Raw genomic sequence first — 576,716 nt, 5'->3', positions numbered from 1 at the left:
TGTACTCCATATCTCTTCCATATGTAACCCACAATAGAGCCTAGCCCTGCAACATCCATCTCATTGATGCCTGGGAGGGAAATCTATCAGCCTTTCCTCTGGAAGGTACCAGTATCTGGCTAGCCATGCTCAACAAGCAATTTATAGTGTTGGGGATAAGGCTGGCCATAGTTCCAGTTCTGCCCTGTGCAGACAATCTGAAAATATATGGGAGAGAGGAAATCCTTTCTTTGTGGTTCTGAGATTATGAGGGAGGAGGGGAAAGCAGGATGGAAACTGGATGGTTGCAAAGTTCTCAATAATATGCTATGTAAACCCTCAAAATGTTTATGAACCACTGATAAGACGTAGTGTCCTATAGTACTGATGTTCCAGTTTAAGCATTAGGACATCAGCACTGGTATTTAGACCAACTAAGCACATCCATAGCAGCATTTTCTGAGATTTTATGGAATTATTAGAGAAAATAAATGTTGTGCCTTATACATTATGAAGTGTGCAACCAGAACCAGCTTCTCGGTTCTACAATCTGTGTGGTCACATGCAGGTAGATTTTAAAAACGTCGCTCACACAAAAATAGCCTCATACACACGTATGTGGGCTGCATGCGAGCAACACAAATTTTAAGAAGCCGGGAAGTACGTGCGTACATACCTGTGCGAGCATCAAGAATAAGCAGAAAAGGGGCTGAACATAGGCCAAGACTTACACATGTAACTCCCAAATTTTGTAAGGCTGAACATGGCAATGCATGCCAGGTTACCTGTGTAACTTTACTACTGGTCCCGATGAGGCACAAGTCTGGAGATTTTTGGGCCAGAGGGATCCTGAAATCTGGGGGGAAGGGGGGGGGGGGGAGAGAGAGAGAATCTGACACTCTATATATCTCCCACTGTAAGAGGGGCACTTTCAACTCAGGCTGGGTTTTTTTTTGGGGGGTAGCATTACATTGGTCTGCCTAGGGTGCAAGGATATGTCAACCCTTGTATCACCACAATCTCCAAAACCCACCCTGAGTTGAAAGTGCCCCTTTTACAGTGGGAGATAAGAGTGTCAGATTGTTTCTCTCTCTCTCTCATCTCTCTCTGTCTAGTACATGTGTAAAAGTTCTACATACATGCACAGTAGGGATATTTTAAATGGTATGGGGTAGATTTTCAAAGGGTAACGCGCGTAACCCCCCGAAAACCTACCCCTGTGCGCGCCGAGCCTATTTTGCATAGGCTCGGTGGCGTGCGCAAGCCCCGGGACGCGCATATGTCCTGGGGCTTTCAAAAATGGGTGGTCCAGGGGTGGGGCCGGGGGCATGGTGGAAGTTTGGGGGCATTCTGAGGGCGGTCCCGAATCCTCCGGCACAGCAGCCTGTGCTGGAGGAAGGCGAGCCGGCGCGCGAGGCAGGCGTAACTTCGGAAACAAAAGGTATGGGGGATTTAGTTAGGGCTGGGGGGTGGGCTAGATAGGGGAAGAGAGGGGAAGGTGGGGGGGATTGCAAAAAAAGTTCCCTCCAAGGCCGCTCTGATTTCGGAGCGGCCTTGGAGGAAACGGGGAAAGCCATCGGGGCTCAGCGCGCGCAAGGTGCACAAGTGTGCACCCCCTTGCGTGCGCTGACCCCGGATTTTATAACACGCGCGTGGCTGCGCGGGCATGTTATAAAATCTGGCGTAGATTTGTTCGTGCTGGGTTGAGCGAACAAATCTATGCCCGCGCGTATTTTTTAAGATCTGGCCCTATATGTGCACACATCATATAAAATTAAGTGTATTTTTGCTTGTGTGCCCAATACACACATTTATGGGTGCAGGCATACTCCTTTTAAAATTTACCTGATAAGGACATTGTCATCTACAAAAGGATACTATTGCCCCCTTTCAACAAGGCCTCTGGGACCAAAGCACAGTGCCACCATGGAACCTTTTTCTTCTCATGTTGTTTGAGGGCCCAAAATGTGCTGCCTCACTACTCCCTTTGAATGTGATCTCCAGGGCCAAAGCAAATTAGAGCTACACAGCCACCCTCCCCTTTCCAACATGGCCTCTGAGCCAACATGCTGCTTCCTCTTTTCCCTCACTGCCATTCTTCCACCATCTCCCATGGCCAGGCCAACAGGAGAACATGATGGCAGTTAGGTGCTTTTAACCTGTTCCTGCAGCCATCTGTCCTTCTCCTTCCAATTCAGATCAAATTGCTGATGACCCATGCAGGAGGGAGAGGACCCAACAGCAGCAGTTTAGGATTGCCTGAACAGTAGTTCTGTTTTTCTTCCAGCCTGGCCAGAAGGAGAAGGAGTGAAGGTTGGTCAGTGGAAGGTGAAAGGGGTAGGTAGGTAGGTGAGTCCCAATAGGCAGGATAAGGGAGCTGTAAACTCCAAGGGGAGAGTAGAGACTCAGGGATTAAGTGAGGGCAGTGGATGAGATCAGGGATGCAGAGATTGAATAGGGACCTGGAATGAACAGAGACAAAGATTAGGTGGGGTGGACTCAGAGATTGGGTGAGGGAGAACTGATACTGACTGATTGAATGGGAACTCTGAGATTTGAAGAGGGCAATAAGAGATGGGGTGGAGAGTTTAAGATGTGATTTGATGGGCATGGAGGGCTAGAGATGCAGTGGAAAGAAATTGGGAGCTTTGAAGTGGGTGAGAAGATGGAAATAAGGGGAAGCTGAGAAAGGGTGAAAGAAAGGATGCAGGGGGAAGTGATTAACAGAGGAAGAGGTGGGCTGAGAAAAGGTAAGAGGCAAAGAAAAGAAGATGAGGTTAGGGAGAAGGTTGAGTATAGAGGGTTCAAAAGGGCCTCTAGGGAATAGATAAAAGGTACAAAAGGGAAAAAGGAGGCCAGGGAAGGCCTGAGAGACAGAAATGGGGGAGCTGGGGAAGGAGTGAACAATGAAAGGAATGAAGGAGATTGAGAACTGGAAAGGACAAAAGGCATAAAACAAAAAGATGAAATGAGAGAGGTGGATGATTAACACTGAAGGTGAGGAGAGGTAAGGGAGAGTGCATGACAAAGATATGGGAGATTGCAAGAAGTCAGTGGTAAAGAGATGGTGATGGAGAATTGGAAAGCATAAGAGGGGGGACTGGAGGGGTTGGGTGAGTTTGGACAGGAATGAGTGTGAAAGGGAAAGGAAATGGTTGGGAAAAGTGAGCAAAAATAGTTAGAAAGAGCACATCAGCATGAGGATGACTTGGGGTGGAGAGGTTGAAAGGGATAGAAAGAAGGCAACTATTGGAAAGAATGGCAAGGGAGTCAAATAAATGGAGACTAGTAAAGGAAGCAAATCAGCAATGAGGACATGGAGGACTGAAAGGGAGCAATGGAGAAGACTGTGAAGGTGAAGACTTGCAAAGAGGGCAAAAAGGGATGAAATTTAGTTTCAACTGGCTAGGATAGCACAGACACAATTAGAGAATGATTAAATTAAGGGAAATATCAATGTTAGAGAGATTTAGGAGAGATAAGAAACAGAAAATGGAAAGGAGACCCTAGAAAAGGAGTTATAAGACCAACATGAAGGAAATGGAAAAAGAGACAAGGACCAACACAATTAGAAAACAAAAATGTTGAGAAAACAAAAGATAGAAGAACAGCATTACATTTTTAGTTTAATGATTGACTATGTTAGCTTTAGGAATATGTATCTCTTATATCTTTAAAGTTTGCAGAGTACAAGAGAAAATACTTTTCTATTTCTATGTGTCCAGTGTTGCACTTTATGCAGTCCAGCTCATTGTGTTCTCCAATATTATTTGCACAGATCTGTTTCTAATTATTTCTGATCACTTACTCAATATTTTCTGAAGGTCTATTTCTGCCAGTGGTGTTTTTTTGGAAGGTTCCAAGGTTTACATGGTTGGGCACTAAACATATAGGTTTGAAACATACTTGTTACACTCATCGATAAATAATACCTTAAGAGTGCACCTGACAATGGATTTCTAAGTAGTTTCAACAGTTCCTATACATCACAGGTGACACTTTAAATATTTTAAATTCAATGATTTTCAAGCATTTATCAAACATATATCCACTTACAGAAACATTTCTATTATAATTAAAGATGTTGCAAGAGGTAGTAACCCAAATGTTGGTGTCACTTCAATAACAGCAAACCAATATCATTCCACTACCAGGCACTCTGATACAACACAAAACCCTACAAAAATGGCAATCTGAACCTATGTAGCAAGCCTGACATTAAAAAATTTCCAGGGCTCAATTGCAAAAGCCCTGCCTACAAAAAGGCAGCACTGCAAATATTACACCAGAGCAGACCCTAGAACACCAATGCGCCCTCTGTTGGAAGATGTAGATTGGAAAAGAGAATAAACTGGATTGATACAGATCCCTACCCAAAATAACAGAGATGCCTTTCCAAAAATTTAGAGAAAATCAAAGACTTTCCGCAAAAGAATGAGCAAGAAAAACTGTCTAATTCTGGAAGAAATGTGGGAAACAGCAGCTAGAACAGCAAGATATGTTTTATCCTGCAACCAGGCTAGAAATGTAATCTTATTAGGAAGAACATGGACCTGCACCAGAATATGGGAGTTATCTTTGTTGTATTTTCTGTACCTTGTCCTTTTATTTTACTTCTGTAATAAAGAGATATTTTAATCTCTCTCATCTCCTCTTCCCCTCCCAATTGCACCCCCCCCCCCCCACAAGCAACACCATTATCTGCCATCCCCAGCAGTCTCTATCAATGCCCCATTTCCCCATGATGAGAGAAAGAAAAAAAGCATTAAGACAGAGACTCCTGAGGAAAGGGTGGGATGTGGGGGATAAGTGTCTCATCCCCCATGCCTCCATCCCAAGCAATTGTCTCTCTCATTTTAACCCCATGTCCCCTATCCCAATCAGCCTCTCTCAGGCCCCATACTACCCCCACCCCCCCATCTCTCTTGTCTCTCTCACCCTTTCTTACCCCTCCAGGCCTGTTCCCAGCAGTTTCCTCTAAATCTTCTCTATTTCTCTCAACCCCAGTGCACCACCCCAACCTCAGTATTCTCACACTCAAACATTCTTCATCCTCCTTCCCCCAGCAGCCTCTCTCTACTCTTACCAAAGGCTTTGCTAGCTATTTATAAGATCTGGCGCATGGGCCCACTCCCTCAGATTTTTATCAACAGCATTCACAATCAGCAGCTCCCCTTCCCCCTCGGAGAACAATCCAGAAAAACAATAGAGCAAATCTACCATACCCTAACATACTAACTACCAGACTCAAACAGTAACAACGCTACGCATGAAAAGGCAACATGCAATTCTTACAACAGGTCCTGGAACAGCAATATATCTCATTCTGCAAAAACAAAACAAGCTGGACTGCTATAGATTCCTACACAGACTACAGACTGACAGAATACCCCCGCCTGTATCCCAGACTCTCTCCAAACACAGAATAAGTGCCACAAATAAGAAACAGCAGCATGCAGAGAAAAACCTGAAATAGAAACCCCTAAACACCCTGACTATACATGCAGCATAACAACAAACAGAAATGCATTTCCTTTTGTACTGAATGAAACACAAAGTTAACAGAGAACCACATCCCAAAGCTGACTTACTCCAATCATAAAACTTAAAATAAAGTGAGGATTTTTTTTATTTTTTACCTTTGTTGTCTGCAAATTTTATTTTCCTGAACAGACTGGTTCCAGTCTCTCTTTTCTTTTCCTCTGTCTATCTCTTAACCTCTTTTCCAAGGTCTCTGTCCATTTTTCATTTCTTCCCCTACATCTCCATCATTGATCTTTCACTTTCAATATTGCTCTTCCATTTTTCTTTTCTGTTTCTCTATCCATTCAGCTAAATTTCACCATCTCCTTCCCTCATTCTCTCTTTTCACCTCTCTGCTGCCTACCAGCTTTTCATCTCTCATCCACTTCTCAGCCCATCTCCCCACTCTTTCCCCCTCTTCCCAGAACTCCTATTCCTATCTTTCACTCCTTCCCCAGCCTATTTCCACCTTTATCTTTTATCCATTCCTTAGTACCCCATTTGTACCCTCTGTACTCATTCATCCCCAACCCTCAGTGACTTTCCTGTGCCTCTGTTCCCTAATTAAGTTACTTCTGTCACTCACTTACCCCTGCCTACAGTCCCTTTCTTCTGTCTCTTACCCTCCTCCAGTCACCTCCTTTTCAGCCCCATTTCCACCCTTTCTTACCCCTTTCACAGACCCATCTCTTTCCACTGCCTCCTATTCCCTTCTCCAGCCCTCCAGGTCCTTTATACCATATCTCAACCCACCCTCACCAAGTATCCCTTTTCTTCTATTCCACATCTCACATCCTTCCATAGTCCTATCTCATAACACTCAGCCTATCCAATGCACCCCAACACTTCACCCAACCGCCAAGTCCTTATTCTCCCCATCTAGCCACAAGTCCCTGCTCTCCCCATCTATCCACAAGTCCCTGCTCTCCCCATCTACCACAAGTCCCTATTCTTCCCATCTATCTACTAGCTCACAGCACCATCTGCAGACCAGAGGATAATCCAGCACCAGATACTTACACATAGGTAGGTTGTTTCCACTTGCATCCTAGGAGTTAGAACTCTTATGGTATGGCAAGTTTACTATTTAGTTTATGAATTACTTTTGTAGGGTTTTTACTTTACAAAGTCCATACAGGGTGGGACAGAATCCAATATAAATTCTGCATTTCCAGTTCTGCAACATGCCCTGCATCATCCCTGGTACTGAAGGGAGTTTACATTGCTGTTGCTATTACTGAGGTGGCACCAGAATAATTTTAGTTATTCATTTATTTTGTGAATGCAGGGCATTTTTACAGAAAAGGAAATGCAGGGTTTATATTGGATTTCTGTTCCATCCTGTATAGACCCCATACTTCATTAGTGCTAGTAAACCTTTCTGGGACAGGTGGGAGATGTGCCTAGGGCCAGCAACAAACTAAATGTTATGATAAAAAGCATTTTGTAGTACAAAAACATATTTAGTGTGTATTATGCATGAGCCACTCAGAAGTCCATTTTTTATATTCAGCACACCCAAATTAACAGAAATATGCTGATTAAATCCTTATTTTGTCCTACTGTATACATGGAGCTATTGCTCTAATGAAAAGTAGGATTATGTCTCCATGTATGAAATGGGTCAGAACCAGGACTGGCTCAACCCTTTCAGGCTCAGCAGGATAAGACTGTAACTTTAGAAGTGGGGCATACAAAACCAACGCTGGTCTGAAAATATCTGCAGTAACCATACAGCATCCCAAATCCCTTCAACCTGGCTTTGAAGGAACAGATTTGAAGTTGCCATTTCTTTTCCTTCTGGCTTGCAAAAGTCTCTTATTTGTCTTCTAGCTTCACAGGCACAAATGGATTAGCTTCTCTTCTTGAATTTTTATCATGCATCATAGGTTGAATGTTACTGTCACCCTGGCAAGAAAAAAACAACAGAAAATCAGACTAAAAATTACAGCAAGGAAGCATTTCACTTAGAGCAAAGGTACAAATTAGGGAGCACCATACAGAGCAGTTAGAGAACACAGTCAGAGATGGCTATTTGTAAACAAAAGGCTCAGTTTGAAAAAAATTGCCTTTTGTTGTGCATTATCTAAGCCAAATTGCTGTCATACAGTCTAAGCCTAAGAATAATGAACTGTAGCGCAGCACCAAAAATACCTATTTTGTTCTCATCAGGACAAGAGAAACAAATGTTTTGCGTTTTTCTGAATATTTCCTTTTGAGGCAGAATAGTATTGCTATGGGGGTCAATTCAAACCCCGTGATTTTGACCTATGGGACGTGAATAGCAGAAGAATAGCATTTTTTTTTCTATTGCTGTGAAAAGGAGATATTCAGCCACTCTCTGGTGTGCTTTGAAATACTGCAACATCATTTACAAGGGACTGAATAAAGATCTTCATTATGAGCAGGAAGCAGGAGCCACTTAAACTCTCCACTAGGAGGATCCTTTTGTTAAGAGTGCCTCCTGTGGAAAGCCCATGGTAGAAATTAAACAAGGAACCAGGGAAAGAGATAGCCACATTTTACTGAAATACATTGCAAGGAGAAAAGTCCCTTATAATACAAAGTGGTTAGTTCTATGCCAAATATTTATCACATGTCAAAACAACCCATATTCCAGATCTTCCTTATAGCTTTTATCTATTTTGTTATTTTCCTCTTTGTTCCTTCTGCAGGCATGCACCAGTTCACAAATATTTTCCTATCAATACCCATCTTGCACATCTTCCTGTTTTCTGCAGGTGCAGATTGAAGTTTAATGGTCTGCTTGTGGGTGAGTTATGTATTAAACATAGTTTATTGTTATGGGCCTCGGAGTCTGGGAAACCTACCTGGGAAGCAGCACAGGACTGCAGGGCAGGACTTGAGAAAAGACAAGGGCCAGCATTCCGCAGGTTGAGCACTTGGGGTCTGAGGGCCAGTAGGTCTCTGCGGCAGCAGTATATCATAGTGCTGAGTCTACACAGGTAGGAACACAGCAAGGCTGGACAGGCAGGGCTGGACACGCATGGCTGGGCAGGCAAGGCCAGACATGTAAGGCTGAAGGCAAGGCAGGACAAGACAGGCTGAATACTAAGCAGGATCTGGAACTAGATAAGACGAGGCAAGGATAGAATACTGGAACAGGCAGAACTGGATACTGGAACAGACAAGACAAGACAGACTAGGGCAGGATTTAGACAAGGCAGACAAGAGAAGCAAAGAACACAGAAGCCCAAAGGCAGCAAGTCTTGGAATAGATAGAATAGGCCTGAAGGCCCCAAGGCAGGATGCAAGAGAGAACAGACCAGGGTCCTCAAGACAAAGAACAAGGCAGGATATGCCTGAGGACTTCAAGGTAAGGCAAGGCAAGGCAGAAGGCCCATAGGCCACAAGACAAGACAAGAACAAGAGTCAGGTCACGGAACTAGGAGTGATAGCATGAGAAGATAAGGAGCTTCTGGCAAGGAAGGTTTATATAGGGCTGGGACTTGGACATGGTAAGGGTAGCAAGGAGAAGCCTTTTCCTTGCCTGAACCATAGGAACAGAGATGAGAGTAGTTGCAGATGTCAGATCATCTTCCAGCTTGAACTTCTTCTTGAGTCTCAAACCTGCCTGTGGTTTCTCCCTGCTAAAAAAAAATCACTCTTTATCTTAACCTGGTTCTCTCACTACTATCAGCAGTAGTGCTACATATGCTCACTGTTGCAGTCCCGGTCACAAGCACTGCGACCGGGTCCTTACCTCAGGGCTGGGAGCAAGGGGGGCTGGGCTCGCAGGGGCTCTGAGGCCGCGCGGGTCTCGCGGCAGCTCCCCGACCGGGAGCGCGGTGTTCTGGGCCTGCTCGGCCCTGGTCGCAGCGGTGTCTCCATGAGGGAGACGCTGCTGAGCTCCCAGAAGTTGCTCTGCCCCTCCTGGGCACGCGCGCGCATGGGGAAGCCCGTTTTAAAGGGCTTTTCCCGCTGGACCGAGGACCGCCCCTAAAGTGACGTCAGACGCCGGCTTGTATATAAGCTGGCGTCTGCCTCTCTCAAATCGCCTTGCAACAAATTCCTACTTGCTGCAGTGCCTGCCTCTATCCCTGCTGGACTTCGTTCCTGTTTGGACTTCAGCTCTGACTTCGGATTGCTGGCTGCAGCCTCGGATCTCTGCTCCTGCTTTGGATCTTCGACCCCTGTTCCTGTCTTGGATCTTCGGTTCCTGCCCCGGGTCTTCTCGTCTAGTTCCCGCTCCGGATCCTGAGCTCCAGACCTCGCCTGTCTTCTTGGTTCCTGACTTCTGCCTTGTTCCTGGCTTCTGTGTCTGCTTCCTGCCTCGACCCCGGATCGGTATCTCTCGTTGCTTCCTCAGTTCTCCTAAGTCCCAGTGGCCAGGACCTCACGAGCTCCTCTCGGGGGGTCGGCAGGCTTCCAGGGTGAAGTCGTCACCTATCTCCAGAAGATCTCCTAAGCCCCAGCGGCCGGGACCTCACGAGCTCCTCTCGGGGGGTCCGCAGGCTTCCAGGGTGAAGTCGTCTCCGGTTCTCCCAAGGATCTCCTAAGTCCCAGTGGCCGGACCTCACGAGCTCCTCTCGGGGGGTCAGCTGGCTTCCAGGGCGAAGACACCAGTCTCGAGTTGTCTGCCACCGCCTCCCGGCCTTCTGCCTCTCCACGGAGTTTTCCTCTCTACCAACTTCCTACTCCGCCTGGCCGGCCCAAGGGTTCACTATCCTCTCCCCAACAGTAACAGTTTGCAAGGCCATGGATCCGGCGGATGCGGCAGGTCTTCAGGCCATTCCAGGTATGGGTCAGCGATTGGTGCAGCAACAACATTGTTTAGATGTATTGATGGCCACTGTGGAGCGTTTGGCCAGACGCAGCGCCACCAGAGCCCCAGCATCTGCCGCCACCCCCACAGGTGGTGAACGTTTCTGCTCCCACTCACCTGCCAGCGCCTTCTCACTATTCTGAAGATGCTAAGACCTGTAGGGGCTTTCTGAACTGTTCAGCGGGGGTTCCGGACCCCGGCTGAACGACCTCCTGCAGTCGATCTCCTGCCGGCGCCATTTTCCGTACGGAAAACGATTCGCGGCAGGAGATCGCTCCCGGACCCCCGCTGGACCCCCAGAGACTTTTGGCCAGCTTGGGGGGGCCTCCTGACCCCCACAAGACTTGCCAAAAGTCCAGCGGGGTTCCGGAACGACCTCCTGCAGTCGAATCGTGTTGGGTCTATGGCTGCCGCCATTTTGCGCCGCCATTTTGCAAAATGGCGGCGCAGAATGGCACCGGCTGAAGACAACACGATTCAATTGCAGGAGACCATTCCGGACCGCCGCTGGACCCCCAGGTAATTTAAGGCATTTGGTGGGGGTTCGGGAGGGTGGGGGATTTAATTTAAAGGGTCAAGGGTGGGTTTTAGGGGGTTTTAGTGTGCCGGTTTTCCTGCCCTCCCCCTTCCCCCGATTTACAATTTTTTGACGATAAATCGGGGGAATTGGTATTGTATCGTGGCCCTAACGATTTTTGACGATTTAAAATATATCGGACGATATTTTAAATCATCAAAAACGATTCACATCCCTATAAACCTGCAAGTCCCAACATGATAATTGTGTTCTTATCTGCTAAATGACTATAAATAGTCTGGAAGTTATACTAGTATTCCAACACAGAACTCTACAGGAGTATTTATTCAACATGAATAATAAGGCACTCTATTTATTTCTGCCTGGTAGCATACATAATGCAAAATGAAACTAGTAAATCTCTAAATCTGCTCTCTCTTGATCTCTCCCCTAGGAACTCTTGCATTCCTTTTTTGGAATTGGAAAATGCCCCTTGTAAACAGAAAGGGTTCTCCTATCCTACAAGTATTCCCTCAATACCTGGAATCTATTGCTTAATTTTTAATTCTGCAATTCACTCCTCTAATCCTCTCCTGTATCAGGTAGGTACCTCCTTTGCTATCTCCTCTGAGCAAGCACCAGACTGGCGGCTCTTCTCCTCTCTCCACCCAAGTATGATCATATTAATTCATCTTGGGTAAACTAAGGAGGTAATTTTCAAAGGCGTTAGACGTGTAAATGTAACATAATATTTTACCAATTTTCAAAAGCCCGTTTATGCACTTAAAGTTAATCTATGTGTATAAAACTTGTTCATAAAATCAATGTCATATATTGTGGTAATTTTCAAAAACCAGTTTATACAAGTAAAACACAGTTTTAAGTGTGTAAATTATTTTGCAAATTAACGCGTGTAGGAGGTCAGACCACATTTTATCCAGCCTATAGTGAAAGTTCTTTCCTGAAATTCTTTATCCATTTACAGAAGCTCTGTTAAATGCACAAAATCCCTTTACATTACTTTGTAGCATCTTTCTTTTAGTCATATATGGGACAGTCATTTCTACACCTGCAACATTTTATTTATTTATTTATTTGTAAACTTTTTTTATACCGACATTCATGGGTACATCATGCCGGTTTACAATACAACTGCAGGAGGAAAGTACAAAAAACCAGGGAGGGGGAAGGGGAGCAGCTAGGAAGATAGAAGGGGTAAGCGAAGAGAGGGAGAAAAGCAGGACAAAGAGAAAAAAAAGGTACAGTACCAGAAGGACAGAAAGGTACCGAGATGAGAGAAACAATATTTAAAGATGAACAATAGATCTTATATTGCAAATTATGCATTCAAAAAGGTGCTGTATGTAACATTATACCCTATATATATATATATATAGATATATATATATACATGATATACATGATTTCTCTTATTACTTGACTGCTGAGGCAAACATTGTGAAAAGTAACACTGGTTCTTTAAAATCATGGATTGCATGGAAAATCTAAGGCAGTAATTAAAAATAATGCAAGATCTTTTAAAAGATACATTTGTCCTTTTCATTTGTTAAGCATAGAAGAAATAGGATTGTTCCAGATTATTTTCTTCTTTTTTTTCTCAGAATATGATCATTTTAGTGAAGTATCAAAATCACTCACACCAAAGAAATGACAGCTATGAAACTATGTCAACACTCTGGCGCAAGCTAGCCAGCCTTAATGAAGAGTAAACATATCTGGGTCTGAGGGCTTCCAAAAGTGAAAAAAGCACACATTCAATCAGATGAATCAGTCATTGTGCAAGGGATGGTGTTAATAAAACATCATTGATAATCTCTTTTTCCAACATGTTCTAAACATCTTTCTTCAAGTCATGATAAACATGTTCTTTCCTTTCCTTTAACCTACTTACCAAATATCCACTTTTATGTCAATTAGGTCAAACTTTTTTTTAACTCTCTGTCTTACAGAGACCAAAAAATGAACACCATTCTTACAATGGGAAGAAATTATGTAAAGAAGGTAACTTTAATAGCAGTGTGAGAATTCCCACTCCAACAGAGAAAAAGAGAAATACTTAAAATGAAATCACAGTTTGGAGTTAATGAGAGAGAACTTCTCTTGCCATACATACAAAAGAGAACATTTACAATGGTTCATAAAGCTATTACAAATAAAATTTATGGTTTACTGCATAAACTGAAAATGAGAAGCTCCCCAGTAAGGTAAGACATTGACAACAATAAAGCTAATTACAATAATAAGCATTAACATTTTAAATATATCCTATTGCATTATTTGCTTCCTGCTGTAGTTTATTTTATATTATTTGTCATAGTTTATTAGTAATGTAGTAATTATGCTGGCTTTGTAGTGTACTAATGTCAGAGCACATGCATTAACAGAAATTATAATGTATTACAGATAGCTATTTTATCATATTAATTGTAAATATACACAAATTAGCAAAATGCATGGTGTACCATGTTAATGTAATGAACAGTATCTTATTAATGTAACATATTGTTTCAATTTTATCAACTGTACTTTGCTGTCCTATTTAATATTTTATCATCTTTACTGAATCTATATGGGTTGACAATGATTTCCTTTGTGAAAACAATGCTAAAAACAGGCAGTTTCAGGAAAGAGTTGTATGCAGGCTGCCAGTGATTTGCAATTCACATAGAGCCAAATTTTAAAAGGTGCGTGCGGGCGTAGCATTGTTCGCGTAACCCAGCACAAACAAATCTACACCCGATTTTATAACATGCTCGAGCTGCCGCGCCCATGTTATAAAATCCACGCACAATTGTGCAACTTGCGTGCGCCGAGCTGCACAGCCTTCCTCCGTTCCCTCCAAAGCCGCTCCAAAATCGGAGTGGCCTCGGAGGGAACTTTCCTTCTGCCGCCCCCCCCCCCCCCCCAGCTCTACCTAGAACCCCCCTCTTACCTTTGTCAGGTAAGTTGCTCCTGCCTCCCAGCAGGCATAGCTTACACGCGCTGGCCAATGGCTGGCTCGCGATTCCGGGCACAACGGCAAATGGCTGATGTGCCTGGAGGCTCTGGCCATGCCCCACCCCACCCCGGACCGCCCATGCCCCGCCTATACCCCACCCCTTTTTGCAAGCCCCAGGACATACGCGTGTCCCGGGGCTTGCGCGTGCCGCTGAGCCTATGCAAAATAGTCTTGGCATGGGCAGGTTTTTTTTTTTTAAGGGTTACACGAGTATATTACATGCGTAACCCTTTTAAAATCCGCCCCATAATGTGTATAGATAATATAGCAGAGATGGACTGATACAAAATGTGGAATCTGTAATAATGCAGTCTTGTGACTTTTTCTTACTATAATGAGTAAACTCTGTGATCATAATTTGAATGTAGGGCATCATGAATTGAATTTTGAATATATTAAATGAAGAAATACCCATCCCCATACCATTTTTAAACGAGGAAATTACATCAGAATCAAATGATTTAAAATTCATAGACTTAAGTGGTAAAAATAAAAATTCAAAATTGGGACCACCTTCCATTCATCTTTAAATAAGTATACATCTATGACAAATACCGATGACTTGCCTGAAAAAGATGGTGCTGGGTTTTCTCTATCATTGGAGCCCCTCCATATACTTTTTCACTCACTGGCCTGATTATTTAGAGTTTTCTTCTATTTTCCATCAAATTGAGCATTGTGATTGTAATCCGCTGAGACTAGTGGATCGGCGGAATAGAAATTGTTTAAATAAATCAACAGGTAGTTTTAATTGCAATAATTACAGAAGAAGAGATATCAGTAACAAAATTAGTGAACACATGTTTAGAAAGTAATTTTCAAACAGCCAACATAGTGGTAAAACCTGTGGGCCAGATTTTAAAAGCCCTGCGCGTGTAAATCCAGCTGGATTTACGCGCAGGGCACTCGCGAGCCGGCGCGCCTATTTTGCATAGGCCGCCGGCGCGCGCACAGCCCCGGGATGCGCGTAAGTCCCGGGGCTTCATAAAAGGGGTGGGGAGGGGGTGGGGAGGGGGCGGGGGCATGTCCAGGGCCAGGGGGTGGTTCGGGACAGGACCAGGGGCATGGTCGCGGCTTTTGGGCCAGCCCCCGGGTCGGGTGATGGCGCGCCAGCAGCCCGCTGGCGCGCGCAGATTTACGCCTGCTGAAAGCAGGCGTAAATCTGCCAACAAAGGTAGGGGGGGTTTTAGATAGGGCCGGGGGGGTGGGTTAGGTAGGGGAAGGGAGGGGAAGGTGTGGGGGGTGGAAAGAAAGTTCCCTCCGAGGCCGCTCCAATTTCGGAGAGGCCTCGGAGGGAACAGGCAGCGCACGCTGGGCTCGGCGCGTGCAAGTTGCGTCACCAGACGCAGCGTCACCAGAGCCCCAGCATCTGCCGCCTCCCCCACAGGTGGTGAATGTTTCTGCTCCCCACTCAGCTGCCAGCGCCTTCTCACTATTCTGGAGATGCTAAGACCTGTAGGGGCTTTCTGAACCAATGTTACATTCGGTTCTCGCTATTGCCTAACCAATTCCCTACGGATTCAGTAAAGGTGGCGTATATTTTGTCTTTGCTGGATGGGAAGGCCCTGTCCTGGGCCTCTCCCATGTGGGAGCGAAATGACCCGCTTCTTGACAACTTGTCCCAGTTTGTGTCAGTGAGGACAAGATGGTGCTCCCTTATTTTATGGTGATTCATGCCTTTGCACTAAACTTGTTGATGAGCTTGGTCACAGACAACCACATAGATCCTCTCCCTGCTGACATCGTCTGCCATGCTGACAAGGAAACTCCTCCTCCACTTCCTCATGGCAGGCTTTTGATTCATGCAGACTCAGAAGAACCTTCTTCTTTTTATTCTCATGCAAAAATCTTGACCTCAGGCAAAACATCAAGACACGAAGACATAGTATAAAAGCAGATGAGACGAGGAGCTCCATGAAGAACGGAAGACCTTACAAAGCTCTGGCAGGCGGGAGCCTCCAGAGGGAACTCACGCTGATGCAAGGCAAACACAGAATGAAGATGAAGTCCTTTTATAGGGCTGCAGACCGGCGACTCCCTGGGAGGAGTTTGGCAGGCCCACACCTAGCTGGCCCTATAACTATGGAGAAGTGCTGCGGGCCGGCCCCTAGGGAAGGGCGTGGCTCAAACCAGGAAGTCCATGCAAACACAAGCAGCCTCATGCAGGCCCCATGGACATCGAGGCCTCCCAGGCCCTGGAGCAAATCATGGACAGTTCTCAGGCGAGACCCTGACTTGGAGCGGCCTCCAGGAAGAGGTAAGAAGCCTCCCGTAGCCCCGCTACAGGAGAGTTCATAACAGATCTAATTCCTGTTACTTACTCCCAGTGATATTAATAGCTTTCTTTACTCTCCCTGGCTAGTAATGTGTTGTGGGTTTTTCCTCTACGAACTTATCTAAACCTCCTTTAAACCCTGCTATGCTAGTCATTTTAATCATGTCCTCTGGCAACAAGTGAGTGAAAAAGTACTTTCTATAATTTGGTTTGAATCTGCTAATTGTTACTTCTATGGGGCATCCCAGTAATATTTGAAAGGGTAAATAGCCAATCCTTTATTTATCCATTCCACCCCACTCATGATTTTATATACTTTAGTCATGTTCCCTCTTATCTATCTCTTTTCCAAGCTGAAGAGCTTTCACCTGCACAGCTTCACATTGTAGGAGGAATGTCCCATCCCCTTTACCATTTTTGGCACCTTCCTCTGCACCTTTTCTAGATCTGCTATGTCTTTCCTAATATGGCGCGATCAGAACTCCACACAGTACTTAAGGTGCAGTCAAACCATGGCCTGATGCAGAGGCAATATGATATTTTCCCTTTCATTCTCCATTCCTTTCCAGATCGATCCTAACATTCTATTTGCTTTTTTGATCACCGCCGCATTCCAAGCTCATATTGGCTACAAGGACTCCAAGGTCCTTTTCCTGAGTAATGACTCCCAGAAATCAGCTTTATATACATGTAGCTGGGATTATTTTTCCTTATGTGCATCACTTTCAATTTTTCTACATTAACTTCAATCTGCTATTCAGTTGCCCAGTCTCCTAATCTCACAAGGTCCACTGAGAAGTAGTTCAAAAATAGCTCCTCCTCTCATCGATTCGAGGACCAGCTGTTCCATGAAGCAGCCATTAATGGCATCTAGAAATATAACCTCTCTAGTATGTCCTGATGAGACACTGATTCAGTCAACACTGGTGTAATTGACATCTCCTATTATTATTGTATTGCCAAATGTATTTGCTTTTTAAATTTCAGCTAGCATTTCATAGTCTGTTTATTTTGGTCAGGTCACCGATAGCATACACCCACCTGCAGTTATCATGGCGTAAGCACATATTATGATACAAGAAACTAAAAACCAACAATTGTTTTGAGACAGCTGATAGTATATATTGCAGTTTCTGATTTGTGCACATTTATCTTGGGGTGGAATAGCATATTTGCTTCTACATGTTTCCTGTGGTAATATACACTGATTTTGAAACACTGTTTATATGGCACATATATCTTCCTGGGAGAATATTCTGAGCTTCTCAGATGTCCGTATTCAAGGGATATTGGAGGCTCCTTTTATATTTACTCATTCAAGTGACTTATGCAGGATGACTAGTGAGATAAGATTATACAAATAAACAAGAGGTTGATACCCATGGAACTTCATGCAGACATCTTAAGTGAGTATTGTTGTTCACATCGTATATCCCGTGGATTGGAATTCAAAAGAACCAAACCTTTATAGTGAATATTTAGATTTTGGCCAGAATTGGAGCAAAATATTGAATAAATGTACATTTCATTTAATGGTGCTTATTATACAGCAAGCCAAGAGGTTGCCCTGCAATTTAAACAGAATTTAGATCTAGCATTGAATGAGAATCCGTCATTGGTGTCCATCAAAACCTGTCAGAATTTTAAGGAAGATTTGAAAAAACAAACAGAGGACTTTGCAGAGGAAATTAAGAAGTTTATACATCAGAAATTTTTAAGAGATGAGAATGATTACAAGTGGGGGAATATCTGCATTTGAATGGGGATCAATATAGAGTGTACACAAAAGAAAATGGTGACATTTAAAAGATCATCAGACGACTCCTCGGGAGAAGATTCAACAAATCTGCCTGGTGTTTCTGGCAGGGCTACTTTTCTCAAAGACAATTTGAGACATCTTCAAATACAAGAGTTTTGAGGGGATGGATTATGAATCTTGAGGGTTACAAGAAACCTATAGATCCAGAACCAGATCCCAGTTGGACAGAAAACAACAGTAGTTAATTTATCCAACAAGGTGTTATCTGATGCACAAATTGCTGTGTTAAATACAAGCTTATCTTTTGCTCCCACAAATTTTTGTGATCTATTTCAATTTGAAGTATATTTCCAAAGATTTTTATTTATTTAACAGTTTGTTTTTTTTTTTATACCGACCTTCATAGTAAATAACCATATCGGATCGGTTTACATTTAACAAGGGTATAACTGGAGTAACAATTCAAGTAAACGAAAGAAAACAATAGGTAGGAATAAGTCAAAGTTACAATCAACAGGGAAGGAGAACTTGGAAGCTTGCAACAAGCTGGAAAGAAGATAAGGCAGGAAATAAATATAAGGGTTACCATAGAGCGTATGGGTTAAAAGCGTAAAAGTGCTTTAACCTGGAAGTGTCAGAGTCCATTGTTCGTAAGTATAAATGCCAGACCGGGTAAGTGTGAGGACAACTAGTGATTGGTGGATCGGCGAAGGCTTGGTGGAAGAGCCAGGTTTTAAGTCTTTTTCTGAAAATTAAGAGGCATGGCTCCAATCTATTTGATGGGATGCTATTCCAGATAGATGAGCCTGCTATCGAAAAAGCTCTGTTTTTGGTCGTAGAAAGGCGTGAGGCTTTAGTGGGGGGAAATTTCAGAGTGCCTTTGTGGATATCTCTAGTTGGTCTGTTAGAGGAGTGGAGTTTGAATAGGATTTCCAGGTCGAGTTGAAGTTGATGATGGATGGTTTTGTGAATTAAGGTGATTGATTTGAATAGAATTCTGAAATTCACTGGTAACCAATGTAGGTTCCTGAGGATGGGTGAGATGTGTTCGCCGCGGCTGGTGCTGGTCAGCAATCTCGCTGTCACATTTTGTATCATCTGCAGTGGTTTGGTAGTGGATTTGGGGAGGCCTAGGAACAGGGCACTGCAGTAGTCTATTTTGGTGAACAGTAGCGCTTGGAGGACTGTCCTGAAGTCATGGAAGAATAAGAGTGGTTTAAGTTGTTTTAGAACCTGTAGTCTGTAGAAGCAGTCTTTGGAGGTTGTATTGACCGTTTTCTTTAGGTTTAGTCGATTGTCTAGGATTACTCCAAGGTCTCTAACCTGCTTACAGGTAATGAGAGAATTGTGTGGTGATGGTGGGGAGATATTGTTTTCATTAGAGATGTGGAGAAGCTCTGTCTTAGAGGCGTTGAGTACCAAGTTTAAGCTGTTGAGTAGATTAGTGATGGAAAAAAGGCAGTTATTCCAATGGGTGAGTGCTTTTGAGATTGATTCTGTTATGGGGATTAGAATCTGCACGTCGTCTGCATACAGATAATGAATTAGGTTGAGATCTGTTAACAGTTGGCAGAGGGGGAGGAGGTATATGTTAAAGAGGGTTGGAGATAAGGAGGATCCTTGTGGAACACCAAGAGTTGATTTTGTTAGGGGTGACTCTTTATTGTTGATTTTGACTTTAAAAGTCCTATTGCTGAGGAAGGACTTGAACCAGTTGTGGGCAGATCCGGAGATGCCGATATCTGCTAGGCGATCCAGCAGGATGGTATGGTTGACGGTGTCAAATGCCGCCGAGATGTCTAACAGGACTAAATGAACTCTGCAGTTAAGATTATTTTTTTATTCTTCCCCTCAAAGAGTGATATATCTCCGATTAGGAGATCCTCAACATGGGTTCCCCTGGGTCTAACAGATCCTATTATTGCCATCTTCAGCAACATCATGATGAGGGATGTAAAACAGTTACATGGTAAAATAGACTAATACAAGGTTTTTCAAAATCTCACACAGGCTGAACAATTGGCCTTACAGCAGTTACCAATAGATAAGGAGATTCTAATAAAAGTAGCAGACAAGTGGGGGTGCTGTGGTGGTTTTGAACACAGATGACTATGTGCAGAAGGTTTATTCACAATTATATAATTCAACATATTACAAAGTATTAACATAAGATCCCAAGAATGATCTCAGAGGATAGATGCATTATGTACAGAGGCTTTCCTTCAAAATGTGATTACAGATAAATAATTGTTTTGTTTATTGAAGGTGGATTTTCCTATCTGCCCTACGTTTTACACTCTACCCAAAATACATAAACAATTGAATAATCCACCTGGTAAATCTATAATTTCAGCTCATGTGCCCCTTTTAGAATCTCTTTCAATATTTCTAGATACATTTCTGAGAGATTTTGTTAGTTCTTTCCCATCTTATATTAGAGACACTGCACACATTATCAGTAGTGAAACCCCCTCCCAAGGAAGAGAGGGTTAAAGAGCTTTCTACCATTTAAGTGAATTGTAGCGGAGTGAAAAAAGCAGAAAAACCCAGCTATGTAACATGAGCCAGCAGCTCAGGGAATTCAGATTGAGATTGAAAAGGTTGCCAGGCCCCTTACTATGAAGGTGTTTAAATGACCATTGACTAGATGGGTCAGATTCAGGTAGAGGATTTGCAAGTCACAGCCCCCTGGACTACGCTTGGTGATTTGCAGTGAAATATCACTTTAAATGCAAGGATAACAAAATCCTAAATTACAGAACTATGACTATAAAAGTCCTTATGAATGAGAGAGGGATTTGTGAGAAAAATGTAGTTGCACCCTGACTAAGAAGGGCAGTCAGACCCTTGGGTACCCAGTTCTCAGACAACAGAAAAAAAAAGCTAAGAAGAATGAAAGGGTATGTACACATTCTCTTCCCATGGTCCTGCCTGGGTCTTGGCCTATTGGCTGAGAGAAGGTAACCTATTCAGGCTGTGTAACAGCAAGTAACTGGCTATGAGCTTAGTGGCGCTAAAATCACTAAAAGCTGAGATTGTGGAGGGTCTGAATCACTGAATGCTAAGTAAATGATATGCTTAGTGGAGCTGTAAACCCAAGCCAGGAAAAACTTTCCTACCAAGGAAGAGGAACTGAAGGACAATGGCAGATCCAGAGGTGGAATAGTCCCTATTGAGAAAGAGGAGACCAGTGGCAGATTGAGTGATCTCCCAGGAGCGAGGGGACCCCAGAAGCAGGGCCAGGGGTGCCATTGGATCCCCCAGGAGGGCATGAACCCCAGTGGCATATTGAGCAGTCCCCCAGGAGTGTATGGGGACCCCAGCAGCAAATTGAGTGGTTTTCCCAAGAGGGCATGGATCCCAGCGGCATTCCTGGAGGTAGAGTCAGGTCCCCCGGGAGAGCATGGACCCCAAGACAGACCAGGAGGCAATCAGGTCCTCCAGGAGGGTGTGGACCCCAATTACAGACTGGGAGGTGGATTCAGTTCCCCAGGAGAGCATGGACCTCAGCAATGGCATGGACCTTTCAGCGGAGTAGAGGCAGCACCAAGGAGAGGGCAGTGGTTTAGATACAATGGACCCCCCCCCCCCCCCAGGCCAACACTGCCTATCAAACCAGTTGTATCTTTTCACATGAGTGAGACAGGAAAAAAGGGGAGGATAATAATAATACTTGATTAAGTGGGAACACAAGAGGTCCCTTCTATTCTATTTGGTGGTATATTGTGGGGGCCAGCAACCCGGAATTGCCAAATATTAAATGTTCTTGCTATCTTGTAGAAATATATATAGTTGTATGGCCTTGAACTACTAATTACGAGTAGATAAGTGTTCTGTTTGATATGCTATTAGCAATGTACATAGTCATGTAGAAATGTATATACTTATATAGTCTAATAAACCTGAATATATTTGTACATACTGCCAGTCTTGTTCACAGTCCCATTTGTTTTTCTGGGGTGAAGGGAGGGAAATCCCACCCACTAACACCTTCTTTCTTAGGTGGAGGCACCAGGCACTAAGAATATGAGGACCAATGCAGTCTGTCCTAGGGGGTTCCCCCCAAGTCGGTCATGGACCCAGGAACGCCCCGCGAGGTAAATGGTCAAGGAGGCATATGAAACAAATTACTGCGCCAATACCTGATTTGCTTTGGGTGACTATTGACATCCCTGCTGCCTACACAAATATACCACAAGATGGAGCCCTTAACGTCATCAAGGAGTTTCTGAATAGACATTCATCGCCAATGAGGTTCCCCACTGGCTTTTTGTGTGCTCTGGCTAAATTTGAAATGAAGGAGGATTTTTTTCTGTTTTGACACAATTTATTTTGGCAAACAAAGAGGGTAGCTATAGGGGTCTCCATGGCCTCTGACATTACTAATTTGTATGTTGGAGTTTTTATATCATGGGTTTTATGAAGCTCCCATTTTTGCATTTAAAAAAAGCATATATCATCGAGGATTATGTAGTGAAATCTGCCTGTTTCCAAGTTGGAAATAATAGACATTTTCACTGTGGACGATGTGGTGTCTGTGCTAGATAATTTAGTGATGACACACTGGTTTTTCCTAAATTGGAGGCTTTTCAAACTGAGACAACATATTTCCTGCACCTTCACAGGGGTTATCTATTTAATCTGGTGTTCATGCAATTTACTGTATATAGGTAAAACCATTTGGATGATAAAAACAAGAATACAAGGATTTAAGGTGTATTAGATGCTGATGGAAGTGCCCCTACTAGCACACTTACACACTATATTATTGAAGACTTGTGCTTTACTATTTTGTAGGGATGTGAATCGTTTTTTGACGATTTAAAATATCATCCAATATATTTTAAATCGTCAAAAATCGTTAGAGCCGTGATACAATAACAATTCCCCCGATTTATCGTCAAAAAATCGTAAATCGGGGAAAGGGGGAGGGTGGGAAAACCGGCACACTAAAACAACCCTAAAACCCACCCCGACCCTTTAAAATAAATCCCCCACCCTCCCGAACCCCCCCAAAATGCCTTAAATTACCTGGGGTCCAGAGGAAGGGTCCCGGTGTGATCTTTTACTCTCGGACCTCCGTGCATTGTAGAAATGGTGCCGGCGCTACCTTTGACCTGTCATATGACAGGTCAAAGGTAGCGCCGGTGCCATTTTGTTTTTTTGTCCCCCGACGTCAGGAGCATAGGAGTTCACTCCCGGACCCCCGCTGGACCCCCAGAGACTTTTGGCCAGCTTGGGGGGGCCTCCTGACCCCCACAAGACTTGCCAAAAGTCCAGCGGGGGTCCGGAACCATCTCCTACCGCGAATCGCGAATCGCAGTAGGAGATCGTGTTGCCGTACGGCCGGCGCCATTTTGCGCAAAATGGCGCCGGCCGTACGGCAACACGATTCGACTGCAGGAGGTTGTTCCGGACCCCCGCTGGACTTTTGGCAAGTCTTGTGGGGGTCAGGAGGCCGCCCCAAGCTTGCCAAAAGTCCCTGGGGGTCCAGCGGGGGTCCGGGAGCGATCTCCTACGCTCCTGACGTCAGGGGACAAAAAAACAAAATGGCACCAGCGCTACCTTTGACCTGTCATATGACAGGTCAAAGGTAGTGCCGGCGCCATTTCTACAACGCACGGAGGTCCGAGAGTAAAAGATTACACCGGGACCCTTCCTCTGGACCCCAGGTAATTTAAGGCATTTTGGGGGGGTTCGGGAGGGTGGGGGATTTATTTTAAAGGGTCGGGGTGGGTTTTAGGGTTGTTTTAGTGTGCCGGTTTTCCCGCCCTCCCCCTTCCCCTCCCCCCCCCCACTGGAACCCAGGTAATTTAAGGCATTTTGGGGGGGTTCGGGAGGGTGGGGGATTTATTTTAAAGGGTCGGGGTGGGTTTTAGGGATGTTTTAGTGTGCCGGTTTTTGATTTACACGATTTACACGATATTTAAAAAACCCAAACTGCGACGATCCGATTCCCTCCCCCTCCCAGCCGAAATCGATCGTTAAGACGATCGATCACACGATTCACATCTCTACTATTTTGGAATAGCCGTCAATTCAATCCTGGGTGGGGATTTTGCACATTGGGTACTATGTAGAGAACAGAGATATACTTACATATGGGGTACAATATTAGCATGGGGTCTCAACAGAGGCATCAAATGGGCAGTTTTTTATTAAGTTTTTTCATTTTTCTTTATACATTTAGGTTGACAAAGTTGACAGAATGATGAAATTATGGATATAAAATTATCCAAGTTACAATAGCAGGTGGGGGCAGGGGAAGGTCTTCCCATAGGGTATCACATTGAGGCACATCTATCAAGTGATGATTTTTGTTTTTTCTTAAATAACCATCAGTTTGATTCCAAACAAATAAAAAATAAGGGGAGGGGTATTTTTGGTATTCAGATTCCTCATAAGGTTCCAGAGATATGTTTAGAAGTGACACCATACCACTACGGGCCCAAAAAATAGACCTAAAAGGGGCAATTCCTTTTTTATTTTGAGTGCGCATTGTTATAATACTGGGCACCATAAGGATAATTATAACTTTGAAATATAAGTAATATTGTGGATGGCACTGTGCAATGTAGCTCTCTGATTGATCTTTATATATTTTAAATGGACCTAAACTAGGAAACTAGATTTGAGTACCATTTTAAGAATTACTAACACCATTTAACAATGCATAGCTTTGGAAGGCTGGGATACTATTGAAACAACAGAAAGATAAGTAGTTTTATTTGCATACACAAAATTTATACAAAAATCAAGAAGTGGTCATTTGACTTTTTAAGGAGGATTGTTGGACTATACATTTAACAGAATTGGTATTCAAATAGATCAAGTGCTATTATCAAACCAGTTATGGCAGAATAAGCACATATGATACCAAAAACTAAAAAGCCAACAATTGTTTTGAGACAGCCTATAGTATATTTTGCTGTTCCTGTTTTGTGCAGATGACAAGAAGAAACAATAGAGCTAAAGCCCACCTCACTTTTCATTTTTAGTCCATCTTTTCTCAGTCTTTTCTCAATTTTATTTCAGCTCTAAGAATTTAAAATGTAACTGCCCTCTCTTCCCACCCAGAGATAAATGAGCAGAAATGATGCCTGGCTAAAACTTTTTCACTTTCAGCTTGTAAAAAAAAAAGGATGTCTTTATCAATCCATGCTGATGTGAGCTAGAATAGGCTGGTTAAAAAATACATCACTGTGATTGGTTCTGCTTTCAGACTCAATCCCTTTCCCTTCCTGCCCCAGTGCTAGTCAGTTAGCGGCAAGTGTGACATCACTGGCTGCTAGTGCCTTCAGCAGAAAAAAAATCCCTATGGTTTTGCTTGTTCCATAAACTTTAATGGGAAAAGAAAACAAATGCAAATGAAAATTTAAGTTGATTTTTGGGGAACTAGTCATTAATTATTTTTTTAAACTTTTTATTTATCATTTTAAATATATTGCATAAACCTTAACTTGCAAGAGTAATAACAATTACATGGGAATCTGAACAAAGAAAAAAAAAAGACAAAACACACATTTTTAAGTAATTGCTAACAAACCAGAATAAAAAAGGAAGTGGACCCAGGAAGGGAGTAATAAGAAAGAAAAGAAGAATAACCTTCAACATAGGAAATAAGTATCACAGAAATGCATTCACCAAACTCATGTCTCAGCAACCTGTTGTGAGCAACGTAAGCATGAGGTGTGTCGTGGCCCTGCCCCCGACACACCTCGGGGGCAGGGCCTAATTTTTTCTTCAATGAATACAAAAGAGAAATTTCTTTTTAGCATTTCTGCTTTTTCCATGTCCCCTTCTACATATTCTCTCTTGTGTCCTTTAAATCTGATATAAATAACTTCTGACCTTCCTCCTGGCATTGACATACTGAAAATGTCTTGTCACCTTGCTTTATCTCTAGCTATCTTTTCCTCTACTCTCATGTTTGCCATCCTGACTTCTCTCCCACCTATTTCAGCATAACCAAGTATTTTTTTTCTGTGTTCTTTATGAGATGTTTTATACTTTTTGAATGCTAAAAAGCTCTTACTTTTCAGCCATTACTTTGGAAAACCATACGAGTAGATTTTATAAAGTTGCGCACATGCATACTTTTGTTCGTGCACCAGGCGCGAATAAGAGTACGCGGGATTTCAATAGATACACGCGCAGCCGCGCGTATCCATTAAAATCCGGGGTCGGCACGCGCAAGGCTTCCCAAAATCGGCAGCCTGCTCACGCCAAGCTGCGCAGCCTGCCTCCGTTCCCTCCGAGGCCGCTCCGAAATTGGAGCAGCCTCGGAGGGAACTTTCCTTTGGCCTCCCCCCACCTTCGCCTCCCTTCCCCTACCTAACCTACCCCCTCGGCCCTATCTACACCCCCCCTACCTTTGTCGCGAAGTTACGCCTGCTCGAGGCAGGCGTAACTTGCGCGCGCCGGGCCGGCTGCCGGCTCGCCATGTTCCGCTCCGGGGGCTGGTCCAGAGGCCACAGCCACGCCCCCGGAATGCCCCAGGCCAGAAACATGCCCGCGGCCTCGCCCCCGGATGACGCGCCAGCCGCAACACGCCTCCCGACATGCCCTCCCCCCAGGAAAGCCCCGGGATTTACACGCGTCCCGGGGCTTTGCGCACACCGGAAGCCTATGCAAGATAGGCTCGGCGCGTGCAGGGTTTGGGGTAGGTTTTCGGGGGGGGGGGGGGGGGGATGCGCGTAACCATCTGAAAATCTACCCCATACTGTTTACTTTACTTTTCCTCCATACTTTCATTTATTTTCCAAACATGAAGATTTCTTTCCCATACTACAATTTCTTTTAGCTTAAACTACTGTTTTTCATATTCATCTGCATCCTCCCACCTGCCAGAGCCCCCTTAAGTTACTTTCCTATTTCACTAAAGTCAGTATTTTTTTAAATCCAGGACTAATATTAAGTAAATGATGGGATAGATCTTACGTATAAAACAAACCGTCTTTTTGTTTGAAATGTGGCAATCTTTGTGACATTGTCTAGGTTTAGTGGGGTGTGTCTGAATGATGGGTGTGAGTGCGGGAGTGTAAGCATTTGTGTACAGGATAAGTCTCAATAATGCAGGCTGATGAGAATGATTATGAAAAAGAGGCAGGAATGGCGAAGAGTGAAGGGGGCATGTGTGGATAGTGCGTTGAAATGTTTGCACAGTAGGCAGAGGCTCTCAATGCCACTTTTTCAACAGACAGGTGCCACGATGACAAGGGAGAAACAGATTAAGAAGGGCCTTTTTGCTATTTTTCCTGCGACGCTGTTTTGGCTTACATGCCAATGGAATCAAACAGAGTAAAATAAAATGTCATGGTACAACCTGGTTCCCATGAGTTTCCTTGGAAGGAAAAGAAAATCAATGCACTTTTCCTTCCATATGAAATAATGGGAGCTACAGTATGTGGACTAAAGAGATGCCATCTAGACTTAATATTGCTCTGACCACTGGGATAGAGGCTTTGGTAAGATGAACAAAAGTCACATATCTAGGTGACTGAATAACCATTTATGGTGGAAAAGAAGCTCGGTAGTGGACAGGAAAGGCAGGTTCTACTTCCTGTGCAACTCTGAAATTCTTTTTTAAGGGCAGCTCTGAATAACTTTTCAGAATCTGAAAACAGAACACAATAGTGGACAAATAGCCTTTCTTATCACAGTAGACATTCAGGAAAACTCAATATTTGACCACTGTTTGCCTCCTGGAAGCCAAAACTACCAGGGATGAATGGACCAGATAGCTATTTGCTAGTTAACTGACATTCAGACATGGTTATGGTGCAGGCATTTTTATGAGCGTACAGTTTGTTAAGAAGATGGACGGAGACAGATTTGATCAAATGCCATCGTCAGTAAAAACTTTTCCTAAAGATGCATACAAAAGGATAAACTGTACTGATGGCATAAACGGCACTCATCAGCATTCAGAATATAGTTTTTCCACTCATGCTAGTTAGTACTGCTGGCTTTCCAGAGAGCATATGACTTTATGAGACTCAAAAATCAAAAGCTGATGTGACCTACATAAAAGAAATGCTCTGATTGCCTAATGAAACAAAGATGTAGAGAGGCACACTGAACAAGCAGCTGCCAAAGAAATTATGCAATTAATCTTCTGGCCATATTCCAAGGAATGCAGAGATGATGGTGCCGGCCATGATGCTGGCGATAGTCTGATGAAGGTGAGGATAGGGCTGTTCCACGTTAGCCTCATTTATGCCACGTTCAGCACTGTGGGTGCCCTTCCCTTCCTGCCACCCTCCCCTCAACACACACACAAACACACACACCAGCCGAATTACAGTCACATAATCATAGGGGGAAGGGGAAGGGGAGAGGAGGGACAGACCAAATGTTTTAACAGCTGCTTTTCTTTCCACCTCTATTGCAGCTTTCTTTACCTAGCTGGCCTTAGGATCAGATTACTCTCTGAAGGGGTGGCCTTGCTATGTGCCAAAACCCAGCAGGGGAATGTTTACTCCCAGAAAAAAAAAAAAGGAGATGTTTCTCCCGTCTCAAATGATCACTCTTTTCAGAAGGAACAAAAAGATCATTCAAAAATGGTTCTTGTCAAAGATGACGGCATGTGTTAATTTGGGGCATGTTAGTAAAGGATTATGCCTGCCAGTGTTACTGCCTTTTAAAAGCATTTCTCTTTCTCTTTTACAGGATCAGTAGTTTCATGTTTATTGGTGTAGTTAGCATACTATTAATCACTAAGGACTGCATGTAACACAGTGATTAAAATAAAATATAACAGATTGATGGAAAGGAAAAAAAAAGTGGTAATAGAATGTTACAAAGATGTAAAATACTTCGAAGTTTGCAGCAACGCTTTGAAAAGATTAGTGTGAACTCAAACCAGAAAAAAAGGGCAAAGGACAATACCTGCACCAAACAATTACCAAAGAACCTGCACTCTTCAAAACGATAAGCAGGACATTGCATAGCTATGACTGCAGATTGACAATGCTGGATAAGTAAGTGTTTTTGATTATTCTTGAAGTGATATTTTACGCATGTTGGGGCAGATTTTGAAAGGTACGCCGGATTTTATAGCATAAGAAAATAAGAACATAAGAACATGCCATACTGGGTCAGACCAAGGGTCCATCAAGCCCAGCATCCTGTTTCCAACAGTGGCCAATCCAGGCCATAAGAACCTGGCAAATACCCAAAAATTAAGTCTATTCCATGTTACTGTTGCTAGTAATAGCAGTGGCTGTCAACTTAATTAATAGCAGGTAAAGGACTTCTCCTCCAAGAACCTATCCAATCCTTTTTTAAACACAGCTATACTAATTGCACTAACCACATCCTCTGGCAACAAATTCCAAAGTTTAATTGTGCGTTGAGTGAAAAAGAACGTTCTCCAATTAGTTTAAATGTGCCACATGCTAACTTCATGGAGTGCCCCCTAGTCCTTCTATTATCTGAAAGAGTAAATAACTGATTCAAATCTACCCGTTCTAGACCTCTCATGATTTTAAACACCTCTATCATATCCCCCCTCAGCCGTCTCTTCTCCAAGCTGAAAAGTCCTAACCTCTTTAGTCTTTCCTCATAGGAGAGCTGTTCCATTCCCCTTATCTTTTTGGTCACCCTTCTCTGTACCTTCTCCATTGCAATTATATCTTTTTTGAGATGCGGTGACCGGAATTGTACACAGTATTCAAGGTGCAGTCTCACCATGGAGCGATACAGAGGCATTATGACATTTTCCGTTTTATTCACCATTCCCTTTCTAATAATTCCCAACATTCTGTTTGCTTTTTTGACTGCCGCAGCACACTGAACCGATGATTTCAATGTGTTATCCACTATGACGTCTAGATCTCTTTCTTGGATGGTAGCACCTAATATGGAACCTAACATTGTGTAACTATAGCATGGGTTATTTTTCCCTATATGCATCACCTTGCACTTATCCACATTAAATTTCATCTGCCATTTCAATGCCCAATTTTCCAGTCTCACAAGGTCTTCCTGCAATTTATCACAATCTGCTTGTGATTTAACTACTCTGAACAATTTTGTATCATCTGCAAATTTGATTACCTCACTCGTCGTATTTCTTTCCAGATCATTTATAAATATATTGAAAAGTAAGGGTCTCAATACAGATCCCTGAGGCACTCCACTGCCCACTCCCTTCCACTGAGAAAATTGTCCATTTAATCCTACTCTCTGTTTCCTGTCTTTTAGCCAGTGTGTAATCCACGAAAGGACATCACCACCTATCCCATCACTTTTTACTTTTCCTAGAAGCCTCTCATGAGGAACTTTGTCAAATGCCTTCTGAAAATCCAAGTACACTACATCTACCGGTTCACCTTTATCCACATGTTTATTAACTCCTTCAAAAAAGTGAAGCAGATTTGTGAGGCAAGACTTGCCTTGGGTAAATCCATGCTGACTTTGTTCCATTAAACCATGTCTTTCTATATGTTCTGTGATTTTGATGTTTAGAACACTTTCCACTATTTTTCCTGGCACTGAAGTCAGGCTAACCGGTATGTAGTTTCCCGGATCGCCCCTGGAGCCTTTTGAAATATTGGAGTTACATTAGCTATCCTCCAGTCTTCAGGTACAATGGATGATTTTAATGTTATAAAATCAGGGGTCGGCGCGCACAAGGGGGTGCACACTAGTGCACCTTGTATGCGCCAATCCCTCGGGGAGACCAGCTGGCTTTCCAGTTCCCTCCGAGGCCCCTGGACCGCCCATTTTTTCAAGCCCCGGGACTTACACGTGTCCCGGGGCTTTATGCGCACCGCCGGGCCTTTTGAAAATAGGCCTGGCGCACGTAACCCTCCTACGTTCGTAAATCCCCCTGGATTTACGCGCGTAACCCTTTGAAAATCTTCCCCGTTATATATGTGGTTCTTTTGGACTTATAAACTTTGAATATAGATGCATGACTATACTTTTGTGTGCTTAGTCACTATATGATGGCCCTGAAAAGCTTGTTATCACCCTCTTATATGCCATATTAAAAAAAAAATAAATTGAGATATTTAGACACCCTACTTTTGTTCTTTTTGTTTCTAGTTTCAAATTTTGCTGTTATTGAATTATTCACTGCTTTCATTAGATCTTATAAGTAAAATCAACTAATCCATTTGAATTCTTGATAATATACAGACTGCATATATCATACATGTAAATTATTTACGTGCTGAATTCTAACCAAGGCCCTCACCTTCCTGCACACTCCAGGGGTAATGTTTGTAGTACGGGTCACAAAATTCTGTTTCCTGGACAATGCAGTGATTCTGTGCCACATTCGCCATTTAATTTTGGGCCTGATAGTACTAAAGGAAAAATGCATAGAATATAGGCCCCATAAATGTACACAGAAATATTATTGAAAATCTTTATAATATTTAAATATTTTCATTCAATAAAAAATAAATTTCCAACCTTTCTTGTATGGGTCTGAATAATTTAATTTTTAATTCTTTCTTTTTCTTTCCATTGGGTCCTATTTAATAAACATGCAAAAGTATTAATGTGTAGTAAACATCATTTCCTGTGCATTAAAAAGTATTACCAAGGCAAAAAAGGAAATAATGCATGGAAACTGCAATTTCTATGTGGTATTTCCTAACCTATAAAAGCCAGAGCAATGCGGGAATAGAAATGAACTGTTTTGCATGCAGATGATGAAAATGAATGCAACAAAACTCATTAGAGTAAAATCAAATAACATGGCTTGTGTCAAACCTCATAAGCCATGTTATTCACTAGAAACTTAATTATTCCTACAAAGGTGTAATTAGTTTTCCCTTAGGAGCATCAAAACACAAATATGAGTTCCAATTAAGCTGGGATCTTAAGTTAAAAATCTAGCCCCAGCAACCCCCCTTCAACCCTGAGAAAAAATTGTGGGTGTCTAGAGGGACCCCCTCTCCTAACTGCACTCCAACTCCTTTGAGCAGATTAAAATTAAAATAAAGACACCAAGATCTGCTTCCCATCAAATAAGCCCCACTCCCTTAGTTACAAAAAAACAACATTTTTCCACCCGAACCCCTGAGGCCTCTCCCATCTATACCCTACAGAGCTTACTTTTAATCCATGTCTAGTGGGGGCAAAAGCATGATGGGGCAAAGGTGCTCCTAGGCTTGCTCGGCACCATTTTTGGAAATAGTGATATTTTTTTCAGTTGTGATTTAGCTCATATCTTTTTAATTGGTAGCTCAGGGTAAGTTACATTCAGGTACAATAAGCATTTTCCTATCCCCAGAGGATTTACAATCTAACCCCTAGATTCATCAAAACGTGTTAATAATGCATGTGTGAAGAAAAGGGTGTGTGTGTGTATGGAAATTTTACAATTACCACTTTCCACCAGTAGCATTAGAGGTTTAAGGTTTAAGGTTTAAGGTTTATTTGTGCTTATATACCGTTGTCTCGGCGTAGCCTTCACAGTGGTTAACATAGCAATAAAATACAATAAAAGAAAATTACAAACAATAACAATAATAGAAGATAAAATTTAACAAGTATGAATAAAAGATAGAAAGAGAGTGAGAGATTACCTACAAAGTGCTCATAGTAGTTAAGTATTTATACCTCTATAGGAGGGCCATTTAATAGGTCGAGGTGAGGTGTTGGTGGTGGTTTAGGGATTAGGGGCCAGTTTTGCATATAGAGTGGGATGTATAAACAGCACAGTATACCTTGGTGAAGATTTGATGTTATTTGGAGTGAAGAAAGTCTCAAAAAGATGAAATTTCTTCTATGTTCTCTCACCCTAGCTTGATGGACGCTGTAACAGGGTACCATCAAGCTAGGGTGAGATAAAATAGTACAAAATTTCATCTTTGTGAGACTTTCCTCACTCCAAAAGACATCAAATCTTCACCAAGGTATACTGTGCTGTTCGTACATCTCACTCTACATGCAAAACTGGCCCCTAAACACCAAACCACCACCACCACCTCACCTCGACCTATTAGATGGCCCTCCTTTAGAGATATAAATAGGTGCACACAGTGAGGCCTTCTTCAGAGTCTCTCTCTCTCTCTCTCTCTCTCTCTCTCTCTCTCTCTCTCTCTCTCTCTCTCTCTCTCTCTCTCCCCCCCCCCCCCCCCCTTGAATGTAGGAAATACATCAATTCTGGCACTTATCACAAACTATAAAAACATTATTGTAATTAGTGCTTTGCATAGGTATTAGTGCAAATTGTGATAAACTTCCTATTACCATAAAACAGACCCCTTTTCCTATCACATGCAATATTTAGTGCATTTTGATAAATCCAGGCCATAATTAATAAACAGACATTTCCTGTGGTCTCTCCGGCTTTAATGCATATGTGTGAATATGTCATAAACATAGGCATTCTCTCTCTTTTTTATAACTATTTTTGCATAATTTAGATAACCACACTCTGTTAGACACATTAGCGGCTGTATGGCAACATGATTTACAAATTGACCTAGATGGGGTTAACATGGGAACATGTATTACTATTGGGGTAGATTTGAAAAGGAGCGCGCACGGCATACATGTGCTACCCAGCGCGTGCACATGTACGCCCGATTTTATAACTTGCATGCGTAGGCCCATACAAGTTATAAAAGAGGTTGGTGCATGCTGCCTTCCACCATTCCCTCCCAGGCCGCTCTGAAATCGGAGTGGCCTGGAAGGGAACTTCCCTTCCCCCTCACCTGACCTTCTCACTCCTTCCCCTAACCTTTCCCCCCCTTAGCCCTACTCTAACCCCCACCAAAACTTTTATCTTACCTTTTGCGCCTGCCTCCAGGCATGCACAAGTTGTGCACGCCGGGAGCCTGCCGGCACGCGATCCTCCAACACAGCGGCAATGGCCATCTGTCGAAGGCCTCTGGCCCCGCCCCTTCCCCATCCCAGGCCACCCCTTTAGTAAAGCCCCGGGACTTACACAAGTCCCAGGGCTTTGCGCGCATCGCCGGGCCTTTTTAAAATAGGCTCAGCGTGCGTAAGGCAGGTTACGCGCGTAAATCCTCCAGATTTACAAGCGTAACCTTTTTAAAATCAGGCCCATTATGTATAAGCATACAGAGATCGTGATGTTATGTGAATTACAGTTTCATATCTTACATAGAATAATTATTTCACCTGTATGAGCAAGGCGTATGAATATGACTTGATTCTGACCAATGTAGAAAGTGTTCTTTGCCAACTGCCACTTTAGTTCATTGCTTATGGGACTGCCACAAATCCAGTCCTTTTCGATTATCTTTACTGATTTCTTGACCAACATGGTTAAAAAACTGATATCTCTAGATGCTGGATTTGCTCTCCTACATCATGTGTCTCGGAAAGTGGGAATGGGTACGATTCATAAATGCTTATTGCTTAAGGTCTGTTTATTAGCGAAATGGTGTATTCTTCTCAGATGGTTAAATACACATCCACCTGACTTGGAGATGTGGAGATCCCAATTGTTTGATTATGGAGTATAGAACAACAGACCTGAAAACAGGAAAGGCAAAACACTTTGATGAGGCTGTATGGAGACCTTTCTTACAGACTTTAGACCCTAGTATGAGGATGATGTATAGATTTTTGCAACTTTCATGACCATGAAGGAAGGAAGGAATGGGATGGAAGGGCTGTGGAAAGAAAATTGAAACATTTTATAAGCATTTTGGTGTCTGTGTATTTTTTATGTAAATGTTAATAAACAGTTATTTAAAAAAAAAAAAAGAAGAAGAAGAAGAAGATGGCAGCCTCATGCTGCTAGGCTATGATTGCACGTATCAGTACCAGAGCACTTTGCTGGGGTATTTTTCCCAATGGCATTTTACCACTTGCAAAAATCTCATGGTATTTAAAAAGCTGTGGTACTGATTATTGCAGCTTTGTGAATACCACAGTAATTTTTTCTTGTCGCCTATCCAGTTTTATAACAATAACCAGATATTAATATAGCATGTAACAGATTTCAATTAATAAAATTTTTTTATTTGCATTAAGAAGCTTTTGTAAATTGCAGTTTGTTCAGTGTCATTTTCTCTCACAATACAACAGTTAAAGTAGAATAAAAACACTGGGAAAAATACTATAGCTTAATAAATAGGCTCCTGAGTTAATGGAGGGTAAAATAATTTGTCAGCAATGAAACACGTGGATGGATCGGTGTAAACAAAATATTTATTGAAGCTTGCCCGACTCTGGCCGAGTTTCGCTCAAATAGCTGCCTCAGGGGCTTACAAGCCACATCAATTGGCTTAAAACAACGCAAGGTGCAATCAAGAGGAGGTTCCTTAGGTTTCAAAGCAGAGCTTTAAAAATATCAGTATTATATACCAATTGTTGAAGGCAAACAGAGCTCGCAAAATCAGCGCACAACAGCGGATTCTCGCAAATACTCCTCCTAGCCTGGCAAGGCAGAAGTTTGGGTGGGGGGGGGGGGGGGGGGGGAGGTACACTCCTGCTCCTACTAGATTACCAGGGATTAAAATTAAGTTTGGGAATAGCCAGGGGGTGGAGAGTACAATCCTTTTTACCAAAGGGAGGGACCAAAGTCTTTATTTTCACCCCTCTCCCCTCACCAGGGAATTTTTTTACTGAGAGCTGGAGTTTTTTTCTGGAGCCAGGTAGACCCTTTATAACATGGCAAGCTCGGGATGTTTGATCACCAATGTGAGTTGCTGCTGCCCAGAATGTGAAATGTTCCCAGACATGGCAATGCATGGAAATTACCCTGGGATTTATTAAATTGTGTTATTTGGTTCCACACTTTAGTAAATCATCTGTAGTTCTTTAGTAAATAGTCCCCATTGCCTTTTACTTTTCATTTCTTTTACTTTCTACCACTTTGATTGTTTGACTTTTTTTTTTTTTCAAACCTTTTTGGTAGTGTGGGACAAAAACAGTGATCATGCAAAACATAGCACAGATGTGTGCATATCTATCTCTTTCTACAAAACTCTGTGTATTTTGTGTATTTGTATACATATATAGATAGAGAGAGAAAGAGAGATGTTTGTGGTGTGTACGTAGCCTATCTATATTTATAGATATAGATACAGTATAAACAATTTATAATAAAGTCTAATATAATGGCACAAGTTGTGTATCTTAGATGATGCATGAGCTGATGGCAAACCTATGTACTGCTGCCATGTATATACAGTGAAAGGCATCCATCTCTCATTTAATGTTTTATTTATCTGACTTTCACATTTCATTTTCATCGATTGTTTATACTAGTTTCATGTATTCAGGATGGCTATGGTGGAATTTGTTCCCTTCCCTGTACCATAATATCAGCCACCCTGAGAAGAATATTTGTGCATAAGCATGGTGGCTATTCAATTACATACAGAAGATGTATTTTATTACAAACATAACCAATGCAGAAGGAACTCAATTATAACTACCAGATTAGACATTCAAAGGCAATGTCTGCAAATTGTTTAATGGTTTCTTCGCTCTTAAATCTTCTTGCCAAAAATTCATACTGGATTAAGTATTCAACACCAAAAGCTTAGAGATGTATATCCGTATGGCTTGCATTGCACAGATCTCCTCATAATCACTGGGATTAACTTTCTAAGGAAGTAGATCAAAGCTTTAATTCCTTCTGGGTATCTGTTAATAAAGGCCAGAGCTAAAGAAAGCACTCATCACTTCTGCATCTATCCTTAAGCTACTAGATCAGGACTAAATCAGAATGTGCAGAAAAGATAAGGTCAGTGCAAAATGACATAGCACTACTCAAGCCCTATAATCAAGGAACGCCACTGAGCGAGAAACGGAAGTAAGATGCATATAAAAACTTTAAATCAATCTTAACTAAAGCTAAATCAAATTGGGAACTGCAAAATGCTGTATATGTAAATCTATTAAAACATAAGGGGTGAATTTTCAAAACATTATGCATGTAAAAATGAGCATGTATGATATGTGTGTAAGTAGCTTCTACGTGCATATTGCATATTTTATGAAAGTCCAAACTACGTGCATATTTTCACTTTTGTGTTCACATATACATGTGTAATAAAAGAGTAGCTTAAGGAAGTTCTGGAGTGGGGTCAACATTTCTACACATAAGTTTCTATTTTAAAAGACACGCACGTAAATCTGCCAACTTACTTGCGTAATTTTACACTTGATAATTACCTAGCATAAATTATATTAAATGTTTTTATTGCGTAGTAGTGACTGGGTGGGAGGTCTGGGAGCACTGTGGGAAGTTGAAGCCAAAAAAAAAAAACCAGGAGGGTCTCGATGACCTGGAGAAGGACTGGGCAAACTGGTGGACTAATTGGTAAAACTGGTAATTTCCTTGACACACACATGTTTTAAAATATAGTGATTTATGTAAGTCCTACTTTATTTTCATGTGTAAAATACATGTACGTATATTTTTTAAATAGGTAGGAGAAGTACACACATTTAATGCATTGATATACGTTCTTTCAATTCATTGCATATATTTGCATGTTTTATAAAAGACACATGTATCATATGCATGAGTTATAAAATACTAGTGTACATCTTTTCATGGCCATATATGTTGGCACATGCATTTATTTGAAAGTTACCCTTCTTGTCAATATCTTTTTTTGTTCATAATGTTCAGGAATGTGCTACAGAAGCCTGTGTTATGTTATACAGATCATTAATGGAGTAAACATATAGGGCCTCATTTTTCATCCGGATCGCACGCGATAAGGGACGTTTCGCACGCAAAAAGTCCCTTATCGCATGCGATACCAAAATGGGGGCGGAGTCGGCCCTGGAAAAGGAGGAGTCGGGGCGTCACCGGGGCCGACTCCACGAAGACGCTGCAGACGACAAAAAGGTAAGGCCCTTTTTGCATCCGAGTTCGCGCCCAATAGCTACACCTTCTATGGTGGCGCCATTGGGTGCGAAACCGGCACCGATTGCACCGTGACGGTGCGATCGCTGCCGGCTAGTGCAGGCCCGCCCCCCATTTCGGCCCCCCGCCCCTCATTCCCTAAAGTATCGCAGGCCTGCGATACTTTAGAAAATGAGGCCCATAGTTTGATAAACATATTTCAACTCTAAAATCAAACTCAAGGACTTTTTATTTACAACTAGAATTGTTTGCAGTATAAGCTAGACTATTCTGATGAGGTTGGAACTGTATATATTCTATTAACAGAACATTATAACTATTAGGGATGTGAATCATTTCTTGACTATTTAAAACAATCGTCAGATATATTTTAAATCATCAAAAATCATTAGAGCCGCGATACAATAGCAATTCCCCCGATTTATCGTCAAAAAATCGTAAATCGGGGGAGGGGGAGGGCGTGAAAACTGGCATACCAAAACAACCCTAAAACCCACCCCGACCCTTTAAAACAAATTCCCCACCTTCCTGAACCCCCCCAAAATGTTTTAAATTACCTGGGGTCCAGTGGGGGGGGGGGGGTCCCGGCGCGATCTCCCGCTCTCTGGCCACGGCTGCGTTAATAGAAATGGCGCCGGTGGCCCTTTGCCCTTATGATGTGACAGGGCAAAGGTAGCACGGCCCGTATGACATAGTGAGGGCAAAGGTAGCGCCGGCGCCATTTTGAATATTGGCAATACGGCCCGCGTGCAGGAGGTCGCTCCTGGACCCCCGCTGGACTTTTGGCAAGTCTTGTGAGGGTCAGGAGGCCCCCCCAAGCTGGCCAAAAGTCTCTGGGGGTCCAGCGGGGGTCCGGGAGTGATCTCCTGCACTCGTGACGTCGGGAGCCAGGAACCAAAATGGCGCCGGCGCTACCTTTGCCCTGTCACATGATAAGGGCAAAGGACCACCGGTGCCATTTCTATTAACACAGCCGTGGCCAGAGAGCAGGAGATCGCGCCGGGACCCCTCCCCCCACTGGACCCCAGGTAATTTAAAACATTTGGGGGGGGTTCGGGAGGGTGGGGGATTTGTTTTAAAGGGTCGGGGTGGGTTTTAGGGTTGTTTTGGTGTGCCGGTTTTCCCGCCCTCCCCCGATAAAACGATTTTTTAACCAAAAAAACTAAGACGATCAGATTCCCCCCCCCCCCAGCCAAAATCGATCGTTAAGACGATCGATCACACGATTCACATCCCTAATAACTATAAAAACACAGATTATGATGGCATGTTAGGACCATAATGCCCATTTAATCTGTCCAGTTTCCTTCCTTTTGCAATACCATAGCCCACAGTTATTCCCTCACTTATTCATTCAATTCTAGATGTACTTATTCCAAGCTAGGTTATCTGCAATCATTTGAAATGAATGGGTAATCCAAAACCAAACAGGCCATTTTCATTTTGTTTTGGTTTAAACCAAAACAAATGGAAACTGCTCTAAAAAACTGACAAAAATTATTGTTTGCATTTGTTTTCAGATCTCATTCAAGTCTGTGGGGCAAGAAACATGACAAAGTGTATTTTTCTCTCCAAAGCAAGTCACTGAAGCCAAATAGAACAGAGCCAGGATGGGCAGGGACACAGAAGGAGCATGATTAATCAAAGTCAACCTATCCACACTGGTATCTGCATGGATTGACAATGAGTTCCTTATTTTTTAACCTGAAACTGAAAGCAAAATGTAACCTTGATCAGTCACCATTTTGTCCCCTCATTTCTTTGCTGGATTTGGACAGAAAGGCTGTGTGATTCTGAAGCTCTTTCTGAGAAAAAGAAAACATTTTAAAAAATTTAAAAGAAATTGAAGGAGAAACTTAAAGCAAGGTAGGCTGGGCTGTTGCCTTTAATCACAGTGTCACTGTATGAAAGGAGAGACTGCAATTTATTATGTTGCTAACTCTTACAGAGTTACTGTATATTGAAAAGGCAGGAGTAAGAATGTGCCTTTCTTTCAGTGCATTGAGAGAGACCTGCATTTTTCTAACAGTTTCAGTGTCTCTGACCACTGATCAGGTAGAACACCAGCCTTTCTTTTCTTTGTTCTCTCTCACTTTTTGCGTGTTTGGAAAAATCAAGATGACTCAGTATATGCTGACTATAGTATGAACGTGTGACTTTTTTTTCTACGTCTTGTGTAATTTACTATTGGAAGTCTATCTAGGCATAAAAGAGCAGATAGTGTGTGACATGCTTTGTAACAAAAACATCTGTGCATAATGGGGTCGATTTTAAAAGGATCACGAGGCCGTCCATGTGCGTGCAGTTCTCCTGGTGCGCGCACCTGGATGTACTAATTTTATAACGTGAACACGCCAGCATGAGCGTGTGATACAATCCGATGGCCGCGCAAGCATTTGTGGTTGGCATGTGCAGGGGGGAGGGCAAACTTTCAGAAAATGCACACGGCAATGCAATCGAACCTCCTCCAATTCCCTCCCAGTCCGCTCCAATTAAGGAGCGGACTGGGAGGTAACTTCTCTATCCCCTGCCTATCCTTCCTTCTCTTTCCCCTGTCCACCCCGACTCCTAACCCCTACCTACCTACCCCAAATTTATTTATTTCACTACTTAATGCTCCTCCGGAGGAGAATTAGTTTCTGCTTGCCGGCCGGCTGCTAGCATGTGCTTTCCCAGGTCAGCAGCTAATGCTGCTGTTCCCACCCAGACCCTTGTCTCAGTGAGCATAAAATTGCATGCTTATCTCGGTTTTGCTTGTACATTTATGCACATGTGATGGGCATTCAAGCCGTCACTAATATTTCCCTTGTAATTTGGATATTCAGTAGCTGTAGGAGGGGGTTTTATATTTTTGGTTCCACCCTTTTTGATAGCCCCATCTTTTTGGGGGTATGGCATCTGGGATATAGATTTCCCAGGAGCATGCTCAGAAATTCAATGGGAAGGAGGAGCTGAGAGAGGGTAGAGGGCTGGAGATAGATATTTCCCCAGAATCTCAAGGAAGCAGTGGATTGAAGGTTGTAGTGGAAAGGAAAGTAAGTGATCCCATCAGAATTTCCACTACCATGCGGAGCTTTGGATCCCCTCAGGATCTATAAGAATGAGAGAGGAAACTGGGGCTTTCTACAGGGTCTCAAAGTTCAATAGTTGAGTACCTTTTGGATGGGCTTTTGCACGTCATTCTTGCATTTTGATATTGAATGAATTTAGCATTTTGATATTGATATTTTGATATTGATAATTGATATTGATTTGATATTTTGATATTGAATGAATTTTGGATAAAATATATTTTGAACTTTGACTTGACCAGTTTGAAGAGGATTAGGGCAAGAATCTGATTGCCTGAGTGACCTGAAGAAGAATGGGTAAGAAGATTTTACTCAAAGGTCTCTACTCCTCTGAGACAGCATGAAACAGCTTTTCCAGTTTGAAGTGTGACAGACCCTACTGGTCTGACCACCAGATGTCACTGTCCCTGTCCTTAGAACACACTTTGCAAAAAGCCATCCATATCCCTCAGTCCCTCAACCTTGGAGGTTCCGGATTGGATGCCTGAACACTATTTAGCCCAGCCATTTTAAGACACCGTGGATTCAGTTTGAGGAAGCAGTCCAGGAGTGAAGATGTATTATTTCCACACTTAGCTTCACCCAAAGGAGTTTATTTTAGAAGTGATACCTCCCAGTGAATTCCCTGCCTCAGAGTCCTTAGAAGTTACAGAGAGATAAACTTTTAAGCCAAATACCCTTTATGGGCAAAAGAGCTCTCACCAGGGGACCAAAGACCTGTGAGCTTATTCTAAACCCTATGTAGGCAAGCACCAGTGATGGATCCTGCTGTGAGAAACAGAGAAGGCAGAAGAGATAGCCAGTTTTACCGTCATAAATATGTTTTGAACTTAAACAGTGTGGGAGGTTTTGGATCTCCCCTCCCCACTGTGATTTCAGTACAGGAGAAATAGCCTGATCTCACTAACCTTTCCTTAAGAGAAGACCCCCAGAAAAATCAGAGAATAGAAGCATGAAAGAATAATCAAACTAAAGGAAGAACAAGATCTGGAGATCCCATCCGGATTGCCACCCAAAGGACCAAGACAGGCTGTCTGAGGAGAAGCTGTCTAAAGTTAGATTTTTCAGTAAAATTGGGGACACCTCCAATAGGAGGTGTCCCCAATAGGAGTCCTGCACAGCCACTAGGAGAGTTATGCACATTTAAAATCACCATGGGCTCTACCCAGAGGACTACATTAAGGACATCTACTTACAGAGGGAAACAGTAATGTATCATCAATCAGATGTAAATTTACACTTCTGGATAATGGCATTTAATTTAAAATGACCAATCAATAAACTTTATTTTAACACCCAGACCTGGTCCTGTCTAAATTCTTACAGCCTTTTACCTCATGGGAAGCACCAAATGACTACACACACACTGGTGACCTTTTCTCAGCATCTAGGCCATAAGATAGAGCTTTCCCCCATAAAAAGAGTCCCTTCAGAGATTAAGATTCAGCATGGGATGGAATGGTTAGCCGGAGAAGCCCCAGAAGAAATAAATTAGTTAGGTAACCTTCAGAGGAACAAGCCTCCAGAAAGGGGCTACAGAAGAAAAGTTAAAACTTGGACCAATTTAAGGCCTAGATTCATCAAATCATGGTGTTTTTTTCCAGGAGGGGTCCCACTATTGTGGGGGAGTGTCATTGCATTGATGCAGTATGGCACATTGTTTTGTGTAGCAGCCAAACACCATGACACAAAAGAATGTAGTAAGCAGCCTTTTAACACAATGGTGGCCACAATCTAATGAGACTGCCAAAATCTTAAAGGGCCGCTATCACAAAAAATAAATAAATAAATAAACCGCTGCTAAAAAAGGAGGTTAAGCAGGGGTCAGTGCTGACCCCCCATTTCAACCCAGAGCCTCCGGTTGAGGCAGTCCGAACTCCCAAACAATTTAAAAATAGGTTACATTACCCATAGTTGCCTCCATATGTTATTAACTATCTGGAGCGCCATTGAGAGGAATTGGTCTTTGAGCATGCAGACAAGGTGATAATCAAGGATAAACAAGACAAACTATTTGTATGCAGTCACCCTGAATTCCCAGTGGCCATTGAACAAAAAATTTGAGACATGAAAGTGATGTGTAATATCTATAGTGTCCAGTATTACCATTATGATGGGTGGGTGGATAAAGCTCAAATTGAGTGCCTTCTCTCAAATGGAGTTGTGGTTAAAAAAAAACGCACTTGGACCATTATGAACCTTTGCCTTTTGAGGAATATAAGGAGGCTTATAAGTGATGCCTAGGGTTCAGTATGTGTACTGTGAAATTGTCTGATATTTGAAGCTGCTGTGCTGTTTAACATCAGATGTGATACATGTTCAATTGTTATCATGATGTAAATAAAAGTTGCTGCAAATAGAGTGGATAAACACACCAGGGACCCTGGACGATTATTCTTCCTCCCCATCCAGACTGAAACCGGACGGGTACCACCCCTTAGTGACAGACAAAGCACCACATGAGGGGACAGGTTACACACATTTAGGAGGGGCATTCCTGGAGGCATAGTTGGAGCAGAGAAAGTACTTACCCACATCATTTTTTATTTTAAAAAGTATTTACCTAAGCGTACATGTGTAAGTTATGCCCTTCAAAAAGGATGTGTATCTTTACACTAGTGAACGTGTGCAGGCATGTGGCCAATTACCCATGTTTTCCAAAGAGAAAGTATGTGTGTAAGTTCACTTTGAAAATACTTAGTAAAGGCTTTGTGCACAATGTACACACAAAATTTAATGCTATGCAGACTGTTTGAACATTTCCCTCCTCAAAAATAAAAACCCGTGTCTCTACTAGTGACTGAGTATTTCATATTTCATATTCATACCCGCATACAATATAAGGCTCTCTCTCTCATCCACAAAGCCCTATACAATCCCGAAATGAACTGGTTCAATGAATCCTTCCGTTTTCACCAGTCTAATAAGCCCACCAGTCTAGCACATCTCGCAACCATGCCTATCCCCTCTCCTAAACTCTATAAACTCACTTCCACAAGAGCCCGTGCACTATCGATAGCCGGGCCGACCCTCTGGAACAAAATGCCTGTTGAACTACGACAAGAAGAATGCCTCAAATCTTTCAAGCGGAAGCTCAAGACCTGGCTCTTTGCAAAAGCATACACTTAATTTTTCACTATACCTCACCACTGTCCCCTTTCTCCACACTCCTCCCCTGTTTCCCATTCTACCGCCCCTCTCTCCCCTCCCCTTTTCTCCGCCACCTTCTTTTCTTTCTCTCTGCCCCCCCTCTTTCCTCGCTCTCCTCCCTTCTCTTCCCCTTCTTATCTCCTAGCCTGATTAAAATTAACCTCATAGTTTTCTTTCTTTTGTACATATGTATATAATTGCAAACTTTGTTTATAATTTTATTGCAAAACTTCCCATATTATTGTTCCCCCCTCTCGTTAATGCCTTGTTATCATGTTTTTACTGTTCAATGTAAAGCGCCATGCCGTGCGTTTGTTTTTGCGTTACAATGTGAACCGATATGATATCCTGGATGAATGTCGGTATATAATAATTTTAAATAAATAAATAAATAAATAAAATATTCCTTCATGTATATAGGAGTGAAAGGTAGATATCACTAACAGTAACCACAATGGCAGAGGTAGAGGTAAGGCTTTTTCTCCAAAGGAACCAAGGGTGAGTACAAGTAGAACTACTGATGATAATAGTGAGAAGGCCAGGAATGCCCTGCCCAAGAGAGATCAAGGTCAAGCAAGAAGAAGGTCAAGCTGAAAGAGCATCTGCCCATCTACAGGAGAAGGTAGAGTCAGTAGAATGTGAAGCTGTGATCACACTGCTCAAAAAAACATTCAATGGACCCTACCTGCACTGCTAAATATCATCCCATCTCCTTCCTCTATTTCATATCCAGACTGCTTGAACATACTGTTCATTTTCTTTTACCTCAAGCCATTGAAGTCCATTGCAGTCTGAATTTCACCCTCTATATTCCACAGAAATTTCTCTTGCCAATGTTTCCAGTGACCTTTCCATGGCCAAAGTCAAGGGCGTTTACTCGATTCTCAGCTTCCTTCACTTATCCATTGCAATGCTTTCGACACTGTTGATCACTGTCTACTCTTTGATGTTCTGTAATTCATTGGATTTTGGGACTTTGCTCTATCTTGGTTCTCTTCTTACCTTTCCCATTGTACTTTTACTGTGTCCTGAAATGATTTTTCTTCCACTGTTCTTCCCCTATTAGTCTTTGTGCCTCAAAAATCTGTCTTGAGCCCTCTTCTCTGTTTTTATCTACACTTCTTCCCTCAGTGTTCTGATCTCCTCACACAACTTTAAGTATCACTTTTGTGTTGGTGATTACCAGATCTACCCCTCTACACCAGAAATTCCAATATGAATGCAGTTCAAAATTTTGGTCTGATTCTCTGACATGGAAACAAAGAAACATGTTGGCAGAAAAAGATTATATGGCTTTCCGATGCCCCTTTGCCCTTACAATGTGACAGGGTATCCGTTAGGGGTGTGCATTCGGATTGACCGCATTAGTAAAACGCAACTCATATTTTTTTTTTACTTAAAAAATTGATTCGACATAAACGATTGGATTTCCCACATATCGAACATAGATATGTTCGATATGTGGGAAATCGCGATTGTTGAGCCAAAATAAAAATATAAACCCCCTCACCCTCCTTAATCCCCCCCCCCCCCCCGACTTACCACAACTCCCTGGTGATGGAGCGAGGAGTGAGGACGCCATTTCTGCAATCCTTGGCGAGAAGCATGTGACGTCGGCGGCACGTCGAGTGACGCCGGCGTCACGTGATTCCCGGCTCGTTCGCGCCAGACGGCTCGTTCGGCCCAAAAAGAACTTTTGGCCAGCTTGGGGGGGCCTCCTGACCCCCCCAAGCTGGCCAAAAGTTCTTTTTGGGCCGAACGAGCCGTCCGGCGCGAACGAGCCGGGAATCACGTGGCGCCGCGTCACTCAGACGCGACGTCACGTGATTCCCGGCAAGTTCGCGCCGGACGGCTCGTTCGGCGCGAACAAGCCGGGAATCACGTGACGCCGACGTCACGTGATTCCCGGCAAGTTCGCGCCGGACGGCTCGTTCGGCCCAAAAAGAACTTTTGGCCAGCTTGGGGGGGCCTCCTGACCCCCCCAAGCTGGCCAAAAGTTCTTTTTGGGCCGAACGAGCCGTCCGGCGCGAACGAGCCGGGAATCACGTGGCGCCGCGTCACTCAGACGCGACGTCACGTGATTCCCGGCAAGTTCGCGCCGGACGGCTCGTTCGGCGCGAACAAGCCGGGAATCACGTGACGCCGACGTCACGTGATTCCCGGCAAGTTCGCGCCGGACGGCTCGTTCGGCCCAAAAAGAACTTTTGGCCAGCTTGAGGGGGTCAGGAGGCCCCCCAAGCTGGCCAAAAGTTCTTTTTGGGCCGAACGAGCCATCCGGCGCGAACTTGCCGGGAATCACGTGACGTCGCGTCACTCGACGTGCCACCGACGTCACATGCTTCTCGCCAAGGATTGCAGAAATGACGTCCTCACTCCTCGCTCGATCACCAGGGAGTTGTGGTAAGTCTGGGGGGGGATTAAGGAGGGTGAGGGGGTTTAATTTTTTTTTTTGCACATATGTACATATACCCAACTCATTGGATTTTTTTTATGTCCATATTGGCCGCAAGTGGGACCCCTTTTCGGACATAAAAAATATGAACATAAAATTTTGCTCTGCACATCCCTAGTATCCGTGCCATTGGCCGGCCCCTGTCACATGGTAGGAGCACTGGATGGCTGGCGCCATCTTTACTCATCAGCCCCTATTATAGAGTATAGTATAATAGGGCTGATGAGTAAAGATGGCCGGCGCCATCTTTAAAGATGGCTGGCCCCTATTATAGAGTATAGTATAATAGGGCTGATGAGTAAAGATGGCGCCGGCCATCCAGTGCTCCTACCATGTGACAGGGGCCGGCCAATGGCACGGATACCCTGTCACATGGTAAGGGCAAAGGGGCATCGGCGCCATTTATTTTTTAGAACAGCTGATGCCTGGGAACTGGAAATCTTTCCCTGAGGCCCCCATGGATCTCTCCTCTCCCCGAGGCCCCCCTGGATCTCTCCCCGAGGCCCCCCGAGGCCCCCCTGGACCACCAGGTAATTTTAAAAGGTTTTGGGGGGGTCGGGAGGGGGGGTCGATTTAAAGGGTCGGGTGGGTTGGTTTTTTTTTAGCAGCGCGGGCCTCCCTAAAAAAAAGGGTCGGGAGGGTGGGGGAGGCTAAGGGGGGTCGATTTAAAGGGTCAGGTGGTTTTTTTTTTATCGGGCCATCGGCGCCATTTTAATTAGTGGCAGCCAAAATGGCACCGATGGCCCGAGAGCAGGAGATTGTGCTGGGACCCCCCCTCCCCCCCCCCCCCACTGGACCACCAGGAAACTTAACATTTTGGGGGGGTTCGGGAGGGTGGGGGAGGGTAAGGAATTGGTTTTAAAGGGTCGGGGTGGGTTTAGGGGTTGTTTTGGCGTGCCGGTTTTCCCGCCCTCCCCCAAATAATTCCCGTGCCCTATTTAACGATACAATACAAATGCCCCTGATGATAAATCGGGGGCATTTGTATTGTATCGTGCACTCTAATGATTTAGGACAATTTTAAAATTATCTGACAATAATTTTTTTTTTTTTTATTTATTTCTAAATTTCAAATTATATAATTCAATAATATAATTGAACATCAAACAAGAAATTAAAATTCATAGTTACAATCATCAAATTAAATCATTTAAACTTCTTCCTTTCTTGTTTCCAATGTACTAAACAAGATACTTCAGGGAGAGATCATAAGCAAGAATATATAAGAAAAAAAAAAAAAAGGAACATCCCAAAAGGGAATAAAAGTATAAGGGTATTGCAGGCCTAACTATAAACCCAATTATTCCTTGGATTAGGACTGATCTTCCCTCCTGTGACTACGATATTCTTCTAAGAAATTCTCAAGATGTTCTGGCTCATAGTAAATATATTTCTTACCTTCAACATACATTACTATTTTACATGGAAATCTAACAGCAATGTTAATTCCAAATGTTCTCGCCTGATTAGCTAATATCAAAAACGTTATCCTTCACAGCTGAGTTTCCCTAGCAACATCAGGGTATACCCATATCTTTTGGCCAAGATATAAGGAGGACCTTTTTTTCAAAAAAGTTTTTCAATATTTTTTCCCTTTCTGACGATAGGGAAAATTTTACCAATAATGTACCCCTCCTTTCAACTTGAACACTAAAAGACTCCTCTATCAAAGCTGTAACATTCAAAGTTGTTTCTGCCTGATCTGTTGTTACCTCAGTATTTTTCCAGTTAATAAAATAAGCACTTACTATTTTTGGTATTTTCTCAGGAGGAAGTAGTAAAATCTCCTGGAAATAGTTTTTCAACTGTTCTTTTGGGGAGGTCAGTCTACACTTAGGAAAATTGACCATCCGCAAGTTTACTTGTCGTATGCTATTTTCTAACATTTCTACTTTCTTACAGGCCTATCCTGTAAAGTGCGGCCGCGTTTACCCTGCTCCTAAGCCGTTTTTAACTTCGTTTTCGGCCGCGTTAGCCCTTCCTGCGATCCCGAATCCCCTTTAACCTACTCCTACCGCGTCCTAAATTCCCCAGGCAACCCCTTCCGCCCGCGGCATGTATATTGCATGCAAACGAGCGAATTAGCGCGATATTGCATGCAAACGAGCGAATTAGCTATTCCCTAGCATCCCGTAACCCGCGCCCCGACTATCGCTAGTTTTCCCTGCTGTTTTGTCGCGCGTTTAACCTGCAAACTTACCGCCTACCCTGACCCAGGCGGTAGAGGCAGGGGTAAGGGTAGGTGGAAAGCTTTCCCCCAGCCCCCGCTCGCCTGCCCCGGCCGCGATCATGGGTGCCGGTCTCCGTGGCAGCCCCAGTCCTCTCCCCTGCTCCCGAAGCCAAAAAAAAAAGCGTAAAAAACGTTGCAGCCCCCCTCCGATGTCCGGACGGGGGCTGCCACGGAGACTACAATGGCAAAGCGACTTTTGGGTTTTTTTTTTTGCTTCGCCGCTGTCAGTGTGCCCCCTCCTCTCGGAACAGGGCGCGAAAAGCAGCCTTGCTCCGGGAGGAGGGGGCACACTGACAGCTTCGAAGCAATGGCGAAGACAGCGTCGAAGCAACACGAAGACAGCGGCGAAGCAACGGCAAAAAAAAACCAAAAGCAATTTTGGTTTGTTTTTTTTTCAAAGCGACAATTTTTTTTTTTCCAAAAGCGACTTACTTTTGGGATCTGTCAAGATCCCAAAAGTAAGTCGCTTTTGGACGCCTGCCAACTTACTTTTCTGAAGCCATCATCAGGAAAACATGCGATTGTAGCTCCTCCCGACGAACTCAAAGATGGCCGCCTGCACGGGGGAAGTGTACAATTGGCCGCTGAAGACGTGACTTCGTGACGTCACGTCTTCAGCGGCCAATTGCACGCTTTCCCCGTGCAGGCGGCCATCTTTGAGTTCGTCGGGAGGAGCTACGATCGCATGTGTTCCTGATGATGGCTTCAGAAAAGTAAGTTGGCAGGCGTCCAAAAGCGACTTACTTTTGGGATCTTGACAGATCCCAAAAGTAAGTCGCTTTTGGAAAAAAAAAAAATTGTCACTTTGAAAAAAAAAAAAAACCAAAATTGCTTTTGGTTTTTTTTTGCCGTTGCTTCGCCGCTGTCTTCGCCGATGCTTCGACGCTGTCTTCGTGTTGCTTCACCGCTGTCTTCGCCGTTGCTTCGCCGCTGTCAGTGTGCCCCCTCCTCCCGGAGCAAGGCTGCTTTTCGCGCCATGCTCCGAGAGGAGGGGGCACACTGACAGCGGCGAAGGAAAAAAACCAAAAGCAAGAAGTAAGTCGCTTCCCCCGCTTCACTCTTCCCTCCACCCGGAGCAGGGCGCGAAAAGCAGCCTTGCTCCGGGAAGAGGGAAGAGTGAAGCGGGGAAGCGACTTACTTTTTGCTTTTGGTTTTTTCGCTTCCTGGTATCTGTCATTTCAAATGACATTTGAAATGACAGATACCAGCATGCCGTGAAGCCTTAGGCCCGCGCACCCAGGATACTGTATAGGCGCTCTATCCAGTATCCTGGGTTGCGCGGGCCTAAGGCTTTTCGGACGCGGCTTACATTTACATACAATTAGGGTTCAGAATCGAGCGGTAGGTGAGCTGCACTGTGCAGGCGGTAACCGCGGGTGCCGTAGGCACTAACGCAGCTCTTCCTACCGCTCGGTACTGGATTGGCCTGTTAGAGAGTATTGTTTCACCCTGTATAATAGTTGTCTGGGTCTGTTTCAGCTGGATTATTTCTTGTTCTACCTTTTTAATTACTAGCTCATTATTTACTACCAATGGATTCATATTTGATATTGCTTTATGCATATCCCTTACATTTAAGTTTAACCTCCCAATATCCTTATGAATTACATTCACTGCTTTCCATATCATTTCCAATGTCACATTTTCAGAATCCCTTCTAAATGGATCCCTTTCACTTTGTACGGGCTGAACATTGGAATTCTCAGAGGTATCTATGTCATCTGGTGAGGGAGAGTTTTCCAATCCATTAACCGGTACATTTCTTATGCCGGTTATCTCTCTGTCTCTTAGTGGACAGAGGCCCCTTTCATCAGTAAGAGGATCATTTCCTCTTACTTCTTCTGGTATTACCGTCTCTACACCCTTCACCTCCTCGATCGGGCTTGATTCCATAGACGCCATCCGTCTCTGAAATAGGCCTGGTTCATTGGCTGACGCAATACTCTTTGGTGGGGTCGGTGTCTTGGGAGCCCCGGGACTTAGACTCACATCTCCCAATAATGTGAGTGCTTGCTCTCCACTCTCCATTATAACGGGATTCTCTGGGGTTCCTTTGCCTGCTTTAGGATAGAATCCTGGCAAAGTGGTTTGAATGGGTATAGGTCGAGCTGGGGTCAAGGCATCCTGCCTTACCTTCCCCTTCCGTTTAGTGTGTGGCATCCCTTTATTGGAAGCCACTCACATCAGAAACAAAAAAATCATATAACAAAATAGTTCCAGCCAGGTATTCTATTCCCTTATACGAATAATCAAAAATTGAGGAAAGAGAAACGAAGAAAGTTGATGTAAATACCTCCGTGAGTAGAGAGTGGACCAGGGGTTCCCACCTCCTCGCCTTCGCCAGCCTAAGCCGGTCAAAGCCGCGCACCCCTTACGGAGCGCACGGCTTAGGCAGTGCACCGACGGCACGACGCGCCGTCTGCCGCTTGTTTAAATAGCGGCAGACGCGGCCCGATGACGTCACCAGGAGGACACCCTGAAAAACTCCTCAGAGCTGTTGAAATTGAAATTAAGTCCTGATAAAGAATGTCCCGGGGACTCTCTCCAGTGCTGATAGGTGACTCGGCCCTCTGGTCTCTCTCCTCTCTCTCCCGGATTTCACTCGTCTGCCGCTTGTTTAAATAGCGGCAGACGCGGCCCGATGACGTCACCAGGAGGATGCCCTGAAAAACTTTTCAGAGCTGTTGAAATTGAAATTAAGTCCCGATAAAGAATGTCCCGGGGACTCTCTCCAGTACTAGTAGGTGACTCGGCCCTCCGGTCTCTCTCCTCTCTCTCCCGGATTTCACTCGTCTGCCGCTTGTTTAAATAGCGGCAGACGCGGCCAGATGACGTCACCAGGAAGACGCCCTGAAAAACTCCTCAGAGCTGTTGAAATTGAAATTAAGTCCCAATAAAGAATGTCCCGGGGACTCTCTCCAGTGCTGGTAGGTGACTCAGCCCTCCGGTCTCTCTCCTCTCTCTCCCGCTTCTGACGATAATTTTAATCGTTCAAAAACGATTCACATCCCTACTCGGTATAGCTCAAAGGTGCAGTTGCACCTTCAGTATTGTGTGCAATTCTGGTCATCCCATCTCATAAAGGATGTAGTAGTTAGAAAATGTACAAAGAAGAGAAACAAAAATGGTTAAATGGTTAGATCAGCTCCTTTATGATGAAAAGTTACAAAGATTAGGACTCTTCATCATGGAGGAGAGATGATTGAGGGGGATATGACTGAGACCTACAAAATCATGAGTAGCTTAGAACAGGTAAATAGGTAAACCTTTCAAATAGCACTAGGAGCTAACAAGTACCAGATTTAAAACAAATTGGAGAAAGTACTTTTTCACTCAATAAGCAATAGAAAAAGCAGGGACAGCAGAAGTGCAGTACACAAAACCAGGACCATGCTCCTCCAAGATTACTGCTCCTCAGGTAATGGAGGCAGTATTTGCAAAAGCTGATGAAGAAGAATCATGTCCTAGATTCCTTGAATCACAGAATAAAGAAGAATAATTGGCTGAAGAGAATTTGGGGCCTCTAGTAAGTAGCATCTTAGTCTCCAATAAGAAGATGGAGGAGGCTAGGAGCTGAGATTATACACAGAAAAGGGAAAGACCATCAAAATGCCTCTGTTTAGATCAAAGGCATGGCCATACCTTGAATACTGTGTGCGGTTCTGGTTACTACATCTAAGAAAGGATATAGTAGGGTTAGAAAGGATACAAAGAAGGGCAATAAAAATGGTTAGCTCCCTTATGAAGAAAAGCTAAACAAGTTAGGACTCTTCAGCTTGGAGAAAAAATGATTGAGGGGGGAATATGATTGAAGTCTACAAAATCATGATTGCGCTAGAACAGGTAAATAAGGATCGGTTATTTACTTTTTCAAATAACAGTAGGACTAGAGGACACTCCTTTAAGCTAACAGGGAACAAATTTAAAACTAATTTGAGAAAGTATTTTTTTAATTGAATAAACAATTTGTTGCCAGAGGATATGGTCAAGGCATGGGTTTGGAGAAGCTCATAAAAGAAATGTCCATAAATAGTTATTAACCTGGTGGCTCAGAGATACTCACAACTTGACATATGGAATGAGCAACATCAAATTGAATCTACTTTTAGGGATTGGTCATTGTTGAAGAAAGGACCTGAGCTTGATGCTGACCCAACATGGCCCTTCTTAAATTCTTATGTTCCTATTTGGGTAACTTAGCTAGGATATTCATTGGTGAGAGTGGATAATATCGAAAATTGGCATTTATCTGGCTAATCAGCAGGGTCATTTTTCAAAATGTGATGGACCATTATCACGTGCATTAGGATCTTATCGTATGCGATAATGCCCTAACACACATGATAATGACTGCATCGTGGTGATATAATTTAAATGAGGGAAAAGGAGGGGTTTGGGCAGGATTAAAAAAATTTAGAGGCCAGTTGCAATGTAGGCGATAATGTTATACACATTATTGCTGGCAATAGTACCAGAAATAGCTACACCTTTAACAAGGGCACTGTGGGGATGATAGTGTGCACCGCAGCCACAACCGTGGCTGGCGAAAATGTACCACCGCAATGCGACTGGGTGCACACTATCACCTCCTTGCCCCTTTTCTAGCCATAGCTCTTCATTCTGCTATATTTATAGCAGAATGAAATATTCCTTTGGATAATCAGATAACTAGATCCATTCCAGAATTACATAAACCCCCTACTTCCAAGCTAGCCGAATATCTCTTTAGATGGATAACACCTTATGTAGCTATCTTGGAGCCAGTCAGCATTTCTGGTTTTTCAAACCTACTTTTTATCCAGCTAAGTCCAAACTTAGCAGGACAATAGTACTGAATATTAGCTTCAATGCTTTTCTGGATAATAGATCACTGCTCAGGGATTATGATTTTTTTTTTCAGGATAATGATAGTTTCCAGTTAATAGATGTTCAGACTTAATGGAGAAGATATTCTTTGTGATTCATTGGTTAGAGCAAACCATTCTGGGTCACATCAGAAGAAAGAAATTGTAATCTTGAAAGCTCATGCATAACTACATCTTTGGAAAAATTATGTTGGTTCAATGAAATATATAACCTGCAAAAACTCAAGTTCTTCAGGATCAATATGACTACCAGAAATCTGAAAAGAGATGCATTTACCTATATATCTCTCCTGGTTTATGACTATGATAAAAATCCTCTTTAAATCTAAGCTTTAATATCTAGAATTTATAGAAATAAAATAAATATTAATTGAGAAAAATATGTAAAAAATAAATTTTGTGTGCAAAACACAGAATAATGTGCATTAAATTGTAATATTTTAGCACATGCTGTTCAAAGAATGAGCAGTGTGCAAAGTACATGATGAAATCTACAAATCATATGCATTGTAAAAGGAACACAGCTATTAAACAAATAAATTTTCTGTATACCAAAATCTGTATTATTAAACAATATTTTAAAGCCCTTTTAAGAATTAATAACAGAATAAGAACACAGAAGTACATTTTTGTCATGTATTTTAACTGAAGTCAGAGGAAAATGTAGGTTAGCTTTGTTAGGAGGATTTTATATGGTTTCATAAAAACAGATTCATATAATGTATATACATAATGTCCTAATGTTTATAAATTGCAGTAGACAATTTCATGTGCACAAGCTGCCTCCAGCAAGGGTACTTCTTGTATCCCTGTACTGAGCTTTCCTTAAGTTAATAATGTTTAGTCTTTGCAGAGCAATAGCTTTTGAAGGTTTTAAAGTCTTTAAACATAACCCAGGAGGAAACAATTTTCTTTGCAGTAGTATGTGACTGGAATATTATAGTCTTTAATATATGAGGATATTTTTTTGTATAGATCACAAATGTTGCAAATATGGACCTTTTACATGAAAGACCTGAAAGTATAGAACCACATATTGAATGTATAACAGATTTTTCCCATACGGCATCTGTTACTGGACATTTCTAATGCAACATTTTTTTGTCAATTTTTATTCTGATAATTATGTTCTGTGAGGCAAAACAATACCCTATTGCATAAACAGAGCTTAATTCCTCCATTCAAAGGCTAGACAGGAGGATACTGCTGTTAACTGTTCAGAAGAGCTGGTCAAATATTTTAAACTGTAGCCCATGGAAAATTTCTTGGCAACTATTTCTTCTGCCCCAGACTGACCCTCATCACTCTTTCCCTTACTGGCTGAAACCAGCCATCTCATTCTCCCCCCTACCCCTGGCTCAGTAACTGACAGCCTTCCACCCCTTTCGTGCCCGGGCTAACCTACCTCAAAAGATTGTCACCATACACTTTGGCTCCCTCCCTTCACCTGCTGCGGTGGCCCTCTGCCTTTCCTTGCCGACATGCTGCTGAGAAAGGCCCCCTGCTGCCTGCCTCTGGCTGTGCAGCTGTGCATTCCGCAACCCTGGGACATTGTAAAGAACTTGCACTCACTACAAAGTACATACAGGGCCATTTACAGCATGGACCTTTGTGGCCACCAGTAGGACAGCTCCAGGACCTATGTATGTTACAATCACAGATGCTTTTCTGAGATTTAATAAATTGGACTGAGAAGGCCAAATAGTAATACATAAGCTGAAAATAAGCATACAAGGTCTTTTGGGGCTGCATCCTCTTTGAGTTTTGGCATGCATTATCAGCTTCATTAACATATGCATGAGGTTTAGGCCTTATAAGGGGCATTTTTTAACCCCTGCTGCTTTGAACCCATGAACCATCATGCTAACTTTGAAGGAAAAACACACCATGGAAAATTTGAGCACCTGGGGACCATGGGTACAAAACTACCTTCAGACGTTATACCTGCAAGTACAGATATGCGTGTGGATTTCAAACAGGAGCCTCGGGTCAGCCAAGACTATTTTGAATTAGGGCAGTAGCAGGGCAAGAGGGACAGGGGTTCTCTTCTGCTCTGGGTGGGGGGAGGGGAGACCAGAAACTCACATTTTAAGATAAAGAGGTGATGCGTGGGACATGTTGGGCCAGCTGGAGGTGCAGTTGGGATTTTGAGTGGTAGAGAGTTTTTTGGCAAGGCACATAGCAAACTAGTTAGCTGTTTCTGTGGATGGAGGGGGTGGAACTGGAGAGGGACCTGGTTTGGAAAGCAATTTTTGAGTTGTGTATGTTTGGTAACTTGAGGCTATTTAAATCTTTAAGGAACCTGGAGGTAGGGGACCAAGAATGCACAGACGTTACTGATGCTGGAAGTATCCTTGCAGGAACAGCCTCAGGAACACACATTCCTGTAAGTGGTGGATTCACGTGGAGGCTGATATGCAGAGAATACTTGGCATCACAATTTAGGATCCTAAGTTAGGAACATAATTTAGGGACCTATATTTAGCAGACTTTAGACACCTTAAATCTGGGGTGACTATAGGACCCTAAGTATAATTATAAGTGCCTAAAACTGAGGTCCCTAAATTTAGGATTTCCATTGAGTTTCTTATGTTTAGGTAAACTAAGTGCCACTGTGCTGGGGGATCGCGTGCTGGCAGGCTGCCGGAGCGTGCAACCTGCACCTGCCCCGAGGCAGGCGCAGAAGGTAAATTACAATTTTATGGGGGGGTTAGGATAGGACTAGGGGGTGGATAGGTTAGGGGAAGGGGTGGGAAGGTTAGTTTAGGGGGGAGGGAACGGGGGAAGGCCGCAGGTGTCAGCATGCGCAAGATGCACTAGTGTACATCCCCTTGTGCACGCCATCTCTCGATTTTATAAAATGCGCGCACTTGCGCAGGCATGTTATAAAATCAGGCGTACATGTGTGCGCACCGGGTAGCGCACGCACATGAACACCCGCGCATAGGTTTGAAAATCTACCTCAAAGCATGGTAGCTTGAATGAAAAGGTGTGGCTCAGAAGCTGCACTGAAGAAAAAACCAAAACAAAAGTTTAAAATTTCAGGTAGAGAGGAAACTGAGTTTGGGCCTGGTTGCAGGGACAGCTAAGAAGTGGTAAATTTATATCGGCTAAAGGGAGAAGCCTAGCTGGAGCTAGACATGGAATTAACAGTGATTTAGTTATTGCTGGTTATGCAGGCTTTTTTTTAAATCTTTTTTTTGCCTTGCGGAAAAAGAAAAGAGGAAGGGACACTGGTGCAGCAGGGATGCGCTGAAGAGGGTGTGACCCTGGAGAAACTGCATGAGGGGGCTGTGAATGTGGTGAATGGAAGTCAGGTGGGACCCTCTTCCAGCAAGCAAGCCATTCTGCAAGGGAGGTGTGCAGCCATGAGAATTCCTGGAGTACAGCAGTCAGGGAATTGCAGCCCAGAATGCAGCAGTCTGAAAGTGGGACTGAAAGAAGCTGGCTGGCCCTGATCCAGAATCTTCAGGAGAGCGATAGAAGATTACAAGAAAACCAAAAACGGAACAAGGAAGCACACTGGGCCAACATAAAATTGTATGTGGAGTAGAGCTTCATAGCCTTGTCAAGAGGTGGTGACATAGGGTGCCCAGGAGGGGGCACTACGGAGTGGCCAGCATGCTGCGACCCCGATTGGCCAGAGGATGGCCCAAATACTACCAGGAATGCAGAGACTGCTCTCATGAGAAGCACAGAGAAGGGGGCTGTGAAGAACCCTGAGAGAGGAGCCACAGAAAGCTCTAAGGAGAGTGACACAGACTGCCCAGGAGGAGGCAGTAGTGAGAAGGTAGATGTCAGCACTGTAGGAGATTGTGAGGAAGATCCTGTAGGGTGCCCAAACATTACCGGGAGTTCAGAGACAACTCCTGTGAGAAGCCCAGAGAGAGAGAGGGCATGGAAAGGCAAGCAAGAGTTACCATGGAGACCCAAGCAAGTGAGGCTGCAGAGGAACCAGCAACCGGTGTGGGTGAGTGGCCAGAGTGTACAGACGTGGAGACTGCGGAGAGCCCAGAGGGTGGCCCTGCAGAGAACCTGAAGGAAGAGTCCACAGAGAACCCAGAGGATGGCACTGTGGAGACTCCAGCAACTGAGGATACAGAGGAACCAGCACTGTTGGTTCCCTAGTCGGTCCATGAGGCTCCATCAGGATGGAATTTGAACCTGGAGCTAGGAAAAGACTTAGTTAAAGGACTGGGGATGTGCACTGAGCGAACAGCACACGGTGTGGTGGTTGTGACACGGTCGAGGGTAACCCTAAAAGAAGGTGACTTGGAGGTCTTGGACTCTCCTGAATGGGATCCAGGAGGGAGTAGGGATGCTTGGCCCAATGGGTCCAAGCTGAGGGGAAGGGTATGTGAGGCAGTGCGCCTAGTATTCCCCTATTTTCCAGTGCAGGACCAGGATAGTTGCCTGGTCCACCTTAAATCCACCAGGGAGAGTATTTTCTATGGGCGGGATCCTGCAGGGCAGGTGGAGTTCAGAGGGTATAACCAGAGACTGGGGAATAAGAGCTGGGATCCAGGTGGGGATAACCAGATTAGGCTAGGTCTCTGGGAGGGAAGCATTCCTGCGTGCAATACTGTCCAAGCACTGAGCTGAGGCGAAGTAACATACTCAGGCCGATACAATATCGGCGCGGGGAAAACAGGCGCTCATGATTGAGCACTCGTTCTCCTAACGCATGATGATTGACTTCTCCAGGGCACCCAGGAGAGGTAACTGTAAGTGGGTTAGGAAAACGGATGCTCAATTTTACGAGCGACCATTTTCCTAACCTGTGCACAGCCACAGGCTAGGAAAATTGAGCATCCCTTTTCCTAATCTGAACCCTGGCACACTTTTTTATTTTTTTAAATGTTCTCCTACTTTTGTTCCTCTGACTTCAAATCACCACGATATTAAGTCAGAGGTTGTGCAGAAAAGCAGTATTTTCTGTTTTTCTGTACACCTTTTGAGCTGTTCAAAAATTAACGACTGCTCCAGGCAGGCATTCGTTTCTGAGGGTAAAAATGGATGTATCAGGCACACATGTTTGTTTTTGCATCGGGGGAGAATAGCTAATAGCCTCATCAATATGAATTTGCATGTGATGAGCGCTATTAGCTTCACGGGGGGGGGGGGGGTTGGACGCGGGTTTTGGATGCGCTAATCCCTTTATAGCCTAAGGGGTTGTGGTCATGCATCCAAAATGTGTATCCAACCACGGGTTAACCAGTGCACTCAGCTATGCACACTGTATTGCATCGGCCTGACTGTAAATAAAGAGTGTACACTGTCTGAGGAGAAGACAGCCTATGGATTTGTATGTGTGAGGATATAATAAAGAGGACTGTTTTAAGAAGGCTGGAGTCAGTCTAGTTTGTCTCCAAGCCTGTGGAAATCACCGCTCATTCCCATAAGGCTCCTGAGTTTGGAAGATAAATATAATCACATCCTTTATTTAAAAACATGCAAATATTTCAACTTTATATATACTATATGTTTATTTATACCTTCAAAAAAATCTAATGGATTTATAAGGCAAAATTTCCTTTGAATAAAACCATGTGGACTCTTCCCCAATAAGCCATGTCTATCCATATGGCTAATAATTTTACCATTTTGCCTAGCTCACCAGTCTATAGTCTCTCAGATCACCCCTGGAACTCAGCATTATATTCCCCACGCTTCTGTCTTCAGGTATTCTAGCTATTTTAAATGTAGGTTACAAGTTTGCAATATCATGTTGATTTTTTTCAGCTTTAGAGGGTGGATACCAGCTGCTGGTCCTAGTGTATAATACTCTTTAGTTTGTCAGTATGAAAGATCATTGAGATTCGTTTTAGTTGCTCAGAATCATCACCTTCGTGAGAGGGAAGAATCTGCATTTTATTAATTTCCCCAGAAATCCACTTGTGGCACCAAAAGAAATGTGGAAAAAATGTTTGTCTGAGATTTTGAAACTTCCTGAGCAGACATTTTCTTTAATGTCTAAAGTATATTATATACCTCCTTTCAGGAAGGGTACTATGGATAAAGATGGTCTGCAGACCCTCTCACCTGTTGAAAAATCATCTTTGGATTTAACGGCTGTATTGGCAACTTCTCAGAAGGAATTGGTAAAACCTTCCACTTTGATTGTCTCATTCCTCCTTGGTTCTGGTTCTGATAGAGACTGGATACTAAGGATATTTTTTCGTCATCGTATCGATCTTTTCCTTAATTTGAAGGTTTACACTTATCCGGATCTCGCACGTCAGACACAGAAGAGGAGACAGCAATTCTTAATATTAAGGCTTAAAGTTTTGGAGATGGGGGCTTTATTTATCCTAAAGTTCCCATGCAAGTGTATAGTTAAATACTTAAATGTGTCATATCTTTTTCCAACCCTTGCAACTGGTCTCTTTCATAAGTAACAAATCTATTTCTGCCACCTGCTCTTCCCCTTTGCCAAACTAGGACTCGCTAGTCCAAGACGGCTGTTCAATTTGTAATTTGCCTCCTTTGCTAGTTTACCTTTGTTTTTGGATGGGAAATTACCTTAAGTAGTGATAATGGAACCCCTTATTGAAGACTGGGATTGTGAATACTTTAACTGATTGTCTAATTTTCTTATTGTTTCTAAGTGTAATATCTCCCATTTTTTATGTTTGCAACTTCAAGTGCTTTTCTTGAAATGTATATGAAAAATTTCAAAAATAAAAAATTATAAAGAATCATTACCTTCAAAAAAATATTTCTGGGTGGGTATGGTCCCAGGATCCTCCTCAGCAAAGATCAAGGTAATAAATTCATTAGGGATATACAGAGACAAAATTTTGTTTTGGTTTATTTATTTCACAAGTCAGTCATTTGGTTCATTTCAAATGGAAAAACATTTTTCATTTATTTGTTGATTTGTTCATTCATTTCACATTAAAGTCAATGGGGGAAGCAATGCTACATATTTTGGGATCACGAATAGGGGTCTTCTAATTATTTGTAAAGAAACATGGGGTGAAAAATATCATCAAAAGGGTGAAAGGCACCAGCATGCCATGACTGTGTGAATGTGGCATGAAAAGTGGCATAAATACCCCAAGAAATGTAATGGGGAAAAATGGAACCAACAGAGCCAGGAATTCTCTAAGGCACCATGAGAGGAGCAAAGCAGTAGTAAGAGTGGCTAGAACCCCCTATAGCTCCAAAAGAAGGGCATAGGGCATCAAAAACAGTGGCATGAAGTCCCCAAGGAAACACAAGAGGGGCAAAGGATCACTGAGTATGGCATGAATAGTTCAAGGCACCATAAGGGGGAGAGAAGCATCAAAAGTAGTGGGGAAACTTCCAAGGAAGGGAGAAGCCAGAGGAAATCCCTGGAGGAAGCCTATTGTTTCCATACTGCATCATTAGAGGAAGGGTCTGGCTACTTAGGCTTGTAGTTGGCTTTCCCCTTTGCTGTGTATAATCTCAGCCCTTTCAGTATCATTGTCCTACTCCACCTCCTCATTGGAGGCTAAGCTGCTATTGCCTAGTGGTCCTAAATTCTCTTCAGCCAATAGTTGTTCAATATTCTGTGAATCAAGGAATCCAGGACAAGATTCCCTTTCTTCATCAATTTTTGCAAATACTGCCTCTATTACCTGAGGAGAAGTAATCATGGAGGAGCACAGTGCTTTTTCTTGCTGCTGCACTTCTGCAGCCTTAGCCTTTTGCTGTAGTATAATCCATTAAAGGTTAAATACTGGATGAGACCAATAATCATAGAAACAGCACAAAAGTATCAAAACCCCATGGATGTTCAGTGCGAGGAATCAAAAACAGCACAAAGAAATCAAAACTCTGAAGGCTTAGAGTGTAGAGAATCAGAAATAGCAAAAAGTCCCCAAAACCCACAAGGTATACAGTATGGGGAATCACAAACAGCAAAGAGGTATCAAAACTCCTATGTATCAGAGCAAGGAAGTGCAAACAGCATAAAGGTATCAAAACTCCATGGCATAAAATGTGGGGAATGACAAACAGCACAGAGTGACTATACTCTCATGGCATAGAATGTGAGGAATTGCAAAGAGCACAAAGGTATCAAAATTCCCAATGTGTGGTGTCCAGTTCATACTAAATAGAAAAAAGATATCTAAACCATCAAGGCATGGAGTGTGGTGAATTGCATCAAGATGTCTAAACTACCAAGTAATGAAATGTAGTCCATGAGAAAAGCACAAATATATCTAAATCATTACGATGTGGAATGCAGAGAATCACAAACAGCACAGAGTTGTCTAAGTCATCAAGGTGTACAGTATGGAAAATCACAAACACAAAGGCCTAGACTGGCCTTGACATCAAGTCATAAAACCATAAATGAAGTGGGTTGGGAGAAGAAACTTGTGGGTTTTTCTCATTTTTCATATTTGTTTTCTAGAGACAAAGTACCCCAGTATAACAAAGGCAGAAGTAGGATGGGAGAACTAGGCTGAGATCAAAACAGCAAAAACACCGAGGCAACAGAACTCCCAAGGTGGTATATTAGAGGCATGGCAGCTAGACATATTGGCAGCAAGGTAATTATTTGCTCAGGAAGCACGGTGTTTAATTCAGCAATCTGCAGGCTAACCCCATGAGCCACCACCATTATCTCATGCCCTGGGCTACTCCCCAACATGGCGAAATGCCACCAATAAGACACTGAGCTTCAATATGGCTTGACACCACCAGCTATACACTCAGCAAGATGTCGACAGGCCCGGCCAGCTGTGCATCCCCTTAAGTGTGAGCGCCCAACCTCCTGCCTTTTAAAGGGGCCACAGTGAGGAAAAGCCCCACAGTGCCCACTGATGACATCAGACACCAAGTCCTATAAAGGGCTCTTCTTGATCTTCCATCACCACCTCAGCAACAAGTCCCACTACTCCAGAAGTACAGCATTTTGCTTCAGTGTCTCATCTTCAGCCTAGCCTTGACTTCAGTTCCAGTCTTGTTTAGCATCTTGTCTTCATCCCAGCCTTGTCTTCAGTGTTCCTCACCTACCTGTGCTTCTTCTTACCTGATCCTTCCTACTTACCTATCCCTTCTTTCCCCTCAGAGGGATACCTGGTTTGACCTTGGTCTGATCTTCGATACATCTACTGCCACTTCTCTCTGACCTTCGCTCATATCTTGAAATTGCCCAACCATCTCTGCCATTAGTAGAGACATTCCCCCCCCCACCCCCGCCAAGACCTGTGGGCTCTGACATCCAAGGGCTCAACTTGAGGGGAACAAGGACTGGCATAGGCGAAGCTCCAGTTGGGTCTCTGCTTTCTCTGGGTTTGCCTGCTATTGGTGGGAACCTATAGGACTCTTCCCTGCAGCTTGCGCCAATCCTGCCTCAACCAGGGGTCCACTATCGCAACACATGGATATGCAGCAACAGACTTCTCCAAATAAATAATAGTTTTTAGAACACAGTTGTAGTAATCTACATCATATCAAACTAAGGTTTAGATATACTAAGCAATCTTGTGTGATAATACGCAATGTTTTCAAAGATATCCTCCACCTATTGAAATAAGCTTCTTTGCATGCATAAAATTACTTAATTCTGCAAAACAGCTCAACAATAAGCAATTCCATGCAAATAAAATGCAGCCACATTATTTTATCACATTTTAGGGAGGTATAATTATTTGTTCCCAGCTATAATTGTTTGCTATACAGGCCTCCAAAAAAGTACCTTGCCCTAAAATGCAGAAATGTCTCCAGGGGTCTTGGTAGACCGCTGCTCACCCTGGGGCCACCATAGCAGTCCTGAAATAAAAAAGTTAAAAAAAACAAATTTTGAAATTGCAAGGTGATGCCCTGCCCCCACCACTCAAATCTCTCCCCTTTTTATAGACCCTCCAAACTCTTACCAAAGTACCCCCCCCCCAGTAGTTTACCCCAAGTGTTCCCTCAACCCTGATCCTCCTACATCCCCTTCAAAAAAAAAAAATCATTGGTGGTCTAGAGTAACCTCCCTCCCACTCCTGTTCCCTTACCTCTAAATAATTCCCTGGTAGTCTATGGCATTCCCAGATCCCCCCCCCCCCCCCCCCCCAATACCTTAAAATTAATCATTGGTGGTACAGTTGGGGTCCAGAGAGCCCTCTAGCTCTGGGCATGCTTGACACTGTTTTTCAAAATGGCACCAACTGGCCTTTGCCCTATTACATGGTGAAGAATTTGATATATAGGTTACCCCCACTTTTTGTGGATAGATAGTGTTAGTTTGTAAACTATTACATGGTGAGGCAAAGGCCAATCAACAGCATTTTGGAAAATGGTTTCAATAGGGCCTTGAGCTAGGGAGCAATCTGGGCCTCCGCTGCAACACAGTGATTCAATTTAAGGTATTAGTGTGATCCAAGGGTGGGAGACGGAGTTTGGGGGATCCTAGACTACCAGGGAATTATTTAGAAATAAGGGGGTGGATAGACCTACCATAGACCACCAGGGACTTATTTCTTTTTGGATGGTGTTCTGGGGACACCTGAAGGTTATACTACTGGGGGAATCTTTGGTGGGGGCTGAGAATGTTACAGAAAAATGGAGGGGTTTGGAGAGGGGGAGGGGTAACACCATGCAATTTCAAATTCTTTTCTTTTTTTCATTTGGTTGTGAATCCACCTCAGTAGGCGGCCCTAGCATGGATGGGGTTCCACCAAGACCTCCAGGAACATTTCTGCATTTGGTGGGGTGTATTTTGTGCCTTGAGCCCTTTAATGCAATGGAAGTGGGCCACTAGTGCACATATAGGCCCCATTTCACTGCAGGACTTTTTTGTTTTTCATTTCTCACAAGATAAAAAAAATCATGCAGCAAGACTGTCACAATATTTTGTCCAGGGAGGGCAAAATATTGCAGGAACAACCCCATCATGCAATAAAATATTGTGGCTTGATACATCTCCCCCTTAAAACTCAAATTATTTCATAGCAGCAGTACAATGAAAACAATTTCGAGAAAAGTTAGCTCTCAAAATTAAGTTTGTGCTTTTGTGCTGCTGGTTTTATACATGGTCATCATGGATGGAGCTTAGCTTGCCACATAGTTCTTAGCTGTCTTTTGTAGTTACTAGGCACTCTGACCAGTCTTGCTATCTTATGACCATGCCTTCTAGTTATGTGATTGGTTTGTCTGACACCAGGGGAACACCTGACTATGTCAGGACGTATTGCCAAGCTCTCATTGGCTCAGTTTAGTGTAATTTCTTATTTTGTCATCATGACCTATTCAAAGAAAGATCAACAATAATTTCCATCCATGGTTAGCTGTTGAGAAGTTTTCCTGCAATATGCTGAGCTCTGTCTTCAGATCTTTAGTCAGTGCCTCCTTCTCTTAACTCACATCCTGCTTTCTTGGGTATGCCATTCTAAAGCAACTAAAGTCAAGCTCATGTGTTCTCCCCCAACCTATCAAGTATTTTGCAATTTTCTTTAAAGATTCACTGACAGGAAGTCACTGTGCTGGTAGAGTATAGAAAAAAAAAACCCTGCATTTTGTACTTTTAAGTCCTAAGTAAAAAATCTATTCTATTTCTATATAAAATATCTACTGATCATAAATTGTAGCATAGTTTTTCATCCATGGAGGCAGGTCAGAAATTATTTCAAGGGAAGACTGTCCCAAATTATAGTATTAAACAAGAAGATGTGGTTTCATACAAACATTAACAACCCACCCTATCTTGAACCATTATTCTAAACCAGTTGCTTCCCAACCATTTTTTTATTCATGGAACACTTTCAAGTTTGTTCAGCCCTCGTGCCACACCAAACGGAATTTTGCATGATTCTCATCCCACCCCCCTTCCATTAGCAGGAGGAGAGTAGCACTTTTTACCTGTTTGTGCCTTATTCTACCAGCTTCAATCTGACATGGAAACTTGCAGAACCAGCAGGTCCTGCAAGATTATAGAGCCCCACACATTTGAACATCAGATTGAAGCGGGCAAAGAAGTAAGTAAGAAGTAAGTAAGCAAGTAAGAAGCACTGCTCTCCTCCCGCCACTGACGAGGGTAAAATTACCAGAGTTTTGGTGGATGAATCTGGGGCACGTGTTCCCTGTAGTGCTAGTAGTGAGGGAGCAGTTTATTTTGGTGGTTGGGGAAAAGTCTGGTGGACTGTCCCCATGGAAAATTGTACTCATCTGCTCACAAATTATACATGAAAACACATAAAATATTTTTGATCCGAATACAAAAGCCTTTGGACTGATGGATATGTCCTGTATACAAGAAAATTAATCATATACCAGAGTAAGTCCAAATTTACCAACAAAATACAGCTATTCCCAACATGCAAATTCTGACTGGGAGACATTTCTATTTAAACTGGGTCACAGAATAATCACACTGATGAATTATTATTCTCTCAATAAGTTTCCAACTTTTCGTGTCTCTGGCTTGCTTTCCTGGCTCATCTTTTTCTCATTCACTGGCTCTCTCTGTTTCTTCTTTGATTTTCTTTCTCTCTGGTGTTCTCTTTCCTTCTTCCCTGTCTCTTTCCTTCAGAGTGGATATTTTAATACGTTTCTCCTCAGTCGTTCTGCTGTTTCCTTTTCCTCATTCCTCCTACTCTCTCTCCAATCCTTATTCCCTTTCTCATTATCTTCCAGGATTCCCTGACCCCAAATCCAAGGTCATCTCTCTCCCTCTCTCCTTCTCCAGTCCTCTTTCCCTTTCTTCCTATCTATCTAATACCTGATCCCCTCTCTCCTATCCAATGTGCTTTCTTTTCTACCTAGTTCCTCATCCCCAGATCTCTCCCCTTATTCCAGGTTCCCTTCTTCTCCCTAATCCTGAGTCATTTCTTTATATCCATCTTCCCAGTACTTGGTCCTCTCTCTCTTTCTCTATCCTGAGTCCTCTTTCCCTCTCCATCACCCTGCCCATTATCCACTGGGTCCTTTCTTCCTTCTTTCTCTCCCTCAATCTCTGGTTCTCCTTCTCTCTTCTCCTGCAACTTCCTAGTTTCCAACCTGTCCCTTTCTCCCTTGTACCTGATCGTCTCTCTTTTTCCACCCTCCACCCTGCTTATCCTCTTCAAAATATCCCTCCCAGTTTTTTCACTGCTCCTAAAAGGCAGAAGCAGCAAGGCACAATATTGTGCCAGCATCCTGTGCCTCCTCCCCCAATCATTCACCTCCCCTCCTTACTTCCCCCAACATTCATCACCTTTTTGCACTCCCAACCTCAAGATTTCACCTTTCAGTATTCACCCCCACTTTCCTTCCCTTATATCATTCTTACCTAGGAGCTCAGGGTGACTCTCTACTCAAGTCCCTGCAGCATGGACATCTAAGGCCTAGGAATGTGACTGTTTAAGCAAACAGAGCACAGCAGAGAAGAGCACTGTACTCCAGGCAGTGGATGGGGGTGGGGAGTATACATGTGGGGAGGGGCTGGAATAGGAAGCAGAGGCTTTTATCTATATTCATGCTACATTGTTGGCTCCCTGCTCCTGCCCTTCCCTTCAAGTTTTCCTCAGTGTTGTCTCGTTGCCATGGGGATAGGACAAAGGGGCTGGAGCAGCAAGCAGGAGATTTGAGGTAATGTCCAATAGCATCAGAGCATGAGCACAGGCAAGAGGATCATGATGATCTTGCCAGCACCACAGCACACAAACGGGCTGATGCAATACCATGTGTGTAAAAAAGTACATCCAAAGGGGTAGATTTGCTAAGGGTTGCGCACGTAAGATACGCGCGCAACCCCCGAAAACCTACCCCTGCCTCCCCCTGCACGCGCCAAGCCTATCTTGCATAGGCTCGGCGGTGCACGCAAGCCCCGGGACGCTCGTACGTCCCGGGGCTTGAAAAAAATGGGCGTTCTGTGGGCGGGGCTGTGGGTGGGGTGCTGGCCCAGGGGCGGGACCAAGGCCTCCGGAACAGCCACCGGGACAGGGGATGGAGAGCCGGCGCTCGCAAGTTACGCCTGCCCGGAGGCAGGTGGAACTTCTTCGACAAAGGTCAGGGAGGGTTTAGTTAGGGCTGGGGGGTGGGTTAGATAGGTGAAGGGAGGGCAAGGTGCGGGGGGGGGGGGGGGGGGAAGGAAAGTTCCCTCCGAGGCTGCTCCGATTTCAGAGCGACCTCGGAGGGAATGGAGGAAGGCTGCTCGGCTCAGCGCACGCAAGTTGCACAATTGTGCACCCCCTTGTGCACGCCGACCCTGGATTTTATAACATGCGCGCGCAGCCGCGCGCATGTTATTAAATCGGGCGTAGATTTGTTCGCGCCGGGTTGCACGAACAAATCTACGCCCGGGTGCATGTTATAAAATCTGGCCCACAGTGAACACACATTTTTTGAATGCATGCACATCCATTTCTCAGGGGTGCTTGATGCAATACGCAAATGAGCTGCCAAGCTAAAAGGGACATACAATGGATAATTTATGCATCCCTAGTGCTTTGCATTGGGCGCCCAGGAGAAGTGGCTGTGCGACCACAGCTGCCTGGCCAAAGCTCCCTCCCCTCCCCCTGGCAGGGCTATTCCCAATTGGTCCTTTTCACTGACACTTGTCAGTGAAAGGATTGATCCTTCTGAATGGGGATTGGTCCTTTCACTGACATGTGTCAGAGAATGGACCAATTGGCAGTAAGTGAAGCAGCAAATAAATTAATATTAAGTGCCCTGTGGTGCAGGTTACTAAAACAGATGCTCAATTTATAAGCATCAGTTTTATCCTGCAGCAGCTAATTTACTGTCACAATATGGACATACAATATTTACGGCCCTAAAAACATGTATATTGTGGGTATATATTGTGCACCCCGAAATTTTATTTTTAGATTGACTTTTTTTGCATGCTGCTGCTTTCTGTGGTTCTTCCAACTTAATATCACAATGCCTGGAGCAGGAATAAAGTCTTTCCACACATCAAGGGCTCAGCTTAAAAACAAAAAAAACGTTTTCAGAAAAGCAGTGTTTTTATTTTTAAGTTGAGCCCTTGATGTGTGGGAAGACTTTATGACAGCTCCAGGCAGGCATAAAATTTGACAGGTTAAAAAGTGTTCCTCAGGTTTATGGGGGGGTTTACATCGTGGGGTAAAAGCTAATAGCCTCATCTACATGGAATTTACATGTGATGAGCGCTATTAGCTACGCATGAGTTTGGAAATGGTACTTATTGCAACAGGGGTTTGGGGCACTCATCCAAAACATGCATCCAAGTGCTTGTTAAGCTGTGTGCTAGGCTCAAAGCACGATATTGCATTGCCCTGAAAGAACTTTCCCAAGGCACACCAGTTGAGAAGCATTACTCTAAACCAGGACTACTCAGACTTGTCCTGGAGACCCCACAGCCAATCGGGTTTTCACGATATCCACAATGAATGTGCATGAGATATATTTGCTTATAGTCAGTTTCCAGTGTATGTGTGGGTCCCCAAGACTGGTTTGTGAAGTCCTGCTCTAAACAGCGATGTTTTACGACTGTATCTGCTAGGAACTGACTTTCCTTAAAAACTGCATAGAAATATTTTCTCAAAAAAATATGTGTTGGAAGATGGCCTTGTGTTTCAATCTGCTGAGCTATACACTATAATGTAGAGATGTTCATTCCCTCATCTATTGGAGCTGATTGGGTCTTGGAGAGAAGAAAGGATGGCCCAAGTTGACCAACAGTAATGTTGAATAGAGGTGTGCATTCGTTTTTTTACAAAATTGATTCCAACAATGAAATTATCTATTTCATGTTTTTTAGATTTAAAGCAACCTCAAAAAGGTGGGTTTTTAGATGGGATTTACACTTTTAGTCATTGGCAACAGGTATGAATCTGTATTCCTTCCCACTGGCTGTCTCCTTGTTAGTTAATTCTGTTGCCAAGGTTCCCACTGAGGTGGTGTTTATTGAGGAATGGGGTGGCATGACCTGCCAGTACCTGGTAACAAGAGTGAACATAAACAAGTTCTAGTTACAAGGCACTGGGAGGTCAAATGCTAGTGCATATTTTGAATTTGCCAATCCCTGTGCATTTTAGAAAAGAGGGACCTGGCATTTTGAAATATGTATGCGCACACATGCTTTTAATTTTCTAATCCTGCTTCATTTTTTATGAATGGTACATGGCAATTGGTTAAATGTATTTTTGAACTGGCCAATTATATGTTTATTTCCCCTTCTACTTTTACTCAATAGCTATATAATAAGGGATTCTTTGCTTGTATGCTGCAGTGCTTTTGTTTTGTGAGGTGTGAGGAGAAAACAGCTCTTTATTCATTCATTTGATTTTCTAGAGCAGAAAAGTTATAGTTAAACCAATCGGTGTTAGTTGAAGCTGGTGATTGATTGATTTAGTATAGCAGTCTTGAGGGGTAGCTAGCTACTAGCCAGTAGCCACTACTAGCCACTACTAGCCACTTAGAAACAGTAGCCTAACCTAGCCACTGACCGGTGCCACACCACCAGTGCTTGTCAGGTAGTTGCTTTCTGTGCAGTGCAGTAATACTGATCTGAGATCTTAGTGAGTGAATGCTACAGAGACTCGGTGTAGAATTAATATCTTTCAGGCATTAGTGCGCTGGACTGAAGGTGCTAATAGTAGTAGCCTAGTAGTCACTAGCCACACACTATCTATCTAACAAGTTGTTATTTAGGGATGTGCAGAGCAAAATTTTATGTTCATATTTTTTATGTCCGAAAGGGGGTCCCACTTGCGGCCAATATGGACATAAAAAAAATCCAATGAGTTGGGTATATGTACATATGTGCAAAAAAAAAAATTAAACCCCCTCACCCTCCTTAATCCCCCCCCCAGACTTACCACAACTCCCTGGTGATCGAGCGAGGAGTGAGGACGTCATTTCTGCAATCCTTGGCGAGAAGCATGTGACGTCGGTGGCACGTCGAGTGACGCGGCGTCACGTGATTCCCGGCTCGTTCGCGCCGGACGGCTCGTTCGGCCCAAAAAGAACTTTTGGCCAGCTTGGGGGGGCCTCCTGACCCCCCCAAGCTGGCCAAAAGTTCTTTTTGGGCCGAATGAGCCGTCCGGCGCGAACGAGCCGGGAATCACGTGGCGCCGCGTCACTCAGACGCGACGTCACGTGATTCCCGGCAAGTTCGCGCCGGATGGCTCGTTCGGCCCAAAAAGAACTTTTGGCCAGCTTGGGGGGGCCTCCTGACCCCCTCAAGCTGGCCAAAAGTTCTTTTTGGGCCGAACGAGCCGTCCGGCGCGAACTTGCCGGGAATCACGTGACGTCGGCGTCACGTGATTCCCGGCTTGTTCGCGCCGAACGAGCCGTCCGGCGCGAACTTGCCGGGAATCACGTGACGTCGCGTCTGAGTGACGCGGCGCCACGTGATTCCCGGCTCGTTCGCGCCGGACGGCTCGTTCGGCCCAAAAAGAACTTTTGGCCAGCTTGAGGGGGTCAGGAGGCCCCCCCAAGCTGGCCAAAAGTTCTTTTTGGGCCGAACGAGCCGTCCGGCGCGAACGAGCCGGGAATCACGTGACGCCGGCGTCACTCGACGTGCCGCCGACGTCACATGCTTCTCGCCAAGGATTGCAGAAATGGCGTCCTCACTCCTCGCTCCATCACCAGGGAGTTGTGGTAAGTCGGGGGGGGGGGATTAAGGAGGGTGAGGGGGTTTATATTTTTATTTTGGCTCAACAATCGCGATTTCCCACATATCGAACATATCTATGTTCGATATGTGGGAAATCCGATCGTTTATGTCGAATCAATTTTTTAAGTAAAAAAAAAATATGAGTTGCGTTTTACTAATGCGGTCAATCCGAATGCACACCCCTATTGTTATTATTCTATCCTCTGTCCTGTTGCCTGGGCCCTGCAAACTGTCCAGTTGCCACTGGTCTGAGGCATCTGGGCCAGTAACATTAGTGCCAAATTTTCAAATTTAATAAAATATTTTAAGAGCAATGAGAGGACGAGCAGCAACTTAAGTGCTTTTGTACAGTATGTGTACACTGTGTCAGTGAGTGACATCTCATTTTGATATTAGTGTGCTGCACTTGCAGCTTTGAATGTGTCTAGCAGGCAGGCAAGCCAAGCAGGCAGACAGACAATACAGCACTTGTCATTCAGTGACTCACTGGTGGTCACAGCGAGTGCCACCTGACCACTTTCACTAACTGTGTATGTGTATAGCCAACTTGAGCATTGACCTTAGAGATGGTCTCTGTACTGCTGCATGTGATCAAGCTAAATTTGCAACTGCCCCAACTAAACATTTCAAACACGTGACAACAAGAGACCGCACATTCTCCATAGCTGGAATAAATTTATGGAACAAGATGCCCACTGATCTGCGAATGGAACCCTGCCATAAGAAATTCAAACATGACCTCAAAACATGGCTATTTGAACTAGCTTTCACACTATGATATACAATTAAACTGATATGACACTCTAGTTACCTCACCAAGATAACTCCCAGCTCCATGTCCCTTCTACCCACATTCTCTCTCCTTATTCCTCCGCCCCCCTACGCCCACCTTTTTCCCTGAACATGATATATTGTATTGTGTTATCTTCAATTCAATTTAGAACTTGTATTATCCCACAGCACCGTTATGGTATTATATTCTAGTTTGTTATATTGTTGTTTTGTAAATGATAATATTACTACAATATCATTATTGTATGTTAAACATTCTCCTTATGGATGGTCCACGATCGATACAGCCTGTTTGCTGTTAATCCTGTTATATGTAATTAATATTTATTAATTCTGTTATTTGTAAAGCCTTGTTGCTAATTTATTGTTAATTGTAAACCGCGGTGATGTATATTTTACGTACTGCGGTATATAAAAACCCCTAAATAAATAAATGTGCACTATGTGCACTGACTAAAGTGCAGTGGCAGACTGGTGATCTCAATGAGTGAGAACTGCTGCTACACAGTTCAGTTAACATATCTGACAGTTATGGACTAGGCTGGAGTTTATTTAATTTTCAACACTAGTGGTAGCACCATTTAATTAGTTATAGCTAACCAATAGCCGCACACTAAAACCACTTGATTTATATTTCTATAAATTCAAGTGAAGAGCAGAACTCCTTCTGCATTATTTTCTGCAGAACTGCCTGTGGGACACACTTGTAGCAGGCTAGCAGTAGAAGGCCGGGTAGCCACTTTACTCTCTCTCTCTCTCTCTCTCTCTCTGTATGAGTGAGCTGCCTATATATTGCCCTAGGGTTTCTCAATTTGCAGTATGTCCACAGCCAGACTGCCCAGTCCACACTGTGCAAGTAAAAATATAATATTCTGATTTGCTTGCTAATCATTTGTTGATCTGCTGGTGGGAATGACACACACACACACACACACACACTGTATTTTGTTGATAGCTAAGTAAACCAGTAGTATTTTTAAAAACTAACTACTACTACTACTAGCCATGCCAGCTATCTTTCTAAGGTGTATGCTTGATTGTTATTATCCATCCTATCCTCTGTCCTGTGGCCTGTGCTCTACAATCTGTCCAGTTGCCACAGGTCTGAGGCAACTGGACCAATAACATCAGTGCCACATTTTTAAATTTAATAAAACTTTTTAAGAGTAGTAGGAGGACTAGAGCAGCAACTCAAGTTCTCTTGTACAGTATTAGGAAGACACACACATCAGGTCAGTAAGTGTTGTCTCGTTTTGATGATATTAGTGTCTTGCACTTAGGGCTTTGACTGTGTTTGGCAGGCAGGCAAGCCAAGCAGGCAGACAGACAGTACAGTACTGGTCATTCAGTGACTCATTGGTGGTCACAGTGAATGCCACCTGACCACTTTCACTAACTGTGTGTATGTGTGTGTTTGTGTGTGTGTGTGCACTGTGTAGCCAACTTGAGCATTAGAGATGGTCTCTGTGGTACACTGTGTGTGCTGTGTGTTCTTTCTGGGTGTGCACTCACTATGCAGCCAATTTAAGCATTGACCTTGGAGTCTGTGCAAAGTGTGTGTGGTGATCTCTAAAGGAAATAAAATCATTCAATCAAACATCATGCCATTTCCCTCTGGAAGAAAACATGGTACTACTACTAGTACTAGTAGTGGCTGGCAAATGTTTAAATATGGTGGTAGCGACAAGAGTATTGGTACTGTTAGAGGTCCTGTACAAGGCATGGGTGGTGCTACCAGAAACAGCAGTCTGCCCGTTCCTAAAATAAAACAGTGAACTTTTGAGAAGAGTAAGAATGATAATCCTTCTAATACTTGTGAGGATGTAGAAGATCAATGGTTCTTGCAGGCCAAGGAAGGAGAAAAATCTGAACAATGTGAGGGAAAGGCCAAATCTGTGCAGTGCACTTTATTCTTAGATGAAAGGACAGTGCTAGATAAGGTCTTGCATGATGAATCTGATTATTCATATATTGATGATGATGATCATCATCAATCTGATATGGATTCCCTAATGGGTGAATTATCTGCTAGCAAGGTGAAGGGAAAATCGGTGGAAGGATCTCAGGGTTTCTTGGATAGTCAAATTTCTGATAAAGAGGAGGAGAACACCACCAGTGGTGATAATAGTAGTAGTAGTAGTAGTAGTGGTAGTAGTAGTCAGAATGCAAAAACCACTGCTAGCATCACCCCTATACCATTTGAACATCGGCAAGTAATTACTACTACTACTAGTATAACATTGACAACAAGTGTCCAGCCTACAGTAAGGGACATTAGAAAGAAATCCAAGATTTGGAATCATTTTCATGCTCTGGCTGATCAAAGATTTGCTGACTGTATCCATTGTAAAAAGATGGTGAGTCGGGGAAGGATTATTGGACATCTTTCTAATAGCTATATGAGATATCACCTGGAAAAACAACATAGAGCACTATTGCTTGCAGAAGAAGCTGTTCCACTGTTGTTGTTGCCCAGGCTTCAACTAAAGCAACAGAGAAGCCACAGGAGGAAAGTAGTACAGATTGTGATCATTCTTCAGGTGTTACCCCACAGTCCTCTTCCTCAGGTACCAGTAGTGTGCATGTGTAGCAGCCTCTTCTCCCGCAGCAACGGCAAGCTACCATTGAGCAGATGGGGAGGTGTCCTACTGTACTGTCCCAGAGCAGGAAGCAAGCAGTATCCAAAGTGGCTGCATGACATACTGCTGAAATGATTGTATTGGATGATCAGCCACTGCAAATCATAGAGAATATTGGATTTAAGCAGCTGATCCATTTTCTTTGCCCCTTACTGCATAGTTCCTTCAAGAACTGCATTTAGCCATCAGGTCATTCCTTCTCTGTACATACAATGCCGAGCTCAAATGCAGGCTGTGCTGGTAAGGGCAAAGGGGAGGAGCATCTATCTCACCACTGACGTTTGTACTAGTATGAATGAAATGCATGCATATTTGTCTATAACAGCACATTGGTGGCAGCTGGATGAGGCATTAGCTGTAAGCAGCAGTAGCACTAGCAGAAGCTCAAAAAAGGGTTCACCATCATCAGGATAGCAGTGGTCTTTACTGCACACTAGACAAGAGCCACACTTCAGAAAATATCTTAAAGGTAATCCAGGGGAAGATGGAAGGATGGCATGGGCTACTTAGAAGCAGTGAACTGAATATTTAAATTTATATTTTATTACTGACAATGGTGCCAATATTATTAAGGTTCTGGCTGATGGCAGATTCAAGTGCATCTGATGCTTTGCCCATATGCTGCACCTGGTAGTGAGGGATGCTTTGGGGCTTAGTGGCAAGGACTACTGCTTAGTAGCTAAGTCCTGAATTGGTTGATTGATAAGTGTCGCAAAATAGCTAGACATTTCAATCGCAGTGTGAAAAGTGGGAAGCAACTTAGAGAGAGGCAAGAAGCACTTGGGGCACCATTGTACAAACTTGTCCAGGACATAGTGTTATGCCTGTCGGTCGTAGACGGCTGCGACCATGAGTCCTTACCTTCCGCACTACTCTCCTGCCCTCCCCGGGGCTGCTCGCTGCTCGGATCTGTCTGTATCGCCGCATTCCGTGGAATTCTCCTCAGCGGCATGAACGCCTCCGCTCCCTGCTCCAACGCTGGGCCTTCCTAGGCATGGCGTCACAGGCCCCGTCTTTGAAGCTTCTTCAGTGGGAACCCCAGGGTCATCCTGCTATGATGACATCATCGGCCTCTCATATTTAAGCTTCACCGTTGCCCCAGCAAACCGACTTGGCAACAAGTTCCATTCTCAGACTCAACTCCTGTGGATCCCTGAGACATCGTCTGCTGCCTTCCTTGGACCCTGTCTGGCACCCGCTCCTCGGGGGTCAGTGTGCACTTCCTTGGGGACTTTCTCCCCTGGCCTACCCCGCTCTTCGAACTGGCACTGTGCCTCCTAGGTTTAACCCTGCCTGGCTCCAGCTACTTGAGTCTCCTCTGGATTCGCAGTTCCCGTGAGTTCCTCGTCTGGCCTCCTCTCTCCTCAGGGCTGTGCCTGCATCCTCATCTAAAGACTGGCAGCGCTTGCCTGCTCCTTGGGCTGTGCGTATACTAGAGATCAACCTAGTCTTTCCCCGCTCCTCGGGGTTGGACCCCAGCTTGTTCCTTGGGTCAGCTTCTGCTTCGTCTCTGGCAATACCTTTGCTCTCCAGGGTTCTACCTTCATCAGCTGCTTAGGTCAGGACCAGACTACCCCACCCTGAGGGTGGTCTACATTCCTATCTACATCCATCATGCTGCAGCTGCGCCCCCTTGTTGCAAACATTGTCTGAACAGCAGACACCTCTTCATGATTTGGCAATGGCATCTGAAATTGGATTGGATTATCCTCTTGGATGTCAGGACTGGACAAACATTGGACAGATGGTGCATGTCTACAAGCCTTTCAAGGAATATACTGATGCAATGAGTTCAGCTATGGCCACATTGTTTATTACAGGGATGATGCCACCCAATCTGGAGGAGGAATTAGAAGAATTTCTGCATCAGCCAGATTTCTCAAAGTTAGTGTTGCTGCTTGTTAAATGCTTAAAAGAGCAAATTGAAAAAAGGTTAAAACTTCTCATGCAACAAGATTGCTATATGTTAGCCACTATGTGCGACCCATGTGTGAAAGGCAATATTGCTCTCAAGTGCAATGCTCTTACATAGTGGAAAAATAAGTTGATTACAGTGGCTGAAAGTTAATGTCAAAGAGGGTCAGTGGTAATGATGAGGAATTAGGGTAATCTTCTCAGTATCCAGCTCCATCCAGCTCAATTATTATCAGCAGCTCCCCATTATTTGAATCCTTATGCCCTCCCTTGAGACACTATTCTCATCCTAAATTTGATGAATTGACTCTCATGTCAAAGACAATAGCATCAGCCTTTGCAAAAGTGTGAGAAGCTTTCAGAAATTTCTGTTAAGAGATTTCTGTCTGAGCCAATTCAGAGCATGGCCATAGATCCCTTGATACATTGGGCACAGACAGCTTCAGTGTGGCCTGATCTTCCCAATGTAGCACAGCACTTTCTTTCCTGCCCACCAACCAGTGTGGAAAGTGAAAGGGTATTTTCAGTAACAGGGAACATTGTGACTCCACACCATGCACCTTTGTCTCCAGAGTTAGTAGAACAATTGGTTTTCATCAAAATAAACTTTCATCTGCTTGGTTTTCCAGAAATTCCCTGAGACTGGCAGGGGTGAGATGAGAATGATGTAAGTTTACCAATGGGATGGGGACAGACCCTATAATATTCCTGCCTGGGATGTGCATTTGTTTAAAATGAATGGCCTATCTGTGATAAATACAATGAATAATAATATACCATATTTGTCTGATTCGTTTGCCCCCGGAAAACCTATGAGCAATTCCCATGAATGACAGGAAAGGTTTGCAATGCTGCTGAGTGCTGCTGTATCCTCAACACCACTACACTGCTGCTGCATCCACGGACTGAAAATCCAATGCAAGGGCCACAAGACAACAATGTCACAGGGGACAGCATGCACTGACTCTCTCCGCCTGGGTCCTGTCACTCCCTGCTGCTTCCTGGCTTGTTGCCATTCACAAATTGGATCTGACTCAGCTTTCTTCCTCTTGACAGTTTCCCAAGAAAAAGACTCGGACAGGACACTATAGGGGTCAGACTCAGTATCATTATTTTGTTTTGGAAATTCAGTCCGAGTTTGTGACTTTAAACTATGACAGAAGTATTTGCATTTTCTTTCTAACCAACTAGTACTAAGTCAGTACAATGTCAAATAGTCACCTCTATCATAGATTAAAGTCACAGTCTCAGACTCATTTCCAAAACAAAATAATGATTGTATGAATGAAGTATGAAAGATGTTCAGGCCGATGCAATAAAGTGTGCTTATAAAACATGCATCCTTGGCATCATGCACCCAGGAGATGTGGCTATGCATCATTTTTATCCCATTACCGGGACAATATACATATACAGATTATGATATACACGGCCTTGTGTATGTGGTGTGTGTGAGTATAGTATACTACTGAGTGCTCAGTATTTTTTTTTATTTCTGAAGGCTTTTATTTTTGTATGATTCTGCTTTCTTACTCCTACTTAGTATCGCAACGAATGATACTGGCACTGGCAGAATCACATAAAGCTCTCGGGCAAGCGTTAAGTTTGCTGCTTTAAAATGGACGCCTTGGCCATGCAGCAATTTTTGGCATCGAAGTGTTACCCATTGCACTAGCCTGAGGGCACAATATTGCATCAGCCAATTTGAAAGTCGTGTGAATGGACAGTAGCCACGGTTGAAGCTTTGATGTTGGTGCCACTGCTCACAAGTATGCAACTTATGCTAATTCAACCTCACTAAGAGAATGTTTTGTGAAAGTGTATGAGTGCCATGTTACAAAAACACTCCAACATGTTTGATTACATTCATACATATCTGCTCTGTAATTTAGTAATAATAATAAATTACTAGTAATAGTTCAGAAAGACATCTATGAACATAATCAAATATGCACTGAGGACAGTTTTTCACAATAAAACTTTCAGTTCCCTAATATTTCTAAAATTGCAAAAAGAAACAAAGTTTTCATTTAACATTTTTAATTTAAAAAAATCTTTTAACTAAAACAAGTATTATATACAAATTTACTAGGGATGTGAATCGTTTTTTGACGATTTAAAATATCGTCCGATATATTTTAAATCGTCAAAAATCGTTAGGGCCACGATACAATACCAATTCCCCCGATTTATCGTTAAAAAATCGTAAATCGGGGGAAGGGGGAGGGCAAGAAAACCGGCACACTAAAACCCCCTAAAACCCACCCCCGACCCTTTAAATTAAATCCCCCACCCTCCCGAACCCCCCCCCCAAATGCTTTAAATTACCTGGGGATCCAGCGGTGGTCCAGAACGGCGGCGGTCCGGAACGGCCCCCTCAATTGAATCCTTTTGTCTTCAGCCAGCGCCATTTTGCAAAATGGCCACCGCAAAATGGCGGCGGCAATAGACAAAAACGATTCGACGCAGGAGGTCGTTCCGGACCCCCGCTGGACTTTTGGCAAGTCTTGTGGGGGTCAGGAGGCCCCCCCAAGCTGGCCAAAAGTTTCTGGGAGTCCAGCGGGGTTCAGGAAGTGATTTCTTGCCGCAAATCGTTTTCCATACGGAAAATGGCGCCGGCAGGAGATCGACTGCAGGAGGTCATTCAGCGGGGGTTCCGGACCGCCGCTGAATGACCTCCTGCAGTCGATCTCCTGCCGGCGCCATTTTCCGTATGGAAAACGATTTGCGGCAAGAAATCACTTCCTGAACCCCGCTGGACTCCCAGAAACTTTTGGCCAGCTTGGGGGGGCCTCCTGACCCCCACAAGACTTGCCAAAAGTCCAGCGGGGGTCCGGAACGACCTCCTGCGTCGAATCGTTTTTGTCTATTGCCGCCGCCATTTTGCGGCGGCCATTTTGCAAAATGGCGCCGGCTGAAGACAAAAGGATTCAATTGAGGGGGCCGTTCTGGACCGCCGCCGTTCTGGACCACCAGGTAATTTAAAGCATTTGGGGGGGGTTCGGGAGGGTGGGGGATTTAATTTAAAGGGTCGGGGTGAGTTTTAGGGGGTTGGCTCACGATTTTAACGATTTTTCACGATATTTTTAAAACCCAAACGGCAACAATACGATTCCCTCCCCCTCCCAGCCGAAATCAATCGTTAAGACGATCGAGGACACGATTCACATCTCTAAAATTTACATGGGGTGCAAAAAACTCAGTGTTGGAGACGATGGATGCGTCTCAAGAGGATCCCGCTCTGGAGCAGAGGCCATAGTTGGCAGTGGCACTGGCATCTCCTCATGTGCCATTGCCCTCTGCTCCAGAGATTGCCAAGACTGCTACCCTCCTCTCCAATACCCTGAAATCTGCTCTGGAGTCCCATACTTCCTGCAGGATCTCCTGCAGGAAAGAAATCTGTACACTACATGTACTGACAGGAGATCTTGCAGGAAGTACAGGGGTGGGGGGAGGCCTGTAGGTCCGGCAGGAGTGAAAAGATGATGATGTTGTCGATGAATCTGATGATTATCATCCCATTCTCGATGCCCTGTATGGAAATGTAAAAAAAAAATATTTAAACACAAGACACAGAATAATGCATATATATCAAATAAATAAACAAATATTTTAATATTAATTTACTATTCAAATAACTTAGTCTGCATGGAATACACACAATCATAAAATAATAAAAGTATTAGTGTACTACTTAGTTTACTGTACTCACACATCCATCAAGCTACTAAAAATAATTGAATGATCTCACAAAATGATAAATGATTTTGTCTTGCAGCCTCAGACAGATACTACTATATACAATACTTACCTGCCCCACTGGATGAGGCTATAGTGGTACTTGTTTCCGGTGGCACGCTGAAGCTCTGCTGCTGGTGGCACTGGCTAGGTCCAGGAAGTCCCACGTCCCTGCTGCTGGTGTGAGGTTCTGTAAAAGACAATTCAAAATTGAGAGAATCACAGTTGTAAAACACAGGGGTGAGGTCGTGAGAGTAACACTACAGCCACAGGCAATTGCATTCAATGAATGCATATATTATATATGTATTTATTTATTTATTTATTTATTTATTTAAAATTAGTACAGCATCAGCAGCACACCTATTAAATGAATACTATTTTATTTGTGTCACAGTAGTATTCTAAAAACAACCTACCAGACAAGGGACGAAACAGTTCTGCAGACCTCCTCGATCTGCTTACCCTCCTGAAGTCTCAAATGATGACCTTAAATTTAGAGGAGAAAAAGGAATACTAAATTAATTATTGTAAACCATGACAAAGATTTGCCTTGTTATACTAGGTCCATCAAGCATAGCCTAGTTTCCTGATTTGTAGTTTTGTATGCCACATAGAAAAATAAGTAAATGTAAAAACAATTATATATATATTTATTTATTTTCAATGTAGCATTCAAAATTTCAAATGCAATTTCAGAAATGATACCTCAAGACAACTGCTTCTTTTTTTAGTATAATTGTATAGTGCTACTACTTCTCTTCTTGTAAAATATATTACTTTTAACTTTACTCTCTATGTCTATACTAGTATTACTATTCTATTACATTTCCAAATAATAAAATATAAATGTGCACAACATTATTCTCTCTCACCTTTCTTTTTGAGATCTTCGATCTCTCGAGGCTATGGCAAGAACTCCCCTGGAGGGCAATTCAAGCTGCAGTCTCCTTTTGCAGGTTTGGCCTGCAGCCTGGAAGTGTATACACATTTTGCTCCTCTAGGAGGATCAGCCATGCCAGGAGGTCCACACATCAGCCTCCATGAAGTGGGGCTTCCTGGACTGGGGAGTGCTGTCCTCCCCAGCCACCTTTGATTGCGGTTGCGGTTAAGGAGCCATACCCTGATAAAAGAAAAGCAGATGAGAAAAAGTGTATGGTTTAAGACAGTGGATGGATAGTGCACTGTCACAAACCTCCCCCCTACACACGTGCACACCATTCACTGGCTGGTATATGGGGGAGGGAAGGAGGGGTGACTGGTGAGGCAGCCCCCTGAAGAGAGCTAACTAATTGTTGCAATTCCAGTAACAACTTGTGGTTGAATGTGAGAGGGAAGTGGGAATTAAAACATTATTTAAAATTAAAGTACTAATTTCATTTTACTTTATGCTACCTTTATGTAAAAAAAAAAAAAAAAAAAAGTTTAAAACACCAACTGGCAACCTGATCACAGCTTTCTCACCATTACTTTTACAGTTTGTGTTTTAAACTTTGTTTACATTAAAGAAAGTACCAAAATAAAGTAAAATTAAAGCAAAAGCTTAAACTTACAGCTGGGTGAATGATGATAATAGCTGCTTGAACTGAATTGCTGCTCCCTGCCAGTATAAACATTAAAAGAAGCCCAAAATGGCATCAGGAACACTAATGAGCAGGCTCAAATTAGTGCATACTAACTCCAAAATTGGAAACAAATGAAACAAGAGCTTCCAGACCCATTTTGACCACGAAATGTCTCTAAAACCAAAACAGCCCGAAAATGAGATGGGGGGGGGGGGGGGGAACAAAAAACACTGCACATCCCTAATGTTGAATGTATTCCTTGGGAAAGACGGCCCCTCAAGCATTCAGGCCAGCAACAGTCCTCTGAGCTTCTTGGGCATATCATCTAGGGAAAGGGATTAAAATGGTGACATTAAAGTGGAAAAAACATTTTTTTAAACATTGTCTTTCTGACCATATCAATTAATAAATGTAGAGCAAATCTGACAACACGGTATTAAAATCTCAGAATCCTGATCTTGCTGCTGCATGTGTAAATGATTGTGTTTCTGGACTAATTCTTTACATTTAATGATGACAGTTTCATTTTACTCTTTAAAAAAATGCACTAATAATCCTCGCTGAGTCTACAGTCAAGCTTTGCTTGGATTATTACTACAAAGCTCTTTAGTATAACTGCAACAAACCACAACTAGTAAAAAAAAAAATCTACCAGGTCTGAGGTTCTCTTTCAAATGAGTGAGATCATAACTAGCATGTCAACACAAGCCTGCCAAAACAATTTCCAAAATATATGGATCACGTGAAATAGAAAACTGCATACTACATATACTGTAAATGTTATCTATTCATCAAGCAATAACTGAAGACAGAAGTAGCCTAAGAATATTAAAAAAAAAAAAAGGTTTTGCATGTCTCCTGTGGAAGGTATCCAGAGAATCAGTTCATATTTCAGTAAGCTTCTTGATCTTTTTGTGTCTACCAATGAATTAATTTGGACTTTCATACCACATAATTCCTGCCCTTCATAAAAGACTGAACAACTCCCTATATTCAACAAATAGTAAGATTATTTGGGTTTTGCCAACTTATATGTGGCAAACAAAAAAAAAATACATTTCCCTGAAGGATATTTTTAACTGACAGCATATTTTTCCTTTTACTGCAAAAAAAAAACAAAACAGAGATTAGGAAGGTGTGACATAGCAATGTGAGGTTCCAAATTTTTTTCAGGGTGGGGGATTGTTTTTTGGTTTATTCAATGGTTTTTATTTTTGGTTTGGGTCATTTGCCAAACCAAAAAAAAAAAAAATGGAAAAAAGAAAACCAAAACAATAGTGGACCAATTTTAAAAAATTGACTGTTCTGTAGACCTAGAAATCACCCTCCTGCTCTGTGAAACATGAACCCAGGGCTTGGGCCTGCATGACTGATTATCCCTAGGGCCCTTCTGATCATTTCTGTCCAGAAAACTAATCTGGCCTGAGTGAGACCTGCCTGAGTCCCTCCACTCTCCCCCTACCCCCCCCCCCACCCCCATTTAAATGTGATAGGGTCAGGAAACTCCTACTCCAGCCCCCACTTACCTCCTTCTTGGGTCCTGAATCCTAAAGAGAGAAGTGATGCCCATTCTCTTCTGTCTGGGTCCTGTAAGTTTAACAATGGCACCATTTACCTGGAGGACGGCACAGATGTGACATTACTTTGGCGCCTTTCTCCAGTATGGCCAGCAATATTATGATATATGGCCATATAATTGTATAACCATACACCAAAATGGTATCTGACGTACGAGAGGAAGATGCTGAAGTGATGTTTCTTTGGCACCTTCCTCTGGTGCCAGCTGGCACCATTATGGTGTATGACTGTAAAAACATATGGCCATATACCAAAATTGGACCAGCAGCACCAGAAGAAAGCACTGAAAGAAGTCATTTTGGTGCCTTCCTCTGGAGTGGCCGGAAACATTATGATGTATGGCCATAAAAATGTATGGCCATATACCAAGATGTTGCTGGCTATACCAGAGGAAAGCACTGAAGTGATGTCAATTAAGTGGTCCTTTTAAGTATATAGCACTATTTTATTTTATTTTTATATATTTTTTCTTTATTAGATTTTCAAAAATAATTACAAGGCTTTCAATCTTTACACAGAAATCTTACAGAAACAAATTCTATACGATCAACCTGATCTTTAACAAAATTGGAAGAAAAAAGACATAATTTTTACAGTCCACAAAATATTTGGGGGTGGTAATCAGAAAAAGAAAAACGAAGCCTATCATCTTTCAAGGCAAATAGAAATAAGAAATTGTCAATAGCTTGTTAATACCTCATTACATTAATTTACTGCAGAGAAATTGGACTGATCATAGGTGATGATACCCTCATCACCCTATTTTGGGAGTCAAGCCACACTTTGAGATGTTTAGGGTTAAGAAAAACATACATATTATTGTTATATTTCACGATACACCTACATGGGTACCTTAGCTGGAAAGTGGCTCCCAGTAGTCTAGTAACTTGCCTTAAGGCCAAAATCTCCCTCCTTCTCACTTGTGTAACTTTCGCCAGATCAGGGAAGATCTGGACTTTTTGGCCCATAAACTGGGTCCCCATATTCTGGAAATAATTTTTCATAATCAAGTCCATATCTTTTTCATATATAAAGGAAATCAACAAGGTGGCTCTTCCCACAATCTCTGCATCCGATGATTCTAAAAATGCTGTCAAATTCCCAAAGTCCAACTGGTTCTGATTTCCATCTCCTTGTGGTCGAGAAAAGGGTAGGAAATAGACCTTATTAAAAACAGGTATCTCTTCTGAGGCTATATGCAACACCTCTGTCAGATATCTATATAGAGTCACTCTAGGTAACTCCCCCATGACTTTGGGGAAATTTAACAGTCTTAGATTTAACCTCCTGAAGCAGTTTTCCAGAAATTCAGTCTTTTTATTCAAGGCGGTATTATCTTGTACCATACTTATTTGTAATTTCCCGGGCTTAAGCCTGATCTGATGCCCAGATGTAAGGAGTTGGCATCCAAGTGCTCGTTGGAGCTCCCACTATTCTTTTTTTCTCAGAGAAAGAAATGTCTTTACTTATTATGCCCCTGAAGTGAAAGGGGAAATTGAGGGCATGTCCCTCAATGCCTTCTCTCCCCGTGGGACAAAGAAAAATCACTGAGTGTGCTCACCTCACTACGAAGCAGGAGAAGCCAGTCCCCGCTGTCGAGAACCGAAAAGAAGCCGCCGTCTCACCTGGGGAGCTTTACTTATTATGCCCCTGAAGCGAAAGGGGAAATTTGCTTTGTCTCCATCTGCTGTATTTTATTCTTTTGCTCAGACAATTGCAGATTGTGGTCCTGAGTCACCAAGTCGTGAGGAAATTTGGGTAATTTGAATCATAGTCCCCTGAATTGCCAAGTTTTGCTGGGCCAACAACTCCCAAATTGTGTCCAATGTAACCACAGATGGTTTGGGAGGCATAACTAGCCTCTGCTGTGTTCTCCAGGTTACATCCTCCGGTGTTGACATACCGGGTTTTATAGTATAGGTAAAGAAAGTCTTACCCCCATTCAGTTGGTTTCCCTCCAGGCTCAGAACACTGCTTGGGCCCGCCATGGCTCCATGAGATGTTAAGCTTCTGGGTGTCTCAACCGCTTCTGCTCCCTCCATGGTTCGCGTAGAGCACTGTAGGTTTGCGGGTTCCATAGTAGTATCCAGCGGTGACAGCGAAGATATCACCTGTGGAGATCTCGGCTTTGGAGGGCTCAGTGTAAGCTCCCCAGGTGAGACGGTGGCTTCTTATCCATTCTCAACAGCGGGGACTGGCTTCTCCTGCTTCGTGGCGAGGTGAGCGCACTTGATGATTTTTCTTTGTCCCGCGGACAGCACCATTTTGTTGTAAAGTAGTATGCTACAGTGCCATATAGCAAAATGGCACCCTCAGTTTACACAGTGGGAAAAAGGTAAAGAATGGAGTGCCTCAGGGATCTGTACTAGGACTGGTGCTTTTTAATATATTTATAAATGATCTGGAAAGGAGTATGATGAGGTGATCAAATTTGCAGATGACACAAAATTATGCAGAGTAGTTAAATCTCAAGCAGATTGTGATGAATTGCAGGAGGACCTTGCGAGACTGGAAGATTGGACTTCCAAATGGCAGATGAAATTTAATGTGGACAAGTGCAAAGTGATGCATATAGGGAAAAATAACCCTTACTGTAGTTAAACAATGTTAGGGTCTATCATAGGAGTTACCATCCAGCAAAGAGGTCTAGGCATCATAATGGATAATACATTGAAATCGTCAGCTCGTTGTGCTCTGGTGATCAAAAAAGCAAACAGAATGTTAGGACTTATTAGGAAGAGAATGGCAAAACGGAGGATGTCATAATACCTCTGTATCACTCCATGGTGAGACCGCACCTTGAATACTGTGTGCAATTCTGGTCACCGCATCTGAAGAAGGATATAGCTGCACTGGAGAAAGTGCAGAGAATGGTGACCAAAATGATATGGGGCATGGAACGGCTGCCCTGTGAGGAAAGACTAAAAATCTTAGGGTTGTTCAGTTTGGAGAAGAGACAACTAAGGGGGGATATGATAGAAGTCTACAACATCATGAAAGGGCTTGAACAAGTTAATGTAAATCGGTTATTTACTCTCTCAGATTATAGAAGGACCTGGAGGGCACTCCATGAAGTTAGCAAGTAGCTCATTTAAAACAAATGAAAGAAAATTATTTTTCACTCAGCACATAGTTAAGCTCTGGAATTGATTGCCAGAGGATGTGGTTACAGCAGTTAGTGTAGCTGGGATTAAAAAAGGTTTGGATAAGTTCCTAGAGGATAAATCCATAAACCTTTGTTACGGTAATTCATAAGCAATAGTATCCTGTGATTTGTCCAATTTTTGGGTACTTGCCAGGTACTTCTAACTTGGATTGGCCACTGTTGGTAACAGGATACTGGGCTTGATGGACCCTTGGTCTGACCCAGTATGGCATATCTTATATTCTTATGTTCTTATGCATATTTAAGATATAGCGGAACTAGAAAAGGTACAGAGGAAGGCAACAAAAATGATAAAAGGGTTGGAACAGCTCTCCTATTTTGAAGTCTACACAGGTTAGGACTCTTCTGCTTGGAAAAGAGATAGTTCAGAGGAGACATGATAGAAGCATATAAAATAATGAGTTGGGTGAAACAGGTGAATAAAGGATGGTTATTTTACCCTTTCAAATAATACTAAATCAATGGAAGCTCTCAAAAAGAGCAGTTTTGACTTGATTTCTGAATAATCAGAGATCAGCCGTGTGTCCATCAGTAAATGGTTCCATAAACTTGGCACAAAAGATCTAAATGCTTTCTACTTTGTAGAAACCAAGCAGACTTCCTTTCACTTTGGTTCTATGAGCAAAGTTCATTGAGAAAAGCACAAACTCCAGCTAGGGGAATACATTTTAACTTCTTATGCAGATGTATGGCCCCCTGGTTCTGTAAAGATTTATGCCAAACAAAAATTTTAAACTCAGTCCAAGAGCATGCTAAATCAACTTCATAAACACTTTTTTATATGGTATATACTACAAGGAACCTTAATTAAAAGGCAAAGTCTTTTCTATGAACTGATTAAAAACAGTAACTAAAGTGTCTATATATTTTCAATGAAAAAATCATTTTTCTTCTCTAGTAAAACACAAGGAAAGCATTATCCATAAAAAGAGAAACATGATTTAAATGATGTGCCATTAGATTAAAGGTAGATCTTGAATGAAAATTTAGGTATGTATTTCTGCTGTTAAATTCAAAGTGTGCTGCCTCTATATAATTGATTTTCCAGTTATTTCTTTCTTTTTTTATTTATTTATTTATACGGGTTTTTTATATACCGGTGTTTAGTCAAAAGCCCATCACATTGGTTTACAAAATATACAATTTAAAAATTCATAATACATACATCAGTACAAAAAACAATAACTATAAAATTACAAAGAAATTAACAGACATCATACCAAAGAGTTTCAAATGAATACGAAAGACTTGTTCACGCATCATATAAAATCTATTTCATTTTTTTTTAATAATCTGTATGGGTTACAATAAAGGCAATTCACTTTGAGTCAATGCAGTTGTAGGTGCTAAAATCAAATTTCAGCCTACTTTCCAAAGGAAGGGAGGCTTAAATGACCACACTGTCCCTCACTAATAACTTTACCATTCAATGTCCTATCCACACCAAATTTTCAGTGCATATTAGGGGGGATATGCAGCTTCTGATGGGTTAATTTTTTGTCCCATAAATTCCACAAAGGCACATGCACTATGGTTATCCCCTAATTACTATTTTAGTTTTATGCCCGAAGCACACCAAAATTTTATGTCGGAGATCCATGAGGATCACGAAGGGATGTTTTTTGGAAAAATCTAGATATTCCACAAATATGCATGTAAAAATATGAAACCTAATAACTTTTTCATTTTCCATTTGATCCATATCAAAGTTTTATGACATGTCAAAGGGGATAAGGATTCTGACAGGGGTATTTTTAGGATCCATGTGTCCCACAAATACACACACACACAATTGGCATCCCTAATATCTTTGTTGGTTTTATATCCAATACATTATCAAGATATAAAGGTGTTACGACTGTTGCTGCCCGACGTCTCCACTCTGCCCTCCTTACGTCTTTGGCGACTCCTCCCGCAGTTGATGGACATCTGGCTGCCGTGGTGTCTGCCTGCCGTCCTCTCCGGCATCCCCGGTCCGGCTTGGGCGCTGCATCCTGCCATGTTGTTCAGCTGCCATAGGGCGCACGTGCCGCGTGGCCCTGCTTCTTATTACTTCTTTGGCGTGAACCTCAGGGGCGTCCCCCTGTGATGACGTCACGCATCCCAGATACAAAAGCCTACTCTGTTTGCTAGCTATTTGAGTTAGCTAGGGGGGAACTCCTTACGGATGGGATTCGCTCTCCATACCTAGCTACTCTGCCTCTCCTTTATTGGACTTACTCTATCGGGGTACCCGCTCCTCGGGGGCCTCTCTCTTTTCTTTCAGGTCGCTGTCTGGAACCGGTACTCGCTCCTCGAGGGCCAATGTTCCCGGACTCGCTGCCTGAGCTCACTTCTGCTTGGAAGAACCCGCTGCCTACACCATCAGTGAGTTACCATCTATATTCTCTCAGAGCTGTTCCCTGGAACCAGGTACTCGCTCCTCAAGGGCCTGCTTCTATTCCAGCTTCTGTGTTACCTTCCGGGAGAAACCACTGTGTGAGTAATCTACCAACAAGGCTCTATACCAAAACCCTGTGTATGCTCCATTGTACTCACTATCTCAGTTTCTCTCCACTGCAGCACAGCTATTGAGGGATCGCTGTTCCAGTGTCCTGAGGGACTACAAGCCCAGCCGGGCTTCATCTCTACTCACTACTGCCACCTCTGGTGGCTTCTCAACTCTGTTTAATAAAAGATAATTCAGTGTTGTGTGTCCTAAAGCTGAGCCTGACCTGTGGCCCCTCACGAGACTTCCCACCATGAGCGTGGTCATCTGTCACAGTGTCCAAGGGTCCATCCAACACCTTACAAACAATAACAAAAGGGAATTTACAAAGATCATGACAGAGGTATATTTGGGAGATCTATATACCAATGCATGTAATTATACCACATAATAACTTTTTTGCTTTTTCTTCTGATCCAAGCAAAATGTACAAGCAATGTCAGGAGGACCAAGAGGAGTCAAACACAGGTATCATATTTTCATATTCATAGAGGCATGGGCATGCATATTCCAGAAAGTAGATGCCATTATTTCTGTGTGAAATTTCTAGATAATATTTATACTCTGAAAAAATAAATATATTAACTTAAAAAAACTCTTGCATAATGGGAATCTGTCATATATGCATTACATTCATTGAATCAACATTTGCTTTCTGTATATGTATAAAGAATTTTGGTAGTTGGCTGAACATGAGAATTGACAGGCAGAGCCCGAAAGAGATGCCCCTGTCATTGGCTGTGTTATACATCCAGGGATCTGCTATGAGAGAGAACCATCACCTCCTGACCCCATTACTGAAGCCATAAGAGTTTAAAACTGTGGCATGCAATGCTTACCCCCAGAAAGCCCAGAAGAGCTGCCCCTGTCATTATCCATGCTGCACATGCAGGGTTCTGCCATGAGAGATGCTGCCTCCTGACCACATTTTTGGAACTAGAAGAGTTTAAAGCTGTGGGGTGGTGTGAAGTGCTTGCACCAGAAAAGCCCAGAAGAGATGCCTTACTCATTGGCTGAGCTGCTCATCTGGTGATCTATCATGAGAGAGACACCACCTCCTGACCCCATTTCTGGAACCAGAAGAATTTAAAGCTGCAGCATGCAGCAGCGCGCCACCACTGCACGCCAAATAAGAGCACAACATTGACTGATTTTACAGGGACATCTTCCTAGTTGTTTTAGTTTCAGAGTTCAAGACTGGGGAGCAAAGAAAATGGAACTTGAAGGTACTCCCATCTATACCTCAGGTAATCCCCACTTCTTCACAATTTTTATTTATTTATTTATTTATTTACGTTTTTTTATATACCAACATTCAAGACGGAAGTCCCATCATGCTGGTTCACAAGAAACAGGGGTGCAATTACAATAAACTTTACAATTTGAACAATCGTGCAGAAAAGCAGTTACATGTAACAAGGAAATAAATAACTTGGAGAAAGAAGGAAAATGAAGATCAGATAATTATATATATATAATAACATTGTAAGAGGTGGCTATTAATGCTATTACTAGCGAAGTGTGTTGATTGATGGGAGTTAAATACTGTTAGAGTTAGGAAAGGCCTGCGTGAACAGCCACGTCTTAAGTCTTTTCTTGAATGTTGAGATGCTTGGTTCCATTCTAAAGTTGACTCTTGCCAACTTTAATTTTTCAAGAAAGATTTTGGGCTCAGTGGAACTAGGGGGAATTTGTTCCTTCATGATGAGGCATCAGTCTTTCTGAACGCTGAAGACCCAATATCATCACAGGCTCCAAATTCAGATCAAATGAGACTTGGGGACCAGTTTAATGAAACCCAAGTTGGTTCTCATCCTGCATCCTCAGATGGGGGGGGGGGTCAGGTTATGGACATTATCCCAATGTCTACCCCACTAAGAATATCTTCAAACCTGCTACTATTACTTTGGAAGCCTTATGGACTGTGGTAACCAATTTAGAATCGGTTCTTTCTTCCAGGATAGACTCAGTATTGGGATCATCAGGTAATTTGTCTGCTGAGGTTAATAAACATTCCCTTGATTTCTAATAATATGCTGTAAATATTTCTTTAAATCAAGCTGACCTTGAATGAAACTTTTCAAAAATTAATAAATAAATAAAGAATTGGCTATATATCTAAAATGTGGAACTTTCAGGGATACTTGAAAAATCACCGTTACTGTTAACTATCTTAGCAATGAGACTAAGATTTTCCAGGGTACTAAAAAAGTGTGGTACTTTTACTGGTGCACTAGGTGAAAAAGAAGCATGCAGTATCTAGTTCAAAAGTGAAAGCACACATTCATTAAAGTCAAATATGCTATCTACAAGCTGTAGAATTGCTCCAGTCATAAGTTAGAAAGAAGAAACTCCAATGACCGACATGAAGGAGGTTGTCAAGGGGAAGAGAGACAATTCTCCTCTACTATATATCCTGCCATATCTACTGCATGCAGCAAGTTTTTCCATTTTCAATGCTGTTGATTTGGTATATTTTATAAGCCCTCTAGGTTTTCTTAACCAGCAGAGAGGGGTCATTCTAGCTGTTGATAGTATATGTGCTTCTCTAATCTTAATCAAAGCAGATTCTGAGAAGAAAGAATACAACAGCCTGCCCCAGCAAGTACAATGAAGAAGTGCCTTCTATGGGGATTTTAAAGTATTAATGAGGATACAAGGAAAAAAAGTAATAAAGGATTCTAACTCTGTACTGATTTATACAAAACTCTTCAAAACCATTCCAGGTAATCCAGGAGTTTTCAAAAAGCTCTATTCAAAAGCTCTATTGATTTATGAAATGACTCATGCTTGGCTGGTAAGTGAGGGGGATGAAGCTTTAAAATGTAATCAATGTAGTTTATTTCACATCTTACTATTTAACTATTCAGTGCATATAACTCAAAGCACAATACAGTGATGAATGATGTTTTTCATCAACATCATTCTACCTTGCTACAGGCCTTCACAGAAGTATAGAGCAGGCTAAGTACAACATAATGAATGTCTCTCAAAATCCAAATTATGCTTTTATAAACCAATTTATTTAAGCTAACTGCATTCATTGTTTCCAAACATGTTAGCTATTGTCATATCTGATATTTGGGAAGCTAAGAAGAAGCATTTAACATTACTGTGAATTCAGGTTTATTTATTTTCAACTTATTTTAGTGTAGAACATTATTATATTATTGAAATAGGAAGCTCAATTTTGGACTTTATACCATTAAATGCAATGCGACTTTGGAAAGTTCCAACAATCTTCATTTAACTTTTCACCTAATGACTTTAAAATTCAATCTAGAATAGATATATTTCAATCTCATTTGAACAAAAGTTACCTGAGAAGCAGGCTGACCAGAATAATTTAAATTAGTGGTGAAATTAGGAAGGCACAGGAAGATTTTTCCAAGTACAATGCCATTATGGAAATTGGTAAATCTATGGCATATAATTGAACTAGCCGTTAAGCCCGTAACAACGGGCTACATTTAAAAAAAAATTTTCGGTCCATTTCCTTCCCACTCCCTCCCCCTCATTCTCCCTCCCACCTTCCCCCTCCCGTCTCCCTCCCCTCACCTCCCCCTCCCCTCTCCTCACTCCCTCACTCCCTCCCCCCTCCCCTCACTCCCTCCCCCCTCTCACTCCCTCACTCTCCTCACTCCCTCCCCCCTCCCCTCACTCTCTCCTCCCTCCCCTCACTCTCTCCTCCTCTCTCAATCCCCTCCTCTTTCAGCTCATCCACAACCAGCAGATGGAAGATCTCCGGGGGGGTGTCCCTCCCTCCCTCGCGCGCGTCGTCGTCGCCGCCGCCTGCTACTGCTCCCGCCGCTCCTGCTCCTCCCAGCGCCATTTTTTTTCGGGCACGCTCCGCTCTGACCGACATGCTCACCCGCGCATGCCCGGTAGAGCTGCTCTCTACTGCGCATTTGCGGGCCATCGGTCAGAGCCCATTTATAAGGTAGATCACAGATGGGAATGAATTGAATGTAAGCCAACACATGCAGCACTATCAAACTCAGATGCAAGTATACACTTTAAGGTGAATTTTCAAAGAATTCTGAGTGTAAAAATCAGCACATATGCATATAAATAGCAATAGGGATGTGAATCGTTTTTTGACAATTTAAAACAATCATCAGATATATTTTAAATCGTCAAAAATCGTCAAAAATCTCATCTTTAAAGATGGCCACCGCCTTCGTAAAGATGGCCACCGCCGTATTTAAAGATGGCGCTGGCCATCCAGTGCTCCTACCATGTGACAGGAGCCGGCTAATGGCACGGATACCCTGTTATATGGTAAGGGCAAAGGGCCATCGGCGCCATCTTTATGAGTGGCAGCCGACGGCCTGAGATCGGGAGATCGCTCCCGGGACCACCACTAGACCACCAGGTATGTTTTGGGGAACTCGGGAGGGTGGGGGAAGCTAAGGGGTCGTTTTTAAAGGGTCGGGTGGGGTTTTTTTTTATCGAGCCATCGGCGCCATTTTTGAGTGGCAGCCAAAATAGCACCGATGGCCTGAGAGCGGGAGATCGGTCCCCGCGCCCCCACTGGACCACCAGGTAATCGTAAAATGTTTTGGGGGGGTTCGGGAGGGTGGGGGAAGGTAAGGGGTTGGTTTTAAAGGGTCGGGCCTCACTACAAAAAAAATAACGATGTGAATCGGAACCAATTCCAATTCACATCACCCACGATCAGATTTTTCCCCCCTCTAGCCGAACCCGATCGTTAAGACGATTGGGCACACGATTCACATCTCTAAATAGCAATTAGCTACATATATGCTATTTTCTAAATCTCAAAATACATGTGTAAATATTCTTGAATATTGAAATTGAAATTCCATAAATAAAGTTAAAAATAATGTGTAAGTAAAGATAGACAAGTAAATTTGCATGGGTAAAAAAAGGAGCAGGCTGGGGCATTTTGAGGTGGGAGCCAACATTACATGAGTAAGTTGCTATTTTGTAAGCAATTTACATATGCAAATTTGACTAGAGATGTGCTTAGTTTTAAGTTTTGTTGTCGGGCTTTGGGTCGGGCGCTTCGTGGAAAACTTTGTTTTCCTACGTTTCTTTTTTTTTTTCAAAAAACAGACGGAAACCCCCCCACCCCCACCCCAACCCTTCAAATTTACAGCCAATCCAGGCCATAAGAACCTGGCAAGTACCCTAAAACTAAGTCTATCCCATGTTAATGTTGCTAGTAATAGCAGTGGCTATTTTTTAAGTCAACTTAATTAATAGCAGGTAATGGATTTCTCCTCCAAGAACTTACCCAATACTTTTTTAAACAGAGTTATACTAACTGCACTAACCACATCCTCTGGCAACAAATTCTAGAGTTCAATTGTGCATTGAGTGAAAAAGAACTTTCTCCGACTAGTTTTAAATGTGCCACATGCCAACTTTATGGAGTGCTCCCTACTCCTTTTATTATCCGACAGAGTAAATAACCGATTCACATTTACCCATTCTAGACCTCTCATGATTTTAAACACCTCTATCATATCTCCCCTCAGCCGCCTCTTTTCCAAGCTATAAAGTCCTAACCTCTTCAGTCTTTCCTCATAGGGGAGCTGTTCCATCCCCATTATCACTTTTGGTCGCTCTTCTCTGTACCTTCTCTATCGCAAATATATCTTTTTTTGAGATGCAGCGACCAGAATTGTACACAGTACTCAAGGTGCCATCTTATCATGGAGCGATACAGAGGCATTATGACATTTTCCATTTTATTCACCATTCCCTTTCCTATAATTCCCAACATTCTGTTTGCTTTTTTGACTGTCGCAGCACACTGAACCGACGATTTCAATGTATTATCCACTATGACGCCTAGATCTCTTTCTTGGGTGGTAGCTCCTAATATGGAACCTAACATTGTTTAACTATAGCATGGGTTATTTTTCCCTATATGCATCACCTTGCACTTATCCACATTAAATTTCATATGCCATTTGGATGCCCAATCCTCCAGTTTCACAAGGTCCTCCTGCAATTTATCACAATCCGCTTGTGATTTAAATACTCTGAATAATTTTGTATCATCTGCAAATTTGATTACCTCACTCTTCGTAGTTCTTTCCAGATCATTTATAAATATGTTAAAAAGCACCCGTCCAAGTACAGATCCCTGAGGCACTCCACTGAGAAAATTGATCATTTAATCTTACTCTGTTTCCTGTCTTTTAACCAGTTTGTAGTCAATGAAAGGATACTACCCCCTATCCCATGACTTTTTAATTTCCTTAGAAGCCTCTCATGAGGGACTTTGTCAAATGCCTTATGAAAACCCAAATACACTACATCTACTGGATCAACTTTATCCACATGTTTATTAACCCCTTCAAAAAAATGAAGGAGATTTCTAAGGCAAGACTTGCCTTGGGTAAATCCATGCTGTGTTCCATGAAATCATGTCTTTCTATATGCTCTGTGATTTTGATCTTTAGAATAGATTCCACTATTTTTCCCAGCACTGAAGTCAGGTCCACTGGTCTATAGCTTCCTGGATCGCCCCTGGAGCTCTTTTTAAATATTGAGGCTACATTGGCCACCCTCCAGTCTTCAGGTACAATGGAGGATTTTAATGATAGGTTACAAATTTTAAATAATAGATCTGAAATTTATTTTTTTAGTTCCTTCAGAACCCTGGGTTGCATACCATCCGGCCCAGGTGATTTGCTACTCTTTAGTTTGTCAATCTGGCTTACTACATCTTCCTGATACACAGTGATTTGGTTCAGTTCATCTGAATCATCACCCTTGAAAACCATCTCCAGAACCAGTTTCTCTCCAACATCCTCATTAGTAAACACAGAAGCAAAGAATTCAGTCTTTCTGCAATGGCCATATATTCCCTAAGAGCCCCTTTAAACCCCTGGTCATCTAACTGTCCAGCCGACTCCCTCACAGGTTTGCTGCTTCGAATATATTTTTTAAAGTTTTTATTATGAGTTTTTGCCTCTACGGCCAATTTCATTTCAAATTCTTTTTTAACCTGACTTATCAATGTTTTACACTTAAATTGACAATGCTTATGCTTTTCCTTTTTTTATTCTGATGGATCCTTCCAATTTTTGAAGGATGTTGTTTGACTAAAATAGCCTTTTTCACCTCACCTTTTAACCATGCCGGTAATCGTTTTTTGTCTTCCTTCCACCTTTCTTAATACATGGAATACATCTGGATTGTGCTTCTAAGATTGTTTAAAAATACAATGTCCACACCTGTTGTACACTTTAACCTTTGCAGCTGCCCCTTTCAATTGTTTTCTATTTTCTTCATTTTATCAAAGTTTCCATTTTGAAAATTTAGAGTTAGAGCTGTAGATTTACATATTCTCCCCTTCCAATCATTAGCTCAAATTTGAACATGTTATGATCACTATTGCCAAGTGGCCTCACCACCATTACCTTTCTCGCCAAATCCTACATTCCACTAAGAATTAAATCTAAAATACTCCCTCTCTCATTGGTTCCTGAACCAATTGCTCCTTGAAGCAGTCATTTATTCCATCCAGGAAATGTATGTCTCTAGCATGTTCTAATGTTATATTTTCTCAGTCAATATTGGGGTAATTGGGGTATTGGGGTAATTGGGGTAATTGGGGTATTGGGGTAATTGAATATTTGGGGGACGCCGTAAAGCTACTTGCGATTTAAATCAGTGGAGCTGCCTAATGAATTAATAAAAACCCATTTCACTTTTGGAAGTCCGTTTTGAGTCCTTTGTCAGGATTGTCAATTTACCTGCACTTCTTGTACTATGTGGTAATTGAAATCTCCCATTATTACTACACTGCCAAATTGGTTAGCTTCCCTGATCTCTCTTAGTATTTCATCATCTGTCTGATAATTTTTGCCAGGTGGATGATAGTATACTCTTATCTCTATACTCTTTGCCAACACACATGGGATTTCTACTCATATAGATTCTGAGCATTTAGTCTCTTGTATGATCTTTATCCTGTTGGACTCTATACCATCCCAGACATAAAGTGCCACATCCCCACCAAGTTGATCCTCCTAATCATTGCGATATAATTTGTACCCTGATATAGCACTGTCCTATCAGTTATCCTCCTTCTACCAGGTCTCTGAGATGCTAATTATGTCTATCTCATCATTCACTGCTATACTTTCTAACTCTCCCATCTTGCTTCATAGACTTCTAGCATTAGCTGCAGATCCACCATCTTGTTCTCCCCCAAGAATGTATTTTTGTTATCCTCCTTGAATTTTAGATATGACTGGAATACAAATAGGCTGAAACAAATACATAAATAAATAGATAGACAAAGGTGAATTTTAAAAGCCCGACACACTTTATTTAGGGGATGTGCAACTATGTTGGGCTCACGCGTGCTGAGCTGATTTTTAAAGCTGCCAAGATATGCACGAATCTCTGACAGTGCACACATCTCAGAACTTTTCAAAAAGGGCCATGGCATGGACATGGTCTGGGCAGGACATTGGTGTTTTGGGGCATGAACCTTAGATGTACATGTAAAAACATCAAACAAAATGAAAAGAAAACCCCTACAAAAAAAACACACACTGTATATAGTAAAACAAAATGAAATAATGTGATACTTTGTGTCTTAGAACACAGCTTGAACTCAGCTGGTAGTTCCTCACTGAATTATCATGATTCCTAAGTCCTGCAAAACTCTTAAATAATTAGCACACTTCACTCGGAATTCTCCAGTATCCTCATCTACAGCTCAACCCTTCGCTGTCCAACAATTCTCTCTCCTTTCCCCTGTCAAATTTCTCACTCCAAAATCCCATGAGGGCTGAGGGGATAACTTCTCACCGGTTGTTCATGCTTGCCTTATGCCCATTACAATTTTCGTTCGATAATGTCCAAATCGTTCCTGGGTCAAGCCACGTGTCTGTCAGTGTGACTCTGGCTCTGAGAGTCCAGTCCTCACTCAGGTATGTGTGAAAGCCAGCCACTTCTGGCCAATGATGAAAGATCTAGGCCTGACATCCAATGTTCAAAACTCTCTTAATACTTTTCTTGTCCACACTGTGTCCACCCAAACAGGAAAACAAGCTCAAGGCCCTTGCAAGGCTTCCACCCTGCATAGGGTGTGCTGCCAACCTCCCATGCAGCAACTTTACACAGCCCCAAACACCGAAATTGCTTAACTGTTGCAGTTATTTCCCCTAGCCTAGCAGCCCTACAGTGTCCCTCCTCCACACTGCAGTTAAGAAAAAATGATGCTTGATAGCTTCGGCTAACTGGTTGCTGGCATTCCTTCTCCCACCACTTCATGCTTCCTACCTATTTTGCAGTTCTGCATAGGTTGATCGCTCCGGCTCCTCTTGTTCTAACCTTCCTTCCTCCTGCTGCTTTCTTGTGGCTGCTTTAAAGGGGAGAACCACACTTCCTTCCTGTCTTTATATACTCCACCTGCATTAAAATGGGAGGGACCTTGGCCCGCCCAATTCCCTAAGGTCCCACCCCCAGAACTCCCTTCCAATACCCAATCCCTATCCATATTGGGTTTTGCAGTTCTCCTGATTCTGAGTGTTTTCTTTTTTCATCAGATACTTCTAGCATTTCCTCTTCTGCCTTTGGGGTCTGCTCTGTGATGTCACAATAATTTTACTGCATATCCCTACTAAATATTGCACCTAATAAGGAACCTGAAGCGCCCTCTTTAAACTCTATGCCATGGGACATATACCTGTTTTCCCTTTAATTTAACCAGTCACAAACATAATTTAAAATTAATTCATATCTTTGAACATGTTTTTAGTTTGCTTCAGTGAGTTTCAATAGAGATCTAAGTCTGTATACTAGCTTCACAATTTATTTTCTATGTACTACATATTATACTGTATTTACATGAAAATAACTAAAACATAGCTTAGCATATATCAATACAACAATATTCAATATATTCTACTGTTAAATAAAGAAAGAAATATTATACAAATTATAAACTAGATAAACTCCTTGGCAGTAAATGTTCAAACTCCAATTTTCTTTTTTTTCTTTTTTTTTACATTTAGATTAGACAGTACAAGTTTCCAACTTTTTTTTTTTTGTTTCTTGTTTAAATTGTAAAATAATGGGTTTAGTTCTCACAATTGAAAAGTATGATTTAACTACAGGCCCAAGTCAGTGCAGCAATTCAGATAATTATGCAAGCAATGTTGGATCCGATAGTGGATGAGCAGAGCAATGAAGCTACCCAAAGTGTAAAATTCTGACAGCCTGTCCTGTTTATGTACATTGTAATGGTATTGAAAAGCTTTATAAGTAGATAGATAATCTTCAGTCTCCAAATGCAAAAAAACTGAGTTTTCAGGATTCCCAGGATGAATATCCAGGAGCTATGTTTGCAAACATTTGATCCAAGAAGCAGGTTCAATTACATAATTTGGCTACACTGAAAACCAGATTTGATGGCAGCACTCAAGGGACTGCAGATCCCCATCCCAGATATAGCAGTGTGGACTTCCATTTCTTTAAGAGGGCAATTTTCAAACAATGCACAGAAGTACATTGTTTGAAAGTACACAGAAGTACACAGAAGTACAGGATGCTGGGCTTGATGGACCCTTGGTCTGACCCAGCATGGTAATTTCTTACATTTTTCTTGCAGACTTCATGTCAATTTTCAAAGGGAAAAGTTTCCTTTTGAAAATTGGGTCAGAAAAAGTACTTGCATACACCTGCACCTGCTATGTTTGTGGGTATTTTTCCCAGAAGAATTCATACATACATATATGAGCATAAGTGCCAATACTTCCCTGACTCTGCCTCCAGGAATGCTCTCCTCTATCTGCGCAGAAAGTACTACATGCATAATATTATGTACAGAGAGGTTAGGCTATTTTAAAAGAGCACATTTCCATGCACATAACACAGTTTTTCTCACAGAAATGTCTTTGAAAACCACCCTTTAAATATTTCATCACCATCTTTAGCAGGGTAATTTCAGTTAAAAGCAAACAATAGCCTTTGTCCTTTACCTTAGCTTGGGGAGTTGAATATATTCCAAGTACTCAGTACAACACAGTCTCCTTCTGTCATTGAAATTGGAGCTTGAAAAATTAACAGTTTCTCACCTGCTTAGTTTAAGGAAAAACATACAGCCTACGTCCTGGGAAACTTTGCCAGTGATACAACACTGTCCTCATTTATCAGTCCCACAAATGAGTTTGGAGTTTCAAATGCATTTACTCAGGGTCCTAAGATGCCTAGACAGATGAATACATAGAGTCCTGCTAAGTACAGGCAAGCTAGTGCTCTATATAAGAAAATTTTAGCGATAATAAATTAGAGAAAATATTGTCCTAGAACCCAAATTATTCTTTAAAACATTCAAGAAACAATCAAGTAGAATTTCACTTTTGTTGTATTTTTTTAGATTGAAAGGAATTTGACAGCATTGCCAGATACTCAGAGCACCAATGTGCAGAACGAACTTCAGAATAATAGACTAAACATATTGTATGGTAAATGAATCAAATGCATTCTTATATTATACTGACTACAAGAATCATACAACCATGAAGATGACAACATTTTACATCTAAATTCAATCTACTTTCCTGCCACTCGCTTTAGCAATAAGTGCACAAAACAAATCTACGGAAATAAATTATCTGCACTCGTTCCTTTAAAAAGAGAGGCTCTTGGGCCAGTTCAGTGGCTCCATAGCAAATACTGTACATTGCCGTAGAGAAACCTAGGGTTTATTTTCCCAGGCCAGGTAGTTGCTCCCCAATTCAGCTGGATCTGGGGATGCTGTAGCATCAACAAGGTCAATATTCAAAGACAAATTTAGATGCAGAACTGAAATGTTATCCATCTGAACAGCTACCCAGCTATATTGAGAGCCATATGTGGCTAAATTCTATCCATGTAATGAGTTATGAGGATAGAATTTAGCCACATGAATTAGGGGCATTCCAGGGGTAGGCAGGAGATATTTCAGGGAAGCACAGAGTTAGCTATATAAATTATGTGGCTGACTCCGAAAACATATGCAACTAACTTTAAGATAGCCGGGCATATTCAGTGGCACAACAGCACCACTGCACTGAATACCCTGCTAGTTAGCAAGATATATTAATCCAGTTATCCAGCCGAGTCGTACAGAAGCTGAAAATGGACCTCAGTGTTTACAGACCCTAGGGAGAGGTAGTCTCAGTTATCACTCAATGGCAACACATAATAGCTAGAGTCAGGGTAAACTTTAGCCAGATTCCAGAGGTTTATGTTCCCTAGTTGAGGATTGTTACTTCAATGACAGAGCAGGCATGCATCTGTTTTTCATAGTTTGGAATAAGAAATTTGGAAGCAGCATTAATACCTACCACATTGCCCTAGAACCAGCCCACCAGTACTTAATATTCATATACTCTCACACCTCTTCCTTATTACCTTCCTCCTCACCTGGACCCTTTACCCACTTCCCCTGCCCCTGCCCCCCTCCTGTCCCTGCCCTCCCTCGCCCCTTCCGGCTGCCTCCTCTGCCCCTTATCCAAAGGAACTGTTATGCTCGAATTGTTTATTTAAACTAGCTGCTAAATCAGCACCCCAAGCTAGTCAATTGTGTTCTGCTTTTTTGCACTACTCCTTTAGTAGCGTTAAGTTAAACTAATTCTTTCTCTCTTAATGGCCCTGTATTGTACACCCTGTTTATTGTAACTTTCTTTCTAGTTAAATGGTTTTCTTCCGGTTATGATGTAAACCGGTACGATAAGACTTTGTCTTGAGCATCGGTATATTAAAAGAATTGAAATAAATAAGCAAACACATAAATAAATAAATAAATAAATAAATAAATAAATAAATATACTTGATATGCAGCTTTTATTTGTTTTTCAGAAAATGCCATTACAAATATATTTACTTTTGCTTAGAGAAGAAGTAACTTCTGGGTACTCCCTACTCGGCTCCCATTATTTTCTATGAAAGGAAACGTGATTATTTACTTTCATCCCATGAAAAATCAGGAAAATCATGGAAGACAAAGCATGCAATCTTCTTTCATGTTATATTTTCATTTTATTGGCATGGAATACGGAATAAGTTTCAGGAAAGAAATATAAGATTTCATTTCATGGCCTTCTCTCGCCATTTTAAAGAAACAGTGCCAGCTTTATAGAAACATATTTTCACAATTTTACAATTTTATTCCCATCTACTACAAATAATACCTTGTAAATTTGGTTTTGCAGTATACAAAAGTCTCTGCAATATCACACTTTTCTTGAAATGGTAAAAATGTTCTTTTTCCTGTAGGCATGTCCCTAACTACATCAGGATCTTTCAAAATTTCTTCCTGCAGGAAAAGCATTACATATAAGCAACTTTTTTCTTTTCTATATCACAGCACATCATGATGACACTGTACAATGCATTGTCACAGAAGCATACAGTATTACCTGAAAAATACAAAGTATCATTTTCACATATAAAATATTCATTCAAAGCCTACACTCAGAGGGTCAGTAATCACTTGTACCTAACTACTATGCATCATGGAACACAGTCTTGAAGACAAATTATACCAGTTAAAATATCCTTGACTGGGAAAAACTGGGTGAGGTGGAACAGTAGGCCTAATTCAAAGGATCTATTATAAATGCAACAAATCTATATGTCAGAAAAGTTAAAACTGAGGGAGACGAAGAAAGAAATAAGAAAAACAAAAAGGTCAAGTGGAAGAAAAGATTACCAAAGAAGTAAAGCGAGGTGACAAAACATTTTTCAGATATATCAGAGAAAGAAGGGAGGTCAGAAGTGGTATAGTGAAATTGAAAGGTGATGAGGAGCACTGTGTGGAGAGAGATGAAGAAATGGCGAAAATATATAACAAATACTTCAGTTCAGTGTTCACTAAAGAAGACCTTGGCTGACCAGACCATAGGTAGAGATGGGGTTGATGAAACTCCATTTCGAGAAGAGGAATGAATGGGAAGTACTAGGAAAACTGAAAGTGGACAAGGTCATGGGGGCGGATGAGATTCATCCCAGGATACTGAGGGAGCTCGGAGAAGTGCTGGTGGGTCTGTTGCATAACTAATTGATCCTTAGAAATGGGAGTGGTACCGAGTGATTGGAGAAGAGTGGTGGTGGTCCTGCTTCACAAGAGTGGTAGCAGAGAGGAAGCTGAAAACTACAGGCTGATTAGCCTCACCTCGGTGGTGGGAAAATGAATAGTGACTCTCCTTAAGGAAAAGATAGTGAACTATCTACAGTCAGGTAGACTGCTGGACCCAAGGCAGCATGGATTCAACAGGGGAAGGTCCTGTCAGACAAACCTGATTGATTTTTTTGATTGGGTGACTAAAGAATTGGATCGAGGAAGAGCACTCGATGTGATCTACTTGAATTTCTGCAAAGCTTTTGATATGGTCCCGCATAGGAGGCTTGAGAATAAAATGAGAAACTTGGGAGTGAGCGCCAAGGTGGTGGCATGGATTACGAACTGGTTGATGGATAGAAGACAGCATGTAATGGTAAATGGAACCTACTCAGAAGCAAAATCAGTGTTAGCAGAGTGCCACAAGGATCACTGTTGGGACTGGTTCTATTCAATATCTTTGCGAACGACACCGTGGAAGGGATAGAAGGTAAAGTTTGTCTATTTGCGGATGATACTAAGATTTGCAACAGAGTGGACACACCGGAAGTAGTAGAGAGTTGAGGCATGATTTAAGGAAGTTTGAACAGAGGTTGAACATATGGCAGCTGGGATTCAATGCCAAGAAGTACAGAGTCATGCATCTGGGGTGCGGTTATCCAAAAGAACTGTATGTGATAGGGGGTGAAGGGCTGTTGTGCATAGAATGAGAGAGAGACCTTGGGGTGATAGTGTCTAGCGATCTGAAAATGGTGAAGCAATGTGACAAGGCAATGGCTAAAGTCAGAAGAATGCTGGGCTGCACTGAAAAAGAAATAACCTGTAAAAAAAAAAAAAAAGGAAATAATGTCTTTGATGAGACCTCACCTGGAGTACTGTATTCAATTCTAGAGACCATATCTAAAAAAGGATAGAGAAAAGATGAAAACAGTCCAGAGAAGATGAAGGATCTAAATATGTATACCCTGGAAAAAAGGATGTGCAGGGGAGATATGATACTGAGCTTCAGATAACTGAAAGGATTTAATGATGCACAAACTTCAAACCTTTTCTGTTAGAAAGAAATCAGTCAAACTAAACTCCAGGGAGGATGACTCAGAACCAACATCAGGAAATATTTCTTCATGGAGAGGGTGGTAGATGCCTGAAATGCCCTGCAAGAGGAAAAGGTGAAGATGAAAACAGTCAAAGAATTAAAAAGGACATGAGATAAACACTGTGGATCCCTAAAGGCCAGAAGATGGAAATGAAGAAACGGGTACATGGTGGTAATTTTCTGATGTGGCAGTTACTACCCTTAACAGAAGGCATGGGATTACTACCCTTAACCAATAAGCCTTGATGCTTTTGATACAATTGCAACATTGTTCTTTGTTTCAATGGCAGGGGGAAAAGGGGAATTGGATTCAAACAACCGAGAGCCCTGACTTTTATGTTCTGGGGAACTGATAAGCATGGGGGTATCCTATATGAAACACAGTCATTACCCTTTACAGAAGGCATGGGATTACTAACCTTAACCAATGAGCCTTGATGCTTTTGATACAAATACAACAATGCTCTCCGCATTGATGGTGGTGGGGAGTGTGTGGAAGAGGAATTGAATTTGACGATAACCAACATGAGCCCCAATGTTTACAATCTGGGGTCCTGATATACAGAAATACGATATGCCCCTCCTCTTGGTATGGACTTTGAATTACCCCTGTACTTGGGGTAAGGATTACCACATGAGAAAATATATTTACTAATAAGATTTATCTTTTGGTTCATAGCCTGAGTGGCAAATGAGACAGGATCCCAGTCACCCCAAAAACACAATTCTGTGCCCTTTCCAAACAACATCTTATTTGAGGCACCACAAACCAGATAAAATCTTCAGTCCAGAATAAAATAGCAATTAACCTTTTTATTAGTATTATGTAAGTAGACATAAATCCAACCAGAACATTATATGGGAAAAGTATGATAGTGAAGTAAAATATACATTTGCAATGTTCTTATTTTAAATCAAGCAATGCTAAAATAATATTGGGTATGGACTATTAGTCAGGGCAACCAACATTGTATAGTAGGGGTGTGCATTTGTTTTGAACGCATATGTAAAACACAACTTTTTTTTTAACTTAAAAAAGTGATGAGGCGCAACAATCGTGATTTCCAACTTATTCAACATAGCTATGTTGAATAAGTTGGAAATCGCGATCGTTGATCCTAAATAAACACTTAAACCCCCCACCCTCCTGACCCCCCCAAGACTTACCAAAACTCCCTGGTGGTCCAACGGGGGGTCCGGGAGCGGAGGCAGGGTGAATCACTCACTTGAAAACTCACTTGTTTCAACTAGCATTTGAATAATCTTGATAGATTCTACCCAGTGTTAGCATATTTTGCTATCTTGGGTCTAGATTCTCTAAGCTGCAATATTTTATTGGAAAGGGGCCCAATATCTCAAGGGGACAGTCCCTCGATAGTTTGCCCCTCCCCGACAAAATATCGTGGCAGTATCACTACATTATTTTGTCTTATGGAAAAAGTCTGCGAAACAAAGGAACACATCAGGGGCCTTGTCAATGTGTGATGGCAGCCCAATATGACTCCTTCTGATAAGTTTTTAATAGGGGGAGATTTCAGGCCCAAACATCGCATGATATCGTAACTATCATTGATATCGCTGCAGTAGGGCTATATCCATCAGGCCCCATGGACAAAACCATGGGTCCTGATGAGATCCCAGGATACTGAGGGAGCTCAGAGATGTGCTGGTGGGTCCGCTGTGTGACCTGTTCAATAGATCCTTAGAAACGGGAGTGGTGCCGAGTGATTGGAGAAGATCGGTGGTGGTCCTGCTTCACAAGAGTGGGAACAGAGAAGAAGCTGGTAACTACAGACCGGTCAGCCTCACCTCGGTGGTGGGAAAAGTAATGGAGTCACTGTTGAAAGAAAGAATAGTGAACTATCTACAGTCGGGAGAATTGCTGGACCAGAAGCAGCATGGATACACCAGGGGAAGATTCTGTCAGACAAATCTGATTGACTTTTTTGACTGAGTAACCAAGGAATTGGATCAAGGAAGAGCGCTCACTGTCATCTACTTGGATTTCAGCAAGGCTTTTGATACGGTCCCGCACAGGAGACTGGTGAATAAATGAGAAGCTTAGGAGTGAGTGTCCAGGTGGTGGCCTGGATTGCAAACTGGTTGATGGACAGAAAACAATGTGTGATGGTAAATGGAACTTACTCTGAAGAGAGAGCGGTGTTAAGTGGAGAGCCGCAGGGATTGGTGTTGGGACCAGTCCTGTTCAATATCTTTGTGAGCGACATTGCGGACGGGATAGAAGGTAAGGTTTGTCTGTTTGCGGATGACACTAAGATCTACAACAGAGTGGACATGCCGGAAGGAGTAGAGAGAATGAGACGGGATTTAAGGAAGCTGGAAGAGTGGTCAAAGATATGGCAGCTGAGATTCAATGCCAAGAAGTGCAGAGTCATGCATATGGGGTGTGGAAATCTGAAAGAACTGTATTCGATGGGGGGAGAAGGGCCTGATATGTACGGCGCAGGAGAAAGACCTTGGGGTGATAATCTCTAATGATCTGAAGTCGGCGAAACAATGTGACAAGGCGATAGCTAAAGCCAGAAGAATGCTGGGCTGCATAGAGAGAGGAATATTGAGTAAGAAAAGGGAAAGTGTTAATCCCCTTATACAGGTCCTTAGTGAGGCCTCACCTGGAGTACTGTGTTCAGTTCTGGAGACCATATCTCCGAAGTGACAGAGTCAGGATGGAGGCGGTCCAGAGAAGGGCGACCAAAAAGGTGGAGGGTCTTCATCGAATGACTTATGAGGAGAGATTGAAGAATCTAAATATGTACACCCTGGAGGAAAGGAGGAGCAGGGGTGATATGATTTAAACTTTCAGATACTTGAAAGGTTTTAATGATCCAAAGACAACAACAATCCTTTTCCGTTGCAAAAAAATCAGCAGAACCAGGGTTCACGATTTAAAACTCCAGGAAGGAAGACTCAGAACCAATGTCAGGAAGTATTTCTTCACGGAGAGGGTGGTGGATGCCTGGAACGACCTTCCGGAGGAAGTGGTGAAGACCAAAACTGTGAAGGATTTCAAAGGGGCATGGGATAAACACTGTGGATCCATAAAGTCTAGAGGATGTGAATGAAGAGAAGAGGCACGGGGGTGGCTTGCTTGCAGGAATGACAGCTACTACCTGGAGATTAATATCCTTATTCAATAAACATACACACAGTTAATGCAACTGCAACATTGCTCTATGCTTCAATGGCAAGAGGAAATGTGGAAAAAAGGATTTGCATCCACAAAAAAGCAGGGGAGTAGCTTGCTTGTTACGGCGGTTACTACCCCAAACCAAATAAGCCTGATACTTCACTTTCAATGCATATCCAGCATAGCTCTCTGCTTCAATGGCAGGGAGAATGAAGAAAAGATGATTTATATTCAGACAACCAACAAGGACTGAATTATATAGTCTGGGTAAACAAATAAGCATGGGTGTAGCTTGCTTGTTACGGTGGTTACTACCCTGAATCAATAAAGCCTGATACTTCACTTGGAATACATATCCAGCGCAGCTCACTGCTTCAACGGCAGGGGGGAACAAAGTAAAGAGGATTTATATTCAGACAACCAACAAGGACTGAATTGCACAGGCAGGGTAAACAAGCATGAGAGTAGCTTGCTTATTACGGCAGTAATTAGCAATTAGCTAGTTACTTCACTTAGATGCAGCTCCAGCACTGCTGTCTGCATCAATGGTGGGGGTAGAAGGGAATTGGAACCAAAATGTTACTTATAATGACAAGATTAACAGATAAGTATGAAAACAAATAGGTGTGAAAGCTTGCTGGGCAGACTGGATGGGCCGTTTGGTCTTCTGCCGTCACTTCTATGTTTCTATATGTTTCTATATATCCTGTGATATATACTGTTTAGTGTTTAATGCATGTTATAGCCTTATCACAATTTGATAAATCTCCCTATTAGATGAAATTTATTTTCTCTTTTTTTTCTATAGTTAAGCCCCAATATTTGCTGGATTTTTAAACTATATAAAAGTTAATTGGATTGGAAATTTTTCTCAGGATGTAGAGTTAGTATGTATGTTAGTACATACTAACTCTAGTTAGTAGTATGTTAGTATGTAACTTATAATAACTTATAGGTAGCACACAGCTTGATTATTGCAGCATTTGTGTTTTATTTATAATGGACCCTCCGGTCTCATTACCAGTAGTGGTGTTGCGGTTCTGGCCGCGAGCGCCGCGACCAGACCCTTACTTCCGTGCTCCTGGACCTATTCCCGCTTCTGGAGGCCTGGTTTGCACCCTGTTCGGCGGTGTCCCCGTGGGGGCCGCGCCGCCGGGAAGCTTTCCATGGACGCCCTGCTTCTAGGCACGCGCGTGCGCCACTTGGACGCTTTTCTAGGCTGTTTCCCGCCAGTGGTAACTCCGCCCAGTTTCTGACATCAGACGCCGCAGCCTTCATAAGCCGGCTGCGGACACGCAGTCTTTGCCTTGCAACGGGTTTACCTCCTGGTTCCCTGTTGCTTCGTGCCCCAGAGTGAGCTGCCTTGCTACTCGCTCCGTCCCTGCTTGCCTGCTACAGTACCTGCTTGGTTCCTGTTTGCCTGCTAAAGTATCTGCTTGGTTCCTGTTTGCCTGCTACAGTACCTGCTTGGTTCCTGCTTGCCTGCTACAGTTCCTGCCTGGTTCCAGTACCTGAGTCCCGCTACAGTTTCTGCCTGGTTCCAGTACCCGAGTCTTGCTACAGTTCCTGCCTGTATCCAGTGCCCGAGTCCTGCTACAGTTCCTGCCTGGTTCCAGTACCCGAGCCCTGTTACAGTACTTGTCTACTGTTCTAGTCTGGTTCCAGTTCTCAGTCCTGATCAATAACCCGCCTAAGTCCCAGCGGCCGGGCCCCTACAGGCTCCTCCCAGGGGAGCTTCGGCTTCCAAGGGTGAAGCCGCCTAAGTCCCAGTGATTGGGCTCCTATGGGTTCCTCCAAGGGGAGTACCAGCTTTCAGGGTGAAGAGCACCTCTTTGTCCTGCCTGAACATCTGCCTCCCAGCCTGCCACATACTAGAGACATTGACCACCTTTCCCAGTCTCCTGCAGGTCGGCCCAAGGGTCCACTAAATTGAGACTCCATAACAAGTGGTCCTAGTTTAACTTTCTTAGCTAGTGCAGTAGAGGTCAGTGAATATGGGAAGGAACCATTCATATACTGCCCCTCCTTTTGAGGGAACTGGACTGGCCATCCCCCTGGAAAGATTTAAAAGCAGCTCTCTACCAAGAGACTATAGGCAGTGTTTTTATGTTTTTGCAGAGTTAGGTGGCAGTGAGGAGCAGTTATTTTGTTGGATTTTTAGGCCTTGGAGGATCTAAACACACCCTGCCTGAGGATCCTAAACAAGGTTGGGAGGGTAGTTCCTACCAGTCCACTGACTGGCTGGTTGGGGCTTTCCTTGGGTTATTTTTTGGATTTTTCATTTTTGTGGTAGGAGCTTTGTGAGATCCTCAATACCATTTGGATTCAAGATATGGGAAACCCTGTGTCTGGGGCTGCCCAGATTAGGAAAGACCTGCCTTTCTGCACCCTCAATGAGGAAGGAGGTATAATGGAGATCCAAGGCAGGAGCAATTCCCGTGTTAACTTCATTTTCAGGGAAAAGGAATTTTTGGTTGTAGGTGCTATAGGAAAATAAGGGAATTCTTAGGCTGAGAGGGACAGCTGCTTTCTCCCCCCCCCCCCCCCACTTTTGTCTCTCCCTGTCTCTGGGAAGGGGGCAGCACTATTGAAGATTCCTTTATTTACCTTATATGTGATCCAAAAAGCCCAAGAATGGACAACTGTTTACCTCCAAGTAAGATTTTTATTTATCAGACATGCTGTTCAGAACAGTACACATCACTTATGTCAGAAACTTAGACAACAAGTCTTAAAATAGCCTATACTGACAGTGAATAAAGCTTAACAAAATATAGGAAAACTCAGGTGAATTGATATCTGGGAGCTTTAACTTACTTAGGGTTTTAATTAATGAATGTAGCTAACTAGCTCCATAACTCTAGAAGATTACCATCAGCCTCAACATTGTTGATGTCTGGTTTGCAGAGTCAGAAGAGATGTTATAGCTCTGTCCTTGCAGTGCTCTCTGGAATGCTGCAGTTTGTCCACTGGGCTGTGGGAAAGGGAAGGAAGCTATTGCTCAGGTATCATCTTCAGGTGCTAATGGGTCATCTTCTGCCACCACAGCCTCCTTTTGAGCCTCTCTTCCCTGCTGCTGTTATGGCTTTGAGGTGTTTGGTGGATTCTTAGGTGCTGCTGTGATGGTCACTACCATGGGGAGGAGCCCTGCGGGGAACTGCAGTACCAGGCTAGACTCAGATGCACAAACACAGAGATAGTTTTTATTGTACAGCTTTGTAGAGTTCACCAGAGGTGGCAGTAGTGAGTAGATTCCTGCAGCAGCAGTCTTGGGTCCTCGGCTGAGGAGACCCATCCCACAATGGTGGTATAGGGAGCTCCGATGCAGATTTTCAATCAGGAGCTTTGGTGAGACAGACTGGTAGATGTTAGATTACTCACACTCTTGTGGCTGTAATAGTGGAGTTCCCAGCAGGTAGAAGTAATGGTAGCAGGCACCACGGTAGACAACTCAGGCCCTCGAGGAGCAAGTACCTGGATACTGAATAGGCACCTGGAAAGAAGCATAGGGCCCCCAAGGAGCAGGTACCCAAGTTAGTAAAACCCCGGAGGGTAGAGAGAGCTTCCAGCAGCAGCAAGAAGCAACAGAGCAACTTAGACCAGATGAATCCAATCCTTGCTAACTCAAAGTCAGTCAACAAATGGGTAGGCTAAATACCCGGATGCTGTGACATCACTTGAGGGGGACGCCCCCGAAGTTCACGCCAATGTTAGAAAAAAGATGTGGGTAGTGCACACGTGCGTACCCTAGGAGGCCCTCAGGTGAATCATGGCAGAATGCCTTGCCATAGCCATTCCGGGGACGCCAGGAGATGCGGCAAGCAGACGCAGCGGTCACCATTTTCCCGAAGCTGGTGGAGAAAGCAAATATTGAGGTGAGGCATGTGGGACGAAGCTGAGTCCGACGGATGCAACAGTACCCCCCTTCAAAGGGCCTCTTCCAGGCCCCCTACCTGGTCTTGGTTTCTGAGGATGCGATCGGTGATACTGATTCAGCATCTCTTTGTCCATGATATTAGCCATAGGTTCCCATGAGTTATTTTCTGGTCCATAGCCCTCCCATGACAGGAGGTATTCCAAACTCTGCCTTTCTTCCTTACATCAAGTATTGCATCAACTTTGTACTCGATGTCCTCTTCTGCGTCAACAGGAGGGGGATCTGGTGTCTTGGTGCTGAATTTGTTGAGAATGAGCAGTTTCAATAGAGAGACGTGAAGCGCGTTATGGATCTTCATTGCTGGGGGAAGTCTGAGACTGAGGGAGAGGTTGCCCAGATGTCGGAGGATGGGAAATGGTCTGACATAGCGTGGAACGAAGCAAGCTGTTGGTAGCTTAAGTCTAAGGTGTTTAGTAGACAGCCAGACTTTATCACTAGGCTTGAAGTCAGGAGCCTTGCAGTGATGAGCGTCGTAGCCCCTTTTAGCTCAGATTCCAGCTTTAATGAGCATCTCCTTGGTCTTCTACCAAAGTTGTTGAATCTCATCAGCAGTAGCTTGAGCTGCCGGGGACGACACTGACAGTGGAAGTGGCAAAGGTGGTGAAGGTAGTCATCCATATACCACTTCGAATGGTGTTGATCCAGAAGATGTTGCTGGATGTGAGTTGATGGAAAACTCGGCCCATGGTAACAGTTCAGCCCAGTCATTCTGACTGGGCTGAACTGTTACCATGGGCCGAGGAACTGCTTGAGGGTATGATTCATCCTGCTTGAGGGTATGATTCATCCTGCTTGCCATGGGCATGGAGGAACTGCTTGAGGGTATGATTCATCCTCTCAATCTGACCATTTGATTGAGGATGGTAAGATGAAGTGAAGTCGAGAGTGATATCAAACTTCTTGCACAAAGCCTTCCAGAATTTGGCTGTGAATTGTACACCTCTATCTGAAATGATGTGTTTAGGCATGCCGTGCAGGTGGAAAATGTGGCTGATGAAAAGCTTTGCAAGTTCATTAGCAGTTGGTAAGCCAGGAAACACCACAAAGTGAGCCATCTTTGAGAAACGATCCACTGTTACCCAGATGGTACTGTTCCCCCAGAGAGTGGTAACTCCACCACAAAGTCCATGGCGATGTGAGTCCAGGGCTCATCTGGTATTGGCAAGGGTTGAAGCTGGCCCCAAGGACGTCCAGGTGGAGGTTTCTGTTTGGCACAGTTGGTACAGGCCGCTATGTAAGTAAAAGTGTCTTCTTTCATAGACGGCCACCAGTAGTATTGTTGTAGCTTCACCAGCGTTCTCCATTGACCAGGGTGTCCAGCCAATTTAGAGTCGTGAGCCCTTGCTAGTAGTTTCTTCTGGAGATTGTTATGCACAATAGTATTTCCAAAGGCACTAGGTGAGTAGCAGAAAGAATGACTCTCTCTGGGTCAATGATATGTTGCAGAGCATCAGGTACATCTTCAGATATGAAGGATGAGATAGGGCATCCGCACTGATGTTTTTATCTCCAGGTTGGTATTTCAAGACAAAATCAAACTTGTTAAAGAACAGGGACCATCTCGCCTGTCTATGGTTGAAGTGCTGGGCATGGCGAAGGTATTCTAGGTTTTTATGATCTGTAAAAACCGTGATTTGATGTTGAGCGCCTTCAAGCCAGGGACGCCACTCCTTGAACGCCGTCTCTTACCTGCATCGCCGCGAAGGGAGGCCTGTGCGGTCGGCGCCCAGACCCGCCGGGGTAAGGCCCTTGATATCCCTTACCCACGGCGAGCCCAGACGCTGACCACGAGGCAAGTCACTGCCGCTGCTCGCACCAACGCACTGCCCCTCCGATCGGCCCTCCGGCCCTCCCCCGGCAACAGACCCAGCCAATTAAAGCTCGGAGAGGGAGCTTTAAATCTGCTGCTCCACAGGCGCCGCCGTCTCTTACCTGCATCGCCGCGAAGGGAGGCCTGCGCAATTGGCGCCCAGACCCGCCGGGGTAAGGCCCTTGATATCCCTTACCCACGGCGAGCCCAGACGCTGACCACGAGGCAAGTCACTGCCGCTGCTCGCACCAACGCGCCGCCCCTCCGATCGGCCCTCCGGCCCTCCCCCGGCAACAGACCCAGCCAATTAAAGCTCGGAGAGGGAGCTTTAAATCTGCTGCTACACAGGCGTCGCGCGCCTGCGTCGCGCGCCGAAGGTGCGCAACAAAGGGGCTGGCCCCTTTGTGCGCCCCTTCGTGCAGCCACTGAGTGCCTATCCACACCAGCATACATCCAGACACTCACTCAGCCACGTCTGCATTCACCAGCCACACCAGCGGGACTCCAAGCGCTCCAGCATTCACCAGCCACACCAGCGGGACTCCAAGCGCTCCAGCATTCACCAGCCACACCAGCGGGACTCCAAGCGCTCCAGCATTCACCAGCCACACCAGCGGGACTCCAAGCGCTCCAGCACTCACCAGCCACACCAGCGGGACTCCAAGCGCTCCAGCATTCACCAGCCACACCAGCGGGACTCCAAGCGCTCCAGCATTCACCAGCCACACCAGAGCATTAACACAATTTTTACAAGTCCCATTATGCCAACGCCATCGTCTCGTCGGAACCCTAATTCCCCTTCACCGCAAATCCTACTCCTACAACAAATCCTGCCACCTCATCTACGGGAAGAAAGACTAATTAACCAAATACCAATCAGACATCTCCGTCGCCAAACCAGCATCTATCCTACCCCAGAACTACCATCAAGAAGTCGCAGCTCCCTCATACCAATCATGATCACCCCTCTTACCCAGTTCTTAGGACTCACACTACTCTCGGTTACTCTATTTAATGCACAATCACTGACTAAAAAGACGCACATCCTCAACGATTATCTACTGGACTCAGAACCCGATATCTGTGCCATCACAGAAACATGGCTAAAAAACTCCGACATCGCGCTCATCAACCAATTACCTATACACAAGTATGAAATACTATCAACCCACAGACACAAAAAACGAGGGGGAGGCTTACTACTAGCAACCAAAAAAGAACTCAAACTTATCCCACATACAATCAAGTCCGAGTCCAAACTGGAACTGGGCTTAGTCAAATCACAACATCTGCAACTACTACTAGTCTATGCTCCTCCAGGATTACTTGAAGCGGACACCTCTCCCCTCATCAAATCCATAGTAAAGCACATCGACTTTGATCTCCCTACCATGATCATGGGAGACTTTAACTTACATACCGACGCTTCACCCCTCTCCCCCAACTGCGAAACCCTCCTCAATTCCCTCAGTGCAATGGGATTCACGCAAATCGTCAACAACCCCACTCACAAAGGAGGACACACGTTGGATCTCATCTTCATCAACTCAAAATTCAGTTGCTCATCAACACCCACCTGCACTCCAGTACCCTGGTCAGATCACTTTCTGATAACCACCAAGATCGCCGCTAAACAACAAACTTACAGCCCGCAACCTCAGTCCACCATTCACTACAGGAAAACATATTCATCCGAGACTCTCAGCGACCATCTTACGAAAGAACTCTCAAACCTGGACTTATCCAACTCTGAATCGGCAGTTCTTTCATGGCACAACATCACGGAAGCAGTAGCTAACAAGATATGCCCTGCAGTCTCCAAAACAATAAACCTTGAAAAGAAAGGAAAACAACCATGGTTCTCCACGGAGCTAATACGGATGAAACAAATCCTTCGCCACAAAGAAAATAGATGGCGCAAAGCCCCCAACTCTGTCACACTCTCATCTTACAAAGGAACCCTACACCATTATAGGACCTCAATCCTAAAGTCAAAAAGAGAATACTATGCAAGTAAAATCCACAACCTCCAATATGACACCAAGGCACTTTTCTCTTATGTGTCACAAATCACAAAGTCATCCCCACCAACGATACCTGATGATATAGCACAATCCAAGGCCAATGAACTTGCTTCTTTCTTTCAACAGAAGATCACAAATACCCTGGCTCTCCTACCAACCAACACCACCACATACTCTACATTCTCCACCACTCACTCCCATACTGGAATCAAGCTCGACAACTTCGATCTGACATCTCCCGGGGAGATTGAATCTCTCCTTAAGAAACAGAAACCATCTAGCCATCCAGCAGACAATATACCATCCAAACTCCTGCTACTGATTCCAAACATGATTGCAGGACCTCTAGCTAATATTATAAACTGCTCATTAGCTCAAGGGAGATACCCAGATAGCTTAAAATCCGCTTCCCTTAAACCCCTCCTCAAGAAGCATAACTTAGACCCCAAAGAACCTGCTAACTTCCGCCCCATCTCAAATCTACCGTTCTTAGCCAAACTTACAGAGAAACTGGTTAACACTCAGCTATCAGAATATCTAGAGGATCACAACATCCTATTCCCCTCCCAATACGGATTCCGCAAATCTCGCAATACAGAAACACTCCTCATTTCCTTAACAGACCATATCATTCTGGGATTAGACAAGGGCCATTCCTTCCTCCTAGTTCTATTGGACATCTCGGCAGCCTTCGACACCGTCAACCACACCATCCTTCTGACTCTCCTAGCAGAAATAGGTATATCAGGTTCAGCCCTCAGTTGGTTCACGTCTTTCCTTAGTAACAGAAGTTACAAAGTTAAAATAAATAATAAAGAATCTCCTTCAACAAGGTCCTCACTCGGAGTACCCCAAGGATCATCGTTATCACCCACTCTCTTTAATATATACCTCCTCCCACTCTGTCAGCTTCTAACAGACCTTAACCTTATTCATTTTCTGTATGCAGATGACGTGCAGATTTTGATTCCGATAACAGAATCCATCGCAAAATCACTCTCACTCTGGAACAACTGCCTAAATCGGATCACCACCCTTCTTAACAGCCTCAACTTGGTCCTTAATGCATCCAAGACCGAACTCCTCCTCATCTCCTCTAACCAAGACAACCCACTCCCACAGACCATCCTTAACACCCAGCTCATGCATACCCACGTACGAGATCTCGGGGTGTTACTAGACAACCGCTTAAACCTCAAGAAAATGATCAACACCACAACCAAAGATTGTTTCTACAGGCTTCAAGTCCTAAAAAGACTCAAACCCCTACTTTTTTTCCACGACTTCAGAACAGTCCTGCAAGCCTTGATATTTGCTAAAATCGACTACTGCAGTGCACTCCTCTTGGGACTCCCCAGCTCTACCACCAAGCCGCTACAGTTGATACAGAACGCTGCTGCAAGAATCTTGACTAACACCAACCGGGGAGAACACATATCTCCCATCCTACGTAACCTACACTGGCTCCCAGTGAAGTACAGAATCCTCCACAAATCACTCACTTTAATCCACAAAGTCATCTACAATCACCTGCATCTGGACCTCGAATTCCCCCTCAATCTCCACCTCACCAACAGACCGACTAGAGAAATATATAAAGGAACCCTACAGACCCCACCTACAAAAGCCACACGCCTCATCTCAACTAAAGACCGATCCTTTTCAACAGCAGGCCCAACTATCTGGAACGACATCCCAGCTGACCTCAGAATGGAGCCCTGCCTACCAACATTCAAGAAAAAACTTAAGACCTGGCTTTTCCGCCAAGCCTTCTCAGATACCCATGACACACAATAGTCGACAGAACTTCCTTTAGGAGCAATGGATTTCCATTTTACCCCTAAGCCCAGAATAAGAGCCTCCTGACTGCTCTGTTTATTCTAATAATTTCTCCGCTATCTCTAGCCTTTCCTTCCTTCCAGCAGTCTATGCCTCCAAGTTTAATTTCCCTGTTAAATGTAACTTTGCTTTTTCATGTTCAACCTTTTGTTTTTGGTTACTGTTCTTGGTTCAGTTCCCCTATTCGATGTGAACCGACCTGATATGGTCTCCACCATGAAGGTCGGTATAGAAAAGTGTTAAATAAATAAATAAAATCTTTATCGCTAGTAGCTCTTTATCTCCAATGCCGTAATTTTGTTTCTGCCGGCGTGAAGCGTCTGGAGAAAAAGGAACATGGACGTAGGATCTAGGAGTCCCTCGTCTGACTTAGCACAGCCCCTATGCCAACATCTGAGGGATCAACCTGTACAATGAAGGGGCATGCCAGATCCGGATGATGGAGACATGGCTTAGTAGAGAAAGCATCCTTCAGCTTTTGAAATGCAGTGATAGCCTCTTTAGACCAATTGACAACATTGGCACCTTTCTTTGTCAGAGCTGTTAATGGCACAGTTAGTGAGGAGTAATTCTTAATGAAGGCTCTGTAGTAATTTGTGAATCCCAGAAATCATCTAAGAGCTTTTAGACCAGTGGGTTGTGTCCATTTCTGAATGCTCTCAAGCTTTTGAGAATTCATCTGGAACCCTTTGTTAGACACTATGTACCCTAAGAAAGGTACAGATTCCTTGTGGAATTCACATTTGGACAGCTTTGCATATAGATGATTCTCCCGCAGTCTCTGTAAAACCTTCTTGACATCTTCCTTGTGGGTATTCAAGTCTTGAGAGAATATCAGGATGTCGTGGAGGTATACAACAACTCATTGGTAGAGTGGGTCACGCAGGATGTTGTTCATCATGTTTTGGAAGACAACCAGGGCATTGCACAAGCCAAAGGGCATCACTAAGTACTCAAAGTGTCCATCCCTGGTATTAAACGCTGTCTTCCATTCGTCGCCTGAACGAATATGAACAAGTTATATGCTCTTTTAAGATCAAGCTTGGAGAATATCTTGGCTCCCTGTAGTCTGTCAAATAACTCTGAGATGAGTGGTAAGGGATAGCAGTCTTTGACCGTGATCTTGTTTAGACCATGATAATCAATGCACGGACATAAGGTTCCGTTCTTCTTCCCCACAAAGAAGAAGCCTGCCCCAGCAGGAGACTTAGATGGCCTTATGAAACTCTTTTGAAGATTTTCTTGGATGTATTCAGACATCACTTTATTTTCTACCAGAGAGAGGGGGTAGACCCTTCCCTTGGGTGGTTCAGTATTCGGTTTCAAGTTGATAGCACAGTCGTAGGATCTGTGTGGAGGTAGTACATCAGCAGCTTCTTTAGAAAATACATCTTGAAAAGATGCATATTGAGGCGGCAGCCCAGGCAACAATGGGGTTGTTGGCATGCAGGATATAGAGAGACTTCCTTCAGGCACTTGCCATGACACTCTGGACCCCAATGAGAAAGCTCCAGAGTAGTCCAGTTGAATTGAGGCATGTGCTTTTGCAGCCACGGTAATCCAAGTACTAGGGGGTGCAAAGCCTTCTCTAGCACAAAGAAGGAAATGGTCTCTGTATGAAGAGTGCCTGTCCTTAAACTTACTGGTTCAGTAAGTAGGGTTACTTCACCCGGCAAAGGCTCTCCATGGATAGAGGATAGTAGTATCGGAGACGTCATGGTAGTGGTGGGGATCTGCAGATGTTCCACTAGACGTTTTAGTATAAAGTTTCCTCCTGCCCCGGAGTCCACTAGGACAAGAATCTGGTATTCAAGCGGTCCGCATGTCAAGGAGACTGGAAGAGAGAGTGGAGGAGAGGGTGCAGTTAGACCTAAGAAGAGTCCTCCCACAGGACTTAGGTCTGCTAGTTTCCCGGACAGAATGGGCATGTTTGTACAGCATGGCCAGCTTGTCCACAATACATGCAGAGGCCCAATTTTTTTCATGTTCTTCTCTCTTTAGAAGTCAGGTGACTGCGGCCTAGTTGCATTGGTTCTTCTTCGCCAGCAACAAGATTAGACTGAATAGGCTTAGATATGGTCTTGACTCAGATTTCTCCCTGGCTAGGTCTCCTGGAACTCTTGACCTCTTGAACCTTATTCCGAAGTCGGTGATCAATCCTTGGGGCCAACTTCATCAGGTCCTCCAAGGTCTCAGGCATTTCTCGAGCCACCAGTTCATCTTTTAGCCAGGAGTTCAGGCCTTCGAAGAAGAGTGTCTTCAGGCATCTCGAGTCCCAATTTAACTCTGAAGCCAAAGTCTTGAATTCTATGGTGAAGTCTGGTAAAGGTTTATTACCTTGCTTCAGATGAACCAATGTAGATCCTATTGTTGTGTACCGGGCAGGGTCATCAAATACAGATTTGAACAGTTCCAACAACCCGGTAAGATCCTTCAGGATGGGATCATCACGCTCCCACAGTGGAGAAGCCCAAGCCAGTGCTCTTCCATCCAGATCAAACAGGATATATGTGGTCTTGGCATACACTGTAGGAAAATGGTTAGGTTGCAGGGCAAAATGCATACAGCATTGGTTGATGAATCCCCTACATCTCCAAGCTTCCCCTGAGAAGCGAGTAGGAGCGGAGAGGGGTACAACAGTCTTAACTGTCACTTCTGGTGGTGTTTCTTCTTTACCTGTGTTAGAAGAGGCGTTTATCTGTGAGTGCAGTAGATTAAAGGCCACAGTCAAGCTATCCAGCGAGTTCTGTTGTTCGGAGATTCACTGGGCCTGGAATGGCCTGCAATGCGGTGAGCTGAGCCAAATCCATAGAGTTAGCAATCTGTTATGGCTTTGAGGTGTTTCGTGGATTCTTAGGTGCTGCAGTGATGGTCACTCCCATGGGGAGGAGCCCCACGGGGAACTGCAGTACCAGGCTAGACTCAGATGCACAAACACAGAGATAGTTTTTATTGTACAGCTTTGTAGAGTTCACCAGAGGTGGCAGTAGTGAGTAGATTCCTGCAGCAGCAGTCTTGGGTCCTCGGCTGAGGAGACCCATCCCACAATGGTGGTATAGGGAGCTCCGATGCAGATTTTCAATCAGGAGCTTTGGTGAGACAGACTGGTAGATGTTAGATTACTCACACTCTTGTAGCTATAATGGTGGCATTCCTAACAGGTAGAAGTAATGGTAGCAGGCACCACGGTAGACAACTCAGGCCCTCAAGGAGCGAGTACCTGGATACTGGATAGGAACCTGGAAAGAAGCATAGGGCCCCCAAGGAGCAGGTACCCAAGTTAGTAAAACCCAGGAGGGTAGAGAGAGCTTCCAGCAGCAACAAGAAGCGGCAGAGCAGCTTAGACCGGATGAATCCAATCCTTGCTAACTCAAAGTCAGTTAGCAAATGGGCAGGCTAAATACCCAGATGTTGTGACATCACTCAAGTGGGATGCCCCCGAAGTTCGCACCAATGTTGGAATAAATACATGGGTAGCGCGTGCACGTGTACCCTAGGAGGCCCTCAGGTGAATCATGGCAGAATGCCTTGCCATAGCCATTCCAGGGGTGCCAGGAGATGTGGCAAGTAGACACGGCAGTCGCCATTTTCCCGAAGCTGGTGCAGAAAGCGAATATTGAGGTGAGGCATGTGGGACGAAGCCGTCTGAGTCCAACGGATGCAACAGCTGCTTTTAAAAGCCAGGAAATGCATATGCAAAAGCTCATACATAGTCAAAAGGAGCATGAAAATGGGGTCTTTTCTTCATTTAAGACTACTAGACCCCTCCCCCCACCCCCCGGTCTTGTGATCTCCGGCCCTATGACACCTGGTCTTGTGACATCTTAACCAAGGAGCTAACCTGATGACATGATCTGGGCTTTTGATTATTTTGACCAGGGTTCAACCCTGGCTGTGACAGAGTTCACTTATATGCTGACATGTCTGATAAGCCCACCTTCCAGGACTGGTTATCTTGGTATCCAGGCAGATTTGGGATCTGCTGGAGGTCTGAACTGTCCTTATACACTCAACTAGCCTGTTTGTTTCAGGACCTCTGTTTACAGAGAGCAATAGTTATTCCTTCAGAGGTGCCTTGTTAAACAGCTGTGCTGGCAGATCAAATAACTCAGCCATGTATTGCCAATCTGGCCAAAGTTCATCATCTCTGTATTTCTTTGCTGGACACAGAACAGCATCCATTTGTGAAGTCAGATTTCATATTTCATTACAGAGTAGTAAAACTTCTGGTATCTCCCACAGATCCAGGAGGAAGATTTCTGCTGCCCTTCCTGCCTGAAGAGGAACACTGAGTGCTGCAGGTTCCTGAAAGGATCCCTTCCATCGGGATCCAATAAAGAGAGAAAACAATAAAGAATTACCACCTAACTATGAGTAAGAAACCATTTGAGATCTCAGAAGACACCCATCTGGAGTCTTTACCCTGGGGAGAGAAAGGATTTTGGATTCTCAGTGCAATAGACTGTGTTACCCTTTTTGCCAGTTTTGGAAGGGATTTTCCTGCCCAAATAAGGATACCCTGCCCACTTAGGAACCTCATTAGCCCAAGACCTGGTAAGTGAGAGATTCCCCTGCACTGGTGCTGATACTCCTGCACAGATATAGAGGAAACAGACTGTAACTAAAAGAGCTCCTGCGGTGTTGAAGACTGATTTATTTGTACTATATTTCACCAGCTTTATCTCCAGTAAAGTATTTTCTTTTTGACTCCAGTGTATTATTTAGCCCTTGCAGCACACACAGTGCAGGAAAATTCAGTATATCTTTTCTAGGTAAAGAAAGTAAAAATGAAATCAACCCTGTCACTCTGGGCCCTGAAAAATAAGTCTTTTCCCCCACCAGCAAAGAATCCCAACCCTAAAGGAGAGACTGTGAAAGAGCTAGTTAGGAGTGCTTCCAGCCCCAAAGAGAAAATAAAATATTTTATGGACCCATTGGTGTACAGTCCGCACCCAGATATGGGGTTACATGTGTTTGGAAAGTGGACAAATGGACCAGTCAGGTATGTAAGGAAAAGAACCTGTGAAGCAAAAGGACTTCAGCTTACAGGAGCTACAGGTCTAACAGTAAGGTGAAGATGTATGAAGGAGACTTGAGATACTGGTGGGTGGGTGAAAGGAGACTTCTCTTCCTGCATCCTCCTTGGACCTCCCTTAACCCTCCCCACACTAAAGCTGAGTTTTTGACACAATCTGCCCCGAGAGACCCCCTCTAGTGCTTCTGTCATGGCTCCCATTCCTAGTGATTTTATGGACCATCTATGCTCTCACTTCCCTCTACTTCTGTTTCAGCATCTCTACCATTACGATTGCCATTACAAAGCTATTAATAGCAGAGAGTTTGACCTCATATCTGTTATTTGTTAGCATTGTCATGGGACATAAACCACTTACCTTAGAGCTATGGAAATGTAAGCCCATTTCTTCTACCATTTCTCCCTGGAAATGGTTTGCTACATCCACTTATTCTGGTGCTTGCATAGTGCAGTAGGAAAAGAAGTAGTGTAGAGGTAGGTCTTATTTGCTGTGTGCGTTCTGTTAAGTACTGAGAAATGCTAATTCTTTCATGAGATACAAGTGCTGTGGCGAGCATGCATGTACAGACAGTCAGAGTTTAAGTACAGCATATTACCTCTAAAACCTTCTCAGTAACCCTTCTAGGGTTCAGTCCCATAACATTATTTATTTATTATTTATTTTTATTTACAAGCTTTTCTATACCGTGATATAGCACAGGCCGTCACAACGATTCACAAACATAAGAAAATAAAAATTAATCTGTAAAACAATATAAAATACAATAATAACAGTAATAATAAATTAGATAGTGAAAAACCATAATAAAAGAAGAGAAAAAAGTGTAAACATTATTAGCATCCAGCCTTCATATTCCTAAAAGTAAGATATGATAATAAAAATGAAAACACTAACAATCCCAAAAATAGTTATAAAAACTATCATAAAACTATAAATGAAATAGCATAAATAATACTATTAAAAACAAAATAAAACATGAAAATGTAAATGACATTAAAAAAACTTCCACTGCTAGCAAGTATATTCTTTATACGCCTACTCAAAGAGCCAGGTTTTTAGCTGTTTTCTAAACAGATTCAAATCACTTTACATCCTTAAATTCATCGGGAGAGTATTATAATATGGAATGTGGAGGAAGATGCCCAAAGAAGTGCGAAAAGTTTGCGAAGCATCAAATATGTACGTGGAAAGGAAAACTAAGCATTTCGGAAAAAAAAAAAAAAAAAGCGAGAAAGAATAATCATGTGCAAAATGTAAAATGATCATCTTGTGAATATTTTAGAGAATACTCTGCATTATGCATACAGTATTTGTGAAAGCATTCCCTACAAACCTTAATAAGAGAATGAGATTTACCAGCTCTATAAGGTTTTGCAGTTTAAAAATTAAATTAAAAAAAATAAGAAAGGGTAGGGAACTTGCCAGTGCAGCAAAAAAGGTAAATGTCACAGTTTTCACCATTTTTGAAAAATAGTTTTCCATCACTTTCTGTAGTAAAATAGACTTTTACAAGTTGATATTTTTGAATAATTTTATGCAATAGCTAAAAGCCTAGTTCTCAATATTTTGTTTTCCCCACCCATATTTTGATATATTTTTGCTTGTAAGATTGCTACACTATAATGCCTTTTATTTTTACAGTTCAAAACCTCTGCATCTGCAAATGTATTGTTTATATCTATGCAGGGTAATTTTAAAACCTATCGACAAATCAAAAGCAAATATAGTAAATTGTAACACTATATGCTATTGAATTCTCAATACATTTTAACCTCATTAAGTGCATGTAACATGGGTAAGTGGGCTTTTGAAAACTGGTAGGATAGTATGTTACATTTACATTTTTATTTTCCTTTGAAAATTACCCTGATAGTGTACACAGAATCAAGTGTCAACATGTTTACAGATTATGCATGAAATCATGGCTACACTGCTTATGGTATATTTTTATACAGAGGGAAAAAAAAAGCTGTACAGCTCTCTCTTTGGGAACTGGAATTTTAGTAAGTTCTAAAGATTATGTGACCAAATTTTTTGATCCAGTAATGTACAAGATTTCCGTTTTGGATATTACTTTATTTTCATTTAACCACACTTTGTTCTCAATAAGTGACATACAGGCTGATACAGTAAAGTTTGTGGGAGAGTGGGCGAGCGCCCGCTCTCCCGGCGCATGCACAGGCCAGTGTCCTGTGCGCGTGATACAGTAAAACAAAATATTTAAATTAGGGCCCGCGGTAAAAAGAGGCACTAGGGACACTAGCTTGTCCCTAGCGCCTCTTTTTGGACAGGAGCGGCGGCTGTCTGCAGGTTTGACAGCTGACGCTCAATTTTGCTGGCGTCGGTTCTCGAGCCCGCTGACAGCCACGGGTTCAGAAACCGGACGCCGGCAAAATTGAGCATCCGGTTTTCAACCTGCAAGCCGCGGGCTGATTTTACATTTTTTTTTTAAATTGTTTTTAACTTTTGGAACCTCCGACTTAATATCTGTGCACTTCCCCAGTGCCGGCAGAAATCAACACCTACCTTTGGGTAGGCGCTAATTTCTTAAAGTAAAATGTGCGGCTTGGCTGCACATTTTAATTAATGTATCACGCGGGAATGACTAATAGGGCCATCAACATGCATTTGGATGTTGCGGGCGCTATTAGTCTCGGGGAGGTTGGACGTGCATTTTTGACGTGCTATTAGCCCTTACTGAATAAGGGGTAAAGCTAGCGCGTCGAAAACACATCGAAAACACATGTCCAAATGCAGGTTAACAGTGTGCTCCACCGGAGCACACTGTTAACCTGCCCGGAGCACACCCGGAGCGCACTGTACTGTATAGGCCTGAAAGTATCTACTTGCTATTTCCCTATTTTTGGCTAAATTTCTCCTCCAAAAATTCTTATCCCAAGGTAACCTCTATTTATGTTTATTTTATTTATTTATTTACGTATTCAAAATTATTTGATTCCTCTGCCCTCCAAAAGTTCAGGTCAGGTAAGAAGATAATATACACAGTTAATAAAATAATAAAAATAAAACAAAATAAAATTGAAATGACATTTGACTGCATTATATATACAGATTAAAGATTTTATTTTCTCATTTTCATATTTAAATGATTTAAAACAAAATGTGGCCTGGATTTATCAAAATGCGGTAAATATCGCATGCGATGGGAAAAGGGGTGTATTTTATGGTAATAGGGAGTTTATTGCAATTTGCACTAATACCTATGCGAAAAGCTAAATTATTGCAAATTGTGATACCTTTTTTGCACTTTGAGATAAGTGCCAGAATGTGGTATTTCCTACATATAACCACTGGGGAGAGGGGGTGTCCATGTTTGCTACAGCAGGGGGGGGGGAAGAGAGAGAGAGAGAAAGAGAGAGAGCACAAGCCTAGCCATAATGCCATCACCCTAGATAGGAATTTATATCTCCATGGGAGTCCCACCTAGTAACTCGAGGTTAGGTTTAGGTATTAGTGTAGGGGGTTAGGGGCCACTTTGACATTCAATGTGAGACGTACAAACAGAACAGTGCTTTCTTTTGAACATTTGATGACCCTCGGAGTGAGGAAACTTACCCAAAGATGAGATTTGTGCAATGTTCTCTCAACCTAGCTTGATGGACTCTCTACCTGGGTAACATCAAGCTTGGTTGAGAGAGCTTTGCAAAAATATCTCTCTCTCTCTCTCTCTCTCTCTATCTCTATCTCTCACTCTCTCCCTTAGGTGGATGCTCTGGGAGCTTCAAACTACCAAAACCAGCATCCGCAAAAAACATCGCAAAGGGTGATACAGCTGTAACGCTCCTGAAAACATTTTAGCTAAAATCAGCATTCAAGCCATGCACTACGGTAAGCCAGCTCCTCTTCTTTTTCGGATTTGCATCGCACCATATGATATGGTGCTATCGCAGGCATTAAAGGCTTTTTCGCATGCGTTAAGCCCTTAACATGCGAAAATGCCTTAGCGCATTTTGATAAATGAGGGGGTGTGGTTGATAGTCAAAGGCTTTTTCCAGCTAAATTTTGGAGTTAGACAGACAAAAGCAAAGATTTGAATATATTTTCCTGCTGAGCAGAAACATTTTGTGTGCACAAAATTTATCTGCATTAAAAGAGATGGTTTGGAGGCATTCTGGGGTCAGGGAAAAAATGTTGCCAATGAGTTCAGATATTGACTACTGTCTGCTAACGTTACATGTATGAGCCTGGTCAGAAAAATACCTGTCCTAAAGTTATCCATGTAACTTTGTCCAAGTATATTCAATGGCTAACTGATTAGGGTAAGTCCCACTGAATATCAATATCAAGTTACATTTATAAATAGACCCAGATAAAACTTACCTGCTCTCCAGCTCTCTGAATATTGACTTCCATATGTTTTAGACACTGCATAACAGAACCAAGGTTTACCATCACCTTTTCCTTTGGGTGCACTCTTCATTTTTTCTTATGCTAGATTCATACTTTAGATATGTCAGCTGGCAACCAGCACAGGATTTTAACAACAATCAGCAGAAGAACTCCCTTCATTTTTTCATCTACTGTTCTGGCAGTTTAAAATTTGTTAGCAATAAGTAGCTGGTGTTGTGGTTCCGTGGTGCATACAGCCCCCATTACAAACATGAAAGCAAATTTTATAAGCCAACCCCATGCCAAAACGTGGAGATATGCATATATTTCAGGCTGGCGTGCTGTGCGGATTTTAAGAAGCACCCAACAATGCGCATATCTCCTGGTATGTGCACAAATGAGAAAAGCAAAAAAGGACGGGGCATGGGCGGGGGGAAATGTGTGGTCTGGGTATGTAATATGAACTGTGCATGTAAGTATTTATGCACACAAGGGCGCGCTGGAGTCCCCTATCATGTAACTTTACTTCTGCTATGGATGGCGTGTAAGTAATGAAACAAAAAAAAAAACTAAAGAGGTTGGTGACATTTTAATGTTTGGAGATAAAAAGGAGACATATAAACTAGGAAGTTAGGAAGTCCTATCCTTTACCTGTGTGCACTGGGAATGGACTGGGGAAACTGGTAATTGTATCAGCTCATGTATCTAATAAAATCCCCCCACTTACACAGTACAGCCAGCATTTGCGCGCACATTTTATTTTTTTATTTATTTGGGCATTTTATATACCTTTGTTCCAAAAGAAGATCATAATGGTTTACAGTATTAGCATTCATATTCATCGATCATATAAAAATTGCATACACATGCGCAAACAGCTGATTTTATAATGCCCGCACCTCTGGGTCTGGGCCAGCATACGCATGTACATGTACACCCACATGGTTGTTTGAAAGTTACTGCCATGGCTTGTAAAGGAAAGTGGTGAAGAAGCAGTGAAATAGGGATGTGAATCGTTTTTGAACCCTTTAAAACCAATTCCTTACCCTTTAAAACCAATTCCTTACCCTCCCCCACCCTCCCGAACCCCCCCAAAATGTTAAATTACCTGGTGGTCCAGTGGGGGGGGGGGGGTCCCGTGCGATCTCCCGTTCTCGGGCCATCGGCGCCATTTTGGCTGCCACTAATTAAAATGGCGCCGATGGCCCGATAAAAAAAAAAAAACCCACCCGACCCTTTAAATCGACCCCCCTTAGCCTCCCCCACCCTCCCGACCCTTTTTTTTTTTAGGGAGGCCCACGCCGCTAACAAAAAAAAAAACACCCGACCCTTTAAATCGACCCCACCCTCACAACCCCCCCCCCCCAAACCTTTTAAAATTACCTGGTGGTCCAGGGGGGCCTCGGGGAGAGATTTCCCATTCCCAGCCATCAGCTGTTCTAAAAAAAAATGGCGCCGATGCCCCTTTGCCCTTACCATGTAACAGCGTATCCATGCCATTGGCCGGCCCCTGTCCCTGTAGGAGCACTGGATGGCCGGCGCCATCTTTAAAGATGGCGCCGGCCATCTTTACTCATCAGCCCCTATTATATAATAGGGGCTGATGAGTAAAGATGGCCTATTATATAATAGGGGCTGATGAGTAAAGATGGTGCCGGCCATCCAGTGCTCCTACCATGTGACAGGGGCCGGCCAATGGCACGGATACCCTGTCACATGGTAAGGGCAAAGGGGCAATGGCGCCAATTTTTTTTAGAACAGCTGATGCCTGGGAACGGGAAATCTATCCCCGAGGCCCCCCTGGATCTCTCCCTGAGGCCCCCCAAGGCCCCCCTGGACCACCAGGTAATTTTAAAAGGTTTGGGGGGGTCGAGAGGGTGGGGTCGATTTAAAGGGTTGGGTGGGCTTTTTTTTTTTAGCGGCGCGGGCCTCCCTAAAAAAAAAATTAGCAATGTGAATTGGAATCGGAAACGATTCCAATTCACATATCTTAACGATCAGATTCCCCCCCCCCCCCCCCAGCCGAATCTGATCATTAAGACGATCTGGCACACGATTCACATCTCTACAGTGAAACACTTTTTGACATGTAACACATGAAGTCATTGTTCTTGTTCTCCTAAGTTTTTGATTTTTGATCATAGGCAGTTTTATAATTACTAACAACATTATAAGCATGACATTTGTGCTTCAGCCTTGGACTTGTTTTCTTAGACCCATATACACTGTAAATTAGATAAGGATGCTGACCTATAAGATTATAGAACAGACATGACGGCAGTTGACATTCCATCTAAGATTATAGAACATTCTTGAACAGATAACAGGCCAGTTGACATGCCAACTAATTGTGAGTCATAGATAACATCATTTACATAAGAGGCGAGGACAATTAGCATGGAGACTGAGAGCAAATCACCTTATGGCCATTCAGGTTATTTGTTTATAATAGAAAGCCAATCATAGAAATCCTGACAATTATGTAACCTAGTTCAGGGGTTGGAAATATATAACTGTAAAACCTATAAAAAGTCTTATTATTAGTGAATCATTTGAGAATGAGTTTATGTTGATGCCTTGCATGGTACTCTGCCTCTCCATAAATTGCCTTATTATATAAAATTTAAGATTATATTATTTTATAGTATTTAAATAAAAAGCCTCTTCTCTATAGCTGTTTTCTCTAAGCATCTATTTTCAGAGAACCACAACATTTCCCACAACATCTAGCAGCTTACCTTTGCAACATGCAATTAACTCCATAAACTTCAGAGGAGTCTCAGTGCATTGCCATAAAAACCCATGGGGAAATCACAGGACAAATATAAACTGTTGACATTTTTCATTGTTTACTATAATATTAACTGCAATAGTAAGGATGGTTGTTCAATAAATTCAGTTAGAAATGTTATACAAAAATAAAACATCTTGCTTAGTCAAATTAATCCACATTGTTAAATAGTAATTTATAGCTGAACTCATCATTCCTTTTCTCTGCATACTGTCAGAGAAATAGCAGCCAGGCTGGTCTCTGGGAGTAGCCCTCCAGCCACTCCAACAGGCCCTTTTGGACCACAGATATGTGTGAGCCCCTGTACCGCAATACAACCTGCATAACCTCGGAGCTGTCCACAGTCCACACTGCAGGCGAGTGAGCACATCCAGGCACGAATTAAGCTGATACTGAAGACACAAGGCTGATACTGAGGTACCAGGTCAAGACTGAAGACAAGGGCCAAACAGACCAAGGCAGGATCAAAGCTCCAGAAGAGAAGACACGGGAACTCAGGACTCAGGACCAGAACTCAGGAACTCAGAAGACTATGAACAGAACTAGGAACCCAGGAGCAGGAGTCTGAAGACCTGGAACCAGACAGTGGTCTGAAGGCTAAAAACACAGGAATGCTGAGATGAACTGAAGACTCAGGTCACTGGCTGTACACTGGCAAGCTGAAGACACCAGACTGCTGGACCAGGCTGAAGAAACCAGGAGCTCGAACAAGGTGAAGACCACTGGAACCAGATGTAGACTAGGACACTGAAGCAGGCTGAATATATACCAGAACACTGGAACAACACGAGGATTAAGACACTGGAACAAGTCAAAGATCACAGGAGTCCTTGCAGGACTGGAGACTTGGAAACAGGAGTGAAGTCCTGGTATCAGGAACAAGACAAGGAAACCAGAGGGCCAGGACAAGAATCCGGAGACCTTGCGAAGGCCAAGAACAAAGACTGAAGAGCCCTTTTATAGGGCAGCCAGGGATGGCAGCATGGCATTTCCTGCATCGGGCCTTTTAGATCTTGAACAAAGGAATGTGCACGCTCCTAGAAGACATTGGGGAGTGCTGGAGACAGCGGTGTTCAGGCAGCGTCGGGGACAGTGGAGGATGGCATCAGCAGCATCTCCAGTTGCAAAGAGTGGTGGCACACAGGCAGCGCCAGGAGCAGAGCCGGCATCCGGTGATAAGTAAAGTCACTTGTAGCAAATCTAACACATAGAATAATGAAACAATCCTATAAGTCAAATGAAATATCAATCCAAAGGATCAAAATTAGTTTCAATAGAAGGAGGCAAAAATTCAGTAAGACGGCAAGGTGAAAAGTTATCTGGCTAAAGTTAGCCAGATAACTTGTCCTGGAAACTTATGGCCTGATTCTTAAACCCCCGCCTGCACGTAAAAAAACGGGGGTTATGCGCGCGGCCGGGCCTTGTGTGCGCTACATGCATTTTAGAAGAGGCCCGGCCGTGCGTGTAACCCCTGTTATGCTCACAAGAACCAGGCCTCTATCAAGGGGTGGAGCAGGAGGCCACTGGGACAGTGGCCAATTGCCGCTGTGCCGGGGGATCGTGAGCTGGCAGGCTGCCGGCGCACACAAGTTATTTCAGGTCGAGCCCTGAATTAACTCGACGGAAACAGGTAAACAAAAAAAAAGGGGGGATTTAGAGGGTGGGGAGGAGAGGGGAAGGGGAAGGGGAAGGGAGGTTAGGGTAGGGGGTAGGAAAGTTCCCTCCTAGTCCGCTGCTAAATTGGAGCGGAGTGGGAGTGAACTGGGGATCCCCTATCTCGTTGCCGCACTAATTTGCATAATTTTATCCCCCATTGTGCGCGCCGACCGCACATACGCATGCCCCACGTATTTTATAACATACGTGCACCGGTGCGCACATGTTATAAAATCGGTGCATCCATGTGCACGCGCCGGGTAGCGCGCACATTTTAAAATCTACCCTTTAGTGAGAAAAACATCCTTCTGAATAATACTCACCCAAAATTATCCAGTTACATATAGCTGGATAATTGAAACCTAGCTGGATATGTTTTAATATGTTTTGGATAACTAGCTACTTAATCGGATATAGCACTGTTAAAATCAAAACAAAAAAAAAAAGATGTAAAAGGGGCCTGTGGGCCAATTCTTTCCCTTCCCCCTCCCAAATTTAATATATGGTCCTGTTGGGCCATATACCCCCACCTCGAAATCCCCTTCTAAATGAGATGTGTGGCAGATCCACAGATCGGACCCCCTCCCCCACCCCTTCCTGGTTTCTGTTTAACTTAATCTGGCTATCCCACAAACTCTCCCACCCACCTGCAATTTCAGCATCCGGGGCCACACACCCCTAGACCCCCCATTCCTTCCCCAATACCTATTAAAAAAAAAAAAAAACCTGCAGTGAGCAAGGTATACACATTTCCGCTCCTGGTGCTCCAGCACTGTCTATGCCAGGAGCAGATCAGGTACCTGAAACTATCCACAGCTAACAATTCCTTTTGGGATGTGCAAACTAAATCCTTTTTGTTTGTTTTGGGGGTGAATGTCAGATCTGGTCTATTTTTTTCCCAGATTTATTTTTGGGGTTTGGTGTTTTCCTCAAAGATGCAGGCCATCATTACAATAAAACTTAGTATTGTTCCACATCTGGCCCTGGTTCCTGATAAATCTAAATCCTTATTTGCAACAGGTTTTGAGCCATGTATTAAAGTCAGCTATATGACATACCCTTTCTTTTCCCTTTCCATGAACAGGTAATACCTTTGAAATTATGTGGTCTTAGATGCCAAAGCTCTTCAACTAAAGTTCTTTCTTCTTCAGCCAGCATCTTTTGTTGTGTCCTGGAGCATTCTTTGAACACCTGATACAAAGGGGGTAATGTTATATCATGTAGGTTTGAACCTGGCTATAGATATAGTCAAGAGTAAAAGATTTTTTATGACTTTAAAAAATCACTTTTCCTAAAATCTCATAATAATGTGGGAGTGCCTGTATACATGGAGGCCAATATTCAGTAGGCGTTCAGAGGACAAGTTATCTGGCTTCAGTTAGCTGGATAATTTGTCCAGCATATACAGCGGGATAAACGTCCCGCTGAATATACTTGTTTAAAGTTATCTGGCTACATATAGCTATATCATTTTAACCCTAACCGGCCACTGATTGAAAATTGCCTGGTAGGCCAAAAGTTATAAAGCCTCGTGTGGCCGGATAACTCGCTACTTACCTGGATTTCTTCAGAGATATTCAGGTAAGTATTGCATCTTAAAAAAAAAAAATTGCAGGCCTCCTGACCCAATGTCCACACCTCTACCACCACATGTCTCTACCCCTCTTCTCCACTCTGTGGTCCCAAAAAGCTGCTCAAAACCTTTAAAGCTTTTGAACTTCCTAAGGAAAAGATCACTGCCAGCCCAGGCCTCCCACTCCCTCCCCACTAAAAATACTTTATATTTCCCTTTTCTGCTTCCCCCCAGTTACCCCTCCCCCACCCCGAACTGACAGCCTCCTACCCACCCCATTACCTGCAAAATTGGCCAGCTTTCTCTGTCCCGGGATCGCTATTCTCCTAGCCACTTCCTGCATAACTTAGGTTATTACCTAAGTAACACTTCCAGCATTATGTAGATAATAACACTGGAAGTGTACTTTTACACCAAACAGTACACTTCAAGCATTAAACTGCTATACACCAAAATAGCAACCTCCACTGAAGAGAGAGGCGCTGGAGTAAATGAACTTCAGTGGACACAGCCATTTTACAGAAGAAGACAGAAGAGGATGTCGCAAGAGGCCTGGACTCTGACATTTGTTAGCCATTAAAGTCAATGGGAGAAGCACTGCAGACTATTTTGGGCTCCAGAATTGGGTTTTCTCATCAACTCTAATGAAATTTGTAGAAAGACATTATCAGCAGGGGGAAAGAACTTCAAAATACCTAGACTGTATCAAAGTGGTATCAACAGTGGCATGAATAGCCTAAGGCACCATAAAGGGGCAAAGGGGTACCAGCAGTGGCAGGAGTACTCCAAGGCACTTTCAAAGAAGCAAAGAAGCAGCAAGAATGGGAAGAACACCCCACGGCTTCAAAAGAGGTCATCATCGACAGTGGCATGAATCCTCAAAGGTGGCATGAATCCTCAAATTAAGCATGAAAAGCAAAAAGTAGCACCAAGAGTGGCATCAATATCCATAGGCAAAATGAAGGGGAACAAAGCAAAAAAAGGGAGCAGGAAAAACCTCAAGGCAATGTTAATGGGACAAAGCAGCATGAAGAGTGGCATCAACACACCAAGAAACCATGAGATATGCAAACCTGTTTCCCTGCTCACCACCAATGAAAAGAACGCCCCAACCTGCAAGTCTGGGGTATAGCAGTAAGGCAGGATGGCAGAAAGTATCTCAAGGTGTAAAGTCTATATATGGCAGCAAGACTGAGAGGCAGAAAGACCTCCAGGGTGTAGCATGAAGGGTATCACAAAAAAGCAGAGTGGCATGGGAAATGTCTGAATTCCTGTTGAAGCACTTGCCACATGTCAAATTTAGTAGATGAAAATGATCTGACAAGTATCATTTTCATGAAATAAGCTTGTATTACATTCCCTGCTTGAACTTGATCTTGCTGCTAGGTGGAATTATGGGTTTCTTGTGAAATTTGCTTTTTGAATGAAACGTAAGTCACATTCAGAACGTGAAAATGGTTTCTCTCCAGTTTAGCTCTTCTAGTAATTTGTGAGGTGTGCTTTATTAAGAAAGCTTTTCCCATATTCTGTAACTGAAGACAGTCTCTTCCATTTCTTGTTTTTTAGGTGTTGAATTAGTTTCCTCTTCTTTCTGAAACTTTTACTACATGAAGAACATGTAAAGGTCTCTCCTGTGCATGATTGTTACCTGTGCTGCCTGTATTTCTTCCTCTTACTTCTGACTGAGGAATTTTGTGGACAAAACACCCCAGTATAACATACAAACAAATAAGGTGAGAGAACCAGGCTGTGATTGGAGAGGGGTAGAACAAAGAACCATAAAACAGGTGGATTGAGAGAAGCAACTTGTTTTTTTTTCACACTTTTTTCTGGGACCAAATCATTGCAATATAATCAATAAAGAAGCAAGCCAGATTGGGAAGAAAATCCCAAGTCTTCAAAAGAGGGCACCAGCAACAGTGACAGTGACATGAACCTGTAGGCTCCAAGGCTGAATGAGAGAAGCATGACTAGCTAAAGGTACAATAAAGAGGGAGCAGAGCATCAGAAGTGGCATATAATCCCTCAAGGCAGCGATAGAGGGTGAAATCAACTGAGAGTGGCATGAAGAACCAAAAGAATCATGAGAGGCCCAAAGCCGACACCCAGAGTGGCAAGAACATTTCAAATCTCCAAATGAGGGGCAAAGGGCACCAACTAAACCAATAGACCACCTTAGGCAGGGAGAAGCCAGAAAAAATCAATAGATGAGGCTTGATGCTATTTTCAAAGGAGCTGGCTGTTAGGGTTTGAAGTTGGTCTATACTGGAGGCTAAGATGCTACAGACTAGAAGCACTAGGAGGTCCATCTTTAGTAGCACATTTAGTGGACAAGTTATCTGGCTACCTTTTGCGGATAATTTGTCCTGGATATTCAGTAGGATAAATGTCCCACTAAATATCCCTATTTAAATGTATCTGGCTAACGGTAGCCAGATAACTTTAAACATAACTGGATATTCTTTTGATATTCAGCAGAAGCACAGAGCCTGGATCGCGATACTCTGCTGCTGCTGCAATCTGGGTCATAAGGAATAACAGTTTAGCAGTTTTACGGCACAGGATGGTGTAGGAGGGATAGGGCTGGGGTGAGGGGTGGGAAGAGAGCCCTGGAGACCCAACAATTTATTTTAAAAAATGCTGAGAACTGGAAGGGGAAAGGAAGGGGATACATGCTCACTCAACTCCAGCCCTTTTTTCCAGTTTCATGAAGATGTCCTCGCACTGAGGAGGGGGTGGCAGCATATTTACAACTTCAAGGAATGGAGCAAGGGGCCCCGAGATTATTTTCTTTCCTCTGTGAAGTGCCACATAACAGGCTCTATTCCTTTGAATAGAGCCTGTTATGTGTAAAGTTATCCAAGGAGTGGTACAGCAAGCACGCAAAGCAATGAATGGCCAGGAAAAGAGCAACAATTGGAAAGTACTACTGGGGAAGTGGATTTGGAAGGACCCTTGTAGACAGCTGGAACAGCAGAGGAAACATCCTAAGGTATCAAGACTGGCTTGGAGTGGCCGTGACTGCATCAGTGGCACTAGTGATTAAAAAACTTAAATAATAGGCACAGAGCAATGCAGTGAGAAGAGTAGCCATAAAACATCTAAAGTATACCTCAGGGGCTAAGGTGGGAGGAGGAAAAATGTCATCAAAAGCCCAAGGAGTGGTGTAGTAGGCCTGCAAAGCAACACATAGCCAAGGCAAGAGCAAGATTCACCACATATAATAGGGGAAAGGTATTTGGACAGAAGATCCAAGTCAGTTGGAATGAGGGATGCCTGACCCAATCAAAGTACCAGTAGCATATGCCTCTGTCAAAGATTAAACTATGCACTTTTTAAGTACACAAGCCCAATACAGTAAAACTGCAAATGACTCATTAAATCAGATATGTGTTATTTGTAATTTTTATAACTATGGGAATTGTAAAGCTAATACATGCTTATGAGTGCTGACCTGTCATGCCCATGATGTACCACCTTGGGGATCTTGCTGCTACTATGTCTATATGCCATGCCCCTAATGTACCCCATTAGGGGTCATGATATTAATATGCCTTCCCTCCATGACCCTGGTGTACCAACTTTATAGGTCTTGCTGCCAATATGCCTACCAGCTATGCTCCTGGGTGTTTTGGTGCCTCTATTATTTTCTGTTTGAATCCCACCCTAGTTCTCCTAGCCTACTTCTTTCTTAGTTATACTGGGATTTTAACACCTTTGTGTTCTTTGCAATTCGCTGCACTCTACACCTTACACTCTTTGTGATTGCCCACACTCTATGCTTTGGGGGGGTTTGATACCTTTGTACTGTATGCATGCTGTTCTTGGGGATTTTGACATCTCTGTGCTTTTTGTGAATAACCACACTGCCCTTTGGGGGGTTTTGATATCATTGTGTTTGTGATTCTCTGCACTGTGTCTTGAGGGTCAATGCTTGTAGAATGTATTAGCTCTACAATTATCAAAGTTATCTAAATAACAGAAGTAGCCATAACTGATTTAATGAGTCATTCACAGTTTCACTGTATCACCCATGTGTACTCATATATGCATGGCTCAAAATGTATTATTTGACAGAAGCTACTAATTAACCAAGTAGCCATAGCTCTGACTGGGACAGGTACCCCAAACTGCTACAAGTTGCTATGCACTGAATGGAGGCAAACACTCTGCTGGAAGGGAGGGCCTTGGTGCAGTGAAAACTAAGGCTGCCCCACTCTCCAGGTTGGAGAGTGGTGCTACCCATGTTCTTAAGAGCAAGCAGCTACGAAAGCCAGAGAAACATGTCTTTGCCTATAATTGACCCTCTCCTTGCCCTGGCTGCTGGGAGAAGAGGCCAGTCCAGCTTCTGTGCTTGAGCCCCTGGTTGAGCTGCCAGGTAAATTGGCCTTATCATGCCAAGGACAGCTCCCACAGACCCACACCATGCCGCAGAGTCCTCCACAGGGGACCCAAAGGGGAAGCTATTCTTTGAACCTTAGGGTGCTTTCTCCTCTGCTCAAGCTGTCTTCAAGGTTAAGAACATAAGAACATAAGAACATGCCATACTGGGTCAGACCAAGGGTCCATCAAGCCCAGCATCCTGTTTCCAACAGTGGCCAATCCAGGCCATAAGAACCTGGCAAGTACCCAAAAACTAAGTCTATTCCATGTAACCATTACTAATGGCAAATCCCTTTCCATATGGTATTTGCAAACTCTTTGCCTTAACCTGGCTGCTTTGAACACTTGCTGCATCATTCCTCAACCCATTCAGGCCACTCCTGGTTCTGCTTTGCCTTACTTGGTGGCTTGGGCTTTTGATGCCATTCTTCCTCCCATCTCAGCCCTGGCATTACACATTGGGAGTTTTTCAGCTACTTTTTTTGCTGCATTGCTTTGTTCCTACCATTTCAGTTTTTAATTGCCAGTGTCACTGATGCTACTGCCCCAAGCCAGTCTTGGTACCTTAGGATACTTCATCTTCTGCTCCAGCTTCCTTCCTTTTTCTTTCCAAATCCCCTTCACCTACAGACCTTGCCAACTCTTGCTTTAGCCGTGGCCAGTCAATGCTTTATACAGGCATTCCTCACCCAGTTATCTTTAATGGTTTCATGCTATCTTGGGCTTTATCATCGTACTCTGTTCCCTTATGGTTCTTTCTTTATTTTAAATTATTTGTTAATCACCCACTCGAAAGATTGTTGTGGTTTATGATATGAAAACAAGCATAAAAATCAATTACATAAAACAAACTTAACAAATTATAAAACAATTATACATCAACAGCTCTATTAGAAAACATCTTCCTTATCAACAGCGGATCATAAACACCATAGAAGACCATCTTCTATTCTTTTCTCAATCAAATACCATTCCAAAAGCCTGCTTAAACAGACCAATTTTCAATACTTTCTTAAAAAATTTTGTATCCATCATTAATTTCAAGTTTTCAGGCATAGAGTTCCATAGAATTGGCCCAGCTATGGAAATTGCTCATTCTCGAACCTCATCTTTGTTTACTAGAGATGTGCAAAGCCTGAACCTTTTGGTTCAGGCTTTTTTTTCGGCCTGCCGTGGGAAATTTTGTATTTCCCGCGGTTCAGGCCTTTGTAATTCGGGGGACCCGAATTTCGGGTTAGTGCACACTAACTCCCCGTTAGTGGCAGCTAACTCCCGTTAGTGTGCATTAAATCGAAAACTGAATTTTCCCAAAATTTCAGGAACATTTGGTTCGGTTTTTGGTTTTCCCGAAACAGGACAAATTAGGCAATTTCATTGAAATTGCTAATTCATCCTAAACGATTGCATATCCATATTGTTTACTGTTGTAATTGCAAGAAAACCTTTGTTCACAGATCTCAGCATGTGTTGTGGTATATATATCTGTAGGAATTTTCCTACCCATATGGACTTTATAATTGTCAGTATTTTATGAATGGTCATTAAAACTTTTTAATGAATTCTAAATTTTATAGGTAGCCAATGCAGCTTTCGAAGAATTGGTTTAATATGGTCATTTCTTGAACAGTTTGACAAGATTTGGGCAGCAGAGTTCTGTAATAATTGGAGTGATCTCAGAGTAATAAAAGGAGACCAAGCATCAAGGAGTTGTGGCAGACAATAACAGAAAATTATAATGCCTGGAGGATCATCCAAAATTCACCTGGCTCTAAAAGGGATCTTAAATATCTTAACATTTGGAGGTTATAATAAGATTACTAGTGAACCCTCTCATCGATAGCCTAGAATCAAAGACTACACCCAAGTTATGCACTGAAACAATAATTGGGATCTCCATTACATTAAAGTCAAATAAAGGTAGATCAACAATGTCAGAACGGCTAGTTAAATAGATTAGTATTGAACATCCCAAAAACAGAGATAATATATTTAATTGGACGTTCTGATATTGTTGATCTACCATTATTTGACTTTAATGAGATGCAGATCCCAATTACTATATTGGTGTGTTACTTGGGATAACTTGGCGAACATCCATTTCTGTATCACATTGAGTTAAATCTCCAAATATTTAAAGGAGAATGATATAAATATTGGTCTAATACAGCATTTAGCCTATGGATTATACCACAGCAAAAAACAAGGGCTGCTGAAATGCAGCACCCAGAACCAGGACTGTACTTCTCCATTATTACTGCTTATGATGTAATGAAGGTAGTATTTGCAAAAACTGATTCAGAAGAAAAATTTGTGCCCTAGATTCCATGAATCACAGGATTTTAAACAGCTAATAGCTAAAGAGTATTTGGTGCTCTAGCTTGATGGACTCTCTACCTGGGTAACATCAAGCTAGATTGAGAGAACACTGAACAAATCTCATCTTTGTGAGAGTTTCCTCACTCCGAAGGACATCAAATCTTCACAAGAGTGTACTGTTCTGTTCGTATGTCTCACTCTGAATGTCAAAGTGGCCCCTAACCCCTACACTAATACATAAACCTCACCTCGAGTAACTAGGTGGGCCTCCTATAGAGGTATAAATACCTAACTACTATGAGAGCCTTATAGCTAGGCACTCTCTCTCATGCAATAGTTTGATGAATCTAGCCCATAGCTAGTTAGACTTTAAATTTAGCCAGATACATGTATCCAGATAACTTTACACTAGTATATTCAGCAGGAGATTTATCCCACTGAATATACCAAACATTAGCCAGATAACTTGTTCACTAAACAACCTGATGAATATTTGTCTCATGATATTTTTTGCAATATACTAATCATAGCACAGTAAACTATGTCACTATTTCTTCAGCATACTGCTAGATTGATATAAACTGAATTACTTAGTGGAAAAAGAATAAGGCATAAATATAGCAAGCTTCATGGGAAATTATTCTGTTATTGAGAACAAGAAAAGACCTGAAGAGGAATATGTGCTTAGGTGAAGAAAGATTTAGAAAACTTTCACAGGGTGCTTAGACACACAGCAAAACAGTTGTGCAATTCCATAACACTGTTAAGATTAGCTTTGAAGATGTGTGATCTCGATTTTACATTGTTTGCATTAATTTAGCCAGATGGATGACTAGAAGTCTGTTTATACATGCTGCTCCAATCCAGCTATGTTCTGAGCAATACATATTTGTGCATTGTTCCTCTGGATGTACTTTTGCAGACATCAAAAGAAAGAGGCCTGAAGATAATTTGGCAAGAATGATCATCCGTGGGAAAGACTGATTGGAGCTGCTAACACAGTCTGCTTAAAATTAAGAGAGAGCCAAGAACCTAATTTTTTTAATTGTTTCTGTCAAAATAAAATACCCAATCAAAACATCAGGATTAGATTTTGATTAATCAACCCCTTGCATCAGTAATCTACTTGCATATAGAACCTAAGCTTTTGATAGTGAAAAATGATGGACCCAGTGTAGAAAGGACTGCAATCCAGTTGACTGTATCAACTTGCTTGTTTCTTGACATATTTCCTCTTTGAGCTGCATATTAAATAATCTGACAAGTGGGAAAGTTATCTGGATAGATTTTCCAGGTAACAAGAAGCTTGGATAAAATTTACCAAAGGAGCCAAGGTAAAAATTCATACCTCAGTTTTGTTCAGGTAACTCCATAAGTTATACCCTTTCCATACTGAGCTCTTTGTGTTTTATAACTTAGTCTCCTTTCATTTTTTTATTCCATTATGTTTTTATTGGGAGGGTTTTTCACTTTATTCATTTTTCCATTGTTCAGGATATGAGGTCAATTTTCAAAATATGTATCTAGCTAATTTTCCCAATTAGCCAGTTAAATCTGCTCAGGTTAAAATCTTCCCTCTCTGGCTGGCTAAATCTGTGTGAACAAAATCACTGTGTGCACAGATTTAACCAGTCAAAAAGGGGGCTGGATTGGTAGGTTACAGTATTTAGTGGGCAGACATGCTATTCAACAACAATTTTCTAAACATGGCTGGACAATTTTAGGAAAAGCAGTAGCAATCCTACTGGTCTGACCAACCTCACAAAGACCTCACAAAGAGGTCTGACCAACCTCACAAAGACCCTTAAAAAAAAAAAAAGTTCTGCACTTACAGATTTCTTCACTGTCTTCTTACTCTGATTTAAAAATAAATCCCCCACCCCCACTGGGCTGATTGTGGCCTCTTTCCAGCTCCAATTTTAAACGAGGACATGCCCTACAGGACTGATGCCTTCCCTCTTCCAACTCAAAAGTGTCTCCTAGCCTTTATTCCCCCTCAGGCCATGGCAAACAATCAGGAGGGCTTATATATTCCTCTTGTCTGAAATGCTGAAGCCGAGCAGACAAGAGGAAAATTCATCCTGCCCACTCACCATGTCCTGACTTTGAGGGTCCTGGGGGGTAAAGACTGGGAGTAGGGGAGTTTTTTTTTGGTTGGAGAGGAAGGAGGAGTTGACAATTGGCTCTATGTGGAAGTCTTCTTTTAAAAATCAGAGGAGGGAGGAAGGTGGGATTCATGATTGGCCCAGGAGAGAGTCTGTTTTCTTTTTAAATCAGATCCAAGAGAAAGGGAGGAAAAGGGTGCAGTCAGTCCAGTGAGAGATGAAGAGAGCCAAAAGAAGAAGTATGTTGAAGTTTCAAATGCCTATCCCAGATGTAGGATGGAAATACTAAATAACTTTGGATTGCTTTATTTCTATTGATGGAGTTCAACAAGTATGTTAGATGTAAGGCATTATTTCTCTATGCATTTTGTTTTTTTGCTCTCATTTTAATTTAAATTGTTTGTAACCCCCTGATGGGACAAATAAAATAAGAGAGGTATCAGATGCCTATTTAAGAGCTAAGCCCCAATCTCTGTGGGTTCTCAAAAATAAAAATGGTCAAGCAGATGGAGAAGTGGACCTGGCATAGAGGCAAGGGTAGTATTTATCAAGCTGGATAGGCAAAACTTCACAAAAAACTGACTGTATCCCAGTTTCTTGCATAGACTGACAGAAACCTCTTGAAACCACAACTTGGGATAAAGAAGTCTCACGAACAGAAAGTATCTTCAACAAAACAAAATGTTTATTTCTGGGGGTTTCCAATAATCAGAAATGAATAATATTAAAAGTTACTGATTAAATGGGGTACACATGCTCTTATAGTATTGATTAACAGTAACATCAACAACAACAGGGTAGTGAACCAGCTACCCTCCAGGAATCTAAGAAATGATCCTCTATCTTAGAACTTTGCAACAGGAATCCCCATTTTGCACTCTAAACCTTATAGTGACCAAATAGAAACTCCTCATAACATTCAGATAAAGAATACATTAAACCCCCTTAACAAACCTCTGCCACAATGATTAATCACAATAAACCAAGAATAAAACTTAAGTAATGTTCCTTAATATTTACCACAAGATGATGCCTCTCAAAGTTTGGTGACCAAGACTTGCCTGACCCCCCCCCCCCCCCCAAGACTTACCAAAAGTCCCTGGTGGTCCAACGGGGTCCTGAGAGCGATATCCCCCTCTCGGGCCATTGACTACCACTAATCAAAATGGCGCTGATGATCCTTTGCCCTTACCATGTGACAGGTGCTATCAGTGCCATTGGCTGGCCTCTGTCACATGGTAGGAGCAATGGACGGCCAGCACTATTTTTTAAGAGAGCACTCTCGGGACCCCGCTGGACCATCAGGGACTTTCGGTAAGTCTTGGGGGTGGGGTCACAATTAATTTAATTTGAAGGGTTGGGGTGGGTTTGGGTTGGGGTTTTTTTAATCTGAAGGGTTGGGGCGGGTTTCGGGCATCGTGGGGGCAGCCGAAATAAAATCGTCCTGAACCATGGGAAAATGAAATTTCCTGCGACGGCTGATAACATCTCTATAACTTATACGAGTAAGCATGTGCATAGATATATATTCAGTGGCTTAGCCTTAAATGGCCAGCTTTGAATATTGACTCAGCTTTGAATATTGACCTCAGTATGTTTTGCATCTTTAATTAAATCTCTTAGAAAATGAAATACTTATGTATGATGGGAATTTGTGAGGTACTAAAAATTGTGTCATTCATGGGAATCAGAGCTTGTTCTGGAATTAATATTATCCTTCTATTTATTGAGCGAAGCATGGATACACTGTAGTAACAAATGAAAATGTATCCATATATACTGAAATGAAAGAAGTCAATGTGATGTTCACCAAGGGATTAAGTTATTTTTCGAGACTAGAATGTTAAATGCACATGTACTTTATACTTGCTAATTGGGATAAATGTTGAGTTAATCCTCTCTTCCCTACATACATTTCAAAGTTATGCTGGGATCAGGATCGATAGGGATGGAACCTGAGACCTTAGAAGGCAGAGGCCAGGCAGCTGCAGAAGTCATGAGAGATACAGTATCAAGAAAAGGCCAGGGGGATATTTATCCTACAGTTGCCAGGGAAACACACCCTTGGAAAGCCTCATTGGTTCAGCATCCAGTATGCTCTGTGATAGTATATAAGGAGATCAACGGAGACACACCTCTGCTGGTAAAACAGACTTCTAGGATACAACCTCTGGAAACTCTGCTCATCTGGCCTATCTCTGCTCTGCATTCACCTCTGCAGTCTGCTCCAGTGGTCATAATCTATGCCTCTCTTCTGGTTTCCTAATCCTGAGAGTTTGCTTCACTGTTACAACAGCATCCTGAGATGACTCCCAAGCTAGACCCAGTTTTACCAGCCTTTGCTTAACCTTCATCCTGCCATCCAACCTCTTCAGGTACACCTCTCTCTATCTGAATGTGGGACCTGTGTCTGGACATACTCCAACAGTCCAACTAACTCTTTTGAAAATTGCACTAAAAAAGGATACATGTGTTACCCAGATTTTAATGGAACAGTAATAAGTAATTTCTTTCATGCAAGGAGGTGAAAGAATACATATTTTTCATTACTATATGTACTTTTATGAGTATACTGTAGAAGCATTCCCGGGGCAGAAAATGGAACACTGAGTGTTTTGATTATACTAAACTATACACATTGTTTAGTTCTGAAAAATGACCTACAGAGAAAGTATGTGCAAAGCTCCGAGGGTAATTTTTCATTAGGCAACATAGTTTTGTTTTGATTATTGGTACATACCCCATGGATAAAAATACATATGGAATTTGAACCAATGTAGGTATGCTTTATTATTGCCTTATAATGTTTTCTGTAAAGGTATATCTAATTAAGTAATTATGACTTTTTATAACCCTTCTTGAAAAAGCAATTGTATGGGGGTCAACCCATTCTCAACCCACTTTTTATCTAAGAAATACAAAAATCACAGATTTGTTTTTCTAAAGACTATGCAGCTGGTGATCATACATCAAACAGGAAAGTCTTTTTAGCATATCTGTGGATAACTTGCAGTGGCATCATTCCTCTTATCTCTATTACATTATTTTACTATTCAAATTGCATTGTCTGAGAATCATCAGCCAGGTTTCTGAAATATTCTAGCAATAATAAATAATGCCTCAGAGAACAACAATCTTATATATTTCCCTTGGGAATGATATAATGACTGTTCAGAAGGGTTTGCACTTATTGTGTAAATAACATATTTCACCTTGTCAATAAAATGATCACATGCTAAAATTAAATTGTTCTTCATGATAGAACCTCAATGACAACCAGTAGTATTTTTTTAAAGGATATTTCTCATGTAACTCTTTAAAGGAAGATATTAGTTAGGGGTTTTTTTTTTTTGGGGGGGGGGGGTTTGCATATATGTATTAGAAAAGATAAGTAGATACTTTTTATCACTCTGTAATATATCATCTATGCACTGTATACCCTCATATAAAAATATCATATTGGTCTGAATAAAAGATGGCCTTCAATATATGATGGCTCATATTTGGGCCAATATAGAAAATAAAAAAGTTTGAGTCATTGCAGGCCATCTCTGCTTTCTCCACTGCAAGGCCTCTTGAGGCACTGCTGCTTCTTCTGACAACAGCAATGGAGTGTCACTGACTCTGCCACCTTCAGTCAGGCCCAGCCGAGCACTGTTGGCTCTTCTCCTGCTGGCCCACAAGGCATCATTGGCTCCGCCATCACCAGACCCACTGGGGTGTTGCAGATTCCTCCATCATTGATGACATGGTTACTTGTGTTATGTCTTATTTCTCAGTTAGCCGACACATATGTGTTATTATTCACCGTAATTGGACATCTCCACAACCTCACCCTAGTATTCCAGAAACACCTATGCTTCGCCTTTAAACGTGGTCGTAATTTGTGTGTCCTGTTAGTCTCTTCCTATCTGTGTACAACACCTATTATAACTCCCCTTTAGAGTGGACATGCTCCCTGTGGCTAATGCAAAGCCTGTCAACATTCCCTTACTATGACTGATTTTAGTCATCTGACCTCCCATAAATTTAACCTTTCCATTTTAGCTCTGATTGTTCCATGTCAGGAGTTTTATACATTATCACATGCCCATGCTCACTTCTTTATATTGGTAAACATTTTCATAATATTTGCACACTTATTTTTGAACACTGATCCTGCCTGCGGTTACAAAAAGAAAAGGCATCACTTGTCAAACATTGGCAAGATATTCATCAAACTGTTGATGATTTACATGTTTTTGTAATCGAGGTTTGTCATTCGTCTCCCTGTGGTGACTTTTCCTGTGGACTTATCCAACAGGAACAGAGATGGAATCACACATTAGATACTGTCTCAAAACGTGGGTTGAATATGAGTATTGATTGGTCAGTATTTCTCTGATTCTTATAGCTTTTCTATTGAGTATGGTCATTTTTTCATTTTTTTCTTAGATGTCTTCTTCCCCCTGTTGTGTTCACCTTCATTTTGTACTTACTTTTGTTTTTTACTTCATATTGTTATATATTCACATTTCATCTTTATGTAGGTTTTCTCTAGTCCAATGTTAGTTAACTTCTTCATGAAGTGCGGTCGGTTTGCATAACTCTTCAGAGTTCTTCCAGTGACATCAATATATGGATGGTCTTTTCATGCCAATGATACTTACTTGAGCTGTCATGCATGCTAGTATGTTGATGGAATCTTAGTTATGCCCCACTCATACATCACTGTTTTTCCAGGGTTTCCCTCCTGACTTTATGATATGGGCAGGCCTGTTCTTAAATAACAGAAGACATCACATGATCTTTGTTTTGCACTAATTTTCCTCTTTAAATTCATTACACTCTCTGTCACTGGAAGTCCTGTCCATATCAGGGAGACTCTCTACAATTTCAGACAGTTATAAGCTCTTTGATGAACTTTGATCATTTGTACTTTTTGGTAACTTATGGTTTCTCTTCTAATAGATTTAAATACTATGTTTGTTAAGCATTTATTTGAACAGAGTGGCTTTAAGTTCAGGATAAGTTGACTGCATATTGTTACGCGTGCCGCCCGTGCAACCCCGTGGTGCGGCTCTCTCACCTCAGACAGATTCCAGGGCCTGGCTCCTCTTCTCTGGCAGCGGTGGGCCGCCACTCTGACCTTGGATTCCCTCCAGTCCTGCCATGCTACCCAGTGTTGCCAGCCAAGATGTCCCTGTTCGTCGGGCCTCTCCGTGTGGCCCGCGGAGAGATGCCGCCATCAGCGCTGCGCCCCTTCCTAGGCACATGTGCGCACGTATCACTAGTTCTTTTAAAGGGCTCGCAGCGGGAACCTGGCCGCGGACCCGGAAGCTGACGGCAGACTCTTCAGTGTATAAAAGCTCAGGCCTCACTCCATAGCGTGGCCTTGCAACAGGTCTCCTCGTATTCCGAGTACTCATTGCTGATCCCAGAATCATGTCTTCGTGGTGTTCCTGTTTCCTGTGGTTCCTGGTTCCTGTTCTTCTTGTGCCTGTTCATTTATGTGTTGGAGGGTTTGACCATCGCTATGCCTGACTATTCTTCAGCTTCTCTCTAGCCCCGGACCTCCACTACACCCAACTACTCTTCAGCTTCTCTCCAGTCCCTGACTTCCGCTACGCCCGATTACTCTTCAGCTTCTCTCCAGCCCCGGACCTCTGCTATGCTCGACTACTCTTCAGCTTCTCTCCAGCCCTGGACCTCCGCTACGCCTGACCACTCACCTGCTTCTCTCCAGCTCCAGACCTTTTGCTACACTTGACTTCGCCTGCCTTCTCCGTGCCCTGACCATTGCTTTGATTGACTACGCCAGCCTTCTCCGTGCCCTGACCCTTGCTTTGAATGACTACGCTACAGACTCCTCTGTGTCCAGAGTTCTACACTGCTTGCCACAACTTCCACTTGCCACCGGCTCTGATCCTCGCCTGTCAGTGTCGCCTCTCCTTGCCTATTCTCTGGACTTCCTTTGCTTGAGCGCCTCCAGTTACTTATTGTTCCTTTGACGTCCGAGTTCCAGTACCAAATCCTGTCCAGGATAGGACTACACCATCTACCGGCTGCTGTCTCTGGGCTCAACCACCTTCCATGCCTAGCTAACTCTAAGGCCCACCTAAGTCTTGCTGGCCCCGGCACAATAAAGGCTCAACCCAAGGGGAAGGAGGGCTGATATAGGTGAAGCTCCAGCAGCCTCTAGCTTCAGCCCACTCTACCTGCTGATGGTGGGGACCCATAGGTACTTGCCTACGGGTTGTATCAACCGCATCTCAGCCCAAGGGTCCACCTCCGACGCAACACGTATACTGTGTTGTTTATATTTCAGATGCACTATGTCCATTTTACAACATTGTTTTTCTGAATTTTTTCTTAATTGTTTTGTCTGGTTCTCACAAAACATGGCCCATGTCAGAGGACCATTGACTTTCACATATTTTGGCTGTTTGCTGACACATCACATGTAACTGTTTAATAAAACTGAGATGAACCATTGTCAGTGGTTTATATACTTCCTCTTTATATTCTGATTGTCCTCTGTCACTGGGCCATGAGAAGTCACTGGGCTGCAGGACCTATATGCTTCCTTCAACATCAGGCCCAGTAAAGTGCCTCTGGTTCTTTCACTTTTGGGCCAAAAATGGGGTGCTGGTTCCCAGCATAACTAGGCCATAAATATAAAATAAGGTATGTTTTGAAAACAAAACTTCCAAAATAGCCCTAGAGCGAATTTGGGCCTGCTACGGCCTCGGGAATATCCCAGGAACACAGAGACTTGACTAGTCCAATTCTGGTGTAAGTATTTATTTATAGGGCTTCACATTTACAGAAACAAAATAGTGGCTCACCTTGCTTCAGATACAATTGTCAGGTAAAGATACTCTGAATGTATATACCAAGAGGTCCTACCAGCTCCTGGGGCCTCCTCAAGATTTCTAGGCCTGGTTCTTACAGCAGGGTGAAGGGAACATCCCTTACCCAGAATACTTTGCGGCATTCTGCCTTAAGGAGAACTGGGTTAGAAATCTGAACCGGGCTCCTTAAGGCAGAATGAGGGAGTTGTCTGTACACTCCATAACAATCTCCATCTTGTATTCAGGCCAATAAAGTATTGAAAATATATTTGCAAAAATAATGTACTTAAGAATATAAGTCTTGCCATACTAGGTCAGACCAAGGGTCCAAAAAGCCCAGTATCCTGTTTCCAACAGTGGCCAATCCAGGTCACAAGCATCTAGGAGGATACCAAGGGTAGACAGATTACAAACTACTTATCCTGTGAATAAACAGTAGATTTCAGCAACTCTACCTTAATAATGGTTAATGGACTTTTCCTCCAGGAACTTGTCCAAACCTTTTTTAAATGCAGCTACAATAATAGCTTTCACCACATCCTCTGGCAATGAATTCCAGAACTTAATTATACATTGAGTAAAAAATATTTTCTCTTATTAGTTTTAAATGTATCACCTATTAACTTCATTGTGTATCCCCTGGTCTTTATACTTTTGAAAAGAGTAAACAACTGATTAACGTTTAAGCATTCCATTTGACTCACTATTTTATAGTCCTCTATCATATCTCCTCTCAGCCGTCTCTTCTCCAAGCTGAAGAGTCCTAACCTCTTTAGCCTTTATTCATAGGGGAATTGTTATATCCCTTTATCATTTTGGTCACCCTTCTCTGTACCTTTTCTAATTCTGCTATATCTTTTTTTGAGATGTGGTGACCAGAACTGCACACAATAAAGATGAGGTCGCACCATGGAGCAATACAGAGGCATTATGGATATTCTGTATTTTATTCTGCTTTCCTAATAATCCCTAGCATAGTATTTGCTTTCTTGACTGCTGCTGCACACTGAGCTAAAGATATGAATATATTTTCAACAATGACACTTGGATTCTTTTCCTTAGTGGCGACTCTTAATGTGGAACCTTGCATTTTATAGTTATAATTTGGATTACTCTTCCCTAAGTGCATCACTTTACATTTGTCCACATTAAATTTCATTTGCCATTTGCATGCTCTGTAGCAAATACAATTATTAATGTATAGTTCTTATCCCTAATACATAAAAATTCAGGGCAGAATCCTCAGAGTTCATGCATATCTTGCAAGAATGCAGTTCACTATTTACTGTCATTCAGCAAATTAAATTTAATGTGAACAAGTGCAAAGTGATGATGAGTTGAATGACAGTAAATAGTGAACTGCATTCTTGCAAGATATGCATGAACTCTGAGGATTCTGCCCTGAATTTTTATGTATTAGGGATAAGAACTATACATTAATAATTTTATTTAAAGCAACAATGTTACTTTGATAATATAATTTATTCAGTTGTTTGAATACACAAATACATTCACATATCTTGTTTTCTTTCTGGTGACCATTTTATTCTAGACACCACCACATGAGGTTTTTCCTCCTGTTTGCCCACTTACAGTACTATGTATCAAAGTAAATCCATTTGATTTTGTGCTGTATACGATTATTACTTATCCACTATGATTCTTCTGATGTACAAGTACAGAAGAAATATATGAGAGTAGCATTGGTAAAGGATATAATGTTTCCAATATTTTACTTTCATCATACAGTGTCTTTCATACATAAATCAAATGCTACATTATCTTTGGCAAGGAGAACAGAATACAACTCCCACCAGTGCAACTGTTCTTTGACTAGATGGCATACATTATCTTTAGACTCACACTGGGCTTATTCCTTTTTTTAAAGGCTGTGTGCACTACGTTAGTATAATTTTCAAGTCAGCTAAAGCCTACTTGAAGAGTTAAAACCTATGTCTGGGTTCTACGTGTGTAAATGCATTTTAAGTGCAAAAGTGGGCTGCTGAAAATTGCTATGATATATGCTACTTTTACAAGCATAGATCCTTTAGAAAATTACCTTCACAGTATGAGCTAAGAATTGAATCTGATGAATATTTAAACAAATGGGGAATATGCAGGGACATTTATCAAAATGTGTTAGGCCGTTATCGCGGGCATTAGGTCCCTAACGCCCGCAATAATGCCATAACTCAATGGTTATTTATCGCATCGCATGACATGAATGCACATTTTTTAAATTTAGTCAAAGGGGAGGAGTTTGGGCAGGGTCTTTGAAAATGAGGGGCATTAATGCTGTGTGCAATAGCATAATGCATACTTTTAACACCAGAAATAACGATACCTTTTTTCCTTGCATTAAGCTGTGCAATGTGCCTGAAACTAAATTTGTGATATTTATCATGAATTCCATATTTTCGGGCGGGGAGAGAGAGAGAGAAAAAAAAGGGAGAGCGCCTCTCAGGTGGCACACATAGTAGTCAACTATACCACTATGAGAGGGCCAGCTAGTAACTCGAGGTGAGGCTTTGATACTGCCCTGGATGAGAGTGCATCAAGCTAGGGCGAAAGAACAATGTAGATATCTTATCTTTGTGTGCCTTCCCTCGCTCCAAATTACGTCAAATCTTCACTGATGTGTACTGTGCTGTTCATTTGTCTCACAGTGCACGTAGAACTGGCCCCCAAAACCCTAGACCACCACCAAAACCTCACCGCGAGTTACTAGCTGGCCCTCTCACTCTCTCTTTCTCCCCAGAGCAGCCCAAAAATAAGAAAATGCCTGTCTAGGCATTTCGTAAATGAAAATATCATGTGTGTGGTAAAATTTAATGCATGATGCAATAAATACCTATGCAAAGGCCCCCTTTCCTTATCATGGGCATTATTCTTGTGAAAATTATAGCATTTTGAAGAATCTAGGCCATAGTTAGAATAGAGTGCCAAGTTCTAAACTTTCCCATGCAAAAGACACTTTCAAATAGCCAGTGTAACTTTTCCATGCTAGTTAAAAGTATTACCAAATAAAATGATTGATCAAGTACTAGTATTAAAGAAGCACGTTTGTTTTCCCTAAGCATAAAACACCAATTTCACTGGTCTACTTTTTTTTTTTTTATTTATTATTCATTGCTTTACTCCCTTTATGAGACTATTTCAGTCATATTTCACACATTCCCATGCACACACAGCACACATTTGAATTTAAAATAGTATTAATACATACACTTTTCCTCTACTCAGACAGTATCATCCCTTAGACCTAAATATTTGTAACCCCTCGTCCACTGGAGGTCACCTCCCCAGTCTTGGAGAGCACGGGCTGGGGACAGGTTTACCTGTAGAGCCAAAACTGGGCCAAGGACACTCCCATGAAATAAATAGATGTCCACTCAATATGTGAGCTCTAACATAAAAATAGTTTACTGCAATTAACTCAGAGTAAAACATGGTGAAACAGCACAAGAAATAACAGTAATAAAATAAATTTCAGTCCCTAATCAGGTCTTCCCTCTTCACAAAACAAAAATACTTTTTTTCCTTTTACACAGTCTCTTCTTTGGCCTACCCTGGCCCTATTTTATTTTCCACTCCCAGATTGAGTTACTCACAATACCCTGATCAGCTCAATGAAGAAATCCCTCTGTTTCTGCAGACAGGAATCCACCGAGCCCTATAGTAAGTTCCTGCTGGCAGAATTTGCCTCCTGGTCTAAGCAAGTTCCCACTATAGTTAAAGTACTTTTCTTCTTCTCTCTTCAGACAAACTGTCATAGATCCTTATTCCCCTCAGGCTTCCTGAGACACTGGGAGAGTATCTCTGCTTGAACTCCTGCTTCTCCCTTTGTAACCCTTAGAAAAGGTCACAGCTACATCCTCATTCTTGCCTCTGGAGAAGCCCCAGACCAAGGATAGTCAGGGTTGTTATAACCTTCTCCTAAACCAAACCCACTGGGGCTGCAACAGGCTGTCTGTCAAAAAGAATGCCCCCCTGTCAGCAAAAGATGAACTTTAGTCACTGGAACTTACCCACACTTCCTTGCTGCAACCTTTACAGATTTTCCCATAAGAGGAAACCCCCCACATTAGCATATTATATTCTCATAATATTAACTTTATACACTTCCTGAAGCACACCGGTATTACATATTTAAGCAATGAATTAATTCCAAGTTGCAAATTTGGTATTGAAGTATTAGGGGTAGCCCACTAGTTAGAACTGTGGGCTAAGAATGAGGAAAGCAAAGGTCTGAATTCTGCTTCTCCCAAAAACTTTCCGAATGACCTTGGGCAAGTCAATTCACCATCCATTGCCTCAGGTACAACTTACATTATAAGGTCTCTTGATTGGGATATAGCTATAGTACCCAAACAACTTCTTGCCTTCACAAATTGTCAAACAGCACAATTCTCTTTAAAAGCATAATTCACCCACACATGTAATTGTTAAGACTAACTACCAGTAGTACATTAAATTTCTGTATCAGAGAAACCATTGCATACATCTATTATTCACATTATGTCATCACATGATTTCTTTGATGAAGTCAAGTAACATAAGTAGTAGATTAGGGAATGTGTGTGTATGTTGGGTGGAGAAAGAAGGTTGCAGTGTATGTAACCTATTTGGATTTCCGTAAAGCCTTTGACACTGTTCAGAGAACACTGCTAAGCATGCTAATAATGTGAGAGTTGTAAGGAAAAAGTACAAATTCTGGCTGTGATTTACTAAGACTTGTCTCCCATTCTGTGTCTAGTAAAAAAAAAAAAAAAGATGTATTATATATGTTTAGGCTTTATGCAAGAAGTTAGTTAGTTGAGTAACACGTGTCAGACATTGGTAGTCAATGGAATCAACTTTGGTGAAGGAAAAGTGACCAGTGAGGTGCCAAAATCCCAATGGAGTGCATGGAGTGCTCAGCCCAATCCTCTTCAATATGTTTATAAATACCATTGGGGAAGTGTTAGAGGGGGAAAAAATGCAAATAATATGAAGATTGGCAACAAAGCAGAGATACCAGATAAAGTAGATAGATTGAAAGATGACTAGGGACCATGTTTCAGTTTTTATTTTTTTTCCTAGAATTTCAGTGTTTATTATAACAATCAAAAATGAGAAAACTTCAGTGGAAAAAATAAGTCATCGTTTTCTCACTAAATTTGTCTTCTGTTTTTTGTTTGTTATAATAAACACTGATAAATTCCATAGAAAAATAAAATAAAAACTGAAAGGAAGGTCCCTAAAGATGACGAACATTTTGGAAAAGGTATGGTAACTGTGCTTTATTTAAAAAAATAAAAAATAAAAAAAGACAAAGCCCACCTTAATGTACTGTAACCTTGTTCACAAGATTAAAAACATTCCTCTGTACTAGATAGCAGGCACCCCAAACCACAACTAAGCACAATGCCATAAGTACATTATATAGGAGCATAAGAAGTGCCATGCTAGGTCAGTTGAATTGACCGCCCCGGACCGCCCATGCCCGCCCCTTTTTTTCAAGCCCCGGGTTATACGTGCATCCCGGGACTTGTGCGCATCACTGGGCCTATGCAAAATAGGCTTAACGCGCGTAGGGCTTTTAAAATCTGCCCCGAAGTGTATGATAAATATGCCATCTATGATTTTTGAAGGTAAAAAAAATCTGCATTGGCTGAAAATCTCTGAAATGACTGGCTGGCCTGAATAGCTAGGCAGAACTAGAATGTCTCCCTAGAAATAGACTTGTGGTTTGAACCGCAGGTTGAAAATCAGTGATGCCAAGGTTCAAATTATGTTTGGTGATCCACAGGCTGCAGACTTCCACACTCACCTCATCAGCCAGAGGCTCCCGATGCGCCCCAAGATGCAGCCTGCCATGAACTGATGCAGCAAGATGCCACTGACCTTCCACGCGGCCAACACTGCCGGCTCTTGCTGACACTCTGCTTCTTAGGCCAGTGGTGGGTTCACTAGTCCCTGAATTCAATGCCTCAGCAACAGGTCCCACCATTCGTGTTGCTACAGCATTTCGTCTTCAGCCCAGCCTTGTCTTCAGCATCTTGTCTTCAGGTCCTGCATGGTCTTCACTGTTCCTTGCCTTCTGTGCTCCTCCTTACCTGACCCATCCTTCCTATTTGTCCCTTCTTCTCTTTGGATGGATATCTGGATTGATCTCAGCCTAACCTCAGATTATGTTTGACTGCTACTTGACCTCAGATTACTCTTGTCTGCTGCTGCCTATGACTTCTATCCAAGAACCTTCTTTTCGACCATCAGCAAAGACCTTACCTAAAAACCTAAAACCTGCCAGCCCTGGCACCCAAAGTCTGAACCCAAGGAGAATGAGGGTTGGTATAGGCAAAGCTCCAGCTGGGTCTCTGCTTTGTCCAGGTCCACCTGCTGACAGTGGGAAACTGCAGGTTGTGTCAATCCTGCCTCAGCCTAAGGGTCCACAAATGCAACACAAATCCTGCTTCTTCCACTGATACTCCTCCTGACCATGGACATATCAGTTCACCCTACTTTGTCTCCAGTACAAACTTAGATGTTAAGCCCTATAGGGCAGGAAACTGCTTACTGTAACTAGCTTTAAATCAGATTTGGAACACTGTGTAATTAATCATTTTTCATGCAAAACTCTTTAAAAAAAAAAAAAAAGACACTCGGAAGCTATATAGCAAACGTCCCCTACCAAAACAGCAATAACTCTCAGAACTCAAACAACACCAACCACAACACTACAAATGAAAAAGCAGCATTGCAAATATTGCACTAGGTCCCAGAACACCAATAAAACTTCTATTGTGAAAAGAGAGCAAGTAGGGCTGCTACAGATTCCTCCACAAACTACATTGTATCAGAATACCTCACCTTGGATTAGGTAGCAGAGTAGTTCTTCTTAGCTCTGCGTGTCCACTCCCTTGTCACCCCCTCCTCTTTTGTCTATATCTGCTGCCTGGGAAGGGAGGAGGGGCTGGAACATTTGGTTTCTGATACCTGAGACTCTGGGCACTAGCTAGCAGTCACGGTACTAACCCTGTGGGCAACACTTCTGCTTCCTTAAAAGTCTGGTTTTGTCTCTCATGTACAGTGTTACCAGCACTAAATGTTTATAGGTGCTGCATACTTGTTCAAACCAGCTAACTTGCAGCACTGCTTCCACATTACAGAACTGTAAGAGGTTAGAGCACAGGGAAGAGGATAAGAGGGGGGGGAGGGGGAAGCACTGTGTTGGGGAGAAAACAGCGAGAGCACTGAGAGTTGAAATACTAGTGGGGGTAAGAGCAAGGAGGAAAAAATGGAGAGCATTTGTGTATGTGTGTGTGTGTGTGTGGGGGGGGGGTGACAGGGTAAGAATCACCTGCACAAAACCTGAGTTTTGAATATTTCCTCTCAACAGCTGCATAAAGTTTGTGTGTACAATTTTTTCTGGGCATAAAATGTATCCAGAAGAAAAGGGAAATCAAGGAAGGCATTCCAGCAGACATGGCTATGCTTTAGCCAGTGAGCAAATAGACTGACTGCATTCCAGCTAAAGTTGCATGCACAAGTCTGGTCTGAAAAATAGCACTCCTAACTTTATCCAGATAAAGTTTTGCACAGAAGTTTGAGTATATTCAGCTGGAGACTTGTACATCTAAATCCTTCTAAATATCTGGGACAAGTTACAAGAATAAATTTCCCTAAATAAATTTGAATAATGACCTCATTGTTTTCTTGACTATATTTCTCTGCATCACTGTGCCTGTGTTAGTAAGGATTCAAGTATGTGAACAGTGGGTGGACTGCCTCCTGGTGGTGTTCAAAGAAATATCCTAAGATAAGGACATTGAAGAGGAGAGAGTGTATGTCGAGGAATAAGGAGTGGTTCTTAATGGAGCTAGTAAAGAGGTAAAACCCAATTATATTGAAATGTAATGGTAGAAGAGGTGGCAATAAAGACTCAAGAGTAGTCAAAATGAAATTTAATTTGCAAAAGACCTGATATTCTTTCAAATTTCTCATTATGTCTGTTCTTGTGAAACTTAATAAAAAGATTTAATCATAAAGACCTGATAGTTTTATTGTTTCTAAAACTCGTTGTTCACTTCATTCTTACTATTACTAGTTCAAATCAGAGCCATAGGGTAATGCATAGTGCAGTCGATCCTTTATGAAAAGAATTCTTCCATCAGTAACAGCATGGAAGAAAAATTATTTTAAGACAGGGTCTAGTAGTTTTTGGGGTACTTTTCCAGTAACCCATCAGTGTTGTAAGACTGCCAACCTTTTGTGGCTTAATAATAGTGCATTTTATTTTAAACACACAATAAAAGCAAAATACATTACAAACATCTAATATTGCCCCTGGAAGAACATTATCTGTGGAGAACATTGTGCACAGCTGCAGTGAAATATCTTTTGTTGAAAAAGTACATCACTTTAATTCTCTCTCATATCATTGGGTTAACTGAAATATTACCTGCATGTGGAAGCAGCAGCTGTGCATTTAAATTAGCCAAATAACTAGTAGAAGTTTTAAAAACCTGAAGCAAACACAAAAAACACCACATTTAGCCCTAAGAGTTTTAACTAAGAACTGAAGGAAATGATACAAAAAAGGCCATCTTTGTACATGAGAATTTGTTTCTAAATGTATTTAGAAATACCTTTAACATCTGTGCCCTTTTAAATATACTTAGCAAGCTACAAGAAATTTGAAACTTACCCGACAAACCATATTCTCTGACCACCAACTAGTTTTTCCAAATCTTGCAAGTAAAGCATATTAAAGGGTGAGATGACTCATTTTAAATGCAGGAAACTCAGTCACTGATCATGAATGATCACCACCTACAGTAGGACATATACTGTGTGTATGTCAGTGCTAATAAGTTATAGCATTTCAGAAACACTGTAGTATGTTACTATAGTAAATAGATTAATTCTGTTTCTGTGCTTGCAGTGAGAAAGTACAATTATTTCAATATCACTAGCAACGAAAAGTTAGTGTATAGAATGGACAAACAAAATATAGCTGAAATATAGTTGGGAGTAGATATGTATTTTTTTAGTACAGTGCTCATCTAACATGTAGATAAGTCTGAAACATTTCCATTCATCCTTCAGATGCTATTGAGTGCAATATGCTGAAACTCAAATGGAATGCATTTCAAACTCATTTATGGAAAAGTTAAATGAAGACTGCACTGTACACCAGATACCATTCCCGTATAAAGACAAGTAAATTGTTTTCATAGCGTAATTATGCTAATGCAGTACAAGTTGCCTCTCTTCTCATTTTTGCTCACTCGTGGTCACTACAAACTGCATTGCAAATGAAAGATGTCATTAATAAAACATTCTTTTTCATTGTGTAGAAGATCAGTGTGCATATATATAGTTGCATGTGGCCAATGGAAAGCAAAGGCAACTCATCAATTTTTCTGTACCACAGCTAGCAAAGCATCAGAGCAGATAACTTAAATGCCTTTCATCACACACGGAGAATTATAGAACAAAATGTTGATCTCTATACAAAACATGGTTTTCTCTTTTGAACTTACATAATTTTAAATGCTGATTAATTGTCCTAACAATCATGCATTTAATATCCAACTTAACCATATGTAGGATACGACTTAAAGATGTTAGCAATTGCTACAAGAAGTGGATTGCCCTTAGGGTATTCTACTTTATTTATAATGGATATAAGCACATGGCATTTGTTTGACTTCTACAAAGTTGAAAAAAACGTATTGCCTCAGGCAAAGCTTTACAAGAGAGTTCAGATGGTTGTGCTGGTTGCAATCAGTGCTCTCAAATTATGCATAATTTGGTTGCCACGGTTTGGGCCTAGGATCACATAAAGCAAACTATAATTACCACCAAAATGGAGACTTCTACACTCACCTAAGGACAATCAACATGTACTTATAACACACAAGGAAAAAAGAGACTGCTAAATTACTAGGAAATTACTTAAATACACTTTATTGTTTCCCTCAAAGGTAAGTAGAGTTACACGGAATAATTACAGGAACTCTAGTAAATAGTCATCAGGTTCTGGTGCTACTTTAAAGTAAAAGCAACAAACCATCTAATATTTGCATGATGAGTCAAAATGACGACTGTTTTAGTTCCAGAAAGTTCCCACAATCATTTTCTTTTACATTAAAGGTACACTAACAAATTGCTTTTGGAAAAGGCATCTCCAAATGTGTTTCAGTCATAGTATGTAATGAAATATTTGTAACAAACTATTACATTTAAAAAATATATAAAGCACTAATGCAGGGCTTCCCAAAACTTTTATCCAAAGTGACCCCATTTTGAAACTTCAAAATTCATATGACACCAGAGGCATACCTGGGAACTTTTGATTCCCTGTCACCCTGAGATTGTCGAGGATCAGGGGAAGGGGGGAGGGGGGAGGCGATAGCATGCACACAAACTTTCTATCACATGCTCACATGTATGCTTATTGTCACATACTCATTCATTTCTATCCCTTGTCTGCATACATATGCCCACTCACTTCTCTCCTTGTTCCACCACATACATGCACTCAGATACATATGCACTCACTCCCTTTTACACATACTCACTCTCTTCCAAACGCGTACATACACACTCACTCATTTCTCTCCTTCCACACACAAAAATGCATTCATTCCTGTTTTACACAAACACACACACAAACTCACTTCTCTTCCTCTTCCATACATTTAGATGCACACTCACTCCTCTCCCTTTCCCACATACGCCCATAAATGAATACACTCACACACACATAAACACTCATTTACTCCTCTCCCTCTTCCACACACACATGCACTCTCATTCTCTCTTCTCACCTCAATTCTCATTAGCCACAGAAGCCTCCTCTTTCCGCGGACATGTGCTCCCTTCTGCTCCTGCAGTGTCTTCCTACTCTATCCTTCCTGAATAGATTGTTGACCAGTATAACTGTATCCTAATCATAGTTTTCAATGTACCACATTCAAGTTAACCTCATTCATGACTGCATCTAGATTCTGGACTTTATTTTCCATATTATAAGCATACATAGCTTTCCAGATGTTGCCCTTTATTCCCATTTCTCTATAAGTGTTTTAAGATTTACTTAAACCACCTAGTACTTTTAGTTACCTTAGGGCTTTCTTCACCAATACACTATGATCTGTTTAAAGCCCTCCTCAGTAGGTTTGGCAGTCTGTTCTGAATGATGCTAAACACCATCTTTGACAGGTGGACTCTATCTCTGCTTAGCAGTTCAAGAAACATCACCCCATGGTCCAGAAAGCTGACACACTTGTCAACACCATCTATACAGACTTTCATTCAATCTCCAAAATGCAACCATCCCTGCCTGTGTCTTTATCCTTGACTGGGAGGACTGAAAAGAATACCACCTGTGCACCTATCTGCTTTACCCTTTCTCCTAGAGCCATAAAATAAATTGTGCTATACTCTGTGTGGATCGTAGCAGTATCATTCATGCCATCATGGATAAGCAGCATCAGATAATAATCAGTAGACTTAAGGATTTCAGCAATCACTCTAATGTCTCAAGATTTTGGCACCTGGAAATGAGCACACTTCTTGGGACAACATGTTTGATGAGCAGATGGATGCTTCTGTGCCCCTCAGAAATGAGTCATGAACCATCACTACCCTCAGCCTCTTAGGTGCAGTGGTTGTTGAGAACATAGCTTTGGGGTTTGAAAACTTTAGTTTCTCCTCATCCTGGGATGGTCTCTCTTCCTCCACCATTTCCAGGGCTGCATACCTTTTCCTGAACTTATATGAATTCAAAGTTGGTGTGCAGAATCTAGTGACTAGTAATCTGGGTCCAGCAGTCATCTTGAGGTCCAGTGTCACCTTCCCCTCTGCCTGAATTTTCCATCATCTAGGTAGTCCTCATTCTTCTGGATGCGTCTCAGTCTTGCAATTTCCTCTCTGAGTTCCATTTCTTGAAGGAGTCAGCCTGCAGAAATCTTTCAAACTGAACTGGTTCCTCACTGTGGATCAGGATATCCAGCTGGACAGCAGTAGAAGAATTGGCAGCTTTGGAGATATGTTTCCTGGCCTTTAACTGTTAGGAGCTTCTAATACCTGTTAAAAGGAAGACCCAACCAAAGTCCCTTCCTTTTCCTCAGCTTTGCTGCAAGTAGAATTAGATAATCTGTGGTATCTTAGCTTATGGCTGCATACTCAAAATCCATATTTGTAATCCTGTTTCTTTGCTCACTATTTGCTTTATAGTAAGAAGTGGCTTATCTTCCATATTAAGAGTCACCATTCAGAAAAAAGATCTAGGCATTGTTGCATCCGTCGGTGGCAGATGGCTGCGACCACTCTGCCTCACCTCTCTTTTACCTTTCTCCTCCTCCTTTGGAAGGATGGCTGCCTCCGCTGCTGTTTGCCGAACCCCTTGGCATCTCCGAGCCAGCATGGGCATCCCCATCCGCCATGATTTTTCCTGAGGCCTCCTAGGGTGTGCACGTGCACGCTGCCTACGTTCTTAAGCATGTCATGGCGGGAACCTCGGGGGCGGCCCCACCGCATGTATTCTGCCTAACCATCAGGACACTTGCTCCTCGGGGGTCTTGTCTGCTTTATTCCAGGTACCCTCAGTGCTCCTAGGTACTCGCTCATCGAGGGCCTATCCTGCTCTAAGTATTCTGCACCTCAGACCACTGGTTCTTCTCTTCACTGCTACCCTGTAAGTACCACTTCGCTTCAAGCTCTCCTAGCTCCACCCTTCAGGTTCACGGCCTATCCCGCGCTGCGGAACACTACCAGACCTTCGCTACATTTGGGCGAGATCATCAACTACTGAGACTATCTGGAGCCTCACTGTGATATCGCTGGACTACAACATTGTCCATTCCTTGGACAAGTCATCTTCATCCCAGCAGCATAATAAAGCTTCATTTCCTCTGTGTCCGCTTGATACTGAGTCTAGCTTATCATTGTGGTTCCCCACGGGGCTCCTCCCCATGGAAGGAGTCATCGCCACATCGACCAAGAGTCCACATTATGCCACAAACCCAATAGGCATCATCGCTGATATGTTGAAACCTCCTGCTCAGTGTGCAGCAGCACCAAAGAAATCAAACATGATGCAGGGAATTATTAGGAAAGGAGTGGAGAGTAGAGAATATCATAATGCCTCTGTATCACTCCATGGTGCAACCTCATCCCCACACAGGCAGGATGACACAGGACACATGGGAGATCACCACCCAGGTGACCTGGAGCAGCCAATCACAGCATTGTTGGCAGAAAGGAGGAGGGAGGGCTGAACCTGTGTACAGTGCAGGAGCCATCTTGAGCATTGTGTGCAGTCCTGGTCACCACATCTCAAAAAAGATACAGCAGAATTAGAAAAAGGTACAGAGAAGGGCAACAAAAATGATAAAGGAGTTAGAATGATCCCCTATGAGAAAAGGCTAACAAGGTTAGGACTCTTCAGTCTGGAGAAGAGACAGATAAGGGGAGATATGATAGAGGTCTATAAAATAATGAGTGGAGTGGAACAAGTTAACTTTAATCAGTTGTTTACTCTTTCAAAGAGTACAAAGACTATAGGGCACACAATTAAGTTACTAGGTGATACATTTAAATCTAATAAGAGAAAATATGTTTTACTCAATGCGTAATTAATTTCTGGAATTCGTGGCCGGAAGATGTGGTAAAAGCTATTAGTGTAGATGTGTTTTCAAAACGTTTTGATAAGTTCCAGGAGGAAAAGTCCATAAAATGTAATTAAGGTGGAATTGCAGAAATCCACATCTTATCCCTGGGATAAGCAGCATGGAATCTATCTACCCCTTGGGATCCTGCCAGGTTACTTGTGACCTGAATTGGCCACTGATGGAAACAGGATAATGGGCTTGATGGATCTTTGGTCTGACTCAGTATTGCAAATCTTATGTACTTATCTTATCATTTCAGACTACAATATATATACTGTAATGCCCTCTTCCTTGGCCTACCCTCCTCCACCACCAAGCCCTTACAAATGCTCCAGAATGCCATCGCCAGGGTCATCACCAACTCAAGGAAAGCTGATCACATTACCCCAATACTCAAAGAACTCCACTGGCTCCCCATCGCATCCCGAATTCTCTTCAAAATTCTAACCATAGTGCACAAGTCCATCCACTCGCACAATTCCAATTGGTTGGATGAACCCTTTCGTCCTATACGCACTGAACGACCCACTCGCACTGTCAACAAAGGCACCCTCTCCATTCCCCCTTTGAAAAAAGCCCACCTCTCCTCTACTAGGGACCGTGCACTATCCATTGCAGGCCCTAAACAATGGAACGCCCTCCCTACCACTCTCAGGCTAGAGCCATGTTACGCCAAGTTCAGAAAAAAACTTAAAACATGGCTCTTCCGACAAGCCTACCCTGATTAAGTACACCGACTTCTGCAAGTATCTTGCCTACGCCTTGTATATTCCTGTAAATAGTCTGTTGCAGTTTTTATTTATTGCTTTAATTCCTCCACCTCCTGCTCTTTGTATACTCCTCCTTGTTCGCCCTCCCTGTTCATTGTAATTTCTACCTTTAAAGTTACATTGTAAACCGGTATGATGTATGCATACTAATACCGGTATATAAAAGTTTTTAAATAAATAAAATAAATAAATATTCATATATTTATGAGGTGTGTAATTTAGTGCGGTTCCTTTGAAAAGTTTGTTGCTTAAAGTATAAAAATAAACCAAGCTAACTACAAATTATCACAAAGATCTAATACCAATCAAACTCCCGCAGAAATTTACTTAAGCATTTGTTCTTTTCCTACCATAATGATAAACTGGTTCACTTTAAATGTACATTAACTGTCCTCATGGTCCCACAGCCAGTTGGATTTTTAGTATATCCATAATGAATATGATTGAGATAAATGTGGAAATTCAGTATATTCACATTTTCCTCAAGCATATTCACTCACAACCTTAAGCCAGTAAGCTTCCAAAAAGGCACTAGGCTAACCTGCACACAGTGGCATCAGACTTCAAAGAAGCATTGCGGTAACCTGCGTGAAGTGACCATGGTTAAAAATTCAAACTTCAGAGAACATGGGGAAGCCAGATGTTTTAAGCAGAGGCTTCATTAGTTTTGGTGGTTACTGTGTAAATATTCAGTTCGGAGTTAACAGTCTGCTTGGAATTAGCAATCTGTTGTTATTTAGGAGAGTTGTGGGTGGATCCTTGGACCGGTGGCAGATGACCACACTCCCGGGGGGGGGGGGGGGAGATCCCGAGAGGGACCACCGGTCAGGCTCAGAGTATAGAGACAGATACACACTAGTTCTTTATTTAGACAGTATACTGAACCACCAGAGGTGGCAGTAGTGAGCTGGAATGCCCGGCTGGGCTGTAGTCCCTCAGATACTGGACCAGCGATCCCTGGAGGCTGAGCTGTAGAGAAACTGAAATATAGTGAGTAGGCAGGGTATGCAGAGTTCATGTACTGAACCAGATGGTAACACTCATAGAAGCCCAGGAGCTGGAATGTATAGGCCCTCGAGAAGTGAGTACCTGGTTCCAGGGAAAGCTCTGAGAGAGCGATGGTAACTAACTGATGTAGTTGGCAGTGATGACTTCCAGGCAGAAGAGAGTACCGAGTAAGTCTGGGAACGAGGGCCCTCGAGGAGCGAGTACCAGTTCCAGACTGTCACCTGAAAAACAAAGGAGAGAGTGAGGCCCCCGAGGAGTGGGTACCCCTAGTAAATCCAAGGAGGCAGAGTAGCTTAGGTAGAGTAACCCTATCCCTTGCTAACTCGATGTATTAGCAAAATCTAAAACCTTATATATCCGTCACGGGTGACGTTACCTTCGGGGACGCCCCTGAGGTTTGCGCCATCGCCGGTACTTTAGTTGGGGCCGCACCGCGCGCGTGCCCCTAGACCTCCAGGAAACATGGCGGTTTGCAGCATCCAGCCAGTCCGGGGACGCCGGAGGACTTCGGTAGAAGAACGCCGCAGCAGCCAATCTTCCCGAAGAGGGAGGTGCCAAAGAGGTAAGAAGAGCGGAGAGAGGGCGTCGGGAACCGACGGACACAACAGTAAATTATTATAAAACATTAAAGTGAATCTGGATGTTGGATTTAGTGTTGATCTTGTTAGAATAATAGAGGAAGATGAGAAGGCCCAAAATGGCCTATTAGTGGAGGTGGTAGAGGCTAGTACTATAACAAAATCCCATATTAATATGGATGGCAATGGTTAGCAAGGAGTTGAAAGTTCAGATAAAAGACATTGGGGGAGCTAGTGTTGGGTTAATAATATTAAATTTATAGTCTCATCAATCCAAAGTGGAAAATTGCAAATGAGCAGACTATATGGGTCAATTTGGTCTTTTTCTGCTATTATTTAGTAGAGATGTGCTTCGTGTTTTGCTACCGGGTCGTTTTTTGACTCGGATACTTTATGGTAAAGTTCGGTTTTCCCCGTTTAGTTTTTTTGAAAAAAAAAAAAAAACTAAACGGGGAAAACCGAAACCGGGCCAAAAACCAACGCGGGAAAACAAAGCTAAAAAAAAACCCCACCCCACGCATTTAAATTAATTTTAGTACATTACATACACCCCCCCCCCCCCAAGACTTACCAACCTCCCTGGTGGTCCAGCGGGGTCCCCCCGGGTGCCATTTGACCCTCCGTGGCGTGCCCAGTGTGATAGTGCTAGCCATGCTCAAAATGGTGCCGAATAGCCTCTGAACTACTATGTCACAGGGGCTACCGGCGCCATTGGTCAGCCCCTGTCACATGGTAGGAGAACCGACCAATGGCGCCGAAAGCCCCTGTGACATAGTATGGGCAAAGGCTATCGGCGCCATTTTGATTATTGGCAGCCGACGACGACATCGCTCCCGGACCCCCGCTGGACCCCCCAGGGATTATTGGCAAGCCTTGGGGGGGTCAGGAGGCCCCCCCAAGCTGGCCAAAAAGCTTGCCAATAATCCCTGGGGGGTCCAGCGGGGGTCCGGGAGCGATGTCGTCGTCGGCTGCCAATAATCAAAATGGCGCCGATAGCCTTTGCCCATACTATGTCACAGGGGGCTTTCGGCGCCATTGGTCGGTTCTCCTACCATGTGACAGGGGCTGACCAATGGCGCCGGTAGCCCCTGTGACATAGTAGTTCAGAGGCTGTTCGGCACCATTTTGAGCATGGCTAGCACTAGCACACTGGGCACGCCACGGAGGGTCAAATGGCACCCGGGGGGACCCCGCTGGACCACCAGGGAGGTTGGTAAGTCTTGGGGAGGGGGAGGGATCGGGATGGGGGGGGGGTGTTATTATAGTTAAAGTTTGGGGTGGTTTTTAATTTAAAAAAAAAAAAAAGTGCCTCTCTCCCCATACAAACCCGAAAAATGGATTTTCCCCGAAGTTCGGTGAAAATCCTTTTCGGGTTTCGGGGCCCCCGAACCAGGACGAATTAGGCAATTTCTTTGTAATTGCCTAATTCGTGATAAACGATTGCACATCTCTATTATTTAGTATGTTTTTCTGCTATTATTTAGTATGTTACTATGTTACATTGTGGATATCCAATCTGGTTGGTTGTGGGGCCACTAAGGCAGGTTTGGGAACCACTGGACTAATTTAAGCTATACATTTCCCTTCATTATTGATGATACCAGTTTGCTTTGCTCTGCTACTCATGAGTATCCATGTCATCACTAATTTGCAGGTAAATAGTGTGTATACACTGTATACAGTGATATATATCAATCAATCCAGTATGTATTTTAATAGTTACTTGATATTTCAGAATGCACATTAAAATGGCCCTAGACTGAAATACTGTTGTAGTATATTTTCATTAGTCGTGTCTGCACTTTTTTGTGTGTGTTAGACTCCTGCTGTCTTTCACAGTTGATATTTCCACAGAAATATGTACTGGGTATAATAAAAATTTACAGTCTGTTTTTCTTCTCACTGGATGTTGAAACTGGCAGATTATCAACATACTTTTTATCTAGAGTCACTGCCCTTGCCAACACTCAAGATAAAACTATTGCACCAAATTTAAAAAAAAATGCAATTTGCAGAAACCGGGGAAGTATAGTGTAATACATTAAAAAGTACTGCATCTCTCTTTCTAATTTCAAAAATGAGGACCAATTTTTAAATCTTGTGTGCAGCCAATGTACAGATAGTTATCAGCATTTTATTCACCATAATATAACATTGTACTTTTTATCCCGCCTTTCTAGTATAAACTACTGCCCAAAGCAGCTTACAAAAAATAAATTCACAATTACAATAAGGTCTAAATCACTTTTCCTCAATGGCTTATTAAAAGCTTTTTTAAATTAGCAAATTCATAATATTCAGCTGAATAACTGAGCACTTTAAGGTCGAATCAGATCTGTAGTTTCTGAGTTTTTGCTGAAGTTGGATTAAATTACATAATGAAAACAACATAAGTGCCATGCTGGATTACACCAAGGTCCATCACGCCCAGCATATTGTCTACAACAGGATCTATTTCAATCCCAGGGATAAATGATGGCTTTCCCAAGTCTATCTTGCTAATAACTTTTATGGACTTTTTCTTCAGAAACGTGTTCAGCCCTTTTTAAACCCCACTGAGTTAGTTGCCTCAACCACATTCTCTGGAAACAGATTCCATAGGATAAAGAATAGAGAATAAAGAACCAATTCAAATCCTGGTTGCTAAAATACATCACAGTCAAAGATGAGTAATATTCAACAGAAAAGCAAAATCTGTCAGTCTTATTTATTGATTTCTCCTCTAATTGAGTTGGGGATTGAGAAAATTCTATTCGCAGTGAATAATATTACCTCTTCACTAGATCCCATGCCAACGAAACCGGTAAAATCTCTGGAATTGGCGTTAGCAAAAATTTTTATTCCTATTGTGAACACAATTAAGCTCTGGAATCTGTTGCCAGGGGATGTGGTTAGTGCAGTTAGTGTAGCTGGGTTTGAAAAAGGTTTAGATAAGTTATTGGAGGAGAAGTCCATTAACTCCTATTAATCAAGTTGGCTTAGGGAATAGCCACTGCTATTACTGGCATTAGTAGTAGCATGGGATCTACTTAATGTTTGGCAGATACTTGTAACCTGGATTGGCCATTGTTGGAAACAGGATGCTGAGCTTGATGGATCCTTGGTTTGACCCAGTATGGCAACTTCTTATGTTTTTATGTGATGACAGTAACTGAGAAAGTTTTTGTTGTGCAACTGAGTGACTTCATATTGAAGGTTAATTATCTGCATCCAAGACAATCAGTATTTCAAAAAGACATAGTACCAAAACAGCTTTGGTAGCCTTAACTAAAGAAGTTAGGAGAAATATAGATAATGGAAAGAATGCACTCATGTTCACAATTGACATAAGTGCCACCTTTGATATTGCTGGTCATGAGCTGGTGCTATTGCAATTCTGGGGTTTGAGATTAGCTGAAAAGGTTTTGACTTGGTTCATTTCTTTACTAACAGAGCATTCCTTTCGAGTAACCTGGAACTAGAAGCTATCGTAACCTGAAATTATGATATGTAGAGAAATTCAGAAATCTGTGTTCTCTCTGATCCTTTTCAATTTATATTTAGCTTCTTTGGTAGCATTAATTCAGGATATGGGATGTAGCTGCTATTTATATGCAGATGATATTCAGGTCCTAACATATTTTAATTCAGACTCTCCTTCAGAGATGATTAGATTTAATCAGTGTCTAGATGAGATTGAAGGTAATTTGGTTCAGAAGGTGAAAAATAAATCACAAGTTGGCTCCACAGATGGTAATATTCATTGATCGGACATAGTGATAAAGCTAGGGATGAAACAGGACAGTAATCTGTTGGTGTCAAACTTTATGACTAGCTAATCTAACTTTTATGAGCGATTCGGAGGTTGAAACCTTTTTTTAGGGAGGTTGGAGCTCTTGTTTTCTTTAAAGTTTATTTCAGACAAATACAATACACCAACTGTCGGGCAACAATTTTCAATGCAGTGCATATATAAACAAAGCAGACATAATGTATATGCTAAAATGTGCTATTTTTATGTTTTATTTCCATCTTAGTCTCACAAACAAGCACTCCCTTACACTCACCCATTCACAACTCTCATCTGTATAATTTAACATCCAGTGGCATCCATATCTGATAGAAACACAATAACAATAATAAACTGTCCCACAAAATACACTACTTTATATCAGTATAATGAGTTCTAACCCACTATTGAAAATACCCTTTCATTTTCCCCTTCTGATGTGGATTGGAAATATCATTTTCCCTTTGAATTTCAAAAAGTGCAGTTTGCTGCATTAGCCCAATCCGCGTTTTGTATACAGGACATATCTTTTTTTGTGCTAATAACAGGGCTACAAATATAAATTTTGCCTCCCCCTCCCCCCCCAACACACACACTGGGGCAGATTTTCAAGGATTTACATGCGTGAGGGGGTTACGTGCACCGGGCCTATTTTAAAAAGGCCCGGCAATGCGCATAAAGCCCCGGAACGCGTGTAAGTCCCGGGGCTTGCAACACAGCGGCCATTGCTGCTGTGTCGAGGGATTGTGTGCCGGCAGCCTGCCGGCAGGTGCAAAAGATAGGATAAAACTTTTGGGGGGATTAGCGTAAGGGGTCGGAAGGTCAGGCTAGGGGGAAGGGAAGTTCCCTCACAGGGCACTCTGATTTGGGAGTGGCCTGGGAGGGAACGGGGGAAGGCAGCGTGGCTCGGCACACACAAGGTGCACAATTGTGCACCCCCTTGCGCGCACCGACCCCTGATTTTATAACTTGTGCGAGCCTGCACTCGCAAGTTATAAAATCGGGTGTACATGTGTGCCCACGCACATGTTATAAAATCTTCCCCACTATACAGTCCTGGGCCCATCATACAAATTTAAATATAAAAGTTTGCCTAATCCCTCAATTGCATAGTTCACTATTTTTTCCCAACAGAATTTGCTCGTGTGCCCAAAAAGGTTGAAGATTAGGACACCGGGTAATCATGTGACAAAACATTCCATTCTGCACTTAGCACTACCCAATGCTTCATTTTCACTCCCACGTCTCTAGTAATATAGCTACTATGAATTATTTTGAATTGAATTTCTCTCAAATTAGCTACCAACAAAAGTTTATACATTTGCGCAAATGCTTGGGAAATGTCTGTCTCTTCCATTGAAGCTCTTGCAAAATATGGCAGCCAGGGTTAATTTGGGAGTTTTGAAATTTCTCTGTTACAGAAACTACATCGGCTGCCAGTAAGCTGTAGAATTATTTTTTTAAATTCTTTGGGGCCAATTTTCAAAGAGGTTAGGCTCCTAAATTGGTCCTTAGAAATTTTACTAGGGCTGAGTCCTACATTTAGGATTCTAATTTCATTAGGCTCCTAAATTTAGGATCCTAAAAAAAATGTGTGGCTATGGGAGTGGAGTTAGGGTGTGAAAACTAAGTTAGGAGCTTAGCAATAATTTTCAGAACTAGGCAAATGAATAGCAAGTCTAAATTTAGGGGACTAATTTTTAGGATCCTAAATTTATGCAAATTTTCAGCTGAAAACTTAGGCTCCTAAGTTCAGTCAAAAATAAAGGTCTAATTTAGAGACCTAAATTTAGGAATTCAGCTTTTTTTTTTTTTTTTTATCATCATCTTCCTTAGGAATTTGTAGCTGGTTGGATATTTTCCCCGTTTAGCTATATGTTTCTTCCCAGTAGTGGAGGTCATTCTAGATTTTAAAATGGGAAAAATCTACCTCTCCTTTAGGGTTAAGTAGTTCCCTGTTAACTATGGCCACCTGCTGCAAAGTATGGCTTGAGAAGGATCATTTACTCAAGCTTGACAAAAGTATGGAGGAGAAAATCATGTATGTCCCCAGTTTCCCTGTTCTATATATCATCCCTAGAAAGGAGCTTTTCCTTTTCCCCCTGGTGACCCCTATCCTTGATTGACCAGGTCTGTGCCTCAGACACCCAACACCTGAGTCTCTTGGTGCCACTCTTTCTTCAGCTTCCATGGCTAGAACCTAACTGTGAAACAGTTATTTACTCTTTCAGATAATAGAAAGACTAGGAGGCATTCCATGAAGTTAGCATGTGGCATATTTAAAACTAATCTTTATTTAATTTTATTTTTATTTAAAATCTTTTCTATACCGTCGCTAAGTTATATACCATCGCAACGGTTTATATGTAGGCACATATTTAATGTAGGTAAAAGTGTACTATAGTACATTCTAACAGGTGCCATCAAAGGTTCGGTTACAATATATCCTTAGACAAAATAATTTTTAGAGAAGTGGGTCATGACCGAGTGTACTGAAAGTACTTTTACGGGTAAATTTATCATACATAGTGTTATTAATATGCTAGTTGTGATGTGGGGTTCATAGACTAATCTACTGTGTTGTCTTAAGTACTGTGTGTCGGTGCTTATCTGCTTATTCCTGAATAATTTCTATTCTCCCATCTCCTTGTAAAATGCCTGTTTAAAAAGCCATGTTTTTAAACTTTTCTTAAATGCCTTGAGATCACTTTGTAATCTGATCTCTGGAAGCATTGTGTTCCAAATTGTGGGTCCTGCTAATGATAAGGCCCTTTCCCTCACTTGGGTTAGTCTTGCTGTTTTAACTGAAGGGATGGTTAGGAGTGCTTTATTTGCTGACCGAAGATTTCTGTGTGGGACATGTACCTGTAATGCTGTGTTTAGCCAGTCTGATTTCTCATCATGAATTAGTTTATGGATGGTACATATGGTTTTGTTCTTTTTCACTCAATGCACAATTAAACTCTGGAATTTTTTGCCAGAGGATGTGGTTAGTGCAGTTAGTGTAGCTGTGTTTAAAAAAGGATTGGATAAGTTCTTGGAGGAGAAGTCCATTACCTGCTATTAATTAAGTTGACTTAGAAAAAAGCCACTTCTATTTCTAGCAACAGTAGCATGGAATAGACTTAGTGTTTGGGTATTTGCCAAGTTCTTATGGCCTGGATTGGCCACTGTTGGAAACAGGATGCTGGGCTTGATGGACCCTTGGTCTGACCCAGTATGGCATGTTCTTATGGGTAAGTTTCTGGTGAGAAGGAAAAAAAATGAGTTCCCTGAGATGTCACTTAGGGGATTACAGAGTCCCTGATCCCTCTCTTAGGACTTACTTCCTATTAAGGCATGAAAGTGGGAGCCATTCTCTCCCCTGGAGAACTGGGTAAGCTAGTCTCAGCTACACCTGCCATAACTGTGGCCTTTCTTTCCACTCCTAGGGTTATTTTGACTGTAGGATAGGCCCAGATATTCTTGGGAATGCACACACTGTTTAGCAGTTGTCAGATCCTTAAACTCAAGGGATTAATAACAAAGTTCCAGAAGACCCAGAGTAAATCAGTCCCTTCATGTTCTACCTATTTTCCCACATGGAAATATGCAAGTCCCTGAGGTAGTTATGTACAAAGATGGAGGCTGAGATGTCTGTAAAAGCACAGTCCATAAAGGGGCATTCAGATCTACATGTTCAGCTTGACCTCAGCACTCAAACTGGGTTTTATGGGCCAGGATAGAGTTTCTCAAGTTCAGGGAAGCCTCTAGTTAAGCCCCTTCTTTTTTTTCCCCCAAGAGAGATGAGATCCTGAAGTCTTCTTTAGATGTACTTACCAGATCTCTGTAGCATGAGTTTTGGGGCCATAGTTTATGTTCTTTTTCCTGGTGCCAGGATTTCTTGGGATCCCCTCTGGAGGTCTGCTGGGCCACAGGGATCTCTCTTGAAGGCTGTACAGGTCCTCCACTTAATAAATCTTTCCATCTGGAATGCTGCCATCTCCAGAATACGCACCTGATGTCATGTCAGCCAAATGATTGCTGCACTGGGTAGGACCTAGAGTTGCTGCTCAATCACAATGATCTCCGACAATCACTACAGTGGTTCTCTTGGTGGGTTTTAGTGAGCACTTGCAGAGCTCATATAGTTAAGTCTTCGGATCCTCAGAGGGACCCTGGTCTCATACTATAGCTCCAGAACTTGCACTGTTAGCTACATTCTGTGAGGGAAAGTGGATCATAATCAGTGCTGACCTCAGCTGGTAGTGCTACATATACCACTTATGCTGTTCTTCTCAAGAAGAAATCGAAGTGCAGCACTTCCTGGTCCCTAGGTCACTATACTGCAGTGGTGGTCTTCTCAAATGTCAGCAAGTAGGCCGCCAGTCTCATTTATCTCAGTTGAAGTTTTGATAGAGATGGTAACTCCAAGCCTCCCCCCTTTGAGACACCTGGCCCAGCAAGTGAGATAATTTTGGTTGTTGCTCTGGCAGCTATACCTGAAATTTCTGTTTGACTGTTCCTGTTGTTGTGCTAGGGCCTTTTCCAGCTGTTGCTGCTAATCTTAAGCCTGCTTCTGCTATTGAGTTAGGGCCTGTTGCAGTGCAACAAACGGTTCTTTTATTCATCCTCCCTGATCCATTTTAAGAGTAATTTCCATAGAGTACTTCTTCCAAAGGGAAAAAAAAATATTAATTCTGTAAGCCTCCTTCTACCACATGGTGTCATATCCCACCGTTCAGCACCATATGTAGGACAGTGAATTGGGTCTGGGTGTAGGAGAGCCCAAACTCTGCCACATGAACACAGTCTCCAGCACTGGCTCTCCAGCACTACTTGCCAAACAGAAAATCTTAATAATAATAATAATAATAATTCAGCTTCTCTTCAGCAAAAGGACAACAAAAGAAATGCTTCTTGCCAGTAGAAAAAGTTTAAACACAAAACAATCTCTGTACAGCAAAGAAAGGTACAAACCACTCAGTTGCACTGGATGTCTGGGAGACACCAGATTCTCCTGTTCTTAGATACAGAGATTTGGGATGTGCAAAGTGTTACAGGTTCACTGTGTATGTTATGCAAAACACAAAGCTAGAACCCCCAGGGCCCTTCCCTGGGGGATTCTCTAATCTGAAACACAAGTAGGACCGTATCCCTCAAACATTGCCTCCCTGTGAGACCCGCTACTCTGACCACAAAACCCAAACCAATATCCTGCTGGCCTGCCCTGACAGGATCTGTTAACTCAAAACATGACACACAACATTCGCACTGAATCAGGACAGCATGGAAAGACACTCAAAAAACTGCAGATGTACAACTCAGGAAAGGACTGGAGACTTTTACTTAACAGACCATGATGGGCAAAGGGCCTGACACTATACTGAGTCAATGAGAACTTGATTATGAACTCTGTTAAGCTGGGCATCCCATGAAAGTCAGACGAGCCAACCAGAACAGAGCATTGCAATGGATGACAGGAAATGCTGAGAGCCACCACACAGGATCCTGACGGCATGCCCTGCTAAAGATTTAAATTCAGCCATCCTCCTAATAATCTTAAAAAAGCATTTGTAATAATTGATTGGCCTAAGTCTAAAGGATGTATTTGGAAAGTAGGCCTTCTTGGACTGTGTGTTGTCACACCAACCCCCATCACGTGACTGTACAACTGTGAGAACTGAAAGAGTAAATACCAGATGTGCAAGATCTGTGGGGAGGGAATTCTCTCCATGGACTATGTTTTGGGAAATTTGTATGTGTCCCTCAAAACATCCTTCAGATGCACAGACAAAATATAACTAAGAGAGGCAGGGGAGGGAGATGGCAGAGGGAGAGCCAAACAGAGAGAATCCTCACTGACAGATGAAACTCAGCTGCTCTAATCATAAGGAAAGTGTTTGTAATACATTATCATCATTGCAACTATTGTCTTTGCTATATCTTTGTATTCTGCACTGCTTTAATAAGTGTAACTTGGCATTAATAAATACCGTTATCTACTGTGTGCTGACTCAGAGTGTGAATGTGGTGTGTAGTGTTTTGAGTTAACAGATCCTGTCAGGGCAGGCCTGCAAGATATTGGTTTGGGTTTTGTGGTCAGAGTAGCGGGTCTCACAGGGATGGAATGCTTAGGGGATACCGGTCCGGCTACATCAGAATGTAGCTGGACAAGAGTGCACAACTGGTATACCCATGTATGTTTATGTCTAATTTTGAAGGGTTTGGAGTGTGAGCAAGGGTATATATTTTTTAATATGATCATTTCTTTCTCTCTACTTTTTTTTTGTCCTTCTCCTATATTCTTCCAGCTCAATTAGAACTGAAAGAAGGAATAAATATCATGAGTGTACATTTGCAACAAATGGGGTATTTTACATTTATTTTATATCACTGTGCCTCCTTTTAAGCTAGCTATCATGGGCACAGCCCTTGGAGCATGCAATCATAGTCTCCAAGTCCGGATATTAAAAAGCTGATAGTCTAAAAAAGCTGAGCTCCCAAATTTAGGATCTTCAGGCCTAGATTCATAAAGCTGGGATATTTTATTGTGGAAGGGACCCAATATCATAGGAGTGATCTTGCAATATTTTGTACCTCCACAACAAAATATTGCAGCAGAATTGCCATATTCTTTTGTCTCATGGAAAAAGTTTGAGAGACAAAAGAACACGGCAGTGGCCTTGTAAACGTGTGATGGCAGTTCCCAATGCTTGGGGCTGCCATTGCTTTAAAGGACCATACAGTCCAACATGATCCCCCTAAAAATGTTTTTAAAACTCACTGCTGTTCTTTACTAGCCCCCACCCACTGCGGTGCTGTATTTGAGGTGGACCCACAAAAAATAGTTTAAAAATAGAAAAAATTCTGCCGTACAGTTACAACCTGCCCTCCCCCTGCCAAAATCCATCTCCAATCAACCAACCAACCCCCCAACTCCATTAGCTGCCCCCACATCCAAACCTCCCCTTTCCTTATGAAGTATAAGTTAGTGGGGCCCCAATCCCACTCCCTAATCTCCCAAAAATTACCAGGTGATCACCCCATTCCAGACCCCCTGGACCTTACCCTGATATCCTCTTACCTTTAAAATATTCATTGGTGGCTAGTAGGAGGACTCGGGAAGCCCCTAGCCCAGGCTTAGCTGGCGCCATTTTGGAAAATGGTGCCAACCGACCTGTGCTCCTACCATGTGGAAAATGATGTACTTAACCCCCTCCCCCCCCATAAGTCAGCTCTTGCACATGTAAATCAGGAGATTTTGTAATATGCACGTAGCAATGAAATTAAGTTTTACCAATTAGTCTACCAGTTTGCCCAGTCCATCTACTGGTCATTGAGATCCTCCTGGCTCTTCTGCCTCAATTCCCGCCATTTCACCCAGACCTCTGAATTTCATGTTTAAGACATTTATCATCACTTACTCAAGATACTGAGCAAGAGCAAATATATGCAAGTATGTTATCAAATGTCCATATATAAATTGCTTATAAGATATCCGTTTGGATTATGCTCCCCTCTACTATGGTGTGGTTGGTAGTACCGAATGGGCAAGGTTCTAAATGGTGCAGACCAGCAGCAGGCAGATGTACCTTAGATAGAGACTCTGGAATTTCAGGCCATAAAGTAAGGAATCCAGTGGGTAGGCCAAGGATCAAGGCTGGCAGCAGACAATGCAATCCAGTGATCAGTCCAAGGGTAGAGGCAGACAGCAATCAACATAAACTGGTGGATAGTCCAGGGGTCAAGACAGGCAGCAATCCATAGAGGTTCAATCCAAGTCAAGGTCAGAGTCCAAGAGATCAACCAAAACAGATAGGCTGGAGCAGGAGGCCAATGGAACAAAGAGAAAGACACGGAAGCAACACGCACTGAGAAGCAGGAACTCAGGAAACCAGTTCCCGAGGTGAGGAGTGCAGAACTGAGCAGGCTTAAATAATCAGGGTACATGACATCATCCGGGTGTGACTCCTGCACGTTTCCTGCCTCAGTGCATGTGTGCGCATGTACGTGCTTAAGGTGTCCTTTGCCAGGTCCCCATTGTATGTGCATACCGTCAGCGTTCTGTTGCGATGATGAAGCTGGCTGCTGGTAAGTCTTGCGACTAGGAAAGTGTAACTCAGGACTGTGGGTTCTAACATTACCCCACTCCTAATCCCCCTCCCCATGTTTCTGGGTTTGAGCTTCCTGGGGAACCATTGGTTGAACTCTTGAACCAGTTGGGGGGCTTGGAGGTTGGTAACTGCTTCCCATGAATTTTCTTCTGGTCCATTATTTTTCCAAGAAATGAGGTACTGTAAATTATTCCTTATTCTTCTAGAATCTAGGATCTCTGTGACTTTGTATGTGTATCTTCTCTAATAGAATATTGGTTGGTCAAGGTGGAGTTCTAGATGTTCAAGACAAAACTGCTGGTTTCAAGAGGGAGTTGTAGAATATATTATGGATGTGAAGAAAGGGTGGCAATTTTAATTTATATGCCACATTTCCAATCTGATGAACAACCAGGAATGGACCCACATAACATGGGCAAATTTAAGAGAGGGCATACAGAGCCTTAAATTCAGGGTATTCAGTCAAACCAATTCTCCTGGTTGAAGTTGAAGCAATGGATGATATTTCTTGTCTGCCTGTTCTTTGGACTGAGCAGCAGCTAGTTCTACTAACTGATGTGTTAATTCCCAAAGTTAATGTAACTCATTTCCCATGACACTGGCAGTGGGGCAAGCTATGGATGGCATCCATAAACCAGATAGAAAAGTGAGGAGCCTGTAAATTTATTGTAGCAATTATTATGAAAGATCTCAGCCCAGGGTAGGAGAGGGGCCAATTGTCCTGGCACTGGTTTACATAAGAATATAGAAAGGCTTTGAGGGATTGATCTGTACTCTCAGTTTGACCACTAGTTTGAAGATGGTAGGCCAAAAAGAATTCTAATACAATCCCAAATGTTTGGCAGAGGCTCCGCCAGTAGCATGCAGTCAACTGAACCCTGCAGTCAGAAAGGATGTGGTGTGGAAGTATATGAATATAGAACACATGTTGTACAAATAAACAACCTAGTTCTGGTGCTGAAGGTAGTGAAGGTAGCAGAATAAAGTGAGCCATTTTGGAGAACTGATCCATGATTACCCAAATGATGTTATTACCTTCAAAGAGAGGAAAATTGGTAATGAAATATTTTGCCAGATATGTCCTTGATTCTTTGGAAGGAGGTAGTGGCTGCAACAGGCCCCAGGGCTGTGCTAGAGAGCTTTTACTGAAGCACAAACTGGACATAAAAAGATAAGAACATAAGAAATTGCCATGCTGGGTCAGACCAAGGGTCCATCAAGCCCAGCATCCTGTTTCCAACAGAGGCCAAACCAGGCCACAAGAACCTGGCAATTACCCAAACACTAAGAAGATCCCATGCCACTGATGCTATTCCCTAAGTAAACTTGATTAATAGCCGTAATGGACTTCTCCTCCAAGAAATTATCAAAACCTTTTTTGAACCCAGCTACACTAACTACACTAACCACATCCTCTGGCAACAAATTCTAGAGCTTTATTGTGCGTTGAGTGAAAAAGAATTTTCTCCGATTAGTCTTAAATGTGCTATTTGCTAACTTCATGGAATGCCCCCTAGTCCTTCTATTATTCGAAAGTGTAAATAACCGATTCACATCTACTCTTTCAAGACCTCTCATGATCTTAAAGACCTCTATAATATCCCCTCTCAGCCATCTCTTCTCCAAGATGAACAGCCCTAACCTCTTCAGCCTTTCCTCATAGGGGAGCTGTTCCATTCCCTTTATCATGTTTGTTGCCCTTCTCTGTACCTTCTCCATCGCAACTATATCTTTTTTGAGATGCGGCGACCAGAATTGTACACAGTATTCAAGGTGTGGTCTCACCATGGAGCAATATAGAAGCATGACATTTTCCCTTTTATTAATCATTCCCTTCCTAATAATTCCTAACATTCTGTTTGCTTTTTTGACTGCTGCAGCACAGTGAGCTGACGATTTTAAAGTATTATCCACTATGATGCCTCGATCTTTTTCCTGGGTGGTAGCTCCTAATATGGAACCTAACATCATGTAACCACAGCAAGGGTTATTTTTCACTATATGCAACACCTTGCACTTGTCCACATTAAATTTCATTTGCTATTTGGATGCCCAATCTTCCAGTCTTGCAAGATCATCCTGTAATGTATCACAATCTGCTTGTGATTTAACTACTCTGAATAATTTTGTGTCATCCGCAAATTTGATTACCTCACTCGTCGTATTCCTTTCCAGATTATTTATATATATATTGAAAAGCACCGGTCCAAGTACATATCCCTGAGGCACTGCACTGTTTACCCTTTTCCACTGAGAAAATTGACCATTTAATCCTACTCTCTGTTTCCTGTCTTTTAACCAGTTTGTAGTCAATGAAAGGATACTACCCCCTATCCCATGACTTTTTAATTTCCTTAGAAGCCTCTCATGAGGGACTTTGTCAAACGCCTTATGAAAATCCAAATACACTACATCTACCAGTTCACATTTATCCCCATGTTTATTAACCCCTTCAAAAAAATGAAGCAGATTTGTTAGGCAAGACATCCCTTGGGTAAATCCATGTTGACTGTGTTCCATTAAATCATGTCTTTCTATATGCTCTACGATTTTGATCTTGAGAATAGTTTCCACTATTTTTCCTGGCACTGAAGTCAGGATCACTGGTCTATAGTTTCCCGGATCACCCCTGGAGCCTTTTGTAAGTATTGGGGTTACATTGGCCACCCTCCAGTCTTCAGTTACAATGGACGATTTTAATGATAGGTTACAAATTTTAACTAATAGATCAGAAATTTCATTTATTTAGTTCCTTCAGTACCCTAGGATGCATACCATCTGGTCCAGGTGATTTGCTACTCTTTAGTTTGTCAATCTGGCCTACTACATCTTCCAGGTTCACAGTGATTTCGTTCAGTTTGTCTGACTCATCACCCCTGAAAACCATCTCCGGAACTGGTATCTCCCCAACATCCTCATTAGTAAACACAGAAGCAAAGAATTAATTTAGTCTTTCTACAATGGCCTTATCTCCCCTAAGAGCCCCTTTAACCCCTCAGTCATCTAATGGTCCAACTGACTCCCACATAGCTTTTCATATCCTGACATATTTGGGCCACTAGTAGTGATGAGTGATTAGCTCCTGGGTCCTCGAGATCCTGGGATGTCCTGCAAGGTGAGAATCATGGGCCCATCTGAGAACTCATTCCCAAAGTCGGTGGAGTAATACTTTCTTTCCCCAAGGTACAGTCAGAGCGACGGCTATCTCAATCTTGGCTGGATCAATAATGTAACCAGGTCGATCTGGACAGCTTTCAGTATCGAAGGAATGAGGCAACACATCTGCCCACCAATTCTTATCTACTGGACAATAGCATAGTTCAAACTCAAACTGATTTAAAAATAAGGGCCATCGGACCCATTGGGGATTCATCCGTTGAGCTTGGGAAAGGTATTCTAAGTTTTTATGATCAGTGTATATGGTTAACAGGTATCAGGCTCCTTCCAACAAATGGCACCACTCCTCAAGAGTCATTTTAACAGCCAGTAGTCCTCAATCCCTAATTGTATAATTTTTCTCAATGGAAGAAAATATCTTTGAAAAGTAAGCACAGGTTACCAGTATCCCATGAGAGTCATGTTGTAACAGGACAGCCCCAACTCTCACAGTGGAAGCATCTACCTTCATGACGAATGGTTTTGTGGGGTCAGGATGGCAGACATGGATCATACATTAATTCTTTCTTCAGTTGCAGAAAAGCCTCTGTAGCTTCCTCATTCCAGTTTTGGGTATCTGCCCTCTTTTTAGTAAGGGCTGTGAGTGGCACAGCTAAGGTGGAGTAGCTATGGATGAATTGTTGATAGTAGTTGGTGGAACCTAAAAATCACTGTAGAGCCTCGAGCCCCACTAGCTGAGGCCAGTCTAGAATAGCCTTTAACTTATCTGGGTCCATGCATAGCCCCGTCAGAGATGATGTGACCTAGAAAAGACATCTCCACTTGTTCAAAGGAGCATTGTCTCAGATATAGTCATTGCTGTTTCAGGGTCTTTGAGAATACATGGATATCATCCAAATAGACAATGATGCATGAGTAGAGGAGGTCCTGTAAAATTTATTTCATCATAGCTTGAAAGACTATAGGGGCATTACAGCATCCGAAGGGCATAACCAGATACTCATAGTAGCCTTCTCTGGTATTAAACACTGTAGTGTTTTCCACTCATCACCCTACTGAATATGAATCAGGTTATATGCTCCCCTCAAGTCCAATTTTATGAATATCTGAGCCCCTGTGATATGATCAAACAGTTCTGTGATGAGAGGTAATGGGTACCAGTTTTTCTTTTGTGATTGCATTGAGACCTCAATAAATCCATACATAGAGAGAGATCCATCTTTCTTATCTACAAAAAAGAATCTGGCCCCTGCCAGAGATGATGATGGGCGGATGAAGCCCCTTTCCAAGTTGTCCCAAATATAGAGGGAAATTGTTTCTGTCTCTGGTTCTGATAATGGGCAGACCCTACCCTGTGGGAGCACTTTTCTAGGATGCAATCAATAGGGCATCCCAATGTTGAGACCCAAATGTGGAGGCAGAACTTCTGCTTGCTTCTTGCTGAAGATGTTAGCAAAAACAGAATACAGTAGCAGCAGACCAGGCAGAGTAGGAACCAGGCGGCAAAGACCAAGTGGTTGAGGTTGAACTTGGATTAAACATTGCTCATGGCAGATATTACTCCATTTAGCTAATTGTAATGAACAGTCAATATGGGGGCAATGTTGCATTATCCATGGCAAATCTAGGATCACCTGGATAACTGCCTTTGGTAAGATGTAGAAGCAGATGGCCTCTAGGTGAAGGAGACCAGTGCCCATTTACTATGAAACCGTTCTTCTGGTGGTTTTCCTGACAAAGACTCCCAAGAAACAGAAGACACAATGAAGGCCTTCTCCAAGGGATCAGTAGTGATATTATGAAGGCATACTATGGTCTCGTCTACAAAACTCCAGGCCACACCTCTATCCACATAGGCTTTGAAATGAACAAGGGGCTCGCCAATGGTGAGACAAACAGGTAGCAGAATTTGGGGAGAGGATGAAGATTGATCCAGGGAGGCCTCTCCTACCAGCCCTAGTTCCGAGAGTTTACCCAACTTCACCAGGCAATTAGGTGTGACATGCCCTGGTCTGGCATAGTAAAGGCACAGGCTAAATCATTTGCTTTGCTGATGCTACTCCAGAGAGAGCTGAAGCCAGACACCCTGCATGGGTTCTTCAAGTAGTTCATATGATTCTGGAACCCTAAGAGAGTGATAGGTCACTGGAAATGAGGTGCCAGATGTATAGAATGATGGTTTTGTCCTCGTTCTTGTGCCTTTTCCCGAAAACGCAAATCCAGCCAGATGGTCAAATCTGATGAGCTCTTCCAGCTTGTCTGGTGGGTTTCATCCAGCCAGCTCATTCTTGATAGGGTCTGCCAACCCCTGATGGAGAATTGCAACCAGACTGTCATCATGCCACTGAAGTTCGGAAGCTAGTGTTCTAAAGTGAATGGAATATTTGCCTACTATCTGAGAGCCAGGACAGATATGTAAAAGTTCTGACACTGCTAAGGAGGATCGTCTAAGTTCATCAAATATTAAGCAAATGTCTTTGAGAAAACGATCCAAATCGTTCAAGATAGTCTCCTCCCGTTCTCATAGAGGGGAGGCCCAGGCCAAGGTAGAACTTCCCAATAATGATAGATAAGGCCAAGGTGAAACCTATTCTATGTGAAATAATACAGCCTAAAGAGTAAACTGCATACTGCACTGATTAAGGAATTCCTGACTCTTCCATGGTCTCCGTGATACCAGGGTGCAGGAGGAAAACAAAATCCTGGCATTACAGGTGAAACCAGAACTGGTTGTACTATTGGTGGAGTAGAAGGCATTGATAAGGCATTCATCCAGATGGTGAGTCTTTCTAGGGCCCCTGTGACTTGAACCAAAACATTCTATTGCTGTTGGATCCTCTGAGCCATGTCATGAATGACCTGAAGAGCTGCTAGTTCTGCTGGGGCCATGACCTTGGCAAATTGTTAGGATTGTGGACCCTTGTGCTATGATGTGATTGGCACTACTGGATGGGCAGCTGGCTGATGTATCTTAGATAGAAATGACTGGAACTTCAGGCCACAAAGTTCAGAATCCAGTGGACAGGCCAAGAATCAAGGCTGGTGGCAGTAAATGCAATCCAGTGGTCAGTCCAGGGGTCAAGGCATACAGCAATTTATTTATTTATTTATTTAAGTTTTATATACCGTCACTAAGACAAGCCATCGTAACGGTTCACAAGATATAGCACAAAAATACAATAACAAATGCGGTCATAAAACTCCTATATATAAAATAACAATCCAAGTTGAGGTCAGAGTCCAAAAGATCTGCCAAGACAGTCAAGACAGACTAATCAACAAAGGCAAAACAGAGAACCAGAAGACAATTCAGGAGAAGGGGGAACACAAGGAGCAGGAGACCAATGGAACAAAAAGAAGGACACAGAAGCAACACACACTGAGAAACAGAAACTTAGGAGACCTGTTGCTAAGGCGAGGAGTATAGAACTGAGCAGGCTTAAACACCTAGGATGGGTGACATCATCCAGGTGAGACTCCTGCACATTTACCACCTCGGTGCATATACTATGCATGTATGCATACAGTCTCATGCTTAAGGCATCCTTTGCCGGGTGCCCACATACTGGCGGCATTCTGCCTCGATGACCGAGCTGGATGCTGGTAAGTCCTGCGACTGGGAAAGAGTAACTGGGGACCGCAGGTTCTAAGTATAGCAACTTTTTTGCATAAATGCTGGCCCACCCCAGAATGCCCCTGTCCTGCCCCCTTTTTTACACCTGCAAATGTACTCATGGACCTTGATTTACACGTGTATTTTGAGATTTATGAAATAGCATATAGACGTGAGTTTCAGAAATTTTCTTTGTTATGGACCTAGCATTAAAATAGCCAATATGAATACATTTACAGAAGGTAAAGGCAACAATACAATTATATGCAAAAGGTTTACACAGAAATAAGTGAATAGTAACAAGATAACTGGAGCATGGTTTATTAGGGTGCCAAGGAGCAGGCCGTTCTCATCCACGATTTAAAATTGTAGGAATCGGAACACTATACACATTTTGTAAATTGGTGGGAAGCCTCCAGAGTGATCAAGAGAGCAAAATCTAATATGTAGTGTTCCAAAAATCTCCTTTATAGATTTTTTTTTTTTTTTATATTCTGCTTTTCACAATGGATTATTAAGGTACTGTAAATATTTCTCTGTCTACACTGGTCTCACAATCTAAGTCCCAGATTCACTAAGTGTTTTTCCCATAGACACAAAATGGGCGAAAAGCCTTAATGAATCTGCCCTAAGTTTATACCTAAGGCAATGGAGACCGAAGTGACTTACCCAAGGTCACAAAGAGGAGATATGGGATTTGAACCTGCTTTTCATACCATTGCTGTAATCACTAGGCTACTCCTCCATTCTTTGCTGTTGTGGAGCAATGATCGGTGTTATATCTAGATCTTCTGATTCTAGGAGTTAGAAAATGAATATTTAGGGAGTTATTTTTCAGGCATTTAGGAGGGTTTTTTTGATGGGTACCAATAATAGGTGTTGACCAGCGATTCAGGGTACAAATTAAAAGTTTTAGCATATTTAAAGGTGGATACAGTTTAATAAGCTGTAAACCAATTTATCTTAAAATTTGCACATGCTGTGTTGCATGGCGTGTATATGTGGATGGAGTATATGTATGTGGTTTCAGGGCTTATGAAGGGCTATGTATGTGTGGGTCTGGGAGTGGTAGTGTGTGTGTAATCCCTCTCCTCCCTATTGCATTCCTGTCCTCTTCCATGAACTATTCCCCTCTGCTCCCTATTGATTAGGCTCCCTGTTGGCCTACCCTTCCTTGGGCTCCCTGCTGGCCTATTGCTCCCACTTTTCCATGGACCAGCAGGGCTTGAATTTGCTGCTAGCCTGTTGCTCCTGCATTCCTCTTCACGGGTCAGCAGGGTTTGAGCTCTCTGCTGGCCTGATGCCTTTCTTGCATTGGTGGGGCTTAGGGTCTATACCAGTCCACTCTGATGATATCAGAACACCTCAAGGTAGGCCTCCCCCCCCCCCCCCCCCCCCAATTAAAAAAAACACAAAACTTCCCTATCAGGGGTGTTTTATTGTTTGTTTGTTTTTTTGGTTATAATTAAAATCAGAAGCCCCAGTTATATCATATCCTCGAAAATTCATAGCAAGACTCAAATGCTATCTCTTTGGACTGACTTTCAGGTACTAGTCTTCCATTCTTTACCTTATATTGTGCCTCTGCTTTTAATTTGTCATTTGTTATATTGCACACTAGACTAGGATGCAATATAAGTGCAAAATAAATACATTTTATGGATGCAGAATAAGAATTAGAAGCCATGGCAATAGGGAATATCCATCATTCCTCAAACCTGTAATAGGAAGGACAAAAGAACATTTGTTTAGGTTGCAACTCTACACATATTAAACCAAGCACTGTCAAATTAACCAGAAGAAACATTCTTCTTAAGAATCCCATCCTCAGATGTACCCATACAGGATACTGTCTTAACATATGGGTACCATTTCAGATCCCCCCCCTCCCCCCCTCCCCCCCACTATAACTCCATTCAAGTCAGTCTCACCATCACGCAAAAATCATTGAATGAAAACATTATTTTCATACAAGTAAAAACTGTTATTGTTTTGGTGTTTCATATTGTGGTATGTGGGATTTTTTCACAGAGAAAATAATAAGGTATCTTTAAGGGTATGACTCATGATATGGATAACAGCTGTTAAATTATGCGTGTCAATTTGTATAAATAAGAAAGAAAAAATGAATCAGCAGACAATAATGTAAGTGCTGTGGGTGAGTATTTCATTTCTTATTGTGTATTCTGATAACTTGACTATAGATAGCGGAGAATGCCATGGAAACAATTATGAAAGATTCATTATGCCTATAAAAAAAATAAAATACATATTAGAAGGAAATAGTATACATTAAGTCCATGTGGAAAGAGTGGTTAGTAATATGTGAAGGTTAAAGATATTTCTGGTGAAGTGTGATCCAAGGGACAGAAAGGCAGAAAAAGAAGAAAAGTGAAGAGAGAGATGATCCCAAGGTTATAACACATAAAAGAGCTATTGAGAGATGCTGTTTTAAAGGTCAGCATCCCTAAAATGGTATGGAAAAGACAACTGACCTATTACAAACAGCTTCAATGTGCAAAAGCTAAATAATACTTTAAAAATAGGAGGAATGTGAGGAATTTTTCATTGTTGATGTTTCAGATACATTAAGAGATGAGGCATGTGTAGAGGAAGAGAATGCAATTGTCATAATGAGAAATAAAATGCAAATTTCTAAAACAAAAAAAAAACTCATAGAAATAAATGGGGCTATGTGCCAGTAGCAGATGTCTGAGTTAGACTTGCTTATGTTTCAGACAAGAATAAAAATATTCAGGTCTGAAGGCTTCTGTAAATGGAAATATGCAAATCCCTCAGCATCCTGTGGTGGCTCAGAGGTAAATTCTGCAGCAAGAGTTAGGAAAGTTAAATGGCAAAGTTTTTTAAATTCTTCTGCAATTCCAAGGCATAAAATGTTTGTTATTTGATATGTAGAATGAGTTTACATTATAGATATAAAAAAGTTTTCCAACTTTTCAGCCTCTTTGTTCTTTTTTTTATTTTCTCTTTCATTCCTTTCATCATTTCAGTTTTATTTACTTTTCATTAATTTCTTTCTCCCCTTTCTTCTCCTCTTCTCTCACATATTTCTCACTAAAGCCGGACTTTTTTTTCCCCCTCTTAAAGGTGACTTCTCTTGCCTGCCTCCGCCCTGCTATTCTTTTTTCCATTCTTCAGATTCTTCTTCCATCTGTCCTGCAGTTTTTCCACTCCTTCCTCCTACACCAGGGTAGGCAACTCCAGTCCTGAAGTGCCACAAACTTGTCTGGTTTTCAGGATATCCACAATGAATATGCATGAGGTAGATTTTAGGGATGTGAATCGTGCTTCTGACAATTGAAAATATCATACGATATTTTCAAAATCATCAGAAATCGGGGGCTCCCTGAAACCGATAGGAAAACCCCACTAAATTGTTCATGGGGGGTTCTCTTATCGTTTTGGGGGAGGGCGGGAAAAATGGCACACAAAAATAACCCCTAAACCCACCCCAACCCTTTAAAACGAATCCCTTAGCTTCCCCTACCCTCCCGACCCCCAAAAACTTTTTACAGGTACCTGGTGGTCCAGTGGGGGTCCCGGGAGCGATCTCCCGCTCCCAGGCCGTCGGCTGCCACTAATCAAAATGGCGCCGATAGCCCTTTGCCCTTACTATGTGACAGGGTATCCGTGCCATTGGCCGGCCCCTGTCACATGGAGGGAGCATTGGATGGCCGGCGCCATCTTTAAAAATGGAGATTGCTCCCGGGACCCCCACTGGACCACCAGGTACCTGTAAAAGGTTTTGGGGGGTGGGGAAAGCTAAGGGATTAGTTTTAAAAGGTCAGGGTGGGTTTTTTGTTTATCGGCTCGGGCGCAGCCGATAAATAAAAACCCGATCGGGCCGGACAAACAAAAAATCACGATGTGAATCGGAACCGGAATCGGAACCGACTCCAGTTCTGATTCACATCTCTAGTAGATTTGCATGTGTTGCCCCCACTGTATACAAATATATCTCATGAATATTCATTGTGGATATCCTGTAAACCAGTCCGGAGTTGCCTGCTCCTGCCCTACACCATTCTCTCTTCTCACTAACCAATCACAAGGCAACTTTAAAAATGCAGGATGATATCACAATGCACTCTGACTTTGCTGAGATTCCAAGTGAATTGACTTATTTCCCTATTAGAAAACTGGGTAAATGGTTTTGGGGGCATATGAAACATGTGAGCCAATGTGAATGAAATCAGATAAAGGGTTCAAAAATTATTGGAAAGGGTGCCAGCGCCTGGCCATAATATCATGGCCCATAGGTAGGTATTTGTATCCCTATGGTAGGCCCACCTAGTAACTCAAGGTGGGGATTAGGTAAGAGTGTAGGGGGTTAGGGGCCACTTTGACATTCTACGTTACACCTATGAACAGAACAGTGGTCTCTTGTGAAGATTTCCTGGCCTTCGGAGTGAGGAAACTCACTCTAAGATGAGATTTGTGCAATGTTCTCTCCACCTAGCTTGATGTTACCCAGGTAGAGAGTCCATCAAGCTAAGTTGAAATAGGACTTACGGGAGACATCGCAAATGGCGATGAAACCTTACCGCACGGTCACGGCAGCTATCGCACAGCCTAACGCAATCCAAAGAGGTGTAGTTAAAATTGGCGTTACGGCTGTGCGATAGCTCTTCGCAGACAGGCTAACCCAGCCCACTCTCCGCCCCTAACTCCTCCTATTTTCTGAATTTGCATCGCACCATACGATATGTGCGATCGCATGCAGTAAACACGTTTTCGCATGCGGTAAGGGCCTATCGCATGCGTTAACAGGGCTTTTCGCATGCGATAAGCCCTTAACGCATGCAAAAACGCCTTATCGCATTTTGAAAAATGACCCCCCAAGATAAAAAAAAATCTTTCACACCAATAGAGGTATATCTAGATGGCATTTTCACCCAAACACATTTTAAATGCCCATCATTGTTGCATAAAAAAATAATTCTAAATTGTGACAAATCCTCAAACTTTGGAAGAAAACAAAGATTTACAACAAAGGTATTATTAACTTCCAAAGTATATAGGTTAAAAATGACATGGAGATACTTATGTTTCTTGAACAAATCTTATCTCCACATGATTTAATTTGCCTGAAAATCCTCTGACTCATTCTCAACGGTTTATCAGCTAGTGGAAGATATAGTCTGATGTGGAAGTAAACTTAATTGTCCTAGGAATAAGGAGAACAAGGATATTATGGCCTCCAGAAGTTACTGGAGTATCCCAATAATAATAAAATTCTGTGCAAAAACATCATTTCAGCTTAGTTTACTCATTTCAATTCATTTTACATACCTTTTATTGCAGAACACAATGTGAAACAAATTATAGTCAGTCATTAGACATTATCCATTCATTTCAACTTAATATATGATGATTTTGATATCTGCTGTATAAAGAAACAAATGATTTTAACTAGTAAGTTAAACAGTTATAGGCTTAAAATGATAGTGTACAAGATTCATATTTCAATACGGTTAAAACAATTATATTTACAGTTATTATTCATGCAAAAATGTCATTCAACATGATGGCAATTTTCAAATAGACAGCATAGTTGTGAAATGTGGGTATTTTTACCTTGTTTAGTGATGTACATGAAAATGAAAATTTTGTGCCGATTCATTTTGTGGTTTGGGGTGGGCCATTTCAGTCCACCCCCGAATCAGAAATTTTTTTTTCATTGCTAATTTCATTTTAAAAAAACAAACAAAAAAAAAGCCTTAATCCTTCAAAGCCCCCCCACCCTCCCAATCCCCCCAAGACTCAATGTCCCTGGTGATTCAGCGGGGGGCCCAGGAGCTCAGAGCGATCTCCAGCTCCCGGGGGCCATCAGCTGCCAGTAAAATTGTGCCGGCGGCCCTTTGCCCTTACCATGTGACAGGGGCTACCTCCCATCCCCAGCAGTGCCTAGCAATGCCCCATTTCCCCATAATGAGAGAAAGAAAAAAACTGGTGAGGAGGACAGTGTGAGGTGTAGGGGTTAAGTGTCTCATCCCCCACCCCAAGTAGTGTCTCTCAGTCCCCAGACACCTCCCCCCCCCCCCCCCATCCCTGGGCTCTCTCAACCTTTCATACCTCATCTGGCCTGTTCCCAGCAGTTTCCTCTAGATCTTCTCCATTTCTCTCAACCCCAGTGCACCACCCCAACCTCAGTATTCTCACACTCAAACATTCTTCATCCTCCTTCCCCCAGCAGCCTCTCTCTACTCTTACCAAAGGCTTTGATAGCTATTTATAAGATCTGGCACATGGGCCCACTCCCTCAGATTTTTATCAACAACAGTCACAATCAGCAGCTCCCCTTCCCCCTCAGAGAACAATCCAGAAAAACAATAGAGCAAATCTACCATACCCTAACATACTAACTACCAGACTCAAACAGTAACAACGCTACGCATGAAAAGGCAACATGCAATTCTTACAACAGGTCCTGGAACAGCAATATATCTCATTCTGCAAAAACAAAACAAGCTGGACTGCTATAGATTCCTACACAGACTAGACACCGATAGAATACCCCCGCCTGTATCCCAGACTCTCACCAAACACAGAATAAGTGCCACAAATAAGAAACAGCAGCATGCAGAGAAAAACCTGAAATAGAAACCCCTAAAAACTAGGGATGTGCAGGAGGAACGGATACGTTTAATTTGGTATTCGTCGGGACCCAAATCCATTACATCCATTTTCGGGATACCCAATTCGTCCATTAGTTATGTATGGTATTCGTTTCCCATTAAAGTTAAAAAAAAATCCCATCCCAACCCTTTAAATTTAATTAACTACAACCCCCCACCCTCCTGCCCCCCTCCCCCCCCAAGACTTGCCAAAAGTCCCTGGTTGTCCAGCGGGGGTCCTGGAGCAATCTCCTGCACTCGGGCCGTCGGCTGCCAGTATTAAAAATGTCGTCGATAGCCTTTGCCCTTACTATGTTCAGGGGCTACCGGTGCCATTGGTCGGCCCCTGTCACATGGTAGGAGCACAAGATGATGCCGGCTGTCCATTGCTACTACCATGTGACAGGGGCCGACCAATGGCACCGGTAGCCCCTGAACATAGTAAGGGCAAAGGCTATCGACGACATTTTGAATACGGCAGCCGACGGCCCGAGTGCAGGAGATCACTCTAGGACCCCAGCTGGACCACCAGGGACTTTTGGCATGTCTTGGGGGGGTGGGGGTCAGGAGGGTGGGGGGTTTATTCATTCAGGATTCGTTGCATTCGTGGGGGTTCGCCATATGTTTTGCGAACCCATGAATGCAACGAATAGGGACCTATACATTGCAGATTGCGCATTCGTTCACAACGAATGCATATCCCTACTAAAAACCCTAACATGCAGCATAACAAACAAAAATGCGTTTCCTTTTGTACTGAATGAAACACAAAGTTAACAGAGAACCACATCCCAAAGCTGACTTACTCAAATCATAAAACTTAAAATAAAGTGAGGATTTTTTTTATTTTTTACCTTTGTTGTCTGCAAATTTTATTTTCCTGAACAGACTGGTTCCAGTCTCTCTTTTCTTTTCCTCTGTCTATCTCTTAACCTCTTTTCCAAGGTCTCTGTCCATTTTTCATTTCTTCCCCTACATCTCCATCATTGATCTTTCACTTTCAATATTGCTCTTCCATTTTTCTTTTCTGTTTCTCTATCCATTCAGCTAAATTTCACCATCTCCTTCCCTCATTCTCTCTTTTCACCTCTCTGCTGCCTACCAGCTTTTCATCTCTCATCCACTTCTCAGCCCATCTCCCCACTCTTTCCCCCTCTTCCCAGAACTCCTATTCCTATCTTTCACTCCTTCCCCAGCCTATTTCCACCTTTATCTTTTATCCATTCCTTAGTACCCCATTTGTACCCTCTGTACTCATTCATCCCCAACCCTCAGTGACTTTCCTGTGCCTCTGTTCCCTAATTAAGTTACTTCTGTCACTCACTTACCCCTGCCTACAGTCCCTTTCTTCTGTCTCTTACCCTCCTCCAGTCACCTCCTTTTCAGCCCCATTTCCACCCTTTCTTACCCCTTTCACAGACCCATCTCTTTCCACTGCCTCCTACTCCCTTCTCCAGCCCTCCAGGTCCTTTATACCATATCTCAACCCACCCTCACCAAGTATCCCTTTTCTTCTATTCCACATCTCACATCCTTCCATAATCCTATCTCATAACACTCAGCCTATCCAATGCACCCAAACTCTTTACCCAACCACCAAGTCCATATTCTCCCCATCTAGCCACAAGTCCCTGCTCTCCCCAATCCCAAAGTTTCCATTCTTTCCACCTATTCTCTGAGTATCCAATCTGCTCAAACATCCCTGGGCTTCAACTCTCTTCCCCACACACGATCTCTGTTTCCCTTCCTCCAGTCTGGAAGTACCTATTATTTCCCCTCCTCCTCCCCATCTGGAAGTCCCCACACTTTTTCTGTCTCTCCATCTGTCCACCAAATCAGACCCCCCCGTTCCTTCACACATCCTGAGTCTCCATTGCCCTCCACCAATCCTCACTCTCTCCGCAATCCCCATTCTCTCCTCCACAAGTTCTCTGGAGTCTCCACATCCCTTCAATCATCTTTCAGTGCTTTAAATATGTTCCTTTTACTGCTCTGCCCCTGATTCTTTATTCCTGCACCTCTGTCCTCCAAAGGACACCTGGCACTTGTAATCTCATCCCATGCTACTTCTTTAGGGAGCGCTAAACTTTCATGTCACCCCTGTGCACTTCTCCAGCCACATGGCTCCGTAGCTACAGAGACCCGTAAGGGTCAAAAAGCTAATAAGTGAGCTGCATAGGTAGAGATGAGAAATGTCAGGGCTGCAAACAGAAAAACTGTGGGACCAGGCTGCAAATGCTGGATGGAGTATGTGGAAGAGATATTCTGGTAGAAAGAGACTAGAACAGGTAGAAAATAAACATAAAGCTCTGATGGGGATCCAGAGGAGATCTGGAGCCTTGGGGCACTAGAAAAAGGAAGTCCCTGACTCTTGCTGAACAACAGCAGCCACATTAATTGATCCACCTGAGTACTGCTTAAGGTCTGTGTCCTTCTCTCCCTGAGCCTTCACCAACCACAAACACGGACATCAACACTGCTCAAGTGCTCAACACTGTCTCTTCTCTTGCTCCCTGCACTGCAAGAATGTTGATTCCATTCCTGCCACTTTCTCCTTAGCAGAAGCCCATGCAGTGCCCCCACACTGTATCCCACTGTCTCTTCTACCTCAAGCAATCACAATGCTTAAGCCACTTCCTGCCTCCTTGTCATTAGTCACACAGGGCTGCAACACAGAGGTTGCTCGTCTGTGACCAGATGCTGTCAAAATGCTGATGCTGCCTCCTTTCCTATTGGCCCTGAATGGCTCAACTTCACAAAAGGGCAGAATTGGGTGATCCTGAGTGTATAGTGGGCAGACCATGGCCCACTCATGCCCACCCATGCTATGCCACTGGTAGTGGGGGACAGGGCTGGGGTAAATGTTAGAAGCAACCTATGTTTGGAGGGGAGGGGAGGACAGAAGTGGGATTGGTGGACTTTTGGAAGGGGAATGAGAGATTTAAAAGGGAGATGTTAATAAGAAGAGTGGGGGAGGGGTTACTATTGAGAAAGTGGGTTGAGGAGGGTTGGAGAAGATGGAGTTCTGGGAGGGAGAGGGAGATTTTTTCTGCAAAGACAAAGTTCCGCCCTTCTTTCCTACCCCACATTCATACCTTTCACCAACAAAAATCCTTCCCCCCTGTTCCTCTCTTCCCCCTCTTCATCCCCCCACTTCCTCCACCCCATTCCTCCTTCTTAGCTTCTCAGTTCTTCCCACCCCCCATGCACAGTCTTCACTTTCCTTTATCACCAATCAATACCCCTCTCCATGTACGGATTTCTCCTTCCCTATAGGATACATGCTCAAGCATGCGCGTACATTATGTGTGTACTTTACTTGTGTACCATATGCGCATATGATATGCAGCTACTCTACATGCATAATGCTCGTGCATATATGCGCATGTTCTAGCTGTTTATGCACCCGCTTCATAAGCTTATGGACCGCAGGGGCGTTGTTCTTTCTAATGATGCCTTCTGCCAGACAGGTGAATTTCACCACTAGGGACATCCAACGTCTGGTGTCCCTAGAGATGGCAAATGAGGCCAGGTTGTACACCCCTCCAGGCCAGTGCAGGGAGTGCTTGGAGGAAGGTTCAAGTGGACTTCAACAGCCATGCTCCTATCTGAGAGGGGTAAGTGGCCTGGGAGAAAAGATAGACCTTGCATGGATAAGTGGGAGGGAGGAAGGGGAGGTTAATTGCAGTATGGAGAAGATGAAGACAGTACACGGGGTAGGGAAGAAGGGGAAGTGGAGATGGGTGGTTCTCTCTAGTGTATAGAGGAGAGTTAGAGTGGGTCAGGACATGGTAAAAGGATGGGGAAGGCAAAGGCAGTGCATTGGGGTGGGGGAAGGCAGAATTGACTTAATGTGTGGGGCAAATAGGTGGAGGATGAGGTGAAATGGAGAGGGCTTCCTTAGGGTTGGGTCAGGGAGTCCAATGTCCTACAAGTTACACTTTGATGTAGTAACTATCCTTCCTTTTTGTTTATAGATTGGGGTCCTGAAGAAGACTTGAGAGTTGCGCCTCTGGAAGAGGAGATGGCTGGACTGGCTGCAATTTCTACAGAAGTGTGCATACTTTGAGGGCCCAGAAGAGATGAGCCTGCTTATTGATTTTATTGCTACTACCTATGTGTTTAGAGGAGATGAGCAACAGAGGACAACTGGCCAAAGAAAAGAAGATTCAGGAGGGTGAAGCCATCTGCGAGGAGATGAGGCTTGTAGCTGAGAGAAAAGTCGGTGCCAGAGAGAAGTACAAGAACACAATGGTTATCTCCGAATACAGCAACGATGAGCACCAGCAGGCCAGGCAAAGGCAGAGATGGGGGGGGGGGGGGGGGAAAGGCATCTGTGAAGAGACGAGGCTTGCAGGTGTGAGATTCATCATCAGCAGAAGGAAATGCAGAGGATCACTGACCAGCTTCGTGTACAGCAGCGACAAGTGATGACGTTGACAGTCTTAATGGAACTGTCATTATTTAAGGACAATACAGTTGGTTAACTTGGTTAACTAATGATTGCTATCCTAGTCACCCCCTCTGCTTCTGTGAAGGGGTATCTTTTGGTGGCAGAGCTTTCATGGGAAGAGTTTTGCTGGGCCCTTCCTATACCCAGCAAAGTGGCATTCAACTCTCGAATTGCACCGCATAGCTCCTAGGATGCAGCATTGATGCTAGCAAGAAACAAGTTTAGTTGATATCTGGCCTGCCTTTGCATCCTTCTAATTTCTTTGCTCCCCTTCCTAATCTCCAAGTGGATAGCCCTTGATCCTTTTGTCACAGTGGGTCTGTATTTGCTCTTGCCAGCGAAGAGTTCCTCCACCAGGTGTTCTGCAAAGACATCCATGGAGGTATATAGAGAGTTTCATTATTTCGCTCCCCCTCATGGCCAGCATTGGCCTCTTCGGCGACAGGGATCACCCCCCCCCCCTCCCAATTTTGGTTGATATCTTCATCCACGTGAGATTGTGTTCAACATTCTCATTTCCTCTTGTGAGAAATACATCAGCTTACTGAACAGCATTAGTGATGCAACCCTTCTGCTGCATTTGTAAAATTTCCTGCCACTGCGTCTGTCTCCTGTACCATATGCACCTCTGTTGCGGGGTCTTCCACCTCTACACTATGCCCACAGACTCTATCCTCAGCATCAGTGTCAGTTCCTCTTGTATGGACCCCTGTGATGAAATCCCTGTAGAGAGTGGCCCTTACCAGTTCCTCTACTTCTGTTAGCTGCATGGTGGCCCCTCTCCTGTCTTGTGCTTGGAGCTTTGTGTCTGGGCCACCTTGACTTTTACAGCCAACAGACCTGTTTGCCACCGACAGGCTGCTGACATCTTTGGAAATACTCTCTCATATTCTTTGCTTTACCATTATGGAAGTCTTCTGTCCAAAAAGTGCCTCGTACTTCTCACAGACCTTCCTCGCAAGCAGATCCTTCTCTTCCTCTGTAAAGCATGTCTCCCTCTGCCACCTTTTCTCCTCCCAGTTACTGGGACCAGCCTGCTGTGGATCCTTACCTCTCTGGCCACTACACCTTCTCCCATCTCCCCCTTTGCTCTGTTTCTTCCATCCTTCTTCTTTTGCCTCCACTCTCACCCCCAACTGCACCCTCATAGTCTTGTACACCCCTCTCCTCCTGCCCCATCTTCCCTCCCCGACTACATTCATCTGACTCAGATGCCACACTCCTCCTATCCATCCTGTCCCCCACTTGCCTGCCTGTCACACTCACCCTCACTCTCAGACAGCCCCCTCCCCCCCCCCCCCCCCCCCCCCCCCCCCGGTCACACTGCATTCTCAGAGCAGTCGCACACTCTCACTCCGCTCTAACCTAGAGGACGAAAACACAGACAGAAAGGTGAAAACACATCAATTCACAAAAGGAAAGGCTAAACAGCAATGAGTAAACAATTAGTACAAGGCAAACTGCACTCAGCAATTGCAAGAATAAGCTTCTAAACTACCAATAACCTCTAATCACTTCCTCCTGCTCCAACCAACTCCTAACTACACCCACACTAGGGTTCTGTAAGGATCTGCTTTTAGCCTGAAAGGAGAGGATCATGTAATTATTGGCTGGTAGATCATGGCACTGTCCACAACCAATGGAACATGTGCTACACTTTCCTGCTCTCCTCACCTATGCAGCCAATGCTGTATTTCCATGTCTATCGAGACAGCCAATACAAAAACTGCTTCTTTTCCTGCTCTAACCTACACCTGCCATTATAGTTGACAGGAGATGTTAGTTATCTCGCACTAATTAAAAACAGGTCTGTGGATGTTTCTGGATCATTAAAATCATCCCAACAGTTGACCCGAGATGCACTCACTATTCACCACATTTGCATGGATTTTCTGCGCAGATTCAAGCGTGGCTTATTACATGGCACTGCTACCGAACATTTTTGGCATAGTTATTTCATTTCTGCGTAGATTTCTGCGTGCAAATCACTTACATATATTTTTCTTTTTACATCCCGCAGAGGTGCCAGCTTTTGCCACATGCGCTCAACAAACCCGTGCAGAGCACTAGAGCCTGTTTCACCACAGGTCTTATTACATCAGCCCCTACAATATCTAAGAATGTATCCCATCTGATTTCACTGCCTTGTCTTCTTTCAGTTTTGCTAGTTTAATGCAAAACCCTTTTGTCTGTGAATGAAGCATTATCTACCATGTATTATTTCAGCTCTTTTCACAGTGCTTCCTAACCCTCTCCTGGATGCACACCTAACCAGTCAGGTTTTCAGGATATCCGTAATAAATATGCATGAGATAAATTTGCATACACTGGAGACTCAGGGTATGCAGATCTATAACATGCATATTCATTGTGGCTAGGAGGGGGTTGGGAAACACTGCTTGAGTGAATAATGAACAATATTTGTTTTTTGCTCATTTGTTAATTTCGTATTTCCGATTTTGCCTTGTCACCCTCCACACATTCTTCCTTTGTGATCACCTTTTTACAATCCCACCTCTGCACTTCCTTGTTTCACTAAGGCATCTTTTATAAATGTGTTGCTACCCAATTTTACTGCCTTAACTATTTCCTCCCTATTTGTACCTGTGCTGTTCTGACTAACTTTCCTGTTTCCCTTCTCTACAATTTTAAGAATGTCTTTGAGTAAATCTCTGCCTGCCTTGTTGGAGGTCTGTAGATCACACTACTGTAAAGATAACCCATGGTGTCTCCTTAGAGCAATTCAGCTGTTTAGTGAAAGTGCTATTCCTCCCCTGCTCTTTCTAACCAGATTATAGTATTGTGTTGTTATATCCCAATCTTGGGACTCATTGCACTATGTCTCTGTGACAGCTGCAATATTCATATCTACCTTCTACCATGTTTGGGGTATTATTACTTAGATTACCATTTGTACACATAGGGCCGGATTTTAAAAGCCAGAGGATTTACGCGTGTGGGGGGGGGGGGGGGGTTACGCGCCTGTTCTATTTTAAAAAGGGCTGGTGACATGCGTAAAGCCCTGGGACGCATGTAAGTCCCAGGGATTTACTAAAAGGGAGGTCCGAGGGTGGGGCCAGACGCCGCTGTGTTGGAGGTTCGTGTGCCAGCAGGCACAAAAGGTAAGACAAAGGTCAGGGGGGGTTATAGTAGGGCTAGCTGGGGGAAAGGTTGGGAACGGGGGAAGGCAGCACGGCTCGGCGCGCGCAAGGTGCACGCCCCATAGCCTTCCAGAAACTTTCCTTCCCTTGTATTTCCTCTGTATATTCTGATAACTACACACCTTATCCTCTTTTTTTACAAGTGGCTTTGTGAAAGTCCCCTTTATATAATGTATTTATTGGATATGATAACCCAATTCAGACTGTAAGCAAGTTTAAGGGTGCAGGGACCTGTCTGCTACAGGACACTTCCAATTGCCCTCCCACCTTACTTCACAATCCTAACAGGTCAATACAGTAAAGTGCGGCCGCGGTTACCCTGCTTCTAACCCGCTTTCTACTCACTTTTCGGCCTCATTAGTCCAACCCGCGATAAACTATCCCCTTTAACCCATTCTTACCTCCTCTTTAAATCACCGGGTAACCCCTTCCGCCCGCGGCATGTATATTAGATGTAAACGATCGAATTAGCTATTCCCTCCCATACAGTAATGCGCGCCCCGACTATCGCTTTTTTAACCTGCAGTTTTGCCGCGCGTTTAACCTGCTAACTTACCGCCTACCCTTACCCCTGCGTTAGAGGCAGGGGTAAGGGTAGGCGGCAAACTTTTCTCCAGCCCCCGTTCACCTGCCCTGGCCGCGTCCATGGGTGCTGGTCTCCGGGGCAGCCCCAGTCCTCTCTCCCCTCCTCCCGAAGCAACGAAAGCGGAAAAAATCGAAAAAGCAAAAAAAAAAAAAAAAAAAAAAATCGAAAAAGCAAAAAAATAAAAATAAGTAGCAATGAAACGACTTACTTTTCTTGCAGCCCTCCTCCAGAGACGGACATCGGCGGAGACGGACCGCGGCTCCCCTGCCTCCTGGAGGCAGCTGCCGGCGAAGATGGATGCCTGCACGGGCGAAAGCGGCCCCTGTGCGTGCAATTGGGCCGCTCAAGGCATGACGTCATGACGTTTGGCGTCACGGCATGTGACGTCACGTCTTGTGACGTCATGTCTTGAGCGGCCAAATTGCACGCACAGGGGCCGCTTTCGCCCGTGCAGGCATCCATCTTCGCCGGCGGGGCCGCTTTCGCCGCCGGCTGCCCCCCGGGAGGCAGGGGAGCCGCGGTCCGTCTCCGCCGATGTCAGTCTCCGGAGGAGGGCTGCAAGAAAAGTAAGTCGCTTCGTTGCTTTACACTTTACATGTCGTTTCACCAGTCCTCTCTCCCCCCCTCCCTGCGCCTTGCTTCGGGAGGAGGGGAGAGAGGACTGGCAATCCCGAGCGTAGGAGAACTGTCCACTTCCTGGTACCTGTCATTTAAAATGTCATTTCAAATGTCATTTGAAATGACAGATACCAGCGTGTCCGTGAAGCGTTAGGCCAGCGCACCCAGGATACTGTATAGCGCTCTATACAGTAAAATGGGTTGCGCAGGCCTAACGCTTCACGGACGCTTCTTGGATGCGGCTTGCATTTGCAAGCTATTTAAATACAGTATCGAGCAGTAAGTGAGCCAGACTGTGCGTGCGGCAACCGCGGGTGCGCCCGGCACTAACGCAGCTCTTCCTACCGCTCCTTACTGAATCGGCCTGTAAGTCAGGAAAAGACAATGTGTATTCTCCTCTGAAGCAGACTTATTTGTCAGATTTGGCAGGGTTTAGCATTTAGAAAATAACAATTCCTGTCTCTAACATCCTGGCCACTAAGCACCAGTTTTCTCTAAAGAAAGTTCAGTATCATGGGTGGTAACAACATGACATAAACTTTAGCCGGGTTAACATATTAATACTTGTGGCTAACTTACTTATCCCTTGTCCCAGTTTCAGGTGAGATCCCCTCTGTTTTATCTCTGAAGCAGACGCTGGTTGGAGGTCTGGAGAATGTGGGCAGGGGAGAGGCTTGATTCCTGGGCTTGGTACTGGCAGAGCGGACAGGCAGTCACAAAAGGAGACTTGCTTCTGGCTGTGGTACTTGCCAGAGTATCTAGGTTTGCTCTTGCCTCTCAGCATCCCAGACTTTGTGTCACTCTCCGCAACTGAGCAGGGTGTCTCCTGTCTCTGGTCTCCCGCCCTGGTCTCTTGGCCACACCTAGTCTTCTCTCTCCTTGATAGCAGAGCTGCTGATCTGCTTCAGGTTCCCCTCTCTTTTCTTTCAGGGTTCCCTTCTCTGGTTTCAGGGTTTTTCTCAGGATGCCCCCTCAGGGTTCGCTTCACCAGGGGGTCCTTCACTTTTTCGGGTCTCGCTCCCTTCTTATTTATTTAACAGTTTTTATATACCGATGTTCGTTGGGAACATCACATCGGTTGACAAGGAACAGAAATCAGCAACAGGCTTTACAAAGAACATGGAACCAATGTATAAAGAGAAGGGGGGGAGGGGAGAAAATGGAAGGGAGAAGAGGGAAGGGAACCTAGAAATGTGAGTTTGGGGCCAAGAGTTGTTACGAATGGGCACTGGTCAGGTGTAGTGAACACCACCTGCAGGAGTGACTTATGGTGGAGAGAAGTAGGAGTTGACGTAGAGTCTCTGATTCTGGCTGGTGCAGGCAGGAAGGTGTGGATACTGTCTGGAACTTTGTGAAACTGAGTGCTATCCAGAGGATTCCTGTGATGGTGGGAGCTGGCTGGAGAGTGTCTGATATAGGCTGGAGGAATCTAATACAAGGTGCGTGGAGGTAAGGGTGAGCTTGGTACACAGGAACAGCATGGAGGTATGTGTGAAAGTGAATGCAGGTAAAGGTGATCAGAATACTGGAACTGGGTGCTGGTAAGGATGGACACAGGGTAGCATACAGGTAAGGGTGATACTGACTGTAGGTATGAGTGACTGGACTAATGGAACCCGGGGAAACAAGACTGACAAAGACTAGACAGACTAACCCAAACAATACTAACACTGAACATAAAACACACAAGCCCAAAGGCAGCAAGGCAGGAGCCTGAAGGCCACAGAACAAGACAGAGGCCCATAGGCAGCAGAGCAAGGCAGAAGCCCGTAGACAGTGGAGAGGCTAGAGCAGGGAGCCCAGACGAGCTCAATGCTGAAGCTCCGAGGGAAATGCTAGGCAGGGTTATAAAGGAAGTCTGGAGTATAGAGTAGACAAGGAGAGCAGACTGGGCCAGCCAGGAGAGCATGCTCATGGGGGACCTCTGGTGGTGAGGCGGCTGCGTAGCAGCGATAGTTGTAACAAGAGTTAAGTGTGAACTTTTTACAAGAGTATACAATTTAGGATCCAGGTATCAACTATTCACAAGTATATACAATTTCGAAATATATAATTAACAAATAAATGTTTTGATATAGGTAATTAATTACAAAGATCATTACCATGAAAAATGCAGGCGAGAGCTTGTTACAGAAAAGGTTATGTTACATAAGAGGTTAAGTTACAGTAGGTATATTGAGGCAGAGGGCTGAAGTTAGAGTACAGAGGAGGTTATAAGGGGTTAGCGGAGATATAAAGATGTAACAGAGGAATACTATTGAGAAAGAACTTATGCTGCAGGGGGAATAGATAGCGTGGTGTCGGAAGGTGAGGCGGGGGGGGGGGGAGTGGAGAGGAGAGGTGGAGGTGGAGGTGAGCCATTAGGTGTAAGCCTGCTTGAATAGCCAGGTCTTAGGGTTCTGTTTAAATTTTTTAGGGCATGATTCTTGGCGTAGTGAGGAAGGTAGCTTATTCCAAAGGGCGGGCCCTGCTAAGGAGAAAGCCCAGTCTTTGGTGGAGCAGAGCTTGGTGAGTTTAGGTAATGGGGTATGTAGAGTTGCTAGGTATTGCTTTCTGGTGGGTCTGTCTGAATTATGAAATGTGATGTGTTCTTTAAACCAGTGCATGTTTTGGTTGTGTAGTGATTTGTGAATGAGGGTGAGTGATTTGTAGACGATTCTAGATGTTATGGGTAACCAGTGCAGGTGCTTGAGAACAGGGGTGATGTGGTCGTTTTTGTGGGTGTTGGTGAGAATGGGAGCTGCAGCATTTTGGAGTAATTGAAGGGGGTTGAATCGAGCTTTTGGGTAGGCCTAATAGCATAGAGTTACAGTAATCAATTTTCGAGAAAACGATGGCTTGTAGTATTGTGCGAAAATCATTGAGGTGTAATAAGGGTTTAAGCTTTTTTAAAGTGTGTAATTTGAAGAAACAATCTTTAAGAGTGGTATTGATGAATTTTTTGAAATTGAAATGATTGTCTATGGTAATGCCGAGGCTGCGCACGTGTTGAGGGAAGGTAATGTTAGAGCAGGGTGCATTAGCTGTTGGCAGTGGAGGTTTGAGGTTGTGAGGAGAGATGAGGAGAAGCTCTGTTTTGGCAGTGTTGAGTGCTAGGAAGTTGTTTGCTAGCAGTGTGCTGATGACATCGAGGGCAGATTTCCAGGTATCCAAAGCTTTCTGTAGTGTGTCAGTTATGGGTATCAGGATCTGAACGTCATCTGCATATATAAAATGAGGAAGGCCTAGTTTAGAGAGCAGATGGCATAGAAGTAGGAGGTATATATTGAAGAGAGTAGAGGAGAGTGAAGAGCCTTGCGGGATACCTTGTGATAGGGTGGTAGGTTTAGAAATGCAGTTCCCAATTTGGACACTTTATTGTCTATCGTGCAGGTAAGATTGGAACCAGTTGAGAGCAGAATCTGAGATGCCGATGTCAATGAGACGTTTTATTAATATGTTATAGTTGACGGTATCAAATGCAGAGGAGATATCAAGAAGTATCAGAATGTGTGAGAGGCCTTTGTCTAGGCTTTTTAGTATGTGATTAGATATTGAGATGAGCAGGGTCTCTGTGCTATGGTGTTTTCTAAAACCGTATTGGGATGTGAAAGGATGTTATGTTCATCCAGATATTCTGATAGTTGGCGGTTAATTGATTTTTCTAAGATTTTTTAAATAAGTGGCAGGTTGGAAATTGGTCGGTTGGCAAGTTCAGAAGGATCTAGGTTGGGTTTCTTTAATATGGGCTTTACGATGGCATGTTTAAGATTTATAGGAACCTTGCCTAGTGAGATGGATATGTTGATGATGTTTGAGATGGGTTTAGAGATAAACCCCCTCTCTTATACTTTCCATCTGATAAATATTCATAAGCTCATGCATAATCACATGGTGTGTGGAGGGTTTTTGCCGCCTTGCAGGTCTTTTCTCCCTCCCCATTTCTTCTGGGGAGTCCTGCCATGTTGCAGGTCTTCTTCTCCCTCCCCATCTGGACTCTGCTTTGGCTGGTCCCTGACACCTGCTTATGAGCTTAAGTCGTATTGTCTCTCTGTCTGCTTTTTTATTTACTATAATACATCACAGAGAGACAACATACATTAAAATATAATTTATCATTTATTAGAAATCACAAGGTATTCACCTATCTAGACATTTTAAAATCTGAACTCACACATTCAACCACCATTCATACACCAACATAAAAATCTATATTGCACAAACAATATTCAACAATCCTAAATTACAATTAATTGGATACGATACTTTAAAGTAGTAACAATGATGTTTTAATGTTTTAATTGTAATTTAGGATTGTTGAATATTGTTTGTGCAATATAGATTTTTATGTTGGTGTATGAATGGTGGTTGAATGTGTGAGTTCAGATTTTAAAATGTCTAGATAGGTGAATACCTTGTGATTTCTAATAAATGATAAATTATATTTTAATGTATGTTGTCTCTCTGTGACGTATTATAGCTTATAGGCCACCAGAGAGTTGTATAAAAAGAATTTCCCTCTGTTTAATTACCTTGCTTTTTTATTTAGACAGGTACCTACAAACAAGCATATCTTGATAAAGTATCCTTCAGTGTAAAGTTCACCTGGGCAAAAGTCTTTCTCTTGCTGTGACAGTGCTTTTGGGGCCTGTCAGTACACTGGCCTGTGCATTTCTTGGCTATTAGGATTCATTTTTGGTGATTCCGTGCTAAAACATGAGATAACTCCCTACAAATCAGCCTTCATCCACCACCCTCCTCATCTAGTATGAACACATGGCAAATGTATGATAATCTAGGATCGTGATTCTTCTCTTTAGAAAGATTGAGGCCATCACTACTATAATGGCTTTTCTCTCTCCATTGTGGAGCTCCAGCCTCCAAGAAATTGAAAACCTTTGATCATGGACCATGTTTTATCCATGCATGCATTGAAGTTTCTTGTATAGTATAGCCTGTCTGCTACTGTGCCATTCATAAATAACATCTCAAAGAATGGGATTTAGATGACATAAAAGAACAAATCCTGTTTCATTAATCCTACTCATTACTCCAGTGGATTTGATTTATCAGCTGAAAGTGGAATCGAGTTAGAACAGTCCAAGGATCATGTACTGCCAGCCTTCTCCAATGGCTTTTATTCAAACTGGTTATGTAGTTTTGTTTTTTTTACTTTCTGGATTATTTTTGTTCAGGTTTTGATTTGTTTAATGTTTATTATGGTTTGGTTCTTTTCCTGAACCAAAATATGTAATTTTTTTTTTTAAGAAAAGAAATTCCCCCATTAGCCTCCCCGCAGTTCACCTTCCTGGTCCTTTCCTCTTCTGTAAGGGTCTACTAGCTAGAAAGGGGTAGAAATGAGCCCCATTTACTTCTGCCCCCCAATGAGTCTGGTAGCAGAAAAGTTCTGGCCAGTTCTGTGCCATGTTGTTTTATGGCTGCAAAGTATATATCAATAAAATATGGTGCTTGTTGCAAATCCTCTAAGTGCCATTATATGACCAGACCCCTCGAGGACAGGAGCAACTGGTGTTCACTCCTGCTCCTTTTTACCTAGGAAATCTTTATAGCAGAGGTTAGCAGGAGTCAGGGAGAGGCCATAGGGCAGCATAGTGGGGTCTGGTGTGTGCTACTTGATAGCGTGCACTATTTACTGAACTGAAAAATCCAAATAATTTTCAGATTTTTATGGAGTCCATTTTTGGTTAGTTCCACTTGTCATGTTTTACCCACTTGGGCAAAATGAATGCACATCCCTATCATGTAGCTGTGGCGAAATTCAGACAATAGTACATGTTACTTACCAAATTTAGGAAATGTTCTAACAAAACTGAACTCAGCATGTAAGTAACCTGTCGCGACTCTGTGGTTTTGGATTTGCTGCATAATCACTACCACCTCCTCCTCCCATGAAACATTACTGTTTTTAACAGTTACCAAAGTATCTCCCCTAATTTCCTTGACTTCTCTTGTATTGTAACAATCTGTTTCATTGCCAGATCATTTGTTCCCAAGCCTACTGCCATCAATTCTCCTTCCTTTCTGTTTCGGCTCTTTTAAGAATCAACCTGCTTTGTATCTCTGGGGCCAATGCAAAAAGATGCACTCAGCACAGTTTAAGCCTCAATGGTGGGCATATTTTTTTACGCACAAACTGTACTGCCAAATGCAACAAGGAGTTCTGCATGTATGCGCACAACACTGTGCGATGAACTTAGTGCCTTCACATGAAAATTCCATGCTAATGATTGCATTAGGTGTTATCCCCAGTTCAGAGAGGTGCGTTGGATTACCTCCTGTTTTCTTAGATGGAGTAGTTTCCAGGGCTAATGTTAGTCTACTGCGGAAGCAAGAGTTCTGCTGCCAGGGCTTCTAGTTGGGATTTTATGCATGTGGTACGTGAACAAATCATTTTCTGTGCATAAATCTTATTTTATATGTGGAAAACACAATTGGTCACATAAACCATGTTTTCTACTCATAAACTTGTTTTTTGTGCGCTAAGCCTTTTCTGTGTGCACATTTTTTAACTCACAATGTATTAGCATGCAAACCAATAGCTTCCTGCATTAAGAGTTAAAAAAAATAGCTTCTGCATTAGGAAACTGCGTGCTGAATTTGAGCATTCAATTTTAAATGTTCAGCTTTTTGCATTGGCCCCTCTGTTAGCTGTGGATGTTAGTAGATTATACAGCTGTGTCTTTGCAATCCTGCTCTCAAATCTATTTTTCTGTTGACAGAGTTCACCACATGAATGAATTTCTTCCTCTTCTGGGATCATGCAACTATTCTTCAGAGGGCTCTTTTACTATTGGCTGCCACCTTTATCTGTTTTTTCAATATGACTTTCCTCCACTAACACCACCATGAAGAAGTTGTGTAGTGATATCATTTGGGAAATGTGTCTAACTCATGTAAACCGCTGGGTTTTAGATGTCAAACACATGAGGAAATCAGATCAATGAGAAATGTGGAACTTCTGGAAAGTCTAAGTGACTCCTTACTCCCCAGTTACTTTGAGACCCTCTTCTAGAAGACCATTGGTCCTTCCACACAAAAGAGATGAGGCTGGACTTGTAAGCTAGAAACAAGTACATTATGTTACATTATTAAAGTACTGTTTACATTTCCAAGAAAATATATGAAAGCATTATCCATCACACAGTAAAACTTGAATAAAGTAATTTGGTTACTTAGTCCACTTGAATGCACAGAAATAAAATGTCAACAAATACAAAGAAATAAATGTATAAAAGTGATACCTTTTTATTAGACTAACAAAATACATTTATTGACTAGTTTAGCATTCATTTTTAATGTTTGAAAAATGTTTAGTACGTAAATAAATAGGCTGGAAGCCTGGTAAGGATGTCAATATATGTATGCGATCTTTTTCGTTCAAAATTTACCATTCACACATTAAAGAAGTGCCAGAATTTATTAAAGCATAAAGTTCTGCGCTCCGCTGTCTCACATTTAATCTAATCTATCTGATCTTTACTACTTCCGAAGAAAGCCATCCCTCCTACTTGTTACACCTCCTCCCTCCCAGCCCCCAGCCCTCGAGCTTGTTATTGTCTCGCGACTGGGGAGTGGAGGGACTCACTCCGACCAATCAGACGCGATCACTGCGGGCTGAGATTGTTTTCTTTCTTTCTTTTTTTTTGTTGGTCCCACGGGGGAGGCAGCCGCGCGCACACCCCTCAGAAGTGGAACAGAAAAAGTTTTCGGGAAAGCCGCGCATTAGCGCTCTTTACTTTTCGCACTTTTTCTTTCCGCGGTCGCGGTTACGAGGGGGGCATGCACGCGGCCGCCCTGCTTCAGACGCTTCTCCCGCCCGGGGCCCGCTCGGGAGTTTTCCGGGGCAGCCCGGCAGGCGAGAGCATGCGGGGCTGGCCTCCCGCGGCCCCTCTCTTTCTCCTCCTCCTGCTGCTGCTGCTGCTTTCCGTTCTCCCAGACGGCGAGGGGAGCTCGGATAGTCCGCCGAGCCGCAGGTCCTGCCCGTCTCCCTGCCGCTGTTACGGGGACCTGCTGGATTGCAGCCGGAAGAAGCTGAGCCAAGTGCCCGAGCAGCTGCCTGACTGGGCCGTTCAGCTGTGAGTATCGTGTGCAGGGTTAGAGAGTGGCATTGGCTTCTGACGGCGCCTCGGTCCTGGCCGCCCTGCTAGAAACTTATTTGCCTGCTCCGTGCTGAGCTCACTCCCCGACGCTTCACTGCCCAGCTTTACCTTGTCGCCGGTTAATCCCGAGCCTCTGAATACATTCACGAAGGGAGTGGGGAGGACTTTACCCGTCCCCTCCCCGCGAGTAACGGCGACTGGCCGCAGGCTGGGTGTATTTGGGGGCACTGGTGATTGGCGGCTGTTGTGGTCCTCTGAAGGGCTGGGATGGTGCTCATCTTCACACCTGCCCCAGGAGCCCGCAGCATCCTGTCCGGTCTGATGAATTCTGTTTGTTTGTAACTATTTCTAATACAACTATTTTGCGTTTTGCAGTTGGCTATTCATTAATTATTAGTCTTAATCACAAATATGACCTTTTCTTATCGTAGTGTGTTTTGGGTTAACGAATATACATAATTTGATTTGTTCTTGTGCGGCCTTTGTCCAAAAAAGGACCGAAGAACTACTCTAGGAAGAAAAGAGCATATTGCAGCTGAAACGTTGCAGTTTCAGGGAGGATAGAGATGTGTAAGGGAGGATAGAGATGTGTAAGGGAAGCTGGGAGCATGTAATGGAATATTTTTGTTTAATTTAGGGTAAAACGTAAGAGGCGAGAGAGACAGTTGGAGCTGGCATGCGGCTCAGTTTCTGGACACGGTTTTGTTTGCGGAGTCCTGGACTTCTGACACTTGCCTCTTGACTCATTTTGGCATTTCAAATGAAAGCAACAGTCCTACAATATCATACTGCCCTCATACTTGAGTTCAAAAACAGGAAAGGGCTGGGTTGGAGAAGCTGGGTCATTTGTCAGCTGCATAAAAAAACAAAAAAAACCCTCATCAGGTGGACCAGGAATTGTTGGATTGTGACTGCACAAGTTTTTTTTTTTTGACGTTTAGAGTGTGATCATAGCTGGTATGCCAGCCAGTTGTCATAATCAACCACTTCCAACTTACCTGTTGCAAAAATGTTTACTCCAGTTATCTGAAAGGGGTACATATGACATCATTATTTTCCATTATTTCAGCTTAAACATGGATAAAAGTGTCTTGAGTTCACAGAAATAAGTTAGCAAATATATATATGTATTTATTGGCATCCTTTCTTTAATGTTTTGCACACATTTTGTTCCCAAAAAAGTAAATTGGAATTCACAGTTGGTGGTCATATTTATTCATAAATAATTTAAACTAGAATATGATCTTTTACTATTTGTTGGTACCTTTCAACTGTACTGTAAAATTCAGCATGCTAAAGTTGTTATTAATCTTTATATAGTTGTACTAAATGATGTACAACTATATTAAGTAGTAGATAAGACCCACCATATTGGGTCAGACCAAGGGTCTATCAAGCCCAGTATCCATTTTCCAAAAGTGGCTAATCCGGGTCACAAGTACCTGGCAGGATCCCAAATAGTAGATAGATTCCATGCTGCTTATGCCCAGGGATACATAGTTACTTTCACCAAGTGTACTTGGCTAATAACTAATAAAATATGAATGTTTTATCTGTTCAGTTTCAGCATTGTTTTCATGTAATAATTTCATGGATAAATGGACAACTTATGAAACAGCATTTTGACATGTGAATGAGTTTTTGTATAGTTGGTTTTGTTAATTTTCTGTTTCAGAAAAGAGAGGGGGAGAGAGACTGTAAACTAAATAGGAGGGTTTTCAATTAGTTGTGCCTAATTCTGTTCAATTGCCTCATCTTAAGGTCATGCTGCTTTGTTCCTGGAATGTGAATGGTTGTATTGATAACATATGGAACTGAGCATTTGAGGGGTTTTGTGCTGTGCATACTCTCATCCATGAGACAATAAACAAGGGTGTGTTTTTTTTTTTCTCTCATTTTGGTGGATGTTTATTAAAGGAGTTTGATTGAAATAATTGTACATGCAAAGGATTATGTTGCTGAGGTAGACTTAATTTTTTTTTAAGTTATAGTAATTTGAAAGGTAGGAGACAGGCTGTTTCAGATCCAAAATAAAAACCTCTAGGAAGTAAATTTTGCAGTATGCTGATGTGTTAGACAGATGCTTGGAAAGTGACATTTGTTTTTAAGTATTTTTTTTTTTTAATTCTACCATCTGGTATGGCTTGTCTGTAATGGTGGTGGAGATTTTAAACTTGCTTGGGACAAATACAGAGGGTGGCGGCAGGCACAGAGTTGAGAGATTGGGTAAGGGGGAAGAAGGCAGCATTCATTTATGTATAGGAATTTAGATACTCATCTACTTGGAGAACTAGAGGAAGACATTGGGTGGTTTAGTTGGTCCTTATCTGTCATTATCTACTGTGCTTCTTATTATATTACGTGTTCAAAACCATATGCAAAATACTACTAGGTCATGCAGCTTACATATAGATAGGGAATGTTCTAAGATGTTAAACATGCTACAAAATATTTTTAGTTATTTTCCAAGTGTTATAACTTTGTGTGTATTTAATGTTCTTGAAGTATGTGGAAGTAATTTCCACTTGTATAAATAAGTATTCAGTCTGTTGTCAAACACCCTGCTATGATAATTTACTGAGGAGTTGTACCCCTTGATTTTAAAGTCATAAGGTTGTATCTTTGCAGGTGTCAGTAAACCATGTGGTCTAACTCTTTATGTAAACAATGTCTTCTGTGTCATATTTTAACAGTAGACTAAAATTTATCACCACCAACACTTTAATATAGAACTGGTGATTGAATATTGCCTACCTGGTGGTATCCTGTACTTACAATTGTTCTAAAAGCAGTCAGTAAATTAATGTATTTGAAATTGGTGTTAAACAGCAAAAATGCATGCTGTGAGAATATTTAGTTCAAATGATTTCATTCTCATATGAATGTGTTTTTAAAGCAACCCATAGAGAGTACATAAGCTCTTAAAATCCTTAAGCCTAGAAGATGGCAAGTAGTAAGTACATAACTGTGGAAGTTTCTGTAATATGAAAATGTCATCTCAAGAAAATGAGATGGCCTACATGTATTAATCTTCCAAACTGAAGTATTAGGTAGATTTTTCAAAATAACTTGTTTTATGACCCTTGCCTCATCTTTTGGTCATGCATTTTAATCCTAATATTGTCTCAACTTTTCAGAATAAGATCCACATGTATATCCATGCACTGTCAGCATGGTTTTTGATCTGTCTTGTTGGCCCCCTTTCCATTTAAATGATGGAAATAACTAAGGGGCACTTTCATATGATTTTAAATGTCAGTATTTTCCTAGAAATGAAAAGGGGACAAATGCCAATTGTGCCACCCCTCACAATCTTTTAAGATTTCATATCTTTAGGTAAGACAAACTGGTACCTGATGTATTAATGAACCCAGTCAAAGCATGGATGGTGAACTTGCTGATTGCAAATTTATAATTCCCTGTATGCTATAGATATTAAAAAAAAAAAAAATTAGCAGACAGACTTTGTTCTTGCAGAAGCTGATTCTTTCTTAGTTGCTGAGTGTTTCAAAGACCTGCTCAATTACTATTTTTGATTCATTCAGTTTTACAATAACTAATTCTAAAGTATTTGAATATCCTGTACTGTGGATATAAATTACCATTTGGCTAAGGACAAAAAAATTACCTACCAATTTAAGTAGTTCTAAGCCAGTTTGAAAAAGTTGCAATTTTTTAAGAAAGTAATTTCATGCGTATTTTGGTTTTAAATATAGCAGTCATGAATATGATAATTTCAAAAGTGGTTTGTCCTGTTGATTAACAGTTATCCCACTGCAATAAGTCTACACTTTTAATTAAGGGGAGTCAGACCTCTGCTTGAAGGTCAAGAATGTTTGAATTGGATTGTGTTGCTGACAAATTTTGTTGACTGCTGTAGTTATTCATGCAGTAGCATCTTGAAGGAGGTAGCAGAGTGGCAGAAATCCACCTTAATATTGATGACCGTTCAACCACCTATTAAGAGATGTAATGGTGGTTAAATATATTTTTTCAAAATTTAAGAACCATGGAAACGTTTTTATCTTGGTTTTTTTGATTCATTTGTTGTTGTGCCATTTTGCTTGTTCTCATTTGGATTTATTTCTTTTATGTGTATGCCTTTTTTTGTTTTTGTCTATTTTCTTAGTTTAGTTTTTAAATATATTTCCTTCGTTTCCTTTGTATTTTTTCTTTTCTGAATTTCAGGCATGAGGTGCCAAATTTTAGGTGGCCAGGTGATCTAGCTTTTGGGATTTTTCCAGCTGTGGGTTTGACAGCCACTTTTAATTACTAATTTTGGTCACTGGTTTTTGGTTACATGGGCTCTAAAGCAAGGGTAGGCAACTCCAGTGCTGGAGTGCCACAAAAAGGTCTGGTTTTCAGGATATCTACAATGAATATGTATGAAAGAGATTTGCATGCTCTGCCTCCATTGTATACAAAGAAATTTCATACATAGTTATGATGGCTTTCCTGAAAACCAGGCCTGCTGGTGGCTCATGAAGACCAGTGTTAGTCACCCCCTGTAGTTTAAACCAGTTTTTCCCAACCCTCTCCTGGAAGCACATCTAACCAGTCAGGTTTTCAGGATATCCATAATGCATATGCATGAGAGAGATTTGCATGCATATCTATCTCATGTATATTCATTGTAGCATTCCTGAAAACCTGACTGTGGGTGTATGTGTGCCTCCAGGAGAGGGTTGGGAAACACTGGTTTAGACTAGATAAGGTTTGGAAACCTGTAGCAGATGTGCCAGTAGATGAAGGCAGATGTAAAAGATAATCTTATTCAGGGTATTTGCATTACATCTTGAATGTTTGATAAATCTTAAAAAAAAAATAAAATACAGAATTGCCATTAAAATTGAGACTTAGTTTTCACAGCTGTTTTCCTGTATTTTCCAGACAAAACTTAGCATAGCAAGCTGATTTATGAGTCACATTGGATCAGTGTCTTAAAACAGCCTGATGTTTTTTTTTGTTTGTTTTCAGCTTTCCTGTTTTCTGCTGAATTTGCAGCCCTACAGGCCCCAGTGGGATTGATTAAGAAACTGTTTTCTGGATTTGAGTTTTAAAACGACTGAGGTTCTGAAAACTGTAAAGTAAAAAAGGAATTTAAATAGTAAATGTCTAGAAATACTTTTTCTTGGCATGTATACACAAGGACTCTTTTCTTTTTGTTTTCCTTTATAAGCAAATTGCAAAGTTTATGGGTTTTTATTTCTCTCATTTTTGCTATTTTGAATATCATCATTGTGTTAAACTTTTGAGGAACAAGAAATTGCTAATTGTTTTCAGTAATTTGACTCAGCCTAAAATATGTATTTGGCATGGACTTTAGACATCTGCAAATAAAAAGGACTGGATATGTTTGTCAGTGGAAGGCAGCATAATTGTAAAGGGGAAGAGGAGAATAACCTATAGTAAGTGTTGCAGTATTTTTCTATTTAAAAAGTTTATAGCTAGAAAATATGCATTCACTTCATCCAGTGAAATTTTATCAATGGTTTATTGCTTATTTTACTCTATTTTTTTTTTTTGGGGGGGGGGTATTTTTTTTTTTTTGGTACTGATTTTATTCCTTGGAGAAAATTCAAAGTATTTTCTATTTTGTCAAAGTATTTTTCTACTGCTAGATATATATTTTTGGAAGACAATAAAATCAGGGTATTTCTAAAATGTTTATTGGCTAGCATTAAATTTGTTGTCATCTTTTTTTCGAGGATCTTATCCTGAAGTAAATAGGATAGTTTACAAAGCATTGAAATAAAATGCAGAATTTGATAGCAGATAAAGACCATGAAAATGGTCCCTGCATGAAAAATGTCTGCTCCAGATAGACTGTATTCGAAACATAATTTGCTTGACGCTAGCATACGCTTTTGGGCTCCCATTAGTTTTTTGATAGGTTCCAGATGCACATGAGTTTGAGCTGTGAGTGAAAGTGTCTGACTCCACTGTGGTAATGGTGCGGAGCAGCAGTTGTAATGGCAGAACTTTTATAGGATAAAGACTGCCAGTTTTTATTCATCTGACTATTCCAGCCAAGGAAATCTACTTGTGTCATTCACTGCCTGGTAGGTCCTTGGGCAAACGTTGTAAATAAAATACCTAAGCATATTTTTTCCTTTAAAAGGTGAGATGTAGAAACCTAGTTTATAGCATACTGTAAATTACTGAAATCTTTGTATAAATAACTGTTCATGCATTCACAAATCTTGTCTCATGAACAATAGTGTACTAAAAAAATCTCTAAAGTATTTTGGTTGACTGTTTGCATATCTTTTGTAATCGCCACTGTAAAAAGTCAGATATCCATTTAAGTTTTTAAACTAGATTTGTTTAAAATGTTTTAATGTGAATTGCCCTTTTTTTTTTTTACATGATTCGCTATTATGGTAGTATTCTGCAAGAATTGTGTGCCACAATATGATGTCAGTCTAAACTTGAGTATGTGTAGATTTCAAATACAATACAATGAACTGCATGTGAAAACAATTAGTCTGCTGAGGTTCATTGTATTTCATTTTAAACATGGATTACCCTGCTCTCCAAAGATTGAGATTGTTCCATTAAGTACATATGAGAAAAAACCTTACTAAATATTTGCCTATTCCCTTATCCTTCTTCTAGACCAATCCTTGTGAGTGGGATTTCCTTGCTCCCCAGCCAACGGAGACTCCTCTTTCATAACTTCATCCCTGACTAAAAGGGAGGTGTGGCCTCAGGTTGTTGCCTGTAGTCTCTTGTCTCCAGCAGCTGCGGACAAGTGAAGACTAATATACCACTGCTGCTAGGGTTAGGCCTCGGCCTGGTTGAGCCTTCTGGGGCAACAGTCCTTTCAGGCCAGTTTTCCCCCCATTCAACTTTGCCTCCCTGTTAGACCCTGGTTGATGGCATCCTCAGGGTTGAACTCAGTCCCCTAAGGGGGTCTGTTAATTGCCCCTGGAAAGAGAGTTTCCTAGCCTTTAGGACCAAGTAGAACCAGGAAAGGAGGTCCAAGTAATGGCCTTTAAAGAGGATTTTGAGGTGCATCTCTCTCTTTCTCCCTTTCTCTGTTCCTGCTCACTTCTTTCCTCCTCCAGCCTGATAAAGTTTTAAAAAAGAGGACGAGAGATACAGTCAACAGTGGGCTGCTCTCATCTCTAACCAGCTCGCACAGGCCCCGAGGGCAGTGAGTATTTACAAAGTGGGGAGTGGGAAGAAGGGGGGGGGGAGGGGAACAGTCCAGTGCTGAATAAAACAGCGTTGCAACTTGATCTAGCTGATCCCAGAGTAAGTGGTGGTGTGTATAGCCAAAAAAACCCAAAGAACTGAGAGAGAGAATGCTTTGATGGGCACAGGATACATCACTTTCTCCCAGTGCCAATACCACTGCCATGCTATGAGATTGTAGATATGTGGCCTGTGGGACAAAATGGCTTTCCAGAGTTGTGGGGTCCTTTTTGCCTACTTGGAACAGGGGATCTGAGACAACCTTTCCGGGCAGGTTGACCTTCCCTTGCTAACTGGAGTACACCAAGGGAGGAAGACCTTCCCTTGCTAACTGGAGTACACCAAGCAGTGGCTAATTTAGGGAGAGATATGTCCTAGCACCATGGAAAAAGGAAACTCCTCAGCTCCACCATCCCAAAGGGGTAGCCATGTAGTCACCTCAGCTAGGAGGTTTTTCCATGGAGTTTGTTCTGCTTATGCACTAAACTTTCTGCACTGTGCGGAAGTCGAGGGCTGTTTCTCATTCTTTAGCTCTTGGCTGGAGCCACTTATCAGAGCATAACAGACCGGCCTCCAATAGCCTAGTAAGAACCCTTGTGCCTTTAATCTCTTCTATCCTGATGCTTACTGAGGCATCCATAGAGCCCCTCTGTTCAAGGAGCAATTCTGACATGAGTCTCCCTTCAGGGGCACAGGAGAAAGGGGATTGTTTCTCTGATGAGGAAGAGTCAACAGTAAGATTGTTCTGTAAGAAGGAACATTTTGGCTCTTATCACCATCCTTAAAATACCAAGGTGGAAGACCCTGCAGAAGGGGTTTCTTTCCTTCAGGGTATAAGAAAGTCCACCAAAGGCATTTGCATTGCATAAAGCCCTGAAAAAGAGAGTGCTCTTAGAATGGGCCACGCCACAAAGTCTTAAAGGTGGTAGGGTCATGGGAAACCTATTCCCATGACCCACAAAACAGCTATCCCAGTAGAGGGAGGGATGGCACTGAAGGACCCACAAGATAGGAGAATAAGTAGAAGCCATTTTAAAGCTGGCCTTTGCCACAAATGCCTTGGCAGTTGAGACCTCTATCTGGTGGCAGATACTTGGTCCTAGCAGTGTTACACTGGGTCCACCGGGTTCCAGAAAGTACTGAATCAGCACAGTTGTGTTTCTGATTGATGCCATGTATGATTTGGTCAGAATTTCCTCCTGGGAGGTAGCCTCAGGGGTGGCTCCCAGAAGGCTTTTCTGGTTGAGTAACTGGGTGGTGGATTCAGTGTCCAAAATCTGTCTCACTATGCTCCCTTTTAAAGGGGGCTTGCTATTTTGGGAAGAATTTGACAGTATAGTTAAGGACTTGGGAGAGTCCAGACACCAAAGGCTACCAGAGGATATGGTCAGGCCTGGGGCCTTAGATGCCAGCAACTTCAGTTAGGCAGCTTCCCTGCCCCCCCCCCCCCCCAACAGGCAGGGCGGAATAAAACACACTTCTTTTGAGATGCTAGAATACCCAGGGATGACACCCCCTCCCCCACAGCAGCAGGCAGCAGGGAGGTAGACCTTACCAATGGTATTCAAAGGGACTCTCAAGTAGTAGTACCAGTGGGCGGCCACCTCGTCAAGTGTTTCTCAGTATACCTGGATCACCTTGGACCAGCGGGTCTTGGAAATCATGTCAAAGGAGTACACATCAGATTACATGAGGCCAGTCCCATGTGACTTTTTGATCTCCCCTTATACTTTTTAAAACAAGCAGGATTCTATATGAACTGCCTTATGAAAACTTCAAGACCTGCAGGCCAAATCCCCAGTCGCCTCGAGAACAAAGGAAGGGATGTATTCAGTTTATTTCATGGTACCAAAGAAAGATGACTCCTTCTGCTTGGCACTAGATCTGAAGGAAGTCAACAAGTATATACTTTCGCATGGAGACCCTCCATTCTGTTATCTTGGCAGTAAGGAAAAGAGAATTTCTTTCCTCCCTAGATTTGGTATATGCCTATTTTCACATTCTCATTCGAGGCTTCTATCGGAATCTCCTCTGGTTCTGTGTTCTGGGAGAACGTTTTCAGTTCCAGCCCTTTTGGTTTGCATCTGCTCCAAGAATCTTTACCAAGGTCATGGTAGTAGTAGCAGTGGCTTTTGCAAGAAGGGCATAATTGTGCATCTTCATCTGGATGACTAGCTCATCAGAGCCAAGTCTGCCCAGGAGAAATGTTGGTCAGTGGCCACAGTAGTTCACTTCCTGGAGCAGTTATAGGATGGGTGATGAATTATGCAAAGAACAATCTAAAATCCTCCCAAACTCTAGTGTTATTGGCCACTTAGTTTGACACCATAGAGGGGGAGAGTATCCTTAACCCCCAGCAGGATCACCAAGCTGGTTGCACAAGTACAAACTTTCTGCTCTTAAGGGGCACCCAAAGTATGGGACTATCTCCAGCTATTGGAGCTAATGGAAACCGCTCTGGACCTAGTTCCCATTGGTTGGAATGCATATCTGCCTGCTACAGTGGTCATGCCAATCATGCTTGTCTCCTGCATTACAGAACTACCAGCATCAGCATCAGATTTCCCAGTTGGTGAGACCTGGAATGATAGATGAACCCTTCCAATCTAAGAAGAGGGATGGACTTAGAGGGTCCCATCCCCCAGTTGGAATATCTTCATGGATGCCAGCCTTTGCGGTTGAGGAGCCCACTGTCAGGGCCAGATCGTTCAAGGCATTGGATGGGAGGAGGCATCGTGGTTGATTAAACAGGCTGGAAACAAGTGCCATCAGGTTGGCATTACAGCATTTCCTACCCCAGATAAGAGAGATAGCAGTCAGGCAATAGCATGATGGTAGCATATGTCAACACCCTGTTTCCTCAGCTCCATGCTCGCAGAGGAGACAGGGTGACTATGCTGATGGGCTTACTTTCTTGGCATCACACATTGTGGGGTAGAAGAATGTCCAGACTGATTTCCTCAACAGGAACATTCAACCAGGGGGAATGGGAGCTCAGCCAATCGGCGTTCCACTTAATAGTTGACTAGTAGGGTCATCTGGGCTTTGACTTGCTTTCAATAAAGCAAATGCCGAAGTTGGCTTGTTTTCTAGCCATTGGCCGGAAATAGGATCCAGTGGAATAGATGCCCTGATCAGCTTCTGGCCAAGTCTCAACCTGCTATATGTCTTCATGCCCTGGCCCCTCATTGGCAAGATAATGAGGAGGCAAGAGGACCATTCCTCAGCAGTGATCCTGGTGGTGCTCGACTAGCCAAGGAGACCATTGAATGTGGATCTAATGAGGCTTTTGCCAGAAATCCCCACATAACTCCCCAAGGAGCATGGAATCCTGTGGCATGGTCCATTTCCAAAGGAAGACCTGTCTCTATTCTGTCTTAAAGCCTGGCCCTTGAAAGGGCATGCCTACAGGGGAAGGGCTACTCCCCGGCAGTAATAACAACAATGTTAGGGGCATGGAAGACCTTTACATTGCTAAGCTATATCAAAGTTTGGCACCTTTTCGAAGGATTCTGTCATGAGTGCAGAAACTCCCCCTCGAGGTCGGACATCACGCGAACATCAAATGGGTTATAAGAATTTTATAAATAAATAAAGTCCAATCTCTGGAGGCTAGAGTGGCAGACCTGGAGGAGCAGAGGCAGACAGAGAGGTACATTGATGAGACCTTCAGGGACCTTCAGTAGCCAAGTCCCAAATCCAATTTGGCAGCCCCAGTGCTGCCTTGGATCAGAAAGGACTCCCAGTTGGAGAATATCATCCTGGTGTAGCAAGGAACGCTCTCCAGGTGATGCGTTGCCCTCTCACTAAAGACAAGTCTCCCAGGGCTACTGCCCAGGAGGGAAGGGTTAGGTTGGCCATCATAGTTGGTGATTTGATTATTAGAAATGTAGATAGCTGGATGGCAGGTGGACGTGAGGACCGCTTGCCTGGTGCGAAGGTGGCGGACGTCATGCGTCACCTAAATAGGCTTATAGACCGTGCTGGGGAGTAGCCGGCTGCATTGGTACAAATGGACACCAACACATAAGAAAACATGAGAGAGAGGTTCTAGAAGCCAAATTTAGGATTTTAGGTAGAAAACTGAAATCCAGAACCTCCAGGGTGGCGTTCTCTGAAATGTTCCCTGTTCCATGTGTACGTTCCCAGAGGCAGGCAGAGCTCTGGAGTCTCAATGTGTGGATGGGACAACTGTGCAGGGAAGAGGGATTCAGTTTTGAAAGGAACTAGGGAACCTTTTGGGAAGGGACAGACTTTTCCAAAAGGATGGGTTCCACATTAACCAGAGTGGAACCAGGCTGCTGGCACTAACTTTAAAAAAGGAGATAGAGCAGCTTTTAAACTAGAACAAGGGGCAAAGCTGACAGCCACTTAGCAGTGCATGGTTCAGAGGAATGTAACTTTGAATGATACTATTGAAGCAGGAGAGTTAGGGCATCCCAACAGAGAGGTTCCAATAAAAGCAAACACAGTCCATGTACTTATAAGTAAAGAATCACCTGAGCTAAAGAATTCTAAATTATTCCTATCAACTTAAAAGCAATTTGTTAATACAAACAAAAAACACACTTTGAAATGTCTGTATGCCAATGCCAGGAGTCTAAGAAGCAAGATGGGAGAGTTAGAGTGTATAGCAGTAAATGATGAGAGATACATAATTGGCATCTCAGAGACCTGGTGGAAGGAGAATAACCAATGGGACAGTGCTATATCAGGGTACAACTTATATCGCAATGATTGGGAGATCAACTTGGTGGGGGTATGGCACTTTATGTCTGGGAGTTCAACAGAATAAAGATCATACAAGAGTCTAAATGCTCAGTAGAATCTATATGGGTAAAAATCCCATGTGTGTTGGGTAAGAAAATAGTGATAGGCGTATACTACCGTCCACATGGCCAAAATGGTGTGACAGATGATGAAATGCTAAGAGAAATCAGGGAAACTAACCAATTTGGCAGTGCAGTAATAATGAGAGATTTCAATTACCCCAATATTGACTGGGTAAATATAACATCAGGACATGCTAGAGACATAAAGTTCCTGGATGTAATAAATGACTGCTTCATGGAGCAATTTGAGGAACCAACAAGAGAGGGAGTTATTTTAGATTTAATTCTTAGTGGAACACAGATTTGGTGAGAGAGGTAATGATGGTGGGGCCAATTGGCAATAGTGATCATAACATGATCACATTTGAACTAATGACTGGAAGGGGGACAATATGTAAATCTGCAGCTCTAACACTACATTTTCAAAAGGGAAACTTTGATAAAATGAGGAAAATAGAAAAAAAACTAAAAGGTGCAGGTACAAAGATTACAACAGGTGTGGACATTGTTTAAAAATGCAATCTTAGAAGCACAATCCAGATGTATTCCATGCATTAAGAAAGGTAGAAGCAAGGCAAAAAGATTACCAACATGGTTAAAAGGTGAAGTGAAAGAGTCTATTTTAGCTAAAAAAAAAAAACCCAAACTTGCTTCAAAAATTTGAAGTAGGATCTATCTGAAGAAAATAGGAAAAAGTATAAGCATTGTCAAGTTAAGTGTAAAACATTGATAAGGCAGGCTAAAAGAGAATTTGAAATGAAGTTGGCCGTGGAGGCAAAAACTTATAATAAAAACTTTAAAAAATATATCCGAAGCAAGAAAACTGTGAGGGATTCGGTTGGACCATTGGATGACCGAGGGGTTAAGGGGGCTTTTAGGGAAGATAAGGCCATTGCAGAAAGACTAAATGAATTCTTTGCTTCTGTGTTTACTAATGAGGATGAGGGGGAGATACCGGTTCTGGAGATGGTTTTCAAGGGTGATGAGTCAGATGAACTGAACCAAATCACTGTGAACCTGGACGATGTAGCAGGCCAGATTGACAAACTAAAGAGTAGCAAATCACCTGGACTGGATGGTATGCATTCCAGGGTTCTTAAGGAATTCAAACATGAAATTTCAGATCCATTGGTTAAAATTTTTAACCTATGATTAAAATCATCCATTGTACCTGAAGACTGGAGGATGGCCAATGTAACCCCAATATTTAAAAAGGGTTCCAGGGGAGATCCGGGAAACTATAGACCAGTGAGCCTGACTTCAGTGCCAGGAAAATAGTGGAAACTGTTCTAAAGATCAAAATCAGAGCATATAGAAAGATAGGGGTAGATTTTCAAACAAGGCGCGTTGGCGTACTTTTGTTGGCGCTCCAGTCGCCAACAAAAGTACGCAGGATTTTAGAAGATACGCACGGAGCTGCGCGTATCCACTAAAATCCTGGATCGGCGTGCGCAAGGCTATCAATTACGTATAGCCGGTGCGTGCCGAGCCGCGCAGCCTACCCCCGTTCCCTCCAAGGCCGCTCCGAAATCGGAGCGGCCTCGGAGGGAACTTTCTTTTGCCCTCCCCTCACCTTCCTCCTCCCTTCCCCTACCTAACCCACCCGCCCGGCCCTGTCTAAACCCCATCCTTACCTTTGTCGGGGGATTTACGCCTCCCGGAGGGAGATATAAATCCCCGCGCGCCAGCGGGCCGCTAGCGCGCCAGGCCACGACCTGGGGGCGGGTACGGAGGGCGCGGCCACGCCCCCGGACCACCCCGGGCCGTAACCACGCCCCCGGACCCGCCCCCAAAACGCTGCCGACACGCCCCATAAACGCTGCGACGACCGGGCCCGCCCCCGACGAGAACCCCGGGACTTACGCGAGTCCCGGGGTCTGCGCGCGCTGGTGAGCCTATGTAAAATAGGCTCACCGGCACGCAGGGCCCTGCTCGCCTAAATCCGCCCGGATTTGGGCGGATTTAGGCGAGCAGGGCTCTTAAAATCCGCCCCATATGGTTTAATGGAACACAATCAACATGGATTTACCCAAAGGAAGTATTGCCTTACAAATCTGCTTTATTTTTTTGAAGGGGTTAATAAATATGTTGATAAAGGTGAACCGGTAGATGTAGTATATTTGGATTTTCAGAAGGCGTTTGACAAAATCCCTCATAAAAGGTTTCTAAGAAAACTAAAAATAATGGGATAGGAGGTGATGTCCTTTCATGGATTACAAACTGGTTAAAAGACAGGAAACAGAGAGTAGGATTAAATGGTCAGTTTTTTTCAGTGGAAAAAGGTAAATGGTGGAGTGCCTCAGGGATCTGTACTTGGACCAGTGCTTTTCAATATATTTAATAAATGATCTGGAAAGGAATACGACGAGTGAGGTTATCAGATTTGCAGATGATTCAAAATTATTCAGAGTAGTTAAATCACAAGTGGATTATGATCAATTTCAGGAGGACTTTGCAAGACTGGAAGGTTGGGCATCCAAATGGCAGATGAAATTTAATGTGGACAAGAGCAAGGTGTTGCATACAGGGAAAAATAATCCATACTGTAGTTACATGATGTTAGGTTCCATATTAGAAGTTACCACCCAGAAAAAATATCTAGGCATCATAATGGATAATAGATTGAAATTGTTGGCTCAGTGTGCTGTGGCAGTCATAAAAGCAAACAGAATGTTAGGAATCATCAGGAAGGGAATGGTGAATAAAATGGAAAATGTCATAATGCCTCTGTATCGCTCCTTGGTGAGACCGCATTGAGTACTGCAACTCAAAAAGGATATAGTTGCACTGGAGAAAGTACAGAGAAGGGTGACCAAAATGATGAAAGGGGATGGAACAGCTCCCCTTTGAGGAAAGGCTAATGAGGCTAGGGCTGTTCAGCTTTGAGAAAAGATGGCTGAGGGGGGGATATGATATAGGTCTTTAAAATCATGCGAGGTCTGGAATGGGTAGATGTGAATTGGTTATTTACTCTTTTGGGTAATAGAAGGACTAGGGGGCACTCCATGAAGTTAGCAAGTAGCACATTTAAAACTAATCGGAGAACATTCTTTTTCACTGAATGCACAATTAAGCTCGGGAATTTGTTGTCCAAGGATGTGGTTAGTACAGTTAGTGTTGCTGGGTTAAAAAAAGGTTTGGATATATTCTTGGAGGAGAAGTCCATTAACAGCTATTAATCAAGTTGACTTAGGGAATAGCCACTGCTATTACTGGCATCAGTAGCATGGGATCTACCTAGGTACTTGTAGCCTGGATTGGCCACTGTTGGAAACAGGATGCTGGGCTTGATGGACCCTTGTTCTGACCCAGAATGGCAATTTCTTATGTTCTTGAGCTTCCTGGAGAAAGGCCTGGATAAGGGCTTAACGCTTAATGCTCTGAAAGTGCTGGTAGCAGCCATTTTTTGCTACAGGGCAGAGTTAAGGTCATCCAGGTAGCCGCATACCTGGATATAGTACATTTTCTGAAGGTGGAGAAGTTCTTCCAGCTCCCTTCCCTCTTTAGACCAATGATCCCTAGGTGGATCTTATTCTTATCCTTAGAGCCCTAGTAGGGGCCCCTTTTGAACCACTAAAATGAGCATCCTTGAATGATCTCTCCTTGAAGACTATCTTTTTGGTAGCTCTCTGCTCTGCTCAATTCATTTTGGAGCTGCTAGCTCTCATGCAGAGAACCCTACTTGATATTTTCATCAGGCTCTTGTCACCTTTCGGCCAGTGCCATCTTTCCTGCCCAAAGTGGATGGATTTTGCATGGTGACCCAACGTTCCGTCATCTTGGCGGTAAGGAAGGGGGGATTTCTTTCCTTCCTAGATTTGACTTATGCCTATTTTCACATTCCCATTTGAGGCTCCTGTTGAACTTAATTTCTTCTAAAGCAGACTCCCTGTCAGCCTTTAGGAATAAGGAAGGTACGAGGAAGGATCAGAGGATGCATCACCTGGATGTTTGCTGCGTGCTCCTAAAATATCTAAAAGTGATTAAACCATTTCAGAAAGACAGATAAATTATTCATACTGTTTAGTGGCGTTCGGAAGGGAGAAGCAGCATCCAAGTCTACTCTGGCTAGATAAGCTGAGTCTATTGTTTCCTTAACTCATCTGCTCTAGGGCAAGAAAGCTCCAGCAGAACTCCATGCAGACTCCATGAAGGCACAGGTGTTGTCATGAGCAGAAGCATCTTTGCTCTCATTAGAGGAAATCTATAAGGCAGTTGCTTAGTTATCCTTGCATTCCTTCACAAAGTTTTACCAGGTGTATGTTCAGGCAGATTGGATGTGGCCTTTGGGGTGGGGATGCTTAAATCAGCCCTGTCTTCATTCTACTCCACCTAGTTGCAGCTTAGGTAACTCCCACTCATAAGGCCTGTAGGAAGGTGAAATTTGTTTTTTACTTGTTAATTTCCTTTGAGTTCTGCTAGACTAGTCTAGTGCATGCCTAGGGGGCAACAGGCTAGAGCTAGTGATAAGGGGGACTCCTCTGTCACACATTCTTATTCTTCTAGTGATCTACTCTTCTGGGTTACGCCTTGGGGACCCTGTGGATTCTTTAATTCAATTATTGTGCGGGGAGAATATTCCTTTAGTTCCTGAGTCAGGGGCTTGTCCTAGCTCGTTTTGGCAGAAGGCTAATGGCAATAGCCTGAGGCCACATCTCTCTTTATAGCCAGGGATGAAGTCATGAAAGATGTGTGTGCTCTGTCTCCCTCAGCTGGGGAGCAGGGAAATCCCACTTGTAAGGACTGGTTTAGTAGGACTCAAGAAAAGGAAATTAACAGATAATACATTTCACTGTTTTGAAGCTATGATGGAACAAGTGCCATTTGGTTTCTGTCCAGACAAAATGCATGACCAGGCATTAAGTCCTTAAAACTAGCCATGATTTAGAATTTAGTAAGTCTATTTGGGGGTGGGTTTGTCAGGGTCTTAACAGAACAACATAAAAGCTGCGCTTTCAGTCGATGTTCTTTAATGCAGAAGACAAAAGGGAGAAACAAAACATGTGCTCCTTGACTTAAAATTTGTAGAGAACAACCAAAGTCTTCAAGAAGATGCAGTATCCCCTTACTGGGTAATCTGAGGTGAGAGACCCAGTTCTGCTCACTATACCTTCACACAGTCTTGTTCAGACCCTGCACTGGAAGACCAGGAGACAAGGTACCAGCACTTAAAAACAGTTGAGTGAATAGTGTGTTATCCTATAGCAAATGAAGCCTGGCTGGGCATAGCCCAGCCCACAGTTCCTGGCAAAGCAGCAACAGTACAGCTTCTCCAGTTCCTGACAGGTAAAATAGCTTTCTTCTTCAGAGTTCCAGTCCACCACTATAGATCCAGCAGCACTTCAAAACCCATAGCTGCCTTATAGGATTCTGCTTGTTGAGCCTGATCTCTAAGAATCTGGTTAAGTTTACCTTATGTCCTTGTCCAGACTACCACAAGACTCATATAATCTTTTTAGACCAGATGTCTGGCATACATTTTGTTGCAATACAATATCCACAGTACAACATACCAAGAAAGTTAATTTGGAATGAAGGGAGAGACCTTTTTTTTTTTTTTTTTTTTTAATAGTCCATAATTGTTTACTTTCCTGTAATGTTAAGACTAGTCTAGATACACCTTATACTTCATACCCATGGAAAAAAATACAATATGTACTACTGCTGGTATGATTTGAGGATATTCCTCCACTTTTTTTGTTTTTTTGTTTATGACTTTTTGACTTGATTATTTGATTTTATAATTACATGTAGAATATGGTGGATACAAATGCAACAGCATTTTATGCAAAAGCCTAAAAAAAAAAAAAATCCCAAGTCTAGTATTATGGACCTGTTAATTCAGTTTGCTCAGTTGGCACTGCAGCAGAATGCAGTGATGTAATAAGTCTTTAGCATACAAATGCATTGCTACTTAAAGTGAAATTAAGTTAGAGACAAAGGAAAACTTGGGATCAGGCTTTACCCCAATTGCTAACCAGAAACTTTGACAGCATGGAAATCCTTAGTCTTGCATCACTGCATTCTTACTAGATAATTGATGGAAAATCTCAAAATGTCTGTGATTTGGTGAGTAAGCAATTTGTATTTTTTTTTTCACACTGAAGTACTCTAATCTTATGAATTTTAGGATGGTTATACAGTTGTCTGCAAAAGCTTAGACATGCCTGGTCAAATGGTATGCTTTAATGAATCCCTAAGTGACCAGGAAATGACAAAACCTCTTCATGGTAGAAGTTAAACATGACAACTTTCTGCAGTGTTTAATTCACAATTACTAGTTGCTGATTTTTAACAGATTGATTGACTCGTTAGGCCTTTAGTTAATTAGATGAAGACAATTCCACAGTTGAACAAATAGTCTGACCCTTCTAACCTCTCAGGTTTGAGATTGTTTTGTCTATTTTCAACAACCAGGGGCTCCTCTAAGCCTCAGCAGCTGCTTGAGCATTTGAAAATGAAGATAATTTACTCTTACAAATTGGGAGTTGCTGGTAAAACTGATCCTGTGGTTTGTGAGGCAGGCATTGAGTTTTTACTTTTTTAGGCATTCTTGTCAGATTTGGGATAAACTAGACTGGTATGCTATGGAAGTGTGTTTAAATAATTTGCATTAATCTGAGGATTATACATTAGGTCTAATGTTAAGGACATATAAGTGTGCAGTAATTGCTTGGGTCTAGTAAATTGGGGCTGGTGGGCAATTGATTTTCATATCAGTTTCTCACTGGGAGAGGAAAAATATGTGTGGTCAATTCCAGTACTGCAAAATGAAGTGCAAGACAGGGTAAGAGACAAGTGAGAAGCCTGATGGCATTTCCTTTGTGTTCAGCTCTGCAAAGATTTTCAGCTGCGGTAAGAGGGCATACACTGGGCATCCCCAGTGTATGCCCTTGATTGGTGTTACTGCTCACAAGTTTCTAAATGTACTAAGTCATCCCTTCTGTATTCAAGTTAGCATGTGTCCACTATATACTACATAAACAGATGACAAATGTAACTTCTTTGAAGTTCTATGCTTTGAAGTGAACATTGTTCACTTGTTGAGTGAAGATGTGGGAAAACCTGGGCAAGTTATCATTTCTAGAGATTTGTTCTTAGGTTGATATTTTTATAATCTCGTGCAGGCACCATGCTGAACTATTGAAATAGCTGAAGAACTGGGGTGTAATGATTTATTAGAAGAGACATGGTCAGAATAAAATGTGCATTTATCCAAAAAGTATAACACTGCCCCCTCCCCCCCCAAAAAAAAATTCTAAAATTTACAAAAAATAAAACTAAAAAAAAATTAGAATTAAAATCAATTGAATTGGGTAACAAGCTGATAATTGTAATTGTTTTAACAAGGACTGCTGGCTTTATGTACGACTAACATAGATGAGAAAGAACATATACTTCAGAGCTGTTGTTCTCAATCCCAGTCCTAGGTATCCACTGGGCAGTTTGGTTTTCAGGCTATCCTTAATAAACAGGCAAATGTTGTTTTCAGCTCTAGCTGTAAATTTGCAAAACGTTTTTCAAATTCTATTTAGTATATTGCTGAGACACGGGCCGATATAGAAAGAAGCGTGGGAGAGCCGGCGAGCGCCCGCTCTCCCGACGCGCGGACATACCAGTGTCCTGGGCACGCAATTCAGTATCGGCCCGCATGCAAATGAGGGCCCATGGTAAAAGGAGGTGCTAGAGACACTAGCGCGTCCCTAGCGCCTCCTTTTTGACAGAAGCGGTGGCTGTCAGTGGGTTTGACAGCCGATGCTCAATTTTACTGGTGTCGGTTCTCGAACCCACTGACAGCCACAGGTTCAAAAAACGGACGCCGGCAAAATTGAGCGTCCATCATCCAACCTGCGGGCTGCGGGCAGATTTTAAATTTTTTAAAAAATTTTGATTATTTTTAAATTTTTGGGGCCTCCGACTTAATATCGCTATGATATCAAGTTGGAGGCTGTACAGAAAAGCAGTTTTTTCTGCTTTTCTGTACACTTTCCCGGTGCTGGCCGAAATTAAAATGTGTGGCTTCGCTACACATTTTGCTTTCTGTATCGCGCGGGAATGTCTAATAGGCCCATCAACATGCATTTGCATGTTGCGGGCGCTGTTAGTTTCGGGGGGGGGGGGTTGGCTGCGTGTTTTCGAAGTGCTATTACCCCTTACTGTATAAGGGGTGAAAATAGCACGTCGAAAACGTGCGGCCAAACGCGGGCTAACAGTGCGCTCTGCTGGAGCGCACTTTACTGTATCTACCCGATAGCATCTAGACTAGAGCAGAATAAGTGTTAGAGCTCCAGAAAGCAAGAATTATTCTCACTACAGCTTGCATGTGCTAGCTAGCCAACTTGAAGTTGTCCTGGAGGGTCCGAAGATGGGGGAGAGGAATTTAGTTAGGATTATTAGTGGATGTCTCCTTCCTTCATCAACACCCTCACACTTTATATGTAAATATTGTGTTTTTAGCACTGCATAGTCATTGACTTTTTAAAGTAAGGAGTCTTTTGTCTTATGTTCCACCCCTTACCCACAGTTGAGGAGACACCCTGAGCATGGACAGTGGAGTCTGTTGCATAATGTATTGATATGTGAGGGAACTACAAATGTTTGAGGGACCTTGAAAACTTGCTAGTGAGTCTGTAATTCTGTTCTCTAGTTTAACATTTTTATTTTCCCAGGGGATAATTACTTATGGTAAACGAGGGTGCAGATTTCCCAGTCTGTTTGAAACAGTGCTAGACACATAGGGTACATATTTTTGTACTTTAACTTTCATTATGGGGTGTAAAAATCTTGTCCAGAGCATTCCAGTTGTGTGGATGTGCTAACTAGATAGGCTGTATGTTCTTTTTCTTCCATTATGTTTCTGAGGACCACATGTATTAAGCATTTTTCTCAGGCCCAAAATGAGGAAAAACCTTTTACATCTCTGAGCCAAGTGAGAGGTGAGAATCTGCTTAGCTTCCCTAGAGCAATTGTTTGTCTCCTTTTAAATGTTCACTTCAAAGCATAGAACTTCAAAGAAGTTACATTTGTCATCTGTTTATGTAGTATATAGTGGACACATGCTAACTTGAATACAGAAGGGATGACTTAGTACATTTAGAAACTTGTGAGCAGTAACACCAATCAAGGCTTCAGCCTTAGCTAATGATCATTTGTGCAGCTTTCATAAACATAAATAATTCAGTTACCTTAAATTATAAATTAAAAAAAAAGGAATTTTCACTTGTTTTATGCTTAGATTGGTAAAAAGAGCCAGTCAATGCTGGCTTTGAGCTTTTAAGAATGCCATTAGGAAATGTAAATATTAATAGTGAAGGAAGGTTAGGGGAATGTTATATTTGGGGGAAAATGAGGTTTGGGGGTAAAGCAACTTTATTTTTTAGTAATAGGAAGCTGATTAAGGAGTCTTGGAATATAGATTATTATAAAGTACTATAGTTGCTATGTATGGAAATAAAGGTTAACAAATAAAAAAAATTAATTATAAAGGTATATCTTTTTATTGTACTAACTTAGTAGATTTCTTGACTAGCTCTCGAAAGCTAATCTCCTTCTAGGGTTAGAAAAGAGGCAACTCTGGTCCTACAGTGCTACATGAGAGATCTCCATACAGTGGAGGCAGAGCATGTAAGTATACCTCATACATATTTATTGTGGATATCTTTAAAACTAGGTCTGTCTGTTTGTGACACTGCAGGACTTGAGTTGCCTATCTCTGGAATCGGAGCTGGCCTTAGGGTATGGGGTCTAGGGCAAATCACATACTGTGGGGTGATGGAATGCTGGCTGATGGGATATTAGTGTTGGGGATGGCATGAGAGTATGGGGGCCCAGGACAGTCATCCCTATTTGCACCCCACTCACCTCCAGCTCTGTCTGGAACAGAATGAGAAAAAGATATTACCAGAAAATATGTGATTCATAAAAGGCATTTCAACGATAGTGATTCATTTACAGTTGAATGCAAAAGTTTCGGCACCCTGGTCAAATTGTTTCAATGGCTTTCTAAGTGAACAGAAGCCGACAACTTTTGCATGGCACAAAATTAAACATGTATCAAAAATGGATGTGTGACCAAGATAAAGTAGCTGTTCAGCATCTCATATCACAACAGAATGTTACTCAAGGAGCAGTTTATTCATAAAGCTTCAAATCAGAAGAAACAGTTAATCGACAGGGGGCTAGACTTTATCACTATTACATGATTCTGGATTATGAGTGAGAGAATTAACTTCTACATGAGTTATGGTTAATACCTTTATGTCCTTCCCAATGCAGTCCCTCCAGTAAAACAAGGGCAAGTCTTGCCTCACAAATCTGCTTCACTTTTTTGAAGGAGTTAATAAACATGTGGATAAAGGTGAACCGGTAGATATAGTATACTTGGATTTTCAGAAGGCGTTTGACAAAGTTCCTCATGAGAGGCTTCTAGGAAAAGTAAAAAGTCATGGGATAGGTGGCGATGTCCTTTCATGGATTGCAAACTGGCTAAAAGACAGGAAACAGAGAGTAGGATTAAATGGGCAATTTTCTCAGTGGAAGGGAGTGGACAGTGGAGTGCCTCAGGGATCTGTATTGGGACCCTTACTGTTCAATATATTTATAAATGATCTGGAAAGAAATACGACAAGTGAGATAATCAAATTTGCAGATGACACAAAATTGTTCAGAGTAGTTAAATCACAAGCAGATTGTGATAAATTGCAGGAAGACCTTGTGAGACTGGAAAATTGGGCATCCAAATGGCAGATGAAACTTAATGTGGATAAGTGCAAGGTGATGCATATAGGGAAAAATAACCCATGCTATAATTACACAATGTTGGGTTCCATATTAGGTGCTACAACCCAAGAAAGAGATCTAGGTGTCATAGTGGAGAACACATTGAAATCGTCGGTGCAGTGTGCTGCAGTAGTCAAAAAAGCAAACAGAATGTTGGGAATTATTAGAAAAGGAATGATGAATAAAACAGAAAATGTAATAATGCCTCTGTATCGCTCCATGGTGAGACCGCACCTTGAATACTGTGTACAATTCTGGTCGCCGCATCTCAAAAAAGATATAATTGCGATGGAGAAGGTACAGAGAAGGGCTACCAAAATGATAAAGGGAATGGAACAACTCCCCTATGAGGAAAGACTAAAGAGGTTAGGACTTTTCAGCTTGGAGAAGAGACGACTGAGGGGGGATATGATAGAGGTGTTTAAAATCATGAGAGGTCTAGAACGGGTAGATGTGAATCGGTTATTTACTCTTTCGGATAGTAGAAAGACTAGGGGGCACTCCATGAAGTTAGCATGGGGCACATTTAAAACTAATCGGAGAAAGTTCTTTTTTACTCAACGCACAATTAAACTCTGGAATTTGTTGCCAGAGAATGTGGTTCGTGCAGTTAGTATAGCTGTGTTTAAAAAAGGATTGGATAAGTTCTTGGAGGAGAAGTCCATTACTTGCTATTAAGTTCACTTAGAGAATAGCCACTGCCATTAGCAATGGTTACATGGAATAGACTTAGTTTTTGGGTACTTGCCAGGTTCTTGTGGCCTGGATTGGCCACTGTTGGAAACAGGATGCTGGGCTTGATGGACCCTTGGTCTGACCCAGTATGGCATTTTCTTATGTTCTTATGTTCTCGTGTCAGGGGACTGTACTGTTGATGAATGGTTTCTTCTGTATTGAAGCTTTATGAATAAACCGCTCCTTGAGTAACATTCTGTTGTGATACGAGACGTTGAATGGCTACTTTAGCATATCACACATCCATTTTTTATATATCTGCTGTATGTGTGATTGTTTTACTTCACTTTCTTTTATTACAAAGTTAAACAAGACATCTTTCTGCAATTTTTAATGCAAATATGCCATTTATTAATTTCAATATGTTAAAATCAGCAACGTGAATATGGCATGCACAAAAGTTTGGATAACCATTTCAATCAGTACTTTGTAACACCACTTTTGGCAGCTTCCAAATGTTTCCTGTAGCCAGCTAAGAATCTTTCTATTATTGCTTTTGGAATTTTTCCCACTCTTTTCTGCAGAACTCTTCTAGCTCAGACATATTCTTGGGTCTCCTTGCATATACTCCCCACATATTTTCAATAATATTGAAGTCTGGGGACTGTGAAGGCCATTCAAAAACCTTCATCTTTCTTTTTCCTGTAAGTACTTCATGGCTAATTTTTGAGGAATGTTTCAGATTGTTGTCTTGCTGAAATATCCATCTTCTTTTTTCAGCTTCAGTTTCTTCGCTGACCATGAGACTGTAGCTGCTAGGATATGTTAAACAAATGTTTCAGGCTTATCAATTTTGATTTGCATACACAGGAATATTGTGATGGGGTCATAGAAAAGATTTTCTTTTTTGACATCTCTCCCATGCAGAACACTGCTGTGTAAGCAATACTGTATTATGGACCTGTGGATCACCACTCCACTATAAGCTACATTTTTCTGCAGGTCATTTTATTGTGATCCGTGAGTTCTGTTTTGCAGATCTGACCAGTTTTTTTGGACAGTTCTAATAAAGATTTTTCTTAGTCTTTCAGATTTTGTCTTGGCTTCAACAGTTACACATAACATCCATTTCCTAATGTTTCTGACAGTTGAAGTTGCTATTTGGAAATGTTTGGAGATACATTTATTTCCTGGAGAGGAGCAAGACCTACTTTCTGTGTTTTCCACAATCTGTAGTTGGGGGTAAGAACCACTCAAGGTTTGAGAAGGTTTTTTCTTTGCTGTCATAGCTTGCCCAATCAAGGTGTTGTGAAGATGCCCCTCATCCAGTAGTCTATTACCCAGCTGATTGCGTGCTCCTACCACAGGGAAAAGTCATCATGCCTTTTGAGCCTTCTCTCACTGAACCTGATCGCAAGGGTGTTCAGCACTCATTAATTCTTTATTTCCACTGTTGAAAAGAGACCAGAATATCTTGCAATTAACTGTGCCCTAACCTGGAATACAGATTTAGATAGATGTATAGAAAAATTAAAAATAAATTAAATAAATGTTTTCATCCAAGTACCATGTAGCCCTTGTGTCTCTTTTCACCTTTTCTGACAAACATCTACTACAGTTACTTCATCTTTCACCAACAAGTCTCAATTGTTCATCAACAAGGCTGATGTCTTATGGCTGCTGTGACTTGCTGCTTGCAAATATGAGAAATAATGTTCTTACTTCATTATTTGATATCACATTTTACGGAGGTTTTGCTGCAACTTAAATCCTTCAGTTTCAAAGTCCCCTGTATTATAAGATCTTGCAGCTGAGCTGATAATGTTTGCCTCTTGAAGTATCTTACTTGCAGTGTGGTATTCCTGGTTGTGTTCTCTTCAACTACACAAGTTGGCATAACAGAAGGGTACCCATGCCCTTTCATAACAGAAGGTTGCACCACATCCATCTCGCATTACTTCTCAAGTGATATCTGTTTTTCACCAAAATCATGCCATGTGCATTGACGACAGAAGGTTTTTTTCATTCATTCCTCTGTGAGAGGAACATTCCATATTTTTGTAACAGTTTAACCATATTACCAGGCTGATTAGCTCTCTTGTGTTCCATGATCCCATTGGTCTGTGGTTAGCAGTTGCAATTCGTTCTTTCTCCATCCAGCTAGCGGGTTGTATTGAACACTGTCATGCATTTGCTAGCCTTCCTGTTATAGACTTTCTTCAGGCTCATCAAGTCAGAGCCAAGCATTTTTGTTTTGAGAGCTGTATCCACAGCAATCATCTGTAAACTTGTGACTTGGTTGTCTATACATTCCACTACTATCTAGACAACCTCTCAAGCTGTGACAGTAAATTTAGAAGCTGTTTTGTGTAGCCTGTTCAACCAGTAGTCTATTCTCCATGGTGGGGACAGTTTGCTTACTAAATAAATGCTCTGCTGCCCTCCACTTGGACTCCCCTTTCTGTAAATGGTGTTTTCCGTAGATAGAAGGAAGAATTAGCCATTGTATGCCCATCCACCTCCCTGGAGAATCAGCTACATACAGTATATACTCGTATATAAGCTGAGAATTTTTTTCCGTAAAATCAGTCTTTAAAAACACTTTTGGCCTATGAGCACATGATAGCAAAATTTTAACGTAGAATTGTTGGCATAAAAAGACCAAATGCTCCATTCAATCTACCTAGCAAGCTTCCCATTGCAGCAACTGCTGCTCTGTGCAGTTTACCCCATGCCTTATGTTAAGAACAGTATACTGCAACATTTCTACATGGTGAGCAGCCTTCCTGATAATTCAGCCAATGCTGCTTTAATGTTCTTTGCTTTTGGACTTAGCCATAGAAGCTGTATCCCGAATGTCAGCAGATCTGAAGCCTAGACCATAAAAATTAGGGCCCAGTGTTGGCTGACATCAGAATCCAATATCCTTTTTTCTCCACCCTGCTGTCAAAGCGGATAGCGATGTTGCAGTTGTATCTAAAACATCAAGGCTAATTAGTTAAGGGTACTAATCACTCATGCCTTCTGGTTAAGGGTACTAACTGACATTCCGTGTGGGTTACCCTCATGCATCCTTTTCTTCATTCTCCTAGGGCAAGCAGGATGGTAGTCTTCACAAGTAGGGTGACATCATCTGATGGAGCCCAGAACGGAAAACTTTTGTCAAAGTTTCTAGAAGCTTTGACTAGCACCCTAAGCATGCCACTATCCGTGAGTCCACGCAAGGTCCTTCTTCAGTCTCTTCTTTTCCATGGTGCAGTTTCCTCGTGGTTCGTGGAGCTCCACTCTTTTCTAAGGTTTTCTGCTGAAAATCTTCGTTTTTCCCATTTTCCATCATTGGGTTCCCCTTCGCAGTTGGTGCATGCTCGGCGTGGTAGGTTTAAGTTGCCTTTTTTTCGCTTGTTTGCAGTCGATTTCCGACATCTCGCCTATCGGTGACCGCCGGTTATCGACCACATGCTGGGTCATTTTTGTGGCATCATCTGGTTTTCACCGGTACCCCCTGTGACCGTGGACCATGTCCATCATGGATCTGCATGAGGTTTGTATCCTCTGCCTGGGGGCCTCACATGATGTCCGGGGATGTCACCTGTTAATCAGATGACCCCCAAAGGCCGTCGTGCACATATTGATATAATGGAGAAGCTTTTTGGTTCTTCGAAGTCTGCTCTGACCACATCTGTGTTGGAGTCATCGACACTGAGAGGTTGTGGGGAGCCCCTTGATATACTTCCTCGTAGGATCGCGGGGACGGTGACATCCTTCATGATCTCACTGATATCCCAAACATCAGGGTCATTCACCTTGGCACCGGGGAAGGACCGGGCCGAGTATCGTGGGAGATCCTGCAAGCATAGACACCCGTCTTCATCAGCACATTGCTCCAGTTCTGGCGTGGTACTGGCGACAGACATACCGCCACCAAAGTGACCCTGGCCATCGGAGGCCCCATTCTCCGATGTCCCCGGGAGTTCCAGGTGTTCCCCACAGATATCGGTGTCTGGCACCGTGCCACCTTGGAGACCTGAGGAAGAGCCGGTGATGCATGATCCCCCTCCTTCAGTCCTGGCCTCACTGGACTTTCAGGAGGAGTTGGACTGCAGGGTTCAGACCACGGTGCTCAGAGCTGTTCAGAGCATCGAGCCACCCATGCCTCTGGCCCCCATACCGATGCCTGAACCTTCGCTTCTAGCATCCCTGCTTGAACATTTGGATGTCCTTTTAGGTGCCCTACCGACACAACCAGTGCCCAAGGGGCCTTCAGTCCCCCAACAGCCACCGATGCCCCCCCCCCAGGAGCGATCTGATTCTCCGAGAAGGAAGACGTGACCAGTGCCGCATTCCTGAGACCTTGGTTCCCCGAGCCATTGCCGGGTCCTTCTGGCCTCCCCCGGGCCCCAGACCCCTCGATGCCAGGGGAACAGTTGATTCCCACGGTGCCCTTGAGGACTCCGAAGCTGTAGGTGCCTAGGGCTGATATTCCCTACAGGCATTGCCTGCATCATGCTGGCCCTGTTAAGGAGGAAGGGCCTTACAACCCCCTCTCAGAGCCTTCCCCACCGGAGGAAAGGCTCCCCCTGAAGTTGTCTCCCCCTGAAGACCTGTCCTTTGCGGGGTTTATTGGGCCCATGGCCAAGGCTATCGCCCTCCAACTGCCCACCAAGGAGGATTCGCAACACAAGATGCTGGAAGTTTGTCGACGCTCCTAAGGAGATTGTGGCGGTTCTCATTAATGACATCTTCAAGGACCTCTTCCTTTGGATGTGGGAACACCTGACCTCTATCTCTCCTGTCAGTAGGAAGGCGGATGCCACCTATTTGGTGCAGCAAGCCATGGAGTTCGACAAGCGGCACCTCCCCCACCAGTTGTGGTTGTAGAATCCGCCCTTAAGAGCCAGGAGCTCCCATACTCATGACTCTGCTCCTCCGGGGAGAAAGCATAGGGAGTTCGATGCCTTAGGCCGCAAAGTCTGCCAGGGTGCCATGCTTATCAGTTGAATTTCCGCCTACCAGTTGTACATGACTCAGTACAACCGGAACCTCTGGAAGCAAATCCAGGACCTTGCAGAGGGTCTGCCTCAGCAGCAACAGGAGGTGCTCTTGGCTATCGTCCTGCTGGGTTTAGAGGCTGGCAAGCGAGAGGTGCGATCCACCTACGATGTCTTTAAAACAGTGGCCCGCGTAGCCACTGTGGGCATCAGCATTCGTAGGATGGCCTGGCTCAGAGCTTCTGACCTCCGCCCAGAGGTAAAGGAGAAGCTAGCTGACCTCCCCTGCACAGGTGACAACCTCTTTGGGGAGAAGGCCCGAGATGCAGTAGCACAGTTGAAGGACCACCATGACACCCTTTAACAGCTTTCTGCTAGTGCTTCTGTTTCCCCTTCCTTGGCCAAGAAATCTTCCAGGCTAGGATCCCGGATGTCCTTCTACAGGCAGAGAAAGTATTATCCTCTGGCCTCCTGAGCTCCCACACCGCATGCTAGCTCCAAGTGCTGCCCCTGCCAGCAGCGAGCTCCCAGGCTCAGTTGGTGCCCCAGCAAGCTCCGGCTATGTGCTTTTGACTGGCGGTGAGGGAGCATGAATCAATTGAGCTCACCCCTGAAGCCGGATCCCCCAGTGGGAGGGCAGGCTCATTGGCTTCACCCATCACTGGGAGGATATCACCTCGGACCGATGGGTCCTTACCATAATCCGTCAGGGGTACTGTCTCAACTTCCAGCAGCTCCCAGGGACCTCTCCCCCATGCCCATTGTGGGGGTTGTCCGCCCAGCAGGTCATACATCAGATGGAACTCTCTGCCCTTCTCTCAGCAGGCATGTTAGAGCCAGTCCCTCGCCCCCAGCAGGGCCGAGAGTTCTATTTAAGGTATTTCCTAATTCCGAAAAGGATGGTGGCTTGTGCCCCATCCTTGACCTCAGGGCGTTGAACAAGTTTCTCTCAAGAGAAAAGTTAAAGAGAAAAGTTTTCTCTGGGTGTGCTGATTCCCCTTTTCAGAAGAAAAGACTGGCTCTGCTCTCTCAATCTCAAGGAAGCGTACGCTCACATAGCCATTTTCCCCGGTCACAGAAAATACCTCCGTTTTGTGGTGGGGAAGGCTCACTATCAGTACAAGATGCTGCCTTTTGGGTTAGCCTCAGCCCCTCGCATCTTCACCAAATGCCTGGTAGTGGTGGCTGTGTATCTCAGGCATTGTGTGGTGCATGTCTTCCCATCCCTAGACGACTGGTTAATCAAGAGCGACTCCCATTCAGGGGCGCTGAGTGCTTTAACCCTGACAGTGCGGGTTCTTCAAGCCTTGGGATTCGTGATCAACTATCCAAAGTCTCACCTCTGCCTGTCTCCTCAGCTGGACTTCATAGGCACCAGACTAGACACGGTGCAGGCAAAGCCGTTTTTGCCACACAATCGGGCTGTTGCCCATGCCTCACTGGCGGCTTCTGTCCGCAGCAGCTGGCAGATGACTGCCCACCTTCTGCTTTGTTTGCTGGACCACGTGGCGACCTCCGTTCATGTCACCCCTCTCGCCCATCTGTGCATGCAGAGGGCTCAGTGGACCTTGCGGTCACATTGGTGGCAGGCCTCTCAGGACCTTGAGACATGCGTTGCAGTCACGGAACCTCTGCGGGTGTCCCTGTCCTGGTAGGAGCACCTTTTCAATTTGGAGTGGGGGATTCCCTTCCAGACTGCTGCGCCTCAGGTGATCCTCACTACTGATGCTTCTCCTCAGGGCTGGGGAGCCCATGTGGACGGCCTCCACACACAGGGTCTCTGGACCTCTCAAGAAGCCCGCTGTCAAATAAACTTTCTGGAGCTTTGGGCGATCATTACGCTCTCTGGGCATTCAGAGACTGGTTATCGCACAAAACAGTCCTGATTTGGATGGACAATCAGGTGGCAATGTGATATATTAACAAACAGGGAAGCAGGACTCATTCTTCCTTTGTTCCAAGACAGTGCAGGTATGGACCTGGGCCCTGTAGGGGATGTCATTGCGCGCAACGTACCTGCCTGGGACTCTGAACGTACTGGCGGACCGGCTGAGTTGCTCCATCCAGCCGTACAAATGATCCCTCATTCCAGAGGTGGCGGCCAAACTGTTTCTTCAGTGGGGAACATCAGATGTGGACCTTTTCGCCTCCTCACACAATCGCAAGGTGAGCAGGTTCTGTTCCCTGTCGTTGGGGGGGGGGGGGGGCAGGCATCTCCCCTGCGATGCCTTCTCCTTCCACTGGGGGAGAGGTCTGCTGTATGTGTATCCTCTCCCGCTCTTCTTGAAGATCCTACTGAAGCTTCAACAGGACAAGGGGACCATGATCCTCGTGGTGCCATTTTGGCCCCGACAGGCTTGGTTCCCTGTCCTGCGCCCGATGTGCTCACGCAGAATCAGGGCACCCTGCACCATCTGAACCTCCATAATTTTTTTTTCACAGAAATTTTTCGGTTATCGTCCTCTTTCAGTTGCTTTGCTGTCCTTGCAGCAGCCACAGCAGCACTTTTCAATGCTACTAAAAAAAAAAAATAAATAAATAAAAACTTGCCACCTCAACATGCCCAGCAAGCAGAAGCCCACAGTAGGTGGTTTTAAAGATGGCATTTGTTGTAAGGTGATGTCCCTCACATATGGGCACAATTTATGCTACTGCTCCTGAGTCTGGACTATGACAAGGCAAACTATTATGCTTATAGATGGATGTCCCCATGCACTCAGCATTCTAGGGTGTATCACATGGAGGAACTGGTTAATTCTTTTAGAAGTCAGTCTGTTCTCCTAGTGCATTACAGCATCATCTGCCTCAGCAGGAAAAGTTGAGCAGAAGTTCCTCAAAAATTCCCCCTTTGGTGAAACAGGCTGAAGCCTCTGTGTCGAGTAGTACCCACCGCACTGCATTGACAAAGAAGCGGCATCACTGTGTGGGGCCATTGGAGCAAACTGCACTGAAGAAACAAAAATCTTCTAAATGCAGTGCATCTGCACAGTTGATATATGATATACCAGTATCCTTGGCGCATCGACGCTGCTATCGCATGATGCTTTGGTCTTGACAGATGGTGCATTGACACTGCCAATATATGACCCATTAGTGCATGGTGCATGGATATATGGTAACAGTGTGCCTTTAATATAAGCATTCCCAATGCTGTTGACACGTAGTATCGCTCTGACGCTTGGCACCAACTTTGCATTTGAAGCAAAGCCACTTGACACAATTGAAGCATGCCTCTTCAAAGACTTGGAAGCACCTAGCACTGTCGAAGCATATATCGAAAGCATCATTTCCATTAGTTCATCTTTGGATGCATCAAACCCTGGACCGTGGGGCATCAAGTCAAATTGCCAATATAACTTTGCCTGTCGACCGAGATCAGATGCAGAGGAAGATATGTTACCTCTTTCCCCTCCCATTACTGGAGTTCTTACCCTTTAAGGCTGATGGCAGAACGTTAGAAACACCAGACTCAATATGTTCTCTGATTCCACTTATTTCCAACAGGTCTCTTATTCAAGAAGAGGAGCCCATTCTTGTCTCAGAAGAAGATGTTCCGCCACCCACCACATCAGGTCTGAGGGCATATTAGTCACTTGACCAAATGGTGGACCTGATGAAAAATTTCACCTCTTTGACAAAGGAGAGAGAAGATTCTTTCCATCCTCTCCATTATTGCTATGGCAATCCCACAGGATGGCATCCCAGTTTCCCCTATTAGACAAACACATAATTGGAACCCCCTTCATCATCTCATTCAGTTGCAATGAAATCAAATCGTTAAGAGGTTGTAGACTGTGTCTGTACCCCTCAGAGACAACTGGGAGAACATCCAGATTCTCCTTTTATCACTGGGAACCTGGATTAGTGTTTCCATGCCCCTGTGTTCTGAAGAAGGCTAGATAGTGCTATCTTCTGATTTGCTTCCAGATCCTCTCTCCGGAAGACTTCACAAGAGAGAAGGCATTCTCCGTTGCAGGTCCCATATTGTGGAACTCTCTCCCAAATGTTTTGAGGCAAATTATCGACAATAAAGAATTAAAAAAATCTTTAAAAACACATCTTTTTAAAGAAGCATTCGCAGTATTGAGACAATAACAATTTCTACTTATATAACAGTTCTATAAACTGTTTTAACATCAGATGCAGTAAAACAGAGACTACTTATATACCGTATATTTTCTTTTAGATTTTCTCGGTTTCTTCACGTTTTCTGACTGTTCTTGATTTTTTGTAATTTAAGTGTAGGGAACATAGTTTAGAGCTCTCTAAGAAGCCACAAAATATAGGGCCTAATGTATTTTTCTCCAACTGTTTAATTATGTTTAATTATTTCATTTACATTTTATTTTTACTATTACTATTTTATTTGAAATACATTTTTATTACATTTTAGTTTGAGTTTATTTTATATTATTAATATTGTAAACCATTTTGTTTAATCTCTATTGTTAAAGAGGGTATAGAAATGTCTTAAATAAATAAATAAATGTATTCAAAATTCATGAAAAATTGGGAAAAATACTCTAAATATATGTAAAGATAAAGTCACTGAATGGAGGTCTTTGGTCTCCTTCAAATTCTGGACACTCCATCAGAACCAGACACTCCATCAGAACTAGCAGCTCTCCTAGTTTACATTCTACATCAGCTACAGATGAAAATATGGGAAAACCCTATCTCATGTTCCATTGTCAAAGGAAGTTGGATCTCGAGTACAGAAATCAACTGGATTTGGACTAGTCCAATTACCTCATTGCTCTGTTTTAGAATCCGCCCTAAAAAAAAAGCAAACAAAGCTTTATACAAATTCACCTCCAGGGAAGGATCCTAGTCTATTTATTTAATTATTTTTATATAGAGACATTTGATCTCAATTGAAATATCACAGCAGTTTACATTCAGGTACTGTAGGTATTTTTCTATCCCCAGAGGGCTTACAATCTAAGTTTTTGTACCTGAGGCAATGGAGGGTAAAGTGACTTGCCCAAGGTCACAAGGAGTGACAGCTGGACTTGAACCCTGGTCTCCTGGTTCATAGTCCACTGCTCTAACCACTAGGCTATTCCTCCTTCCATTGAACTCTAAAAAGCTCTTTCCAAAATTAACTGTTCATATCTCTGCTTGCCAATTTTATATGGTGCATGACTCTATACAAAAACTAAAATTGTTCCTCCAACCAACTGTAGGCAGAAATTTGTCCTTGACAGCTTCTAGATGAGAAGAGTGTTTTATTCAAGATGCTCCTCCTACTCTTGCAAGAGGCCATAGTTAGAGATACTTTTTTCAGAGGTACTGGGTCCAACCCCTTTCCATCTCAATAACAGCAGCAACTTCCAGCTAGAGCTAGTCAGTGTGAATGCCATCAACTAAAGGTGACACAGCGGGCCCAACCAAAATCTGGGCCTAGTTTTTTATCCTTATGAATGTTCAACAGTCTTCCTTTCTAATGGAGGCAGAATCCAGACCTTCATGGAGGCACCATTCTCAATGTCATGGAATCTGAATACTGTTTGCATTCCTCCCAACTCTTCCTCATTGTTTACCCTCGGTTTAGATCCATCTCACTTAATGCAGCTCCATTTGGAAGTGAAATCACTTGTTCATCAAAGAGAGAGAGAGCCAGTCCCTGTGCTCCAACATAAACAGGGATTCTACTCCTGATATTTTCTCCCCCCCAAAAAAAAAAAATTGAGGGGATTGAGACCTATTCTGGATTTGAGAAGGCTGAACAAGCATATACACTGAGAGAAATTCAAAATCAGTTCCCTTGGCATGATACTTCCATACATTCAGAACGGGAAATAGATGTGCACTCTTGATCTGAAGGATGCATATGCTCACTTATCCATCTATTCCACACACTAATGCTATCTTTGCTTCAAGGTGGATTCTTCCCATTATCAATATGGAGTACTTCCCTTTGGCCTTTTGACAGCTCCAAGATTCTTCACCAAATGCCAGCACATCTATGGCATCGAAGAGTCTAAGTCTTCTACCTGGACAATTGGCTAGTCACAGCCAGCTCCTAAGATGATGTGTTAGTCTCCGTGCAAGAGACAATTCAACTTCTGCAGAAGCTGAGTTTTCTGGTGAATGTCAAGAATTTAAATTTTATTTTCTGGGTTTACACTAAATTCGTCTGGGCATGGATACATTCACTGCAGAGGAGAGCTTTTCTACCTTGGAGTGAGCAAGTAAAATGAGGTCACTCATTCAGAAGCTACTGACCATGACTTTCGACAGCTCCAAGAGTCTTCAAATGCCTGGCTATAGTAGCATTCCTGATTTCAGCTCCTGACCTGCAAATCCTGCGAAAGTCTACTTCCATGTGAACTTGTTCCTGATGCCAGCTTCTCGTCTGTAAGTTCAGCTTCCTGTTTAAGGCTGCTTTTGTGTGAATTTTTTCCTGATTCAAGCCTCTTGCCTACAACCCTGGTTCTTGCTCAGACCTGCTTTTGTGTGAATCCGTTCCTTACTCTAGCCTCTGACCAGAAACCGCAGCTTACTAGTGAAGTCTGCTACTTTTCTTGTTTGCAAACTGTGAGATCCTTAGCTGTTTCCAGCCTGTCCTAGACCTAGGCCTAGCTTGAGCACCTCGTGCTCGGAGTCTAGTCCTACCTGAGCCTGTGACTAATCAGCAGCAAGATCCTAGAACCTGTGGAACTGCTTTGAGAATGGAACTGTATTCCATCCCCCTAGGTCCTGTGTTTTTGGTTCCAGACTGCCCTCTATATAATCCCTGTCACTTCCTAGTCCTCCCACCCCCCAAAAAATAATTATTAAATAGACTGTTGCCACTAAAAGGTTTTTTGCTTGTTGGCACTGTTCTTTGGCTATTTCCCCCTTTTTTGTTTGGGGTATTCTGTAACTAGAGTTTCCCCACATATATGGACTGCTATCCTGCTTGTCCTCTGATAAACTAGATTTGCTTGCCTGTAAGAGATGTTTTCTGATGACAGCAGGATGTCAGACCTCACAAAACTCTCCAGGCTACCCTTGGAATAAGTTCTCCAAGTTGTTAGCTTTGTAAATATTAGGATCCTTGGTGATATGGATAGTGCTGCACATGCCCTGTTGGGTATGTCCAAAACATCTAGAAGCTTTGAAGTGAAACGTGAATAAAGAGGAGGCAGCAAAACACTGCACGGAGTGGCAGTAGCCACAGAGGCATTCAAACACTGCACGGAGCGGCAGTAGCCACAGAGGCATTCAAACACTGCACGGAGCGGCAGTAGCCACAGAGGCATTCACGGAGCGGGATGCCAGTGGCCAGTAGTTGGTGTTCCACCTTCACAGAGCGGAAGGATGGAGGGCTGCTATCTCCAAAAAAACCCAAAAAACCAACAAAAAAATAAAAACAGGGGTGGGTAAGAGTATGGGGTAAGGGTGTGGCCTGCTTGTTACAGCAGTTGCTACCCCTAATTGAGCTGGACGTTCACTTGGATGCAGATACGGCGCTGTTCTCTAAATTGGTGGTGGGGTGGAGGGGAATTAGGGCTGGAGGGTACTGGAAGCCAATAGTAACAGGTGGGAGAGAAAAAAAGGGGAAAAAAATGGATAAAGTGCGTAGCTTGCTGGGCAGACTAGATGGGCCGTTTGGTCTTCTTCTGCCGTCATTTCTATGTTTCTATGTTTGTGCTAGACACATGTGTTTTGCTTGACATCCTGCTGTCCTCCAGTAACACCTGTTATAGGAAAACTATGCTTTGTTGCTTCAACTGGACGCTGTTCCATGTATTCACCACCCTTTCCATGAAGAAATGCTTTCTAATATTAATCCTGAATCTGCTGGCTTGGATCTTTATCCTGTGACCTCTAGTTCAGGGTTGTATTTAGGCATGTTTCTTGGATTCCAAATTCTGAAAGTGACCAAAAAATGGGACTCCCCTTGCTGTTCTTTGATTGTATGAGAGCAAAACTTCCACACCCCTAGTCCTCTGCATATGGGAGCCATGATCTTTAATCCTGCCCTCTTCTAGTTATAAGAACATGCCATACTGGGTCAGACCAAGGGTCCATCAAGCCCAGCATCCTGTTTCCAACAGTGGCCAATCCAGGCCATAAGAACCTGGCAAGTACCCAAGAACTAAGTCTATTCCATGCTACTGTTGCTAGTAAGAGCAGTAGCTAATTTCTAAGTCAACTTAATTAATAGCAGGTAATGGACTTCTCCTCCAAGAACTTATCCAATCCTTTTTTAAACACAGCTAAACTAACTGCACTAACCACATTCTCTGGCAACACATTCCAGAGTTTAATTGTGCGTTGAGTGAAAAATAACTTTCTCTGATTAGTTTTAAATGTGCCACATGCTAACTTCATGGTGTGCCCCCTAGTCTTTCTATTATCCGAAAGAGTAAATAACTGATTTACATTAACCTGTTCTAGACCTATCATGATTTTAAAGACCTCTATCATATCCCCCCTCAGCCATCTCTTCTCCAAGCTGAAAAGTCCTAACCTCTTTAGTCTTTCCTCATAGGGGAGCTGTTCCATTCCCTTTATCATTTTGGTTGCCCTTCTCTGTACCTTCTCCATCGCAATTACCGTATCTTTCGCTCCATAAGACGCATCTGACCATAAGAAGCACCTAGGATTCAGAGCGGGAAAATTAAAAAAAAAATGGTGTGCTAAACCAGCCCTGTTCCCGGGTGTCTGTGCATCTTATGGAGCAAATTAGGTTAGGGCATAACATTTATTTTTTGTCCCATTCCCCATCCCAACCCTTTAAATTTAATAAACTACAACACCCCACCCTCCTGACCCTCCCCAAGATTTGCAAAAAGTCCCTGGTGGTCCAGAGCGATCTCCTGCACTCAGGCCATCGGCTGCCAATATTCAAAATGGCGCCGATAGCCTGTGCCCTTACTATGTCACGGGGGCTGCCGGTGCCATTGGTCGGCTCCTGTCACATGGTAGGAGCACAAGATGGCGCCGGCCATCCATTGCTCCTACCATGTGACAGGGGCCGACCACTGGCACCGGTAGCCCCCGTGACATAGTAAGGGCACAGGCTATCGGCGCCATTTTGAATACTGGCAGCCGATGGCCCGAGTACAGGAGATCGCTCTGGACCCCCGCTGGACCACCAGGGACTTTTGGAAAGCCCTTGGGGGGGGGGGGGGTTAAAAGGGTGGGAGGTTGTAGTTAATTAAATTTAAAGAGTTGGGATGGGGAATGGGGACAAAAAAAACATTGGTTATAGTTAGTTGTTTTTGTTTTTTTTTAATATTTGCTCCATAAAATGCACAGTCATTTCCCCCCCAATTTTGGGGAAAAAAAGTGTGTCTTACGGAGTGAAAAATACGGTATATCTTTTTTGAGATGCGGCGACCAGAATTGTATACGGTATTCAAGGTACGATCTCACCATGGAGTGATACAGAGGCATTATGACATTTTCTGTTTTATTCACCATTCCCTTTCTAATAATTCCCAACATTCTGTTTGCTTTTTTGACTGCTGCAGGACACTGAACCGACAATTTCAATGTCTTATCCACTATGATGCCAAGATCTCTTTCTTGGGTGGTAGCTCGTAATATGGAACCTAACATTGTGTAACTGTAGCATGGGTTATTTTTCCCTATATGCATCACCTTGCACTTATCCACATTAAATTTCATCTGCCATTTGGATGCCCAGTTTTCCAGTCTCAGAAGGTCTTCCTGCAATTTTCTCACAATCTGCTTGTGATTTAACTACTCTGAACAATTTTGTATCATCTGCAAATGTTATTACCTCACTTGTCGTATTTCTTTCCAGATCATTTATAAATATACTAGAGGTACCCCACCACGCGTTGCAGTGGCAGAGTCAGGTTCTTTTCCCTCCCTCCCCCTTCCCCTTGCTCATTTACCTCAGTCACTCATCCACACCCCCCTTCCCTCCCCGGTCCCCACTCCAACTCTCTCCCCTCACACACTCACCTCTCCTCTCATTCTTCTGCCCCTGACACTCACCTCCCCACGCCTACTGCCTACCTTTCAGATCAGAAAACTTTTGTCTTTCTATTTCTGTGGGAACCCCCCCCCCCCCAAAAAAAAACCCCAAACCCAACCCTTTAAATCAAATAATAACCCCCCCACCCTCCTGCCCCCCCCAAGACCTGGGAAATTAATTAAATACAACCCCCCATCCTCCTGCCCTCCCCCAAGACCTGCCAAAATAATGAAATATAACCCCCTATCCTCCTGCCGCCTCAAGACCTGCCAAAATAATTAAAATCAACCCCCCACCCTCGTGACCCCTTCTCAAGATCAGCCAAATGAATTTAGTACAATACCCCACCCCCTGCCCCCCCCCCAAAACCTGCCAAAAGTTGGTGGTGGTCCAGCGGGGATCGAGGAGCGGTCCGGGAGCGATCTTCTGGACTTGGGCCGTCGGCTGCCAGCCATGAAAATGGCGCCGACGGCCCTTTGCCCTTACTATGTCACAGGGGCTACCACTGCCATTGTTGGACCCCAGTGACATAGTAAGGGCAAAGGTCCGTCGGTGCCATTTTGATTGCTGGCATCCGACGGCCCAAGTCCAGGAGATTGCTCCCGGACCGTTCCTGGACCCCTGCTGGACCACCAGGGACTTTAGGCAGGTCTTGGGGGGTCGGGAGGGTGGGGGGGTTGTAGTAAATTAATTTGGCATGTCTGGGGAGGGGGCAGGAGGGGGTGTGTTTGTTATATTTTTAGATTTTTTTTCCTAATCGCTCCATAAGACATACAGACATTTCCCCCCCACTTTTGTCGGAAAAAACTGCGTGTTATGGAGCGAAAAACACGGTAAATGTAAATGTGTGAAAATGGAATGCACCAATGCAATGGGAAACGATATGGAATGGTGAAATCATGAGTGTACCGTGTGTTGCGTTAACGTGGAACAGATGGCGCTTACTCCCAACAGATGGCGCTGTTTTCCGGACAAAAATGTTTAAACCTTTTTTACCTGTCACAGGTGTGACATGTATGTAATGTAAGTATAGAAGAACCTTCCCGTATGCAAAAGGAAAGTTGTGTCCAAATTTGAAAGCAATCGGTGCAGTAGTTTCTGAGATTAGCGATTTTGTACAAACTATTTTACATTTTTATTTATATAGATTGAAAAGTATGGGTCCCAATACATATCTCTGAGGCACTCCACTGCCCACTCCCTTCCACTGAGAAAACTGTCCATTTAATCTTACTCTCTGTTTCCTGTCTTTTAGCCAGTTTGTATTCCACGAAAGGACATCGCCACCTATCCCATGACTTTTTTCTTTTCCTTGAAGCCTCTCATGAGGAACTTTGTCAAATGCCTTCTGAAAATCCAAATATACTACATCTACGGGTTCACCTTTATCTACATGTTTATTAACTCCTTCAAAAAAGTGAAGCAGATTTGTGAGGCAAGACTTGCCTTGGGTAAAGTCATTCTGACTTTGTTCCATTAAACCATGTCTTATGTTCTGTGATTTTGATAATTAGAACACTTTCTACTATTTTTCCTGGCTGGTCTGTAGTTTCCCGGATCGCCCCTGGAGCCCTTTTTCAATATTGGGGTTACATTAGCCACCCTCCAGTCTTCAGGTACAATGGATGATTTTAATGATAGGTTACAAATTTTTACTAATAGGTCTGAAATTTCATTTTTGAGTTCCTTCAGAACCCTGGGGTGTATGCCATCTGGTCCAGGTGATTTTACTCTTCAGTTTGTCAATCAGGCCTACCACATCTTCTAGGTTCACCGTGATTTGGTTCAGTCCATCGGAATCATTACCCATGAAAACCTTCTCTGGTACAGGTATCTCCCCAACATCCACTTCAGTAAACACTGAAGCAAAAAAATCATTTCATCTTTCCATGATGGCCTTATCTTCTCTAATTGCCCCTTTAACCCCTTGATAATCTAACGGTCCAACTGACTCCCTCACAGGCTTTCTGCTTCGGATATATTTAAAAACGTTTTTACTGTGAGTTTTTGCCTCTACGGCCAACTTCTTTTCAAATTCTCTCTTAGCCTGTCTTATCAATGTCTTTCATTTAACTTGTCATCGTTTATGCATTATCCTATTTTCTTCTGTTGTATCCTTCTTCCAATTTTTGAATGAAGATTTTTTGGCTAAAATAGCTTCTTTCACCTCCCCTTTTAACCATGCCTGTGATCGTTTTGCCTTCTTTCCACCTTTCTTAATGTGTGGAATACATCTGAACTGTGCTTCTAGGATGGTATTTTTTAACATTGACCACGCCTTCTGCACACTTTTTACCTTTGTAGCTGATCCTTTCAGTTTTTTCTAACAATTTTTCTCGTTTTATCAAAGTTTCCTTTTTGAAAGTTTAGCATGAGAGCCGTGGATTTGCTTGCTGTCCCCCTTCCATTCATTAATTCAAATTTGATCATATTATGATCACTATTGCCAAGCAGCCCCACCACCGTTACCTCTCTCACCAAATCCTGTGCTCCACTGAGAATTAGATCTAAAATTGCTCCCTCTCTTGTCTGTTCCTGAACCAATTGCTCCATAAAGCTGTCATTTACTCCATCCAGGAATTTTATCTCTCTAGCATGTCCTGATGATACATTTACCCAGTCAATATTGGGGTAATTGAAGTCTAAGACCAAAGAACAAATGATGAGCAAATGCTGCACTTCAAGCAATATCGCAACGTACATATAGTGCAGGTGAATGTTGAATCCTGACAAAACTGATTTAGACAGTCATATAAAACATGATATGTTTTATTTTTTCAATATGGCAACTCCACAAGTTTATACAAGCACCGGCTTAATGGCGACCCCCATTGGGGGACGCCATTAAGCCGGTGCTTGTATAAACTTGTGGAGTTGCCATATTGAAAAAATAAAACATATCATGTTTTATATGACTGTCTAAATCAGTTTTGTCAGGATTCAACATTCACCTGCACTATATGTACGTTGCGGTAATTGAAGTCTCCCATTATTACTGCACTACAATTTGGTTAGCTTCCCTAATTTCTCTTAGCATTTCACTGTCTGTCTCACCATCTTGACCAGGTGGAAGGTAGTATACTCCAATCTCTATAGTCTTCCCCAACACACAAGGGATTTTTACCCATAAAGATTCGATTGTGCATTTAGTCTCATGCCAGATGCTTATGCTGTTGGACTTTATGCCATCCCGGACATAAAGCACCACACCGCCTTCCGGGTGCTCCTGTCTGTCATTGCGATATAATTTGTACCCCTGTATAGCACTGTCCCATTGGTTATCCTCCTTCCACAATTTCTCTGAGATGCCAGTTAAGTCTATGTCATCATTCACTGCTATACATTCTAATTCTCCCATCTTACTTCTTAGACTTCTGGCATTGGCATACAAACATTTCAAAGGTTGCTTTTTGTTTGTATTTTCATTCTGTTTTAATTGATTGGGATAAGTTAGAATTTTTTAGCTCAGGTGAGTTTTAGTTACAGGCACTTGGACTACGTTTCTTATTATTGGAACCTCACTGTCGGGATGCCCTAATTCTAATGCATCATTAGTATCCTTTAAAGATACCTCCTTCCGAACCTTGCACTGCTGAGCGACTGTCTGCTTTCCCCTTTGTTCTGGTTTAAAAGCTGCTCTATCTCCTTTTTAAAGGTTAGCGCTGGCAGTCTGGTTCCACCCTGGTTAAGGTGGAGCCCATCTCTTCGGAAGAGACTCCCCCTTCCCCAAAAGGTTCCCCAGTTCCTAACAAAACTGAATCCCTCTTCCTTGCACCATCGTCTCATCCACGCATTGAGACTCTGGAGCTCTGTCTGCCTCAGGTGACCTGTGTGTGGAACAGGGAGCATTTCAGAGAATGCTACCCTGGAGGTTCTGGATTTAAGCTTTCTACCTAAGAACCTAAATTTGGGTTCCAGAACCTCCCTCCCACATTTTCCTATGTCGTTGGTGCCCACATGTACCATGACAGCGGGCTCCTCCCCAGCACTGTCTAAAATCCTATCTAGGTGACGCGTGAGGTCCGCCACCTTCGCACCATGTAGGCATGTTACCAGGCGATCCTCTTGCCCACCAGCCACCCAGCTATCTACATTCCTAATAATCGAATCACCAACTATGACGACCGACATAACCCTTCCCTCCTGGGCAGTAGGCCTTGGGGAGATATCCTCAGTGCGAAAGGACAATGCATCACCTGGAGAGCAGGTCCTTGCTACAGGATCCTTTCCTGCTGCACCTGGTTGATGCTATCCCATCATGAGACCTTCTTCCTCCAAGGCAGCCCCAGGGCTGCCAGTCTGAAGTTGGGACTTGACTACTATGTCCCTGAAGGTCTCATCTCTATACCTCTCTGTCTGCCTCAGCTCTTCCAGGTCTGCCACTCTAGCCTCCAGAGATCGGACTCATTCTCTGAGAGCCAGGCAAAACTTACTGATTCCTTTCAGCCACCAGCAAGGTGATCCTCTCCTCTCAGTGCTCCCACTGAATTGTGGAACTTCCTTTCCATTAAAAAAATATTTGCTGCTTGCATATTTATACCTTTTTGCTGCACATGAATATCTTTATAAAATCTGTCTTTCCTCTATGGTATGTATATGTTATTAAATCTAGTTCTTAAAGCTCACTTTCAGACCCAATACCTTTTTGGTAGTTCTTTTTTGGACTGCCTTTCTTTTTGTATATATCCTTTAGGAGGTGCAGTCAAAAATTTTTTTTTTTATGCAACCTAGGATTCTTCTTGCTCTGTCTTGCTATCTTGAGATCCTCAACCTTCATCATCCAAAAGCCTTTCTCCTTAGGGGATAAGATACCAATGTGCACCAATCTTGTACTGTTCCTTGGATTTCACCCCAAATGCATAACTGCACTCTTTGGCAATGATATTTTAGCTATAGTACTAGCCTGTTGACTGCAAGGGCTCTCACATAACTCTCTCTTTTCTATTTATACTTTGAAAGGGTGTTTGCTCTGTTGCACTATTCACTAGAATGGTGCAAAAAATATACAAGTTTAGGAAGAATCCCGTGTTACCATTAATCCTGCCACAATTCCTATACTCGCATATATTTCTAAACTTTCCCTATTTCAGTGTTGTTTGTCCAGTTTAGTTGAAAGTACATTTCCAGATACTTTCTGAGCAAAGGGATAGTCTTTAGTGTGTCAAGGGACCCATTTCCTTTGATCTATAAAGAGAGCATCTTTGGTGCATATGCAAAATACACTTAATTGTAATTACATAGAAAAATACACATGCATGTATTAGGCGCATGAGGATGTTTATTTGATTTTGGGATTTATACACAAATTACAGGTAACAACTTCAAATGGGTATTTGAGGCAGTGGAAGATAGTGGCTTGCTCAAGATCAGAAAGTGTCAGCAGAAGAAGCAGATGAACCCTGGTTTTCTGGTTCCCAGCCATTACATTAACCACAGGGCCTCTCCCTTAAATACCAAATGATTGAATTAGCACAAGACTAAAACTTGTGAGCAGTATTGTGAGTTGTCAAAGCTTCAACCTTAGCTTCTGTACATTTAAACTTTTGTTTGTGATTAAAAATATCTCCAGTATTATCAGTGGAATTTCAAGGCACAAAACAGCAAAATATCCTGGTCTGAAATAATTTTGGGGATGTTGCAGGTTGTGTCTTTTCAGTAGCAAATGAGTTAAGTTGTCTCCTCAAATGTTAGCATAATTGGTAAAAAAAAATTAACAGATCTTTGTATTGCATTTACATCACATTCCTGCATGGTATTTGTACAGTTGATTATAAATCATTGTAGTTTTATCTATTTCTGCCTATTGTTGAAAATATGTATTTTAGCTAGAATGTGACAGTAACTAATGGCTTGTTTTTTATTACTATTTAGGGACTTAAGTCACAACGGATTATCTTCAATCAAAGCAAGCGTCTTGAGTCATCTACATAATCTTCAAGAACTGTAAGCTGACTTTTTAAAATTCATGAGGCCCTTTATTTGAATGTTGCTTCAGATTTTGATAGTATTTTAAAAATGGGAGAGAGTGTTGCAACTTGTATAATACATCTTTTTGAGTAAAATTGACACTAATTCCAAAATTATTTTTATTAAACTGTTTTAAGTCAGCTTTGTTAGGAAGGAAAGATCTATATTTGACCAGGACTACTTTGGCCAGAAATTTCAGGTCATGAATGATGCTTTGCACATTGTCCTTTATACTTAAATCTAGGGGTTTTTTTTGTGTTTGTCAAGCATCCAGAGATGTTCATTTCCTGTTGCAGGTGGGTTTTTTTTTTTAAAGATAAACAAAAATTTGCTTTGTTTTTAGTAAGATCGATGACAAGAAAAAAATGCCAGTTTGAGTGGATGCCTAAAATATGGGGCCTGATTCTGGTCCAGTGGGAGGAAGGAGATGGAGGGAGATAGAATAAAGGTGAAACAGCAGGGGAGGGGGAGAATGAAATAAAAATTTTTTTAAGTGGTAGTAAGAATTTTCTCTTGGCTCAAAAAAAAATTGACTGGTCCTTCAGAAATGTATTTCAATTCAAAATATGATTGAGTGGTTTGGAGCCACAGTTACTGATTACATGAAAGAACTTTACTGGTATGTGTGTGTTGGCAAAACAGATTAAATGTTTTCCTATTGACAGAAAATTGAACAACAATGAATTGGAAGCAATACCAGATTTGGGACCGTTGTCAGTAAATATCACCCTCCTCTCCCTGTAAGTAGGTTTATTGAATGTTTTGTTGCATAACTAATGTATTTGAATTAGTAAGGCAGATAAACAACGTGCAGCCAATTGTGACCTGATAAACATTGTAAGCTGAGAAGCTTGAAATAGAATGGGATGTGTAACTTGGAGGTTTTTTGTACTTTTTTATATATTTCTACAAAACTTATTCTAATTTCATGTATTCTGAGTCCTTGCTTACCTTGTTGTCCATTAAAACTAAAAAAAGAAAATTAGGTCTTACGTTTGATAATTTTCATTCCTGTAGTACCACGGATCAGTCCAGACTCCTGGGTTTTGCCCCCCCTCTAGCAGATGGAGACAGAAGTTTACAAACCAAAACTCCGCTTATATCTAGGCTGGTGCCACCTACAGTCTGGCAGTATTACTTAATGTCAAAGCAGAATAATTCAATCAAACATCTCCAACTAACTATATAACTAATAACACCGATACTGGTTCACAAGCCCCCAACTGGGAACAGAACCTGTGCTACCGATAACGGACAAAGACAGCAACACATTCTGACTGAAAAAGCCCAAACACATACCGTACTGCCTCTCTCGGCATCAGCAATACTTCCGGGCGGGACTCTGGACTGATCTGTGGTACTACAGGAACGAAAATTATCAAAGGTAAGACCTCATTTTCTTTTCCCTGTACGTACCTGGATCAGTCCAGACTCCTGGGATGTACCAGAGCTTATCTTACTTGGGATGGGATCCAGAGAGGCCCGCTCTGAACACTTCTTCCCCAAATCCCGTTGGTCCTGGAGCCTTGACATCCAGACGATAGTGCCTGGCAAACGTATGCAACGATTTCCAGGTAGCCGCCCTACAAATCTCCTCCGTAGAAATATGGTGACATTCTGCCCAGGACGTGGCCTGTGAACGAGTAGAATGAGCCCGAAGACCCAACGGTAGCGACCAACCCTGGACCATATACGCCGAACTAATGGTCTCTTTCAACCAACGAGCAATGGTAGTCTTAGAAGCTGCATCGCCCCGTCTAGGACCACTCCAGAGAAGGAAGAGATGGTCAGAGACCCGAAATGCTTTGGTCACTTCCAAGTAGTGCAGCAACGTTCGCCGCACATCCAACTTACGGAGATCCCGAGACAATGGATCCGAACTGTCTAGTTGCAAAAACTATGGCAGCTCGACCGTCTGATTCACATGAAAAGAAGAAACCACATTGGGTAGAAAGGATGGAACAGTACGCAATGACACCCCCGACTCGGAAATACGCAGGAAGGGCTCCCGGCACGACAACACCTGTAACTCAGAAATCCTTTGTGCCGAGACAATAGCCACCAGAAACACCACCTTCAACGTGAGATCTTTTAAGGTGACTCCCCAAAGAGGCTCAAAAGGAGCGCCACACAACACCTTTAGGACTATATTCAAATTCCAAGACGGACAGGGCTGTCGAACCGGAGGCCGTAAATGCTTCGCCCCCCTAAGGAAGCGCACCACATCCGGATGAGCCGCCAACGATGCCCCTTGAATTTGACCGCGCAAGGAACCCAGTGCCGCTACCTGCACCCGCAACGAACTACACGAAAGTCCCTTAGACAAACCGTCCTGCAGGAAGAGCAGGATATCCGACACGGCCGCACGAGTAGGAAACACGTCCCGATCAAGACACCATGATTCTAACACCTTCCAGACCCGCACATAAGCTAACGATGTAGAGGCTTTTCGGGAACGTAGAAGAGTAGTTACCACCGCATCTGAATATCCCTTGGACTTCAATCTTTGCCTCTCAAAAGCCATGCCGCTAGACAAAAGTGATCGACCTGGTCGAAACAAATGGGACCTTGAGGCAGGAGATCCGGCACATATGGGAAGTGAATGGGTTCCTCCACCGCTAGATTCAGCAGATCTGCGAACCACTTTCGCTGGGTGTAACTCGATTTGCCGCAGTACCCTGCCTATGAGTGGCCACGGAGGGAACACATAGAGTAACACATCTGTCGGCCACGGCAGCGCAAGAGCGTCTACTCCCTCTGCCGCGGTCTCCCGGCATCGAGCGAACAACCGAAGAGCTTTCGCATTCTTGAAGGTTGCCATCAAGTCGACCGCGGGATTCCCCCACTGTGCACAAATGAGTTGATAGGCATCCTCCGCGAGCTCCCACTCTCCGGGGTCTAACCAATTGCGACTGAGAAAATCCACATGAATATTCTCCACCCCGGCAATGTGAGAGGCTGCTATGCTGTTCAGATGTTTCTCTGCCCATGCTATCAATAGCCGGGCTTCGGTCGCAACGGCTTGGCTCTTGGTTCCCCCTTGTCGATTGATGTAACCCACCGTGGTCGCGTTGTCCGAAAGTACTCTGACGGCCTGACCACGAATCATTGGGAGGAATTCTTGCAGAGCCAGCCGGACCGCTCTGGTCTCCAGTCGATTGATGGACCAAGACGCCTCCCTCGGGGACCACTGACCCTGCACCGACTTCCGTAGACAGACCGCTCCCCAGCCATACAGGCTGGCATCCATCGTTATTACCGTCCAGGCTGGAATCTCCAGGGGCACTCCGCGACTCAAATTGTTCGGAGACAACCACCAGTCCATGCTGTCCCGGGCTGCCTGGGTCAGTGGCAACGGTAGGCGAAATTCTTCAGACACCGGGTTCCACCGGGAAAGCAACGCTGACTGTAAAGGCCGCATATGAGCGAAGGCCCAGGGGACTAATTCCAGCATGGAGGTCATGGACCCCAACACTTGTAAATAGTCCCAGACGATTGGTACCGGCTTGGATAACAATCTTCGAATTTGCCCCTGCAACTTGACCATTCGCTCCTGTGTTAAGGACACCGTTCCCCGACTGGTGTCGAACAAGGCTCCCAAAAACTCCAGCGACTGAGAGGGAACTAGATGACTCTTGTTGACATTGACTATCCACCCCAAGGTGTGCAACAACCGAAGCACCCTCTGAACCGCCGTTCGACAGAGTGCTTCTGACTTGGCGCAAATCAGCCAATCGTCCAAATATGGGTGCACCAGCAGACCTTCCCTGCAAAGCTGCGCCGCCACTACCACCATAATCTTGGTAAAGGTGCGAGGCGCAGTCGCGAGTCCGAACAGGAGTGCCTGAAACTGAAAATGTTGCCCCAGCACTGCGAACCAGAGAAACTGCTGGTGCTCTTTCTGAATACTGATGTGCAGATAACGCCTCTGTGAGGTCCAAGGAGGCTAAAAACTCCCCCTTTCTTACGGACGCGATTACCGATCGCAAGGTCTCCATGCGAAACCGAGGAACCCGCAGACATCTGTTGACCCTTTTCAGGTCGAGGATAGGCCAAAAGGTTCCTTCCTTCTTCGGTACCACGAAGTAAATGGAGTAAAGGCCCTGGTGCAGCCCGTCGGCCGGTACTGGGACAATCGCTCCTAGATCTCGGAGACGACCCAGAGTTGTCCGCACTGCACAGCGTTTGTCTGAAAACCCGCAGGGCGATATTAGGAAACACTGGCGTGGCCGGCGAAAAAAATCTAACGCATAACCGTGCCTTATCACATCCAGAACCCATTGATCTGACGTGATTCTGGTCCATTCCTCGAAAAACCGACCTAATCTGGCCCCGACTCTCGCTGCGGAGGAATGGACCGGCCGCATATCATTGTGCAGGTTTGCCTCCCTGCACATTCTGACCGGTTTCCGGACGACCGAAACGGCGCCCACGAAAGGACTGTGAATAAGACTGTTGCCGATTTGCACCATGGCGAAAGGAGGAAACCGAACCCCGAGAGACCCGAGGCCGACGACCACCGCGAAAACAAGAGCGAGAAGCCTGAACCTCCCTTGGTCCTCTGTCTGTCCTCTGGTAACCGATGCACCTTATTCTCACCTAAAGACTCAATCAGATCCTCTAGCTCTTTGCCAAACAAGAGCTTGCCCTTAAAGGGCAATGAACCCAACCAGGCCTTAGATGTCACATCCGCCGACCAATGATGGAGCCACAGTACACGCCTCGCGGATACCGCGGACACCATAGTCCTGGCCGATGTGCGCAGTAAATCATAAAAGGCGTCTGCACTATACGCAATCACCGCCTCCAAGCGCCCCGCTTGGCGAGCCTCCTCGGGCGAGAGAGATTCGTTAGCCAACAATTGTTGTGCCCAGCGAATGCCTGCCCGTAATGAAAAATTACTGCAAATAGCCGCCCAAATTCCTAAAGCCGACACTTCAAAAATCCTCTTAAGCTGTATTTCCAGCTTCCTATCCTGTAACTCCTTCAGCGCAGTACCCCCGGTCACCGGGATGGTGGTCTTTTTCGTGACCGTAACCACTGCGGAATCTATCTTCAGCATGCGCAACATTTCCAAGGCCTCCTCCGGTAAGGGATATAGTTTATCCATGGCCTTTGCCACTTTCAGACCCAAGTCAGGAGTGTCCCACTCCTTAAAAAGCAAATCGGAGGCAGAAAAATGTAAGGGAAAAGCGGAGGGAGGACCCCGAAGTCCTAAGACAACCGGGTCCGTCGCCCCGAGATGTGACTCTTCCTGAGGCACCTGAATCCCTAATTCTCCCAGAATTTCAGGGGTAAGAAGCCCCAACTCGTCCTTCCAGAATAGCCGGATGACCTTCAGGTCATCCCCTTCCGTCTGTGAACCAATGATACCCACGATCCCCTGATCTCCGTCCCCATCAACTCCCCTCTGGGGCTGGGACGGGAGGTCCTGATCCCCTTGAGGATCCTCCGGCTCATCGGTATCTGTGGAGGAATCCGGATCCCCCCTGGCTGTCAGGGGCCGGAGAGGCTGGACCTTGTCCGGACCCCCTTTACCTGGCATGGCCTTTGCCTGCTTCCCAAGTCTAGTGTCCGGAGCGGGATTATCCATGGACCTTTTCCTGGCCAACCTACGGGCCTTAAAGGCCTTGTGCATCAATAAAACAAACTTTGAACCAAACGAAGAATCAGAGGATGCCCCGTCATCATCCCCCTCCGATATGCTGCTATCCCCCAGCCTTGGAGATCGCCCCCCCCCCCCCCCCGGGACCTCGCGCTGGGGGGATAACCGCGGAGGAGAGTTGCCCTCCCTCCGATCCGCCGGAATTGCGGGCGCCTCGGCCCACCGAGGTGCAAAAATAGCCGCCGTTCCCGCCGAAATCGCGCTAGGAGGATTCAAAATGGCGGCTGCTCCCGGGCTGCCCAAGACCGGACTGCCGCCGGCCGCCGACTTGCCCTCGGAGGATCCGGCGCGCAAAGCCTTAATGCCCCGCATCCCGATCGGGGCCGCAAACCCTCCCTCTCTCCCTGAGACACAAGAGGAGCAAAGACTGTCTCTGGACAGTCGCGCCTGCGCGGACCCGCAGGCCCGACAAGCTGAACGCCGCAGCATGCCCTGCCTCGGCGAGGGAGGGAAAAAGGGAAAACAAAAAAAAAAACCACAGAACAAAACTTTCCCAAACATTACGGAGCCTGGCCCCCCCCCCCCCCCCCCCCGCCGGAAAGAAGGGACCCCGAGAGTAGCAATAAGATAAGTAAAAACACTTACAACCTTAATTTCCACTTTTTTTTTTTTTTCACGTTACCAGTTACTTCGGGTTCAGGTCCAACTGGGGGGAGTGAGCCAGGCACCCTGGTGTCACCCCCAGTACAGATAGATCGCTGGCATATGGGGATCCCCCACTCTTCAGCGGCCTCTGGCACCAGGGAGGATGGTCCCCTCAGGACCTCGCAACCCCCTGGGAGGCGTAATCCCGGACCAGCAGGCAAGCTTCTGCAGTCCTTAAGACTACCCTGAATCACTAGCTCTAACTTTTTTTTTTTTTTAAACTAACTACCACCTAAAACTTAGATCTCAGCTCAGACTGTAGGTTTTGCACCCTCTCCACCTGCTAGGAGACAGAAGAATACTGCCAGACTGTAGGTGGCACCAGCCTAGATATAAGTGGAGTTTTGGTTTGTAAACTTCTGTCTCCATCTGCTAGAGGGGGGGCAAAACCCAGGAGTCTGTACTGATCCGGGTACGTACAGGGAACAGAGTCTAGCTCTATAACATTGTCTTTCTGTATGCATGAGTTGACTTTTTCATATATTACGGTTCAAGCAGAGAGACACGACTGGTGTACCGTTTGAGAGATTTACAGTCTGGTGGATGCTGAGTCTTATTCCATATTTTTTAAACATTTTGGCATAGCACTTGTCATGTGTGTGGTATTTTTTACTGGAGACAGAACAGTTTTAATAAACCATCAGATTTTTTTTCCTTCTGGCGCCTTTAATCAAAACCAGGGTTTGTATATTATTTGAAGATATAAAACCAACTGTGTCAAGTTAAATTGAAACATGTGATTCGTAGCTTAAACTATGAGATAGCTAGTTTATTTCCTCATTCTATGTGTTTTTTTATTTGTGTGTGTGTGTTTTGTAACCTTGAAGGAACATTTCAACTTAACTAGAAAACATATAAAAGAATTTGAAAAGGTATTTTTGTTTTCACAGTTCACTCTGACGTATTTAGGGTCTCCTTGTATTTGTAATAGAGATCATTACCAGCAGTCAAAGTATCAAACTGAGCTTAACCAAAAACTGGACCAAACCTTTTTTTATCCATTGATATGCTGTTTGGGTGAAGTCATCCGATGACACACTGGGCAGAGCTCTCTCTCCAAGACTATAGAGCTTTGCTCTGCTGCAAACATGGCAGTTCCCGCATGATTGCGTGCTGTGATGACTCCTAGTTCCATTTTTTTTGTGCTTCGCACAGATATGTAAAATCTCCTCTCAATATTTTTTCCTCAGAAATTAATGGTTTTTCTCTTTCGTACTAAAATGTCCAAGTGTCTGGGCTTCAAGTATTGCCAGTGCGAGCATATTATGTCCATCACTGATGGTCATAACTATTGCTGCATCTGTCTGGGCCCACACCATGATCCAGCTGTGTGCCATGACTACGGTTGTCCCCACAGGCACAGCATCAAAGAGCCCAGAAGATTGCTCATCTGAGGGAGGAAGAATGGGGCTCACCGGTATCTGTAGCTATACCCCTTCACCGATACACTCGATTAGCTCTTCTCCAAGCCCGAAGAAATATCACCTGAACCTGCAGAGCTAAGCATCGTGAGGCTACTGCTCAGGCGATATTGACTGAAGCCTCCAGGGACTGTGTCATACCGACACCAAAAAACCCCCAGTTGTGCACAGACATCGGCATCAAAATTGCTGAACTGAAGTGTCCTATGCCGTCTGCGCCTGTACAGATTGCATCGATCACCTTGATGCATGACTCATCTCGATTCGATGAGACCAGGAAGGCTTTGAAGACCTTGCACGATGCGAAGCTTGTGCCAATGCAAGGACATGCATCCGAAATACCGATGCATAGCAGGGATGCTCAAAAAGGTGGCCAAGATGCTCCAAAGCAGAGCTGTGACGCACAGATGTAGTGTCACAACACACCAAAGCAAGATCCAGGTGTGTACCTAAGATTGCCACACCAAAGCTGAAGCAGGCAGTGCGAGAGAAGTCCTTGATGCAAGGTGTCTCGATGCCTCCCAGCAAAGGAGCTGGGAAACTGGCTGCATCTAGCGCCAAAAAACGTCCCTCTGCATCAGACTTGGTGCCGGACCAACACGTTCCAAAGCAGAGAAAGGAGTGGGAGAGACCTCTACTCCACCTGACCTTTTCAGGGAAATTGAGCTCATCCTCAACATGTTATCTAACCAGCCTAGGTTGTTGCCATCCAGGCCGCAGTCTATCATCTCTTCTACCTAGAACATAAGAAATTGCCATGCTGGGTCAAACCAAGGGTCCTTCAAGTCCAGCATCCTGTTTCTAACAGAGGCCAAACCAGACCACAAGAACCTGGCAAGTACCCAAACACTAAGAAGATCCCATGCTACTGATGCCAGTAATAGCAGAGGCCATTCCCTAAGTCAACTTGATTAATAGAAGTTAATGGACTTCTCCTCAAGAACTTATCCAAACCTTTTATAAACCCAGCTACACTAACTGCACTAACAACATTCTCTGGCAAAAAATTCCAGAGCTTAATTGTGCGTTGAGTGAAAAAGAATTTTCTCTGATTAGTCTTAAATGTGCTACCTGCTAACTTCATGGAGTGCCCCCTAGTCCTTCTATTATACGAAAGTGCAAATAACTGATTCACATCTACTCGTTCAAGACCTTTCATGATTTTAAAGACCTATATCATATCCCCCTAAGCCGTCTCTTCTCCAAGCTGAGCAACCCTAACCTCTTCAGCCTTTCCTCATAGGAGAGCTGTTCCATCCCCTTTATTTTGGTTGCCCTTCTCTGTACCTTCTCCATTGCAGCTGTATCTTTTTTGAGATATGGTGACCAGAATTGTACACAGTATTCAAGGTGCAGTCTCACCATGGAGCGATACAGAGGCATTATGACATTTTTCGTTTTATTAGCCATTCCCTTCCTAATAATTCCTAAAATACTGTTCGCTGTTTTGACTGCTGCAGCACACTGAGCCGACAATTTCAAAGTATTATCCACTATGATGCCTAGATCTTTTTTCTGGGTGGTACCTCCTAATATGGATCCTAACATCGTGTAATTACAGCAAGGGCTATTTTTCCCTATGTGCAACACCTTGCACTTGTCCACATTAAATTTCATCTGCCATTTGGATGCCCAATCTTCCAGTCTTGCAAGGTCCTCCTGTAATGTATTACAATCTGCTTGTGATTTAACAACTCTGAATAATTTTGTATCATCCGCAATTTGATAACCTCACTTGTCGTATTCCTTTCCATATCATTTATAACTATTGAAAAACACCGGTCCAAGTACAGATCCCTGAGGCACTCCGCTGTTTACCCTTTTCCACTGAGAAAATTGACCGTTTAATCCTACTCTCTGTTTCCACAGAGTGGTCAATGGGTTTATTCAGTTCTCTCAGTAGGATCACTTTGCAAATGCGAGGTGTTCAGCCTGCAGGATGAACTCTAGTCCTGGGCCAGAACCATTAGGGTTCAATCCATGGCAACCAGTCTCTGACATTGCGTTGGCAGCTATTCAGCCACCCTGAAGCTGCAGGCACTCTGTGGCAAATTCTCCCTCCCATATGAGAGAACTAGATGTAGCCCCTCCCTTATTGCCAGGGGCCTGTTCCAGACAGGCGATACAGCAAGTCTCGCTCATTCTCAAAAATCTATTTACTTCACTACATCCTCAGATCCAACCAACTTTCTTACCTGAATATGTTACTTGGGACAGACTTCAAGGGGAATGAGTGGTTAAATATTGCCCAGAGTTTTCGCCACCACTGTATGATGTGACTCCGTCGCCACTGCCAGATCCCGTTGAGGTGCATAGTCTGCTAGCTTCCCCACAATTGAAACAGCAGGGAGATGTTTCCCCAACTCATTCATCAGCTAGCTTCACCAGCATTCTTTCTGATCCTTCAGAAGACCCTCCAGAATGTTCATCTCCTCCGGAAGATCTCACTTATTCCAGATTTGTCAAAAAGCTAGGTATGGCATTAAATGTGGAAGTCAGTCCATAAGATTTCTGACCTACGTGCAGAAGTGTTTGATGTTTTGAAAATCCTTGACACCCCAGCAGAACCCACTGTTCTGCCGTTACATGTGGCGTTATAGTCTGTGTTAATGAAGGCCTGGGAGTCCCCGTATTCTGGTCTTCTGGTATCAAGGAAATTAGAACTCAAATTTTGCCTTTGAAGATTTTCTGTTTGTGAAGTAGTACATTTGCCTCATGCCTCGGTGGTAGTGGAGTCCACATTGAAGAGAGTGAAGAAGTTGAGACTTCATTCCGTTGCTCCCCCAGGGAAGGATCACAAGCTATTAAATGACTTTCAGGCCAACCCTGCAGCTTGGCTGAAACCTCGCCTTGCAACGAGGTTTGCTCAGTTTTCCTGAGTCTCTAGTTGCTGCGTTGGTCTCTGGATCATCTCTATTGTCTTCTGGCTTCTGACCTGGTTCCGTCTTCTGACTATGTCTCCAGCTTCCGCCCCTGGCTTTGGATTTGACTTCTGATCTCTGGCTTCCGACCCGGCTCCATCCCACGACTCTGTCTTCAGCTTTCACCCCTGGCTTCAGTTTGGACCTCTGACTCCTGGCTTCCGACTCGGTTTCGCTCCTGGACTCCGACTTCGGCTCTTCCTCCACCTCAGGTGTCCGGTACTTGCTGGCCCAGAGGATTCTCCTAAGTCCCAGCGGCTCGGGCTCTCATGGGCTTCTCCCGGGGGAGCTGCGGGCTTCTGAGGGTGAAGTCTCTCCAGCTTCCTGGTCCAGCCGTCCTCACCTTCCATCTCTTCGGCCGCTGCCTGGATCCTTGGTCGCATAGGGTCCCGCCTAAGTCCAAGAGGCCCGGGTTCCTACAGGCTCCTCCTGGGGGGACCTCGGGCTTCCAGTGGTGAAGTTCCTCCAGAGTCTCTTCCTTGCCACCTCCCGGTTGGGACGCCTCCTGTGGATTCCCACAGCATAACATCCACCATCTCAGCTGGCCCAAGGGTCCACAACCTTAACAACATGTTTACTAACTCCTTCAAAAAAGTGAAGCAGGTTTGTGAGGCAAGACTTGCCTTCGGTAAAGCCATGCTGAATTTGTTTCATTTCACCATGTCTTTCTATATGTTCTTTGATTTTGATATTTAGAACACTTTCCACTGTTTTTCCTGGCACTGAAGTCAGGCTAACCGGTCTGTAGTTTCCCGGATCACCCCTGGAGCCCTTTTTTTTTTTGTAACTTATTTTTATTAATTTTTGAGCATGAATGACCAAAATGTACAATTTACACACAATGATACAGCCATCACAATGAAAACACTTCAATGGCAAAGAACTGCATAGACCACTTTCGTTCAGATGCTTCCAACAAGCCGAAGCTATGAAAACAAGTGGTTAGAAACAGCAAGACTAGTACTGAGTATAACATGAGATAGCTATTCGAATACAAAATAAAAGAAAAGTCAGCAATGCACACCTTGGCAGTCAATTCAAACAATGTAAACAAACCAACATTCCCAATCTTCCCAGGTATATCAACAGTCTAAAGCATCAAAACAGGACTAATAATCAGTTATTCCCCAGGTCCCCTCCCCCACCTCCCCCCCAACCCACCCACCCTGAGACCTGTGTGAGTGCTTGCACGAAGTACTGATGTGACAGAACAAGTACCCAAGTGAGATGAGGACATAACCATGAGTGTGAGTATACCCGGTTAGTGGTCCAGAATGCCCTTTTAACCGCTCGTATACCAGTGCAGCAGTCAAGGAAGGATATTGGGCCTTAAATAAAGCTCCAACGGTTTCCATATATTGCCCATAAGCTTCCGTTTGTGTTCAGTAGCAGCCTGAGCACATGTATACTCCAAAGTAAATAGCTTGATCAAGAACCTAAACCACATGTCATGATGTGGAGGAACTGCAGATATCCAACAAGCTAAAATGGCCTTTTTACCAGTCAGACTCACTCTGCGGATGAACTGCAGCTCACATTTCCCCAGTCCCGAAATAGGATTCTGTACCACCCCAAATAACCAGAGGATGGGGTCTGCAGGAAGATCCAAAGAAAGCAGAGAGCTACAAGTGCCAATCAGCTCCCTCCAAAAAAGAGAAATCTCGCCACAAGTCCAAAAATGATGTGTATAGGTGCCCATCACTGTTTTACACTTGGGACAATCGGCAGATTCCGTTATTCGGGCCAAAAAAGCCCTATCGGTCGCCACATAATACCGACTCAGGAATTTATATTGGATCTCCCGATACAGTACATTCTCGGACCATTCATGGATCTGCTCAAAGCATGACAAAAACTCCTGACTGGTAAGAGTAAACTCAGGCCACTTCACCGATTGTTGCCAAGTACCGGATACGGCATCAAACTGAAGATTCAGCGATAGAGCATGATTTAAAAGCCGCAATAGTGGGCTTTTGTGGTTTGTGAATTGAGATTACCTTATGAACTACCCAGAAATGAGTGGATCCCAGCGAGAACATCCTATGCGTATGACAGAAATCTCGCAGTTGTCTGTAGGCAAAATGGTCTGAAGGGGCCAGGTCAAATAGTTGTTGTAATTCCGAAAAGGGATAAAACTGATTCCCTTCCGGTGAGAAGCACTGATACAACCAGGTTAGTCCCTTCTCCTTCCATCTATCGGCTCGATACTGTAAGGCCGCGGTAGAAACAGTGCGGCAGTGTCAGGCGACCCTTCCTCCCCGCACGCACAGTTCTCTTGACCTAGCGCCTGATACTCTCTTCTAATTGCATGCAAATGCATGCCGCGGCTGTAAAGCGTTAGGGAAGGGTTATGCCCGCGCAACCCATTTTACTGTATAGGCGCTTAATACAGCGCCTATACAGTAACCTGGGTGCGCTGGTACCTGTCATTTCAAATGTCATTTCAAATGACATTTGAAATGACAGGCACCAGGAAGTGTAAAAAACAAAATTTTTAAATACCTGTCGGAGGGCCGCGTGGGTCCAGGCGGCCGGCGGGCGGCGGGATCCGGGGGCGGGTGGTCGCGTGTTAAATCTAGGCCGCGGGTGGGTGGGCGCCTGTTCCAGGAGGCGGCGGCGGCGGGGGGGGCGGGTGGACGCGTGTTAGTTTCAGACGACCGGCGGCGGGAGCCGGGGGGCGGGTGGTCGCGTGTTAAATCTAGGCTGGGTCGCACAGGCGCGCATTCATTCACTGCTGGTGGGGGCTGCCAGAGGCAGCCCCCACCGGCAGTGAATGAATACGCGCCTGTGCGACCCCTGCGATTCGGTGCTCAAGGCAGTCACATGCCGTGACATCACGCCTTGAGCGCCGAATCGCAGGGGTCGCACAGGCGCGCATTCATTCACTGCCGGTGGGGGCTGCCCCTGCCGGAGGCAGCCCCCACCGGCAGTGAATGAATGCGCGCCTGTGCGACCCGGCCTAGATTTAAAACGCGGCCACTGCTGGTGGGGGCTGCCTCCGGCAGGGGCAGCCCCCACCGGCAGTGAATGAATGCGCGCCTGTGCGACCCCTGCGATTCGGCGCTCAAGGCGTGACATCACGGCATGTGACTGCCTTGAGCACCGAATTGCAGGGGTCGCACAGGCGCGCATTCATTCACTGCCGGTGGGGGCTGCCTCATGCGCGCCTGTGCGACTCCTGCGATTCGGCGCTCAAGGCGTGACGTCACGGCATGTGACTGCCTTGAGCACCGAATTGCAGGGGTCGCACAGGCGCGCATTCATTCACTGCCGGTGGGGGCTGCCCCTCCCGGAGGCAGCCCCCACCGGCAGTGAATGAATGCGCGCCTGTGCGACCCGGCCTAGATTTAACACTCGACCACCCGCCCCCCCGGCTCCCGCCGCCGGTGGTCTGAAACTAACGCGCGTCCACCCGCCCCCCCCCCCCCCCCCCCCGCCGCCACCTGGAACAGGCGCCCACCCGCCTGCGGCCTAGATTTAACACGCGACCACCCGCCCCCCGGATCCCGCCGGCCGCCTGGACCCACGCGGCCCTCCAACAGGTATTTAAATATTTTTATTTTTTTTTCTGACAGGTTTTATGTGTCCCACAGCATTACATTTTCTCGACCATCTCTGTATCGCTTTTTTTTTATTGTGTTTTATTGTTTTTGAGTATCTTAAGCGGTGTCGATGGATTTATTACTAGACTCACAGTCCTAACACCTACTAGGGGGAGGCGGTAAACTAACACGTTAAGGCCGCGGCAAAACAGCGGGTTACTAAGGAGATAATCTGAGCGCGCGTTACGGTATCGGAGGGGAATAGCTAATTCCTTCATTATACAGCATTATACAGCTAATTCGTTCATTTACATGCCGCGTGCGGAAAGGGTTATGCGTTTGTTTTAAGAAGCGCTAAGGACGCGTGAAACTGGAGACTGTATCGCTGGATCGCCTTACGCGCCCGAATTGTGCGCTCCAAGCACGTTACAGACAGGCAATCTTCTACCGAATGATACTGTATCGACCCGTATGGAAGGTGGATACTGTCATCGCTGGAAGAAACAGTGGATAACCGCAAATAGTTAGCAGTGGGGTAAGCGTTGGAGGGAACTTTGCCTGCAAACACAGATACGCCCAGGCCTTCCGGCTTGCCCAAATCAGCGGTTGCGTTAGCAGCCCCGCTGGCATCTGGGCTCTAGGGAGTTGGAGTAGAGGATTTAAGGATTTCTGATTCCACCAAGAACAAAGGAGTGTAAGGGGAGTATAGTGAGACGTATCACCCAAGATATCTTTCACGTGATGAAGGAGGCATGCTAAGTTATATCTACGTAGGTTGGGACAGCCCAGACCCCCTTTTTTAGGAGGCTGTGTTAGAATCGTTAATGATAAACGAGCTTTACGCCCATTCCATATGAATTTCCGAAATAAAGCATTTGCCCCCCTACAATCCCTCCCTGTCAGCCATATCGGGGTCATTTGCAGAATGTAGAGCCATCTGGGTAGAATCATCATTTTAATTAGTTGTATTCTACCAGATACCGATAATGGTAGCCCTTGCCATTTCTTCAGCAAGAAGGACGTAGCCTCTAGCAGTGGTTCCACATTTAGTCTATGAAAATCTCGTACATCAGAAGGTATCTGGATACCGAGATATTTCATATTTGTGGTCACCCATTTGAGAGGAAAGTGGCCTTGCCACTGTGGTTTCACTCTGCCCCCAACATCTAAAGCCTCCGATTTATCCTTATTAAAGACTGTTGGGGTTCCGTGAGGTAGATTAAGATATCGTTTGCAAAAGCGGCAATCGAGAACACCTGAGGGTCTGTACCATAACCTTGTATGGATGGTGAGCTCGCAATTTTTCTGAGTAGAGGGTCAATAGCCAGAATGTACAAGAGTGGGGAAAGGGGGCAGGCCTGCCTCACCCCTCGCTGTATGAGTACCTCTCCCGATTTGCAACCATTTGCCGTTATGTGTGATTTAGGTTGAGCATACAGCATATGGAGGTATGCCAAGAAGTTTCCCTCAAATCCATAGCATTGTAGGACAGAGAAAAGATATGGCCAGGACACTCGGTCGAATGCCTTTTCCGAATCTAGACCAATCACTAGGGCTGGGGAACTGTGGGAAAGTGAAGAGCACATGGCGGTTAACAGTTTGATGATGTGTGTGCAGGCTGGTCTATTTTTAACAAACCCCACCTGATGGGCAGAGATTAGTTGCGGGAGCAGCACATTTAGTCTGTTTGCTAGAAGCTTAGCAAGGATCTTTAAATCGCAATTTAACAACGATATAGGGCGATAGGACGCTGGATATAACGGGTCCTTGCCTGGCTTGGGGAGAACAGTAATATAAGCAGTGTTAAAAAGTGTGGGGAATGCCCCCTTAGTGACTGCGGCATTGAAAAAATCTGTCAGGTGGTTAGCTAGGTGGTGTTGTAAGATCTTATAAAAATCAAAAGAAAAGCCGTCCGGACCTGGCGCCTTCCCCATTTTACTGGTAGAGATAGCAGCAAGGACCTCCAAGGGTAGGATGGGTCTATTGAGGAACGATAATTGAGATTTAGTTAGATTTGGTAACTGAAGTCCCTCAAAGAATGCTTCCTCGTCTTTCACTCCCCCCCTCACATCATCTGTGTATAATTGTTCATAGAACTGACGGAAAACTTCACAGATATCTTTTCGTGTGGAGACCGTAGTACCTGTCGTGGTTCGCATGGCTGGTATTTTTATTTTATTTATTTATTTTTAATTTTTATAGACTGAAGTTCTTGTAGGAACTACAAATCAATCCGGTTTACATACAACTTTTAAATGCCCAAAAAGAGTAGTGGGCTTTACATAGAACAGTTGAACAATAAAACAGGTAACAATAGAACAATAACAATAATGATGGAACAAATAGAGTAGATAACCAATTAAACATAGCAATATAGTAATAAATATTATATAGAAAATAAATATAAAAGAGATAGAGTAAATGGAGTGTGAGTACAGTATAAATACAAAAGATGAAAGAGCTCAAAAATTAAGGTACAGTTGAAAAGTCTTTCCTCTGTGGGCCCTAACTAAATTTGCTAGGTGTTTACCCGCCTTATTACCATAACGGAAAAAGTTCTGTTCCGCTACTTGAAAGGCCCTCTGCGCCCTTTGATGCAAGACGCAATTCAGATCCCTCAATACTGCAAAATACTCCCTTTGAGAAGTTGGGGAGGGGTGAGATATAAATTCCTGTTTAAGGGTACCCAATTTGGCTTCTAATTCTAGAATATTTTTGTTAAGATTCCGCGTTCGAGCTGCTACAAAGGAAATAATTTCACCCCTTAGGATGGCCTTAGCCGTTTCCCAAAACAATTGCGGGTTCGAGAAGTGTTGGCTGTTGTGAGTGGTGTACTCCTCCCATTTATGTTGCAAAAAAGTCTTGAAAGACAGGTCAGAGCGGAGGAATCCAGGAAATCTCCACATCCTGTCCCCTCTGTCGCGATCGTGAAAGTGTATATCCACCCAAATCAATGCATGATCAGATACCCCCTGCGGCCCAATCACTGCATCCGAGACAAGATGGAGCCCTCCCCTCGGTATAAGGATATAATCAATACGGGAGAGGGAGGCGTGCACCCGAGAAATGTGCATATAATCTTTCTCTGTGGGGTGTAGCGTCCGCCATGCATCCAAGAGAGAGAACTCGGAACATAAAAATGGAACCCCCTTCCCCCCTCTGCTGGGGAGCACTAACCCTGGCGGCGTCTTGTCCATACTGGGGTCAGCAGGAAGGTTAAAATCCCCTGCCACAATTATGTAACCCTTAGCATGCTCTACCAGTTGTTTCAATACAAAGATAAAAAAGGGGTGAGAGTATGCATTGGGTGCATAGATACTGCAGATAGTTACCTCTTGACCATTAAGAAAACCGGACACCAGGATGAATCTACCTTCCGCGTCTCGTACGATGTTGGAGTGAAAGAGGCAGCTTTATTTACCAAAATGGCTACCCCACCCTTTTCCCCCATTGCTGGAGTGTAATGGCAGTCTCCCACCCAATCTCTTTTGAGTTTGCCGCTCTCTATTGCAGAGAGATGGGTTTCCTGTATACAGGCAACAGTTGGTTTGTAGGATTTAAGTTGTTTAAGGATTTTATATCTCTTAACCGGTGATCCCAGCCCGTTTACATTCCAGGATATTATTCGTGTGCTATCAGCCATCAGAAAGATTAGAACCCAATACAATGGAGAGTAAAAATCGTACTACTGTTTCTGGTAACCTGATTCTCCCAGCATACCAAAGAAGAGAACAAGTGAATTCCCCACAAACCCGTTTCCAAATGAGAAGAACCCAAAGAAAAACCACAACCAAACTGTTTCCCTCACACTCACACATGCTCCTCCCAATGCTATTTCCTTGACACTCACACTTCGTAGGATATAGGTGGCACACAGGTTGCCTAACACTCACACCTCCCCTCTCCTGCCCGTCCCCCCCATCCCTCCCCTCAACCCCCTCTATATTGCCCCCCCCAACTACCCCCGTCTGAGACCAAAAACAAACATTACAAAACTCAGCATTCCGTGCTTCGACCCCTACCTGTGGAGAAGAAGCCAGCCTCATAATTAAATCCCCGTGCAAAGGGGAAGAGATCACGTCAGCATGTGTTCAGGTGCCCCTTTCCTGCCCCCCTCCCTAGTTTCATATGAGAAGAGAGAAAGAAAAGAAAGGACACAGAAGAGAAGAAACGAAAGACAAAAAGAAAAAAAAAAGCACAAGCAGATCTCTCTTAAGAGAAGTACAGTGGTGTCACTGCATTATTATAAAGCAAAAATATGTCGGGGCAAATCATCAGTTGAGGTTTAAGTACCTGGGGTCCATTTGCCCTAAAAAACAAACAAAAGAGTGCCCCAAGGGTCTTCACGCCACCCGATAACCGTCCAGTCTCTCTCAGGAGCTCCAAAGTCTAGGGAGTAGTAGCGTTCCCTTCACAGCGGTACCCGCCTTCTGGCTAGATCCTAGGGAGCCGTCAAAATCTGGTCCCCGCCTAACAAGCCAAGGATAAAGAGTACCGGAACAAGATGAATTTAGCTGCTCTGCTTCTGGCTCCCCTACAGTTTTCGCTTAACATGGCTGCCCCTGACATATCATAGAGACTCGCCGCCACGTGGCCAAAATGGCCGCCGGACTCTTCCGATCAGTTTTGTAATGTCGTCTTCACAAATTTCTGGGCTTCCTCCGGAGACTTGAAAAAGGAAATTTGATTGTCGTGCCAAACTTTCAGGCGCGCTGGAAACTGCAAGGTAAATCGGATCTGCTTTTCAAATGTGTTGTACAGATGGGGGAGAAGCTCCGCCGCAACCCGGAAACCTTCGCGGAGTAGTCCTAGAACAGACAAATCTTTTTGCTGTCGTATGCCAAATCCGTGACTTTCCGGTAGGCTTGGATTATGTCTTGCTTATGGGCAAAGTTTAGTACTTTTAATATAACCATCCTCGGCCTGGTTTCCCCCTCCTTGCGCTGACCCAGCCTGTGCGCTCGTTCCACACGAAAGGTATTGGTCAGCTCCAGCAAGTGCTAGGCCTCCGGGAGCCAGCTCTCTAAAAAGGTTCCCAGATTGCTTTCCACTAAAGATTCCGGTAGGCCCATCACACGAATATTGGATCTTCTTGCACGATTCTCCAGATCCTCAAGCTTAGAGGTATGCGCTTCAACCAATTTTTCCAGGGCCGTGATTTTGCCCTTGAGCACTAGCGTATCATCTTCTACAAGGTTTACTCTGCCCTCCAGCCTGTCAAAACGCGGGTTTATTTCGTCTAGCGCCGATTTCACATCCGCAATCTGTGTGGAGATGGCCCGAGTTTGGAATCTAAGGCTTCCAAGAGGATCGCCTTAAAATTTTCAGTCAGGTCCGAATCTGGGCCCTTCTGCCCCGCTGACCCTGGAGCTGCCGCCATTTTAGGATCCCCAGCGCTTGCCTTGTCCTTGTCTCGTCTCCCGGATCTGATCGGCATAACCGTGGGCGAGCGATTCATGTAGGTGGTGATAGACATGTAAAAGGTTAACGATGAATATCTTGCTTTTTGGGAGGGGTTTTCGTGCCGTATTAATAGCAGATTAATAGAAAAACTGATCGAGGCACCCAGAGCTCTCCTGCACACATCCTCCTCCGCTCACCACATCACGTGATCTCCGGAGCCCTTTTTAAATATTGGGGTTACATTAGCCACCCTCCAAGTCTTCAGGTACAGTGGATGATTTTAATGATAGGTTACACATTTTTACTAATAGGTCTGAAATTTCGTTTTCTAGTTCTTTCATAACCATGGAGTGTATACCATTCGGTCCAGGTGATTTTACTACTCTTCAGTTTGTCAATCAGGCCTATCACATTTTCTAGGTTCACCGTGATTTGGTTCAGTCCATCTGAATCATCACCCATGAAAACCTTCTCCGATATGGGTATCTCCACAACATCCTCTTCAGTAAACACTGAAGCAAAAAAATCATTTAATCTTTCCGCGATGGCCTTATCTTCTCTAATTGCCCCTTTAACCCCTCGATCATCTAACAGTCCAACTGACTCTCTCACAGGCTTTCTGCTTTGGATATATTTTAAAAAGTTTTTGCTGTGAGTTTTTGCCTCTACGGCCAACTTCTTTTCAAATTCTCTCTTAGCCTGTCTTATCAATGTCTTACATTTAACTTGCTAACATTTATGCATTATCCTATTTTCTTCTGTTGGATCCTTCTTCCAATTTTTGAATGAAGATCTTTTGGCTAAAATAGCTTCTTTCACCTCCCCTTTTAACCATGCCTGTGATCGTTTTGCCTTCTTTCCATCTTTCTTAATGTGTGGAATACATCTGGACTGTGCTTCTAGGATGGTATTTTTTTAACAGTGACCACGCCTCTTGCACACTTTTTACTTTTGTAGTTGCTCCTTTCAGTTTTTTTCTAACTATTTTTCTCATTTTATCAAAGTTTCCCTTTTGAAAGTTTAGCATGAGAGCCGTGGATTTTCTTACTGTCCCCCTTCCAGTCATTAGTTCAAATTTGATCATATTATGATCACTATTGCCAAGCGGCCCCACTACCGTTACCTCTCTCACCAAATCCTGTGCTCCACTGAGAATTAGATCTAAAATTGCTCCCTCTCTTGTCAGTTCCTTAACCAATTGCTCCATAAAGCTATCATTTATTCCATCCAGGAACGTTAACTCTCTATTTATTTATTTATTTATTTAAGTTTTTTATATACCGGCATTCAAGACTGGTAGTCCCATCATGCTGGTTCACATAGAACAGGAGTGCAAATTAAACTTAAACTTAAAACAATAGTGCGGAAAAAGCAGTTACATGTAACAGGGATAATAGCATGTCCCTATGATACATTTACCCAGTCAATATTGTTATTATTTGTAAGGGTTTTGGGTGGATCCCTGAACCTGTGGCAGATGACCACGCCCATGGGGGGAAGTCCCGTGAGGGGCCCCAGGTCAGGCTCAGCGTAGGAGACACACACAGACACACTAGTTCTTTTATTATACAGGATTGGTGAACCACAAGAGGTGGCAGTAGTGAGCTGGAAAGTAGCCCGGTTGGGCTTGTAGTCCCTCAGGCTCTGGAACAGCGATCCCACAATGGCTGTGCTGTAATAGAGAGAACTGAGATTGTGAGTAGTAGCAGGATATGCAGAGTTCAGGAATAGAGCCTCGTTGGTAATGTACTCACGCAACGGTCTCTCAGCGTGGAGCACAGGAGCTGGAGTAAAGGCAGGCCCTTGAGGAGCGAGTACCTGGTTCCAGGGAATAGCTCTGAGAGACAGAGATGGTAACTCACAGATGTTACAGGCAGCAGTTTCTTCCTGGCAGAAGTGGAGGCCAAGTAGCGAGTCCAGGAACATGGGCCCTTGAGGAGCGAGTACCGGTTCCAGACTGCAACCTGAAAGATAAGAAAGAGAGAGAGGCCCCCGAGGAGCGGGTACCCCAAATAGAGAAGGTCCGAAGGAGGCAGAGTTGCAAGGTACGGAGAGCGAATCCCATCCGATGGAAACCTTTGCTAACTCGATTAGCTAGCAATCGCGTAGACCTTTAGTATCCTGGATGCATGAAGTCATCACAGGGGACGCCCCTGAGGTTCGCGCCACTGAAGGTACTTGAAGCAGGGCTGTGCGGCGCGCGCGCTCTAAGGCAGCTGAACAGCATGGCGGGATGTGGTGCCCAAGCCGATCCGGGGGTGCCGGAGAGGACTGCAAGCAGACGCCGCGGCAGCCAAATGTCTGTCAACCTCAGGAGGAGTCGCCAGAGAGGTAAAGAGGGCGGAGTGGAAATGTCGGGCAGCGACAGTCGTAACAATAGTGGGGTAATTGAAATCTCCCATTATTACCGCAGTACCAATTTGGTTAGCTTCCCTAATTTCTCTTAGCATTTCATTGTCCATCTCACCATCTTGACCAGGTGGATGGTAGTATACTCCAATCACTATAGTCTTCCCCAACACACAAGGGATTTCTACCCATAAAGATTCGATTGTGCATTTAGTCTCATGCAGGATGTTTATAAAGCGCCATACCGCCTCCCGGGTGCTCATCTCTGTCATTGCGATATAATTTGTAACCCAGAAAAGCACTGTCCTATCGGTTATCCTCCTTCTACCATGTCTCTGAGATGCCAATTAAGTCTGTCATCATTCCCTGCTATACATTCTAATTCTCCCATCTTACTTCTTAGACTTCTGGCATTAGCATACAAACATTTCAAAGTTTGCTTTTTTTTTTGTATTTTCATTCTGCTTTTTAATTGATAGGGATAAGTTAGAATTTTTTAGCTCAGGTGAGTTTTTAGTTACAGGCACTTGGACTACTTTTCTTATTATTGGAACCTCACTGTCGGGATGCCCTAATTCTAATGCATAATTAGTATCCTTTGAAGATAACTCCCTCCGAACCATGCACTGCTGAGCGATTGTCGACTTTCCCCTTTGTTCTAGTTTAAAAGCTGCTCTATCTCCTTATTAAAGGTTAGCGCCAGCAGTCTGGTTCCACCCTGGTTAAGGTGGAGCCCATCCCTTCGGAAGAGACTACCCCTTCCCCAAAAGGTTCCCCAGTTTCTTACAAAACTCAATCCCTCTTCCTTGCACCATCGTCTCATCCATGCATTGAGATTCCGGAGCTCTGCCTGTCTCTTAGGACCTGTGCGTGGAACAGGGAGCATTTCGGAGAATGCCTCCATGGAGGTTCTGGATTTAAGCTTTCTACCTAAGAGCCTAAATTTGGCTTCCAGAACCTCCCTCTCACATTTTCCTATGTTGTTGGTGCCCACATGTACCACGACAGCCAGCTCCTCCCCAGCACTGTCTAAAATCCTATCTAGGTGACGTGTGAGGTCTGCCACCTTCACACCAGGTAGGCATGTTATCAGACGATCCTTACGCCCACCAGCCACCCAGCTGTCTACATTCCTAATAATCGAATCTCCAACTATGACGGCCGACCTATCCCTTCCCTCCTGGGCAGTAGGCCTTGGAGACACATCCTTGGTGCGAAAGGACAATGCACCAACTGGAGAGCAGGTCTTTGCTGCAGGATCATTTCCTGCTGCACTAGGTTGATGCTCTCTGATCAAGAGACCTTCTTCCTCCAAGGCAGCACCAGGGCTGCCAGTCTGAAGTTGGGACTTGGCTACTATGTCTCTGAAGGTCTCATCTATGTACCTCTCCTGTCTGCCTCAGCTCTTCTAGGTCTGCCACTCTAGCCTCCAGAGATCGGACTCGTTCTCTGAGAGACAGGAGCTCTTTGTATCACAGGCACATGTACAATTTCTCACCGGCGGGTAAAAAATCATATATGTGACACTTGATGTAAAAGACTGGGAAGCCCCCCTCTTGCTGCTGGACTGCTGCCTTCATCTCAAATTTGTTCAGTTCCTAGTTAAGTTTTAGGTTGCTATGGGAGTAGGAATGTGTCTAATTAATGTCCTTTAAATGTATTAGTGAATTCACCATATGTCTGGTAGTGGTCTACAGGGGAATAATCAAACTCTCAATAAGGTGTTTTTTTTTTTGTTTTTTTGTTTTTTTGTGAAAGTGTCACCTGCCTATAAAAGGATGAGCTAGGTGTGGGCAGGCGAGGGGTGGGAGGGTTGGAAAATACAAACAGTCTAACTTCAGTTAGTCAGCCAGAGTGACTCACTGCTCTCTTGATTAACAAATGTTGGTACCTAATCAAACCAAATCACACTACCTCAACACCTTTCTGAGGTGAGTGCTGAACTTTTCAACCTTTTTACTTGGCTCCTAGCTTATTTCTAGCTTATGGCTACTTTTTTTTTTTTTATTAAATATACAAACACTCTAACTTCTGCTGCCCTACACACTATTAAAAATAAACACACTAACTACTGTTTACTAGCTGCCTTACTGACTGACTATTTAAAAATACAAACAGTCTAACTTCAGTTTATTCCCTGCCTTACTATTAAAAGCACAAGCGCACACATACACACTAAATAATATTCCCAAAGAAAATTTCCCAAGCAAAAACTCACTGATTCCTTTCATTTACCAGCAAGGTGACCAAGAGAACATTATCAAACCGGATCACCTACTGTATTCTATACTGCTGTAACTTGGCTCTAGTACCATTATCCAGCTCAGTTAAAATGAACCAAATGTGTTCTTCTGCTTCTTCAATCACACACCTGCACAATGTATCAATTGAAGACGTTTGCAAAGCACAACTTGATCATCCGTGCATACTTTCACCTCTCACAACTGTCTCGAGCAGATGTTCTCCTCAGACAGTGCAGTGGGTTGAACAGTTTTAAGTAGCTTAATCAGCAAGTGAGGACTGTTTACTGGAGAGGTCCGGTTGCCAAAAAAAAAGGAAAGACAAAGGGTGAAAGCACCTTCTGCAGCAACTCTTAGCTTGCGACTCCCCAAACAGCATGGCTAATTCAGCCTTCTTATTGACTGAAAAAAGCAAGTTTGCTTAACGTAAACGGTGTTTTCCGTAGATAGCAGGATGAATTAGCCATGCAAACCTACCTTCCTCTTGGGCAGTTCCTCCTTAATAGTGGGGCACCAGCCTACATGCCTAATTACAAACTGAGGCATTGTCACGGCACATAATTGTGTGGGAACTGCCAGCATGCGCAGCAAGGCAAAGCTTTGTAGTCTTGGCGAGAGAGAGCTCCGCCTAGTAAGCTGTTGGATGGTGTCACCCAAACAGCAGGCTTGCTTTTCTCAGAACTGGATTAGAACCTGTTCAGCATGATGATGCCTTTTTTCTGAGAAGAGCTCCTTAAAGGAAGTCCAGGATATCTGTTTCTCACGAGACTGTTGATAGAATATTGCAATCCACATCCAGCAGGTTAAATCTCCCACCAATACTACCTCCCCATTCACTGCTTCTTTTGGATGTCTCCGATCATATCTTTGACCAGTTTCTCCATCTGAGTTGAGGCCTGTACACAACACCAGTATACAATATTGCTCCTTTCCAAAGATGGCCTACAGCTCCACCTCCCTTTCTGCTGGCTCCCTGCATTTTGGTCATTTTCTAAATTTGTTTTATAAAGAGGTACCCCTCCTCAGACCTCCCCACCCCCTTTTCTGTCACCCTGGCATGCCTATATCCAGGGCCGGTGCAAGGGGATTTGGCGCCCTAGGCGAGCCTTCTTCCTTGCGCCCCCCCCCCCCCCCCCCCCCCGGTCTCGGCCCCGACTCCTACCTCATTCTCAATCACGCCCGCTGACTGGGGTTTTCTGGGTCGCGAGCAGATTGGGCACTGCTTGCGGCCCGCCAAATCTCCACTCCTCTTTGCCACCACTTGCGGCCCCATATGGCTCGCACCCAGTGGCGCACCAAGGGTCTCCAGCGCCCAGGGGCCAATGCATTTGTGTGCCACAGAAAATCAGTGGCATCTCTAGACAGAAGAATTTGTTTTGGGTGGGGGGGGAGCCAAAATGACATTTCTTCATCACACCCACCTCTATAGCATGGATCCTGCTTTAAAATTGGTTATAAAAAAAAGTGTTGTTAAAAAAAGTCCAAAGGGTCCTCTGCATTATTTTAAAAAGCTGGCCAGTTTCACACTTCTAGTAAAACTACTATAAAATTATTTGATAGCCTCATTCAACTAATTCTATATGATTATGAGAATGAAGTCTGGAATATATAGGAAGGGACAGAATGTCAATACAAATCCTGCACCTCCAGTTCTGTATCTCTGTGCATCCACTGAAATTCCCCCAAACAATGGAGCTTGGATGTTTCCCTTACAGCTCATCATACTAAAAGATATTTTCAAATTCTGGTGTCACCTCACAGTAACAGCAGCACAAACACCTTCCACTGCCAGACACATTGTGAACTAATATAAAGCACCGCAAAAGAGACACCCAAAATCTATACTGCAATCCCATCATAACATAACAGTAATAACACCAAGGACTCAAACAACAATAACCCTACCTGTGAAAAAGCAAGGGTAAATATTACACTGGGTCCTGGGATAACAATACACCACCTACTGAGGAAACAAAACAAACCCGATTGTTATAGATCCCTATACAGACACTACATGCTAGCAGAATCTCTCATCGTGGTCACACACACAGAGCAGAGACAGACCCTCACCAAATACAGAATACAAAATAAAGGAGCACAAATTAGACAAAAACTGGAATGGAAACCCCAAGAAGCCAGACTCTGTGTATTAATAATGGAAAAACAGAACCACCATTCCTCATAAAACAAATAAAATCAAGAAACAAAGCATCAGTTATAATAGTAAAACCATACTAATAAAATATTTTAAAACTACTGATAAATAGAATTTCTATTAATTAAAATCATATACATTTTTTACAATTTCCCAAACACCAATAAAATATTTCAAAACAGTACATATATCAAATAACACACAATAATTAAAATTAATAAGGATTTTAAAAAGCCCCTGCTGTCCATACATGGGAGCTCTTGATTCCAGTCACCCTGATATTGTCGAGGATTAGGAGGTTATCCTCTCTCTCTCACACATACTCACATGTCCATTCTCTCTCACACATACACTGTCACATACATACACATTCATGCTCTTATACCCAACCATAACCTCTCGCTCTCACAGACACTGACACACTCAGGCTCTAAGGCACTCTCTCCCCCTCCACACACACCCCCACACAAACTCTTACTCCCCTGGATTTTCTCATACACACTCATGCTCTCACTCTCACTGGCTCCCTCACATACACACAAACACACACTCCCAGGCAAGCTCCCACTCGTTCTCACACACACACACACACAGGCAAGCTCCTAGTCATTCTCACACTGAACCCCAGGCAGGCTCCCATTCATTTTCACACCACTCCCTCCCCATCCCCCAGGCATGCACACATTCATTCTCACACACACAGACCCCCAGGCAGGCACCAATTTATTCTCACACACACCCATACACCACAAACAGGCAGGCACCTATTCTCACACATACAAACCCCAGGAAGACACCCATACATTCTCATTCACAGACACACCCTCAGGCAGGCACCCATGCATTCACACACATACACCCCCAGGCAGACTCCCATTCATACACATGCACACACTAAAGGCAGAGACCCCCTCTCTTTCTTTTGCCAGCAACCTCAGAGCCTCTCTCATTCTTCTGCTGCCACTGTCACTGCCGCTGTATGGCTATTGCGGAGGTGCTGATTGCTGCTATTGGCACTGAAGCCCATTCTGCTGCCTCCTCTGTGCAGGCCCCATGGGCTTCCAGTTCCTCTATGCTGATCTCGTACATTGTGAGATCCGCATAGAGAAAGTGCTACTCTTGCACATTCCCAAAGATTACATGTTCCAATCAGTAAAAAGTAATTTATTTCTTTTTACATTTGCTGTCTGATCTTAGTTTTCTAATCGGTTGGTCACAGGCTTTTTTTTTTTCCACCTTCCCTTTCTTATTTTTTTGCCAATTCCTTTTATAACATATTTATTTTCTCTCCATCTGTCTGCTTCCCTCAAACACACGGTCAGGTTCTCATTCTCACATGCTTTCTCTCTCTCACATACACAGGCACTCATTCTCACATGCTGTCCCTCATACAATCATTTATACACAGTCTCTCTCTTGCACATGCTGTCTAACTCTCACTCCCACATGCTGTCTTGCTCAAGCACAGGTTCTCACTGTCACATGCTCTCTCTCATACAATCATTCCTACACACAGGCTCTCACTGTCACATGCTGACTCACACACACAGGCTCTCTCTCACTCCCACATGCTGTCCTGCTCAAGCACAGGCTCTCACTGTCACATGCTCTCTCTCATACAATCATTCCTACACACGGGCTCTCACTGTCACATGCTGACTGACACACACACACACACACAGGCTCTCTCTCACTCCCACATGCTGTCTTGCTCAAGCACAGGCTCTCACTACCACATGCTGTCTCTCACACACACAAAGGCTCTCCCATGCTGTCTCTGCAAACATTCAGGTCTTCACTCCCACACACACACACAGTCTCTCAACTCATCTCATACACGCACACATACACACTGTACAAACCCTCAGTCTCTCTCTCTCACCTCTGGGCCTCCTCTTCACGGGCCCCTGCAGGATGGGCTCTGCAGCGGCCCCGGTCTTCTCGAGCCGCGCTGATCCTCTTCTGAACGTGGCAGATGCTCCTCCTCCTTCCCGCACGCGGCTGATGCTCCTCCTCTTTCTTGCCCGCGCGGCTCCGGCAACATTTTTCTTCCGGGGCCGCGCGGGCAGGAAGGAGGAGAAGTTCCTGCATTGGCTGATGCTCCTCCTCCTCCTTCCTGCCCGCGCGGCTCCGGCAACATTTTTCTTCCGGGGCCGCGCGGGCAGGAAGGAGGAGGAGCACCAGCATGTTTAGACGCGACTGTACCACGGCCCTGCGATCTTCTTGCTGTGTGTATCTGCCATTGGGATGACGTCCACCGGCGGCCATTGGCCGTCAGCGGCTCGGCGCCCCCTAATGCTCAGCGCCCTAGGCGATCGCCTAGTTCGCCTAGTGCTTCCGCCGGCCCTGCCTATATCCTTCTGATGGAACTCATTGAACCATGTTTCTTTGTAATAACAATATCCAATTCTGCTTCTGCCATAAGGGCTTGCAGATCAGGAATTTTATTACTTAGACTATGAACATTTGTGCTCATAGCTTTCCAGTTATTTTTGCTTGGTTTGTGTGCATTCTAGTCTCATGCCTCACTTACCCTGTTGCTTAAGAGTAGACTAGTGAGCTTCTCCCTTTTTGCACTTTTTCCCTGCACTCTCCATTTGTTCATCAGGGGTGACAGCCCAAATCCATCAGCTTCCATCTGCTACTCTCTCTTCTAATTTAAATGCCTTTCAGTATATGATCCAAATTTCTTATTTAATTTTTCCCCCCTCTCAGAAAGATGAAGGCCATCACTATGGTAAAGCTTTTATTGTTCTATATTCAGCCTTGGCATCTAATATTTCTAAAACCTTCTTTTATCAGGTTTGAGACACCCATTGAAGTTTGGTGATATGGCCTAGTCTTTCCTTTCTCTTACTGTGAACCGGTAATAACTCGGAAAAAACTGCGGTCATTGCCAGATGCATAAGCCTGCCTCCTAAATTCTTGAAGTACTTTTGTACTATATTGACTTCATTTCTTGCTAGATTGAAAAGCACTTTTGTCCAGACTAACTTTCCTGTGTTAACATAGCTCCTCAAAAATCATATAGCCATATAGTTTATAGAGAAAAACAAAGCATGGTTTAAGCAGAACTGAATTTATATCTTGCAGTAAGAGAATAGATATTTAAAAATCCAGAGAAACTTTATACTTTGCCCAGATACTTAGCCAATAAATTAATACTTAGCCACTGTCAGGAGACCAGTTGTCCCCAGAAGACTGGAAGCAAATGAAGACTGATTACCTGCAAAACTTAGCCAAAAATGATTTGTAATTCCCTATAGTCAGTCATTCCCTAAGGAACTCCAGCTGTGAGAAGGCTTTGGAAAACACAGTTATGCATGATATTTTAAATTTCTGCATGCTTTTTTCAAAATAAGTTATTCTTTAAGTAATCATTTAAAAATGCATTCCAGAAAAATTACTCAGAAATGCAGAAGTTTTTTATTTTTTGTCCAGAATTCACCCAGGCGTATTATAATAGTATACCATTAGACTCAACCCTCCCCTCGTCCAACCTTCACCAGCTTCTAATCCTCCCATCTCTGAAGCTACAACTGTTGCCTCCAGGCTGTCATGCTGTCCTTGCATCTTTCCTGCTTATAATGGGCCAAAACTGCTGCGTGCTCCATCTTAGCTTGAGGAGGCAAGACTAACCCCTTCAGCGAGACTTACATAGGCCACTGCCACTGTTGCTGTCTCCTAGTCCCCATGCCAAATTCTGCAGAAGTCCTTAAATTTTGCATGGGAGGGTAATTATCTGCTATTTCTGCACTGTGCAGTTGCGCACAATTGCCCTGGAATAACATGCTACACATGCCTCTTCTGTCTTTAATGTTACCTCATCCTCGAATGTAAATACTATATATACTCACACATTATATGTACATGCATACTGCTTAACTTGTACCCATCATTCATGCTCGTTTAAATCTATAAAGAAATGGTACCTCACAAAATAGTTATACAAGAATGGAAAGCATGCAGAGGTGTGACTTTGCAAATGCTTTCTAATATATATTTCTAACAAGAAATCAGCGGTGTGGATCATAGTAACATAGTAAAATGATAGCAGTGTGCATCCAGTGTGAACAGTTAAGATTCTTCCACTTGAGAAGATGAGTACATAAATTCTCATATGCAATCCTACACCAGTTTCCCACCTCCATTTCCCCCATCTAAACTGTCAGCCTCTTTCCTACTATTGCTCAACACTTTAATGCCAAGCATGCTCAGAATCTGTTAAAGTAGTGGCCTCTTATCACCATCTCAGGCCCTGTCATCCTCCTCTTCCTCCATTCACACAAGACTAACACCCAAGACTCTCTCCATGCCTTATTACCAAGCCTTCCAATAATCCAGCCAGCCACCAAAATTATCAAAATTACCTTCCAAAACATCCTGTCTGCTTATGCTCATTGAAGGTTTCAGATATGATCACTTCAAGCAAATTACCATAATGCTTTCTTGGAAGCTATTGCTATTACGACTGTAACTGCCACTCAGTGCATTTTACCTCTTGGCTACTCCTGTGACCTGTGCTGTCCATTTTTTATGTGTAAGGATTCTTTTGAGGTCTGTTACTATTTTATCCTCTTCCACCTGTTCTTGGAAGGCATTCTGAGCATCCACCATCCTTTTCAGGAATCAATTTCCTGACATTATTGAGTCTTCCCCCCCCCCCCCCCCTAGGAACTTCCTATCATGACCCCTAGTTCTATAACTTCCGTTCCATTGAAAAAAGGTTTACTACTTTTAGTGTATATTATCTCTTCAGGTATTTAGATGTCTAACATTTTCTCCCTGTCTTGTCTAGTCTAGGGTAAACATAAAAGTAATATACAAAGCCGACTACTCCGCCTTTGATGACATCATTCACATTCATTGCTCTCAAAGTAATATACAAAGCCGACTACTCCGCCTTTGATGACATCACTCACATTCATTGCTCTCAACGAACTACAAGAACTGCCAGCAAAATTAATCTAGTGATTCCCTCACTTCCTCAGGCTAAATTATCCTCCACCAGAAACAGAGCCTTCTCCATCATTGGCCCTAAGCTCTGGAACTCGTTACCTCATTTCCTCACCAATCAAGAAAACTTAAAATCCTTCAAAAAAGACCTAAAACCCTGGCTACTCAGCCAATCTTTTAAAGATAGCTCTCTATGACTTGAAAATACTTTTATATTCTGTTATTTTCCAATCTCCCTGTTTCAATGATACAGATACCCTTTAATACTTCATGAGTTATATGTACATCAGGATTTTATCCTGTGTTATCTTGTTATACATTCTCCTTGTTATGTCTTTATTTTATCGTTAATTTTTAAATTGTAAACTTCATACATCGTTCAATGTAACATGTTGTTTCTGTATGTAAACCGGAGTGAAGGCAACTCTGCTATACCTCGGTATATAAAAAATGCTAAAATAAAATAAATAAATAAATATTGAGATCTTTAAGTCTCATGGCTTTTGGTACAGACTTCACATCATTTTGGTTGCCTTTTTTAGGTTAGAGGTGTTTTAATCTATATGCTTTTGAAGTATGACCTCCAGAACTAAACACAGTATTCTAGCTGAGGCCTCACCAATGATCTGTACAGAGGCGTTATCACTTCCCTTTTTTTTTCCCCCAACTGTTGTGTCTCTCCTTATGCACTCTCGCATCCCACTGTATTGTTGCACTTTTACTACCTTGAGATCATCACACTATCATCTCCCAATGTTTCTCACATTAACATCTCATCCCACATTCAGATTTTTGCGCCCTATGTTAAGAGCAACACTTAATCTACTCTCAAGCAACACGTTTTTTCTTTTAATAAAACAGCCAACTGTGCCCATGACACAGAAAGGAAACAACATGAAGTGAGAGTAGGCCTTCGCTTCTACTCTCATTTCCAACAGGCTCTCACCAACCACGAGGCGCCATTGACCCTCCTCATCCACCTGCCTTCCCACCACCCCATCATCCAACACTCTAATCACGGTCTCTCTTTCAAACAACTTCTGCATTCATCGAAGCTTCATCCTGTATTATCTCCTTCCACTCAAACATCTTGATTTCCCTTCACAACTTGGCCAAAATGCCTTATTATCTCCCTATATCGATTCCCCATCACAGTTCGCTTCTCATTGAAAAAAAACCTCCCATGCTTAACCGCCCACTCTCCTACAAATCCCTCATCCCCATCATGATCTCCCCCACTACCCAATTTCTCGGCCTTGCTCTATTCTCCATTATATTATTCAACGCCCAATCTCTCACCAAGAAAACGCTGATCCTCAACGACCTTCTTCTGGACAAAAATCCAGACTTCTGCGCCATAACAGAAACTTGGCTTAAACCCACAGACACTGCTCTTATAAACCAGCTTCCAACATGGACCTACGATTTTTTCTCCATCCCGAGACAGAAAAAAAGGGGCGGGGGTATTCTGCTTGCAGTCAAAAAGTTTCTGAGATTCTCACAATATCCAATTCTCATCTGCTAAACTAGAAACAGGCCTCTTCAAATCAGAACAGCTTCAAATCCTCCTGGTCTATGCCCCCCCAGGCATTCTAGAATCTGATGCCTCTCCCATTCTTGAAATAATAGCGTCACACCTAAATCTGGACTCCCCTGCTATAATCCTGGGAGATTTCAACTTACATGTAGACAACTCCACTCACTCAACCAACTGCGAAGCCTTCCTAACTGCCATGTCAGCCTTGGGATTCAAGCAGGTAATCAACAAACCTACCCACAAAGCAGGTCATACACTGGACCTCATCTTTATAAATTCAGGGATTTCACACATAGCGCAACCAGTGTGCAAACAAGTCCCTTGGTCAGACCATGCCTTAATCTCCTCCACTTTCTCACTGACACAACCGAGCAACAAACACTGCCCCCTACCATCATTTCTTTATAGGAAAACTTGCTCATCTGAGCACCTTACCAAATACCTAGCCCCAGAACTTCCTCTCATTAATGTCTCCACCCCCAACTCAGCACTCCACTCCTGGTCCAAAATAACTGAATCAGTAGCAAACATACTTTGTCCATTGACAACTAAAAAACTCAAACACAATGCAACCAAAAGACAACCTTGGTTTAACGATGAACTTCGTAAACTCAAACATCTCCTTCGTCAGAAAGAAAGAAAATGGCGCAAAGCCCCATCATTGACCACCCTCTCAGACTACAAATGCACCCTCCACCTATACAAGAATTGTACTTTGAAAACAAAAAGGGACTTTTACGCTCACAAGATCCATAATATTATCTTTGACTACAAAGCTCTTTTTGCCTACGTTTGCAATCTAACAAAAACCAATGCTCCAGACATTCCATTCGACCAAGCTCAACCAAAAGCAGACGAGCTGGCCCTTTTCTTCAGCAAAAAAATCACCAACCTTCTTACACAGCTTACACCTAATACATACTCATCTTCCAACACATATCTCCACCCCAACAAAGACATCTCTTTCAAATACTTCAAACCCATTACAACTTCAGAGATCCAAACTGTTTTGAAGAAAGTGAAGCCATCTTCACACCCTTTTGACCAAATCCCGACCAAACTGCTTCTGCTAATCCCTGATACAATTTCTAAAATTGTTCCTTATCCCAGGGAATCTACCCAGACGACATTAAAATGGCCTCCATCAAACCGCTTCTAAAAAAAACCGAACCTAAATCCCAGTGACCTCAACAGTTTCCTTCCGATCGCCAACCTCCCATTCTTAGCCAAAGTGATGGAAAAACTAGCTAACACTCAATTATCAGACTACATTGAAGACCACCAAATTCTGCCTCCTAATCAATATGGATTCCGTAAAGCATTAAGTACAGAAACACTACTCCTTTCTCTCACAGACTACCTCCTCTCGGGCCTTGACAAAGGCCAGGCCTATCTATTAATCCTCCTGGACCTCTCGGCTGTATTCGGCACAGTCAACCACTCCATCCTCCTAAATCAACTGGCGAACATCGGCATTACAGGCACAGCACTGGCCTGGTTCACGACATTCCTCGGGAACAGAGGATACAAGGTCAAATTACACAACAAAGAATCTCACAGCTATCAATCCTCTCTAGGGGTTCCCCAGGGCTCCTCCCTCTCACCCACGCTCTTCAATATTTACCTTCTCCCTCTCTGCCAGCTGCTAACCAAACTGAACCTGAAACATTTCTTATATGCAGACGATGTACAGATCGTGATCCCCGTAAAAGAATCCATTAATAAAACCTTAGAATTCTGGGAAAAATGCCTGCTAGAGATCAACTACCTCCTCACCAGTCTAAATTTAATTCTCAATTCTTCAAAAAGTGAACTCCTTCTTATATCTCCGGAAAACAATAACCTTACCTCTATCCCATCAGCCAACCTACAAATTTTTCATGTAAGAAACCTGGGAGCTAACATTGATAATCGTCTCAACCTAAAATCATTCATCAACCAAACAACTAAAGATTGCTTCCACAAATTACATGTCCTCAAAAGAATTAAACCACTCTTCCACTCTCATGACTTCAGAACAGTCCTGCAAACAATAATATTCTCTAAATTAGATTATTGTAACTCTATCTTTTTAGGTCTCCCAGCATCTCATACCAAACCTTTACAGATGGTGCAGAATACCGCAGCCAGAATTCTGACTAATTCAAGGAGAATTGACCACATTTCCCCAATCCTAAAAGATCTACATTGGCTGCCAATTCACTACCGAATCATTTACAAATCCATTACTACCATATACAAAGTCATCCATCTCCATGCCCCGCTCAACTTACAAATCCCTTTCAAAAAACATACCTCCGCCAGACCCATCAGAGAGTCATATAGACAATCACTTCATGTTCCACATGCCAAAACCTTTCAACACAAATCCTTCAGAGACCGAGCTTTCTCAACAGCAGGACCACCACTATGGAACTCCATCCCATCGGACCTGCGTCAGGAACCCTGCCTACCAACGTTCAGGAAAAAGCTCAAAACATGGCTTTTTAAAAAAGCCTTTCCAGACCCCAACTGATCCTTATCTCACTGACATTTTACTAGCAGACTTTACCAGTACACTGTTAACAATTACCATCACAACTAAAATTCTACGACATTGTAAATAATTGCTCTCTCTGTTAAATTCCTATTCCCTTTTTCTTTTCTGCTCCCAGTTGTGCACCTCCCATTTTATTGTAACTGCAATTTTCTAACCGCGCACCTGTTAAAGTTTATTGTATTTTCACTTTGATTTCTCACCCCCTTGTTAAATATAAACCGGCATGATGTGACACTTGTCTTGAATGTCGGTATAACAAAAACACTAAATAAATAAATAAAACATGCAATATAGGCACAAAGGATAGAGGTTTGAATGGTGGCTATGCGGTGTATAAAATGAAAAAGTGCTACACAGTCCCTGGCATACCAGTGTGTGAAACACCATGTAAAAGTATGTTACAAAAATAGAGATGCAGACTACCAATCTGGCTGCCAACACACACAGTAAAACATGGGGTGGCCATTGAGGATTGTTTAGATAACCCTCTGGTACCTTGTTCCCTTCCAGACTTTTCATGAGCCAGTGGGCACCTGGGAATCAATGAACATCCCTCCCTTCTCCTTGTAACCAGGAGAGGAGTGTGTTCTGCTCAGACCCCTGTACCAGAGAAAGATTGATGGGGTCTCAGTCAGTCTGAAGAGCACACCATTTAGTTCATAGTCTGGGCAAAGTAACAGCAAACTTTAAAGCCGTGACTACTGCTTACACTCACCTTTTCTAGCACATGCTGGACTTATCAGCAATGTGTAAATATATTAACTTTCATTCAGAATATGGGACAATGTGTAGATATTTACCACAGCTGGCAGAAGGACCTGCCAGTGGTGGAAATAGGGGTAATAATGGCATTTTAGTATTGGTAACAGCAGTAGTGTTGGACCTTGCTGTTGTCATGTCTAGCCATGGGCAATACATTGGTAGCACCTGATCTCTAGTTCCAAGTGTGCAGCATCATTACTAGGGCAGCATGTCAGGGCTGTTGAGAGATCATGTCTTTGTGCTCAGTTGGCATAGATGAAAGACATTTGGTTTCCATTTCTCACAGTGGATTGCAGGGATTACTGTAGCCATTTAGAAAAACGTTTTGTGGTCTGACAAAACTGAAATGGCACTATTTGGCCTAAATGCAAAGCATTGTGTGATGCAAATCCAACACAGTGTATAACCTAGGTGATAGTATCCCTACTGTGCATGGTGGTGGCAGCATCATGTTATAGGGATGTTATTCCCAGCTGGGACTGGGGCACCGTTAGGTAGCATAGACCCTCGGGCGGTAATGCAGTACACTACAGCAAGTGGATGCACTCTGAGGTGGGACTAACTGGAGCTTCGCTTTTACCATCAGATTCCCCCACTGGTTGAGCCCTTGGGTTCTGATGGCTGGCAGGTCTTAGGTGGGTCCCTGGGGTCAGAGAAGAAGCAAAAGTCTAAGTCCATGCAAGAATTGGGGCTGGCAACAGATAGCGTAATTCAGTGGGTAGGCTGAGGGTCAAGTCAGGCAGCAGACAGCAAGCATTGGGTCCAAGCAGGGGATCTGGACAAGGCAGCAATTTAGGGAGGTCAAGACCAAGTTGAGGTCAGAATCCATGTGAGCAAGCTGAGAGGAAACAAAAGAGTAGAGAACAATGCAGACAAGACAAGGCAGAGGAACAAATAAGGTACAGACAGGGTAAGGATGAACAAGGAAGGGAACAGGCAAGACAAGGCAGAAGCAGACAAGGTGAGACCAGAAATAGCAACATGTGCTGGAACAAGAAAGTACCAGGAACCTGTTGCTGAGGCAGCATGATGGAGTCTGGTGTGCCCTTAAGTACAAGAGTGCTGGTGATGTCATTAAGAGGTACTGAGGATACGATTCCTGCCTCAGGCCCTTTAAAGCTAGGTACTTTGGGTGCATGCACACCTAAGGCAGTTTGGGGGAGCAGTGGCTGGCGGTCTCCTGCGCTACAGCGAGCAGCACTGGCTCTCCAAGGCAGTGTCTTTGCTGTGGGACTGATCTGCTGGCATTAGAGATAAGTGAGTCGCCTTGCGAGGACTTTCCATGAGCTGCTGAGCACAACAGGCACTTGTCAGGATAGAAGCAACAACCAATGGAGATAAATTCAGAAATTATCATTGAGGAAAACCTGGTTCCCTCTTCAAGAAAGCTGAAACTAAGAATGAAGTTCACCTTTCAGCATAGCAGCAACCTGAAGCATACAGCCAAAACTACACTGGAGTGGCTAAGGAATAAAAATTGAAATGTCTTGGTATAGCCCAGTCAGAGACCCAACCTCAGTCCAATAAAAAAATCTGTGGTATGACTTGAAGATTGCTCTCCAGTGCTCCCCAAGGAACTTGACAGAGCTTGAACAGTTTTATTAGGAAGAATGGTCTAATATTTACAAATCTAAGTGTGCACAGATGATGGAGAATGACCCCCTAACAGACTCGCAGCTGCAATAGCTGCCAAAAGTGCTTCCATCAAGTGTTGATTTGGGAGGGTGGGCGTTGGGGACTTATATAATAAAACCTTCAATAAAACCATTTTTAGCCCTGAAGTGGTGTGTTTTGAGTGGAAAAATCGTCATTGAAATCCATGCAAAAGGCCCACGTGATTGATTTTTTTTTTTTTTTTTGAATGGCCATGTAGAGAACTGGATCAATGAAGAGCATGTGATGTGATTTATCTGGATTTCAGCAAATCTGTCCCACACACAAGGCTCATGAACAAAATGAGAAGCCTGGGAGTGGGACCCAAGCTGGTAGAATGGATTACAAACTGGTTGACTGTCAGACAGCAGCAGCAGTAAATGAACCTATTCTGAGGAGAGGAGTGTGCCTCAAGGATCAGTTCTGAGGTTGGTTTTGTTCAATATCTTTGTGAGCAATTGAGTGGAAGGGTTAGAAGGAAAGGTCTTTTTGCGGACAACAGAGTGGACATGCCTTAAGGAGTGGAGAGACTGAAAATTGATCTAAGAAAGCTTGAGGTGTGGTCAAAGGTTTGGCAGCAGGGATTCAATGCCAAGAAGTGCAGAGTCATGCATCTGGGGTGCAGAAATCTAAAGGAGCCATACATGATAGAGACTGAGAGACTGATGTGCACGGACTGTGAAAGATACTTCAGGGTGATAGTGTTGGATGATCTGAAAGTAGCAGAGCAAAGTGACAAGTTGATGGCTAAGGCCAGAAGAATGCTGGGCTGCATTAAGAGACATAACCAGCAGGAAAACGTTGGTGATATTGCCTCTGTACAGATCATTGGTGAGGCCTCATCTGGAGTATTCTGTTCAGTTCTGGAGACCATAATCTTAAAATGATTGAACCACTTTGATCCTGTCTGAGAGACAACCAAAGTGATGTGGGGTCTGCATCAAAAGCCTTATGAGATGATACTGAAGGACCTAAATATATTTACCCTGGAAGAGAGAAGGGATGGGGGATATGATACAGACATTTAAATACTTGAAATGTATAAATGATGCATGGGAATCAAGCATCTTCTAATGGAAAGAAGGCTGTAGAACTAGGGATCATAATATGAAGCTCCGAGGGGGGTAGGCTCAGGAGCAATGTTAAGAAATATTTTTTCACAGAAAGGGTGGTGGATGCATGAAATGCCTTCCCAGAAGAGGTAGTTAAGATGAAAACTGTAATGGAATAATAAAAAAAAAAGCTTGGGATAAACGCAGCAGATCCCTAGTGGCTAAAGGATGGAAGTGAAGATAAGGGGTACCCTGCATAGAGCGGCAATTACTACCCTTAACAGAATAAAAATAAATAAATTAAAAGAATAAATAAAGCTTGCTGGGCAGACTGGATGGATTACATGGGTCTTTTTCTGCCGTGATTTACTATGTGTTGTGTAGAGGCCAGACAAGGTTTTTGCCTGCTCTTGGGGCTGTCCTGCAATTTAGCAGCATCCATTCTTCTTAATATGTTTAATTTGAGATAGCTACTGTATCCTCCTTTATAGAATCTCTAGAAAGATCTGAGCGCTGAGAACCTCATGGAATGACAACAAAAATTACAAGAAAAGACGAAGAGAAACCTCAGCTTATAGAATCTAAGATGGTGGCTCTGACCACCTCATCAGCTATGGAGTAGATTGTACATGAGAACTTAGTGCAAGAGGTCACTAATACTATGGTTAAAGCCTTTAAAACAAAATGTGAGCAGTTGTATGCTTCTACAGCTGCCTTTGTGAAAAAAGTGATGGAGGTGGAACAAATCTTTTTTTTTTTTTTAATTTTAAATCAAAATTACATGAAATAAAATATGAGCATTGATACAATTATAGATGATTAATAAAGAAATTCATAAAATATAAAATGTTCATAAGTCTACATCATAAAAAAAGAAACTTAGGGGGAGAAATAAGAAAACAAAATAAAAAAATATGTAAATCAAATTATGCCATATAAAGCTCTCCAAGTATACCACCTAACCCAGTTATAGATACCGTATTTTTCGCTCCATAAGACGCACCTGACCATAAGACACACCTAGGATTCAGAGGGGGAAAATTAAAAAAAAAAAAAAATGGTGTGCTAAACCGGCTCTGTTCCCGGGCATCTGTGCGTCTTATGGAGCAAATTAGGGGAGTGCATAACATTTTTTTTGTCCCCATTTCGTTTTCAGGTCTGAGGAGGGCCATTTCGGTCCACTCCCCAGATCAGAAAACTTTTATTGTTCTCTTTCTGTGGGAACCCCCCCCCACCCTCCTGATCCCCCCAAGACCTGCCAAAAGTCCCTGGTGGTCCAGCAGGGGTCCGGGAGCGATCTCCTGCATTTGGGTCGTCGGCTGCCAGTAATCAACATGGCGCCAACGGCCCTTTGCCCATACTATGTCGACGGTCCAAGTGCAGGAGATCGCTCCCGGACCCCCGCTGGACCACCAGGGACTTTTGGCAGGTCTTGGGGGGGGGGGGTTGTAGTTAGTTTTTTTTTTTTTTTTTTTAATATTCACTCCATAAGATACACATTTTCCCCCCACTTTTGGGGAAAAAAAGTGCGTCTTATGGAGTGAAAATTACGGTATTTACCAACTGTTTTTTTTGTCTACTAAGAAGGTTTCTAAATGTTAGGGATCAAGAAAAATACATTTATTTCTCTGATGTATTACCTTGCATTTATAGGGGAACTTCAGGGAGAAGGAAGCACCAATACCAATAACACATTGCTTTAGTTGAAGACAATGCTTCCATCTTTCCTGAGTCTCCCTAGAAATGTCAGAAAATTTTAAATCTTCTAACCACAGAATAATGTGTTTTTATACTTAAAATATTGTTGAAATACAAAGTCTTTATCAGACTCTAGAGCAAATATCACAATAAGAGTTCTTCTAGTGGTAATACTATCCTATGAACTATCTAAGAAGTGAGAAACATCAGAACTTGCAAAAGGAGTGAAAACATCAAGGGAACTTTCATCAGGATTCAGAATTTTCCTGGCATCAGGCATATAACAATTTGACAATTGAAAAACTTTTTCAGAAAAAATCTGAAACACTTCTGTTATATATTTTCTAAAAATCTCAACTCCCAAACATAAATCTAGTTGAGGGAAAATTCAAGAAGCTGAGAATTTTAGACCTAATTTTATTTTCTAGCAGTTCTTACTTATAATTTAAACTATCCTTAATACCGTAGCTGTAGCCAAATTAAGAACCTAAGAACATAAGAAATTGCCATACTGGGTCCATCAAACCCAGCATCCTGTTTCCAGCAGTGGCCAAACCAGGCAACAAGAACCTGGCTTTCTTGAGTTTATTGTCACGCATAAGGTTCGTTTCTCACCGGCAAGGGTCCTTTTTCATGTGGCAATTCTTTTTAGAATGCGGGGAGTAGGTGTTCAACTCGTTTATAGGGAAGGCATGTTTGGTGGGGAAGAAATGCATTCTTAAAATGTGGAGGACCCGCTAAGGAACCCTCTCATTGGATGTGGTGAAACACTTTGTATAGTTTGATGTTAATGGAAAAATTGGCTCCCAAGCGCTCCTTTAAGCACAAGCAAGTTTTTGTGTCTGTCTGGGGTGATTGTATACAAATTCTCTTTTCCAGAGCGAGAAGCTATGTTCTTAATAAGTTGCGTCTTTGACTGACCTCTATCTGTATAACTAAATACTAGGTTCCTCATTCTTCTGTGGGAGGTGGGTTTGTATTTCTAGGGGAAATGGGGATAGAACTGTGATTTTCCTTCTGATTTTGAGTTTGTAATTTTGGGGAGAAAATTGGAAAAATTGAATGTATTATGATTTGTCATGCGATCAATGAACATCAGAGACATACGTATCATGTTTTTTTTTTTTTTTTTTCAATAAAGTTAAATATTAAATGCTTGCAAGTCTGATGCACTTACACAAAATCAGGGAAAATGGTCAAAGGGGATGTAGACTTTTGTAACAATGGCTCTGCGCTATGTGGAGTCCTGTGGGGTAGATTTTGCAGAGATGGAACACTTTTGTGTAGAGTAGATGGTGCTCCATTCCACATTACCCTCCTCTTGGTGTCATCTGTGTTGAATACTGTTGTAAGCTATTTGTACAATGGGAGCACTGGAGAGGTCGACTATTGAAGGTTTTGAGTAAGTGAAGGGTGTGATTTGCTATCTGAACTGCAAGTGTTAAGCATTTCTGAGCAGAAGGTGTATCATCAATTAAGGAAAAGCTGGAGCATGGACATGGAAAAAGGTTTCTTTGCGGAGTGGATATGTTTGCCTTTCAAGACTGTATTTTACCTTGCCTAAGCCATTGCCTGTGTAATGTCTTGCTGCTGCTCCCAACCCCATTATTTCCTACAGAGCTATACCATGTTATGTTGAAAGCATATTTAAATAAGATGGTGCAGCAAGCATTTTTGGCTGCTTGCTCTCATGGGTTATACTGAATTCAAGACGTGAACACACACCATACATTTCCGCAGCGTGGTTCCAGATGTTGATGATATCAGAGCAACTTTGCATGTCTGGAAAACAATGTCCCTATTTGTATTATAATGACGTTAATAATCTATTGCGTGTAAAGAGGAGGGAGATGGGTGTAAAATCCCATAGAAAGAAGGTTTACTCATGGCTACCGAGATATACAGATATTTCAGTTGCATTTTTTGAACTTGGGATCAAATTTATGAAGGATGGAGGATTTTTTTGTGTGTGTTGAGCAGTGCAGCAAAGAATCATGCACATAAGTAGCACCCATCTGTTTTATTGGTCTCTTTCTCTAATGTCACTGTTAAGTTGTGTTTGCTGTATTCATTCTTTGCATTTTATATTTCACTGAACAGCTGAATATCTGCCTCTAGTTTAGTAGCAGAGAGCAGGGAGATTGGTACAACTGGAAGCATTCCCAATAAAGCTGAGAGTGAATTTAGAATTTACTATGGAAAGATGTGTGTGTGCTGTCTTCAGTTGTAACTAGTGCCTGATTTGCTTTTGTAAGAAAGGGTATATAGCCTGCAGCTTGAAGTTATTAGGAAATTGGTATTTGCATGTGCCTCAACTTTTGTGACCCATTTCTTTTTTTAACGCTGTGATAATGCTTTCCAGATGCTCTGGACTACAAGTTTTAAACACATATAAATTCTTCAAAATTGTAAGTCCAAGCAAAAAAAAAAAATGTATATCAGCTGTTGAAACATTTAAGTGCAAAAATTTTGAAATCACCGTAAAGAGAACTTATGCAGCTTTGATACAAAGTGCCCTAAAAAGCTGCTGTTCATGATTTGTTCATGATTAAACTTTGCTGAGCACCATGTGCTACAAATTGCAATTTACGTTGAGATCCCCCACCCCTGAAAAACAAAAAAAACAACTGCCTGAAGGGTTAAAACAATAGTCAATTCTTGTGAAACTGCTCAATTAATTAAAGTGATCACTGTTCAATTGCTTACATCTGGAGATTTATTAGGGTTTGTTTTTACTTTGGTGCTAGGTCAGCCAAGTCAGCTAGTGCAGCCGGTCTGTCTGCTCAGCTATGTTTGAATAAGAACCAAGTGTCATTTGATACTGATGTGGGTTTTTCCACAGATCAGTCAGAAAGAAGGAAAGGAAAAGCAGATGGCTGTACTTGACAAGCAACTTCAGAATTTTGTAAAAAGTGATCCTTTTCTGCAAGAAAAATAATTATGCTGATGCTGGTTCTTTTTGATGGGAGGAGGGTGTTTTGTGGAAAAACATGGTATTTCATGGGTTAAGGTTTTGGTAGTTTGGTGACTTTGTCCAAATTGTGTATCCAAACAAAACAGCTTCATGCCTGCTATGTTCATATTGGCTGAAAAAAAGAATATGTATTCTGCCATTCAAGGATTGTTCTGCTTGTGTTCCTTTAGAGCATTTAGACAAAATATTTTTTTATTAACCAAATATAGTTATTCCAAATATACTAATCCTAGTTTTGAATAATTAAATCATTGATAGACTGGTCTTGTTCAGTGTTGCACTTTTTGTTTTCTCATAAACCTTTTATAATATAAATAGGACTTGAGGGATATGAGAGACTTAATATGGTCTAGCAGTTTTCAAGCTCTTTAATTTGACTTTCATATTTTTAAATTTTTTTGTAATATGCAAATTACAGTAAAACAACCAAGCAAAACATTCACAAATAACATAAGGATATGTACTTAGCAATTCTGATCAATATGTAGGATATGTATTTAGCGTAATTTTAAAATCCTTAAACCAGATTCCAAAAATGTATGGATTTTGTACTCTTATTCCTGTCAGCAGCAAACATGTCATACCTATATGTGTTGTGGACTGTGCTCCACCAGTAACAATAAATGCATTTACCTTCTTTTCAGTCATATAGCATTATCTTATCTTTTCCTGTCCACTTCCAAGGTTTTTGGACTGTCTCTGGCATCTGTCAGAGTCAGGTCTAAAAATCTCTTCCATTAGAATGCATGTCAGTGCGGTAGCCGCCTTCCATAAAGGTGTCGGGGATGTCCCTATATCAGTACAACCCCTCGTAACATGCTCTTTAAAGGGCTTGCTCCATATCAAGCCACCTTTACATCCTCCGGCCCCTTCTTGGGACCTTAACCTGGTTCTTGATCGGGTCATGAAACCACCATTCGAGCCTTTTCACTCCTGTGACCTAAAATATCTCACATGGAAAGTTATTTTCCTATTAGCTATCACTTCATCCCTCAGGGTTAGTGAGTTACAGGCCCTAGTTACCTATCCGCCTTACACTAAACTCCTGCAGGACTGGGCGGTACTCCGCACTCACCCTAAGTTTTTACCCAAGGTAGTATCGGAGTTTCACATTAATCAAGCCATCATACTACCTACCTTTTTTCCCAGGCCCCATTCCAATCCAGGGGAACAGGCTCTGCATACCCCTGACTGTAAACGGGCTGTAGCTTTCTATCTAGACCGTACAGTTGCCCACAGGAAGAGTACTCAGTTATTCATCTCTTTCCACTCCAACAAATTAGGGCAACCTGTGGGTAAGCAGTCTCTCTCCTCCTGGTTGGCGGACTGCATATCACTTTGCTACCAGCAAGCAGGCATTCCTTTTCAAGACCGTGTTAAAGCACACTCTGTGAGGGCCATGGCGACCTCAGTAGCACACCTACGATCGGTGCCGCTTCCTGATATTTGCAGGGCTGCCACCTGGAGTTCTCTCCACACTTTCGCAGCCCACTATTGGTTGGACAAAGCCGGAAGACAAGATTCCATCTTCGGCCAGTCTGTCCTGCGTAACATATTTCCAACGTGACATACCTACACTCTTCCGCCTGCCCGGTGGGGTTCAGGATACCCTATACAAAATTCTACCCCAGTTGTTGTGCCTGTTGCACGCCGTTGGGTACATTTGGTGCATGTTCGGACATCCTCAGCTCGGTACTCACCCATATGTGAGGACTACCATCCTGCTTGTCCTGTGTGAAAGCAAATGTTGCTTACCTGTAACAGGTGTTCTCACAGGACAGCAGGATGTTAGTCCTCATGAAACCTGCCCGCCGCCCCGCGGTGTTGGGTTCGTAACGTTTTGTTATTTTATTTTCGGCACTGCCTGAAGCTGTCAAATAAGACTGAAGGGGGACTCCTGCTGGCTGCAGGGTTAATGCCATGCTGGGCATGCCCAGTAGGGGCCAGTCAAAGTTCTGGAAACTTTGACAGAAGTTTTCCGTAATTGGGCTCCATCCTGATGATGTCACCCATATGTGAGGACTAACATCCTGCTGTCCTGTGAGAACACCTGTTACAGGTAAGCAACATTTGCTTTACTGCTAGAAGTCCCTTTGTTTTGTTTAGTCCATCTAACAGTGGTGCAGGACAGGGCCTTTTCTATCACAGGGCCATCATTGTGGAATTCTCTTTCTGAATTTGTTAGAAACAGATCATATACTTCAACCCTTAGAAAATCAGTGAAGTCCTTTTTTTTTTTAAACAGGATTTTGGTGATGATGTGCTTGGATAGTCTTGGGCTGTTGGCTTAGCCTTGTAGAGTAGGGTTTTTTTAAATCTTTTTTTTCCCAATCTTTATTTTCAAATGTTATAACTTACAATATTAGCAAAAGGAACATAATACATAGTACAATCAAATACAGCCTTAGAAAGGCATATCTCTTCTATCTTCTCTTCAGCACCTCACCATATAAGTGATGAAAATTCTAAAAAAAAAGAAAAAAAGTTGACTTGTACACTGCAGTCTCTGCTAGCTGCATTGTACAAATCAACTCCTTTTCATCACTTATAAGGTAAAAAATTATTTAATTATGTGAATTTTATAATGGATACCTCTGAATGTGTCTGTAACACCACCCCCCTAACTCCAACCCACCTCCCAAAAACTCACCCTGAATCAAAGTGCCCCCTTACAATGGTTCATATATAGAGCCCTACAAAGAGGTGCTTTCGCTCTCACCTCCCCCCCCCCCCCCCCCCCACTGGACTCCTGTACCTAACGAGGAGCCATAGCAAAGTGATGTGTGCGCGTGGAGAGTAGCTTATAACGTATGCACGTAGATTATAAAATAGCACGTATTTTTGTGTGTGGCGATATATGCGTGTTTATGGGCACACTTGTGGCCCTTTTAAAATCTACTCTAATGAATAGGTTGAACAGCACAGGTCCCAGGATAGATCTTTGAGGCACTCCACTATTCACCCTTCTCCACTGGGAAAACGGATATTAAATACCACTCTTTATTTTTTTCCCTTTTAACCAGTTACATCCACGTTGAGTCACTCCTCTTATCCCATGACTTTTTAATTTAATGAGGAGTCTCTTACGAGGGACTTTGTCAAACACCTTCTGACAATCCAGATACTGTACACTATTTCAGTTGGCTCTCCTGTATCCATATGATTGATTTCACCTTCAAAAAATCCTAATAGGTTAGTAAGGCATTACTTAATGTTTCTAATTCCATGCTGGCTCTTTCCCATTAAACCATGTTTATTCATGTGACCTGTAATTTTGTTAATTATAGCTTCTACAATTTTGTCAAGCACTGAAATATAGCTCACTGGTTTGTAGCTGCTGGGGTTGCCCTTGGAGCCCTTTTTGAAAATTGGCATTACATTTGCTACTCTATAGTCCTCAGGTATAGAGACATATTTGAATAATAGGTTACAGATTACCAGTTTCATATTTGAGTTCTTTTAGAACTAAAGGGTGAATACCATCTGGTCCCAGTAATTTAATTTCTTAGTTTGCTCTAGGACTTTTTCCAGATTCACACTGATTTGATTCAGTTCCTCTAAGATATCATCTAGAAAAAAACAGTTCAGGTGTGGGTATCTCCCATCAACCTTCTCTGTAAAGACAGAAGAGAAAAATTCATCCAATTATTCTTCATTGGCCTTAACCTCTATAAGCACCCTTTTTAATTCCACCTCCTACCCTCCCATTCCATCATCTAATGGCCTAATTGACGTTTGCACTATTTTTTCATTACTAATGCACTTTTTTATTTTTATTATTTTATATTTTTATTAGGGATGATATCCCCAAAATTTTTCATCCCTATTTTTTTTTTCAGTCTGATGGTGGGCCATTTCAATTCCAATACTGGATCATGATTTTGGGGTTTGTTTCCCTGTTTCATTTAAACAAAAAAACCCCAAAAACCCTTACCTCAACTCTTCCCATGTATAAAAATATCGAGCCAGTCCACACGTTAGCCCCCTAGCCTACCCTCCTGATTTCTCCCAGGACTCACTAAAAATCCCTGGTGGTCTAGTGGGGGGCCCAGGAGTGACCTCCTGGTCCCTGGCTGAAGACTGGCATTAGTCAAAATGGTACAAAGTTGCCCTTTGCCTCTACCATGTGACAGGGGCTGCTCAGTGGCACCAGTAGCCCCTGTCACATGGTAGGGGAAAAGGGCTGGTGGTACCATTTTGACTAATGGCAGCCGCCCACCCAGGTGCATGAGGTTGCTCCTGGGCGTCCCACTAGACCACCAGAGATTTTTCTTGAATCTTGAAGGGGTCAGGAGGTTGAGCTTTTGTGGGCGCGGGGGCTCACGTGTGGGGGAGGGGCCTTGATATTTTCATAAATAGGAAGGGTTGGGGTGTTTTCCTATCATCTTTTCATGTTCCCGAAATGAAATCGGAAATATTGTCTATTTCCTATTTCTTCCAAATGCATTCCCACCCCTCATTTTTATTAATTTTTGTCTCTTCAGGAAGTATTTCTTCAAATTCCTTCTTGACCTGCTTAATTAATGTTTTTACATCTAATTTGTTAGTACGAATGTCTTCCTATTTTCCTAATTAGACCCACTTTTCCATTTTTAAAAGGATGTTTTTTTTTTTTTGTCTTTGATGGCCTCTTTTATAGCACCATTTATGAATGTTGGTAGATGCTTGTTGTTTTTCTTTTGACCTTTCTTAATTTGTGAAATGCATTTTATCAGAGCATCCATAGCATTATTTTTCAATAGTTTACATGCCTTAAAACTGCTTAGTCTTCTACTAACTATTTTCCTCATCTTATCTAGTATCCCCTTTTAAAGTAATATGCTGTAGTAGTTTTTTTTTTTTTTTTTGCTCCAGTGACTATCCAATTGGATTGCATTATGATGATTTGCCAAGCAGCTCCATCATTACCCCTTACACCAGATCCTGCATTCCAGTGAGAACTAGATCTATGGTCACCCCCACCATCCCCTTTGTTGGTTCTAAGACCAGTTGCTCCAAAAAGCAATCACTTAAGGTGTCCAGAAATTAATCTTGTCCTGCCTGGATGAGACACATATCCAGTCAATGTTAGGGTAATTGAAGTAGCATTATTGGATTTCCACACTTAGTAGCCTGTGTAATCTCTCCTGGTATTTCATTGTCTGTTTCACCATCCTGGTTGGGTAGGTAGTAGTATATCCCTAGTACTATGTTTCTCCTTGCCGTGCAATGAAATTTAAAATTATATGTTTAGTTTACAAGGCTTTATCTTTTAACTAAGAAATCTGTTGTACCGGTGTTTTAATTCCTTATATTCTATTGAAAATCTTGCAATTATCTCAATAAGGTCTTCTTAAGCTATTAGCCCCATCTGAAATCAGATTGGAGAATACTCGTGTGTCTTTGTTTTCATATCAGGTGTCATTTAATGGTCTGTCATCTTAATGCAAATCTGTTTTGAAAACAATTATGGAATATTTAGAAAGGGTATCAAGACCTGGATATTTAATCAGGTTTTTAATACTGGTCGATGATATTGTGTTAAATATTTTACTGTGTTTATATTGATTATTTGTTATTGGATTACATTTTATTTATTACCTTATTTGATTATGTTTTAATGGTTTTACTATGTCAAATTTTTTTCTGTATGTTAATGTTTAATTGCAAACTGCTTTAATTTATCCTTTAAAGGTGGTATATAAAGATTAATAAACTAAACTAAATTGAACTTACTTCTCGTCTATGCCACACCAGTCCAGACAAGTGGGTTATCTCCTCCTGCCAGCAGATGGAGATGGAGAAAAAAGCTCAAAGTTAACTTAATTTTCTCTGTAAAGGTCTGGTTCTGCCTTCCACTCTTCTTTATTTCTGTCTCCAGCAGATGGTGCAGATGTGTGGACTGATGCTGCAGCTTTGAGTAGGGCTGCTAGAGCTGGTGAGGCTTTAGGCCCTGTTCCTGGTGGAACATTGGCCGAGTCATAGGGATACTCTGGGCTACAGTTTGTTGGATTGCTTCTCCCTTGGGAAACAAATGTTTGTGATCTGAGTTTCCATACCAGTGGTTCAGGAACTGGGTAGCCACAAGTGACTTATCTTGGTAGGGTAGGCAGAAGTAGTATAGCACAGGGCTCCTAGTGCAATAGTCTTCAGACTGATTTCCCTGGTGGAGCAGGTGCCTAGGGGAACAGTCTTTTGAACTGATTTCCTGGAAGAACAGAAGAAAAGTGGGCACCCTATCGTAAGCAAGACTGGGTTGGTTTCCCAGTTCAAAGCCCTGGACCCTGTAAAGAAGGCAGCACTATGCTGCACAAGAAACAGGGTCTGCTCAAGGTTTCTGCAAACATGTTTGTGTTCTTGCTTGTGCTGCTTGACCTGCCAGTTAACCAGCTTTAGGTCAGCAGATGGGCTCAGTAATTAACTGCTTAAATTTTGGAATTTCCACAGCTGTGTTGAGTTTCTAAGATGCCTTTCTCAGGAGTTTAGATAAAGGATACATAAGGTGCAAATAGCTTGTTGAGAGCCTTTTTAACCTTAAAATCTCTCCAAGCAATAGATTCTCAGACAGCTTGGAGTCAGAGACTAATTTTAAAAGAAAAACTCAGAGAAAGGAAAGGCAGAACAGGCAAAACAAGCAATGTCCAATCACTGAGTTCAAGCTCTAATGACTGAAGACCCACCCTGTGGCTCATAGACCAAGCACAAGTCTTCCAACAGGGCAGACACTGGTTCTAGTCCAGGTCTGGCAATTTTTCCCCTTATGGTCCCTCTGAGGTAGACAGAATGAGAAATGATCCTAAGGAAACTCAAGGAGTGGTTCTTCCAGGATTCAATGCCAAAAGTGCAAATGGTAAGAAATATCAGAATCATTGTGAAGACAGAACCTTCAGGGTGCCTGGGTTGGCAGGTTTGACGTATATATATATGTATTTATTTTTTTACTAGCACTTTTGAATAATAAAAAAAAAAGTATGATTATATACAGTAAATAAGGTCAGTCTCTTTACCTTTTTCTTCCCTCAGATAGTAGAAGGGAGAAGTGCCATGGGGAGGGATACAAATTACTTTTAGCCAAGGTGGAGTCCGCAGAGTTTCTTTGCTATGGAGTTATTGCAGCCGGTGACCTCCAAGCATTTTGGATCTTCTCTCTTCCACCTTATCTGCTAATGGAGCAATCGAGTTAACAGCCTGTGTAATCGGCTATCTTCCCCTCTACACAAAAGAGGCTTCCCTAGAGGGGCTGATACAGTAAGTCCAACTGAAGCTTGTGCTTCTGAAAATGAGTGAAAAAAAGGACTTGCTTATCTAGGCATGGTTCTGCTCGTCCAGCAACTCTGGATTCCTATTTGAAGGCTTCCCAGCCTTTGTTTATATTTCTATATGGAAGAATATCCTCCATGTTGGACACCTGATTCAGATAAGGGTGAGTTGCTCTCATGTTAAAAAGAGTGAGGCTCTGATAAAGTTTTTCTTTCCTTTGTTTTTCTTCTGTAGTCTCTTTCCCCATGCTGTTATGTTTAAGGGCTTTGTAATTCAGACCCATATACATTGGGTCCAACATTCCTCAGTAGAGGCCTTAGTGACCATAGCCACAGATAACGAGGCACAGAGGGGGAGATCATGAACAATCCTACACAGGGACCAGGACAGATTCACAACTGGTGAGTCTCGCAAAAGTGGAGGTAAGTGGTGCTGAGTATTTTTTTTTTGTCAGACCTCCACCTGGCTTGCTCAGTGTTAGTTTGAGAGAGGGCCACAGGGTTTATAGTCATGCCTCTCGGTAAATCTCCCACAGAGTGTTGGCCATGACAGTCCAGGTCTTTCTGTACAGTTTTATCCTCGTAAGAAAACTGTCTCATTGAGTGGTCCATGAATTTTAGGGACCAAAGTGAGGTCAGCTAGGGGTGTCTATCGAAATCTCCTACTCCACCTCCCCACAACCAAGAGCATTTTGGGATGGGGGTTGTTCAGAGTCTAAACGCAATCTGCTCAGGTTGCTTTATCTCTTCCTCAGGACATTGGATTTGGCTGGGACAGTCATCTCTTTGAGATGAACTGCAATATTCTGGTGTGCTCCTTTACAGAAACACTTGGAGTCTTCTGTACCGAGTATTACTAGAGGGACATCCCTATCTCCTCAGAGTAAGTCTCAGGGACAATAGCATTAGGCTGATGTGGTTAGTCACAAATTTTGGAGCTCCTCCTCATCCTTGAAAAGAGGTTGGGTGCATAGTAATATTCCTGTTCTCCTAGTAGAGGTGATGAATTCTTCTAATCTTCTGGTTCCCATGGAGAATAAGCAAACCTGTTAGGTGGTAGATATAAAGGGGCATTCCTGCTTTTTCCTTCCAGGGTTAAGTGAGAGACACTTAATCCTGGATCCCTAACTGGCAGCTACGAGGTCTTCTCTCGGGCTAACCAGGACTCAAGATACCTGTTCCCTCCTGGGCATTGAGGGAATCTTGTTCCTTCTTTAATCAGATGTCTGGTTAATTCAGAGCTGACGTGAATTAGTAAAGCCCAGGATTAGATAGGGATGGAAACCCTATGCTAATAGATAATTATCGTTCCAGTTTATGTATAAGAGAGTTTTCATGTCTCCAAAAAGGAAAAGTGACCATATGGCTCTGGAGATTATAGACTCAAGGCCTCATTCTTGGTGTCCATTTCTTCCATTCCACATCCGCCCTAGTATGATCTGTTCTTCAAGTTGTAGGCTCCAGAGCAATGCACAGACCCGTGTACATCTCACTCAATTTTCTCTCTTCTCAGGGTGATAGACGGGGGCCAAGGTTTAATGGAGAACCAATGGCTTCAGGTCCAGACAGAGGACTGGTCGTCTGTAATTCCAGAATTCTTGGCTTCTAGCTCAAATAAAAGAAGGTAGCCCAGGTGTTAGTGGTCAAGGTAGCACTTTTAGCTGAAATGAAAAAATGGAGGAAACTAATAGCTCTCAGGTACCTTGGTGAGTGAATCAGTTTTGGTCGGGGGATGAAGTTCCCCTGCAGGATCGAGCAGCAGTGCACATGGCCAATACTGACAACGTACAGACAACAGTTTTCTGCTAACTCCTTTGAGACCCTACAGTGAAAAGACTGGCAGATGAGGCCTTTGTCCTACTAGGGTTAGGTGGGGTACTTCTATGAATGGATTTCAGATCAGCCCCATGAAGTGGCTAGATAAGCTAGTCCTTTGGCTGAAAAAGGAAAGCAAGTATCAACGGGTTTGGATACCCTTATAGAGTCAAGTTGGGCATCCAGTCTTTGGCATGGATATCTGTCAAAAGCTCTTGGGACTTAGTCCTGAGGATGCAAACAGAAATACTCCTTCATCCTAATCAGAAGCTTCTGCCCTAGGATATCCCTTCCATTATCTTTACAACCTTAGCTGTTAAGAGAAATAGGCTACATAGTGAGAATATTTAATGTGAGGGGTTACTGGCATGGTGGTGCGAAAGTGCATCATGAGCATACATTAGTTTGGAGTCTCTGCAGGGTCAGTGTATGAAGGATACAATGTTTTCTCTTGAGGGATCCATTCCTTCAATCTTATCCTTTTACCAAAAGACTTCAATGAAGCCATAGCTCGCAAATCTCGCGGAAGGCAGAGGCTGGCTCTGGCTTGCTGCAAGAGATAAAGGCATGGAAGCTCTCCTGCTGCTTACTCAATTTAGATATTTCTGAAGTTTCAAGATTGCAGGTCCTCTGTTGTGGGAAGTCTCCTCAGTTTGCAAGTGAACTCTTGTTATAATGTGATTTTACATCCCTTCCTTTTGAGCCTTGTAGGGTAGTGTTGTTGAAGTTAGTCTCCTTGGTGGCTCTTGATAATTTTAAAGAAAACGTATCTCTGTACCCAGTATGCTCCTTTTTGGGAGGTTAGTATTTTCATGGCTGTCTCAATCAGGCTTTTCTCACTTTTGAAGGTGAAAACGTCAGGTGATCTAGGCCAGGACAGGGACATCCTCTTCAAGTTTATTATAGGCCACTTTTGAGATATGTATGAGGTGACCAGGTTATTCTAATAAATCTTTTGGTGTATGAACATGTCCTGTTAATGCACAGTGAATTCTAAGGCATCAATTTCAGGAGTAATCGAGGATAAGAGCACATTGGTCATTCCAGCAAGAGCTTGTAGACCATGCTTAATAATGGTAACAAAGTCCTCATAGGCAGAATCAGAAAATGTGTCATTCCAGAAGATAATAGGAGCCTGTACATGTACCCCCACTGCATCCCTCAGTATGAGTGTACAGGCAAGGAGAGGCTATGCCTTGGATGCAGGAGTTCTGAGAGCTATTGTGGCTTCCTCCCACCCAAATGGGGTGGAGCTTTGGAACATCCTACTTGTCTGGACTGATTTATCATGGCTGATAAGGAAGATGAAATCTAAATTTACCTGTAATTTCTTTTAGCCCTGACAGACCAGTCCATAACTCACCCAAGGAAACTAGCATCAAGGGTTCTTAGTCTGATAAGGTCAGAAATCTAACAGCAAGTATGCTGTTGTTCATTCTGTAGGCAGCAGGCCTAATTGTAAGCTTGGTGTAGTTTATTCGTAGATTAAGAATTATGGAGTGAAATATTTGGCTATATCAGATTTGGTTGTAATGGTACCAAAACAAACTGTTGCCTTTGGCTGTTTTAGCTTTGACATTGAATGCTGAAGAGCTGAAGGCAGCACCAGAGGAAGTAGTCAGCTTTGAATTTTTCGCTGACTCCATCTCCTGGCAGAAGGAGATAACTCACTTGTTTTGGACTGGTCTGGCAGGACTAAAGGAAAGGAAATTAACAGGAAAGTTTTTAATTTCACCTTCTGGCATGTGCATACAGAAATCTCATACAGATGTCTGTATGGAAGTGTACCCCACACCTAAGTATTCCCAAAGCCATGCCTCTGCATATTTACCCTACTTGTTAATTATGTGATTACTGCCCCCCCTTTCAATGCTGTGCATCGCTACCACCTTCTAGTACTACACAGAAGATACTATAGCTTGCTCAATATGCATTAAAATAAATGCTTAAAAAAAAAAAAGAAATTGCATCAATTTTGTGGCATTATAACCTGTGTTGCCCAGTTAGATTCAGTGAATGTAATGGTGATTGCTCTAAGCATGATTGCTACCAACATTTTGTGGCATGTCAGTGGAGCAACTTCAATACTTAAAACTAACAAAACAATTATAATATTTTTTGCTGCTTTTGTGGTCTCTCAAAAGTATATATGCAATTTTAAAATCCGAAGAAGATTTTGTTTTGTTTTAATATTGTGAAGAGTTAGCATGTTATATGTTTGGGCTCTTCTAAACCTCATTTCACTTGTATCTTGAAGGGGAAGAATCTCCCTCAATTTGTACTTTTTATGTTTTGGTTCATGTAATTATATCTTTCCAATGTTTAAATGACTGACTGTACTGCACTGCAAGTTGTTCTCTGTTCTTAAAGATACTTGTCTTGGTAAAACTCAGTACATAGACATTATATAATGTAGGAAAATGTGGTTTCTCTTTGTTTAACTGTGAATTTTAGAGCAGCATTTTGTAAATGATGCACCTATTAGCAGAAAGACAGATTGTTACTTTTCGTAGTTTGAAGGGATATTCCTCAACCCTAAGTCTTCCAATATGAGTACTTAAAACTTAAAAGAATAAATACAAATGTAAAGCATTTGCAAAAACATCAATTTGCCAGTTAAAGAACCTTGCTGGCTGCTCAGTGAATGTTTCCTTTTTTTCCTTAGTCTCTTTGTGTTGGAAACAAGAAAAGGATAATACTCATAGAAGCCAGGGGAACTTGCAGCTCCAAGGGATTTTTTTTTTCATTGGTAGGAATAGCTTATAGATGAAAACCCCTTGTTTCCTTGATGCTATGCAAGGGCTACAAAATTTGGCTACACAGGAAACAAAATGAGGCAGGCACATCTCTGTCTTTCCTTCCTTCCCTTTTTCCCCAATGATTATTTCCAGCTGCCAGTTCCTTCCACCATTCAGCTAGTGATAAGAAGAGTGGAAATGCTTTAGTGGTTTGAACCATGTAGAACACCATAGAAAGGTCTGTGGCAGGGGTGGCCTGGGCACCACGAATGAGCCTGGGCAGGAGATATATTTACATATAGGTAGGCACACATTTATGCATGTATGCTGGTTTGCACCAGAAGACATGGCCATTTTATAACACATGTGCATATGATATAAAATAGGATGTACGTGTATACATGTGCGCACAGTTTAATATGGATACATGCATGTGTGCGCAAATGCCGCCTCTACCACATAAGTGGGGGAATTTTATAAGGGACACACGCCTTTGTCATAGGAGTTTTCCCAGTTTGTGCCCAGCTAAGGGATAAGCCTTTCCAAGTCATCTAGTTTAATAGTTTCCCTTTCTCCCTTAAAACCTGGTGACTAGCCTAGATTTTTTTATTTTATTACTTACACGCCATCCATAGCAGTAGTAAAGTTATGTGGCAGGGGCTCCAGCGCACGCTTGTGTGCATAAATATTTACGCGCACGTTCTATGTTAAAGTCCCAAAATGCCCTTGTCCTGCCCAGAACACACCATACTCCACCCCTTTTTGAGGCTTTCTCGTTTGTGCACTTACTGGGAGATACTCATGTACACAGACAGCTTTTAAAATCCACTCGGAGCCGGCCGGACATACTTGCTTATTTTTCAGTTTTGTTGCGTGCCGGGCTTTTAAGAAAGACAAGCCAATAATACTGTCTCAGGCAGTGGCAATGGGAGCTGCTTAGTAGAACAGAAATTAAAAATAGTTTAATATGAAGCTGTTGCTTAATAAGTTCATTTTGGCTTGGCCTGTTTTCATGCCTCTTCTTGGGATGATGTGGGCAGACTAGATAGGCTGTATGGTCTTTTTCTGCCCTTATGTTTCTGGTTTGAACTGGTTCTTGCAAGTCATATTTGGTTTGGTTAGGGAGCTATGTATGTAGTGTGCTCTGGTTTATCTATGTCCATCTTTATGATGTGAAAGATCTGCCCCTTTCTTCTGATGATTAATAGGGGTGGGCAGACAGAAAGCTTTCATCAGTGTTTTGTTTTTTTCCCCCCCCGTTTTAGTTTTTAAAAATTAACGTAATTATTTTTTTTTAATTCTTTACATTTTTGTTTTCATCTAGTGCGCACTAGAAACCAAAAACAACTCTCCGAATACACATCTCTAATGATTATCTATGCAGTAGCTCAATGGCAAGAGTGGACTAGGCATTAAATTTAGTCGCAGGAAATAGTTTCCCTGCTTACTGACACTGAGCTATGAAGCAGGCTAGTGTGTACACGTTTTCCTTTTATAAGTGTTTGTGGTTTTCTTGTGTTAATGCATACAGGAGGAAGAAAGGGATCTTTATCTACCTGGGAGAGACCTTTCTTTTGCTAAGTCTAAGTATTAAAGCAAATGCATGATACTCTTTGGGCAGGTGTTAGCAGCTTCATCCTTTGTTTAATTCATGCCCTTTTAAATAGCTTAATTTGGTTGAGATGTGTGAAACTTCAAGCACAGGTGTTCTAAACAAGGCATGTCCGCGTTTAAGGCACTTGGAATTCCTTGCTGAATAGTATGTGTTTGGTCTTATACAACCCAGCACAGAAGATCTCTATTTCCTAAAGGCAGATGATGTTTCCAAACCAGTATGATAAATCAGTGTTTTTCTGCTAAGGACTTTCCGGATTCTAAATTTTCCTTGCACAATAGATATTCAGTAGCTGCGGCAGCAGCACACTCCTTTCCTGGAGCTTGCAGTATATTCAAGAATTTGGGGGGTTGTTTTCTAGTGAGATTTTGCTTAGCATTTTCTGATACACATAGTTCCACAAATGTTGTGGTAAGTGCCAGTGCTCCTTATCTGCAGAATAGATGCCAGTTAGGGTTGCCTACTTACCCCAGATCAATTGAACAAGTTGAGCATGTCCTGGCTTTGCCTTGTTGCATGCATGCAATTTGTGGTTCTGATATTCCCATAGATTTCCCTCAGAAAATCAGAACTACAAATCCATGTGTGCAGTGAGGCAGGATCAGATATGTATTCAGCATTTACCAGAATTTTCCTACTAGAATATTCTAATTTCCCTGTTAATCTAGTATCTTTTGAAGATGCCTCTGAACTGTGTACTCCTGAGCAGTTATTGGTTTTCTCACAGGACAAGCAGGATGGTAGTCCTCACATATGGGTGACATCATCAGGATGGAGCCCAATCACGGAAAACTTGTGTCAAAGTTTCCAGAACTTTGACTGGTCCCTACTGGGCATGCCCAGCATGGCACTAACCTCGCAGCCAGCAGGGGTCCCCCTTCAGTCTTTTTTTTTCTGTGTAGCAGTAGCCTCGTGGTTTAGGAGCTCTGAAGAGATTCCTGACAGGAATTTTCCTCACGGAGTTAATTAAACTTAAATTGCCCCACAGGGGTCCCTCTAACTTTTCTCAGGTTGCGGTAGTCAGGTAAGTTTTTTGACCATCTTTCGATTACAGTCGAGTTTGGCGCGGCCTACTGGCCGTTGACCGTACCATGGCTCGATTTTTTTCGATGGCCATGGCGTCGGGGTTTCATCGGTACCCAGACTGTACTCGTACCATGTCCATCACAGACCCTCATGGAGTCTGTGTAATGTGTTTAGGCCGTGAGCATGATGTCCTGACTTGCACCAAATGTGCCCTCATGACACCAAAAGGTCGCAAAGCCAGAATGGAGAAGATGAGACTCCTCTTCCGTGCTCACACCCCAACGCCATCCATCGCATTGACGTCATCGGAACCGGCACCGTCGAAGTCACACCAGCATCGACCTCCGTCCGGTGTCCGTCCGCCATCGACGTCTTCACGGCCATCGACTCCCGTTACTCCCCCTGAAGATCGAGGGGATCGTAGGGAGAAACATCGACATTGGCATCGTAAGTCTTGGACCGTAGAGGGAGAGAAATCATCGACCGAGCCACCGTCCGAGCCACCATCGAAGAAGCCCCGTCCAGAAATGGCATCGACCATTCCTGCGACTGGGGCATCGAGGCCACCCTCACCCGATCGGGGTTTGGGAGTCGCGATTCCGCCTGTAAAGGTGGTCCCTCCAACTGGGCCTCCACCTCCCTCTTCCATCACGGAGCCGGGGCTGCTCGCTCCAGGTCTCAGGGAAGAACTGGATCGGCTGGTCCAGGAGGCCATCAACAAGGCGATGCAACGGCTCCAGGTTCCTCCGGCACAGACACCGGCATTGAGAGTGGAACCGGCCACCGACCCGATGACAGCAGCACTGGCACCGCTGCTATCCCGGATGGAGGCGCTCATGACTGCCCTTCCACCGGCAATTCCCGGGTCTCCGATGGCTCCGGTGCACTCCCCGTTGACAGCTTCGTAGGGAGGAGAAACACCGTTCCGCATTCCTCCTTCGGGAGTATTGCCTCAGCCATCGATGCCATTTCGTCCCTCGCCACCGATTCATTCATCAGGAGCGATACGCACATCGGCACCATCGATGCCTTCGATACTGTCACTGATGCCTTCCAGGCCGTCCATGGTGCCTCCGGCGATTCCTTCGATTTTCTCGGAGCCTCAGCTGAGGCCTTCGGGTATCCAACCCCCTTCTTGTCCTACAGGTCAGTCTGCTGATCCTTATGACACCTGGGGTGCTGATACTTCCACAGACACCGATGACTTACCTTCGCCTCCCTCTCCTACTGAAAGTAGAAAGCATTCTCCTCCAGAAGACCTTTCTTTCATTAATTTTGTGAAGGAAATGTCTGAGTTGGTCCCTTTTCAGCTTCAGATGGAGCAGGATGATAGGCACCAGATGATGGAGCTCCTCCAATTCCTGGAATGCCCCTAAAGTGATCACTTCTATTCCCGTTCATGAAGTTCTTCTTGACCTCCTCAAAAAGAATTGGGAAAACTCAGGATCCATTGCTCCAGTCCACAGAAAAGCTGACAGTACCTATTTAGTACAATCAGCCCTCAGCTTTCAAAAATCTCAGCTCGACCACCACTCAGTGGTGGTGGAATCGGCTCAGAAGAAAGCAAAAAGGACGAAGCCTCACTCATCTACCCCTCCTGTTAAGGAACACAAGTTCCTAGACAATATTGGTCGAAGAGTGTTCCAAGGGGCCATGCTCATCTCCAGAATTGCTGCTTACCAGCTGTATATGACCCAATACAATAGGATCATTTTCAAGCAGATACAGGACTTCTCTGAAACCCTGCCTGAACAATTCCAACAACAGCTTCAAATCCTTGTCAACAAGGGATTTGAAGCAGGAAAGCATGAGATAAGAATAGCTTACGATATCTTCGACACCTCTACTAGAGTGTCTGCAGCTGCCATTTCGGCAAGACGATGGGCCTGGCTCAAATCTTCTGACTTTCGGCCAGAAGTACAAGACAGGCTATCTGACCTATCATGTGTAGGAGACAATCTGTTCGGTGAACAGATCCAGCAAATAGTGGCTGAATTAAAGGACCATCATGAGACCCTTAAACAGCTTTCATCGATACCTCCCGACTTCCCCTCAAGACAGCACTTTAGGAAGGACTCTGAGAAGTCATTCTTCCGTCCAAGGAAATACTATCCTCCACCCGCAAGGTCCCGAACTACGAGGCCTTCTCAAAAACCTCAGCCTCGCCAGGCCCGAAAGCAAAAGCCGCAAGCAGCTCCTCAGCCAGGGCCTGCTTCAGGTTTTTGACTTTCACTTGGAGAGCAGCAGCCTGATTCCTCTGCCAAGCATACCAGTGGGAGGTCGATTATGCCACTTTCACGGCATGTGGCAATCAATCACAACCGACCAATGGGTGCTAGCAATCATTGCTCAGGGTTACCACCTAAACTTTCTTGCTCTTCCACTGGACTCGCCACCTCTGCAAGCATGGAAAGAATCCGACCATTCTGTCCTTCTGGAGCAGGATGTTTCCCTTCTTCTCCAGTTAAGAGCAATAGAACCCGTCCCATTCTCGCAGCAAGGCCTAGGTACTGTTTGATCCCCAAAAAATCCGGGAGAGTTCGTCCAATTCTGGACCTACGTGCTCTCAACAAGTACCTACAGCGAGAGAAGTTCAAGATGGTAACCTTGGGCTTGCTTCTACCTCTTCTGCAAAGAGGAGACTGGCTCTGCTCTCTGGATCTTCAGGACGCATACACACACATTGCGATAACTCCAGCTTATCGCAAGTACCTCAGGTTTTTAGTAGGCCCAAAGCACTATCAATACCGCGTGCTTCCGTTCGGCCTAGCTTCGGCACCACGTGTCTTTACCAAATGTCTCGTGGTTGTCGCAGCTTTTCTCAGGAAAGAAGGTTTTCACGTCTACCCCTATCTGGACGACTAGTTAGTCAGGGCTCCAATCCAGCAAGCCGCTCGGTCGTCCCTCAATTTGACCCTACACACTCTAATTTCTCTAGGATTTCTCATCAATTACGAAAAATCCTATTTAGTCCTATCTCAAATCTTGTCGTTCATTGGGGCAGACTTGGACACCTTACAGGCAAAAGCCTTTCTCCCTCAACAACGAGCGCTAACCCTGGTGTCTCTCACTCACCAGTTGCAGTCTCAGCATACAGCAACAGTTCACCAATTCCTCGTCCTTTTAGGAGACATGGCGTCCTCAGTCCATGTCACACCAATGGCCCGCCTGGCCATGAGACGCATGCATTGGACTCTGAGGTCACAATGGATTCAAGCTGTTCAGCCTCTGTCGACCATTGTCCACATCACCAACTCACTCCGTCTGTCTCTCTCCTGGTGGACAAATCACAACAATATCCTCCAGGGTCTGCCCTTTCAAGTGCCAGATCCACAACTCATTCTCACCACCGACGCTTCCAACCTCGGGTGGGGAGCCCACGTGGACAATCTACAGACACAAGGATCTTGGTCCCCAAGGGAAGCCAAACATCAAATAAACTTTCTAGAACTTCGAGCGATGCAATATGCTCTCAGGGCTTTTCAGGAATGCCTGTCAAATCACGTCATCCTGATTGAGATGGACAACCAGGTGGCCATGTGGTACATCAACAAGCAGGGAGGCACAGGCTGCTTCCTTCTGTGTCAGGAAGGTGCGCAGATTTGGTCGGAAGCGCTCTCCCACTCGATGTACCTCAGGGCCACCTACTTGCCAGGAGTGGACAATGTCTTGGCAGACAAATTGAGTCATGTCTTCCAAATGCTCCCTCATTCGGAGCGAGCGCTCTCAGCTCAGAGATCCATTCTCCTTCTCGTGGGCAACCGGTCTGCTCTATGCATTCCCTCCACTTCCTCTTCTTTCGAAGACTCTCGTGAAGCTATGTCAGGACAAGGATACCATGATCCTGATAGCACCTCACTGGCCACGCCAAGTGTGGTTTCCTATACTCCAGGATCTCTCCATCCGCAGGCACATTCCCTTGGGAATGGACCCGCATCTGATCACTCAAAACGACAGATGCCTACGCCATCCCAATCTTTGGGCCTTGTCCCTGACGGCATGGATGTTGAAAGGCTAATTCTTCAACCACTTAACCTTTCAGATTCGGTTTCTCGTGTCCTGATTGCTTCACGAAAGCCTTCCATAAGAAAATCTTATTCCTATAAATGGAAAAGGTACACATCATGGTGCACTTCGCAGTCCCTTGATCCCTTTTCCTGTCCAATCCCAAGGTTTTTGGACTATCTCTGGCATTTGTCAGAGTCAGGTTTAAAGACCTCTTCAATCAGAATGCATGTCAGTGCGGTAGCCGCCTTCCATAAAGGTGTCGCTTTTTAAAGGGCTTGCTCTATATCAAGCCACCTTTACGTCCTCCGGCCCCTTCTTGGGACCTTAATCTGGTTCTTGGTCGGCTCATGAAACCACCATTCGAGCCTCTTCACTCCTGTGACTTAAAATATCTCACATGGAAAGTGATTTTCCTTTTGGCTATCACTTCAGCTCGCAGGGTTAGTGAGTTACAGGCCCTAGTTACCTATCTGCCTTACACTAAACTCCTGCAGGACCGGGCGGTACTCTGCACTCACCCTAGATTTTTACCTAAGGTAGTTTCAGAGTTTCACATTAATCAATCCATCATACTACCTACCTTCTTTCCCAGGCCCCATTCCACTCCAGGGGAACGGGCTCTGCATACCCGTGACTGTAAATGGGCTCTAGCGTTCTACCTAGACCGTACAGTTGCCCACAGGAAGAGTACTCAGTTATTTGTCTCTTTCCATCCCATTAAATTAGGGCAACCTGTGGGTAAGCAGACTCTCTCCTCCTGGTTGGCGAACTGCATATCTCTTTGCTATCAGCAAGCAGGCATTCCTTTTCAGGACCGTGTCAAAGCACACTCTGTGAGGGCCATGGCGACTTCAGTAGCACACCTGCGATCGGTGCCGCTTCCTGACATTTGCAGGGCTGCCACCTGGAGTTCTCTCCACACTTTCGCAGCCCACTATTGCTTGGACAAAGCCGGAAGACAAGATTCCATCTTTGGCCAGTCTGTCCTGCGTGACATATTTCCAACGTGATGTACCTACACTCTTCCGCCTGCCCAGTGGGGTTCAGGATACCCTCTACAAAATTCTACCCCAGTTGTTGTGCCTGTTGCACGCCGTTGGGTACATTTGGTGCATGTTCAGACATCCTCAGCTCGGTACTCACCCATATGTGAGGACTACCATCCTGCTTGTCTTGTGAGAAAGCAAATGTTGCTTACCTGTAACAGGTGTTCTCACAGGACAGTAGGATGTTAGTCCTCATGAAACCTGCCCGCCGCCCTGCGGTGTTGGGTTCGTAACGTTTTGTTATTTTATTTTCGGCACTGCCTGAAGCTTTCAAATAAGACTGAAGGGGGACCCCTGCTGGCTGCAGGATTAGTGCCATGCTGGGCATGCCCAGTAGGGGCCAGCCAAAGTTCTGGAAACTTTGACAGAAGTTTTCCGTGATTGGGCTCCATCCTGATGATGTCACCCATATGTGAGGACTATCATCCTGCTGTCCTGTGAGAACACCTGTTACAGGTAAGCAACATTTGCTTTTTCCCATGATCTGGGGTGCTCAGGAGTGCATGGTTAGGAGTGAAACATCTTCAAAGAATACTAGCATAAGGAAAGGGGTGAAAAATATGTGGACAAAGGTGAACCAGTAGATGTGGTGTATTTAGATTTTCAGAAGGTATTTGGCAAAGTCCCTCATGACAAGCTTCTAAGAAAACTAAAGTCATGAGATAGGTGATGTCCTTTTGTGGTTTGCAAACCTGTTAAAAGACAGGAAACAGAGAGTAGGATTAAATGATCTGTTTTCACAGTGGAAAAAAATAAACAGTGGAGTGCATCAGTGATCTGTACTTGGACCGGTGCCTTTTCAATATATTTATAAATGACCTGGAAAGGGGTATGATGAGTGAGGATATCATATTTGTGGATGACACAAAATTATGCAGAGTAGTTAAATCTCAAGCGAATTGTGATAAATTGCAGGACTTTGTGAGACTGGAAGATTGGGCTTCCAAATGGCAAATGAAATTTAATGTGGACAAGTGCAAGGTGATGCATATGCATATAGGGAAAAATAACCCCTGCTGTAGTTACACAGTGTTAGGTTCTGTCTTAGGAGTTATCACCCAGGAAAGAGATCCAGACGTCATAGTGGATAATACATTGAAATCATCGGCTCAGTGTGCTGTTGTGGTCAAAAAAGCAAGCAATGTTAGTAATTATTAGGAAAGGAATGGCAAACAAAATGGTAGATGTCATAATGCCTCCGTATCGCTCCATAGTGAGAGCGCACCTTGAATACTGTGTGCAGTTCTAGCCACCACATCTCAAAAAAGATATACCGTATTTTTCGCTCCATAAGACGCACCTAGGATTCAGAGGAGGAAAATTAAAAAAAAAATAAATTTGTGCTAAACCGGCTCTGTCCCCGGGCGTCTGTGCGTCTTATGGAGCAAATTAGGGGACTGTATAACATTTTTTTTTCTCCGCATTTTGTTTTCGGGTCTGAGGAGGGCCATTTTGGTCCATTCCCCAGATCAGAAAACGTTTGTCTTACTATGTCTGTGGGAACCCCCCCCCCAAAAAAAAAAAGACAACCCATCCCAACCCTTTAAATTAACTAACAACCCCCCAGCCTCCTGACCCCCCCAAGACCTGCCAAATTAATTAAATACAACCCTCACCCTCCTGACACCCCCCCAGACCTGCTAAATTAATTTACTACAACCCCCCACCCTCCTGACCCCCCCAAGACCTGCCAAAAGTCCCTGGTTGTCCAGCGGGGGGTCCGGGAGCGATCTCTTGGACTTGGGCCATTGGTTGCCAACAATCAAAATGGCGCCGACGGCCCTTTGCCCTTACTATGTCACTGCGGTCAACCAATGGCAGCGGTAGCCCCTGTGACATAGTAAGGGCAAAGGGCCGTTGGCTGCCAGTAATCAAAATGGCGCCGACTGCCCTTTGCCCTTACTATGTCACAGGGGGGTACCACTGCCATTGGTTGACCCCAGTGATATAGTAAGGGGAAAGGGCCACCGGCGCCATTTTGATTACTGGCAACCGACGGCCCAAGTCCAGGAGATCGCTCCCGGACCGCTCCTGGAGCCCCGCTGGACCACCAGGGAATTTTGGCAGGTCTTGGAGGGGTCAGGAAGGTGGGAGGTTGTAGTAAATTAATTTGGCAGGTCTGGGGGGGGGGGGGGTCAGGAGGGTGGGGGGGGGGGTTGTTACATTTTAAATTTTTTTTTATATTCGCTCCATAAGATGCACAGATATTTTCCCCCCACTTTTGGGGGGAAAAAAGTGCGTCTTATGGAGCGAAAAATACGGTAGTTGCACTGGAGAAAGTGCACAGAAGGGTGACCAAAAATAAGGGGCATGGAACATCTTGCCTATGAGGAAAGGCTAAAGAGGTGTGAGGGCTGTTCAGTTTGGATAAGAGACGACTGAGGGGGGATATGATAGAGATCTACAAAATCATGAAAGGACTTGAACAGGTTAATGTAAAGCTGTTATTTATGCTCTCAGATAACAAGGACTAGGGGGCACTCCATGAAGTTAGCAAGTAGCTCATTTAAAATAAATCGAAGTAAAGTCTTTTTCACTCACAGCATAGTTAAGCTCTGGAGTTTCTCAGTGGATATAGTTATGGAAGTTAGTGTAACTAGGTTTAAAAAAGGTTTGAATAATTTCCTAGAGGAAAAATCCATAAACTGCTATTAATCGTTAAGGAATAGTAGCTTGAGATCTATTTAATGTTTGTGTACTTGCCAGGTACTTGTGACTTGAATTGGCCACCATTAGAAACAGGATGCTGGGCTTGATGGACCCTTGATCGGACCTAATATGGCATATCTTATATTCTTATGTGATAGGATAGAATTCATACTGATCTGATAGGACCGATCATATTAGTAAAGGGATGCCACTATATATGTTAAGGATGGCATAGATCAGTGGTACAGAGGATAGGCATAGCAAGAGATCACTCATCAAATAATGATCCAAAGACAAAAAGATGTGTGAATAAATATTATAGCCAGTGTCTTTTAAATCTTTACCTGTCTATTTGGAGTATTTAAAGACTGAACAGTTAATATTTATTCACACATTTTTTTGTCTATAGATCAATGATACTCACTTCCAGTCCTTGAGAGCTGCAAAAGAGGTCAGTTTTTTCAGGATATATCTAATGAATATGAATGAAAAACATTTGCACACTATTGGAGGCAGTATCCTTGGAGATTTAATTTGTCTTGCAAATCTTTCTCATGCATATTCATTAGGGATATCCTGAAAAACTGGCTTGTTTGTTGTCCTAGATATATGCCATTCTTAATATATAATGAAATTTGGAATCTCTCATATCTGTCTGCACTTTATTTAATTTCACCAAGGCTACTTCAGCTTTTAGAAGAGCCTCTGAATCAGAACATTCTAACTTTGTTGTTATGCCAGTATCTTTTGAAGATATCTCACTCCAAACCATGCGCTGCTGAGCAACTATCTGCTTTTCCCCATGATATAGTTTAAAAGCTGCTTTCTCTAATTTTTAAATGTTAGTGGTAGCAGCAGGGTTAATGGAGCAGCTTTTAAACTAGATCATAAGGTAAAGCCAATAGCTGCTCAGGAGCACACGATTCAGAGTGAGGTTTCTTACGATACTGCTGTAACAGGGAAGTTAGCACTGGCATCGGGTCAAGCAGAATAAAAGTCCTGCAGAAAAGATGTGCTGTGGAATCTTCATGGACCAAAATTCCATATGTTACAGGGAAAAATATAGCAGTGGGCCATCCCACCTGGCTAGGATGAAGAACCAGATAGTGAAAAGCTAACAGTAATTAAAAGGGTAAATAAAACTGGCCACAAAATAAAGGGAGATTTCAGTTACCCCAGTATTAAATGAGCGTCTCGTCAAGATATGCTAGGGAAGTAAAACTTCTTGATGCCACAAATGACTACTTTATGGAGTTGCTGCTCCTGAAACTAGTGACAGGGGTAGCTATTTTTGATGTAGTCCTCAATGGAATGTAGGACCAGGTGCAAGAGATAATGGTGGGGCTGCTTATTAATAGAAATCATATTTCAGTCAAGTTTGTCAGTCACTGGAGAGAGGACATTAAATTACAATTACTGCAGAAGCATTTAACTTTATAAAGAGAGACTTCAATAAAATGAGAACATGAGGAAAAAACAGAAACTTTGCTTGAGGCATAGATGTTGCAAAATACCATTATGGAAGCACAGATAAAATGTATTCCACATATTAAAAAAAGGTCAAAGGAAGTACAAATTGCCAGCATGGTTTATTAGTGAAATGAAAGAGGCAATTTAAAGTCAAAAGCACACCTTTCAGAAATGGATATTGGATTTAAATAGGAAACAGCATAAGCATTGGAAAGTTAAATATAAAATATTAATAAGGCAGAACAAGGGAGAATGTGAAAAGAAGCTTGCCATAGAGGCAAAAACCAATAAACATTTTCAAGTACATTTGAAGCAACAAGCGTGTAAGAATTAGACTGCTAGAAGATGAAGAGGTAAAAGGCTATTTGAAGAGGACAAAGCCATAGCAGAGAAAATAAGAGGTAGTTTTTAAAGCTTTGCACGCGTAAAAGTGGCCACGTATCCGCGTAAGTGGGCTGCGCGGGAGCTATGTGAATGTTTAATAACTGGGAGGGGTACGCGTGGCCAGTACAGACATGCAAAACCCTTAATACACAGCATTTTACTACAGCTCCTTGATAGATGCAGGAATCTGGTGAACACTTGGAGGGGGAGGGGGGGGAAGAGAGCAAGAGAGAGACTTTTATAAGCCTCAGTCTGATGCTCTATATATGGACCATTGTAAAGGGACTCTGATTTGGAGTGAGTTTTTGGGAGGTGGGTTGGGTGGGGGGTGGTGTTACAGACACATTCAGAGGTAAACATCATTAAAGAATTTTAGGCCTTATAAGTGATGAAAAGAAGTTGATTTGTACACTGCAGCTACCAGAGACTGCAGTGTGTAAATCAACTCCTCTTAGAATTTTCATCACTTACAAGGTCTAAAATTCTTTAATGATAATTTTACGATGATTACCTCTGAATGTGTCTATAACCCACCTCCCGAAAACTCATTCCACATCAGTGCCCCCTTACAATGGTCCATATATAGAGCATCAGACTGAGGCTTATAAAGAGTCTCTCTCTCTCCCCCACCCCCCCCAGCATGCGTAAGATGTAAAATAGCACATATCTTTGTGCACAGCGAGATGCGCTTGTTTATGGGTGCATGCATGGCTCTTTTAAAATCTACCCACGTATGAATTCTTTGCTTTCGTCTTTACAGAGGAGGATATTTGGGAGATACTCACGCTAGGAATTATTATTTATTTGTTTTTGATGCTGGTGATTTAGAGGAACTGAAGCAATCACTGTGAAAATAAAACATGCAATGGAGTGAGTGTTGGAATAGCCAGTGGCTAGAGCACCGGTCTACAAACCAGGGAAACCAGGGTTCAGATCCCTCTGTTGCTCCTTGGGCAAGTCACTCTACTTTCCGTTGCTTCAGGTACAAACTTTAATAGGCCGATTCCATAAAAAGTGCGGGAGAGCTGGCGCTTCATGTTGAGCGCCTGCTCTCCCAACGCGTGCCCAGGCACCTACTGGGCACGCGATTTTCTATTCAAATGAGGCAGCGTGCTAATATGGAGGCGCTAGGGACAGTAGCACAGCCCTAGTTCCTCCTTATTAGCGGTAGAGCTGGCTGTCAGCGGGTCTGACAGACTCTCTATTTTACTGGTGTCTGTTTTCATACCCGCTGGCAGCCATGGGTAAGGAAAACGGACGCTGGTAAAATCGAGCATCCGTTTTTCTAACCCACTCTCCGGGGGGTTAGACTTTTTAAAAAAAAATGTTTTAATTTTTAATTTTAGTGTTGCGCCCGTCGGTCGCAGGCGGCTGCGACCTTTGCTGCTCACCTCCTTTCTCTATGCTGTTCCAAGTCTGGGGAGAATGGCAGCCTTCACTTCCACACGCCGATCCTCATGGTGTGCCCGGGACGGCGTGGGTGCTCCCGGCAGCCATCTTACATCCGGGGTTACCTAAGGCGCGCGTGCGCACGTGCCTGCCCCCTTCTTGAACGTGTCATGGCGGGAACCTCGGGGGCGTCCTCACCGCATGACTTCATCCGCTTACCATACTTAAGCTCAGCTGACTTCTTGCACTATGAGTTAGCAAGGATTCTGGTCCTGCTATTTCCGCCACACTTACTGGGTGACCTAGGTACCCGCTCCTCGGGGGCCTTGCCGTACTCAGGGCTATCCGCTCCTCGGAGAGCCATTACTCTTTGCTTCTCTGTTCCAGTGAGTTCCTGCATCGTCCTCGGATGACCCTTGCTGTTCCTGTTCGGACATACTCGGTGTCTGACCCTCCATTTACTTCCTCAGTACTGGGGTGAGTACATCATCTACTCATTTACCTTTGTGGCACGGATCCCCGGGTTACCCCGCCTGCGGGCCACTACTGGATCCCTCCAGCCTTGTGCAGCCTTCCATCGGCTTCCGGCCTACCCCGCGCTGCGGACCACTACCAGAGTGCCAGCACAAGCTACGCCTAGAGAAGGTAATCATTGGACTACTTCATGCTGAGGATTCTACTCAGACCGACCAGCTGCAGGTCACTCTCTCGGAGACTGACTCTATTGATCCACTCCTTGGATCCTCTACGGCTGTATAATAAAGTTATTTCCTCTGTTGTCCATCACTGCTGAGACCTTGCCTGTTGTGGTAAGGGCCCACAGGGCTCCTCCCTGTGGGCGGAGTCTTCACTCGCCACGACCCAAGGGCCTACTCCTAGTTCAAGGCACACAGAACGTAACATTTAGGTTCCTCCGACTTAATATCGCTATGATATTAACTCGGAGGGTTTACAGAAAAACATTTTTTTCTGCTTTTCTGTACATCTTTCTGTTTCAAACTTAATGCCTGCCCTTGGGCAGATGTTAATTTCTGAGAGTAGAATGTGCGACTTGGCCGCACATTTTACTTTCAGTATCCCGGGTGACTGACCAATAGGCTCATCAACATTCATTTGCATGTGATGAGCGCTATTAGTATTTGGGGGTTGGTCATGCTTTTTCGACGTGCTATTACCCCTTACAATATAAGGGGTAATAAGAGCGCATCTAAAACGCGCTGCCAAACAGGTGCTAAACTGTGTTCTCAGCAGAGTATCAGCCTGAAACAAAGTAAGCAAGTCACTTAGGGATAGGGAAATATCTCTAGTACTTGAATGTAATCCGCTTTGAAGTGTCAAAATGTGGAATATAAATAAAAAAAAAATTGGTAAACTATAGAATAACAAATTACTAGGTATTCACTCCAGCATTCTAAAATATGAAATTGCAAACCTGTTGCTAGTAATCTGGAAACTATCACTAAAATCGATCACTGCCATGAAGATTGGAGGATGGCCAATTTTTATAAAGGGCTCCAGGTATGATCCAGGAAACTATAGGATGTACAGAATTATACTGGACAAAACAGTAGAAGCTGCTGTTAAAAATGAAATCGTTAGCCATATGGATAGACCTGGTTTAATGGGAATGAACCAATGTGGATTTAGCAAATAGAAGTCTTGTTTTACCAATCTACTAGATTTTTTTTGAACCTGTTATTAAACGTGGCTAAGGGTGAGCCAGTCAGTATAGTGTGTCTATATTTTCAGAAGGCATTTGACAAAGATAGTCATGAGACTGCTCAGGACATTAATCATGTGATAAGAGGCCATATCCTGTTGTGGACTGGTAACTGGTTAAAAGACAGGAAACAGAATAGGACTAATGGTCACTTTTCCCAATGGAGAAAGGTAAATAGTGGAGTGCCCCAGGGATCTGTACTGGGACTGGTGCTGTTTAACATATTAACAAATGATCTGCAAATGGGAGCTATAAGTGAAGCAATCAAATTTGCAGATGACAAAAAAAATTATTTAAAGTTGTTAAAACTCAAGCAGACTGTAAGGAAATTCAGATGGACCTTGTGAGGCTAGGGGACTGAACAGATGAAATTTAATGTGGACAAGTGCAAATTGATAAATATAGAGAAAAATAATCGTAATTATTATTACAAAATGCTGGTTTCCATATTAAGAGTCACCACCCAGGAAAGGATCTTGAAATTATTGTGAACAATAACTTGAAATCTTCAACTCCCAGTGTGCAGGAGCAGTCAAAGAAACAAATAGAATGTTGTTAAGGATTCAGAAAGGAATGGAAAATAAAAACTGAGAATATCATAATGCTTCTGTATTGATCCATGATACCGCATTTTGAATATTGTGTACATTTCTGATCCTCACAATCTAATAAGAGATAAATTGAAGCTAGAAAAGATGTACAGAGAAGAAGAACAACGAGAGAAGGTTCTCGTGCGAAGAAATGCTATAGAGTTTAGGGCTCTTCAGCTTGGAAAAGAGGTGAATGGATATGATAGGGGAATTTAAAATGAGTGGGGAGGGACAAGTTAATAGGGAATAGCTATTTACCCTTTTGAATCATTTTATGGAGTGTCCTAGTTTTAGTACCAAAAGTAGATTTAAAGCATAGTGGCAAGTATTTTTCCACTCTGTGTACAATAAAGCTGTGAAATTTGTTGCCAGAATATGTGATCAAGGCATCTAGGGTTTGGACAAGATCCGTAAGGAAAAGTTCATGGTCTTTTGGGGAGTGTTTTATGAAGAAGTGGAATGGTGGGTTTTTTTGTATAAATATTGTAATGTATTTGATTGTATAATAAAACTTTATATATTTTTAGTAAAAGTTTTTAGGTGCCATTATTTGTAATTTGAAAGCTATATCGATGGTACCAAAATAATGTCTTCACTTTAAAATTACTGTGGTGGAAAAGTTCATAAACCATTATCAGTCAGATAGATTTTGGAAAGCCACTGCTTAATCCTGGGGCGTGAGCAACAAGGAATGAATCTTCTTTTTGGGATCTGCAGAGTAGTCCTTTATTCCTGTTTTAGTATATGTTTTTTATGCTAAAATTATTCTTAAATCGGAAGTAATGTGTGCACAAAATGTCAGCACTATGTTTGCATTACATGCTAAAGTGTTTTTATTTGACGATTTCCGCACCATATGTTTCCATCAGGTCATACGAAACTGTGGTGCTGTAAGGCACTTTCATTGGCAAAAAAATATATATTACTAAGATGGACAAAACTGAAGAACATGTTTTTTCACATTTGTCAATTGGAGAAATATGCAGAGCAATTGGATTTCCAGAAAAAGCACAGATCCTTCCTGAAAACTTGGGATTTATATTTGCAACATCTATCCCCTCGAGCGAGAAGTCTGATTTTGAATGACCTGACTTTGTACTGATACATGCTGGAAAACTGTCACCCAGGACACTGTTTCCTTTTATTTTGTCTTTTCCTTCCAAATTGTGTTATAGAGGGCTGATTCTGGGGAGGCAGGGAGGGTGAGGGATTGGAGGGGGTGGGAGACTTCAGTTGATTGTACCTCTGTGATTTATGATGCTGGGGTGCAGCAGAGTGTATGCACCCTGGCTTGCTTTGTTCATTTATTAAAATAAATTAAAATATATTTAACCATAAAGTCAGCACTACAAAAGGGAAGTAATCAGCTATGTTATGCCTAGCGCAGCAGGCCCTTTCTTAGGTTTGTGTTGCAGGCATTGTATCATTTTAGTACCCGTTTTCTGAGCTGCTTCTGTCCTCTGAATGTCCTTATCAAGTACTGTCCTCCAGATCTGAATAGAATGCTCAAGATGGGATCTTACTAGTGATCTGTACCATTGCTTTTTCCTCTTGATGACACCTTTACTTATACAAAGAGCATACTATTAACTTGCCCAGTTGCATTATTACATTTAATTTTGAAATATTTCAAGGTTTATTTCTACCTAGTACATTTTTATGCCTTTATTAAAAAACAAAAGATGCAAATGTTAATATTCTGAGATAATTTTCACCATATCCAATCAATATAAATGAATGTTTCCATTTACTTTCTTCATTGAAGATCCCTAGGTTGAGATTTGTGAGTGTTATGAGGTGTAATATGTTAACATGGTTGCTTTTCCAAGGGTCTGGAGTTTGGTTAAGTGATCCACTTTGTCAAAACTAGATATTCAGGTCGGTTTGTTTCTGAAAGAGTGTGTTTAAGTCTTTGGACCCAAGGACCTGCAAAATCAAAGCAGGCAAAATGCAGATATTTTGTCCCAATTTAGTGACACAACACTTGTTGATAGACTGCTAGAAATCCTTATACAAAGGCAAAGTTGTACTTTATTACTACCTTCTTATGACAAGATAGATGATGATGATTTCCTACCGAAGTCCTTTGCCTCTGCTGCAAGCTGACATGCTTAATATGTATGAAGACCTTGTATCATTATCACAAGAAGAATGCTATTTCTGTGAATAAGGAAGACTGTTGCGTTCCAGGTGTTCAAATCCCTATCAAAACCATGCAAATTAAATTAGAACTGCCTGTAAGAAATAACAGATGTAAAGAAATTTTGTTTTTTGAACTGTGGGGCAGATTTTCAAAGGGTTATGCGCGTAAGATATGTGCGTAACCCCCGAAAACCTGCCCCTTCCACCCCCTGCACACGCTGAGCCTATCTTGCATAGTCTCGGTGGCGCGCGCAAGCCCCGGGACACGCGTAAATCCCGGGGCTTTCCTGGGGGCGTGTCGGGGGTGTGTCGCAGCCAATGCGTCATTGGGGGGGGGCGTTCTGGGGGCGGGGCCGTGGGTGTGGTTCCGGCCCAGGGGTGTTCTGGGGACATGGCCGGACCAGCCCCTGGACCGGAACATGGCGCCCCGGCAGCTGACCGGCGCACGCAAGTTACGCCTGCCTCAGGCAAGCGTAACTTGTAAAATAAAGGTGGAGGGGGAATTAGTTAGGGCTGGGGGGTGGGTTAGATAGGGGAAGGGAGGGGAAGGTGGGGGGGGGCGGAGGGAACGGAGGATGGCTGCGCGGCTCGGCGCGCGCAGGCTGCCAATTTTGTGCAGCCTTGCGCGCGCCGACCCTGTATTTTATAACATGCGCGCAGCAGCTCGCACATGTTATAAAATCGGGAGTAGATTTGTTTGCGCCGGGCTGCAAGAACAAATTACTCCCGTGTGCACCTTTTAAAATCTATCCCTATATTTTTAAGGCTAAATCTATGACCTATGTGTATTAAATGTTTTAAGTGTGATATGTTCATTTCGGCATTAGTACATAGCAAGCAGGCTAGACAAACATGTAATGCCTGTGCAATTAACATCTCTATTTGGAATTACATGCACCTGGGCAAAGAAAGAATTCCTCATATAACATTTTTTTTTCCATCTATACTGATATTTTCTAGACTGACCGTTTTGTGTTTCTGCTCATGTTGTATATTTAGTGTTTGAGTGTTCAGTTCCATTAGGGTAGACCGAAAGTTTGATACAAGGGCCATTATCCTGCCAGTTTTACGAAGCAGTGCTGATACAAAGAGAGCACTGTGTCTGTAACTAAACACTTTTGCACTGCAATTTAGTAGGCGTATGGTTCAGGAAATTGCTGGCTTCTGCTCTTGTACACTTTTACTGCAAGTAAAATTTTTATTCATTACTCAAGTAATTGGCAGTTTTAATATCTTGTTAGTAATTAACTTATAGAGGAATAATAATGTGCAAATCAAATGCTGTGTGACCTATTATCTAACCCATAGCTTTAATTAACCAGAAAGATTTTTGTTTTTGACACCTGTGGTTTAAAAAATAATTTGCCTCTGCTTAACTTAAATGACTTTAACTAGTAGTGTACTAAAATGCAGCTTGGAATACATACCTACTTAAATTGTCATGTATATTGGGTAACATTTTGTCTCAGCCGTGTGTTGTCACTTGATCATTTTAGTTTTTTAAAAGGAGGTTTTAGGGAGTAGTTAATTGCTGTTCCCGAAGACATTAGCCCTTTATTGCTGATGCCAGTTTCAGGTTCACTGCAAGTTTTTGTGATCAGCTCTATGGCTAAGAATCTTACCGATGGTGCCATAGAAGTATTGGCTGAGTCTCTGGAAGTGGTGTCCTTCCTGAGCCTGGATGGTGGCAGCATGGGCATAGTCAAGGAGCAGTATGTCACCAACTGGAATAACACTTATAAAATGAAACTTAACTTTTGTGGCAATAAATGTCAATTTATGGAAAAATGCTCACAGATAACTTCACTCAATATGAACCACAAATTATCATAATATCATTTTATGATGATAATTTGTGGTTCATATTGAATGAAGTTACCAGCTGGAATAAGGCTTGACCCGCAAGCAGAGGATTTTGCTGTGTGGGAGAGCTTGATGCTCGGACCTGCTCCTGGGTTAAGTCAGGGAGGTGCTTTGCCATTCGAGCCAATAGGGCCGAGGGGAGGTTATCGCAAGGAACCTGCAAGTCCAGGTCCTGAAGGCATTCTAAACTTCAGTTCCTGTACAGGCTGTACTAGTGAAGATAACAGTGCCCTTCTGGAGGAACTTTAGAGGATGATGGCCTGGAAAGAAGATAATTTAACTGGGTGTGTGGCACATCTCTGTAATTTTACTTTTGCTGCTATTGCTGCCAGATTTTAAGTTCAGAATCTATAGTTTGTAGAATATATCTCAAAAATTAAAGTTTATGAAGAACAGATTTCTTCCTTACAAGCCACAAATGCTACTCTGATTAAAAGTAACATTTCTCTACGAAACAGGACTCGGTTGCAAGAAAATGCAACTAGAGATAAAACTAGCACTGTATTTATTTTCCATATGTGACATGTACTTGATAGGTATATTAAGAGAGTACTTTTATAGAAAATTTTAAATACTATCTGAAATATTTTCCCCTGTTTTCAAGGGTTTTCTATCCCTGAGTTTAGTTGCAAAGATAAAGTGGTATGTGGCACTGCTATATTGGTCTCCTTGGATAGTTTGGAGTGAATTTTCAAAGGAGATAAGCATGTGAAAGTAGTATATATCATAGCAATTTTCAAAAGCCCATATATGCATATAAAACCTTTTGAAAATTTAGCCTTATGGAGTGAATTTTCAAGGGATTTGCATGTGTAAAAGCAGTTTTCCAAAGCTCATTTATGCAAATAAAACCTTTTGATAATTACCTCCTTTGAATATAACAAAATTGCTGGAAACAATTCAGGAGGAGGTGATTTCCAGAGACCCTTGGCTGCTTCTTGCTTTTGATTGATTGAAATTTATTGATTTAAAAAACAAAACAAAAATTCCCTGGAGATCCAAGACGGTGCTGAAGAGTTTGGATGCTGCTCTTCAGTTCGCTACTCTACTCTTAACGTTTTCATCTATTTATTACCATCTCAGCGAGTCTAATGAGGAAGAAGAAAGGGAAAACTGGTCTTCCCTTTGATGCATCAGTTAGTGGTGTTATGGCCGCCGGCCGTGGCAGACCGGGGCCGGTCACTCACCGGCACGGTGGGCCCAACTGCCGACGTTGAGGCCGGCGTCAGTGGGCTTTTCCTGCGGCAGCGGCTGCTGCCTTCAACATGGCCGCGGCGTCCTCTCCGCGCGGCTAGCCCCGCAAGTTCCCTAGAGCCGCGCGCGTGGCAGTAGCCTGGATTTTAAGGAGCCTCTACAGGAAATAGGTTGGGTTCCTTCCTGTAGGCTCTATCATCGGGGAACTATTTAAGGCAAGGTCTGTGCCTTCAGACCTTGCCTTGGCTTCTTGGCTCTCGTGGTTTGTTCCTGAGTTCTGTTCCTGTGTTTGATCCTCCGTGCCTGATTCCTGGACTAGCTGCTGTTCATCCCTGGTATCTGATTTTGGACTGGTTGCTGACTTCCTCTGGCTCTTGATCCCTGGACTGGCTGTGGAATATTTTTTGGTTCCTGACCCCTGGACTGGCTGTGGAGTCTTCTTTGGTTCTTGACCCCTGGACTGGCTGCGGAGTTTCCCTTGGCATCGATCCCTGAACTGTGCATGACGATCCTTCGACCTGCTGGAGGCGCCAGCTTCTGAGCACACGACCTGCTGGAGGCGCCAGCTATCTGGACCACACGACCTGCAGGAGGCGCCTGCATCCAGATTACCCTCTTCCACTTCTTGTGACCCTCGGAATTGGCCTCGCCTTCCGACGATAGGACGTTCTTGTTCATCGCCGGACCAAGGGTCCACCTCCCAAGTCATAACAAATGGTTCCATCTGGAGTTTATTAATTTGGACTCAAGACCCACTGCTGGTTTAGAGGAGATGCCTATTTTGACTTGAGATGGATGTTTCACTCGGCATCAAATGCCGTGAACCTACCCTGGTTCTGTACTCTTTGGACCATAGTGGCTATCTTGGAGCAGTAGAGCAACCTGGAGGGGACTCAACCATTCCATTATTGAGTCATGTTGTAAGGAGGCTGTGATAACCCGAACTTCTGTGAACAGTGGAAGAGATTCTCGAATAATGTTTGTCCCCTCTTGTGAGGCTATTCTGGACTTGGCCCTATTACTAAGCTGTAGAAGAGGGAATGCTGTGGATTTGAAATAGAGTATGATTTCCCAGCTGCTTTCAGTCTCTGCTGGAAGTTGGATTAGATGTCAGTGGAAACTAGTAGTCCTCAAGACTGGCAGGCCTTATCATACTGGAGAAAACAAAATTAAAAAAAAAAAAAGGATGACATGGAAGTTGACATTTGGGGACTCTCAAGGAACAAACTTCCAGGCAAGAAGTTAATGCTATGAAACATAGTTGACTAATTGAGAGACTAGAAGTCCAGTAAACTTTTATTTAGGTTAGTTCTTCTGTTCCTCAAGAGAGAACAGCAATACATTTTATGCTTAAATTAATAGCAATATATGATAATCTTGAATTAAGAGAATACCCTGAGATAACAAAACTTCATTCAGTTTTTCATGGATTCCAGCTATTAGCCCAGGTGAGATGTTTAAGAATATACTGACTGAAGAACTTAAGATTCTGGGGAAGATACACCTCTGCTGAGTAAAGTTTTCTGTCTTCCATACAAGAAGTGAGTAGAAGATTTCATACATTACTCATGACTAATTTCAAGTATCTCATTTTTATCTATGGGCTTCTATAATTCCCTTTTCCATATTTATGCTCAGAATGGGGACCAACATATTTTTAATAAAATATAAATCCCATAAAATTTAAAAACCAGTAGAAAGCACACACTTACATAAGAAGAAAAACCTTTTATAAAAATGCTGCAAGATAAAAATGAATACAAAGAATAGAGTATACTTTAAAAATAGCTACATAAAATCATGTTCAACATCCAAATGTTTGCATAAAAAGCCATCTTTTTGTAGCCATTCTTAATTGCAAATCATGTGCTAAGTGCACTGCCAAGGAAGCCTATTATTGATAATTTAGGGACTGCACAAGAAAGGGCGCAGGTCCGAATTCCACGTATCACACTTTTCATTGATGGAACACTATTGACCTTAATTAGCTGAGCTTAATGTGCAGTAGAATACATTTTTTAAAATATAGCATTGCTTGAGCATGTAAGACCCTAAATGTCAAGACTAAGACCTTAAATTGAATACATTAAACTGGTAACCAATTAAACTGTTTAAATATGGGTGTAATATTCTTCCTGTGAGAGCAGGCTACTATTTATTCAGGCTGCAGATTTTTGAATTATTTATAATCTTTGACTAGATTTAACTGGTAGAACCAAAGAATTACAGTAGTCTGAACAGTCATATATGTGTCAAGATCAACACACATAATCACTGTTTTTTTTAAATTGTCTTGCCAAAAAAAAAGTGTGTCCGTCAAATTGCACAGAGTTTAGCAAAGGTGAACATTGTCACGGTGGCAATATGTGAACTGGTAGATGTGTATTTGGATTTTCAGAAGGCATTTGACAAAGTCCCATCCAACTTTTTATTTCTTTTTACAAGAATAGGTTGGGCGATGCCATTGCCAGACAGACACTATCCAATTGGCTAGCAGACTACATCTCCTTCTGTTATGCCTAGGCAGGACTGCATCTTGGGAGTTATGTCAAGGCTCATTCTGTCACAGCCATGGCAGCGTTGGTGGCCCACTTGCGAGCAGTTCCCATAGAGGAGATCTGAAGCCTGCAATGTACAGTTCTCACTACACATTCACATCTCATTACTGTCTGGATAGGGATGGCCGACGTGAAAGTAGGTTCAGCCAGTCAGGTTCTACATCTCAAACAGGTTCCGTAGGACAAACTCTCCCACCTAAGGCCTGTTGTTTTGGTTCAGGATGTCTCCCCTTCTGATACCAACAGCACCGGTTTTCTTGTGCCCATTGGCACCTGGCTGGGTGTCTGTTGGTCCCCTTTTGTGTTGTGGAACAGCCTGTAGCTAGGGATTCACCCACGTGTGAGGACTACCATCCTGCTTCTACTCAGAGAAAGCAGAGTTGCTTACCTGTAACAGGTTTTCTCCAAGGACAGCAGAATGTTAGTCCTCATGAAACTCGCCCGCTACTCTGCGGTTGGGTTTCTCCTATTTTTTATTTTAATCATAACTCTATGTTATAAGACTGGAGAGGGGAATCCACGTGGATGTGTGGTATAGGGCATGCTGGGCATGCTTAGTGTGCCTAGTCAAAGTTCTAGAAACTTTGACACAAGTTTTCCGCATTGGGGCTCCATCTGATATTGTCAGATAATGCGTGTAAAATCCTGTTGTCCTCGGAGAAACATGTTACAGGTAAGCAACTCTGCTTACTCTGCAAACTAGTAATTTACATTTATTATATTTCTTGCAGTCACAATCCATTATACGTTGCCACTGATTTTGATGCTTCTTTTTGTATAACATCTTCCAAACATGAAAACTGTATTTTACTCAGTATATTACCCACTAATTACTTGGCAATCTGAAGCATGTTGCATAATCAGAAATTGTTGAGATGATGGTGGAATCATGACTTGATTTTCAAACTCTAACACTCCTAAATGAACATGAACAGAGTTATTCAGTTAATACTGTGATTCATTATTTTCCATTTATTTTCCATTTGCACACTGCAGGACCAGTAACAAAATTGCTGAGATTTTGCCAGAACAGCTGAAACCCTTTCAGTCCCTAGAAACCTTGGATCTGAGCAGCAATAATATTTCAGAACTTAAAACAGCATTTCCTCCTCTTCAACTCAAATATCTGTAAGTATACTATGGGGTGAATTTTCAAACTGTTATGTATGTAAAAATTAGCATATATGCACATGAGTAGTCTCTACTCACTTACTCCATACTTTATAAAATTAAAAAATATGAGCGTATTTTCACTTTTGCATGCACATTTATGAGTGTAAAAGAGGGGCATTCTGGGGAGAGCCAATATGCATGTAATTTGCTATTTTAAGACACACATACACATTTGCCAACTTTCTCGCTTATTTTTACACCTGGTGTAAGTGATTATTAAGTGTGTTTATTGTGTAGTACTGACTGGGTGGGAGGTCTGAGTGAACTGGGAGGAGTTAAGGCTGAAGAACCAGAAAAGTCTCAAAACCTGGAGAAATACTAGGCAAACTAGTGGACTAATTGGTTAATTTCATTTACACATGCATGTTTTAAAATTGGTTGACACATGCACATAAATCAGGACTTGCGCGAGTAAGTCAGACTTTACTTTTGCGTGTAAAATGTATGCATGTAAAATATATGCGCATGTTCAGTTCATTGATACAAATGATTTCAGTGCATTGCATGTATTTGTGCATAAGCATGCATACACATGTATGTTGTGGGATAGAGGTATATGTATTTTATATGCATGGGTTATAAAATACTTGCGTTGATCTGCTCACAGACACATATGTGCGCATATTCCACTGTGCACATTTGTTTGAAAGTTATCCTGTATATTTACAATTTGCAAAGCATGATTATGAATATGGAATGTATCAAAATGGGAAAATATTTTCTGATAATTGCAATAATAACCTTCCTGAGACTCCAGTGTAATAAGATGCATTCAGCTGCATGCACATTTTAGCGTGTGTTTAAACATTTTAGCATATACTGTTTTACTCCTGTTGTAACAAGGAGTTTAGTGCGCACAAACATGAATAAAACTGTGCACAGAGATTAGCACACCTCTGTGCAAAGCCCAATGTTAATCAAGGCATTAGCTATTATTCCCTAATGCAGAGAGATGCATAGGCTTAATTCATGGTTTTTTAATGCTAGAAATTTAACTCCTGGAGTTAAAACCTGGAGTTTGTGGTGCAGGAGTCCTGTACTCTGGATTTGTCTTCTCTGCACATAAAACTTGGTTTGTGCACATTGGGCCTGATTTTCAAAAGCCTTTACACATGTAAAACTAGGTAAATGTACTTTACTCATGTAAGTAGGCTTTTGCTATGATAGTACGTTAAATTTACACACATAAGTCCTTTGAAAATTCACCTGTATGTTGAGTGCAGAACATGTTTGTGCACATAAGTTCTGCTCCTAAAAATTAGGAGCACAAAGTTTGATCTCCTATCTCATGTTTTATGTGCATTACTTTTAGGAATGCAGTTTACTTTGTCCACACAAATCATGGCTTGTGGGTATGTTTTCAGATGAGTGCACAGCCTTTTTTAAACTCTCGATATGTTAACATACTATTAGCTTACTGCATCGGACATTATTTATTTTTCTCACAGGACAAGCAGGATGGTAGTCCTCACATATGGGTGACATCATCAGGATGGAGGCCAATCACGGAAAACTTCTGTCAAAGTTTCCAGAACTTTGACTGGCCCCTACTGGGCATGCCCAGCATGGCACTAACCCCGCAGCCAGCAGGGGTCCCCCTTCAGTCTTCTTTTTTCTGTGCAGCAGTAGCCTCGTGGTTTAGGAGCTCTGAAGAGATTCCTGACAGGAATTTTCCTCACGGAGTTAATTAAACTTAAATTGCCGCACAGGGGTCCCTCCTCTAACTTTTCTCAGGCCGCGGTACTCCGGTAAGTTTTTGACCATCTTTCATCGATTACCGACGAGTTTGGCCCTTGTGGCCTATGGGCCGTCGACCGTACCGCGGCTCGATTTTTTTCGATGGCCATGGCATTGGGGTTTCATTGGTGCCCAGACTGTACTCGTACCATGTCTATCACAGACCCTCATGGGGTCTGTGTAATGTGTTTAGGCCGTGATCATGATGTCCTGACTTGCACCAAATGTGCCCTCATGACACCAAAAGGTCGCAAAGCCAGAATTGAGAAGATGGGACTCCTCTTCCGTGCTCACACCCCGACGCCATCCATCGCATCGACCTCATCGGAACCGGTACCGTCGAATTCGCACCAGCATCGACCACCGTCCGGTGACCGTCCGCCATCGACGTCTTCACGGCCATCGACTCCCGTTTCTCCACCTCAAGATCGAGGGGATCGTAGGGAGAAACATCGCCATCGGCATTGTAAGTCTCGGACCGTCGAGGGAGCGAAATCATCGACCTCGCCACCGTCCGAGCCACCATCGAAGAAGCCCTGTCCAGGAATGGCACCGACCATTCCTGCGACCGGGTCATCGAGGCCACCCTCACCCGATCGGGGCTTGGGAGTCGCGATTCCGCCTGTAAAGGTGGTCCCTCCGATTGTGCCTCCGCCTCCCTCTTCCGCACGGAGCCGGGGCTGCTTGCTCCAGGTCTCTGGGAAGAACTTGACCAGCTGGTCCAGGAGCCCATCAACAAGGCGATGCTACAGCTACAGGTTCCTCTGGCACCGACACCCCGGCACCGAGAGTGGAACCGGTCACCGACCCGATGACAGCAGCTCTGGCACTGCTGCTATCCTGGATGGAGGTGCTCATGACCACCCTTCCACTGGCGATTCCCGGGTCTCCGATGGCTCCGGTGCGCTCCCCGTTGACAGCTTCATCGGGAGGAGAAACACCGTTCCGCATTCCTCCTTTGGGAGTACAGCCTCAGCCATCGATGCCAATTCGTCCCTCACAACCGATTCATTCATCGGGGGCGATACGCACATCAGCGCCATCGATGCCTTCCATACCGGCACCGATGCCTTCCAGGCCGTCCACGGTGCCCCCGGCGATTCCTTCGATTTTCTCAGTGCCTCAGCCAGGGCCTTCGGGTATCCAACCCCCTTCTCGTCCTACAGGTCAGTCTGCTGATCCTTATGACACCTGGGGTGATGATACTTCCACAGACACCGATGACTTACCTTCACCTCCCTCTCCTGCTGAAAGTAGAAAGCGTTCTCCTCCAGAGGACCTTTCTTTCATTAATTTTGTGAAGGAAATATCGGAGTTGGTCCCTTTTCAGATTCAGACGGAGCAGGATGATAGGCACCAGATGATGGAGCTCCTCCAATTCCTGGATGCCCCTAAAGTGATCACTTCTATTCCCATTCATCATGTTCTTCTTGACCTCCTCAAAAAGAACTGGGAAAACCCTGGATCCATTGCCTCAGTCCATAGAAAAGCTGACACTACCTATTTAGTACAATCAGCCCTCGGCTTTCAAAAATCTCAGCTCGACCACCATTCAGTGGTGGTGGAATCAGCTCAAAAGAAAGCAAAAAGGACGAAGCCTCACTCATCTACCCCTCCTGTTAAGGAACACAAGTTCCTAGACAATATTGGTCGACGAGTGTTCCAAGGGGCCATGCTCATCTCCAGAATTGCTGCTTACCAGCTGTATATGACCCAATACAATAGGGTCATTTTCAAACAGATACAGGACTTTTCTGAAACCCTACCTGACCAATTCCAACAACAGCTTCAAATCCTTGTCAACAAGGGGTTTGAAGCAGGAAAGCATGAGATAAGAAAAGCTTATGATATCTTCGACACCTCTACTAGAGTGTCTGCAGCTGCCATTTTGGCAAGACGATGGGCCTGGCTCAAATCTGACCTTCGCCCAGAAGTACAAGACAGGCTGTCTGACCTGCCATGTGTAGGAGACAATCTGTTCGGTGAACAGATCCAGCAAATAGTGGCTGAATTAAAGGACCATCATGAGACCCTTAAACAGCTCTCATCGATACCTTCCGACTTCCCCTCAAGACATACCTTTAGGAAGGACTCTGGAAATCATTCTTCCATCCAAGGAAGTACTATCCTCCACTACCAAGGTCCCGAACTACGAGGCCTTCTCAAAAACCTCAGCCTCGCCAGGCCCGAAAACAAAATCCGCAAGCATCTCCCCAGCCGGGACCTGCTTCAGGTGTTTGCCTTTCAATTGGAGAGCAGCAGCCTGATTCCTCTGCCAAGCATACCAGTGGGAGGTTGATTGTGCCACTTTCACAGCATGTGGCAATCAATCACAACCGACCAATGGGTGCTAGCAATCATTGCTCAGGGTTACCACCTAAACTTTCTTGCTCTTCCACCGGACTCACCACCTCTGCAAGCATGGAGAGTATCCGACCATTCTGTCCTTCTCGAGCAGGAGGTTTCCCTTCTCCAGTTAAGAGCAATAGAACCCGTCCCTCTCTCTCAGCAAGGCCTAGGGTTCTATTCCCGATACTTTTTGATCCCCAAAAAATCTGGGGGAGTTTGTCCAATTCTGGACCTATGTGCTCTCAACAAGTACCTACAGCAAGAAAAGTTCAAGATGGTAACCTTGGACTCGCTTCTACCTCTTCTGCAAAGAGGAGACTGGCTCTGCTCTCTGGACCTTCAGGAAGCATACACACACATTGCGATAACTCCAGCTCATCGCAAGTACCTCAGGTTTTTAGTAGGCCCAAAGCACTATCAATACCGCCTGCTTCCGTTTGGCTTAGCATCGGCACCACGAGTCTTTACCAAATGTCTCGTGGTTGTCGCAGCTTTTCTCAGGAAAGAAGGTGTTCACGTCTACCCCTATCTCGACAACTGGTTAATCAGGGCTCCAACCCAGCAAGCCGCTCAGTCGTCCCTCAATTTGACCCTACACACTCTAATTTCTCTAGGATTTCTCGTCAATTACGAGAAATCCTATTTAGTCCCATCTCAAATCTTGTCGTTCATTGGGGCAGACTTGGACACCTTACAGGCAAAAGCCTTTCTACCTCAACAACGAGCGCTAACTCTCATGTCTCTCGCTCACCAGTTGCAGTCTCAGCATACAGCAACAGCTCGCCAATTCCTCGTCCTTTTAGGACACTTGGCGTCCTCAGTCCATGTCACACCAATGGCCTGCCTGGCCATGAGGCTCATGCATTGGACTCTGAGGTCACAATGGATTCAAGCTGTTCAGCCTCTGTCGACCATTGTCCACATCACCAACTCACTCCGTCTGTCTCTCGCCTGGTGGAAAAATCTCAACAATCTCCTCCAGGGACTGCACTTTCAAGTGCCAGATCCTCAACTCTTCCTCACCACCGACGTTTCCAACCTCGGGTGGGGAGCCCACGTGGACAATCTACAGACACAAGGTTCATGGTCTCCAGAGGAAGCCAAACATCAAATAAACTTCCTAGAACTCCGAGCAATGCGATATGCTCTCAGGGCTTTTCTGGAACATCTATCAAATCACGTCATCCTGATTCAGACAGACAACCAGGTGGCCATGTGGTTCATCAACAAGCAGGCACATTCCCTTGGGAACGGACCCGCATGTGATCACACAAAACGACAGATGCCTACGCCATCCCAATCTTCAGGCCTTGTCCCTGACGGCATGGATGAGGAAAAGTTAATCCTTCAACCACTTAACCTTTCAGATTCGGTTTCTCGTGTCCTGATTGCTTCACGGAAGCCTTCCACAAGAAAATCTTATTCCTATAAATGGAAAAGGTACACATCATGGTGTACTTCGCTGTCCCTTGATCCCTTTTCCTGTCCAATCCCAAGGTTTTTGGACTATCTGTGGCATCTGTCAGTCAGGTCTAAAAACCTCTTCCATTAGAATGCATGTCAGTGCGGTAGCCGCCTTCCATAAAGGTGTTGGGGATGTCCCTATATCAGTACAACCCCTCATAACACGATTTTTAAAGGGCTTGCTCCATATCAAGCCACCTTTACGTCCTCCGGCCCCTTCTTGGGACCTTAACCTGGTTCTTGGTCGGCTCATGAAACCACCATTCGAGCCTCTTCACTCCTGTGACCTAAAATATCTCAGATGGAAAGTGATTTTCCTATTAGCTATCACTTCAGCTCGCAGGGTTAGTGAGTTACAGGCCCTAGTTACCTATCCGCCTTACACTAAACTCCTGCAGGACCAGGCGGTACTCCGCACTCCCCCTAGGTTTTTACCCAAGGTAGTTTCGGAGTTTCACATTAATCAATCCATCATACTACCTACCTTTTTTCCCAGACCCCATTCCAATCCAGGGGAACAGGCTCTGCATACCCTTGACTGTAAACGGGCTCTAGCTTTCTATCTAGACCATACAGTTGCCCCCAGGAAGAGCACTCAGTTATTTGTCTCTTTCCAGCCCAACAAATTAGGGCAACCTGTGGGTAAGCAGACTCTCTCCTCCTGGTTGGCGGACTGCATATCTCTTTGCTACCAGCAAGCAGGCATTCCTGTTCAAGACCGTATTAAAGCACACTCTGTGAGGGCCATGGCGACTTCAGTAGCACACCTACAATCGGTGCCGCTTCCTGACATTTGCAGGGCTGCCACCTGGAGTTCTCTCCACACTTTCGCAGCCCACTATTGCTTGGACAAAGCCGGAAGAGAAGATTCCATCTTCGGCCAGTCTGTCCTACGTAACTTATTTCCAACGTGACGTACCTACACCCTTCCACCTGCCCAGTGGGGTTCAGGATGCCCTCTACAAAATTCTACCCCAGTTGTTGTGCCTGTTGCACGCCGTTGGGTACATTTGGTGCATGTTCGGACATCCTCAGCTCGGTACTCACCCATATGTGAGGACTACCATCCTGCTTGTCCTGTGAGAAAGCAAATGTTGCTTACCTGTAACAGGTGTTCTCACAGGACAGCAGGATGTTAGTCCTCACGAAACCCGCCTGCCGCCCCGTGGTGTTGGGTTCGTAACGTTTTGTTATTTTATTTTTGGCACTGCCTGTAGCTTTCAAATAAGACTGAGGGGGGACCCCTGCTGGCTGCAGGGTTAGTGCCATGCTGGGCATGCCCAGTAAGGGCCAGTCAAAGTTCTGGAAACATTGACAGAAGTTTTCCGTGATTGGGCTCCATCCTGATGATGTCACCCATATGTGAGGACTAACATCCTGCTGTCCTGTGAGAACACCTGTTACAGGTAAGCAACATTTGCTATTTGTTTTTTGGGTGTATTGGTAAAGAAAATGAGCACTGAACACTTCTGTGATAGTGCACCTAAACTGAAAAATGTCTGGATGTTTGTTCTTCATGTAACTCTATTAGTGTCTTGTTATCTCATTGCAGAGATGTGCAGTGCAATGAAGACAAGTGAACTCAGAGGAGAAAAACTGTTTTCTTCCAACCTCACCTTTTTTTTTTTTTTTTTCGCCAACTGCTAATGTAGGATTAAAATGTCCTAAATATACTAAGGGTTTTTTCACATTTGTTTTAGAGGAAGATGCTTTGTGTTTCTAGCCGTTTTGTTTAATCTCTACCACAGTAGGAACTTGGGAATCAACAAATTAAGTTTTTTTTTCAACAGGTATATCAACAACAACCAAATAACTTCTATGGAACCTGGAACTTTTGACAATTTGTCTAGCACGCTTCAGGTGTTGAAATTAAATAGAAATAGAATTTCTTTCATCCCTCCAAAGATGTTTAAGCTTTCTCATCTACAGCACCTGTAAGTACAAATTATAACAAAATTTGTCCTGGATGCTTGCTATCTTTTTTGAAGGATTAACATTTTAAATTGTAATAAATTTACTGGCGCTATTTCTGCAAGGATGAGGAACCTTTCAAGAAGTGAAGGGTTTGAAGTTGGACTTTACATGGCTCTAACAAATTTGTTTAAAAAAAATGGTTAAAATGACCATACCTCCTTAGACAAGTAGCAGTTAATACCATCTTAAATGGCACCATTATCAATTCTCGCCTTTTTTTTCACATGTCCATTCCTCTCTTCTTTTAATACATGGCTGAAATGTTTGAGTTCTAGAATATTGTACATAAGATCTGAGTTTTTTGTGTATATGTATGTGTTTTTTAAAATACACCTAGAAACTAAGCATGCCAAAGAAAAGCATAAGTTGACTATATGCCTGACTATTGTAATGCAAAGAACTGGTAAACATGCATTGCTACAAGTGTCATTTTCCATGGGTGAGGTACATAAATTGAATTAGCACAAGTTAGAAACTTGTAAGCAGTAGCACATGCTATCAAAGCTTCAACTCTACCTAGGACAGAAGCATCGATGGCTAGTATTGCTGCTCACAAATTTCAAAATTAATTCCTTTTGTATTTGGTACCAATATATGCGCACTCATTTTTCTGTATAAGGGAAAGACATTTTTCATCATGAGTTGAAATTGTAAAAAAATTGTAATCCAGTGTTACTTTTCTGTAAGTTGGACTTCAGTGGAAGGGAAAATTCATTTTTAAAATAAAAAATGCTTCATATGTGGCTAATGTGTGAATGTATTGTATTAGTTGTAGAATTTTTACTACCTTAGGGTCTGATATACTAAGAGGTTTCTCTCATGTTGAGTCTATTGAACGTATGGGGGGAAAAAACAAGTTTGCTTGCTGTAAACAGTTTTTCCATAGAGAGAATAAATAGCCATGATATGTGGCTGATGTCATCCGGCAGCACTAAACGGACTCGTCTGTCCTAGTAAGTAGAGACTTTAGCTCTACTGAGCATGTGTGGGAGTTACCCCGTGAGCCTCCTCAGTTGATATCAGAGCTAATCCTAGGTAGTAAATTCCAGAGAGGTAGGGGGATATTTAGCATGGATAATTCATCCTGCTATCAATGGAAAACACAGTTTACGGTAAGCAAATTTGCCTTTTCTTTTGATAAGCAAGCCAAATTAGCTATGACATGTGGGAAGTCCCAAGCTGAGGGTTGCAGTGGAGCATTTACTGAGAAAGCAACCCAGACTACCATGGAGAGTAGACTACTGTGAGAACAGGCTATGTAAAACTGCTTGTCCAAATTTACTGTAGGTCTTTGAGAGATTTTTGAGACAGTAATGGAACGTAAAGGTGTGAACTGATGACTGAGATGTAGCTTTGCAGATGTCTTTGAGCAGCACTTTTCACAGATGAGGAATGGAAGAGGCCATAACTCTTACTTGAGCTTTAACAGAGTTTGTGATTTGCAAGCCTGCTGAAGTATAGCAGTGCCGGATGCTTTCCACTATGTAGTTGGACAATGTACATTTAGCAACTGCCATACCAAGTCTGTTAAGATTGTACAATATGAAGAATGTGCAGCATTGTTCTGTTCGTGTCATAGGCCAAAGCTGTGTTGCAAACTAAAGTATGAAGGGTCTTCTGCCCTTCATGTGCATATGGGCTTGGAAAGAAGGTGGATAATACGATGGATTGATTGATATGGAGAGCTGAGACAACTTTCAGAAGAAACTTTGGGTGGTGAGTGTTGAGTATCACCCTAATGTGAAAAACTGCAGGTATCATAGATAATGAACGAGAGTTTGGGGTTCGTTGACTCTTCTACTTGAGGTTACTGCTTCAGGAAATACTACTTTCCACATCAGTAACTTAAGAGAAGTCATCTCTACCGAAGGTTTAATATGCACTTACCTTTCATAAATCTCAATACCAGTGGATGAGTAGCTATGGGTTTATTATTTTCTGTATTATGTCAAGCTGCTATGCCACGGAGATGCACTCTTACAGAGGATATAGTGACGCCTGGGTTGGTAAGGAGGAGCAAGTAATTTTAGCAAATTCTTGGGTTCTCAAAAGAATGGGTCCAAGGTATTTCGTTGGCATTGTGTGGAATATATTTTTCATTTAATGGCATTGTTTTTTCTAGTTTATAGCTTCCTAGCTGAAACCATTATGCATTCAATTTCTCTGGGCAAAGACAGATCAGCAATTGCTGAGCGTTTAACATCCTAGCTGTTAAGTTGAGGGATGGAAGGTACGGGTGATATAGCTTTCTTTCGTCTTGATTAACAAGTCAGGGTTTGTCCCCAGATGTATGGGTAGACTGCTGGAAAGCTGTATGAGATAGGCAAACCACATCTGTGAGGGCCACCCTGGAGTTAAGAGGATTAACCAAGCACAGTCCTGCAGCAGCTTTTGTACTATTCTGGTGATCAGTGAAATTGGAGGAAAAGCGTATATGCGACTTGTGCCCCAATTTAGCAAGAAAGCGTCCAAGTCAACCTGTGTTTGCTGGACAGACCTGAGAAAACTTTGTCTGGCTTTTTTGTTCTGTTCCAGTGTGAATAGGTCGACTGATTGTAGACCCCCCCCCCCACAAGTTGAATAGTTTTGAAACTGCTGATTGTCGCAGAGCCCACTTGTGCAGCCCAAACACTGAGGCAATCTGCTAGCATTTTTGAGATTCCCAGAAGATAGGTTGCTTGAAGTACAGCCCGATTCTTGGTCGCCCACTGCCAAATCTTTAAAGCTTCATGGCAGAGACCTTGTGCCTCCCTGTTTATTGAAATAAAAGATGGTTGTTTGTCTGAATCAAGATATGTTTCCCCTGAAGATGATGCATGAAGGTTGTCAGAGTGTGCCTGATTGCCCTTAGTTCTAGCAGATTGATCTGAAAAATGCTTTCCTCGAGAAACCATGTACCCTGGGTTTGAAAGGATCCTCTGAGTGCCCCATCCTTTTGTGGAGATATCAGTTGCTATGGTTACTAGATGGGAAACAGCTCGAAGTGGAGCTCCTTCCTGAAGTACTCAGGGGTGTAAACACCAGTACAACTCCTGCTTCATGTTCCTGGAAACTTGAACCATGGTTGACAATGGTTGAGCTAGCTGATTCCATTGACAACGTAAACCCCCACAGTAGGCAACTGATATGAAGACGAGTTAGTGGGACTACATGAATGGCCACTACCATATGACCTAGAGCAACAAGAATTGCTCTGATTGTCGAGTGCTGAGGTTAGTAGTGTGTGAATGAGTAGTGATGTGGCTCAGGGGCAGTTTCTCCAAATGGGTTTGTTTTGCACATACCTTGACAGGAATGAACCTCATTTGTAAGCCCTGATTTGATGGGGATGATTTCAGTTTTTCAAATTTACTGCTGTTACCCTTCTTAGTACTTTTTTGGACCAAAGAGAACTGCCTTCTGGAATTCATAGGTTATAATTTTTATTGGCAACATATCAAAGTGTGCTTGGAAATAATTCTTAATCAGACCTTTGGCACCCAGTGTAATTGGGACTATTTCTGTATCTCTTCTGCCACAATTTCCTGGTTTGTGCATCTCTTGGTATTTAAGGAGTCTTTCCTTGCTCCGATGAATTTGAATTTCTGAGTCAGCACTAGATTTGACTTCTTGAAGTCAATGAGAAAACCCAAATCCTACAAAAGATGAATTGTCTTATGCAGAGAGAGCTACACTTCTTATTGAGAGCTTGCTATGACTAGCCACTCATCTTGGTATAGGAAGACCTGAATCCCTTGGCAGCTTAGATGTGCCTCCATCACTGCAAAGCATTTGGGAAAGACTCTTGGAGCTGTCTGTATTGATAATGGAAAGAATCCACCTTGAAGTGAAGATAGCGCTAGTGGAATAGATGGATATATGACATAAGCATCCTGCAGATGGAGAATGCACATCTAATTCTTCTGCGTTTAGGGAGAATCGTGCTGAGGAAATTTATTTTGAATTTCTCTCAGAGCAGATCTTTGTGTCTCAAATCCAGAATGGGTCTCAACTCTCCTGATTTCTTAGGGATGAGGAAATATTCAGACTAGAAGCTTATGTCCATGTTGGGACACAGAGACTGGCTATATTGCTAATTATTGAAAAAGTGATTGCACTTCCAGATTAAGTTGCTCTATTGAGATGGATATAGATTGAGAGTGGGGAAAGGATGGTAGCTGAGAGAAATGCAAACAATATTCAGACATGATTTTGAGGACACTGATGTCCTTGGTTATCTGGTGCCATGCATTCAAGAAGGCCTGGATTCTTCCCCCCACTGGAATGGAAAACATTTGACTGTTAGGAGGATCAAAAACTGGGCCCAACGCTTAGAAACTCTTTCTTCAAAATTGGATATGGTTGCCCGAGACCACCAGCGAATTCTTTTAGATCACTTTAACTCTATTCAGAAGTTGGAGGAAGATGTTAAAAATCTAAAGGATACTAATACAGATATTATTCGGGACTGTTTATCCTCTGTTAGGAAGTTGTAATTTTTGGAAAATTCCCTTCGACATTTAAATCTGCGGCTGCTAAATTTCCCAAAGGTGCATGGTGAACTGCCTTTGATTACCTTTAGAAAAAATATCTGGGTGAGATATTAAACATTTCCCTGGATTTGGTTCTTGCTACTAAGAAGATTGTTTTCCTTTCTCAGAAGCAAAATTCACCACAGCCTAATATAGAAGGGAATCTCTCCAACTTAACTGAATATTTAGAGAATTCCTCAGTGGAAGTTACTGGCAGATTAACTCTGTTAGTTACCTTTTATTCGGAGCAAGATTTAAACCTTGTTATGTGTTCTTATTTCAAGTGTATAAATATTCCCTACCTGGGGGGCTTAGTTTGAGTCTATCCAGAGTTAGCTAAGACCACCCAGATACGCTGAAAGGCATTTCTGAATATGAGATCTGAAATTATTTCTCTTGGTGCAGGTTTTCTTTTGCGATACCCATGCAAATGCATAATTAAGTTATAGGGTAACACATATATTTTCTTTTCTCCTGAACAGTTGTGGGAGTTCCTGAATGCTAGGTTGCCAGTACCTGCTGTTAATATATAGTGAATGTGAGTCATATATTGAGATGTGATTGTGGGGATGTCTGTCAGGCTGATATTTTTTCTTTTTCTTTATATAGGGGTATTATTCTCCTTTTTTTCATCCCCCACCCTCCAATTTCCTCTGATGATGGAGAGTCTGAAAATGTTGTTTTTGAAATGATTACTTCAAAAATAATTGCTTCCTTGTAATGTACTCCAAAATTTTCTGCTATAAATGTTATGGGAGTCTCTGTTTCGTGGACCCTTGGGCCAACCTGCTGGAGACTGGGAAAGGTGGTCACTGTCTCTAATGAATAGCAGGCCGGGAGGCAGATGTTCAGGCAGGACGTAGATGCTCTTCACCCTGGAAGATGGTACTCCCCCGGGAGGAGCCCGTAGGAGCCCAATCGCTGGGACTTAGGTGGCTTCACCCTGGGAAGCCGAAGCCGCCCCCGGGAGGAGCTCGTAGGGGCCCGGCCGCTGGGACTTAGGCGGGTTGTGGCTCAGGACGGGTAACTGGAACCAGACTAGGACAGTAGCAATACTGTAACTGGGCTCGGGTTCTGGAACCAGGCAGGAACTGTAGCAAGACTCGGATACTGGAACCAGGCAAGAACTGTAGCAAGACTCGGGTACTGGAACCAGGCAAGAACTGTAGCAGGATTCAGGTACTGTAGCAGGCAGGAACCAAGCAGGTACTGTAGCAAGCAGGCAGGAACCAGGCAGGTACTGTAGCAGGGACGGAGCGACGAAGCAAGCGAGTCACTCTGGGGCACAGTGCAACAGGAAACTGGGAGGCTAACCCGTTGCAAGGCAAAGACTGGATGACCACGGCTGGCTTTTATCAAGGCCGCGGCGTCTGACGTCAGGAGTTGGGCGGAGTCACCACTGGCGGGAAACGGCCTAGAAAAGCGCCCAAGTGGCGCTCGCGCGCGCCTAGGAGCTGGGCATCCATGAGAGTCCTCTCAGCGGCGCAGCCCCAATGGGGGCGCCGCCAAACAGGCCGCAAACCAGGCCTCTGGAAGCGGGAGCAGTAAGGGCATGGCCGCGGTGCTCGCGGCCAGAACCGCAACAATAAAGTATTTTTACTTTGTGGTTATAATAAAAAAAACTTAATAAAAAAAAAATATCTATATCCCTTCTAATACAACATCCAACATCATTTTGGTTAGTAACTGAAACAATGATCATTTGATTGTGCTGTCCAACTCAAAAACAAAATTCTGTTGATTATTTTGAGGCAGGAGTGGCTTTCTAGCTAATTCTTAATTTAAAAAAAAAATTCTAAATCATGCGCCTTTTAATTTACCTCGCCATCACTGTGCATCTTACTTTGCATCCCTTTTACTAAGCTAAAAAGCTCCAATGGTCTGTTAATTGCATTACTAATCTGCCCTGAAAAGTAAGCTTTTTTTGCTTTAGCTACCTCCCGCTTATAATCAGCTAAGATTTCTAAATACACCATCTTCGCCGCATCCCTCCTCTAATACCTCCATTTTCTCTCAGCAGTATGTACTTTCTTCTGTAGCATTAATAGCTGATTCGAATACCGAGGTGCATAAGAGGTTTGCATTCATCTGTAAACACTTGGGGGAGCAACAGAATCATACATTTTCTGCAAAGATTGATTCCACCACTTAACTGCCTCTACCACAGATACCATTTCACAAGAATGCTTCACTTCAACGCATTTCTGCTAAAAACATCTATACCCAGTTCAGGACTTATTACTTTCCACACAATATTCTGTTTCTGAAGAGACCCTGCATGTTGTACTGTAAACATAAGTAATTTGTAATCGGACTATGGGACAAAAATATTTTTAATATGCTCAACAGTATGACCTAACACAAATTTCTCTGAAAAGAGTTAAAGCCAACATGTGACCATTATGATGTGTAAATTGTAAAACCAAATGTGTCAATCCTAGTATATTCATAGTGGTTAAGAATGCCACTGCACCACTGGCATTGGGGTCTTAAAAATGCATATTAAAATCATGCAACAAGATTAATCGTGAATGGTTTATGCATAAAGTAGATAGCAATTCAAATAAGGCAGCAATAATCACTGCTCTCCGAGCAGAAGGCAAATACACCAAACAAACCAAACAATCTTGTATTTGTAATACTAATGCCAAGTTGTCATTCCCTGAAATCTTTGCTTTCTTTCTTTTAAACCTTTTTTTTTGGTTTTTTATAACTTATTGTTTATTCGACAACCAAAAAATAACACACACCCCCTCCCATTTCTTCTTTGGGTGATTCATTCCTTCATAACTATATTCTATGGGACACAACCCATTCATAACCTCAATATCCTACTCCTTCAACCACGATTCTGTAATAAATAAAACATCTAAATCTGACTGTATTAAAAGATTTGAGATCTCTGTTTCCTTATTTCTCACTGAACACGCATTAATATATGCCATTTGTAATACATTTTTCTTTTTTGTCTCAAATTGAGACATCTGTGTTGGGACTACTAATACCTTGTTATCACATTAGTAATATACCTCACTTGCCTTCTTAAATCATCATATCTACCGTAACCCTGTCTTATACCAGTACTATGCATTTCAAAACCTTCTTCCATTCTAGCTATTCTAACACAATGATTGAACAATAAAACAATATACCAGCAACTTACAATAATCTTCTCCTTACTCATTGTCCCACTCATGATTCACAATGGGGGCCCACAAAGGGACAGGTCCTTTGGTAAGGCCCGCTGGTAGAGGCCCGCCTGCAGGCCCTTCCTCTTATTCACCACAGTCAGGGCATTCACTGATGTCAACTGCAGGGGGCGGGGAAATTGCACGGGCCAAGAAAGAATCCGTTCATAAGAACATAAGAAATTGCCATGCTGGGTCAGACCAAGGGTCCATCAAGCCCAGCATCCTGTTTCTAAACCAGGTACAGGTAATAACCCAAGATAGCAGCAACAGTGTTGCTTACCTCAGTAAAGTGCAGGCTGCATTCAGTTCTGGCCTAGGGCCCCTCCTCTTATTCATTACAGCCAAATCTCCCTCTGCACCTGATCTAAGGCGACTGGCATATAGCTGTGAAGGCAGTGTAGCATGATGACTCTTGTCCAGGGCTTGTTGTATTGATTGTGGCCCTGCAAGAGACTTGTGCTTCAATGGCATCAAAAACGTTAAAGATCTCGAACAAGACTGCTTCAAATACGTCAAAGGACCTTCCTTGATCTGCATTAATGAAGTGGGTGCCAATTGGGAATGCTTCAATAGTGCATGTGTTGGCTGCATTGGCATTGTTTGTCTCAAAGGGACACTACTGTGTGTCCTTGCTCTATGCATCAATGGGTCCTGCATCAGTGGAACTAATACACCATGTGAATTGTACATTGATGCATTGAGATGTTGGAGTGTGGGCCACATGCTACCAGAGCTTCAATGTGTCTTTGGTCGAATTCATTGTCGCACCATTCAAGGCGAGGCAGATGATGCTGCCCTGCGGGAGGAAGATCTACTGTGACATTCATCTGCAGGTATGGCAGTTTCTATGGTCGTAATCCAGAGCAAAGCAATGATAACACAGCTTGTACCTGTTTGTGAAGGAAATTACCTTGTCACAAATGCAGTAGTTGAATCTACTCATGGTAGGTTTCATTTTGCCAGAGGAGACAAAATTTCTTTTTCTTTTTTTTTTTCTTTAAGCACTGAAAAGTGGGTGTTGCAGAGGCAACAAGGCAACTAAAAACGTTAAAACTGAAGAAAAGAATCAAAAATTTTAGAGTTGTAAAGATCTTAGAGGAAATTAATTGGAGAGACTAAGTACATGTCCGTGCTTGTGCTCAGACAAAAAATGACTGCGGATGCTCATGATGCAATACCTGCGCAGGAACTCCCGCACATGTTCAGTAGAGCTAAAAACTCTATATTCTATATCGTCCACATGTCATGGCTAATTCAGTTTGCTTATTGACCAAAAATGCTTATCTATAGGGCCCTTTATTTGATGAATTTGTTGTTGACAATATTAAATTGTTGGGCTTTTTAATATTTCCTTTCTTTATTATGGTAACAGTACTGGAAACAGATAAATATGCATGAATATAAGATGCAGTATTGTTTCATTAGGTCTCGGTGTGCAAGCTGTATAAATTTATACCTTTTCTAAAGATGACTGGGTAAAAAAAAATATCGAAAATTGTACATCCTTACTAATTTTATTTATTTAACAAATTTATAGCTGATGCCCTTCAAAGTTAGGATGGGATATAGCGAAATGTACATAAAGTCATACAATACAAAATAATTAAATAACATTAAAAAATACAAACACATTTCTGGAGAGTGGATACGTCTATTGAGAGGCTACATGACATAGTCTAGAGAAAAACTAGTCTGCCAGTTCAAAAGCATTTTTGAGGAGGATGGGTTTCAGCGTATCTTAAAACATTTGTGCACCAGCTATTGTATAAAGTCATCCAGGGAGAAAATTCCCGAGTAGTGGACCAGTAACCAAAAATGCTTGGTCATATATTTCAATAAGTGAACAATAAGTACAGAGGGTATGTCCAGTCTCCCTGGTGTGTGGATCTTAAAGCCCTAGGAGATGTATAAATTTGCACTATGGAATTAATCTGGGGTGCACTATCATTAAGTCGTTTATGTATGAGCCTTGCAATTTTAAATTTCACCTGCTATTGTATGGGAAGCCAGTGGAGTGAATAGAGAATAGGAATTTAATAGTCCTTTCCCTGTACATACCTGGATCAGTCCAGACCCTGGGTTATGTCACCAATCCAGCAGAGGGAGGCAGAGAAAACATTCTAATGACTCTAACGTATACCCTGGAGCACCACCTGCAGTCAATCAGTATTTCTCTGTCTCCCAGCAGAGGTGGGCGTTCCTAACCCCTGCAGTCTGTGGTAGTTTGTTATTTTTTAGTCAGGTAGTTTAGGAGTTAATTTTTTGCAGACTTTCTTTTTCTTTTGAAGAGAGCCTGTTCTTTTCATTTAACTTATTTAAAAAAAAAAAAAAGTGTTATTTTTCTTCACAGCTGTTTCACTGCCTCCCGGGAGGTTGCCAAGTCCTGGGAGGACTATCCCTCCTGGTTTTTGAGGCTGCCGGAGTTGGGGGGGGTTTGAACCCAGCAACCACTCCTGGCAGGGGTGATACTGGGGGGCCCGGCTCACTCACCCTACTTGGAGCAGCTCCTGGAGGCCGCGGCGTGTCAGTCAGGTAAAAAATAAAAATAAAAAATAATTCTTTACAGCTGAATTGTTGTTTACTTACCTTTTGGTGGGCCCGTGCCTTTGTTTTTCGCCGGGGTTTCTTTTAGTTTTTTAGTTTATTTCATACTTTTTATTTTGCGCCGTTTTTTCTTTATAATGCCGCGAGGCGCAGCCTGCCACGCTTGTGGAGATGCGTGCGCGCCTCTCCAGGGAGAGTCTCTGTTCATCCTGTCTCCCCGGGGGGGAAGGCTCATCAAGTTTGCCGATAACAAAAGGGACTCGGCCACTTCGCGCGGCCCCAAAACCTCGACCCAGCTGCTCTCCTGCCCTGGACTCATTTCGCTGCAATGCTGGAACTGAGGCACTCCTGTCTACTCTGAGGATGGCGACACAACAAGCTATTCAGGGTGCTTCTGACCCGCCTACGCTGTCGCCGCAGCCGGCTGTCCCTGTGGGGGACAAGCCGCGCGAAACAGGGCCATATTTATCGGCTGAAAGCCTAGAGGAGGTTTCAGATTCTTCTTCCTCTTCTTCTGCCTTTTCAGTGGATTTTCTTCGTTTTCTTTGTAAAGCTTACAAATCTAAGAAATTTCATAAGAGACATAAGAGTCTCTCATCTGAACAGAGGTTAAAGCCACGTTCCTCTAAAAGGGCTAGTTCCATGGATTTGGGAGTAGGGTCAGCTCCGAAGTATTCCCTTCGTCCGGGTCCAGATCAGACAATTTTTTCTTCTTCAGATGATTCTGAGTATGGCTCTTTACCTATCCCGGACAAGTCCTTGCCGGAGGGGGATTTAAATGAAGACCCTGCTTTGAGTATTAGTTCAGACCCTCATGTTGCGGATGGGGATGTCCCCAAAGTAGTCCACCTGTTTAGAAGAGAGGAACTTAGTCCCTTAATTCCAACAATTTTACTGGAATTGGGTCTCGAGGCTCCAGTGAAGGATTCTCGTATGGGTGGCGTTGACCCAGTGTTGCTTGGCCTTAGAGGTCCCACGACATCATTTCCTTTTCATCTTTCTCTCACTGACCTTATGTACCGGGAGTGGGATACTCCTGAGTTGGGGCTTAAGGTAGCACGAGCCATGGAAAAATTGTATCCATTACCTGAGGAAGCTTTGGAAACTTTAAAATGTCCTAAGGTGGATGCCGCTGTTTCAGCCGTCACTAAGAAAACAACTATTCCAGTAACTGGGGCTACGGCTCTTAAAGATCTCCAAGATCGTAAGCTGGAGGTACAGCTTAAACAAATTTTTGAGGTTTCTGCTCTTGGTTGCGGGCGGCCATGTGTAGTAGCTTGGCTTTGCGAGCTGGACTAAGATGGGTCCAGGCTTTACAAAACAATTCTTCCCTCTCTGAAGAGGAAGTTGCTCAGGCTGGTAGACTGGAAGCTACAGTTGCTTATAGTGCAGATGCTTTATATGATCTCATTAGGACCTCGGCTCGCTCTATCGTTGCTTCTGTATCGGCTCGCAGACTTCTCTGGTTGAGGAATTGGTCCGCAGACTCATCCGCCAAAGCTCAATTAGGGGCTTTACCCTTTAAGGGAAAATTATTATTTGGTAAGGAATTGGAAGATTTAATTTTGTCCCTAGGGGAAAATAAGATTCACAAATTGCCAGAGGACCGTCCTAGACCTAGAAGCTCTTTTTCATCTCGCTCTCGTTTTCGGTCTAACAGAAGATTTTGTTCTTCTCGTCCTTCGGCTCCTCCAGCTAAACAGTCTTCAGGTAGACAACAGAATTGGTCTCAGTCCTTTCATGGCCACCGCTTTAGTAGACCTGGAACTTCCCAAGTCTCAGGAGGCACAAAGTCTGTCCAATGAGATAAGTCCAGTCCTTTCTCCGGTTCCCATCATAGGGGGCAGGCTGTCTCTGTTTTACGGAGAATGGGCCAGATGTACGTCGGATCAATGGGTTCTATCAGTGATAAATCAAGGTTACGCTTTAGATTTTGTTCGGCGGCTTCACCACCTGTTCCTAATTTCACCGTGTTCTTCCCTACAAAAGCGTCTCATAATCCAAGACTCGCTACAGCGTTTAAGCGAGTTCCAGTTCCAACATCAGAACATCGGAAAGGTCGTTATTCAATTTTCTTCGTCATTCCCAAAAAGGAAGGAACCTTTCGTCCCATTCTCGATCTCAAAAGGGTCAACTGTTTTCTAAGGATTCCATAGTTCCGGATGGAGACTCTTCAGTCTGTCATAGCTTCGGTTCACAGAGGAGAATTTCTAGCATCTCTCGACCTCACCGAAGCTTGTCTTCATATCGGCATTCGATCCGATCATCAGAAGTTTCTCAGGTTTTGCATTCTAGGGCAACATTATCAATTCAGGGCTCTCCTGTTCAGATTAGTCACAGCTTCCAGAACATTTACCAAGATAATGGTTGTGGTGGCCGCTCAATTCAGGAAGGAGGGCCTGTTGGTACATCCGTACCTGGATGACTGGTTGATTCGAGCGAAGTCGGAATCTCTTTGTTATTATACAATCAACAGGGGAATCAGCCTTTTGCAGTCTCTAGGCTGGGTGATCAACGAAGACAAGAGTCACCTATTACCTTCCCAATCTCTGGAGTTTTTGGGTGCACAGTTCAACACTCTTCAAGGGATAGTGTTCCTTCTGGAGCATCGCCTTCTCAAACTTCAATCACAAATTCGAGACTTACAGTCTATTCCTATTCCTTGTGTGCGGGATTACTTGATAGTTTTAGGTTCAATGACCTCTACTCTGGAGTTGGTTCCCTGGGCCTTTGTGCACATGAGACCACTTCAGTCAGCATTGCTTTCACGCTGGAATCCGGTTTCGGAACTATACCACCTTCTCCTTCCTCTTACAGAGACGGCTCGTTCCAGCCTAGATTGGTGGTTACAGTCAGCGAATCTGCAACAACGTGTACCGCTAGAGATTCCGGAATGGACTGTGGTCACTACCGATGCCAGTCTTTCAGGCTGGGGAGCGGTATGTCAGAATACATCTGTTCAGGGTCAGTGGTCCGAAGAGGAAGCACAGTGGTCGATCAGTCTTTTAGAGACCAGAACGGTTCGTTTAGCCTTAATCGCTCTTCAACCTCTCCTTTGCGGCAAGTTGGTACGGGTTCTTTCCGACAATGCGACCACGGTAGCGTACATCAACCATCAGGGAGGAACCCGAAGCTCCCTGGAAGCACAACAGCCGATCGCCTGGGCGGAGCAACATCTGTTCAGCATCGCAGCCTCACACATTGCCGGGGTGGACAACATTCAAGCCGACTTTCTCAGTCAGCGTCATCTCGACCTAGGCGAGTGGGAGCTGTGCGAGGAAGCCTATCAAATGATATGCAACAGATAGTCCACTTCGGCAATGGATCTCATGGCCACATTTCAGAATGCCAAAGCCCCTTGGTTCTTCAGCTGCAGGAGGGAAAGAGGAGTGGAAGGAATAGACACTCTGGTACTTCTTGGCCAAGGGATGTTCTTCTCTACGTGTTCCCTCCCTGGCCTCTGATCGGCAAGGTTCTGCGTCGGATAGAAGTTCAACAAGTCGATGTTGTCTTATTGGCTCCGGAGTGGCCACGCCGTCCGTGGTTCGCGGACCTGGTCAGACTAGCACTGGATGGTCCCCTTCAATTTTGAGTTCTTCCGTGCCTTCTGTCTCAGGGTCCAGTTTGTTTGGAAGAGGTCGAACACTTCTCTCTAGTGGCATGGCTTTTGAGAGGCGTCGGTTAAAGAATAAAGGTTATTCAGATGCTGTAGTGACTACTTTATTGCGTTCTAGAAAACCTTCTACATCTTTAGCTTATGCAAGGGTGTGGAAGGTTTTTGAATCTTGGTGTAATGAGCATCAAGTAGATCCAGTTCACTCTTCTGTATCCAATATTTTATCTTTTTTATAAAATGGATTAGCCAAGGGTTTGTCTTGTAGTTCCTTATGGGTACAAGTGGCAGCGCTTGGATGTTTTCGTGGTAAGGTTCAGGGATTATCCTTGGCTGCGCATCCGGATGTAGCGCGTTTTCTCAAAGGTGCGCAACATCTACGTCCTCCATTTCAGAATCCTTGTCCTGCTTGGAGTTTGAATTTGGTTCTTAGGGCTCTGTGTTCGGCTCCCTTTGAACCCCTTAATCATGCGACTTTGAAAGATCTCACATTGAAGGTGGTGTTTCTTGTGGCCATTTCTTCAGCTCGTAGAATTTCAGAGTTGCAGGCCTTGTCTTGCAGAGAGCCTTTTCTTAAAATTTCTGATACAGGAATTTCATTACGGACTGTACCATCTTTTTTACCTAAGGTAGTATCTTCTTTCCATTTAAATCAGTCCATAGAGCTTCCAGCTTTTCTGTGTTTAGATCGTTTGGATCCTTCCTCTAGGGATCTTAAAAAATTGGATGTATGACTAGCTCTTTTGCGTTATCTTGAAGTTACAAACAATTTTCGATTGTCTGATCATTTGTTTGTTTTGTGGAGTGGCCCTCGCAAAGGTCATAAGGTTTTGAAGGCTACGATTGCTCGTTGGTTAAAAGAGACAATTCATTCAGCTTATCTTCTAGCTCATCGTGACCTTCCTGAAGGGTTGAGAGCTCATTCTACTAGCTCACAGGCTACCTTTTGGGCAGAATGTCAGTTAGTTTCTCCTCAGGAGATTTGTAAAGCAGCGACTTGGAAGTCGTTGCATACTTTTGCTCATCATTACCACTTGGATGTTCATGCTCCAAGTTCGGCAGCCTTCGGAGAGAGTGTTCTCCGAGTGGGATTCTCTGGGTCCCACCCTAATTGAATCAGCTCTGGTACATCCCAGGGTCTGGACTGATCCAGGTACGTACAGGGAAAAGAAAATTGGTTCTTACCTGCTAAATTTCGTTCCTGTAGTACCATGGTTCTTACCTGCTAAATTTCGTTCCTGTAGTACCATGGATCAGTCCAGACGCCCACCCTTTATGTTTTTTCGGAGAGTCCGCTCGTTCACTGTTTGGGTGATTAAACCACCTTTTCATGCAATTTTTCTTAATATTTTCTTGTTTATTCCCAAGATTGTTTTTTTTGGGATTCTGCTTCCATTTAGGATTTGTGAGTTGGAAATTTGTTCTCCTGTTTAGATAGCTAGTCAATATGTTAGTAGTTAAATTTCTGCTTTGATACTGGTCAATACTGATGGACTGCAGGTGGTGCTCCAGGGTATACGTCAGAGTCATTAGAATGTTTTCTCTGCCTCCCTCTGCTGGATTGGTGACATAACCCAGGGTCTGGACTGATCCATGGTACTACAGGAACGAAAATTAGCAGGTAAGAACCAATTTTCCTTTATACTAGTCCTCATTAATGTGCAGGTTGTAGAATTTTGCACAATTTGAAGGGCTCTTAGAGAATTTGCAGAGTACTCTGAGTTGTAATAATTAAAAGCAGGAAATAGGGCTTGCAGAGCAATTTGGAAATCTTCAGATTCAAAAGAAGCTTCATATGGCGGAGCATTTGTAGTTTACTAAATGCTGCGGTTACTACAGCTTTGATCTGGGGGAGCTTTGACAAATTGATTGGAGATTACGCCCATGTTTGTTACTTTATTTAAAGTAGGTAACTTGTATTCCTCAGAAATAAAAGAAGAATGGTGCATCTGAAATTAGAAACCTGCTAAGGATCATCCACGTTCAGAGTGAGATTATTGTGGGCTAACTAGAGTTTCTTAGTAGAAAGACACTTCATCATGGAAAAATCATATATATAGCTAGATATAATATATATCTATCTGTCAATGCATACATACTGTATATATAAAATATATATACAATGACTTTCCTAGCTCATGTAATAAACAAGGAACATGTTCAAGAAATTACACTGTGATTTATACTTTCTCAGAAATGGGTACTGTGAATGTGTTAGCCATGACTGTGACATGCAAGTAGTGAAGTCACAAGTTAGATAACTTAGAAAAGGGGGATTTCAACTCTAGCCTTATCGTGATGCAAATAGGTTTGGTTTATAGGAGTTTCGGTGTGAGAAGTTATTGATGATATTTATTTTATTTATTTATTTATTTATTTATTTAAACATTTTTGTATACCGAACATATTGTGTACACTTCAAGTCGGTTTACAATAAAACAACAGACTGTCTTTAATGACATGTCTTAAAACAAATAAAATATTATAAACGATAAAACAAAATTAAAATGAAACCCTATAAATAATAACATTAAATTATACAATAATCAGTTAAAAAATAATAAAATAAATACAATCATTCAATCTTCAAACTAGTAATAGGGTTAAAATAAAAATAAAATAAAATAAAATCTAGTAGTTATATTTTAATATTTTAATTCCCAGGAAAATCTATTAGAATCATTCTGTTATAATAAAAGCTTGCGTGTACAGCCAAGTTTTTAGTTGCTTCTTGAAAAACTGAATATTCTCCTCTAAACGTAGCTCAAGTGGGAGAGAATTCCACAATTTAGGGCCAGCTATTGAGAGGGCCCTTTCCCTAACTGCGTTGAGGTGTGCTGATTTTATTGAAGGGACTGAAATAAGTGCCTTGCCTAAAGACCGTAGATTACGAGAAGGTGTATGGATATGCAGAGCTGCATTCAGCCATTCATTGTTATTGCCATATATGGCTTTATGGATCAGCGTTAAGCATTTGTATTTTATTCGCTAGCTGATAGGAAGCCAGTGTAGGTTCATTAAAACTGGGGTAATGTGATCAAATTTGTTAGAGTTAGATAATAATCTCGCTGCCGCGTTTTGCAAAAGTTGCAGTGGGCGAATAGTTACCAAAGGAAGGCCCAAAAAAGGGCATTGCAGTAGTCCAATTTTGTCAACAATAGTGCCTGAAGCACTATTCGAAAATCATTATAATGTAGCAAAGGCTTTAGTTTTCTTAGAATTCGAAGTTTGTAAAAAACATCTTTTATTATGGTTTTTACAAATGCCTTTAGGTGAAATTTGCTATCTAGTATAGCTCCCAAACTCCTAATGTCATACTTGATGTTTAAAGCCGGCGGCATGGAATTGATTTCTAATTCAATTTTCTCTGTAACCTTGTTACAGATATATAAAATTTCTGTTTTGGTACTATTAAGAGAGAGAGACATCTGAGTAAGAAGCTGATTAATGGAATTGTAATAAATGTCCCATAATTTCAAAGTAGTCCTTAATGAATCTTTAATTGGAAGAATTATCTGGACATCATCAGCAAAAATATAGTAAACCAGTCCTAAACCTGCTAATAATCTACATAGCGGTGCCATGTATATATTAAACAACGTGGGAGAAAGAGATGACCCCTGCGGCACTCCCGTAGTCAATCTCATCACTTTAGATTCTACTGTATTTATTTTGACTTTAAATGATCTCTCTGTTAAATAAGATGTAAACCAAGTAAGAGTAGTATCTCTGAGACCAATTTCTTTAAGTCTACAAATCATGGACTCATGATTTATAGTATCGAAAGCCGCGGATATATCCAATAGAATTAAGAGATACGAATTTCCATGATCTAACCCTCTCAGGATAGTATCGGAGAGAGAAGTATGTAGGGTCTCTGTACTATGTGACTTCCGAAATCCAAATTGGGATGGAAAAAACAGGTGATGATTCTCAATGTATTCCACCAGTTGTTTATTCACAACTTTTTCTAAAAGCTTAGCAAGAAAAGGTATAGTCGAGATGGGACGATAATTAGCTAGGTTTTCTGGGTCAAGATTTGGTTTCTTGATTAAAGGCTTGACCACAGAACATTTGAGAGAATCAGGAAAACATCCTTCTTCTAAAGAGATGTTTATAATATCTGCCAATGGCCGAGCTATAACGTCAGGTACTGATTGTAAAGTTTTAATAGTTAAAAAATCTTGAGGGTGAGCTGCTGGATTCATTCCCTTAAGCAAATTAACTATTTCAATAGAAGATACTAGTTCAAAATTGGACCAATTATTAGATGAATTCAATGGGAGAGAAATAACCTGTTTGCTTTTTGTAGATACTTTGTCTAAAATAAGTGAAATTTTTTCAATGAAATAGTTCGCAAGTTTATTAGTTTTATCTTGCAAATCTTCTAATGATGCTGAGATACTTATTGGTTTAATGAGATTAGAGACATAAGAAAATAGTACTTTTGGATTAAATTGATATATTTGCATAATCATTGTTCAATAAAAGGTTTACTTTGTACATTGTGGTTACTCTGGAAACCAGACTTGTTATGTAGCCTTTAAACAGGTTTAACTTCACAATGTGAGACTTTTGCAGTCCTTATTTGTTCAGTTCCTAAAATCAAGCCATTGGTTTCCTGTTGGTTCTCTGGGGGTGGGGTTACTGTAGGTTGGTTTTTTTTTTACCTTCCTGTTCTTTCATTTCTATATTCTTCCCTTTCACATTCCTGACTGGAAAGATTGCAGCCATTATCTGGGTAAGTGGTGGCAGCCATCACCACTTACTAAGATAAGTACTTATTTATCAGACTGTCTGGCAGTGAGGAGCTACTGCCACGTAGCCAGATAAATCTGTACTTATCCAGCTATCTGGTGTGGTTCACCATGGCTCACCGCTACCAGATAGCAAGATGTCTTTACTTACCCAGATAATGGCTGTGATCTGGCCATGATCTTTTCATTTAAGGATGCCTCCCTCTCGCCTTCATAGTTAAAATGTGCGTTCAGCCTGTGCCAAATGCACATTTTACAGTTAATATGTGGGGTTTTTTTTAAACTCCCGATGCATTTGCATACCATTAGCTTACTGCATCAAGAGTTTAAAAAAAAAAAGATTTAATCTGAGCGTTAAAATTGCATGTTGAAAACTAGTGCACAGTTTAATGCTGAGATTATTGCATTGGCCTGATTGAATGTAGAAGAGTCAGATTGGATGTGATGATATGATGTACAATATATACTGTATAGGAAATATACCTGCATTCTGTGTTATCAGTTCCTGCCCACAAGGTTTTTCAAATGTAATGTGCAGGGTAGTCTGTACTTATCCAGCTAAGCGTTCTGGACTTTTTTCACTTTTGGTTTTTTTTTTGTTTTTTTTGTTTGTTGTCAGACAGTGAGGAATGGATGATTGAAATGAGCTGGGTTCTCGGTGTTCACAATGCTGCAGTCTTACATCTGTGCTATGTGTTTTCTTGGCTTTGCGGTGTATTAGTAAACGTATGATCCATTTGTGAAAAATCACCAATAATTATGAAGACTTATAGTGGTGTATTGTATTTGGACTAATGCAGAAGTACACTTGGGCAGGTACATATGCACCTCAGAAATGTACTTATTGTTTTTTTGTAACTCAGGCAGCTGAACCGCAACAAAATAAGAGGGGTTGATGGACTTACTTTCCAGGGGCTTGGTGCTTTAAAGTCTCTCAAAATGCAGAGAAATGGTGTATCTAAACTCATGGATGGAGCATTCTGGGGTTTAAGCAACATGGAAATTTTGTAAGTACAGTCCATTAGAAATTTTGACTTTCTGCTCTTTAAAAATAGTTAAAAATATCTGTGTGGAAACTTGTGGTTTCAATTAAGGAAGGCAGTTGAAGGCATTAAAAATATGTAAGAACATGTAAATTGATCTGTCTTGCAACCTGGCTGGCCCCACAGTCAGTCAACAGTTTTCATTCCATAGAAGCTATGTCTCCAACCATAACACTTGAAATATCCCAATAGATTAATTTTTAAAGAAAAAAAAGATTCTTTGGAACAATCAGTATACCTTACTGAGTTTTGAACCACATTATTTTCTCCTTTATGTTAATAGGCAACTGGACCATAACAATTTAACAGAGATTACCAAAGGCTGGCTTTATGGCTTGTTGATGTTGCAACAGCTCCATCTCAGCCAGAATGCCATCAGCAAGATCAGCCCCGATGCCTGGGAGTTTTGCCAGAAACTCAGTGAGCTGTGAGTTGCTTTTATTCTCTTCCAGTTTTTACTACAGAGATCATGCCAAAACATGTGCTGCTTACCACTGATCTGTTAGGTTTTTTTTTTTTTTTTTTTCATAACAAAGTTTCCAAGGTGACAGCTGGGTGATAGCACCTATTTGCTATGGAAAGTGGAAGCCAACCATCGCTGCTTTGGGTCTCTGAGTTTTTTGCAAAGTTATCAAGTGGAATAAATGCCTGTAACTTTCATCAATTGCTAACCCTAGCAAATACATGTTGGACCACGAGAAAAGCAATAATTGTGCAGGAAGGTTATTTGTAATTGCAAAAAGTCAAATTGTTCATAAAGAATATATTTTTGATAAGTTGAGTATGAAACCTTTTTCAATGTTTATGCTGTATGTGTAATTTTCTCTTTATTTTCCTGTAATTTACAGAGATCTGAGTTTTAATCAGCTAACCAGGTTAGATGAATCCAATTTTGTTGGCTTGAGTTTGTTGGTTGGATTGTATATAGGAAACAACAAAGTAAGCTACATTGCGGATGGTGCCTTCCGAGGACTCTCCAGCTTACACACACTGTAAGTTCCTTTGTTTTGAATACAAAAGCAACTGGTGGATAAATATCTTCTCTGAGGACAGGCAGGCTGCAAGAGTCCTCAAAGTTGGGTGATGTCATCAGGCAGAGTCTTGGTTGGAAACCTCTACTTCACAGCTTCTAGGGATTTCAGAAGTTCTACTACGCTTGTGCAGGATGCAGGGACATTCAATTCCATTTTTATCTGCAGAACAAATTGGTTCAACATTCTTTGAGGTGAAGTTCCTTTGCCTCCAAACATCTGTCCCTTTCTGTATTCTTCTAATTAGGACCCTTTAGTCAAGGTATTTCCATCTCCCACTTAATCTCCTTAGGTTTTTCAATCTTTTTCTAACTTTACTTTATTTTTCCATGGCTGCATCAACACCATTACCGGAACATCAATAGGGCCACTTTTTGTTTTCAGCATAGTCATTTATCTGAAAAACAGCTGATACAAAATCAGTGTCCACCAAATGGAAGATGGCCAGTGGCTTCTCAAGTGCATCTGCATTATGTCTGTCACACACCCACATGACAAATTAATCCTCAACCTGGGGCATGACTACAGAATCTCAGGATGCTTCACATATGTGAAGATGATTTCTAGAAGCTATAGGAACCATCTAAAGCTCATGGAAAAGCTCTTTGGTTTAGATCTGAGCCATCTGCATCTCAGTGGAAATATCAAAATCAGGAGGCCTGCAGGCAGATTCTGGTGGTACATCTGTATCAATGAAGCTTTATCCTTCATCGAGTAGCGATAGAGGCCAAGGGGAGAGAGTGTTCTGTGGTTCCTACTACCCAGTGAAAGTGAAGGATTCCACTTTATAGGTATCTGAACCAAGGGGTACAGATACTGAGCAAAGGTGAAGAATTGGTCCCCGGTTGTTGCACGGCCAGGGATCAATTTTTGAGTCCTCTCCAATTTCTCAGTCTCCCAAAGGAGGTCATGGCAGTGTCTGTTTATGATATCATTAAGGAGATACCGATAAAGATGTGGAACCCTCCCCCCCCCCTTTTCTGTGCATCCAGCACAGAAGATGGACATGATGTCCGCATCAGTCTTTTGTAGATGAATCAGCTCCCAAAAGAGCCAAGAGGTCTAAGACACATTTTTCTGTATCCCTGGGAAGGTATCCCATACCCTTGACACTTAGAGAGAAAGTGTTACAAGAATGTTATGCTTGTATCCTGCACAGAATTCTATCAACTCTTTGAATCTGTACTTATGGAACATTCTGGAAAAGGTCATGACTCTCTCTGATGATCATCCTCAAAACATCTAATGATCTAAAAGCACTACTGGATAAGGATCAAGAACGTGCAAAACACTGGGTAAGTTTGACGTTTGATGTTTTCGAGATGGTGTTGAGAGCCTGTGCTTGCCAATCACTCATGGTTGTGAGTTTCTGAGTTTATAACAGAGCTGCAGGGCTTGCTGATGAGCCCTCATAGGAAGACTTTCTTTTCAAAGAGAGTTAAGAAAGCAGTGGATCAAATAAAAGAACCACATCTCCATGTGTCAGAATTTCTCTACAGTTGCTTCTGACCTGCTTTCAACATCATCCAACAAGTATGCGAGTGGGGCATCCAGGAGATACTTTTTATCCTCTGGAGGCATTATTATCTGCTGTCTCATCCCCGACGACAAGTCCCTCATGCTCGATTCAGACAGTAGAGGAGGCAGAAACCAGACTGTTCCCACCAAAACCCAGATGGGGTTTTGACTGGATTAAGGAAGATATAGCCAGTATCCATGTTAGGGAACCTCCCTGTTAGGGGAAGGCAAAGGTTTTATGCAAATCTTTGGCCCAGTGTAGTTTTCAGATAGCTGGATTCTCGCTATTATTCGGAATGAGTACAGACATCATCTATTGAAAAGCCACAAATTGTTCCAGAGAGCCCATTACTACACCTATCAACATCAGTAACTACTTCTAAAGGATCACTCTTCCCTCTCTTAGACCAGAGCGGTCAAACCCATCCCACCAGGGGATAGAGGTTGGGGATTTACATCCAGTTATTTCCTGATAACAAAGAAAATTGGAAGACTCCATCCCATGCTATGCTTAAAGGCCTTAAAGTTCAAGATGATTTCTCTGGGCACCTTAATACCTTTTCTTCAAAACAGAGACTGTCTGTGTTCCCTGAATTTAAAGATGCGTACACTCACATTGAGATACTTCCTGAAATTTTGATATATTTCAGAGTCATAATGTGGAAGCATCTCTTGCAATTCCCTATCCTGCCCTTCAGCCTAGTAGTCACACTGAGTATTCGCAAAGAGGTCCATATTCAGAAGCATTTAGCCAGATAACTCAGAAATTCTGATATTCAGAGTTAGCTGAATAAGTTATTCGGCTAACTCTGGTTGGCCTGTTTACCTGTGCTGAACTTAGCTTGATAAACTTATCCGGCTAACTTTTAAGATAGCCTATATATATATATTTATATCAGTCTAAGTTAGCCGGATAAGTTTATCCAGCTAACTAGCCGAGCTGAACAGCAGCTGAATATGGACCTTACTATGTCCTAGCAGAGAAACACATGCATTCTTTATAGAAAAACATGCACAACAATAACTATCTGGCTAGTTGAGCACTTCTCAGGAAGGAGCAAACAAATCTATGTGCAAAACCATTCGGATACTGGAGTTACTATAATTCATCATAAATCTCAACTCAAGCAAGGCCTTTCTTTCACAAGAAAGATCTATCACTCTGTCAGCTTTGGAAGGTAAGAGTCAGTAGACATCCAGCATGGGACATATTGAGAATGTTGGTTCTAATGGCATGGCATGTGTCCTCATGAGACAAGCTCAGTGGACACAGATCAGTGTCTGAAGGCCACTGAAAATCTCTGAGTGCCCAAGTCATCCAACAGCTCAGGAATTCACTCTCCTGGTAGCTGATCAAACAAATCTCACACAAGGAATTCCATTCTAAATTCCTCCCATACAAATTGTCCTAAGCACAGATGCATCCAACCCCTGATGGGGAGCTTATATACAGTTGCTACACAGTTGCTACAGTTGCTTTTGATCATCAGATAAAAGTCCTAGAACTCAGGGCAATCCCTGAGATCATTTGGCCAACAGAGTCATCCTAGTCCAAATGGACAATCAGGTAGTTGTATTCTACCTAATTAAGCAGGGAGGAACATGATTGTAACTTCTGTGTTGGGAAGTGATAAGGCATGGAATCGGGCCATGTTGCAAGAGATGATCCTCAGTGCCATATACATGCCACGCAAGAAGTATGTCCTAGCGGATACCTGAACTACACATGCATGGTCCTTGGATAAGGGGAATAGCAAACTAAATATTTGTGAATGGGGACACCCAACACGGATCTGTTTATATCTCTTCTGAGCAATATGGGGGTGGAATGACAAACTAGCATTGTATTTCTTCTCCCTAGATTGGGGAAAGGGTTTTCTGTACACATATCTTTCGATTCCTGCAGTAACTAAGACTCTCCTGAAACTCAGAAGGGACAAGGGAATTAATGTTTCTCATAGATCCATAGTGACTGAAACAGGTTTGGTTTCCATTTCATCAGGACTTGAATTTGGTTAGGAAATTTTCCCACACTCATCACACAATCAGAGAATGTTGTTCCATCCCAACAGGTCCCTAGCCATCACAGTCTGGTTGTTGAGAGGGTAGTACATGGTTCCCTGAATCTGCCAAATGACATGTCTCCTATTCTTCTAGCTTCTAGGAGAGATTCTGCTAGAAGATTATATAATTTTAAGTGGAGGTGGTTTGCCTTCTAATGTGAGGGAACAGCTCTAGATATTTTTTCTTCCTTCACAGAGAATCTGCTTGAATACCTTTTACATTTTTGAGTCAGGTCTTGACTCTTGACTCTTGACTCTTAGGGTTCATCTCGATGTAATTGGCACTTATCACCACCAAGGTCAAGTTAACCCCACCGCTGTATAACCTTTAGTTGTCAGATTCATGCAGTATTTGCTTCTGTTAAAGCCTCCCCTAAAACCTCCAGTGTGATACTAATGTGTGACTTCAATGTGGTACCACCCAGGGTAATGCCATTGGAACCATTAGACTCCTGTGAGCTGAAGTTCCTGACCTGGAAGGTCATAGTTTTGGTGGTGATCACTTTGAGGCACACAGTCAGTGAGCTCCAGGTCCTAGTGACTTAACTACTTTATACAGAGTTTTTTCATAATAGTAATTCTGTACACACATTCCAAGTTCCTTCCTAAAGTAGTGTTGGACTTGCACTTAAACCAGTCCATCATCCTTCCAGTGTTTTTTGCCAAGCCACATGTCCACAAAGGTGAACAGGTTTCACACAATTTGGACTACAAGAAAGCTTTAGCCTTCTATCTGGAGTGGATTGAAGCCCTGGAAAGTCCATCCAGCTTTTTGTTCTTTTGACCCAAATGTTGGAACTCCTGTAACCAAATGCACACAGGCTAATTTAATAGCAGATTGCGTCTTTCTGTTACACCCAGCCAGTCTGGACTTTGATAGCCCATATCAAGGCTCATAGTGTTAGAGCCATTGTGACATTGTGTTGCGCCTGGAGGTGGACCCTTGTCCTGAGGCAGGGAGGAGCGGTTCCCCAGTATGGCCCAAGAAGCACTGCCACCAGGAGGCGGAGCACAGGAGGAGACAGAGGTTAGCTGGAGCTTCACCACTGGAAGCCTGAGGTTTCCCCGGGTAGAGCCCTTGGGGACCCAGGCCGCTTGGACTTATGTGGGCCTTGCAGGGTCTCCTGGAAAGGAAGTATAGAGGTGTGCCCACCAGGATCAAGGGTGCATGGTTGATGTCAAGACTGGAGGCTTGGGGAATCACGGAAGGCCAGAACAGTGTCTGCGATGACAAGGCTAGGAGCAGGGCCAGGTTCAAGGAGGCCTGGTCAGTGATAGTAGGGGTCAGGTTCCAAAGGTCAGTCCGAGAGTAGTCAGCCAAAGCAGGGGTCAGGTTCCAGAGATCAGACGTGGTCAAGGAGGCAGGCAAAGGTCAGAATCCGGGCAGCGATCAACGTAGTCGAGCAGACAGAGGTCAGTATCCGGGCAGCGATCAGCGTAGTCAAGAACAGGCAGAGGTCAGTACCAGAGAGTCAGTCCAAGACTTACTACCCGAGGGAACACAGGAACAGAAGGACGCTGGAACAAGACTGGAACAAGTGATGAGACACTGTGGCAAACTAATACACACATGGTGTCGACCCGATTGCCAAGGCAAGGAAGTGCAGGCAGGAACTTCCTGATATACTGTGCTCAATCAGGGCGCACCGCAGAGCTTGGACCCGCCCCTGGCCCTTTCAGGGGTCGGCGGTCCGCATGCGCGTGCCCAGGGGCGGAGCCAATGCCACGGAGGATGCTGAGCCCCGTCGTGAGGCCTGGTGCGCTGAGGAAGGCCTGGCGACTGCCGCTGTGGGACACCGAGGCCTCGAGGAGCTAGCTGTAGCCGCGGGAGAGGCCGACCCGGGAGCTGCAGAGGAGTTGGGAAGGTGAGCAGGCCCATGCACTGGCCGAGTGTGGACGGGGCACGCAACACATTGGTAGCCCACCTAAGATCAGTCTTAATGGAAAAGATCTGCAATGCTGAGATCAATGAACACATTCACATCACATTCTGTTTGACAGGGACTCCTGGCAGAACAGTAGGTTTGGTCAGTCTGCCCTGAAAGGTTAATTTTGAAGTTTAAAATACATCTCTGCTCCCCTAGAGCCCATTTGTTCTATTTTCAGGCTGCCTCAAAAAAAGAAGAAAAAAAGTTCAAAAAGGCTGTTGTCATCTTAAACATTATGGGGCGGATTTTCAGAGCCCTGCTCGCCTAAATCCGCCTAAATCCGGGCGGATTTAGGCGAGCAGGGCCTTGCGCGCCGGTGCGCCTATGTTCAATAGGCCTACCGGCGCGCGCAGACCCCGGGACTTGCGCAAGTCCCAGGGTTTGGCGAGGGGGGCGTGTCGGGGGCGGGCCCGGTCGGCGTGGCGTTTTGGGGGCGTGTCGGCAGCGTTTTGGGGGCGTGGTTACGGCCCGGGGCGGTCCGGGGGCGTGGCCGCGCCCTCCGTACCCGCCCCCAGGTCGCGTCCCAGCGCACTAGCGGCCCGCTGGCGCGCGGGGATTTACGTCTTCCTCCGGGAGGCGTAAATCCCCCGACAAAGGTAAGGGGGGGTTTAGACAGGGCCGGGCGGGTGGGTTAGGTAGGGGAAGGGAGGGGAAGGTGAGGGGAGGGCAAAAGAAAGTTCCCTCCGAGGCTGCTCCGATTTCGGAGCGGCCTCGGAGGGAACGGGGGTAGGCTGCGCGGCTCGGCGCGCGCCGGCTATACAGAATCGATAGCCTTGCGCGTGCCGATCCAGGATTTTAGCGGCTACGCGCGTATCTACTAAAATCCCGCATACCTTTGCTTGCGCCTGATGCGCCAGCAAAAGTACGCCAATTCGCGCGGTTTGAAAATCTACCCCTATATGCCTGTTTTCATTTAAGGCAACCTGTAACTAGGAATTCCCTGCCTGTGAGGACTCGCATCTTACGTGTCCTCAGAGAAAGGATAAGTTACTTACCTATACAGGTGCCGTTAGAGAACAACAGGATGTTAGTCCTTAGAGAACCCACCCGCCTCTCTGGGATTTGGCTTAATTAAAAAAGCGAGATGGTCCCCGCGTAACACCCATGATGCAGGACAGGGCTGTACTTGCTTAGAACTTCTGAAAGCTCTAGAAGCTGTGAAGTTGAAGCTTCCAATCTGGGCTCCGTCTGACATCTTTGCTCTGAATTAAAAGTACAAATGAAATGTAAACCACTATAGTCTATTTTAGTCGATTTTGAGAACTGTAGTAATTTTGTTTTAAGACCACTTAAGACTTGTATCATTGACTTGCATGCAGTTTCTTTCTGGACTTACAGTGATTGGAATACTTTTCCCCCTCCCATTTTAATTATCCACTGCTGTCCTGTCTCAACAAAGAGGAAACCTAAAGATCTGAAATAGAAAAGCTATAAGAGCAGATTTGAGAAGGTTAAGTATGATTGAAGTTGCTTTGTTCACATTAGTAAAATGATTCTGCATAGGTATACATTCTAAGCCTACCTAATACTATGCATATAAGGTCACCGAAGAGCAGGTGCATGGTTGCATATTAAGTGTTTATATTGGCCTCAGATCATTTGGCTTTTGCTTCCTGTGTTAAGCAAGAGCTCTGCACTTTGACCAGATGCCTTGATCTCAGCTGAAAACATATTTTGAGGCTTCCTCAAGTATTGCCACCCTGATGACCTAGAGTGAGAGGTTGGGAAAACATGGTTCTCTAGTGTGATGATATGGGGTGGTGCAGATAATAGGCTGTCTGCCAAGTGTCCTTCAATAGTGACTGTAGTACATTAATTATTTTTAGTTTAATTTTTCTTGGTTGACCACTATTCTATAACAATTTTATTTATTTATGTATTTGTTTGTTCACTTTTTTTATACAGGTATTCAAAAAAGATATCATATCGGTGAACATAGTAAAAACCTTCACATCTAACATAAAATAATATAATAACATTTATCAAAACCTATAAAAGCAAATACAATAAATTGTCAATAAAATACCTAAAATTAACGAACCATTCCTACCATAAAACTTCCTATTAGCACCAAAACTAGAGGGAAAGGAAGGCAAGGGATAAGGGGAATACTCTTAATTAGCAAAGACCTGCTCAAACAGCCAAGTTTTTAGTTTTTGTTTTTTTTTAAATGTTAGGCTGTGATTCCAGTCTTATCTCCGTTGGTAGGGTGTTCCAAACCTTTGGGCCAGCCAATGACAATGCTCGATACTGAACTGAAATCATAGCAATTTACAAATCAAATGCAAGGCAATGCATATAAAATTTACAGGCCATAAGTCATAATACAAGATGCACTCCCTGCAGCTATACCTGACAATTTGGGCATGACATGTTTCGGGTGTGCAAAATAAAATTACTGATTTTTCTTCATTACTTCAAAAGGTCTCATTTCAGGTTGCTAGCTCTGGGAGCAGAAGATGATGATATGCTTGTACTGGTGGACCTATGGAAATTTGGAGTTAAGACCTGTTAGGTAGCTTTTTGGCCTCATCCCTATGGGCTGCTTACAAGTGAGGCTTTATGAAAATCTGTGGATTTCTACAATAAAGCAAGTCCTGCCTGGGCCAGTCCAGGAGGACTACTTAATAGATTTCATATTGTTTGCAAAAGATACATGACTGGGGGCTGTAGCTTCACAACTTGAGAAATTTGGGTTCTTCTCTAAACCCTTTGGCTGAGACAATCCTACACATAGTTTTGTAGTGCAGAAGCTCATGGAGGGGAGAGCTAAGGAGGGAATGTAGTTGAAGAGGACAATAGGAGGTCACCCATACCATACTATTTATACATTGGTAGGAATTGCAGCAGGTCTGTAGCTCATATTTTTTTCCCTTTTCAGATTAGCTTTTGCCCTAATATTTGTGGACTCTCTGCATTAATGAAATGGTCACTGCATCAAGTTTGACCAAGTTTTTATGCACATAATGTGGTTTTTCATAATTGCAAGCTTGACCTTAAATGTACACAGATTCAAGACAGCACAGCACAAAAGGAGTGCGAACCTGACCCTGTGATTGGTTAGCACCATTACATACCCAATGTTGAATTTCTTGGTATACCTCAAGAAAGCTTAAAGGAAGCAAATACTTGCTACTTGGTAAATACTCAACCCTTCTCACGAGCTGTCAGTTCTCAGTAGTTTCAAGCAGAGCTTAGTTGCTTCAAGGTAATACTGAATTAATTTGGAACCTAGTCTTTTATTTATTTATTTATTTATTTATTTATTTATTTAATAACTTTTATATACCGACGAACGCTGGGAACATCTCGCCGGTTTACATATAACAGAACTTAGCAACAGGCTTTACAATTATTGCATAATTAAATAATTATGCAATAATTTTCTCATTGGTGCTACAAGAAGTGCTGCTTTTTGGGCCCTATCTTCTTTTAAGATCAAAACAGTTGGGCATTGGAGATCAAGAACTTTCATCTCGTGTATGAACAGGTCAGATGACTTGATGTACTTCTTGTATTAATGCTCCATTCTAGTGCAGGTAGGGAAACACTTCCCGTTTTCTCGGCTGGTAAGCAGACATGCTCCAGGGCATGGCTAGTTAGTACCTAGGGCTAGCCCCAGAAGGGAGTATGGGTGTTGTGACCTATGAGAATGGAAATGCTGTGGAGCAACTGACATAGTAACATAGTAGTAACATAGTAATGACGGCAGAAAAAGACCAAAATGGTCCATCTAGTCTGCCCAGCAAGCTTCCTAAGGTAGTAACTGCTGCTCCGTGCAGGTTACCCCCACGTTTCTGTTAAGGGTAGTAACTGCGAGACATCCACCATCATGTACTATGTGGAATCCCTTAACCCATCCTAATTCATTTGAGAGGTAACAGTTTGACTAGGATTTCTAGCATTCATCTGATCGGTTGTGTAATCCAGGCACATTACCGGGTTACTAGTAAGCCCTGGGATCATATATAGTAGTGCAGTTAGAAAGAGAATTAGGGGGAGGATCCATTTATTTGGCAGCCTTCCCATTGCAGAGCTGTAATGGATATCCCCTGCAGGAGGCTTTATAGCAGAGCTCTGCAAAGGGCTCTGGGGGCAGTTTTAGTTGCCAGTTTGAGAGGAAGGTTGGAGTTTTTCCTGAGTTACATGTAGGGTCTACCTGGAGCCTTGGAAGCCATCTGAGATCCTCCAGTTCTGGTCAGGGACTCAATTGCTGATCTCTCCACCTGAGGTGCAGAGTGGTTGTCCAGGGACTATTTTGGATTTTTGGACCTTTTGCTTGGTAGGAGCCCTGCTGAACACCTGGGCCTTTCAGAGACTCGGGGATTGGGGAACTCCGAGCTAAAGATGCCCAGGAATAGGGGAAACCTGCCCCTGATGTGATGGTGACCTGATGCAAGGGATCTTCAGTGTTGTTTGCTTTTGGGAACAGAAGTTAATTTCAAGACCTGGGAGAAAGGTTGTTTTTCTCCCCCTCTTCCTACTTATCAGTGGATCTGTGAGACCTGCAGTTCCATACAGAAGTCCTTCCATCAGGGGATCCCATTCAAGATCAAGGACATTTAACTGTGAGTAAGAACTCATTTGTAAAAGGAGGACACTCATTCAGAGTCTTCACAAACCCTGGAGAGAGAGAGAGAGAGGGATTCACTCTCTGTGCAAAGACAGATTTTTTTTTTTTTGCCATCAAGGAAGGGTTTCCCACCCACCATAGGGGATCACTGCTCAGCCTAAGCCAGGAGGTTGGTTATATTCCTGGCCTTTCTAAGAGACTCTTGCACAGATAGAGGACACAGAATTGTATTTAAAGAGAGGGAAAAGATAGAGAGAACTTTGGTTCTCAACATTCATATTTATTGTGCCATAAATTCATCATTGCCTTCAGTAAAATATTATTTTGGACACTCACCCAGTGGTCCCTGCTTCATCCTTGGGCACTCAGTGTATACAACAATACAATCACCCAGGGATTTCAGGAGAAGAAGCTAGTCACCCCGCACTGGGACCTGAGAGGATCCCTTTTTTCCCCTAATTGAAAATGATCCATACCATGGGAGTTAAGGGAAGTGAAAGAGCTAGTCAGAGTACCTGCCCAAAAGAGTTGATAAATAACTATATGGCTCCACCCATGCTGGACCTGCACACTGGGTTAGGATTACAGATAAGATGATGATGATCTTTTTAATTCTGTTTTTTCCAGCAAAATACTGATTTAGTCTGACATTTCAAAGAAAGTATGGAATCATGTGGCCTATTAACTGGAGCAAGAAGTTGAATAAGCAGGCTATTGGGAGGCGGAATGTGCTTCTGTTATAAATAATAAAACTGTGTCCATGTATAATTCCATTATCTCATTTGTACAGAAACCACTGTATCTATTTGTGGGTTTTATTTATTTGTGGGTTTATTTGGGGTTGCAGTGGAACTGTCTTGGGACACTAAAGCTGTCAGGAAACAGTTGAGGTTACTGATAGTTGTCAAAATCCTAAGTTCTTGGGTGAACCTGGTGGCTCACTGGCACTGCTGCCTTCTGTAGAGAGATCTGGTTTAATTCCCCCCCCCCCCCCACACCCTTGGTCAGCCAAGGCTGGGGGAGGAAACCTTAGTCATTGTGCAGTGATGATGGCCAGCAACCAGACTTGGAACTCATAAATTCAGAGATCCAGAAGGAGTACTGGTAAATGGCCCCCAGCCAAGGACTGTCACTACAGTGGTTGAGCTCAGTGAGTTGGGAGGTGATGTAAAATAAGGGAAAAAAATCCTGGGTGGTTGCAATAAAGGCTCACAGTGTCAGAACCCAGTACCAGTTTTGTTTGAGTTGCAAACTACAAAGCAGCAAGAACAAACTGCTAGATCAAAAAAAGAAATCCAAAGTTTAATTTCTCTTTTTTTTTCTTTCTCTTTTTATTACATGATATAACACTGATTGTTAGGTGTGACGTGGTCATGGTCTCAGAGCATCTGTGGGGCTGATTTTTACAGTGGGTAATTTCAAGCTATGGGTCTTAGGACTTTAAGAAATGGAGAGCACTCCTTAAGTTAGTGGATTTTCTATTGCCAGAATCCACCCTATTCACAGGTACTAAACCTCCGAGACAAAGGTAAGCACTCAGGACTGTAAGTCCTCCTGGCTTCCTGGAAAGAAAAAATACCTGGAGTTCCTATCCCTAGCATCTTGTTAATTCTCAGTGTCATGCACCTAGAACTAGTTTAAATCAGTAACTAAGGCTCTGTGCAAAAGACCGAACTCCAGCACTTCAAGCTCAGAGTTTTTGATAACAATGCTGGGATCTTTCCCTTTAACAAAAAAACCCGAAACAAAACCCTGGAACTGGATTCAACTCTTGCAATGTCATGCTAGTGTTTTCCCAAACTCCTGCACAATTCCAGCTCTCAGTGAGGACTCAGAAAACCACAATTCAGTTCCCCAGTTCTTTTTATTCATTAGCTATTATCTAACCTCAACCGTAGCAGTAGCAACAGTTTGACGCATGTATTAACACTACTTAAGACAGCTCAACATCTGAGTTTCCCAACCAGTCCCAAGCACAAGTAGAAAAGTACAACCCATCATGCTATCTCTTGTTTGCACAGATTGAGTGGATTCCATGCCAGATTTTCCGAGGGATAGAATAGAATTTCCCTTACAGCCTGGAGTTCTGAATTTAAGGTGTGCAGCACAGGTACACCCAATTAATGACAAGGGACATTCCAAGCTTAAACGGTTAGGATTTTCCAACGCCACAGTTCTCCAAAAGCCTAAAACAACAATAATTAAGCATAGTTCTAAAGTGTTGAACTTTTAACTGTATGGATTGAGCAATTGAGGCTTCAAAACAGATCAACTAATTAACACACATGCAAACTACAACAGCACAGGTTAAGGTAGCTTCAACCTAGTATATATGTGTGTGCATTGCTCAGCGTTCTTACTGCCTATAACATTGAAACTGTCTCTCACAAACTATGTACTGGTCAGTTTTAAACTTCAGGGAAAGTAAAAGCCCCTCCTTTTGAAATTGACAACAGGCTTGATCAAGATTCTCTGTTGTCTGAATAAGCTGACACTAGGCTTTTTTGGTTTTGTTTTTTTTTAATTAGTGCTGCCCCTGTCTCTATCTTATGGGCTGTGCTGTATCAAAGCTAACATTCTGCAGTGTTTCTATTAGGTTAATACATCTCTAGACATGAATTCCGCCTTTGATATTGTTGATCACTATTTGTTGCTCAACCGGCTACATGATATAGGTATTCAAGCAAAATCTTCTAACTGGTTTAAATCTTTTTTTTTTTTAAACATCTAGATCATATTCTGTAACCTAGAACTCATCATGTTCTACTTCCAGTTTTCCTAGTTGTGGTATACTTCAGGGTTCTGGTCTTATTCAATAATTTTCTTGTATCTTTAGTTACTTTGATTCGAAGTCTGGGTTTTTCTGGTTATTATTATGCCAACGACATTCAGATCCTAGCTAGTTGTGATCTTGAATCTGTTATTTCTCTTACTGAGTTAAATAATTGGTGAGTAAAGTATCTAATTGACTAATTTCTGCAAAATTAAAAGCCAATCTAGGAGGTCACGTGATGTCCTGATCCCAAGCATATGTGTGTCTCAAGGCACCGGGTGTCATCCCCCAGCCTAAATTAAGCGCAGTCCTTCAAAACCAATTGAAAATACATTGGTGAGCTAAATGTTTGTCAATTGATAGATTTATGAACAAATCTCCAGGGAGTATGCCTATTAAGTAGGGAAAAAAAGACGAGAAAATGTGTGTGGCTGAGGACAAAATGGCTGCACTAATGATAGTGCACCTGGGCCTGCCTTAAATAATGAGGCTATAGCTGAGTTGACAGCAGCAGTGTTTGCTGCTCTGAATGATAAGCTGAGTTCGATATATAAGCAAATAGCAAACCTCAAAACCACTATCTCTGAATTTGGCCCGTGGATCGATAACATGGAAGGGAGGCTTTCAATAGTGGAGGATGAGTCAGCAGCACTGCTGAGAAAGATTACCTCACTGGAGAAGCAGGCTAGCTAGCATGCAGGAAGAAAAAAACCAGATGATTTAGAAAATAGATTGCTTAGGAGTAACACATGCATTCTAGGATTGCCTGAAAACATCGAAGAGTGCAACTTACAAGGCTTTTTGGAGAAATGGCTGCCAGAGGGTTTAAATCTGACAGAGCTCAGGGCAGTTCGTCTCAGTAACAAAAAGGTATAACTATCGCTAAAGTACTAAACTTTGCCCACAAACAGTTGATTATGCAAATGTTTCACAAACCCAGAGACTTGCAATACAAGGAACATAATATTTGCATTTTTCAAGATTCTCTTACAACGTGTCTGTAAAACAAAGAGTTCAACCCTATGTGTGTGACTCTAGCACAGAAGCAGGTAAAATTTACACTACAATTCCCAGCACGTCTCTAGGTTTGGCATGCAGGAGATGTGCAAATATTCGACTAAGCAGAAGCTGCCAAGAAATTTATCGATACTCTCAAATGATGTAATGATACTCAGGTGAAATCAATCTGAGACAAACGTGACTAGAAGAAATGTTGTGCTGGTTTGCCAATGTTTGAAAGATAATTGATGTTGTTAATTCATGGTTTATTCTGTGAAGGTATATTAGAAACTACAATAATAAAGAAAAATAGAAGGCCCAGTGCAGGGGGAAAATGGACCCTAATTGTGACTGTTGGTATCTTTTGGTGAAATTGGATGTATGGCACATGGCTTGTAGGTTTAGACTAACAGACTGGCTCATTTAATTCACTCAATATGGCTATGACTGAAATATTTGAGAAGTGAGCACTTTTTTCATAGGTTAATATGTCTACTACACATTCAGGGATTGTAATAATAATCTGGAAAGAACAATGGCAAGAAGCAGGCAAACTTGGAGCGAGTCGTCACACTGGTAACCACACTGGAGGCAGATACAATGTTTCTCACAGGACAAGCAGGATGGTTGTCCTCACAAATGGGTGACATCGAGGATGGAGCCCACCACGGAAAACTTCTGTCAAAGTTTAAACAGAACTTTGACTGGCCCCTACTGGGCATGCCCAGCAAGGCACTGACCCTGCAGCCAGCAGGGGTCTCCCTTTAGTCTTCTTTTTTCCGCGCAGCAGTTGCCACGCGGTGAAAGGAGCTCTCTAACCACGTTCCTGACAGGAATTTGGAAGTTAATTTCCTAAGAAAATTTGCCCCTCAGGGGTCTCCCTTCGACAAATTTTTAGTCATCTTACGGAACCCGGTAAGTTTTTGCCTTTTTCCATCGACTACCGTCGAATTTGGCCCTTGAGGCCTGTTGGCACTTACCGATCCCCAGCCTAAATTTTGGCTTCAGGCCATGGCAACGGGGTTCCGCCGTTGTCCGGATTGTACCCGGACTATGTCCATCACAGACCCCCACAGGGTTTGTGTGATGTGTTTGGGTAGTGAGCATGATGTCCTGACTTGCACCAAATGTGCCTTAATGACACCCAAGGGTCGCAAAGCCAGGATGGAGAAGATGGGGCTCCTCTTCCATGCACCCACCCCAACGCCATCGATAGCATCGACGTCATCGGAACCGGCACCGTCGAAGTTGTACCATCATCGTCAACCCTCCGGTGACCGTCCGCCATCGATCGCTTCTCGGCCGTCGACTCCCGTCCCTTCCCCGGATGGGCGAGGGGATCGGAAGGAAAAGCACCGCTATCGACGGCACAAATCTCGGCCTGTCGAGGATCCACAGCCATCGACCTCTGCTCAAGCCGAGCCACCGACAAAGAAGCCGCGAACAGACCGGACACCCTCCACGTCTCGTTCGCAGGCATCGAGGAAACCCTCACCCTCCCGGGGTGCGGGGGCCGTGATCCCACCGGCTACGGTGGTCCCTCCGGCCCTGCCTCAGCCTCCCTCTCCCGTCGAGCCGGGTATGGTTACCCCTGGTCTCCGGGCAGAACTGGACCGGCTGGTCCAGGAGGCCATCGAGAAAGCGATGAAGAAATTGCAACCTCCATCGGCACCGTCTCCGGCACCGGTTCCAGTGCCGCCCCCGGCACCGACACCGGCACCGGCTTCGCCACCGAGGAGGGAACCGACCACCGAGCCGTTGATACAAGCGCTAGCACCGCTACTGAGCCACATGGAGGCGCTCATGACGGCCCTTCCATCGGTGATTCCAGTGCCATCGACAACACCACCGTCTCCGACTGGATTTTCATCGGCAGGAGAAACACCGTTCCGGATTCCCCCTTCCGGGGTGGTTCCATCGGTGCCTTCTGGTATATCTCCACCGATATATCCTTCGGTTCCATCCATTCCACGCCAGGCACCGATTCCATCGACAGCACCGAAGCCATCGATGCCATTTCTGGTTCCACCTACGGCACCGATTCCACCTCGGTTTCCATCGATGCCTTTAGAGCCTCAGCCAGGTCCATCAGGGTTACAAACCCCACTTGATCCCTACGATACCTGACACGGATTTGCCTTCGCCTCCATCTCCTACAGAGAGTAGAAAAAGATCTCCTCCTGAGGATCTATCTTTCATTAACTTTGTGAAAGAGATGTCAGAAGTTGTACCTTTTCAACTACAATCTGAAGCTGATGACAGACACCAGATGATGGAACTCCTTCAATTTCTGGATGCTCCAAAAATCATCGCTTCCATCCCTATACACCAGGTGTTTTTGGATCTGCTCAAGAAAAACTGGGAATCTCCTTCATCAGTGTCCCCAGTTAACAAAAAAGCTGACTCCACCTACCTTGTTCAGTCAGCACCAGGTTTCCAAAAACCTCAACTGGATCATCGCTCTGTTGTGGTTGAGTCCGCGCAGAAGAAGGCCAAGCGTCTTAAGCCACACTCTTCTACCCCACCTACCAGGGACAACAAGTTCCTAGATAGTGTTGGACGGAAAGTCTATCATGGAGCTATGTTGATTTCACGCATAGCTTCATATCAACTTTATATGACTCAGTACAACAGAGCCATCCTTAAGCAGATGCAAGACTATGCTGACACGTTACCAGACCAATACCAACCGCAGCTTCAAGCCCTTCTTCACAAGGGATTTGAGGCAGGGAAGCACGAGATTAGGACTGCCTACGACATATTCGATGCTTCCACAAAAGTTTCAGCCACAGCCATCTCAGCCAGACGTTGGGCTTGGTTAAAATCATCCAACCTTCGCCCAGAGGTTCAGGATCGTCTTGCTGATTTACCCTGCTTAGGCGATAATTTGTTTGGAGAGCAAATTCAGCAGATTGTGGCGGAGTTGAAAGACCACCATGAGACGTTGAAACAACTCTCATCTGTCCCACCTGAGCTGACCTCCAAGCAACCGCAAAAGAAAGACTCTAAGAAGTCATTCTTTCGACCACGCCGTTATTACCCTCCATCGGCCAGGCCTCGTCCAGCTCGATCCTCTACTAGGCCTCAGCCGCGTCAGCCTAGGAAACAAAGGCCTACTGTAGCCCCTCCTCCTGGGCCTGCGGCTGGCCTTTGACTCCCCTGTAGGGAACACATGCCAAACCCCTCTTCCGGACATCCCTGTAGGAGGTCGACTGTACCATTTTCTACAACCTTGGTTGCAGATCACCTCAGATCAGTGGGTGCTAACAATTATCGCACAGGGTTACCACCTCAACTTCATAACTCTTCCGGCAGACTCCCCGCCTCTTCAAGCGTGGAGTCTATCCACCCATTTGGCTCAATTACAACAGGAAGTATCCCTTCTTCTGCAATCAAATGCTATAGAACCTGTTCCTCCCTCTCAACGAGGCAAGGGATTCTATTCCAGATACTTCCTAATACCAAAGAAATCGGGGGGACTACGTCCCATTTTGGACCTTCGAGCCCTCAACAAATACCTTCAAAAAGAGAAGTTCAAAATGGTAACCCTAGGCGCGCTGCTCCCTCTGCTACAAAGAGGGGATTGGCTGTGCTCTCTCGACCTCAAGGACGCTTATACCCACATTGCGATCACACAATCCCATCGCAAATATCTGCGGTTTCTAGTTGGCCACGACCATTATCAATACCGTGTCCTCCCTTTCGGTCTAGCTTCTGCCCCACGAGTCTTTACCAAATGTCTCGTAGTGGTAGCAGCATTCCTCAGGAAGGAAGGTGTCCACGTCTACCCATACCTGGACGATTGGCTAATCAGGGCCTCCACCCAACAGATAGCTCAATCCTCCCTAAAATTGACAATTCAAACACTCCTTTCCTTAGGGTTTCTCGTCAATTACGAGAAATCTTGCTTAGTCCCGTCTCAAACCTTATCCTTCATTGGGGCAGACTTGGACACCTTACAGGCAAAGGCTTACCTTCCTCTTCAGAGGGTCCACACCCTAATGTCCCTGGCTCGCCAGCTCCAGTCTCAGAACACTGCCACGGCTCGCCAGTTCCTCATTCTCCTAGGGCACATGGCATCCTCGGTTCAAGTCACTCCCATGACCCGACTAGCCATGAGAGTAACACAATGGACTCTACGACACCAATGGATTCAAGCTTTTCAGCCTCTGTTCTCCATAGTCACAGTCACACAAGCGCTGCGCCTATCCTTAACCTGGTGGACGACTCAGGTCAACCTCCTTCAGGGCTTACCCTTTCTTCCACCGGATCCGCAAGTAATCCTAACCACCGACGTTTCTCACATCGGTTGGGGAGCCCATGTGGACGACTTTCAAACCCAAGGGTTATGGTCCAAAGAGGAAGCCGAACACCAGATCAATTTCCTGGAACTTCGAGCAATCCGCTATGCGCTCCGCACTTTCAAAGATCATCTCTTTCATCAGATAATCTTAATCCAGACGGACAACCAAGTGGCCATGTGGTACATAAACAAGCAGGGAGGCACAGGCTCCTTCCTTCTGTGTCAGGAAGCTGCGCAGATCTGGGCGGAAGCCCTCTCCCACTCCATGTACCTCAGGGCCACTTACCTGCCGGGAGTAGACAATGTATTGGCAGACCAGCTGAGCCGTGTCTTCCAACCGCACGAGTGGTCACTCGATCCTCTGGTAGCGACCTCTCTGTTTCACAAGTGGGGTTCTCCCCGCATAGACCTCTTTGCGTCCCCTCAGAACCACAAAGTGGACGATTACTGCTCTCTCATTCGGAGCCAGCACTCTCGGCCGAGGGATGCATTCTCCCTCAAGTGGACAACCGGTCTGCTCTATGCATTCCCTCCACTTCCTCTTGTGTCAAAGACTCTCGTGAAGCTACGCCAGGACGGAGGAACCATGATCCTGATAGCACCTTACTGGCCACGCCAAGTATGGTTTCCAATACTCCAGGATCTCTCCATCCGCAGGCACATTCCTCTGGGAAAGGACCCGCATCTGCTCACTCAAAACGACGGATGCCTCCTCCATCCCAACCTCCAAGCCTTGTCCCTGACGGCATGGATGTTGAAAGGTTAGTCCTTCAGCCTTTCAACCTTTCAGATTCCGTTTCTCGGGTCCTGATAGCTTCACGAAAGCCTTCCACAAGAAAGTCTTACTCATACAAATGGAAAAGGTACACATCATGGTGCACTTCTCAGTCCCTTGACCCCCTTTCCTGTCCAATCTCCAAATTCTTGGACTATTTATGGCATCTCTCTGAATCAGGTCTTAAAACCTCTTCTATCAGAATGCATGTCAGTGCGGTAGCCGCCTTCCATAAAGGTGTACAGGGTGTCCCTATTTCAGTACAACCCCTAGTAACACGTTTTCTTAAAGGCTTGCTCCATCTGAAGCCACCCTTACGTCCTCCGGCCCCATCTTGGGACCTTAACCTGGTTCTTGGTCGTCTAATGAAACCTCCTTTCGAACCTCTGCACTCCTGTGAGTTAAAGTATCTCACATGGAAAGTGTTATTCCTTTTGGCTATCACTTCAGCTCGCAGGGTTAGTGAATTGCAGGCCCTAGTTACCTATCCGCCTTACACTAAGCTCCTGCAGGACCGGGCGGTACTCCGCACTCACCCTAAATTTTTACCTAAGGTAGTTTCTGAGTTTCATATTAATCAATCCATCATACTACCTATCTTTTTTCCCAGGCCCCACTCCAACTCCGGGGAACAGACTCTGCATACCCTAGACTGCAAACGAGCTCTAGCTTTTTATCTAGACCGTACAGTTGCTCACAGGAAGAGCACTCAATTATTTGTCTCTTTTCATCCTAACAAGTTAGGACATCCTGTGGGTAAGCAGGCTCTTTCCTCCTGGTTGGCGGACTGCATTTCTTTTTGCTATCAGCAAGCTGGCATTCCCTTTCAAGACCGTGTGAAAGCACACTCTGTGAGGGCCATGACGACGTCAGTGGCACACCTTCGATCGGTGCCGCTTCCTGACATCTGCAGGGCTGCAACCTGGAGTTCTCTCCATACCTTTGCAGCCCACTATTGTTTGGACAAAGCTGGAAGACAGGACTCCATCTTCGGCCAATCTGTCTTGCGTAACCTTTTTCCAACATGATGTACCAACACCCTTCCACCTTCCCGGTAGGGTGCGGATGCCCTTTACCAAATTCCACCCCAGTTGTAGTGCCTGTTGCACGTCATTGGGTGCATTTGGTGCAAGTCAGGACATCCTCAGCTCGGTACTCACCCATTTGTGAGGACAACCATCCTGCTTGTCCTGTGAGAAAGCAAATGTTGCTTACCTGATGTAACAGGTGTTCTCACAGGACAGCAGGATGTTAGTCCTCACGAAACCCGCCCGCCACCCCGCGGTGTTGGGTTTGTTTTGTTTTTCCTTTTTAGGCACTGCCTGTAGCTTTGAAAATCAGACTGAAGGGAGACCCCTGCTGGCTGCAGGGTCAGTGCCTTGCTGGGCATGCCCAGTAGGGGCCAGTCAAAGTTCTGTTTAAACTTTGACAGAAGTTTTCCGTGGTGGGCTCCATCCTTGATGTCACCCATTTGTGAGGACTAACATCCTGCTGTCCTGTGAGAACACCTGTTACATCAGGTAAGCAACATTTGCTAAATGTAAATGGTGGGACCTAAGAAATCTCAGGTTATTTACATTTACAACAGTATTGCAGCAGTAAAATATTTGTGAATACAGCTAGAAGACTGGCAGGTTTCTTAAGCTCTGAATGTAATTTGAGTGGAGCTCCATCAAAAAAGAGAGAGAAAAATTATCTCTGCACAGACAAATTAATGAGTTCTAACCACCTAAAACAAGCTGTTGAGGCTGCTATGGGGCTGAGTTATTTCACAGACGATAAAGATTCTTTATGATAAAGTTGCAGAGAAGAGGTTGGATTGTGGTCGACAATAAGAAACTGGACAAAAATAAACCCCTACTTGACTAAGAGGGAGATGGAAATTGATGATTGTAGTTTCTCTTAAGTAATGTGTTGTAATAGAATAGATATTGAAGAGTGGGCATAAGCATAGTCACGGGGATGGCACCCATACACATTTTATTGTACCTTGAGCACTCTCTTTGAGCGGTGTTACATGTGTTGGGGAAGGGAGGAGTTGGGAGGAGGGGCAGGGAAGGGATGGGGAGGTAAAACCTTGGTTTCTGTGGGGAGGGAAGAGGGTAAATGAGTTATGGATGTAGCTTATTGGGTTTCAGATGATATTAAAAAGGGGTATCTCCACCAGTGGACATATAATTACTGGGTAGAACTTTTGCTGTGTGGGCTGGAGCACAGTGAGAGAACACAGGAAAATAATATGCTACTTATGGGACACATATGGGAACAGAAGGGAATGCAGGTTAGCTATCATGGAATGTAGCTGGTTTGGGCATCCCCATAAAAAGAGAGAAAGTGTTGTCTCCTATTTATAGGCTGAAAGGCAATGTGAAATTCCTGCAGGAAACTCATGAAAGATGAGGAACATAAAAAAATTAAGAAAGCGTTGGTATAACCAAGTGTTTTAAACTTCAGGTTCATCTAAATGAAACTGAATGTCTATCTTACTGCATAAAAATATCACATTTACAATAGAAAAGGTGGCAGTAGACAAGAAAGGGCGGTATATTTTGGTGAAAGGTCAATTGTTTGGGAAGACAATTATCTTAGTGTCAGTGTACACTCCAAATAAATATGACCGTTCATTCTTTGTTAAATTGGTGATGCAAATATTGGAAATAGGACCAGCACACCTAGTGTTATGGTGGTGATTAAACTGTGTAGCGGACCCAAGTTTAGACAAAAATTCAGAAGCTAAGGCTTGGATAATAGGTATGGACAAAGGGATACCCTTTTTTCCAACACTATGGGACTGATAGATATTTGGAGAGCACTCCATTCGACAGAACAAGATTTCACTCATTATGCAAAAGCGCAGTCTTAAAGTCTAGAATTGACAATATTCAAATTTCTGAAGTATTTCAGCAAGTAGAAAGGTCTTCTATTGGAGCACTTATTATCTCGGATCACTGCTCAGTATCATGTACCTTTGCAAAACAAATAGGTCAGTGAATGCCAGTGTGGTTAAGTGAAGATCCACAATTTAAAACATTTCTAGAGAATAAGTGGAAAGTATTTGAGATGACTAATATCCAGCATAAAAATGATCTAATTCTGTATTGGAAAACCTCTAAAGCAGTTAGGGGTGAAATTATTAGTTATGCAATGGCCAAGAAAAAGAAATTAAACTAAGATATACTGGAAGTAGAAAAACAGTTGGTTTTCTATAAACTGCAAATGAACGTCTTCCATACAGAGGAGTGGAAAACTAATTTCAGGTGGCACAAATGCTGTTAAATAATTCATTACACCAGAGTGTGGTTAACTCATTGTTCTTGTTTAGAAACAAGATGTTTCAATATGTCAATAAATCAGGCCGGATGCTAGCAAACTTGGCTAAGGCGCAAATAATATCAAAATTTATATGTGGCATAAAAAACAAAAAGAGTGATTGGATTGCTTATATAGAAGGAATCTGAGAAGTCTTTAAGCATTTCTGTCTTAAGCTTTACTCAGCGGAACCCACCAATGTAGAAAATAGAGAACATTTCTTCTCCAATCTTTAGATACCTAGGCTATCTGAAGCAACATTAGACAACCTAAATGTGCAAATAACTGTTCAGGAAGTAGCACAGGTACTCCAGGAGCTGCCAAACTACAAAGCACCAGGCCCAGATGGGCTTCCGGCTATCTTCTATAAATTACTCTTTGATCAGCTAGTGCACCCCTTAAGAGAACTATTTGAACATATGATTGAGGAAGGGAGACTACCCAAGACTATGAAGATAGTAGTGAACGCAGTTCTGCTTAAACAAGATAAAGATTTTGCAAGTGCTGCTTCATACAGGCCAATCTCCCTTTTAAATCAGGATGTAAAAATATATGCCAAGCTTATTGCAAATAGGTTTAAATTAGCCATGCCAAGTTTAATCTCCAGAACAGGCTGGATTTGTTTTGGGGAGGAAATCATCAGCAAATATCAAAGAGTTGCTATTGGCGTTAGAGTCTTGCAAGAGATTAGAGTTTAAAGATCCACTGGTAGTCAATTTTGATGCAGAGAAAGCCTTCGACAGAGTGTCATGTTATTTCCTTCATTATACAGTACATTGGAAACATTTGGCTTTTCCAGACTTATTGCTGACACAATCAGCTTACTTTATGGTGACCCGAAAGCACAAACTGTCCCGCTTCACATATATTTACGTTAGGAAGAGGCACCAAGCAAGGTTACCCACTCTTTCCATTGCTGTTTATCCTCACTTTGGAGTCACTTATTCTTAAATTTAAGGCAAGAGCAAAGAGTTAGGAGGGGTTACAATAGACAATTGCGAATAAAAGTTAATGCTATTTGCTGATGATATTTTAATGGAAATAACGCATGCCAAATTAATGTGACGGTTATATTAGACATGATTGTAATATTATGGCAGCTCTTTGGGATTGAAATTAAACTTTAGCAAATCCGAATGTGAAGGAACGATTGAAAGGGAGCTGGGATGTGAGGAAACGATTAAAAGGGAGCTGGGAAGGATTTCTATTGCATTGGGTAAATAGCACTCTTAAATACTTAGTAATATGAGTTCATGTTAATTCCAAGGAATGGTATCAACATTCCATTCCCCTTGTTACAGGGAAGTTTAAGAAAAAATTCATTAGATGCAATTTCCTTTGTCCCTCTCAGGTCTTATAGCGCTAGTAAAAATATGTATTCCAAAATGAAATATGTCTTACAGATGGTTCCTTTCATGTTTCAAAAGACTTCAAGTTGTTGTTATGTTCCAATCTCTTTTGGAGAAATCCTGGAGTGCCTTTGCCCATTTCTAGATTAATGATTCCAAGGGTGGAAGGACGATTGGGATTTTCAAACATTAGGTTGTACAATATTGCATGTGTTTCAGGGATTTTGAAGGAAACACTGTTGGTATGATCTAATAGTTTTACATATACAGTAGAGGAGCTGTTTGCCCCACCCTTAAGTTTACAATATGTTTTTCATCCAGACAATCCAAACTTCCTAATGCATTTGTTGGGGTCCATGATTTTTCAAACAGTTAAGCAAGTGCAGAGATATATATAAACCTTTTTGAAGCTGCCATGAGAAATGTTTTACTGTTTACCTCTTGTAAACAGTAAGATGTTACAAAACCTGATGTAATGAAGAAAGTTTTGGATATATTGGGGGCTGAGGCTGTGCATGGAACAGTAAGAGGCTCTATGTCAAAGATGGCTTACATCTGTCTGTGGCAGGAAAAAAGATCCTAAATGAAACATTCAAATCATATATCATAAGGCATTTAAACTAGAGGACAGGGGTGGCAAAAGGAAATTGAAATGTCACCTCCAACATCTGCAAAAAGTGGATGAAGAAATTAACAAAATTCAACTGAATAGGGCAAAAAAGATGTCCAAGAAGAAAAGCTGGAAAGCTATAAGCACAAATGCCTGTAGTCTGGGCAACAAAATCTCACACCTGCAGGCTGTAATGGTGGAAGCAGATTTGGATATTGTTACTGTTACAGAGACTTGGTTCTCTGAGTTTCATGATTGGGGATGTGGCCATCTCTGGCTATAACTTGTTTAGGAAGAAGAGAGTACAGAAAAGATGGAGGAGTAGTTCTTTGTAAGAAACAATATCCAAGCAACTGAAATGCAAGGGATGTGGGGTAGGGAAGAAGCATTATGGGCTCTTCTAAAAAAAAAAAGAAGATGGTGCTTCCATTTATATCTGTGTGGTATACAGGCTTCTCACTAAAACAGAAGAACTGGACAGAGATCTAGTTAAAGACATCCAAAACGTAGAAAAGAAGGGAGAAGTGTTGCTAGTTGGAGATTCTAATCTGCCAGATGTGGATTGGAGCATTCCATCTGTGGAATCTACAAGAAGTAGAGAGATGGTGGATGCTTTTCAAGGGGCTCTGTTCAAAGAAATGGTAATGGAACCCACGAGGGAGGGTGTGATACTTGACCTGGTGCTCTCAAATGGGGATAATGTTTCAAATGTCTGAGTAGGTGCCCACCTTAGCACCAGCTACCATCAGACAGTATGCTTTGATATCGTAAACAGGATACAGAGAAGATGAGCAAAGACCCAAGTTTTGAATTTCACAAATATAAACTTTGTCAAAATGGGAATGTTCCTAGAGGAAGAACTGGAAGCCTGGGAGAAAATGGGTGAGGTGGAACAACAGTGGGCCAAACTGAAAGGAGCAACAAATCGATATATTAGAAAAGTAAACAAAAGTAAGAGGAAAAAGAAATTGAACTGGTTCTCAAAAGGAAGGGGCTGAAAAAATAAAGGCAAAAAGAACAGAGTTCAAGAAGTTTAAAGGATCCCAAAAAGAGGAGCATAGGGAAGAATACCTGGTGAAACTGAGGGACACAAAAAAGGAAATCAGGAAAGAAAAAGGTCAAACAGAAGAAAGGATTGCCAAAGAGGTAAAACGAGGAGACAAAACATTTTTCAGATATATCAGAGAAAGAAGGAAGGCCAGTAGTGCTATAGTGAAATTGAAAGTTGACAAGCAACAATGTGTGGAGAAAGATGAAGAAATGGCAGAAATATTAAACAAATACTTCAGTTCGGTGTTCACTAAAGAAAACCCTGGAGAGATTGTAGAAGGGAATGAGGTAGATGAAACTTCAATTATGGAAAAGAATATATGGGACGAGGTAGGCAAACAAAGTGAACAAGGCTATGGGGGCCGGATGAGATACATCCCAGGATATTGAGGGAGCACAGAGATGTGCTGGTGGGTCCGCTGAAGGACCTTTTCAGTAGATCCCTGAAATGGGTGTGGTGCCGTGGGATTGGAGAAGAATGGTGGTGGTCCAGCTTCAAAACAGTGGTAGCAGAGAGGAGACAAACTACAGGCTGGTTAACCTCACATCGGCACTGGAAATATTAATGGAGATGCTGCTGATGGAAAGGATAATGAACTATCTACAATCTGGTGGGTTGCTGGTCCCGGGGCAGCATGGATTCTCCAGGGGAAGGTCCTGTCAGACAAATCTGATTGGTTTTTTTTTCTTGGGTGAATAGAGAATTGGATTGAGGAAGAGTGCTCGATGTAATCTACTTGGATTTCAGCAAAGCTTTTGATTTGGTCCTGCATAGGAGGCTTATGAATAAAATGAGAAGCTTGGGAGTGACCGCTAAGGTGGTGTGTGGATTACAAATTGGTTGACCGATAAGAGACAGTGTGTAATGGTAAATGAAACCTACTCTAAAGAGAGAGCCGTGTTAAGTGGACTGCCACAGGGATCGGTGTTGGGACCGTTTCTGTTCAATATCTTTGTAAGCGACATTACAGAAAGGATAGAGGGTAAAGTATGTATTTGAGGTTGATACTAAGATCTGCAACAGAGTGGACACGCCTGAAGGAGTAAAGAGAATGAAAGATTTAAGAAAGCAGGAAGAGTGGTCAAAGATTTGGCAGCTCTGATTCAATGCAAAGAAGTTCAGAGTCATGCATCTGGGATGCAGTAATCCAAAAGAGCTGTATGTGATGGGGGTGAAAAACTGTTATGCACAGATCAAGAGAGGAATCTTGGGGTGAAAGTATCTGGAGATCTGAAGTTGGTGAAGCAATGTGACAAGGCGATAGCTAAAGCTAGAAGGCTGGACTGCATAGAAAGAGGAATAACTGGCAAGAAAAAGGAGATGATGATGCCCTTGTACAGATCCTTGGTGAGGCCTCACCTGGAGTATTGCATTCAGTTCTGGAGCCCATATCTCAAAAAGAATAGAGACAGAATGTAGGCAGAGCAGAGAAGGGCAACAAAAATGTTGTGGGGTCTGTATTGGAAGACCTATGAGGAGAGGCTGAAGGATCTGAATATATATACCTTGGAAGAGAGGAGATGCAGGCAAGATATGATACAGACCTTTAGATACCTAAAAGGTTTCAATGATGTATGGACTTTGAACCTTTTCCTTTGGAAAGTAAACAATAGAACTAGGAATCATGAAATGAAACTCAAGGGGGGTCGACTCAGAACTAATATCAGGAAATATTTCTTCATGGAGAGGATAATAGAGACCAGAAATGCCCTTCTGGAGGAGGTGGTGAAGAAGAAAACAGAGAATTCATAGGGACATGGGATAAACACCAGATCTCTAAAGGCCAAAAGACATAAATGAGATAAGCGGGGGGGGGGGGGGGGGGGGGACGACTTGCTGGTATGGCGGTTACTACCTTTATCAGAAGGCATGGAGATTACTACCCTTAACCAATATACTTTGATGCTTTAAATGCCACTGCAACATTTTTCCCTGCTTAAACAGCAGGGGGATAAGAGGAATTTTATTCAGACGACAACCGTGGGCCCCGACTTCCATGGTTTGGGATACTGTAATGCGGACATAAGGTAAAAAAGCACAGACTGTATGGGCAAGTCCTTAAGGAAACGAAGAAAGCGTGCATGGGGTAATTTGCTGTTGCGGCAGTTACTACCCTTAACCAAATAAACCTTGACACTTTTGATGCAACTCCAACATTACTCTCTGCTTCGATGGCAGGGGAAAAGGGGAATTGGAATTAGACAGCAACCATCAAGGGCCCTCATTTTTGCAGTCTGTGGAACTTATGAGCATGGGGGTAACCAGCACAGCGCAGCGGTTACTACCCTTAATAGAAGCATGGGATTACTTAACCAATAAGCCTTGATGCTTTTGATGTAACTGCTTTGAAGGAGGGGGGTAGGGGCTGAAAGGAAAAAAAAATTTGGATTCAGGGACAACTCAGCACGAGCTATGACTTTTTTACAGTCTGGGCTACTGATGCTCAGACATTAAGAAAAAAGCACAGGACTGCTTCTATGGCCAAGTCCATAAGCAAAGCACGTCAAGCAAAACTCACTGATACATAGGGGTAACATGCATGGCGCAGCAGGTATTACCATGGGGAAACTTACTGGGCATCCTGGATGGACCATCAGACCTTTTCTGTCGTCGTTTCTATGTAGGGACTCCAAAATTTGCACCTGGAGACATGTGTAGGACTAGTCAAATATCAGACGCAAGGAATTGTTACCATACAATCTTTTATTAATATGGGCACAGGAAAATACAGTGCATTCAGAAAGTATTTAGATTCCTTCACTTTTAACACATTTTGCTGTTATAGCCTTATTCTAAAATGGATAATATGTATTTTTTCCCTTCTCAATCTAAACACAATACCTTATAATGACAAAGTAAAATCAGGTTTGTAGAAATTTTTGCAAGTTAATTTAAAAAAAATATAAAATAGCACATTTATATAGGTATTCAGATCCTTTATTCAGTACCTTGTTGAGGCACCTTTTGCAGAGATTACAGTCTTCTTGAGTATAATGATACAATCTTGGCACATCTGGATTTGGGGATTTTCTTCCATTCTTCTTTACAGATCCTCTCAAGCTCTATCAGGTTGGATGGAGAGCATCGATGCATAGCTATTTTCAGGTTTCTCCAGAGATGTTCGATCGGGTTTAAGTCCAGGCTGTGGCTGAGCCACTCAAGGACATTCACAGATTTGATCCGAAGCCACTCCTGCGTTGTCTTGGCGGTGTGCTTAGGGTCATTGTCGTGTTGGAAGGTGAATTGTCACCCCAGTCTGAGATACAGAGCATTCTAGAGCAGGTTTTCACCAAGGATCTCTCTGTGCTTTGCTCCATTCATCTTTCCCTCGATCCTGACTAGTCTCCCAGTTCTTGCAGTTGGAAAATATTCCCAGAACATATTGCTGCCATCACCATGCTTCATTGTAGGGATGATATTTTCTAGGTGATGAGTGGTGCCATGTTTCCTGTAGATGTAACGCTTTTTAGTTTCATCAGACCAGAGAATCTTGTTTCTCTTGCTTTATTTATTTATTTATTTATTTAACTCTTTTCTATACTGACATTCATGACCCCGATCATATTGGTGAACAAGGGGGTTATAACATAAACATTAACATTGACATTGAAGAAGAAGCAAAGTTACAATAAAACAGGGTTGTAGGAACTTGGGAGCTGAAGTAGCTAGAACAGTGGTTCTCAACCCTGTCCTGGGGACCCCCCCAGCCAGTCGGGTTTTCAGGATATCCACAATGAATATGCATGAGAGAAAATTTGTATACACTGCCTCCATAACATGCAAATTTTCTCTCATGCATATTCATTGTGGATATCCTGAAAACCCGACTGGCTGGGGGGGTCCCCAGGACAGGGTTGAGAATCACTGAGCTAGAGGCTGAGGTTAAACAAAGTAAACTTATTAAACTTAACAAGGGTATGTTGGAAATGCCTTGAGTCATATATGGAGAGTTCTGTCTAAGTGGCACTTATAATTGAACCGAAACAAGCTATGAAAGGGGCGCAGAGTCGAAAAAGGGGGGATAGGCAGGAGGGGGGGGGGGGGGTACTGGGTTAAGGGAAGGCTTGTTGAAACAGCCAGGTCTTGAGTTTTTTTCCTGAATGTCAACCGGCAGGGTTCCATTCTGAGATCTGGAGGAATGGCATTCCAGATGGCTGGTCCCACTGTCGAGAAGGCCCGTTCTCTGGTGGCTGTACAAAGGGTGGATTTGGTTGTGGGGGTGTGCAGGGTTCCTTTGTAAGCTTCTGAGATGGGTCTTGTAGCAGTGTGGAGTCTAAACGGGATTTGAAGGTCGAGAGGGAGCTGATTGTGAATGGTTTTGTGAATGATATTGAGGGACTTGTGTAGGATTCTGTAACTTATTGGGAGCCAGTGCAGGTTCCTGAGGATGGGTGTGATGTGATCTCCACAGTTGGTGTTTGTCAAGATTCTGGCAGCCGCGTTTTGGAACATCTGAAGTGGTTTGGTGGTGGAGGCGGAGAGACCCAGTAGGAGGGCGTTACAGTAGTCTATCTTGGCAAAAAGTGTGGCTTGGAGGACTGTCCTGAAATCATGGAAATGGAGGAGTGGCTTGAGTCTTTTTAGAACTTTTAATTTGTAGAAGCAGTCCTTGGTTGTGTGATTGATGAATTTCTTTAAGTTCAGACGGTTGTCGAGTATCACTCCAAGGTCTCTTACTTGAGTGACCATGGTATTGGGAGGGGTCTGCAGAGGCGGATCGGTGTGGTCAGAGAAGATGAAGAGGAGTTCCGTCTTGGCTGAGTTGAGGACAAGGTTTAGACTGGTGAGGAGGAGGTTGATAGATTGGAGGCAGTTTTCCCAGAACTTGAGTGTTTTCGTTAAGGATTCTGTTATCGGGATCAGAATCTGTACGTCGGCGAAGAGATAATGATTTAATTTTAGGTTTGTTAGCAGCTGGCATAGGGGTAGGAGGTAGACATTGAAGAGGGTGGGAGACAGTGATGAGTCTTGGGGTACTCCTAGTGATGATTTGATGCTCGGGGATTCTTTGTTGTTAATTTTAACTTTGTAGCCTCTATTACTGAGGAAGGACTCGAACCATCTGAAGACCGTGCCTGATATACCAATGTCTGATAGGCGATTTAGAAGAATAGAGTGATTCACGGTATCAAACGCAGCCGAGATGTCAATTAAACTCTGGAATTTGTTGCCAGAGGATGTGGTTAGTGCAGTTAGTATAGCTGTGTTTAAAAAAGGATTGGATACGTTCTTGGTGGAGAAGTCCATTACCTGCTATTAAGTTCACTTAGAGAATAGCCACTGCCATTAGCAATGGTAACATGGAATAGGCTTAGTTTTTGGGTAATTGCCAGGTTCTTATGGCCTGGATTGGCCACTGTTGGAAACAGGATGCTGGGCTTGATGGACCCTTGGTCTGACCCAGTATGGCATTTTCTTATGTTCTTATGTTCTTATGATGTCGAGAAGTACTAGCAGGAATGAGTGTCCTTTGTCTAGGCCCATGATGATATGGTCCATGAGGGAGATAAGGAGGGTTTCCATGCTTAGTGATTTGCGGAAGCCGTATTGAGTAGGATAGAGAATTTTATGGTCTTCTAGGTAGTCGGAAAGTTGAGTATTGACCAGTTTCTCCATGAGTTTGGCAACAAAAGGGAGATTAGAGATAGGACGGAAGTTGGTGAGTTCTCTTGGGTCTAGGTTTGGTTTCTTCAGCAGGGGTTTGAGGGAGGCAAGTTTTAGTGTGTCTGGGTAGATTCCTTGCGATAAGGAGCAGTTTATAATATCTGCCAAAGGTTTGGAGATAGTGTCCGGGATCAGTAAGAATAGTTTTGTCGGGATGTGGTCGGATGGTTGGGTAGAAGGTTTCAATCTCTTTAGTAAGGACTCGATCTCCAAGGAGGACGTAGGTTCGAAGGAGTCTAGGTTAGCTCCAGCATAAGATGAGGTGGTGAAAGGGATGGGAGGAGAAGTTGAGTTGGTGGGGAGGAGTGTTAGAAGATTGGAGATTTTTTTCTGAAAGAAGGTTGCGAGTTTGTTGGCCTTAGTTTGTGCTTGGTCGTCTGGGATGGCCAGGGCGGTGAGTTTCGTGAGTTCGGAAACATAAGAGAACAGGGCCCTGGCATCGAATCGGAGGTTGTGAATTCTACGGGCGTAGAAGTCTCTTTTTGTACGTAAGATGGAGCTCCTGTAGCAGTGGAGGGAGCATTTGTAAGCGGACAATGTAATATTGCAAGGGGCCTTGCGCCATTTGCATTCCTTGTGTCTGAGGTCTTGCTTCAGCTTCTGAAGTTCAGGGGAGAACCAAAGTTGTTTTCCTTTCAGGGTCGTGTTGATTTTTTTGACTCACGAGGGGCATAATTTGTTGGCTGTCGATTCTGTGATATTGTGCCAGGAGAATAGGGCTGAGTTAGGGTTTGAAACATCCAGGTTAGGAAGTTCTTTGGATAAGTGTTCGCTGAGAACATCTGAGGCGCATGGTTTCCTGAAGTGGATGGTAGATTGAAGGAGGGGAGAGGTCGGACTTTCTTTCACCGTTAGGGTGGTGGATATCAACGAGTAGTCTGACCGAGGGACTGGGATGCAGTCAGGAGAGATAGAATGCAATAGGCTGGAGTTTATGAAGATGAGGTCTAGGGTATGGCCCGTTTTGTGGGTGGGTTTGTTAATGATTTGCTTAAAGCCCATGGCCGTGAGGGAGGTGAGGAGGGCGGTGTTCAGTTGACGTGGAGGTTGAAATCCCCCAAGATCATAGCTGGGGAGTCCGTGTTTATGTATTTTACTATGGCTTCTGTGAGAGGGGAGGCATCTGTGACTAGTAGCCCTGGAGGGGCATATATGAGCAGGATTTGTAGCTGATTGGATTTGAAGAGGCCTAATTCAAGTTTAGCGAACGTCTTGACAGGCTGTAGGGCAGTGGTTCTCAACCCTGTCCTAGGGACCCCTCCAGCCAGTCGGGTTTTCAGGATATCCACAATGAATATGCATGAGAGAAAATTTGCATACATTGCATCCATAACATGCAAATTTTCTCTCATGCATATTCATTGTGGATATCCTGAAAACCCGACTGGCTGGGGGGGTCCCCAGGACAGGATTGAGAACCACTGCTTTAGGGAGAGCCTAAGCTCTTTTTTGGCTACTAGGAGAAGGCCGCCTCCTCGTTTTTTTTGTCTAGGAAGTGAGAAAATATCGTATAGGTGTATTCTTGGTTGATTTATCAGGGCTATGTCCGAGTTTTTGAGCCAGGTTTCCGTGATAGCACAGATGTCTGGCTTTGAGTCTAGAAGATAATCATTGAGGATGTGAGTTTTTTTTGTGAGTGACTGAGTGTTGAAGAGGGTTAGTGAAAATAGCGTGAGTCCCAGGAGTTGAGTAAGGTGGGAGGTCATGATGGAAATGAGGGTTCTAGTTGAGTGGTAAGGGGATTGCAAGAGTGATTTTTTAGGAAAGAGGTGACGGTGATATAGGATGGGGATTGGGTAGGCTTGCATCATGCTTCTAGTGTTGGGAGCCTGTGTGTGGAGGGTAGGATGGTTTCGAAGCTCCGTCGTGGAGGGCTGCGGATGTGGGCAGCTTAGATAGCTGTGGGGGAGAGAGAAGCGGTGAGGCTGATCTGGATGAGGCAGAGATCCGGGGCATAGAAAATAGAAAATCAGACGTGGGAGGCCCAATCACGGGTGATGGCAAGAAACTTAAACTCAGACGATGACTTGTAATTATGCTTATCTTGCTGGGTTGTAGATTTCCTACTTCCGTAGTAGTCTGGGATATGGGAGGTAGGTAGGAGGAGGCTGCGATATAGATGAGAATAGCTCTGGCTGGAAAAACTATGAGGTAGGAGTTTGAAGAGTGGTTTCACCAGGAGGCTGCCGACAGCACCGGTTCGCACGAAGGGGCAGGCCCCTTTGTCGTGCTCCTTAAGCGCCGTCGTCTGCCCTTTAAAGGGCTCGGGTCACACCTTCACTGACATCGGGTGTACTTTAATTGGCTTTTGGCAAACTCCAAGCGGGCTGTCATGTGCCTTTTACTGAGGAATGGCTTCCTCCTGGCCACTCTACAATAAAGGTCTGATTGGTGAAGTGCTGCAGAGATGGTGGTCCTCCTGGAAGATTCTCCCATCTCCACAGCAGAATTCTGGATCCTCTGGAACTCTATCAGAGTGACTCTTGAGTTCTTGGTCACCTCTCTGACCAAGGCCCTTCTGCCCCCGATTACTCAGTTTGTGTGGGCAGCCAGCTCTAGGAAGAATCATGGTGGTTCTAAACTTCTTCAATTTAAGAATGATGGAGGCCACTGTGCTCTTCTGGACCTTCAATGCTATAGCAATTTTTTGTACTTTCCCCTAGATTGTATGACACTTCAGCGTGTGGCACTTAAACATGCAGCCAAATAAGCAACTGATTCATATAATCAACCGTGACATTTCGATCACTATTTCCGTTTCCTAGGCAGTACTATCATTAAAAGAATACCTTGGTAAGCTTAACAAAATATTATAATTATGTTTTTATACTAATTCTAAGTATTTTAACCCATGATTATTTTTACTGTAGTAATAATTCTTATTAAAAGGAAAACATAAAATCCTTCTGAATGGGTATTTGTATCGCCTGTCGAAGGAAAACAAAACACTGAACTGTAAATGTGATCAACATGGCTGCAATGGTAGTTTAACCACTTCAATGAGCTACTGCGAACTTGAGGTTAATTTTAAAGAACTAAGAGAGCATAACCATCCTCTGGATCCTGCTGTCGAGGAGCTTTAAGTTACAAATAATGATTGATAACAGTTGTTTAAGTGAAGCTCCTCCTAGGTCCATGATTAGTACAGCAGTGGCACAGTTTAGTGAGGAAGCAATGGCGTCTGCATCGAGAAAAGTTCAATGGCACGTAAAATTCAGTGCGCACAAAAGCTTGCAGGTGATTATGAAGAATCTGAATTGCAGTTGGCTGAAAACTTGCATATCTCTGATAAATATAAAAATGCCATTCATATGGGCAAGAATGTATGCTTTATTTCTCCACAGCGAAAGTATTGGCCACAATGCTCATTCTAAACCAATAATCTATGCTTCTAATGCAATTCTGGAATTACATAATGCCAGAGTTTGGATGTGCGACGGAACATTTAAAGCTGTTCCCAAAATATTCTGCCAGCTTTATTCAATTCACGCTGTATGTGGCACACGTTTTCCCATGTGTATATGCCATCTTACCTGATGTCTCGTTCTACCTATTGATGGCTATTTCAAATTCTCAGGAACATGCAATATAATCTTTTACCGGAAACTTGTGTAATAGACTTTGAATCAGCAACAAGAACAACCTTCGTGCAGGAATTCCCCGATGTCAATATTCTAGGTTGCTTTTTCCATTTGATTCAGTTTGTTTGGAAGAATGTTCAAAGCAACAGGCTGACCACCACTGCCTGTATTGCTAATGAAGACTTATGTCGCATAACAAAATCGTTATGCTCACTTGTCTTTTTACCTGAAGAAGAAGTCAGTGAAGCATTAGATAATCTTATAGATGAAGTGGATTATATAAATCTTGGAATAGCGGAACTACTTGATTACTTTGAAATACATTCATTGGTCACAGAAACCGTAGAGGCATGCAAAGATGACTACGTTTCCCTCCATATATGTGGATAGTGCATGAAAGAACGAATGAAGGGATACCAAGAACTTATAACAAGCTAGAAGGATGGCACCAGGCATTTCAAACACAAATCGATTGCCCCCATCTGTCCGTCTTCAGATTTCTTGCCACTCTTCAACGTGAAGAAGGACTTCAATATGCGTTGTCTACACGAGTTTCTGGAGATCAGGTGGGGAAAATAAGTCAAAAAAATACCAAAGGCTGAATACACAAATTATCAACTTTGTTAATGAATACTCCTTTGGGAACACTGATCTAGAAACCTTTTTAACTTGCGTTGCATACGTTGTCACGTTGAATAAATAAATCACGCTGTCAGATCACACTGTCACTGTTGCAACTGTTGCTGCCCGTCTCTACTACGTCCACCTTACCTCTTTGGCGACTCCCTCTTTGCCTGTTGGACGTTTGGCTGCCAAGGCGTCATCAGTGCCGTTCTCCTTCGGCGTCCCCGGACCGGCTAGACGCCGCACTCCGTCATGTTTCTCAGCAGCCTAAGGGCGCGCGCGCGGCATGGCCCTGACTCAAGTACCAGCATTGGCGGTGACGTCATCTCCACCAGATATTTAAGGTCTCTGAAATTGCTAACTAATCGAGTTAGCAAGGAGTTGGATTACAAGGGTAATCTGCCTCCTCGGACTTACCAGGGGTACCCGCTCCTCGGGGGCCTCGTTTCTCCTTGCCTTTCAGGTCGCAGTCTGGAACCTTTACTTGCTCCTCGAGGGCCCACGTACCCGGACTTGCTACTGAATACCACTTCTGCCAGGAAGTCATCACTGCCTACAACACCAGTGACTTACCATCTCTCTCTCAGAGCGTTCCCTGGAACCAGGTACTCACTCCTCGAGGGCCTTCTTTCCAGCTCCTGGGCTGCTTCTAAGAGACTATTGTGTGAGAGTTACCATCAAGGTTCTGTTCCTGAACTCTGCATACCCTGCCTACTCACTATATTCAGTTTCTCTACAGCTTAGGTATCCAGGATCGCTGTTCCAGTATCTGAGGGACTACAGCCCAGCCGGGCGTTCCAGCTCACTCCTGGCACCTCTGGTGGTTCCATATACTGTCTAATAAAAGAACTAGTGTGTCTGTCTCCATACTCTGAGCCTGACCGGTGGTCCCTCTCGGGATCTTCCCCCGGGGGCGTGGTCATCTGCCACTGGCCCAAGGATCCACCCACAACTACCTCAAACACCATCACATACATTGAGTAAACAAATCATGGAATTGCGCTGTAATGTAACAAAATTTTACAATGTTTTAAAATAAATTTTATGTAAATTTTATGCTAGATGCTCTCTCAAATGTCACACGTTTATGACATGAGCAACTGTTGCAGTTGCTCATTTGACATTCGCTTAAGTATCGCATGCTCAAGTGACTGGTAATGCTTCTCCAGATCTGTGCCTTGACACAATCCTGTTCTGGAGGTCTACAGACAATTCTTTTGACTTCATGACTTTGATTTTGCTCTGACATTCACTGTCAGCTGTGGGATCTTATATAGTCAGATGTGTGCCTTTCCAAATCATGTCCAATCAATCGAATTTACCACAGGTGGACTCCAATCAAGTTAGAGAAACATCTCAAGGATGATCAATGAAAACAGGATGCACCTGAGCTCAACTTTGAGTGTCATAGCAAAGGGTCTGTAAATGTTTGTAAATGTGATATTTCAGTTTGTTTGTTGTTGTTTGTTTTTTTTTAATTAATTTGCACAAATTTCTACAAACCTAATTTTGCTTTGGCTTTTTGGGGTGTTGTGTGTATATTGAGGAGGGGGAAAATGTATATTCATTTTGGAATAAGGCTGTAACATAATAAAATTTGGAAAAAGTGAAGGGGTCTGAATACTTTCTGAATGTACTGTATATCCAATGGAATACTGCATCACATGCTTGCATTTTCCTGACGGACCTATTTGCCTACCTGCAATTGCAAAGTTATGTATTGCCTACATGTACCCCGAACACAGTGGCCTACAGTAATGGGCCATTCCAATTTTTATTAGTTATTTGCGAAAAATCAAATTTCTGTAACCACTACGTATAGACTTTTGCATAACTCACAATATAATATATTACAAGTGTTTTGCAGATGTATGATCACAGGACGTGCAGTGTGAATTAGTTGAAGATGTTGCATATGCTTGTTCTACTTTAATGTAGAGAGCTGCCTCAAGTATGTTTCTGAGGGAAATTCATTTTTAAAAATTCTTAATAGAATAATAATTTGGGTAAGTAAGACATTGAAAGTAAGATTGCACCTTCTGATTCTTGTTTGAAATGTTCACAGGCTGGTGCCACTCTTATTCACTGCCTATGGGATTGTATTTACATTCAATCCTTTTGGCAAAATATTTTGTCATTTTTCACATCTATGATCGCAAGACACATTTCCATGGACAGCAGCTTTCTGCATTTTGGGACATGATAGTAGCTTAAGATTGGTTTTAATAAGAATTAATCAAGGGCTGTCTACAAGCCTTGAAATGTATCTTGGCTAATTGGGTAACTCAAAGATCCCAGGTTTTACATTTTGGAAAGCTGCCATGCTGGACCTCTTCTTGCTGGAGTGTAAAACAATTGATGTCTGTTTTCTAAATCACAACAATTCTTTTACGTTACTTGGAAAAAAGGTTTTGGCTACAATACCTAGAGATATGAAAAGGAAAAATGTTACGCCTTAACTGGATTACATCGTTATTTTAAAATTGGTCAATGACCTAAAAAGCAGGGTATGTGGAGTAAAAGGAGAGCATTTTCCTAATGTTGACACATCCTGGTTGGAAACCTACAATCCTAGTATTATTCTTCTATAGCGTTTGTATAGAAGATATGCAAGAAAGGTTGAGTATGAGAAAATCCACATCCAGAAGTCAAGGGAAAGGGGAGGGGGATAGGGGTCTATTGTTTTACTGTATAATGTTTGATGCTGATATTTGTTTAATTATTTCTTAAAAAATTTAATTTAAAAAAAAAAAAAAAGCCAATCCAGATAAATCAGAAGCTATGTGGTTCTAATGAAGACAAACTTCTCAGTTTTCATCTCCTATTATTTCTGGTAATTCTGTTAAGGTTAGAAATGTCATCACTTCTTTGGGCATTCACGTTTACTCTGCCCTTGCTTTCACTAATCACATTTCACATTTATTACAGAGTCCATATTTCGTTTTTTGTGTTATATTCTTCGTCTTAAACCTTTTCTTGATTCTTCGGATCTTAAGACTTTAACTCCTCATGTCATTTTATTATGGCTTGATTATTGGTACGCCCTTTGTCATAGTCTGACATCAACTCAAATGAGGAGATTGGAAATAGTACAAACTACTGCAGCCCAACTTATTTTTGGAAAAAGGAAATATGATCATGTCACCCCTTTATTGTTTGAACTAAATTGGCTTCCAATATTTCTTAGAATACAATTTAAAATAGGATGCTTGACCTTCAAGGCTTTGTGTTGGGGTACTCTGTTGTACCTTTCTAGCTTGATCATTCCTTACAAACCAGGGGCCTCATTTTCTAAAGTATCGCAGGTCTGCGATACTTTAGATAATGACGGACGGACGGGGGGGGCCAAAACGGGCGGCGGTCCTGCGCTAGCTGGCAGCGAACGTGCCGCTGCGGTGCGATCGCTGCCGATTTCGCACCCAATAGCGCCACCATAGAAGGTGTAGCTATTGGGCTTGAAATAGGACGTGAAAAGGCCCTTACCTTTTCATCGTCCGTGGCGTCTTCGCGGAGTCAGCCCCGGTGATGCCCCGACTCCTCCTCTTCCGGGGCCGACTCCGCCCCCATCTTGGTATCGCACGCGATAAGGGACTTTTCACGTGCGATCCGTCTGGTAAATGACCCCCCCAGGTCTGTTATTGCCGCCTTCTCAACAAGAATTGCTTGTTTTACCTTCTATAGATATTAGGTTAGAGAGTTCTAGAGATATCAGTTTTTCTTATCTTGCTCCCAGCTTTTGGAATTCTTTTCTTTTTGGATCTGTATTTGGAGAAAAATCATATGAAATTCAGAAAAATCTTAAAGGCTTTTCTTTTTATGCAAGCTTTTCCATCGAGTTAATGTGTTTTATGTTGTAGTCCGCTTATTTGACGATCTTGTTTTTAGGGTTTAATCATTTTTACTTATGTATATATTACTTTATTAGTATAAATAATTTTATATGGGTTGTCAGTAATTGATAGGGATTGTGATTTATTTATGATTTATTTCTTCTTTTTAATGTTTTATAATTCTTTGTACTTGTTTTGTTTTAAATGTAACACTGCTTTTATTAACTATTCACTTATTAATGGTAGAGATTTTATTGTGTTTTGTGTTGTACATCGCTTAGGTTACAATTGTAAGATACGCGATTAATCAGGTTTGTATAAATAAATAAATCTATTCTTACAACCTGCTATTTCCCACACAGGGTTCTCACGTTCCCCCAAAATGGTATCAGTTTCCCTGCTGCTTTTTAGGAAATAGACTTGGCTTAAAAACTGGAATGTCCATCTGACTCTGATTCTGTCTCCTCTTCCTCAGCACTGAACTTCATGGTTAGACTGGGTGCCTTTCCTTCTCTCTACCTCCTCTTTCTTGCTCATCCCCTCTGGTTCTTTTTATGGGAACTAGCAGCCTTTTGTTGGTTGATAGTGACTCCCTCTGATTTAGCTCTTTCCTATACCACCTTTCTCAAACTAGGTGCTAGGGAACCAGGGAGATATAATCCTGTTAGAATGGCCATCTTTATCCCCATTTCAAAACTGTTACTGCCTTATATTTCAAAAACTGTCTTTTGCACAGAGGCCAATTCTAATTCCATTAAATCATTACAGTGTGATATTGATGAGTAGCTGCTGGATGAAACTTATGTACTGTGGGATTGTTATACTGATAAGTGATTATATACATATCTGGTTATTCTGTTCATTTACAAGCAGTGCTTGTTTATTCCTCGGATTTGGTATTTGTACTATACAAGAATAGAAAAACCCTGGAACATTGATGTGCTTTTGCACGTTAGGACTAAAGAACAAATGTATTCAAAGTATCTTCGGTCTTTTTGATATTAATTTTCGTTTTCTCTTAACAGGGATCTCAAACACAATGAAATCTTTTGGACTATTGAAGATATGAATGGAGCTTTCTCTGGACTGGAGAAACTTAGAAGGCTGTAAGTATTTAACCTTGTATGGGGAAGTGATTACAATATAATGTCATCTTGACAGAAGGTAGTTATATTACTACATTTTGTTGTGATAATTCATGCTTAATTTATTAACACTTTTTGGCTCTTAGTAGTTTTTAGTTTTAAAATAAATTTAAGCTTGTTTTCCTTACCATCTTGTTGAATATCACAAGCAATTTAATGCCAAGATAATCCAGTACTTCATAAGTAAATATTTTTTAAGGTATTAAATATTGAAAGTTCTCACAGGACAAGCAGGATGGTAGTCCTCACATATCAGTGACATCATAGGATAGAGCCCAATCACGGAACACTTTTGTCAAAGTTCCTAGAACTTTGACTGGCCCCTACTGGGCATGCCCAGCATGGCACTAACCCTGCAGCCAGCAGGGGTCCCCCTTCAGTCTTCTTTTTTCCATGCAGCAGTAGCCATGCGGTTAAGGAGCTCCACAGAGATTCCTGACAGGAATTTTCCTCACGGAATTACGACAACTTTTCTTACCCCACAGGGGTCCCTCCTTCAATTTTTTCAAGCCGCGGTACTCCAGTAAGTTTTCTACCCATTTTCGGTTGATTCCCGTCGAGTTTGGCCCTTGTGGCATACTGGCCGTCGACCGTACCGTGGTTAAAATTTTTCATGGCCATGGTGTTGGGGTTCCGTTGGTGCCCGGTCTGTAATCACACCATGTCCATAACAGATCCCCACAAAGTCTGTGTAATGTGTCATGGATGTGAGCACGATGTTCTGACCTGCACCAAATTTGCCCTAATGACACCAAAAGGTCACAAGGCCAGAAAGGAGAAGATGGCGCTTCTCTTCTGTGCTCAAACCCCGACACCATCTATTGCATCGACGTCGTCAGAACCGGCACCGTCAACTTTGCGCCAGTATCGACCACCGACTGGTGACCGTCCGGCATCGACGACTTCTCGGCCTTCAACCACCTCTACTTCCCCTCAGGACCAAGGGAATCGTAGAGAGAAACATTGCCACCGACATCAGAAGTCTCGGACCATCGAGGAAGTGAAATCATCGACCTCTCGCTCGTCCGAGCCGCTGTCGAAGAAACCCCGTCCAGAAAAGGCACCGACCTTTCGGCGACCGGGTCACCGAGGCAACCCTCACCCGAAAGGGGATTGGGAGCCGCGACTCCGCCTTTCACGGTGGTCCCTCCAGCTATGCCTCTGCCTTCTTCTTCTGTTCCGGTGCCGGGGCTGCTTGCTCCAGTTCTCTGAGAAGAACTGGACTGGCTGGTTCAGGAGGCCATCGACAAGGTGATGCATCGACTCCAAGTTCCTCCGGCACCGACACCGGTACCGATCATGGAACCGACTACTGACCCGATTCCGGCAGCGTTCGCACTGCTGCTCTCGAGGATGGAAGCACTCATTGCCGCTTTTCCACCGATGGATCCCGGGTCACCGATGGCTCCGGTGCCCTCTCTGCTCACCTTGTCAACAGGAGGAGAAACACCGTTTGCATCCCTCCATCAGGAGTCCTACCGATGCCTTAACCATCGATGCCGATACATCCGTCGGCGCCACCGATCCATCCATCGATGCTCTCGATGCCTGCACCGGTGCCTTCGATGCCTTCATCGATGCCTCCAATTATTCCTTCGATTCCTTCGGAGCCTAAACCAGGACCTTCAGGGATTCCACCGTCCCATCACCCTTGGACTCCTAGAGGGGCAGGTGCTTATCCCTACGATACATGGACTGATGATTCTTCACCAGACACCGATGACCTGCCTTCACCACCTTCTCCTACTGAAAGCAGGAAGCGTTCTCCTCCAGAAGACCTTTCCTTCATACATTTTATTAAGGAAATGTTTGAATTGGTTCCCTTCCAATTACAGACCGAACAAGATGGCAGGCATCAAATGATGGAGCTGTTGCAATTTCTGGATGCTTCGAAGGAAATAACCTCCATCCCTATTCACCAAGTTCTTCTGGATCTCCTCAAAAAGAACTGGGAACACCCTGGCTCTGTTGCTCCAGTCAACAGGAAGGCTGACACCACTTATTTGGTACAGTCAGCCCCAGGTTTTCAAAAACCTCAATTGGATCACCAATCTGTGGTGGTAGAATCTGCCGAAAAGAGGGCAAAGAGATCAAAACCCCATACTTCCTTTCCTCCAGGCAAGGAGCAAAAATTTCTAGATGCCATTGGTCGCCGGGTCTTCCAGGGCTCAATGCTCATCTCCCGAATCGCCTCTTATCAGCTCTATATGACCCAATACAACAGGGTCTTATTTAAACAGATACAAGACTTGACAGACTCCCTGCCTCAGCAATTTCAAGACCAACTCCAAACCCTAGTAAGCAAGGGTTTTGAGGGGGGCAAGCATGAGATAAGATCATCTTATGATATTTTTGACACTGCTACCAGGGTATCTGCAGCTGCTATATCGGCAAGAAGATGGGCCTGGCTCAAGTCTTCGGACCTTCGCCCTGAAGTGCAAGACTGATTATCCGACCTGCCTTATGTAGGAGGCAATCTGTTTGGCGAACAGATCCAATGAATGGTGACGGATCTCACATCATGAGACCCTGAGACAGCTCTCTGATGCCTTCTGAGTACTCCTCAAAATAGCCTTTCTGAAAAGACACTAAAAAGTCCTTCTTCCGTCCGAAGAAATCCTATCCACCACCGGCTAGAACTCGCTCTACGAGACCATTTCAAAAAACCCAGTCTCGTCAGATACATAAACAAAAGTCGCAAACAGCTCCTCAGCCGGGCCCTGCTTCCGGTTTTTGACTCCTGCATAGAGAGCAGCAGCCAGTTTCCACTGCCTCACATACCAGTGGGAGGTCGATTGTACCATTTCAACAACAGGTGGCACTCAATCACCTCAGACCAGTGGGTCCTAGCGATAATCGTTCAAGGTTATCATCTCAACTTTCTCTCCATCCCACCGGACTCCCCACCTCTACTGACGTGGAGAACATCCGATCACTCCATCCTTCTGGAACAGGAGGTATCCCTCCTCCAGTCCAAGGCAATAGAACCAGTACTCTACTCTCAGCACGGCCTAGGGTTCTAATCCCGGTACTTCCTAATCCCCCAAAAATCAGGAGGCTTTCGTCCAATTCTGGATCTTCGTGCCCTCAACAAGTACCTCCATCCATTGATAACTTTGGGTTCTCTTTTCCCTCTTCTACAAAGAGGAGACTGGCTCTGCTTTCTAGACCTCCAGGACGCATACACTCATATTGCGATAATTCCATCTCATCGCAAATACCTGAGATTTCTGGTAGGCCCCAAGCACTATCAGTACCGAGTGCTTCCATTCAGCCTCGCGTCTGCACCACGAGTCTTCACAAAATGTCTCATAGTAATTGCGGCCTTCCTCAGAGTGTTCACATCTACCCCTATCTAGACGATTGGTTGAACAGAGCTCCCACTCAGCAAACTGCTCTGTCTTCCCTACACCTTACCTTACACACTCTGATTTCACTAGGATTTCTCGTCAACTACGACAAATCCTACTTAGTCCCATCTCAAACCTTATCATTCATAGGGGCAGACTTGGACACCTTGCAGGCAAAGGCTTTTCTTCCTAGACAACGAGCTCTCACTCTCGTCTTCTCGCACACCAGCTGCGGTCTCAGCGCTACACGACTGCACACCACTTTCTCATCCTCCTGGGATACATGGCGTCCTCAGTTCAGGTCACCCCAATGGCCCGCCTAGCCATGAGAGTCATACAGTGGACTCTAAGGTCACAATGGACGGAGTGAGTCGGTGACCATTGTCCACGTCACCGACTCACTCCGTCAGTCTCTCGCCTGGTGGAAAAATCAGATCATTCTCCTCCAAGGCTTGCCCTTCCAGGCTCCAGACCCTCAAATAACTCTCACCACCGATGCTTCCAACCTCGGCTGGGAAGCCTATGTGGCCAATCTGCAGACTCAAGGAACCTGGTCTCCAGAGAAAGCCAAGCACCAAATCAATTTTCTAGAGCTTCGAGCAATCAGATATGCTCTCAGAGTATTTCAGGATCGCCTCTCCAACCAAGGCATCCTGATTCAGATGGACAACCAGGGTGGCCATGTGGTACATCAATAAACAGGGAGGGACGGGCTCCTACCTTCTGTGTCAGGAAGCTGCGCCGATATGGGCGGAGGCCCTCTCCCACTCGATGTAAATCAGGGCCACCTACTTGCCGGGAGTGGACAATGTGTTTGCAGACAAGCTAAGCCGAACCTTTCAACCGCACGAGTGGTCTGTCAACCCCTCAGTAGCGGACTCGATCTTCCAACAATGGGGTTACCCTCAAATAGACCTCTTTGTGTCACCTCAAAACCGCAAAGTAGAGAACTTCTGCTCTCTCACTCGCAGCCAACACTATCAGCCAAGAGATGTGTTCTCCGTCTCATGGGCAACCGGTCTCCTATACGCATTCCCTCCACTTCCACTTCTCTCAAAGACTCTCGTGAAGTTACGTCAGGACAAGGCAACCATGATCCTGATAGCACCTCACTGGCCACGCCAAGTGTGGTTTCCAGTACTTCAGGATCTCTCCATTCGCAGTCACATTCCCTTGGGAAAGGACCCACTTCTGATTACGCAAAACGACGGGTGCCTGCGCTACCCCAATCCTCAAGCCTTGTCCCTGACGGCATGGATGTTGAAAGGTTAATCCTTCAGCCACTTAACCTTTCGGATTCCATTTCCCGTGTCCTGATTGCTTCACGGAAGCCTTCCATGAGAAAATCCTACTTTTACAAATGGAAAAGGTTTCAGTCATGGTGCTCTTCTCAATCCCTTGACCCCTTTACCTGTCCAATCATGAGGTTTCTGGACTATCTCTGGCACTTGTCGGAGTCAGGTCTAAAAACTTCCTCCATCAGAATGCATGTTAGTGTGGTGGCTGCCTTCCATAAAGGTGTTGGGGATGTTCCCATATCAGTACAACCCCTTGTAACACGTTTTCTAAAGGGCTTGCTTCACCTCAAGCCTCCACTGCGTCCCCCGGCCCCTTCTTGGCTCCTCAACCTGGTTTTAGGTCGGCTCATGAAACCACCATTCGAGCCTCTCCAATCCTGTGAACTTCGCTATCTCACATGGAAAGTGATTTTCCTATTGGCAATCACTTTGGCTCGCAGAGTTAACGAATTATAGGCCCTAGTTACCTATCCGCCTTACACTAAACTTCTGCAGGACTGGGCAGTACTCAGCACTCCCCCTAAGTTCTTGCCTAAGGTAGTATCAGAGTTTCATCTCAATCAATCCATTATACTACCTACCTTTTTTCCCAGGCCCCATTCCAATCCAGGAGAACAGGCTCTGCATACCCTTGACTGTAAACGGGCTCTAGCTTTCTACCTAGACCGTACAGCTGCCCACAGGAAAAGCACTCAATTGTTTGTATCTTTCCATTCTAACAAGTTAGGGCAGTCCATGTGTAAGTGGACTCTCTCCTCCTGGCTAGCGGATTGCATATCCTTTTGCTATCAGCAAGCGGGCATTCCACTTCAAGACCATGTTAAAGCACACTCTGTGAGTACCATGGCAACTTCAGTAGCACACCTATGCTTGGTGCCGCTTCCTGACATTTGCAGGGCTGCCACCTGGAGTTCTCTCCATACCTTTACAGCCCACTATTGCTTGGACAAGGCTGGAAGACAAGATTCCATCTTCGGCCAATCTGTCATGCGTAACCTATTCACAACTTGATGTACCAACACCCTTCCGCCTGCCCCGTAGGGTTCAGGATGCCCTCGGCCAATTTTCACCCCAGTCCTAATGCCTTGCACACCTGGGTACATTTGGTGCATACTCGGATATCCTCAGCTCGGTACTCACCCAAATGTAAGGACTACCATCCTGCTTGTCATGTGAGAAAGCAAATGTTGCTTACCTGTAACAGGTGTTCTCACAGGACAGCAGGATGTTAGTCCTCATGAAACCTGCCCGCTGCCCCGCGGTGTTGGGTTTGTTACGTTTCTTATTTTATTTTTCGGCACTTCCTGTAGCTTTTTCAACAAGAATGAAGGTGGAACCCTGCTGGCTGCAGGGTTAGTGCCATATTGGGCATGCCATGTAGGGGCCAGTCAAAATTCTAGAAACTTTGACAAAAGTGTTCCTTGATTGGGCTCCATCCTGTGATGTCACCCATATGTGAGGACTAACATCCTGCTGTCCTGTGAGAACACCTGTTACAGGTAAGCAACATTTGCTTTTCTTAAGCAGAGTTGGCATCTTCATCTTAGCTTGAATATCTTTTGTTTTTCAATCTTTTCCCCATACCTGTTTTTCTCCCATATGTAAGATTCCTAATCCAAATTCTCCTCCTGCACCTCTCACTGATGCTTGACAAGTTCTGTTCGATTTACCAAAATATGGCAGTATTATTCCTCCTCATTTCTTGTGAAGGCAAAGTACTGTGGCCTAGGGAGCAAAATACAGCTCTTTCTGGTGAGACCGCACCTTGAATACTGTGTACAATTCTGGTCGCCGCATCTCAAAAAAGATATAATTGCGATGGAGAAGGTACAGAGAAGGGCTACCAAAATGATAAGTGGAATGGAACAGCGCCCCTATGAGGAAAGACTAAAGAGGTTAGGACTTTTCAGCTTGGAGAAGAGACGGCTGAGGGGGATATGATAGAGGTGTTTAAAATCATGAGAGGTCTAGAACGGGTAGATGTGAATCGGTTTTTTGCTCTTTCGGATAATAGAAAGACTAGGGGGCACTCCATGAAGTTAGCACATGGCACAATTAAAACTAATCGGAGAAAGTTCTTTTTTACTCAATGCACAATTAAACTCTGGAATTTGTTGCCAGAGGATGTGGTTAGTGCAGTTAGTATAGCTGTGTTTAAAAAAGGATTGGATAAGTTCTTCAAGGAGAAGTCCATTACCTGCTATTAATTAAGTTGACTTAGATAATAACCACCGCTATTACTAGCAACGGTAACATGGAATATACTTAGTTTTTGGGTACTTGTCAGGTTCTTATGGCCTGGATTGGCCACTGTTGGAAACAGGATGTTGGTCTTGATGGACACTTGGTCTGACTCAGTATGACATGTTCTTATGTTCTTGTACCTGTGATCTATAAGCTGTGTACCTGCTTCAACTTTCTTCTGGGTTGCTAGCATATCTGTGACACTTTAATCCTAATTGACTTATGCAGGATATTCAAGCCAAGAATCCTTTGGTTTTTCTTTCCTTTGTAGCACATGCATCAATCAACCTTTAGCCAATGAGAATAGCCTTTGAGTGTTCTACTTCTTTAAGAAATGAAAGCATTTAGGTGATTACAATAGAATGTTTTGGACTTTGAGTCATGACTTACTATATACTTTTGCTAACAGTAAATAACTTTCTCAAATACTTTTAGTCAGCAAGGAGACACCTTGAGTTGCTGTTCTTGAAATATGACTTCCCATGCAAGGATATGTGGAGGCTTCATTTTGTCATGGGAAAAGCTTAAGGCAGCATCCTCCCAAGAGTTTTGCTTTACTAAAAGCCGAAGAGTGTTCCAATTGCAAGGGTTTGCAGTAAAATGTAGTAGCTTCTAATTGTCATCTAGTGGAATGGTATACAGTTGAACTTTGAACAGGTGTGGTAAAATCTGCATGATTATTGAAACTATGAATTAATTTATAGATGAGACTTTTGAGTAAAATCTCATCTGTAGATAAGGCTGTATAGTTTTAATAAGAACAGAAGAATATAAGAAAATGCCATGCTGGGTCAGACCAAGGGTCCATCAAGCCCAGCATTCTGTTTCCAAAAGAGGCCAAAACCAGGCCACAAGAACCTGGCAATTACCCAAACACTAAGAAGAACCCATTCTACTGATGCAATTAATAGCAGTGGCTATTCCCTAAGTATAATTGATTAATAGCCATTAATGGACTTCTCCTCCAAGAACTTATCCAAACCTTTTTTGAACCCAGCTACACTAACTGCACTAACCACCTCCTCTAGCAGCAGATTCCAGAGCTTTATTGTGCGTTGAGTGAAAAAGAATTTTCTCCGATTAGTCTTAAATGTGTTACTTGCTAACTTCATGGAATGCCCCCTAGTCCTTCTATTATTCAAAAGTGTAAATAACCGAGTCTCATCTACTCGTTCAAGACCTCTCATGATCTTAAAGACCTCTATCATATCCCCCCTCAGCCGTCTCTTCTCCAAGCTGAACAGCCCTAACCTGTTCAGCCTTTCCTCATAGGGGAGCTGTTCCATCCCCTTTATCATTTTGGTTGCCCTTCTCTGTACCTTCTCCATCGCAACTATATCTTTTTTGAGATGCGGCGACCAGAATTGTACACAGTATTCAAAGTGCGGTCTCACCATGGAGCGATACATAGGCATTATGACATTTTCCGTTCTATTAACCGTTCCCTTCCTAATAATTCCTAACATTCTATTTGCTTTTTTGACTGCTGCAGCACACTGAGCCGACGATTTTAAAGTATTATCCACTATGATGCCTAGATCTTTTTCCTGGGTGGTAGCTCCTAATATGGAACCTAACATCGTGTAACTACAGCAAGGGTTATTTTTCCCTATATGCAACACCTTGCACTTGTCCACATTAAATTTCATCTGCCATTTGGATGCCCAATCTTCCAGTCTTGCAAGGTCCTCCTGTAATGTATCACAGTCTGCTTGTGATTTAACTACTTTGAATAATTTTGTATCATCCGCAAATTTGATAACCTCACTCATCGTATTCTTTCCAGATCATTTATATATATATTGGAAAGCACCGGTCCAAGTACAGATCCCTGAGGCACTCCACTGTTTACCCTTTTCCACTGAGAAAATTGACCATTTAATCCTACTCTCTGTTTCCTGTCTTTTAACCAGTTTGTAATCCACGAAAGGACATCGCCTCCTATCCCATGACTTTTTAGTTTTCGTAGAAGCCTCTCATGAGGGACTTTGTCAAACGCCTTCTGAAAATCCAAATACACTACATCTACCGGTTCACCTTTACCAACATGTTTATTAACCCCTTCAAAAAAATTAAGCAGATTTGTTAGGCAAGACTTCCCTTGGGTAAATCCATGTTGACTGTGTCCCATTAAATCATGTCTTTCTATATGCTCTACGATTTTGATCGTGAGAATAGTTTCCACTATTTTTCCCGGCACTGAAGTCATGGGATGGGATGGGGAGCCATTTAGCTTTAATGTTTAGCTAGTGGACTTAAAACAAAGTATTTAGGGCTGGCCTGATGATTTGGTGGTAGTTATTCTCTGAAGGAGACCTGGGCTTTATTCATGGATCTGACTCCTGTCCCTGAGGCTGGTAGGGACTGGGTTTTGCACAGGCAGTACTTAAAGCCACTAGCGAACAGTGATGCATACTGCCTGGTTTAAAGTTTCACTTGTCAGGATTCTAGAGGAAACTTTGCTTAGTGCTTTTCATCCAGAAGATTGCTGCTGCAATGACTTGGTTAAAGAGAGATGGGGCAAGATAGAGACTAAAAATGGTAAAGAAACTATAGGGATAGTACATGATACCTGTCTTTGCTTTTCTTATTAAAGGCAAGTTTGGAATGGACTCAAAGCTGTATATAGCCATACAATAAAGTAATGGAGAAATATTTTAAGTTCAATTTTTTCTGCTTTGCTGTGACTACTATACAAGAAGGACTTTGTGTACAAGTAGGTAAAATTGTGTTGAGAAAAGATAAGTACACACATATCCAACCCTTCAACATCTGTTTTTCTCTTTACTTCACACTCTGTTATCACTTCTGTTTGTCCATTTTATTGTCTTTTTATATTTCTTTTTAAATTATTTCTACTGCTTATTCTTGTTTTATTCTTTCCTATCAGTTCTGTAGCCTGGGTACTCACTCTATCTTTTTCTTCTTGCTTCCTTATTCAAACACCACCTTTCCTCACTGGCTGCCAGACCTGCTGCTGAGCTGAGGCGACACGCTTGACAATTCAGTGAGGCATGAAGATGTTTTCTGCCTCCTTGCACCATTCTCCCCTTCTGTGGCACCATCTCCTGGTAGTAACTTTGTACTGCCTTGAAATGACAGATGGCATGCTGTGTGCTCATCCTGATACACTAATGCTGGGCAAATGTGATTTGTATCATTAAAACATCAAGGTTAGCCTGGTTTCTTTTGCATTGTAGTATTGGACAAGTTGTGTTCTATCCATGTTTAAGATATTCTTTGTTTCACAAACCACAGAAGTTGTCTGTTTTTGTATTTTATTTTCAGGATGCTGCAAGGAAACGGGATTAGATCTATCACAAAGAAAGCATTTTCAGGATTGGATGCACTTGAACACCTGTAAGTCTAAACCCAGCTGAGGTCTTACTGAAAAGTCCATGCACACTTAAATTTCAAATGGCTTAAGATGTCTTTTCCTCCAGTACTTTCCATTTCACTGAATGTTGTTTTCTGTCAATAAGCGTGACTGAATTAGCCATTACATATTGGTGACATCGCTCGGGCGTTGCCTTGTGAGCCTTCTTAGTCTTGTTTTTGTCCAAGCACTAGCATGGATGTGTACCCCTAGCTCTCTTTGTCTATAAAAATTTGCATTACTTTTCTCTTTTGAAGTTTCCTCACTGCCTCAGTAGCCCCCATACAGTACTTTTCCATTCTTTTTTTTTTTTACATAGAAAGTTTCCTTTCACACATCCTGAAGAGAAAAAAGATAGTCAATGGATTTAAGGATTGTTTGTGGAAGGAAAATGTCCATGATGATGAATACAAACTCTGCTACCATTGTCTGGGATTAGACCAAAACTTGACCAACTTATGACTGTGGTCGGATGTCTCTGCGGATCCAAAGGCCGAGAGCCTAGGAAATGGAGGAACTACATAAATCTCAGGGAAGCCATGTTCAGGCCTCCACCCAAAGTGCAGCCTAGTTTGCCTCACTGAGAATGGAGTTCAGCAGGAACGCCTCCAAAATATCTTCTCTGTTGATGGAACAGGCCAGATCCTCTGGTTCGAATAAGTAACATGCATCGAAGAAGACAAGGTGCCATAGTGTGGCACAGAGCCTCAAGTGCATCAGCCCTGATGATACATAAATCCTAGACATGCTCAATACAGCATGCCCCAGAAGGTGAAAATGCATCAGTCCCTAAAACTTTTACCATTAGGGTAGGTGGCTTCTTCATCGATGCTTCATAATACAGCACCTCCTTTGCAGCTGTATGCAGGCCTGCACAGAATTTTGACAGGAAGAGGGGGATATAATACCCATACCCCACAAATTACGATAGACCTTACTCCAACAAAATTAATGGAACAAGGACTATGCCTGGATACTCGAGTGCAGTTTTCTAAATTCAGTGGATTGCAGGATCTGAGACAGCATGGTTTTATGACAAATCTAATCAATTTCTTTAATTGAGTGACCAGACTGCTAGATCAAGTGAAAGTGATGGATGTAGTGTAAAACTGGATTTCAGTAAGGCCTTTGACACGGTTCCGCATAGAAGCTTATAAATAAATTGAATGCCCTTGGTATGAGACCTAGAGTGACTGACTGGGTTAGAAACTGGCTTAGTGGGAGGCGATGAAAGGTAATGGTAAATGGGAGTTTTCTCTGAGGAGGAGGTAATACTAGCAGTGTACCTCAGGGATCAGTCCTTTTCAATATTTTCGTGAGCAATACAGTAGAAGGATTGTCTTGAAATGTTTGTCTTTTTTCCAAGGATACCAAAATCTTTAACAGAGTGGATAGCCAAGAAGTGTGGAAAACATGAGGAGGAATCTAGTGAAACTCAAAGGAATTGTATAGGGTCTGGCGGCTAAGATTTAATGCTAAAATAAAAATGCAGAGAAATCATTCGGATGCAGAAACTCAAGGGAGAGGAACAGTATTGAAGGTGAAATTCTTCTAAGCGTAAGGGAAAAGCAGGACCTGGGGGTGATTGTATTTGATGATTTTAAAGTGGCCAAACAGGTGGATAAAGTCCATCAAAAGTCAGAAAGATACTTGGCTGCATAGGGAGAGGAATGGTCTGCAGAAAAAGGGAGGTGATATTGCCCCTATATATGTTCCTTATGAGACCTCTTTTTGAATACTGTGTACAGTTTTGGAGATCATACTTTCAAAATGATATAAACAGGATATAGCTAATCCAGAGGGGGCTACTAAAATGATCAGTGGTCTATGTTCTAAAGAACATGAGGATAGACTTAAAGATCTAAACATCTACATTATAGAGGGAAAGGTGAGATAGGGGAAATACGATTTAAATATCTCAGAGGTTTCTATGCATTTGAGGTGAGCCTCCTTTCTGTTGGAAATGGGATGAGGGTGAAAGGGAGTAGACAGGAGTAATCTTAGGAAATATTTCTGTACAGAGAGAGTGGATGCATGGAACAGCCTTCCAATGGATGTGGTAAATAAAATAACAGTATCTGAATTCAAGAAAGCATGGGATAAATACAGGGGATCTAAAAGGAAGTGATAAGAATTATAAAGCTGAATTCATTGGGTAGATGGGCCATATAGTCTTTTTTTTTTCTGTTGTCATGTTTCTATGGTACTGCTCAAGTCCAGCTGGCCTCCAATTCAAATTTTTCAGAACTCAGAAGATGAGCAGAATTCCACTCTGTTATCAGAAGAGGATGTTCTACCACCCACGCCAGGTCAAAGGGCACGTCAGCCCTTTGACCAGATAGAGGAGTTGGTGAAAGATTTCTTTATCTCTATGGTGGCTAAAGATAAAACAGTATCTTCCAGTATCCTTTTCAGTAGTCTCGGTATCCCAGATTAGGGTGGATAATCCATCAGAACCTCCATGTGATAGTTCTAATCCAAGAAATTCACTTGCAGCAGAGTCCAGCCGGTTGGATGATGTACACCAGGAGTATATCCCTCCAAGGCGACCAAAGACCCCTCCTCATTCACTGCTAGCAGATTATATTTTGCACAGCTTATAAACTATCAGGCCTACGCATTAGATACCAACCAGCAAAGTTTATCAAATTAGAGCCATGGCTGCATCAGTGGCTCATCTACAAGCCTTTCTACTTGAATACATTTCCAAAGCTACAACATGGTCATTCGTACACTTTTTGTGTCCCATTACTGTCTGAAGATCTCTAGGAATGACAGTAAATTTGGACGAGCAGTATTGCATAGATTGTTCACACAGTGGTGGGGTCTGAATTACTTTTTCAGTGCACACTCCTCTGCAACCCTCAGCATAGGACTTCTGACTTATAATGGCTAATGCAGCCCTGCATATCGATGGAAAAAGCAACTTTGCTTACTAAGCAGGATGACTTAGCCATACTAAATAACTGCCCACCTCCCTGGAGATTCAACTACCTAGCTAGAATTTAGCTCTAAAATCAACAGAGGGAGATCATGAGGCAGTGCCCAAGTGGGAAAATGTCTTCTAGCTAAGAGAGTCTGTTTGGTGCCGTCGGATGACATCATCCAAATGTAATGGCTAATTCATCCTGCTATCTAGTGAAAACATTTACGGTAAGCAAACTTGTTTTAAAGTCTTGATAGTCATGGTAAAAGGAAAACTGGACTAAGGATGCGGTTCCAACATAATTTTAGTTGATTTTTAAATTGAAGTAAATGACAGTTTACAAGTCTTTATTCAATACACTGTCTATTACATAATCATCTTCCAATAATTCTGTGATTGTGCAATCTGATCTTTTCTTTCCATATCTCATCCCATCCCAATTTCAGAGGCAGTTTTGGCATTTCCTTCCAAATTGGTGAATATGATATTTGGATTTTGTCTAGATGGCATAATTCAAAGTCCCATTTCTTATACCTTGATTTAGATGTCTCGAGAAGACTTCTTACTGTTCCTACAACCTCCTCAGTTCCCTTGATGCTACCTCGATGGCACCTCCCAACGCCTCCAAAAATCTACATGATATTTCAAGATGTTACCAATGGATGGATGCCACTGTTCTTTTTTCTTTCTTCCCATCGTTTCAAGGACAACTAGATGTCCCTGACTCCTTGTTCTTCCTACAGATGATGACGTGTAAATTCTTCTGCCGAAGAGGAACTTAGGTGACAAACAAAAAATAAGAGCATTCTTCAAAAATACTATAAAAAAGAATGAAGAATGGATGACACTCCTTGCACCAAACTTCACAAAAAAGGAAAAAAAAAACCCTATCCTTAAACAATAGAAAAAAAGGGAGTATCTGTTTCTACCTTATTAAACCCAGAACTTAATCATGCCCACAAGTCTCTCTTCCCTAAAAATAAAAGAAAAGGAAAACTAGGAGCTCCACCCTGCTTCCTACAAAGTTGAACTAAAACTATATGGACTCTGGCACCTCTGGCACCTCCAGGCTAAAGCACCTTCAAGCTTTAACCCGTTCTCACTATCGTATCTTTTATAATTATTACCTGCCTTTATCTTCTTTCCAGCTTGTTTTAAGCTTCCAAGTTCTCGATTCCCGTTGATTGTAACTTTGACTTATTCATATCTATTGTTATCTATTGTTTACCTGAATTGTTCCTTCAGTTATACCCTCTGTTTTAAATGTAAACCGATCCGATATGGTTATTTACTATGAAGGTCGGTATAAAAAAACTGTTAAATAAATAAATATACCCTAAGATGGTTTGTCTGATTTTTATTGCACTGGGATATTAGCAATACAAAAGCCCACATGAGGATACTGTAAACCAGTAGGGATACTTCTGTACCTATGGTACAGGCTTCCAGTGAGACTCCATGTAAATAATAGAGATTAACAGATTAAACCTGTGCTGAGAATATTTAAGATTAATTGCTAAAGTTGACTATCTATGTCTATTTCAGAATTTAGCTCTTTTAAAAGCAACTATGCCTATTATAGTTGCATGAATAGGTTATTTAAACACTGCGTGATCACTTTAACGTGCTTTACAAACAGAAAAAGGAAAAATCCTGCTTTTTTATTTCAGTGACTAGCATATGATTAGTAATTTCAACATACATAATTGGGAACAGTATCAGGGAGCAATGAAAAGCAAAGAACAAATAAAATGAGGAAAAAGAAACAATGTGAAAAAAAAACTTGCAAAAAGCAAGAAAACCACCCAAAATATCTCTACCCCGCCCCCCTCAAAAACAAAAGTAAATCATAAGATGGAAAGAAAATAATTTCTCCTCGTATCCTAAATTATTTATTTTATTTATTTAAAACTGATTTATTTCCTGTCCTTCCTACGTTCAGACCATTTACCTGATTTTTCATATAATCTTGAAAAGCAACTTTATTTTCTTTTTGCATTTCAGAGACCTGAGTAACAATGCAATCATGTCAATACAAGGAAATGCTTTTTCACAAATGAAAAAACTTCAAGAACTGTAAGATGTTTTCTTTTGTTTTTTTAATCCTTTTGCATTCTATGCTGGTGTTTGCTTTGTGATGAAAAAATATTACCTATACTGTAATGTTCACTGAATTAGGTGTGTGTTTAGAAAAGGAATTTGTGTTTGGCCTGCAGTTAAATAGTGTTGTCCTGCCCAGCCCCAGGGTCCTTTTCTGGGTGCCCTCAATCCTCATACTTACACATTCCTGGTTCTTAATCCTTCTGCTTTCTTGCCCTTCCCAAAATGGTCCCTTCCTGGGTACTTTCCGCCATGACCCTTTCTGCATTCGCTCCCTCTTTTGCTTCACGCCATTGCCTTTACTGCATGCCCTTTCCACCTCATGACCCCTTTTTAGGTGCTCCCTTTCCTGCTTTCCCCCCTGTCCCATTTCTGGCCCCTTCCCAAGTTCTCTTTCTCCTTATCCACCCTTAGCCAATCTTTGGAGTGGAGGAGTAGCCTTGTGGCAAGAACAGAGGGCTTTGACCCAGGGAGACCAGGGTTCAAATCCTTGTGACCTTGGGAAAACCACTTTACCCTCCATTGCCTCAAGTACAAACTTACCCCTAGATTCATCAAAATGTGATAATTTATTGCATGGATAATGCCCACGATAAAGAAAATGGGCATGGCTATGATAATTTTAAAATTGCTGCACACTATCTATCACATAGGTAGTTTATCACAATGTGCGTTGTACTTCACTACTTGCGAAGTGCCCAGGCGCATCTCGGGGTGGGGGGAGATAGAGAGAGTGAGACTCTTTATAAGGCTTTCATATTAGTCAACTATTTATATCACTATAGGAGGGCCAGCTAGTAACTCGAGGTGAGGTTTTGGTAGTATAGGGTTTTGGGGCCAGTTTTACATGCAGAGTGAGACATACGAACAGCACAGTAGACCTCAGTGAAGTTTTGACATGATTTGGAGTGAGGAAAGTCAAAGTTAGATGAGATTACTTCAATGTTCTCTCGCCCTAGCTTGATAGTACCCTGGTAGAGAGTCCATTAAGCTTGGGCGAAAGAGCATTGTTGAAATCTCATCTTTGCGTGATTTTTCCTCACTCCAAATCACGTCAAATCTTCACTGAGGTCTACTGTGCTGTTCGTACGTCTCACTCTACATGTAAAACTGGCCCCAAATCCCTAGACCACCACCAAAACCTCACATCGAGTTACTAGCTGGTCCTCCTATAGTAGTATAAACAGTTGATTACTATGTGTGCCACCCCAGAGACTCTCTCTCCCTCTCTCTCTCCCTACTCTACTCCACTTCTCTTCTCCCCTCTCCCTATGCCCGAAATGGAATTTGCAATATTTATCGCGAATTGTGTTTTAGGAATATCACACAGCTTAACGCCAGGAAAAAAGGTGTAGTTATTTCCGGCGTAAAAGCATGAGATAATGCCCCTCATGTTCATTGATTCCGCCCCTTTGAATACATTTGAAAATTTTGCATTCACACTTTGTGATAAATAACGCATTTTGATGAATGACCCTGTTAGATTGTGAGCTCTCTGGGGACAGAGAAATAACTACAGTACCTGAATGTAATCTGCTTTGAAGTGCCGAAAACCAGAATATATAAAAAAAAAAATCTGATCCTTACCTGGGAAATAGCAACAGGTGCTCACAGGCCCTGTGGTGTCCCTACCCTCTCCTTCCATACAGTTTTCCTGATACCTAGGAAACCCATGCAAGGTACATAGAATGTGCAGGGCCATGCACAGGCTCCCAGGCCCCTGCTTATTCTTGCTTAGGTGTCTAAAGATTGCTGCTGCCCAGACCACATAATATTCCCTTTAGCTTTAGGGTGCACTGCATGCCCTGCCCTCCCATAGCACATTCCCTTCTTTGGCTTGTAGGCCCAGGAAGATTGTACTGCTTGCCCCGTTCCCGTAATGCCAGTCTTGCTGCAGATACCCTTTAATCATTATAGAGAGTCAGAATCCTTATTATTGGAGAGTGACTACCCTCTCTCCCCCCCCCCCTCCCCCATCTCCAGGGCACCACTTTACCTAGCCTAGATCCTATCCTGCCCACATCTTTTGAGCAGATAACACTTCCGGCTTATGATATAGTAGTGCAATGCATTTGTAGCTGAGTAGTTAAATGTAGCTGACAGTTTTGAAGTACTACTTTGAGTGCATGTTATTTGAATTGGGTTTCATAATTTGCTGTTTTGTGACCAGAACCTATTTATTTTCCTGCCTCTCATTTTTAAAACAAACCTTTCTTGCTGTTATTTATTTGCTAATAGAATTATAAATCCCTTGTGCCATACATGTACTTATAATTTTTCAAAGGCATTTGAACTCAAGGGTTTTGGATTCTTCATTTTGTTGCTGCTGTGAGTCCAAGTTTGACATTCCTAGAATATTGCCAAGAGGCACAGTTGCTATAAGCAGTCTTAGATTTACTTGAGACATTCTTGCCTTACATACGTAACACAGATTTATGAAGCTCATGACCATGCATATTAACTGGCATGATTTTATGGAATTCTCATATGATGGCACCATAAATATAACTAAAACTAATTTATTTCATTGTGATTATTGATGTAATGGATTAATATTTCATCTTTATTGCTATGCTCTGATTTATAAAAATCATTGTCCATATTAATTAATTCTTCAGACATTTGATGACTTCAAGCCTTTTGTGTGATTGCCAGTTGAAGTGGCTACCACAGTGGGTGGCAGAGAACAACTTTCAAGCTTTTGTAAATGCCTCCTGTGCCCATCCACAGTTGTTGAAAGAGAAAAGTATTTTAGCCATTAGCCCTGATGGTTTTGTTTGTGGTGAGTATAAACCACCTCTCTACCATCCTACCTCTCTTGTTAGTAGATCCAGTTTTATTGGTGATCTTTGTAGGTAAAACATCAAAATGTTTTCTAACTACTATCTAGTTTGGAAAAGATTAAATATAATTCTGGTTGTCAAGAGTGTTACGCGTAATGCATTACTGTATGGTGTTGAAGAAACATTTGAAGACTTGGCTGTTTCAGTCAGCATTTATTGTCATTTGAGTTATGATGGCTTGCATATATTTGTCATTTGTAAGCACCTTCTGAACTTGGCATGGCGCCTTTCTGGCTTTGTATGATGCCGATACAAATACTAGGGGTTAAGTTTGACTCTTATGTTTATATCCCACTGTCTTTTTTATTTGTAATTTTATGTTGAATTGTGTTATGATGTATATGGTATATTTATTGTATGTGTATTGATGTGATTTGTGGTAGTGGTCGTCACTGCAAAAAGCTTTATTGGAAACAGCAGTTTAAAAAATCGAGATAAGACAGGAATGAGGAGAAATGCCTCCCCCCACTCCATCCCAACCCTTTCATAGAGTCACTTTCTCATTTCTGTAATGTTTTGTGAAAGTTTATTTTTGTTAATTTGTCATGTTTCACTAATTCTCCCCTCACTTTGTTTTCCCAATCTGGATACTTAAAGTGAACTTCAAAACTACTCAAGAAAGCAAAACATTTGAAATTTAACATCAAACACTTTGGAAACAATACAAAAGGATTTCAAAATGACATTGACTTGCTCATCCATTATGAGACATAAGTCTCCTCTTTGAGGTGTAAAGCCCTACTGTTTTTGTCCCCTTTGCCAAATTCTGCCCCACCCCTTTACTAGACTGATACCATCACATTGCCATTATTACACAACTGCATGCTTGTCTCATTCTGTACTATTAAAACCTAGGAAACAGTACTGTTTCTTAATTGATCTGATGAAGTGTATGTACCTTGAAAGCTAGTTGAAAACTTAGTCCATAGAACAACCTTTGTGTTTGGTGGGATAGATGTTTTTTCAATAAAAAGATAGCATAGACAGTTTGCTTATCTGATGTCTTTACTTTCTACATATTTAAGTCAACTAACATGTAACCATTGCGGAAAGATTAAATGATTTCTTTGCTTCGGTGTTTACTGAAGAGGATGTTGGGGAGGTACCCGTACTGGAGAAGGTTTTCATGGGCAATGATTCAGATGGACTGAATCAAATCACGGTGAACCTAGAAGATGTGGTAGGCCTGATTGATAAACTGAAGAGTAGTAAATCACCTGGACCGGATGGTATACACCCCAGAGTTCTGAAGGAACTAAAAAATGAAATTTCAGACCTATTAGTAAAAATTTGTAACTTATCATTAAAATCATCCATTGTACCTGAAGACTGGAGGATAGCAAATATAACCCCAATATTTAAAAAGGGCTCCAGGGGCGATCCGGGAAACTAAAGACCAGTTAGCCTGACTTCAGTGCCAGGAAAAATAGGGAAAGTGTTCTAAACATCAAAATCACAGAACATATAGAAAGACATGGTTTAATGGAACAAAGTCAGCATGGCTTTACCCAGGGCAAGTCTTGCCTCACAAATCTGCTTCACTTTTTTGAAGGAGTTAATAAACATGTGGATAAAGGTGAACTGGTAGATATAGTGTACTTGGATTTTCAGAAGGCGTTTGACAGAGTTCCTCATGAGAGGCTTCTAGGAAAGGTAAGAAGTCATGGGAAAGGTGGCGATGTCCTTTCGTGGATTGCAAACTGGCTAAAGGACAGGAAACAGAGAGTAGGATTAAATGGGCCAATTTTCTCAGTGAAGGGATCTGTATTGGGACAGATCCCAATTTTCTCAGTGAAGGGATCTGTATTGGGACCCTTTCAATATATTTGTAGGTGATCTGGAGAGAAATACGACGAGTGAGATAATCAAATTTGCAGATGACACAAAATTGTTCAGAGTAGTTAGATCACAAGCAGATTGTGATAAATTGCAGGAAGACCTTGTGAGACTGGAAAATTGGGCATCCAAATGGCAGATGAAATTTAATGTGGATAAGTGCAAGGTGATGCATATAGGGAAAATAACCCATGCTATAATTACACAATGTTGGGTTCCATATTAGGTGCTACAACCCAAGAAAGAGATCCAGGTGTCATAGTGGATAACACATTGAAATCGTCAGTTCAGTGTGCTGCGGCAGTCAAAAAAGCAAACAGAATGTTGGGAATTATAAGAAAGGGAATGGTGAATAAAACAGAAAATGTCATAATGCCTCTGTATCACTCCATGGTGAGACCGCACCTTGAATACTGTGTACAATTCTGGTCGCCGCATCTCAAAAAAGATATAATTGCGATGGAGAAGGTACAGAGAAGGGCTACCAAAATGATAAGGGGAATGGAACAGCTCCCCTATGAGGAAAGACTAAAGAGGTTAGGACTTTTCAGCTTGGAGAAGAGACGACTGAGGGGGGATATGATAGAGGTGTTTAAAATCATGAGAGGTCTAGAACTGGTAGATGTGAATCGGTTATTTACTCTTTCGTATAGTAGAAAGACTAGGGGGCACTCCATTTATTTTATTTATTTATTTGAGTTTTTTTCTACCGGCATTCACGGAATTCGTATCATGTCGGTTTACATAAAACAAGGGGTGATCAAAACATTATAAACGTGCATAAATATGAGAGTAAACATTTAAACATTATAACAAGTTATAAAAGTGCGCAGAAAAATCAGTTACAATAAAACAAGGATGGTTCTAACTGGGAGAAGAAGAAGAGTATGATAGAAGTTTTAGCAAGAAGAAGAACGAGCAGTTTTTGGTATGTCTGTATCAGTTTAGTGGGAGGTAATCCGTCTTTCTGTATTTGGTGGAAGAGCATCAGTCTAAGTCCGGAAAGGCTTTCTTGAACAGCCATGTCTTAAGTCTCTTTCTGAAGGTTGGAAGACATGGTTCCTGTCGTAATTCTAAGGGGATTGAGTTCCATAGTGGGGGACCTGCTGTAGAGAAGGCCCTGTCTCTCAGAGTTATATGTTGGGTGGTATTGGCATGTGGTACCTGTAGAAATTCATGGGGCACATTTAAAACTAATCGGAGAAAGTTCTTTTTTACTCAACGCACAATTAAACTCTGGAATTTGTTGCAAGAGGATGTGGTTAGTGCAGTTAGTATAGCTGTGTTTAAAAAAGGATTGGATAAGTTCTTGGAGGAGAAGTCCATTACCTGCTATTAAGTTCACTTAGAGAATAGCCACTGCCATTAGCAATGGTAACATGGAATAGACTTAGTTTTTGGGTACTTGCCAGGTTCTTATGGCCTGGATTGGCCACTGTTGGAAACAGGATGCTGGGCTTGATGGACCCTTGGTCTGACCCAGTATGGCATTTTCTTATGTTCTTATGTTCTTATTAATTTATTTATATATAAAATCTGTACAAATACAAGGTAAAATTTAAATGTTCTTTTTAGCTGTTCACATTTTTCTTTTTTACACATTTAGGGGAGATTACCTCTCTTTGCTCTCTATCCTTTCCTTCCAGCCAGCATCTCTTCCTTCAGCCAAACAGCATCTTTATATATACCCTCTCCCAACCAAAAAAACACTCTCCTTGGACAAGCAGGGCAATCATCAGCCATACAAGCGATTAGAGTGCATGGGTACTAAGAAAGAATAGCTCTTCCAAGCTTGGAAAAACCCAGAAGATTTTTTTGAGTATGTGCGGGGATTCCCATGCATTCACTGCCATGTTAGTCTCCTGAATCATTATTTTTTTTGTGTTAGCACAAAAAGACATATTTTTCTGTTTTCTTTATTGTTGCTTGGTTGAGTTTTGTTATTCTGTTCTTACTTTCTTTTATCTTTTATAATTATATTTTTTGTGAATCTCCCAAAAAAGAGGAGGAGAGAGAGAAAAAGATTCTCTTCTTTTCTCATTTTTTCCATTCAGAATTGAGTTTGATAGTATCACTCCTTTTCAGAATGGTGGACAAGTCAGGTTTCAAGAGATGTCTCTGTTGTACTTCCAAGATTGTCCCCCTTAGATCTGCATAACAGGTTTGTTCATCATCTGGAATCAATCCATGATGTACCCAATTATACAGCATGTGCAAGCATGTCTTTAAGAGCAAGGAGATTAAGCACCCATGTTTTGAGGGATTTCTTTTCCTCAAACTTCCTACCAATGAAGAGGAAGCATTCACTGGCTCAGAGGCTATCTATTAAATTAAAAAAGGCACAGTCCTCTTCTGATCAGTGCCATGATAAAGAAGCTTCAGCATGGAATCTTTCCCTTCTGCTAGAGAGGGGCCAAAGCTATATGTCAAAACACATTGGCGCAGAAACACTTGCCTTCAGTGAAATCTTTTCTTGGCATGGAAACTTTCATGGCACCATCAACAAGCAAAGGCCCTATTCCTCAGTTCAGATGCTTCCTTGGCTCAGATTCTAGGCTTGGCATTAAAGGAATTAGTAGGCAATCTCTATAGAATCTTCCACTTATGAATAGTGATCTCCAGCACTGATGCAGATTGTAGTGTCTGAGTCAAGCAGTTCTATTGCTGTTCCTCCATCTGAGCAGCATAAATTTGTAAGAAGAATGTAGGTAGATTACTTGAAGAGCTCTCTCTCTCTCTGAACTATCTTCTCTTCCACCACTATAGCAAACATCTCCCATTTTGGAGTCATTGGCTCCCGCGAAGGAAACTGTCTTCTATTTCCCTCTACCATCGTGGGCAAGGAGAATCCCAGCCTCAAATACAACAGATATCTCATGATTTCTCTTCCTCTTGGGAAAGAATTGCATCAGAGGAGGAACCTTTCACAAGAAAGTTCATTGTCTTACATTTTGCCACCTTTTCATTCAAACAATGAAGACTCCACTGGGCTTCATCTGCACTCATCTCTGCAACCTCCTATGAGTACTTCTCCTCCAGAGGATATTGTATATCCTCCTTTTCTGCAGAAATGGTAGAACTTTCCTTCTCTTTGCAGTAACAGATGGAACTCACATTGGATATTTATTTTTGGCTTATTATAGTTCATAGAATGTCCCAAACACATGGTTGCTATACCACTGCAGACATCTACAGGAACTTCAATCAAGGATGAGATAGACACTTGGATTAAGCTTCCAGTTTCTAAAAATCTGTATATAAAATACAAAGTCCAAACCTATCCAAGTCACCAAAAGGTTTAACTTCCTCCATCAATCTGTTGTGGTAGAATCAACTCTGAAAATGCAAAGCATAGAAAGACCCACTCCACTTCACCACCTACTAAATATTCTGCCCTGTTGGACAGTACAGCAGAGAAGATTTTCTAGTCTGAGATTCCAGTATAGCAGCTCACCAATATATGGTATATGGTATTCATGCTGCAGAAATTAGAAAATGTGATGCAAGGCCTTTTGTCAGAGGCCGAGGATTCTCTGTTACCACTACTCAAAGATGCTAAGGAATGTAGTAAACACCTCATTAGACTAGCTTGTGAGGCATATGACACTTCTTCTTGGTGTCTTCTCCTAAAGTAGAAGTATTGTCTTCTGTAATACTGAGGGAAAGGTCTTCCAGGATGTTCATTTTTCTGTTACTGCTGCTGATAGAGGAAGCAGAGTAACACATTTATCATCAAAATCTATTGTATTTTAAACTCTCTGAAGATATTGTCCCCAGTATATGGTGCATCAGCAGATTTTCCATGAACTAACTTGCAGAGGACAGAACCCAAAGCCAGGCTAGTTTTCTGGCTCCAGTGGCTTTTTTAAAATTTAGATTTTATTGTTTATGATTTGATGATTTTGGTTTTATTTGTTAAGCTTATAAATATCAAGCTTAACTAATAAGCTTATAAATATCAAGCTTAACAAATAAAAACAAAATCATAAAATCATAAACAATAAAAGCTAAAAAAAAAAAAAGCCACTGGAGCCAGAAGACTAGCCTGGCTTTGGGTTCTGTCCTCTGCGAGTTTAATTGCAATTCTTGCTAGATACTCCTATCACACAATTCAGCAACCTTTCAATAGGAGGAAGGATACAAAATATGAGGTTACTCTATTAACTTGTCCTGTATATTCACCAGGATAAACGTCCTGCTGAATATACTAGGCCAAAGTTATCCAGTTACATACAGCAGGAGAGCTGAAAAACCTAACCAGCTATGTTGAATATAACCGGCTAGGTTTTTTAGTTATCCGGCCTTGTGGCCAGATAATTTGCTAAGGAGCCTGCAACCTGATTCTCTCCCTTCCCCAACCAAATTTAATAGATGGCCCTTTCAAGTCATGCACACCCAACACCCCAAACCTCACCTAAATTAGTGAAAAGTATTATAGTCCACAAGTCAGACCACCCTTTTCCTGTTTTGGTAATTATTTTCAAATCCAACTGCACCTTACACTGCTCCCCTAGACCATCCACCCCCCTTCAAGATACTCACCAAAAAACCTTGTGGGAAGCAAGGTGTAAACTCTGCTAACTAGCGGTCTTTGAATATGTGCCTATGCTCAGCGGTCGCCACTTAGCCATATAAGTCCCTTATATGGCTAAAAGTTACACGCACAAAAAGTAGGCATGTACTGGGCAAATCAGGGGTGAAACGAGTTAGGTGTATAACAGCCTAACTGCTGGTATTCGGAGGTAGACATGTAAGCACAAGTCTTAAGTTTAGAAGCATCATAGAGCAGGTCTAAACTTAGCTGGGTACAATTATCCAGTGAAGTGCACACATATACGTATAAATTCAGCGACTTCGCTGTGCCGCTGAATATACTTCATAACTTAACTGGATAGGTTCTAACCAGCTAAGTTACTTATATGGCCAGCTTTGAATATTGGGCCCTGTATCATTTTGTTGTGCTTATTTTTTTATTTTATTGGAATCCACCTAGAACAGACCCTGGCAATAAGCAGAATATAAATTATTGTAAATAAATAGGATTTCTGTGCTTCATAATACAAGATGCTTATCAGTAACAATTTTTTCCCTTTTTTTCACTTGTGTCCAAAGTGTTAACAAAATGCCTTGTAGTAGCTACCCATATGAGGATAAAAAATGTCTTTGTGTTTCTTTATTTGGAGAATTGGCTTATTTCTGGTCAAACTCCTCAAGAGACTTGCTCTTCTCTCTCTCTTACAGTGGAAACCCTTCAAATCATAGGTTTCATCATTGGTGCTCCAAAAGAACAATATGCTGCTTTCCTATATAATGGCATTTTTAGCAGCGCATCTAGACACCATGCAGAGGAAGGCTTTTCTTCCACCATAAGAGAGCTAGTCTTGATACAAATAATTCTGCTACTTATAAACCAAAAGCAGGTTTTTTCTTGAAACTTTATGAAAATGTTGTTATAATTAGTGAGGTTTGGGTGGACCCTTGGACACTGTGGCAGCTGACCACGCCCATGGGGAGAAGTCCCGTGAGGGATCACAGGTCAGGCTCAGCTTAGGACACACAAACACAGAGATTGATCTTTTCTCACAGGACAAGCAGGATGGTTGTCCTCACAAATGGGTGACATCGAGGATGGAGCCCACCACGGAAAACTTCTGTCAAAGTTTAAACAGAACTTTGACTGGCCCCTACTGGGCATGCCCAGCAAGGCACTGACCCTGCAGCCAGCAGGGGTCTCCCTTCAGTCTTCTTTTTTCCGCGCAGCAGTTGCCACGCGGTGAAAGGAGCTCTCTAACCACGTTCCTGACAGGAATTTGGAAATTAATTTCCTAAGAAAATTTGCCCCTCAGGGGTCTCCCTTCGACAAATTTTTTAGTCATCTTACGGAACCCGGTAAGTTTTTTGCCTTCTTCCATCGACTGCCGTCGATTTTGGTCCTCGAGGCCTGTGGGCACTTACCGATCCCCAGCCTAAATTTTGGCTTCCAGCCATGGCAACGGGGTTCCGTCGTTGTCCGGATTGTACCCGGACTATGTCCATCACAGACCCCCACAGGGTTTGTGTAATGTGTTTGGGTAGTGGGCATGATGTCCTGACTTGCACCAAATGTGCCTTAATGACACCCAAGGGTCGCAAAGCCAGGATGGAGAAGATGGGGCTCCTCTTCCATGCACCAACCCCAACGCCATCGATAGCATCGACGTCATCGGAACCGGCACCGTCGAAGTTGTACCATCATCGTCAACCCTCCGGTGACCGTCCGCCATCGATCGCTTCTCGGCCGTCGACTCCCGTCCCTTCCCCGGATGGGCGAGGGGATCGGAAAGAAAAGCACCGCCATCGACGGCATAAGTCTCGGCCTGTCGAGGATCCACAGCCATCGACCTCTGCTCAAGCCGAGCCACCGACAAAGAAGCCGCGAACAGACCGGATGCCCTCCACGTCTCGTTCGCCGGCATCGAGGAAACCCTCACCCTCTCGGGGTGTGGGAGCCGTGATCCCACCGGTTACGGTGGTCCCTCCGGCCCTGCCTCAGCCTCCCTCTCCCATCGAGCCGGGTATGGTTACCCCTGGTCTCCGGGCAGAACTGGACCGGCTGGTCCAGGAGGCCATCGAGAAAGCGATGAAGAAATTACAACCTCCATCGGCACTGTCTCCGGCACCGGTTCCAGTGCCACCCCCGGCACCGACACCGGCACCGGCTTCGCCACCGAGGAGGGAACCGACCACCGAGCCGTTGATACAAGCGCTAGCACCGCTACTGAGCCGCATGGAGGCACTCGTGACGGCCCTTCCATCGGTGATTCCAGTGCCATCGACAACACCACCGTCTCCGACTGGTTTCTCATCGGCAGGAGAAACACCGTTTCGAATTCCCCCTTCCGGGGTAGTTCCATCGGTACCTTCTGGTATATCTCCACCGATTTATCCTTCGGCTCCATCGATTCCGCGCCAGGCACCGATTCCATCGGCAGCACCGAAGCCATCGATGCCATTTCTGGTTCCACCTACTGCACCGATTCCACCTCTGTTTCCATCGATGCCTTCAGAGCCTCAGCCAGGTCCATCAGGGCTACAAGCCACACATGATCCCTACGATACCTGGGGTGATGATGATGATACCTCTTCTGACACAGATCTGCCTTCGCCACCATCTCCTACAGAGAGTAGAAAAAGATCTCCTCCTGAGGATCTATCTTTCATTAATTTTGTGAAAGAAATGTCAGAAGTTGTACCTTTTCAACTACAATCTGAAGCTGATGATAGACACCAGATGATGGAACTACTTCAATTTCTGGATGCTCCAAAAATCATCGCTTCCATCCCTATACACCAGGTGTTTTTGGATCTGCTCAAGAAAAACTGGGAATCTCCTTCATCGGTGTCACCAGTTAACAAGAAAGCTGACTCCACATACCTTGTCCAGTCAGCACCAGGTTTCCAAAAACCTCAACTGGATCATCGCTCTGTTGTGGTTGAGTCCGCGCAGAAGAAGGCCAAGCGTCTTAAGCCGCACTCTTCTACCCCACCTACCAGGGACAACAAGTTCCTGGATAGTGTAGGACGGAAAGTGTATCATGGAGCTACGTTGATTTCACGCATAGCTTCATATCAACTTTACATGACTCAATACAACAGAGCCATCTTTAAGCAGATGCAAGACTATGCTGACACGTTGCCGGATCAATACCAACCACAGCTTCAAGCCCTTCTTCACAAGGGATTTGAGGCAGGGAAGCACGAGATTAGGACTGCCTATGACATATTCGATGCTTCCACGAAGGTTTCAGCCACAGCCATCTCAGCCAGACGTTGGGCTTGGTTAAAGTCATCCAACCTTCGCCCAGAAGTCCAAGATCGTCTTGCTGATTTGCCCTGCTTAGGCGACAATTTGTTTGGAGAGCAAATTCAACAGATTGTGGCGGAGTTAAAAGACCACCATGAGACGTTGAAACAACTCTCATCTGTCCCACCTGAGGTGACCTCCAAGCAACCGCAAAAGAAGGACTCTAAGAAGTCATTCTTTCGACCACGTCGCTACTACCCTCCGTCAACTAGGGCTCGTCCTGCACGGTCCTCTAACATGCCTCAGCCTCGTCAGCCGAGAAAGCAAAGACCTACTGTAGCCCCACCTCCTGGGCCTACGGCGGGCCTTTGACTTCCCTGTATTGAGCACATGCCATCTCCCTCTTCCACACATCCCTGTGGGGGGTCGACTGTTCCACTTCTTACACCGTTGGAAACAGATCACCTCAGATCAGTGGGTGCTAGCAATTATCGCACAGGGTTACCACCTCAACTTCATAACACTTCCGCCAGACTCCCCGCCCCTTCAGGCATGGAGTCTAACCAGCCATTTCACTCAATTACATCAAGAAGTATCCCTTCTTCTACAATCAAAAGCTATAGAACCCGTCCCTCCTTGTCAACAAGGGAAAGGATTATATTCCAGATACTTCCTAATACCAAAGAAATCAGGGGGGCTACGTCCAATTCTGGACCTTCGGGCCCTCAACAAGTATCTGCAAAAAGAAAAGTTCAAGATGGTAACCCTGGGCGCCTTGCTCCCTCTGTTGCAAAAGGGGGATTAGCTGTGCTCTCTCGACCTCAAAGACGCTTATACCCACATTGCGATCACACAATCCCATCGCAAATATCTGCGGTTTCTTGTAGGCCACGACCATTATCAATACCGTGTCCTACCTTTCGGTCTGGCTTCTGCCCCACGAGTCTTTACCAAATGTCTCGTAGTGGTAGCAGCATTCCTAAGGAAGGAAGGTGTCCACGTCTACCCCTACCTGGACGATTGGCTAATCAGGGCCTCCTCCCAACATATAGCTCAATCCTCCCTAAAATTGACAATTCAAACACTCCTTTCCTTAGGGTTTCTTGTCAATTACGAGAAATCTTGCTTAGTCCCGTCTCAAACCTTATCCTTCATTGGAGCAGACTTGGACACCTTGCAGGCAAAGGCTTACCTTCCTCTTCAGAGGGTCCACACCCTAATATCCCTGGCTCGCCAGCTCCAGTCTCAAAACACTGCCACGGCTCGCCAGTTCCTCATTCTCCTAGGACACATGGCATCCTCGGTTCAAGTCACTCCCATGACCCGACTAGCCATGAGAGTAACACAATGGACTCTACGACACCAATGGATTCAAGCTTTTCAGCCTCTGTCCTCCATAGTCACAGTCACACAGGCCCTGCGCCTATCCTTAACCTGGTGGACAACTCAGGTCAACCTCCTTCAGGGCTTACCTTTTCTTCCACCGGATCCACAAGTAATCCTAACCACCAACGCTTCTCACATCGGTTGGGGAGCCCATGTGGATGAATTACAAACCCAAGGGTTATGGTCCAAAGAGGAGGCCGAACACCAGATAAATTTCCTGGAACTTCGCGCAATCCGCTATGCACTCCGAACTTTCAAAGATCATCTATTCCATCAGATAATCTTAATCCAGACGGACAACCAAGTGGCCATGTGGTACATAAACAAGCAGGGAGGCACAGGCTCCTTCCTTCTGTGTCAGGAAGCTGCGCAGATCTGGGCGGAAGCCCTCTCCCACTCTATGTACCTCAGGGCCACTTACCTGCCGGGAGTAGACAATGTATTGGCAGACCAGCTGAGCCGTGTCTTCAAGCCACACGAGTGGTCACTCGATCCTCTGGTAGTGACCTCTCTGTTTCACAAGTGGGGTTTTCCCCGCATAGACCTCTTTGCGTCCCCTCAGAACCACAAAGTGGACGATTACTGCTCTCTCATTCGGAGCCAACACTTTCAGCCGAGAGATGCCTTCTCCCTCAAGTGGACGACAGGTCTGCTTTATGCATTCCCTCCACTTCCTCTTCTGTCAAGGACTCTCGTGAAGCTACGCCAGGACGGAGGAACCATGATCCTGATAGCACCCCACTGGCCACGCCAAGTGTGGTTTCCCATACTCCAGGATCTCTCCATCCGCAGGCACATCCCTCTGGGAACGGATCCGCATCTGCTCACTCAAAACGACGGATGCCTCCTCCATCCCAACCTCCAAGCCTTGTCCCTGACGGCATGGATGTTGAAAGGTTAGTCCTTCAGCCTTTTAACCTTTCGGATTCGGTTTCTCGTGTCCTGATAGCTTCACGAAAGCCCTCTACCAGAAGATCCTATTCATATAAATGGAAAAGGTACACATCATGGTGCACTTCTCAGTCCCTTGATCCCCTTTCCTGTCCAATCTCTAAGTTCTTGGACTATTTATGGCACCTATCAGAATCCGGTCTAAAGACCTCTTCCATTAGGATGCATGTCAGTGCGGTAGCCGCCTTCCATAAAGGTGTACAGGGTGTCCCTATTTCAGTACAACCCCTGGTAGCACGTTTTCTTAAAGGCTTGCTCCATCTGAAGCCACCCTTACGTCCTCCGGCCCCATCTTGGGACCTTAACCTGGTTCTTGGTCATCTAATGAAACCTCCTTTCGAACCTCTGCACTCCTGTGAATTAAAGTATCTCACATGGAAAGTGTTATTCCTTTTGGCTATCACTTCAGCTCACAGGGTTAGTGAATTGCAGGCCCTAGTTACCTATCCGCCTTACACTAAGCTCCTGCAGGACCGGGCGGTACTCCGCACTCACCCTAAATTTTTACCTAAGGTAGTTTCTGAGTTTCATATTAATCAATCCATCATACTACCTATCTTTTTTCCCAGGCCCCACTCCAACTCCGGGGAACAGACTCTGCATACCCTAGACTGCAAACGAGCTCTAGCTTTTTATCTAGACCGTACAGTTGCTCACAGGAAGAGCACTCAATTATTTGTCTCTTTCCATCCTAACAAGTTAGGACATCCTGTGGGTAAGCAGGCTCTTTCCTCCTGGTTGGCGGACTGCATTTCTTTTTGCTATCAGCAAGCTGGCATTCCTTTTCAAGACCGTGTGAAAGCACACTCTGTGAGGGCCATGGCGACGTCAGTGGCACACCTTCGATCGGTGCCGCTTCCTGACATCTGCAAAGCTGCAACCTGGAGTTCTCTCCATACCTTTGCAGCCCACTATTGTTTGGACAAAGCTGGAAGACAGGACTCCATCTTCAGCCAATCTGTCTTGCGTAACCTTTTTCCAACGTGATGTACCAACACCCTTCCACCTTCCCGGTAGGGTGCGGATGCCCTTTACCAAATACCACCCCAGTTGTTGTGCCTGTTGCACGTCATTGGGTGCATTTGGTGCAAGTCAGGACATCCTCAGCTCGGTACTCACCCATTTGTGAGGACAACCATCCTGCTTTTCCTGTGAGAAAGCAAATGTTGCTTACCTGATGTAACAGGTGTTCTCACAGGACAGCAGGATGTTAGTCCTCACGAAACCCGCCCGCCACCCCGCGGTGTTGGGTTTGTTTTGTTTTTACTTTTTAGGCACTGCCTGTAGCTTTGAAAATCAGACTGAAGGGAGACCCCTGCTGGCTGCAGGGTCAGGGCCTTGCTGGGCATGCCCAGTAGGGGCCAGTCAAAGTTCTGTTTAAACTTTGACAGAAGTTTTCCGTGGTGGGCTCCATCCTCGATGTCACCCATTTGTGAGGACTAACATCCTGCTGTCCTGTGAGAACACCTGTTACATCAGGTAAGCAACATTTGCTTTATTAGACAATGTGATGAAGCCACTAGAGGTGGCAGTGGTGAGCAGCAGAAGTAGCCCGGCTGGGCTAGTATCCCTCAGGCGCTGGAACAGCGACTCCTCCGGTAGCAGTGCTGTAGTGGAGAACCCCAGGATAGGGTGAGCAGGCCCTCGAGGAGCGAGTACCTGATCCCTGAGAGCTGAGAGGCTTAAAGGTAATGTACTCACACAGCAGTTCCATGTAGGAGATGGCACTAGGGCTGGAACGGAGACAGGTCCTCGACGAGTGAGTACCTAGTTCCAGGGAACAGCTCTGAGGTGAAGATGGTAGTACTCACTGCTGTTGAAGATAGCGAATCCTTCCAGGTAGAAGAGAAGGTAGGAGCAGGCAGCGAGTCAGGGAACATGGGCCCTCGAGGAGCGAGTACCGGTTTCCTGATAGCGACCTGAAAAGCAAGTGAGGCCCCCAAGGAGCGAGTACCCCGTTAGCATTAAGAGTCCAATGGAAGATTGGAGAGGCAGAGTAGCTGGGTACGGAGAGCAAATCCCATCCGTAAGATTCCCCCTTGCTAACTCAAAGGCTAGCAAACATTGTAGACTTTAAATATCCGGGCAGCGTGATGTCATCACAGGGGGACGCCCCTGAGGTTCGCGTCAAGTAGGAAATAGTGAGGGGCGCGTGGCGCGTGCGCCCTAAGGTACCAGCAGAGCATGGTGGGAGGCAGCGCCCAAGCCGGTCCAAGGACGCTGGAGAGGACGGCAAGCAGACGCCGCGGCAGCCAGGCGTCCATCCATAGTGAGAGGAGGTGCAAAGAAAGAAAGGTAGGCGGAGTGAAGCCGTCAGGAAGGGACGGTTGCAACAAATGTTGAATCATATGACTGCAATGTTCCTTGTATTTATTTATTAAAATAGTTATCCCCCTATATAGACACAATCGTATTAGATGGATTACAGTATATATAACAAGAAACATAAAAACAATATAAAATTACATACACAGACAACAAAAAACTCACATCCTGACTACTTGCAAGTCTGAACACTTTTATACCAGAGTTATCCATAAGCCTCTTGGAATAAAATAGCTTTAAGCTGCTTGCGGAAGAGAACTATATCATCAAATGCTCGTAAAGCATCAAGAAGGGCATTCCAGAGAGTTGGACCTGCTGAAAACAATGTTCAATGTTTTTTGGTTTCTAAGAGATGGGCCTCTTTAATAGAGGGAGTCATTGACAAAAGTTTTCCTGAGGACCTTAACTCTTAGAAAGGACAGAATAATCCAGGAGAATCTTAACATAAATGCCAGCTTGCTTTAGGATTTTGAATATCAAAATTAAAATCTTAAATTTAATCTGCTGCTCTATGGGTAACCAATGCAGTTCCCTCAGTACTGGGTTAATATGCTCCCATGGAGTCCTATTATTGCTTTCCAGAAAGTAGGTGAGCAGCAAAATTCTGCAATACCTGCAGTGCTTTTAAGCAGCTAGTAGGCAATCCAATGTGCAAGGAATTGCAGTAATACACAGTAGTTGATAGACTTGTAAGATGGTCCTCAAATCTTCTGTATCAAGAATATATTTCAAATGTCTGAATAATCATAATGGCCATGCTCAGTGCCACTTGAAATGTCATTGGAACTAGCAACTTCAGCCAACACTCTCATCTGCTCCCTGAAGTGGTGGTTAGATCCAGAAAATCTTTTTGAAGTCCGTATTTTCACCAGCTTCTCTTAGAGAAAATAACTGAAGATACATGCATTCTGGACTGGAGAGCATCAGCAGTCACTACTCCTAAAGAACCTGGTCACCAGCAAAAAGTTCTCTTCATATCAATTATCTGTAATGCAACCATTTACAGTGTGTTCAGAATAATCAGTCCTTGGTTAAAGGAGACAATTGTCCTAATCTAAACAGACAACCAGATAGCCATGTTCTACACAAACAAACAAGGAAGAATAGACTCTTATCAGAAGGCATGCAGAATTTGGGATTGGGTAATCTGGAAGAGGTTTCTGCAAGTCACCTATCTTCCAATGACTTGAAATTCAATTGGCAGACCGGTTCAGTTGCCAGCTGCAGCCACACGAATGCCCATTGGCCCATCAAAGAGCAATGAACCTTTTCTTCTTCTGAGGAATGCCTTTGTGGCAGTGCAAACAACAGGATTCACACTTACTGTTCTATAGTACCCTCTATGAACAGGCTGCTGGCAGTTACTTTCTCAATTCCATGCAATTGTGCCGCCTTTCTGCATATCTACAAATTCCTTTAGTAACCAGAACTATTCAAAAGTTCAGAAGGGAGGCGAGAACATATGATTATAATTGTTTCCTTTTGAACTTGTCAAGCATGGTTTCCTTGGCTGCGATGCCTAGTGGGTACTGGTGCACCCTTATCTAGACGATTTGCTCATCAGAGCAAAGTCGGAAGTGGCGTGTTGTGTGGCAGTGCAGAAGGTAATTAACACCCTGGAATCTCTAGGCTGGGTGCTGAATTTGGAGAAGAGCCAGCTGATCCCATCTCGGACCCTAAACTACTTGGGAGCTCGGTTCGACACTCTGAAAGGCAAGGTGTTTCTCTCGGAGGAGAGAGTCTGCAAGTTACAGATGCAAGTCCGGGGTCTGTTGATTTTACAGGTTCCCAGAGCCTGGGATTTTTTGCAGGTTCTAGGTTCAATGGCATCAACGCTGGAGTTGGTGCCATGGGCTTTTGCATATATGAGACCGCTACAGAGAGCTCTGTTGGCACAGTGGAATCCGTTGTCGGAAGTTTCATATGCCCGTCTCGCTCGATGGTCATGCATGGAACAGTCTGTCTTGGTGGCTGCAGATGACCAATGGGTCGATCTGGAAGTCCCAGGTTGGATATTTCTTACTACCGATGCCAGCGACAAATCGACCCAGGGCGTTTGGTTGGCAGAAGAAGCCTCTTAGTCTATCAATTGCTTAGGGACCAGAGCAGTGTGGCTAGCGTAGTTTGATTTTCTACCTTTGGTTCAAGGCAGCTCAGTGAAGGTCTTGTCGGACAGTGCGACGACCGTAGCATATTTCAATCAGCATGGAGGAACCAAGAGTCGTGCAATGGCCCAGGAGGCCCAGGAGTTAATTCTTTGTGCGGAACAGCACTTGATTCAGATAGTGGCATCTCATATCGCAGGGGTCGAAAATGTTCAAATAGATTTTCTAAGTCAGAGAATGCTAGGTCCAGGGGAATGGGAGTTACCTGATTCAGTGATGCAGCTCATCTGAGAAAGGTGGGCCTGTCCCCATATGGATCTAATGGCAACGTGTCTCAGTTTAAAGGCATCTCACTTTTCAGTCGAAGACGGGAATACAGGGCCAAAGGTGTTGATGCTCTGGTAATACCCTGGCCTCAGGGGGGGTTCTACTTTACATATTTCCTCCTTGGCCTCTGTTAAGAAAAATTTTGTGTCGGATAGAGAGACATCCTGGAGAAGTGGTGATGGTAGCCCCAGAGTGGCCTTGTCAGCTGTGGTTCGCAGATATGGTCAATATGGCAGTGGACGGACCATTACGCTTCAATCATCTTCCTCGTCTTCTTTGACAGGGCCCCATATTTTCAGACCAGGCAGATCACTTTTGTCTAGCAGCCAGGCTTTTGAGAGGCAGCGTTTGAAACAAAGAGGGTACCCAGAGGCGGTTATTACTACTCTTCTGCAAGCTAGACGGACCTCTACTTTATTGTCTTATATCTGAGGGTAGAAGGACTTTGAGGCATGGTGTATAACTAAAGGTGTACAAGCCTTACGGTCTTCGATGACTCAGATTTTATCTTTCCTTCAAGAAGGTTTGATCAAAGGCTTGGCTTTCAAATCCCTCAGAGTACAGGTAGTGGCTCTGGCTTGTTTATGTGGTAGAGTTGCGGGTTGCATGTTGTCCTCTCATCCTGATGTGGTTAGGTTTCTTCGGGGGGTTAAGAATTTGTGCCCTCCAGTGAGGAGAGTTTGTCCATCCTGGAATCTTAATCTCATTCTCTGAGATTTGTGTGAGCCACCTTTTGAACCTCTCCACAGAGCGACGCTTAAGGATTTGACTTTGAAGGTCATTTTCCTGGTAGCCATTTGTTCTGCGAAGAGAATCTCTTGAGTTACAGGCTTTATCTTGCCGTGATCCACTCCTTCAAATCTCGGACTCAGGAGTGTCCTTGCGGATGATTCCCTCGTTTCTTACCAAGGTGGTATCTGCTTTTATGTTAATTAGACAGTGGAGCTTCCGGCTTTTCCAGAATTGGATGCTTCCTCACCTCATGCACGGGAGCTTAGGCTGTTAGACGTCCATAGAACTTTGCTGAGGTATCTCAAGGTAACAAATGATTTTAGGAGATCTGATCATCTTTTCACTTTAGGGAATGGTTCGAAGAAAGGTACCCAGGCTTCCAAGGTTTCCATTGTGAGGTGGCTTGAGGAGGCTATTGGGTCAGCATACATTCTCAAAGGCCGTCAGGTGCCTGATGGCTTGAGGGCTCACTCTACACAGTCTCAGGCAGCCTCATGGGCAGAGGCCCAGTTGGTTTCACCACAGGAAATTTATAGAGCAGCGACTTGGAATTTGCTGCATACTTTTGCAAGGCACTACCATCTAGATGTAGAGGATATAGAGTGTCGTTTGGCGAGAGTGTCCTGCGAGTGGGACTCTTCAGGTCCCACCCTAAGTAGGGAGCTTTGGTACAACCCAGGAGTCTGGACTGATCCGGGTACATACAGGAAAATGAAAATTGGTTCTTACCTGCTAATTTTCATTCCTGAAGTACCACGGATCAGTCCAGAACCCGCCCAATCTATGGAGGTGAAGAGTTGTCCGCTCAGCTGTAATTTTTTGGTACAAACTTTTCAGGGTATGGAATATAGAATTGTTGGAGAAGTTTTTACGAGTTTTGCAAGTGTTTTGTGCTTGGGTACAGGTCAATAATGAGGAACTGCAGGTGGCACCTGCGTTTATGAAGCAGTGTAGTGAAACTTTCTCTGTCTCCATCTGCTGGCAGGGATGCATAAACCCAGGAGTCTGGACTGATCCATGTTACTACAGGAATGAAAATTAGCAGGTAAGAACCAATTTTCCTATAATTTCCATGATTTTTTCCATCAGTGAAATCAGTTTCACCTGTGTATAGTTTCCCGGATCACCCTTGGAGCCTTTTTAAAAGATTGAGATTACATTGGCCACACTCCAATCTTCGGGTACAATAGAGGATTGTAATGCTAGCTTGAAAATTAACAGATCTGCAGTTTCAGTTTTTAGTTCTTCCAGAACTCTGTACACCATCCAGTCCTTATGCTTTTTCCTATTTTCATCAGATGGATCCTTTTTCCAATTTTTAAAATAAGTTTTTGTTAAAATAGCCTTTTTCACTTCACCTTTTAACTAAGCCAGCAGTCCTTCCTTCCACTTTTTTTTAAAGCCTGGAATACATTTGGACTAGATTTCCAAGATGGTACAATGACTATGCCTGATGTAGCTGCACCTTTTTTTTTCCTAACTTATATCTCCTCATTTTATTAGTTTCCCTTTGAAAGTGTAATGCTAGAGCTGTAGATTTACTTAACGTCTTCCCTCCATTCATTAAGTCAGAATTAATCGCACTGTGATCACTGTTGCAGAGCAGCCCTGCCACCATTACTTCTCTGTACCAAAAATGTCTCCCCCTCTCATCTGGTCCTGGACCAACTGCTCCATGAAGAACTTATTTATTTCATCTAGAAACTTTACCTCTCTATTGTATCCTGACATTATATTTATCCAGTCAATATTGTGGTAATTGAAATCTCCCATTATTACTGTGCTACCGAATTTCTTAGCTTCCTTAAACACTGTTAGATTTCATTGTCCATCTGTTCTTTTTGGCCAGGTGGACAATAGATAATTCCACTGCTGTACTCTACTCTTCCCTGTCACACATGGAATTTTCACCATAAAGATTCTACTGTGCATTTAGTCTCCTTACACTACACTGCCAATGAGTGGTGGCCTTGCACCGGCCTGCTTCGCCTATGCCACTCTAATGTGCTGCCACTTGCACTTACAGCTTCAGGTTTTAGCTGGCAGTAGAAGTAGAATGTACTCCCGCCAGTAACATTGCTCCTCCTGTCACTGCTGCTGGGGGCCAGATGAAATTCAGTCCAGGATCGCATCTAACCCTCAGGCCATAGTTTGGGGGACCCCTGCCCTTACAGCTTTTTCTCTCACTTCCTCTTCACATCCCCATCACTTTTCTCTCACATCCTGTCACCTAATTTTCCCAACCCTCCCCCCCCCCCGCCCCCAGTTCCTTTAATCTCTCCATCCCATCCTGTCATCCCCTTTCCCCCACCCCCTCAGCTAGTCGTGAAACTCAACATCTGCCACCTCTGCAGCTGGCAGTAGGAGGATGAGGAGAGTGAAAGTACTTTGAACCACCGCATCATTCTTTTGTTGCCAAAAGCCCGAATATAGGATGTTGAACCACACATAGCACGCCATCTTCAGGCTGCAAAGGAGAAGGATGTGACCAGAGGCATTACTACTTATTGTCCTCTATCTGCAAAATCATAATAAGGAAAAAAAAGCCATCTAGAGAACACTCTTCAAAGCCAATCACCTGGGTAAATAGTGATTTACCCAGGTAAATAGGTCTGTCTGAATTATTGCTCTCAGAAAGGCTAAAGAGTAAACACATGCTTTCAACCACATTAAAAATTGGCATTCTTGGGGTTGTGTTTAGTTTGGGAGAATAAAGTAAGCATGCAGAATGTAATTTTCAAATTTGCAAGCATATTTTTCCTGCTTTTCTATGTCCACAGAAAAAAGCAGTATAAAGTCCACAGGTAGTTTGTCAGCAGATACTCGCATAAGCAACTTTTCATTGAAAATTGCCTGCCAGGACTATGGGTACAAAACTACCTATGGACCTTTCACCTAATCACTCTGTTTCACCTAATCACTCTGTTGGCTGTTCACTCAAGCTTACCGTTGAAGGAACTTTTTATCAACCACATTGACTCTCACCTGACCGCTTCCCTAACTCCCCCCCCCCCCCCCGGTCCCTCCCCCGCCACCTCCCCCCCTCCTTACCTCTCCATGTCTCCCCCCGTCCATAAGATTTATGAATAATTGTGTATAATTGCCTAAGATTAACCTACAGCCGAGCTTAGCCGATTATGTATCGCTTTCTTTTGTTCTTCATTGTTCTCAATGACCATTTTACCACTCTTCAGTTGTTATCGTTTTAAAATATCTTTCCTGTCCTCCAGCTCCCATGTTTTTCGCTCCCTGTTTGATGTAACTTTTACCTTCTATATAGTTGTTAATTGGTTTCCCCTGTTCTATTGTAAACCGGTACGATAAGACCGCGTCTTATAGTAAAAGAATTTTAAAAAATAAATAAATAAATAAATAAATAATCAGGTTACTAAAAATTGCCCTCATAATTAGAGATGTGAAAAATAATTATAGGGGAATAAAAATGTTAGTGTCTTATTTCTGATACTTATGTAAGTTGGATCTGAAACTTAACATGATTTTATGTTATAGAGATATGTTCTTTATACGCTCCTTTGTATCAGTACCAATAAAAGTCATTTCCCAAGAAGAACAGGCTTGAGGCATGCAGTTGTGGGCTTTCATTACTTATGCTTTTTTTCTGTTTAATCTTTCTAGATGATTTTCCTAAACCTCAGATTACTGTCCAGCCTGAAACCCAGTCGGCAATAAAGGGTTCCAATGTGAGTTTTATCTGCTCAGCTGCCAGCAGCAGTAACTCCCCAATGACATTTGCATGGAGGAAAGACAATGAATTGCTGCATGACGCTGAGATTGAAAATTATGCACACCTCCGAGCTCAAGGCGGTGAAGTTATGGAATACACTACTATCTTGCGTATGCATAAGGTTGAATTTGGCAATGAAGGAAAATACCAGTGTGTTATTTCAAATCACTTTGGTTCATCGTACTCCGTAAAAGCTAAGCTCACAGTGAACAGTATGTATATCATTGTAATTTGTAAATTTTGAGAAAATGTGCATTACAGAGGAATGTGGAGTAGGCTTTGGCTTCATACTTAACATTTATAGGAGGAAGGACTCTGAATAGGTTTCAGCCTCAAATAGTTTGTAAAGTCTTATTAAAGATCATAATTTTTAATTCTGAAGGTTTTACTGAATTTTTATGCACCAGAATCTTTCTTAAAGCTGTAACTATTATTGAAACAGAGGATCATAAAAGGAAGAATACTTGGGACAGTTTTCAGAAGTTTTTTAGTACGTAAACTGGTATCTACTTGTAGAAAAATGCCTTCTGAAAATTGACATCCACCCCCCCCACCCCTCATCCAGTATGTGATGAAAAGGGATGAACAAGGGTTAACCCTCTAAAATATGCATGGGGATATCATTTTGAAATCCCTAAATGTAAATTTTACTCCATGGCACTGGTACATTGGTGGAATTTCAAAGGAAAATTCTGCTTGGAATTTCTCTTTTAAAAAAAAACTGTCTCACAGGTACAAAGTAGCTGAGGTCTTACAAGCTAAATACTGAAACAGAAAATGCATCCCACTAAGATCAGAAAAGATCAACTGGCAATAAGTCTTTTTTTATTACATCTTGCATGCCATAATACCTTATATGTTGTATTACAGTGCTTCCTTCATTTACAAAGATGCCCATGGACCTCACCATTCGAGCTGGTGCATTGGCACGATTAGAATGTGCTGCCTTTGGCCATCCAACACCACAGATAGCCTGGCAGAAAAATGGTGGCACAGATTTTCCTGCTGCACGTGAGAGACGCATGCATGTAATGCCAGAAGATGATGTGTTCTTTATTGTGAATGTAAAAATTGAAGACACTGGAGTCTACAGCTGTACTGCTCAAAACAGTGCTGGAAGTATTTCATCTAATGCAACACTTACTGTACTTGGTAAGAAGAGAAGCTGATGTGTACCTTATTCAACTTGCCTGTTTTATTGCTAAAAGTATGGATTCAGAATCATCTTTGTATATGATATTTGCTCAAAACAGTCCTTAGTCACTGCTATGGCAATGTTACATTCTCTATATAATTCTCTATATAATATAATGTGACACTTTTATACCAGTTGTGAAAAACACAAATTTAGCAGGCGCTGTTTACTGATAGCCTGTTTCTCACACAATTAGTTCCCATTCTTTTACTAACCTCTTGAGCAAAAGCCACAGCCCTAGTTTCCAGCAGAAGCTCAAGGATAGATTCTGCAAAAACGTTTCTCAAATACTGCAGCAATTGTGGCACATTTGCATATATTTTTATATTAAATGCAAATTTTTATTTCACTTTATATAAACTTTTCTGACATTTCTTATGTGTCAGGTTAATTTTTTTTTTTTTTTTTAATGGCGAAGGGATCTTAGTGATCAGTGTTGGGAAGGTAGAAGGGAGTTAGAGAATAGGGAAGGTGAAGTGAATCGTTGTCACGGTTTCATCTGCTATGCAGTCTACCCGTGCCGAAGTTCCATCTGCTGTGCAACCTTCTTTCTACCCAGGGTCCTCAGCAAACCTTGCCGACAGCTCTACCAGTTACCTTCTCACTGATCACACCAATCCTCAGCCTCAACCCTACCTGCCTGCCCAGTGCCTCAGTGCTTTATTCTAAGATTACAACAAGTGCCTCAGAATTGTTCAGGGGCTGGAAGGTCCCACTTTGAACCACATGGGACACCATAGTTCTGCACAGGTCAAAGTGTGATGCTCTAGCCCCGAGCATCAGGCAAGTAAGATATGGCCTGTGATGTACTGCTGCTACTGTTGTGATCAAAATCATGGGCAAAGAGTGGAAAGATGCGGTGGCGGCACTGCTGCTTCTTCCATTTCAATCTGGCCTCTTGTCTCCTTGCCTTCCATGGGAATAGGCCAGTTCCACAGTAGTTCTTGTGTGGATTGGGGGAGACCGGGAGAGGGAGGTTCCTTGGCTATAGCCCATTAATGAGGTGGCACAGAACAAATAAGCAAATTTAAATGCTGTTAAAAGAAGACAATGACTTTTTTCCCTAGCGTGTAGACAGATGGATTCAGGATCAGTGAGTTATGCTCCCCTACCAGCATATGGAGACTGAGCAAGCTGACCTATACTCCTGCAGTGACCCCAGCCTCCCAGTATTCTCCGTCTCTAGCAGATGGTGAACGTGCATCTCCCTGTGGGAATTACTTAGGATTTTTTGGAAGGAGAAATTTGACTTCTGGAAAAGAAAGCCCCGCTATCCTGCAGTGAAACCAAAAGGTCCTTCCCCCAGTTAAGAATTCCTTAGGTGATTTCCATGGTCCCTCAGAGGTGTGCCTTGGTCCGATAGCTGGGTATCCCGGTGAGGAATAAGCTGCTCATTCAGCTGAAAGACAGTGGGTGCAGGAGGCTGAGTGTGGCGGTGGCGGCAGATGCCCTCTTTCCTCACAGCCGGAGACAGCCTTTTTACTCAGCTAGTAAGGCTGAGTTCAGAGGTAGGTCGAGATCACATTGAGGCAGTGGGTCATGGAGGTGATATCAGAAGGATATGGGCTTTCGGTAGGTCTCAGTCCTTTTGTCCTCGACAGCCTAAGAAAGGAGCGGGCTCAGGTGGAAGATCTTCCCGAGCTTCGCCATGAAGGTTTGCTGATCCACCTTCGGGAACACGAGATAGGGGGAGTCCCCTTTCTCTTTTACAGAGCTAGTTTAAGATCACATCGGATCAGTGGGTGCTGGAGGTGTTACGAGAAGGATATGAGCTGGAATTTCACAGTATTCCTTGGGACGTGTTCATGGTGTCTCCTTGCCCCTTCCCGCAGAAGAAGGAGGCAGTGGAGTTTACGCTTTAAAGGCTCCTCAGGCTGAGGGCTATGGTTCTGGTGCCCACGTCTCAAAAATGTATGGGGCGATATTCTATTTATTTTGTTGTGCCCAAGAAGGAGGGTTCCTTTCATTCCATCCTGGATCTCAAGAGGGTCAACCATCATTTGAAGATGACTCATTTTCAAATGGGAACCTTATGCTCTGTGATAATGGCAGTGCAGCCTGGGGAATTTTTGACCTCCCTGGATTTGTCCGAGTCCTACCTTCATATTCCCATCCATTTGGAACACCAACATTTTCTGCGTTTTGTAGTTTTTGGGCGTCATTATCAGTTTTGGACTCTGCCCTTTGGTCTACCCACCGCCCCCAGGACATTTTCCAAGGTTATGATGGTAATAGCGGCAACAGCTTCGAGAACCGAAGGGAACCTGGTGCACCCATACTTGGACAGCTGGCTGATTCGTGCCAAGTCTCAGGAAGAGAGCCAACTGGTGAAGTACAAGGTTGATTCCTGGTTGCAGGAGCTCTGTTGGATGTGAAACTGGGCAAGAGCAGTCTTCAGCCATCCCAATCGTTGGAGAATCTGGGGTTCTGTTTCGACATGGAACAGGACAGAGTTTTCCTATTGGAAGTTCGAATTCAGAAATTGATGTCTCAGGTGCATCAGTTGGTGAACACTATACGCTCGACGACATGGTCCTATCTACAGGTACTCTGCTTGATGGCAGCAACCCTGGAAGTGGTGCCATGGGCGAGGGCGCATATGCGTCCTCTACAGTGCTCGCTACTCTCTCGTTGGAACCCGCAGTCTCAGGACTATTCAGTTCGGCTCCACTTGCCGATGGAAATCTGCTCTCACCTCCAGTGGTAGTTGAAGGAGGCTCATCTGAGAAAGGGAGTTTCCTTGTCCTCCATGACCTGGTTGGTACTTATGACAGATGTGAGTCTCCAGGGTTGGAATGCTCACTGTCAGGAGCCGACTGCCCAAGGGTGTTCGAATGCCAAGGAGTCCCACTGGAACATCACGTACCAGGAAGCCCGGGCGGTCTGATTGGAATGCTTGCAGTTCAGCCACTGGCTGCAGGATCAAACGGTCTGCGTGATGTCGGACAATGCAGTGACGGTGGCCTACATCAGTTGCCAGAGAGGAACCAAGAGCCAACAAGTGTCACAGGAAATAGACCAACTTATGGAATGGGCAGAAGGACATCTACGGATGATCTCAGCCTCTCACATTGCAGGAAAAGACAATGTAAGAGCAGACTTTCTCAGCAGGGAAAGTCTGGACCCAGGAGAATGGGTGTTGTCAGGCGAGGCATTTCAAGCTGATTGTGGATCGCTGGGGCCTTCCGTTCCTAGACCTGCTGGTGACTTCTCGCAGTGTGAAGGTTCCTTGATTCTTCAGTCGCAGGAAAGATCTGTGGTCCCTGAGCATAGATGTTCTCGTACAGGTCCTCCTGTTTCTACCATGGTCCTTGCTGGGCAGGATAATTCGCAAGATCAAAGGCCACAGGGGACTGGTACTCCTGGTTGCACTGGATTGGCCCAGGTGTCCATGGTATGCAGATCTGCAAAGGCTCCTGGTGGAGACACCCCCCCCCCCTTTATCTTCTCCACACATGGATCTGTTGCAGCAGGGACCAGTTCTTCACAAGGATCCGACTCTGTTCTGTCTTTCAGTTTGAGAGGGCTTGCCTGTTGAAGCATGGATATTCTTTTTTTTTTTTTAATTTATACTTTATTCAGTTTTTAAAAAATAAAACATCAACTTTGTAAAAGAAACATGGTATTAAATAACAATACATAGGTAATTATATTTAACTTCAAGAAAATACATTTCTGTGACTTTACCCATTAGACCACCAATTTGGGGGGGTGGACAGAAGAAAAGAGGAGAAATAAAAGGAAATATAATATTTTAAGGCTTTCCTAATACCCTTTTTTATTTACTACGATGAGCTCTAAGGGGCGGATTTTAAGAGCCCTGCTCGCGTAAATCCGCCCGGATTTACGCGAGCAGGGCCCTGCGCGCCGGTGCGCCTATTTTACATAGGCCTACCGGCGCGCGCAGAGCCCCGGGACTCGCGTAAGTCCCGGGGTTTTCCGAGGGGGGCGTGTCGGGGGCGGGCCCGATCCGCGCAGCGTTTTCGGGGCGGGACGTAGCATTTTGGGGGTGGGTCCGGGGGCGTGGTTACGGCCTGGGGTGGTCTGGGGGCATGGCCGCGCCCTCCGGACCCGCCCCCAGGTCGCGTCCCGGCGCGCTAGCGGCCCGCTGGCGCGCAGGGATTTACGTCTCCCTCCGGGAGGCATAAATCCCCCGACAAAGGTAAGGGGGGGTTTAGACAGGGCCGGGGGGGTGGGTTAGGGAGGGGAAGGTGAGGGGAGGGCAAAAGAAAGTTCCCTCCGAGGCCGCTCCAATTTCGGAGCGGCCTCGGAGGGAACGGAGGTAGGCTGCGCAGCTCGGCGTGCGCCGGCTATACGGAATCGGTAGCCTTGCGCGCGCCGATCCAGGATTTTAGCAGATACGCACGGCTACGCGCGTATCTACTAAAATCCAGCGTACTTTTGTTTGCGCCTGATGCGCCAACAAAAGTACGCCAAATCGCGCTTTTTGAAAATCTACCCCTAAATGTTCTCAAGCTGTAACAAAGCTCTCTTAGATTGTAAAAAATATTTTAATTACTCTGGTTGGAAAAAAATATAACTGCCCCTATTATATTTGACAGCACATTTGCAGGGAAACCTTAAAAAGAATGAGGCTCCTAGGAAAGATTCTAATTTTTGCCCCCATAAATAAAGCATTTACTTTCTTGAAATACATTTTCATTACTTCTCCTAGATCTTTTTCATTAAAGAAAGTAATCAATATTGGACATCTCTCAATTTTGTAACTTGAAAATTAAAGAAAATCTGTCAGGTTATCAAGATCTCTCGGGGCTTATTGCATCTGTTGCTGTTCTTATTAGGTAGAAAATAAACTTTGTCCAGGGGTGGAGCACTTTCAATAGGAAATTCCAACACTTCAGAGAAATAACGTTTGATTGTAATTCGGGGAAATGCCCCCATTACCCTGGAAAGTTGAGAACACGTAAGTTCAGATGTCTTAACACATTTTCGATATTTTCAAACTTCCTGTTGATGTTACCACAATCTTGGATTATAGTGGTTTGAACAGTTTTTATTTGCTTTAAGTCACTTTCCATTTTCTCAAAAAATCTCTGAGGCTTCCTGCTTTTGCACATCAAAGCTCTTATTCAATATTTCCATTTGTTGGGACAAAGAATTTATCTTAGCCGAGCAATCCATAAAAGATTTAGCTATGGCAGATGTTAAATTCCATAGCGCATTGAGACTAACCACCTCGGGCTTCTGTAGGCCCAAACATTCTCCGGGTAAGGAAAGGGAGTAAGTTCCTTGCCTCTCACCTCCTCCTGCCGCTTGAACGTCCCCTCCTTCCAGTTTGAACACTCTGGGTACACTCTCCTCGATCGGGGGGTTCAGCACGAGCAACTCCTCCGGCGCTGCTCCCGCTTCCTGCGAGGCTTGAAGCCCAACACCGGGGCTCAGCCTCAAGCTCGGCGTCGATGTCTCTCTAGCTGCTGGAGCTGGTCTTTCATCTAGTGGGCTAAGCGAAACTTCCTCCGAAGTTTGGTCGCATTCTCCTCCATGCAGACTAACAGCCGGAGCACTTGTCCTAATTTTCGCGGGTATCACGGCGCTTTGCAAGATCGTTTTTTGTCTGGAAGGTAGAACAGGTTTTGAGGGGTAATTCCTTACTCTGCCTTTTCTTTTTGGTGGCATTTTAAATCATTTGAAGTAAGAAAATTCACAAATATTCTCCTGAGCAGAATGCAGTGCGAAACATGGATATTCTGTGATGATTGCCACTTTACTCCATGCTCGGGCTTGGAGAGTATTTGAGGATTGGTGTGAGGAGTGTGGTGCTCTTCCTCATTCAGTTAAGATCCAGCTCATTCTGGACTTTTTGCAGGATGGGTTGAATAAAGGATTGGCCTTTAATTCCTTGAAGGTTCAGGTTGTGGCTCTTGCCTGTTTCAGAGGCCCAGTGAATGATGGTTCCTTGTTGTCTCATCCTGATGTGGCCCATTTTTTGAAGGGAGTGGAGCATCTTAGGCCTCCCTTGAGGTTACCAGTTCCATTGTGGAGTCTCAATTTGGTGCTGGATTTCTTGACAGGCCCTACGTTTCGACCACTGAGTAGCCTTGCTTTGCGGTTACTGACCTTGAAGACAGTGTTCCTGGTGGCTATATGTTCTGTGCCTTGAATTTCCGAACTGCAAGCCTTGTCTTACCAGGAGCCATTCCTTCAGGTGACTCCAGGGGTGTTACAGCTGCATACTGTTCCATCCTTCTTGCCCAAAGTGGTCTCAGAATTTCATTTGAATCAATCCATTTCCTGCCGACCCTGGATAAGTACAGGGATGCAGAGGAGTATCGCCTTCTGCGCCTCTTGGGATGTTGAGAGACTTTCTGAACCTTTCTGGAAGATAGATCGCCTGTTTGCCCTCCATAGAAGAAGTAAGCTGGGCACTCTGGCTTCGCGGGCTACAGTAGCTCGCTGGATTAAAGTGGTGGTAACAGCCTTGTATGTGGATGCTGAAAAGCCATTGCCTACGTAAGTTAAGGCTCATTCCACTAGGGCTCAGGCCGTGTCATGGGCGGAGGTTAGGTTGTTGTCTCCCGTCGATATCTGCTGAGCTGCAATGTGGTCCTCCCTACATACTTTTTCCAGGTTTTATAGTCTGGATGTGCAGGCCCAGGAGGATGCAGCCTTTGCACATGGAGTGTTGATTAGACCGCGGGCAGCCTCCTACCCTGTTTGGGAGTAGCTTTGGAACATCCCACTGGTCCTGAGTCCATCTGTCTACAGTCTACACACTAGGAAATAGAGAAATTACTTACCTGATAATTTAGTTTTCCTTAGTGTAGACAGATGCACTGAGCTGCCCGCCCTTGGCTGCCTGATGAGTGTATCAGTAGTCCTCCTGTTGGACTCCAGGTCCCAAGGGATTACTGGTAAGTGTTCATCCAGTCCCTAGGTTGGGGTACCTAGATTCTTATGCGAGTTCAATGTTTCTTGTTGGTTGAGTACAGTTATGGTTGCCTGCTTTTAATCAAGTTTTTTGCTAATCTGTCCATAATTGCTTTTGAAGAGAATACTGGCAGGCTGGGGTCTCTGTAGGAGTATATATACTGTGACGTCAGCTTGCTCCGTCTCCATCTGCTGGCAGGGGAGCATAACCTTCTGGTCTGAGTCTATCTGTCTACACTAAGGAAAACGAAATTATCAGGTAAGTAGTTTCTCCATATTTTTTTAAATTTCACATTTCATATATGCCATGCTAATTGGTGACAAATACTAGAAAAGTACAAGATTCAAACTTAAATGGAAAAATATAATTTTTTTCCCCAGAAACACCTTCATTTCTACGACCATTGGTGGACCGAACTGTTACAAAAGGTGAAACTTCTGTCCTGCAATGTATTGCCGGTGGAAGCCCTTCACCAAAACTAAACTGGACAAAAGATGACAGCCCCTTGGTGGTTACAGAAAGACACTTCTTTGCTGCTGGAAACCAGCTGCTGATTATTGTGGACACAGACATTGAAGATGCTGGAAAGTACACTTGTGAAATGTCTAACACTCTTGGAACAGAGCGAGGAAATATTAATCTTAATGTAATTCCTATACCTACTTGTGATTCTCCTCCAAATGCACCATCAATGGAGGATGATGGATGGGCCACAGTTGGTGTTGTGATCATAGCAGTGGTTTGCTGTGTGGTGGGCACCTCCCTTATGTGGGTGGTCATCATATACCACACAAGAAGAAAGAATGAAGAGTGCAGCATCACAAACACAGGTGGGTAAACTGAATCTTAAGTAGCAATCTTAAGTAGCAACTTTCCCCATGGAGAAATGGTGTATTTAATGTTTATATATAGAACTATAGTTGAGCTGCAGTTAAATATCAAAAAGTATTTTTGTTGTGTTTGAATGGTAGCAAACACGGAGTTGAGTTGGATCGATTTGTATAACCTCATATTGAAAAGTTTTTCCTAGTTTTTCAATGTAACTGTTTTTAGAATAATCCACTTTGAAGTGCTGAAAAGCAGAATATAAACATCAATAAAAAATAATAAATAATAGCATATTATGGATCTGAGATTTCTCAGGCTTTTAGTTTGAATAACATTTATTTTATTTATTTATTTATTTAAAAGTGTTTGTATACCGTCTTTACAAACAGTGTTTAATCAAAACGGTTTACATAACTAAATAAAAAACAAATGTAAATAAAGATTTAAATTTAAAAGAACATAAAGATTATCAAATTATAAAAGCTCAAAATTACAAAAATATATAATAAAAATAAAAATCTAAACCAATGAATAGTTTACATAATAAAAAAATAAAATAAAATAGATTTGAGAATGGAGATGAGAATTTGGTGATCAACAGTATCAAAAGCCGCGGAAATATCTAAGAAAACAATGAAGTGATCTGTGTAAGAATCAAAAGCCCGAAATATAGTGTCAAATGAAGTCAACAGAAGAGTTTCAGTGGAGTGACCCTTGCGAAATCCATGTTGGTTTGTGTGTAGTATGTCATTTTCTGACAGATAATTTGATAATTGAGATAACACTACTGATTCAATCAGCTTAGCTAGGGATGTTAATGTAGCAATGGGTCTGAAATTGTTATGAGGTCAACATGGCGCTTACATGTTTAAACAGGTTTTAAAAAGTTCAGAAGTGGCTAGGCTATAAGTTTTTGGTCCTGTTGATATGAAAATCCCTTGCCCCATAGCTTTGCATAGTCAACAGATCATGGGTAGTGTCATTTATTTTATCTTTTTTGTTTGGTTAGATTTTTTTAAGGAAGGGAAGGTGATATGGCATTGCATTGTTTTATATGCTAACTATACCTTTTGCTTGGGATCTACATCTGATCCTCGAGGAACACAAATAACATGCATGGTTTACTTAAATTCTGCCAATTCTTAACCAATATGATCAGTTCATAGAGGATTACAAATAAAATAATATACAAATATATCAATACAAAGCTACTTTTCAGTCTAGACTGGTAAACAAGCAATCATCTTTATTGAAACTTCCCAAAAAAATTTCAGTTCTTTCCTGTGCTGCCCCAGCAGGGTCCTTCTCAGGATCTCTAAGGAGTGGGTTGGAAGGCCCTCCTCCTCATCTTAGGACCCTTCTACAGAGGCCATAATATGATCATGTGTCTTAGACAGTTTATTTAAACGATTTGCATATATTTAGTCTGTGAATAACCGGTATATTTCTTCTTGTTCTGCAACACTAGTCTAGCCAAATGAGTTGTTTCTTCCTACCAGCAAATGGAGGTAGAGAGCACAGATTTATCTGTGATGTAATCACAGGTACTTGCATGTGGTGCAGTCCAGAAAATTCCTCAATATTCTCTACCTCCAGCAGAAAGTAGGACATACTGGTGGTGGAACAGGATTGTTTCTGACCAGGCCGCTTAACCCTTGATGTTAGAATAAGTCAGGGTTTTCTCCAGTGTCCTAGTGCTAGGCTTCTATTTTTTGTATACCAAGATAGCGTGCCTACTCAGGCAGATCCTAGCCCCTGAGGGGTTTGAGTTGGTAGATATTTCTTGTTTTATGAGGATCCTCTGAGTCTGCCACCTGCTACTCCCCCCTTCTCTCCTTCATCTGGTTTCTCTGCCTTTAAACATTTATTTAAAGAAAAAAAAAAAAAAGGAAACAGGAGAGCAACTCCAAAACAGTTTGAGGCTCTCTTTATGGGAGCAATGTTGCTGGCATTGGGGGTAAGTTCCTATAAGGTTTGGGGGTGACCCTTTCAGCACAACTTTAATTTGATCACTCATGCCCCTGATGAAAAAGGAAAAGGGTCACTGGTACTCGGCTTGTGGCTATAAACGTGCTGCTTCTGCTTCGGGGATTTTATCCATGACTTGTCTCAAAACTGTAGGAGGACACAGAGATAGTTCTAAAGCCTCCATTTCTTTTTTTTTTTTTTTAAATGTATGCTTTATTACATTTCTTAGTATATTTTACAAAATGAAAAAGAAAAGAAAATAATTGAGTTACATTGCAATATTTTTAACAAACTTACAATTAGTAAGATAAAAGAAATAAACAAATGTAACATCAAATTTTTAGTCCACATTATTGGGAAGCCTAAATTTACTAGAAGATTTTAAGGCAAAAGCCACAAAAAATGACATTAGGAGATATATTTGCTTTTAACCAGTAACAATATCAAACATAGTAGCTGCAATCACCCTATCCACCTTTATCAGCAAGAAATGTTTCCAGGTGTACAGGATCAAGGAAGACTAATTTATTCTTTTGAATGTGATCAAGCACTTGCATGGAAATTTGAAAAAAAAGTGGCCCCAAGAGCTAACACTCTTTGTCTCAGTATTAAGAACTGCTTCCTTCTCAATTGCATATTCCTGGAAACATCTGGGAACACCTGTACTAGTTGACCGCAGAAACAGAAGCCTTTATTTTTTAAATATTTTTGCAACAATAAATTTTTCTCCTGTTCAAGGCTAAAGGCCACAATCAAGGTGGCTCTTGTCTAGATGTCATCAGTTGAGGACTCCAAAAAAGATGTTAAATTGGGACTCTCAACAGATAAGGCATCCATACCCCCCTCAGGTTCTATCAATGCTCTCTTAAAGTTAGAAATATAGTACATTTTAGATATCAGCAAATCATTAGGAATACTTAGTATTTCTTTCACATATTTCTTAAACAATTCCTGTGCTGACAATAATCTCGTGACAGGAAAATTCAGAAATCGTAGATTCTTACTTCTCATACTATTCTCTAATCCTTCTAGTTGTCTATAAATAACCAAAGTATCTTTTATAAAGGTAGTCCCTGTCCTTGCAGAGAAGTAACTTGCATAGCCGATGACATACTTGATATCTCTAGCTGATCTATTCGTTTTCTTTGGTCTTCTAGTGATTTCTTGGTTTCAGAGGCAAAGTTAATGGATTGGGACATGGATTGAGATAACCTTCTCTCCATTTCCATTACAGCCCTCCAAACATCAACCAGAGTAATTTTTCAGGCTCTGTCGCTTCAAGATCTATTTCTATATGTATATTACTTGCACACACTGCTGTGTCACTTCCCCCATCAATATTACCGACTAAAGCCTGATCAGATGATTTATTTCTTCCGTCGCTAGTTGTTATCTGCTCAAGGAAGTTAGGGGTGATTGTTGTAACACAAACCCCATTACTTCCAGAGTCCAAGTTGAATACCTGGTTCTGGGCGGGACTAACAGAGGCCCCTGACGAGAATGCTATATCTGGAATAACCTCTCTTGAGGTTTGACTCACCCTTCGTACAAGGTGAGAGTCCATCGGGTCTTTCACTTCCTTTACCACAGGTGTGGATGCGTTGATCTTCATTTTCCTTTTCTTTCCCATCAATTATGATGAAAAAAAATCTTCCAACAAAATCTTCCCCAGGGGGTGTGCCCCTTTTGGCACCCAGATTTAAGTTGGCACAGCAATCAATCCCAAATGATGTCGGGAGGGGCGGGAGTCAGGTCACACGCTCCACCGGGTTCAGTCCCTCTAGCCCTTGCACTTTTCAGCACCGTTTCTCCAGGGGAAGGCTTCCCTAAAGCCTCCCTTTCTATATCAGCAGGGATGGCCACCATGGGAATTGGGTCCTCTTTTTCCTCTTCAGGGAGCGGGGCCCTGGAGCCTATGTTTTCAGTGGGAATGGCTGCCATTTTAGCTGTGGGTCCCTCATAACATATGGCCCCCGCGGAACAACCCAGCTATTTTTGGAGCCTTCACATTTGTTCCCAATTGGGGATGAGATCTCTGCAGATCCTTTTCTTTCAAGCCCTACTTCTTCAGGGGAGTTCTCCCCAGAGTTCTTTAGATTTCTCCATTAGGCCTTTTGTGCTATTTATTGGCCTGCTGTTCTTGGAGTCTTCTGGCAGGGGACCTGTTCCTTAATATGTGGCTCACTTGTTTACCCATCAAAAAGAGTTTGAGGGACTTGTGATTTGGGAGATGCCGCTCCTCCTCAGAACAAAGAGTCTATTTTAGAGGATCTGTATGAATTTATGAATACCAGTGAGCTTGAACTCCTTAGAGGAGAGAGAAATACCTTCGGTGAGAGAGGATGATTTGGTTATCCAGATTTTCCATGGGGATGAGACTGTGCTCCTTATTGATCAGGTGGTCGCCACCCTAAAAATTTCAGAAGACAAACCAGAAGAAGCTCCTGAATGGGATCCTATTTTTAAGAGTCTGTATATCCACTAAGAGTTTTCCCCTTCACTCTGAGTTGGAGGACATGGCGATAGCAGAATGGAAATCTCTAGATTTTGAGCTCAAGGAAATTAAAATTTTAGAAAGCTGTATCCATTATCGCAGGAGCCATTACAACATTAGTTATTGATGCCCAAGCTTGATGTACTGGTTTCAGTGGTTACAAGAACAACTATTCCTGTAGAAGGCGGCACTTCTCTTAAGAATCCTCAGAGTAGGGAGATTTCTCTTAAACACATGCATACCTCTTTTGAGTTGTCATTACAGGTAATAATTTATGGTGGCTCAAGTTCTTCTGCACTGAGTCTAGCAGCGTTTCAAAGGGGACAAGGCTGCCCATTTACAGTCAGCTTCAGCCTTCATTGCAGATGCTTTCTATGATCTTATCAGGATATCATCTCACTCAGTTACTAGTGGCCCTTTAAGACAATGGTGGTCCCAAGAGGCTGGGCTGCCATCACGTTAAAGGGACGCTCACTGTGGTCTTTTGTGTCACGTTGTGTCATCGTGGCGCCATGGAGCCACGATGTGTTTTCAGGGGAGGGGCCCCTCTATTGTAGTGATACCCTCACCTCATGATAATGGGACCCCCCTCCTGCGAGAACAGGTTGCTTTTTGATGAATCGAGGGGTTAGCCCAGGGGTCGGGAACCCATGGCTCGCGAGCCAGATATGGCTCTTTTGAGGGCTGCATCTGGCTCGCAGACACGTGTCACCATACTTCGCGGTTCCCCGCTGACCCAGCTGCTCCCCGGTCCTCCGCCGCCCGGGCTTAAAATGCTGTCAGCCCGGGCGGAACGCGGCAGGACAGCTGGAGTCAGCGGCACCGGCGTGCTCTCTTCTCCTCCCCCCCACCCGCAGCCCGGAAGAGGAAGTGGAGAGCATCGGGTGCCTGCGCGGGAAGAAGAGACCACACTAGCGTGGTCTCTTCTTCCGCGCAGGCACCCGATGCTCACCACTTCCTCTTCCGGGCCGCGGGGGGGAGGAGAAGAGAGCACGCCGACTGGAGTCATCCGGGTGCCTGCGCGGGAATCATCGGGTGTCAGCCGGGTGCCAGCGCTGGAGTCATCGAGTGCCTGCGCGGGTCTTCCCGCGCAGGCACCCGATGCTCTCCACTTCCTCTTCCGGGCCGCGGGAAGAAGAGAGCACGCCGGTGCTCTCTTCTTCCCGCGGCCCGGAAGAGGAAGTGGAGAGCATCGGGTTCCTGCGCGGGAAGAAGACTGCAGCGCGGCTGGAGGAAAATGAAAATCTTCAACCGCGGCCGATGGGACTCCGCCTTCGCCTCGGCGAGGGCTGAAAATGAAGGAGGTTAGCGTTGGGAGGTGGCTGCTGCTGCCGCGAGTTCCGGGGGGGGGGGGGGGGAGAGAGAGAGTGAATGAGCGAGCAAGCATGTGTGTTTGAGATCCTGTGTGTGTGAGTGAGAGATTGCATGTATGTGAATGATTGAGAGCCTGTATATGTGAAAGAGAGTATGTCTGTGATTGAGATCCTGCCTGTGAGAGAGAGAGCATGAATGTAAGTTTACCATTGGGAACCTGTATGTGTAAGTTTGTAATTGAAAACCTGTTTGTTTGAAAGAGTATGTGTGTATGATTGAGATCCTTTGTGTGTGAGAGAGATCATGTGTATGTATGATTAAGAGCCTATGTGTATAAGTAAGAGAGAGATCATGTGTGTCTGTGTCTGATTGACAGCTGGTTTAGGTGATGGAGCATGTGAGTATGTGATTGAGAGCCTGTGTTTAAATGAGAGAGAGAGACCATGTGTGTCTGTGTGATTGAGAGCTGATTTAGGTGAGGGAGCATGTGAGTATGTGATTGAGAGCCTGTGTTTAAATGAGAGAGAGAGACCATGTGTGTCTGTGTGTGATTGAGAGCTGATTTAGGTGAGGGAGCATGTGAGTATGTGATTGAGAGCCTGTGTGTAAATGAGAGAAAGAGAGGACATGTTTGTAAGCATGTGAATGAGAGTCTGTGTGTGAGAGAAAAAGACAGCATGTATTTATGTGATTGAAAGCCTGTGTGTGTGTAAGCGTGAAAAGATAGACAGCATGTGTGTAAATGTGTAATTAAGAGCCTATATAAGTGAGAGAGAAAAAACATTTGTATATGTGAGTGACTGAGAGCATGTGTGTATAGGTGTGTCATTGAGAGCCAGTGTGAGAGAGAGCGCTGGTATGTGACTGAGAGAGGAGAAAGTTCCAAGCAAACCACCCCACCTCCTGCTAATTCAGAACAATCTCAGGACACCTGGATATCAAACGTTCCCAGGTATGCAGAGCAAAAAAATTTTTGTATCCTTATTATTTTTCATTACTGGATCTTTGTGTCTGCTATTTTGAAATATTTTGTTGGTATCTGGAAATGTTTTATATGAGTTTTTAATTATTGGATATTCCACTCATCAGCTGTTTCGAAATATGTTCTTTTTGTTAGTACAGTTTTACTGCTGATGATTTTATATTTCTTGATTTGTTTTATAAGGATGTGTGATGTTTCTTTTTTCCTTTGTTACACTGCATACAGAGACTCTGGCTTGTTGCAGTTTCCAATTCAGTTTTTGTCTGCATGCTTCTTGTTATGCGTTTTGGTCTCTTTATTCTATGTTAGGTGAGGGACAGCACGTGATTCAGGTGAGGTTTTCTGCTGGCGTGTAGTTTCTGTGTAGGACTCTATAGCAGCCTGACTTGGTCCGTTTTCCTAATAGGAGATGTATTGGTGTCTTAAGGCCTGGTGTAATATTTTCAGAGACTTATTGTACTTTAAAAGTGTGATCTTACATAAAATGCACACATTTACTTGTATTTAGTTTTAAACATATTGTATGGCTCTCATGGAATTACATTTTAAAATATGTGGCGTTTATGGCTCTCTCAGCCAAAAAGGTTCCTGACCCCTGGGTTAGCCTGTATATTTAGTAGCTCTGGTGTACTGCTGAATATACCCGGCTATTCAGAATTTAGCTGGATAAGTCTGCCTGGCTAACTTTAGAACAGTTCTACAGGACAATCAGACTTAGCTAGATAAGTTGTCCAGCTAAGTCTGAATATCTGAGTTAGCTGGATATGTTAGCCAGCTACCTCTGCTCCTCCCAGTTTTGCCCCTGGAATGCCCCTAACTTATCTGGCCAAATTTTAGCCAGTTAAGTGCTCAATTATTCATTTAAACAAATAACTTCTAAGTTATCCAGATAAATGAATCTGATTATGGACCTCCTTATGTAGAAACTGGTGTATTGGTTGCCATAATCTTCCAAGTGCTGCTTAAAGTAATCATCTTCAAAAACTGAAGTAGATAACATTTGAAATTATCATGTGTGTGTGAGACAGCTATGTATTGTTCAGACTGCCATCCTTTGGGTATACTCTATGATGTATTACATGAAAACGGGGAGGCTAATATTCAAAGCCATTTAGCCAGATGACTCACAAGTTATCCAGCTAAATGGTTTTAATATTCCCTTTGCTTATCTGGCTAAGATATATCAGAATAAGAAAGAGGTGTGCTGGGGATGTTCTGAGGCTGGCACAAGTTAACTGGATAATTTAATCTGACTAAATCCAATATTTGGACTTGGCCAAATAAATTATTTGGCTATCTCTAAATGTGCATGAGAACAGGTCTAAAGGTATCAGGGAAAAAAATAACCAATTAAGTGGAACTGCAGGTTTACAAAAAAAAGTCACCCTATTATTTCCTTCCTCCCCCCCCCTCCCCCCACGACCTCAAAATCTTGGGGCTGGCCTGGGCCAAGCCTGCAGCTCCCCCAAACTATTTATTTGATCTGGTACTGGCCAGCCCCCCACCAGTCCTACCAAAATTAGCCCTCCAGCCTTCCCCTCACCCTCCCGGTACCTTTAAACTGTACCATCTTTAGCTCAGGTCGCAGTAGCAGCCTACTGTGACCCAGGCCCGGTGCTTCTAGGATTGCTTGGGAAGCCACCCTGAGCTGAAGCTTCCTGCACATTAATAGAGACACCAGACCTGGGTGTCAGTAGGCTACTACGGCGACCTGGGCTGAAGGTGATACGGTTCAAAGTTACTGGAAGGGTAGTGGATAGGCAAGGGGGCCCGAGAGTCTAATTTTGTTTGAATTTTACAGGACCAGGGAGCAGGTAGGGAGAGACTGGCACTGGTTTAAATAAATAATTAGTCAGCTAAAACTAAACTTATCCAGCCACATGGTAGCTGGATAACTTTAAACGAGGATGTTCTGTGGGACATTTATCCAATTGAATATCCAGGGTAAGTTATCTGGCTACCTGTAGCCAGATAACTTGTCTGCTCACTAGCTTACTGAATAATAGGTCCAGGAAATATTAGAAGCTAAACATTACAACTGTGCTACAAATAGTTACAACTGAAAAAGCATATGCAGTATGTGGGTTATTACATGAGTTCAGTTGAAGTAAGAGAATTTATTTTTACAAGCCAATGGAAATGACATTGTTACTAGTGATAATTTGGAGAGCATGACTAGCATACACTAAATATTTATAAGTTATTTTCAATAAAGTAGTGTAGTAGCCTTGTTCTCCTTTATTATGTAGAAATAAAGGTCAACAAAAAATGTACCTTTTTATTGAATTCACTTAACATCTTTGTGACTAGCTCACTTTATTTGCTCTGTGCAGAATAAGCTATTGTTGTTACCAAAATATTCAAGTAAATTAAAGCTGCATTGAATTGGTGCATGTGATTATTTTCAAACCTGTAAAACATTATAAAGTAAAAGGATAGGGGCAGTGGATAGATGTTTGTTCAAGGAGACTAAAAGCAGAATGTATAGCCATAGGAGGAATATGGTAATAGACAAGGAACTTTATTTCTCTGTTGGGTCCTTTTTCCTTTTTTCAAAGTTTTTGATCATTTTAATTTGAAGGTCTTACGATGTTGGGTAGTTTTGATGATTCCATATAGTATCCTGATCATAAGATCATTGATGCAGTGCCTGGAAAAAATGTTCCCTATAGGAATGTGCAAGCAACCCAACAAAGACTCGAAAAATAAACTTTAAAGCTGTGCTCACCCAATGTTTTGCAGTGTGTTTAAAAGTCTAGATGAAACCGCATCAGCAAGCCTGACAACGGCAGTGTAAGCACTTGCCATCCGGACCACTCGTCATTTGCGGCGTGGGTTAACAAATTCAAAGTGTATATTCCAAAACGTTATTAATGACATCTGTTCCTCAAGGTACAGTAGAAAGAGTCTTTGTTGGGTTGCTTGTTTTAAGGCAATAAGACTAGTTGAGGTTCTTTTGTTTTTTGGATTGCCCTATAGGAATGTAACAGGACAAACAAAAGAGCGAAGTTATCTCATCAAGGAAATCAAAAAAACAAAAGGGAAAACCAATTATTAACTTACATTAAGTTGCTCACTTGCTATTTTTTTAGGAAATTTTTTATTTTTCGCTCCATAAGACGCACTTTTTTTCCCCCAAAGGTGGGGGGAAAATGTATGTGCGTCTTATGGAGCGAATATAAAAAAAAAACCAAACAAAAATCTAACAAACACCCCCCCGACTCCCCCGACTCCCCCAAGACCTGCCGACTTAATTTCCTACACCCCCCCCCCCCCCCCAAGACCTGACAAATTAATTTCCTGCAACCCCCCCCCCCCCCCAAGACCTGCCAAACGTCCCTGGTGGTCCAGCGGGGGTCCGGGAACGATCTCCTGGGTGTGGGCCGTCGGCTGCCAGTAAACAAAATGGCGCCGACGGCCCTATGCCCTCACTATGTCACTGAGACCGACCGCTGCTATTGGTCGGTCTCAGTGACATAGTGAGGGCATAGGGCCGTCGGCGCCATTTTATTTACTGGCAGCCGACGGCCCTATGCCCTCACTATGTCACTGAGACCGATCGCTGCTATTGGTCGGTCTCAGTGACATAGTGAGGGCATAGGGCCGTCGGCTGCCAGTAAACAAAATGGCGCCGACGGCCCTATGCCCTCACTATGTCACTGAGACCGACCAATAGCAGCGGTCGGTCTCACTGACATAGTGAGGGCATAGGGCCGTCGGCGCCATTTTGTTTACTGGCAGCCGACGGCTCACGCCCAGGAGATCGTTCCTGGACCCCCGCTGGACCACCAGGGACGTTTGGCAGGTCTTGGGGGGGTCAGGAGGGTGGGGGGTTGCAGGAAATTAATTCGGCAGGTCTTGGGGGGGTCAGGGGGGTGGAGGTTGTTAATTTAAAGGGTTGGGATGGGGGGGGGGGGGGGGTTTGGGGGTTCCCACAGAAAGAACAATTTTCTGATCTGGGGAGTGGACCGAAATGGCCCTCCCCAGACCCAAAAACAAAATGGGGAGAAAAAAAAAACTATGCACTCCCCTAATTTGCTCCATAAGACGCCCAGACGCAGAGCCGGTTTAGCACAATTTTTTTTTTTTTTTAATTTTCCCCCTCTGAATCCTAGGTGCGTCTTATGGTCAGGTGCGTCTTATGGAGCGAAAAATACGGTAATTTGTATGTGCTTCATATATAGGAATGTCACATTATTCTTTTTTGTGATGTATGTATGGATGTTTATTCTGGTCTTTCAACTTCTGATCTACTTTACCAATGTAGCAACCCTCTCACACTTTCTGGATTGGATTTTATATACATATTATATATGTGTATATAATTACACACACTACATTAAGAGAAATATGAATATGATTTCCTTGTGCTGAATCTCTTTTTCACGTAAGAAACCGTAAGGTCTTCTCATGTATGTACAGCAGGGTTTCTTGTCTTGGTCTTTTTGAGCTTCTGTTTACTAGTTTGCTTCAGGTTAGATGGTTGCCAGAAAGCTAAAACTTGGATGAGCATGCAGTGTTTCTTTGAGTTTCATCCTTCTAGGGGTAATGGCTGAAGGTCTCTCTTATGATTGTTTCTCTGGCTGTGGGTTATATGTTACTACAAGGAGTATTCCGTGAGGTTTTTCTCTTTTTATCAGTCTGTTTTCCCTCCGTGTTAATGATGATGCAATTTTCCTGGTGTTAGCCTTTTTGTTTGAAGGATTCAGTTAGTACTTTTAAGTTTTTCACACTTTTTTTTTTTTTTGGATCATATGTGTCAGGGCTAAAGAACTAACTACATTTTTTATAATTTTCAAAAATTCAGGCATTGCTCTGGAATAGGAACATCTCTAACAAGTTGGATTGTATTATCTCAGAGCTGGCTGCTTTCGCATAGGTCACAGCGAAATAGGTTAATACAAAGCACCTCTGCCAAACCACAACATCCAGAAACTACTACAATAGGGGTTAATTTACTATCTACAGTATTTAAACAAAATTTCTCTCTATAAACAAAATAGTTCATAATAGTTGTACGTTCTCTTGAGGAAGAGGGGAGAGGGGTTCCAGAACACTCCTTGTAGAAATACCTCTTACTCATAAACAGTAAATTCAAAACCCTAATCTTATAAGCATGTACTACACATACTAATAATATGGACTGCGTAATTTTATTCTCCATGATTATGCATGAGGAGGATAGTTCCTGAGTCGTGAGTGGCAGAGTTGTGAATTGATTATATGAACCCCTATCCTTGGTATAACTGGTGAAAAGAAAATTAAACTTTTTTTTTTTTTTTTTTTTACAGATGAGAATTTTGTGTTTACATCCTTTTTTAATAGCACTAAACCTTTGGGGTAGATTTTATAAAAGTATGCTGGATTTTATAAGATACGCGCGTAGCTTATAAAATCCGGGGTCGGCACGCCAAGGGGGTGCACATTTGTGCAACCTGCGCGCGCCGAGCCCAGCGCGTGCTGCCTGTTCCCTCCGAGGCCGCTCCGAAATCGGAGCGGCCTCAGAGGGAACTTTCCTTCCTCCTCCCCTCACCTTCCCCTCCTTTTCCCTACCTAACACACCCCCCCGGCCTATCCTTCCTCCTCCCCTCACCTTCCCCTCCCTTCCCCTACCTAACACATCCCCCCGGCCTATCGTACGCGCATACCCCTTTGAAAATCTACCCCCTTGTGTTTAGTTTCTGCACTTTTATCACATTATGTTTGTGTTACCAATCTTTGTGGATGCTGCTTTTCAAATTATTGACCATTGGCAATGTGATCTGGCACATGACTATAATCAGATTTCACGCAAGAGCTTGTTTTTGCAGGCCATGAGATGACTTAGTTTAATGCTTCCTGGATGGTTTTGTGATATTAGTTCAAGGAACTTTTAATATGATATATTTCATTGAAAACTTTTTCTGTTATGTTTGTCTATTTAATTACAGATGAGACTAACTTGCCAGCAGATATTCCCAGTTACCTGTCTTCCCAAGGTACATTAGCAGAAAGACAGGATGGGTATGGCTCATCTGAAAATGGAAGCCATCATCAGTTTGTAACTTCTGTCATGAATGAATACATCTTACAACGAGATAGTAATGGTAAGTTCATGAGAAAAAGCTAATTTGGATTTTATAGCAGAAATATCAAGTAGAATTGGTCATTTTTATTGTTTGTTTGCAAACTTCTTCAATCCTTTTAACCCTTATGAGCAACATTGTTTAAAGCAGTGTCACAAATTACCTGGCATGAAATGGGTTTACAGCAGAAACAAATGTGTAGCAAACAATATGCACTGATCAATATATCTTAACAGCATAAAAATTTTCATTGTAAATACAGTCACCTAAGTGGTACATGTTTGTAAATACACAATCAAATATGGGCCCTTGTTTTTATGTCATATTTGATTGTGTATTTACAAACATGTACCACTCAGGTGATTGTATTTACAATGAAAATTTTTATGCTTTTAAGATATATTGATCAGTGTATAATGTTTGCCACACATTTCTTTCCGCTGTATTTTCTCTATATGTGTGAGCTGTTTACTCCGTTCCCCCCCCCCCCCCCCCCCCATGTATGAAATGGGTTTATACAGTGTGTGAAGCAATTTGTGACAAAACAACCTACCAATCAAATCTAAGTTGTGGGAGCACCATTTCTGACACTTGCTGAAAATGTCTGTTAAGTTATGGCTCATTGTCTTCCCTTTAGTCAGGGCCTAGCACACTCACAAATGAAATCTGTAAGCTTCATTTTTTGTAATCTTGAAATCTGCTTTTGCTGAGGTACTATGTCAAAGGCGTTAGCAAGTTCTGAAACTGTATCCATCACATTTCCCATACCCAGTTTTCTGCTAACATTCTCCAAAAGAAAAGGGCTGGTTTGGCAGGACTTGAACCCAAACTGATTTATGTAGTTTATTCTCTCTAGCTGTCTCCTCATTATAAATCAACCCAAAAAGCAGAGGATATAAACACACCAAAGAGGTAAACTGCAAAACAAAAAGGTGTGTCCAAACACTCATATTCATCTATAGACAAAACATGTCTTCAGTGCATATAGTATTTTTATGCATATAGTAATTTTAATATTCATATAGTAGAGATGCGTTTGGTTTTTCTGGGTTGGGTCGGGTTTCAGTTCGGGAGTTTCGTGGGAAAACTCATTTTCCCATGGATCGTTTTTCAGCAAAAACGAAGCTGAAACCCGAAACCGGAAAAACGAATCAAAAAAAAAAATCTGAATCAGAAAAAACACCACCCCAACTCTTCAAATTTACTGTATTACAATCCCCCCACCATCCCGATTCCTCCCCAAGACTTACTGAAAGCCCTGGTGGTCCAGCGGGGTCCCGTGAACGATCTCTCCCTCTGGGCCGTCGGGCTGTCGGGCCTGCTACGAATCAAAATGGCGCCGATGGCCCTTTGCCCTTACAATGTCACAGGGGCTACCGGTGCCATTGGTCGGCCCATGTCACATAGTAGGAGCAATGGATGGCCGGTACTTGTATGATCTTCAGCTGCTGTTAAATTCTTTGCTTCTGTGAATGAATTATTTTGCCTTTTCAAAATTTGGCTTGTGCATTCCTTTCTAGCTACTTGTCATTTGGATAATGGCAGTGAAACTGGCTTAGAGGCTGTAACAGATCCACTCTTATGTCAATATTTGGGGACTTCAGGGGCTCAGTATTTAAAAGGAAATATATATGACCCTGATGCACTTGAAGCATGCCATGCAGGTAAGATCTGATCACAGAAAAATTGTTATATGGTAAGAATTCTTCCAAGTTTAATATTTTTGTTTGTTTTTAAGCCTACAGTCCTGATCATCGAGCTATTGACATGGATCCTTATGAATCTAGTTGTTTAAGGAGAAAAGAATGCTATCCATATACACAACCACCTGAAGATATTTATGACCAAGATATTAACAGTGCTGGAATACAGCCTCAAACTAGCAAACTGCTTGCCTCTGTTTACACACACAGTGCAGGAAATGGAAGTTCAAACATGGACCTTCTGGATGTTAAGAGTAAAGAACAGATAGGTACAACAAGTGTCACTTTCATTGGTATGTAGGCGTTTTCTTCTGTAATAAAGAACAATTTCAGAGGAATGCTAAATGAACTAAGTGTTATCTGAAAGGAAGGATGGGATTGTTGCAAATTTTTGTTTTCAAAAGTCAGCCACAGCTAATACATTTATAGTTATTATAGTCTTCCATGATGCTGCGTGAAGAGCTGCAGAATTTGCTGGTCCCTCGCTGTAATAGACTGGGGCCTGGATCAGGTGGGTGAAGGGCAGCTGCCCTTGGTGGTATGATTCAACTTTCTCCCAATTCCTTCCTGTTTCTCACCTCCCTTCCCCACCAGCGCTGATCCACCACTACTAAAAGAGCAGGTCAGGTGGCATCATCCTCCCCTGCCTGTTGGGACTGGTTGCTGCTTTCAACTGTGCAGGACAGTGAAAGTAGCATGTAGGCCAGGAGGCAGGGGAGAAGGAAGAGGATGTGGCCCGATAGGTTGCCACTCTCTCTTCTTCTTGCTGCAGTGATCAGTGCCAGCGGGGGGGAAGTTGTATGGGTGAGAACTAGGAAGGAGATTGGGGAAGGGATATATGAAAGTTGGGCTGGGAGATAGAGATGTGATGATGAGGTAGAATCAGGAAGGAAATGGGGGATGTAATGGAGGGGTGGAATCAGGAGGGATCTTGTAGGAAAGAGTTACGGAAGAGGAAATGGAGACAGGGATGTAATGGGAGTGAAAGAAGAGCTAAGGATTTTGATAGAGAGGTTTGGGGAGTTATGTTAAAGTGACTGGGAGATAGGGATATGAATAGAGAGGATGGAGGGGTTGTGTGACAAGGGCAAAGGGAGAATGGGGTGCATTAGAAAGGGGGACTGGGGTATGGTAGATAGGGGTAGGTGTATTTATGGTAATCTGAAATGGAGACAGAAAACTAGAGGTGAAGAAAGGAGGGGAACTCTGGAATTTGTTGGCAGGGGATGTGGTTAGTGCAGTTAGTGTAGCTGGGATTAAAAAAGGATTGGATAAGTTCTGGGAGGAGAAGTCCATTACCTGCTATTAATTAAGTTGACTTAGAAAATAGCCACTGCTATTACTAGCAACAGTAACATGGGATAGACTTAGTTTTCGGGTACTTGCCAGGTTCTTATGGCCTGGATTGGCCACTGTTGGAAACAGGATGCTGGGCTTGATGGACCCTCGGTCTAACCCAATATGGCATGTTCTTATGGGTGTACTTTTACATGTTCTGGGTCTTGATTTGTTTTCAAAATATCTCTTCTGTACATTAAACAGGATTTTATACATGTATATCATTTTTGAAAATTAAGTCATTAATATGCAAATGTATGCAGTTTTGATTTAAGAAAAAAAGTGCCTCAAATATTTCAAACTCTAGCTTCAGGTTCTACCTTGTTACTGCCAGAAACTGGGAGCTATGCTAATAGGCAAGAACTGTTTGACATTTAACTAGCAATCTTGTATATTTATCATGTCAGTAACTACTGGCAAGAACTGGTAGTAAGTATCAAAAAGTTAAGATTATCATATTTTATATGATGGACTGTATTAGCAATTTAACATTCAAAAAATACATCAGAAGGCAGTTACCTGTCTAGATGTTTCAATTAGGAACTTACTGCTTTGCTGAATATACACATTTGAAATGTGGAATATAGGAACTAATTTTATAAGCACTCAGGCTCAATATAGATAACATTTATTGGCGGAAAAGTTTATGTGAAATTAAAAAAAAAAAGTTAAAACTGGTCTTCTGAGAGACTTTAAAAAAAAGTTTCACTTCTCATATACAGAAAAACCTATTATTTTTATGGGTTTTACAAGAGAATTAAATAAAGGCTATGAACAGTTTCATAAGCCCCCAGTGCTTTTCAACCTTTTATTATTTCATTGCATGCTTTTGTGTTTGCTTGATTTTCCTGATGCAAGGAATCAAATTTTGCAATGTCATGATATTTTTCATTACAAATTATAACTAACATAGAGGGTCATTTATGAAAGTGCTATATGGCGTTTTCACATGCATTAAAGGCGTTTTTGCATGCAAAAAATGCCTTTAACGCATGCGAAAACGCCATTAACGCATGTGAAAGCACCATAATGTTTGGTACGATGCAAATGAGAAAAAGGGGAGGATACTGGGGTGGGAATTTTGGCCAAGTGAGATGGGCTTACAGTTTTGCGAAGCTGTATCTCAAGGCTTTAATGCGAATTTTAACTACACTTTTTTCATTTGCGTAAAGCCATGTGATAGGGCTTTATTGCGGGTGTGATATTTTTCGCACTTGCCATTTTAAGCTCCTGGAGATCCAGCCAAGCTATCAGGGCCCTCTTGGGGGGGGGGGGGGGGGCGAGAGAGAGAGAGAGAGGAAAAGTGCCTAGCCACAATGCCCTCATACTAGATTGGTATTTATATTCCTGTGGGAGGCCCACCTAGTCACTCAAGGTGATGATTAGGTATTAGTGTAGGGGTTAGGGGCCACTTTGACATTCAAAGTAAGGCAGAGCTGTCGCAGCCATCTGCAACCGACAGACGCAACACTTTGAAATTCAAAGTGAGACGTACGAGGTAAAGAGTCCATCAAGCTAGTTTGAGAGAACATTGCACAAATCTCATCTTTGGGTGAGTTTCCTCACTCCGAAGTTCAACAAATATTCACGAGAACTCTGTTCTGTTCGTACGTCTCACTTTGAATTTCAAAGTGTTGCGTCTGTCGGTCGCAGTTGGCTGCGACAGCTCTGCCTTACCTCTTTTTCTCCCTTTTCCCTCTCTTTGGGCAAGATGGCTGTCTCCGGTGCCGAGTGCCGCGGACCAGCATGGACGTCCCCATCCGCCATGCTGAGTCCCGTGGCCTCCTAGGACGCGAGTGCGCACATCTCTGACGCTCAAATACACGTCATGGCGGGAACCTCGGGGCGGCCCCACCGCATGACATCAGTACCTCCAGGTATAACTAGCCTCCGCTTCCGCTACCAATTTTAGTTAACAAAAACTTCGCTTCACTACTCTGCCTGCTCTAAGCTGCTAGCTTAGACACCTCCTTTCGCTAAGGTCCTCGCTCCAGCAGAAGCTCTAGACCAGGGGTCGGGAACCCATGGCTCGCGAGCCAGATATGGCTCTTTTGAGGGCTGCATCTGGCTCGCAGACAAGTGTCGCCATACTTCGCGGTTCCCCGCTGACCCAGCTGCTCCCCGGTCCTCCGCCGCCCGGGCTTAAAATGCTGTCAGCCCGGGCGGAACGCGGCAGGACAGCTGGAGTCAGCGGCACCGGCGTGCTCTCTTCTCCTCCCCTCCCCCTCCCCCGCGGCCCGGAAGAGGAAGTGGAGAGCATCGGGTGCCTGCGCGGGAAGAAGAGACCACACTAGCGTGGTCTCTTCTTCCGCGCAGGCACCCGATGCTCACCACTTCCTCTTCCGGGCCGCGGGGGGGAGGAGAAGAGAGCACGCTGACTGGAGTCATCCGGGTGCCTGCGCGGGAGTCATCGGGTGTCAGCCGGGTGCCAGCGCTGGAGTCATCGGGTGCCTGCGCGGGAAGACCCGCGCAGGCACGCTAGTGTCCGGGAAGAAGACTGCAGCGCGGCTCGGAGGAAAATGAAAATCTTCAACCGCGGCCGATGGGACTCCGCCTTCGCCTCCGCGAGGGCTGAAAATGAAGGAGGTTAGTGTTGGGAGGTGGCTGCTGCTGCCGCGAGTTCCCGGGGGGGGGGGGGGAGGGGGGAGAGAGAGAGTGAATGAATGAGCGAGCAAGCATGTGTGTTTGAGATCCTGTGTGTGTGAGTGAGAGATTGCATGTATGTGAATGATTGAGAGCCTGTATATGTGAAAGAGAGTATGTCTGTGATTGAGATCCTGCCTGTGAGAGAGAGAGCATGAATGTAAGTTTACCATTGGGAACCTGTATGTGTAAGTTTGTAATTGAAAACCTGTTTGTTTGAAAGAGTATGTGTGTATGATTGAGATCCTTTGTGTGTGAGAGAGATCATGTGTATGTATGATTAAGAGCCTGTGTGTATAAGTAAGAGAGAGATCATGTGTGTCTGACAGCTGGTTTAGGTGATGGAGCATGTGAGTATGTGATTGAGAGCCTGTGTTTAAATGAGAGAGAGAGAGACCATGTGTGTCTGTGTGATTGAGAGCTGATTTAGGTGAGGGAGCATGTGAGTATGTGATTGAGAGCCTGTGTTTAAATGAGAGAGAGAGACCATGTGTGTATGTGTGTGATTGAGAGCTGATTTAGGTGAGGGAGTATGTGATTTAGAGCCTGTGTGTAAATGAGAGAGAGAGAGACCATGTGTGTCTGTGTGATTGAGAGCTGATTTAGGTGAGGGAGCATGTGAGTATGTGATTGAGAGCCTGTGTTTAAATGAGAGAGAGAGACCATGTGTGTATGTGTGTGATTGAGAGCTGATTTAGGTGAGGGAGCATGTGAGTATGTGATTGAGAAGCCTGTGTGTAAATGAGAGAAAGAGAGGACATGTTTGTAAGCATGTGAATGAGAGTCTGTGTGTGAGAGAAAAAGACAGCATGTATTTATGTGATTGAAAGCCTGTGTGTGTGTAAGCGTGAAAAGATAGACAGCATGTGTGTAAATGTGTAATTAAGAGCCTATATAAGTGAGAGAGAAAAAACATTTGTATATGTGAGTGACTGAGAGCATGTGTGTATAGGTGTGTCATTGAGAGCCAGTGTGAGAGAGAGCGCTGGTATGTGACTGAGAGAGGAGAAAGTTCCAAGCAAACCACCCCACCTCCTGCTAATTCAGAACAATCTCAGGACACCTGGATATCAAACGTTCCCAGGTATGCAGAGCAAAAAAATTTTTGTATCCTTATTATTTTTCATTACTGGATCTTTGTGTCTGCTATTTTGAAATATTTTGTTGGTATCTGGAAATGTTTTATATGAGTTTTTAATTATTGGATATTCCACTCATCAGCTGTTTCGAAATATGTTCTTTTTGTTAGTACAGTTTTACTGCTGATGATTTTATATTTCTTGATTTGTTTTATAAGGATGTGTGATGTTTCTTTTTTCCTTTGTTACACTGCATACAGAGACTCTGGCTTGTTGCAGTTTCCAATTCAGTTTTTGTCTGCATGCTTCTTGTTATGCGTTTTGGTCTCTTTATTCTATGTTAGGTGAGGGACAGCACGTGATTCAGGTGAGGTTTTCTGCTGGCGTGTAGTTTCTGTGTAGGACTCTATAGCAGCCTGACTTGGTCCGTTTTCCTAATAGGAGATGTATTGGTGTCTTAAGGCCTGGTGTAATATTTTCAGAGACTTATTGTACTTTAAAAGTGTGATCTTACATAAAATGCACACATTTACTTGTATTTAGTTTTAAACATATTGTATGGCTCTCATGGAATTACATTTTAAAATATGTGGCGTTTATGGCTCTCTCAGCCAAAAAGGTTCCTGACCCCTGCTCTAGACACCCGCTCCTCGGGGGTCTCTCACTTCCAACTTCCCTTCGGGGTCCTCACTAACCTAGACAAGCGCTCCTCGGGGGTCTTTTCCCTTATTCATTCCAGGATATTGGGTACTAGCTCCTCAAGGGCCTATCTACTTCATATCCTGCACCACGGACCTTCTATCCCACCATTCTACCATCAGGAAGACGCCTTCACTCTGTGAGTACCTCTACGAACCGTGCTCCAAGTCCATCCACCAGCCGAGGCGTTATCCGCACTGTGGGCTCCTGCCTATCATGAACATCTGGGTGAGACTATACTTCTGAGCCTGTTGAGCGTATTGGCACCTCGTGGATCAGTGCCTTACCTTCCTGCTTTACCATCTATTTACAGCAGTATAATAAAGACTCTATCCATTCTGTGTCTGCTAACTATGTCAGCCTATCGTAGGTGTTCCCCACGGGGCTCCTCCCCATGGGTGGAGTCATCTCCATTGCGACCAAGGGTCTACAATGCCTCAAGCACAACCCAAAGTGGCCCCTATCCCCTACACTAATACCTAAACCTCACCTCGAGTGACTAGGTGGGCCTCCCTTAGAGATATAAATACCAATCCAGTGTGAGGGCATTATGGCTAGTCAGGCTTTCTCTCTCTCTCTCTCTCCCCCCCCCCCCCCAACTCTCTCCCCACCCCCTCCAACTAGGGCTGGCTCTCCAGGAACTTAAACCTACTAAATATGGTCCCCCCAGTGGTTGTATGTAGAAAATATATCAATTCTGGCACTTATCGCAAACTGCGAAAAAGTTATCGCAATTTGCGCTTTGCATAGGTATTAGCGCAGATTGCGATACACTGCCTATTACCATAAAACACACCCCTTTTGATAAATCCAAGCAATAGTGGCCCTTCTCATCCTGCTGGTTCCTATGTCACCCTCCTCCTCTGATTATATTTCTCTACATCCACATCAGACACTTTGCTGCTTCACCCTAGTTGTGAGATGCTGTTAGCCTCCTTAATTGCAGTTTGTTAAATGGAAAATAATTTTATTGGCCTTTTCATTTTTAATTTGTATAATGTGCTTATTTTTAACCAAACTGGTTTCACAGTAAAAATTATTCACCCTTTTCATAATGGAGTATTCTGATTAGATTATGATCTGCTGTGTAAATAGGTAGTGGGTGCTTTTACTCAGGAATGTTTGAAAAGATATAAGGCTTACTTGAATCAGTACCCCTTAATGTGTCTAATCTTAAATTCTCCTAAAATGTACACAAGCCTTTACTAACACTTATTTCCATGCTGTATATTGTTTGTTCTTCATACAGAATAGTTTATTACCTTTAAAGTTGCTTTCAAAATGTGGCCCCCTCTTGGCCCAGACTATGATTTTACCCCTATTCTTGCGGTGACGAGTACCACATGAGAAATTGTATTTGCTAATATGATTTATCTTCGGTTTTGAGGCCTGAGTGGATTACCCTGATTCCACAATTCAGTGCTCTTCCCAAACAACCTTTCACTTGTGGCACCACAGACTAGATAAAATTATCACACCAAAATAAAATAGTAATTAACCCTTTTACTAGTATTGTGTAAATAGACAGTAAATCAAACCAGAACATTAAATGGGAAGAGTATAATAGTGATGTATATTACAAACTTGCAGTTTTCTTATTTTATATCAGGCAATATATACTGGGTTATGGTATGTTAGCCAGAGCAACCAATATACTCATGTGGATAGTAAAAAAATAAAAAAAAATAGGGAGCTCTTAAAAGAGAAAGGGGGAAAACAAATAAGTACACAACTTTTAAAGATTGTCTGTACCCCTGAGTACTCAAAAAGGTGTGGAGGGGGAAACAGAACCACCCCAATGTTACTGGTTTGTAAAGGGTGCACCCTGTCCCAAACACAAAATTGTATGGAAAATAAACAATCAAGAAAATGAAGAAATCCCTCTTCATGATGGAGCTGGCTAGATGAAAAATCCAGCAAGGAAGGGTAACAAAATTATTAATGTCCTTCATAACTTCAAATATTTTTGTGGTATGTCAGGCAAATTTGTCAGCGTACCGACATGGTTAACAGAACCGTGAAGCTTCTGTTAACCACGTTGGTATTCTGACACATTTGCCTGATATACAATAAAAATATTTGAAGTTATAAAGGACATTAATAATTTTGTTGCCTTCCTTGTTGGATTCTTCATTGATAATTTTTGGTTGGACTGCTCGCTCTTGTTGGAGCTGGCTAGATGGCATATCAAATAGATGAATACTGCAGTGTGTGAAATGTCTCTCTCTCCTGGAGAGGTTTCCCAAATGGTTTACTTGATACTAAACAGAAAGCTGGCCTGGTTTCAGTCTCTTACAGAAAGACCATGGTCTACTGATTTTTCTTTCCCAGTAGCTTGCCAGCAAGGGTTTATGCTTGATTTCGGATGAAAAGCTCAAGTGATTAAGATGAGTTATTGAATTTGGGGACAAAAGGAAATTAACAGTCTCCCTCCTCTGCTAAAATACTCTGCAAAGTTTATGTTACTTAACTCATTTTCTTAGGAGGGTGGTACAGCCATGTGCTTCAGGGCTTGGATATCTCTATAAAGGAAATTTCTCAATCTCTCAGCTCCTGGCTCCTCTGTCCCTTGTTGGGATTTTACATGTAGCTCAGCTATGAAGCAAGAACAGCTGTACCTCTGTTTCCTCACAGCACAGACTTCTATATCTCCCTCTTGATAATTAGCTCTTCAGGAGAAGAACTGATTGCAGGGCTTCCAGGTGTATTCCTCTCTTCCTGGCTCCAACTCTTGGCCATCACTGCCCCACACACATAGATGGAGCCGGCCAAATTGTGCCTTTTCTACCTTAAATGGTCTCCCAGCATTCCTTTGACTTCCCCCTCTGCTGGCTATGTAATGTTGTTCTCTGGGCAGGCTAAATAGTACAGCCCTTTTCACAACTTGTTAACACTGTGAGTGCTGGATGCTGGTTCTTGCAGAACATTTGTCATTCACAGGAGGGCACACAGGGGTTTTTGATGTATTTTTATATCCCTTCACCTTGGCTGCAAGGGCTTGCAGTCTTCTGCTGCTTGACAGGTCCAAAGCACATCACTCAGATCCAGACACAGTTCGGTCCACATTGTAAGGCTTCAACACATGAAAAACTTGTGGTGACAGGAATCTGGTTAATAGCAGCTTATTTATAGGGTAACTAGCTTACAAAAACAGTCCTAACATGCACAGATTGTAATTTTAGCATGGTAGTGCTCTTCTGAAATATGCTGTTTACTCTGTGGTAGTACTTTTCTCTTTCATATTATGGTGCTACTGTAAATAGAAAGTATACACATCCAAGAATAGATATACATAACAGGGTCACTTCAGTCCATATTCTAGAGTTAACTTATTTATTTATTTCAGGATTTATAGGCCACCTATACACAGTTCTAGGTGGCTTACATCATTGACGTATGAGAAAGCTGGACATAAGGTAGCAAAGATGCAAAAACATAACTAAAAGATGCATTTATCTTTCTGGTCCTTATGTAGTTAATTTTTTGCCTTTATCATACCTGTGGTGCATTAGTCTGCAAATAGAACCTTTTAGCCCAATACACAGTTCATGCGTAGTTTCTAGAACTGAGCAGTCAATTACTTTTTTTATAGGTGTATATTTTTTTTAATTTGTAGGAACATTTGGAAAACCTTTGTGGAGGCCTCAGTTGGATTCCTTTTCCAGCCTCGGACAGCCAGGAACTTGTCAGCCAGTATTCTCCCATGCTATCCCTCATGCCTCATTGGGCATGGATCTAGAGGAAGAGGGAAAGGACAGGACAGTTTCTCAAGACGATAATATTTGCCTCCATAAACAAACATCTGAAAATTATAGAACTCCTACTTTTCAGTGCTACGATTTGAATACATAGCTGTTTCTGAACGTCCAACAGACTTATGTATCCAAAGAAATATCTTGACATACTACCTCAAACAGAACTTTTCTTTAAATGGAAACAAAACGTACGTGTGTGTGTTTATTTTATTTTATTTTTTTTTTACCTGTTTCCTCCTGCTCCTTTGTACCTCCAGCTCAATCGGAACCAGAAGTGGGATCTGGCACTATGAAACTTCATTCGCAATTAATAGGGATTTTCTCCCATAGTTTATATTTCTCCCCCTCTCTCCAGCATACCTAATCTGGTCATTGCAGCACAATCCTGGACCAGGGCACCTTTTGGGAATCCTGCAGTTATGTGCCCTGAATCTACTCACTGTTATGACCCGCAACTTCCAGACACAGACACCCCAAGGAGTGAAGACCTGACTTGGGGATTGAACTGGAAACTTTCCACATAGCAATGCACAATACCATTGACCCAGAGCCAGCCATTTGTTTAATGGAACCAAAGAGTTTTGAAAGAATGTGCATTTTTATATAGACTTGCAGAAAATTACAAATGTTTGCCAAAAAGTAACATTTTTGTTTTAACAGGGAGTACGTTCCATATAGAAAAATATACTTTCTAATAATTGTATAGCTTTGTTTTATAAAAGTGGTAACTTTGTAATTTAAATGTAAATAATACTGTATTTGTATAATGCCAAATTCTTTAAAATTGAGTGCTAAAATGTAAACTGTATAGTCGTGTAGCTTTGTGTGATAGGATGATGTTTGTAAGCATCATATAATTTTTGCACAATACTTTAAATAAAATATGCTGCCTTGTGGTCTAAAACAACTTTGCATAAACTGGGTATCAATGATTTAAGTTAAATTTGAGTAGTGTCTTGTGAAAACTTGCTGGATTTTGTGGTCAGAATAGCGGAACCTTGTCTTAAAATCTGTTATCTGTCCAAAACAGAGTGACAGATAACATAGTTTACTCACCCTTAAACCGTTTTATGAACTATATAACCCAGATGTCTTCCATTAATACACAGACTTTCTAAGGCTTAATAATGTTGTCATAGCTAGATGTCTGTGTAATGGCATTCTCTTCCACGAAAGTTCAAATATTTTATACCTTATCCATTTACCCTGATTTTTTTGTCACGCTCTGTTCTTTGTTCCCTATTATTTGCCTTCTTTGTTTAAGGCAGCTGAGAGAAACAATGTCAGATGCTTTTTAGCCAGGAGTGTCTTTCTCTTTTCTCTTTAGAAGAAATGTAATTTTATACTTTAATCAAGTAAGCAATTTTATTACTGAATTTTTGAATACTGGAATGTGAAATTAGATACCTGGTACTGGTTAGCTATTTTCAGGCAAAGGATGAAGTCCATTCATTAAATTATAGGAAAACTAAATGCAGAAATTTACCCTTTAATTGTTCAGTTTTTGCTAACATGTCTTTTTTGTTACAAATGGAAACTCCCTTGTTGGTGATTATTTTATTACACATTTGGCTGTTCAAGGGTTAAGGTAAAAACACTGGAAGTTAAATCTGCTCACTCTGAAGGTGCACATTTATATTGCTGTCTAATTTCTCTAAAACCAAATTGAATGCAGCTGTTGGAACAGTACCTCATAGACCTAGTTTTTAGAGGGCATATTAGGAGGAAAAGTCCTGCTGCATAATGGAGCTCAGTTTCAGACTTTATAGCCAGACAACCCAGAACTCACATTGTGGTGTAATTCCCCCCTTTTAATTTAGGTGCCAGCATTTGAGATGGGAAGTTGATCCTTCCTTGGACCACCAGACATGAAGAACAAAGATTTGGATTTTGCAGGTTTTATCCTTGTGATCTTGCCAGACTTACGGAATCTTTGTTTACTTGTGCTCTATTTTCCAGATGTGATAACATTGATACAGGTGTTCTATATTAACACACTGATTAGTTTGTCCTTTAGCGGGAGAACCTTGTATTAGTTGGTAAAATTGAACGGTTTTAAATTAAATTTCACTAATTGTCATAAGGTTTATTATACTTAGCCAGAAGTAATACATTAACTGTTCTACTAGATAAGACAACGTGTTACAAACAGGTGCATTTTTATTTTTATACTGCATTATAGGAAATAATTTGGTTTCTTGGTTTCTTGGCTAGGTGGGCTTCCTCACCCCTCTTCCTCCTCCCATACCTTATGTTAATAAATCTTTAAACAGAAATGAGAGGGTTTTTATAACCGGTTTACAATTCTTTTTCACTTAACAGCCGAATTTTAAAAGCCCTGCACGTAGTAAAACCGGGGAGTTATGCGCATGGCTGGGTCCTGCTCACACCGAGTGCATTTTCGAAAGGGACCGGCTATGCGCGTAACCCCCGGTACACGCGGAAGAACCGGGCAATTGAAAAGAGGCGGGACGTGGGGGTGGGGTCTGGGGGGGCAGGGGGCAGGCCGGGACAGCACCATTAGACACTGTCCTGGGGAAGCACGCGCTGGTAGCTGACTGGCGCACATAATTTACTTCTACTTCAGAGGAGCAGTAAGTATAAAAATAAAAAAATTGGTGATAGGAAGGGTTAGTTTAGGGGTCAGGGAAGAGGGAGGAAGGATAGGGTTAGGGGTAGGGAAGTTCCCTCCTGGTCCATTCCTTTATTGAAACAGACTGGGTGGGAACTAGGGAAGCCCTACTTACGTCGCCGCACGTAATTAAAAAAAATCACCACCACCCCACCCCCCCCGCACATGGAGGAGACCAACTGCCCGCACGTGAGCGCGAGGATATTAAAACCAGTACGCATGGTGCGCATAAGAATCCTATTTTATTACATGCACCCGCATGTTATAAAATAGCCGTGGCCATGTGTGCATGCCAGGAACCGTGCGCGGGTTTTAAAAAAACACCCATATGGGAGTTGCCTACATCGTGGCATAATGATCAGGCACACACATGCTGCACTTCACTCTTGCATTTTGCAGCAAAAACTGTCACGAGAAAAGTAGGGTGATTAGTCTTATTCTCAATCTATTTTGCCATGTGCATCGTTTGTCAGTGATTAGAATGGCCTCATTTTTTTTTTATTAATTTTTGTAAAAAGCAAGTGATAGTTAACTTTCAGGCCCATTTTCAGTAAGCCAGCAAGCAGACAAATTATCCAGCTCAATTTAGCTGGATAGTTTGTCCCTTATATTCAATGAACTAAATGTCCTGCTGAATATACTCGCTTAAAATTGTCCAGATATAGCCAGATAATTTTAAAACCTAACCGGCTATATTTGAATATAACTGGTTAGAGGATAACTTTCAAACTGTGTGCAGCATCATATATGTGTGTGTATATGGTCATGAGCAGATCTACACTAGTATTTTATAAACCACGCATAATAATATACATGCACTTCCGAAAGTACATGTATCTCTAACCTCCACCATATGCGTATATGTCAGTTTACGCATGAATACATACTGGGGTAGATTTTCAAAGCCTGGCGGTGCGCGTAAAGCCCCAGGACTTTTCTGAATTGGCGGGCAAGGGCGTGGTTGGGCGGTCCGGGATGCATGGCTGAGGACTCCAGCACAGGGGGATCGCATGCCGACAGTCTGCTTGCGCGCACAAGTTACACCTGCCTCTGGCAGGCATAACTTCCAAAACAAAGGTACGGGGGGGGAGGGTTCTTTAGGTCGGGGGGGCGTTCCCTCCAAGACCGCTCCGATTTTGGCGCGGCCTCGGAGGAACGGGGAAAGCCAGCAGGGCTCCTCGAGGGCTTGGCACTCGCAATTTGCACTAGTGTGCACCCCCTTGCGCGCGCCGACCCTGAATTTGATAACATGCGCGCGGCTGCACGCACATGTTATAAAATCGGTTGTACATTTGTGCACACCGGGTTGCGCACACAAATGTACGCCCGCACGTATGTTTTAAAATCTGCCTCACTGCATTGAAAGAACGTATATCACTGCATAGAACACAAATGCTTTTCCTATCTATTTTAAAAATATATATATGTATATTTTACTTGCGAAAATAAAGTAGCATTTACTTGCATATATCTGCGTATTTTTACAAATGCACACATCAAGGAAATTGCCAGTTTTACTAGTTAATCTACCAGTTTGCCCAGTCCTTCTCCAGGTCAGTCCTTCCTGGTTTTTAAACCTGAACTCCCCCCCAGTTCATCCAAACCTCCCACTCAGTACTACACAATCCATTTATTATTAGTTATACTAAATAATTAGCAGGTGTAAAATTATGCGTGTAAGCTGGTAAATCTGTGGGCATGAGTGACTTTTAAAATGGCCACTTTTGCACATAAATGTTGGTCCCTGCCTAGACCACCCCCTTTTTTACACGTGTGCATATATGCATGCAAAAGCGGAAATACATACGTATTTTTGACTTCTATAAAATATGGAATACAGGAGTAGAGGCTCATTACGCAGCCTCTTGTGGCTGGATAAATTGCCACTTAACTGGATATCTTTGGTTAAGTGATACTGATTAAAAAAAAAAAACTTGAGTGTGGGCCTGCAGTCCAATTCCCACCCTTCTCCCAAATATAAATACATTGCCCTGCCAAGGCTTTCCCCAAACCCCTCCAAGGTGGATAAAGCAGTTCAGTCCCACCTTCCTTCCTTCCTATCTTTTGTTTTTTTGTTTGACCTGGCTTCCTCCTTCCCCCCCCCCCCTCCCCTATTCCCACCCACCTCCAGCTTACTCAGGAGGCTGCCAGATTAAACAAAAAAAGAAACCTGTTTGGGGGGGGGGGGGGGGAAAGCTGGCCTGTAGATCCCTGCATTAGTTGTTATCTACATCGAATAGTTTGAAGGAGTTGGGTCTTGGTCCAGCAAGACTGTTAATTTAATATTTAGAAGTGGGGGAATTGAGCAGCAGGCCTCACTTAAAAAACAAAAAAAAGTGTCTCTTAACTGGATATCATTGGAAGGTAAGTTCCAAGTTATTCAGTCCCACAAAACCAGATAACTTTAGACCTACTCTGAAACAGGTCTAGTTACCTGGCTAACTTAGCTGGATACAATTGAAAATTGGTTAAATTAGCCAGATAACCTAGGCCCGGCCTAGAATGCTCCCCAAACGCTTTTTTTTTTTAATCTGGTTAGATTTCAGCTGGTTAATGACTTATCTAACTACAGTCTATCAGGTTAAGTGCCCCAATATTCAAAAAGGTGCCATTTAACCTAGTAACTTGTGAATTATCCAGAATAATTGTGAATATTGACCCCAGAGTATCTAAAACATTCCTGTATTGTTGAATGATGATTCTTAATCTGTTAACACTGAATGTTTCAGAACAGCATAGCTGAAACTGTCAGATGAAAGATAATACCTGAAAATTAGAAAGGTTTCTGATATTTCTTTAGATATTTACACAGCTATAAATGCTATAATTGGTGGGTGATGTAATGCAAAATTAATTGCAGCTAGCCATGGTTACAAATGAACATTGCATATCTGCTCCAAAAAATGTTTACTTCCCAACGTTTATTCTGATCAACTAGGATGACTGGAATTCAACAGTGGGGTCATTTGAAATGTGTTTATAGCCTGTATTTTCTCAACACATTGAACAACAAAATGTTCTGCCAAAAAGGCTTATTAACTCAAAGTGGTATACGGCTTACTAAAGCAATCACTAAAATAGTCAATATATGCTTTACATAATTATTCATTTACATACTGTTTTTTTCCAGCAAATCATTTTGACCTGAATACATTTTATAAGTGATGTTTAAAAAAAAATTCCCTTAGCTTGGCTGCAGGAGCGCTCTCAAGTAGACCTTGCTCACTGTGTATGTACACTATGAAAGACAGAACAGCAGTATGTTACACTTGGCTGCAGATTTCTGCCAACACCAGGAGAGCATATTTTACTGCAGAGCTTACAATAAATACACAATGAACCACTTTTCTTGCAGAGGATATGGTTAGGAGTGTTCATGTTTTAATGGGTTAGATGGGATTTTAGAGTGTATCTACAGGAGAGGAGATGTTGAACAGGCTAATTTTAAATTGAGCGTACACATGCCCTTACACATGCAAATCAGCACGCATGCAGAGATATGCTGCAATTTTAAATCATTTGTGCACTTGCACACATGTTTTAAAATATACCTCCCATCCACAGGTATGCGCCTAATTTAAAGAGATAGTTTAAGCAAAAATACTTCACGTATCTTCTATAGTACTTTGCCAGTTTTTGCGCTCATATTGTAAAACATGTTCATGTAAAGGTCATCCCAGTTTTTCCAGTTACTCCACCAGTTTGCCCTGTTAATATCATGGCCTTCAAGACCCTTCTGGTTCTTCATCCTGTACACCCCCCAAGTTGACCGAGACCCCTCTGTTGTGAGACCCGATCGCGATTGCCTGCGATCGGGCCTCCCTACCTTTTCCCCGCAGACCAGTCGGGACTCCTCTGCCGGGGCTCGGCAGAGCACGGGCCGCAGCGTGATGGCGTCCTGCCGTCAAGACACAGCATCGGGAGAGCCGCGGCTGGCCCCGCCCCTTAAAGGGGCCAGGCCGCGGAAACGAGGTCGGCCCCAGAGATGACGTCACTTGGGAGGGAGATTTAAACCTCCTCCGCCCAGACCCAGACGCCTTCACAATAGGTCTTGCGTGTTGCCGTCTGGATTCCCTGCTGACTCCTGCCTGGTTTTTGATTCTGTTTTGCCTGCCGCCTGCCTGACCCTTGGACTGTCTATTGAATTCTGCCTTGCCTGCCGCCTGCCTGACCCTTGGACTGTCTATTGAATTCTGCCTTGCCTGCCGCCTGCCTGACCCTTGGACTGTCTATTGAATTCTGCCTTGCCTGCCGCCTGCCTGACCATTCGGATTGCCTACGGACTCTGTTTGCTTGCTGCCTGCCTGAACCTCGGATTGCCTACGGACTCTGTTTGCTTGCTGCCTGCCTGAACCTCGGATTGCCTACGGACTCTGTTTGCTTGCTGCCTGCCTGAACCTCGGATTGCCTACGGACTCTGTTTTGCTTGCTGCCTGCCTGAACCTCGGATTGCCTACGGACTCTGTTTTGCTTGCCGCCTGCCGGAACCTCGGACTGCCTACTTACCTCGCCTGCTGCCTGGAATCGAGACTTCCACTTTCCGGAGTCGTGAGGCACCCGGTTCTTCAGGTGGGTGTCTCTCTTTCTCCGGGTAAAGGGTCCACAGTATACAGGGTATAACAGATTGTGAAGGCCATGGACCCAGTGGATCTATCAGGGCTTCAGGCAATCCCGGGCCTGGCCCAGCAGTTAATGCAGCAGCGTCAGCAACAACAACAGCAGCAGCTAAGCCTGGAGGCACTCTCAGCTACGGTGGAACATTTAGTGCGGCACCTGGAAACACCCCGTGGAGCCGAAGCTGCTGCTCCTGCACCACCGCCGCCTAGTGTTTTTGCCTCAGTTTCTCATCTGCCTGCTCCTCCTCGCTACGCAGGAGAGGCAAAGTTATGTCGTGGTTTCCTTAACCAGTGTTTCATCAGGTTCTCATTACAAGCACAACAATTTCCCAACGATCAGACAAAGACAGCCTTTATCATCTCCCTGCTCGACGGGAAGGCTATGGCATGGGCATCCCCCCCCTATGGGAGAAGACGGATCCCATATTGAGTGACCTATCCAAATTCGTTGCCACTTTCCGCCAAATTTTCGATGAGCCAGGGAGATCAGCTACCGCCTCTTCAGAACTACTTAACCTACGTCAAGGGTCCCGCACTTTAGCGGATTTTGCCATCGAATTCCATACACTGGCTTCAGAAGTAGGATGGCAACCAGACTGTCTAAGGGGCATTTTTTTGGAAGGCGTATCCCCCCGTATCAAGGATGAACTTGCGGGGAGGGATCTTCCTGAGAATCTGGATTCTTTGATTGACCTGGCAGGACGAATAGACCGACGACTCCAACAAAAGGCCAAGGAGGCTAAATCTTCTCGTCGACTGTTTCCCTTGGCTCCCACCTTTTCTCGTCCTTTGGTAACTCCTGGTCCGGCTGAAACTCCGATGGAGACTAAAGAAGAGCCTATGCAATTGGGTAGGAGTCGGCTGACAGCGGAGGAGAAACAGCGACGAAGGAGGATGGGGCTGTGCCTATACTGCGGCAACCGGGGTCATCTTCTGGCCCAGTGTCCCGAACGTCCGGGAAACTTCCGGTCCTAGGAGTCTTGGGGGGGCAGACCCTAGGGAGTAATCTTGCTCCTCAATTCATAGTACCGGTGACTCTTCAAGGTGAAACAGGACCTTTCACCACTCAGGCTCTGGTTGATTCCGGAGCAGGGGGGAATTTTATACTGGCAGAGCTGGTCCTTCAATTACAGATTCCAACACGCCCTCGGGAGACTCCTTTATTTGTTTCGTCTATTCGTGGGGAGAACCTCCCGGGACGAATTACCTCCTGCACTGTACCTATACGCCTTACTACCGGGGTGTTGCATCACGAAGAAATTACATTTCTCATCTTGGAAAAAGCCATCCACCCAGTGGTACTGGGTCTGCCCTGGTTACAACAACACTCTCCTACCCTTGATTGGAGAACTCTCCAAATAGCAGCATGGGGCCCAGACTGCCATAAGACTTGTATTCATTGGACACATCAAACCATGGTGCCGATCGCTGCTACTAAACTGGCCATACCACCCCAATACTCCGACTTCATGGACGTTTTTTCTAAAGAGAAAGCGGAGATTCTACCCTGCCATCGACGATTCGATTGTGCCATTAACTTACTTCCGAACGCCATTCCTCCTAGGGGACGGATTTATCCCCTTTCAGGTCCAGAGTCTCAAGCTATGTCGGATTATATCCAGGAGAACCTTGCACGGGGATTCATCCGGCCATCCACATCTCCGGCAGGTGCGGGGTTTTTCTTCGTACCCAAGAAAGACGGGTCATTAAGACCCTGTATTGACTACAGGGGTCTCAACTCTATTACTTGCAAGGATCGTTATCCCCTTCCTTTGATACCTGAATTACTCGACCAATTACATGGTGCTAAGATTTTCTCGAAACTGGACTTGCGGGGAGCCTACAATCTGGTCCGAATCAAACCAGGGGATGAGTGGAAGACCGCTTTCAACACTCGTAACGGTCACTACGAATATCTAGTAATGCCATTCGGATTATGCAATGCACCAGCTGTCTTTCAGAAACTAATGAATGAGATATTTCGGGATATGTTATATAACCAAGTGATTATCTATTTGGACGACATCCTCATTTATTCCAAAGACCTGACTACCCACCGTAAGGATGTTAAACAGGTACTCCAACGATTAAGAGAGAATCAATTATTCGTGAAGCTGGAGAAATGCCTCTTCGAAAGACAGTCTCTACCCTTCCTAGGGTTTATTGTATCTACCACGGGATTTCTGATGGACCCAGAGAAGGTGGCGTGTATTCGGGACTGGCCACAACCGACAGGACTCCGTGCCATCCAGCGATTTCTAGGATTTGCTAATTTCTACCGGAATTTTATTCCACACTATTCTCACATCGTAGCACCCATTACGGCTCTAACCAGGAAAGGGGCAGATACAAAAGAATGGGCACCCGAGGCCCTACACGCCTTTAAAGAGATCAAGACCGCTTTTCTTCAGAAACCTTGCCTTCATCACCCGGACCCCAACAGACCTTTTATTGTAGAAGTAGACGCTTCAGACATAGTGGTTGGGGCAGTCCTCAGTCAGCATTCTGTTCTGGGGGCATTGCTTCCTTGTTCTTTCTTTTCTAAGAAGTTTTCACCTGCCGAACGGAACTACAGTATTGGCGACAAAGAATTATTGGCTATCAAAATGGCTCTAGAAGAATGGAGGCAATGGTTGGAAGGGGCCCAACATACCATCACAGTGTATACGGACCATAAAAATTTAGAATATCTTAACAAGGCTCAGCGGCGTAATCCCCGACAAGCCCGCTGGTCCTTATTTTTTTCACGATTTGACTTCATACTTAAATACCGTCCCGCTACCAAGAATGGTCGGGCCGACGCTCTTTCTAGATCTTATGAGACGGGAGATTCTCCTGAACCCTTTACTCACATCATCGACCCTGCAAAACTGATGCTTGCGGCTACCGAGACGATACCCCCGGGTAAGACAGTCGTTCCCCTCCGACTTCGCCCGAAGGTGCTTTCCTGGGCGCATGATTCCCTGTCTGCAGGACATCCTGGACGCACTGGAACATGGAACCTTCTATCCCGTTATTACTGGTGGCCACAGATGAAGAAGGATGTACAAGCATACGTGTCCTCTTGCCCGAAATGTGCGCAGCAAAAGCCTTTACCTGGCCGACCCTGGGGCCTCCTCCAACCCCTCTCCCCTCCTCAGGAACCGTGGACGCACATCTCTACGGACTTTGTAGTGGACCTTCCTCGGTCTGCTGGGAACCAGGTGGTCTGGGTGGTGGTCGATCGGTTCTCAAAAATGGCCCATTTTGTGCCTCTACCCAAGTTGCCCTCCGCTCCTGAACTGGCCGATCTTTTTTCCATGCACATTTTCCGTCTTCATGGACTTCCCCGCCATATTACCTCGGACAGGGGTCCTCAATTTACGGCCAAATATTGGAATGGGCTGTGTAAGAAGTTTGGCATCCAGCTGGACTTCACGACGGCTTTTCACCCGCAAGGTAATGGCCAGGCGGAGCGGGTTAACCGTGGCCTGAAGTTATTTTTACGTCTCTTTGTGAATCATCGCCAAGATAACTGGGCTCTCCTTCTACCTTGGGCGGAATTTGCCCATAATTCCCATGTCCACTCTGCCACCGGGCAATCTCCGTTTCAGGTCGTGTTTGGCCGTCAGCCTCGACCCCCGCTTCCTCTACCGCTTGCTGTGGATTCTCCGGCTGCTCATCTCTCAGCGCAGCACCTCCGTGAGCTTTGGGAGACCGCCAATGCCCGCCTTCATAGGGCGGCTGCAGCGGCTAAACGTATGGCGGATAAGCATCGTCGTCCTGCACCTCAGTTTCATTCCGGGGATCGGGTTTGGCTGTCCACCCGTCATTTACGGCTACGGGTTCCTTCCATGCGCCTTGCTCCCAGATACATCGGACCGTTCTTCATCTCCAAGCGCCTCGGTCCAGTTACTTACCGTCTACGGCTCCCCTCTACGCTCCGGATCCACGATTTCTTTCATGTATCGCTGCTCAAACCTCTGGTCTCCTCCCCTTTTCACGACCCGCTATCTCCACCCTCCACGATTTCTTCTGTGGACGACTCCGTCTATCAGGTTCGGGAGATCTTGGACATCCGTCGCTTTCATAGACGTTGTGAGTATTTAATCGCATGGGAGGGGTTCGGCCCTGAGGAGAACTCGTGGGAGCCAGCTGTCAATATTTTGGATAAAACCTTACTCCATCAATTTCATCTTGCCCATCCTGAAAAGCCAGGCCCTTCCAGAAGGGGGCGTAAGAAGGGGGGTACTGTTGTGAGACCCGATCACGATTGCCTGCGATCGGGCCTCCCTACCTTTTCCCCGCAGACCAGTCGGGACTCCTCTGCCGGGGCTCGGCAGAGCACGGGCCGCAGCGTGATGGCGTCCTGCCGTCAAGACACAGCATCGGGAGAGCCGCGGCTGGCCCTGCCCCTTAAAGGGGCCAGGCCGCGGAAACGAGGTCGGCCCCAGAGATGACATCACTTGGGAGGGAGATTTAAACCTCCTCCGCCCAGACCCAGACGCCTTCACAATAGGTCTTGCGTGTTGCCATCTGGATTCCCTGCTGACTCCTGCCTGGTTTTTGATTCTGTTTTGCCTGCCGCCTGCCTGACCCTTGGACTGTCTATTGAATTCTGCCTTGCCTGCCGCCTGCCTGACCCTTGGACTGTCTATTGAATTCTGCCTTGCCTGCCGCCTGCCTGACCCTTGGACTGTCTATTGAATTCTGCCTTGCCTGCCGCCTGCCTGACCCTTGGACTGTCTATTGAATTCTGCCTTGCCTGCCGCCTGCCTGACTATTCGGATTGCCTACGGACTCTGTTTGCTTGCTGCCTGCCTGAACCTCGGATTGCCTACGGACTCTGTTTGCTTGCTGCCTGCCTGAACCTCGGATTGCCTACGGACTCTGTTTGCTTGCTGCCTGCCTGAACCTCGGATTGCCTACGGACTCTGTTTTGCTTGCTGCCTGCCTGAACCTCGGATTGCCTACGGACTCTGTTTTGCTTGCCGCCTGCCGGAACCTCGGACTGCCTACTTACCTCGCCTGCTGCCTGGAATTGAGACTTCCACTTTCCGGAGTCGTGAGGCACCCGGTTCTTCAGGTGGGTGTCTCTCTTTCTCCGGGTAAAGGGTCCACAGTATACAGGGTATAACACCCTCACCCTGTAAGCCTTAAAACTCAAGATCTACAGACTTGCTTCTCATCTGGAGCAGCAGAAAAGTTACGGGGCTAACAAGCTAACATATGCTATGGTCTCTGGTTTTAAAATATGGAGTGTTATGCTTAAATTTTATCCCCTTCTCGGAATACCATGCTCCGTCCGTGCCCTCTTATATTTGGTGCACGTACTTCGTACTTCGTGGCTTTTTAAAATTTGTGTTGCGCATGGCCCATATGCATATATGGCTATTTTTGCACAAGCAACACTTTTTTTAAAATCTACCTCTATAAATGAAGAAAGGAGAAAAGTGGAGTTGGGGGAGTGAAGGGAGAGAAATATGGTTATCTACTATTATGCTTTAAGGTTTGTCAATTTATTTCAATATATTCTTTGATTCATGCCATAGATGTTTTGGAACTTTTTGCTTTCCCTTCAGTTTGAGTCTTTTGCTTTCTCTTCAATTCTTCACAGATTGGGATCCTTTGTGCTTATCCCATCTTATCACGAATTGTGTTACTGATTTTGCCCTCACTACCTTCTCTGGAAAGCTAGTTCATGCATCCACCACCCTTTCTGAGAAGATAAATTCTGTTATTCATTATTCTAACCTGTGAGTCTCATATCATGTCCTTCTTTCTTCAATCTCCTTTCTGCTGAAAAAAGTGTGCCTCTTGTGCATTTATACTTTTTGTTATTTGAATGTCTTTGACATATCTTCCTTCCGTCCCTGGTCTCTTCTCCCTTCCAGGTGCTGAAGTCTAATGTCATAACGCTATACCCTGCACCATTTTCTGGATCTCTTTCACTCTGTTTCCTTTTGGAGGTATGGCCTCCAGAAATGGATACAGTACCCTAGATGAGATGTCAGCAATGACATGTATATAGGCATTATTATCTTTTTTCTTTTTTTTTTCAACTATGCACCCTAACATTCCCCTGGCTCTGCTCACTGCTGTGTAGTGCAATTTTGCAACTAGCTTTACGTCTTTCTTTGCACCCTAACATTCCCCTGGCTCTGTTCACTGCTGTGTAGTGCAGTTTAGCTACATTGAGATCATTAGACAGGATTGCCCCTAGGTGCCTTTTCTGCTTGTTGAAAACAGTATTTTGCCTCATATCATGTACTGCTCCCTAGTATTTTTGTATTCCAAATGTATGACACTGTACTTTTTCATTGATAATTAACTGCAAAAAGACAGAATTTTCCAGCTGACTCCTCTACAATATCTGTCATGGAGATATTAGGGTAGATTTTCAGACATGTGCGCGCTACCCGGCGCGCACACATGGATCCCTGACTTTATAACGTGTGCATGTTATAAAATCGGGGGTCAGCCCGCGGCCTTGATCAGTTCCCTCCCAGTCCACTCCAATTTCGGAGTGGACAGGGAGGGAACTTCCCAACTCCCTACACTTACCTCCCTTCCCCTAATTTACCAGCCCCCTAGCCCTAACCTAGGCCCCCCCCCCCAAAACTTTTTATTGTAACTCTTGCGCCTGCCTCGGGGCAGGCGCAGGTTGTGTGCGCCGGCACCTTGCCAGCATGCGATCCTCCGACACAGCGGAATATGGCTGCTGTGCTGGGGGCCTCTAGCCCCGCCCCTCCCCTTTCCCGAAGCCCTGGGACTTACACGCGCGTAGCCGGGCCTTTAAAAATAGGCCCGGCGCGCGTAAGGCCACCTACGTGCATAGGCCTTTGAAAATCTGGCCCATTGAGAAGAATTGGCCCCATGACTGATCCCTGTGGCATGCTACCCATTAACCTTCCTTTTGCAAAGTGAACCCCATTTAACAGTCCACTCTGTTGTCATGTGTGGGATGGTATTGAAAGCTTTGCTGAAATCTAAGTATATCACATAGCTTAGGCACTTGATCTAATTCTCTAGTTGCCAAATAAAAAAAAAAAATTGATCAGATGTGTTTGATAATAACTTCTAGTAGAACTATTGCTGCCTTATGTACTTAGTTCACTGGATTCTAAATAACCTTACTATCCTTCCCATCACTAAAGTCTCCATTAACTTTACCGGTATAAATAGCCTATAGTTTCTAACGTCCTCCCTCTTGGTATTTTCAAAAAGAGGGATATCTGACCTTCTCCAGTCCTGTCTGTATCCAAAGATTTAGTGAACTGATTTTTCAGCAGACCAACCAAGAACCACTTTGAGCTCCTTTAATATCCTAGGACAGAAATTTTCAGATTAGTCCTTTGGACATAGCTATTGTTAGATTTAATTTTCACCAACGATTATGCAGTGAAAAAAAAACCCATCATTGATATCAAAACCATCCCCTGGTCTGATCACAAGCTCATCTCAACCACTATTATGTTTGATTTTGATTTTGCTGATCACTTCCCTTGTGACCTCTCCTTTTCTTTTAGAAAACCTATTAAAGCAGATGATCTAGTTTAATTTTTGTCTCAAGCCATTGATAACTTTTCTTTTGAAAACTCCAAGTTAGCCATTTCATCCTGGAGTGACGTTTTTTGTCTTCTTGCGGACAGTCTTAGCCCTGTTAGTAAAACCATCTCAAGGAACAAAAAATTGGCTTCTCCCTGGTATACTAAAGAACTAAAGCTTTAAAATCCTTCTTAGAAAAAAAGAAAGATTATGGTGTAAACATGCAAGTGATAAGACTCTTGCATCTTATAGAATTCTACTTTCTAAAAATAGACCTGCTATTAATAAAGCAAAGTGCACCTATTATGGGAACAAAATTCATGATTTAAAATTTTATCACAAAATTTCTTTACTCTGGCCCATAGTCTCACCTCTTCTCATGCAGCAAATGCAGTACTTAATTCTGAAAACACTCAAAAGAAATGTGATGAGCTTGCCATTTTCTTTAAATCTAAAATTTCTAATCTCTTAAAAGACTTAGGCCTTATTTCACATCAAAAGATTATTTCAATTGCTTGGTCCAGCTTTGAGCCTGCCATTATTTTAGAAATTTGATCCATTTTATCGAATTTAAAACCTGCTACTCACCCATTTGACACTCTCTCTTAAATACCGAAAACCAGTTATCGATTTAATTTCCCCTCCTATTACTAAGATTGTAAACTTATCTCTTGCTGAAGGGAATGTCCCTGGTCCTCTAAAATGTGCTACTATGAAACCCATTTTGAAAAATAACAAGTCCGATGTCACTGATTTTAACAATTTTAGACCCATTTCCAATCTTCCTTTTCTTGCAAAAGTGACTGAAAAAATAGTTCAGAAACAGTTATCGGATTACTTAGTCAAATGATATACTTTTACCCCTCGCGGTTTGGCTTTAGAAAATTTTTTAGCACAGAATCTTTTATTAGCTTTGGGGTAGATTTTTAAAGAAGGAAGCACACACATGGATGTGCCGATTTTATAACATGTGCATGGAGCGGCCGGGGAGGGAACTTTGTTACCCCCCTGCCCATACTCTCTCCCTCTCCCTCTTTCTCTGTCCTTCCCACCCTCTAAACCCTTTACCCTACCTTTATTTTATGTTGTTGCTTACTGCTCCGTTGGAGCAGTAGCAACTTGCACACATAAGAAATTGCCATGCTGGGTCAGACCAAGGGTCCATCAAGCCCAGCATCCTGTTTCCAACAGAGGCCAAACCAGGCAATTACCTAAACACCAAGAAGATCCCATGCTACTGACACAATTAATAGCAGTAGCTATTCCCTAATTAAACTTGATTAATAGCAGTTAATGGACGTCTCCTCCAAGAACTTATTCAAACCTTTTTTGAACCCAGCTACACTAACTGCACTTACCACATCCTCTGACAATAAATTGTGCATTTAGTGAAAAAGAATTTTCTCCGATTAGTCTTAAATGTACTACTTGCTAACTTCATGGAATGCCCCCTAGTCCTTCTATTATCCGAAAGTGTAAATAACCGATTCACATCTACTCGTTCAAGACCTCTCATGATCTTAAAGACCTCTATCATATCCTCCCCCTCAGCTGTCTTTTCTCCAAGCTGAACAGCCCCAATCTCTTCAGCCTTTCCTCATATGTTCCATCCCCTTTATTATTTTGGTTACCCTTCTCTGTACCTTCTCCATTTCAACTATATCTTCATTGGCGGCCTCTTGACTTTATGGATCCACAGTGTTTATCCCACGCCCCTTTGAAGTCCTTCACAGTTCTGGTCTTCACCACTTCCTCCGGAAGGGCATTCCAGGCATCCACCACCCTCTCCGTGAAGAAATACTTCCTGACATTGGTTCTGAATCTTCCTCCCTGGAGCTTCAAATCGTGACCCCTGGTTCTGCTGATTTTTTTCCTACAGAAAAGGTTTGTTGTTGTCTTTGGATCATTAAAACCTTTCAAGTATCTGAAAGTCTGTATCATATCACCTCTGCTCCTCCTTTCCTCCAGGGTGTACATATTTAGATTCTTCAATCTCTCCTCGTACGTCATCCGATGAAGATCCTCCACCTTCCTGGTCGCCCTTCTCTGTACCGCTTCCATCTTGTCTTTGTCTTTTTGTAGATACGGTCTCCAGAACTGAACACAGTACTCCAGGTGAGGCCTCACCAAGGACCTGTACAAGGGAATAATCACTTCCCTTTTCTTACTCGATATTCCTCTCTCTATGCAGCCCAGCATTCTTCTGGCTTTTGCTATCGCCTTGTCGCATTGTTTCGCAGACTTCATATCATTAGACACTATCACCCCAAGGTCCCTCTCCTGCTCCGTGCACATGAGCCTTCCCCCCCCCCCCCCCCCATCAAATACAGTTCATTCGGATTTCCACTCCCCATATGCATGATTTTGCACTTCTTGGCATTGAATCTCAGCTGCCATATCTTCGACCACTCTTCCAGTTTCCTTAGATCCCGTCTCATTCTCTCCACTCCTTCCGGCGTGTCCACTCTGTTGCAGATCTTAGTGTCATCCGCAAAAAGACAAACCTTACCTTCTATCCCGTCCACAATGTCGCTCACAAAGATATTGAACAGGACCGGTCCCAACACCGATCCTTGCGGTACACCACTTAAAACCGCTCTCTCTTCAGAGAAGGTTCCATTTACCATCACACATTGTCTTCTGTCCGTCAACCAATTTGCAATCCAGGTCACCACCTTGGCACTCACTCCTAAGCTTCTCGTTTTATTCACCAGTCTCCTGTGCGGAACCGTATCAAAAGCTTTGCTGAAATCCAAGTATATGATATCGAGTGCTCTTCCTTGATCCAATTCCTTGGTTACCCAGTCAAAAAAGTCAATCAGATTTGTCTGACAGGATCTTCCCCTGGTGAATCCATGTTGCCTCTGGTCCATCAATTCTCCGGACTGTAGATAGTTCACTATTCTCTCTTTCAGCAGTGACTCCATTACTTTTCCCACCACCGAAGTGAGGCTAACCGGTCTGTAGTTGCCAGCCTCCTCCCTGTTCCCACTTGTGATTTAACTACTCTGAATAATTTTGTATTGTCAGCAAATTTGATAACCTCACTCATCATTTTCCTTTCCAGATCATTTATATATATATATTGAAAAGCACCGGTCCAAGTACAGATTCCTGAGGCACTCCACTGTTTACCCTTTTCCACTGAGAAAATTGACCATTTAATCCTACTCTCTGTTTCCTATCTTTTAACCAGTTTGTAATCCACGAAAGGACATCGCCTCCTATCCCATGACTTTTTAATTTTCTTAAAAGCCTCTCATGAGGGACTTTGGGCCTCATTTTCCAAGCAGTTTACCGCGTGCGATAAATTCGCAAATTAGTAATTTGGTATTCAGGGGGCGGAGTTGGGGCAGAGCATATGTAAAGCAGAAACCAGTTTATCGTGTGCGGCGAAACAGCCACAGTGTTAGCGCGGCTGCTATCGCGGCTAATAACTACAACCCTCAAATTTGCGTTATGGGCCAGTAAAGGGTTATCGCCGTCCACGATAGTACCAGACAGCCCGTTTGAGAGAGAGAGAGAGAGAGAGAGAGAGAGAGAGAGAGAGAGAGAGAGAGAGAGAGAGAGAGAGAGAGAGAGAGAGAGCGAGCGCCTTACTATAGTGCCTATACCCTAGACAGGTATTTTAATCCCTATGGGAGGGCCACCTACTAACTCGGGGTGGGGATTAGGTATGAGCGTCGGGGGTTGGGGCCACGTTCGCATTCCACATGAGACCTACGGAAAGAACAGTGGTCTCTAGTGAAGATTTGCTGGCCGTCAGAGTGAGGAAACTCACTCCAAGAGGAGATTTAGGCAAGACTTCCCTTGGGTAAATCCATGTTGACTGTGTTTCTTTAAACCATGTCTTTCTATATGCTGTACGATTTTGATCTTTAGAATAGTTTCCATTATTCTTCCCAGCACTGAAGTCAGGCTCACTGGCCTATAGTTACCTGGATCACCCCTGGAGCCATTTTTAAATATTGGGGTTACATTGGCCACCCTCCAGTCTTCTGGTACAATGGATGATTTTAATAATAGGTTAAAAATTTTAACTAATAGATCAGAAACTTCATTTTTTAGTTCCTTCAGAATCCTAGGATGCCTACCATCCGGTCCAGGTGATTTGCTACTCTTTAGTATGTCAATCTGGCCTACTACATCTTCCCGGTTCACAGTGATTTCGTTTAGTTCGTGTGACTCATCACCACTGAAAACCATCTCCGCAACTGGTATCTCCCCAACATCCTCATTGGTAAACACGGAAGCAAAGAATTCATTTAGTCTTTCTGCAATGGCCTTATCTTCCCTAAGAACCCCTTTAACCCTTCGGTCATCTAATGGTCCAACTTACTCCCTCACAGGTTTCTTGCTTTGGATATATTTTAAAAAGTTTTTATTATGAGTTTTTGCCTCTATGGCCAACTTCATTTTAAATTCTCTCTTCGTCTGTCATATCAATGTTTTACACTTAACTTGACAATGCTTATGTTTTATCCTATTTTCTTCATATGGATCCTTCTTCCAATTTTTGAAGGATTTTTTTGGCTAAAATAGCCTCTTTCACCTCAACTTTTACCTATGATGGTAATCTTTATGCCTTCATTCCACCTTTCTTAATGCATGGAATGCATCTGGACTGTGCCTCTAGGATAGTATTTTTAAACAATGTCCATGCCTGTTGAACACACTGGTAGTCCCTTCCCCAGTACAGTGGAAAATGGTTGCTGTACCGGTTGCCTTCAGCCCCACCCCTCTCTGCCCCCCAGATTGCCCCTCCCCGCACTTTCCCCACCCCTTTAGGTGGGCCCGGCACTTTATCGCGTAATGGGGGTTGAGCGCGTGGCTGGGCCCCTTTGAAGATGCGCGCAGTGTGTGCAAGACCCTGCCACACGCATGGGGGATTAAAAATCAGGCCGTTTATCTGACACAGTACTTAGAGACTTTGAGTGGCCAGTCCTATCTACTGATCCTATTAGATTTGTCAGCAGCATTCAATACCATAGATCATAACATATTAATTCAAAGATTAGTGGCCATCGGGTTGAAAGAGACAGTACTTTCTTGGTTTATATCTTTTCTCTCTGATCGTCATTTTCAAGTTAAATTTAATACTTCTCTCTCCAGGAAAATGAAAATTGATTCCGGAGTACCATAGGGGTCCTTGTCAGCAATCCTTTTTAACATTTATTTACTATCCTTATGTAAATTGCTGTCCAGATTAGGTATTATTCATTTTATTTATGCCAGCTTTTAATTCCCATTTAAGGTGTCTATTGAAGAATCTCTAAGTTATTAGAAGTTTATATGTCTCCCATAAGACAATTGCTCTCACACATGAAGCTGATTTTAAATAGCCAAAAAACCGCAATGATTTTATTGAATAGGAAATCAACTCTTGATAAAACAATTCACTTCAATACTGATTTTATGCAGATTAAATCAGCTCACCAGGTTTGCTATTTAGGTATTATCATTGATCAAGAATTGCATCTTAAATGTGACATAAAATGGAAAGTCAGAGATGGTTACCATAAATGACATGTTCTTATGTGCTTAAAACCATTATTAGAATTCAATGATTTTCACACTATTCTTCAATCCTTAATTTTCGACTATTACATCGCTCTCTATTTTGGTCTACCAACTAATTTGATTAGATCTTTACAATTATTGTAAAATGCATCCATGAGAGTGTTATGTGCAGGAAAGAAGTTTGATTATATTACACATACCTTAATAACCCTACATTTGGCTTCTTATTAAACATAGAATTGATTATAAGATAATCTGTTTGATTCATAAATCTTTAAATCACGATAGAACTGAATGGTTTAATGCTGCTCTTCATTTACACATTCCTGAAAAGAATTTGAGATCAGCAAATAAAAGTTTACCCAATGTTCCTTCTATTCGATCTGCTCATTTACCTGAGGTAAGAGAATAATTTCAATAGCGGGCCCAAAATTGTGGAATTTGCTCCCTATTGAGTTAGGACTCCAAAAGGACTTTTCAAAGTTTAAAAATGACCTCAAAACCTGGTTGTTTAAAAAACCATATGAAAACTGAGCATTAACCAGCATTATATGTTTGAGATGAGCTCCTTCCATGGTTAGAGCAATTATATTTTTATTCGTATTTTACTTATTTTAAAATTTGTACGTTACTTATTTATTACTTTTTGTGCCGACATACTTTTATTATGTTTTTTTTGCCTGATTTAATGTACTTTTATTATGTTATTTATAATTTGGTATTGTTATATTGACACCGTTAAGATTGTCTACAGATTGACGGTATATATAAAAAAAATAAATAAATAAAATATCCAGTCAGATTTTTAGGATATCCACAATGAATATACATTAGATAGATTTGCCTGGCATGGTTTCTGATCTATGCAAATCTAACTCATTCCTGTCCATCTGGCTGGCTAGATATTTATTTATTTATTTATTTTTATATACTGGTATTCAATCTGGAATATCACATCGGTTTACATTGTAACTTGGTTCTAAGAAGACAGGGCCTTCTTATTTTAGATTATAACTTCAAAATTAATTCTTATTTTACATTTTAAATTCAAAGATAATACTTACAGTAAAATTTAAACGGGAACAACAATATGTCCTACAGAGTATCTTATAGTATAACAACATGAATTAAGTAACTTACAATAATTAGGATATAACTTCAATGGGATACAATGGAGCAGAGGCAACATATGGAGAGCAATATATTTTTTTTATCATTTTAAATTATTGGGTGTAATTTGATGTTTCTATAATTTTGAATCATTTGTTTTTTTGGGGAAATATTAGAACATTTTTTAAATTATTGGATGTTTTATTTATCAGATGTTTTGAAATGTTATTGATGTTTCAGAAAGAACAAATATATGCAAGCTTTTAAAAATTATTGGATGTTTGTCGGATGTGTTGATATTTATTCTTTTTATTATCATGGTTTTAATATGTCCTGAGGACTGAGTTGAGAACCGCAGTCTTAGTATGTATTGCCTTTCGTCCAATAGCTCTGACAAATTCAGTTCTACTTCTCCACAGACCCACTCATTTGTAAATGTGGCATCTAGCCTATTATGTGTACCCATGCTAACAATTAGCAATCGTTCTTCAATTACTTCTTCAGTGAATATTAAATACTAAGTATTTGTTTAGCATTTCCAATTTTTCCATGTTGTCCTCTACACCAGGCTTTCCCAAACCCTGCAGCCAGTTGGGTTTTCAGGATATCCACAATGAATATACTGAATCTTCAGTGGGTATCCTGAAAACACAACTAGCTGTGGGGTCACCAGGGCAGATTTCGAATACCATGCTCTTTTCCATCTTACAAGTACACCTCTATGTGGCAGTCATTTCTATCATGGACCCCCATCGCATGATGTTCCAGGGTATTGCCTATGGATGACCATGAACCCTAGAGGACCTGGCCCTAGAGGTCCTGGCTGGAGCTCATGTGCGACCATGTCTCCTAGAGATCCTGGCTGGAGCTCATGGAGAAGTATTTCAGGTACCACGAGTCTAGCCCAGGAGCTGCACTTAATGCTGATGATACACTGACATCGGGAGAGCATCAGACCCCCCTCAACACTGAGCATCGGAAAGGACAGTAGGGATAAACTATCTCTCTTCCTGTTCAAAGAAGGCCAAGGATGATTTGACTGTTTCAGCTCTGGCATTAAGGAGGACTGATACCAAGCATCCAAAGAAGGTGAAGAAGCATTGGCTTTGGTCTCCATTGATGCATGATGCCAGGAGTGAGGACATTTGGGCTGCGGCCACAAAACCCCCGAAGCATTCCCTTAGAAAGATCTCATTCCTGATGTAACAGTCTCCCTTATTTCCTAATAAAAATTCCTAGCTTCAAAGTAAAACTGATTTCCAGGTCCCAATTTGTCTCCAGAGCAAACTCTTAAATTCAGAGGGACATGACCAAAATAATCTGACATGAAACCAAAATTTCCTATTTTAGTTGATTTATTACACAAAGTACAATTCTAACAGAAAGATAAAAAAAAAAAAATAGTCCTAAGCCAATAGCCAATGCCCCGATCAAAACAGGGACAGGGTTTTGACTAGATCATAGAAAACAGTCTGGATCCCTATACTCTTGCCAGAGGACCTTCTGTAGGTGGCAGGCTAAAGTTTAATGTAAACCATTGCACCAATGTAACTTCAGATTCATGAGTTCTCAGCATAATACAAAAAGGGTTCAGATTACATCTATTAGCTCTTCCACCAAATCATTCCCAAGACGCCAATTGGGTGAAGTCTCCACATCAGGACATGCTACAGAATGAGCTTTCTTCCCTCTTAGATGAGCAATGCAGTCAAATCTGTTCCATCAAGGATAAAACGGCATGGATTCAGGAGGACTCAATCCAATCCTAGACCTAAGGACCTTGAACAACTATCTAAAAAGAGAAAAGATTTCCTTGGGCACCTTAATTTCTTTTCTACAAATTAGGGACTGGCTATGCTCTCTTTTTATCTTAAGGATGCTTACATTCACATAGATTTTCAAGTCACAGAAAATATCTCAGATTTGTAGTAGGGGACCGTGCCAGCTTTTGGCCTGATGTCAGCCCTATCAATCTTAACAAAATGTCTCACTGTAGTGGCAATGCAGCTATGCAAACTGGAGGTGCAGGTTTTTTCCTACCTGGATGACTGGCAAGTCAATTGCACATATCAGGCAGGTGCTACAGAATCTATGTGCAAAACCATATCACACTTGAGCCCATCATCTCAATTGCAATTTATAGGAGCTCTGCTAGAAATGACAAGCAAAAGGCTTCCTTCCACAACAGAATACTATCACACTTATATCCACAGAGGAAAGGAGTCAAGTGACTCAGCAGGAATCAGCATGGGACATGTAGAGGATGTTGAGCATTATGGCCTCAAAGGTACACTTTACTCCCTTGGCATGTCTCTATATGAGAAGAACCCAGTGGACCTTCAGATCACAGTGGATTTGAGCTACTCAGGATCTTTGAGAGAGCATCTGTGTCACTCAGCTGCTCAGAGACTCCCTGTCCTGGTGGCAGGTTTATTCCAATCTGACCAGATATACTGTATACCTTTCCAGATTCCTCCAGTCCAAATTATCCTGACTGTAGATATGCCCAACCTGTGGGAAACCTATGTAGAGAGGGTTCTGCACTTAAAGCCTTTTGTCTGCTCAGGAAAAGCTTCATCAGATAAATTTCCTACCTGGCAGGTTAGAATGTCCTTGTAGACATATTTAATCAGGTCCTGGTACTCCATGAATTGGCCCTGGAATAGAGGATAACAAGCAAGATATTCCATGAATGGGACATATTCTTGGTAGATCTGTTTGTCTTGCCAAAACAGGAATATCCCGCTCTTCTGTTCCAGGAAAGGGACACTGTGCAAACTAGCCTCTGATGTCTTTTCCCTCAATTTGAGTAAGGGCCTACTGTATGTGTATCCTCCAGTTCTACTCATTGTGAAGCTGAGGGGGAACCAGGAAGCCATGATTTTCATAGGCCTCTTTTGGCTAAGACAGATTTAGTTATCACTCCTGAGAGAGACTAGGGAATCATCCAGCTCTCATCTCTCAGGATCAAGTTGTGCCAACCCAATGTCAGATCCATTGCTCTCTCAGCTTGAATGTTGAGAGTAATTGCAACCCCTGGATCTCTGAGGATGTGTTTTGTGTTCTGTTAGCTTCAAGAAAGGTATCCACAAAGAAATTCTATGGAATAAAATGGAGGATTTCCTTGCAGTGTGAGCAAAAGGTCTTAGACCTTTTCTACTGCTTTGCACAAAACCCACTGGATTACCTTCTTCATTTATCTGTCGGGTCTGAAGACCAACCCAGTAAGTGTTCATCTCAGTGTAATTGGTTCTTATAGCCAGTATGTAGAAGGTAGACCCATCTCTGTACAACCTTTGGTTGTCTGATTCTTGCGGGGCCTGCTTAATTTGACACCTCCCATCAGGCTTTCTTTTGTCTCTTGGGACCTCAACCCTGTACTGCCCATTACATTCAAATGGCCTGAAATATAAGGGTGCTGTGATGGGGGTTCTCTGTGAAGACAGACTAGTTGGTGGCAGTGGAGAAAAAGAAATATAACTGTCCAAGCCAAGGCTATTGAAATTCTAAAAGTATGCCAACATGTCAAAAGTCAGCATCAAGTTGTTTTCTGCCTTCTTGGCTCAACTGACAAATCATATGAGTTTCATATGACTTTCTCATATAGGGGCGGATTTTAAGAGCCCTGCTCGCCTAAATCCGCCCAAAACCGGGCGGATTTAGGCGAGCAGGGCCCTGCGCGCCGGTAAGCCTATTTTACATAGGCCTACCGGCGCGCGCAGAGCCCCGGGACTCGCGTAAGTCCCGGGGTTTTCGGAGGGGGCGTGTCGGGGGCGGGCCCGAACCGCGCGGTGTTTTCAGGGCGTGTCGGGAGCGTTCCTGGGGCGGGCCCAGGAGCATGGCTACGGCCCGGGGGCGTAGCCGCACCCTCCGGACCCGCCCCCAGATCGCGTCCCGGTGCGCTAGCGGCCCGCTGGCGCACAGGGATTTACTTCTCCCTCTGGGAAGCGTAAATCCCCGGAGAAAGGTAAGGGGGGGGTGTAGACAGTGCCGGGTGGGTGGGTTAGGTAGAGGAAGGGAGGGGAAGGTGAGGGGAGGGCGTTAGAGGATTCCCTCCAAGGCCGCTCCGATTTCGGAGCGGCCTTGGAGGGAACGGGGGTAGGCTGCGCGGCTCGGCGTGCACCGGCTATACAGAATTCATAGCCTTGCGCGCGCCGATCCAGGATTTTAGTGGATACGCGCGGCTCCGCGCGTATCTACTAAAATCCAGCATACTTTTAAGCGCCAGCAAAAGTACGCCTATTCGCGTTTTTTGAAAATCTACCCCATAGTTTATAAGATAAAATAACATCAGTCAGTTGGAAAATATTATGCAAACAAACTAACCCATTAGTGTATAAGTTTAGGGATGATGATTACTCTGCATTGTTTGGTAAGCTGCAGCTTATAATATGTCTTATAACTAAAACTAATTTATTTTTCTCTTATTGGCTGTTGGTATTCAATGCTTTCTAGTGCACTCTACAGTTTTGGAGCCTAATGTGAAGTGGCTTTGGAAGGGGGGTCCATTTGTTTGGCAAGTAAGGGATTTTCCTTTCCCGTAGTATGGGTAACCTGTGTTCTCTTCCCACACCTAATGAAACACGTGATTTGGGCATTTTGCAGTATGCCAACAACTAAGAGAGACATTTTACTTTAGGGTTAGTAAGAAGGCAGATGATAACCTTAGGATGATGTTTAGTTTGGTAAAATGTTTGCTAGGTCATGATAGAGGGAAGTATCTGGTATGCGATGATTTTCTTGATTGTGAGAGTAAGGCTACCTTTTCTGAGGAAAAGATTGCCTTTGAAACAGGAATGTGAGGGAGGTTTGACTATAGATATTTAGGGGATAGAAAGAGAGTTCTTGGTTGCTTCCTATGTTAGTAGGGTTTAGGAAAAATTGGAAAAATTTGTATCTGACACTTGTTTATTTAGTCATATTTGAAGATAATTAGGAAATCTTATTTTCCACTGTATCCTTGTTCTTCCTTTTTGATTAATGGTTTAGCTGATGAGGTGGTGTTGGGGTTGTTGAAATTAGTTAATTTTTCTTTGAGTGAAGAGCTTGTCCCTAGAGTATTGCCAGCTTTGATTACTGCTAATTTAAAGAATAGTAAATTAGATCCAAGAGATTGTAAAAGTTATAGACCTGTGACTAATAGTGTGCTTCTCCACCCGGTTCTTGGGACACACTTAACCAGTCAGGTTTTTAGGATATCCACAATGACAATGTATAAGATAGATTCACATGCACTGCTTTAATTGAATGCAAATCTATCTCTTGTAATTTATTGTGGATATCCTGAAAACCTGACTGGCTAGGTACACTCTGAGGACTGGGTTGAGAAGCATTTGTCTAATATACCTTTGATGGCAACGTTGTTGGTGAAGATTGTTACAATCCAGATTTCCAATTTATTGGAATATACTAGGAAGCTGGATGAGGCACAAGCTGGATTTAGATGGGGTTGTATTATGGAAATCATCTTGCTAGCTTTGATGGAGAAGTACTACCCCAGTTAATGTTAACCAGATGTTCTTAGTGGTGTCACTTGATTTATCCAGTGCATTTGATTAGTGGATCATGTGATATTGGTACCCCATGGAAGGAAAGTGGGAATAGATGAGAAGTTTTTGGGATGGATTACTTCTTTCTTACAAGGGCATTTGCAGATGGTTATTAATTTTCAAGAGTCAAGTTCCTCCTTTAAGGAGGTAATGGGATGCCTCAGGGATCATTGTTGTCCCCACTTCTTTTAGATTGTATATTTAGCTCCTCTAGGAAAGTTGATTCATACCTTTGGCTGCATTCCTTTTAACATACAGATGACATTTGGATGATAGCCCCATTAGGGTGTGATACAGATGAAAAGATTGGGCATCTGAATGATTGTTTACAGGCAGTTGGGGGTTGGATGACAGAAAGCAAGTTAGTTTTCAAACCCAAATAAGACTGAGGTATTGCAAGTCGGGGCTGCTTTTGATAAATGTAGGATAAACATTGGGGAGGGGTTTAGGGGGTTTGTGATGGAGGAAGTTAAATCTTTAGGAGTCAGATTAAATTGTACTTTGACTATGGAAAAGTAGGTGTAGTAGGCAGCACATAATTCTTACTTAAGATTGAAATGGGTGACACAGTTGAAACCATTTCTGGAATTTAAAGTTTTAAGATCAGTGGTGTTTGTAAGACTCTTAGGGGTAGATTTTAAAATGTGCGCATGGTTCCCGAAATTTATGCACGCGGCCTTTTTAAAATCACGGTGTTAATATTGATAGATTACTGCAATGCCCTTTATTTTGTTACCGAGCGCGTGGAGCTCGGTCGCCTCCATAGCAGGTGGTGAGCCCTTGGGCCACGGCAAGACTCAAGGAGGAGCCCCAAGCCACACCGTGGGAGGTGAGCTGGTGCAGGCATGGTGAGGCAGGCAGGAACAGAAGCAGGGGGTAAGGAGCGGAGTCTGACCCTCAGCCGGACCTGCACGCCCATGGCAACCAACACAGGGATGTTGATTGATGAACGGTCCTCCGACTGTTCCAAGCCCTTTCGGACCTACCGCTGGGTTCGGCATAGGGCGGCAGGACAGACAGAGGCGAGGGCAGACAGAGTCCTTAACATACTGAAGACATCAGACGGGGGCTGAAGCAGACATCCAAGACAGGGCTGAAACAAGACACCAAGGCAAGGGCTGAAGCAGGAAACGGGCACTGTCTCTCAAGGCGCCCTACACAGCCAGCACGGCTGGACTGGTCACGGACCACCCTGTCCTACAATCGCGGGAGCGGACACGTGCAGGGAAGAGGAAGCGGTGGGTACTGCACTCCTGGCAGTCAAGGCAGGGTAGGTTGCTGCACTCCTGGCAGCCTAAAGCAGGATTTGCTGCACTCCTGGCAGCCTAAAGCAGGATTTGCTGCACTCCTGGCAGCCTAAAGCGGGGTTTGCTGCACTCCTGGCAGCCAAAAGCAGGAACTGGATCAGGCACTGGAACGGGAACAGACATCAGGTAACATCAGGCACAGACATCAAGGCAGAGACAGGACAAGGAGCCATCAAAGCAAGGCTGACCACGGAGGACCTGGATCAGGAGAGGTTACAGGCACCTGTAGAACCCAATCCAAAGGCAAACTGGAACTGAAGAGGAAGTCATTTTATACAGCTGATGTGGGCAACTCCCTGGGAGGAGTTTACTTGGACCGCCCCTCGCTGGCCCTATAACTGAGACGGAGAGCTGCGGGCCGGCCCCTAGGGAGAAGGGCGTGGCCAAACAGGAAGTCCAAACGCAGCCAAGCAAGCCACAGGCAGGCCTCAGGAACAGCTAGGCATCCCAGGCCCTGGAGCACATCTTGGATGTTACACAGGCGAGGCCCTGGATTTGAAGCGGCCTCCGGTGGAAAGGTGAGATACCACCTGTAGCGCAGCAACAGGGGGGATCGTAACATATTTGGGTTTTCTTGAAAGGGTGTTAAGTTGCAGATAATACAAAATATGGCACAAGGAATTCTGTGTGGGAGATCTAGTTTAGGAAGGCTGCAGCTCCCCTTTTAAGGAAGCTCAATTAGCTACCCATTAAAGCATCCTGCAAAGTTTAAATGTTTGGCTTTGGCATTCAAGATTTTGAGAGTAGATTGTTCCCAGCAGTTATCTAACTAGTTAAGTTGGAGATGCTCTGGGGCGGATTTTAAAAGGGCCGCGCGCGTAAATCCTTCCGGATTTACGCGCGCAGGGCCCTTGCGCGCCAGCGCGCGTAAAGCCCCGGGACGCGCGTAAGTCCCGGGGCTTTCGAAAAGGGGCGGGAGGGGGCGTGTCCGGGGGCATCCCTGAAATGACGCAGCGTTTCGGGGGCAAGCCCGGAGGCGTGGCGCCGCCCGGGGGCGTGGTCGAGGCCTCCGGACCAGCCCCCGGGACCGGAGGACGGAGCGGGGCTGCCGGCGACCCGCGCAAAGTTACGCCTGCTTTCAGCAGGCGTAACTTTGGCAACAAAGGTAGGGGGGGGGTTTAGATAGGGCCGGGGGGGTGGGTTAGGTAGGGGAAGGGAGGGGAAGGTTGGGGGAGGGCGAAGAAAAGTTCCCTCCGAGGCCGCTCCGAAATCAGAGCGGCCTCGGAGGGAACAGGCAGCGCACGCTGGGCTCGGCGCGCGCAGGTTGCACAAATGTGCACCCTCTTACGCGCACTGACCCCGGATTTTATGATATGCGCGGCTACGCGCGTATCTTATAAAATCCAGCATATTGTTCACGCCTGCTGTGCAAACAAAAGTACGCACTCGCGCAAGTATTTAAAATCTGCCCCTCTAATTGCCCTTTAAGATTTAGTCAGCAGTTAATGCTGCCCCTCTCCCTGGTGAGGGATTTCTGTCATATTAGAGTCAGAATCTGATATTTTCTTCAATAGTCCCAGTTTGGTGGAATGAGATGCTGACTAAAATCAGGGAAGAGAAAGAATTGATATTTTTTTAGGAAATTAAAAGCCTGGTTGATTACTGAGGTGTAGAAGGATGGTGGGTAAGATAACTGAATAACCGGAAATTGACTTTCATTATGATGGCTGGATGGTCCAGTTATGTAGTCTTATGTTGTAGAATTATTTTAGTTTTGTTTAGTTTTTATGTATTGTAACTTGATGTTTTAATTTTATATATCTTTTGGCAATTTATTAAAATTTAAAGCAATTAATAAATATTGTAAAATAGATTTTAGGCATTTTTTATTTACCTCAGATACACAGGGCATACCTCTGGAATACTGGGTAGGTTCCCCTAGTAGATTCAGGGTGAATATAAGGTCTTATAAATTTACCTTGATATCCAGGCTTTGGGAGTTCCTTTGTGGCGTGAGCTGGTGACAGTTTACCTATGGAGTATTGAGGAGAGTTGGTTGGGTGAACCTAGTCATACTCAGGCACATGAAGCAGTGCTTGGCCTAGCAAACAGTTTACCTCTTGTAGTGCTGAGAAGGAGATCTCAGATTAATGATTGTGACTTGAACCTCAGAGTTAAAGCCCCTGGGAAGAGACAGCCAGAAGATAGTTTCTCAGACTAGTAATATTTAGGGACTTCCAGGGTAATAGTTTGCTTGAGACTGATTATTGCATGTTTGTTTTATCTGTATAGCTGGAGTGTAAAATAAATTTAAATTTTGGGTAATGCATGAGTGAGCCAATCTTGTGTTTAAAATTTTTTTTTTCCATAAGCTCCAGGACTTAGCTTATTGCACAGAAAACAGGGTTCTCTTCACAGAATCTTGCCCATTGTGATAAGAAATTGCTATATTTTCATGTCTGTTCTTGTTGGCTGGGTCAATGCTACCTCAGTTTTAAAGGGTTAATGGGCAACCACTTTTGTGTGTCTTTATCACCTCCCTTTCTTTTTTATCTGTGCTGTGAGTGCCAGCACCAGCAAAACCCATGTCTGTGATGCCTAGTAGGAAAAGAATGGTGTATAAGTAATAATATGGAGATGATTTTTTTTTTAATTTTTATTGCATTTAAAATTTTTAAAACAAACTGTTATTTAGATATATAATAAACAGAAATATCTCAATCTCTTAGTTTACAATCCTTTGTTTACATTACTATATATCTTAAGATCAGGTAATAATGGAAACAAACAGGAACATGTGAGAGCATTGGTAGTTAAGTGCACACTGAAGCAGTAAACAGAAGAAATAACATTATACCATTACAAATTGTCTAACTCCTACATCTAATCATTTATTTACCCTCTCAAAGCATTCTCTATGAGTGTGAATCAAGATATGTACGAAGCTGATCTGGTTGACTAAAAACATAGGGCTGGAGTTTAAAAGCCCTGCGCAAGTAAATCCGGCCGATTTACGCGTGCAGGGTGCCGGCGCGCCTATTTTGCATAGGCCGCCGGTGCGCGCATAGCCCCAGGACGCATGTAAGTCCCGGGGCTTCGTAAAAGCGGCGGGAGGGGGCGTGTCTGGGGCGGGTCCGGGGGCATGGTGCCAGCCTGGGGGCATGGCCGAGGCCTCCGGACCAGCCCCCGGGTTGGGTGATGGCACGCCAGCAGCCTGCTGGCGCGCACAGATTTACGCCTGCCTTGGGTAGGCGTAAATCTGCCGACAAAGGTAGGGGGGGTTTAGATAGGGCCCGGGGGGGGGGTGGGTTAGGTAGGGGAAGGGAGGGGAAGGTGAGGGGAGGTGGAGGGAACAGGCAGCGCGCGCCGGGCTCACAAATGTGCACCCCCTTGTGCGCGCGCCGACCCCGGATTTTATACAATACGTGTGGCTATGCGCGTATCTTATAAAATCCAATGTACTTTTGTTCATACGTGCGCTGTTTTTGAAAATGTACCCCATATCTTGTATCTCGATGTTTAATAAAACACCTACAGGGATATCTTAGAAGAAATTGAGCACCTCTCTCTAACACCTCCGTTCTCATAACTATAAATTTCTTGCATCTGAGCTGAGTAGCTCGTACTACATCAGGAAAAATTCTTATACGATGACCGTAGAAATCCTGATTTTGATACCTAAAGTGTAATCTTAATACTGAGTCTCTCTCTAATAATGAAGAATATTGAACTAACAAGGTAGCCCTTGTGTCAATTTTCATCTCATAAGATTTTTCAAGAAAATCTGTAAGATTCAGATCAGGTTTGTTCGAATTCTCTAAATTTAAATTACTTTCTCTATCTTGTGGTTGCTGTAAATAATTTTTTGAAAGTATAGGAATAGATCTGAATATTTTAGAATATTCTTAAAATAACTTTTAAATAAGTCTATTGGAGATGCTAGATGTATTTTAGGAAAATTTAAAATTCTAAGTTTAAATTTCCTAAGTTGGTTCTCCAAAATTTCAAATTTATCTTCATGTTCTTCCTCAGATCTTATTAAATTTATCTGTACTTTCTGAATCTCCTCAACTTTCATTTCTAAAGTATTCACATTTTTATCTAAAGTATCATTTTTACCCTGCACATAGATGTTTTTATTTAAAGCTTCCTGGACTGTGACTGTAAGATTATTAATAGATTTTTGCATTATAACCATCATTGATCCAAGTTCTTCAATAGAGAACTTCTTTGGTGTAATACCAGAAATGTCCTTAATATTCCCTAGGCACACTTGTTCTTCCACTCTCAATTGCTTTGATGTCCCTCCAAATTCATCTGCAAAGGACGCAAACAAATCTTTTGGTTCCCTGGGACCTTGATCTTCCATGTCCTCCGAGACATTTGTCGATTCCTCGACTTCTCTCTGGGATCCAAAAGAGTCTTTCAAAATTGCTTTAAACTCTAAATCCATCTTTGCAGATGGAGGCACTGGCTTCTCTGGGGCACTGGGGGTTAAAGATGTTTCCAATGCCTGGTAGTTCGGCTCCTGCTCCTGGCTTATACTACTTGCAGCTCCTACCAGTGATGATGAGAAGATTACTTGAAAGCAATCCGCTATTCTAGGTTGTACGGATCTCATATTTGGAGTAGAAGTAGAGGAAATCTCTCTCAGTTTGGCTTTCCTCTTGGTGTGACGCATAGCCAGTTGGGAGATAATACTATTACCAATAGAACATTTTTTTTCTTAGAAATAAGTTCCCAAAGCGAAATTACTTTCAATAATAGACAAAAAACCTTTACTTAATTTGCCAATGATCTCAAGGCCGCTGATTTATCAGATATCTGCTCCAAGCTATTCCAATCCGGGCTAAGCCGGGCAAGCCGCACTCCCCTTGGTCGCGTGCAGCTTTGTCGTCGCATCAGCGTGGAGCTGATCTTATTGCTGACCCGGCTCCTCCCTTTGACTTCACCGCAGCAAAGTAAGTCCAGTAAATATAGAAAATAGCAGAGCTCACCACCAGCGGGACCGCTCAACTCCAAGTAGACTCAGGTCAGCGGCAGCGTCGCACCGGCGTGGGGCTGATCTTATTGCTGACCCGGCTCCTCCCTTTGACGTCACCGCAGCAAAGTAAGTCCAGTAAATATAGGAAATAGCAGAGCTCACTGCCAGCGGGACCGCTGTGTCGGGGCACTCGGCCATGCTCCCAGACCACCCCTGGACTGCCGTCACGCCCCCAGACATGCCCCCGGAGCACAGCCCCGCCCACAGCCCCACCCCCAGACCGCCCATTTTTCTAAGCCCCGGGGCATACGCTCGTCCTGGGGCTTGCGCGCGCCGCTGAGCCTATGCAAAATAGGCTCGCCACGCACAGGGGTAGTTTTTTGGGGGTTACGTGCGTAACCCTTTGAAAATCTACGCCAGTATGCTGTGCTTGATGGTCTGATCTAGTATGGCAAATCTTAGGCTCTAATGACCAACAGTGAGTGAATAAAGTGGTAGTGAGGGCACTGATAGTAGCTATTGCCTTCATGTGCAGTCTGCACAGTCAGGTAAACATACTCACATAAGCTCTGTGTGCTGCAATGCTTCTTGACACATCACTGACTAGAAACAAGAATCTTAAAAACACACACAGAGTCATACAAAAAGTCTGCCATCTTAGTCTTGGAATGGAAAAATGTCTCCCTCAGTGTCTCTTAGAAAGACTAGATAATATATTCTAGTGCTCTCTCTCCACTGCAGATCTTTTCATAAAATCACTGTGTGGACTATGCAGTGGGTACTGTACTCTTTGTAATATGCACTGTAATGAGTATGGATACAGCTATGATAGACAATGAAGTCAGCCACACATACACAGTTTGTCAGCTCAGCTCTATGTCATGCTGAAGCAACAGTAACATCGACTGCCAAAAAATACTGACTATAACACAAATCAGTCACCTAAATGCAATGATTAATTTTCTATCTATCTCGTTCAAAGTCTTGAAATCCGCTAATGCTCTTGTCTCTTTTTCCAAAGCATTTGGTGCAGATGCACAGCCAGAACCCTTTTAATATTATCAGGCTCTCAGAGGGAAAAAAAGGAGCAAACAAATGATTGGCATATTCAAACTATGGATTTGACATTTACCATGCCTCTTCCAAACTGACAAACCAGGATTGGCAGATTGAAACTATGTATTTGCCACTTTCCAGGCTCCTTCCCAAGATGACCCTTAATTGGAAGATGCAAATTATGCACTTACTTGCTAGGCACTACCTGCCTTGTGAGCCTGCCTACTTTCATCCCCAACCCACCTAAACTGCATAAAATGAAAAAATACCAAAACAATGGGGATAGAGAAGTAAGCAAATTGCTCCTCACATTGGTTTAAACCTGTCTACTCAATTTGTGTGTTTTATTCTCATTTAGTGCGTTAATTGCAATAGCACACAGTAAAAGTGGAAGAAACAAAATGAATCAAACCTTGTGGTTTTTTCCCCATCATTTTGTTTCCAAAATGACATGAAATGACATAGGCTATGTCATTGTCATTTCAAATGAAAGCATATCCTTAGTTCTGCTATATCCTTTTTGAGATGGGGGAACCAAAACTGCATGCGCTATTTGAGGTGCAGTCGCACCATGGATTGATAGAGGCACTACAATATTCTCTATTCCTCTCCATATAGTTCCTAGGGATGTGCAGGCAAAAACATTTGGTTTGGTTTGTTTTGTTTTTCAATTTTTGGCCTATTTTTTGACAGATTTCATTTTGGGGGAGGGAAGATTTTTTATGTGATTTTTTTTTTTTTTGTTTGCTTTATGTTTGTTTCAACAAACTATGGGCCAGATATTAAAACTTATGTGTGGGCATAGATTTGTGCGCACAACCTGGCGCGCACAAATCTTCGCCCAATTTTATTACATGCGCGTGCAGCCGTGCTCATGTTATAAAATCTGGGGTCGGCACGCGCAAGGGGGTGCACCTTGCACGTGCCGAGCCCATAGGGTAGCCCCGATGGCTTTCTCCGTTCCCTCCGAGGGAACTTTTTTTCGGTTCCCCCCCCCCCCACCTTCTCCTCCCTTCCCCTATCTAACTCACCCCCCAGCCTTACCCAAATCCCCCCCACCTTATTTTATTTCTTACGCCTGCCTGAGGCAGGCGTATCTTGCGCACACCGGCACGGCCGCAAAGATGGAGGCCTCGGGACCGCCCCCAGACCGCCGCCATGCCCCCAGACCTTCCCACCCCTTTTTCGAAGCCCCGGGACATATGCGCATCCCAGGGCTTGCACGCGCCACCGAGCCTATGCAGGGGCAGATTTTCTCGGGTTACCCGCGTATGTTACGCACGTAGCCTTTGAAAATCTGCCCCTATTTGCGCATGTTATTTGCCAAAAATAAATAACCCCCAAATTTTGAGGTTTTGTGTAAAAAAAAAAAAAAATTTAAAAAAAAATTGGCTGTTTTGGTTTAGATTTCCCATTTGTTTTCAAGAAATTCATATCCCTAATAATGGATAACATTCTATTTGCTTTATTGACTGCTACTACACAATGAGCTGAGCATTTTAAAGTATCTTCTATAAGGATTTTGACATCCCTTTTCTGAGTGCCGATTTCTAATATGGATCCCAGCATTATGTACATGTAGTTAATATTCTTTTTCCCTATTTGCATCACTTTACACTTGTTCACACTAAATTTAATCTGCCATTTAGATACCTATTCTAGTCTCTGAAGAACTTCTACAGTTCCTCATATCTACTCTTGTAACAGCTTTGAATCATTTTCTGACATCTGTAAATCTCATCACCTCATTAATGAATGTTAAACAGCAGAGGTTCCAATAGAGATTTCTATTGACTTTTCTCCATTTAGATGACAGACTATTTCCCATTTAGTCCTATGCTTTACTGATTTCAACCAGTTACCAGTCCATAACAGGACACTGCCACCTATTCCATAACTTTTTAATTTCCTGAGGAGTCTGTCATGAGGAACTTTGTCAAGTGCCTTATGAAAATACAGAGGTACTGTATTAACTGGCTCACCTTTATCCACATATTTCACTTATTAACAAAACCCTTCCAGTACATTGGCAAGAAAAGCTTCTCTTTGCTAAAACCATGATGACTCTGCCTCATTAAGCCATGTCTATCTTTATAGACAGTAATTTTGTTTTCAAAAATAGCTTCTATGACACTGACATCAGACTCATGAGTCAATAGTTTCCCAGATCATCCTTGCAACTTTTTTTTTAAAAATGGGTATTTCATTGGCCATTTTCCAATATTCATATAGGGGTAGATTTTCAAAGGGTTACCGCGTAACCCCTGAAAACCTACCCCTACCTCCCCCTGCGCGCACCGAGCCTATCTTGCATAGGCTCGGTGGCGCGCACAAGCCCCGGGACGTGCGCAAGTCCCGGGGCTTGAAAAAATGGGCGTTCCGGGTGCGGGGCGCTGGCCCGGGGGCATTCCAGGGACAGGGCCGAGGCCTCTGGAACAGCCACCGGGCCAGGGGATGGAGAGCCAGCAGGCATAACTTCTTCTACAAAGGTCACCGGGGGAGGGGGGTTAGATAGGGGAAGGGAGGGGAAGGTGCAGGGGGGGGGGGGGTGGAAGGAAAGCTCCCTCCGAGGCTGCTCTGATTTCGGAGCGGCCTCGGAGGGAACGGAGGAAGGCTGCTCAGCTCGGCACATGCAAGTTGTACAATTGTCCACCCCTTGCATGTGCCGACCCAGGATTTTATAACATGCGCGCGGCTGCCCGCGCATGTTATAAAATCGAGCATAGATTTGTTTGCGATGGGTTGGGCGAACAAATCTACGCCCGCGCGCATGTTATAAAATCTGGCCCATACTGTGGTTGTTTTAATTGCTAAATTACACATTATTAGAAAGAGATTTTCAATTTCATGTTTGATCTATTACATTTTCCATTTTCACTGCGATTTGCTTTAAATGCTCAAAATTATTGACAAAGAATGTTTCTGGCATAGGTATGTCCCCCAACATCCTCCTCTGCAAAGACTGATGAAAAAATTAATTATAATTTTCTGCTATTTCTTGGCCTTCCTGAGTACTCCTTTTACTCCTTGGTCATCTAGAGGTTTAACAGACTCCCTCATAGGCCTTTTGCCTTGAATGTACTTGAAAAAGTTTTCATTTAGTTTTTCCTTCACTGATAAGCTTCCTCTCAAAATCTTTCTTCACCTGTTTTGTTTAGAGATGTGATTCGGCCAAACCTTTTGGTTCGGCCTTCGTTATTGGCCCGCCGTGGGAAATTTTGTTTTCCAGCAGTTTGGGCCGATTTTATTTCATCTGACCGATGAAATAGAAAATATCATCTCTATTTCCTGTTTCGTCGTAAAACGAATGCACATTCCTAGTTATGTTACTGTTTTACATTAGATTTGTCAGTGCTATGCTCTCTCCTACTTTTCTCATTTGGGTCTGCTTTTCATTTTTTCATTTTGGATTTAATTGCCTCTTTCACCTCACCAGTAAACCATGATGACAGCCATTTGGTCTTCCTTTGACCTATTTTGAGGTATAGAATGCATTTTTGTCTAGGCTTCCAAAATGATAATTTTAAACATTGTACACACCTCATTCAAACTTTGAACCTTGCTGTGTCTTTTAGATTTGTTTCTAATTTCTTCATTTTATCATAGTATTCCTATTTAAAGTTAAATACTATGTACAACTATTGCTGTAATATCTGCCCTCCAGTGACTGTCAAATTTAATTACATTATGATCACTATTGCTAAGCAGACCCACTATTGCCAATATCTTTGTATCTTTCCTTTTACTACTGTCAGCTGTAATGGTAAACGTGTCCTGATGATACCTGTTGTAACCCTTTTACAGAGATTACAGACTTTCTCAAATTAACAAGTAGTACTTCAAACCACAGCTAGGTGCAGTGCCAGTAAGTGACTCTAATGGCACACTTTGCAATGACATACTTTGCTTTCTCATATAAATGAACTCTTTTTTTTTTCTCATCTTTTCTTTCATTCTAGGTTTGGAAAATGGGAACTTCAGAATCTCTGCTTTCTCTGAGATCCAGCAGTGGAATGACTGAACATCATGGTCACTGTTCAAAAGTGCTCTTAACTTCACTTTCAAAGCACTGGATATAGCATACTTGGATTTAAGTAAGGCTTTTGACATGGTTTTGCATAGGCAACTTATAAATACATTGAATGCCCTGTGTATAGGACCTAGGATGATTGACTGGGTTAGAAACTGGCTGAGCGGGAGGCAACAAAGTATAGTGGTAAATGGAGTTTAGTCTGAGGAGGGGTCATTACTCATGGTGTGCCTCAAGGATTGGTCCTTGGACTTGTTCTTTTCAACATGTTTGTGAGTGACATAGTTGAAGGACTGTCAGGAAAGGTTTAACTTTTTGTCAATGATACCAAAGTCTGCAACAAGGTAGACAGACAAGAAGGCATGGAAAACATAAGAGTTCTAGCAAAGCTTGAATGGTCTAGGGTGTGGCAACTAAGATTGATTGCTAGCAAATGCAGAGTAATGCATTTAGGATGCAAAAACTCAAGGTAGAAGTGTACAGTGCTGGTGGTAAAGTTCTTCTAAGCATGAAAGAAGGGCAGAATCTGGGATTCTTTGTATCTGATGATCTTAAAGTGACTAAACATATGGATAAAGCAATGGCAAATACGAATAAAGATGCTTAGCTGCATAGGGAGAAGAATGATCAGCAGAAAAAGGGAGGTGATATTGCCCCTGTATAGATCCCTGGTGAGGCCTCCTTTGGAATATTGCATACAATTCTGGAGTCTGCACCTTCAAAAGGATATGAACCAGATGGAGTTGGTCCAAAAGATGGCTACTAAAATGATCAATGTTCTTCTTTCTAAAACCTATGGATAGATCAAAGATCAAAACCATGTATGCCATAGAGGAAAGGGAAATATGACAGAGACATTTAATTATCTCAAAGGTTTCCATACACAAGAGATAAACCTCTTTCAATGGAAAGGAGGATCTAGAATGAGGTCATGGGATGAGGGTGAAAGGATTAGACTCAGGGGTAGTCTTAGAATATATTTCTTTACAGAGATGGTGGTGGATGCATGAAATGGCCTCCAGGTGGGGGTAGTAAAGACAAAAATGAATTCAAAAAAGCATGGGATAAATACTGGGGATCTCTGCAAGAGTGATGGGAATTATAAAGCTAAATAAGTTGAGCAGACTAGACAGGACTTATGGTCTGTTTCTACCACCATGTTTAGATGTTGCTATCTAAAAAAAAAAAAAAAAGTAAATAAATAAAAATGATGAAACTATGACATGCAGTTGCCAGCTGAGATGGGCTGTTTGAAAAAGTGCTGATGCATGATTGATTCTGCCCCTTCATTCTCACATCCCCTACTAGTTATGCTCTTTTTACCTAGTAGGAAGTCAAAGCATAAACTCTTAAACAAAAGTTCTGGATTTCCCCAGGAAAGCTACAGTATTGTTTGTTTTAAACTAGAACAACAAAGTGAATGGGGATTGGCACTGATTTTCTGACAGGTCACACTAAATCACTGTCCTGGAACCTTTTTGAACTGCAGCAAATTATTTTATTCTCTCCATTGCAACTGGAGTAGAAGGTGAAGGCCACTGCCCTGACTTGCTACCTTTTTAACATTTAAAAAAAATATTTAGAATATTTACTACTGATGGGTGTAAAAAATGCTTTGCAAAGTCTTCACTCAGTTTTTGAGACATAAAGTAAAAATGTATCCACATGTGTTGTGTTGCAGTCAAACTAGGTAGAAAGCATTCTGAAAGCTTAAGCAAGACGTTTAGATAATGGGAGAAAATTTTCATGAAAATATCCTTGAAAGATTGAAGTTAAAGATCTTGTTTTTGATTCATGTCTCTTCTCTTTAAAATGAAGGTCTTGAAATCATAATAGTGAATATTGATTGATTATTATGTATTAATTGTGTAGCAAATGTTTATTGATGTTATCCATGTGTTTGACCAAAATTTGGTTTATTGATTTTATTTGATATAGATTAATACAATGAAGCCTTAAAATACCAAGAATGACCAATAAACCTAGGTGTTTATTAAAGTACATTACTCTGCTGTTCAGCACCAACTCTGGGGTTTCCAACTCTGTCCTGAAGACACTAATCTGGTTTTCAGAGTTTCCGTAATTAGTATGCATGAAATAGATCTGCAGACACTTCAGACCCAGCATATGCAAATCTATTTTATTCATATTTGTTGTGAAAGATAGAAGGATGCTGACATCAAAAGCAACACAAAGATAAATATTCTGCTGAAAAATAAGGCTCTTGTCATATCTCTTGATGGAAGTACAAAGTGACCATCATAAGGTGTCTCTTTGTGCGATGGCTTATAGGTGAAGCCTTTAAGGTACAAGGACTAATTTAATCATCGGTCACTTTTACTAAGTCCATGTGTTCTGGCTGAAGCTGTGAATACCTCAGAATAATGCACAATTAGTAAAAGTATGAAGTGCACTTATCTCCAAGACTGGCGGTCTTTAATGTAGTTCTGAAGTCTGTCCTCCGACACTGCAGGGTTTCGGAGTGTACAACTCCTTCTTCAGGGAGCTTCAGAAAAGTGGTGCTGCCTGCGAGTAAGGGTTACTCTGGAAAAGACAGCTTGCCTGTGAGTGCTGTGCAAAAGAGAAAAGACGAGCCTGTTAATGCTGCAGACACGCTTTCAATTTAAAGAATGGCTTAGGATTGGAAGAAAGACACTTACAGAGTCACTCTGATATGGTCAGCTATGCGCGCTGGTTATAAAAGATATCCTCGCTACAACAATAATGAAAGAAAAGAATTCTTGAAATCATTTGGGCAAGACTTATTGCCAAAAAGCAAAACACTTATCTGACTTACATATGCCGAGCTGCGTGCTGCCTGCTTCAATTTCTCCTGTCTGCGGCTGACAGTTTGCCGCTGCTAAAACGCCATATTTAAGGGAAATCCTTCAACTGTGTAGTTGACAGCAGGAAATGGCGTGTGCCGAGGCTTATCCAAATATGGGGAATGCCATATAGGGAAAATGACGTTGATGGTCTTGCAGCCATTTTACTAAAGCTCCTAATATGGGAAATGACGTCAATAAACTCCGAGGGGGGAAAAACGGCCATTTTTTTACAAAAGACATTGTCAGTGGATCGGCTTTTATCGATGACAAGCAGGAGTAGGCAAAAGATATCAGCAAATGACTGGCCGTTTCTGGAATTATCAAAGTAAAACATAATATTATGAATTGTTGAAGAAAAACGGCAGCCACTTTTTAAAAAATGTTCATATGAGACTATACCATTCAATTTTCTGTGACTCTGTAAGTGTCTCTCTTCCAATCCTAAGCCATTCTTTAAATTGAAAGCGTGTATGCAGCATTAACAGGCTCGTCTTTTCTCTTTTGCACAGCACTCACAGGCAAGCTGTCTTTTCCAGAGTAACCCTTACTTGCAGGCAGCACCATTTTTCTGAAGCTCCCTGAAGGAGGAGTTGTACACTCCGAAACCCTGCAGTGTCGGAGGACAGACTTCAGAACTACATTAAAGACCGCCAGCCTTGGAGCTAAGTGCACTTCATACTTTTACTAATTGTGCATTACTCTGAGGTATTCACAGCTTCAGCCAGGAGAACACATGGACTTAGTATAAGTGACCGATGATTAAATTAGTCCTTGTGCCTTAAAGGCTTCACCAATAAGCCATCGCACAAAGAGACACCGTATGATGGTCACTTTATACTTCCATCAAGAGAGGAGGAATAGCCTAGTGGTTAGAGCAGTGGACTACAACCCAGGAGACCAGCGTTCGAGTCCCGCTGTTGCTCCTTGTGACCTTGGGCAAGTCACTTTACCCTCCTTTGCCTCAGGTATAAAGCTTAGATTATAAGTCCTCCAGGGTATTAGAGAAATAACTACAGTACCTGAATGTAAACCAATGTGATATCTTGATCAAATGTCAGTATATAAAAATAATAAATAAATAAAATGTGACAGGAGCCTTATTTTTCAGCAGAATACTTATTTTTGTGTTGAGTTCTTGATTTCTGCTATTTTGGGTCTCATTTCAGTTGTTTGACATCAGAATCAAAGCACTTTTTAAATTTTTGAAACACAGTAAATAAAACAATGTTAGGATACTTAAGGGCCAATGTGCTAAAGTGCCAGGCACTAGAAGTGGACGGATGTCATCATCGATTCCTTTTATATAAGGATTCCTCTTGTAAAAGACTAACACACCCTTCAGCGTTTTGCCAGCTAAGTGTTTTGTTACCAGTGTTTCAATAATGTGTTTCAATATCTAAGCGTTTTCAATATCTATGAAAGTTAAGTGAAGTGAAATTTAAGAACAATAATATTAGTGGAGATTTTTGAAAGTACAATTTATTGGGAATATAGTTTCACAAGAATTTCTTCAGCACTACGGTTGAACAAGTATTTTTGCATACACATAAAAAGCCAATGACCCATGATTATACAAAACGGCAGAGTTAAAACATTGTCTCACATGTAGCACATTTACAATGATGCCACATATGAAGGTCATTATATATAAAAATAATTCTTTTTGAGAGTCATTTGCATGATTCATTTGAGAAGATCAGGAGAGAGAGTTTCTTTTTTAGTGTGTATATCGACTGTCACCTGGATATAAACACCTATGTTGACACTATCAGGTCTATCGTGTAAAGTGTGTCCGCGGTTTCCCCGTCCCTAACCGGCTCTCTACTCACTTTCCGGCCGCTTTAGCCCTTCCTGCGATCCCGAATCCCCTTTAACCTACTCCTACCGCGTCCTAAATTCCCCGGGCAACCCCTTCCGCACGCGGCATGTATATTGCATGCAAACGAGCGAATTAGCTATTCCCTAGCATCCCGTAACCCGCGCCCTGACTATCGCTAGTTTTCCCTGCCGTTTTGTCGCGCGTTTAACCTGTAAACTTACCACCTACCCTGACCCCTGCGGTAGAGGCAGGGGTAAGGGTAGGTGGCAAGCTTTCCCCCAGCCCCCGCTCACCTGCCCCGGCCGCGATCATGGGTGCCGGTCTCCGTGGCAGCCCCAGTCCTCTCCCCTCCTCCCGAAGCCAAAAAAAAAAAGCGAAAAAAACGTTGCAGCCCCCCAGGGGCTGCAACGTTTTTCGCACCCTGCTCCGGGAGGAGGGGAGACACTGACAGCGGCGAAGCAAAAAAAAAAAAAGCGAAAAAACCAAAAGCAAGAAGTAAGTCGCTTCGCCGCTTCCCTCCTCCCGGAGCAAGGCTGCTTTTCGCGCCCTGCTCCGGGAGGAGGGAAGAGTGAAGCGGCGAAGCGACTTACTTTTTGCTTTTGGTTTTTTCGCTTTTTTTTTTGCTTCGCCGCTGTCATCTCTTCTCCCCTCCTCCCGGAGCAAGGCTGCTTTTCGCGCCCTGCTTCGGGAGGAGGGGAGGGGGGACTGGCAGTCCTGACTTCCTGGTATCTGTCATTTCAAATGACATTTGAAATGACAGATACCAGTGTGGCGTGAAGCCTTAGGCCCGCGCACCCAGGATACTGTATAGGCGCTTTATCCAGTAAAATGGGTTGCGCGGGCCTAAGGCTTCACGGACGCGGTTTACATTTAAATAAAATTAGTGTTCAGGATCGAGCGGTAGGTGAGCTGCACTGTGCGTGCAGCAACCGCGGGTGCCGCAGGCACTAACGCAGCTCTTCCTACCGCTCGGTACTGGATAGACCTGTATGTTTCTTGAGTAGTTAGCATATATTTTAAATCATGAAAAATTGTTAAAATATTTTGTGTTGTAGTATCATTTTATATTATTCACTCTCCAGTTAAAAAAAAAAAAAGAATTTGACTGAATTCAGCCCTGTGAGTTTAAACAGACTTATTATGTAATAAAAATACCTGGCTGCCAAATGCCAGATGTGCTTCTCAGTTCATAATTGTTTTGTGTTCTAGCAAATAGCAAACAAGCTAAACCCAAACACAAAGATAGGTCAGAGCAAGAGGAAAAGAAGCATAAAATGTTGTCATACAATGTTCTCAAATGTGAAACAGATTGCAATGAAAACTGTCTTATGCTCCTACATTATTAAACTAATACAATGAATGTCTTTGTGTCAAATTGCCTGTGTGATATAGAGGACAAATTATAAAACTAATCTAGGTTTGCTAAAAGGATTTAATGCCTAGATTCCTCAGTTTGAAAATTGCAGGTCTCATTTCAGGTCAAAATACATGCATTGTTTCAGAATGCCATTCTTTTTAGCTACTTTTAGGGGAGGTAATCCCAGTGGCATATTTTAGTCAAGGTTGGAAAATAATACACGTAGATTGGAAAATCAAATCTATACATCTGATTTCCTTGACTAAAATATGCCTGCAGAAAAAGGTGCAAAGTCTTTGCCTTCATGGTCAATTTTCAAAGGGAAAGAGCATGCATACAAGGTCTGTGAGTGCAAAGTACCCATGGACTTTGTATCTAGGTGAGATGTTTGAAAATGGACTCTTTAGAGAATTTTTAAAATGTGTATGAAGGGCATGTACATTTTTCTTTTCTATTGTGTAACAACTTCATTAAAGGGTCAATATGCTAACAGGCATTAGTGTTCATGCTTGCCTTAACTGTGCATTAATGCATGTTAATGTAGGCATTAGCTATTAGGGATGTGAATCGTTTTTTGACGATTTAAAAAAAATTGTCGATATTTTTTAAATTGTCAAAAATCGTTAGAGTGCGCGATACAATACAAATTCCCCCGATTTATCGTCAAAAATCATTAAATCAGGCACGGGAATTATTTGGGGGGAGGGCGGGAAAACCAGCACACCAAAACAACCCCTAAACCCACCCCGACCCTTTAAAACCAATCCCTTACCCTCCCCCACCCTCCCGAACCCCCCCAAAATGTTAAATTACCTGGTGGTCCAGTGGTTGGGGGGGGGGGTGTTTCCCAGCGTGATCTCCTGCTCTCGGGCCATCGGCGCTATTTTGGCTGCCACTAATATAAATGGCGCCGATGGCCCAATTAAAAAAAAAAACACTTGACCCTTTAAACCGACCCCCTTAGCCTCCCCCACCCTCCCGACCCCCCCCCCCCCCAAACCTTTTAAAATTACCTGGTGGTCCAGGGGGGAGTGCGGGGAGCGATCTCCCGCTCTCGGGCCATCAGCTGCCACTCATAAAGATGGCGCCGATGGCCCTTTGCCCTTACCATGTGACAGGGTATCCGTGCCATTGGCCGGCCCCTGTCACATGGTAGGAGCACTGGATGGCCGGCACCATCTTTAAAGATGGCGCCGGCCAATGGCACGGATACCCTGTCACATGGTAAGGGCAAAGGGCCATTGGCGCCATTTTTTTTTAGCGCAGCTGATGGCCTGGGAAAGGGAGGTCGCTCCCCGCGGCCCCCCCTGGACCACCAGGTATGTGTAAAATTTTGGGGGGGTTGGGAGAGTGGGGGAGGCTAAGGGGGTAATTTTAAAGGGTTGGGGTGGGTTTTTTTTTATCGGCGCGGGCCTCACTAAAAAAAATTTGTGATGTGAATTGGAATCAGAACCGATCCCAATTCACATCTCTAATGATCAGATTCCCCCCCCCCCCACCCTCCCAGCCGAACCCGATCGTTAAAACGATCGGGCACACGATTCACATCCCTATTAGCTAACACCCATGTGCTATGTGTTAATTTGTTCTATTTGCATCCATGTCAGTCGTGGAATTGGTTGTTCAGCAATAACACTAATTCAAATGTCTAAAAATTAAAAAAAAAAAAAATTTAAAAATTTAAATTTAAATTACCTTATTAGGTATTGATGCTGGATGTACTGTCCAGCGTTAATTCCTACAAAGCTTAATGTGTCCTGCTAATGCCAGAAAATTAAACTATATTTCAGGAGAGGTAATTAACATGGCCTATAAAGGCCACTAAAATTAACTTAGGGATAGAGCTTAAAAAAGTACGTGCGCGCGTACTTTTGTTCGCGCAAACAAAAGTACGCCGGATTTTATAAGATATGCGCGTAGCCGTGTGTATCTTATAAAATCTGGGATCGGTGCGCGCAAGGCTGCACAAAATCGGCAGCCTGCGTGCGCCGAGCCACGCAGGCTGCCTCCGTTCCCTCCGAGGCCCCTCCGAAATCGGAGGAGCCTCGGAGGGAACTTTCCTTCCGCGTCCCCCCACCTTCCCCTCCCTTCCCCTATCTAACCCACACCCCAGCCCTAACTAAATCCCCCCCTACCTTTGTTGTGCAAGTTCCGCCTGCTCGAAGCAGGCGGAACTTGCACGTGCCATCTTGCCATCCCCCAGCACAGGCCACACATTGCCAGGGGACTCGGGATCGCCCTCCCGGCCCGCCCCTGAACCATTGCCACACCCCCGGACCCAACTTGGACCGCCCCCTGACCCCAGACACGCCCCCGGACACACCCACGGACTTCCGACACGCCCCCGGACATGCCCCTCCCGCCCCTTTTATGAAGCCCCGGGATTTACGTGTATCCCGGGGCTTTGCACGCGCCGGCAGCCTATGCAAAATAGGCGCGCCGGTGCATGAGTGCCCTGCGTGCGTAAATCCGGCACCCCATAGACGTTCCCAACTTCCAAACTGATTGGGCCTCCAGGACCCTATCTCCTTCCAAACTGATGTCAGACTTCTGGGTTTTTCATGTAACCCCTAGCCCCCCCTGAACATAAATCATGCTTCCAGACTTGTAAACCCTCACTCCCTGTGAAGATAAAGTTATTCTCTCTAACTTGCTCCAAAAAAAAATCTGTTGCAGTATAAGGCAACCACATTTATTAATATAGTATTACATGAGAAACATGATCCTTCAGGCAAACACTCAGAGTTTGTTCCCAAAATCCAATGCATGCAATCAGGTTTGTATACTGTTTATTTCTACAAAATCATGGTTCAGCAAAAATATTTCAGATTGACTAATCCCAGTTTCACTTCAACACTTTGCTTTAACAGTTTATCTTTAGATGTCCTAGATGTCTTAGATTATGATGACCAGTTAACAGGTCAGCATGTCCTAGATCCTGACTGCCATTACCTACAAGCACAACACATTTTTGTTACTACAAGAAAGGATCACATATCATTATTTCTATTTTCTAGCAAATGCAATTAATTCATCAACTTTGGCATAGTGGTACTCTGCATTTCTAAGCCTTGTTTAGACTTCAGTATTTTTCCTCAGTATATTTTATTTGTTCACAGCAAGAATCAGTAAATAACTTATAAGTTGAACTATATTGAACAGAGATACAATAAAACCCTTGACATCGACAGTGCTCCCTCTTGTAATCATCACATATATAAAAATCAGCTCTAGAAATACCTTTTCTTTTCTCTTATTTTTGGGAAACAGATTTAAAACAAGAATTACTGCTATGTCAAACATGTTTAACAAGTTAGACTGAATCTGGAGTTAGTAATACAGTGACTTTCATTATCCATGCAAACTAATCATTATTATAATTTTCCTTTAGTCTGTTTTTCATAAGAAAAACCTTCCAAAACCAGAGTCACTTTGTTTCAAAAATATTTTCAATTCTAAAGAGTGCCCGATCCACCCCGAGCTGCTGAAGCCGCTCTCGCCGCTGGCTGTCCCCGGGAGGAGGGGAGAGAGGACTGGGGCTGCTCCGGAACCATCAGCGTGGGAGATGGACGCGGCCAGGGCAGGTGAGCGGGGGCTGGCGGAAAGTTTGCCCGATTCACTTCGGACTTGTCCCGGGGAGTTAGGGGGTCAGGCAGTGAAGCGGGGCTGGCTGGGGCTGCTCCCTGGCCCGTGAAATTTCGTCTTGGCTTGCCTGATGCTCCACACTAATGCAGGTGTAGGGGTAGGCGGTAAATTAGCAGGTTAAACGCGCGGCAAAACTGCAGGTTTAAAAAGCGATAATCGGGGCACGCGTTACTGTATGGGAGGGAATAGCTAATCCGATCGTTTACATCCCATAAACATGCCGCAGGCAGAAAGGGTTAGCCGTTGATTTAAAGAGGCGGTAAGGATGGGTTAAAAGGGATAGTGAATCGCAGGTTGGACTAACGCGGCCAAATTGTGAGTAGAAAGCGGGTTAGAAGCAGGGTTACCGCGGCCGCACTTTACTGTATTGGCCTGTCAGCCAGCTACTGGTTAAAGTGGTTAAATTATAGCTGGTTAAGTGCCCAAATATTTATTTAGCTGGATAATTTCTGAATTATCCGTCTAAATGTTTCTGAATAGGAGCCTATTTGTGTTTTTAGCACCACTGATCGTTTTGTGTGAATGTATGAACCTTTTAAGAACAGCTGTGATGTGTCTTGATTTGTTTATTTTTGAAGATGATTAGCTTTTGTGTACCATGGGGTGCTTTCAGCAATGAGATAACATCTTGGAGTTTCCCCCCTGCTTCACATTGCTGTGATTCCTGGAGGAGATGTTTGGAACTTTTTCACATTTGCTACTACTACTATTTATCACTTCTAAACATCTACTATACATCTGCAGAGCTGTACAGCTTCCTAGAGCTTACAGTCTAGTCAATTGACTGTCTTCTTGCTTTGTGTAGAAAGTTCATTACCCCCAAAACAGGCTTATATAAATAAGCTCAGCTGGGTTGACTAGAAAAGAAATGAACATGCAGATTTTGAGATGCTTTCTATGTTTGAGGAGTTACTTTTTATACTTTGGCATTTAGTTCACTTTCATTTTCTACTTGATTGTGCAAAGAAAAAATAACTATAGATATTGAAACTATGGTTATATCAATCCGGGAAGCTTACACATTTATTTAAAATATTTATGCTTTGCCTATAGCAAAATGTGCTAATTGAATTATAACATGAATCATAAAATTACAAATACGAACATAAAAATACATATACATTAAAATATAGAACCACCTATAACATTTGCCAATTGATACAATACAAATAACTGTCTGACTCTCAATTTCCTGCTACCCTGAGATACCTAAGTACCACCCAAGGTTTCTGTGAACAGGAAATCTTTCAAATGCTTTCAAAATGCTATCATGGCAAAGTGCACATTTGAGCTACATTTATGTGAACATTTTTCATTTCATAATTTGTGTAATGTTCATATATAATACAATGACAAAGTTTCTCAGGTGATCACCTTTATCATACCCTGGAACCCTTCAATATCATGCCGGATCTATCACTTTGTAGTACATAGATCCCTGAGTAATTTTCTTTCTGTGCTGTTTCAGAAGAATATTGTAAGACAATACAGCACTAATCTATCAAGAATGAATATTGTTCTGGAAAGGTATCAGTTCCCTCTCCAACTTTTTCCCTTTATCCTTTAAGTCTGAAAGACAGGAATCTTCTTTCTGCTAAAATGCCCTCAATGAAAAATGCTGATTTATGGTTATGGTAACCTGAGATTTTACAAAGCACCACTGTTTTTAAAAGTTTTACGTTATCAAAATAGAGAAGGTATTTTCAGTTTGATTTCTTGTTTAGATAGGTCTGTTGCTTGGACCAGATCTTGCTTGTGGCAGGAAACCCCATGCCAGAAAGAGGCTCACAGCTACCTACCCTGGTAAAAGTAAAGCAAGTTTCATTATGTCATTAGTGTTTATTCAGCAAACTGCTAAATGTGTTCCTCGTTTCCCAAATTTGTTTTTTTTCTGATTGTGGATCACCTGCTGCTCTGAGCTGCCATGAAGGGATGGAGTGGGCATTGACTTTTTTCATTCCTACAGCTGCTGCAGTAAATCAATTACCAGGCGGACAGAGCAGTTGGGCTGCATGACAAATGTTCCATAATAATGCAGCTCAGAAAATGTGGAATTTCAGAAAGTACTGCTTGTAACGTTTTCTGTACAGTTGTAAATTGCTGGCCATCTCCGCCCAGGTGGAAAGTGAGCCATAAATAAAATGTGCATGCTGTTCCTCAAGTGTTCCCTTGCTGATTGACCAGTCCCATGCTTTAATTCAGCCACTTAACAACAACAACAAAAAAAGTTCAGAATCAAAAGAAAACAAGCAAGCAAGCAATGTTTTAGAGTGAGAGTTACTGTGCAAAACCAAAGCAAGGACTTCTCATTTGGAAGAGGCTGCAAGTGAAAGCTGGGGCTAGTTACACAAGATGGATGCATCTTGGAGGTTAATTCATCCTAAATAATGATTTAGAAATACCCAAATTACATTTTTAAAGAGGCCTGGAGTGCCTAGGTACCTCCCTCTTTCTCACCTGTTTGTTTGACCCTCATTTGGAATGCTAAGTTAGAGTTCTGCATAAGTCTCATCTGGAATTTGGTGGTGGCAGTGACATAAGCTTGCTTCTGCCATAATGCCAGTAAAGACAAGGAGGTTGCTATTCACAAGATTTACTCTGGTAAAGCCAGCTTTTTAGTTGTATTTAACTACCCAGTTGAAAATAGATTCTCTCTAAGAGCTAAGTTTATGTGGGCTCTAAAGCAAGCTGCACTGATTTAGCTAGATATTAAAAAGGCCACCTGGAAGCATTCTGCCATGACTTTTTCTAGATGGTTGCTATGATATTCTTCGCCGACAGGCTAATTTTACCAGCATAAGTCTGACCCATCACCGGTTTTATAATTTAGGTGCTCATAAGCCAGGGCATGGGGGTTGCCCAGAAATCATCATTAAAGGGTCTGGGTCGAAGAGGTTAGCCTCTCCATTGCAGAAATCATAGAAGGAGAGGAGACTCTCCCAAAAATCATCAGGGGAGGGTGGAGGAGACAGTAGCCTGCATAACCCCCCCAAAAAAATCAAAGAGTGCAGGACCCCTGCCCAGTTCATATCCTCTTCTTTTGCTGGGCATCTCCTCTCAATCGGGGCCTACAACCCTTCCCATTCAAAATCCTGTCCCATTGACACTGTAGGAAGAACCTTTAAACAAACATGGGGGTCCTTGCACTGATGCATGCAAGCCCCCAACAGGCCCCATGGCGCTCCACCCCCTGCTACAGCACAAGCTTCCTGTTTCCAGGGCAACTCGTGCTAGAAGCAGAACTCCACGGGGTGTGCTGGGAGTGTGCACACGCTGGTGCAAAGCCCTGCATATGTTTAGGGGAAGATTTTGCTGCAGCTGGTAAGAGACCTGGAGGAAGAAAGGGTTGCAGGTCTGGATGGCAGCAGCAACACCAATGCTCTGGTGCCTAACAAAATATGGCACCAAAGGCAGTTGCCTATGCCTAAACCCAGGCCTGGTCTGACCACACAAATGGCTAATCTAAATGTACCCAGGGAAATGTGGCTGAATATCCAGCTGAAGATAACCAGATAAATTTACCCGCTCGGTGGGCTTTGAGAATCCACCACAAGAAGTTAAAATCACATGCCCACACATCAGTTAATGCATTGCCTGAGTGTTGATTTTCTGCCAAGTCACACTATCCCCCTTGGGATCCTGCCAGTTACTGGCAAGTTTCCTTTGGAGTTTTTCACGAGTCTTTAAAGAGGTGTGCACTGTGCACTACTTTCTGCAGAGATCTTACAGTACAGTGCAGAAGAGGCTGTACACACCCCTCAGTGTGAAAGCAATGTCCTTCCTGTTAAGTGCCACATACATGTATCCAATTGAATGGTGTATTTACAATACCTTTGGAGTGAATAAGCAATTATCACCTGAACTATTGGGTTGTTGATAAACCCTGCATCATTGTGATTTCCATTAATGATTTCTTGCTACTCTTCATTTTATATGTATAAAATGTAATGCCCAGCCCCTGATGCAGGTGTTAGCTGAAACATGAAATGTCAGGCTCTGGTATTCTATTTAATATGATTGTATGATTCTGATGCATTTATGTTGTTGTGTTTGTAGCATTGTGGACCCTTGGTCACTGTGGAGATGACTCCGCCCACAGGGAGGGGCCCCCGTGGGGATCCACAGTGATAGGCTGAACTCAAATAGCACACAGTATGAAAGGAGGGCTTTATTGTACTGCTGTAGATAGAAGATGTAGGCAGGAAGGTAAGGCACTGAGATCCACGAGGTGCCAATACGTTCAACAGGCTTGGATGTATAATCTCACCCAGATGTTCACGATAGGCAGGAGCCCACAGTACGGGTAACGCCGTGGCTGGTGGGTGGAGCTGGAGCACTGGATTGTAGAGATACTCACAGGAATATAGGTGTCTTCCTGATGATGAAATGGTGGGACCGAAGGTCTGTGGTGCAGGATACATAGGCTGGAAGGCCCTCGAGGAGCGAGTACCTGATAGACCGATATCCTGAAATGGAGAAGAGAGAGAAAGACCCCCAAGGAGCGGTTGTCTTAATTAGTAGAGGCCCCGAAAGGTAGATGGAAGTGAGAGACCCCCGAGGAGCGGGTGTCTAGAGCTTCTACAGGAGAGAGGCCCTTGGAGTGAAGGTGGCATCTAAGCAAGCATCTTAGAGTGGTCAGAGTAGCTAAACCAAAGTCCTTGCTAACTCAAAGGTGGTAGTGAAGCGGAGGCTTGATATACCTGGAGATATTGACGACATGCGCTGGGGCCGCCCCCAAGGTTCCCGCCCTGACGTGTATTTATTTTATTTATATTTTTTATATACCGGCATTCATGAACAGGTCACATCATGTCGGTTTACATAGAAACAAGGGGTGCAATGAACAGTAGAACTAAACTAGTGCAAGGGGGATGCAGTTACAAAAAACTAGGGGTATAATAACTGGGTTAGTGACCGACCAAAAATGGCCGGCGCCATTTTTAAAGATGGCGCCAGCCATCCAGTGCTCCTACCATGTGACAGGGGCCGGCCAATGGCACAGATACCCTGTCACATGGTAAGGGCAAACGGCCATCGGTGCCATTTTTATTAGCGCAGCCGATGGCCTGAGAGCGGGAGATCGCTCCCCGTGCCCCCACTGGACCACCAGGTAATTTTAAAATGGTTTTGGGGGGTTTGGGAAGCAAAGGGGTCATTTTTAAAGGGTCGGGTGGGTTTTTTGTTTATCGGCTCGGGCGCAGCCGATAAACAAAAAACCAATCATGCCGGACTATAAAAATTGTAAGATTTGAATCAGAACCGGAACCGAACCAATTATGGTTCCGATTTACATCTCTAATTCAGTTTGCTCAGAGTTAATTGGAGTCCCAAGAGGAGGCTTCAAATGTTAATTAAAGTTTAAGGAAGAGGCTCCATCACAGGCACTGAAGCTTGAAGACACTGATTTTTTGGAATTTAGGGCTGGATTTTCCAACGGTGCAAGCCTCTCTGAATTCGGCAGTAATGGGGGGGGGGGGGGGCGAAGTGGGGGACAGCAGATAGGATTAGAAAGTAACTCCCTTGGTTAGAGAAATCACTATTCTCTAAGCCTTCACTCTCCAGTAGCTCACTACGTCTCCTCTCTTCTCTCTCTCTACACCCTTTCTTGTATACTCCACTCATCAGATGTCATTACTGTCTATGCCATTCTCCTCTACCGATGATTCTCAACTCCATGCTTTCCTCCTGGCTGCACCGCATGCTTGGAATAGACTTCTGAGATGGTACTCCTGCTCCCTCTCTCACTTTCTTTAATCCCATCTAAAAATCCACCTTTCTGAAGCCTCATTAACTAATTTTAGCAATTGTCTTTTAACTTATATGTTTACCTTGATTAGATTGTAAACTTATTGAACATGGAATATCTCTTGTGTATTGTTGTTTGCATAGCATTGCGTATGTTAAGTAGTAGTAGTAGTAGTAGTAGTAAATAGTAGTATAGTTAAAATATCACTTTGTTTTCTGACTTGATTGGACTATCAAAAATGTCCACAGCAGATTTGAAGCCTAAATATGCTACTGCCTTGTCAAAATTTTAAAAGACTCCCAAAGAGCAGAACTTAACCAACTGTGGAGTTTCTATGAGACATGATGTCTTGACAGGTCCAGTTGAAAATGTCAAGCTAGATAGTCTTACAAAAAGTGATCTTGCAGATAAAAATATCTGGATCAATTTCTAACTTGTAGAAAGATGTTAAGGACCTTAAAGAAAGATTAGGCATCAATGAAATTCATATAGGTGAACAAATAGATCATTCTGCTCATGCTCATAAAAGGCTAAAAGCTATAGAGCAAAAAGTCCAGATACTGAAAGGGAGACAAGATAATTTAACGAACAGGCAAGAGGATATCCAATGAAAGACTCTGGGGAGTTCCTGAATGTAAGGTCAAAGAATTTACAAGATATTTTCAGACATTTTAAAACTGGTGGTAGACCCTGACTCCAGCCAGAAACTGAAGATAGATTTCATCATGCCTTAGGGAAGCATTTCTCAGGATCAACATCACCTAAGCCATTGTGGTATACTTCCAGAAGGGTAGATTTTTAAAGAAGTGCTCATGTGTCCATGTGCGTGCGCTTCCCAGTGCGCACACATGGACGTGCCAATTTTGTAATATGTGTGCATAAATGATTTATGCAAATTGTTGTAACTTCAAGTGCACTCATAAAATTGTGTTACCTTTGGCTGATACTGTAACCATTTGTTGAATATATAATAAATAATAATTTAAGAAAAAGGCAGTAGCCTTGGGTCGTCTCAACCTAATGAAAGCCATCCCTAGGTTACATCTTGAGGGGATATTTAAAGAGATGCATATAGCTCTTTTATGAACTCTGCTCATTTCTGTTGCTAAAGAAGAAAATGCATGCAGCAAATTCTTGATCTTCAAGAATGACACTTGTGCAATAAGTGGCTGAACAGACTTGAAACTCTGTCCACTGAACATGAACTGAATGTAACAATTTCAGAAACATAATAAAGAATTTTACTACTTTAAAAGAGAAGAATATTGGTATAATAGGGTTTATAATTTTATCCTATGTTTTATTATATGTTATATAGTTTAGAAGTTTATTAAATTTTTATTTTTTGATATAATTCATGCTAACTCTTGATGAAGGCATATAATAAATGTAAATAAATGTATAAATAAATGAGACGATTGTCTTAAAAAAATAGTTATTAAGAAAATGTTCCCATCTTTTATTTATCTAATATCAATTTTGTATATAATTACTATATTTTAAAAATATTTTAATATTTTTAATTTTATCCTTATTGTTTATTTTTTTTCTTCTGCCATTGCACCACTCCTTCTCACTGACATTGCACTATGGATTGATGCAGAGGTATGAGTGAATGTGTTATACTGTATTTACTTGGCTGTACTTATAGAAGTTGTTTATAGTTAAGTTATATAAGTTGTAATATGGATATTAGATTACATGTCTACTGATTTGTTTATCATTGCTTGTGTTTTTTTAGATGAACAAAGAACAAGCCAGACAATGCATAATTAAGCTCTGGAATTTGTTGTCAGAGGTTGTGGTGAAAGCTATTAGTGTAATTGCATTTAAAAAAGGTTTGTACAAGTTCCTGAAGGAAAAGTCCATTAACCATTATTAAGATAGAGTTGCAGAAATGCACTGCTTATTCTTGGGATAAGCAGCTTGGAATCTATCTACCCCTTGGGATCCTGCCAAATACTTGTGACCTGGCATAGCCACTGTTGGAATCAGGATACTGGGCTTGATGGACCCTTGGTCTGAACCAGTATGGCAAGACTTATGCTCTTAGGGGCGGATTTTAAAAGGCCCGTGCGCGCCGGCGCACCTATTTTGCATAGGCCGCCAGGGCGCGTAAAGCCCCGGGATGCGCGTAAGTCCCGGGGCTTTCGAAAAGGGGCGGGAGGGGGCGTGTCCGGGGGCGTTCCCGAAACGACGCAGCGTTTCGGGGACGTGCCCCGGCATTTGGGGGCAGGCCCGGGGGCGTGGTCGAGGCCTCCGGACCAGCCCCCGGGACCAGAGCGGGGCTGCCGGCGAAGCGCGCAAAGTTACGCCTGCTTTCAGCAGGCGTAACTTTGCCGACAAAGGTAAGGGGGGGGGTTAGATAGGGCTGGGGGGGTGGGTTAGGTAGGGGAAGGGAGCGGCCTCGGAGGGGACATGCAGCTCGCGCTGGGCTCGGCGCGCGCAGGTTGCACAAATATGCACCCCCTTGCGTGCACCGACCCCGGATTTTATAAGATACGCGCGGCTACGTGCGTATCTTATAAAATCCAGCGTACATTTGTTCGCACCTGGTGCGCGAACAAAAGTACGCGCTCGCGTATTTTTTAAAAATCTGCCCCTCATAGTCCTAATACTCTTGCACTGGCCCTGATGGGAGCTGCTAAATCCTGTGCCGGGAACTGATAGAAGGGTAGAAAAAATATTCAAAATGTTGTTGAATCTTCTCTTTCTGTATTGACCTTCACTCAGTGCCTGAGAGTGTTGATGCCACGGCTTCTGCTACCCTGCCTCTTACTCAGTACCTTGGGAATGAGCACATACTGTAAAGTGAGTCCACTCCAGGCATCTATGGTGTAAATCTTTCCAGTGGCCAGCATGAAACTAAACCACACTTTTATGTCATTTTTTCTTCCCACATTTATAGACCTGATAAAAAAAAATCTATATTTAGATTTTTTTTTTACACAAGAATATGCTTGTCAAGAGAAAATATAATATTTCTTTATTGCATTTAATTAAGAAGTGTTGTAGGAGATCTAATATTTCTGGAGAAAACAGTCTTTAGAGGCTGTGATACCTTTATACAGGACCAAATAAACAATGTTGCAGTGCAGGCCTTTGCTGTTGATACTTTGTATCTCTCAGAGAATCTGGGGTTCTTCCACGTTGCTCCTCTCTGAATATGTTGGGGTGTTCATGCCACTTCTTCTGTTGATTTGCACTTCTTGTATTTCTTTGGGGGTCTTCATGTCACTGTTGTTTTTTCCGTTTGTCTTTTCACAGTGCTTGAGGGTATTCATGTCACTGTTTGGGATGCTTTCCTTAATCCTTTTCTTGTGGTATATTAACCCTCACACACACAAACACACACATATATGCTCTCTCTCTCTCACACACACACATGCTCTCTCCCTTACTCATGCACACATATATGCTCTCTCTCTCTCTCTCACACACACACACATGCTCTCTCTCTTACTCACGCACACATATATGCTCTCTCTCTCTCACACACACACACACACACATATGAGCTCTCTCTCTCATACACACACATACACACACACACACACACACATGCTCTCTCCCTTACGCACACATATGAGCTCTCTCTCTCATACACATACACACACACACACACAAGTTCTCTGCCTCAAATACACACTGGACCCCCTCCTTTTCTTCTAGGCCCTACCGGCCATCACTCTCTTCAAGGCTGTTGCGAGATGAGCTTCAAGGTGGCTTGCCAGGCCTCATTGATCTCTTCAAGACCACTGTGGGATGTGCTGTATGGCAGCCTGCCAGGCCTCCTTCATTCTTTTCAAGGCCACAGCAAGATGGGGTCCATTGTGGCATGCCAGGCCACATTGCCTTTTTTAAATTTTGGTGGAGGCAATGCTCCCTACAAACTCTACCCATGGAAGCAATTACAGATGAAGAAAAAAAAAAAAAAAAAAAGAGTTTGATGTAAGTGTGGGGATTCACTGAAACCCTTGAAGATGCTGACTGCAAACCATTGCTTGAGTGGTTCATGCCTATGTTTGGTCACTTTGTCATGTTTTGTTCTTCTCATGGTGCCTTGGGTTTTTTATGCTACTGGTGATGGTGTACTTTGCCCTTCTCACTGTGCCTTGGGGTGATTCATGCCACTTTTTGTGTTGCTTTGCCTCCTCACATTGCTTTGGGGGTATTCATGCTACTAATGTTAGTGTCACTTTGCCCCTCTTATGATGCCTTGGGGTGTTCATGCCATTGTTTGTGCCCTTTCCTCCTTTTTTGGTGCCATATGCTTTTCATGCTACTATTTGTGCTGCTTCGCAGTGTCTTGTGTTTGTTTCACTGTTACCGCTTTGCACCTCTCTTGGCGACATTTTGTTCCACTCTTGGTACTGCTTTCTCTGCTTGCTTCTCCCATAGACTTTAATGGAAACAAAATAACAAAAGATAAATGACATAACTTGTGATGTGAAGCAAATAAAATGGCAAGCAAAATGTAATAATGTCACAGAACTACATTTTTTTTTCCATGAGCTCACCTACTTCCATTTAGCACAGGCAGAAGAGTTGATAGAGATTTAGTCAATGCCCTACATAAAACTGCAATGAAGGGATAGTTGTTGTTAGTGGGAGATTTTCATCTTCTGGATGTTGATTGGAGCATCTTATTCTTAGAAACAGAAGTAGATAGATCCTGGAGTCCCTTCAAGGAGGTCTCTTTAGGCAAATATAGTAACAGAATCCACAAGGGAGGGAACAGAACTAGTCATAGTACTTAAAGTATTTCTAATGTATCCAAGTAGATGGTCACCTTAGTTACAGAGATAATCAGATACAGATAGTATAGTTTCGAGCAAAGTCAGAGATGGGTCATACAAAGGTCAGGGTCCTAGTCCTCAAGAATATCTCTTTTATTAAAATGGGAGGAGATTGTTAGGAAAGCCTTGACAGGATGATAAGATCTTTAAAAAGCAGAACAATGGGTCAAAAGGAGACACTGTAAGGGCAACGTGTCTTTATATTAAAAACGTAAATACAAGTAAAAAGAAAAACAAACCATTATGGATTTCAAAAGAGATGAGCAAAAAGGTAAAGGGGAAAAGCTTACTTTCAGATGGTAAAGTGTTTCATGGAAAGAGGAGGATATTTTCTTCTGCTGCTGGGAATCACAACAGCAATCTGCTCCCTGAGTGATACAGACTGCACATCCCACAGAACCATTGCAGGTGTACCCTTTGGTCAGCTGGCATGTGTCATTGTCTACAGATATCTGGAAAATTGTGGGTGATAACCATTCATCTGCGTTTATGTTGCTACCCTACTATGCAACATTAACCATGTGGTAATTAATTACAACATTGCAAAAGGAAATTACAAGAATGACATTCACAGGTTTAACTAAACCATAGAGTCTGAATCTCTGGAGTTGAAAAAGGAAGGAGGACTTAAGATATTAGGATCTCAGCTTTTATTGCTAGCTCTGAGATGACAAGGCATACAGTAGTTCAAAAGAATCTAAGTGCATGTATTTGAAAAGGCACCGGAATAAAATAAAATATACCAATTCTTATTTACTGTAGGTCACCAAGATATGAGTATTGGGAGAGTAATCATGATAAAAGCTACATCGACTTGATTCAAAATGATGATTCCTCATTTCCTCCAACATTTGAAGTTATCAGTCATTTTTTTCTTTCCATTTTCTTGCCAACATTAGCATTGATGAAGCACCTAACGATATTCTGTCTCATAAACCATGCAGGTACAGCATTCTTTGTTTGACAGAAGCTTTTATCATCACAAATGCTGATCATTTTCAAGAATTCAAGATGTGATTATGGTAACATATGCAAATATTATCACCGTTTAAGATATTATAGAAGGAAAAAGAAGACAAAGCTATCGTTCACATACTGTACATATTCACATACTGCATTAGGATAGGCACAGTATACAGAGAGGAATATGACAGACTAAAGACCGTTAGGAATATAACATCATCTTTAGTATTTAAAGGACGGAAGAAAGTCAGCAGCAGAACATTCAAAAAGTGAAATACAAAAACTAGAACAATTATTGACTAGTTTTTCATGAGGAAAGTGGCATGGGCACAGGAATGTTTTTTAAATCCAATTTTTAGGAAAAAAGTGAGAACTTAGTTATACAAGCAAATTTTTTAGAGAAATAAATCTTTTCATTATATGGGACATAGTGCCACTTTTAATTTTGATATTTAATTATTTATAGTGCTAATATTTTGTTGATGCATAATTGTATTTATATGATTTTACAATATTTTGATTTATCTCCTTCGGGATGCTTTTTCATAGGAGGCAGACTATCAGATTTGACATTAAAGTAAATATAATGTTAAGAGACTACATGGTTCTGTACAAGGTTATGCAGAAGGTTACAAAGTTTCTGTAAAGAATTACTTGTGAATTAGTTTTAGCATAAAGATGCTAAATGACTTGCCTACACAAAGGAGATAATAATCAAAGTATTTACATGCGAATAAACAGCACGTAGAAGCACGCACACCCAATCTTATAAAAGGGAGAAATGCAAACAAAGTGGGCATGTTTGGGGTATATTGGGGCATGGTTAACATTTTTGTGTGTGCTTTGCTAATTTATAAAGAATGCATGTGGAAATAACAAGAATGTGCAAAAACTTTTACCATAGTTAATTTATGCACCAAATTCAAACTTGCATTTTCTTTTTTGACCAGGTGTTTGGAAGGCTGGCCTCTCCCAGTGAGTGGACATTGCAGCAGGCTAGGAGCAGAGGCAGAGATAGAGGGGGCAATCAGGTAAATCACAGACCTTGCTCAGAAGTTGGTCTGCCTAAGGCATTTAGGGCCTCATCTTCTAAAGTATCGCAGGCCTGCGATACTTTAGAAGATGAGGGGCGGGGAGCCGAAACGGGGGGAGGGCCTGCGCTAGCCAGCAGCGATCACTGCCGGTTTCGCACCCAATAGCGCCACCATAGGAGGTGTAGCTTTTGGGAGCGAAAGCTGCCGCGAAAAGGCACTTACCTTTTCGCTAGGGGTGTGCATTCGGATTGACCGCATTAGTAAAACGCAACTCATATTTTTTTTTTACTTAAAAAATTGATTCGACATAAACGATCGGATTTCCCACATATCGAACATAGATATGTTCGATATGTGGGAAATCGCGATTGTTGAGCCAAAATAAAAATATAAACCCCCTCACCCTCCTTAACCCCCCCCCCCCCGACTTACCACAACTCCCTGGTGATGGAGCGAGGACGCCATTTCTGCAATCCTTGGCGAGAAGCATGTGACGTTGGCCAGCTTGAGGGGGTCAGGAGGCCCCCCCAAGCTGGCCAAAAGTTCTTTTTGGGCCGAACGAGCCGTCCGGCGCGAACTTGCCGGGAATCACGTGACGTCGCGTCTGAGTGACGCGGCGCCACGTGATTCCCGGCTCGTTCGCGCCGGACGGCTCGTTCGGCCCAAAAAGAACTTTTGGCCAGCTTGGGGGGGTCAGGAGGCCCCCCCAAGCTGGCCAAAAGTTCTTTTTGGGCCGAACGAGCCATCCGGCGCGAACGAGCCGGGAATCACGTGACGCCGCGTCACTCGACGTGCCACCGACGTCACATGCTTCTCGCCAAGGATTGCAGAAATGACGTCCTCACTCCTCGCTCGATCACCAGGGAGTTGTGGTAAGTCTGGGGGGGGGATTAAGGAGGGTGAGGGGGTTTAATTTTTTTTTTTGCACATATGTACATATACCCAACTCATTGGATTTTTTTTATGTCCATATTGGCCGCAAGTGGGACCCCCTTTCGGACATAAAAAATATGAACATAAAATTTTGCTCTGCACATCCCTACTTTTCGCTGTCTGTGGCGTCAGCGCCAGTGGCGTAGCCAGAATTTATTTTTTGGGTGGGCACAAGGTTAACATGGGTGGGCTGTGGGCATGCAGGTCTGAGACCTACTAGTTGTTTTCTTATTGATAAATAATGCCATATACTGCACCCTAGAATGGCTTTCTAAGTAATTTGCAACAGACATTATGCATCATGCGTGAAACTTTAAAACATTTTACCTCAATTATTTCAAGCACTTACCAGCATTAAAAACTTCCTGCAAGGGTACTTTGGGGGGGGGGGGGGCGTTGCTGCTATACACAGGGCCGATGCAAGGGTATTAGGCACCCTAGGCAAACCTTATAGCCTGGCGCCATCCCCCCACCTCCCCATCCACAATTTTAAATTATGAATTTATAACATATTTTACATGAAAAGTGACATTCTGAGGTAAAATTAATATACATGTTGTGATAATTTCATGCACTGTTGTGATGCCAAGAAAACTTTGCATCTTGGAATTCATATGGCATAATACCTATTGTGATATATTTTGGCATGGTCCTCCCATATGAACACACAGTACTATTTGCCAACACTCAAAGAATAACAACCCTACCTATGAAACAGAATACCACAAATATTACACCAGAATCTAAAATATCAATACACCTCCTATCAGGAAAACAGAACAGGCCAAGCTACTACAGAGCCCTACAGAGAAACCACATGCTAAGAATGCTTCATCTCAGTCTTTGCATGCAGAACACAAACTCTCACCAAATACAGAATAAAGCCACATAAACATATGTTTATGTTTTATTGTTATCTACCTCGTTATACATTTATATTTGCAACATGTTATGAATCGGCACGCTGAACCTTATCTTTTTAGGTTCTGAACCGTTCTGCCAGTTACTCTATATTTCTATGCCTTTCTACTCGTTCACATGGCCCATGCCTTATTACTTCCCTGTTTTAATGTATATCCCTGTTCTATGTATTTTCCGAGCTATTGTTATAATGTAAACCGATGTGATGTACACACTAACACCGTTATATATATATAAAAAAAAAAAATCTTAAATAAATAAATAAAGTATAAATAGAAATGTGCAGACAAAAACTGAACTGTAAAACACATCTTGCCAGACTCTATACAGTGCAACAATAGAAAAACAAAAATTTCACCATTCCTCATGAAACAATAAATAAAATCAAGATATATAAATCATTAATCATAATTATAAAATCATACTAATGCAATAATTTCAAAACAGCGGATGAATAGAATATCCAATAATTAAAGACGCATGCAAATTTTGAAAGCTTTACCAAACACCAATAAAATATTTCAAACACCAGACACATCACACAGTACCCAATAATTAAAATGGTAGTCAATCAAGAAAAATGAACTTAAAAAGCCACCTTTACTTACTCTCTCCAGCAGTTCTCCTACTCCTTTCTCTTGCAGGCCACACCAGAAGCAGCAGTAGCTGCTGAAGCTGTCCTCACGGTCCTCTTCCTTAGGGACCACAACCAGTCTCCTCTCTCTCACACACACACACACACCAGCCACTCCCTCAGGACCAGTTTCTGTCTCTCACACACCAATCATCTCCCCAACCAGTCTCTCTCTCTCTCATACACACAAGCACACACATACCAGTCATCTCCCTGATCAGTCTCTCTCAAACATACACACGTCACCTCTCTGGCTAGTCTCTCTCAATCACACAATGCTCTCGCTCTCTCTTACTTACACACAGGCTTTCAATCACACACATGCTCTCTCTATTTCACTTACACTCAAGCTCTCAATCACACACATGCCCTCTCTCTCACAGCCACAAGCCAGCCAAAAACATGCTCCATCTCTCTCTCGCACACACATTGACACACACAAGTACCCTCCCTGACTCACATATACACCACACACATACAGAAGCACCTTCCCTGTTTCACACACAGAAGCACCATTCCTTTCTCACATACACCTCACATACACACACACACACAGAAGCACCATTCCTTTCTCACATACACCTCACATACACACACACAGAAGCACCATTCCTTTCTCACATACACCTCACATACACACACACAGAAGCACCATTCCTTTCTCACATACACCTCACATACACGCACACACACACACACAGAAGCACCATTCCTTTCTCACATACACCTCACATACACACACACATAAGCACTATTCCTTTCTTACATACACACCACATACACACACACAGAAGCTCCATTCCTTTCTCACATATATACCACATACACACACACACAGAAGCTCCATTCCTTTCTCACATATATACCACATACACACACACACAGAAGCTCCATTCCTTTCTCACATATATACCACATACACACACACACAGAAGCTCCATTCCTTTCTCACATATATACCACATATACACACAGAAGCTCCATTCCTTTCTCACATACACACCACAAACACATACACAGAAGCACCCTTCCGATCTCAAATACATATACACACAAAGGCCCCCAGCTGACCAGCTCGTCTCCGGCGGCGGCTAGCAGCACCGGTCTTCATTTCTTCAGCCCCCGCCGGCCTGGTCTCTGGCAGCGGCTGGCTGCGCTAATCTTCTTTTCTTTGGCCCCGCCGGTCTTCATTTCTTCGGCCCCTGCCAGCACCAGTCTTCATGCCAGTCACCAACGTATATAATTTCTTCGGCCCCCACTGGCCTGGCCTCTGGTGGCGGCTGGCAGTGCCGGTCTTCATTTCTTCAGCCCCCGCCGGCCTGGTCGCCGGCTGGCAGCGACGGTGCTCCACTTCTGGTTCCAGTTGGGTGGGCCTGGGTCCAAATTGGGTGGGCAGCTGCCCACCCAGGCCCACCCTTGGCTACGCCACTGGTCAGCGCAGAGTCGACCCAGGTGATGCCCCGACTCCTCCTCTTCCGGGGCCGACTCCACCTCCATCCTGGTATCACGTGCGAGCAGCGTGGAAAATGAGGCCCTTAATTTTGTCTGCTTTACTGGTTTTAGGGCATAAGAGCATAAGAATTGCCATGCTTGGTCAGACTAAGGTCCATCAGGATCAGCATCTTGTCTCTGACAGTGGCCAATTCAGATCGCAAGTACCTGGCAGATTCCATAACATAGAAGTAACTCCTGATACTCACTTCCAAGAAAAGCAATAGCTTCATTTAGTGTACCTGGCAAATAGTGTGTTATGGACTTTTGCTCCAGGAATTCGTGCAAACCTTTTTTTTTTTTTTTTAAATGTTTTATTTATGCAGTTTTACATTACAGAAACCAAGAATATTTCTTGTAATGAAAAACAGAAACTGACAATAAGAAAATAAAACAAAATATAAAAAAAACATTAAACATCATAAAGAACCATGTCAATTTCAATCCAAGTCCACCATATGGAGATCCAGACACAATTCAAGGAAACTATTTAAATAACAGAAATGTGTATTACCTTACAGGGGTTCAATATAAATAAATGACTCCCTTCTGACAATACAGTAACACCGAATAGCTACAGAATGAGAAGGAACATCTTCTAAAAGTGACTTATTATTTAGAAAATAGGATAATCGTGTAAGCTGGAAAAAACAGGAAACATCTCTATACCTGACAAAATATTTACATGGGTATTTCAGAAAAAAAAAGAGTTCCCAACTGAAGAACTCTAGGTCTCAAAGCTAAACACTGTTGCTCTTTTTTTTAGTTTGTCTGGCCACATCTGGAAAAATTCTGACTTTACAATTTAGGAAAGTCTCAAACCAATGTAAAAAAAAAAAAATTGACACAGAACCCAGTCTCTATCAAGTTCTAAGAGAAAAGAAACGATCAAGGTTGCAGGAATCGTCCCTTCACTATAAGACGTCACCAATATTGTGGATAGATTATCCAAATCAAATGGTGGTACAGCTGGAGTCCTAATAGCATTACTAGCCTCTCTTTTAAAAGGGGGAAAATAGTAGACTTTGGAAATAGGAAGGAGTGCCTGTTCTGAAATTTTTAATATTTTTTAACCATATCCTTTGGTATTAAGGGATTTGGGGGAAAAATTATAAATCTCAAGTTCTTTCCTCATAATATTTTCAAGATTTTCCAATTTATACATAAGTGTTTGATTATCCTTGATAATAGACTGTTGCAAACTTTTTATAGAGTCAACTTCTTGCTTAACAGAGTCCAGTTGCACACCAGTATTAGATTTAAAGGCTTCTAAAGTTTTGGACCTGGGCCTCCATATCAGTACATGTAACAACCAAGGGATTAAGTTGAGCAATTAGAGACCTTCCCAAACCTTCAATAGCCTCCCAAATTGACTCCAGTGTAAACTGGATTGGTCTTAACAGGGAGAAACTCTTCAGGGAAGCTGATAATCCACAATAGGTTGAAGAAGGGGTGAAAGTCCCTTTTCCTCCACCTGCCCGAGTCAGGTCTCCAATGATGACGTATGCTCAACCCCGAGGAGCGGGAAGCACTGACAGTCTCTGTATAGCATGGAAGCACTGCCCCGAGGAGCGGGGAAATGCTGACAGTCTCTTGTATAGTACGTATGCACAGCCCCGAGGAGTGGGGAAGCGCTGAAAGTCTTGTACAGCACGTAGGCACAACCCCAAGGAGCGGGGAAGCACTGAGGTAGAACTCCCGAGTGATAAAGGTGTTCCAGGGGGCAGCCCTGAGGAGTGGGGAGCCTTGCAGGGTAGGACTTCAGGAGGCGCAGGGCCAGCCCGAGGAGCAGGGGAGGCCAGTAGACCAAGTCCCCATAGCGTGCACACACTGGACCCTGAGAAGCGGGTACCAGACAGAGTCCAAAGTCCAAGGACTCCAATAGCATAGCCACAGGAACACGGAGGCAGGAGCTTGTAGAGACGTATGGAACTCATACGTCTCTACAATTCTACATTTTGTGGAATTCCCTCCCCAACCCTCTTCGTTCAATTTCAAATTCTTCTCATTTCAAAAAATCACTCAAAACTCATTTGTTTCAATTAGCATTTAAAACACTTACTCAAGACCAAACATAAAGCCTCTTCCATCGTCTCATTTATAGCCCCTATCAGTCTCACTCATATCATTCCACCCCTTCCCTTCTTTCCTTCCCTCCACCCACCTATGTCATTAATCTTATTTCACCTTTTTGTCCCATCCCTCTTTTCCTTCTCCCCTCCCATAACAATAGCAAGTCCTATGGCAACAATTTTATTTTTTATTTTATTTATCTCAGTAAATATTTGATTTATTTTTAGCTAGAATTTGTTCCAGCTATTAATTAATTTTATGTATCTTTTAACTTAATTTGTTTTTGATTGTTTCTTTATAATTTTTATTTTTTATATTATTTATTTTCATCTAATGTAAACCACTTTGACAAAACCAATTTTATAAAGTGGTATATAAATACTCTTAAATAAATAAATAAATAAAGTAAGCTAGCTGGGGGTAAAAGTGGAGCTTAAGTACCTAGATCTGATGACATCATCAATCAGGGACGCCCCCATGGTTCCCGCCAAAGAGGCTTCAAAGTAGGGCTCGGTGGTGCACGCATGCGCCTAGGAAGGCCCAACGTCGACATGGGTGACGGCGGCGACTCAGCCGCCACAAGGAGCCATGGGGAACGCGGCAGTGGAGACTAGCCTGCGCCGAGAGCAGACCCAAGGAGGGCAGGAGAATGGTACAGGATGTAAGTAGACGCAGTCGCAGCCATCTGTGACCGACGGGCATAACAATGGATGTTTGAATACCATCATTCTGTGCTGCAGCTGCTGCTGGACTACCTTGCTCATTTGCCATCTTTAGGAGCTACCTTGGAGCTTCCCATTGGGTTTCATGTGTCAGCCCATCATTCCATTGGTTAGTCCTGCCACCACTGTGACATCATCAGGGGCACTGGGCCTTATTTATTTGCAAAGAATGCTAGAGGGGCATGCACCTTTGTCATGTGCATGAAGAGCACAATAAAGGACTGTGCTCTTCTTCATGCACCTTTGTGTGTGCTGCTTTTTGCACCTTCATCTATTGGCCATTGACTTTGTTTTAGTTACCTTACAGTATATTGTTTAATTTGGCAATATGCTTACAATGGCCTTCCCATAAAATCTGCAGATACAGACCATCACTGACTGTGGGAGATACAGTCCAATTCCTGCTCATCATCTAAGAAGCTTCATCATCCCAGGTCAGCTCTGATTTCAATTTCTATGCAAACCTTTCAGCTATTAACTGTTACTATTGCACTAACAATTTTACTTGTGAATGCACACTCAATTTCTAAGAAATCTATTGTTTTGTATCCCATCCTCAAGTTCAAAGGAGAGGAGAAGGGGTTTATTGGTGATATTTAAGAAACCACTACAATTAGTTAACATCCTGTTTCAGCCTTTCCCCAAATGAGATCTTATTGCTTACTTCAAAATATATTAATATATGTTTAACATATTGCCCAGCAGGACTACTCTCATACAACATATCTCCATGTTTTGAATTTCTCTTGTACCAACACCATCAATTGACTAACACCGTCAATTGAACCACAGTTCACCACTCACCTTGATGGTGCTGTCCAGGCTTGAGATGCACGATTGAGGGCTGGAAGAGATGCAATGCTATATCCTGCTATGTCCTGAACACCACCAGTTGGGCCACACTTCAACAACCACACTACTGCTACCTCAACGGTCTGAAAAGCCAATCCAAAGGTCACAACACAACAATGTTAATAGATCGTCTGTCAGACATAGGCATCAGAGATGAGGCCCTCAAATGGTGCAAATCATTCTTACAGAACAGACAGTACAAGGTCAAGGTCAACAAGGAAGTTTCGCAACCAGTCACCTGCACCTTAGGAGTCCCACAAGGCTCGTCACTTTCTCCAACCTTATTCAATATATACCTTCTACCACTCTGCCAGCTCCTCATTAATCTAAATCTCATACACTACTTATACGCAGACGATGTGCAGATAATGATTCCTATCACTGAATCTCTCCAAAAAACCCTGGACTTCTGGAACTCTTGCCAACTAGCCATCAACAACTTGCTCACGAGCCTCAATCTGATTCTAAATCAAAGCAAAACAGAATACCTACTCATCTCCCAAGACGGAACCCACACACATCCCAGTACCATCTTGTCTTCTCAATTAACAATGTCCACACAAGTCAGAAATCTAGGGGTTATCCTTGATAATCAAATGAATTACAGATCTCTCATAAATAATATCGTAAAGGATGGATTCTTCAAATTACAAGTATTGAAAAGGTTGAGACCTCTCCTCCATTTCCAAGATTTCCGTTTAGTGCTACAAGCTATCATTCTCACGAAAATAGATTATTGCAACTCGCTTCTACTAGGCCTCCCCGCTAACGCCATAAAACCCCTACAGATGCTGCAAAACGCAGCAGCAAGGATCTTAACCAAGTCCAATAAAAGAGACCACATATCTCCTATTTTGAAAACCCTACACTGGCTACCTGTGAAATTCAGAATACTATTCAAAGTGCTCTCAATAACCCACAAGGCTCTACACAACTTGGCACCACTCGAGCTCAAAATCCCTCTCCGATTCCACACCTCCTCCAGACCAGTAAGACAAGCCTATAAAAACAACCTACATACACTACCGATGAAGTCAGCATTAAGCAAAAGAGCCTTCTCTACAGCGGGCCCCAAAATCTGGAACTCTCTCCCACCAGAACTCAGAGCAGTGCAATGCTCATCTACATTTAAAAAAAGACTCAAGACTTGGTTGTTCAACCAAGCTTTCCCATAACAGCTTCCTGTGGAACATCTCGGCCAATGATTACCCACCTGAGAGCTATTTAGATCATCTATAGAACTCACTTAATCTATGGCAGTCGAAGACATAACCTAGTCTTATAATTAGCAACTGTTTATTTAACCTACATTAGGCACTGTATCTTTTACTTATACCTATATTAGGCAATGTATCTTTACTGGTTAACCCCATATTTACTTATCCAAGTTATATCGACCTGTTCTTTGTAAGACATTTACTTGTCAATGTTATTGTTCTGTTAAAATGTAAACCGAATTGATCAGTAATTCTGTTATTGGAAAGTCGGTATATAAAAATGCTAAATAAATAAATAAATAAATGTTGAGTCCTGTTGTTTCTACAAAATCATCACAAGGGCCAACATGCACTGACTTTCCCTGCCTGCCTGAAGATGTGTCCCCATTCACAAACTGGGGTCTGACTCCAATACTTCTTCCTGACACTTTCCTAAGAAAAACACTGGGACCTGACCCTATAGGAGTCTTACAGGACAGCCAGTAGCAGCCTTTTATTTCCATATCCCAACATGAATCACACAGGAGTCTAGCAGCAGATTTTTCAGCAGCCTTACACAAGAGTACCCCTAGACCAACAGCACAGAGGTCACATCCAGTAGCAGCATTACAATGCCAAACACCTTGCACCTTCCTTGGTATGCCTGTCTTCTTCCAAGCACAACTGCAGGGTCATGACTCCACTGAGTTCCTCTGCATGCTCAAGCCACGTCCGAGAAATGACTCTACTGAGATCCTACATCTCCTTTTCCTTTTCCTTTTCCTCTGCCTTCTTTTTGCCAACATGCACCTCCAAAGCATGTCTCTGCTGGGTTCCTCTGCCTCCTTTTCCCCAACATCCACCTCTGAGGCAAGACTCTGCTGTGGTCCTGTGCCTCATTTTCCCCAAAATCCACCCCGAGGTATGACAATGTTAAGCTCCTCTGCCTTCTTTTTCCAAATTGCAACCAGGTAGTCATGACGCCGCTGAGTTCCTCTGCCTTGTTTTCCCCAACATCCACCTCCGAGGCATGACTCCACTGAGATCCTCTGCCTTCTTTTAACAAATGCTACCTCAGAGGCATGATTCAACTGAGTTCCTCTGGTGCCATTTAGGAAGCGCTACCTCAGAGGCATGACTTTGCTAAGTTCCTCTGCCTCCTGTTAAGAAACACTACCCCAGAGTCATGACTCTGCTGAGATCCTCTGTCTCCTTTTAACAAATGCTATGTCAGAAACATGACTCTGTTGAGATCCTATGTCTCCTTTTAACAAATGCTATGTCAGAGGCATAACTGTGCTGAGTTCCTCTGCCTCCTTTTAACAAACTCTACCTCAGAGGCATGACTCCGTTGAGTTTCTCTGCCTCCTTTATCAAACTCTGCCTCTGAGACATGACTTCTCTGAGATCCTGTCTCCTTTCCCCAAATGACACCACAGTAGCATGACTCAAATAACATCATGTGCCTGCTTCACCCCAAATAGTTGTTGAGGAGAAGCATCAAGAGGAGACCGGGGAGTCATACCTCAGTGGGGTGTAAAGACCATCCCAGAGCCCTAATTCCGCTGACCTCCTTTGCCTGCAATGCTCCAAACAGTTGTTGAGATGAAGCAGGCAGGGGAGGTCAGAGGAATCAGGATTCAATGTAGTGTTTGACAAACACCACAGGGACATAACTACACTGTGATCCTCTGACTCTTTTACTAAAAACCAACACTTAACAATAACTTATCTTTTATCATCCTGGCTTCCTCCAACCCTAACCACTGAGGCCTGTCACCTACAGGTACAACATGCCATGTTCTAAACATTACCAATGAGGCCTGTCTTTTATAGCTATGGCATGCCAAGTTCGAACCATTAACACAGAGGCCTGTCACTTACAGATATGTCATGCCATGTTCCAATCCTTGCCAAAAAGGCCTGTCACTTACAGATAAGGCATGCCGTGTTCTAACCATTACCAATGAGACCTGTCACTTACAGCAACTATGGCATGCCATGTTCAAACCCATGCCAAAGAGGCCTGTCACTTACAACTACAGCATGCCATTTTCCAAACATTACCAATGAGTCCTACCACTTACATCAGATATGCCATGCCATGTTCCAACCATTATGAATGAGGCCTATCATTTACAGCTACAGCATGCCATCTTCCAACCCTTAACATCAAGAACTGTCATTTACAGCTATGGCATGCCATGTTCCAAAAATTACTAGTAAGGCCTATCATTTACAGCTATGGTATTCCATCTTCCAACCATTAACACTGAGGCCATTACTGATCCTTAATCAGGGAAGAATAGAATTAAGCACTACTTATCCTTCTAACTATTCTAGTTCTGTTTTTCTTTTGTATTTGCTCATTTGTTAAACCTCTTGGATCTTTTATTGCCTTATAACTGGTAAATTTCTTGTTTGGATTGGAATTGATCAATCTAAATGATTTCTTATTGTAAGATTGACAACTGTACCTAATCATTGACAAGCTGATATTGCTGTCTATATTGTTAAAATGCATAAATAAAAAATTAAAAAAAACAAAAAAAACCACTGAGGCCTGTCACTTACAACTATAGCATGCCATGTTCAAACTCTAACCACTGAGGCCTCTCACTTTCAGCTATGACATGCCATGCTCCAACCATTAACAATGTGGCCTATCATTTACAGCTACAGCATGCCGTCTTCCAACCATTAACACTGAGAACTGTCACTTACAGCTACAGCATACCGTGTTCCAACTATTACCACTGAGGCCTGTCACTTACACCAATGGCATGCCATTTTCTACCTCTAACCACTGAGGCTTATCACTTACAGCTATGGCATGCCATGTTCAAACCATTATAACTGAGGCTCTAGCCATAGATTGCATTACAAACTTACTGAAACACTCCTCAGGATTTTAAGACCATTCTTCTTCTATGATATTCACTTTCTTGTCATTTCTTGCTCTTGCCATGGCTATCCATTCTTTTGCACACTGGTGGCATCACTTCATGAATCATAACTGATTTCATGGCCCACTAGTAGTTCCTATGTACTCCGCATTTGGGTACCTACCTACTACCTAGCTATGACATGTGTGGATTATTTCTTGACACAAACATATTCTACTGGACCAGTGGATCAGTCAGGTGCAGCCATATTTTGACAGGAAGAGTCATCCACCCTCTCTATGGTTGTCTGCATGCTCCAATGGAATGACTGGTAGCTCCCATGTCACTCTGCCTTAATTTTATTTTCATTAATGATATGAATATGGGTCCCAACAAAACTAATGAATGAACCAAAACAAATTTATTTTGGTCTGTACATTCCTACTAGCCGCAAGAGAAACATAATGAAATAAAAGAAGAGGAAACTATTAAAAAAAGAAAGGGATTAAGTGTATGATTGAGCAAATAAAACTGTTTTTTTCTCTAAGTACAAGATTATCTAATTATATTTTGTTTTCTATAGTTAGATTTATTACAGTTATAATAAATCGTAGTGGATACATTACACATACACTGAAGGAGCATGACTGACTTAGTCATCGGTTAAGGGAGTCTTTTTTTATTGATGTGGTTAAATCATAGGTTAGTAGGTAAAAAGAAAAGATGAAAAGAAGGAGAAAGGGAAAGAGAACTGCCAGTGAGGAGAACTACAGAACAGAAGACAAAGAGAGAGAGAGAAAGAAAAACATAAAGAAAGAAACAGATAGGTGCATGCACTAGTAAAAAGTAGCCAGGCCTGAATTCATAGATCCAAAGTAACAAAAAAGATACATAAAAGAGAGAAAGGAAAGTAAAAGAACAAAAAAGCAAGAAAGATAAAGAATAGACTATACTTATCTTGAATAGAACTCTTTTGCACGAACAGATTGATGCTATTAAGAAAGTTGACACAAAGTATCAATTCTTAGAGAACAAGACTAGAAAAGTATACATTACAAATGATGACTAATATCAGCAACCAGGACTCTTGGCCTCCCTCACCCTAGCTCCTTTCACAAGATACTCACATTCAATGAAATAATACACTGAACAACTGATTGGAATGTCAAAAAGGCCAAAGCTTTATTAACAGAACAATAATTCACTAGAGCCACCAAATGCCAAATACAATAAAGCCCAGGGTACATTCGCCTCACCCCAGCAAGATGTCCCACCCCTAGGCCACCCGGCCTTTAAACACCAGCACCAGACCGCTGCTCACTGGGACCCCCACCACAGCCCAGCAAAGAGTCCCCACCATGTGACTGGATCCAATAACATGCATTTACTCAGAGTACTCAGTGTCATTGAATCCTGCTTCCTAGTGGATCCTTCAACAGTACCCCATCACAACAATAGCTCTCAGAATTCCACCACAGGGCTGGGTAGGTAAAACCTACTAAGCCCACCACCAGATATAGATGTGGCCTGGTCTTCCAAATGCAAGACACATTCCAAGGCCTCCTGAATAGCATTATTGAACAAATTATAGCCCACATTGGAGAGATGCACACCATCCTTACCATACAATGCCTTAGAAACATCCCAGGACTAAGCATACTTAACTTGTAATCTACCATGTGCACCCAGCAAGCACCAATCTGCCGATTCATTTTAACCCGGCTATTACCCCAAATTTTCAGACTCATACAGGCAGGTCCTGGAATGATATCCAACCAGCACAAAACTGTGGCAGGCAACCACAACATCAGGATAGAAAAGTCTTTCCTAGCTGCATCCAGTAATTGGTAACAAGATCAGGCAGCCAGATCATTGCCCCAAAGTGAATCAGCAGCATGGCAAGAGATGGCCTCTTGCTCAATAAAGACTGGATAGATGACAGCAACTGATCCCAGTGCATCCTGCACCACCCGATCCACCACCATGCAGGGCCCAAGATGTGGACCACAGGGCCGCTTCAGTGCCCACCAATACACCCAGACCACATAAGTGTGTCCAATAATCCAAACACTCCTTTTACAATTGCCTGCACCTGAAAAACATAAAACATTAATGCAGCAAACATACCAAGAGAAAACATCAAACACTGACTCCTTTTATAACTTTTCCTTCCGCACATAAGACACAAATGTCCCAGATTTCCAGTGACCTATACAAGAAATGACACTGCCAGAAAGGCCAAAGTCTGCCACCAAGGTAGCTGCCCCTATGCGAAAGGAATGGGTCCCATACTTACCACCCTCCAAACTAGTGCACCGAAAACTTTCTGCAAAACCACAGCAAACTGGTATTAAAGGGGCTGCAGTCTGCATACACCAAAAAGGGCCCCTCACCCACCGGACACACATCCAAGAATGCCTGAACATTGCTAACTGGAAAGCTCAGTAAACCTGGCACTGCCAACAATACAAGCCAAAAACCCTTCCCAACCTGATCAATCTTTGACCGGTGAATTTTTAAATGCACCCTGTCTCCCTCCAAATGAACATTCTCAGCCCTTAAACCTGAGTGATCCCCATAATTTCCAGCTCAATCCAGCAATTCACCTACCCTAAATGCTCCAAAAAATGCCAACACAAAAGCAGTCCTAAACAAACAAGACTTAAAAGAAGAAAAACAGATTCTTGGCAGACACTCCCACATTTTAATAAATGATGAGTGATGGGCAACCTACCTTCAACCACCAGAGACATACCCCTTAACCAGCCAGCCATCAAACGCTTCACAATGCAACTATCAGTCGGATTACCTCAACCATGATCTTTAGTAAAAAAAATTGCAAACCCAAAATGTGGGCTGCCACTGAAGACCTAGACAACCCTTTTCTTTAGCCGAAGTAATATAATCTGATACCAACATTTCCGAAACCAGTCCCCAAGACCAGCCATGAGTGAACAAAAATTGTAACACCTTGTTACAGTCACTGGTGTAGGAGATCCACGTCGATGCTGCCACAGATGCCCTCAACAACTTCCAAGCCTCAGGATTCCTTAATGCCAAAGGAAATTGGAAACACCGCTCCTCTCTGATATGCATTTGGCGCCAGCTTTCGAAATAGATCCAACTTTGAACGAGAAAGAGAGTTGGCAATTCTATTATCAACTCCCAGAACATGCTGAGCAGAAGCTGTAAAATTAAGCTGCAAGCAACGTAAGATGAATTTCCTTGGTAAATCAGATATTAACACACACTTAGCTGATAACCTATTTATGACCTGCACCATTTCCAAATTATCACACCAGGATACTACCTTTTATTCTGTATCCTATCACCCCAGATAACCAGGGTAACTACAACTGGAAATAGTTCCAAAAAAGTAATATTCTTGCTGGATCCAGCCAAAACCCATTCCACAGGCCAGGTAGCAGTACACCAAGATCCTTGGCAATAGACTCCAAAGCCAATTCCCCTGCCGCATTGGAAAATAAATTCAGATCATGATTGGAAAGTGGTTCACCCTGTCAAACTGACACTGTTAAAACCACTCAAAAAGGTGTCCCAAACCTTCAAATATGATGATGTTGCTTTTGCACCCCTGACATTGCCATAGACAAATACCAGAGGAAAATGCGATCAATTGGAACCACCCAACACGTAAAATTAAAACTACTCACCAGTGTTTGCATCTGACAAAGGGTAACTTTCCTCACTTTCAGAACATCATCCACCAGTAATTTCAGCTGTTTAACCTTATCAAATGGCAAACGAGACACTATAGCCATTGAATCTAATTTAATGCCCAAGTACACAATACGCTTGATAGGCCCATCAGTTTTCCCTGCGCAAAAGGAATTACAAACCTCTGAGCCACACTGTGTAAACTGTTCATAATTCTAACACAAACCTCTGAACCTGCTGGACTCAGAAACAAAAACCCATTTAAGTAATGGACAATACTACTAAAACCAGCTACATGCTCAGTGACCCAATGCACAAAGGAACTGAACATCTCAAAATAAGTACAGGAGATAGAACAGCCCGTAGGCATACATTTCTCAAAATAATACATACCCCCAAACTGAAAACTCAATAACGGGAAACTGTCAGGGTGAACTGGGAGGAGACAGAAGGCAGACTCAATATCTACCTCTGACATTAAGGCTTCCAGTCCACACCTATGAACCAACTGCACCGCCAAATCAAAAGAAGCATAGCACACAGCACAAACCTCTCTAGGAATAAAATTATTGACCAAAATCCTCCACAGAAAGGACAAACTGTGAATCAGCCTAAAATTCCCAGGTTCCTTCTTAGGCACCACAGCCAAAGGTGATATAATCATCCTATGAAATGGAAGTTCAACAAATGGACCAGCAGTCCTACCCAGAGAAAGTTCTTTTACAAGCTTCTGATGCACTACCTCCTCCAACCTGCTTACTGAACAGGTTACCACTATAAGGAATTTGAAAACCTACAGTAAAACCATCCTTCAAGGTCCAAGCTGCTTCATGGTTAGGATATAACTCAAGCCAGTAAACCATAACTGAAACAACAACTGGAGCAGAAGCCCTACCCATATTCAAGTTACTTTGCTCCAGCTACTGCGGGGCCAGATATCCCCTTTTCTGGGACACTAAGGGCCTCATTTTCTAAAGAATCGCAGGCTTGCGATACTTTAGAGTTGAGGGGCGGGGGGCCAAAATGGGGGGGATGGGCCTGTGCTAGCCGGCAGCGATCGCACCGTCGCGGTGTGATCGCTGCCGGTTTCGCACCCAATAGCGCCACCATAGGAGGTGTAGCTATTGGGAGCGAAATAGGCAGCGAAAAGGCACTTACCTTTTTGCTGTGCGCGCCATTGTCGCTGAGTCGGCCCCGGTAACGCCCTGACTCCTCCGCTTCCGGGGCCGACTCCGCCCCCATTTTGGTATCGCATGCGAAAAGGGACATTTCGCCTGCGAAACGTCCCTTACCGCGTGCGATATGTTTGGAAAATTATGCCCTTAGTGGCCAGGTGGTTGGCAGCACATACGGGCGGATTTTAAAAGCCCTGCTCGCGTAAATCCGCCCGGATTTACGCGAGCAGGGCCTTGCGCGCCTATTTTCCATAGGCCGCCGGCGCGCGCAGAACCCCAGGACGCGCGTAGGTCCCGGGGTTTTTGGACGGGGCGTGTCGGGGGGGTGTCGGGGGCCGAACGACGCAGCGTTTTGGGGGCGGGACGCGGCGTTTCGGGGGCGGGCCCGGGGGCGTGGTTTCGGGCCAGGGCGTTCCGAGGGCTTGGACGCGCCCTCCGGAACCGCCCCGAGTCGGGTCTCGGCGCGCCAGCAGGCCGCTGGCGCGCGTGGATTTACGTCTCCCTCCGGGAGGCGTAAATCCATGGATAAAGGTAGGGGGGGGTTTAGATAGGGCCGGGGGGGTGGGTTAGGTAGAGGAAGGGAGGGGAAGGTGAGGGGAGGGCGAAAGAGAGTTCCCTCCGAGGCCTCGGAGGGAACGGAGGCAGGCTGCGCGGCTTGGCGTGCGCCGGCTGCCCAAAATCGGCAGCCTTGCGCGCGCCGATCCAGGATTTTAGAGGATACGCACGGCTATGCGCGTATCTTATAAAATCCAGCGTACTTTTGTTTGCGCCTGCTGCGCAAACAAAAGTACGCTGGATCGCGCAGTTTTTAAAAATCTACCCCATACTGAACAGAGGTGCTTGAACTTGCAGTCAGGGAAGATACACCATGACCAGTTAAATTGCCAGCAGACATCTGGCATGCTTGCCACACTTCTTCCTTGTTCAAATCCAGCACCCTGCCCATGAAAGGACTGACCCTGCTGAGCAGACCCCACTGATCAACTCTCCCCTGCTGCCCTAAAACTGTGGAATCTGCTACCTGCACCTTATTCATCATCTGTGTTAACCAGAGGCTCACATCTTGAGTGCCCCTACACATAAACTTATTCCCCTCCATCCTATCCCTGAATTGCTCTTCATAATTGAGCAAGGCCCACCCCTCATAATCCTTATGAGCCCTTATAATCATATCTGCATAAGTAAGCAAAGAACCATACTGCGATGGATCAAAATGACCCATCACACTAGCCAATCTGAGAAAGCACCTAACCCAGTTCAAAATTGTCCTAGGAACCTTCCTCTCTGTACACTGGAAACCCTTTTTCATGCCCTTTTTCTTCTCCTTCTCCTTCCGGTTGCCTTGCCTACCCTCAAGAAAACAAAATAGAGCAATATACTTTCATTTCCTAATTTTCTCCCTATGCAAATGGGATACCTTCTCCCACAGTTCTGTAAGAGCAACCAGGGCTGGAGCCCCCTTTTCACTCCCTTGAACCTTCTGACTAGCAGCCACAGCATTCTGACCTGATGAAGAAGAAGAAGAAGAACTAGAAGATGAAGAGCTAGAATCAGAACTACTAGACCTTGTGATCCCCATGATGCTTATATCTCTACTTACCAGATTTAGCTTTTTCTTTAACCCTTCCCTATCCTTTACCTGCTTCCCAGCCCCATCAATCGTCCCCCCACCTGAGAAAGTAGACACACCTTGTCCTGACATACTTTGCATAACTACATTACTCCCCACCACCCCAACCCCCAACTCAGAACGCTCCGACTCCCCACCACCACTAACTATCATGTCTTTACCCTGCCCTACAGTGGCAGCCGCTCCACTAACTGATGATAACGTACCACCAGACAAAACTACCAAACCTACCTGGGGTAGCTCCGAATTATCTTTTCCAACAAGTACATTTCTAACCTCCCTAACATTAGATGTGCCAGATCCCCGAACACACACAACACTGACCCCCCCCCCCCCCTCCAACAGACCCACACTTACCAATAGCAATGGAATCCTGAGGAATGTGAGGCCTTCCTGACTGTTGTCCAGCAGTTTGACCCCCTAAAATGTTCCAGCCTCCCCTGGACATCCCACCTCTGGCATCTGAAGAAGCACCAGCATGACGCACAGTGGTCTCCTGCTGATTTCTTCAACTCTCATGTTGCGAAGGTCCAGGGCAATCTGTTGTCTCCCCTTCCAATGGCCTACAACTCTCCATCTGAAACAAAAAATTAGACCCCAAACAAGACCCCCCCCCCCCCTAGCCTGCACAGCTCCCAAATCCCCCAAACTCTGCTGCCCTCTATCAAAACCAGAACCAAGAACCTGAAATGCAGAACTATCCAAATGCCCCAAAGTAGAAGGATGACACCCTCATGCACTCACAGGTAACCCCCAGCAACCTGGAACCCCCTCAACCAGGACTCACCCCCCTCCAACCCATGCCACTTCCCCAAGCCCCTGGTATATCTGGAAAACCCATGCCCAGGCCCCAACTTGGAAGACTGTAGCCAAACTGAGCCCTTGACCCCCCCCCCCCCCCCCCAGGCAGAAAAAATCAGTCCCCGAGTTTCCCTGAATCATCTGCACCTCAGGAAAAACTCTTGCCCTCCAGTGGTGGAAAACCCTCACTAAAGACTCTCCCTAAACCCCCAAAAGAAGGTACTGCTGGGAAACCTGAAGAATCCCCAGCATGCACCACCAGAGAATCAGGCACTATGGTAAGCAGTGCAGAAAACGCAGCCTCCCCACCAACGCTGGCAAACTCCTGGCTAGAAATGCTGCTGATAAGGAAACCCGCTGACACACTCCCGACCAGGTACATTAACCTGCTCACCGGACGAACTCACACACACACACACACCTCCAATCCCCAGATGGGAACTGACCCCACAGCACTCATCACCCATCTCAGTGGCCCTCCAAGACTGCAGTCTAACTCTAGGAACTCACCAGACGGCAGCGCAATGATGCCACTGTGCGCACAATATTCTCCTGTTGCTGTTGCCTGAACCCATGCTGAAACAGAAAACTCACCCCACATTTCCCCAATGCGAGACGGCTCTTGCGGTGCCTCAGACCCAGAACCGCATACCTCACTTACTTCCTGCCGATCCTCTAAGACCTCGACCAGAAAAGCGACCCAGGAACATGCGCGTCTAAACCAGTCCTACCAACACTTGCCTGCTTGACTCCCGAAGGAATTCTCACTTCAGCAGGAGCCTGCATGGATGTTCCAACTCTGGATTTCCCCTTACCAGGCATAGCCAAGACAAACCATGGAAATTCAGGGGTGCTAAAATCCGAAGAGCCACGCTGGGAGACTAAAGGGCGGCAACACAAGGCAACCAGGCCTTAAACCAGTCCCTATATACTCTGTTTTTTCCCTTTATGCACTGGGGCCCAACCAATCAGGACTCACGAGAGTCCTGCATGATTCAAAATCCCAGTGCAGCAAGGTCCCAGCCCATGGGCCATATATCCCCTGGGTAACCCTGCCGTATTACTCAGGAAGAGCCAAGCCTGTGCCCTGATTATCATGGGCATCCAGAGACGTGGCTCTGCCTGCCCCGCACACTATTTTTAGAATGTTAATCTGAATTTTCTTATCTGATAGTGTTTGCAAGCAGTTCATGCTATATTCATTTTCTTCTTTATTGAATTGAATTGAATGTAAAAAAGAAAAAGAAATATGTTTACAATGTTACAGGAAATAAGAAATAGAGTAATTTAACAATACACATTTAAATGAGCTTATTATAGAAAGTAGTTAAGTTATATCTGTTCTGAATTAAAACGCTATTTGTTATTATTTCAATCCCTAGTTGCTCTGTTGGATTTGTTGATCTCACAGGGTCACATATTCTTCAGGGTATGGCATATTAAATTGAGTGTCTTGTGGACAAATAACATCAGAAAACTTGCTGTCTGATCATACATGACTACACTCAACATCTACCTTGGCCACGACAGAAGTCTTCATCCCCTCAGGACCTGGTTTACTTTACATATACAGAAAAAAAGGAATAATATGTTTTACATTTTTTGTATCTGGTATTGCAGCTTTATCATTGCAGTTATATTGTTTTTTTCTAATATTTCCATGGGCCTAGTTTTCACAACACTATGAAGTCTCCGAGTGCATTTATAGATGCTGTTTGAATTCACTCCCCCCTACTTCTTCCCTCTCTGTTTCTCCTATTCTCCCATCTATCAAATTATGCCCCTACCCTCCTATTCCCCCCCAACTACCTACTCCCCCTCCACCTTTCTATTTCGCAATTGGTACTTATTTCATGGGAATAGGTTGTTCTGCAATTAAATTTCAATTGTAGGCTGTGTCAGGCTTGGCACAGCACTCTGTTATTCTGATGGACCCCAATCTAGTTTCCATCTGCACCACCAGGAACCCAGCCTAGACACATCTCTGGTAGTAACATTGGGCTGCCCTGCTGATGGGGCCATCTTGGAATAAGCTAAACTCAGAAGAATTGGAAGTTCACCCATACATGTGACAAAATAATTGCGCATATATTCTCCATGTACATGTGAACATTTGCACATGCTGTGAATGTATGCACATACACGTGGGGCAGAGGATATGCGTATTATATATTCTGTGCAAATGAATCTGTGCAGATTATTAAAAAGTATAGTAAATCAGTACAGGTCCATATATGCACGTAACTGAGGCTGTGTGGAGTTGTTTGAAAGTTATTGGGTTTCCAAGTTTTTTCTAACCAGTCCAGGATTCACTCTGCGAATATATCACCTCTCTTTGTTTAGTAAGCAGAGCCAACACTGAACAAGTTTCTCTATACAATTCAGGGTTTTTAAACCAAAAAAGAAAATGAGTTAGACCTGATATATCCTCATTAAATTAAATTTCCATTGCACAAACAGATTGACAGGACAAATGGATATACTCCATTCAGCATTTATAAAAAACTATTCCCTGGCTAAAGACTGGGTAAGAAGCTCTTTTGATGTGAAATGCATTGCACAAGACATATTCAGATGGTGAAGAATATGTAAAATAATTCTAAACATACAATAGGTATTTTATAGGGATGTGAATCGTGTGCCCGATCGTCTTAACGATCAGGTTCGGCTGGAGGGAGAAAAAAATCTGATCGGTGGAGATGTGAATCGGAATCGGAATCGGCCACTGCCATCTTTAAAGATGCACGCCGGCCGCTGCCATCTTTAAAGATGGCGCCGGCCATCCAGTGCTCCTACCATGTGACAGGGGCCGGCCAATGGCACGGATACCCTGTCACATGATAAGGGCAAAGGGCCATCGGCGCCATCTTTATGAGTGGCAGCCGATGGCCCGAGAACGGGAGATCGCTCCCGGGACCACCACTGGAATTACCAGGTAATTTTAAAATGTTTTGGGGGGATCGGGAGGGTGGGGGAAGCTAAGGGGTCATTTTTAAAGGGTCGGGTTTTTTTTATCAGGCCATTGGCGCCATTTTTGAGTGGCAGCCAAAATGGCGCCGATAGCCCGAGAGCAGGAGATCGGTCCCCGCGCCCCCACTGGACCACCAGGTATTCGTAAAAAGTTTTGGGGGGGTTCGGGAGGGTGGGGGAAGGTAAGGGATTAGTTTTATAGGGTCGGGGTGGGTTTAGGGATTGTTTTGGTGTGCTGGTTTTCCCACTCTCCCCCCAAATAACTCCTGTTAGTGGACACTAATGGGAGGAATGATTTTTCACGATAAATCGGGAAAATTTCTATTGTATCGCTCACTCTAACGATTTTTCACGATTTAAAAAATATCGGACGATTTTTTTTAAATCGTCAAAAAACGATTCACATCCCTAGTATTTTATAAATTACAAAGATGAGACCTGTAAACAAATCAAAACAAAAGACATCATCTGCTCAACGTTTATAATTAGAGAGTATGATTTAAATGTCATGAACCCAGTTTCAAGATCATAGCTAAATGAAACTGACATACCCTTCTCCAGAAATCACATGCCCAAGTCAAATTAAGCAGATTAAAAAAAAAAGTTTACTCTGTGATTACTTACCAAGTTGCACATACTGTAATGTACAGAGGAATGAATTGCCAAATTGTAGTGCCTGTTCTACCTGAATTTGACTTTCACATATTTTTAAATTTGCTCTAAAAACCTTTGTTTGCTTGCAGCAGTTGTTGCCCATTTTTTTACCTGAACTGGTTAAAAAAAGAATTAAGCTCCCAAATCAAGTAATATATATTGTTTGTGAGGTGGTACAGTTATATAATAAAATTTAACTTGGGGGTAGATGAATGCAAAGTTTAGATGAGTTTGCTTTAACTTGGAATATATTTAAAGGAGCTGGCGAAGATGCTAGAAAAACACATTCGGAGGACTTGATTCACTTATAACATTTTTGGCCTCTGGAGAGTATATAGCAAAATTTTGCCAATATCCAATTGATAGAAATGGGGGACATTCCCACAGATATTCTCTCAGGAATTTTTTTTTTACATGGCTTGAAAAGAAAGGTGGAGGAGCCACCTAAAATGTGCCACTAATGCCCACAGCCCTGCCTATGAACCTGCCACAAGGATTAACTCAAGTGTTACGTCTTCACACTCTCAAATTTACAGATCTTTTCTCTGGTTTTGCCTATTTTATGTGTTAATTTATTGAAAAAGGAAGCTTAAAACATTTTCATACACCTATTTCAAAGTCTTCCTTTTTGCAGCTTTAACTTGGAAATGCTAGGTTTGATTGACCAATTTTCGGGACACTTACCTTTTAGAAAGCACTTTTCTTCTTCCTTAAAGGGTTTGATAACTGTCATAGTAGAAAATAGTTTCTTTTTGCCTTTCCCAAACTTATTTTAAATCTTTCACACATTAACACAGATGCATTAACCTTTACACTTCTTTGAATCATACTTTCTTTTTGGACAGATAAGTATGGTTTATTTGCATTATTTATCTCAGCATTTTTGTAGGGTATAGTTTGCATACAACAGAAAAACTTGTTTCCCTGAGCACTTTCAAAAGATCCTGCACTTTTTTTCCAATGTCATCCATAAGGGTGGTTGTGTGACTGCTTTATCTTTTCCTCAATGCATTGGAGTGTGTGCACTTAGCATGTTATTTAATTGAAATTTTATAGTACTTGAAACCAGAATACTGTGTTTGAAAATGGTAGAGACAAGTCAAGTTGGACACATCAGAAACCCTGCAGCTAAGTTAGTCAATGTGTTGTGCTGGTGGACCCTTGGAATGAGGGGGAGTTGATGCTACCTATAGGGAGCAGCCCCACTGGCGGTAGGCAAGGCTGGTGGAAGCAGAGGCCCTGCTGCAGCTTCACCAATACCAGCCCACATTCCCTTCAGGTTGAGCCCTCTGGTACCGGGGCTGGCTGGTCTTAAGTAGGGCCTCTACGGAAGTTCAATTCCAGGAAGTTGGAACATTGCGGGCAGCACGCTGAAGGGTCGGTTGAGGAACAGCCAGGGGTTTGGAGAAGAGAGCAAAGTGGTGATACAGGTCAAGGTCAGGGGCAGGCAGCTAAGCTTGAGGTCAAGTCCAGGCAAAGGTTGAGGCAGGCAGCGAGAAGGATAGGGTCAAAGTCCAATCTGGAGTCAAGCCAAGATCAGTCAGAAGGAAGGAAAAGGTGACGATCACAGAACTCAGGAACTGGCAATCCACTACTCTGGAGAGAGTTGACCTATTGCCAAGGCAAGGGCTGAAGGCAGGGACCAGCCTTAAGTAATCCCAGGGCAATGATGTCACCAATGAGGGCCGCGGGGCTTTTCCCACTGTTGGGCCCTTTAAATTAAGAAGAGAGGCACGCTGGAAGGAACAGGATGTCGGTGGCATCAGCGGCATAGCTGGCAGCTCAGGGCCGTGAAGATAAGTGGCAGCAGCAGTGGTGGCTCCCAGCCACTAAGAGGGATCTTGGGACTAGCTCAGCCGTGGCAGCGCGGCAATGGGTGAGTGAATCCGCCTATGGTACTCTGCGGGCAGCAGGCGCAATACAGTATGAATCTAACCATTTGTTGTTGGGTGGGTTTCAATCCCTACCTGGGCTACAAGTCTTTTAACAGTCAACTGTTGAACAAAACACCTGAGGTGAAGCATTCTCTGGTCAGGGATGACCAGACCACTCTGAGGATTGGCAAGCCTTCTCTGTAAGGCTTAGAGTCAAGGAATTACCATGCAAAACTTCGTCTTATTCTGGCACATTTTGATGGAACTAATACTTAGCCAAAAATGTCAGACTAAAACCTTAGTGGTGGTTCCACTGTGCCTGTTTATTTACAGGAGACAATGACAAACTCCAAACCACAGGCAGTTTAGCGAAGCATACACAATGGGCCAGATTTTAAAAGGGTTATGTGCATAAGGTACACGCGAAACCCTTTTAAAACACCCCTGCGCGCGCCGAGCCTATTTTGCATAGGCTCAGCGGCGCGCGCAAGCCCCAGGACGCTCATAAGTCCCAGGGCTTGCAAAAAGGGGTGGTCCGGGGGCATGGTGTCGGCTCGGGGTCGTGTTCTGGGGTGTGTGGGCGGTCCAGGGGCGTGACCAGAGGCAGGCGTAACTTTTTGAATAAAGGTAGGGTGGGGGTTTAGATAGGGCCGGGGGGGGGGGGGGGGGTTAGGTAGGGGAAGTGAGGGGAAGGTGTGGGGGGGGGGGGGGTGGAAGGAAAGTTCCCTCCGAGGCCCCTCCCCTTTTGCATGCGCCGACCCCGGATTTTATAAGATACACGTGGCTACACGTGTATCTTATAAAATCCAGCATACTTTTGTTTGCGCCTGATGCGCGAATAAAAGTACGCACGCGCGTAGATTTATAAAATCTACCCCCTTATCTTTTCACAGTGTATGGGGTAATGGTTCCTCTTTTAGTGAGGATCACGGAATAGTTAAGCATGAATTCAAATGTGAATAAATAATAAAGAAGAGTGTGGACAGTGACAAACAACAGGATGAAGAAAAAAATATTTTTTTTACTTGATTTTGGGGCACCTAAGCCCCTTAATAGTGTTCATGCCCATGAAAGGATTGGCAACTGACTGGCACTGGCTGGCATGGGGAAGACTGTGATGGCCTGGGAGAGGAGGATCAGATGTTCAGGTCTAGAGTCTAGGGCTCTGTGAAGTTTTTTTTTTTTTTTTTATATTTTCATGTTTTTAAAATCTTTGCTATTGCCTGGGCTTAAAGAGGGCCAGAAGCAGTAAGAATAGAAGAGACAGACTGAGTGGCAAGGCAGGAAAGATGCTGCTGCCGCTGCTGATGTTGCTGTTGCTGGGGATGCCAGTTCACAGGAGGCTGACAGGGGCGGGGCCAGTGCTGGAGAAGGCTGCAGCGGCTGCATCAGACCACTGGGCAGCTGATGTCATGGCCAGCTGAAAAGACTGTGGATTGCAGCGGGAGAGGGAGGAAAAGGCTCCCACTGCTGTAGCTGCTTCTGGAGGCATGTGTCCAGGGTCAGGCAGCGATGCCAACGGTGGGTCACGGACCTGTAAGCACCACCAGGTTGCAGCATCACCAGATCACCATGTAGGGCATCAAAAATATAGAACAGCTGGGACAGAATAAATGACAAGGAACTCAGACAAACCTCCACTGCCATCACAGATGGTAAGGGATTTATTTTGCTCACAGGGGCCCTCAAATAAAACCGGACCATTGCCAAAGATACTGCACATTCAAAACACCCATAAGCACAAGCATTCCACACAAAATCCCATCCCTGTCCGAATACTAATTTGCTTATTAAACTGGAAGCTGTTTTGGTACAAGTAGAGCCTTGTGGCCAATGGGTCAAACTTGGTTAATGCAGTGCTCTGGTGGAAGGACCTTAGGGGAGCACAGTAACTGGCTACTAGGGGAATTTCAAGGATTTTTTTACACCTTGCATTCAGGCCACTACAGAACGGCGTGCTCGGCCGAGCGCACTGTTAGCCCCCGTCTGGTCGCGCGTTTTCGACACGCTATTATTACTCTCAGAAAAGGGCATTTCATGAATTTAGCAAGTAGCACATTTAAGACTAATCTGAGAAAATTCTTTTTCACTCAACACACAATAAAGCTCTGGAATTGTTGCCAGAGGATGTGGTTAGTGCAGTTAGTATAGCTGGGTTCAAAAAAGGTTTGGATAAGTTCTTGGAGGAGAAGTCCATTAACTGCTATTAATCAAGTTTACTTAGGGAATAGCCACTGCTATTAATTGCATCAGTAGCATGGGATCTTCTTAGTGTTTGGGTAATTGCCAGGTTCTTGTGGCCTGGTTTGGCCTCTGTTGGAAACAGAATGCTGGGCTTGATGGACCCTTGGTCTGACCCAGCATGGCAATTTCTTATGTTCTTATGTTCTTAAATTAACACCTGCCCAAAGGCAGGAGTTAATTTTGGCCGGCACCGGGAAATTAATATCATAGCGATATTAAGTCGGAGGCCCCCCCCAAAAAAAAAATTCAGCCGGTGGCTCACAGGTTGGAAGATGGATGCTCAATTTTGCTGGTATCCGTTTTCCGACCCGTGGCTGTCAGTGGGTTTGACAACCAACGCTGGTAAAATTAAGCGTCTGCTGTCAAACCCGCTGACAGCTGCCGCTTCTGCCAATTAGGAGGCGCTAGGGATGCGCTAATGTCCCTGGCACCTCCTTATTGCCACGGGCCCTCATTTGAATACAAAATCGCGCATCCAGGAGAGTGGCCTGGGTGCGCGTCGGGAGAGCGGGCACTCGTCTCGGAGCACCAGCTCTCCCGCGCATTTTACAGTATCGGCCCGATTGTAATATAAAATTTACCAATTGTGGTTACATCGAGAAGGCTATTTATAGAATTTAATGGGATCTATTTGGGTTGTTTTGAAACTTTTAAAATGGAGGCTACTTTTTTATGATATCACCAAGTTTTATAACTTATGGTATTTGTCAGGCTTACAGTTATTGCAGTTGGTGAGAGACAATTGGAGATCAGCAAGAGAAAGACCTGTAAGAGGATTGATCCTCCCAGACCTTTAAGAATTGACATGACACTTTTAAAAGAAACTGATTGTTTACTGCAATTACAAAGCAGTCTGAAGTTTGAAACAAGAATTTCATACTAGGTTGCAGAATTTTATTTGATTTTAATCAGAGTAAATATGCAGGATGAGTGATTTTTTTGTTTAAGCAATACACAGGTAAGGGAGAAGGAAAATTTAATTATTTATGAAGCAGAGGCATGGGTTAAGGAAAAATCTTTCTAGCTGAATGAAAAAAAAATGTTTGCATATATATATATTTAATAATGAACCTAGAGAAGGATCTAAAAATAATAAAAATAAGTCACAGCTCCATTTTGTAATAGAAACATAGAAACATGGCAGCAGAAATAGACTGTATGGCCCATCCAGTCTGCCCATCCAGCCAATTATGTTATGTTAGGTGGGTCTTTGAATGAGAAGTGGGCCCTTGGGTTGTGGAGAGTGGAGACTCCGCCCACAGGGAGGGGCCCTGTGGCCCTTTCCACAACAGGCAAGGTCTCAGCAGTAAAGAACAATAGAGGAATAACTTTATTATACAGCTGATGGTGAACCGAGGAGCGGATCAATGGAGTCAGTCCAGATACTAGTCAGCAGTGCAGAGTGGTCCAGTGAATACCTTCTCTAGACTTAGCTTGTGCTGGCAATTCTGGTAGTGGTCCACAGCGCGGGGTAGGCCGGGAGCCGATGGCATGCACAAGACAGAGAGCATCCGATAGTGGCCTGCAAGCGGGGTAACCCGAGAATCTGTGCCACAAGGGTTGTAGAGCAGGTTCTGTACTCACACCGGTACTGTAGACGTAGATGGAAGATCAGGCACCGAGGAGGTCCAGTAGAGGAACAGCGAGGGTCGTTCAGGAACGATGCAGGACTCACTGCAATGAGAGAGAGAGAGATGGCTCTCCGAGGAGCGGATAGCCCTGACTGCGTCAAGGCCCCCGAGGAGCGGGTACCTAGGATACTCAGAGAAACGAAGTCCCAGCGTAGTGGAAATTGCAGGAAGGAATCCTTGCTAACTCATATAGCAAGAGGTCAGCTGAGTTTAAGTATGGTAGGTGGGTGACATCATGCGGTGGGGATGCCTCCGAGGTTCCCGCCATGATGTGGTTAAGAGGAGGGCAGGCGCGCGCGCGCGCGTGTGTGCCTTAGGTGAACCCAGATGTAAGATGGCTTCCGGGAGCACCCATGCCATCCCGAGCATGCCATGAGGATCGGAGTGTGGAAGCGGAGGCCGCCATTCTCCCCAGACTCGGAGCTGCATATAGAAAGGAGGTGAGCAGCAAAGGTCGCAGCTGCCTGCGACCAATGTGCTCAACAAATTAATTTAGCACTGTAATTCTAGTCTGCCCATCTGCCCAATTACTTTAGCTTTATAATTTCAATCATTTCTTTAGAGATCCCCTGTATTTATTCCATGCTTTCTTGAATTCAAATACTGTTTTTGTCTCCACCACTTCCACACATGTCTCCACCATTCCACACATCCACCACCCTCTCTGTAAAGAAATATTTTCTAAGATTACTCCTGAGTCTACCTACATTCAATGTCATCTCATGATCCTTCGTTCTAGAGCCTTCTTTCCATGCAAAAAGGCTCACCCCCTGTGCATGGATACCTTTGAGATATTTGAATGTCTATCATATTTCCCCTTTCTCACCTTTCCTCTTTGGTATGCATGTTTAGATATTTAAGTCTATCCCAATATTCTTTAGGAAGAAGACCACTGTCCATTTTAGTAGACATCCTTTGGACCGACTCCATCCTGTTTATATCCTTTTGAAGGTGCGATCTCCAGAACTGTGCACAGTATTCCAGGTGAGGTCTCACTAGAGACCTAAATAAGGACAATATCACCTCCCTTTTTCTGCTGATCATTCCTCTCCCTATGCAGCCAAGCATCTTTTTGGCTTTTACCATCACTTTATCCTCCTGTTTACCCCCAAATCCTACTCTTCCGTTGTGCTTAGAAGAATTTCACCTCTAATACTGTACCTTTCCCTTGGGTTTTTGCATCCTAAATGCATTACTCTGCATTTTTTAGCATTATATCTTAGCTGCCAGACCTTAGATCATTCTTCAAGCTTCATTAGATCCCTTGTCATGTTTTCCACTCCTTCCTGGATGTCCACCATGTTACAGATTTTGGTATCCTTGGCAAAAAGACAAATCTTTCCCAACAACCCTTCTGTTATGTCACTCACAAAAATGTTGAAAAGAACTAGTCCAAGGACAGATCCCTGAGGCACACTGCTAGTAACAACCCCCACTGCTAGTAACAACCCCCACTGCTAGTAAAACTCCCATTTACCACTACTCTTTGTCGCCTCCCACTCAGCCAGTTTCTAACCCAGCCAGTCATTCTAGGGCCCATATCAAAGGTGCACAATTTACTTATTAGTTTTCTGTGTGGAACCATGTCAAAGGCCTTGCTGAAATCCAAATACATTATGTCTAGCACTTTTCCTTGATCCAATTCTCTTGTCAGCCAAATAAATGATCAGATTTGTCTGGCAAGAATTACGTCTGGTAAAACCATGCTGCCTTGAATCTTGTAATCCATTGGATTCCAAAAATTACTAACCTCTGTTTTAGCAGTGTTTCCATTAGTTTGCTCACCACAGAGGTCAGACTAACTGGCCTGTAATTTGCGGCCTCCTCTTTACTACCCCTTTTATGAATAGGAACCACATTCACCCTTTTCCAGTCCTCCAGAACTACTCCAGACTCTAAAGAAGCATTGAAACGGTCAGTTAGCAGAACTGCCAGGACATATCTAAGTATCCTTAATACCCTCAGATGTATCCTATCTGGTGCTATCATCTTATCTAATTTATGTTTAGTTAGCTCCTCATGAACACACACTGTTCTGAAAATTGAGATTTAATTCACTTCCAATCTTATTTGTGTTTGTTTTATGTGGTCCTGCTCCAGAATCTTCCACAGTGAACACGGAACAGAAATATTTGTTAAGCAATTTTGCTTTTTCCTCATCAGCCTCCACATATTCCTCCCTTCTAACTTTGAGTCTCATAATGCCACTTTTTCCTTCATATCTAAACAAAAGTCTTGTTTGCCCCTTTTACTGTATTTGCTATTTTTTCTTATCAAAGAAAAGTAAAAGAACTCATCCCATCTGATAACTGTTTTTGACCTAAAACCAAAAACAGATTGCCTGACTTAACTAAAACTTAAATAAAGACATTCCATACAAACAAAAAGGTAGAAAAAAGTGATTTTCCACTATCTGTAGCAGGTTTGAATTGTATTTCCTGAGTTAAAGGAATGTTCAACTACTGTCACTGAAGCTAAGGTACCATGGAGTAAGTCAGTGCCAGTGCTCTACAGTAGTATCCGAAGTAAAGGGATAGAAAATGTGCTAGCTGTTACAGACTAAGAACTGATAATAGAGTCTGAAAGAGTGATTGCAAAGGAAACACGACTATATTCATAGGTACCTTTCACAATAAATTGGGGGAAAGTGATATAAGAAAACTTAAAAGGAAAAGATATAGAAACATTTCCTTCTGTTGTTTTTTTTTTTTCACATTTAGTTTCACAGAACCCATCTAGGCAGTTTGCAAATGAGAAAACACAATCAAGATAATTTTAAAAGGAATTTGCATGCACCCATAAACACGCTTATTGACATACAAGCGGAGAGATGCTGCAATTTTAAATTGTGCTTGCAAGTACGCATATATCATTTGGCTAGGGCTTTAGCGGCTTTTATGTATATATGCAGGCGGATTTTAAAACATGCTCATGCGAGGGAAAAAACAATTTTTCCAAGTAGTCCACCAGTTTGCCCACTTCATATTGAGGTCTTCAAGACCCCCCTGGTTCTTCATCCTGCAAGCCCCCTACTTGACCCCAAACCTTCACTCTGTGCTAAACACCCTAAAACATGAGATCTCCAGACATGCTTCTCATCAGGACCAGAAGTAAAATTACGCAGATATCACACCAACACATTCCATGGTCAGCTTTTCTAAAATGCGCATAAATCTTGGCCCCATCCCAGAAATCCCATTCTCTGCCCCTTTTCTATCCCTTTCTTCTTGATGTACACACAGGTATATATGTGCATACTTCATGCCTTTTAAAATGCATGTTGCTCACGCGACCTGAATGATATTAGTCTGTGTGAGATGGGTGCACAAAAATAACAGGTTTCTCTTTCTTGAGTTTTAAAGTCAGAGTAGTTGGTATCAAAAAAAGGAAGACAGATGGAGACTGGGAACTCAGAGAACCAGATGGGGACCATAGAGGCCACTGCACTCAAGCATCTGATTTCTGTGCAATTTTTCTCATCTCACACATATAAAATTAAACTAAATAACTTTACAAGAGAAACATTCTATTTCATGATAAAGCAAACAAAGCAATAAAATATAATATTGAAACTGGATTTTTGAAAAGAAAACCACATTTTTAGAAAGAACTACTTTCTTGTATTAGAAATTGATTTTGGTAAAATAAATAAAAGTATTATTGAGAAAACTTATTTGATGCATTGTAAACACTAAACTGTAAATAAAGAGATGAAACATCAAGTTTCTGTGGTGAATCTGCCCGCTTCCGCGGACAGATTCCCTACCTTCTGGCTTCCCTGATGCATCAGGATGCCGCCAACTTCGTTCGCCGTGGCCCGGAGGCTGTGGCTGTCTCCGTCCCGGCGCGGCAAGGCCGCCGCCGCCGCTGCCACTCCTCCATCGTGGCAGGGAGCCGCTCCCGGGGTCCTTGCGGTGAAGAAAGGCTGCCTCGGCCTACGCCTGCCTCCCTCTGCCTTTTTCACGGCCTAGTGCCGCCGCCAAGACCTACGGCCTGGAGGCCGCACCTGCCAGCGTTCTGCAGCAAGAAGCCGCCCCAGGGATCCTCTTCGAACGGCAGGGGAAAGCCCGCTGCCGCCCCGACATCATCGGGCAACCTGGAGGCCGCTCCTAAGCCTGCCTGCTGCGTCCTGGCCTTGCGCAGGAGAGCACCACTGTCCATGGTGGTGCTTCTCTCTTCAGGGCCTTCCCTTAGGTGCCAGCGCACGCCTCTTCACGCTATTTAAAGGGCCAGCCTCAGGAAGTGCTGCTGGCTCCTCCTGATGATGACTTCCTGCTTCAGCCCTATAAAAGGGATTCTTCTTCAATCTCTTGCGGCCTTCGGATTGAGTCTCACAGTCGTCTGTGCTCCTTCATTGATCCAGGTCCTCCGTGGTCTTCTCTTGCTTTGATGGCTTCGTGTTCAGTGTCTTCATGTTCCTTGTTTCCAGTCCTGATGTCGGCGGAATCCGGATGTCCTGGTTTTCAGCTGTCTCCATGTTCCAGATGTTCCTCGTCCAGGTCTTCAGGGTCTTCAGGTTCCTGCCGTTCTCTGTTCCTGTCTTCAGATGTCTTCAAGTTCCCGGTACCTGATGTTCTGCTCTTCTGTTGTCTCGATACTTCCTGTGTTCCATGTCTTCGACTCCTGAGGTCCCTTGTCCAGGTTTCCCGATGTCTTGCTTCCCGATGTCTCGCTTCCTGATGTTCCAGCTCTTCCTGATGTTTTGTCCTGTGCTCTTGAGCTTTCTTGGTCTACAGGCTCCTTGGTTCTCCGGGTGACACGTCTCCGTCATTGGAGTTGCCTGCAGTGGACTTATGTCCTGTGCTCCTGAGCCTTCATGACCTGCCAGCCTTTGTGGTTCTCCGGATGACACCGGCTCTGTCATCGAAGTTCCACCTCGGCTGGAGTCTTTCCTGTGCTTGTCCTGCTCCCCACGTGGTCTGTGACCAGCCTCCTCAGGCTGTGTAGGGCACGCAGTGGGACAGGGTGGTCCACGACCAGCCCATTGGGTCTGCCTGTGAAGGTGGGCTGTGTAGGGTGCCCTGAGAGACAGCGCCAATGTCTTCCTTCCCAGCTTCTTGCCTCGTCTGTGATGTCTTCACATCAGCCCTCGTCTGTGATGTCTTCACATCAGCCCTCGTCGGTGATGTCTTTGCATCAGCCCTCGTCTGTGAAGTCTTCTGTGTTCCAAGGACTCCATCTGCCCTCGTCCTCAGTCTGGCCTGCCGCCCATTGCCGTACCCAGTGGCAGGTCCGGAAGGGCTTGGAACAGTAGGACTGTTCATTAATCAACATTGCGTTGTTGGTTGTCCGGGACGTGCAGGTCCGGTTGAGGGTCAGACCTTGTTCCCTAGTCCTTGTTTCAGCCATGTCCTGCTCTCATTACCCATGTTCGTACCAGCTCACCTCCCGCGGTGTGGCTTGGGGCTCCTCTCTGGGTCATGTCGTGGCCCAAGGGCTCACAACCCTGTTTGAGAGACGACCGCGCCCCTGTGCCTATAACCATAGCTGAAGGCCTCCCAGCCCTCGGCCCTTAACAACCACTGGAGGGCGCGCTCGGAACAGTTTCAGTAAAAGAAGGTAACAAGATTTAGGGAATCTCCTTTGTCTTTTTTTTTAATTCTTAAAATTTAAGTTAATTAAAATGCATTGCTTGTGTTAATACTGTTATGAATCCTCCTGTAGCTGTGCTATGGGAGGCTTCTTACCTCTTTCCTGGAGGCCGCTCCGAAGCCAGGGTCTCGCCTTTGAACTATCCAGTATTTGCTCCAGGGCCTAGGAGGCCTCGATGTCCTTGGGGCCTGCCTGAGGCTTGCTTGCGTCTGCATGGACTTCCTGGTTTGGGCCACGCCCTTCTCCCTAGGGGCCGGCCCGCAACACTTCTCCTCAGTTATATGGCCAGCTAGGTGTGGTCCATCCAAACTCCTCCCAGGGAGTTGCCTGTCTTTAGCCCTATAAAAGGACTTTAACTTCCAGTCAGCTTGGCCTTCGTGATGAGCCAGTCGTGAGCCAGTCATCTGAGGAGCTTCTCCTTCCTTTCAGACTCCATGTTCCTGCTCTTGCTTGGTGTTCCAGTATTCCAAGGGATCTCTCTTCGTTTCGTCTCTGCTGTTCCTGATCCTGGTTCCTGATGTTCCAGAAGGCCTGACGTCCTTGATGGCTAGAGGTCCCTATATGCCTGATCTTCCTGATGTCTGTTCCTGCAATGTTCCAGCTCCCCGAGTCCTCTAGGTGGCCACCCCGAGGATAAATCCGTTCCATCGGTTCCTGTTTCTGGTCACTGGAGCCCCTGCCAGCTGGATTCCTTTCCTGAGCCTGCCCCGCTCCCGCGAGGTCCGTGACCAGCCTTCTTAGGCTGTGTAGGGCGCATAGAGGACAGGGTGGTCCATGACCAGCCCATTGAGTCCGCCCTGAGTAGTGGGCAGTGTAGGGCGCCCTGAGGAACAGTGCCCACTTGTCTTCATCCAAGTCTTTCCAGTTCATTCCATCTCGACTGGATTTCTCAAGGTCCGTAAGAGACATCCTTGCCTCGGACATTTCTGCTGCCGTGAGACTCCATCTACTCTAGTTCCAGATGCTTCCATGGGAGAACTTCCACCCGCTTGCCCTTACAGAACTCTTGTTCCTGTTGTTGATGTCTTGTGTTCTTCTCCTGAGACCTGAAGCACAATGGGGCCAGCCTCCACTCAAGCTACCATATTGTAGTTTGATTCCTGTGACTAAGCAACATGGGAATAAACATCAAAACTTGGATCTCCACAGCCAGTGGAAGACAAGGAAGTGCCCCGAGTGAGTAAAAAAATAACAGGGTTTCTTCCGTTCAAGGGAAAACAGTTACTAGTATAACTAGAAAATTAAAATTTCTCTAAGCAACAGGAAAAGAATGAAATTCCACTGCCATCTTCAGTGTGGCTTTCTAGCGCCCTCTAAGAAGTAGTCTGATTAACAAATTTTGACTTTTAAGTAAATACGTTCAGGTATTTGTTGCACTCCGGTGGCTGGGAGCACTAGGGGTGAGATGTGTGCCCCTTGCAGTAAGACGGACCTCATCTAGGGTTGGAGATGACCAGGCCCCTGCCTACCTGCATGCCTGGATGAGGCCAACCATGCAAGGTTGGTCTCTGAGTGGTCCTCTGACTACTCCCAGCCCTTTTGGACCTGCTGCAGGGAGCAGCACAGGTGACAGGTTGGACAAGAGATGAGAGAGCGGACAAGGGCTGAAGCTTGAAGGCTGAGACGAAGGCTTCAGGTCTCAGGAGAAGTCTTATGAGACTGGGCATTTAAATGGCAGATAACATTTAATGTGGACAAGTGCAAAGTGATGCTTGTAGGGAAGAACAGCTCAAAATACAGCTACACAATGCAAGGTTTTACATTGTGAGTCACCACCTAAGACAAAGGCAACATTGTCAATAATAGGTTGAAATCCTCTGCTCGGGGTGTAGAGAATAAAACAGAATATCATAAGGCCTCTATATTGCTCCATAGTGCGACTGCAAGGAATTATCAATTAAGAAAGTTCAATAAAGTTTATAAAACAGTTTTGTATGCAGTTCTGGTCACCTTATCTCAAAAAAGATATAGCATAAATAGAAAAAGTACAGAATGAGGAAATCCATATTCAATAGGCCAATTAGTGGACAAGATATCCGGTTAAAGTTAGTGTGAGAATCGTCCCACTGAATATACCATCCTAAAGTTATCCGACTACATATAGATGCATAATAAAAAATCTATGGCTATATTTGAAAATAGCTGGGTAGATTTTTTAGTTATGCGGCCATTTGTGGCCAGATAACATGCTATTTAGCCTGGTGCAAAGTTATCCGGCTAACCTAGCTGGATAAACCTGATATTCAACTAGGTTAGCTGGATATCTCATCCTTCACCCAGAATGCCCCTGAAATGCCTCTCTTATTTATCTGACTAAATTCTAGATATTGGATAAATATAGCCAGGTAAGTCATTTAGATGGTTAACTATTACATTATCCATCTAAATGACTTTTGAATATACACCTTTATTGTGTCCCTTTCTTTTCAATTTTCTTGTTGTTCATTAAAGGCGAATTTTAAAACGCATGTTTGAGCAAATACCGGGGGATACTCGCATGGCCTGGCCCTGCTCATGCCGAGCACATTATCTCTCGATACCCGCAGAAGTGCCAAGCCAGCCAAAAGGGGCGGGTCAGGGGTGTGGTCCAGGGGTGTGGTCCAGGTGGGGAACGGCGGGGCGGGAGTCGGCCTGGACAGTGGCCATTAGGCCTTGTCCCGTGGAAGTGCGTGCCAGCAGCTGGCTAGTGCGCATAACTGACTTCTGCTCCAAAGGAACAGGCAAGTTAAAAAACAAAAAAAAATAGGGTAGTTAGGTAGGGGTTAGGGATCGGGGAGGAGAGGAGAGGGAAAAAGGTAGGAAGGTTAGGTAGGGGTATAGAGAAGCCCCCTCCCAGTCTGCTCCTTAATTGGAGCGGACTGGGAGGGAACTGGGAAAGACCTACTTGTGTCACCGTGCATATTTTTGTAAAATACCGCCCCCCCCCCCCCCCTGCGCACGGAAGACGGAACCTGCCCGCACATTCGTGCACCGATTATAAAATTGGGCATGCATGTGCACGCCGATATCGCATTTTATAACATGCACCTGACAATGCTCGCATGTTATAAAATCAAAGTGTCCATGTGCGCGCGCCAGGAACGGCATGCATATGGACACCCGTGCAAGTCTTTAAAAATCAACCCCTAAATGTGAAGCAACTTAATACTCCCAATAAGAGGTTTGCTTCTTAGTTAGGCAGCTAGGAAAAGCTTGATTTTATTTTGTACAAAAAACACATTTCAAAAAGGACAAGGAATTTAGCCTTATGGGCAAATATATTGCCTCTTCATACTTTGCCTCTAATGTTAAGAGAAGAGTGGGTATACTTCTTGCCAGGTATTTTTCTTTTATCTGTTAGTAAAGTAAGGAAAGATCTAAGGGGACGTTAGATTTTCATTAAAGGTGGAGTGCAGTTTGCTCCATAACTCTGGCCTCTACTCCCTAAATGCAGATCAGATCTTTTATTTCGGCATGCTGCTTGTTTTTTTCAGAGGGAAGTGTATTCATTGGGGGAGATTTTAATCTAATCCTTTGTCCTAGCATAGATAACTTTATATATTTAACTCTCCTGTTTCCCTACCCTTGTTCTTTCTAACTTCTCTTCTTTTCTTTCGTTAACTATTTTCGATGTAAACCGGTATGATGTTCTTACAAATGTTGGTAGATAAAAGCCTTTAAATAAATAAATAAAATAAATAACATTGGTCAGGTTTCTAATTCTAAGGCTCTGCGGTGCAAGGCTCAGCTATTTGAGTGGCTGCTTGATGAACATGGTTTGGTAGATTCCTGGAGATACATCCCAATAAAAGAGACAAGTCTTTCTTTTCTAACCCCCATGATTCGTATTTGAGGATTGATTTTATATTTATATATAAGAGAAAATTAGTTTATTTTCAGTAGCTTTGCTAAAGTGGGTGTTACTGAGTGGTCTGATCATGTTCCAGTTTTCTAGCAATGCTTTTTAGATATTAGGGATCGATCTTTGTGGAGATGGAAGTTGGATGATTGTCTACTGAAAGATGAAAAAGTGTGCTCTTCTATTTTGGATGCTATTGAGAAGTTCTTTGATCTAAATGATAATGATAAGGATTTTGGGACTACTTTGTGGATGGCAGCTAAAACAACTATTAAAGGGAAGCTGATAGCTTTGAATCTTAAAAAGCCCCCAACATTATTAACTGTATACAAATAATTCATGTTTTTAATTGATCCCTAAATTTAAGATAGTTCTTTTCTTTCCTGATCTTTTCAGGTAATTAGATTCACAGAATTGGGCCAAAAATAACTAAAAACTATCTGTTGCATAAGCAGAGATCTCTAACAACCATTGCTGTGATGACCACAATTCTTGTGTGCTAAATAACTCATGGAGGCAAGCATTCCAGTTAATTAGCACACACCCACTAAAGCCTCATTTGCTTTTGATGTTGTTTCATTTACATGCACATAACCTGCTAATTTTAGTGCATACATGTGAACATCTTTTCAGACTACTTTAACACATCAACTAGGGCTTTCGTTTATGGCATTCTAATTTTGGTGAACATTAAAAGGATTAAGCAAAGAATCAGGCCAATGCAAAAGGTGTGTTCAGCAGAATGCTGTTATGATCCTGTTCGCAGAGCTCATCTAGTGAGCAGGCCCTTCACTCACTGTTACCCCGGCCTGACGCTGCAGGACATCACATCTTCGCAGCCTAGGCCGCCCAGACCGCTACCGCTCCTGCTCCCATGCAGCCCTGAAGTCATCGCTGCTGACTCCACCTTCGCAGCGGGGAAGCTGCGACTGGGATTCTTCCCTCACAGCAGGAAGCTGCCTCCGGTCTTGCTCCTTTGCGGCATAGAGCCGCCGCCGTTGACTTTACTCTCTTCGCGGCCTGAGCACCGCTGCTGTTTCCTGTCTTTGCGGCAGGAAGCCGCCTCCAGCCTTGTCCTTCCACATGGCAGGACGCTGCTGTAGGCTTCTGCCTCCCTGGACTCCTATAGGTGTGGGCGCTCTCCTCTCTTTGATATTTAAAGGGCCAGTGGCAGGAAAAGCCTGTGGCCCCACTGGATGATGTCATTAGTCCTTGCCCTAGTACAGCCCTATAAAAGGGTTCAGCTTTACTTCTTTAGGGCCTTCGAATCGGGTTCCATGGTCATCCATGTTCCTCTTCTCCAGTCAAGGTCTTCCATGGTCTGCTCCTGTCCAGATGGTTCAATGTTCCATGTTCTTGATGTTCCTGGTCTTGTTCCTCGCTGGAGCTCCTTTGTCACATGTTCTTCATCCAGAAGTCCTGATGCTCCTCGTCCAGATGTCCTGATGTTCCAAGTCCTGATATTCCATGTTCCCTGTTCCAGACGTCCCTGATGTTCCGTGTTCCAGTCGTGGTCCTGATGTCCTCGCCTCTGGCTCTTCGTCCTGCTTCCAGGTTTCTTCCTTGTCCTCCTTTCCTGGTGTGCCACTGTCGTGGTCCGTGACCAGCCCATGGGGGACTGTGTAGGGTGCTTCATGGCACAAGGCCTACCTTCACATCTGCAGTGCGAGCCTCCGGAAGGCTCCTGTTTTTAATGCCAAGTTCCGAGTCTGAATCCTGTCCCGGTCTTCGGAGTACCTTGTGCCTGCTTCCATCCATGCCCAAGACTCTGCCAGAACCTGCTCCGCTTCAGCGTGGTCCACGACCAGCCACTGGTGGCTGTGTAGGACATGCCTCGGTGCAGGCCTCTCCTGAATCTTTGACATGTTTCCAGTTCCAAGTTCCACTGCTTCGCCTGGAGTCTGCTTCACTTCTGGCGTGGTCCGCGACCAGCCATGGGCGGCTGTTTAGGGCATGCTGCATTGCAGTACTCACCCAGTACTAATGCCTGAATCCTGAATCCTTGCCTGAGTCTTCCCAGTATCCTGAGCCTTCTCAGTATCCTGAGTTTTTGTCCGAGTCTTCCAAGTTCCACGTAACCTCATCCGAGTCTCCTAAGTATCCTGAGTCTTCTTCCGAGTCTTCCAATACCCTGAGTATTCTAAGTTCAAAGTTCCATGTCTCGTTCCTGCCTTCAGTCTCCATCTGGCCTCACACACTCGTCATTCCCAAGCGATGGGTCCAGAAGGGCTACTGAGTGGCTGGAGGGCTACTCCTGAGACCAGCATTGCATTGCTGGGTCTCACTGGTGCATGTAGGTCCAGTGGCTGGCTGAGCCTGCTTTGTTCCAGCTCCTATATTCCTTGCCTTGTTTCTGGTCCAGCCTTGTTCCTGCTCTGCCCGTGCCCATGGTGTGTCTTGGGGCTCCTCCCTGAGCAGCGCCGTGGTCCAGGGGCTCACAATCTCTCTGGAGCAGGCAACCACCTATCCGCTTTTGCAATAGGACTCGAAGGCCCCACGGTCACAACAAATGCACAGTTTTATCCACATTTGAATGCACATTTTGTGTGTGTAAACTTTATTGCTGATGCACTGAAGAGCTTCACGGATACAAAACATGCATTTAAAACTGTGGGTTCAACTAGGAGCCCTCGAATGGAAATCCCATGCAAATGAGAGCATTAAACATTACTGCCACCCCACCCCCCCAATTCAGAGAAGTGCGCTGGCCTCACCCAGATTTTGTTAGCACTGGAAACTTTAATCCTGGTCAGAGGTGGAGTAAAGTTTCACAACACTGCTGTGCCAGCATTTCATCCAGTTCCTTTTTCGAAAAAATGTATGTATGTGTATATATGTATATATCCATGCACCAGAATTATGCATCAGAAATTCACAATGTTTATTAATGCCTTGAATGAAATTGCAGGGAAGTTTTAACATAATATGTTCCTTGGTTCTTCTTATGTTCTAAGATTTTTTGAAAACAGTAATGATATGTATCGTGGACATTGCAGAAGTGTGTGGAGGGGAGTGGTCAAGCCAGCAGGATAAGGTGCTAGAAAGGTCATCATCTGCATGTCTGTGTCAGATCCCAATAATGAGCCATTTCTCACTGTCCCAAAGGAGAATTTGCTTTTATCTCTAATCATCTCCAGATGCTGTTTTTACAAGAGACTTGGGGCTTATGCAGTGGCCACGCCTCTGTCATTGACTTCCTGTTTTGCAACTCTACATCCCCCACCCCTCTGAGTTAAAATATACATTGCTGTACGCACATTTTAACTTGACGTGAACTTTTTAACTCTCAATCCTTCAGCATGGCATTAAACGGTGCATAGAATTCCATGTAAATAGAATTTCAGGCAACTATTTTTTTTAACATAACTTCTTATAAGAAGTTGATTCTTTCTCAAAGTTCCACATTTTCATTTCTGTTGCCTACCTTAAATTTTTTTTTACCATAATGACCTTCCCTTTCTACCTGAGTCCTTGAGTAAAATGCTGTAAAATTAGTTCCATGCAAATTTTAGGAACTCTTGCTGACTTCTGCATTTTTCTATTAGAAATGGTTTCAGAGGCTGCATAAGAAAATCAAGCCAAATGAGGCAAAACCTGAGTGAGAAAACATGAGGGGAACATTAAACCAAGTAAAACGAACTGAGTTTCAAAATTGGAAAAATATAGACTTTAAAAGAAAAAAAAAGAGACTTAACTTTGCAGTAAGTCATCCCATCTCCATGCAATCATAAAGCACTCCCTGGGGTCTATGTACTAAAGTGTGTTAAAACTGGGCATTAATGCAGATTGAGGTACTCTGCTCTTTTTAAATGATGGATCATACTATTCCCTACTATTGCTTGCAGGTCTCCAGGGTAATTTGAGGCCCTAACTAGGGCTGCAGATGGCACAGCCATGTCCGCTTCATTTTAAATTTGGCAGTGAGAGCATGGGGACAGACACAGGCACACACTGACTTCCTTGTTGGCCATCTCCTCCATGAGACATGCACTTCCTGTTAAGAGAGGAAGCAGGTGGGAAAGACACACCTACCCGCTTGTTCATATGCTTCTGTCATATTGAAAAAAAAAGCAAGTAGTATTTAAGTTATTTGTAGCCCCTGTTTTATGGTCCTGGATGACACAGGAGACAGGCAGTTAATAACAGGAGATGGGGGCAATTTTTAGTTGTCTGCTGTCAGGGCCTTTTGTTGCATTGTGTGGACCTAAAAATTGTCCTGGTTGATCCTGCCCCCCACAATGCTGGACCAGCCAAAACTGACAGTTATGACAGATGGATCCTATTGACTTGTTTCCATCCATTAGTCACTGGGATCTGGACTTGGCAATCAGGGCTACCCTGGAGAGAAGGTGCATACCTGAGAGGCAAGGTAGAGGCATGGTGGCAGGGGCCAGGACCTGGAAAAGAGCCATAAGAAACACATGGAACAGGAACACTGGAATTGGACACAAGCAGAGCACTAGAGACTGAACTGTGAAGTAGGAAGGTTTATATGCAGGAGTACCGGAACACGAATACACTTGCAGGAATCTTGGGAACATGGGACACACTTAGTGCTGGTCCAACTCGGAGACTGAAGAGGTGTATCTAATTCTCCCAGGAAACAGAACATATATATCAAGTCTCCCAGGAAAGTCAGCCACCTTTGAGTCAGGTACATGGCCTGCAAGTCCTTGGGTCATGGGTTCAAACCCCAATTCTGTCACCATTACATCTCTACATCTAAATCCACTTGTCATGGCCAGCAACGTTTAATCCAGCAACCCCAGAAATTCAGGCTCAGGGTGTTTAACTGAAGAGTCATCACAATCCTAGAGATGGGCGACAGAGGATCAGGAAATTAGGTTGTGGGAGCAGGAGAGTAGTCTTAATTATGGTCCAACAAGTAACCACTCTTGTTGATCTCTTTAAATCCTAGGAACCTTCACATTCCCTGCTGACACAAGAGTACTAGAATCACTTCATAGAAATTGTTCCTATGGACACTTGCCAGGACCCTCACTTCCCTGAATGTCTACCTGGATATGGATGCTCATTCAGATGAATGTCAGCTGGGACTCTTGCTCACCTGGATGTCTACATGTACCCTTACTCGTCTGGACTCTGGACTGATTCCAGCCTGCCTACACTTCTGCCAGATTCTTGCCTGGATCCCAGTTTGATGATTCCTGATGTCAGCAGTTACCTGTGTTTCCTTCTGCCTTGCTGGTTGCCCACATGCTTGACCCAATCTGAAACTACTCTTCTTTGGAATGTATTATGCAGATTAGCTAAAAGAAAAGGTAAATGTTGGCAGGGGTCTAAATAAGGTGTTTGGATGCCATGCCATGAGGCTGAAACACTTTCACGTGGTTTGTCTGAGGAAACTGATGAGGATAAGATGGCAAAAGAAGGTCCCAAATACTTAAATTGTCATATGGGCTGGCATTCCAAATATCCTTTCTTTGCTAATAAAATCACAGCTAAGAGGGGCAGGCTATGCCCATAGAGGTAGATTTTAAAAACATACACGCGCGCGTACTTTTGTTCGCACACCAGGCGCGAAAAAATGTACGCTGGATTTTATAAGATACGCGCGTAGCCGCACGTATCTTATAAAATCTGGGGTCGGCGCGCGCAAGGGGGTGCACATTTGTGCAACTTGCGCGCGCCGAGCCCTGCGCGTGCTGCCCGTTCCCTCAGAGGACACTCCGAAATCGGAGCGTCCTCGGAGTGAACTTTCTTTCTACCCCCTGCACCTTCCCTTCCCTTCCCCTTCCTAACCCACCCCCCCCCCCCCCGGCCCTATCTAACCCCCCCCTACCTTTATCGGAGAAGTTACTACTGCCTCCGGGCAGTAGTAACTTACGCGCGCTAGCGCGGCAGGCCCCGACACAGGCCACTGTGTCAGGGCACTCAGCCATGCCCCCGGACCGCCCACACGCCCCCGGACATGCCCCCAATCCCTAACCGTGCCTCCTGGCCACGCCCTCGACCGCCCCTTTTTGCAAGCCCCGGGACTTACGCACGTCCTGGGGCTTGTGCGCGCCGCCGAGCCTATGCAAAATAGGCTTGGCGCACGCAGGGGGGGTTTGGGGTAGGTTTTTGGGGGGTACGCGCATACCCCTTTGAAAATCTACCCCATAGGTTGTTAGATGAGTTCTTGCTCAAGAAAATTTCCTATGATGAGCTGAAGAAAAGAAAGTGCTTACACTGTGGCAGAAGAAGTACCGGTATTTAAAATTCCCTCATGTCACCTGTGAAACACTTAGGTATTGACCTGGAATCTTGAGAAAATCTCATAACTGCTGAATCTGACAAGCCTTATCTATATTGGAGCTACTGTCCATGAGCAGAAGAGAATTGTCAAAGCAGAGTAGACACACAGGCAGTAGAAATTCTGTAATTCTATTGTGGAGCAAACAGTAAATGACAACATATAAAGAACATAAGAATTCCCATACTGGATAAGTCCAAGGGTCAATCAAGCCCAGTATCCTGTTTCCAGTAATGGCTAATCCAGGTCACAAGTATTTGGCAAGATCTTAAACAGTAAATAGATGCCATGCTGATATCACACATTGGATACATAGTGGCTATTTCCTGAGTCTACTTGGTTAATAATAGTTTATTGACTTTTCCTCCAGGAACTTGTCTAAACCTTTTTTAAACCCAGCTATGTTACTGCTTTAATCACATGCTCTGGCAATGAATTCCAGAGGGAAAAAGAATTGAAGGAAAATAATTTTCTCTAGCTTCGGCTGGGCTCTAGTATCAGGCTGAGGGCTAGGAAATCGGGACCTGGACCAGGCCCTGGCTTTTGGCCTAGGCCTATACCCAGGCCAAGGCCTCAGCAACAAGATCCAGCCTCTGCTCTTGCCCTGGGGACAGGACTAGACTGAGGACTGGTCTCATCAGAATCCTATCATTTTTTATTTAATTCTTTATTTATTTGAAGGAAAGAATATGAATATTATTCATTACCAGAGCACTGCCATACTCCGGGATTTCAAAGGATCATTATCTGTGTTCTCCACGCACACAGAGAGTTCAATTCCGGAGTCTATGCTCTGGGGCAGAAGGCCAGTCCTTCTGTAATAATCCACAACCTCTTAATGAATAATCTTTATTAGTAAAATGCAAGAAATGAATATATAATTAATCTTTCTTGGAAGCGTAGTGCGTCTAACAGTGAAGTATTACCTAGCCTACTCTGCTCTCTCTCCTCTTCCCTAATACAAGATACATTATATACATGAATGGCTGACAGCGTTTTTTCTTTTTTTGTTTTAGGATGGCTCCCTTATTTGGAGTGGAGAATTACTGAATCTTTACCTA

General features: G+C 43.3%; 1 protein-coding gene and 1 long non-coding RNA gene across 4 annotated transcripts; both read left to right on the top strand.

The window, feature by feature from the left end:
* Positions 1–205,552: 205,552 nt before the first annotated feature.
* On the top strand, positions 205,553–472,050 carry LRIG3 (leucine rich repeats and immunoglobulin like domains 3). 3 transcript variants are annotated; one of them, XM_029615808.1, is made up of 19 exons: positions 205,553–206,020; positions 250,330–250,401; positions 251,091–251,165; positions 330,379–330,510; positions 337,896–338,039; positions 357,559–357,702; positions 358,022–358,165; positions 358,587–358,730; positions 398,745–398,825; positions 409,045–409,116; positions 414,063–414,134; positions 416,777–416,940; positions 438,083–438,403; positions 439,062–439,343; positions 446,656–447,105; positions 459,792–459,947; positions 461,447–461,590; positions 461,665–461,898; positions 471,005–472,050. In XM_029615808.1, the coding sequence occupies exons 1-19, from the start codon at positions 205,725–205,727 to the stop codon at positions 471,238–471,240; spliced, it is 3,363 nt and encodes a 1,120-aa protein (XP_029471668.1). In that variant the 5' UTR covers positions 205,553–205,724; the 3' UTR covers positions 471,241–472,050. The 3 variants fall into 3 exon arrangements, with proteins under 3 accessions (XP_029471668.1, XP_029471667.1, XP_029471669.1); XM_029615807.1 differs by having other exon boundaries at positions 205,555–206,020; positions 461,665–461,922; XM_029615809.1 differs by lacking the exon at positions 205,553–206,020 and adding an exon at positions 230,651–230,772 and having other exon boundaries at positions 461,665–461,922.
* Positions 472,051–483,119: 11,069 nt separating this feature from the next.
* On the top strand, positions 483,120–574,904 carry LOC115099095. Its single transcript, XR_003858683.1, has 5 exons — positions 483,120–483,456; positions 509,344–509,478; positions 526,551–526,647; positions 531,522–531,602; positions 574,318–574,904. It is a non-coding gene; the product is annotated as an uncharacterized LOC115099095 (long non-coding RNA).
* The last annotated feature ends 1,812 nt before the right edge of the window (positions 574,905–576,716 follow it).

This window comes from Rhinatrema bivittatum, chromosome 9 (assembly GCF_901001135.1).
Source record: "Rhinatrema bivittatum chromosome 9, aRhiBiv1.1, whole genome shotgun sequence".
Classification (NCBI taxonomy): domain Eukaryota; kingdom Metazoa; phylum Chordata; class Amphibia; order Gymnophiona; family Rhinatrematidae; genus Rhinatrema; species Rhinatrema bivittatum.
Note: the sequence above shows the minus strand (reverse complement) of the source record. Positions and strands in the feature narration are given on the sequence as shown.

Bases quoted from the DNA above. Each gene is read 5' to 3' on its own strand.
- LRIG3 (XM_029615807.1), top strand. From the start codon at position 205,725: ATGCACGCGGCCGCCCTGCTTCAGACGCTTCTCCCGCCCGGGGCCCGC. The intron at 338,040-357,558 runs GTAAGTACAAAT...TTTGTAACTCAG, and splicing joins CTTTCTCATCTACAGCACCT to GCAGCTGAACCGCAACAAAA. The intron at 409,117-414,062 runs GTAAGTCTAAAC...TTTGCATTTCAG, and splicing joins TTGGATGCACTTGAACACCT to AGACCTGAGTAACAATGCAA.